This window comes from Thunnus albacares, chromosome 7, assembly GCF_914725855.1.
Source record: "Thunnus albacares chromosome 7, fThuAlb1.1, whole genome shotgun sequence".
Lineage (NCBI taxonomy): Eukaryota > Metazoa > Chordata > Actinopteri > Scombriformes > Scombridae > Thunnus > Thunnus albacares.
In genome coordinates this window covers 24888175-25411750 of record NC_058112.1, presented here as the reverse complement: position 1 = coordinate 25411750, position 523576 = coordinate 24888175, and the positions used below count along the sequence as shown (strand labels likewise).

Genomic DNA, 523576 nt, shown 5'->3' with positions numbered 1-523576 from the left:
GAAGATGTAAGTGAGGAACAAGCTGTTTTTGTAGTTTGGGAGAATCAAACCTCTAATTTTTATGATAACGTCCCCCGATAAAAAAAAATTGAAAGTCAAAATGGACTCAATTTTTTTATTTTTTCATAATTATCAGGGAAACTGTCAAAACATATGGAACCTTTATTTATTAGTGTTTTTCAGTTACCAAAAGGGGGCAGTAGAGGTCCATTTCCTTCTCCCTGTCCTGTGAGAGGAACCTGTGAAAACCTCCAGATAAATCTCTCTCTCTCTCTCTCTCTCTCACACACACACACACACACATACACACACACACACACACAGGGGATGTACTGATTGTCCACCAGTCTATTTACAGCATGTGAGGGAGTGAGTGAGTGAGTCCAGAAATCACTGCAATCACATTACTCCTCTTACTGCCACCGTGTATGTGTGTCACTACAACCTCGGAGGTCACGGAAGGAGTGGTCATAGCTAATAAGAGTAGGTTGGGGTACACTTGGGGGTGTGGAGGGGGCATTTCCCTACCCTTCCGCCTATTGTTATCACCTGAGTTACAACAAACAAACAAACAAACAATTCTGAATCCAACAATGCCTCCAAAATGTGGACTGTGTCCAAGGATATAGTCAAAGTGACTGGAAACGTTTATTGTGTGTGTGTGCATGTGCGTGTATCTTTGTGTTGTGTGTGTGTGTGTGTGTGTTCACCAGATGCAGATTCCTGATGAGGCTGCTGCTTAACAGTCCTATGCACTTTCCCGTTAATGAATCGAAGGTCAAATGCTTCCTCATATTGTGTCACACCTGCACTCATGGCACGCTCACACATAAAGCAGAAGTGTGTGTGTGTGTGTGTTTGTGAAAGAATGAGTGATTGTGGAAAGGCATGAAGACAGAGTAAAAAGAAAAAAAAACAAAAAACAACAGAGAGTGAGTAAAAGTTGAGAGTAAAAGTAGCCCTGAGGCAGCAATAAGAGAATGATAAATATGTTTCAAGTTTGCAGGGGGTGCAGTCAAGCGGTGATTGACACGACCTGAGGCCTGTAATGATAACGTGAAGAGATAAGACTGGAGAGATATTTTAGCTGACAAGCATTTGAAACATGTCACTTTACTAGAAAAACTGCTAAAAAAGTGATGTAAACAACAGGTACACACACACACACACAGATGTCCATACAATGTGACCTCTCTGGCCTTGAACTGGTTTCCACTAAAGATGATGATGTGACATTTTAAATTACAAGAATGATAGATCATCTGCAAAAACAAAAAAAGAGAAGAGATACAAAGCTGTTTCTTGGAAATGTCCAACTTCATATAATGTGCTGTTTTCACTCTCCCCACGTCCTTCTATTTTCACATCCTGTAGAAACAGAAAATGGTCTCCGGTTACTTATAATAGTACATGAGCTTAGTAACAAAGTTGGTGTCAAATTTAGCATCAGATAGGTTCATGTTGGCATCTAAATAGTATTTTTGAAAGCATATTTCAGTCTAAGTTTCATCTGGCCATCATTATCTTACATCACAAAACACAAACCTTCTTGATTTCTGTTTCTTTTGATCTCCGTATCCTGGAATAATCTGCAAAATGAAATGAAATTGACACTATTGAAATCTCGAGCCAAATTCAAAACAATTGTAAATTTTATGGTAAATGGCTCCTTTTTTTAATTGCCACTGTTCTTATCTTATTTTAGTCTTCTTGTATATTGTCATGTCTGTGGCCTGCAGCTTCTCTCTAGAAATACTAAGTCAATAATTTTTTCAACGAGTAATTATGGTCTCAATCTCTAAATTCGGGCCCTCTAATAAGTGACTGTCTGAGGTAGTGGTGCATGTTTCCACAGTGTGAAAGGGAAGGTCCTGGCTCCAAATGGAAAAGACGGTGCTGACCATAAGCCACAACTCTGGCCTTAAAACTGGCTTCAATGCAATACAATTGGTGACGGCACACCTTGCTACATCCATCTTTATATGCAGTCTATGGAGTTACCTGGTTAAATAAGGGTTAAATAAGGAAGTATTGAACCACTATATGATACAAATTCCTATTTTAAAGTGTCATCTGTGGTCTAATTGCTTAATTGATGTCAGAGTGTATGTTAGGTAAGCAGTAATGGATGACAAGTTGCCCAGATGTATGAAAATAAGTAGCATTCAACATTCTTCAGTGTCCATTGAGCAAGGTAGCAGTAGAGCTGTGGCTGACAGAGGCATGGGGCCATGCATGAATGTATGAATCAGGGCAGTGTTGAAAAAGAAAATGTATACATCCTTTGTTGCACTCAGTGTGTGAGTACAACCTCTCTCCCTCTCGTTAACATGATGTAGTGTCTCAAACCATCTTGTTTAAACCACAGCACGTCTGGAGAACAGTGGGATCCTTATGTCTTTACATCGGTACAGTGATTGGTTGTTTTCTAGACATGATGCCGTATATCTCAGTCATAATTTAGCTTTAATTACACATGAAGTATTGTCGAAATCCAACATTTACTACACCCAGCAGTGCTACAGTGAGTTACTGCCACCCACTTGAGAACAGTATAGAAGGGATTCAAATTTTGTTCTTGCTGTCATAAAGAAAAAAGTGGCAGTCAGTTTCTGTGATTTTGGTGGTTTAACACATATAACTGGATCACTGTAAGAGTTGGAGTTGTTTAATGTAGAGCTTTTATAAAGCTTATGCAGTAGACTATCAGATTTTTTTCTCTCATCCTCCAAGGGCTGATTAAGTATGAAAAATTACCTGCCACTAATAATTTTAATACAGTACAATATGTATCATATACATACTGTATGTCATCTGTCATCTTTCTATATTTTCTGTGTATAGTCTCACTCAGCTTTGCAGTATGTGTTTTGCTGCACTGTTGTTTTTTTCTGTTCAGTAGCCTCAGCTCTTTACCCACAGCATTGGGTGAACCACTGGGTGTTAAAGGAAAACTAAGGTTTATTACAATTTGGGTTTTATGAAGACAGTTACGCAGGTTATACACACACGACCATGTTAGTCAAATTTATTTGAATTAGAAACCGAAGATGAGCTGTAAAATTATTGGCATAACTGGCTTCCTTGTTCAACTCTTTTGTACTTGCAGTAGTTGTGCAAGTTTGTGGTTTTCCTGTGCAATGAGGGTTAATTACCCACATTTCAGGTGTGATCACTTCTGGCCTTACCTCCAAATAAAGTTGTTAATCTGGCAAAACTCATACTTGTTGCCCCATTGGATCTTTTTTTAGTAGAAATGCAACTTTCTAAAAACTCAGTAATTACTTTAGTGAGTTCATTGTACAAATATTCATAAGTGTTTCTTTCTTACTATTGTGGTTTAATGAATCTTTTCTTGGCAGCAGCAGCTCAAATTTTAACCTCCTTTCACCAGCCTCAGGTCTCACTTTCCTTTAACACTCATGAATGGTACGAACACACACGCACACACGCAAAAACACTCATTTATACTTAAATACGGACAACTTTAGGTACATTACACCCTCACTGCCATGCACACAGACGCACATACTGTACAACTTTGAAATATACAACCCATGTTTCCATGCCCCTGGGGGTTCCTGCCAAACTGTCACTGCGTGTGTGTCCTCAGTGCACCTGCGTTGGCATCGGACGACACGCCTGATCCATGGCTGCCGCGCTGCCTGGCAGGGCCCACAGAGACCCTGCTGACATCACGGCCTCCTGCCACATCCGCACAGGCACCGTGCCACTCTCTGCCTTTGCCCCCTTTTTGCCTAACGGCCCTCACTATGAGGGCTTTCATGTCCAGTGGGCCATGTCATGGGTTTAGCTATGAGTTCATTTCCCAGGCCGGGGTCCAGGGGATGTTTAATTTGGCCCCAGGTTCTAATCATTTCACTGAAGTGGAGGTGATGGCGACGTGTTTATACACTGCTCATTTCGAGGAAGTGTGTGGACTCCTGAATGTGTGCGTATTTGCCGAGGGAGCTAATACGCATGTGATTAGAGGAGTTTGCACACTTTTAAATACCTGTGGCGAAAGTTGTTATTAGTTCTGTGTGTTTTTGTGTGAAAGAGGAGAAGTAGTTGTGTTTCTTTAAGTTAGCACAGTAAGTACTGGGGTGTGTGTCTAATTAAAGACTTAAGAGTGATGTAATGTGCATGTGTAGCAAATGTGTGAGTTACGGGGGACAAAGGATGTGATTTGTGCCTTGCAAACACACACACAGAAACATAGTGACACACAAAATTTCCCTCCAGTTTCCTCCTCCTTCCCACCCTCTGTCCTATTTTGTTCAAATGGTTGAGAGGATTAGTCAGTGATAAGTGACATCAGGCTTGAAATGTGGACCTTCACCTCATGAGTCAACTTAACACACACACACATACACACACACACACACACACAGATGCAAAACCCCCACACCTCAACACTCACACCAAACAATAGCCGCACCCCTTGCAGTTGCCCCCCTCCTGCACACACTTATGATGTCATCCTCTTTGCCTCGGTGGCATTGCTGCACAAGCATGACTCAACATTTTTTGTATATGTGTGTGTGTTTGTGTGTGTGCGTGTGTGCCTTTATATCTGAGCTCTGTGTTTGTGTGTGAGCATGTGAGTGTGATTCAGAGGCTGTAGGACGGCTGGCTGAGGCAGAAACAGACTCTGACTCACCGTCTGTCTGCAAGAGGTGACTTTCCTGGGCCGTCTCAGTTTTCCCGCCAAAATCTTCTCCACTGTTTGTTCCTCCTCCACCCCCCACCTGTGTACTGCCCTCCCCTGACACCCCCCACCCCCACCCCCACCCCAACGCCCTCTCCTCCTTTTCTTGTCTCCTTGGGCTTCATTCTATCAGTTCTGACCTTTGACCTCCTGCCCCTGTTGACTCAAGAGGCCAGGAGAAGCCACTGAAAGCTCCTCGTGCCTCTGGCCAGAAATAAAGCTTGTAGAAACTCTGTGTGTGTGTGTTTATTGTAGGGATGATGCAACACAATACAGTTGAGGGAAAAGGACAAAAAAAAATCAGTTTATTTACAATATCTTTGCATTTTGTGGGGAAATGAATGTCAGGTTGGTTAGTGCTACGGCTAATTATTTGGGGGTATTATTTTTCCAAAAAAGATGGAAAAAAGTGGGACTGTATTGGGATATATTTTGAATATTAAAAAACAGGTAATGATTGAATGAAATTTACTCTTTATGAGACTTTGGTGCACAATCAGCAGTTTTTTTTAAATTCCTCTCAATTTTTCCCCCTTCATCCTCCTTCACTAGGCAAAGCAAATTTTGTATAGCACAGTTCATACACAAGGGCAATTCAAGGTGCTTTACATAATGCATAAAAACATCATAAAACATTAAAATGTAGATTTAAAAGAATACAAAAAGTTAAGAATAGAAACACAAACACAGAATAGGTAAAGATGTAAGGGCAAGATGGTTAATGAGGAGTATTTGGGTTCAATAGAAGTATTTTTTCGTGCTATGCCTGCTGCACCAGAATCTACTTTACAGTAAACTGTGTTTTCTCAAAGCAGGAAAACAACAATTTATTATGATTATTTTTGTAAAAACTAAAAATGACAAGCCTCAGTTTCAGTTCTTGAGGCAAACAGAGGTTATGTCTGGTTCTCTGACTGTGGTGGGAATTAGTGTAGGTCTGTCAGTACAATACAGATGAGAATAGACACTTGTAAGGTGAAGCAAACATCGAGTGAAGACAGGAACATGACAGATCAGAAGAGGAAGCAGGTAACTTGTCCATTTTTCTCAGGTAAAACTGAGCCTTTCCTCATTTTTTTCAAACTGTTAGACTGATCATTTAGCCTAGATGCACAAGTTACATAATCAATTGTTGCATAATCATTTGATCTCCTTGACTGCTGAATGGAGACACTCAATAGATACAGTATGAACTACAGGTGTGGAAAGAAAACAAACATGTAAGAAATAGGTGAGAAGTAAAGACAAATAGGGAAACTAATATATTGCATCAAAGACAAGCCACCACAATGTGTTCACATACACCACACTTGGTGTACTTTTCATTTCCATTTCTTTGACTTCATACAGTCTCATGTGCAACAACAACAGCTGAGTATTATGTTTCCGGGTTGGGGGTTTCATATCCAGCATGCAGTGTACGTTTCATTTATGCAACACAAACACAGTCAGACAAAAGCCGAGATTTGGTTGGAGGGGTTGTTCGCCTTAGCAGTTTCTGATCATCTTGAAGTCATTCGACTCTCAGACTTTTGTGCCAAAATGTCATGTCATGTCAGAGAACAAACAGAAGCTCATCTGATCAATGCTTTATTACATTACAACACACACAACATGGATATATGGATTTATGTTGTTGTACATTATAAAATATGTATGGCTGGAACTTAAAACTATAGCTACAGGTTTTGGCTTGTATTTCTAGTTGAATTTAGTTAAGCCACTATTCTTTTGACATATCTTAGCTGCTGTTAAATGGCTGCTTGCATTGCCAAAGTTGAGATTTCATACATCGGTCAAGCCGTGTTAAGTAACATTTGACCTCTTTCTTGTTGTTTTCTGATTTCTGTCTTCTCTTACGGAATCATTTTAGTCCTAGTTAGAGTTGTTGTTTTTTTCCTACCTCAATAATGTGTTTCATTTGATCTGCTCTTTCAAATGGTTAAAATCAAACCAAAATAGATTGACAAAAGAAAGGCAATGAAAGGAAAGATGGTGAGGGGAGGAGACAAGAAATAAACAGTCATAAACAAAGTAAACCACCTTATCAAATTATGTCATGGCCAACTGATGTGATGTTACTTTTTTTGTCATTTCAAGTGTCCTGAAGGTCATATTTGTTCTTCTGTAAAAGTTACAAGTTAACTAGAGCATCACCAATGTTACATAAGTGACCCATCATTTTCTTTTACGACAAGAAAAAGAACAGATACTTTGTTCATTTTAGGGTTTAATTAAGAATTAATGTCAAATGAAATCATAAGAATACAAAGACAGTGATGGACACACACACTCCAACATGCATTCCTCTCTTTCACACACACCCGCTGACTCGTACAATGTCAATGACTTTGACCACACATACACACAGAGAGCAGCGCCTCTTAGAGCAAACACACATAATTGTCGAAGCCTTCTGCTTGTCGACACTTACTCTTCGCTTGTTTGAAAGTCCACTGAATAATCTTGACCCCCTCGGTTCAGGAGAGACGCACGAGAGCCGGTCATATGATGTCATCAGGGTCAAAGGGTAAGATTGTGATGCCTACACAGCCAGACTGCCTGTAGTTTTTGAACAAACGCCAGCTTTATTCGTGCTGACCTACTGGTCCAGTTACAGGACTGTAGAGAAACAAAGTTGAAGCCAGAAACACATAATTTATCATTTTCTACTCTGAACTGTCAAGTGAAGTGTTGAGATGTTGCAGAGTTTTAACAAAAGCAACAAAAAATAAAAAAGTCAAAATGTTCAAAACCTATTGAGAAAACTCTGTGTTTCCAATAGTATGCCACCATTTCTTCTTCATTTCTTTTGGATAAAAACCTCACTGTACTTAGCATATTAAAACAAATGTTACCCCTTGTTTGTGTGTGCATGTATGTTGCACAGTGGGAGGCAGCAAACACAATTAAGCAATAAAGAACCAGGAAAGACTAGAGACAGAGAAACAAAGTAAAAAAAGAACAGAGACAAAGATAAACACTAAAAGCAATGTCACACAAATAGAGAAGAAAAAATTTAAACTTCCACTCTTAAGGCCTGTCACACCAGCGTTTAAAATTTTAAAACTCTGCATCAATATCCATTCATTTTAAAGAAATCAGAGCGATATCAGTGGATTCAGTTGTGAGGGTGAAGTGAATCTGCATTGTTTTTTGTATCAAGTTCATCTACGGTGAAATTTGACATGTGATACAAACAGCAAAATGTCTTGACAGCACTGACCTTTGAGGGAATGGAGAGCCAGAGAGTCCAAAATGGAAAAGCTAAAACTTATTAGCTGTGTCCCACCATCCAGTTTTATTAAATGCTCCTGTGTCAGAGTATATAAACTGCTGCAAAACAGAAAAATGGCTAATTGTAGCTATAGCACTAGAGGTAACAAATATGTCTTAAATAAACTTACTTTATAAACGTATTGTCCCATCGGTTACCAAGCTCACAAGCCTACTTCCTGTCAGTTAGCAGGCTTGCTGTCTGAGAGAGCCTCTCTCTTCCTTCAGCAACTCTTCATTGAATGAAATGATGTACAATCTTGAGAACAAAATACCAGAGAGAGTAAATGGCCTTGTGCAGACAAAAAAGAAAGACAATCATAGCTGTTACTGATAGTGCTAGCATGGTCCTGCTGGCTTGCTAGTGTGTTAGCAGTAAAACACCAACTATATGAATAGTTAGTACATCACCAAGACTTTGCTGGGCTGCTTTCTACTATGACTGGCTCTTAACATTGTTTTCTTTTACATTCTGACATTTTTTTTAATTTATTGTTGTGCTGTGATGTTACTGAAACCAAAGAGTGATGTTAAAAGACAGAAGAGAAAACAATCACTTTTAAGTAAGAATAAAATTGGATTAAAAAAACTGAGTAGAGGAAGAGAAAGCTGCAGGGAAATCTGACAGTTAGACAGATAAGAGGTAGAGATACAGGGTGTGTCCCGGCTCTCTCCTCACACAAAGTGCCTTTGTCCTCTGAGCCCTGCACACGTCAACAATGGGTTTGAGTGACAGACGGCTCCCAAAAAACCTCAGGGTCCGCAATGGCGCCTTTGTTTCCTCAGCTCACATTGTGGTGGACAAAGGGTGCGCTGCGACTGGCAGTGTGGGGGGAGGCTACTTTGACAGTGTAGTTTTACAAGTAACCACTTCACACTGGAAGAAGTTTGTCAACAGAAAGAGGGAAAAAATACAAAAAGTTACACTGATTAGGTTGTTAGATTACACACTGAGATTTGGGGAAACTGTATAGATTAACTGGAAAAATCTGAAGTTTTAGAAGGTCTACACCTAACGGGTTGTACATTTTGGTGAATGTACTTAAGATTGGCAGTATAAACAAATATAATACAAAAACAATTAAATATTTCAACTTCTACACATCAATTTATGCTGCATTATTACTTATTCTCTCAAATTTAGTGTTCATACTACTGCTAAAGTATTAAGCAGAGAGGCGGTCAAATGATGACACATCCAGGCCTACTTCTTGATTTTGTTGGTGGATATTTACATAGTCTTAAGGTTTTATTGACCAGCAAACTCCTGTCTGAATGAAGACTGGCCATAAGAAATGTCCAAGCAGACAGTTACTATTTATCATCGTGACTTGACAACATTTGATTCTCAAAGAGCAGCTTTTCAAAGCTCCATGCACACCCATGATTAACCCACATAGGTGATTTAACTTTTTGGCTGATTAAATCTTGCTCAAAAGCGTTCCAAATACAGCAGTGTCTCGGAGTTGTGAAATCGTTTCACATATAGTGGTTGTGATGGAGTTAAATGTCATTAACAGCTCAGGTAACATGAACGCAGATACATTGTTTGCTAAAACGATTAAATGTCGATCATTGTTGGTCAGACAGTTATAACTTGACGAACCTCAACATTTCCCAATATACTAAGTACAGCCAACAATGGTAAATGTGTTTAGTGATTCACCACAATCTAGATGGATATTACAATCTATAATAGCAAAAAACACAACTGATTTCAGCTATGAAGACGTGAATGTAGAGAGATTAAGCTAAGCTTAGTTCCTGGAACAGGTTGTTCCATAGTACAAAGCCAGCTGAATACCTGATCTTCTTGTTGTTTCACTCATCTTCTGAGTCACATTCCAATGCTTCTATGCTATGTGATTGTGATATTTCGTAGCAGCTAACCATGTGATTTCCTGTGATGTCACCATGATGACAGATGACTTGCTCAAAGTCACGGTTTAGAGATTTGGCATAATGCAAGTCAGGAACGCCCCTGAGTGTATTCATCCTCAGAAAGTGGGGTGTCCGGCCTGTGAGGGTACAAATTAGCAACCATCTGTTAAAGAGTGTGGATTTTTGTTCACATAGTGTAGGAGCAAATCACATCCCTAACAGCTTCACACACACACACCGTGAAACTACGTGCATGAGTGGAACCACCAAAAGGTGCATACATTTGTGTGTGGGGGACAACTTGGTTACTCCAGAGCTTGTCTTTTGATAGCAGTCACTAAACCATGACACAGCTGGCCTACGAAATCCATTCCCCCTCCTCCTCACTACCCTCACCCCCTCTCCTCTTCTGGCTCACTCAACTCCCTGATCCTGTGGACTCCGCCTGGGCAAAGTCCCCCCCGTCAGATGTGGCCCAGCCGAGTGTGGCGGAGTTTGCCTGGTTTAACGCAGCGGGGACCAGCGGAGGCTATTGTGCATGATCTTGCAGCGCAGCAGGTAGCCGGCAGAAGCCGCATGGCGGGAGCCTTTGAAGAGAAGCCTGCAGGGGCCAAGTTTGTGGGGATAGTTGGGGTCTACAGAGGAGAAAAGGAGGAGGCAGCGGGGGCTGAGGGGGAGACCCCAAAGCAGCAGTTTAATAAAGATATTTAATACCTCAGAGAGGCCCCGCTTTGACTCTTTGAAGGAACATGGGGATGAAGAAAGGGGGCCAGACAGCTGATTGTACACCCGGAATCCAGAGGAGAGGGGAGGAAGGGGGGGGTGAGGAAGTGAACAATGAGGGGAAAGAAGACAAGAGTACAAGAGTAGGTAACTGTGGTACAAGGCAACACTTTTTTTATTAAATACCCTCATATGTATTTTACATAAGACCAGAGCACCAACATAAATAAAGTCAATAAATAGTCCATTATATAACACTTTGTACATTCAACAGTCCATCATATAACTGAAAACAAGACTTAGTGAGAGAAGTGGCACTCCTTCAACCTGGGCACAAAAGGTGTGAATGCCAGATCAGATGCACTGATCCAAGTATGCTCATTGGTCAAACAATTGCAGTATGAGGACACAAATTTAGTGCTGGATTGTGGGAGACTGAATGCATATTTCTCTATTTGTTTCTCTTTGACTTTTCAACATCAACTTTTCTTTTTTTTTTCTTTTTTTTTTTTTGCAAATGCTCAAACAAAAGAAAATATGTCCCTACATAATGAAATAGATGTACACATGATCCAGTTTTGTAAGTTTTGCAGTTAAGTCTGGATCAGAACTGTATGAAATTCCAGTATAGAGTCTGAGTTCAAACATGGGATCAAGATATTATCTTATTTCGTTGCATGTTTATAGATCAACACAAATATGAAGCAACAAGCTTGGCTGAGTGTCTTCAATGTGAGCTAAGTTTGGTCTTAATTTGGAGTACAAGCCAAAAAACAGCCATCCTGTAGTCACAGATCTTGAGCTTATAGCCCAAATACTTAGTCTATCCAAACTGTCCGATTACCTTTACAGATACAGTCCATTTATTAAATTTGGAAAGTAATTCTGATAACGATTAAATAATACATAACCCACTGACTTGTCCAGCATTCCCAGGAGAGGTGTATACACACAAATACACAAAATTACGTTGCCAGGGCAGAGTTTGGGCCGTCCCGCCAGCTGAAAGAGGCTTGTTGTCTTGTGTAGTGGCCGTGGGCAGAATTTTCAATCCATGACCAAGCTTGATGTGCAGTCTCGGACAGGAGCAGGGCATTGTGCCCCCAGCGCGAGCCCTCCTCCATATTCATACAACCAGGGTGGAATCTAATAAACGTGGGCTTAGGGGAATCAATTGTCTCACATGGGAAAATCAGCTAATTGTCCGGCGTCACAGGCAAACAATGCCTCAGCTATGAGGGAGTGGAAATGGGCTATCGTAATTCTGTATGTGATGTGTTCACTGTTGAGAACTAAAGAACGCTGATGAGGGTGGATATATCCGTGTGAACATGCATGTGGGCTGAGCGGCGCTCGAAGGCGTACATTTCTACATCTTCAAATATTCCTGCTCTCACGTTTTTCTCAGTCACATTTTTGCTGTTCTTTTAAAATCACACAAATTTAACATTTTATTAATTCTACCAGAAAATAAACATGTGGCCAAAACTAATATATGAAAAGCTATCCCTTCTTTTAATGGGGAATACAACTTAAAACTTTGATTTGCTTCTAATGAACATGGTGAAAGATTTTCCTAATATTATTACCAAATGCTATACAATATATCTTTTTTAAAAAAAGCATCAACAACTGCAATAACAAAGAGGAAATGTACTGTATGTTGCTACTGTAGTCCCACAGGCGATCTCAGGCCTGTTACTGCCCTCCGAGCAGGAAGTAAGTCATCTAATCTGAACGACACATGAACTCATCCGTTTCCTTTATCTCAGGTTGTCCTGTGCAGAGTTGTGTTACTTATGTAAGCGTGGCCCTCAAGCACAGGTTTGACTGATTTTGGTCTGTGAGTCTTCCTTCGGAGGGAAATATTCGAGGCTGATTTTCACACAATTGCACAATACCTTATCAGGCGTGCCCTGATAACCTATACGTGTTCACATCCCTGCAGGATGTGACATAATAGATGCGGTATTGTCATTTATACTACAGTAAAATTAGTATTAACTCCTCCTTGACCACATACAATATTAACCCCCTCTGACAGGGCCTTTTTGCATCAGGAGTAATTTTACTTTTGATGCTTTAATTAAGAGATGTACTTACAATTTTTGATCAAGCTCTGGAGGATGAATTGTAAGTCCCTTTGGATAAAAAAGCCAAATTTTTGTACTATAAAATACAGTTAGCTGCTTTTACCTCTGCTCTTTTCCTTTTTTTAGTACTAATACCCTCAAAAGAAGGGCACATGACACTGGGTAACACACTGAAAGTCAACCATGCAAATTTTAGACATAAGAAACTCATTTACAGTTGAGGCATCAAATATCGAAATGACGAGTTGGTCTCAGGCAGGAAAAACATCCTTAAGACCACTCGAATCATTATGTAGAAGTCCCCTTAAAATTCATGATAAAAAACATGCCAATATCACCATTGTCACATACTCACTGAATATAATATGCTAAATTTTGAAATGTTTGCTTAATTTTTAAAATCATTCATAATGCCGCTCCTCCCCCCTTGAGGAACTTTGTTACACTCAGCTCAGAAAAAAAACAACACAAACCACTTGCACAACCACTCAAAGGGAGTGCAGAATTCCACAACGCAAGATCATCTTTCACTTCTATAGCCATAAAACAATGGAACAATCCTCCAACAGAAATAATAACAACAACAAATCTTCAGACTTTCTCCCCTCTAACAAAACATTGGATACTCACACAGCAAACATGCACACATTTGTAAATTAGTGTTGTTGGTGGGGAAGGAGGGGAGGGGGGAGTGATTGTGTTTGTATACTCTTGTTGACTACCATAGTATTTTGTGCTCTTTTAATGTGTAATTTTCTTACTATTTAATTATTATCCTTACCTACCCATGGACAACCTGTGGAAAAAGGAATTTGCTAAAACCTGGTTCATTACATCTTATATAAGGTTAATGTTCTTTGCACATTGTCCCTGTTCAAATAAAGAAATCCAAAAATAGAGATTATGTTGTACATTAAGTATAATTCAAATGTAATGATGTAATGATCCCCATAAACTTACTTTGTGTGTGTGTGTGTGTGTGTTCATCTGTGTTTTGGGCATCCGTGTTCTTATCTGTAATGTTGTTCTACAAAAACAGTAAAACAATCATGCACCTCAGAAATTAAAGGGCACTCAGTGAATGAATAACACATAACATCAACAATGCTTATACAAAAATAGACCAGCATTGACATTTATCACACAGTGCAGTAGTGAACATAATACAAAGCCATGTAGAGATAAGCATGGTGCGAAGTGACATAAAATCTGTTACACAACCAAGTTCCAGGCTTCTTCTTTTCACGTTTCAACTCTCTAAATTCAGCTGTCTGTATAGCATGCACAACCTATTTATCACCTTGAGGATCTAAATGGCCTAGTTAACTGAGGATCCCATTACTGGCGCTGCTGCAACTCTCACTTTCCTCCCCTGTTGAGCTGTGATTTGTTACCTGGTAATCTGTCTCCCCAAGGCGAACATCCTCCCTCCCCCCTATCATATCTCTTGTGGAATCGTCACAATATTTGCCGTGTTTACATTTTAAAGTTTGCCAGCGCTCTCTAGCAGAACAGAGGGAGTGGTGAATCTATCACATAATAGGGTTCAGGAAAGTTGGTCTGCATCTAGAGTTGATCTTTTGTAAAATAGCACTTAAAAAAAACATCTTCTTCTTCATTCTTATGCTTAGTTTAGTCCACACGAAAGATTAATTGTCTGTAACAGAGATTCACTGGAAAATCCAGCATGTGTAAGTATATTACCTCCGGCTTTCTTTGGTTAAATATATTGTGCAATGTTTTGTTTGAATTTTGTTCCCTAAAACACCTAAAATTTATTTCAGTTGTCTCAAAGTGCCTCAAACTGTGGTGAGATAATTACATTTGAATGTATTTTTTACACAAATCCATGAAAATATATAAAATGTGTCCAAACCAGCATTTGGAAATGTTTGTCAGTGTCGACCAGCTTACAGCCTATAAAAAATTTCACTGTCAAGGTCTCACAGACCTCTAATACAACAAACAGTCCTGACTGACACCCTTTCACTTGCAGAAAGCCCTGGTTACAAAGTGTGCATTTTCTGTCCAAGCTGCACACAGCAAACAGGTAGAACCCCGAAATGTCCTGATTATCACCAAAATACCTCTCTCTAACTCGTCAAGATTCATATCACAACCTGAATGGCCCTGTGTCTACTGTGATTTTGGCTGCTGAATTCTCTCATTGTGGGACTAATGGAGGAAGAGATAAGATTTTTTGGTGCTGTTTAACACCGCAGTCGCCCTGGCTCCAGCAGTTGCGGCTGGCCAATGGGCTGTCTGGCTGGAGGCAGGGAGGTGTAGGGTTACGAGACGTCGAGAACAATGGGCCGAGTGCCTGAGTCAGCACTATCTCCCTGCTTCACTCTCCCCGCTACTCGCTCTTTTTTCCCTCCAACAAATCTGGCCAACCAATGGCAGCTTTGTGCTGTGGAGGGAGAATACACACACACACACACACACACACACACACACACACACACACACACACACACACACACACTCATATGCAGAAAGAAGGAAGTCAGTGGGGGTTGGGAGAATTGTGAGACAAAAAACCATCGCAGGCACTACTGTCTGTGCAGATGTGAAACTTTTCACTGTACGCTTAAACTTCCACCGAATTCTGCTTTAATCACAAAGAGGAACTGTTTAATAGAAATCACTTTTGCTCTTTATTTTCCAGCTGTCTGAAATTGAAAGGAATTATCAGTTTTATACAGCTGTTGGAGAGATACCAGAATTTTCTGTTCTTTGCCAGATTTCCAACAGTTTTTTTTTTACTCCAGGATTTTGAGTTTATGCAGACAATTGTCGGTGGTTCACTCAAGCATAAAAAATGTTTCCTACAAAATATAATAGGTCTGCGCCCATTAATGTCTTTTCATTTCATGTCATTTATATATCAGTACAATTAATAATGTACACTTTTTATTTTTATCATCTGTTTGTGGTTTAATTATTCTTGTAATGATTGTGTTAAACAAAAGAAGATAGATCTTATTTTCTTTATGTATCAAGTGTAACGTTTTCAGTGGTAATCTGACCTATGTGGAGGAAACTTTCAGTTTAGTCCTCAAGATACCTTTCTACACCCAAGCAGCACTCCATGCATCTGTGTTTTGACTTAGTCCTCAAAAGATGTCATTGCCAAAATAATGTATTTGGTTGTATTGAAAAGAACAGAAGAACAATTGCTCTGAGGTATGAATGCAAAGCTAAAGTATGATATTTTGCTTCAGTGATGTGGCTTTTATCCTGTATCTCAGCTGAATTGGTTAATTCTTTTTTTTTTAAATCTTTCCTGGTTTTAATACTAATGTTTTTACTATGTCAAAGTGTAATGTTTTAATCCACTGCAGCAGACTGTTTGCATTTTCTTTGGCAACTTGCGCATCAGTGGTGGCCTCTGCCCAGAGACTACAGATGGAAATTAGCTTTTAGCTATATCTGGGATAATAAATGTATTGTGCATTGTCCCTGTTAAATAAATAGTTAAATAAATCATTCATTAAGAAGCAATGCCTGGGAGCATTGTGGATTCAACACCGAAAATTGTGGATAAAGGTAAGACTGTTTGGTGACTTTGTAAAATGCAGTAACATCACTCGCAGATTAAGATTAGACTATGTGTCAGTTCAAATTCATTCAAACTAGATTTTTTACATAAGTGACAGTTCTAATAAGAGCATTTATTTTGTCATCTGTAATGAACAAAGCAACTGGAAAAAAATCTGGTCGTGTCGTTAAGGTGGAAAAATTCACTGTACAAGGACACTAATTCCTCAGATAAGTGGTGATATTTCAAAGTTCAATAGATTCAACAGATATTTTGAAACCGAATCAGTGTCTCCATGTGGATATAAGGTTACATGTTTAAAGGCATCTTCCCAACTCTGTGCATACCATCTGCTATACTCAATGTAACCAAACACTTTTACATATCCGATGTCTCCTACAGGAAAGATGAGCCAACAAAGGTGAACAAAACAAGATTAAACTCTAAACAAAAGAAACATCATATATAGATTTTTATTTTTCTTACAACTTATGCCAGATTTATTCTTCATTTGTTTTGTGTTATGCTCATTTGCTGCAAATTTGCTCAGGCTTTAAATGCTAAAGTGTGTAGAATAAGTATTTTCAGTGAGTATTCTAAGCTGGTACTAGAAATGTCTCAAGACAAAGAGTAGCTGAAGAAGTAAGAATTGTAGGAAGAGCCTGAGAGGGCCGGATGTATTCAGAAAAAGTGACGTGGACATGTTGACAATCGATCTATAATTTTGTCATACTGTTTTTCTATATGTTAATTTTATCTGTCCTTCTTCTATGTGTGTCCATCCTGGAAAAGGGACACATAAAGGATTTTTTGGGGGGTTTTCCTTATCTGAATCAAGGGTCTAAGGATGGAGCATATCATATGTCCTTATAGGGGCAAACAATGTGATTTGTGATATTGGGTTGTATAAATAAAATTGATTTGACTTGACTTGACAAGGGTAGATGAACTGTAAGCACTGAAAAGAGTTTAAGTGCAGGGCAACACACACAACACCTTTTGTTTTTTTATGTAAGCCTGCACCCTGGCAACATCTCTGCCAACTCGTCAGGATACCCTATTGTCCTTTTTTCCAGCGTCAACGTGTTTCAACTCTTGAGAAAAGCGGCGTCTTTTCCACACCCAGCTTCTCACTCCTTGTTCTGTCAGTATGAGGCATTCATTATGTGCTACAAACGCCAATCGACACGATACAGCCAGTGCGTGTGTTGCACTTCAGCTTAACTGTAAACACTAAAATGAGTTGAACGTGTTTGAAAGGCACTGAAAGGATGTCCAGAGTGACGTTTGTGACGTTCCTTATGTGAAGGAACTCTCTCACTTTCACACAAACACACACACACACTGCCTTCCTACTGACACCAAAATCATGACGTTCCTCTTTCCTGTTCTGGAGCTCTGGCTCTGGCTGGTTTCCTTTAGTGTGACCCCCCCTACTCCTCCCTCCAACAGATGTTCCCTGCTGAGTGTGTAACAAATTTACAGCAACTCTTCCTTCCTATCTGGGAGCATGGGGTGTGTTGTGTTTGAGTGAAACTTTTAGGACTAATTATTAAACACCTCCTCCTTGTCAAAAGATAATACTAGTTTTACTGACGGTGACACTTTTCAGTTGCCTTCTTTACTAGCATTCACAATGAAAAAGTTGCCAAAATGAAACACTCTCTAATTCATTAATTCAGGGGAACATAACAGCCCAGTATTTACAGAGCACTTACACATAAGGGAAGTGTTAACTTTGGGACTTTCCTCCTCTACCCCTTTCCACAAACTTAAATTCAGGGCATTTACTCAATATGAAAGAGAAAGTGAGTGAAGATGTAAAAAAAAAAAATCATAGTTCATTTACGGTAAACTGTCTTTGCACTCAAGCAGCTTCAAATGACAAGAGGCTAATTGTTGGCAAATCAGAACTTCAATACCCAGAAATCATGCCAATTGGTGTTGTAAACTGTATATTTACTGATTCTTTCAGTCTATGATGTAAACTAAAGGGTTGAGTCTCTGATTTTGAAGTGTTGTCTGTACTTTAGAGGTGTTCAATACATGTACAAACAAATATTTAACACAAAATCCTCAAAGTGACTTGACTATACTGAATCACCATTGTCACTAACCAAATAATTAGCTTTTAGCAGCAGATCTCCCCTCACTGGTGACTGGAAGCACTCATGTCAGCTCAGTCCAAACATGTGATAATATAGCACCGTGAAACAATTATTTGACACTAACCCTAACCCAAAAATTATAGCTAAATGTGTCCAGTTAAATTAATTTACCTTTAGCAGGAAAGCTGAGGTGAGTTGTTGTTCCAAGACTGTGGCTCTTGTGTAGCATGATACTATCAGGCTCAGTGTGACCGTCTGCTCTGCCAATGATAGAATACCACGTTATCGCTTTATTCAAGATTTGATTTGCTGTATTGAAATAAGATCTCCAGCTACATAAACAGATGACGGAACTCTATTCAATCAAAATAACATAAAACTAGGCACAATCATGAAATCACAAATTTAAAATATAAATGTATCACTTTTGGTCACAGGACAAGTGATTTACACAGCAGATATGCACAGTATGTTGTAGCAGACAAAAAAAGGCAATTTAATTTTATTTCAGGTGGACTTTAAACTTAGGAACAGCACTTAATGATATACAAGTTGTATTGCATTTGAATGGTGATTCAACCGCTTAGCTAGTCAACTAACTACAGATTCTCTGATTTTGAATGAACAGGGTCATAATAATGATATACTGGACAATACAATACAAAATGCCAACAGCCACTTTAGTTCTCCAGTAGTTTTTTTTCCTGAATGCAGTAATCAGATGTAACAGACATTTGTCCCTCATGTTTCCCCCTGTTGTCCATCCATCTATCTGCCTGTTTCTTTTTATCTGTCTGCTTTATTATCTGTCTCTGTCTGTCTGTCTCAGGAACTCATTACTAGTTGATGGTTAGCTTGCTGTGGAGCCAGCTGGATTCCAGCACTGGTCTACACTTATTGCTTCTACCTCTAAATCAACTCTCTCACACACACCCATGCCTGCACACACACATGCAGACACATACACACACTCTGGTTGCCTGCATCCTTAAATGAGCGCCATAAAGCAGAGAGGGGGTCGGCTCCAGCCTTCCCTGAGGGCCGCTGTTGCCTCCTGATACAGATTGTTGCCTCACCCTGACTAAGAATGCCTTGTTCAAACGTTGGGCGTTTATGGCAGGTGATACCAAGGGGAAAGGTCAGAGGCCAGGTCAGAGGGAGAGATTGTCTTGGTCAGTAGGAAGTAAAGGGCTGGCGGACGGGTAAATACTGCGAGATGGATGTAGTTGTGGATTGTATGCACTCAAATAAACTTCCTTGTAACTGCAGTTGGGTTTGAGTCACAGTTTATGTTTAAATACTTTATTTTGGTCAGTTGAGTTCAATGTGGTTAGAATTTTGAATATGTAGATTTGGTAACAAACTACTTTTTTATTCATCTAATACATAATAAATGTATCTAATACATCTAATACATAAATTAGAGATTTTGTCATCCATCTTTCTCTCTCTTCTCTCTACAGTGAGTCTAAAACAAACTATGAATAATTACACAGGTTTTATAAACCAGCTGTAATAGCATATTTTTAAACTATTGCAGTTAAGCTTTAACCAAACAATTAATGCCTGTAGTTGTTTGAAAAAAAGAATTGTTGTATTGTATTATTTATTTATAATGTGTTTATTAAATAGAAGGGTGGTCCACAAGCAGAGAGAGGTTTTCTTTTAGGTAAATTCATTAATTGAAAAGTTTTTGTAGTGTATGTAATGAGTGTATAAAGAGTTGTCATGTCAGTCATGAGATGCATCACATGTCTAGTCTTTTGAACACTGGTGAGAGACAGAAAGTCTCTTCCACTGGTGAGAGACTTTCTGTCACCAGTGGGAGGGGGGGAGAGGGGGAGAAAGATGTAATATAGTGAATAATTGTGATGATAAAAGACAGAAAAAGTAAGGAAGAGGAAAATTGGAGCAAAAATTGACTACAGAAGTTGTAAAAGAATTAATAAAGTGCAAAAACTGAAAGTAAAACAATGAAAAATTCCCTTTTTCACCAGTTCACAAGAAATAAAGACAAAGACAGAGATGTGGTGGGTGTTCTTGTAGATCCTGACCTTGGAGTTACAGATGGTATGTGCCTTGGAATTCACCACTAGATGATAATATATACTCAAACATACTGTACATGTCAGGTAATATCTCATGGTCTGTGCACATGTCCCAGCAAAGGGAACAGTGGTACATTTGTTAGAGCTTGAACTTAATGAGTTAAGTTTGCAACGGTTGGGGGGGTCATTTTCTATGGAGGCTTACATGTAAATCACAGACAGATTTGCTGGCAAAGTGAATGTTCCCAGAAATTAATTCAACTTGGTGTGTTGCTTGTGTCAGTTATCCACTGAATGTTACAGTATATTATAGTTAACTCTGTACACTGAATATATTACTTATGCCTGAAGGGGATTTGGGTGAACAAATCCATTAAATTTATATAACATGTTACTTTAAAATGATTTTCCAGTGCTCCTTGTTACAGACTGCTTCCATTATTTCTCATAGCAACTACAGTGACAAACTCGGTGACATTTTCAACCACAAGAACTGAAGAAAAGAAGTTTTAAATTAAAATGTAATAAATCAAAGCCAAAGATAGTGATCTCCCTTGAATCTATTGCGTGTGACGTGTATGTGGTGTGTTTGCAAATGGTGTGTCATGTCACCTGTATGGTGTGGACTGATGTTGGGTCGATGTTGAGTGAGATGTCGACCGCAACACAAGGGTTTAGTTTAGTTTTTCACAGCTGCATCGCTCTTCAGACGTTTGCTTAGGGGTGTGTAAACAGTGGAGGTGGTGTGTATGTGTGTGTGATCAAGTGTGTGTTAAAGATCACCCAGCTCTTTCCTTTGCTTCCCTGCTGCCCAGCTGTGTGGATACAACATTGTATCCAAGAGGACCTTGCGTCAGCAATTGTGTGTTTTTTGTTGTTTTGATTCTGTAAACCAGCATAGCGTTTGAAATGAAATGTTGACTACAAAGTTTAAAGTGACTGAAAGGATATTTTGTGGATGTTCACATCCATGTTGATTGAGCAGTGTAAGACTCTACACTATCACACTTTTATACATTGTCCCTCAACTTTAAGAAAATGAATCAGGATAATAATTATAAACATACCAATTTGGCAACTATGCAATTTTTAAGGCCAAACAGTGTACCCTTCCTCGACTGAACAAGTAATTCCCCTTCATCTTCAATCCAACCATACATGCGTTTATCTTGCTGAAGATCACAGTGAGGGTAAAAAGTCCTCAAAACAAACAAGACATGAATCTGGCTGCTGTAGAAGCCTTGCAGAGACAATTATGTCTACCATGAAACACATTACACTAATTATTATTTTCATTATTGATCAATCCGTCTATCGATTAGTTGTTTAGTCCATAAAATGTCAGAAAATGGTGAAAGATGATGACTCTTTCCCAAAGCCCAAGATACTTACTTGCCTGACACCCCTCCTGGAGTATAGGCCATCGACAAGGGACCTCCAGAATTCTAGCTCATTAGCTTTCTTTTCTATCTGATACCAGGTGTATCTCAGTCTCTTGATGTCTGCCTGGAGATCCCGTCGCCAGGTGTTCTTTGACTGGCTTCTTTTCCTCTTCCCTCGAGGGTTCCATGTCAGAGCTTGTCTGGTGTGTCTGACACTGGTTTTCGTAGTTTGTGCCCTATCCATCTCCATCTTCTTCCAATTTCATCTGCTGCTGGTAATTGTTATGTCCTCGTCCACAGATGTTATTGCTGATCTTGTCTGGCCATTGGGTATTAATAATTCTTCTTAGGCAGTTGTTGATAAAGGTTTACATTTTATTGATTGTGGTCTTCATCATTCTCCATTTCTCGGCACCATAAAGCAGCACTGATTTTACATTCAAGTTGAAGATTCTTATTTTTGTTTGTTGCTGTATCAGTCTAGAGTGCCAGATGTTCTTGATTTGCTTGTGTACCTCCCTGTTTGTCATTGATATTCCCCAAACAGGTAAATGACTCTACTTCTTCATACCTGCTGCCTTCAAATGTGATTGGTTCAACACGGGTTGCACTCATCCTCATGATCTTCATCTTTTCCTAATGGATGTGTAGTCCTACTTGTAAGGAGGTAGCTGCAAGTGTTGTGGTCTTATCCAGCATCTGATGATGGCTGTGTGACAGTACTACCAAGTCGTCTGCAAAGTCTAGATCATCCAGCTTTGTCCACAAAGTCCACTGGACTCCATTCTTTCTTTGTTCAGTTGTTGTTCTCATTACCCAGTCCATGGCTAGTAGAAACTAGAATGGAGATAATAGGCATTGCTGTCTGACCCCAGTCTTGATCTTGAACTGGGTGGTAACCTGTCCTTCATGTATCACTCTACAAGTCATTCCAGCATAGCTATTTTTGATGAGGTTCATCAGCTCAATGGGCACTCCATGATGTCTCAAAGCTTCCAGAGGACCTCCCTGATGACACTGTTGAATGCTTTTTCATAGTGGACAAAGTTGACATACAGTGAGGAAGTCCACTCTAATGATTGCTCAATGATAATACGAGGAGGGGCAATCTGGTCAACACAAGATCGATTCTTCCTGAATCCCGCTTGTTGGTCTAACCCTCTTAGCTGTTGGTCAACTGCATCCTTAATTCTATCCAGGATGAGTCTATTGAACACTTGCCCTGGCACAGTGAGTAGGGTCCATTTATAGTTGGAACAGTTACCCACGTCTCCTTTCTTAGGTAGCTTGTTGATAAAGCAATCTTTCCAGTCTGACAGTATTTCTTCTTCTTCCCTGATCTTTCCAAAGAGTGGATACAGCAGCCCCACAGTGGTATCCAAATCTGCCTTTAATGCTTCTACTGGGATGTTATCTGGTGTTGCTGCCTTACCATTCTTTAGTTTTTGTACAGCCTTTCTGGTCTCCTCCCTATTGGGTATGTCACAGCTGATGGAGAGATTGGTTTCTGCTGGTTGGATATCTGGGGGGTTTGGTGGTGAAGGTCTGTTAAGCATTTCCTTAAAGTGTTGCACCCATCTATTGAGTTGACCTTCTTTGGTCACAATGGTGTTACCTTCTTTTATCTTTCACCAGTCTTTGCAGATTGCTATACTTGCCTGACATCCTTCTGGTGATGTTATACAACTGCTTCATGTTTCCACTGCCTGCTGCTTCCTCCACTTCTTCTGCTAGGCTGTCAATGTATTTCTGCTTGTCCGCCTTGATACTCTTCCTCACTTCTCTGTTGGCATCAGGATACTGTTCTTGTGCCTTTGCTTTTGATGCTCTTGTGCATCTGTTTCCCACTGCTGCCTTCTTCTCTTTCGTTACTTTGATCTTTTGTGGAGTTTCAGCAGATATCCATTCCTTTCGTTGAAATTTCCTGTAGCCAATAACTTCTTTACATGTTGATGTCAAGTGTACCTTTAATATTTTGCCAATGGCTGTCAACGCTCGTCTTGTCCTCAAACAAATCCTGGAGAACTTCAAATTTGTTGGAGAGTTTCAATCTGTACTCTTCTTGAATTTTTGTGTCCCTCAACAGACTTGAGTTGTATTTTTGTCTATTACCCATTGCCTCTGTTCTGTTCTTTAACTTAAGCTTCAGTCTAGCAGTTAGCAAGTGGTGGTCTGATGCTACATCTGCTGCCCTTTTTACTCTCATGTCCTGTAGTGATCTTCTGAACTTCTTGCTTATACAGATGTGATATTGTTCCTGGTTGAAAGAAGGGTGGTCGGTCCTGAGGCTTCCAGGGACTCCTGGCTTTCCCCACTTGACGTCATAAGTCTTTGAGCTGAATAACTTTTCTGTCCTAAGACTAAGTTCTCTTGTTGTTCCCTTGTCTGCATACTGTCGGAAGTGAAGTTTTTTATGGGGCAGGGGTTCTAATCATGAATGGAACACAAAAGAGAAATATATATTTGCGTTATGATATTATAAGCTAGACTTTGTCATGTTGATTTTGTTGCGACATTAAATCATCCATAAATGCAGTGGTTGTTTATTGTTACGATTATGGCCCATTTGGGGTATTTAGGCCACTTTGGTAATTAAATAAAATGGGTTATCTCATTATGTGATGAATGTTGTTTTATAATAATATCACACCACCCAAATATGCAAATACTTCCTTTTAATACTCATTTTCAGTGTCCGTTTATAATTAATTATACTGATGGCCATGCAATGCAGTTAGTGTTCTTAGATATACTAGACCAAAACATGATGATTAAAACTCATTTTTTGTGACTTTAGATATTCTTTTGTGAAGATTTAATACAATGACAGAGTACATTTTTTAGTATAAGAAATGCTGTAGCCAGGTGCACAGGTATTTTTTACCTGTTGGCGGTTTTAGGTATGTAGTGACCCCTTGTGTGTTAAAGCCCAAGATGATGTCCTCAGATGTTTTGTTTTGTTCTGACCAACAGTCCACAACCCAAAGATATTCAGTTTACTATCATAGTGGACTAAAGAAACCAGAAAATATTCACATTTGAAAAGCTGGACTCAGAGAATTTGGACTATTTTTCTAAAAAAAAAAAAAAAAAATCAAAAAGCTTAATTGATTATTAAAACAACTGGCTATTATTTTAATAGATGGTAACTAATTGATTAATCAACTAATCATTGCAGTTACTACTAGCAGATATTGTTCTGCAAGATCAGACATTTTTCTCTGAACATTTCACTCACATTCAGTATCAACATTTTTGCAACTTGCCAAATACATTGATTGATAAAATGTTCTCATTATGGTGAGAGAAAATGTAACTGAGCCACCATTACATTTCTAACAAAACATACTTGCTGTTGCAATTTAGTCATATATGAATGTACTTTCTAGGAGACAGGAGGTTGGGTGTACAAAGTGTAGGATTTTGACACTTGAGACTGGGGTTTATGTCACGTTTAGACTGCTAAAACACTTAGTTAAGATTTTGGTTAAATATTTAAAAAGTCAATTTAGCTTTTTTAAATATTTAACCAAGACCTCAATATTTCTTTAACCTTAAGAAAGTACTTTGAGTCACCTAAACCTAACCATGAAAACATTAACCTGCTTCAGTGCCAGGATTAAATAATGTAGAGAAAACATTTTTGTAAAATGTTACAAAACATTTTGCATCAACAGTGAACAGACATGTTCTATATTAACGTTTCTTTGTTATATTAATAAGAAAACATAATTAGTGTGGGATTATGTTTCTCACAAAAGGTATTTGCTTTTGCAAATTTGTTGTATATTAATATAATTTTTTAGGAGACAGGGTTGACAGGGATGATACAAGTGTCATTTGAAGCCCACAAGTCATAGATTTCAGCTAACCCTTTCTTACTCCACTGTATTTGCATGTAACGTTCATGTCTATGTGTGTGTCTGTGTGTGTGTTGTCTGCATGCCAGTCCCAGAGTGCTGAAGCATTACACTTTGGTACACACTGACCAAGTGCCCAGCAGCCAACGCCCTGGAGAACAGACTCTGCAGTGTGTGAGCCCACAGGAAATGTGTGCTAGAGGAAGTCGGACGGAGAGTTTGCACAGGTGTGTGAAGGTTGTGTGTGTGAGTGCGTTTGGGGTCTTGCAGTCGAGGTTGCCCTTTGAAACTGCCGTGTAGTGCTCCTTCTCCTTCCATCTTTGAACATATCCCGTGCAGAGGACCGGCGTGTTGAATATAAAGTTACAAAGAAGGGACTCTTTGTGTGTTTCAGCAGCTGCAGGAGTCTCATAGTGGTCTGGTTACTGCTAGAATGTCATGTTAAAGCACAAAATCAAGGTGAGGGTGAGGAAAGTGAGGGGGAAAATGCTCTCCTTTTCCTCACAGCCATTACTCAGGTGCGCTTGAAGTTCAAAATGTCAGATCAGACCTGGATGTTTCTTAAAATCTTAAAATCGTTCTTAAATCTTTGGTGATCTTCTCCCGTCACATAATTTTCAAACTTCTTATCCAGAGAATATATGAAGATGTCCTTTAGAAACCAAATATACTTTCCAAAAAAAACAAAATATAAATTGTAATTGTATAATAAATGTATAAATGTTCATACATGCAAAAGATATAGTGTGTATTTAGTCTCTGTTTGACCAGATGTGAATATATTGGAAATAAGTCTTTTCTGTAGCCACATAAATGTGGACAAATTTGATCTGGTTTTCTCCATTTTTGGCTCTGCATCCACACTAAGCTGGCGATTTTTTGACCTCTAAAACTAGGTCTAGATCTGGAGATATTTTATGCTTTTTCAGATTGAACTACATGTCTGGAGCTTTTATGCATTGGACTAAGAACTTCCAAACAGTCTGTAGGATCATCTGATTTTGCACAGGTTGTTGTTTCTACATCTCTATGATGCAACAACAGCTTTCATTAGCACACAGATAAAACAAAACAACAGCAAACAGTCTTATCTCTGTTGTCAGTAAACTGAGCAGGTATAATCTTTTGTTAAGAGGCTTCAAGGACTCCAGTCATACATTTTTAGAGAGCTTTCAAGATATTTTAGGCCAGTTGTGCAATCCTGCAGTATAAAAAGGTGAACATCATTTTTTGAGCAGTCACAGCCTTTCTTGTAACTCTTCATAATTATTATTGAGCTTTACTGAATCAAATCATTTCCTCACCACCCTGTACTAAATGTTCATAACATTTCATTTTACTTTAAAATAATTTCCTGAAACATTTTCTGGAAATAACAATGTAATTTGATACCAAAAACAGCTATTTAAATTTAGTTAGTTGTGCTGAGTTTTTACAGGAAACTCTTGCCAGATGACTTTCCTTGACAGAACTGCTCCAAATGAACCCAGGTAAATATTAATGTTAGTCATTTATCATTAGAAGCTAAATTCTTCATTCATGTTGAATTGTATGGTTGACTGACTAAAATATTCTGTTATCTAATTAGCAATTAATTGATATCAGTAAATTGAAAATGTACCAACTGAAGACTGTCTCTATTTTCTCTGTGATTTGTACTAAATTGCAGAGTTCTATCGAGGAAACTTCCAAGGAAATATTAGGCAGGTATTACCATATTAGGGACCTGTAAAATGTTGTTTAGATCATCTTAATCTCATTTTATCCTAATGAAATTTACTGTACTAAATTGCAGAGTTCTGTCGAGGAAGCGTCCAAGGAAATAATAGGCAGGTATTATTATATTAGGGACCTGTAAAATGTTGTTTAGATCATCTTAATCTCATTTTATCCTGATGAAATTTAATTTGGCAGCTTTTTTTCCTTCTATTTTGAGTGCTGTGTGTTCCAATGATGATATAAACATAGACTATATATAAAAATGGACATAGGGAGGTGTGCATCACCCCTGGTTTGCATTGAAGCTGGTTTGAAGCCCAGAGTTGATACTTATTGTCTGCGCCATCTTTTCCGTTTGGAGCCAGGAACTTCCAAATAAGGAGTGTAGGCTTTTGCCTTTCATCCTCTGAAAATGCATCCCGCTACCTCGGACCGAAGCAAATGCTAGCTTACTGGAAAAACCAACCAGTGCACATTTGGGCTAGTGTTAGCTAAATTGGGCTGATCAAGTAACATTAAACTTACCAAAATATAGTTTTCGACTGCAAGTCTGACTCAGTCCGAGTCCCAGAGACGGGGAGAGCAGCGGGTGAGCCCACACAACAGACATCAAGGCTACTATAAGTCTTCAAGTCTTATTGACAGAGCAATAATTTTCAAAATGACCACCAGTACACTTACAAGAGGGCCTGAATTTAGCGACTGAAACCATAATGACTCATTTAAAAAAACTGACTTAGTTAGAGACTGACTTTAGAGAGAAGTTGACACTATGAGAGTTAATTGGAGTCAGGGATTTTTTGGAGCATCCAGTGGCTGTTGGTGGCACTTTAAGGTACTTCTGCATTGGCTTTAGCCTCAAGCCATGTTAGTTGCAACTTGGATATAACACACTCCTCTCTTCCACTCCCACAAGAGATTGTTGTCTTAGCAGCATTAATGGGCACACTGGAGTGGATAGATAACACACAAAACAATGCTAGGCTGTAGGCCACACACACACACACACACAGCCAAACATGTGGGTGGTCTTTCAAGAGTGACAAGGGTTAATGACAGTCCTGTTTGGAAGGATTGACGCCTAAGCCGCAAACAAACACATCCATATACACACATAAACACAGAGGCACACACACACACACACACTCACCCACACACACCCACACATACACAAACTCAACAACTGTGACATGCAGTCATGTGGTTTATCAGTCAGCGTCTACAGACGTCTCTGATGAGATTCTGACTTGTTTTTTCGTTTGTTTGTTTTCATAACAAGGGTATGACTGGTTTATGGCCAATAGGGGTCATTTTGTATGTCAGTCATCTGATTTGACTTTTTTTTACACACACTTTTGGCGTGTGTAATCTTACTTCAGAACATTTCATGTAAATAAAAGGCCTGATTTTTTTTTTTTAAGCTATTCACAGATAACAATAAACGGAAACAGAAATTGATAATGATGTCAGACACATGTGGAGGGGGTGAACACTGCAGGGGGTCTGATTACATACTGCATATAAAATGAGGGTTAAGGGTTGTAAGACATAACCACATTATCAGATTATCTGTCTTAACCAGATTACTCCTGGAGCTCTACAATAGGATGTCTAAATTACAGAAACATGTTACTAATATTGTGGTTTTACGCATTTTCCTTTTACTTGCTCACTTAATATAGCTGAAATTTAGTTTTTCAGCTTTTTACTCATTTTTATAGACATCTTCTTGTCTTTATACAAATCTTACCATTACCTACTGAAGCTATTTGTAATGCAGTTACGGTATGTGTTACTGACAAGAAATGAAACTCATACACCTTGTAGCTCTTCACATAACTGAAGTCAAACTCCTCCTGCCTTCTGGATTAATGAGGCATACATTTGTTTGTGAGTTTCTGGTAAGTGATGTTTTCAAATGCCATTTATACAATGTGCAGTTTTAGCCAAATAATCTGATTGGTCACAGATGTGGTACCAGCTGTAAACCTCAGAACTGAACTGTGCTTCAGTGGTTGCTATGCCAACCCTCAATGTCACCATGGAGCTGGTGAGCAACCAGTGTTTTCTCCGTTCTGTTTCTCTTACATGTGCAGTAAAATTAACTGGAGAGGACTCTTTAGCCGCAATATATGGGTTGGTAGCTCATTTGTGTAAAAGCTCTAATGCCCTTGATGATAACCCGTACTGTGATTGTATTAATTCTATGACAAAATATTATTCTTCAAGATGCAATATTCAAAAATCCTTTTATTTTTGTTTATTTGAAAGTGTATAGAAGTGGCTAAAGGAGTAAAAGGGGGGGGTTGTAAGATGACAACAGATGAATGGGTGTGTGTGTGTGTATGTGTGTGTGTGTGAGCCTGTAAAAACAGCTGCTGGTTTTGTTTTGGGAACCAACATCATCACCATCCAAACACACACACATGCACCAACACCCCGACTGCAGCCAAGTAACCCAAAAGGAGAGAAAACGCGCTTGTCACGCACCTTCCCCACCCACTCCTTGGAAAAACAAAAGCCAGTCACTTTGGGTTTGTATTCACACTGAGGTACACACACACACACACACACACAAACACAGAAAAATACTCATGGCGCTCTTGTCTTGCCACTCAAACACTAAGACATATTCTTTGTTTTTCATGCGTACAAATGCACTCAAACTCAAGCACCCTTCCCCCCTCCCCACACATACACACACACACACAAGAACATCCACAAATAAACACTTACTCTTGTTCTTCCATTCACTGAGTCATTTTAAATAAGAACCAGAGACTCTGTAGGAAACTCATAATATTCACTCACTTGGATCCCATCATGCATGCTCAAATAAACATTTTTTTTTGTTGTTGAAATTAATTTGTTTGTCGTGAATTGCGAATGGCTCCCCTTAGTTTTCTTAGCAAAGTTACAATTATAATACGCATACCGAGTGTGCGCGTGTGTGTGTGTATGTGTGTGTGGGTGTGTGTGTGTGTGTGTGTGTGTGTGTGCCAAGGGCTGGTCCAGGGCTTGGTGCCAGCATGGATAAAGAGCAGATGGCGACCCTGACGGGGCAGAACACCTCCAGTTCCCACATTCTCCTGTTCTATTCAACCTTCACTCCCATACCTCTAATGGAAGCATGTGTGACAGGGATAGCTTAGATTTATACTTGAATGCACTGCCGTTTATAAGAAAACAAATGGAACAAAAACCTCTGTTCTCTTATGCATACTATTTCTTTTCATGGGGTAATCATACAAGTTATGGGAACAGGGCAATCACGCTTGTCCAATTACTGGAAAGAAGGGGGCGCTTCAAGACAAGAATGACCCCTTGACATCATTATATTATATATAAGTAGATTGTGTCAACATTTTTAATCTCACCTACTAAGATCCGGTTTGTCAGTTGTTCCTTCAGCTGGGGGAAACACCAGACCCACGCGAATCATTGAACAAATTGAAGATGTAGAATATGATTCTGAGGCCTGAAACCAGGGTTGCTGGTTCTTGGTTTTTGACCTATTGGACACTCATTCAGTTACTCTACAGACGCATCATTAAAGTGATAAAGTCTTAATGTAATTTGTATAAGGGCTTGAAAGAGTGTATTCAACACATGTGTAAAATCAGAAAATCAGGTTCATTGCCAAGTACTGTAGGTTATCACATACAAGGATTTTTTTTTAGTGTTAACAATGGTGCATAACAATCAAAATATACAAAGTAAGATTGTATTCGATTGAGAGAAATTTGAAGTGCCATTGAATCAAATTCTGAATCAAATTTCAACTTATGGCCACCCTGGACTTTTTAACTTTTAAGAGAACTGCATGGTCTGTAATTAAAAAAATACTGAGAAATATATACAGGCAGCAATTTCCCCAAAATGTATTTACTGCTTGTATAGCATTAAGGAATGACGTGTTTCGTATTATCTTGCTGATCCACAAACATTTCCATACATCCTGTTTCTTGAGAAAGAGGAAGGGAATCACTGAGACAAATGGACAAAGACATGAGAGATACCAGAGAGGAAATGAGGGATGTGTCGTAGGACAAAGACAAAAAGGATTTTGGCTGAAGAAGAAGTGGATCTTGACCAAACCTGCCTCTTTCCACTGGTGGATTCCCGTGCCAAAGGGCAACTTCTGCTTATAGTCCTTTCAGACAGACACAGTGACATTTAATCTTTAATCACCTTGCCTATGTATGTATGTGTATCAAAGAGCAAGAAGGACAAAGAGACAAAGAACTAGAGACAAAAAGAGATTAATAAAGAGCAAGACAGATGGCCATGTACTGTATTACCCATACAAACACTGATAAACAATAAAACCATAGGCTCTTGGCATCAGGAATACCTAAAGAATTTGATTTGATGCCCCTGCTTAGGTCGGCATTTGGTTCCGTCCTCCACCCTTTGCTCCCCATCTGGCCTCCATTGTCTGGTAGCCCTGAGCGACAGGTGGTATTGTTCCCACGGAGACAGTTGCCGTGGTGGCACACTCCTGAGGGTGTAGCCTGTCCACACACACGCACATCAGCCACTTTACTAACCTGTTTCCTGCATGTGTTCCTGCCAGACAGGCGGTGTCCCGCCAGGAAGTGCACCGTCTCATCATGTCACGTTGCGTCTCTTAAGGCCGGCAGGTGTCTCGCTCGTGGAATTTCCCATGTGAAACAAACATGACTGGATTTGAGTTCATCTTCACTGGTTTCCTCTAATTGTCAGAGTTTTTAAGAATCTTTTTCAGAGAAGCAACATGAAACAAAAACATGTTCTCCAAGTGATTTTCAGTGAGAGGGAGGACAGTAGATGTCAATTTGTTGGTAAGGGTTTTGGATGAAGATTTGATAAGAGATGATGTATAAAACACTTGCAGGAATCACAAGTGAAGGAAGGGTTTATTTCAAAATAATCAGAAGCACCATAAAAAATAAAGACATTAGCCTGTGTACTTCCATCTCAATCCATAGAAGCTGCCGATCATCCTCTCTGAAAAGCTCATAAAAAGGGAGAAAACATCCATCAAATTTTCCAAACAGCTTGTGCAGAAAAGGCAGTGTATCTACCTTTTCTGACTTCATTCTGACTGACTCCATTTAAAGAAGACTCTCTGGTGCTATTTGGGAATTGTTACTCACATCAAGTCACTTAAGCATTACCTGAATTTTATTGTGGGGATAAACTTCTGTTTTAAGTTACACATGAGCCCACAGAACCACAAGCACACTCACAAACAACTCAGACATGGTCTTTACCAGATTTCATTTTATTCAACTCTCATGATAAATAATGTAGAGACATCTTTACACCACTAAACGTGGTGTGTAGGACCCATAAAGTAAATTATCAAGTTATCGAGTGGAAGAACTCAGTGGTTAAATTGCTTATTGCTTTTAGTGAAGAGCCTCTCCTGCTTTGTAGTCAGTGTGTGATTCATAGTTTGATGTTGATAGGACTTGGAAAAACACATTCATTATTAAGGAAATGTGTGTGTATATATGAAAATAAGAGTTCTAGACAGACACCGAGAATGTGTGTGTGTGTGTTTGTGTGTGTGTGTGTGTGCTGGTGTTGTAGCCAGACTGACTTTAGGCTGTCAGTGCTCATTAGGATAATGACTGTGGGACCTGGCAGGTGCCCAAACTTTGAGAGAGGGATGGTTGGAGGAGGGAGGGGGAGTGCGATCGAGGAGAGTTATAATGGCCCAGGAGAGGAGGGCGGGGGGGTAGCTGCTTAATGGGATCACATTTCATCCACCCGCACCCCATCTCCCCCTCTCCGTTTTTTGTCTGTTATAAACAGACAAAGACATTGACAAACATTTATGCTCCAGCTAACACAGATCAGCATAAATTGTGAGGTAAAAAAAAGACAAACAGACCATAAAATTGGTGGTTGGTTTCCTCCTCCTCATATCATCAGAGCTGCAGCTACAGACACATGGTTTATGTTACAGTTCCTCTGTGAGGTAGTATATATGTTCAGGGTTTTTTTAAAAAAAAAAAAAAAAGATTGTGCAGCTGTACCTACAGTACAGTATGTCAGGCATGGAAACTGCATGGTTTCGACCCATGACTTTAAGTTCAAACTGCAGCTAAATGTTTACCAGATATGTCTTATTTACATCACATTTGTCACATTTGACATTCTATTCCACTGGGTACAATTTATATGAACTATAAAATGTATTGGTGTATAGTAATCATGGTCCAGTTGAACTAGTAATTGATCTTTTTATGGAAAAAAAAAACATATCAGACACAAATTATTAGTCAAAGCGGGGATTCTGTCTTCAAACATGTCTGTAGGGGATCTTTAAGAATGGCAAACAAACACCTGTGTTAAAGGTGTCCGGTTACTAGAAGTGAGTAGCACCTGTTAGCCAATCATAATAATAATAATATTAATAATTCTCAGTGGCCACAGTATCAACGCCCATCTGAAAACATATCCAGTAGAAATCAGCAGCAGGTCAGAACTGAGTGTACAGACTGTTCAGTGGGAACCTTGGAGTTGAGTGTTTAGACTAGACATTCCTCTATGCATTTACATGCCACTTGAAGTATTTGGCTAATGTTCAATGAACAAGCAGGTAGGTGTTCAGTGTCTTGTTCAAGAACATCTAAACAGAAGGGCTGAGAAAATGTTCTCCTTTGCCAATTCAGGGGTCAAACTTGTGACCTTTCAGCTGCATGATGAGCTCTGTTATGGATGACTTTGCTACTGGCATACATTGGAAGCTTTGAGTTGCTCACGCACTGCATACCAACTGGTACCAGTAATAATAAGCTGGGACACACACACTCTCACACACACACACACACACACACACATAAAACAGTCCTGCTCAAATACATTTAAACACAGACATACAACTCATGGGCTGAAGTCCAAACAAGACGGATAAATGTGAAACTCTAGTCATCTCCCAGGTCTCTTTGAAGCGGTTGTGTAGGCTCAGACGGCGGTGTGAGGTAGCATGTTTGTCACAAAATCCTTCACCCAGGCAGATCAAGGGCGTTCGTCACACACTCAAACATCGCACATGTCTGCTGACAGGAGGATTATCTGTTCAAAATGAAAGGTCAGAGAGAGGGAGCCGCTCTGATCAATGGGAAGATGGGATGGATCCTGAAAAGAGATTCACAAAGGTTGAAGAGTAACAGATTCCTTTTGAAAGGATTAGAGTGAAAAGGATTGGATGGATTTGACATACAGCCAAGTATTAAAATCCTTTTGTGTGTTCACATTAAATAAAACTGATGTAAAATCTGTAAAATATCTGAGTGAATAGCCTCCTATTTTTTTTTAAAATGTAAAGTTACCTCAAATTAAGCTTTTTTATGTCATAATGTCAATATCACATTGAAATCAGACTCATTCCAGCAAATATGGGTTCTGTTTACTTAACTTGCTTCCAAAAACTGCAGCATCTAATTAGCTTGAATGTACAAAATTAATAAAATAAAACCCAACCTACTCATAGCTCGAGGGAATAGTTAAGGTCTAAACCAGCCCTAACCTCTGAGGTTTGGTTGGGCTCCAGTTGGATTCAAGCTGCAAACATTAACTCACACAATCCATTTAGACTATGTTGTTTGCTTCACTGCCGAGTGACTAACCTGAACTACTGTCATTGCACAGGCGCTTACAGCCCTTTTCCACAACAGAAAGTTAACGAAACGTAACATAATGTGTATCCATTGCCACATGTCGCTGCTGTTTGTTTCCATGGTTCTGCGCACGTTTTAGAGACAAGTTCCTGGAGCAGAATTTCAGCACTGCTCGGGAGGTGATACTGAATACAGTGCTGCTAGTTGTGATTGGTCAAGCAAATGTGTCGTCACAACAGGGCAACTACAACAAACAGAACATCAGGTGTCTAGAAGAAATGGGGATACAACACACAGCCAAGTAGGGCGAGGAAACATTTCAAAGATAAATAAAGATTATTTGATATGCTGGATGTTGTTTTGCTCCATCTTTTGCATTGCTGACTGTCCCACAGCTGCCCACTTCACTCACTTTACCAAACAGTCTTTAAGCTTTATATCCAAAACATCCCTGTTTGTGACAGTTACACAACAACATGGGCGCCAGTTGCCATAAAATCTCTAGGAAGAAGAGGAAGAAGATGTCTTGGTTTTTAAAAGAAAACAAACAAACAGCAGAAACACGAGGAAGAAACTTATACAGAAGCCTCAAGAGGTTCTAAACAGTTTAGGATATAGTAGGCCCCAGGTTACATGTTAAAGTGGAAAAGAGCTATTAGTGTACAATATCATTCATTCTTCTTGTACTGAAAACCTTGAAGTCAAAGGAGAAATCCTCATATTTTAGTAAATATGTTGAAACATCTATTTTAGATTAACACCTCCTGTAAAAGAAAAACCTGATAAACCCTCTACAGGTTTACAGCAGCTGTAATACAGCACATATGGTCCTACGTGATCCCTTTAGTTACAGCACTTTTTTGCAAGAATATGAAATGTTTTGTTCAGTTTGTTTGATGGTTTGGCGTTTTGTTTGTTAGCAGAATATGTTAAAATCTTAAATACTTACTCAGCAAAATGTTGTAGGAGGTTGGGCCAAGTAATAAGTAACTAGTTGTCAGTGAGGATCCAGATCCAGATGTGAATCCAGAACATTTTAGAATAAATTCTTAAAATGATGGAGTTTTAATGATTGATGATAGATTGAGGACATTTTCTCCTTTTTCTCATAAAATCAAATCTGACTCATGTATGCCGTGATTGTGCATTTCTGTGTGTATTTTCATGCAGATCTGGGTCCAGATGGAGATGAAACTTTTCTAAACATTTTATACGTTTATACTGGTGAACAAACCGATGTCTGAGGGAGAATAAATCACATTACATGCTCTGAAAGTTCCTTCTTTTTCATTTACTGTGAAATTACTACATTCTGTTTGAGTTCCAGAGAATAATTTATTTCAATAAGACATGACACTGCCAGAAATCCTCTTATTTATGATTTTTTTTTTTTTGCTTTAACGTCTTTCAAATGTATTAAAAGTGCAGCGAGCAAATGTGGGAAGATGCAAAGTGAAACTATGCGAACCGCAGCTGTCGTTCTTGTGTGAGACCACAGGCCTCCTCTCCATACAGCACAATGTATATGAAAGGTTGTTCACCTATTCTTGAATGATTTGATGGGTGTGTGAGAGAATGCAGCTCGCCTGCTGTTCTCAATCGAGCTGGAGGAAAGTGATCTGTGCCTCGAAACAAAGAGGAGAGGGCAGAGGGGGTCAATCCATTAGCAGGTTAATGCAGTATGTGTCTGTGTGTGTGTGTGTGTGAGAGAGAGAGAGAGAGAGATGGGACATGTTGTTGTGTGCGCATCCGTGGCAGATTGTGAGGTTATGGGTGGGAGCCTTTTCTTCACTCTAGACCCAAGTAAAAACTTTTTTTTTCTAGCACACCTCACTCTGAGAGAATAGTGGAGAGGCTTCCCAAGAGAGCTGACCTCTCTCTGCCGGTGGGAACCTATTTGTCTCCTTCCCTCTTTCTCTGCCTGGCTCTGAAAGGAGGATGCTTTAACCTACGCTACGCTAACTAGAGAACGTCTTGAATTTCACCTTTTACCAGAGTCCCATGAGGATGCTCTCGGTTTTCTCAGGTTGAGGAAAACATGACAACCTTTTCTAAAACAAAATGAGCAGGGTAGAAAGGACTTTGACATGTATTTGAAAGAAAGTATACATGTATTCATAAAACACCGTTGGGATCAAATTCAACACTGTGCATGTAACTAATGCATATATATCCGCTAAGTTGCAAAATAAAGTTGTAGCGCTTCTTAAATGAGTTTGAAAAAAGTGATTTTTTTCCTACTTCTAAGAGAACATTGTTGAGTTGTTTGAATACCACTGATGATGTTACCGAATGCGAAGATAGGCTTATCTAAACTATGCTAACCAGTGTATTATACGCAAACCACAAGGTCAAACAAGTCAAAACATTAATTTTGTACCTGTTATCAGCAGGTTGCATCTTCAAATGTATTTTTGTGATCCCAAATCATTCCAGACAGACAATGTCTACTGTCTGCCTGAAATGATTAAATGTTTGCCCAGGTTGAAACAAGCATTTAAATCCAACATTTCCTGCCAAGCTAGCACAGCAGATGTTGGATTTAAATGGTGGTTTAACCCTGGAAGGAAGAAAGTAGACATCTGTGCCATCACAAAAAATACTTGTGAAGATACATCCCATGGCTGGATATCAGGGAAAAAATTACATTATTACTTTTCGCCTTAATGTGAGTGAGTCACAGAGTGAAGTCCAGAATGCTGAGATAAAAAACTGAGCTATGTTATTCATCTTCTGCTTCTGCACCACTGTGTACAATAGTAGATAGGTGCCTCTGGTGTATGGACTGATTTATGGTTCAGTTTCAGATTTCATCTGTTGCTGACAGTACCGCAGCACAAGCTGGATGTCATGTTGTACATTATCAGGCTATTCAGGCTACTGAAAGAAGGATTTTTTGTGCTAAAAAGAATGTGACTTTGGAAGATAGTCACATGATTTGCTGACACCTAGCATAGGATTTGCAGTTTGCACTGACTTATCCTTGTAGGATAAAACACAAGCCCACCAGTTCACCTATTAGTTTCTGTTGTCTCCACATGGTATCTCTATATCTGCCATATCACTGACATTTTGAGGCCACATTCATTCCAGTGTCATAGACGCAAAAGAATAAATTCAGGTTTAAGTCTCTTTTATGAGTTATTGCTGTTATAAATAGACAAAAATGAATCCACAGTATTCTGTTTACTACCAAGGGATAAACTTGCTGGTGTTTCCCTCTTCTATGATGTAATATAATGCATACAGGCTATACTAAGGGACAAATAAGTACAGCAAATTTCAACATTAAGCGTTATTCTGCCAACATTTTCTGTGCATACACATAATCTTACTTACACGGACACACACGAACACACACCTGCAGATCATCTTATTTAAAAAAAAAAAAAAAAAAAAAAAAAGCAAAACAAGAAGAAAAGAAGGGGAAACTCAAGAAGAGGACAATTGTCACCTTGTCCCGGGAGACGTCCTCCAGTCATACCCCTGCCACAGACAGGAAGTCACACATAATGTTTGCCAAACGGAAAGATACCAGGGGTTCCCTGAAGGAAACCTGAGACCACAGGACATTGGATCACTGAGGGGGCCCAGGCCTCCTTCTCTATATCTACAGGTACAATAGAACCTGCTGCACTAAGTACTATTCAGCATAGGTAAGGGATATAGGGCCACCATGTATGCTGAATAAAGTGGGCAGGTAAATATCCACTGCTCTTTATTCAGGTGGGATTATGTAATGGTTGCACAGGAAGAAAAGGAGGAGATCACAAAAACAACAGTGTCACTTTCACCTGCAGGTGACATCACTGGCCGGTGGAAGTTTTAACTGTTGACAGTCACTTCAATAAAACAGTGTCTCCATTTTTGGTCAGATGTTCTCAGAACCTAAAACTCTGTAGGTGCTCGAGCTCATAGTGTTACATATTTGATGAAGGAGAGCGGCATTTGTGGCCTCACAAAGCTTCATCTCATGAGCTTAGTTTATATCTTAATAACATCCACTACTGAGTATCAACCAGATACTGTATGTGTGGGACCAGTCAATGAAGTATAGGGAGTGTTCAGATATCGACATGACCTGCTGCCTCATGAAACCTATGTCAACCCTTTCATACCAGAGCTATGGAGTTTCAGAAGCATATTACACCTAGGTCAGGAGCAGGGTGGTGGAGCCAGGTCAGATAACACATATTGACCCATTTAAACTGCTGAAACAAGCACAAAACAAGAGGCTTGCTAAAAGAAATATGAGGATATTTGTGGGTGGATTTGCTCCTGAGAGGACTGATGTCAGGACCTTTTTTATTGTATTTATCAGTAAATCAGTTAGCTTAATCCTAAACTGTATCTGATTATCTATATTGTGGAAGGATGCTTGTCTAAAAGGCTTTCAGAACCATGTATGAGAAGAGTCCTGCTACCTACAATTAAATTAAATATAGCATCACTTCATTCTAGAGATTCTTGGACCACCTCACCAGAAAGGGCGTTTTGAAATTGGGTGACTCATTAGTCTGGTTTTGTTTGTACTTCCGGAAAACTTCTTAAGAATGGTCTAGTCCGGTTAACACCCTGTCTGCATCCTACATTTTTCAGCAGCCTGGCTGCTTAGTGTAGGCCGTACACAGTGTGGACAATCTGTGAGAATCACTTTTAAAGTGACAAAACTTATTTTCTCTCCATCTCGCTCTATGATAAATTTCATCTGAAGCAATGGTCCATTTTCTAAATGTAATTTACACCATAACACATCAAGTTAAGGTCACAGGATATGGCAAATCATGAGATGCAGAAGGGAATAAGCGTACATGATTTTAAAAAAAAAAACATCATGTATGTTGTGCTTTAGGCATAATTTATCACTCTCCCATGTCACCCCTCACCCAACACATTTATCAAGCCATCCTTGTTTAAACTAGGGATGGAATTTTTTTTTTTTTAACAAAACAGAAAGAGAGAAAGGACAGCCCACAGAGTGCAGAGAGCAGAGAGCAAAACTAAACATATGCTGAGACACAACTTTTGTCTGCCTTAATTTCATTTGTGTAACTCAGTAAGTTAAAAATAGCTGCAAAAATTCAACACCACTCATAGGAATCACTCGAGTCGTGCTGCTCAGTGATAGTAGAAGCCTTCTCACAGCAGGGTGGTGATGAGTCCGGCCTGCCAGATGTGGATTCTGACAATTTGAGGTCCCACTTGAACCTGATGGTCTTCCTTAGTTCAAAATATTCAAAAAACAACTTATTGGGTTGATATATGTGTGCCTATGTGAGTATTGTTAAAGGTTTCATAAAAAACTCTCTTTTGTCCATGTCATTAACAACATTGTATAGCATGATGTTTCTCATTCATTTTCCTTTCATTAGGCAACTACTGACTGTGGTTTTTACCGAGCTGTGTGCAACACAGTTTGGAAAACCCCATGCTGAGCAACATGTCAGTGCAATGTTAAGACAGAGAGTCAGTGTCAGTTGCCCAACATCTTTTGTTGATGTCCAGTCATACTTTAGCTATCGTCAGCATCGATTAGCATGTGAAAGTTCTCGCCTGGATGATGACAGCAAAGTTTCAATCCACTCGCCGTCTCCACCTGGGCTCTCTCCCCTCACTTTTGTGTCGAGCAAACGAGTCAATCAACTTCACCTTTGTCTTTGCAGTGAAAGTTGTCAAGTCTGTCACATCTACACATTCCTGCATAGATAAAGGCTCAGATACCTGTCTGACTGATGAGCAGAGGTCTAGGTAACTAACAAGGTCCTATGCCTTAAGTAAGTGCCTTACTTTAATGTAGTGTGAAAGCCATCAGGCGCTGCCGTTGTCATTAAGCGTCACTAAGAACCAGAAACTAACACTTAACCCTTAACTACTATTGAGATGAGCCTGAGGTTGACAAAAGCTTACTGAAAAATCAGACTATGACATGACTACTTAATCTGTTAACTGCTCTGGATGAGCATGTTTAATAATACAACCAATAAGCAAAATGGAAACAGTGTTGGGGAAATAAGAAAAAAAAATAGCAAACAAACAAACAAACAGACAAAAGAAACAAGCCAAATGATTTCACTGAAGAAATAAGTGAAAGTTTCATTATTGTCATGCATATAACAATGTCCAGCACACATAGGCCTACAAGACACGACAAGTTCACACAAGACAGGCCTGTTTGCTGTGTTTACATCTCTGAACAACAAAGAAAGTCCATAAAAAGATATTTTCTAATATTGTTTACAACAAAAATCATAAATCATTGTCAAAAACATATACTGTATAATGCTGGAGAAATCATAGTAAATACTAAATAAATAGTCAATCTTGCCTTTTTTTCCAGGCTTTTAAAATAAAACTGAAACTCATCTCAGTTAAACAGCCATTAAATGTTTTGATCATCTGTACACTAGAATATTTCAGTTTTCATTTTCTCGAGCCATTTCATGGAAAATTAACTCTCTTCATAATACAGTACAAGTACATGTACAGTACAAAAGAAAACGGGCCTCACTTTCCGCTTCACTCAAATCACATTGCTCACACAATCAAACTGAAGGTTGTTTGGCATAAAAGACATACATCTCTTCTGCTACACTGACAGTGAACTGAGAGCATCATCATATCTTCTTGACATCAGTTTTGAGTGTATATGATATGTTTGCTTGAGCATCACTATTATTTATTTTATTACCTATCAAAAAGTTATAGTGCTTGTCTAGTATGCATACTGAATTAATACATTAAGAACTGAAGAGAAAATGCTTCTTTCTGTCAGTAGCAACATCTCGCAGTGGGAAGTCCGTCACAGAATAGGATGACATTTCTCTACTGAATGTAGCTTAAATACAGACAACTGTATGTATATTATCATACGAGTAAGGGGTGTGACTCTTATGTCTCGCCACTGGAAAAACCCGTTGTTTCAGAATTACTACGCAATTACTGTTATTACTGGTATTTGTCCGTCCCTTCACACTGATTGCAGACATGTCCAGGCAAGTTCTCTGTGGTTTAAAAAAGTACTTTAAAAACACAGAGGACTGAAATAAACCAGCAGAAGAGATTTAGTTGTGTGTTAGTAGTTTTGATTTATTGTTTATTCCTTTCTTCTTCTTATTATTATTCTTTTCTTATTAGCATTATTAATTGAACATTGCATATACTGTTTACTCCTTAAAATTTAAACTGTAGCAGCTCTTCTCACCTAGAATATATTTTACATATTTAATTCCTTGTATGTGCAAACTTACTTGGAAATAAACCTGATTCTGATTCCGATTTACAGGGAATTTTAAAAAGTTAAAAATTCCTGTTTGATGTACACATTTATTAGAAATTCTCTGGAGTTTGTCAAAAGGAGTTCTCGTGCTTGTTGTAAATCTCTAGATGAAGCAAGTAGAGGTAACATGGATACAAGACAGCATCAAAAAAATAAATCCTGGAATGTACTAAACAGCACAAACTGATGATGTATGAGTGCCTGAATATCTGAGTATAATTCTCATGTCAGTCAGAAGTTAAGGCGTACATATATATATAGGGATTATGTGTGCTGATCTGGATAGTATTGCGTGTTTGCATGTTTGGTGTCAGTGAGATGCTGCCTCTCCAGGTCAAAGACACTTCACCTGTATGTCCTGTTTTCATACAGTGATGCCAGATTCCTTTTCTGTGACTCGTACTTTTTTAAACTTCATACAAGGATTTAGAAACTAAATTTTCAGAAGGGTTTTTTTTCTTGTGTTTCATTTACCATCTGGTGTTTTCTCTATTAGTCACCACAGATTTCTCGTAAAGCTACAAGTTAAACTTGTTGGAACAAACATCTTCAGCCGTTGATAGAGCAGCGGTGACTCGCTGAATGTCATGTCCCTGAATTCCCAGTCAGATATAAAAAGTCCCATCACAAAACCGGTTGCCTATATAAGTTTAATCTTCTTGTTAGTACGTTATGATTTCTGTGCTGTTACTTAAAGCTTTGTTGTTTTATAATCCTTAATGTCTTTCCCTCATTTCTGCACTCTTTATTCATCATTCATCACCTCTGTCCCTTATCTCTCAGTCTTTTTTCTCAGTCTAGCGAAGAAACTTCATCCGTGACTCAGAGGCCACTGATAGAAGTGAATCATATCTCTCCAGGATGAATGGAAAAACTAAAAATAAATCAGCCTTTTAACATTTCATGGTTAAATTATGTTTCTTACTCTCATTCAACAGACAACCCGTTGTCAGCAGACAATCTAGTAAACACAAAACTACAAAATAAGCAATGTGTCCATACTGTCTGATCATTAAGGCATGGTTAAATTTAGTCTATATATGAACCCTCTCAATCACATGCTGAATATTACACAATGAAGACGTAAAGTTGAAATGTTGTAATTGTGCTATAATCATCTTTTTGGGAGCATATATTCAGTGTGCAGGCGTTCTTCATTCTCGCATTTGTTTTGCCTTTTAGCCTACGTACCTGCTAACATGTTGGGATGTGCATAAACTACCATATGGCATAAGTTTAGGCATCTAAAACCTTTTTGGTTAATCTGTATCTTGAAAACATGAGATCTGCAATCTGATCCATGTAGCTGTAGGAACTTACAGGTTGCTGTAGGGTCAGTTATGAGGGAGCACATGGGGTTTTAGCCAAATGCTAATGGCTAATAACAATAGTTAACGTGTATTTTTGAGTTTTGTCTTCTCCCAAGGTGTTATTACACACAACCGCCCCTTAGGCCTGCACACTATATCAGCATTAAGTGATCAGTCATAATGCTACTGGTGACTATGAACTGTTTCAGTGGAACTGCAAAAACTTCCTGCTTTGGTACTGAATGCAAACAGAAGATGTTTTAAGCTGTTTGAATACATTTTCTCAATAGAGCAGCCTCAGTAAATGGTTGAAAAAGGTTTTAGAGGTCAGATATCTTCTTCTAAACAATGGCTGATTCATTTTTTTTTTCACATTGTGGTATTTTGAAACCTCTCAAGATACTAAAAAGATCCATGCCTTTTCCTAAAGAAAACAAACTGTTCAAGTTTTGATAAAGTCATTAATTTGCCTGCAATAAACCCATCCATAAATGTTTATATAACCAGGCTTCTGAGATTGTCAGTGACCTGGTGAAACCTCTGTGCTATTTTGACTCAATAACTGAACAGCTAAATAAATTAGGTGCCCAAACTGTACAACAAGTCAACATATTGGAATTCTTTCCCATACAACACAGACTTACTGAGAATTTGGACAACTTAAAATATAAATTGACTCAGAGCCACCAGTCGTAACTTCCTCCCTATCCACATCTGTGGATAGAGAGGGGGGGGGGGGGGGGGGGGTGTATCTGATTTATTAACAAAAGCCCATTACAGTAAAACATTATGACTTCGCTGATGTTATGAACCTCATGTTATGTGGCATCAGACTATTTGTTTTGTTGTCTGGGTTTAGATATCTATCTCTGTTCAGATAAACATTAAATAAAGATTTTTATCTTGATCTATCTCTTCTCCCTCATCACTGTTTCTTCCTGTCATTTTCTTCTTTTACTGTATACCCTTCCTCCCCTTCTTTTTCTTTCTTCAGTCACTCTGCTATGTGCATGTTGGATGAGATTCAATATCCTGCAGTCAACAGGAGACTGGGACCGTGTTTATTCTTGTAGAGCCTCAGGTGATACAGCTGCTCTTAATATTAACTGAGAGATGTTTTGAACTGTGTAATGCATCACATCAGAAATCTGATAATGCTGATGGATATTACTCATATGTGATTCTTTGGCTGCTTAGCTTTAAAGTCATACTGTAAAACCATTTTTCCACCCTTTATGACAATCTATTCAATGAAGCTGCTCATGACTCAAAACATTTTTTTCTCTGCAAACAGAAAGCAAGCACTGATTAGTGATTCAAGTTGATGAGTATAAGGAAGGCTAAGACTATATCTATTTTAGGGGGGAAGGAAAAAAACCAAAAGTAACCAAGACAGGCAACAGTTTTATTATGTGTTAACTATTCAATGCAGAGGCTAAACATGGTAGCTCTCATAAGGATCTCATGCAGTCAAACAGAATTGCTATTCAACTATTTAAAAAACATGCCAAAAAAACACTATTTTATTACTGTGTAGATGCCGAATGTACATTTATATGGACACACTGATTATGGATTTGCTAAAACACAAACTATGACAGTTGCTAATGAAACGAAAACCAGCTCAGAGCTGCAACTCGCAAGTCATCTGCAGGTGAAAATAGGAGAGAAAGATCAAGCTGCTGCACGATCAGTCGTCCTTATCAGAAGAGATGAATCATATTTTCTCCTACTGTCTGTTACAGTGGAAGATAAGTGTCTTGAGGACAAATAACATGATGGCAGAGATATTGCAACATATCCACATAGACTGCACACTGACATTTCGCCACAAACATGAGAGAGCACACACACACACACACACACACACACACATATCTGGAAATTACCCCATACAGCCCCCACCTCTAGTCGTAACTCTAATTGAAGCCTCATGCCAGCAATTGCTGCATTTGCTTTTATAGCCCAAATTCAGCAAATGATTTTAATGAGAGGGGGACAGAGGCTGAGCGATGATCGCAGTTAAAAACTACTGTTTTAGTGGCTACTTGATTCTAAACAAATGTTTGCCCCCAGCTTATCCCTTAAAAGGCAGAAATCTATCAAACAAGGTAAAACTTAACTCCTTAAAGTATGCATACACGTTTTGATTTTGTTCCAGTTTTTCATGCAAACATCTTATCTTTTCTAAGATATGCTAAGAGATGCTTTCCCCAATTTTTTTGGAGAAGCACAACATGTACAGTATATTCTTGTTTTTCTATTATGATATATTTTGAGATCTTTATTGCCATCATTTCACAGAAAAAAAGAATTCTACACAGCTTAAAATTCTCTTTGATACTTCATGGATAAAGTCTTTTAAGTTAGTCTGCCAAAACAACCTCAAAGAAGCAAAATTGCTGTTTTGGGGAGGCTGGAGGAACATGAAGCACATTCACCCTGGGGCAGTTCAGTCTGGGGAGGGCTCCACTCCGGCTCCAGTGGTCTAGCGTTAGTCGGGGAGTCTTCAGACAGATGTGGTGAGCTGCATGTGATCAGTGCCACTGTAATTTTAGTTTAGTCATCGTGTGGTGGTGAACAAGGCTGACTGATGCCAGTCTGGCAGGAGTAACATGGAGTGTTAGTCTCAACTTAGTCTCCACTCTCCTCTCTCTGTCTTCCTCTTTAAATGACAGTTCGGTGTTTGATTTCTGACATGTATTTAGTTTAATTATTTATTTCAAATGGAGATAGAAATACAGTTGGATTTGATGAATACAATGTAAGGACTTGTAGACATATGAATACAGTCTAACCTGTTTTTTTTCATTATTATTTGATGTGTATATATCATCTCTTTTCGATAAATCATCCAAGTCCTCTAAAGTGGTCTCATCTACTTCAATGATTTCCTAACTACCTAACTATACTCTTTGAACTGATGGATTTCCCCGTGTATGACTTTGAACACTGGTGCAAATTTGTGAGTCTGGAAGCGTCTCTTTCATGCTGGCTCTTTGATTCTAAGGGAATGAGTTATCAAAGATGAAGGTTTAGATAGTTGAAAATGTTTCTTTTACCTCACCTGCACTGTTAGTATCAAGCTTTCACATCACATTGTATGTTTGGCCTCCTCCAACATCCAACAATAACTTTTTTGAGGGTTTTTTTTTCGTATTAGATGGTTAATGTTTGCGCTCAAAATAGTCCAACATTGGGGCACATGGGAAATACACTTAATTCATTTTCTTTCCAAGAGTTACATAAGAAGTTGGATATCACTTTCACGCATTGAAGGGGACATATCATGCTTTTTGTGGTTTTCTGCCAGAAATTGGCTGAGACACAGCTTCTGCGAGCTAACCAATCAGAACAGAGTGGGCTCATCAGCAGGGGGGCCTTAAAGAGACAGGAGCTAATACAGCCTGTTTCAGACAGAGGCTGAACTGAGGGGGCAGTATAAGACAAATAAGGAGATTTTTAAACTGTAAATCATGCAAAGATATTTCAGTGGAGCCCCAGAATATATAGACCTGGAAATGTGCATGATACTTTAAATATGGAGATGGAGCCAGGAGGCAATTAGCTTAGCTTAGCATAAAGACTGGAAACAGGGGGAAACAGCAAGCCTAGCTCTGTCTAAAGTTCAAAATATGAGTACCAACACTTCTGTTTGTTTGTTTACTAATTGACATGTTGTATCTCATTTATGTAGTCTGTACACAAACAGAAATGTAAAAAAAACATGAATTTGTGGATTTAGGAGGAGTTACGTGCTTTAACTAGAAATAGAAATGACAAGAAATAGTTCCAGTATCAAAACACATATTTCCCAAAATGTAGAACTACTCCTTTAAATCTCCACCCTCATCCTCCCTCCTCCCACCGCCAGGAGTCTACCAGTTGATGAGTGTCAGAAGACAAAGTGTGGGTGCCTTTGACCCAGAGTGATAGTTACTTACGTAATGACTAGGCGCAGGGCAGTGAGTGGGAGGGCAGCTGCTGACCGTGAAGCAGCACTGTCAAGGTCAGCCTATAATTAGCAGCTTCTGGCAGGTCAAAGTGGAGCGAGACGGAAGTATGGCTGAGTCTAATCAGCTTTATATCTGAGAGTAGGTGGAAGCAGGAGGCCCGCTGAATATATGGACAGATACAATTACAAACTGTGGTTACATGCGTCATGCTAACACACACACACCCCTAGACACACAGATGAATAATAACCATCCTCCATTCTTCTGTGTGTAACAATGTATAGCCTTAGTGTATGAACATGCTGCATTCATGTCATTTCAGAGTTATCGTAATTACCAGTTATCGACTAGTAAATAGTTTTGATATCAACATTAAAGTTGTGATCATATAAGGTAATTAAACCCAAATTTAAAGTATATAGAGTTGTATTTTTAATGGACAGTATTTTTTACCACCATGCCACCAACTCTGCAGCCCTGCAAGCAACATGAGTTTTCTGATGACACTTCATAAACATGTGACTCTTTCCCATCTCTTTCATCCTATCCTATCGTATTTTGGGCATTAGTCAAGTTAGCAGTTCACTGAAATGGCTTTAAGTCCCAAGGGCCAGTCATATATGAACTTTCCTCTGTGTAAGAGGTGGAAAGATACAAAAATTGCTCGTTTAATTTCAGATTATCCTGTTATTTAATATAACAACCTTTGCACTTATCCCCTACACCACTCTTCAATCACTGCTTTTGTTTCCAGTTTCCATCTCCTCAAGTTTAGTCACAGAGCCTCACTGAATGATTAGAGGCTATTTCTTTCTCTATTTGATACATAATGAATGGCATTCAAGATAAATGATTGGGTCACTGGGTCTGTTTTTTATCAAACTGCAACACTAAATCACTGAGATTGGTCTGCCAGCTTTATGAAGAATCAGCCCACTGTTGCAGCATGCTTTGAGCCTGAAAAATTACTTTTCCTCTACAAAATGATTACATGATAGGAGATCTAAAAAAAATCGCGAAGTGACACTGAACTTGCACAGACTAAAATAAGGGTGTGGAGGTCGAGGTGCTGGATTTGAGCATTCATTTTCACTTTAATAAAAAAAACAACAACAAAAAAAACAGGTTCAAGTTCATGTCAATACATGGGTGAAATTTAAGCTTTCCCTTCTTAAATCTTAGTGTTAACCATAGTTGTTTTACTTGCCTACAGCTGGAGTGGCATATCCAATTGTCACATAATTTGTGGTAGGGCAACATTATTATCACATAATTTGCGTCTACAACATGTAATCTGCAGGTTACAGTCTGTGTTCATTTCATGAATTTTTTGGAGACGGTTTAGGAGTCATAACTTGTAAAAAAAAAACAAAAAAAAAACAACAACTTTATCTTCCCTTTCCAACCATATCTGTCCTTGGCTCTCACTCTCTCTCTGTATCTGTTACAAATAATCCTCTCTTACACTTTATCTGTCCACCCCCCTCAGCCCCCTCACCCCCCCTCCCTGTCCAATGTAGTGATAGATGTTATCTGGACTTCTGCAGCCAAAGTGGTGCAGAAGTAACAGTGAAGACAGAGAGTTTGGTTGGCTCAGAGCCATACACCTAGAACAGAGCTGTGAGTGGGATTACAACACTCCAGCTCTGTGTGTGTGTGTGTGTGTGTTTTGGATAGTGTAGATACAGTGTGTGTGTGTGTGTGGTCTGCTATTGCTATCTTTGTGAGGGCCAATTTTTGTTCGAAACCATTGTAGTGAGGACATTTTGGCCTGTCCTCATTATTTCAAAGTGCTGTTTAAGGGTTAAGACTTTGTTTTAGGTTAAGGTTAAATGTATTTTCAAGTTAGTGTTACAGTAAAGGTTAGGGTTAAGCACTTAGCTGTGATGGTAAACATTAGGCTCTATGGGATGCATTATGTCAAATAGAGTCCTCACAAGAAGAAGAAGTTTATTAATCCCCGTGAAGAAATTGATCCTCTGCATTTGACTGTCCTATCCTATACACACTAGGAGCAGCGGGCAGCTGCAGTGCAACACCTGGGTATCAACTCCAGTTATTTTGCCAGTGCCTTGGTCAGGGGCACTGACAAGAGTATTAACCCTAACATACATGTCTTTGATGGTGGGAGGAAAACACCCAGCAGAAAACCATGCAAACACAGGAAGAACATGCAAACTCCACACAAAAAGGACCTGGAACGGCCAGAGTTCGAACCCAGGACCTTCTTGCTGTACGGCTGAGCCATGTGCTGCTCAAGTATAGAATGACAAACGTGTGTGTGTGTGTGCGTGTGTGTAATGGGGGCTGATTGGAGGAACCGTCTTCTTAATGTTTGCTTGGAGCTATTGGAAGGCAGCCAGGTGTCTTAAAGTTTAGGATTACCGGAGAGCCCCATGACACTTAGTGGGAGGATATGTAGCTTGGTTTTTTTCTCTTCCTCTGGATCGACTCTCAAGATGAGTCAAACTGTAACGTAAGTGGTCCTAACATCACAGCGAAAGGAGCTGCAGAGTCACGCTCAGTAGGGATGTACAGAGAGTCCATTTTTATTTGTATCTGTATTTTTTTGAGGCACTAAAATGATTTGTATTTGTAATCGCATAAAAGTGGAAATAGGTATAGCAATCCTGTTTTTGTTTTTATTACACGTCTAATTTTAGGATATTGAAGTGTTATAAATAAATATTCTTCAATAAACTATTTTGCAAAGGAAGGTTCCTACTCCTGGTCTCAAACCCCAATCTGACCACTCAAAGCACCAACTCCACCAGAAATACAGACCTGTAGCTATTTATACATCCGTGATAGAGACAGACAGAGCGGAGCAGAGGAGAGAGACCGAGACGGTGTAGCCTCGCTACGCTACAAGTCCCAACTTGCACGCTGTTATTTCACTTTCTTTTTTCTTCACGAAAACAAATAATTTTAAAAATATATGTACGAAATAAATATTTGTAAAAACCCACTATTTGTGCTTTTCCGAACACCGTATTCGGCTTCACCCCTAACTCTCAGTAGATCACTCCTTCATGATGAACTGGATTGGAGCATCAGCCAAATGCACACATTGCACACACGGACATTTTATAAACAAATATTGCAGATAAATATATTTCACATATAACCATAAGACAAACAAGCATGCTCCCTCCATCTGCATATCTAAACATGTGTTGTGTCAAAGGCCGCATTCACTCTCCTGCACTGCATCACAACGTGTTCTGACAGGCCTGGATTTATTGAGTTGAAATGAGACAACACTAAGATTACAGCTGCGTGGAAGAATTTCACAGAAAGTGATTCCAAGAAAGACAAACATTTCTGTTTTCTGACTGAGCAGCTCCTGGAACCAGAATTCATAGAAAGGAAATTGCCTCAAATAGTAGTGAAACAGTTGCGGTAATTACTTTTGTGTCCACTGTGCAACAGGAGTCAATGCATACAGTATGTTGTATCATTAAAACACAGAGACAAATAACATGAAGGATACAAGAGTTTAAATTTACTTTATTATCATGTGCTTGGTTTGGTTTGGTTTGGTTTGGTTTGGTTTGGTTTGGTTTGGTTAATCCTGTTCATAAAAATGCTCCATGCAAGTCAAAAGCCCAAGCTTCACCCTGACCTAAATGCTTCTTTTGCAATGGTACCTCTACTTCCTCTTTGTGATGTCAGAAGATTCATGCCCACAGTTGGCAGTCCATTCCTTTGTTGCTAAGGTTGATCCATGGGTTGTTTGCGTTGTCCACTCACATTTTTCAGATCAGGTTTCGGCTCGAAAGTGAGCAGATGTATTTGAGAAGTTTCCATTTCGAGTAAAGAACAAGAAAAAACAAGTGAAATCCTACAACTATCGTTCGGGTTTATGTAGCCTCCTCGTTTATGTAGCCTGTTTACAGAAGTCGGCTGAGACACGGCTTCCAGGAGCTGGCCAGTCAGAACACAGTGGGCTCATTGGAAAGGGGGCCTTAAAGAGACAGGAGCTAAAACAGCTTTTTTTCAGACAGAGGCTGAACTGAGGGGCTGCATAAAGGGTAAGTATAAGATTAATACATTTTTCCTGTTTGGTGCGATGATGTCTTCACCAAATAAGCATTTGGGTCTGATTACTTTGTTTCCAACTTTTATCTAAGGCTTCATATGTAGTAAGTTTGGTCCCAGATAGTGTTATTCCGTGTTCTTCATGGCAGGACCTCCTCAGTCTGTATTACTCACTGAGCATTTATGTAACATTTTGGTTCACAATGACTCATCAGCTTTAACAAAATAAACGTCTTTGTGATTGTGCTCTTAAATTCATTTAAATTCATTTCATTTTGGCCAGTTAAAATAGGAGGAAATAATGGAGAATAACGACATCTGCTGTGTGGAATATTATAAAGACATAGCCACACAAAGCAAGTGTGCTTTGTGTGGTTACTTTTTTTTTCTTTTTTTTTTAACAAGGGATTAGTAATATAATAATGCTTGTTTAGTACTTCCTGGCTTGGTCAAATTTCATTCTCATATCCCCTAAACATGACTAATTGCATGGCTGGTCATGTGTGGCGCTAATCCCATTGTGACTGAGAACAAGCAGTTATTTTTGGAGAGGGTCACCATGTTCATTTTTCTTTTGTGACCTCTGACCTTTTCTGAGAGGAATGAATCCAGGTTGCCTTGGTGATAGGTCGAGTCAACAAGATTGGAGAGGAGAGGAGAGACTTTATGATGGTAAATAGTTAATTCATTTCAGAGATGGTTTTCCATTGAGCTGCTGCACCTTTTACCTCAAGCTTAATATCCTTTGAGAAGTAATATTTTTTGATAGGTGGGAGATCCCAGAGGACAGGAAGCAGTGGTTTAGTGCATAAGGAGCCTACAGGAGTCATTGGTTTACTGAAGGCTACTCATTAGCCCAATCCTAATCACTTGGCTGGGTTTTCTCTCAGCTGGGGGGCTGTATGTGTGTATATGAATCTGCAGACTATGGAACAGTGGCTGCCCCGTGGGTAGATGTCTGCCCACCCGTGGTCGTCTAAGTGCTGCTATTTAGGGGTCTCCTGTCTGCTTTGGGAGGTTATTACCATCGAAGTGGGGTCGCGCCGGAGCTGGGGGGGTTGCGTTGCCAGATAATTGAGGTCCTTGTTGGAGTGGTCACATTTTACAGAGTTGGTTTTAAATTGCAGCCCCTGACTATTTTTTTTTTTAAATCCGGTAGAAAGGAGACTGTGATTGTAATTATTTGATAGGCCACTCATTTCGCTGAGTTACAGTCCTCAATGGAGTTGTATATTTGTGATCCACAGCTGCTCTGGAACACAGTGTCTCATTTGTTTTCACTGACGTCTGGGGTCATGACATTATTAATGATGCTTGCAAGCCTTTAAGTGACATGGGTTGTATTATGGATTTGCTATGTTGAAAAGAAAAAGGTTCCACTGTGTATAGAAACAGCACTAATGAAAAAAAACACTCACTGCTTAATCGAGCCAACGTTTTGGTTAAGAGGGTCATCAGTCGGCAATAGAAAACAAGTACTGAGTCGTTCTTGTCCCTGTAACTGCCTCAAATAAATTAACGGAACCATTTACTTGATTAAAAGCTAAATGTTGTGTGATTGCTGGTTGTCAGTCCCATTGGTGGCTCTTTTGCTCACACCAGATTGCTCAGCCTATTAAAATAAAAAACAGAAGCTCCCAGGAGAGTATTTTGTGGCTAATGGTCGGGTATTTTAAGGTCCTAAAAGCTCCGTTGAGCTCAGGTAAAAAGGGCTGTTGAGATGGTTATTCTCGGCCACCAGGTGTTTATCAAGTGCAAATATGTGTTTGTGCGATTCTGTGTGCGCCCAATGTCTGCTTTCGGGTTTGTGTATTTACATTGTGTGCGTATGCTGCATACTTGCCTGTGTGTATTCAGGCAGCATCGTGGGCAGCTCATGCACTTATTTTATTGGGCTTCTCAAAATAGCTCTGGCCCCAGTGTGATTGTGTGTTTATGTGTGACGAACACTTCTAAAAGAGGGGGAAAAGCTAGCCTGGCAGCTCGAGCTGTCTCGGAGCCAAACCTCCAGCTCAAAGTGTGGTTAGCCTGCACAACTATACTTAGCGCAGCTTACCCTGTGTGCAGCTACGTGTGTGTGTGTGTGTATGTTGTGTGTTGTGTGGGGTCTGCCAGACAGAGACAAGGGGATGCCTGTGTCCACCCCTACCTTTTAATTCTCTTGGGGTGGGGGCTGTGGCTAACGGTTAAAGCTAACCACAGCTAAATTGAGCTGTTTGTAAATCCAGGCCTAGAACGTATTAGTGGAAGACATGTGTGTAAAACTGTCAGCTTAGTTCAGAACTGCATTGAAGTTGTTCAGTTGCTATTCATGTGTGTGCGTGAGTGAGTGATTGGGACTGGAATGCACTGTGTGTTTGTATTTGGGTCCATATTTACAACCAACAGGGGAAAAGCAGAGTGAATATGAGACAGCGAGATGGTGAAAGAAAGTTTAAAGGAAACAAACAGCAGCGTAGGATGAATAAGTGATAAAACATGTCTACAGCAGTGAAAGCTACTCATTCTGTCATCTTGTATTTTGCAAATGTTTATATATGTTTTGCTAGAGCACTGAAAGCATTTACTGTCCCCCTTTCATTGCATTTTGGAAAGACTGGCAGTTCTATAGCACCTCGTTCACACATGGGGATCCAAACACTGCAAACCTGTCAGGATGCCATTCATTGTGAATGAATTGAAAGACTCCAAAGGCGCCCAGCAGCAGCCTAATGAGACTGAACCAACATCGATTTTTGTTTTGTTTTGCCCTAAACCATCGGTAGCCTCATGCTCATGAGACGAGAGACCCTGGTACTTCAAATCCATTCGTGTGATTGAAGATTGGCCCTGTTCACACCTTGTATTAAAATGCCCCTTGGGTGATCCAATTTCAAGTGGACAGCTCTAAGTACAGGTGTGAATGCACCCAAGATGCATTGAGGACGCATTGAGATCCGATTGCTGAGACCACATTCGGAGGTGGTCTGGACTGCATATGGTCACATTCTTTTGGGAGAATGTGTTCTGGGCCACACTGAAGGACCACCTACTCAACTGACGTCCTCTGTGTAAGCAGAAGTGCATACTCATTCACGGCGTCATATTAAAGTGCAAAACAACAAGGCGGCTGGCAGTCGGAGCAGAGAGGATGAAGTTAGCAGAATGTAGCAGTGCAATGTTCGTATCATTTAGACAGTCAAGTCAGTGAATAAATGCTACAGATCCTCAAGACCTAAGCTAGGTTCCCATATTTTGCTTGCCACCTGCTGATTATAGTGAAGGTGGTTAGCCCTGAAGTTAGCGACAATGGGTTAGCCTAACCTGACCAGGCTCACTTAAGGTGGACTGACCTTTAAGGTGGACCAACTATTCTCATTTCAGTGACAATCTCAGCCGTTCAAAACAGAGAAATGTCCGGCTGCTGAGTTTTGCTCTCCTCTGCACTGCATTTGGTCTTTGCAAACGGAAATGATGTACGTGTTTACTCGCACATGGAGTGGAGAAGTGAGATCCAATCACAAGTGGTCACTTGAGATGCATGTGGAGACACATTCTAATGCCAGGTGTGAACTGAGATACTTACAGCTGTCCACTTGTGATCAGATCACCCAAGACGCATGTTAATGCCAAGTGTGAACAGGGCGGAAATGATGAACTACAGCGGGTTTGTGAGATTATCTCATCAGATGCTGTTAAACATTACAGGCAAACGGCCACTGCAACATACTTTGCACTGATTTGCTGGCATAAGCCTTTACTGACTCATAATATTATTTGTTTTCAGATAAGGCTCAATACTAGAGGAGCTGATTAACATGCAAACACAATATATAAATGTGTACATATTTAGTGAGTTTATTGCAATATAAGCATCAGTTAGATGAACAGCTATGGATTTTAATTATTAGCTTCTGAACCAAGATTCAATTGCACGTACCTGCTTTGAACATACAGGAATGATATTCATGGAAGCGTGTAATTGATCATCTCTGTAGTGATCTAAAACACATTTAATTAAGTTGCTTTGAACAATCTGAATCACCTGATGTTTGACTTGCATCATGTACTGCATGAATCATCTGCAAGACAAAGAGACACAAGAAGCTTGAGTGAAATGAGAAGAGATAGGATGCAGAAGGCGTGAGAAGAGAGAGAGGGAGAGAGAAAGCGGAAGGTGAGAATCAAGACTGATGAGAGATGAGGGGAGAACAGCAGAGTCATGCATACTTTGGTGTCTGTGTTTGATCTGTATCTTTGTGAGAACAAGATTGATTAGATGAGAACATGTTTTATTACTCACCTTCACAAAGTTAATTGTGGGTTATTTTTTTGGCTGGGGATTTAGCACTTTATGGTTACAGCTAGGGTTACAGTCAGGTCTAGTTTTAAGGCTTTGGCACTGGAATATAGGTTTAGGGTTAGGATTTGGGTTCATTTAAGGGTTTAGGGTTTAGGAAATAGGAATCGGCTCTAAAATAAGAGGAGCGAGAATGTATGTGAGTGTTTGTGTGAGTAACAGTGTATGAGGACAATGGCTGTTGCTCGCATGCCTTCACAACGGTACAAAATGTTCTGGGTCAGGAAAGCTGGCATTAGACCAAGTCTTTGGACTGGAGTAACCTCCATCTCACCACTCATAAACTCATTCATTCAGGCTTCCTTGCAGTAGATCACCTCCAAGCTGAACCCACATAGAGTTACACACACACATGCACTATAATGCAAATTCAACCCTCACGGATGCTACAGTATTGTTTTTTTTTTCTATGTTCTTTTTGATGACATACACCTAACTACCACACAGTTTAGTAATTTACTAAAACATCCACATGCATTTTTCTGTTTTTGCAGTAACCGTGACAACATGCACTCAGACTGGGCTCAGTTTCATAGTGACAACATAGGCCCTGTTTACACCTGGTATTAACGTACGTCTCGGGTGATCCGATCACAAGTGGACAGCTTTAAGCACGTCTGTTTACACCTGGCATTAACATGCGTCTCCACATGCATCCTGAGTAACCACTTGTGATCCAATCTCACTTCCCCACTCTATATGCAAATAAACATGGACATGATTTCCGTTTTCAAAGACCAAATCCGGTTAACAACGGTAGGAGAGAGAGAGAGAGAGAGAGAGAGAGAGAGAGAGAATGTGGCCCAGGACGCATTGCGTTTACATTGCTAAAAGAATGTGGCCACATGCGGCCCAGACCACCTCCGACTGTGGTCTGAGTGATCGGATCTCAATCCATCCTCAGTGTGTCTTGGGTGCGTTTACACCTGTATTTAGAGCTGTCCACTTGTGATGGGATCACCCGAGACGGATGTTGATACCAGGTGTAAACAGGGCCATAGTCACATTCCATGGAATGTGCCACCAGCAGTTCAGTTGGGCATTCTGTCGCTAGTAGCAACCATTATTGCACAATTCTGATGCAGTTTCTGCTTAATGTTCCTTCCTGCCATCTGTGACTAAGCAAATACTGAAAGACTTCTTTTCTAATCCCCAAATGCCCTTCATGGAGCATTGTCTGTAGATACTCTTTTTATTACAGCTGTTCTGTGATTACTGATTTGTGATTTAGTAGAATTTAGTTTTTCTCTGATCAGCTTACTGCTAACCAAGATAGCCACTTTACTAGCTGTCTGGAGCTAATGTGTTGCTAATGCAACATTCTGAGTAACTCTAAACACCAGTTCAGATCAATGATTTGCAACAAGAGAAAACGGTTTAATAGTGCAGAGAAAATTGCAGTGGTGTGAACTGGTTAGTTGCAGAGTGTCCGATGCTGTTGCCTGGGGTCTCAAAAGACCTACCTGGTCAAAACGCTAAGTGCAGTTTTAGAACATAAGGTTGTAACTATTTCTCTTCAGCCGATCAGGAAACAGCACAGGCCAGTATGAAAACATGGCGGACAGGGGAGACAGACGACCAGCTCTTCCAACTTTTTGAAGAACAGCATTCACTTTATGATTGTAGCTCAAAAACATAGTCCAATAAAATAAACAAAAACAAGGGCCTTGGCTTGATTGCAAGCATCCTGGCCTAAGCTAATGTTGTGAAGTTAAGTTAACTGATGTTAATGAACAAAACACTCATCAGCCAAACAGGGGTAACGTTTAATTTGTTTATAGATAGTAACAAAAACAAACAGAAGTCCAGCTAAACCAACTAATGCATTTATCAATGCAGAAGTAATGGGATATACCATCGGCATTGCTATGGAAATGGCCATCTGTGTCTGTGTGCATTGCTTTGATGTGAACAGCCCAGTTTTAGAATGTTTACGATCAGACGTCTTGGGATTCTTTTGCAAGTTGCATCCAGTTTCATTGTGAATCATTGATCTGAACTGAAGCGTTAAGACAGGGAGTGGTTGCCGTCGCGAATGCCACCTGGTAACGCCGATGTTCTGTATTTTGAATAGGCTGCAGCTTGGGTGGAGCACTGCCACTGTGGCTCCCATCTACCTCCGATCCTACCAGTACACCACAGGCTGCTGCTATCCACCTAGTACAATCTCTGCTAAATGGAGCCAGTTGTGACTTAAAATAGAGAAAATGGTGAGCAATACATAGTAAGTTTAGCCAACTAGTATCATAACTGTTTATTGTCTCAAACAGGATAATCAGGCGTTGACGTTGACGTTGCTCCAATACTGTCTGTTTTCTGCTGTTGAAAAGGTGAATCACTCAGGAAACTTCAGAGAGCTTAACAGTAAAATGAGCTCCTGTACTGTTTCCCAAAGGCCATTTCCTTCACTTTCCTCCTACTTTTCTCTCTACAAAGCGTTTTTAGAAGCATTTTTGATGTCCATCACTCTCGCCTCTCATGGAACAGATAAGTTTCCATTTTATCAAATGTATCAGTCAGCACTAACTCCAAGACACAGTGTATATTTACTAGAATAGTTACCGTGCTGTATTTCAATGGGAACTTAATGTTTATCTTTGCTGGTGTTTCTTCCTAGCGTGAAAAATGAAAGTAATTTGACAGTTATACTTTTTTGGATCTAGTTGCCATTTTACTGTACTATATTTTTACAGTAATTATGGTCTGACTGTTGTTTACGGTATCTTCTTCTAATTTATAATCACTATTATTGCATTTGTTGCCCAGTACTGTTTTCATAGTTTCATAATTGCTACCAGTAAAAACTGTCTTTACTGGACATGTGTTTTGCTCACTGCAAACTGTGCACCTTTGCTTCTTAATTATTTTGGTGTGCATTAGTCTCTAAATTCATTTTTATCTTTCCTATTAATCACTTGTAAAGCACTTTGAATTGTATTTGATTTGTTTGAAAGGTGCTATATAAATAAAGTTTGATTGATTGATTGTTTTTTGTTTTGTTTTTTTTTTGCTTTTTATAATTTATCACTTGGGTTTTTTCTCAAATGCTTATTTGCTGATCTCAGCAATACATACAGGATACTATGTCTCTGGTCTTTGACCTCTTAATTATTGGTGTCCTATGGTGCTGCTGATGTAGGAAATGAAGCTTATTGTATTGTCTCACTGATTGTCCTTTCCCAGTGCTCCAGCCTAAACAATGGAATCAATATCCTTCCGCTTCCAGTAATCCTGACTTTAAGTATGGCCAGTAATAATATTGTCATCTTTTTCTTTAACTGGATCCTTTTTATTGGGTTGTATGAAATTAAATCTGATATTTTTGAAGTTATATAGAATGTGTGTATTGACAGATTAGCCTTTTTTTAATGAATAAAGATAATCTAGGCACTGATTATTTTAAAATATGTATGTGTATGTATCTTCCTACCTTTAAAGCAGTCTGGGAGTTCAACAATAGAATAAATCTTTAAACACTTTATGTCAAAGCCCATCACAATACATAACAATCAAAAAGGACGACCCACAAAAGGTAGGTAGGTGTTAAAGGGTTAAAATCAAAATGACTGGCAAAGAGCATGTAAAAAAATGTATAAATTCTCAACTATGGGCAAAAAGAAAAAAAAATTTAAAATTTGTGGAGTTGATGTGTTTACTGACCTTTTTCAACACTCTTTCTGTGTTTTGGGACTTCTTGATCTACAAATTAAGTTTTGGCTACTTCACAAGACTTGAGTGTGCTACAAAAACCAAAATGATATTTTCTTTGAGCCTTTTTTGGCATCTCAGCAAGATTTGTGACCCTGTAACACCATCACTACGGGGGGTTGCCAGGCACCAGGAACAGGGGAGGGCTTGTGGCACAGCTAAGGGATGCTAAATAATCACCCAGTTGAAACTTGTGGGTGATCATCTTATAACTGTATGATTGGCAGCCTAAGTTGTGGAATTTATGAGTGTGCTTCTTGTTTAAGTCAGAAGAGAGAGGGTGCAGGGTTGGACTTCAGTGATGGATGTTGGTCTGGAGGGTCATTACCCCCTTTCTCCTTTACCTTTTAACTTGAATAGTAAAAATGGGTTTGGTACATTCTTTGGGCTGAAGACTTTTTGGTCACAGGAAGCCAGAGACCCTCTTGACTCCATGTGGTTCCTACTTATTGTCTCAACCAGCAGGAAAGCCTCGATTTTCACCACCGCCATGTTTTCACTTCAGCTGCTGTTTTCCTCTTGTACCCACTGGGCGAGTGGTGGTGTGTACATGTAGGCGGTTTGGTTATTGTCTGTGTATGTGTGCGTGTGTGTGTGTGTGTTATTCAGTAATGTGGATTTCATTTAATCCAAACACTTGAAATTCAATTCCCCAAAGCGCAGAGAAACCCACAGCTTTGATTATGGGCTTTGTGCTTTTTATATAAAAAAAATGAAACAGTGTAAAGGATTCTTGGAAGAGCAATTGTAAGCTGTAGGGAACAAAATCGATACAATTTTGATATTAAAGTGGTAATCAGCAAGATTTATTACAATTGGGGGCAACATACATCTCTTGCTGTAATGTGTGTACCCTGCACATTCCGGGAGATCACTTGCCAGCACTGAGACATTATTTTTCTTGGTTTTACTTTTAATTCAATCGCTTATGTTGAGAAACTATTTAATTGCAAATGGCTGTATAGTTACATTTGGCAGAAAAGGCTCTGCTCTTTGAGAGAGCTCTCCATGATTCTTAGCAGCAACAAAGACAGCTGTAATCGTACATGAACATGAGGTTTTAGCAAAGTCAACAATACCAGAAGCTTAGTATATAAAGAAGAGGGTGAAGTGATGAAGGGAGGTGCAGGAGCAAGGAGAGCTGGGATAACCAGTGTTGGTTACCAGCAGAGAACAAAGAAAGAAAGACAGACCAACAGAAAGAAAGAAAGAAAGAGTTGTGATTGCTGACACAATGCACCATTTAAGCTGGGTTTCTAAAGGAGGCACGCTTTATTAGTCTGTAATTTAGTTTAACAGCTCTTGTTGCTGTCAGAAATGCAGAAACACATCAATACAAACCTGAAGACTCACTGGACGCCAGGTTATTAAAACAAGAAAGCAGTTTCAAAGGGTTGAAACATTTTGTCTTACAGCGATTGGCGATGAAGTGAAAATTTGTTAATTTGTCTCAATCATAACTTAACATATTGATGGTCTTCTTGACAGCTTTTGATGTTGAGATTACAAATGCCAAAACAGCATATTTTCCTTCATAATCATGAGGTGATTTTCTCACAGAATTTCCTTACTGTGATCACAAAATAAACACATTTTAAAACTCATAAATCATGAAAGCAGTACATTGATCTTTCTTTCCAAAAGTTGACTTTTATTGGATTTCTCATTTGCCAAGGACATATGTGAGTCAGTCAGGTTTTGACATCATATCTCTGGCAGCCAATAAGACTTGCAAAACCAAGAATTTTTTTGTTTTTTGTTAACAGAGAGATAGTTAGAATCAAATGTAGTTCCATTTGTGACATTTCCATCATAATTTAGCCGGGAAACTGTCCAGTTTCTCGCACTGCTGTAGTCTCCCTACTGACAGCATCCACAGGCAGAGAGATCACTGATGCACCACACAGGTTTTGTTGCAGGTGGAAAAATGGTACATGTTTATCATTATGGCTCTCTGCCTGTACTCAGCAACCACTGCAGCCAGGTGGGATGCAAGCCTCCATGCACTCTCCAGTGCAGACGCAGCGCTGCCTCGGCCTGCTGTGCAGAACCAGGCTGCAGCGGAATTTTCATTATTTTCAAAGAGGCTGCTCCTTCTTGGGTGGTCCTCACCATGTGTCGGCCCCTAGCATGTGTAAATATGTGTGTGTATCCGAGTGTGTACATGTTAGTGAGTTTGTGTCTCGTTGCTTGCACTTTTCGCGAATAAATTTTGTCCATGTGGCTTTGCAAGTGTGCATTTTTTGCCCAAAACTGCACAAGTCACGGACTCCATTCCCGTGTAATTAGCCATGGCTGCATTTTACGAGGGTGATAATCTAAACTGGGCAGCAGCCAAGTGGTTAGGACACAGCTAAATACAGCTGTTGTCCACCGCTAAATGAGGAGACGTCTCTGTAACAGACCCAAATACCGTATCTAGAGATTAGCTGAATTAAGGAACAGAAGTGATGGAAAAAGTACATGAAATAACCTGATAATGCCTGCTTTTTTTGTCTGAATAAAATCAATTTTTTTCCTCTTACTGTCAGATTAAACTATTATCTGTTTGTACTAAACAATAGCACAGTGGATGGATGGAAATATTGTCCTTCAGAAATTAAAAACTTAAACCCTTGACTGTCTATCAACAGCACTGGGCCCTATTTCCACGTAGGCTCCAGAGGATAATTACTCCCTTCTAAAAGTGAGATGTTGTGTGACATTTTCAGGGTGTTGAGTGATTCATAAAACAAAACTGGTGGCATCAAATGTGATTCGAAATTCGAGAGCAATATACATATAAAAGATGCTACCCACTCATTTCTAGCATTTCTAGAGAAATGACATACAGAGATTACATCAGGACAGTTTTTAGTGCCTCATCCTCTTTATGCATAGTTTAAGAGTTCAGATGTAGTGAGGATGTATTCAGATCAACAATAAGCCTCCATAATTAAAAAAAAAAATGATATGGGTCTTCATTGGTGTGGTGTTGTTGGTGCAGGATCTGAGACAGCCTTGCTGCCAATTTGTCCCAGTGGCCAACCACAATACTGCAACAGAAAACTTCCCTGCTGCATGAAAAATATTTTCCCGCTGGACCACAGTTAAGAAAGATGTCTGTGAAACTGCAGAGGACAACTCAAACTGCAAACAAGGACAATTATTACTGTTTGCATTTCATCTTTAACCGTGAATGTTTTATGAACATTTTACCATGAACGCCAGGGAAAGAGACATTAATGCACATGTGCAGTGAGCCACACATTGAGGCAAACCAATAAGTAAGTTTTTGGCATATGCACAGGCTGAACAACTTTCTGTTACTGGTCAGACACTCACAAGGTAAAAAGTAAAAAAAGCACAGTGCTACCAGTTGCATGGCACAGTTTTGCCCTTAAGAATTGTTCAGAATGCTAAATCAATGTGACATTTTTCATAGCATGATCTCTAAATGCCTCTAAAGCATGTTGAAGTAGTTTGTTACATCAGTCTTGGGACCAGCTTCATATAAAGCATTAGCATCCTTCAGAATCAGTTTACTGGTAGCATTAGCAGCCAGCATTGGCCCTCCATCCTCACCTGTTGCAGTGCTCCCTCCACTATTGTTCATTATATAAAATTCCAGCTGTTTACGGTTGTTTTTTTGTTTTTGTTTCGAAGGATCCAAAAAAGTCACTAACGTTTTGTGTTTTCTTTCAAATCCAAATTCATTGCATTATTTAATCATTCTTTATCTATATTCATATACAACACACTTAAAATGAGGGGAAAAATGCATCTATTTGTCAAATATGTTCATTACATTTTCTCACATAGTTTAAAGAAAATATATATTTACAGCAAACAAAAAGTAGCGGCAGTGTATTATATTGATTTCAAACATGGTAAACAAACTCTGTGGAAAATCCTTCTGCTGAATGCATGTCCAATGTGCATGAGGCGCAGCTCAAATTCACAGCACCATCAAATACTTAAATATCTGTGGTTGTTTGAGACAGGGAAATTCGACTCTTCTCCTCCGAAATGATTTTTCCATTGTTTTGGCCAATTCCACAGAACTTGGAAACAAAGCCAAGCCCTGAGCCAAAAGAGCCAACTGTTCGTCTCAGTCAGGCGGTACATGTTTTTTTAGAGTGCACACCAGCTGTATGTGCCATCATGCCATTATCTCAGTACCAATGTATAGCACGCTAATCACACAGACAATTTTCTTGTCGCGGCTTGTCATGCTGCCAATTTACCAAAAATACTGCTCACTCAAGCTTGGTAATGGATAATGCATCTACACACACACAGAGCCAATGAGAACCATTCTTGATGTGAAGAGGGAAGTGGGGGAAAGCTGAGTAGTTGAAAAAATCTGAGTATCCACTACATTTTTTTTTTTTCTTAAATACAAATACGGCACAAATCTTGGTCCCAAAACCGCATTATAGTTTCCACAAAAGCTTGAAGTGAGAATTTCACCTACACACCAAGCACACAATGTCCATCTGGATGTGTTAGTTTCCTTTGCTGTTAAACTCTTGGCCACAGAACAGTGAATTCACTGCTTCCTTCTCTTCACTTCACCTCAAACTCTGTAGAATAATTTGTCAGGTTATGGTTTCAGGTTAGGCTTAAAGTTGAAAGTTGAAAATGTCAAATGTTGATTTGACAAAGCAGAACAGTAAACACTGGCACTGATCGTGTTGCAGTGTTCGCTGTGTTGCGACACCTGCATGTTCATCTCTGAATAGGAGAGTAAATTAATTTTAATAACAAATATACGCAGCAGGAGATGTTTTACCGTCTTCACTGGTAACAGTTCAGTTTGTCAGTATCCTCAGTTGGTGTGGAAAAAAGTACAGCAAGAGAACCAAGTACACCCAAGACCAAATCCCAGTTGTCTTAGTTTTGACAGTCAGATAAGCATCAGTTCCGTTCTGTGTAACATTCATTATTGAGGTTAGTAACAGAATGCTTGTCGGACAGTCAGATAGCTTTGAAAACCTCTTCCCCCCCACACCTTTCCGACGTCAGATTTAGGGGTCAATGAGAGACCATTCCTGCAATCCCATGATCCAACATCTGCACGCCTTGATTGGCCAATTGTGTAGAAGTGAGAAAGGAACCAGGGTTTGAACTTCTCTCTCTATTTCTCTTTTCATTCTTGGCAATTTCATCCCTTTTCATTTGAACAACCGAGTGCAACACTATGAATGCCTTCCAGGAAAGACTGTCCGAAAATATGCACTGTTAATTCTTATCGACTATAAACTGACTCCAAAGGGCAAGATCCCCCAAAGTCTATATGCTGTTTGTGGTGGTGTAAAGCCAACAAGCAGAAGATGGAGACACTAAGTCTTATCTCCCAGAACATCCTGGTGGTGGTGGTGGTGGTAGGTCTAAATAATGATGATTGCAATGATATTTAAAGAACAGCATCAAAGTTAGCTCAAGGAACACGGGCTTAGAGAGATAAAAGGCTCACTTACTGAACTTTTGCCAATGTTTTATTTTATAAAGACTGAGTGGTTTTCTTTTTATTTTTGTTTTGTTTTTATACTTTTTTATGCATTATAATATTGTAACATCACTTTGCTCAAAAGTGACTCTAGATGGATGTTTCTGACTCACACCTTCGCAAATATTAACTTTTTCTTAATGCACAAGACTTACCACAAAAGCATTGACCTAGAATGATCGTCCTTGCATATCAACTGCCTGCAGCCATACCGGAGGAATGTAATGCAATATGTTAAAGAAAGGGCTATACATGCAGCAAAACCACTGGTGGACTATGGAGAGACTAGAGTAAACAAGAAGGACGAGGAGAGGCAATAAGAAAGTAGAGCAAGGAAAGAGGAACAGACTACACGAGGCTGAAAGAGGCTGAAGCCCACTAAAACAGGCAGAGAGGGACAACACAGCAGACACTAATAAATCTGAGGTTTTATTGTATTTAGTAGAATTAAGAATCACATAGGTGTGTCCTCTTTGTAGGCTTTTGGAAACGTTTCTTCAATTCAAGTGATTCCAAGTACAAAAGTGTGCATGTGTGCGTGTGTCAGTCTGAGTCTGAGTTTGTGCGAACTTGCCTCTTTCTCTTCCCCACTGGCAGGAACAATAGCCTGCGGTGAAGTCCTGAGGTGCAGCCAAAGCCGGGAACAATGCGAGGGGCGTCGCGTGCCTCAGCAGGAGGTGGTTCATGCCCGGGCCCTCAGCGGGGGGGAACGTCAAGAGACACAACTGGAACCAGGTGAAATGCCTGGCATGCCAGAATCCCATCTGGCTTCCTGCAAAGGAAAAACGTCCCAAAGAAACCCAGAAGGGGAGAAAGTGAAGAATTATGTTCACTGTCCAGAGGGGTGGAATGTCGAGCTGTGAAGGATACAGACGAGCCAGCGGTGCTGATTGCATCCGAGCAACTGGCAGTAAATGACCAAAGAGTCAAGCTTTAGCTTCTCCACTGGGGGTGAGACGTGGGGGGTGAGAGGCTGAGACAAGTGCAAGTCCGGGCTAGTCTACCAGGCCTAACCTAACTTAATACTGTATGAAAATAGAGTATATGGTATAAAGTCTCACAGGTTAAGCTAATTTGCACCTATTTGCATATATTTGCTTTAATTTCCACCTAGTTCTTGTTTTTGGCCCATGAGAGGACACAGCAAAAACATTTAATAAAAACAAGTTATATATACTTTTCAGCTGCTTTTAAAACATTATTAAATTAATTACATATTTCTACCAACATAAAATGATACAAAGCTGGTCTCAAGATGATCTGTGGATGAACCTGCTATTGTCGGATATGATCTAACATCTAACATGTGTGAACATGTCTACCAGGATCAATTGATTTATTTAGTCTAAAGGGACTGAGAAATTCAGTTCATCTCAGAATAACCAGCATCAGTCCAAATTTCACCTTATTCTATGCAGGGTAAAAGAAATATCTTTACATGAATTTGCACGAGTTCACAAGTTTGCAAATTGGTAAAGATAAAAACAGATAAGGGAAAAAATGACACTGTGCTAGTTGCTTCTCATTCTCTTGCTGTAGCTATAACACCTGCTATCCACTAATATGTGCCTTCGCCCAACAAAAAAGCCCAAACACTGAAAATAAAAAGAACAGTGGTGTCATCTTGGTGGTCCAGGATTTACATCATTCTATTTAACTGTAACTTCCAACCCAGCTGGGCAGATCGTCCCTCTCTCTGTTCCAATAGTGACTGACAGAAATGCTACAGGGTACACAGGTTTGTGTTGTAGATTTTAGATAGAAATAGCTACTGAAATGTGAAATTAAGACATCACATTAGTGACAGTGACACTCAAGTACAAGTCTGGGCTTGTCTACTAGTCTTTCGCCTTTAATATTCTCAAGTACATATTTATATGCACCACCCAAAAACACAAATCACAAACATGCCTCAGAGGGATTTACAATCTCCACAACATTTGCTTAACACAAACAGACATGCAACAGTTGACATAAGTACAGAGTAGAGCAAGTAGCAATACTGATATTGCAACATAGAGAAACAGAATGACAGTGTAACTAAATAAATCAGTAATATACAGTATGTATTCTGTATTAACATATGTTTATTCACTTCAGTTTTCTCTCTTTTTATTGGACATCTCATTGCAACCTCCGACTCTGATGTTCTCTCTTTCATGATCTCTCTATATCTCTCACCCTCACGTTTCATTTCAGTGCCTTATCATCAAAGGAAGAGATATGCCCTCATTTTACTGCTCACTTGTTTCTCTGTAAACTCCCACATATATTGCTAAACAATCACCACTTGTTAACACACACACACACACACAAACTCAGAGCGCACAAACACAAAACCTCACCCAGCCCCTGGCCTACACTTTGCTGATTTGACATAAACGAGCCAGAGAGGCTGAATGAAAACAAGCCAGGACACATTGCTGCGCTCACTTTCCTTTTTGGCTCCGTTACATGTTCCAGATCTTTTAATCATTCAAACTGAGCGAGGATGGATTTAGGAAAACAAAATATCTATGATAATTTTGTGAACCATCTTTAACAGTACGGGTAGAGGAGTAAACCCTCCACACGTCAAAACAAATAAAGAGTTTTTTGGTCCCTCTCTATCTGACGATCTTTCTCTCCCTTTTTTCCTTTTCTTTTCCCCTCTCTCTCTCTCTCTCTCTCTCTCTGTATCGCCCTCCCTGTCCTTCCCTAAGGTGTGAATTCTATTAAAACCACATGTGCTGCATCGGCCTTGAGACGTGGCCAGCATTTTATTTTATATAATTTTTAATTCACAGTCCCTGCAGAGAAGGAAAGAGCAGGATGCCGAAAACACCTGGAATCGTTTTGAGAGTTATAAGATAGACAGGTTGTACTTTTAGTGCCAATGTGTGAGTGTGCGCTTGTTAAGAGCACTATACTTGCGTTTCATTCTGTACTGTCTTGCACATTTACTGAAAATTTATGTTTAAGTACTCTTTTTTTTTCTAAACCAGAATTTTCCTATGTCATCTATTATGTTGTTGAGACATGAGCAAGTTTGTCATCAGTTTGAAGTGGTATATCTGTCAATAGTATTCTCTTTCTTACTCAGCAACTCTGTGTCCTAAAGGTATCAGTACGCTTCAAGTATAAACACTCTTGTCTTTAGACTTGGTGGGACGAAACCTTGCACCCCCTGGTTCATTGCAAGTATACCCCGGCCTTTTACAGTTGCTCCACAGGCACTCAACTCACTGCACATTTGCTGAGGTTGTTCTGTGCAGGTGTGATCATGGAGAGCTCTCAAAATGAAATACAGTATTGCTGTTTTTTTTTAAAACACAGATGATCATTGACACCTGTATGAGACTCTATACTCGATGACCTGCAAGTAGCCCCTTAGACAGACTGCACAAATGTTACGCAGAGCTACATTTTCAGATATCACGCTCTAAAGGTGCTCTTCAGCTGTCGGTGTTACATTTGAATTTCAAAAGGAAGACGTTAAAGCTCATTGACTTGCACAGAAAAACATGAATTTATTCATTTGCATCACCAGTGTTTGAGTCAAATAAATCTGCATGTTATTGGCATCCTTCCTCTTGAATCTCTGCCAGTGATTTTATCAAACAGTCTCATTTGACAAAGCTCTGCACGTCGTAATAGGTGCTTTGGGACATGTTTAACCCCTGTGTCTCAGCGTCCGTGGTGTCCTGTCCTTTGTGTCAAGTCTCATTTACTGTTATTGATTGTTCTTAATTACTGCTATTGGTTTCATCTCATTTGGTGACCACTGCGCTACTAATGATACGCCCAGTCCCATCTGTTCAGAGCGTGAGGCAGATCTGGTTATCAGCCATGTGGCACCTATTCCCGGTAGAAAAGCCCACAGGACGCTCAGAAAAACCTGCTCCTCCAGTACGGAGCAGCTTGTGCCCACTAGCTCATTACTGTGTTTCCTGCAGGATACTATTTAGTGTGCATGTAGTGTGGGAGTGTGTGTGTGGATGGGCGTTCATGGGGGATGGGTAAATGCTAATCTTTTGATTTTACCCAGCAAAATGGGGTCCCTACACGTGTGTTTTCCTTTGTTTGTGAAGAAATACACATTTTAAAAGTGTGTTTCAAGTTTGCAATAATACAAAATTTTTACAATGAATGAAACTACGGCTTTGCCCAGCTTATTGGGAAAAACAATCCCCATTTTGCATTTTTTCTGCCCTTTTAAAAATAGCTTTCTACAGATGTTTTCTGGTTGGATTTTTTTATGTCTCCAAATCATTTGTCATTGGCTTTTTTTATTCAAAAGCGTCCGTGTGAAGTAATAAAAACACAATGACGAAACACAGAAAAGGTGGGGGTGGGGGGGCGCGCTCAAACAAGTTTCCACAAAAGACACAAAACAAGCAAACAAAAACAAACTGGTGACGATCGGGCAGCTGAATTGTTATTGAGGGTCAGCGCTCAGAACGAGGACACAGGACTGATAATGGGCGCTCTGTACTGAGCCTGATGGCTCAGAGTTTTACAACCAGAAGAGAAGGCCTTTTACTGTCTGGTAACTCAGCACCAACAGATGTGTTTACACAACCTTTATTACCTGTCATTAACAAGCTGTCAGCATGTGTGTGTGGAAACAATTGAAGGTTTACCTTAGAGACATACTGTATGTGCAGGGTCGTGACTGAGAGGTGGGGCGAATCTATGGATTTGCTCAGAAAAAGAGGGAAATTAATGAAGATGCTTCACCAATGAGATGAGTGAAAGTCTAAAGATTAATGAAGGTTCTGGGCAGTGATGCTTTATGGTTCAAATTCTTTAATCACATTCTTTAATCCCTGGAGCATTCAGGTACAGAAAACATTGTTCAACATTTTGGGAGATAACCTTGTTTGCTTTCTAAGCTAGCTCTAAGTTAGCTATATGAAAAGATTTGTATTGATACTATTTCTGAGCATTATTTATAGAACATCAGGACACGTTTGGTCCAGCATTAACTTTGCATAAAGACTGGAAGCAGTTTCAAGGCAGTTGGCGTTTGAAAAATAAAGCAAGTTATGTTACTAATTACAGCTTCTGTTGAGTATGAGTAATCTGATTACTTCTGAATGAACAATAGAGTAATTAATTACATTTTCCAAGTATCTTTTACTTACAGAGAGGAGAAAAGGCAAACTTTAAAAAAAAAAAAAAAAAACAAACAAAACAACTAACTATTCCTCTATAAACCAAATCAGGGTGTCACAAAAATCTAATCTTTATATTTCTTTCTCCTTTTACTTTAGGAAATGGAGTAGACTTGCAAGCACTTGAGTCGGTTTATCTGTCAAAGAGTAAACACTGGTTGTTAGTGAATATTTCCCCAAATAAACAACAACTGACTCCTAGTGTGACAATTCAGGAGAATTGCACACGAGCAATAACAACATGTATGAATATTTGACAGTTTTTTCCAAAAAGTCACATTTTTGTGCACATGATGTACACACCATACTAAACAAATGTTTTAGGAACCGAAAGTAAAGTGAGGGTGCTTTCCAAAATAACGCAATGACTTGTTTTAATTTATCAATTAACTTCATACAAAGTTTCATAAACAGAAGAAACCCAAATTTAAAACAGCACCAATTCTCCTTGATACACATGAACACAGTTTTTCAAGGTACTTGGCAGGTAGGTTGTTTCAAGCATTTTGAGAACCTACTACAGTTCCTCCGTAGCTTTAGGCTGTCTCAGTTGCTTCTGTCTCTGCAATAAACATATTTGTTGCATTAATTCTTGCAAAACACTGTTTTGTTCCTTTTTCTAGAAATTCAGCATAATGCAACAGGCTTTGTCTGTAAAAAAACAAGTTTTTGACATGAGTACGGTTTATTGTTTACCACATACTATAAAAAAAAAAAAGTGTGCACATTCAACACTAGTTAGGTACACGTGTGGGACAACAGTCGCATATAAAATAGAAGGAGACGCACCATGAAACTTTTAGGAGCAATTTCAGTGTGTTCTCCTTTTCCTTATTTTTTCACATACACAAAAAAAATGATTGTAATAACCCCTTTGTTCTTTAGTTATGTACAGAAGGAATCAGTCATCATCAGTTTGCTCATCCTCCTGCACAGTGAGGTCAGAGGTCAGGGCTGCAGAGTAGTGACTCAGTGTCCTGCTTGATGATGCATCAGCTTAAATGCTTGCAGACACAAGAGACTGATCATGGGTTTTTCTACTCTGTGTTACTTAAAAAAGAGCTAGGAGTAGAGAAAAAGTTAAAGAAATTGCAATAAAATGCGTCATTGTCAGACAATGATACGCAAGAATATGAAAATAGCTCAGATTAGGGAAGTGAGAGCATGACTTTGAGTTTATGAAAAAGGAACTTGACACTGTTACCTCTGTTCGGTCAGCTACGCAACAGTTTTCTGACGTTTTCAATGATTCAGCAGGATAAACTAATCAACATCATTCCATCTAATGTAAATATGTTTTTTAATCATTTTTCTTGTCTCTGCTCCTTCTATTCCTGTCTCTACATTTGGTCTAACAAAGTAGACAATCTTTATGAAAAAAAAAAGCAGAGGAAAATGACTGGAGAGGCCTTATAAAAGACTAAAAGTGTCTGTTTATTTTCTGCCTGTCCAGAGTTTGTTGCTGTTTCTGGTTGGCTGCAGCCTAAGTTTTGGAAAGGTCCACAGCTGCAGGCTGTAGTGTACCGTACAGACCACTGCAATTATAGTAGAGCACGTCAGCCAAGCAAACAGCTACAGTGAACACTCCGGGGAGTGTGTGTATATGTGTGTGTGCGTGTGTGTGTGTCTGTGTCTGTCTGTACTGTTACATTGTGTGTTTAGTTATGGACAGCTGCCAGTGGAAGGAGAGAGCAGTGAGGGGGGCTGGTTGGATATCAGTGTTTGCTCTGGCTCGGCGCCAAAAGACTCCTCTGTTTTTCTCAGCTGGCGATAATAAATGCAGAAGAGAGAGAGAGCCACAGAGAGGGGAAGAGTGAGACTGACCAAAAAAAGAGATAGAAAGGAAAGAGTGGAGGAAGAGGAAAGAAAGATGTAGTTAGATAGAGAGAGAAAGGAAGAATAGGCAGGCGGAGTGAGACAGTGAAGTAAAGAGAGAGAGAAAATCAGAGAAGAGTGAACATGATCAGACAGATAAACAGCACAGGATAGAAATGGGCTGACTGTCCTTGTGTCTGTGGGGGGATTGGAAGAGGAGGAGGATGAGGAGGGAGTAAAATGAGAAGAAGGAGGAGGAAAAGATAGTGGGATGGAACCGACAGGAAAGCAAAGAAAAGAATCAGGAAGAGGAAAAGAAAATGACAAAAGGAACAATATAGGGAATGAATGGGAAAAGAAGAAGGTTTATGTTGAAGCAAGAAGATGTTTATATGATCAAAGGTCAGTTAGTATACTGTACATACTGTCCGCGTGAGATTGACACCATTAAATGAAGAAGCTTGCAAGTCATATTGTAAAAAAAACTAGCAAATAAACAGAGAAACAGTCAGACTAGTGTGAAATAAGTCCAAAGCAGAGCTCTAAGGAAGTTTAAAGGGGACATAACATGCTTTTTGTGATTTTCATATTGTTATGATGTCAGATGTCTACATTAATCATGGTCAAAGGTCCAAAACTTGAGGTGAAGGTATGTTAAAATGCTCCCTGCAAATCAAAAGCCTGCTCCAGCCTGCTCTGAATGCTCTTAGTTTGCAAAGCTACTTCAACTTCCGCCTCGTGATGACATCAGATCATTCACACATGCCCATAAATGGCCATCTATTCCATGGCCTTTGTTGCTAAGGTTGTTGCTAAGGTTGTTCCACAGGTTGTTCACGTTGACTACTCGCATATTGCAGATCAGATTCAACTCAAAACATGTACAGATGTATTTGAGAGGTTTCCATCTCAAGTATAGAACAAGAAAAAGAAGTGAAATCCTATTACTACTATTTGTTAATGAAGCCTCCTGAGTTGCTGGAAGTCAGCAGGAAGCTGACCGATCAGAACAGAATGGGCTCATCAGGATGGGGGCTTAGAGAGACAGGAGCTAAAATGCTCTGTTAAACATAGAGGCTGAACTGAGGGGCTGCATAAAGGGCCAGTATAATATTTTTTTAACTGTAAATCATGCAAAGATATATCAGTAGAGCCCCAGAATATAAATATAGACCTAGAACTGTGCATGATACAGTTCAGCTGACCAGTCTTCTCCAATCAGTGTTTTCAACTTTGCCATTTTGACAGCAAAATCCAGTCAAATCTTATTTTGTTTGCAGTTTACTATCAGCTGAATACAGGTAGTCAGGACGTCTGACACATTACAGATAACATCGACCACAACTGCTGCTACTATACTGCTACCAGTTGCATTGATGTGATAACTGAGCCACTTATGCCGAGTTCACACTACATGATTTTACCCCTCTTCTACCCCTCTTCTACTCGGCAACAGTTTTTGGAGATTGCCGACAAAAGCCCCCAGATCGGAGGCAAATCGGCGTTGGCTCGGCGCTTGCAAATGGGCGCTTGATCGCTATGTGTGAACTGTTCAAGACACGATCCAAGAGCTTGCTTGCTTGCTTGTAATGTGTGACCCCCTGTTGCCAATCAGTCATGTAGCGTGCAAACAATAACGACTTCAAGACTCCCGATTACAAGACAGATAGTTGTGTAGTGTGAACGGTACAGCGATCTGACGACTTTGAAAATCGTGTAGTGTGTCCATGGCATTAATCGTAAACTGTTCCAGTTGTTCACTCAGTGACAGGTAGCAGAGTGCTGCGCTGATCTTTCATTCAGACAGACACAGCAACAGTGGGAATTATGACTCACATATTAATTTTATAATTTAATTCATTTTGGTACAAAGACTCAAAGGTCCTGTTCACACCTAGCATTAACACAGGTGATTGTGATCCAATCACAAATGGACAGCTGCAAATACGTCAGTTCACAAATGGCATTAGAATGCATCTCCACATGCGTCTTGAGTGACTACTTGTGATCAGATCTTACTTCCTTGCTCTATCTGCATATAAACACACAAATCATTTCCATTTGCAAAGAGCAAATTGTTGTTTTTAACCAGCAGGAGGCAGCAATGCGCCTCCTGTGCCTAGTCTGCCGGAAATTAAAAGAAGAAGAAGAAGTAGTTTATGAAGACCGCGGTACGCCAGCAAAGTCAAAACTCTTTGGCAATTGAAATTTGAAATCAGACAGCATGTTTCATGTGTACTCCGTCCACGAGAATCCGTTTTGCTTGTTGTTGTGGCTTCTTCTTGTTGTTTTGCACTTTATGTGTTGGCGTGCGAATGAGTACGTACTTCCTCTTACGGAAAGGATGTCAGTTGAGTAGGTAGTCCTTCAAAGTGGCCCAGGACACATTTGCGTACACACTGCTAGAAGAATGTGGCCATATGTGTGTGGCCCAGACGGTCTGTGAGATTGGATCTCAATGTTCAGATTATCCAAGACTCATGTTAATGCCAGGTGTGAACAAGGCCATAATCTCTGACTTTGTAGTCTGCTCACTTTTGTTAAAGTCCCTCTCCACTCAAAAATGTGTTTTTTTGTACTTCACTCAAATGTTTGAGCTTCTCTGTGCAGAATGACTCATGCAGGTTGACACTAAAAGGCCGTTTTCACATCACAAGTGTGATGTCGAAACTTGAAACCTCTCAGTGCACATACACTGACGATTGACTTTTCATTGAAGTCAGAGACATCTTATGTCCAGCAGTTAAACTCTCTGTACACCTGCATGAATATGATGATTCCATGGCTTTAGTGCTTTAGTGGCTGAGCTGACGTTATGCTTTATATCGCAGCCACTGTGCTTTCAGTCAACAGTGACGGAAGCTGAACTGCAGAAGGCTACAGACTTGGTCATTCACATTCATTTATATTCTTAGGGGCAAGAGCTAGACATCTGGAGTGTATACCTTGTGTTTGCTACAGTAAAAATGCTTAAAGTTTTGGTTTTTTTCAACAAGCAATTCACAATACACCACTGATTAAAGCACATCGAAGCACGAGTGAAGTGTAGTCCAGGAATCCTGACCCTCCAGACATTCAGTTGCACCCTGAGGTGTGTTTAAGATTTGTTTGTTTATGAACTGAACACATCTACGTGTCGAAGCGATGTCTACAGTCGATCTGTTCAAGACACTGCCCAGCTTTGTTGAACAGGTGTTTCTACTGGAGATGGAACGCATGTATTTTTGGTGGTCTCTGATGCTCTGCTAGTAAGAAACATGCGCTTTTACACACACACCCACTGCGTCAGAGTGTAGCATGTTAGCGTCATGTTCGCTCATCAAGCCCTACAGCGGTTACAGTCATAAAGAATTACGACGACAGAACCTACACATTACCTCCCCTCTCTCTCTCTCTCTCTCTCTCTTTCACACACACACACATTCAGCACCAGACCTATCATCCCCATTTGTGACTTTGATCGCAGCGGCTACAAATCCAGCTGGGGGGCTGGGGGGGGGGGGGTGTTTATAGTGTGTAGTTGTCACCTCTGTGTGACTTTAGAGTGAAGGAGGAGGGCGTGGCACCGAACAACATGACTTCCAACTTCATAAAGAGCAGCCAAGCGCAATTAGTACTGTTTTTACACTCCAGCCCTGCTACCCCAGCAGCCCTCTGGCCTTTTCATGTAGGTTTCTCTGCTCCAAAAGGCCAAAAAAAAAAAAGGAGGGATGGGAGGTGGTGAAGCTAATTGGGAGCCACATCTGACACAGGCTTCTGCACTGATGTCAGATCTCAGACCAGATGTGACGTTGTGGGCAGATGAAAGCATTTAATAGACTTTTCCACTCAGAGAAGCAAGGAGCAAGTGTGGGATGGAGGTTTAGTAATGATTCCACGGTGTGGCATTCGGTAGAAGAAGAGATTTGAGGATAATTGGGGAAAAAAACATAAAGGCTTGATAAGACCAGATTTTCTGTCATGAAACAGAATCACAATTGGAGGAGAGGCTGATAAAAGAGGCCGGCTCCTCAGGCTCAGCCGGCTTTTCAAAATGTTTGTTGTTGTTGGTTTTGAAGTTTTCTGAGGACGATAAAAGCACCCTCTGATCATACGGCCTCATTATTGAACTACTCAGAAGGCCACTCATTATGGCCATCTGATAAAAAGAGCAAAACAAAAAAGGCCGATATGTGTTTTCATAGCAAAAGATAAACACACAACATCTCAGTCCCAGTGGCTTTGTTTGCTTACTTTGCTTGCCTCCCGTCCTGTCTGTGCTGCAAAGTGTCTCTTGAGGCTGACAGTGTCTTATAATCTTAACACTCTCCTTCTTTGTTGGATGGGTGAAAGTCCTCTTGGCTGCAGTGTAAAGCAGGGCTTGGACCCAGGAGTCAAACCCTCCACTGTGAAAAGCACATTATCTATTCCAACAGCAGTATATGCATGTTGAGACTTTCATCTTCAGTGTTCAGTTTTCTTGTACACTATGAAGTCTTCATGACAGTTGTGTGTAGTACTCATTTTATTTAATCATGACATTTTTGTTGGTGGATCATGTCTCGAACCATCTTTTTTTCTTTTTTTTTAAAAGACCTTTTATTATTTGCTAGCACACTCTTTTGTTTCCAACATGTCTAATCTGTTTTATTACTGTTGTTGTTTTTATAGTTTTTGATTATATGTTATTGTTGGGTATTTTATCCCAATTTATTGTTTTATTTTATTTAATCCTGGTCCAATTGTGTAAGGCACTTTGTAACTTTGTTTCTAAAAAGCACTGTATAAATAAAATGTATTATTTTATTATTATTCTCAATCTTCCATCTACCCACTAAGGCAGATTGACTTGACTGCTTGTCTTCTTTTGGTTCTAGCAATGTTGTTGCAATCCCAGATCATAGTAGTAAAATTGGTGAGTAAAACCAATAGGAATAGATTCAAAATTCAAGAGCTTTATTGTCACATGCACCATAACACAATGGGTGGCAACATCAAAGGCAGCGAAAGTTGGCTTCTTCCAGCTCTAGTTCCAATTAATGCTCTAATTAAAATATTATTGTAAAAAAGGAGGAAGATAAGAGAGAGGAGTAAGTTGGGAGAGAGTCAATAATGATGAAAATATACATATAAATATACATTATATTGCACATTGGGTGAGCAAGTGCTGTATTGAACATAAGTAATGTAATAAATAATTCTGTTAAAAATATAAATACAAATATTGCCTATAAGAGAAGAGAGTGTGTGTGTGTGCATGTGTGTGTGAGGAGGGGGTATATGAGCGAGTGTGTAGGAGAGGAAGTGAGACAGAGCAAAGAGAGTATAATAATGGGCAAAACTTTGAAGATAAGACCTTGATCGTAAAAAAAAAAAAAAAGAAGTAGGCCTAACTTTTTTTTTTTTCCCCAACATTGGGTTGCAACAGATTTGGCAAAGAGGAACATGTCTCATGAACAAGTCTCAGAACAAGACAGATGACGGATGAATTAAGTGAAAGAAAAAGGAAAATTTTGAATAAGTGTGTGGAAAAACATAACAAATGCAAATCCTTTCAAACAGGGAGCAAGGGAGCGGTCACTAAAGGCTTTCATGCGTATAAAAAATTATGTGAATCATGAGTAATGGCCTCTTCAGTCACCAGATCTCAACACAACTGCACATATGAGGAATTTTGTGTTAGAAATAAAAACATTCAATGAAGACCTATCTTTTAGAATAATGGCAGAGACTTGGTGGATCTGTGCCAAAGTGCGTTGAAGCTCTTCTGGAGGCTAACTTTCTGTTAATTTTTCCTTTAATTCATCACCCATGAATATTTGTGCAAACAGACAAGAAGAAGAAGAAGAGGCAGAAGAAGAAGAAGAAGAAGGAGAGGGAAGATAATTGAATCACTATCAAGTCAAAATTGTCCATTGAGTTGTACATCAACACATCTGACAGTGTTGATAAAAGCTGTACATTATGAATGTCACAACATTGGTATTTAAAAAGAAATTACTGCTAACTTGATGATTTGGAAGAAACCAGAAGACTTTCATCCTTTCGTCTCGACCTTCTACTTCTCATAACAGTCACATGGGGGCATACTTGAACCGACAGACTGCTCTTTCTCACCCACCCTGGCCTGTTGTGACACACACACGTGCACACACAGACACACACACACACACACACACACACGCCCTCACTCACAGAGGGCTCCGACATTCACTCTCACACAGGGAGACACCCCCTCTCTTTTGAAAACACACAATCGCCATTCACTCTGCAAAATCCACACACACCACGTCCTGTCTGCTTGGGTACACTTTATCAACACACACACGCTCCCGCACACGCACGCTCAGACACACACACACACACACTTAACCAAGGGCCCCTCGCCTTATTGCCTCCCCATTTGGCTGGTGCCATTTGTTCCACACGTTTTGTCAGTGGCTGACGAAAAGCTGCTCAGAGCTGGTGGTGCTGTGAGGCCACATGATGGAAGTGGTTGTCCAGACTTGTTGAAGACTTATGTCATGACCTGAGATTTTACTAAGTATTTATCTATCAGAAGTAATGCTTTTCTAACACAGGGAATGTTTGTTGTTGAATCTACTGTAAAAACACAGTGGATTTAAATGAGCCTGTAGCTTGCTTAAAATTTGGCAGTCCCATGATTTTAAACCTGTCTACTGAAAGAATGGCTGATGTAGTCTGCAAATATGCAAGGCCATGTAGTGGTTATTATGTCATAGGAATATTTCCATCACAATAATGGAGTTTAGAATTAGAAAAGTCACATCCAACAAGTTGTTAAAATGTGGCTCTCACGGTCATGGTTACAATAACAACCGTGTGGTTAAGGTGAGGGAACAATTGTGGTCAGTTTTTTTTAAACAATATTGACTTGTGCTGGGAAACAGGAAATGAACAGTGATGTCTCATGTGAAAGTCTGATATTTTGTTGACCCCTTTATTCACCATGACTCGTCCCTACATGGACTTTGTCACTGTATATTAACGTCACCTGTTTTCCCCCTTTGCTCCAGTCACAATTACTATGGCTGCTAGAGGGCTTTGTCAGTAGACTGTAGAGATACAGTATGACTGATTTTTGTGTTTTTCTTGAGAGGACAGTCTTGTAACATCAGGGGTAAACATCAAATTGCATCAAGTTGTTTTATATAATTTCTCTGAACCAAAGAATGTGACTGGAAATATTTTTACTCTCATGATTTTTACCACAGTTTCTACATCTCTCTCTCTCTCAAGGCCTTTCTTTGGGCTTGTTAAAAGCTGGAAATGTAGGAAATTATCAACAATACTAGGAGTAAACAAGAAAAATCACAACTTTTTTTTTTTAAAAAAAGGAAAATTCTTGAAATAACTAAGAAAATCAAAGAGGGGATGTTTTAAGTGCATTTTTACATTTGATAGAGCTGGAATGAAAGTGCTCTAATTCACAAGCGGTATTAAGAATTATTCAAGCTGTTTCTCCTGTGTCAATTTGTCAATTACCAAATATAGTTTTGTGTCAGATGTGCCACATCACCACATGTGCAATACTTATCACTTCTTTTTGATGTAAACTCAATTTTTGCTGCTTGAAATTACTCACATAGACTAAAACTAGAAATCTTTACAGTAGTATTTGTATGTTATCAGTGCCTGTGGATATACTATTACTATTATCACTTGCACTCACTTTATTAATGATGTTAATCCTTAGACCTTCATCAGGAAATGTCCATCATCCATGAAGGTCTGAGAAAGAAAGTTCTTGGAAGGCAAGATCTCTTGGCCCAAGCTCCGGAAGGCAGAGCCACTCAGGATCGAGTTTTTGATCCAGTCAGTGTCTGACATTCTTCCTAGCCCAACCAACCTGTATTGCTGGGAGTCGGTTGAGACTTCAGCATGCCCCCTTTGTCAGAGAAGAGGATCACTTAAATACATCCTCAGCTGTTGCCTGAAGGCTAAGGAGAGGGAACGCTATCACTGGCATCACAACCAAGTCCTGAACGCAGTAGCCAATTCCATCTGCATGGGGATCAGCCAAACCAAACAACCACACCCAGCAGACAAGCCGTTGCATTTATCAAGGCAGGGGAGAAACCACAGGCTCAGGCATGGGTGTCAGACAGACTCCTTGTTACTGCACAGGATTGGAAGCTGAAAGTCAACCTTGGGAAGCAGCTCAAGTTCCCAAAAACCATTGCGGTGGCCACACTAAGGCCAGACATGGACCTGATGTCTGGAACATTAAGGCAAGTTGTCCTGCTGGAGCTGACTGTCCCCTGGGAAGAGATGGAAGGGGTCTATGAAAGGAAGAGGGCCTTGTTGACATGTGCCGGAAGCAGGGATGGCGAGTGTAGTGCATCCCTATTGAGGTGGACTGCAGAGGTTTTGCTGGCCAATCTTTCTACAGAGCCCTCCAGTTCCTTGGCATCACAGAACTGCACAGTAAAAAAGCCGTCAAAAACACCACCTATGCTGCAGATAAGGCATCCAGAAGGCTATGGATCAAGAGGGGAGATCCATGGATTACACAGGCCACTTGGACTCAAGCTAGGTCCTAATCAACCCTGGCTGGGTCACCTAGGTGAGGGTACACAATTGTTGAAAAATCCGAATCACCCAATGACACCAGGTTACATCACAGATGATGTGTCCAAGTGCATCCTAAGATGTATGTAATAACTAGCTCAGTCTGGCCTAGCCAGTGACATTCAGGAACATGCTAGATGACTACCACAGATAGTGTAGCAACAGCAGCAGAGACTACAGCCAGGGCAGGAAGAGATAGTATCCCTAACTGCAGCCAAGAAGCAATGGAGTACACCCATGGGTGCCCAAGAAGGTATGAGAACACCACATGGACTGATACACAGGCAATGACCCAAGCTAACGGAATATCGACCATGAGTGCACTTTGTGTATGCTGCAAGGTCTGCAAAAACCCACATGGCTTGAAGATCCATCAAGCAAAAATGGGACGCTTGAGGGAGTGCTGTACAAGGTCTACAAGAGGTGCCCCAGGCTTTTGCACTGTCTTCAAGGTGATCTGGAAAAGGGGGAAGGTAGCCCAGCAGTGGAGAGTTGCCGAGGGAGTATGGATCCCAAAAGGAGGAGAACTCAAGTAACATCCACACTCCTCAGAGTTGAAAGCAAGGTATTCTTCAGTTTTGTTGCCCAACGTCTGACAGAGCACCTCCTGAAGACCTCTTTTATAGACACCTCAGTGCAGAAGGGGGGCGTCTCAGGCATACCTGGTTGCCTTGAACACACAGGAGTTGTCACCCAGTTCATCAGGGAGGCATGTGAAGGTAGAGGAGACTTGGCAGTCCTGGGGCTTGACCTTGCCAAAGCCTATGAATCAATAGCCCACAAGCTAGTGGAAGTAGCAATTGTCCACCACCATGTTCCAGGAAAAATCAGGGACCTCATTCTGGATTATTACAACTGCTTCAGTCTGAGAGTCACCTCTGGACCCATAACATCGGCATGGCACTGCTTGGAGAAGGAGATAATCACAGGATGCACCATTTCAGTTATCTTGTTCACCACGGCCATGAACATGCTGGTTATGTCAGCAGAAGTGGAGTGTACAGGCCCCCTGACCAAGTCTGGAGTCCGACTGCCCCTCCATCAGAGTCTTCATGGATGACCTGATGGTGACAAATACTTTGGTGCCTGGATACAGATGAATCCTCCAAGGCCTTGAGGGACTCATCACATGGGCACAAATGTGCTTCAAGCCAGCAAAATCCAGGGCACTGGTTGAAACAGGGGAAGGTAACGCATAAGTTCTGCTTCTCCCTAGGAGGCATCCAGATCCTGTCTGTTACCGAGTAGCCAATCAGGAGCCTAGGCAAGGTCTTTGATAGCACCCTGAAAGACATTGCATCACTCCAGTCAACCTGCTGGGACTTGGAGTCCTGGCTGATGGCATTGGACAAATCAGGGCTGCCAGGGAAATTCAAGGCCTCGATTTACCAGCACGGCATCCGTCCGTGTCTCCTGTGGCCCCTGCTGGTGTAGGGGTGAAACCACAAGCTCAGGCAAGGGTGTCAGGCAGGCTCCTCATCACTGCATGGGATTGGCAGCTGAAAGTCAACCTGGGGAAGTAGCTCAAACATTACAGTGACCACACTAAGGCCAGACACGGTCCTGATGTCTGGAACATGAAGGCAAGTGGTCCTGCTGGAGCTGACTGCTCCTTGGGAAGACTGGGTGGAGGAGGCCTATGAGAGAAAGAGGACCAATTATGAAGACCTTGTTAGCGAGTGCCAGAAGCAGGGATGGTAGGCACAGTGCGTCCTATTGAGGTGGGCTGCAGAGGCTTTGCTGGCCAGTCTTCCTACAGGGCCCTGAAGCTCCTTGGCATCACAGGACTGCACAGTAAGAAAGCCATCAAAAACAATGATCAACCCTGCCTGAGTCACCTGGGCAAGGGATATGATTGTTGAAAGATCCAAAACACCCAATGACTCCAGGTTACATCACTAATGATGTGTCCAAGTGCATCATAAGATGTATGTAATAACTGAGGACTGAGACATCTTTAATAAAGACGCAGGATTTTTTGGTTTTTCTTTGTTCTGTAAAGAAAAATGAAATGCATAATTACACAGCGATAACACCAGTAACCAAATTATCAGACACGCTTTCAAACTCTTTATGCCAATATTGGTTTTTAGAAGTTCAGACAGGATGGGGGTCAGCTTCACTCAATCTTTGTAACTTTCTGAAACAGAGAATCCAGCAGTCATGCCCACTGTTCATCATCCCCATCACTGTTTAATCACACTGATAACCACTGTGCTGACAGCAACAGAGAGGCTAAGTGTTTTCAGGAATGAGACAAAAGGAGTGCAAAAAAATTCTGGATCAATATCTGTACAACAGCCGGTACTGATCTGTCCTGATAGATTGACCACATTTTAATTTTAAGTTTTTAATAACTACTTCCACCCTTTCCTTCACAGTGATCCCCACCTTTAAAGAGGGGGAAGACAATAACTGAAAGAGTATGAGGCCTTTTGATACAACGGGTGTTGCATTGTATGAACCTGTCCTGAGAAAGTATATTTTGGCTTTCACAAACACACTACTTACAGGTCAACACCTATACTATTGCATCTCATCCTCCTACAGACACCAAGAAGTTTGAACCTACCATCAGTACCTGGTCTTATTTGTGGTTTCCAGTGCTGCTTCAAGTCCGTGTCCCTATCTGTCTGTCTCTCTCTCCCCTATTCTCTCTTTCATTTATTTTCTTTCCCTTTTTGTTTATATTTCTCTCTCAATGCCTCATCTTTTTTATCAGCCTGTGAAAAGTTACATTCATTGTTGTATCTGTATGCACATGCATGCACGCACAAGACTAGAAACGCATCTGATTATGCTCACACGAACTGGACAGACCACACACCAGCATGCACACGGCACATGTGGTGAACACACACACCTGAGCCACACTTGACTCAGTGGGTGGTGGAAAACTCGCCTGATTCCATCAAACCTCTTTAAACTGCGAAGCAATGAGCACTAAGGTGGAGAAGGGTGTGCTATTTAATCGGGGGTTAAGGAGTGAGAGTAAAGAGTTGGCACTGTGATGAAGGTGAAACATGCTGGTACCTTCACCGCCCCGTTAAAAGTGTTTTCAAATGTCTCTTTTCCTCTTTATTTTGAGTTCTTACATCTCGATTTCTCACATGTCTTTCCAGCAGCAAACCTTAGCCTTGAAAGCGACTGTAAAATTTTAATCTCATGCTTTTGAAATAGCAAATCACAGAAGTATTTCCAGTATTTCTTTTGTAAGAGGTGTAACACATTCACATTCTCACACATTCTCATTTATTTCCAGCACGTTTGTACGGAAAAGTGGGCGTAAATACTGTATTTCTGGAAATCCCCAGTCAGCAAAGTATCCTGAGCAGTGTGAGGATTCCTGCACAGAAGGTTGTATAGACTGAACCTGGTGACCCTTGGCTTGTGCTGTCCCTGAGCAAAGTATGCAAAGTCTCTTTGTCCCTGGGTTATGCTTCAGCACTGGCTTGTGCCTATAGAGCGTGAAAGCGGGGATGTTTGTACATATTTGTATAAAAAGGAATGTATGTTATTCAGACGTTTTTCATACAAGACATGGTGCACTGGTGCATGATGTGCAGACACCAGTCAAGAATGACATTATTTCCCTGCTAAAATTAGAGATTCAGATTCAGACAGACAGGAAGATGAATTAGCTGTACCTTGGTTAGGACTTCAGCATTTGTTTATGACGTCTCCAGTTTAAATACATCTTATGTTTATAATTTAGAAACAAATGACTGTTCTGGACTCTTTTTGAGCAGAAAGTGATAATTCTACATCTACACCAGTGGTTGCAAAGCAAGGGGTCGGGACCCCCCATGGGGTCCCAAAATGAATCTGAGGGGTCACAAGAAGATTAAAGGGGCAAGATAAAAAATAATTTATTTTTGCTTCTTGTGAAATACTGGATATTTTGGACCTCTCAAGACCTCTAAAATTGTTAAATTGAAACAGTCTAAGAAAGAATAATCACTCTTTTTTTCACCAAAAATGTCAGAAACCACTCATCTACGCTATGTTTGTTATTAAAGTAGATGTTTTTAATAAAAAATAAGTGAACACAGTGTACAAGACATTGCCATGTGTCATTCATTTTACCATAATTTCATCAGTTAAAGAGCTAAAAAATAGTTCAACAGGAAGAAAAAGCCCTGTTCATTTTTACCAATGTCCCAAAATAATGTCAATATTCAGGTGAATTTATTGCACATACTGCTGATTCATCCCAGTAAACCATCACCTCAGTGCCCTTCTCCCATCCTTGGTGACTCTCTAGGAACGTCTCAGGGACCACAAGAAGGTTTTTGGGGGTCGAAGGTAAAAAAAAGGGGGATGAATTTGGTGGACGGACAGGAAAGGGGGGTGCCCATGGTGTCTGGGAGCAGATGGCGTGCCTCTCCCTCTCTGTTTTTGGTGACGTCCACTGGGAATTGGAGAGGCCTTTAAGCATTCCTTTAGAGGCCAGAGACAGATAAGTGAGTTATGCAGTTCACCACCATCTGGGCTCAGACAGCGCCTGGGCTGCAGCTGACAAGTGTGTGCGTGTATGTGTATACTATAGTAATAGTAGTGGGGAGGGGTAGGGGCGTGTTTCCATAGCGATAGGTCCTATTCCTGGAGAGAGGTCTGTGCATACACTCGCACACTACCCTCCTCCCCGGTGCTGTGTCGTCATTGTTAACTCAGATGCTGACTTTGAGAAGGTTTTTTTTTCTTTTTTTGTCCCTTTTTTTGTCCTCCAGTCCCCACCGTCATTGTCGACAAATTTCGGCCCATTCTTGTGCAGCTGACAGTGTCTTCATGGAACATAGCATCTGTTGTGAAACAGAGGGAGGGAGCGAGGGATGATGGCAGGGGACCATGTTAGGTTTGCCAATTTCCCTATTCCCATCGTTCAAGGCTTTGTGTGCATTGTAAGATACTGCGCTGCACTGCCAATTCTGATCTGCGCTTGACCTGCTGCATATCTGCCTGTTGTTATTTATGTTTAGGTCTTCTCTTTCAGTCTTTGTGCAAATGCATCTGTGTGTACAGTTCAGGAGAAGTTTTGAGCACTGCATTTTGTCTTCTAGCTGCCTTGTCACTTTATTTTATCAATGAACGTTATTGTTGCAGTGAGATAATAATACAGCTTCAATCACTGCTGCTTCCTCTAACACCACCACTGCTACTACTATAATTTCCACTACAGTTACTAATGGCGAGAAAACTGACAACCCACCATGATATTAATGACTTAAGCATGAAAAACTGCAGGCTTATAAAGCAAAACTTCCATGTGAAAAACTTTCACAAGTTAATTAAAAAATTTAAGATTAAAATTAAAAAGAATATTTTATTTAAATCTGACGCAGCCTGGACAGAAAAAATTCCACTCCCATAAAGTAGGGGGATTTACAAGAGACAGATAAAAGAATTATTATGACTTCTGTCACAACTATGTGTCAGCAAAAAATGCTGAAGCCTATATTTCCCACAATGCAACTCAATAAAGACATTTTAAAGTGGTGTTGGAGTAAATGTTGACATCTTTGAAATTCCATGCCCCAGTTTTTTTTGTTTTGTTTTGTTTTTTTAACTCAGTTAAAAAATCTATCATCTCTAATTTTTCCAAACTTTTGAAAACTCCTTCAGAGCCACAGAAAACAGTTTACAACAGTTTGCACAGGTTAGGTAGCATTCCTCATAACATATAAACTGACCTTTATTTAAAAATTGGTGTATTGCATTTCATTTTAATACAAGTTTTATTAACTGATAAAAGTTGTTGATGACAGCAATTAATTGGTATATGTTATTATAAAGTTAATTTATTCATAAATCATTTATAAAATACAAAAAAGCTTCATGAACATAATCAAGAATAGTCAAAAGTAATTAAACACCAATTTAATTCAACACTGCTGAAGGAGCTTCTTTACTAAAATCCCAGACACTATAGGACAGTTGCATGGTCATATTCTCTGAATAATACCCTGTGATGTGATTTCTTGGAAGATTTTGTCCATTTTTATCTTTGTCTGGCATTTGTTGGCATTCTGATGTGGTGATGGGGTACAGTGCCATCTCTATAAGCTGCTGCTCAGCCTCTTGATACATTGATTTCCATGTACACAATGTAGACTGAATACCCACTGTGTAAGTACAAAACCCCAAAACACACACTGAGACAGTTTCCCTTTCCCTTTACTCTCCCTCTCTCTGTCTTAAGTCCTCTTCAAAGCAGCCTACCGCCATCACCTGCTTCTCTTTCCCTCCTCAGCCAACTATTCATATATCCATCTATACACATTTATGTGTGTGTGTGTGTGTGTGCACACATGCATGTGTATGTGTGTCTAAGCAGGCCTTTCCTGCTGTGTAATTGCAGGCTGTGTATCAGCCCATTGGTGTTGCCCTGCGTGTAGACTAAAAGATGTTGCTAATCCGCCAACAGAATACAGCAGGTCAAGCAGCCAGCAGAGGCTGAATTCAACCCCAGGACCACAGCCACAAATTAGGATGGGCTGACAAGGCCCAGCGGCATTCTGGGTATTGTTGTGAGCTGCCAACAGGCCTCTAAAGCTTCTGCCCTTGTGTGAAGGCACAGCCAAGGAAAGGTGAAGATTAATAGTGGCTTGGTGACCTGGGAGTACGACAATAAATCTATATTGCCACTAAATGCTGAGTACGTCATAGGGCACGCACACACACACACCATCAGTAACATGTGAAGATTGTCCAGGACAGATCCAACTTACAAACAGAACAAGACAAAATTTGACATTTCAGCTTCTCCTCATCAACTTTTCTCAACTTGCAAGCAGCTGATTAAAAAAAGAAAGCGAAATAAAGCAACCATGACCTCCCAAGAAAAAAAAAGATTACAGATCCCATTTGAAAAGACAACCAGGCCTGAACATGATGCTAGCGAACGCAGGCAGCTGAATGCTAGCAGGATGAACCCAAACTCTGCCACTCTTCGGTGTTCTGCTGCCTGATGAATGATGGTCCTTTGTTGTGTGTCCCATAAAGGCTGCCGTGGCCATCCCTTTTCATAAGACCTGGCGAGCAAATGTGAGGCGTGAATAGCATTAGTCCGAGTCAGTACACCCATAGCAGTGTAGCCAGCCCTGAAAACACAGCCTGCTAGCCCTCCTCCCCAAGTTTTATGAGCCAAGATGATTGAAGGAGAAGAAAACTGCTCTGCCCAATAGAGAAGGACAGGGAGGAGAGGAGCAAGGAGGAGAGGCGTCAGAGATGGATGGATGGACAGATAAAACAGAGACAGCAGCCGCTTGACAGAGGACTCACATCCCGTGCAAGACGGGATGTGAAGGGGAACAGGTTTGGCTCAGGGGGACTGAAAAGGATCCTGACAAAAGGAGAGAGCAGAAGAATGGAGGCGGAGGACTCTGGCTGTCAGGACTGGCGCTGGGATGGAGTTAGATCTCATTTCTCAAGTGTCATCGCACTATCTGTGTCTCCTCCTCTCTCCTCTCTGTCCAATTACTGCCACAATGAGGCAGGCCTCTTCCTGCAGAGCTGCATATGGCTCTCCGGTTGTAAAGCCATAATTCCCGAGTGAAGCTATGCAGTTTTGATAGGTACAGTATGTGTGAGACTCAAAGGGCCACAGTAGGTTGTTGTTTGACTGAGTGTGAGCTGCTGCTGCTGCTTCTGCTGCTGCTGCTGGGACCGTTCATCTCAACATGAATTTCTCTGAACGCCGATATGCCACGAGTCACACGGACCACAAGCAGCAGTGTAGGATTAAATCATCTGCTGTTAAATTCACACACATTTACCACCTTCATTTATTGAAACTGACATACATTAGGGCATTTTTTAACAGAAATGTGAAGACTGATTTGCTAACAATAGGACAATGCTAATTACTTTTCAGTTGAAGAGACTCATTTTGGCTCTGATATTTTAAATTTTAAGAAAACTGCTGTTCAGCAATAGAGAAACTCTAATTAGGAGGTTCAAAAATAGTGTTTGTGGTTATTAGGACAAACAGCACCTTTATATTTTAGTTTGATTTATATTCCCCTGACATCTGTGTTGTGAAAGCATTCAATGATCACATAGTGTCACTGGCCGTGTGGTGTCTTCTGTGGGAATGCAGCGCTCGTAAAATCACGCACACACCATATGTTGATGGTACTCTATTGACGGTTCCACAGAGACCAGTGTTTCGTGTGACTGCGGTTTGGGGTCAGCTGCAGAATAAATCAAAGAGGCATCAGTATTTTTATTAAGGACACTTTGACAGCTGGGATGCTTGATAACATGATAGACCAGGTTCTTCAACTGATGTTGTTTGCTTGATGCTGAGCTGGATATTGACTTTGGCAAAAAGTGTGATGCTTTACATGACACCACATGTCTCACTTTCACTTATTTTAATTATTAGCTTCTTTGATTTAATCTTTCAGGTTGTGTTGAAACATGTTCATGTGCATACTGAGATATAAATGACTTTTAAAGAACCTGATAATAGGGATAGAGTGTGAATATATTGCTGTTTTAAATGATTAAACTTAGAGTACGTATAATGTGATATAAATAGAATAATATAGTACAATCCTGACATTATAAACCTTTTTCACATATATTTTCAACAGATATTTTGACTTAAAATAAAAAGCACATATGTAACTAGTAACCTTAATAATGGCTCCTGTCTATTTGGATGAAACAGGGTCCTGGTACTGATCACCACTGGGACACTTTAATAGAAATGAGTCATGGTTCATTTTATAAGTTGCACTTGTTCCTGGTATCCTCAGGCCTGAGCCTGTATGTAAGGCTTTGTGTGCATTACCACAAAAACAAAACAAAACTAAGATTTTTATAAGTGTACAGATATCCATTTTAATCTGAACCAGTTTAAACATTTGAATAGAGTTTGGACATTATCTGTTGTGGCAGAACGAATAAGGATGATGGAATTTAGAGCTGCTTTGGCGCCAAATCAATAGCATGACCTTTTCACCTTTTCAAGTTGTAAAACATGCTGATCTGTAGAGAATAGACATCCTTTAATTGATGCTCTTTACACTGAAAAAAATGTCCATCTTAAGTTGATTAGTCTTATGTCTAAAAATACAATACTGGTTTCTTTTTTGAAGTGTTAACCTGCCTTTATCAAGATTTCTTTTAGACATTCCTCACAATTAAACAATAAAAGCTAGTTACAAACACCTGTATAAAGAAAATATTTTGGGGATATTTGACCCACTAACTTGTTAAAATGTGATGTTTTTGCAGTATGCATGCATCAATTGTACCAAATTCTTTCAAACATTTCAAAAAGCTTCAAGTCAACAGGCTCCTTTCTTTCAAATGCAGAACTTACATGCGTGCCTGCTCATTTCAGCCTGATGGCTACTGTACTCTGCTGTAATGAGGCGTGCTGTCTCAACCAAAATCTCACTGCAAAAATATTCATTTTAACAAGTTCTGGTTTTGAGCTCTTCTTAAAACAAATTGGGAAAATTACAGAGGGCAGAAGTTTTATTTCATCTGCTCTCCAAAATGTGATAAACCCTCCACTAATGACATCATAATATAATACTCTGTTAAATTTCACATAGGCTATAATTCTGTATTTATATCAACAGTCAGAAAATGTTAAAAAGAAACATTTTTCAATGATAATCGGTTTCGTTATGGCAGAGAATTTATTTCCCCATTTCTCCCAAGAAAAACAAGCTTTTACAGCCCAACTAATAGACCAACTCTCTGATACAGTGGGCTGTGTTCTGCAGCGCAGACCACTATACATTCAGCCGCTCGCTCCATCACGTTGTGAAACATTGTAAAGGATCTGCCTTTCTTCTGGGCAGCGTTAAATCCGATCCCCTTGATGCGTGGGGAGAGCAAAGTGAATTAGAGATTGAGGTGGGAGGCTGATTAACCCCCCACCACCCCCACCACCTCCACCCCCCCCTCCTCCTCCTCCCTTCCAACCGAGACCAAAGTCGAGATGCAAAGAAAAGGAGGAGACAGAAAGAAGATATTTGAAAAGCTGCCACGAGTTCCCTGTCACACCGCCTCCTGCGTGGATTGAGCCGTGCTTTGTTACCCACAGGCATGAATACTGAGTGGATGTAAAGAGAGAAAAAAAAAGCCAAGGAAAGTGAAAAAAAAAGAAAAAAGAAAAGCACTGAGGCACGTCTGCATCTGGAAAAAAAACAACACAAAAACAAAACTTGACCTGCAATACTTCTGCTGTTTTGTGATGCTCTTAATGTACATTATTGTATTTACTGTCCCCATTGCTCCGTTTTTTTCCCCCTGTGATATAGGCTACCTTCAATTTGTGGATATATGGAGATAAAAGGTGTGATTGCCAATAACGAGCTCTGCAGTGGCCACGTTACGTTCAACGGCATTTATTATAGGCTACGTGATTGTAGCTATATTGTTTAACAATAATCCTATAATATCGTCATAGGGACTTGAATATGTATGTCAGACTCTCTCTCCAAGTTTTACTTCGTATTTATATAGTATTTTGGTTTATACCGGATGTCTAATGTTATATTTAAGGACTCAATAAGTCGTTGGAAATTAATCTATAATGAGATCTTAGAGGATTTATGGGATATTTTGTACCTTGTGTCACCATAATTTCGTAATAATAACATCATATTATATTTAACATTAGGTTTTAGTCGTTCCTATGTATAAGGTGATAAATAAAGACTTCTACCTTTGCTGTATGATTATACAGCTTTTGTAGAGAATAAGCTTGCTCGAAATACATCACACACACACACACACACACACACAGAGAGAGAGAGAGAGAGAGAGAGAGAGACACTCAAACAACAGATCCCTCCTCCGGATACAATCACCTTTATGCAAACACGTGGGTCTCTGTCTGAGCACTCCACTCCTGGAGTGGTGGGAGTGGAGTGGTGGTGGTGGTGGGTGGGGGAGGGGGGATGGGGGCACAGGTGTCCAACAATCCAACAGCCACCCACCCCACCCCCCCAAAACACCCTCTACACACACTCAAACACACACTTTCATGTCATTGACCGCACTGCAGATCCCAGGTCGCAACTAAAGCTTCGACTAAACAAAAAAAAATCAGGAAATTTTTAACAAATTTCATCAAGTGTATCAATGAATCTTGATTTTTGTTTGCATTCTTCGTAAAATAAATACAAGGCCTGTGCAAGAAAAGCGCCAAAGAGTGCTAAAAGAGGCGTTTTGGGGAGTTTTGGTGCGTCAAGTAGCTCAACAGGCCGCCAGAAGGTCAGAGCCCAGCTTGCATTTAAAAGTATATATCTAAAATAACATAACTCACTGTGTTTTTGCATTTGTGTTCATTTATACCTCAATATAACTGAAAATCATTGCGAGTTTTCCGCTTCGTTCCGCCTTGTTTGACGTCAACAACTCACCTTTATTTCAGAAAATCAATGACAATATATGCTGCATCTAAATTTCCTATTTGACCTAACGAAACCCAGATTTTCAGACTTAGTAATAATTATAAAAACAGACCTACAAAGACACACTGTGTTCACGTTTCCAATAATTCCTAGACAGTTTTGGTCTGCAGTTCCAAAACATACAGACCTGAATTCAGGCCCTCCATTCGTCACGCTATAGGTTTAAAAAAAGAAGTCTTTTTGGGGAGGGGGGTAAAGGGGGTCAGGGAGCTTTAACTCGGTGACAAAGCCTCATTTGCAGGTCAATGCGATGGCACACTCGCCTCTCCTCTCCATCCAGCTCGCCTTTGTTCCCTGTCGCCTGCGCCGATGCCAGATGGTCATGGAAAATGCTAATTCCCCCTGGCTGATTTTCCTCCTTTCTATATTTAATTGCAGTCTTTGCAGACTGTCCCTGTTAATTGTGTGTTTTGAGTGGAAAATGTGATTTAAGGTTGTTTTTTTTTTTTTTTTTTTCTCCTCTGAAATTATATTTTTAGTTGCTACATTTGCACGAAGTCTGCGCCACATGTGAAAGTGGCTGCATCTAAATTATTTGCCACCTTCTTCCAGACTCATGAAGGGAATACTTTTCAGTGGAATCAATGGAGCATTTTACTGAGGACTGACGAGATATTATTAGCAATCAATGTGACTAATTATTAGAGGCAGAAATAACAGACTTCTGCCTAAACGCACAGGTTAGAGGACGCATGCTCCCTTCGTTGTTTTCCAACTTTCATATATATGACAAACGTAATCTGTCAAAGCAGAGTTTAAAAAAGAAAGAAAAGACTCAGATTTTGATGTGAATTTATTCGTTCCTGTTGGGCAATTCAAGTGCAAGTACAGTTAAAATAAATCCAATTTGACCTACCTGTTTTATTATATTTACACACATTTTTAAGGAGGGAACACACATACTTTTATACATCTTTTATCCTATAAAGTAAATTTAAACGTGATCTATTATATTAAAGGGATTAGAACCTGTTCATATAAAGTCTTAAAAAGCTAAAAAAAATATGTCTTTTCTGACCTGATAATTGATGATCACACACACATATGCAGTGATGTAAGATTGATAGATCCTGGAGGGATAGACTTTAAAGAATCGATCAAGACTAATACCATTTTTACTGATGAATGAGACATATCAGACTGTGAATATGAGTTAGTTTAAAGGTCAGACTGGAGACTTGCAGGGCCCACGGGGCTGACTCTCTCCATCAGCAGCTGCCTGTTTAATTATATTCTATTGCAGCAGGCTTGTTAATGAGGCCTGTATGTTAGCTGTCATCTCTTTCCTGTATGCCCATCAAACTGGCCTGAATTAAGTTATAATCGCCCTGTACATCCTATACGGAGCCCGTCAATAAAGATGTACATATTAAACGTAAAATAAAAACAATGTGAAAGGTGTAAAAAGTGTCAAATATTAAGGCCTTGGTTTAGAAGTTTATATCATTTGTGAAAACAATCACTTATCATGCAAGCTGATTATAATAATTTACTCCCAGTTTCATGTTTCTGTTTAAAGAGGAGCTCACTGAGTTGTATCTCGGGCCTTAACCTATGACCTCTTCCACAATGGCTCAAATTCAACACCATTTTGGGAAAACGAATGCAATTTATTTGGACAAATTTTATATAGTTGCACAGCTGAGGAGATAAATAAAGGAAGATGACCCCTTTAACTCTGAGGGGGGACCTGAGCCCCTGAATGTGTCCAGTCTTCAACATAGAGGGGACTTCATTAAAGTAACACATGAACAGCTGTTGTCTTTAACATGTAAACTATTGAGATTTTAAAAGTACACTGAATGGCCTCGCAGCTCCCCGTGGGCATATGGGCGTTAATTAGCTGGATATAGCCATAGATTAATTATAATATTTTTTTCTCCCATTCGTATCAATAGAGCACCCAGACAAAGTGTCTTTTGTTCTCTGATGCAGGACATTCTGTGGCTGACTGAATGGGTCTTGGCTATGTCTACATGGATTTGCCATATGGCAACAAAAAGGAAAGAATGGAGCCGGAGAGCGCTTTGTGTTGGAAATCAGAACAAGCCCGTCAGAGCTTATGGCTGCATAGAGCTGACAAAGTCACTCTGGCCATCAAAAGTCTCCATTTTTATCAAAACATTAATGTCAGATAGTCAGAACCATTCAAAGAAAATGGAGAAACTTGTGGAAAATTATGAGATGTGGCTTTGTTACGTGCGCACTGACAGGCAGTGCAGGCCCAGCACGCATTCAGACACTGCATTTGGCTTCTTTCAATTAAGGGTAAACTTGCAAGTATGACCTGTTGAATGGTTTGTTTCAATAGACGAGGACAATTACAAAGACTAGTAGTTTTCTTTTTCCAGATCTGGCAGGTGGCCTCCACGCCCGGTGTATCCACGGCGGGGTAAACAGTGTGTATGAGTGGGTCTTTAGAGGGCTTGTTGAGTGCGGGTGGATGTGGGGGTGTCTTCTTTGCGGACAAAGCGGGGATCCAAAGGCAGCTGCTGCTTCTTTAGAGGGGCGAAAGGGCCTTTAAATCCCAGCCTATATCCCGCAGCTGCCATGCTGCAAGGGTGCACGTCTGAATGCGTTTTCCCCCCGCAAGGTATATGAGCCCACAGAGGCAGACAGATACAGGCGGAGCTCAATGAAAAGTACCTGCGTCCTCTGGGGGAGGAGGGTAATAAAATAACACTGCATGGATCTTTAGTGTTTATTGTGTGCAATCCGTGTGTGACATATAAAGCACTCTAAATGTGTCTATACCCAACAATGCATATATATATATATATATATATATATGCAGATGTTAAAGTCTCTTATCTCAACAAGTAACCTGGACAAAAACACCAACAAATCTGGTTAAAGTTGAAGTGAAAAATATTTTTATTCTCCTCTTTTGCAAGACATAATTAGGGCACTTGTATGAAAACACAAAAAAACACGGCTCAGAGACACAAAGAAACCTATTTTTTTCAAGTGTGGACTACTAAAAGGGGAAGCTACATGATTGCAAAACATCACAATAAAAAATAGTAAATAAAATAAAATAAAAATATGCCCTTTGGCTAAATCAACAAGGCATTTAACAAATATAAAGAAACATAAATAAATTATAAGTTAGAATAAAATATACATTTACAGGAAAAAAAACACAAACACAAATAGACATTTATAGGCTATTGTCTCTATAAAGCTGTACACTTTTGGCCAGTGTGGACCATTTTTAAAAAAAAAAAAGTAATTTAGGATTGCACAGATGTTAAAACATTTAACACTGTCGAGTGGCTGTATGCAAAAGCAACAATGAATGCTACATTTGTACTGGATAGAAGTCATCCGGCGAAATCCCCCCCCCTCAACCCCCCCAAACCGTTCAGTCCGTTCAGTCCTGAGAGTCTGGTCCGGTGTTCAGGCTGCGCTCCGCCGGGGCGCACCGCGCTGAAGCAGCCGGCGGTCGGTCGGGCTTCTTTCTCCCACACCGTCCCTAGTGTTTCCTCTCCTCTCCGGCGTTTAAGTGTCGGGGAGAAACATCGTCCCCCTTGATCCTTAAAAAAATGCGCAAGCAAGTAGTGCAAAAGAAAAAACACCTGAAAGGAAGAATAACACACAGTCAATTTTTCTGAGCAACAGTCAATCCGAAGAAAAGACGCGAGTCAGCTTTCTGAGGAAACAGGAGATGTAACCTCAGCAGCAGGCGTCACCCTTTACCCCAAGCCTTTTCCCGCCACATCGTGACGCACACACCCCTCCCCCAGCCTCTAGTGTTACTACAGCTACTACTATCACTACTACTTCGATTTCTCCACCACAAACTCTCCCCACCCCACCTCCCCGATAAGCCTGCCAGCGCTTTTTGGCTCATTAAGTGCTTTACAATTAACACAGACAAAAAAAAGAAAAGAAATGACTAGCTATAGGGCAACAAACAGCCTAAAAACAACCCATAATATTTAACATTTTAACAACATTTCAAGATGTAAGAAAGTATCATCATAATATGAGACCATATTAAAGCAGTTTAAACGGGGTTTTAACAATTAATAAATGATGATAAATCTTCATACCTTCAACGGATCCTCTTTCGTGGAGTTTGTTCCACCTTGATTGGAGACTTGGAGTGATGGCAAGCGTTCATATCATTAGATTTTCTATCAGCAGCTCTCTTTCGTTTAACGAAGAAGTCTGTAGGAAAAGAAGAAATACAGTTAAGACACATAAATCTCTTGGAGGTGAAATTACGCACGAAAGGGAACGAAAAAAACCAAGGGATCATTTGGATACGACGCGCACCTCTGAATCTAAGAGAGCACACAGCCAGAATATGAGATTTAACAAAACCTTTCTTTTTTTTCTTTTTCTTTACCTGTGATGTGTGTGTTGTTGTCAGTAGTGGCCGACCTCTTGCGTCTAACACACGGGACTTGTCTCTGAGTCTGATTCCCTGAGTTGAGCTTGTCTGTGCGGTTCTCCTGGTTGACCTCCACGGGGCAGGGAGTACTGCTGCTTTCGGGCACGACCAGGCGCTCCAGTACATCCATATGAGGGGTCTCCGGGGCAGCAGAGTCCGAGGAGGGCCTCTGCTTAACAGGCGTCGCGGGTACCCGGGTCCTGCCGTTCTGTGCGGAGTCCTGATAAAACGCCGGGGTCTTATCCACGGGGACCTCTTCCCACTTGTAATCCCCATCCAGCGGGGTGTTGGCCTCGAAATTAAAGTTCCATCTCTGCTGGTCCCGCTCGGAAATCTCCCGTAGCTTGGCTTTCATCTCCTGACTCAGCTCATCGTGATCCACCGGTCCGAAGAGGTTGCGACAGACGCTGGTGCGCCTGTGGAGAGGGAAGGTCCTCCTGGCCACCAGCCTCTCCAGCGCGATGCTCGATAACTGGACGTTAGACATGTCCAAAATCTCTCCAACAGAAGCCCCAAAAACACAAAGTAAAAGGTGCCCAATGTGTCTGATTGATCCCCGATGAGAGAATATCAGGTGATGGATGTTGTTGTTGTTGTGGTTGATGATGTGTGTGTGCGTCTCCTCGCTCCTCTGTGTCTATACACCACACAATTCTGTTTAAATGTACCTTCGTCTTGAGACGCGAGGTATATAACCTCCCATCAACCCGTCAGTCAGAGCAGGCACCTCGGACGACTTCCTCATTGGTTGCTTTAAGTCCAACCCTTTCCAAAAGACACTCACAACCCCCACCCTGATTTCCCGTCGGGTCGCGGTGCTGTGAGCCGAGCTGAGCGCAGCGTTTTGATTTTTCTCTCAGAGTGTGAACCCTTGGATAACACTGAGCGGACTTTCCCGGTGTCAGCGTGAATCTGTTGTAGCAACATGTTTAGGTCGTATTCGGGCACTACTGGGTACTATTATTACATAAGCTGCTGGTAGTGGTGCATCCATTATCGGACAGTGTGTCCCCCCCCCCCCCCCCCCCCCCCCCCCCCCCCCCCCCCCCCCCCCCCCACCTTCCTCAGCACAATAAAGCCACTGCCGTGATGTGTGTCCGATTATGCGTTTATAGGAGGCTCGATCGTACGGTGTAAAATGAAGGCACTAATGGTTGACAATATGCAGACAGAATCAAACGTACAAAGAGGGACTGAATCTCGTCCGTTCAATTTTTTTCTGTCCGATGATTGACCCCTCAACCTTACTCTACACATAGCATCCTGTGCCAACACACCCTCTTCGCTTTTATCTCTCACCACAATAACACTGCAGATGAGCTTCTAGGGTCATAGACTATCTTCACTCAGCAGTTTGTGGGGATTTTGCACCGACGAAACTGCTTTGGTTTTACGCACAGAAGCAAAGTAAACAGCAGCAAGAGAGGACAGGGTCACTCCACATATGAACAACTATTCCTCATAAATGAAAACGGTGTCTGTGTTGACATAAGACCATTTGACAATTTTTTATGCAGACCCTTCTGTTTATGAACTGTGCAAGATGCCTTTTCAGCTTCTTTTTCTGACTGACTATACTCTTTTATGTTTAAAAAAGATTGATGTAGTCCAGTTAAATAGTGAATTGCAACCCCTACTTTTCAGCACTGACAAAAAATGGCTGTAGTGAAAGACATATTCAGTTTATTTTAAATAGTATCAATATCCCATTTGATCACTAAAGGTGCTCAATTTGCGTATGGCAGAGTAGGATTATGCACAAAGGTAAAAATCACTGCAGCCATAATCAGGTGTGGCTTGGAGGATGATTATTGGTTATGATAGGTAAGTAATTCAGTATTGGTTTATGTATCATTATTACATGCAGTTCATTGTGGGGTAACATATAACTTTCCCTTGTCAGAGCACCATCAATTGACTGCAAAGTGCCCGCAGAGTCTCCAGTCTGCTGACCTCAGGTCCTCAAATTCAGGAGACAGACAACGCCTTCGCAGTGGATGATGGGTGCACAGCGGCCCCCAGTGGTTTCAAACTGGAACTGCTTAAGCATGGTCATGCTTAAAGTACAAATGCAGCGAGAGGACTTGCCAAGATACAACAAATGAAACACACAGCACAGCTGCTTTACTATAATTGTTGTAACATAAATATTAATATTATGACATATTACTGCATATTTAAACACAGGTTTACTGAATTTAACAGTACAAGTATTAAACTTCATGAAAGAGTTATCAGTCTGAGTACAATTAATAAAACAGGTATTTATTGTTAAAATACTTGTACAAATTCAATCCATTTATTCTCAGTAGCATAAAGAACATTGTCACAAAACTCATTTAAAACAGTAACATAGGTTTCTTTTAAGCTTTTCCATTAAAAAAAACCCCACTAAATGTACAAGAACAAAACCACAGGACTCTAAACCTACAAGGCCGTATTGACAGAAAGCACATAAATTTAAATGAGTCACCTAACCTCGGTTAGCATCTCTGGAATACACAGTTGTGAGGTCTGAACCTGTGACTCTTTGTTTACATGTGACACCGCGATGACACCCATGAGTGTCATCCAGTTCAACTAGGTCACAGTTACTCTACATGTGAGTTCTCAGAGTCACATGAATTACAGTGTGAGACCCCATAGGGAGGGATGACATTAAGTAGCCGCCTGTTTAAATGATTTAGACCACCTCTAAGGTCAGCTGTCTTCCCAGGTGATGTTCAGGCTGCTGAGAAATGCAAAGAAAGAGATATTGTATAGATGAATCTGCAGTATATACACAAAAAAACACTAATATCACAATAAATATTTCCTGATCTCACTGAACTGTGACAAATTCTATGTATCTGGATTATGTACTTGTTTATCTTTTGTTTATTACTAAAAATCTAATCTAATGAGAGAACTTTCATCCTTGTTGCTCATTTGGTGTGATTTACGTAAAGGTCTTTGATGATCACTGATCACTGCTGTTCATTATAACGGTTTAAAAAATGACAAGATCAAATTGTGAGTCACTTCTGCTAAGATGCAATAACGCCACACCCAGCTGATGATTTAGGCTCTGATCAATAACATGAATTCACCGTGATCAAAGCTACAGAAATCTCTATGTGTTGTGTGTTGGTACCCTCTAGTGGTAAAAGGTAGTTTTTTTTTTATCAGTTTAACTCAAAGCAGTACATGCTTTCTGGAAAGTGTTTTGAATGTATATATCTCATAAAATGAAGTGTCAGTAAATTATCAACTTAAGTACCCAATTCCCTCATATTAAAATTCCCTGTAAATAATCAAGAGCATAAACATAAATAGATTGTTGATTGGATTACAGAGCATGATGATGAAGCAGACATCAGTTCATCAGTGCTTTTGTCCTGATAATTGACATAAAAACTCTACCTCAAGAGAAAATATTCTTACCTGTCACATCCCATTGATCACTTTCAAACTGGTTACAGATTCACTTTGAGGTGTAGCTGGAAAGCCTCTGTTCCTGCAGGTGTTGTTTTTCTTTCAGATGTTATCAGCTGGAGTCTTAAGAGGCATGAAAATGCAAAGAGAAAGTCTGTATTAACTATTTTATCTCACAGCTTTCATCAGAGTACGTACAAGCAGTCAACACAAGCGAAGTCCTCGGACCTGTTTCTCTGATAAATGCATCTGTATGATTCTTTCATCTCAAAGGTACACACATACCTCCACTAACTTAACCTAAGAGATGCATAGACCCAGAGGGCTGAATGCATGTTAAAAAGAAAGACCCAGGCCCTAAAGACTCTGATGTCGATCGATGGAGCAGACAAAGACCAAGAACAGGTTTGAACGGTTTGTATTTGAAGGCGATGTTGTCCAAGAGCTTCTAAAGGTGTTCAAACTATTGTGAAAGACCCAATAAATCATTGTAAGACCTTGAACCAAGAAAAGTTTTTTTTAAAAAAGGTTAAGTTAAGTGGAGTTTGTGTGTCGCAATTTAACTTAGTGAACAATGTTATTCATGTCTGCTGCTGAAACACATATAAGACGTGTTTTGTGCTCTTCTTTTATTGCTGCTGTTGCTGTTGTTTTTGAAAAGCCATTTTTCCAGGGTGTTGCTATCCAACCCCCACCCCCCCCCCCCCCCTCCCACCCCCCCCCCCCCCACCCCCACCTTGACCACTCACCTGAGAAAATCTCAGCCTTTTAATGTTGCAGAACGGCTGCAGGCAACACCGCAGGGCCTTTGGGAAGGAGGATGAATAGTCATTTGATCCCCACAATTCAACGTGACACCTATAAAACTGTTTTCTCTGCATGGTGCCTGTAAAAGCTTGATACTTGGGAAGCTGGGCATGGTTTGGCACACCCGGTTTGGAGTGATTTCCTGGATGAGTTAGCTACTGTTTCCTACCTAATGACCTGCTCCGCCAAATTATGTACTGCATGTGTGTCTGTAAACTCATTAGATCTTTCAGAGGCATGCCTTCCAACAAGAAATGGGGTGTTGTTCCATCATGTCTTGCTATGGGATGAAACTTCAGCTCTGTAGAAAGCAGAAACAGGAAAAAATAACAGATTCATTTACATTTTAAGCACAGTTAAATATAGTATCCACACTATCTGGGGACATTTCTATTACTTTTGTCATAGATTTGCATGTCTTTGGATTTAAAGCGATATTGAACTTAAGCAGTTGACTGTAATGTGCTAATATCGCTTATTTCACTAAAAAACCTGCAGCTACATTTCTGTGAATCCTCTCTGGTTTTCATCCAATTCTGCTAAAGTCTGGAAGCATTGAGAATGACACTGTTTTATACCTTGAAGATGTGCTGACAAGTAGGAGTAGCAGAAAAGTGCATATCAGTGAAAAATCCAATGGGAAGTAATCACATTTATAATATTTAATATTGTTTTCATTTTGGTTGGGAAAATGTATATTAAAGAACCCTACAAATTTGAGTCTTTATTCATCGGCATCTCCATTTTAGAACAATTAAAAATCAAACATCCAATAGGATATTTCACCCAAAACATGTTCTGAAATACAGCAAATGGTGTCCGAGGATTTATAGATACCTTTTCACTGTGTTGCTTGGAGCTGTTAAATATAGAGCTCAGAATGTTCTCTATCTACGTAAGATCTAAATTAAATTAAATTATGAAATGGCAACCATGTGCTGCTTGCACCTAACTTGTGCAGTTTCTTATAAGATAAGACTTTATAGCTGTGTGGTTTATCTAACTGTCTCCTGCACTACTTTTGAACTCTGCCTCAGTATTTTAAGCTGTATTTTATAGTCTTTAAAGATTCTCCCCTTTCCATCCCAGTTGTTTTATGCCTTGTATTTTTTTTTTATTATTTCTTTTTAGTTATGGGATTTGAAGAGCTTCATGTTATGCTCTGGATCAGAGAGATTGTCACCATATCAAAAGCATATTCTTTGTTTAGAAACAATATTTATATGCTAAATGTCTTTCAAGGAGCAGCCTCTTCAGCACTCGGGGGTTTTTGTTTTTGAAAGCAAATTGTTTTATATGCCATTCAGTCAAACATTATAAACTGAGTTCTTCAGAGAAGTACTTGAAGCCTTGGGCTAATCCTGCCATTCATTTACTCTTATAATAACAAAACCCCTGTCCTCACAGTTTATGATCTACTGTGGCCATTATGGTTCTCAGCTCTCAGTGGGCCTCGTCCAGCCTGCGGAGAATGTTGTCTTTGGCTGTAGATACTACAATACCAATCATTTTACACACATACACACACACACACACACACACACACACACACACACACACACACACACACAGTCAAATTTCCATAACTTCAGAGAACATTACATTGACTTACATTCATTTCCTGGAGACTTACCCTAACCTCAACATTAACAACTACTTGCATAACCCTAACCTAACCTTAATATAACCCTAAACTAACCTTAACTTTAAACCATGTCTTCACCCTAAAATTAATGATTTACGTTAATAGGACTTGAAGGTAGGCAAGTCCCCACAACATGAGGAATACCTGGTACACACACACACACACACACACACACACACACACACACACACACACACACACACACACACACACACAGTGGTTAAAGTCACTACACTATTACAATAGCTACCATGAGCAATGGAGTAAAAAGCCATTTAACCCTATAAAAGTAGTGATATCACATTTAAATGTTGTATTCAAAACTGTACTTGAATGTGCAGCAATAAAAAGCATTAAATACAACTCATCTATTACTAAAAGTACTTTGAACAATATATTGATGCATTGACCTGTAATTAAATCCATGTAAATGTGGTGTAGTAATAAGTACAATATTTCCCTCCCAGATACACTCGAATAAATATAAAGTATTCCAAAGTGGAAATACTCAAGTAGAACTGTTTTTTCACTTCACCTCTGGCCTGCAGTCACCAACTCTGGTTACACAAGAGAAAGATAAACGGTGTTTTTTTGCCATGTTGTTGTCAGCTGAGGGATTTTCCCAGCAGAAAATTAAGTCTTGAGGAGAATTTTCTGAATGGATCTTTGACAAGCCAAAGATGGCGATGCAGTCTAAGCAAAGGGTATAATTGCCCAACAGTGTCGAAAAGCTTTTAAAAAGCTTCTGTAATAGTTGTTGTTGATCAGAGTGAGGCTAAGGTTTTCAGATTGCTTCATCTGTGGGCAAGTAAAGCTGTTGGGGACCGTTAGGGTGAGTTTACACCACACTGACTGATAGGAATGAGATATTCTGCTTCTTACACAAAATAACCACACTGTTTGAATTTCTAGGTTTTTTAAGATAATAAATGATGTAACTACAGTACTATATACAAGAACTTGTAAGTTCTAAAAATAACTTGTTACTAATGGCTCCATTAGTTTTGAACGATCATCTACTAAAAACATTACAGAAAAACATTTAGGTTTCCAGGTGATGATAGAAATCTGTGTGTCTGGTTGTTATCCTTCTCCAGCATGAAACTTGCCAATTTATATTCAGTGGAACTTCTGACGTGATGGATTGTTGTTTAAATATAAACCTAAATTAATGCCTCATGAATCACTGCTGACATGATGGCTTCTTACAAAGAAAGAACCCTCTTAGCATTTATCAATGGATTATCAACATTTATAAGAATTAAAAAAGAAGAAGAAAAAGAAAAAGAAAAAAAAACACAGCCAAAAGGATTTTGTCCAAACTGGCAAACCAAAAGCTGCATTTCATCTAGCCCAGTGGTTCTCAAAGTGGGACCCAGGACTCCCAGGGGTCCTTGAGGTGGTTCCCCGCAAAAAGGAGAATAATTTATTTTCACTATAATTCCATCCATAAATAACACAATGACAGAATGTATTACTATTTTGGTTATTTGTTTCATACACGTTCTGTAATAAAACATCTAAAAGCAAAAACCTTACCAGATGGGACTTCATGGTCTAATTTGTGTCAGTTTAGGGGTCCTTGATGTGAAAAAGTTCGAGAACCACTGATCTATATGATCGATGAATCAATTTAACTAATTAATAGAGCCATTAGTTGCAATTTATAGCCTTTATTATTATTATTATTATTATTATTATTATTATTATTATTATTATTATTATTATTATTATTATTATTATTACCTTGAATTCCCGATGCGTAGGATAAACGGAAGTGACGACATACAAATTAGTCAAAACATCTTGTTGGGCTTTTGGTAGCATGATGCATGTCTTCACAATTTTACAAACGGCGCACTGTGGTGACGTTTCTCATATGTCATCGACAGTTACTGCATGGTTTTAAAACTTAAACAACAACTCATCAGCTCTTACAATCAAAGCGCAGTCTGTCTGCTACGGATGATCTGGTTGACCCGCCAGATAGGTCAGGCTGACAGAAAGTATCACGAGTACGACTTCAGATTTAAAGTTTTAGGTTTAAAAATAAAATCACATCCCATTAAAGTAACATTATTTTGAAGAGTGAATGACCGGATGCTTTCCTCTTTAGTTCTGCTTAACAGAATCGACGCCATCCATGCCCATGTGAACACTGTAGACTATGGTTTGGAGCGGTCTGTGTGATTGTTTCCACAGTAGAGACAGTCTCCAGGCGGTGTGTGGCACAGTTTACCGCCAATTTGGTTTCCTTTCTACTTACAAAACGGATTTCAATCGTTTGTACTGATGTAGCCTCAGTAGCTCGTTAACTCACCCGGACTGGTAATCCCATAAATTCAGTTGGTAAGTAATGTTAGCTTAAATTTAACGGCAACACCGTTCCTAGTACCTAACATAAAGGTTATTTGTGACAAACAGATAAAGCACTGGCTTGAGTAATGATGGTTTTGCGTCAGTTTATTGTTAACGAGCTTGTTGATTTAGCCTTGTTAGCAAGGTCAAATAGTCAAAAGAAAGCCTGCTATAAATAGCTAACGCAGTTAGCCAAGCTGAGACACTGTGATTTGTTCACTATCTGATCAAGTTAATATCCCGAGAGTGGTGCTGTCAAAAAGTCGTCGCCATTGTTTGACGCCTGACAGTCTTGCCACGCTTGTTTTTGCAGAAATGCGTTGGCATAAGTAGGCGGTCAGAGAAATCTTAGCTACATGTCTGTCTCCTCTGCATGCATATACTACACTGTACTGTATTGTGCTGGGCGGTGTTAAACAGCCAGCAGCTAAAGCAATCGCAGGACGTGAATTTCTGGTTATTCTCTCCTCTCTAGTATCGTGTAATAAGTAACGTTCATGTCCTCCGACCACCCCAGGATGTTGACAGCCACTTGGGTGGGGCTGACGCGGATGACAGTACAGGGGAACACAGCCCGAGGTTAAACCAAACCGCATATTTTATCTCACCCTGGACGGTTGGTCGGTGAAGACATGACCAAGCAGGAGTCGAAGAAAAGCGGCGTGGCCGCGGTCAACGCAGCCGGCAAGTGTGCCAGCGCCGCATGCGCCGCCGAGCAGGTCAACAACGGCCCAGTGGAGCCGCGCTGTCCGGATCAGAGCGCACCGATCAAAGCCAAGGTGATGAAGCAGACATCCAGGGAGAGCCTGCACCGGCGAAACACCGAGTCCGAAGTCTACGACGACGGGACCAACACCTTTTTCTGGTGAGTGCTCTCTGGCAATGTCAACTATAATGTAAATGTCAAATCCTGGACACTGCAGCGTCTGAAGTGTGATGGTGTTGTTTTGTCAGTGCCAACAAGAAAATACCTACAGCGCAATAAGAGGCATGTGTTTGGTAACAGCAGGGTGTGTTATAGGTTTCAAGGTGAACTGAAAGACAGGCCCAAGTGACCTCCATTAATTATAACAAGTACTGTCACCTTGATCGACATCTTTAAATGTGCGTTACAGTATATAGTAAGTCGAGCTGAAAGGAGGTTTTGGTTTAATTATTCAAATGCAAAATGATAGCAAGGAATCACAGATGCTTACTCCACAAGGTGTCAGTTTTTAAGGTGCTCTGCTAATGTTTGCCTTGCTGCCATGGATGCTTACATTGCAGATTCAAGCTCAGAGCTTGTTGTTGACAAGCCAAAAGCTAATATGCCTACCTGCACCTTCAGCAGAAAGAGATCCACGACAGAGTTGAAGTCAGAGCGGATATTTTGCTCATGCAGTGAACTGGAGGAGTCAGTTGTGCATGCACCTACTGACACAAGTACACACGCACACAGATGCAGCGTGTTGAAATGTGCAGGATGCAGGTGCTGTCATGTGAGAGCATGAGGCTAGTCTGGAAAAGTGACATTCTCCTCTGCAGCCTTCCTTAATTTATTGCTGCTGCTGCCTCTCAACCTGTCGCTCCAGCAGTATTTATGCCTGACTGTGCCTTTGTGTGTGTGTGTGTGTTTCTCAGCTCTGCTTTGTGTGGAAAGCGAGGAGCGGTAAGGATCTGCTAAGATATCCAATATCTCTGGCAGAGAAACCTTAATGAGAATTTGTCATTACTGTGATTCAACCCGCCAAAATGACCCACTAAGTCACATCAGCACCTCTCTTAAACGGTTGCTTTTCATGAAAGGATAGCTCAGTTCGGACACAAACCGCCCATGGTAACACTCGCTTGTGATTTTGTGTGGAGGAATTTGTTCTCACAGTGGTTGGTTGGCACTCCCAGTTTAGTTATAATGGAGAACTGATAATGAATGTAGCTATTTACTTTGTGGTCAACTTGGAGACTCGTGGCCATTGTGAATCATATGGCGTGCTTTGTCTTTATGGGCAACTAATGCATCCATGAAACACATTGAGAACAAAAAAAAAGAATGAGAATAAGTAGCATCTCAGTGTTTCCTGTCTGACTTCACCAGAAATTCACATTAGTTGGTTGCTTTTTTTTTTTTTTCGCATTATAAAAACCATAATGGGGATTTTTTTTTTTTTTTCCTAAAGCTAGAAGCTTTGCGGTAATGAAACCACACACCGGCATTCAAATAGAGGAAATGGCAGTGAAATAGTCATATGTCTGATTATGGAGTCAGTATAGGAGCACCGTGTTGTGGGAGTATTACAGACATACTAAAGAACTCTCTGGTGACGTTCGCAGCTTCCCCTGGATGTTGTTGTAAGAAACTGTCGTGCAACCTGCCTCAGATTGGAATTGGGGAAGTGTTTTTTTTTTTTCCTGAGAAAACTGAAATAGCTTTGATAGACTTTAGACAGACCTATAGACCTTAGACAGATGTGACAGAATTTTATGCTGTGACACCAATTTTGCTATTTCCCCAAATAGCATTTCTGCGCACACATTTCAGTTCTAAGAAACTACTGAGATTGTTTTCAACGTTTAGACTACTGGCAATGTCTTAGAGAAGGTTTATTTTTAGATTTTATTGAAAGAGAAGAACCTAAGTTGGGGTGGTGATTGCACTCAAAAGAACATAGTGCTCCCAACAGGATTTAATTTTATAAAAGTGTCACAAGGCTCATGAACTTAACAAACTTGGATCATAGAAACCAGAGGCTGCTGTGGTCAAACACATGAAACGGCCACAATCGAGCATGTTGTATCGAGTGAAGTCATATTATTTGGCTCAGTTAAGTCACAAATTGTATTTGACAAGCCTGTCTCAACCCTGCTGTCCGCCTCAAGACTAAATCATATTGGACATTAGGCTATTTCTGTATATGGCTGTAATGGTCATAAGACTGTCAACCATCAGCTCATTTAATCTTGATTCTCAACCTGTGAGTTTAGCCTGTCTCTCAGTCGCACCGGGTTGGTATTTCCGTTGCATCTTTTCATTCCCAGTGGTGTGTGGTTGTCAGGTGAGAGAGACGCCAAGCCTTCCCCCCGTGTCTCCTGTGAAACAGGTTGGATAAGGAGGTGGAATGGGGGAGAAAATGCTAATGACACCCGGTGTGCCATCTCCATCTCCATCACTCAGACTCTGAGCCAAAAGGCTGGCAGGGGGTGGTCTTCAGTTTGAAGAGCAGCAATAGCAACCTCAATATGAAAACAAGTGTTTTAAACCATTGCTATACTTCCAATAATAAGCACTTTAAATGATAAGACTGGTGTTGTTTTATCAACATGTCCCCCTGGTTGCAGCCATGTATAGCTTCTGCCTCTGTGCTATAGATGTCTATTTTTGTCTGAAAAACACATAAAAGAGCTGCATTGTTGCATCGGACGACATTTTCCATACCGACAGGGAGCATGGCCGGTGTATTTAATTCATAAACAATGCCGTGAGTGTATTACCGATCTCTGGAGAGAAACTCTGTGTCACACGTTACTGAGAATGCTCGGGCACATGGTGTCGTGTTTACACTGCTTTTGCCAGTTTGATAAGCTGAGAGGAATAAACCACGCTCACTGTTTTTATTGTGAAAAGCTGCGTTAATCGATTTTTGGTCACAAGGGTGCAGAAAAACAAGCTGACTAACGCACATCTACACTGGAATCGCCAACAAATTTGACCTCATTATTTCAGTTTCCCCCCTCGTCTGACGGAAAATATCTTTATTCTTTATTAAACTTATTGTTTAAAAAATATTCCTTTTCCTCATTCCTCTAATTACCCTACTTTTAAATGATTTATTAAGCCTACATTCATTTAAATGATTAGAAGTCACCGCAAATTGATGTCATAGTAACAGGTAGATATATCAGTGTTGATGTATATGTCGCTCTAACACCAAATTGCAGCACAGAAAAGATATAATTGAGCAACATAGTTCACCAGAGAGTAATAAAAAGTTTACATACATCACTATTTGTAATGGCCGATGCCACTTGCCATCTGATCGATCTGACATTACAAACTGTATGTTCATGTGACTCATATCAGCATGTTGATAAATAAAACTTTGCCCTCTGAGTTGCGATAAATCCCACAGATAGCACGGATGAATATCTGGACCGCTATTGTTGAAACTGTTGTACAACAAAGGCCAAAGTTTGCCTTCTCCTTGCCGTCCGGTAGGATATATATGAGCCTGTAGCTAATGTCATAGCCTTAAACGTCAGGTTCAACATGTCCACTGAAGTATATGTTATTAGTCCTACACCATGATTTTTTTTTTACAGGCCTAAGGCAGAAAATGAATACACAACTAAAAGAAAATATCAAACTGACTTAGAAAATCTTACAGATTCCTCATTTCAGAAGGTTGTGAAGTTTCTTTCTTCACAAGCACAGGATGTTTATTCACCTTCTAAACTAACCACCAATGTGAACAGGGTTCAAATAACAGTGCAGTGATGTTGCTCAACTTTTCTCCCTCTGCAACATCAGATAGCATCAGCAGATTTTTCTCTCTCTCTAAAGGCTTTTATTGTATTTTTTTTCTCTTTGCAAATGGTATTAATATCACTCTCCTCCCTCTCTCTCTCTGTCTCTCTCTCTCTCTACAGGCGAGCCCATACTGTGACAGTGCTCTTCATTCTGACCTGTGCTCTGGTCTACGTCACACTGTTGGAAGAAACCCCACAGGACACGGCCTACAATACTAAGAGGTCAGTTGTTTGTGCTCATCACTTCCCCAACTGTCCCTACAACCAGAACCACACAGGACACAACAGCCAGCTCCAAAAACACTTCATGTAATCCACACGAGTCTTGTTATTGGACTGCAGAACTGTCATTTTGGCAGCAGTTTATTTTACCTATTTCATTAGTAATCCGAACTACTAGTAAACTCAGTGTTTATCCTGATTTTTTCTTCTCTTCAAGTATCATTCTGTCCATCCGGTGACACGTTTTACTAAAGAGGCACGAACGATTTGCCTCTTTTGTGTGTGAGATGTGGGGGAAAAGGCAGCAGTGCGTGTGTTTGTCTATTTGTTGTGGGTCATGTCACATTGTCACTCAATGAATAGGTCACATAATGAAAACCAGCAAATGAGCACACCGATGTTGATCTCACCTTTAACACCATTTGGCATTAAGCCACACAGTCGCCGCAACACGTTTGCAGTACAAAACCCTCATCATCATCAATCGAATCACTTTCTTCGTCAGCAGCATTCACCTTGAGCCCAGCTGGCCCTCTTTTTTTTTTTTTTTTTTTTTCAAGGCCACATGTAGCTGTTTGGAGCTGGGAAGAAAAAAAAAAACCCTGATGACCATGAAAGAAGAGCATGAATATCAGGTTACAATTTGATCAGATTAAGATTCGGTAAATGTGTTTGAAGCTTTACTCTTTGAACACAGAGAAAACACGCAACCTTGTACAATTAATTAACTGAAGCATGCAGACTTTGATGAAAGCAAGATGATAGAGGTGTAATCCAGCTCGCCTTTTTAGTGTCTTATGACCAAAGAAAGAGGCACAGCATGCTGAGTACTTTGGGGTTGTGCAGTAGCTCATATAGGTATGAAATGACCTATATCAGGATATGGGATTTCGGTCATAGCTGATTATTAACAAAAAAAAAAAAAGAGGAGAGAGAGAGGAGGAGGAGGCTGGTGCGAAGGGAAAGCCAATGAGAGGTTCCAACTGAGACGTAGCTGATTATGAAAGTGCAGGCAGGGAGATACCGACTGAGCCAGTGAAGAAGAAAAAGTACTACTTTGAACAACAGTGGCTAACGCAGTATGTGTGGTTGCTGGTCACTGGTGCTACCAGTGGAAAAGTTATTCCGAAGCCTAGATATCTTTTAAATATTAATATTCTGGCTGACTTTGGCTTGCTCGCTCGGGCTGAATTGACCTCACGGTGTAGGTCAGGAGTTGATTCACACTGGTCTGATGACAGCCACCTGAGCACTGAGCTCCTCTCTGTTCTGCCAAACTCTAAACTCGGCTGCGACGAGTGTTCGGAAGCTTACTTAACGCAGGAAAAGGCCTGCTTTGTGTAACGTCTCATGTGAACTGAAAGTGTAGAGAAAAAAAAAAGAGAATCTTAACTTAAGTCTTATGATATTATACGTTTGCAAGGGCCGTGTGTGTGTGTGTGTGTGTTTGTGCGTGTGTGTGCGTGTGTGTGTGTGTGTGTGTGCGTGTGTGTGTGACACAGAGAGTGATTGTAGGTTGTGTTTGTGTGCTTGTGAGGGATTGTGGGACAGTTCTTAACAGGATTTGCTGCAGTCAGCGCAGACTGGCTCGTGGGGGATAAAGACGCTAGAGCTTCTTCCTGGCAGCAGAGAGCACACACACACACACACACACACAACGTCTCAATCACTTACTCATTTCTACACTGTTTAATACACCAATTCCATTTGAAACATTGTTATTTGAGCCATTTACTCACTCTCACCAGCTCACTAACACATACACATCCGCCCTCACTTTGACATACATTTATGTTCCCAAACCCACACACTTTCACACAATCAATCAGTCAGTCATTTACAGTCACGCTCCCACACTCGTCGGCGAGCACGAGCTTTAATCGCGTCGTGTGTCCAGTGTCTAATCCTACCCTGTTAATTTGTAAGTTCAGAGCAGCGACCTCGTCTTGTTTTCAAGAGTTAAACACAACAGGGATCAGAAGCAACACAATCTCACACCAGCAGCTGCAAGACGGTCTCATCACTAAGCAAACACAGTGGGGAATTGTAGTAAGGTGGCTGCTGCCTCTCTGCTCTTTGTACTCGCATCATAGATCTTTGAGATTAGACAAGGGTTTTAAGTCCATTAGAGACTTATTATTTGAATCAATAGTGTAACGTAGACGTTTTTTCTGATTTGTGCTCTCGTAGGGGGATTGTGGCCAGTATCCTGGTGTTCCTCTGTTTTGGAGTGACACAAGCCAAAGATGGACCCTTCACAAGACCACATCCAGGTAAGATGAGCACAGTTATTGCGTAACCAAACATGAACAAATATCCCCCTTTCTTTCTTCTTCTCTTGTTTCCTGTGCGTCTCTATGATAGAGTTGCAAAGTGGGAGGAGCTATCTTGGACACTCCTGGTTCAGGAAGTAAAAATCCCATTTTTCCCATAAACAACATTATGTGACTCATAGTTTCAGCGGCTTATTTAAGCAGTTTGCGGCTGCTTAAATCAACAGTACGAAACAACAGTACAATACCTTTTTCTCTTCTACGTCATTTGATACCCATCGTGTGAATGGAATCATTCAGTCGCGTAAAATGCCACCGCTCCTCCCCATCCAAGTTATTTTTACACAAATACATTTTGAAAGTGTTGAAATTGTTGAAATATTAATTAAATAACTGTACAAAACTGTACAATATAGCATTATCGCTACAGACTGTATGGGATGTGGCTGCTGCTGTAGTTGGCCAGTCACATGTCACATTAAATCAAAGAATGCTTGCAGTGATTGGCTGCTAGCAAAACCATACAAATAGTCATTTTTTTCTACATCTGGGTTCAGCAAGGATCCGATACAGGTGTCATTTGACTTGGAGGAGCTTCGATGCTGCTTGGTACCGAGTTATTTCGGTCGATACCTTAAAGTTATCGAGTACTGCTGATTCTTTTTTTATTCTTTTCTTATTTCAACCAATAATATCATGACATCCACCCATCAATCAATCTTCAACTTTTAGTGGCACAGAGCTATGATTCATTATGACACGCCCACCCTCCCAACGTCATGTCCCGCCTGTCTATCCAGTTATCCTCCAGCGGCCTCTCTCATCTCATCGTTTGTTCAGTAACGGATAAAATGTCAAAGAAACTGAAGGGAAGGCAATGCAGGTTAAATATCACATGAAGACTCAGTCGAGCTTTTGCAGTGCCATTCTGAAGCATAACGGGATGCATCTATGAACATCCTCCTCATCACTGAAGCACTTGTTTACAAATATAAGCAATGAAACATAAGAGATAGTAATCGACAGGAACTTGCTGCTGTTCATATAGCGTGCTATCATCAGGAGAATCCCAGGTGTTGAGGCTGATGTTTTAACGGCACATTGTTTTTCCCTTTCCCTTCCTGTGCAGATGAGTGAGAGAAGCTGAGAGCAGTTATCACTATATCGATCAATAGCAACATTTGAGAATCTCATCTTGGTTTTTTAATATGATATATAGATCCTGTGAGTGCTGGGAATCAATGGCTCACTGAATGTAATTGTCCAAATAAAGGAGGCATATGAATAAATGAAGAATCCATAGTGTCTTGAAAGCAGGTGGGGTGTTTTTCCTGGCATGGCTTAGATCTAATCAAATCCCTTTTTAGAAAACAAGATAAACAACAACAAACAGAAGCCCAGACAGGACTGTAATTCTCAGTGAATAGCTTAATCAGTAAAATCACGCACTCACTCTAACATGACGTTCCCAACCCGCTCATTTCTCCCACTCGTATTTTAGCTGCTGTTTAAATTTAGAAAAGAGACATCAAACACATAAAAAAAATGTTCCTTATGATCTTAATCCTCCTCCACAGCAACCCCCTATCAATCCAAGAGATCCAAGAGATTGAGACAAATTTACATTAAGCAAGTTTGTTTTACCTGATATTGTATAATGGCTACTGAGAACTGTCTAGTAACCGAGCAACATAACTCCATAACACCTCTGATGCAGGTGTTTGTTTACAGCTCTAATTAAATGCTTCAATATTTAAATTCTAGGTAAAGACGGCAACCACAGGGTTTTAGCTAAAGAGCTTGGTGCTTTGTTATTTATGTAACCAATTAAAAAAAAGATAGATAGCTGCTCTGTAAATGCCATACAAATGTATTTATTTTAAACATCTTTGATATTTGCATGAGGAAAGAGAGGACTTTTTAAATGATGTGGTGGAGAAACTGGTAGCTGGTTTGTTTGAAGGACAGCTGCAGGGAATCATAGTGAGAAAAAGCGACCATATAATTTGTTGGTTATTATCCCATAAACGTACACATCAGAGTTTTCCTCAAACATTGAGTAGGAGTGCTGCTGAAGACTTTATAGGATCGTGTATTGTTCATAAACATATATTGACTGCTCGCTGTGTTGTTATAGATCTATAAAATAAATAACAACTGCACGGTGTCTGGATGCAGAAGAAGTGCTGTTACAGTTGGATTTATGTCCTAATAGTTGATATAAAGTCTGCATCATTATTGAAAGTGCTTCTTTATTTGCCTGAGAGTTTTATTGTCACTTGCTTTTGATAAGGGCCTCAGCCACAGTATGTTTTTATAGTTATAGTTTTATATAATTTTACAGGCTTAATGAAACTGTTTACATGGTGATATATTTGGTGAGTGCATTAGCTTAACTGTGGCACCCTTTTTTTTTTTTAAATCTCCCATTCAGTATGAAAGGATGTCTCTATTTAAACAGTGCAGTTCTTAGTAATTGGCTATTTATGTTTTTAACCAGGAAATTCATGCAGAGTACACTTACATCTCATCCCTCACGCAACTTGTTCCTCACTAAATCCTGAGAGAAAGGAAGGAAGGAACTACAATAACAGGGTGTGGAGGACAGCGTGCATGGAAACACACATAGAATATTTGCAGTCTTCGAAGGCGTGAAGTGGCCGGGCAAGAATTCGAGCCGCTGTTGCTGCATTTCTTGTGCCTTCTTGACCCCTCCTTTTGTGGTCTGAAAGACAAAGGGGGTGTTTTATGTGTGTGTGTGTGTGTGTGTGTGTGTGTGTGTGTGTGTGTATTTTGCGACTGCGTCATACTCCCTGACCTGTTGAGCCAGACAAGTAGGTTCCATTGTTGTTCACCTGGTTGCAGTCGAGTTGAAACTCCACAGGTTTGTATCCAAGGAAAAGACCCAGAGGGGTTTTCAGATGTATATCCTCACAGCAAACTGAGCTCACACACATGAATTCAAAAGGGATTACAGTAATAGTAACGGTTGAATTTAAAAACAATAGCTTCATTCTTGAGACATTCATTACAGTATCTTACAGTAGCTTTAGGCTGTGGCAGTAATCCTTCCACTTCATTTTTTTTATCTACTGATGAAGTTAAACTTTAATGGAAACCAGGTTCTTCTGACTGATTCTCTATTTTATTACCTCATTTAATTTGTTTTCATTTTACATCTCATAATCATGATTTGGCACTAAATCAAACACCCGCACCCCGAGTCCCTCATGTGTTCCTGTTCCTAAATGTCAAAACACACGCTACCCATTTATTTCCTGTAAATTAAGGGCTTCAGTGTGAAGACCGAATGTCAAAGTCAGGGCAGTTAACATAGAAGTTAACTTACCCACCGCTATGATTTTCAGTGTGTTGAAAGCCAAATGCTTGTAAAACAAAGGAAGGGTACAGAAACAGCTAGAGGTATCTATAGGTGCAGTTAGGATTGTTAGGAAGGTTTGTCTATGACAGAGAGAGAGACACATAATGGAGCATCACTCACATTGTCAGACTGCATAATATGTACATAATCTTTGATCTGGAACCTGTAAAAAAAAAAAAAAAACCTCTGTTCTCTGTTTATTTTTTTTAGGAGTGAAGAGTGTGCAGCGTAACTCTGACCGTTACTTTCTCTCTCTCTCTCTCTCTTTCCCTGCAGCTTACTGGCGGTTCTGGCTTTGTGTCACTGTCGTCTACGAGCTGTTCCTCATCTTCATCCTGTTCCAAGTGGGTGTGCTGATGATATTAATGCCTTGATGGGCTAAAAACCTGCATTCAAATATTTAAAGATGCACACATACAGCAACATACGCACATACAAAATACATAAGAGAAGGTAAAATCACGAGACACGTGCATATTCATATAGTGTACATCAGTTATATTTGATTACATCGCATGTTTGCATGTACATCTTTCTTTGTGAACCGTTTTGGTAACGCAGAAGTCATCAATATAGAAGCTCTCATTCTTCTAGACATTCAAACGGACCTTTATCACTGCAAAATTAGCCTCAAAATAGCTCTTAAAACAGAAGGAGTTGTGTGACAAAGTGGCCTCAGTATTGAATGAAACCAAATGGATATTTATACGATCGTACATTTATACAATTTGTAGGACTTGATGATAACAAACCATCACTATCAACAATTGATAATCATTTGGCTTTGTAAAAGATATATATAAATTCTTTCTTGTGTCTAAAAGTATGAATCTTTGGTTGTAGAATTTGTTGCAGATCTTTAGTTTCATTTGGAAGTTGGATGATCAGTGTGACAGTAATCTCTATAACATTCAACATTCATTTTAATTCACGTTTCCTACAGCGATTTGCAAACTGGTCCTGATTTAAATTGTGTATCCTGTAGTGTCCAGAAACCAAAGCAAAGCAGCTCCATCCTGAAACATCACGTGGTGGAGTCAACATGGGGATCTTCAAACTAGCCAAAATCAGGGATTTTGTTCAGAGTTTTCTTTCCAATCTATGGTACTTTTCTGATGTCATCCTCCTACATCTGAAACCCTGGAAGCCTCTCTACTCTCTCCCAGTTTAATTAAAATGTCTCACAGAATCAGACTCTCAGCAGAAATAGCTGCCTTTTACATAACACTTTACCGCCGGCAAACTGTATCTTGTTTGGACACTGTTTAAAAAAAGTTCAAATACTGAAGCCATCTGCCTTTTTAAATAATAAAATAAAAAATGTCACTTGGGAAAAGCTTCCAGAACAGTTTTGTTGTGTGTTGCTGGGAAAAAAAGAGGAAAACTCACTGTATTGAAAGTGAAGTATGTTATAGAGGAGCCCAGTTTAACAAATATATTATATATATATATATATATATATATATATATATATATATATATATATATATATATATATATATATATATATATATATATATATATATATATATATATATTAAACTGATTAAAGAGATTTTTCTATCTGTGACTTAAAGCATATGTTTTTTTAAATAACATTGTAAAAGCAATATGCAGTGTAAACAAAAATATAACGACAAAATCCCTTTTTGTAGGAGTCATCATAGTGGTGCCTTTTGTGGTTGAAATTGTGATTCTAGGTAATAATCAAGATTCTTCAACATTATTATTTGTGGATCTCAGTTATCTTAACCTTTTATTTATCACCTTTAGCCATTAATTATGACTTGTAACTATAACAACGGTGCACTTGAATACGTTTTTCTTTCATGAATTTGTCAGTGTTCTATAATGATGGTCTCATTGCAGCTCTGTGTCTCCATAAAGCTCTTTTTTCAGTTAGAATAAGTGCTAATGTTGCATTTTCTTTTTTTTTTAATTCAACCCCTGTTATCCAGACGGTGCATGATGGGCGGCAGTTCATGAAGTACATCGACCCCAAGCTCGGGGTGCCCCTCCCCGAGCGTGACTATGGAGGAAACTGCCTCATGTACGACCCAGGCAACACCACCGACCCCTTTCATAACATCTGGGTAAGACTGTTAATTTAATTTTATTTGTGTACCTTGTCTGTTCATTTTTTAAGGTTTTGCTTGCTCAGTTTCATTTTGACAACATATATGTCATTTAGTTTAAAACATATTATCTGAGAGGTGTGATATTTTGCTAGTAACTGGCTGTACAGTGACAAGTAACTTTCTCCTGCTGAACGTTTAAAGCTATTTATATTATGACAAGCTTTGCCCTCAATTATTACTAATAAGGAAATGACCCAGATCACAAATTGCGCGGCTGTCTGTACACAGTCCTCTGTGTTCATGTGAAATTTAAGAGAATCCTCTTTCTCCTCTTTCTGTTCCTTTTCTCACATCCATTCACACACACTCATTCAGCATTTGATATGATTTCTCCCTCCCTACCTCTTTCTATTTTCTGTCTCAGTTTTTTTTTCTCTTTCACACACACACACACACACACACACACACACACACACACACAGAGACATTTGGTGTGGCTGTGTGTTAACTGGCTCCAGAGGCCTGTGTCTGGTGCAGATTAAAGCCCGTCAGTAGAACCAGGCCTTCTTTCCTCCTGGGGAGGCGGTCTGCAGCTGCCGTCATGACCCAGAGCCCATCTCTACCACTGGCCTGCTTTCAGCATCACCACTTCCTCCACAAATACTATAAAAAAAAAAAATCATTTTGAACCCCTTTTCAACCTTGTAGGTAACAGTAAATGACATATAAAACTAGAAGAGTGCACTCTAGTGCAGATATCCGTCAGATCTGTACAGTCACAATGGTGGCGGAGATAACAGAAACAGGGATTTATTCATGTCGTATCGCACCTAACTTTAGTGGATCATAACATCATAACATGTTTTTTAGTATTTTTGTAAAGAGAACAAGGTGTTAAAAATAACATGTTGGTTTTACTTCACAGGACAAGATGGATGGCTTTGTTCCAGCTCACTTCCTGGGATGGTATATCAAGGTAGATATCAATGCTAATTGCCTAATTGAACGCAAATGAATACACCAGGGTGCACTAATTGACTGGCCTTAATCAGACATTAAATGGCAAAAAGACTGTTGAGAATGGGTCATCATTATTTCAGCTGCCCAATCAAAAGAAAAAAAATATAGTTTACATATCAGGGAAGCAGTTAAATGCACTGGATAAAAGGAAGAGCTTGTGTTGCTGTGATGAAAATAAGACTGCAAACACTAACTGATATGTTATTACAATGTCCTGATAAAACCTATGATTTATTTACTGGAAAATAAGGAGGCATCTGTGAACCACAGTGCTGTATTTAAATTTAACTGTTTATGCTTGGTTTGCACTTTTACATGCCAGGTAAATGAATGTTTGGGTGGGATGTGTACAGCACCAGTTTTACCGTGTTGCATTTGCCGCACTGAACAGTGTTAAATCTCTTCCTGTGATATCTCGCTGACCTCCTCCCACTCCACACCTCTTACTCATCCTCCCCCCCCCTGCTCTGTTTTCCTCCTCAGACGCTGATGATTCGGGATTGGTGGATGTGTATGATAATCAGTGTCATGTTTGAGTTCCTGGAATACAGCCTGGAGCACCAGTTACCTAACTTCTCAGAGTGCTGGTGGGACCACGTATGTATAAATATTACTGCTCTTATCCTTTGCTTGCTTTCAGATTACCTCGTGTTATCATGCCAGTATTTTTTTATGCTGGGGTGGTTTGCAGTGGGACGGTGTAATCATCAACAGGTGTTGCCCTTAAAACAAATAAGATTAAAAATGTTGGTTTTTAAAGCTCCTCAGTATGTAAAAGAATGAATATATAAACAGGAAATTGAGAAATCCTCATACTCCTTTATAATGTGAAGATAAAATAAAGTTTGTTAATCCAAGACCAGTAAAATAATCGATGATTCTGTTTTTAGACACATAACACAGGTTGAGATGTTACATTTTCGGCTATCTTGCCTTCATCTGATGAAGAGTTGTGTGACATTTTGACTGACTTGCATTGAAGCTCACACTGGTCCACACCTCACTGTGTGTACATCCTCAGTGTCTTCCACTGAATAACTAATATAAATAGATAGAATCTGGCATGTTTTCAGGTTCCTCAAAATAAGGAGTGAAGAGACATACACGAAATGTAGCATACCAGTAAAAATAAACCTAAAAAAAAAACACGGTTAACTCATCCCCCTTGTTCAGGTTTGTGAAGGTCACTGTAATCCTGAGCTGTTTCTCTGCAGTGCAGTAACTGGTAAAAGGGCAAAATGTGGAGCAGTGTTCCGCATTAGGAGATGAGGAAGCACTGAAATTCAGTAATATCCTGGCCCAGAATGCCCTCTGGTGCATAATTAAAGCTGTTTCATTTCTGCTGTTGAGATTTATGGTAACAATTAAATGCTCAATTATTTTATGGTAAGAAACTTCAGTGATACCAGTGTGGAAACTAGGTGGTCAAAAGTGACCGTAAACCTTGTAAACTGCATTAGAAAGCATTACAGCAATGTCATAGAATGTAAACAAACAAAAACTGGGGCATCATATAAAGATAAACTGTTGACTGTAAAAACACTTAAAGTAGGCTGTGTCAATTGATTGTAAGGGTAGTTACTTAACAGTTGTTAGACAAACTAGGTTATTGCTTATCTACAGTAAATATGGATTACAATAAATACAAAAATATAATCTATCATATCTATCAACATAATGGAGTTTATACACCATAAAATGTAAGTATCTACTATTAATTTAAAGGCCCTAGTGCACACCCATATTTTATTAAAGGTCATCACACCACTTCTCAGGTTAAAGTTGAGTGAAACTGTGATGGAAATTTGTTAAATACTAAGGCTGCAACTGATTATTTTCATTATTGATGAATCTTCCAATGATTTTTAAAAAATGTATCTTCTGATGGTTGGTCTATCACAGTTTCCTAGAAGTCAAGGTGACGTTATCAGCTTGTTTGTCTGACCAACAGTCCAAAACCCAGATATTCATTTTACTATAATGCCAGACAAGGGGAGGCAGTAAACTGTTCATGAAAAGATTGACCTGAAACCATCAAATATTTTGACCTACATGTTGAATTATTAATCATTGCAGATTAATTTTCTGTCGATTGACTCCATCAATCAACTAGCAGCTCTACTAAAAACAGCGTCAGGCAGATGTTAATGAAGCATACGAAGTGCTTAGAAAAGATCTAGTATAACAAATAAAACATTTGTGTATGCCCTATTACCCTTAGATAAAATGATGCTTTTTTTTTTTCCTCTGCAGTGGATCATGGATGTGTTGGTGTGTAACGGTCTGGGGATCTACTGTGGCATGAAGACGTTGGCCTGGTTGTCAATGAAGCCCTACCAGTGGCAGGGCCTGTGGAATATTCCCACATACAAGTACGACTTCACGCTGCAACGGCAACAACATGCAGCTTACATCTCCTGTTCTTTCCAAAATTAGATAAACTTATCGTTGGAGAAAGACCTCTACTTTTACAAAAGTATTGAATTCACAAAATATCAATGAATGATTTATATTTTTGGTTAAAGACCATGTGATGCATTTTTTTGTTGTTCTGTTTCAATAACTGGTATCCTCCACATATTGTTTGACAGATATACAGAAGGTAAAACTGTTCATGTTGGGATGGTATTGCCTTTAGCTGCAGAAGTACCAACATTGCTGTGTTTCTAACTGTGTCTCTGCCGTGTCTCTCTCAGGGGGAAGATAAAGCGTATAGCCTTTCAGTTCACACCGTACAGCTGGGTGAAGTTTGAGTGGAAGCCTGCTTCCAACCTTCGTCGCTGGCTTGCCGTGTTAGGCATCATCTTCATGGTAAGAAACAAACCTCTCTCTATTTAAGTTAACCTTTCAAGAGGACTTACATTTTTCAAGGGGACAACACAATAAAAAATATTTAAACAGTGTACACATACCTTAGTCATACATGTCCTCCACATAATGAAGATTACCTCATCTAAAGTCTATTTCTTAAACTTCTCACAGTAGCTTAGTTCTATTAGTATTTACAAGCAAGAAAACTTTATTTATATAGAACTTTTGAAAACAAAAGTTACAGATGGCTTAACAGAAAAAAAGTATAGCATGAGATAAAATAGTTCCTCTTCTTGTCACCATACTTATTCCCTTTTTTCTTCTGCATATTTGTGTCATAATGTTTGACCGCTGAAATTATTTAATGTTGATCACAAAGTCTTTAGTGTATATAGTGCTCAAAGAAGTAGTTGATGATAAGACTAGCTGTTTTCTCTCTCTATCTTATCATTGTAAAGTGAGCATTTATGACTTTTATGACTCTTTGTCAGACAGTATAAGCTATTTTAAGACGATGTGCGATGTGGACATTGGTCATTGTTTATGACATTTTATCGAGTAAATGATCAATTGATTCATTGAAAAAGTAATCGGGTGATGAATTCTCACTGTCAATATTCATTAGTTGCTATCTCTGTCTTTACTCATCATTTTCAGTTCCTCCTGGCGGAGCTGAACACCTTCTACCTGAAGTTTGTGCTGTGGATGCCCCCTGAACACTACCTGGTGCTGCTCCGCCTGGTGTTTTTTGTCAATGTCGGAGGCGTAGCCATGAGGGAGATCTACGATTTCATGGACGACCCGTGAGTAGCAGCGACATGGAGTTAGGCTGTTGGGTGGTGCCGGGGTTTTTTTTTTTAGGTTTATAGGCTGATCATGTGTACAAATAGAGTGAGTAACACTTACCATACAACACCTGGAACAGTGATCCATACCACAGTATGTTGTATTGAATAAAGATATTGCTGAAATTCATGTAGTTGTGCTGTAGCTATTACTCAAGTTTATTATACTTTATTATAAGTGTTTGCTGCTGACTTTTGTACATGTCAGAATGGAAAGCTGTGCTACATTTTCAGCCAGAAAAGTAGATGATAAGCGATACAATAGTGAAGGAATAAATGAACCTGTTGCACAACTGGTAGCAAACGTATTTAATTGGTCAAAAACATGCTCTAAAAGTACTGATAAACCCCATAAATTATTGGTAGCCAACCTGTAAAGAGCCATTTTTCTGACAGTTACCATGTATGGACATCCAGTCTGTACTGCTATATTTCCAGTGAGAGAGAAATCAGCAGAGACCTGTGCCATGATACCTATATGAACCAGTATGCATTACATGTAAGCTTCTTGTTGGCAAACTGATCAGCTTAGGAAGTGAGTGTATTTATCTGACTGATAATAAGTAAGCTTCTTATCACATCCGTCTACTGAAAGCAAGCATTTCTGCTTGTCTGACAAATATGCAAATGCTATTCAGCACTGTATTTAACATTTGACAACACCTTTTTTTGTGCAATGGAGATGACTTTCATCTGCATATTAATTCTGTTTACAGTCCACTTTTAGCAAATATGCTCCCCATATTTACACAGCAACCATAATCACATGAATACTGATACATACTAGCCATATACAAATCTCTGTATTATTTCCATCGGTATTGGTAATTTATTTCAAGTAATCTGTGAGGAAAGTTTCAAGCTTCCCTTCATCCAGTGAAACACACTGCATCATATTGAATTGGTTTCAGTTCGTTTGTGAGAAACTGATTTACTGAATATCTGTTTGCTTCAGGCAGCTTTTTCTTAACTGATGTGGATAACAGCGCTGCCGCTTTCATGTGGCCTACAAGGCTGTTACTTTTATGTATGCCATTATAAGAGTCATTGACCTTGAGTGCTGAGTTTACAGTGATATAATGTTTATTTTGTTTGGCCCACATCAAGAGCTTACCTATAAACATAAGAGATCCCCTCCCCAGTTATTTTTAACTGTTCCATAATAACACCTTTTTTGTCTTCTTGGCAGGAAATTCCATAAGAAGCTCGGCCAGCAGGCGTGGCTGGTGGCGGCGATCACGGTGACAGAGTTCCTCATAGTGGTCAAGTATGACCCCAACACCATCATGCTGCCCATTCCCTTCTTCATCATGCAGTGCTGGCTTTTAGGAATCCTCCTCATCTTCACCTGGACCCTGTGGCGGTTCTTCATCCGGTAAGAAGTGGAGGCGGGTTACTGGGCAGAGGGAAAGTCAGTGACAGAGATGATAAAACTGTGTACTCATCCAGGTAAAGATTTTATTTTGGTGCAAATAACCCTTTGGCAAAAATGGGTAAATTACAAAAATGGACTGCACTCAAAAATAATAAATCACATTTTCTGTTTTCATCTGATTTATCACAGGAGAGCATAAGAGCCGTGTGAAGATTAACTGTGTTTATTCTTTTAGTGGAGAAAACAAAGTAGAGCAGACAAAAGAAGAGGCGATTGAGCAAAAAAAAAAAAAAGATGTTTTTTGAATGAAACCTTGCACATACAGGAATCAGTCCACCAACACTAGCTTCTGTAGTTTAATGAATGGCCAATTGTTCTCGGTCACAGTTGCATTGTAAAAAGTACAGTTTGATCACAATAGTCCATTGAAGTTCATTGGTGTTGGCTTTACATGCACATGATCCCGTTCAACTTGGGTTTCAGCCACAGCTCCTGTACGGGCCACATAATTAGCACCAGCCAAAAAAAAACAATGGTAGTCTATTGAGTGGCTGGTAAAATTTGAACATTCACTAGCTATTTGACCAGTGGACAAAAAAAAGGTCACACAGTGGTCCCATATTTTGATTTTGTTCTTCCTCATGACATCATGCCGCGATATGATTTTAGATTACTTTTGCTTTCTCACCTTCTGTTGAGTAGTGTTCTCGTCAAGCGTAGCCCTGCCCCAGCATGTTAAGCTTCTCATCTGTTTTTTCCCCTCCCCATCCTCCCGCCTTTTCTCCTTCCCTAAACTTCCCTAAACTCCGTCCTGCACATGCTCAGCAGTAATGTCCATGTCCAGTGAGGTAGGTATGGGAGAGCGTTTGGGCCCCATCCGCTCCCTCCATCAGTAGTGTTGTATTTTGTTTTGTTTCCTTTTTAATACATCACTGTTTGGATCCATAATTACACAGAGGATCTTTGGGATCCTCTAGACTCTACATGGATCCATCTCTCGCATGGCACTTTTCTGTTTTTTGCTGTGGTGGATTTAATCATCTTCATTTTTAGTATTTTCCTTCACATCTGTATTATTTTTTTTATTCTGAAGTGCAGTTAGTTAAGCAAAGGAGAAGACAGCCAGCTTGTGCTGACACTGTATGAGTACATCCCAAGTCCCTTGTTTGATATTTACTCACTCCTCGATCATCGCTTGAACTGGAAGACGTTCTATTATATCTATATCCATACCTGAGGAGCCATGAGTGACGATTCACGAGAGCAACCTTCAGGGAAGTCTTTTATCGGGTGACACGCCCCCTTATTATCAGTTCTTGATTGGACTGATCTGATACATCCCAACATCACTGAGTGGAGACAGATTGCACATTAAACTCAAGAGAGTATCACTCTCAAGTTTTATATTTAATTAGTTTTTCTGATTCACCATCTAGTTAAAAATCTGTGTTAATTGTTGGACTAAACAACAAAAGAACAACTTTCTTCATTAGTAGAAAGATTTTTCTTTTCAAGATATTATTTCCGCCATTAACTTTTATTATGGATAAAATTAGGGTAAGGAAGAGTCTGTCTGTCAGCAAGAAACGCTTTAAACACATTTAGGCTGTATTTTACATCATTCATCGTCATTTCCATTCAGTCACACATGAGGCTGAAAATTCCTGAGTGTCAGGTTTGATATGAGTTACATAAATTCCATTTTCCCTGAAACATTTAGCCAAATAAATAATGTTCAGTGTTCAAAAGACACCCTAACCATATTCTGGGTTATTAAATAATGAATTCACAATCAGAAAATCAATAAATATAGATGCAAATAATTAATATATGAACGTATTCTGCCAGTAGAAATGGTTCATGTGCCTCTGAGCAGGACACAGTATAAATACAGAATGCAGGTTTTTATTCATGCGCAGGTGTTTGTCAAACAGGTAACAGGCTGCAGAGATAAAACAGCTGCTGGCAGTGATAACGGTGCAGCTTTATTAGTGTCACCACAGCATACATGTGTGCAGACACAAACTCCGTCTAAAGTTGCTTCAGCTGTTAAAGGACCAGTGTGTAGGATTTAGTGGCATCTAGTGGTGAAGTTGCAGATTGCAACCAACTGAATACCCCCCTCGCCCTCACCCTCCCCTTCCAAGTGTGTAAGAGAACCTATGGTGGTTGCGAAACTCACGAAAAAAGCTAAAGGCCCTCTCTAAAGCCAGTGTTTGGTTTGTCCGTTCTGGGCTACTGTAGAAACATGGCAGCGCAACATGGCGGGCTCGTTGGAAGGAGACCCACTCTCTATGTAGATAGAAAAAGGCTCATTCTAAGGTAACAAAAACACAACAACTCTTATTTTCAGGTAATTATACACTTATTAAAACATACTTATGGATATTAAATTCCATTTCTGCCAAGTCTGTTCCACTAGACGCCACTAAATTCTACACACTGCTCCTTTAAAGCCAACTGACAGCTGATCCAGCAGTCATCAAAAACGGACGTCGTTTCACGTGACGCTTCAGAGGAAAGGACATCTCATTTCTCTAATAACATATTTCCTTGTTTCCTCGGGAGGGACTAAGACAAAAGGAAAGGACGCAAGTGAGGGAAACGTTGATGCAGTTGAAGGGACATGGGATGTACCCTGTAAGTGATAAGTGATAGGAAACAGTAGGGCTCAGTAAATGAACCAAACAGGAACTGTTGGCACACCTTATGCACCAATCAGCATGTCGGCTCCTCCAACTGAACTGCCCGTTATCTGATGAGAGCCAATCAGATAAGCCCCACCACTTCTCATGGTGCACCTCCCTCCAGTCGTACAGTACAATGCACTGGCACAAATGCATGATATTTTGTAGTTCTCCAAACCTGGGAGAAATTGTATTTGCATATAGTTTTAGGCCTCTTTGGTAACAGATTGGCTGGTTTTGCCATAAAGGATCATCTGGGGAAGTGTTTTAATTTATTATCAGAATATTTTGCTGAAATTTTTTTGCATCCCATAATTTAATTGAGAGCCTACCTGATCTAAGTTGCTGCTGCTAACCCAACTCCACTCTAAGCAGATTAAAACAAACTGACAAAATGATATGCAAATACCATTTGGCCCAGTTGTACAGGTTCAGGTGTGTCATGTTCCTCTCCCTCATTCAAGAAACCGCATTAGCATCAGCAGGCCAAGGGGAGTATTAAGGGGATGTTTCAGACTGGCCTTTTTTATCTGAGACACAGAATGTTATATTACCAGCATTTGAATATTGACAAATCCTGAATATAATATTGACAGGTACCCACATTAGGCCTTTAAATTGATTTAAATTTGGTATCTTCAGCACAACAGGGGGTTGCCAACCTACTTAAGACTTGTGGCTTCCCTCCACAATGATGCATATTATAATGAAAATAGAAATAGTATAAAAGCTTTTATACATAGCTGTTAGAGAACGCCAAGTGGTTTATCATTTACTTAAAAGACAGTAATCAAAGCACCATTTCAACAAAAGAAAACAGCTCTCGTGTTAAGTCCTAGTTTATGGGTCACTGTACTTCAGCAAATGAACTAACTGAAACCCAATGAAAACAGCTTCCTTACCTAGAGGTACTTCTTTAAATTCATCTTAATTGGTGAAGTATATAAAGTCCAGTGCTCCTGTAACACTCTGGGTTTCTGCATACAGAGTGTCTTTGTAAATCATCACCATATTCTGTTCTGGATAGTAGAATTTCATAAGATAATGATTGTTTTGTTGGTAATAAACAACATCTCCCATGAGTCTTAGTTACAGAGATCCTGTCAAAGTGTCATGTGACCTGTGGGTTTTGAGTTGTAACAAAGTAATACATGTAAAATAAAAAAGTAAAAATGTTATTCAGTGCAAAAGCAGATTTAGCTTAGAAATGGAAAAAAAACCCTCAGAAACATGTTTGAAAGAAGTGCTCTGAGAAAACACAGCTAGTGGAACAGAAACTAGCTTGGAAAGCATTCCCGTGCCTGATGTTATATTAATAGTTTGTCCGCTCTTCCTCCATCCTCTCACAGTGACATCACACTACGCTACAAAGAGACCCGTCGACGCAAACAGGAAGTTCCCTCGGACTGGGACCGCCCTGTGGGCAACGGCAGCACAGCCACCCCATCCGGACGGAGCAAACTGAACGGCAGCTCGGAGACGCTGCGGCAGAGGAAGTCCTGAGGAGGAACACGGCGGCTGAAAGGGGAAAAGGACGAGGTTTAACGGGGAAAAGAATGAAGGAGAATCGTGATTCAAAGACACGTGTAGAGGCAAAAAGATTACAGATGGACACATCTACAATGTGTGCAGTTTAGACTGTTCTTGTGCCTACATGAACCAAGTAGTTATTATACAGAGGCGAGGGGTGGAAGGGGCCATTTTCATTGGTTGCATTGTCTAGTTATTGTCATACTACAGGGATTTACCTCATTTTATTTTTAAGAACATTTTGGGAATTATACACAGGAGAAGATACAGTTTGTGTTATTTATATTTTGCTTTGGATGTTGGGTGATGAGGGGAAAATGATGAATTTAAGAGTAATAGAGGGAGGGATGGTAGGTGACCAGGGAAGCAGATAAGACTCTTGACCAATAATCGACAGCAGTTTCCATTTTCTCAGCTGCACTACTTCTTAGAAAACAAGTGTCAGGAACATGCCCTCCACTGTAAATATGCTTTATTCTTTGTTGTGCAGTCACATCAGTCCAGATGAGAAAATGGAGAGTGCTTGAAGCAGTGGCAAGAGTTTCTGTAGGTGTGATGTGATTCCGTTTATTGTCCCCTGCTATGCAATCTTCAGAATCAACCTGGGACTTTGGTTGGGCTGCTTGGGTAGTAATAACACATTTCTGTTCAGGTAAAAGAACAGTCCTTAGGCTTCAAGTTAAGACAGTTTAGAGTGCTCTCTAGTTAGGTTTGGTCCCAGGTTCATGATACGTAGTTTACAAGTGGGAGACAATATCAGCTCTTCATTCACAGTTTAGGGTTTTCATTCCAGGAAGCACTGAGCCTCGAGGTCCTTGTCACTGCTGGGGATCCTCGCTCAGTCGGACACTAAGAGGAAAACTGGCCAAAGCCGGTCTCTCCTCTCTAGCTTTGTTCTTGAAAAGAACGACAAGTTTGTAAAGAAGAAAAAAAAATCAAGATGTACCATATTCTAGGTATTTAACTGCTGATAGTATACTACATATATGGGATATAGTTTTGGTGTCTTTTTGTAGATGTTTTGTTATCACTATCATCATTTCTTTAGGGTAAATTGATAATGAACACTAGATTGTACTCAAGTTCCTTTTTGTGAAATGAGGAACTGAGAAATCTGCAGCACTCTAATGAACACATCCACGACAATCACACTGATAGAAAGCTGCGCTCCCTTCTAAAGGAGACATGTTGGCTGACGTTTAACGAACGGCACAAATCTGGGTGTTCCAACAGGACTGTAACTACAGCTGGGCTCGTTCAGCTCATTCAGTCACATCGGAATGTGAATTTAATAATAACTAATCCCTTTTATGCCAAATGGTTGTTTTTTTTTAAACTTGAATTTTATTAAACTGTCATGTTCCCTTGTTGCCTGAATAAGCTGAACTAGTCCTATCTTGAGAGGTGCTATAGGTTCAGTTGTGGTTTGGTTTGGGAAGGGAACCGAACTTTCCAGCTCTGTGGGGGTTGCCATATTGCACATGCAATCAGCCAAAGCTTAGATCTCATTCTTGCTAAAGCCATAAATGCCGCCCAAACAGCTGTTAAACCTCATTTAGATTCTTTTTCATTTCAACTAAAGCAAGCAGAGTTCCAAAGCTAATGGGGTCAGCGTACTTAATATTACAAGAGGAAAAAAGGACACCAGGAAGTTAGATTTTTTTAAACCAAATTTAGGTAATGAACGTATGTCCAAAATTAGAGACTCCAACTCTTTGAATTCAGATATAAAATTGAATGTTTTACAGTTTAAATACATGAATGGTTTGTTGTTTTGATTTGTGAGATATAAAGTTGTTAAATGTTCTAAACTTCTCATAATGATACCAATTATTGGCTTTACATTGAAAAAAAAAATCCGCATTCATTCCTTGTTTTGATGACATTGTTCTTCATCGTCCAGATGAATAACCAAAAAAAAAAAAAAAAAAAAATCCCGCCAAAAAGCTTCAGTCTGTGTCCTGTTCAGGTCTTGTGGCTGTCAGAGATCAGTTGTACATTTCTGTGTGTTATTCATTGTGTCCCAGTGGCTACATAGTTGATGACGAAGTAGACATCTATGAATCTAGCTCCAAAATTGTCCAGTTGTAAACTAGGCTGATGTTTAATGATGCTATAGTAATTTTCTTGTGAATGTAATCCAGCAGAATCTGCTGTTCAAATCAGAGGGTCTCATCATTTATCATTTTTATTTTACCACAGACACTAAATCGACAGGTTTGTCATCTCTGCAAGGCTCATTCTCATGCTTATTCCGGCTGTTTGCATATTTCACCCTCTTTTTTGAATACAGAGATTTCTGTGCAAATTTAAAACTGTAGAAACGATGTGTAGCTGATATGTCCAAGTTTGTAATCGCTTATCCTGTGCTGTGATAATTCAGTTGCTTGAGAACTTAGTAGAAGTTCAGGAAGTTTGCTACATTCCCTCCACCCCCCTCTCCCCTCCCCTCCTCCCACCGCCTTTATTTAATGAAAGCTTTTAAAGCGTGGGCTGGGGATTCTCAGTGTAACAGTGTTCATGCCTTGGATTGGTCAAAGATTTTAACCAAGCCAGGTCATGAATTTGCACATCAGCTCTGAAAATCAGTGAGAAAACGGTGAGACTGAAATCACAAATGAGCTGTGGAAGGAAATTAAAATTGGGCCAAAAAAAAAAAAAAAAGAAAAAGAAAAGAGTAAAAAAACAGGACCTTTTTCCACGGTGTGTTATTAGGGTTCAGTGTAGTTTGACTTGCAGCCACATGGGGGCGGTAGATGTTCTGTTACTGTCTGCTCTGTGCAGTCATGTCTCCTTGACAGTGATCACTGGTAACTTGCTGTAAAAGCCATTTTCAACTTGGTTTGTGTAAATGTGAACATGTTAAAGATCATAAAAACTGAAATATGCTGCTGCACCACATAATTTTATAATGTTTTCAATAAAATCAACCGAAAACCTGAATTTCAACAGTCGCAGATGGATTATTAACATATCAGTTGGCAAAGTTTAACTTCTAAAATCTAACTGTTGGTATTTTCTTACAGTATTTTATCCAATGTGGTTCTGGTGGCCTCATATCACAATGATACTATATGTCTCGACTATTATAAATTACTCCCTGCAGGCGAAGGCTCACTGTTTACAGCGTTTCCACAAACAGAAGCTGTATCCATGCACAAAATTATTCCACTGATGAGGCCAACAGGTTGGACTGGACAAGTCAGAAACCACATTACATGCACTCCACTTTGTAGATAAGTGGCAGGTACTTTGGACTTTTGTCACTTACTATAAAAATATGTCGGAAAAAGGTTACTTATCAAACTTAGTTTTGACCAAATCAAGGTCATTTTGTCTGAATCCGTCTTTACACTAGAACATTTTCCTCATATTTTAACCAATGCCTCTCCTCCTATTGTGTAGCTGTGGGTCAAAGGTAGTAGAGCAGGTTGCTCAAGTGTCGTAGGTTCAATCCCCAGCTCCACCTGACTGTTCGTCATAGCGACCTTGAGCATAACATGCCAGCAATGCAATGAATGTGTACATTAGTGAATGAGAGATTGCTTTGGCATGATAATCTGTAATTTCCTCATAATTTACAAGAACGTTTCCTAAAAATAACTTAAGTACTTGTTACTTAAGCAAAATAATCAAATTTGGCACTTATTATAGTTAAAGCAGAGACAGTGTTCAACTATTACACTTTCAATTAAATGCTATGTTATCTTAAACTAGAGTCATTCATTCACAGCACAGCAGGTCAGCTGAGTAAGCAAAAATGTGTCTTCAAGTTTACAATTCAGTATGAAAACTTAAGTTTACAATAATAAATGTTAACTTTGGGTTAAAAAGAGCAGTTGTTTCAGGGAATTTCCTCTAGAAATCAACTGTTTTTAAACTTAATATAACTAAACTCTATCATTAACAGTCTATTTTCTCTATATTTCAAGAAATAAAGAAAGTTTTAGGAGATAGACCATAAAAAAGTTATTCTTCCGTTAAAAGCAGTACACAAGTGCAGATCATTTACTTTGTATAAATGGAAAATTAGATTAATTTGTTGGCCTTCTCCTAGCGTCTGACACATAAAAATAACCCATTTAATATAGTTTATGATTGAATGTATCCAACGAGGAGTTCGGATCCCATTAAATTCACACTTTGAGCCGTGAAATCCCACTTTTCCTTTATTGCATAGCTCAGACTCCATCTTTCACCTGATTATCTCACCATGAATCTTTTACTTACACGTAAAACTGATTATAATAAACTTGCATAGTACAATAATCTGTAAAAAACACCCCAGGAAGTAGATGGATCCCATCACATCAATGATGGATCAATGCATTTTCCATTCTGGTGTTTCTTATGAGATAAATACTGTAGTTCTCACACCTCAGCTTGTAGTGCATTCACCAGTAGAGTTACAACTCTTTCTGGAGTCCCTGAAGCTGCTGGAGTAGATTTAAGAATCAACTCAAAAGCATTAGACATTTCTGTTACAATAGACACAAAGCAGCGCTCTGAATATATTCAAGCTTTGACCAAATGCATTTCATAAAATACACTGTAGATTACAGATGGGCGTAGGAGGAAATCATTTCACAATTAAAATACGATTACATAACATTTTGATCTCCTTTGAAGATGTACCGCTGCCACTTTGGTTCAAGGTTACAAAGATCAGCCTTAGTTAGCGTCATGTTCTTTGGTGATTTTACGGTAAAAAGGCACAGTGCGAATGTTCTTAATATCAAGATGGAATCAGATCTAACAGTGGATACGATGTAAAAATGTGCAAAATAGTATCAATGTGCTCAGTATCATCACATAAACTGACATATTATCAAATCTAAAATCCAACATTAATAGAACAATTTGCAAGGAATATAAAAACCGGTACTAAAAAGACAGAATTTCAAAATGCACCAATCAGTAACTAAGATTTTCAGTAACTTAATGGATACTGGTTAGTAAGGAGTGTATGATTCAATAGCTGCCTATATTGAGGGTTCAAAAACCTCATTGCCTTTCAGAAAATATTCTGTGAGGAATATATTCTAGAAATAAAAAAAAATAGGCTTTGTTCAAGATCTGACCAGTTTGAAGCCTTGGCCAGTGTCCAGTATCGCTGGTGGAAACCAGTTGAGTTTGACTCTCCTGAGACATCGCAGGCAGGCGCTGCAGAGCCACAGCAGGTTCAGGCCGCCGCACCACAACGCCATCTGCACCACCGGGTAGGTCATCCGAGGGAAGTACATGCTCCAGTGGTTGGTGACGTCACTTCCTGTCGGCAGGTGAAGCGTGTAGTCGCTCCAGTGTTTAGAGATGCCGTAGGAGGCAGAGACCGCCCTGCCCCTCTCCGACCACTGGATGTGGCTGTTGGAGTTGCAGTTATACTCCACCCACTGAGAGGTGAAGTCTCCGAGCTGCGGGGGGTCCTGCTGCTCGACGTCCGTCACGCGGGCGAGAGTTGCACCCTGCACCGCCACGTGCACGCCCTCCACCTTCTTGACCTCCTTCACCCACGGCAACGAGTCGTCGCAGTCTAGCACCAGAATGAGGCGCGAGCAGAAGCTGCCGTTCTTCTCCCTCCACCACTCCAAGATCTGATCCAGACGAAGAGTGTCCCCTCCTGAAGACAAAGACAAGACACAAGTTCACACAGGTGGAACATACGGTATTTATAGTGTGCTGTTTTACATTCACATAGGAGGCATTTGGCAAACACTCAAAATGACGAAGAGTAGAATAAGCTCAACTTACAACAAAATGACAGTAAGAAATGAGGGTTAAAGTGTGACTGCAGAATAATCATGTAGTCTGCACACTGAATATTGTAAGCTCCCCATATTTTTTAAAGTTTTTTCAAGGATGCTACAATTAAAACTGCAATCTTGAACTTTTAAGGTTTCTGTCAGGACCTGAAGGTTGAAACATTGCATCATTAAAAACAACTTTCTCTCTTTTTCCTTTGAAAGCTCGAAATCATAATCACAGTTATTATAAAATTCACTGTAGCGCTAGCTTATAATTATTTTAGCATTCAAATGCTCAGTTATCAACACAAGGTGTGCTAAATTTGCCATCTTAATCCAAAACTATCGCTACTCCTCTCACCTGCCAGCGCCCACTCTCCAGATCGGTGGGTGTGACCGCTGTAGTAGATCACGTAGGTGTCGTGGCGAGGCCCGTCGGCGGTGCGGAGCTCCAAGAAGGATTTGAGCTTGGCCTGTAGAGCCTCCAGGGTCACTCCGCTGGTGGAATAATCGCAACCAAAACTGTCGATCAGGTGGTGGGCGAAGAAACGCTGGACGTGGTTCAACATGCCCGTAGAGCGCCTGTTCAGCTCCTGCACCTGATCTGGAGGCAGCAGCAGGGGCTGACCGTCAGAACTACAAGGGAAAACGCAAAGAAAACAGCAGAGATTGAGTGAACTGATCATGTCTGCGAAGGTTTGGCCATTTACTGAGTCAAAAGAGACTTCAAAATATACAGAAAATACAGCAGCCTCTTGCTTTTTTTCATAGTAACTCATATTATAAAAATTACTTATAGCAATTCACCAGAAATTGACTGGTATCCTACTTTGACACCAATTATCTAATGAACCTACAAAGTACAGGTGTATGTGTTTGCATGATGCATTCACCTGCAGTAGTTGGTGGGGATGACCAATGCGTAGCCCACACAGGTTCCTCCCAGGCTGTTCCCGAGTTCATGGAAAAGGCCGTGGAACAGAGACTCCAGAGGCAGCACCAACAGAAACATGCTCACAAAGATGCTGCTGGAGGCCTGAACGTTAGAACATGAAGGAAAAAATAAACTATTTAGCTGAGAATAAGAACACGCTCTTAAAAACATAAGTTCTTAACAGTGAAATATCAAATTCTGATTACATGTAGGAGTAGGCATAAGTGTATTTTTCAATTTATGGTTCTCAAATCAATCATTGAACAACTCAGTGTGTCTTTTAATAACATGAAATGGAAAATGTAAGGCACTTTTTCAGGCAGTCCTGTGGTCTAAACCATGAATTTGCCTTGCAATTCCAAATTTGCAGCATGATTGATCCATACAGCACTGCTATATATTTAGTTAATGTTATGTGATATCGCTCTGTAAAGGTTAAGTTACATGTTGTATGTCTTGCTGCCCCTACCTGCCAAGAAAGAGCAGCAACAGCAACAGTTGACACCAGTGTGAAGAGCACGAGGCGTTCAGAGATGAGGCAGAAGTGTCTCATGCCCTTAGAGGCCATGACCCTGTCCAGCCCGCTGACCCCTGACCCTTGGATCACGCACAGCTTCTGGCAGTCACTGAGCTTGGTGTGAAAGCCCCACACTGTGATGACAAACACCATGTGGCAGATGGCCCAGAAGAGTGCGCACACCGCAAATCCTGGGATCATCAGGTACCACTGGTCCAGGTCTGTCAGCTTCCGCGCTGCCAGAATGATGAAGATCACCTCCACCACCAGCAGAGGCAAGAGGGAGAGCCTACGCCATAGACCCTTCCACACCAGGAAAGGCTGCCAGCGCTCGGTCACAGAGAGACCGCTGAAGTACACATCCAGCAGAGGGTCGCAGATGAGCTGGCTGAAGAAGCAGGCGAGGGCGAAAGGGTTGGTGGTGATGTTAAGTGACTTGAAGAACAGCACAGCGGTGATGACAGCGAAGCAGACCAGGTTGGGCAACGCCAGGAGAGCCTTCATCCTGAGGGCAACCATGACCGTGGCCAGCGCCATCACCAGCACCATGACGCTCAGGGACTTCTGGATGAGCAGCGCCGTGCTGGCGGCGGCAAAGCCCGCCAGCTCCAGCCGCTCTGCCGACGTGAGGAAGGCCGGGCGGTACCTGGTACATCCCAACAGTCTCTCCAGCAGCGCCCAAAGCGTCCTCAGGGCCACACTGGCCAGCAGCAGGTAGTTGGCCGCCTGCTCCTTCACGTCACTCTCCAAGGCGGGGCTGCTGAGGAAACACAGCAGACCCAGGAGGAAGCCGAACCACAGGTGCAGGAGGCTGAGGCTGACCCTCTCCATACTGAAGAAGTAGTACAGTACACTCGCTATTCCGAGGACAATTAGAGCCAAAACTAAAATGATAAGGAGAGTGGACTCCGCGGTGCTCTCCCACCGGGCATAGAGCCCCAGGCACAGGGCGACCAACAGGTTTAGACTGGACAGGTAGCCCAACCACCGGACAGATGACCACATGCTCACCTCCCCGTTGACCTCCTCCAGCCGTGTCATCGCCGCATGAAGGCAGTGGCTGACGCAGTAGCGTAGAAAACGACACATTTTGACACCAATGACTAACTGTCCGAAGTCAAAACAGGCACTTGGATGAGTTATAAAGACGCTTTAATGCACTTATGATACTGAAATCCCGCGACATCCAAAGTTTAGCGAGCTTAGCAACCGTTAGCAACCAGCTTCATCTTTGCACGGGTAAACGTTAGCGCGCATTACCGTTTAACGTTACATCGTGGAGTTTCATATTTGTATGTTTCTCATCTGATGTCCGCTGCGGTTTGTAAAAGGTCTAAGATGGAGCGCCCTAAAATCAGCTGTCAGGAGATGGAAAGACATATCAGCAGAAAAGTTTGTCACGTCAAAAGTTTTGAGTCAGATGACAGGCGCCATGACGCTCTGAACGGCTGCAACTACGGCAAGGACGTAGGGTCAAAAGGGCTCTGCCACAATTAAAGGCCCAATACGTATTTTCCTTTTACTGTAAAAATTAAAAATCCCCTCCAGACACGTTTAATACATATAAAAATGCACTGATTTGAACAATAATTTTTGTCTGATATATAAGTTCAATTACCTAGTTAGAAATTCTTAAAATTACATCTTCTCCTTCTCCCTCACTAAAAAAATCCAGAATCCATGAATATGTAAATATTTTTCATTTAAAAAGTTTAACTGCTTGACACAAGATGTCTCCTACTTCACTGAAAAGTCAATTCTCTGGTATAAAGCTGAGCCTCCTTCGACAAGACCTGGGAAACGTGGATCATTTACATGAAACACAATGCCAACAAGTAACTGAACTGTTATTAAGTTATGGAATAACTGAGAATGAGAGTGTATACATGTCTGAGCTGCCCTGGACAGCTGTTTTTGTTGTATTTGTTTAGTGTTGTATTATTTAGTGTTATATTGTATGTGTGCTCATGCTTTTGTGTCCAGAGCTGAAAATGCAATAGAAATTGAAGTATTAAAAAAGTATCCTATATCTCAGTATATGTGCGCTGGAAACATCAAGTTTCCACATCACACTTGTGTAAGTGGCATATTCGAGCAGGATCGGCTTCCAAACTAGTTGTGATGTCATCTTCTTTTATCATCAAGCAGAAGTTATCTAGATACTCCATCGAAGTCAGGACCCCCAGCATCCTAGCTCCAGATTTGAGGGGGTTTTGGATACAACTCAGCAAAGGTATTTCTGCCCTCTGTTGCAGCACAATGGTTACCATTGCCACATTTGGCATCAGCATATTTTACATATCAGTATAAGTTAAATATATTACTGTGAATAATGTATTAATTAATAATAGGGCTACAACGAACTGTTATTTTCATTATCAATTAATCTGTCTATTATTTTCTTGATTAATTGATTAGTTGTTTGGTCCATAAAATGTCAGAAAATGTTGATGACTGTTTCCCAAAGCTGTCTTCAAATATCTTGTTTTGTCCACAACCCAAAGATATTCAGTTTACTGTCACAGAGGACTGAAGAAACCAGAAAATATTCACATTTAAGAAGCTGGAATCAGAAAATTTTGACATTTTCTTCTTAAAAAAACAAAAAACAATCCAACTAATGGTTGCAGCTCTGCTTACAGTATTAGTTTAAAGTGTTACTATGTATAATGCACATTACTAAATAAAATACAGATTTTATGTGTATAAAACCACCAGTGAATATGGTTCCAGTTCTGTGTTTTGATACTCGGTGGTGGGGTTACCCATTTGTTAACATTTTTCAGCCCAGAATTTATAACTGCTGGTTTTGAACTATGATGTTTGCAGCTACTTTATATTTACTAGGATGTTATTTACTATAATAAAGAAAATAGAAGTTAATAAAAGTAAACTAGGTTGTGAAGTGTGTCAGCCAGAGGCATCAGTGGTATAAATGTGGACGCATGTGAATAATTTAGTGTAGGCTGTTTTGAAGTGACAAAACAAAACCAAAAGCCAAACAAAAGCAAAAAGAGGATGCGGGCGAGAGAGAGAGAGAGAGATCCACAGTGGTCACCAGGCCCAGGTGCTCCAGCTTTCATTAGGCAGAAGGAGTTAGCCATCAACCAAACATTAATAAATAACCTGCTCAACCTCCTGAGCCTCAGCCACCTCTTCATAACCAAATATGTCACGTATTTTGAATGTTTATAAGTAAAGGCACATCACACACAAAAAAAAAAACCACACAGACACTTAACATTTACATTCATTTATAAAAGAGAAACACAACCATACTATAAGCACACATTGTTCTGCATTGTTGAAAATGTTGATAATGAAGATGAACTGTCTCATGCAAAATGGGCCAAAAGAAACATTGGAAGACAAATGCACCAAATATATCACAAAACACGCTTCTTTAAAGATCTGAATGTGTGATACCGTGATTTTTTTTTTTTTTTTTTCCCATTTTCCCGGTAAAAACAGAGGAGATATCAGCAGAGAGATGTGCATTAACTGGCAAATGATATGAGAATGGCAACAACACATTATTACGTCAACACAGGAAATGTTTCTTGTTAACCATTAATATGACAAAGAAGAACGGGACAGCTGTGTGTAGCATTTGGTCAAAGAAGCTTGACATCTTTTTGTGTGAAAGGATAATGAGTTCCTTTTTCACCTGGGTCATGAACTTCTGCTTGCAACATAATTGTGAACAAAGAAGGCACCTTAGACTTATTGGTATTATCTTATGGGCCCATCATACTGGTTGTCAAACTGTCATCTTAAGAAAATAATTACATCTGTGACACCCTTTGGGATCAATGATAAAGTGCCACCGACAAAAAACACATCAACATAAATTAATTCCTTCATTCACACTCACAAACCCAACCGCACCCACACATTTGGCCTGTTCAGGGACAGGCAGGAACACACACTAACATGTCATCTGGTAGTGTCTTTAGCTAAAATCTCACCCCTCCCCTCCCCTCCCCGCTGGATTCAGTATTTTTCGGATCAGATCTCACTTGCTATTGCTAAAATCTACAGTTTCTCACCTTTTCAGAGGTTCCATATGACAAAACAGTAAACTAGTGCAAATCTTCTGTTAAGGCGAATTTTCTCACTGTGAGGAGCTCAGATCTGGATCCTTTTTCGGAGGCAGAGTACTTACCATATTTTCACATCAAAGTTACAAAATTGTGTCAAAGGATACTGGTGCTGTTAAGTCCATCTGATATGGGATATTGACTTGCGCTGTTGTACTATTTCTTTGCTTGAGAAGAAAACGTGTATTGGAAATCTAACAGGAGATAATTCAGTATTAATATCTGTGAGGACAACGAAGAGGAAAAAAAAAAAAAAAAAAGTGTAATACCTACTTTGAGACACTCGTACCTTGTTACACAATGAGTAAACACAGTTACAGTTTCACATTAGTAAACCTAATAATACTCCTACCATATGGTTCTGAAAATGTTTAAAATGCTACAAATACCACTTTCTTGTAAAAGATACACAAATCATTCAGAGGATGCCAAGTTAAAATGGCATTGCCACACTTAACACTGGACAACACCAATGTTTTGACTGTTGAGAATATATATTTCAACTTTTTTCGTCTTGGAAAACTAAATGCACATCAAGAATTTTCAGAAAGTCTAGCTGCATGACTGTGACAGAAGCAAGCGTACCAAGTCCAGTCGTTCCATCTCGAGTCTCTCCAGTTTAATCAAACTCATGTCAGACTGCTCGGGTTGCTGTATTTGGCTTTTGTACTAAGCAGCCTGCCACACTAGCTTATTCAAATAGAGACTGAGTACAGATGTAGACAAGCTGACTTTTGTTATTGAGAGCTGATTGGAAGATGGGATGGAAATCGAGGAGCAGGGACTTTAGATATCTGAAGGGCATTCAACTTTCCAACTCTTAAAAAATCTAGCTATTTATCAAAATATATCCATCTTAGTGTGTGTGTGTATGTGTGTATGTGTGCGTGTATGCGTGTGTACTCTCAAAGGAGTGTGGATATGAGAAAATAATCTGTAAACTTCTCTCTTTCACACTGTGCAAACTGCATTGTTTTGGGGGGGGAGAGGGAGGAGAAGTGGGAGAAAAATGCAGCAGGTTAAATTTGGCAGCGCAGCAGTTGAAGGGGAGATGACAGTTACATAGAGAAAAGAGGGGAGAGGGGAGGAGGAGGAGGAGGGGCGGGGAGTAGCTGGTTTAGCCTAGCTCTGAAGCAGGATGGGGTCCTCTAGCTCATGGAAGCCAGGCACAGAGCTGCTCTGGCTCTCCCCAGAATCTGAATCATAGGGCGTGTCAGGTAGCTCCGTGAAGCCCCAAGCCAGCTGGTCATCCTCAAAATCGGAGCGCACCTGCACGGGCACGTCGGCACAGTCTTCCTCCTCATTGGAGTGGAAGTCCTGAGGGATGTAGAGCATCTCGGGGTAGTTGCGTGACACCAGGTCGCTGGTGGTTGCGAGAGACACCTTACGGAAGGCGATGAGATGCATGTGGGAATACTTGACGTATTTGTAGCGCTTGAAGCCCAGCGACTCCACCGCGACGCGCCAGCTGCGCATCATGAGGGCGTGGCGGTTTTGGTGGGAGGAATCGGGCGTGATGATGAGCAGCAGGCCGTGCAGCTCCAGCAGCTCGTGGGCCTTCTTGCAGCAGATCCAGCGCTGGTATGGTGAGGGGAAGTAGGAGAGGAGCAGGGAGAAGACCACCACGTGGAAAAGCTGGGCAGGCAGAGCGTCGATGGGGTTGTGGAGCTGGCGGAGGAAGGCCTCTACCGCGTCGCCTGCCAGCTGGAGAGGCTGCTGGAGCTGAAGGTTGAGGAAGTCACACTTGTACACACTCTAAAGGGAGAGAGAAAAGGCAGAAAATCAGCACATAAAAAAGGTTCACACCTGACGTGTCGCTCTTTTGCATGAACTGCCGTTGTCGCTGCCGATAAAAGTTTCTCCGCTTGCAGCTGCAGAGTGTGCTGCACTTTTCGTTCTGCTTTCTGCTGAAATTGTTCACCGAAGCTGTCTAACCACAACACCAATAGCCTGCATGAGTTATTTCTGGTGTTGCTTTTGCTTTGTAATGCCAAGCATTGACCCAGCAGACAGGAAAACCTCATACATTTAACATGTCAACAAAAAGCGAACGGAATGAATAATAATAACTCTTACCTCAACTGCAGGCACTATGTCAATACCAACTGTAAGGAATTCATCAAACTTCAAGAAAGGGTTGAAGCAGCTTCCCACGTCAAGAAGGCGCATTTTCCCCAGTTGAGAGATTGAGCTGCAACAAACAAACTGTATTAAAACTTCACACACACAAATTGCTTACTGTAAGACAAACATGTAACTTTTGCATCCAACACGGTCTCTTTGCCCTGCATGATGAGCCATATAATTAAATTTGAATAGCATCAGATAATCTATGCCAGTTCAATCTTTTCCATAGTTCATGTGTTACCACTGTAAAGTCTGTCTGCTACATGTTACAGAAGGTTTTGGTGAGGAGGGAGTTCCACGCATAATTTCCCAATAAAACTGCAGATGCTTTTTTATAAAGAGAAAGGAGACAAAAAGAAACACCTATTTCATAACTAACAATAATGATATTTTCTCCAGCCGGTGATTCAATATACAAAGTCCGTGCTAGTCATTGAGGCGTATGTATGCCATTACTTTCATGGTATATTATTACACACTTGACACACTTGATAAGCATGCCCCACTAAGCATTTTATAAGTGCAGTAGAAACTATAAATGAGTGAGTCAGAGACCTGCTACTGACCAGATGTTAGGTATAGATATTCATGTCCCTCAGAAGTGAAATTGAGGTCATACTTTAACGTTAGATTCTCGAGCAGCTAGACTCTAATAATAGCAAAAATGGTGCATGTTGTTCCTGATACCTAATGCTTTTGAATTGTGTCTCTGGGGGCCACTAGGAGAGCTGTATGTTTTCAGTTATAGCAAAGAGATAAGCAGTGTGAAAATTCGTCTGATGGTGATCATTTGCATTAGTCCAGATTTACTACTACATGTGACAAATATGTAGGAGTGGAAATAAACAAGAAAAAAAACAAAAGAGAAGGTGTTTTGGAAAAAAACTTTAAAACTGTGGAACATCTTGTCAAGCCGAATTGGTCATGGACAAAGAATCCAGAAAAAATGAATTTTCAGAGTTCAGGCTTTAGAGGTCAAAGCTTAGAAAACACACACTATCATCAGGGCAGTCTCTATAATTTCATTTTTATATAACGCCACAGACTTTAGACTGTACTTTCAAGTCTGCTTTCTCTTGCGGTTTCTAAATGTGTTCAAATTCCATATTACACAATTACTCTAAGCAGGTTTTATATATGTAGCGTGCATCTGCAAAAATGTCACTGTGCATACTAAAACAATAACGCTAACCCTTGATTCTGAGTGTGCTCTTGATCTGCACAACTGGGTCATTCTGAGTCAAATCAGACAGAATCCAGGAAAGCGGTTGCAGCACCACCATAATACATTATATATTATATGTATAAACACATCCAACCTTATAGGTGGAAACACATTTAGATACTCCCACTACTGAGAGGGCCATTTAGGACACCACTTATTCCTCCTTATACTCTATTCCAATGAACATACTGAAAACATGTTTGTCCTTTAATTCTTACAATTCCTATGACACAGGAATTCAATAGTCACGGAGATACTGAGGCAAAAAAAAAAATGTAATCCTGAAATGGACATTTTTCTGCCATAGGTAAAATATCTCTCAAATCTGTGTCTATTTTTTTGTATGAGGGAAAAACAGAAGGACATTGGCTCTTAATAACCATCCATCAAGCAATTTCCATGTACATTTTTATGTTCCTACAAGCTACCCCACATACTATTTTGGTCCTATGAAAATTACCAAATATGCTTCCACACCTTGTTTTATTCATAATATCTTCATGCCCATTGGTGGTAGAGACCACAAATATTGGCACAAAATTAATAACAGATTGTATTTGCAGAAAAAATAATGAGTGGTATCATATTGGTGCAAAAATGTGGGTTTGTAGTACGCTCAATATCACTCTCGTTTAGGAATTTTGCACTTTTTTCCAGATGCAGTACAGGTGTTAAATGGTTTTGGTAAACAGAACACATGTTTGTCTTCCATCCTACAAAGCTTGGTTAGGCTAGGAACAATACTTGTCAAGATATTAATCCCCAAACATGGCTCCCCAGATAAGGCGTTTTTGAGGTTATAAAAATGAAATAGTATCAAGGGCTGAAAAAATATAAAAACATAGGAAATATTTCACAGGCCTTGGTATTTGGGACCCATTCATGATATAGACAAGGTCTGAACAAAATCTGAGACGGTGCTGCAACAACCTTATCTGATTTGATACGAAGTGACCTAATTGTTAAACAATGCTTAACTTAAACTTGAGCTTAAAGTAAATTTATTTGAGAATGATCGTGCAGAGACAAGAACATACACAGTAAACTTTGCTTTCCTTTAAGTTTAATTTGCAGTGTGACAGCAGAGTCACAGTTTGAACGTCTGATGCTGCACATATGGTATCATTTTAGTATGAAACAGTACTGCATGTTGATTTCTAGTATACTGACAGCATACTATAAGTATACTATGATAATACTATTATATTAGTATAAAGTACATACTTTATTCAGTTAGTATGTAGTGTGGAATAGGGACACAAGAGTCTACTTTTATGGCAGATGAAGTTTACAACTTACCTGGGGATGGTGCTGTACGGTTGGGCACTTACAGACGCTGCAGTCAGACCCATGGCGAGCGTGGCACTTTTCTCATCCTTCTCTAACATTCTTTTTATCCCGCCATCTAAGAAATATTCTTGACAGACACTGTGGAAGTAGAATCAAAACACTACTCAAACCTTACTGTGACATGTCACAAAAGCACGTAGTACAGGTTCAGATGAGTCACATTTCGTTGTCATGTGGTCTATAATCGCAACTGAAAAGACGTTTGAAGTCAGCTGTACCTGCGACACCATTCGATGCGACCCTCTCCTTCGCAGTTTATGGCCCAGTGGTTGTCAGCGAGATTCTTCATGGCAAGGGCGTACTCGCTCAGTGTCTGCGCATCCTCACAATGCTCACGCCAGATCTTATCGAAGTCGCCCACTGCGAAAAACCATAAAATCAGGACAGAACCAACAAAAAAGAGAAAAATAAATCAATCAATCGATCACAGACCTCACAACATATAGGGATCATTTAAGACTTACAAGGTTAGGTTACTAATAGGTTCTGTCTTCTTATAGTCTGACCAGGCCTATACCCAGAAAGTAGCAAACTTTCACCACCTACTTGCCAACTTTGTTCATCCACTTCAGCACCAAAACATGATTGTAATCCTTTGGAAAAACATGCAGAAAAAAGCTCTAGCCACTGCTGGTTCTCTGTCGCTTCAACATTGCCTCCATGTTCGCTCGTCTTTGCCAGCACAGAAGTGGAACCACTTCTCTAAAAATCATCTTCAAATAGCCATTTCACAGTAACAATAATGTCCACAAAAATTCCCCTCAGTACATCTTCACAGCTGCTCAGAAGTTTACAGCCTGTAGCATAGGCAAACACGCCGATAAAGAAGAAATCCCATGACCACATGAAAAAAAGACTCTATATCAGATTTGCAGAAATGAAAGGACAACAAGAGGAGTGGTGGTAAACAGCAGTGCTCTGAAAGCATGACCGCTGTGATTCAATGCCAAGCCTACCAGATCATGCTTTACTTATTAACCAATCATGAGGTCTGCTCGCAGGACAACTTCTCTGTGCTGTTCTAGTCTCCAAAAACAACAAACTTGTCTCACTTTGTCTGAATATTTTCTGATTTAACTTTTATTCAAAACATGACTTGATTTAACAGTACATTTAAAAAACACTATATCATGGTTATGTGGTGTTTTTCAAGTTAATAAACTGGGAAAGAGCCTAAACAAACTGCACAACTTCACATCTTTATGCACTATTTACAAGACAAATGAAACACCAGAATGTGGCCATATTTGCTGCAGCATGAGACCGACTCCTGAAACTCCTTTTTGAGTAACTGTTTGAAGCTAGTTAAACTCTTCCTGCAGTTTACTTTGAGATTTGAGAGCAGTGAAATTGTAAAATGATTGTTTTTGATTTTCAGACAACCTCAATTATATTTAAGATCTTTATACATGCAAAGTTAAACAGCCTACAGACTGCTGTTATTCTGCTAAAATAAAAAGATGATCCAGATGAATGAATTTTTCTTTTCTCAAGATAAAGATTTTGCACCTGCTGTTTTGAATTTGCCTTTTTGTGTTCCCCTCCTACACAGTCTCAGTAGGACTGTGCATTTCTCAGAGAGAGAAAATGAGAGTGCAGCATCAACAACAGCACAAAGCTTCTGTGTGGGTAGGCATTGCAGAAAGTTTTTTTTTTTTTTTTTTTTTTTAAATCCAGGGCCTTGCTGGTAGGCACTGCAAACTACCAGCAGTCTTCAACTGAAGGCTTGCAGCTTGAATAAGCCCTTCTGTCAGTGCTGTAAAGTGAAATGCCACTTATCCTATGAGCCTCCAAGATGTCGAGCACAATGACTGACACTCTGATGTCATATGTCAGTGTCTGAGAAAAACAGCTGATGTGTTATAAAAAGGGGTTTTCCAAACTTCCCATTTTTACACTATGCTCTTGTCCACGTTGACTCATGATAAGAAATGAGACAGAGGTTTTTGTTTCCTGGGCAGATGGCTGCTCATGATTGCACACTGACTCCAACGTTGACATAGCCTCAGTTTGACCGCCGGGCATGCATAGGAATCCTTTCAGTAGCATAAAGCTTTAAAAAAAAAAAGATCCATTAACTAGTTTTTTTTTTAATCACTCAAACAAATGAGGGAATTAAGCTTCATTCAATTTTGCATTTTTGTATCTGCAAAATGTCCATTAGAGCCATTCTCATTTTATTTTCAAATTGTTGTGGGCTTGAGTAAAACAAGAAAAAAGTGATGTAGAGCAATAGCCCAGGGGAACTCAATCGTTTGTCAATGTCTGCAATGTGACAAATCACTATCTGAGAGATACAGTATCCTCTGCTGCTATTAGCTGACAACTCTTTGCCTTCTTGTGCCTCCCATAATTGCAAAAAAGAGGAAGAAAATACTCCTTAGAACCGTGTCTACTTATTTTCTCGGATGTGACTGATTGACATTCTATAAAATGTGCAAACACTTCACTCTCATGGTGCCAGACTTCTTGCCGTAAAAAGTGTGGGAAAGAAAACAGTAAGAAGCAGCAGTAGACAGAGTTGAGTGATATGACAATACATACAACATCATGAGATGGCAGACATACGTCTACCATCAGAGATCTGTAAATCAAATCTGTATCAGGGATTATATGAGTCACTTTATGAGTACTTGAAGTCCCCCACAGCTCAAAAATGTGTTTTGCTTATTGTTACCTCACTTGAATATTTGACCCTCACTGTGCAGAATGATGCTTGTGCAGAGTTTCCCCCACTCAAAAGCAATTTCAAATTAATCTGCTGAAGGTTTCAAGTTGCTTTTGTGCTCACCTTAAATCTGCACATACAGTACAAGCAGGGTTTTGTGACATCACAACTGGTTTGGAGGCCCAGTATGGTCCGACATGCAACTTAGACATGCATGATGGGAAAACTCTAGCTCTTACTGAGAATGCATCCTGCATCCAGTAGTTAGCATATATTATATATAGCATATTTAAAAGATTCTGAATATTTCAATGAGAAAGAAGGAGTATCAGTTGAAGCAGAGCTATTTTATATCCACTAAAACATGACTTATTATAGGCCTAATCCTTAACTTATTTGGGTAATATATTTTGTCCTTGACACCAATACACTAAAATAGAGCTACTTCGGTATACCAAATGTTTGTTGAATCCACAGTTATCTTTTTTTGGCAGGCAATACACTGTCATTCATTGTCAGATAGGTTCAAATTGGTAACACATTAGCGTCTAGGTTTGTCTATCTACTGGTTTTAGGAGAGAGCCAATCAGAGTTTACATTAGTGCCTTACAGCAATAACATTTGCAGTGTATGTGAGGTTAGGTTCACAATTTATCAAGTCTGTCTTAAACAAACAGTCAGATGCCCGTATGAACACTGAAAGAGGTTTTCCTCGCTGTAATCATTCCTCCTGTTCATACTGGCTAAAAGATTCCCTTAAAATCGTGCTTTTAATGTAAGGGGAGGCCAAAATCCACACATTCATTTTGTACAAAAAATACATTTTAAAGTTTATCTGAAGCTTATATGAGGCTTCAGCAGTCTGAGTTAGACATATCGAGTGGATATCTGCCACATTTACAGTCTTTTTAGCATCAAATTCCCTCTTTGTGTTTCCTCAGACAGTGTTTCCCTGTTGAGCTGCGGTGGAAGTATCGTAACAAAAAGAGGGACTCTGGCATTAAAAAGACTGTGATGTTGAGAGATATCTACTTGATTTGACTCATTTGGACAGCTGAAACTTCATATTAGCTTCAGATTAATTTTTAAATACATTTTTGCATAGAATTGTAGCTTTTGGCCCCCATCACTCACATTGCAAGTGCAGTATGAATGGGTCTTCTAATGGCCAGTTTGAACAGGAGGAATGATTACAGAGAGGAAAACCTCTTTCAATGTTCATTTTGGGCACCTGACAGACTTGAAAAATTGTGAACCTGTCCTTTAAGTAGATTTAAAGGCCTTGCTTTGCTGAGTGCAACCCTCTTCTGCTGCTGCCGACTGCAGTCCATAAAAGCTAACATAGCTACAAAACAAGACCGTTTGCTCGGCAAGAGTGACGTTAAACGAGTAGAATATGTTTACTGTGATAACCGTGAACAGAAAGTGTTACTATTAAGTATTTGTCAGCTAACGTTCAGTGTTAGCCTCTCGGCTACAGGGCCAGAGACAGACAGAGGGGCCCGCTGAGGCTGCTTACCCTCTCTATATTTCCTGCGCAGTTTTCTGTGGACGTTTTTGACGACCCCTGACAGCTTCTCCTGCTCTTTCTTGCCCGGTGCTTCATCTGGAATCGGCACGTAGAGCAGCTCCGGGATGTTTTCCGTCTCCCCTGTCTCGACATTGTCCCTGGGGTCCATAGCACAGCACCGCACCGCCGATGCTGCCTGCGCCGCCAGTTGTTTCCCCTTTTCTCAGCTGCAACCCGACCGGCGAACCGGTGGACCGGCCAACAACACGCAAGCTGATTGGTTGGACTTGACAAACATGCTTCCGAACTGACAGCCCAACGTCCAATCACAGGCCTGGAAGCATACCTGAGCCAGAGTGCGTGTCGTGGTGAGTTTAAATGCACCACGTAAATCCCACAACTCCTTTTCCTAAAGTTATCTCAACAACACATGACATGACAGAAAAAAAACTGTTTGCTTTCAATGATGTCAAAGACTATGAAATAATTTCTTCTTTTTTGGACAAAAAAGCTTTAAAACTGTCTGGAAATTTAATTGATACGACTTATTTGTGTGATTTTATTTCTTATGCTTATTTTTTCCCCTCCCAAATCAGTTATTTATTTTAATTAGATTGTTTATGTATTTATTTTATTCTAATTATACTTATTCATGGCACCCTTGCTACCCTGCATTTCACTATACATTGTTTTATATGTGTGTATGTGACGAAAAAGCATTCATAAAAGTATAAATAAAGTTAATTTGGGGGGAAAAAATTGCATGACATGGAACACCATGCTTATGTATGTATATGCCAATACATAATTTTTATTCATAAGCTAAAATGACCATTAATTTATTGAAATAACTAAGTTATTCTGTAAATGGTGCTTAATTTAACTGTTTGTAAAGGTCTTCATACTCATAATGTGACAAAATCACACTATAAACCACATAATTTATGTTGGTAGTAGTAAACACATGATTATAGATGTGTTCAGTACAACCTACAGTGATTTGGCACTGATACAGCAACACAACAAAGACCCTTGGCCAACTGCCTCGACAAGTGTGATAATCTGATTAGGCCCTGAAATGGGTTGTAGTCTGTGCAATAGATTTGGAGTAGAGTTAGTGTGACTGGACATGAACATGATGTTGAGTCCTGTTCAGGGGGATAGTGTGAGAAAAGGCACCAGGGAAAAAAAGGCCCCCAAAAAAATACACAATGAAAGAAATGCCCCTTGTAGTGTGATTTTTGGTGTAAATATTTCAGAGGCGTTACATAAATATTAGACACCTCAAAATTTGTAAGTCTCCTGAATGCATTCAACTGTCAAATAGGCTAAGAAATCAAGTCTAAACAACAGTAATACAACAGTAAACTGTAAATTACTTGAGGAATCAGTGGTGAATATATGTACAGAGAGGCCCAAATAACTGTTGCGTAAGTATGGTATACTGTAAGCCTTCAGTGGTAAAATTGGTGTTAGTATGCACATGAAGTCAACAGAAACATCTCACATTTACTATGAGAAATTCACATCCTATAAAGGGTTATGAGGATCATTTTATATTTAATGTATCATCTTTACAGGACTTCTAAAATGTTGATTTAGTCCACCTGTATGATTTTGTGCTTCCCATTTGACTTGCGCTAACTGTATATATGTTGTATATAGTGTCACCCAGTGGTTCCAGTCTTATTTGTTCGTTTAATTTGGAGGACTTGTTGCAAAAGACAGATCTCCACTTGTCCTTTTCATCTTTTCATCCATAGTTGATTAACAATGTGCCATATTTGTCAAAAAGAAAAACACCGACTTGGTTGATTCTAAAGGGGTTCACTTGTTGCAAGAGTGAAATTATTATTTGAAACAATTAAAATCTTGCCATCTCTACACTGCTTTTATCCTAAAGTAAACTTGAGCTCAGGACAATTGCATCTAAAGCCTCAAAATCCCAACCAAAGCTATAAATTCTTTTAAATCCCTTGAAGAACATAACTATTCCCATCTTCCAAAAATAACCCATAGCACATGATGGTGACTACACTGTTTACTTAGCTGCAGATAGACCTGCTTGAGGCACTATGATACTGTCGTGGATGGGATGTAATTACATCATAAAACCATACTAATTTTAGCAGGTATTATAAAACCTCATCATGTGAGGTTTCACATGTATGTAAAGGATACCAGTAGTAAACAAGAAAAGTTGTAACAAAGAAATGGGAAAGTCCTGTTAAATTATAATCTATTTAACTGTTTTCCATTGCAGTTTGTACAGTTTTATTGCTGTGTTTACAAAGATCAATTTGGATTTTCTCTCACTTAACTTTAAATGTAATTGTGCGGTATATATTGTGTGGGTCAGATCATAAGTCATTCATTTTGTATCTTAATATTTTAATACATTAATATGAAAATGTGTCATATTTTATTAAAGATAACATCTTTAGATTTTCTGACAGTTTAAAAAAAACATCTAGCACTGCTCATCCAATTTCAATGAGAGTAAAAAGTGGTGAATTTATACAATTTTCCTAAAGCTTTTTGTTTTTTTTAAATGATCAGACCTTAAATGTTGTGATTAATTTGTAATATATATATAACTTTGACAAATATGTTACAAGTATACTAAAATTCTCCTTAGTTAGCATAGTCACAGAGGCCTGGCCTGTCATCCACAGAGACCTGACATGGTGGAAATACTGTAGACTTCATATTTAGGTTGAGGATAAATTTGTAAATAGCTTTGGTTTTTGTTTTTCAGTCCCTTTGGTCATGTAAGTAGCCTTGATTGGTGACTAAATTTAACATTTAGATTTTACTTTTCAAGTGTTGAGTATCTTGGGTTCACTCAACATACCCTCTTCACATGTCTTTCATATAAAGGTGCCCTTTTCTCTAAGACAGTGGTTCTCAAACGTTTTCACATCAAGGACCCCTAAACTGACACAGTTTAGACCATGAACCCTCATCTGATAAGATTTTTGCTTCTGGATGTTTTACAGAAAGTGTATGAAACCCAACATAGTCATACTTTCTGTCATTGTGTGACACTTATGGATGGAGTAATAGTGAAAATAAATTATTCCCCTTTTTGCTGGGTACCCCCTAGAACCTCTCAAGGACCTCTGAGGGTCTCCAGACCCCATTCTAAGAATCGCTGCTCTAAGAAAACTGGCCCATTTTTTGATATTTGAAGCCAAGGCAGCGCTCCTGCTTCTAAGTAAAATACTTCAATGCTTTAAATGCTGATTCACGTACTTGGACTCTATTTATCACCGCACTCGAGTAATAAAAGGCCTAGAAAGAGGTCAGACAGGCATCTGTTAGTGTGGAAATGAAGACAGTTGGCTGGCTGCGGTCTGCAGTAGCTATTAAACATTGAGGTCATCATCAGTATATGCAGTCTAACAGGTGTAAAGTTCAGCCAACATGCTGCGATGATATGTGGCCAAAACAAGCTCCACCTGCACAGCTAATAAGAATTAATTGTTATTGCTTTTGTTGCAAGGCAAACACCTAATACTCCAGCCAGGCCAGCTAACAGGAACATGTCATGTTTAATAAGTAAAGAAACTGTTTATTAATATAATACTGACAGCAGAAGGGTGTTACACCTCTGGCAGTATTACAAATCAGATACTAATCACTAAAATGACATGATCTCATTTAAAATAACTAAAAGACAGAAAGGTGAGGCTGAATTGAAATGTAGGACTCAGCACACTATTAAGTTTTGAACAAAAACCCTTGTTCTTGAAGGCTAATATTGGACTTTGAACAATACAAAATGCATGGACATGTAATTAATTGCAGATATATACACCCTTCTGCATGTCTGACTTGTGAAAAATGCAACTGTGTTTCTTTTAGTAGCTAAAAATGTTCATGTCCATCTGGCAAACAAGAGTGGTAATCCTCGCAGTGGACTGCCCAGAAATCCCCTGGCGAGAATACTACTGCAGCTGTGTTCAGCTCAAAACAGAGCCAAAAGCCAAAGTTCAAATGGAGCAATAGCTAAAAGCTATAGCTACAAGTGACTTGATTTGACACTCTGTCCATTCAATCTGAGACCAAATTACTCAGCTACTTTGGACGGGCATTGCAAGCTGTCAGAGGAGTTGTCCACTTTGCCAGATTTACTGCTGTGGACTGACACTGAAAGACAGTATGTCAAAAATGCACGTGCACTTGGCTCAACGTCTTCTTTTTGGACCAGTTTCATCTTGGAAAGAAGCCTGCCATTCTTTCCCAGGGAAAGATAAGAAAAGAACGGAACAAGATCAGGAATAATCTGAAACTATTTCCGTCAATTCTCTCAATGTAGCTCTGAGTTCATTTGTAAATATTGAATTTCTGGATGCAGCATGCACTTTTAAAACCCAACACATGGCAACTAAACCATAAAAAAGTCAGCAGGTTAATACTTGTTTTAGTCCACTTGATGCCAAACATATTTTAAAACTGATAGCTGGTGATAACAAGATACGTGATTTGATCAGAATGCAGCCCGCGATAAAAACATTTCAACACACCAGGAACACAAATAAGAATCCAAACTGTCGGGTCAGATCTAGTTTCTGTGTTGCTGTTCCTGAGTTTCAGGGTATGACCCCAGATTTCTGACATAACACACCACTGATGGCATTGCATTCGTGTTTCTTTTTGAAACTCTGTTACTGACCTACGGCATCAGAGGGAGAAAAAAATAACTCTACTATTTAGTTTATTTTTCAATGTCAGCACAGTCCAGTTTACTACAGAAAAATATGATTTGTATTTTGAAACATCATTCCATAATGCCTCAAGCCAGTTTTTAGCCACGCTGACGGCATAGCTCGAGGGACTGCAATGTCGTTCTGTTGGTCGAGCTTCAACTTTGGTCCAGACTGAAAAATCTCAACAACTACTGGATGGTTTTTAATGACATTTTCTACAGACATTCATGGTTCCCAGATGATAAATCCTAATAACTTTGGTCATCCTCTAACTTTTCGTCTAGCACCACCGTGACGTTGACATCTGTGATTTTGAGTGAAATGTCTCAACAATCATGGATGGACATTTGGTACAAATATCCATGTCTCCCTTTAGGATGAATTGTAACAATGTCAACTAAAAACCTGTAAAACTAATGACATTTCCATCAGCCTCAGTTGTACTTTATGTTTAGTACTAATTACCAATTGTTATGCTAACATGCTAGTGAACATGGTTAACATGTTACCTGCTAAACATCAGCATGTTATCAGCATCATTGCGAGCATGTTAGCATTTAGCTAAGCACCGCTGCGCCTACAGCCTCACAGAGCAGTTAGCATAGCTGTAACCTCTTAGCCTCGTTTCCAATGAACATGCTGGATACTGAATTCCAGAAACTGCATGAACAATTAATTTCTTTTTTTTTTTTTTTATAAGAACTGGACCCACACCACACCTCCCGTTTGATCCTTTCCATAGTATTTGTGATCATGAATGCATTTTTTAAAAATATTTTTTTTGCTATGTTTAAATATGTATGTGGATTGACTGTGTTATGTATGCATTAGTGCTCTAAGCATTGAAATAAAAACTTGTTAACCTCACTGATGTGTCAACAGCACAATTTATTCATTCCTTATGAAAAGTAAATATAGCTTACACAAATACTATGATTTGGGGTGTCATTCATACACAGCACACTGACGATTTCCATTTACACCTCAAAAATGAATTAATGCTCTGCAGAAGTGATCAGTGTGAGAAATGGTCCGCAGCCTGTTGGCTGAGTCTACAGAAAGTTTTATGTACAGTAAAGCATAAAGAAAATTGGTTTTACTCTTAATAACAGAGAGTTAACATACTCCCATAGGGAATATACAGCATTTATTCTGATGTGTGTCATATAAACTTTGCAATTAATGCCCATTTTTATCTACTGCTCTTCTATTTAGACCATTAATAACTGTGCATGTCTTCTCCAAATAAATATCAAATGTCATGATAGTATGTAGCGAAAAAAGAAAGGGGTTAAAATCTACTAAACTAACAGACCTTGTGGTCTCATGTGAGTTCCTTCTACACTCATAGACCTCAGAGGTTTATTTTAAACATAACCACAACTGAAACTGATTTTTACAGCTTCACTTAACCTATCTTGTTGTTTTTAACTGGCTGCCTCTCACCCTGACAGAAGAGCCAAACCACAGTTATTAAATACAGCCCGAAACAGGCAAGAAAATCATAATGGTATGCCACAACTAAAAATACCACTAACAAGGTGGCATATAACAATGTTTTTGAGATATTGCTACAGGAAAAAGTATCTTTCCACCATGAAACATTTCTGTCGATGCCTTCCTGTACACTTGACGCTGACAGAGCTGCAGCAGTGGGTTGGATATCTGCCATCCCTGTGTCTTCATGACTGACCTGAGGGCAGCTGAGGTGTTCCTCATCCAGAGACTCACTGATGGATGGCATGGTTGTGGACAGCAGTTTGCTTCTGCTTACAGAGGGCCTTTTGCTCACACTCAAACCTGTATCTTTGCTGTGGTCTTTAGAGGCCTGTGCTCCTGTGTGAACAGCCCTCAGACAGTGCATGTACAACTCTACCTCGTCATCGGAGTCGGACTCTGCTGAAGCGCTGTCGTGGCTTGTTTGGTCACTTACAGGTTCATCTGTTAAAATGCACAAACCTCCCTCTGCAGCTGCGAAATCACTCTCATCTTTCCCAGCTTTTGATAGGTCATGTGTAACACCCTGGTTGCTTTGAAATTCCTCCTCTTTGCAAGGATGCATTTCAGTTGAGATGTGTGCATTTTGCCCTTCTCCTGTATTTTCTTTGTCAATTACATTCTTGTCTGCACCTTCCTGCACAATGTTCACCGGAGCAGATAAACCATCCTCGACCTTGTTTTGTGTACTGTCTAACCTCTCTTCAAAGCACTCGACTTCATCCTGTCTGTCTGCTATTGCTGTATACTCTGACTCTGCATCTACAATTTCCTCCTCTCCTGCCTCATCGACTAACATTTCCTCCTCATAATCAGGATTCTCCTCTTCTATGTTTTGCTCTTCTGGTTTTACCTGATCCCCCCACTTCACGTCTGTTTCATCTTCATCGTAGAAGTCTATTTCCATTTCTTCCTCCTCCTCTATCTCATCCTCTTCTTGGATGTCTGTCCCTTTAATATTTACCTCTTGCATCTCTGCAAAGTGTTTTTCTTTTTCGAACTCTGCCTCTTCTTCTTCCTTTCCCTCCCCTATTTCAGTATCTTCTGCTATTCCTTTCTCACCAGGTATATATTCCTTCTTTGTGGTTTGAACATAGTCTAATTCTTTCCCAAACACAGTCTCCACAATTTCTTCCTCTCCTATTGTGCTCCTGTTCTCTACCTCCAAAGCATCTTCAGCTTTGTCCTCTTTCTCCTCAGCAGCTGTGATCTCCAAAGTTTCTTCCTCTGTTTTCTTCTCTATTGTATCCTCATTTTTCTCAATCCCTGTGTCCTCCATTAGTTCTCCGGGCTCTTTCTCCACTGCTTCTGTGTCCTCTGCGCTTAAGTTTATCACCTTGCTTCCGTCTTCATCTGTTAAGATGTTCTTTTCCTCTTCCTCAACCATCATTTCCCAGTTTTGTATATCAGTAATCTCCGCTAAACTAAGATCCTCCGGTTTTGACACTGTAGTTTTCGTTTCTACCTTTTCAGAAATAACCTCTGCTTCATCTTTTAGCTCCACAAACATGTCACCATGTACGTGATTGTTACTCGTCACTGCCTTTGTCAATGACTCAGCTGCCTCACCACTGACCTCAATTTCAGCTGAGTGGTCTGTTTCATCCTCATGCAAATTGTTTGCCACTTCATTTCCATCTCCCATGTTACTAGTTTCTTCCTGAGTTTTGAAATGTGTCTCAGGTGTTGTGACATCCTTTTCCTCCACAATTTCAAAACAAGAAACACTTTCAGTTTCTTCTGTAGCTGAATCACTGATATGGTTAGCATCCAAATCATGTAAAGTTTCTAATAGTTTATCCTTTTCTGGAGATGTATTAGTGGTTGTTGATCTAATTATGGTTTCATCAATGTTTTCCTCTTTGTTTGACTCATCTACAGAGTCATGACTATTTGCTCCACTGCTGCTGGCCTGTTGGTCTGCGTCATCGCTAACATGCTCTGATACACTCTGAGGAGGCTGAAGTGAAAGAAAAGAGGTTTGTTGACTGTCCTCTTGTGTTTCACTCTGTGCGAGTTTTTCATCCAAATATGTTTTAATTTGTGTACATGTACTCTCTGGCAGTTGAGCCTGATCTGGTTCTTCTCTTGTTTGGTTTTGGAGGTCACAGGTCAGAATGTCTTCCTGTGCTTTTCCCTGGGGACATGAAGTGTCTCCGGGTATTTGTGCATCCAACAAATCCGTATTTAAAATGTTCCCGGTCTGGGGATGACTTGTTATATCTCCTAATGGTGATAATTGAACCTGAGGTGTATCTGTGCTTCGCTGGTCTGAATTTTTAATCTCAACCGGATCTTGCAGAGTGTCATGGTGCAGAGTGTCATGTGCTGTCATACTCAAATTTGCCTCTTCTTTCTCAAGGAGAGGAGTATTCAAATTGGCATCTAAATATTCTTGGTTTGATTCCTGAGTCTCTATCACATTTCTCTGCAATTTGTTGTGGTTACTTTCAGTATCTGCTGAAACAGTGGAGTTACTCTCCCTTCTTTCAGTGTGAGGATAACTTTGAGTTAAGTCTGCAACACTCGGTTTAGCCAATAGTGGATTTCCACAACCCCCTAAGCTTTGACTTTCATTTCCCACTCTGCCAAACATCTGATGATAAAGTGGAGCCACCACAGTTCCAAATGTGAAGCTGGTGGTCTGGCTAACAAGGCTTTCACTGCTCTCAGCTGAAACAACACTGTCAGCTGTTTCACTGGCAGTGTTGCTACCGCATGTGTAATTCACGCCTTGCTTCTGACTTCTCTCCTCAGCTCTAGAGATGGACTTGTGGATATTTTGGCCTTCTGCAGAAGCAGGCTCATCATTTGAATGTGATGGGTTGTCTGGGATATCTGTGGCAGTTGCACCTCCGGTTAATGTTGCTGAGTCAGACAAATTTATGCTCTCAGGTTTCTCTGGCTCGTTGTTAGATATGTAGTCTTGTGCTCGTGATGTATCATGTCGGACATCAAGAGAGGTTTTGCTGCATGTTGCCAGAGCTTCAGAGACAAACTGATAATCTTCTGTTTTGCTGTTCCCCTCAGGAAAAGACTGTGTATCTGAGTGCTTTTCCTCTGGGTTTTCTTCTTTGGCTGCCTGTTTTGCTTCTGGAGGTGATGCATCACTTTCACCACCATTTACTACCCCGTCTCTTTGAGCAAAGTAGTCCCTCACCCGAGCCATCCGCGCTGCCTTTCGGCGGCTTCTTCGGCTGCAGTTCTGTCTGCTCTCAGTCTGTCCATCAACAACATGGATAGATTAATTACAGTTAGCTCACACAATAGTTATGCTGTTATAAGGAGAGGGAGCAGGGTGACATTTAAAGGTGAATGTCACACAGTATTATACTCGGATTTAATACTGTCCTTGCATTTTAAATTAAATTAAAAAAGGAGAACGATTAAAATACTATTGAAATAGCATGCACAACAAAATATGAAACTTTGAAGAAGTGCAAGCGTGGACAGAGTGTTCTTTTGGTGCACAGCACATTATGTTACACTGGTGCTACTCAAGCTCCAGTCATGTGACACTCACTCAGAAAGGAGAGAGGGATCATCTTAAGTTTCCTATTCGTCTTGTACCTCATAAACACACTATAGTATGTTTAAGCTTCCTTTCAGAGCTAATAATGCATCAAACCATGAGTGATAGTATTGTCAATCACTTCATTTTACAGCACTTGATGATTTAAAACATCAGGACGATTAGGTAGTGTCAAGTAAATTGTTAATCGCAAGATATAATATTATGCTAACTTAACCTGCAAATATGTTAGTGTAACTAAATAAGCACACATGTACAGTATGTCATGCATTGAATTGGCTTGTTCAAACATGACTATTGTGAGACTGAGACTATTGTGTTTTGATTCATAGAGGAAATGGTAAGTATTGGTGTTATTTTCCACGCACCTCTAATTTCTGTGCTTCTTCCTCTGAAATTCCTGGCCGACCGTCAGAGATTTGATTTACTTCCACAGTATCCACTTTCTCTCCATGTTTTGAAATATCTGGAGAAAAGAGACATTTTACATTTGTTTTGTAGCTCAGTCATGTTTAATTTCAGGATTAGAAAAATTAATGTTTACCTGCTGATATGTTTTCCTGTGATGACGTTTCCTCAGCTGACACGATTTCCACAGCAGAGAAGTTCTGACTGTGAATTAATGAAAAATTGAAATACAATGGAATGTCTATGTCTTGTAAACTTTTACATGCATATTATCAATTAACAAACTGTTTAAGCTGATGATGGGGTTTGTCAGAGAAAGGCACAATATTGCTGTTTTAAAGTTTTTGGTTTCCCATTTAAAAACAGCCTGTATGAATTGTTACACAACTCTTGCATCTTTCCACAATTTTGTAAACCTCTTGTATTATTTGTTTAACAATGACACAGAAAATTTATATGAAATGGTTTATTTCAACTTAGAGATTATAGATGTTATGTGCACCAAAATAAACCAGATTGGCTACCTTATTTTTACGCTTCAGAATATGGTAAAATTTGACTTGTTTTGCTAAAACACTACTTGATGGCTTCAAACAAAAAAGTCCTGACAGTGGTTTCAACCTGGGGGTCAGACCCCCACCAAGGGGTCATAAGATAAAAAGGGGTCAAATTAATGGATAAGAAGATAAAATATTCTTCTGCTACACAAAATAATGCATATTTTTTTCTGACTTTTCTCTTATCTTTGTATGTTTCTTGTGGAAAACTGAAAACTGTTACCTCTTCAGACCTCAGAGAATTATTGAACTTATTTAGTGGAACTGAATTGACCTTTGCACAATTAGCCAAACATGTTCTACAGTATCCTCACCTGACAGTCTTAAGGCAACTTTTCTTCTGTGAACTTTCCTTTTGTGATGTCTCCTTCTGGTCTTTTGTTCTCTGGTGACAGAACAAAACATAGTTCTTGTTGTTATTGTTGGACCAGAATGTTCCAACAGGAGTCTCATACCTCAGACAAAAGTCAACTCTGGCTCCGTGCTGCCCGAATGGGGGCACTAGGGTTATCTTAAAGGAGAAACAGTCCATCAGACCGTCACTGGAACCGGGTATGTACTCTGCCAGGAGGTCAAAGTGACTCGTCCAACCGTCCAAACTGGTTCGGATGTATACCGCTTTATCGAAGGAGATGTTGAGGACACGGATCACTCCTTTCACTATAGTGGTCCCTGGAAGTAACTCGATGGTCTCCAACTCTACTTTCTGCTCCTGCACCTTGACGGACAGCTCCTCAGTAGACATCGGAACGGTGAAAGTGAAAGGAGATAGGAAGTATTCCTCTGCATCTTTACCTTCGCTGTCGGAAGAGTCATATCCTGGCAGCTTGGGAACATCCCATGTGTCAAACTCCTTCACATGAACCAAACTGAGGCCTTTAGCGTCCGCAAAGGACACTCTTCTTGAGCCACACACAGGTGGCTCCCATTCCTCATCAGAGACCGAGCTCCTTCTCCGTGGGAGAGGAGAGGATTTGGGCCTGATGCCGATCACCACATCGCAGTCGTCATCATCTATGTCCAGGGAGATGAGGCCTGGCACTCCTAAGAGGCTATAGGCACCAGAAGTTTTTGGTTGTCCCAGAAACTCCATGGGGCTCTCTGTGGAGAGTCAGCGGGAAGTGAACTGCAGCTCTTCTGCTTCTGGCAACTGACATTCAACATGCTCTGACTTAACAGATGGAGTCGAGTTACAGATGACATTGTTGCAAGGGCCAACACTATAAATAGGCCAGAAAGGACTCAAACTATGTACAGTAGTCTAAACTCAGGAGGAGAAAATATCATCCTCTTGCCTCTTTGAGGCACATCACATGATATAATCTGCAATTCTGGACTAATATTTCTAATTTTCCCTCTTTAAAACTATTACAACACGTAAAAGTTTTCTGGACATCTCTCTTGTGTAACTTTAATTACTCCTTGGAGAGTTGTAATGCTACTTGTACAGCAAGCATTAGATTTACCACAGCAGCTATTTTTTTTGCTTTTGGGTTACACAAGATCTAAAACAGAACAAATGGCTTCTGGACACTGTTCAGGCCTCCACAATAATTTCACTGACCAATAGCTGACTCTGTGATGGTGCAATAACTGTGAAAATAAGTATGAAAGAAACAACCATTCCACATAAGCTTATTCTTTTATCTGTTTGCAGCTTATGCCATATCAAGATTTATCTGTGGCTAACAGAATTATACAGTTTACAGCTATGCATTGTGTTTGGACTATTTCCTGTGTTTATCTTACAGCTGTGACAAAGTGGCGTATCAAGCTCAAACCATGACCAAAGTGGTTAATCCTTAATCTTGCTGAGCAAATAAAATACATTTTTCAGCAGTGAGTAAGAGTGCTGTGTCTTAACTGAGGAATGGTGAGCCCTCCCCTTATTTGGATGAGAACAGTATAAAAGCAAAGTCAAGCCTGTTAAGGGAGGATAATATCTGGGGGCATTTTCTCCAAAAGGAAAGAACCAAACTGTGAGAGCATGTAGGATCTGATACAAACCGGTTAATTTTCTGAACAATGAGCTCAGAAAATGGAAGAACAAGACAACATCTAAAGGACACTTCATACATAAAAGAAGAAAAAGCAGTATAATTAAATCAAAGAAAGAAAAGAGCAGCGGAGAAACTATTGCACAAGAAATTGACTAAAACAATGGCTGATGCGGTCAGTACTTGTGAGAGCATCTTCACCAAAACAGCCCATCCTCCATGTAACCTTTCCCCTCAGCCAAACTCCTCAGACGATCCCTCCTCAGAGGACTCACCGCACATCTCAAAACCCTCACTCTCCTACATTGCCCTGATTGCCAAAGTCATCTTGTCCTCTCCCTCCCAGAAACTCAACCTGGCGTCCATCTACAGAGCAATGGAGGAGCAGTTTCCCTACCTCAAGAACCGAGGGCCTGGCTGGAGGAACAGCGTCCGGCACAACTTGTCCGTGAACGACTGCTTTGTGAAGGTAAGCCGCTGTGAGGACGGCAGGGGGCACTACTGGGGTGTTCACCAAGCTCACCTGAGAGACTTCCAGCAAGGGAACTTCAGGCAGTACAGGAAGGCCAGAGGGAGGAGAGAGAAGGAGCAGTATGAAAGGTTTGCAGGCTGTCTGGCTTGGATGGAGACCAGCTGCTTCCTAGGAAGGTTGTGTGAGAATGGATCTGAGTCTTTGGGTTGGGTGGAACCACATCTCCCTCTGCAGGAAGCAAGGAGGTATCAGAGGAGTCCTTTGAACTTGGCCGAAACACATTATCACCCTTGGAGCGTAAGCATGGGTTGGGCAGATACATCCAACTGGATGAGACGTTACTATTTTCCTGAGAGGCTACCAGACTCATATGGCAGAGCTATAGCTGGGAGAGGGCACAGCAGTCAATCCTTGACCTCCAGGCCGCACTGTTGGGAGACGCATGACCTAATACTGAAAGGCATGAGAGAGTCTTATGACAGCAGGTTCATGACACCGCCACTACAACTGCTCAGCTTCCCAAGGTGCTGGTGTATGTCTCCAGTCATCCCAGAGTTATTAAAAGTCGGCTATTAATTGCACAGCTGAACTGCCTTGAACTGTTACAAAGAAAAGTGAAACACTGATGGAGACTACTGACATGTTTTGCATGTTTCTGAATATACAGAACAAATGTACATTTTTCCTTCAATAATAACTAAAGGGCAGGTAAATAATAATCCAGTAGGTGGCAGAAAGTTACCTTAGTAACAATATCTACAATTCAATCATGAAATGCTCTCATGGTTTGTCCTGCTTTGAGGCATTTTTTGTGTGATAACTTAAAATGATTTATTTGATCATCATGTTTGGACTTAATTATTGTTATTTGTTGTGAACATAGCTATGCCATGCTAATTCTTATTTTTTATGCCATAACAACAAACAGTTGAATGTGCACAAATATTAACGGATGTATTAAGAGATTGTGTTCCTTAACTTGATAGCCCTCTTATATAACTAGGAGTTGCAACTAATGATTATTTTCATTATCGATTAATATATTGAGTATTTTCTTGATTAATCGATTGGTTGACAAATCCTCAAATGTCTTCTTGTCCCAACCAACAGTCCACAACCCAAAGATATATAGTTTACTATAATAGAAGACTAAATAAACCAGAAAATATTCATATTTGAGAAGTTGGAATCAGAGAAAAACTCTAAACAGTGATGAAAGTTAGTGGCAATTAATTTTCTGTTGATTGACTAATGGATTAATCAACTAATCGTTGCAGCTCTAAACTAAACTATACCATAATTAAACTCCTGATTATATGGCAGTCTAATCTTGTTCCCCATCCTCTTTCTTCATCATGTACATACACATATGTAACACATTATGTTGCAATAAAGAATTGACATTACAAGAAGCCAGGACAAGAGTGGGATGCTGTAAAAAAGAAGAAAACGCAAAACCAAAGAGGCTTTATAACATTTCTTATGTCTTAAACAAACCTAGAGTCATTTTCAGGTATTTGTTTGTCTATGTGTTGGACTTGTACACTCTAGGGTATACTTCATTTATCAACAGCCCAAATTAAAACACTTTTATTTGTGTTTAATAGATGTACTGATATGCTATTCAAATAAAAGTGCAGACACCACTGTAAATAGCTCTTTGATAATAGTTTGACAGCTGTGTAGCTGCAGAGCTCTTTTTGTTGTTCAAAACTCTCAGAAACTGCATCTCTAAATAAAGTCACAGACAACCATACTTGTCTTTTCTCAAAGAGGAGCCTTTGTTTTAATCATAAAGGACATTAAATTATGCTTGTTTTGCAGCATTTTGTTTTTTTTAAACCTCCTTCTGTTTTCTTTAGTTTTAAACTGGATTATGTATATCTATGAATATCAACAAAAAAGTGCCAAAAAAAGCATTCTTACTGCAAAAAAAAAGGTAACTGGAAATGGAAAGAACAAAATCATCTTTTGTCTATTAATATATATATATATATATATATATTTACATTATTATAATGTGGATGTTATGTTTATTGATTCATATATTACAAATGCAGAAAAAACTATGCTCACTACAAATGTGGAGACACTCACCACGTATGCACTGTTACTTTTAAACCATTTTGAGCCTAAAATAGAAACGATCTGAAGCTCTAGCTAATTTGGTAACTATTTTTTCTTCTTTTTCACACCCCTGTAATCAACTGCTATTCTCACAATCTATTGACTGACACTGTAACTCCTCCCCCACAAGTAGACACATAACTCCATCAGTTCTCTCCCATCCTCACGCCAAACTGCATGACTTGGAGACATCAACACTGCCTGGCTGCTCTGAATTGACTATTCACCTGAACAGTAAGTAGGTTTAATGCTATCCTGATACAAAGAAAGACTTTAGGCATCAGAGAGCTTTTGAATATGACTGTGCCATCAGTTTTTAGGAAAGTTAATACTTGGGTTCTACATTTTAGGAGTAATTGGTTTGTATTTTTCACTCTTTCTGTGTATGTTTAGAGTCTCTTTCTCTCTCTCTCAATTTTATGCAGTGCCGCGAGAAGTTCAGATATAGATAAATAATTTATTTATAGATAAAAGTTGACTTTGAAAACTCCATGCAAGCTGTCGTGGATTTCTATATCCGTCACATAAGAAGTCACAGATAAATTTACTGACTCTATTCTGTGTCAAATATGAGTGATTTGAGTTGTAATCTTCTGAAATTATAAAAGTGAAACTGTACAGTAATTGTCATATACATGTCTGTTTGTTAATAACGTAACAAAAACAAAAACCTTTGTTGAGGATGCTGTTATTTAAGAGCATATATAACATAATGTTTTCATTTGTGCAAAGGTCTAGATGATGTTAATGTAAAGAAATTAGCATTTTTGGCTAATTTTGTTGATTTGTTCAATTTGTTCATTTAATATCCTAAAATACTTATTCTTTATTTTCTGTTTCTGTTCACATGCATTTCATTTCTTACATGGAAATCAAAGATTTACTAACTTTATCTAGTCTGTGGTTCAGTCAAATTGTTTCTGCAGTATTTATTTATATTCATAACCTTGCATTCTTTATATTTGTTGTGAAAATAAATGTCTTTTTATGGAAAGGAATGTCTTTGTCTTTCTCTTGGCATGACTCATTAGCCAATTTCTTCTGCTGTTTCAAAATTCATAATGAATTAGTTTTCTTTCCGGCCATGTTTTTAAAGCAAAGCTACAAGAAGGGGAAATTTAGCAGTGATGCTCAAGTGCATACTGTACTTTTCTACCGTACTTGTCTTACAGCTTATTTAGTGTTGACTGTTTTCTTTTAGCACCTGTGCTGGAATGCCTGAGTCTCCTCTCAGTCCCACGGCAGCCCGTCAAACCCCAGCCAGCAGCCTCATCAGTCACACAGACAACGTTGCAGGAGAGAGTGTAGCTAATGGGGACTCCTGCAGTGAAGTGAGCAGAGGAAACTGGCAGAGTCTCCACCATAAACAGGTATCTTCATCCTCTTCCTCCTCCTCGTCCTCCCCCTCATCCTCTTCTTCTTCCTTCGTCTCTTCCTTCTCCTCTTCATAAGCGGGAAATAGAACAGTCTTAGGCAAACAGATGTCAAGAGAAATACTGCATGTCAACTCCATATTGGACGTCCTCTGACAGGACACCAAACCCAGAGTCTGCAGCTCTGTTGACAGTGGCGGGGATTTCATATGAGGTCTGATCCGAGTTGGGAGTTGACACACAGAACTCTGTTTGCCCTTCATTATTAGTTTGTGAGTCAGGGCCAGGGAGGAATAATTGTCCACAGACCTAGGCCAAACAGATGCAAGTGAAAGGCAAATAAGCATGGCCCAACATAATTTTATGGTTGTCTGTAACGATTCCATCCCTGGGAAATTTTATCTAAGGGATCAATGAAACAACCCAGATAATGAACGTCTGGTCGCCACTCCTTCCTTCAGTCTGTTTGCTCATCTTGTCAATTTTGCTCTGCTCTTTTCTCTTAATTCGTTTTCAAATACAGTACTTGTTGTGGCCCTCAACTTGTGAGCCTGCAGAATTTTAACAACTGAAAACATTGGCACTGTCCATAGTAAAAGGTCTGCTAGCCCTACAACTCTGTGAGCTGAATTTTTGAAGATGTTATTTTTATGTAATTTTCAGCTGACTATAGTAAGTCACGATGTCATAACGACACCGTTGCATCGTTACCTAGCAGCTAGAGTGTGTTTACAGTCTTCAAAACATAATAATGGCTTGTGTGTGAACGTTTTTCAACCTGCAAATTTTTAGAAATATTACAAATGAAAACTATTTACATTTAGGATTGGTTTTCTTGCATAATAAAGGAGTGGGGCCTCCATCTGTAATGTATTTCCTTTGACTGCAGCATCCAACCCACACACCACCCAGTGATTTATAAAGCATGATAATGAAGCCAGCGGTAGTGTTGATGTTGATGCCGCTTTTATAATCTGACACAAAAGCAGATTGAGGAAAGACACAAAAAGTTTAAGACAAGGACTGCAACTAGCAAGTATTTTCATTAATTAATCTATTTATTTTTTTGTGGTTAATTAATTATTTTTATAGTCTAAAAATTGTCAATAAATTGTGATAACTGTCCATCACAATTTAGTCTTCAAGGTCCTTTTTTTGTTAACTAACAAAATCCAAAAGATAAACATCAAATATATTCAATTTGCAAAGATAAAGAAGCAAATCCTTACATTTGAGAAGCTAGAACCGGTGCATGTTTTGCTTTTTTTTCTTGATGAATAAATTCTTCAAGCCAATAAAATATCTGATACATTTTCATCAATCGACTAATCATTTTAGTACTATGTAACACTAATTCACACATGCATATAGCATGCAAATAGAGATCATTACACTGGTTGTACCAAAGCAGGAATTCTTCATTTTCTTAACATTATAGCTTATCAATGCAGTGGAAACAGCAGAGGTTTTATCACATAAGACTGATGACAAATGACAAACTCGAGGTCCCTGGTGTGTTCTTCTTTCATTACATCCTGCGAGCTGCTAAGATATTACTCCAACATAGACGTCAAGGCTTCACTGAAACTCATGAAGAACACAAGGTCACATCTTTGCACATCCCAGCGATTGACATTTAAGACTTAGCACAACTTTAAAAATTTTGTGTAGTAGCTTGATTTTCTCACAAACTCCAGGCGACAATTTATTTTTCAGACAAGCAAGAAATAAATTGCATGTTTCCCAATAATCAATTGCACAAGTATTACTTTTTAGTAGTGTTTGTAATACAGTGTGTTGAATTTGTTAAGAGGCTTTTGTTGTTTCTTAATTCAGCCATGACAATCGCTGCTGCCTCTGTTTGAATACAAAAGAAGGACCACTCTGTTATTTGTCTCTCAATCAGTAACAGTCCAGATCGGTTATTATTCTGTGAGTGTTTGCCTTTATTAATACCCATACACTTCTATTAGGAGTCACAACAAGCATGTAATTGTGCTGCTAATTAACTGGTCAGCCTATCTCCCATCTCATTTAGGGTCAATGACACAATCTAGCACGATGATGTCCACAAAAGGTTGATTCCCATTCAATGGTTATTACCGACTGGTGAACTCGGGAGGTGGGGGGTGGGGGGAGTAATAGTAGCTGTCTAGCTAGATACATACTTAGCATTTCTATACTAAATATATACGAACTGGAAATCAGTCTTGTGGTGTGGTAAAATCTTTACAGATCCCCTCCAGACATAATGTATATAGAATACTCTTCTTTGAATAATAACTTGTGTCTGATATGGTTTTTCCATCAAAAAAGTTCAATTATCCTGTAAAAATCCTAAAAATTACATCTCGTCCTTCTTTCTCATTATAAATTCCAGACTCTAAGAATATGTAAATATATGTAATTTCTAATGTTTTCCTGCTAGAAACAAGATGTCTCCTACTTCGCTGTAAAGTCCTTTCTCAGTGTTTGTGCATTGGAGGCTTCAAGTTTCCACATCACACTTGTATAAGAAGAATATTGGATCAGGATTGGCTTCCAAACTATTTGTGATGTCACAAATCATGCTCATGGGCATAATTGCAGAATGCCAAGAATAGACAGAAAACTGACGACAAGAAGGGATCTGCAAAATGCAGCTAGAGGCAGCAAGAGAGGAGATGAGAGGAGATACATAAGCCATTAAGTTGGGATGCCCAGTAGAACTTAAACCTCTGCCTAGGCATGTTAAAATGTTTTTAAAATGTATCCTGTCATAAAACTGATATGAAGTCTGGAAGATAATGATTTGATTAACCCTGTTAACAGACAAACAAGCAGAGAGGAGTGAAAACATAACTTTCTTGGTAGGGGTAAAAACATACATGACAAAGGCAAGAGGGATGTCAGTGCCTCACCACCCCAAGTAACTGGAAAGGCATGATAAATTAAATAGACCTGCCAAGTCTTTCAAGGATGCCAATTCTTTGACATGGAGGAAGACAGTATTGTCACTGAACTTAGGGTGTCCCACTTTTCCTATGCTCTCCCTACCAGCAATGTCCAAGCTATGCTTAAGTGCCCTAAAGAAAATGATGTGGGCAATTCTTCCCAAAGCTGACAAAACCTCAAAATAAATGCTACATTGCCAGAGACAACTGCCTCAGTTGAGCGATCATTCTCCAAATTGAAGCTGAGGAGCATCCCAGATGACCATAATGAGGCTGTTAACATTTACAAACTCATGGCCAAAAGAATTCTCCTTTTATTTCACCAATCTTGCTTCTCGCTTTCTCTACAAGACTGCTAAAAACAGCTAATTCTCAAAATGTTAATAGTTCCATGTGTTTACCACAGATGCAATGGGAGAAATAAACATTTAAAACCCATTCCCTGTATTTGATTAAAGGAATGTTTGTTAAATAAATAAATAAATTGTTACCTTATATTCTGAAACACCCTATAAAATATAAATCTTAAATTGGGCCCTTTTACCAAACATGCATCGTTGTTCTCTGCTGACAAGGGCCAACTGAATGTATCAGGTGCCCTTTTTATTTGTTCACCCCTGGCCTGAGTCCACTACTAGTTATTATTGTTTAACACCTGACACTTGCCTCCTCTCTCACTAGTTCGTCCTTTTGCCTCCACTCTGTAGACTGTAGTCCTGCATCATTTTATCCCTCCTCTTCTTCATTCTGAAGGTCTTCCTTGCAATGATGGCTCCTCAGCAGATGCAGCAGCTTCTGTCCCCCAACCAGCTGCAGGCTCTGATCCACCAGAAGCAACAAGCCCTTCTGCTCCAGCAGGTATTTATACAATGCTAACACGACTACAGGCACTAATAATAATAATACTTACCTTAAGTGTTTTGGTTGGCTAGTTAACCAGTTTAGGAGGTAAATAAACTAACCTACCAAAACTGAGATAAACAAGTTACTTTCAGTTAATTAGTTATCTTAACTGACCATCCAAGTTCAAACAATACTGAATTAGATTATAGCAATAATTTTAAACTAGTTTGTTACCAAGTCTATTAAGGCAAACTAATTAGCTAACTGAAAAAAAAAAAAAAATACAATACTACAATATTGTCTGACATTCATTTTAGCCGGCTAACCTTTAAGTTCACATTTGAGATAGGTATAGCCAATCTAGTAAAATAACTGCAAAAATATCTAACTAATCAAAACAAACTTGGATTTTGGTTCTTGCTAACATGAGCTAGTTAGCATAACAGCTAGCTAACACCAAACCTTCATTTTTTTTATAAAATGGCTTTTAATTATCATTAATTTTAGTATTTTCTGTTTTTATGTCTGTGAAGCAGTTTGTAAACTTGTTTTTGAAAAGTGCTAATGTTATATAAATAAAGGTTATTGTATTATTATTTCAGACTAACATTAGTGATACTAACGTTAGCTCATAGTTATCAAGACCATTTAATTTACTAGTCAAAAAAGTAAAACTAAACAAAAGCAAAACACTCATACATATTTTAGTTAACATTAACTTTAGCTATGTATCCTAACTGACCTTCCAAGTTCAATTTAATGATATAAGTGTAAGCTTATTAACTTAGCTTGTTAGCTAGTCTGCTGACCTTCCAATACAAATAACAAGAAGGTCAATGGAAAAAAAAAATCACTTCATTGTTTTATTTAATTGCTGCCTCTAATGTAGCATTTATGATTTTTTCTAATATACCTCTCAGCTTAGCTTACTTCTGACTACAGGATTATTCTAAAACTACCTCTGTAAATGAAATCTCTTGTCATTCTTTCAATTGTGTCCCATCTTAAATAATGGTGAAATTGTGCCGGATACCTCAAATTACCTCACTTTCAACAAAAGAAAAAAATATGCTTGTGTGCAGAACTTCTTTAAAGAAATGTGACACTGAATCTATAAAATATTTGAAATTATAATTCAAGTTTTTAATGTATTCTACCGTTTAACCAATTTTGCTGGAATTTGTTTGAGAGTCATTTTTTTTCTACATGTGTAAGTGTACATGACTAATCACCATCACCATTTCTCCAGCAACATCTTAAAGAGTTTTACAAGAAGCAACAACAACAGATCCACCTGCAGCTGCTTCAACAGCAGCCAGGCAAGAAAGGCAAAGAGGTAGGTGGTTATTGTTGTCTTCCTCTTATTTTCCTTTTGTAAATTAAGATCTTGGCCTAACATTTTATATATACATTAGGGCTGCAACTAATGATTATTTTCACTATCAATTAATCTGTTGATTATTTTCTTGATTAATTGATTAGTTGTTTGGTCCATAAAATGTCAGAAAATGATGAAAAATCTCAATCACTGTTTTCCAAATCCCAAAGTAATATCCTCAAATGTCCTGGTTTGTTTCAACCATCGGTCCACAACCCAAAGATATTCAGTTTACTGTCATAGAAGACTAAAGAAACCACAAAATAATTACATTTGAGAGGCTGTAACCAGAGAATTTGGAAATTTTCCTCTTAAAAAATGACCCCAAACGATTAATCGATCATCAAAATAGATGGCGATGAATTTAATAGTTGGCGACTGATTGATAAATGACTAATCGTAGCAGCTTTAATATCCATTTTGGGGAAGGCTGATGTTGAAGATCAGTAAAAAAAATGTGAAGACTGATAAGTCATCTCTAACTTTCATCAACATCTGCGGGCAACTGAAAAAATTCAACAGGAGGTTCGACATAATGAGGTGATAACATGTTTATATGCTTTTGTGGTTTGGAAACATGGCTTTCTAGCTGAGACGGATTTGGTGGTGAGTTTTTTTGTTTTGGATCGGAGACAGTCAGAAATCTCAGCACCTGGTGAAATAATTGTCGAAGGATTTTGTACTTTTTAAAAAGCTGGATAACTGACAAAATCTCAGTCGTGATTGGTTTGGTCATCTTTATAATGTGATATACTGTGGCTTGAAATGTTTTTGGTCTTAAAAGGCTGGGATCAAAGCCCACACAACTAAAAAAAACTCCAGATATTAAATTCACTGGCTATGCTCCACTCTATGCGGAGTCGAAAATATGTCACATAAATACAACCTCACTTTGCTGTGAGATGTTTTCTTTTCTTTCTTTGTCCTCCAGCTCCCCGCACAGCAGCTTGTTTTCCAGCAGCTCCTCCAAATCCAGCAGCAGCAGCAGCAGCAGCAGCAGCAGCAGCAGCTCCTCCGGGTGCAGAGACCGGTCCTGTCCTCCCCCGCCCTCTCTCCAGGTCACTCCTCCTGTCATGAATTACAAGAATTTCACTTTTCCTCCCTCTTTGGAGCAGCATCTGTGGAAAGCAATAGTGATGCCAGCTGTAATTTCGCAAAGTTCAGATTGAATCAGTCAGTAAAAGTTACAAGAAAATAGACAATTCTCACGCAACGTACCTAGTCACCGAGACCTCCACACAAGAAGATCTGTTTCTCGATGATTTAACTTTCAGCTATATAACTGCACCTCACTAAAAGGAGACAATGATGAAAATGAAACCTAAAAGCAGAAATATTTTAGCTGGGATAATTCAGGAGTTGCTCTCAAAATCTGAGGTGAAAATGAGTAAGTCTGTGAATGTGGGGCAGTAAAATATAATAATTCTGGAAAAAGATACCACTCTTAACTACATGCACATGTCTGCCTCTAATGTATCATTTATGAATAATTAATGATACATTCCCTAATCATATATCAGAAATTGACGTTATTCTGTATGTTGTTGTTTTTTTTTTCTTCTTCTTTTAGCTGGTTTAAGCCCCGCAGAGATGCAGCAGATATGGAGAGAGCTGACAAACGGAATAACAGAGGATAAAACCACACTGAAGACCAATCAGAACTCTTCTGCTAACAACATTAAGCCAACTAAAGTCACAGGGAGGCAGACCGCTGACCAGCAGTCTGCCTCTCCTCGCAGGGCAGAATGGTATAATTTTTGTTTTCATGCTGTAGATAAATCACGAGAGCTCAGATGATGCTGCCTTTTTGTAAAACATCAAAGACTTGTCATCATTTTCTTTCTCTCAAGGTGCAGGTGGGGAGGTGTTTGCTTTTGCAGCGACACATTGCTTTTAATTCCCCTTGGGACGATATATTTTGTTTTGTTTGTTTGCTTTGTATTCCACCACCTGAAGTAGCTCAGCAAAGAAAAAAAAAAGTTTACATGACTACATGTCCCAAATCAAAAGTAAATAGTTTTCCATTTGTTTTTCCGTGCTCCCCTCCACCTCTCTCTGTCATTTTTCTGCTACCTGAGAAGAAAAGAAAGCTCTCTTATATCTGTTTTATTGCTGTTTTGCTCTCGTTTTGTTGGTGTTGACTGGCTGATGTGGTTTTTAATCATGACAGTACTTCCCTTCTTCTTCTCTTCCTTCTCATCTAGTGCTGTTAAAGCTGATCGTGCCGCCACGCATGTTCTCTACAGTCACGGGGTGTGTAACTGGCCTGGATGTGAGTCAGTCTGTGAAAACTTCAGCCAGTTTATAAAGTAGGTTTTAACTTCATCCTCATACAGTTCACTTTTGATATTTCTCTGACTTTTTGCACCTTTCTGTTTATGATTCAGAAGTGTACTCCACTGAAAGTCTATCTATTCAGCACCACATACTCACCTGGAGGCTTGAAAGTGGCTCTGAAATGTTTCAAGGCCCTGATGGTGCCTCTCATGTATTATCATTACCTTGGAATCAGAACTAGTATCAGCTTGTATTTGAAAAAAAACCCAAAAGGTTATTTAACAACTCTTATCGCTGTTTTGAAGGAATTTCCAGAATCATAAAGGATTTTTTTCTCACCATATGAAAAGTATTGTCAAATTGAGACTTTCTAATTTCACCAAACTCATTTTAGACAACACAGGGAAAATATAAACACATTATGTGATAATGTCATGAAAGGTTATGTGTATACACAAATATAAATGATGGTAAAACGTTTAAATTGGTTTAGAAAATAGGGTCGTAATCTGGGAAACGGGTTACAAATCTTATTTATCGTGCAGCGAATGGAATATTATTTTATCCACATGGACAGACGAGTCTTTGATGATTCTGGAAAAACTTTCAAGACATTGGCAAGTGTTGTTAAACAACCAAAGATCACTGGGAATTTATCTTTCAGGAAAACTGATGCCTATCTGTCATTTGAATTTAAGGAAAAGAAATCAGAGGCAAAAACTGGGACTAAAACATCAGCTTGGATCATCAAAAACACCAATAAAAACTTCTCCGATCACTCCCTCAGCACAGTCCGCTTCTCTGCTCTTGATATGTTCAGAATGTTTCAAACGTTCGCCAAGAGGTCGTTGAATTAATTAGTGCGTGAGTGGTTCAAGTCAAGTTTGATGATCCTAGTAAAAATTAGCGGTGTGATCGGGTGCATGGTTGTGGCAAGGATAAAACAAACAAAACACCCACGGCACTCACAGATCTATCTTCTAATTTATTTCTTGTGGATACAATAAATAATAAGAAGATAGATGTGTGAGTAAATAATAAGAAGATAATAAGAAGATAGATCTGTGTCTGGGTCACCACTGGAATCCACTGATTACTGGCTGTCATCCTCTGTGAAGGAGAAAAAATACAAACTTTTCAGTGACGAGTATTTGATACTCAAAGGAGAGATTTTCTGTAGAGATTTCCTTTAAAGCTCCCGTGTGTGTGTGTGTGTGTGTGTGTGTGTGTGTGTGTGTGTGTGTGTGTGTGTTTCAGGCACATAGGCAGTGAGCACACTCTGGATGACAGAAGTACAGCCCAGTGCAGAGTCCAGATGCAGGTGGTTCAGCAACTCGACCTTCAGGTATGCATGTGTCCTGTAAAGATGACCAATCACAGTGAGGTTAGAACTGCTGTTTGGATCTGTGCTAGTAGCTATTTAAACCTGATGTTTGAGACGGTTTATTAAGTTACATTGTCAGATTTATATTGATTTAAAAAAATATCTCCACTGACATTTCTACAAAAGCAGTATTAGTCTGCAATACTCGAATCTTTTCCCCTCAGTTTTTCAATATTTTAGGATCTAAACAACTTTTTTTTTCTCATGGTAAATATTCATGTAATGTTCAATCACTACCGCTTCCTTCCTGATGTTTGACACAGCAGGAAATTGTACTACAAAATGTGTCTGGTTCACAGCCTTCCATTTCAATAAAAACGTGTTCAGTGATTTTGATGCGACCGTCCACTCTGAAGCGTCTCCTCTCCCTTCATCTCCTCTTTACAGCTCTGCAAAGAACGGGAGCGTCTGCGAGCGATGATGGCTCACCTGCATCTGCCATCTTTAGAAGCTCAGTCGCTCTCTGCACCCGCGAGTCTACAGTCACCGACATTAACCGTATCACAATCTGATACGGCTGCTGACCCACGCTGTCTACAGGTAGATAGTGTGCAGTAATAGCTGTGTGAACAACAGAGTCAGACTAAATGAACCGTAAAACTGTGCGGTGTTTTCGGAGCTGTAAGCAAAACTCCATGTAATATGTGATGGGGAGTGAAAATAACACTTGCCTGGCTGCAGCCTCATCTTCTCCATCCTGCAGTGTGTGCACTGATAAAGATGCCGCCCAGCTTGTAATTGGAGTTTAGCACTGTGACCTGGCAAACATTTACAGTTGGATGAGTTGCAAAAATATGATGGCATTTCCTTAAAAACAAAAAAGCATGGCTTAGAGGCACGCTAGCACGAGGTGCAGGTCAAAACATTTGAACCTTCTCTGAGAGATGATGCCAGATTGGATCACAAACGAATGCCTTGAAAAAGTTTTACCATTTTGCTGTAACTCTCAAATGACTTTTTCACTGTTCCTTTGTGGACATCTCTAAGGCGTAATCCTTAGTCCTGAGCACTTCCTTTCCTTTCGGCGCCCAGCTGTTGGCACCAGATGGCTGCTGTTGTGTTTTCAGACAGCAGACATGCTCTGATAATGTGGAAGCTAATCATTTGTTAATCTTGCAAATATTGCACCATAATCACAACACTCACCAAACAATTTCACCCTATAATTAACAATAATTGGCTTCCTTCTTCTCGCGGTATTAGTGGAATCACCTCTGAAGAGGCGGATCAAATCGCTCTGTTACACTCTGTTGAAATTCTCCCTCTCTGTTTTGTTTCTCTGTCAGTCTTTTCATTCCACTCGTTCCTTTGTTAACTTGTATCGTCTCCCTGTTGTCGTGCACTCAGCTCAGCTCAGTCTCCGTCACCGACAACCTGCCCTCGCTGAGCCCGTCAGACTCGGCGCAGGTCTCCCCTCAACCTCTGGCCTCTGTCGGCACTCCGTCCCAGGGGTGTGAAGAAGAGTCGCCCACTCATACATCATGTGCTGGGGCCATAAGGCATCGTCATCAACCTTTGATCTACTCTCTGTCTTCAGGTAAACCAAATACTGTGGTAACATTTACATTATGTTCACACAGAAGAAATACAGTTCATTGCACATTTTCTGTTTCAACTTGAGTTTTCACTCTTTCTTTTTTTCCCCCTTGATCCAGAAAATGAATATGAGCTCTACAAGAACACTGATATCAGACCACCTTTTACCTATGCGACACTGATAAGACAGGTACAATCTATGACTTGGATTAAAAGTATGTGTGTGTGCAATATTGCATGTGTAATTTGAGTGTATATTTATATTATTTTGTAGACTTAGTGCTTAAAGAATGAAGCTGACATTCATTGTTCTATATTTTTATAGATAGTTTAGTCTGTCTCTCGATACTTCAAGACTTCTCTACCATGTCTGTGGTTTCACCGGCAGACAGATATTCTTGAAAACAGGTTACATTTTTAAAAAGGCTAAATTATTTCCTAAAACAGTTGGGCACCGTAGTTTTTAGCAAATGTTACTCAAACAAGCGGAAATGGTGCATTTGTTGGGAACGATTGCTGCAGATCAACACACATTTGGTGCTCTACTGAGTATCTACAGCAGGTGTAAAGTGTAGATGGGACTGAATCAAAATGAATTAAAGTGGCCATGCTCATCTAATTAAAGAACATGTCACCCCTTACAACGGTGTAGCTCAATTATGCATTTTTTAAAAATATTTTTTGGACAACAATGGAGGTCTATGGCACAGAGGAATAAGATAGCAGAAGCTACTTGTTATTAAGATCAGTTCATTGTTGGTTTTAGTCTTTTCATGGGATTTGTTGACAATAAGAAAAATATAGGATAATTCTGGATAAACAGCACCAGCTTTATCCTATAATTTAGATAGAAGTGTCTGTTTTTTGTGACCTTTTACTCATTTCTCTATTTTGTATTTGCTGGTTCCCAGAGTACAGAGATAATGATGTTGGAGGCCTTTCTTGTCTAGGAAAGACGTCTCTATCTTAATTTCTATGTTCATGTTGTCCTGTGAGCTCATTCGTTTGAATCCTATACATGTCAGTCAGATGACTACTGGTTGATTCATAGGATTATAAATTAAATAAGTATTTAAGTATAAGTATAATAAGTATTTAAGTATAAGTAATAGTATTGCCTCTGATTGTGTGATGAATGTGCATCTTTCCCTTCATTCTTTGGATTACAATTAAGTAGGGCTTCAATTTGATCCTGTGATGCGCTACAGTTTGTTTCCTCTCTATTTACAGGCTATTATGGAAGCATCAGACATGCAACTCACACTCAACGAGATATACAACTGGTTCACACGGACGTTTGCCTATTTCAGACGCAACGCTGCCACTTGGAAGGTATCACACCCGCAGATAATTAACCCCGTGATCCCGGTGTGTGTCGTACCTGATTTGTGCAGCTTGTATTCAGTAATATCTCCATCACTCTGATTTTCTCTGGATCAGAACGCTGTGCGCCACAACCTGAGCCTGCACAAGTGCTTTGTGCGTGTGGAGAATGTGAAAGGCGCTGTGTGGACGGTGGATGAGGTGGAATACCAGAGGAGGAGATCCCAGAAGATCACAGGGTACAGTAGACGGAAAGACTTCTTGTTTATCACAGCGATGGTGTAAATTCAAATTAAATGAAAGTTTCTGACTTTCTCTCTCCAAAAGAGGAATCATACCACTGTTTCATTTCTTGGGCAAAAAGTACTGAAGCAAAAATGCTTTCCTATCTTTACTTCAGCCCTCATAACTACCTAGACTCTGGCCTATTTCTCTTCTACTGGTTTATGATGTGAATCATAAACAAAAATGTAATTATTATGAGAGATTAAGAAAAAAAAACAATACACAGACTGAACAAATAGGCTATTTTAGATTTTATCTGCCCCAAATCAAATGCAATACTTTTAATATTCTTAGACATTAATTGACAAAAATTAAGATTTTTTTAGGATCTTCAAGAAATGGTATGGGTATTTTTTTGGGTACAGTTCACAGGGGAGAAAAGACAGTAGCAGGCATTGATTTTCAGTTTTTAATAATGCAAGCAGACACATATATTGGCACCACAGTGTTTTCGTCAAGGCTAAAATGGACAAAATGTACAATATAGTCTTGTGTGAAGTCCCGTCAAGTAAAATTGGTTCCATATTGCATCTACAGTATTCGACATGTTTGCTTCTTCATCATAGGCATCAGTGATTGCATGGTAATACATGAGTGGAATCATTATGGAAACTGTTTCAAGGCTCTTGTACAAGGTTCTTTCCTGATAATTAATTCAAATGAATTATTTGTCATCAAAACTGACCTTCCCTCAAACTATCACTGTCTTCCATGCTGTGTTTTATGGAATATATACAAGTATTGATTTGCTTGGGATGAATTAGACATGTATTGTGTGCATTTTGAAATTCTGTTACCTTTGTTACTCTGCAGGAGTCCGTCACTGATGAAAAATGTTTCCTCCAGCCTCGCTTTTGGTGCCGTTCTGAACGCTAGCTTACAGGTGAGAGAACAGTGTTTCAACGCTGCTTTTAATAAACTTCAGCGGCTGTTTTGTGATTAGAGGAACTAGTCGAGGTCACGGTTTGATTTTTGATCAATCTTCTTTGTAGACGGCACTCGCAGAAGCGTCACTGCCAGGATTCAAGGAGTGTGCAAGCAGAAACTCAAGGAGTCAAGTACAGGAGAACAGAACACCAGATAGCAACAGCACAGACTCCTCTGCACGAGTCCAGCAGTGAGTTTTTTGTGGATGTGAACTCCAAAAATTTGTTCAATTGTTGCTGAATATAATGCACTGCAGTAAATGTTCAGAACGTCTCTGTGTATCATCTCTTGCAGGTCTCCTTTCCTTAAAGACAAAGCACTGAATCTGAATGACCAAGAATCTCTGATGCCGACTGTAAACCCGGCCGGTCTGCAGCTCGACATGACTGAAAACGACAAAGATCACTTGTTTGACCTCGAATGACTTCTTCACAGATTAAAAATAATCAGCTACGAGGCAGTCAAGCATGCCTTCGTTGAACATTCAGGGATGTAGATCACAGTTTACTTACAGTATCATTGTGACTTTATGTTTAATCTTTTGTATGTGTTGTCTGCAAAATATTTGATCAGATTCACATCAAAATTGAGCGACTGAGAATTTTTCAGAAATTCAAATTAATATTTCAAAGAGATGAAAAAAATGTTCTGTCAGTTATTTATGAGCTTTAAATGTAACTTTACAGTTTATTCACTTTTGAATCTATACATTTCATAATTTCTTTTACTCAGATATTAATAGCATAATCTCTTTTTTTTAAAGGATCCCTTTCCAAGGCATCATGACATGCATCAAAGTCAAAAGCCAGGTGATATATATGAATGTACACATTCAAAAGTACAAACAAATCCAGCCCCTTCATGTGTTTTAGTAATATATACCGGTTTTCCAAAGGCCAAAGTAATCCACAGAAATATATGTAATAATGTAGAAAATGAATGTTTTGTGTATTTGCTGTAATCGCCTAAAAGTAATAGAATAAAGTATAGAGGTGGTGAATCACACGTTACATCAAAGATGGAGATGTTGTGTGTGTGTCATTGAAATATTTGAACATTTGTGGCTCCTCTCTGTTTTCTCTGTACAAAGAAAGATTCAACCTGCTGAAGTGGGTTTTATTTCTAATTCTTATTATGTCAGTATGTCTTTACTGTATGTGTGTTTTCCTGTTTCACTGTGTGTAACTTGATCGTTCCAAACATTCCTCTTTTATAAAAGTTTGTGGCTTTAGAAGGAGGCTTCAGAATAGTTGCTGAGTACATACACCAGTCTGTATTTATAAAAAATGTGTTTATCTGTACAATGTAAGTTATTAATCTGTAATAAATATATGTTTAATGCTTAATTTATCATAATGAGACCTGCCATAAATGACATTGATAAATAACATTGTTGTCTTTAAATCCAATTCAGTATACAGGCTAAATTTAAATGTTATGCACCAGTATACTTATAGACACACTGCCACTAATCTGGTGTGGTTTTACCTGTTAGACTGGTTTAGTTTGTTTAGTATTTGAGATTTTTACAAAGAAAAAGAATAAATTCCTTGAGTAAATACACTTGTTGTGGTGTTATGTTTGGACCTGTGAAATCGAGCTGATATGATACACATAAATAAACTTGAATAAATTAAATGTATTATTTGGCTTTATTGAATGTTAATGCATAATACACTGCCGATGCTTAGTGAGATAAATACAGCCAATGTTGAACAATAAGCCCGACATATCACATTAAAACATTTTCCATATTTTTGACAGTGGTAGAATAATTGACGGTATTTGGTTGTTCAATATTATGTATTGAATGTTATACTCAACACAACATAAACCAGTGAATACATTCAGGTTTCCATTACAGTTCAGATCATTTCCGTTCAGTAGGATTAAAAATAAGAGTGAACTTTGTAAATAGATCTACAAAATCTATTCCCATTAGACATGAGTACAATACAGAGTCCTCGTAACACTGCTGCAAAATGCCATTTTGAATGTTTATTTAGTGTTTTATGTAGTTATTGACATAAAAGCAATGAAATTTATATGAGGACAGTGAAAAATACCTTAATACCTTGAAATACATGCTGTGCATTATTGATCCTCAACAACAGTCTATACTTGCTTTGTGAAACAGTCATTTTTAAAATCAATTATTGTTAATATTCATGGATATTTATCTCTTGATGATCATTGAGAGAAGATTTTTTTTTTTTTTTTTTTTAATCACATCACCATGTAAATTGCTAAAATTATACCAGCATCCATGGATAAACAGTCCCAACAGCATTGCATCCTCTCATCCACTGATGATCACTATAAAGTGAAGCTGAAACTGTAGACTTCACTATCAAATGCAGAACAAAGGCCTCAGATTTTTCAGCTCCCTGTTTTGACTAATGTCAGTAATTGTCTGGGCTGATAACGAGTTAGCTTTAAGCTTGCTGTTGCCTCTCAGGGCTTCCTTTGATTCGCTGTCAGCCCATTAGATGACATTTTCTTCTGATTGCCTCCTCACGAGGCGTGTTTACTGACTGAAAGTTAGCATGGTGCTAGACAACTTCAACAGCTTCACTTATGTGTTGCTTTGATGTGCCATATACTCACTGTGAGGCGGGCAAGTCAACATGTTTTGCAACGCAGCACTTTTGACAGCACTTATCAACAGCCCCTCCAAAAGGGCTGGTCTCATCTGGTTCATCTCCTCATCAAGATGTAATAATGATGCTGTCGCACGTGTCCAATCATGAAGTCACCTGGAAACGGAAAACAACACTTTCACAAACCAACATATATGTCACTTTGCCTGTAATTAATTATTTAAAAATGTTTCATTTTGTTTTGGGAGGTTGCAGCATCAAAACTCACAGAATTATTGATTGATTCCCATTCGGTTATTAATTATTTGTAAATAATCATTAAAACATAACATTTTATAAACACATGTTACACTTTAACATCCTGTAGGTTTAAAGGTTGTTAAAAATAACACAACTTCCCTCATTTAGGCCGTGAACATGGAGTTTCTAAACTCCATCCACTGAGGAAAACCATGAGATGTTAAAAAATAGTAAGTGGACGTTGAGTTAAGATTTTGTCAAACATAAGTTAACAATATTATTCATGTAACAATAATTCTGTTAGTTTATGTGCATGTATTATTTTTATTTGAAAATTTGGCACATAAATATGTTATGTGAGTATATATTAGTACATATAATGTTATAATTTATGTTTTTCTTTTTGGTTTGTTATGTTATATTTTTTATGTTTTGTTTGACATATAGCGTTGTTTTACCAAATGTTTGGCATTACACAGAAATAAAAACCAACTATTAATGCTTGAATTATTTAATTAGAGAGCACAAATGAATAATACATGTGAACAAATAGTCAATTTAGGAGCACAAATGAAAAATTCTGGAGCATTAAATCATTTTTTCCCTTCCCCATGACATCTACAAACATTATTTAGCATAACTTTAACACTTTTGCAAGACAAGGTGATGCACTGTTGAATCACTGGCATTTATTTGCATAGTGGAAGGACTTTGACAAGGTTTGTGTGTGTGTGTGTGTGCGTGTGCGCATGAGAGCGAGAGCGAGAACTTGCATGCATATTCAGCTAACACACTTGTGGGGCATGTGTCTCCATTGTGTTAGGTGACTAAAAGCAGAACAGAGAAGACAACCTAAAGTCACACACAACCAGGCCTCGACCAGCTGTGCTGTTCTGCGATCAGCTTGTTCAGAGCGGACACTTGGGATCTGCTGGGAAGGGGAGTGTATTAATTCACCGGACAACAACAAAACACACACACACACACACATACACCCACACACTTACAGTACAGTTCACAGCCTCCTGAGCGGTGACTCATGCCGGCATATTGGGGGGTTTCCTGACCTCTTGATACGGACAGAAGCAGGGGGATGAAGACGGTCTGTTGAACGAAATGTAACAGAGATCCTGAGCAGTCATGTCCATCAGACATGTTACTAGAAGAGAATTTATCTGTGGACGGCACAGAGGAACCAAACAACCCAGCTAAAGGCAAGTGCTTAAGATCTGATCTGAAACAAGCTGTAAGTTAGTCTATTTTACTTAATATAGTACTTACACAAAGCTGCTTGAGCCACTCCTTAGGATTCAACTGATAACAAATATTTTGTGCTGCTATTATCTGTAAAGCTGACGGTTTTCAAGCAAAAAATGTTGCAAGATTTTGGTGTTTCCCTGAGAGACTTTATAAATGGCAGGGTGGTAAAGACCCTGAACCACCTTACTTATTTGTTATGTTATGTATGTTATTTATGACTGCCTTTATGTGAAAAAAATATCTTAACAACCAAATTAGCAAATTAGATAAAAACTTATCTTTTGTTTTAGACTTTGTCTGTGCAGAAACTGTGGTCAGCAAGGAATCTTCCTCACAATATTTTGGCAAAAATATTAGAGCTGATTGTGAATTTCACATTTTTTCACCTTGTGCATCAACGTCCAGTTTACATGCATACTGTACGGCATGCATCTTTTCGGCTAACATGACTTTCTTTTGATGTTTTTCAAGGCAGTTCATCTTTAAAATCAGCACAGGAAATCCTTTCAGCATGTGATCCCATCAGTGGAGGAAATGCCGTCTCAACTGACCTCATAAGCAGTAAGTGGAAACCCTGAGACCTGTACAGCAAACAATACAGTGAACAAAGTCAAATGTTGTGACTCTTGGCAAGAGATTTAACGAAAAAATAAAGTAATTTCATTGAAGTGATGCAGAGCTGTTGAGAAGGAAAGTAAGCTGAAATGTGACAGCAAGATGAATCAGTTAATTAACAATTCTGTTAAGTAACATTAGAAAAATGTGAAGGGATCCTACTCATTTTATGTTGTACTTTCTTGGTGCAGATTCCCTACCAGATCACAATAATGAAAGACGTAAACAGAGAAAAAATGAATGTAATGCAAAATGTAAAACGTAAATGTAGTGAAAATGATAAGATCTAGGTTGAAAGACAAATATTTTGTGCTCCCAAAGTGTTCAAAACCCACAAATCTGTCCCTGAACACTCTCTAATTTTGAATTGCGGATATATTACAACTTCAATTTGCTTTGTGCTCACTCTGTAGTTTAATCATTAAATAATTTCTATTCTATTCCTCTTCTGTGATTACCAAGTAAGACAATCTTTACTGCATGTCTGTTTTGTCTAGCCCAGCCTCTGTCTGCTGCAGCTCCGCCTGCAGAGGTCTCACAGGGGGCAACAGGGTTTAAGAAGCCTCAGTGTGACATCCACAAGCCCACCTGCCCACGATGTGGCCACACAGTCTCAGACAACACGGTCCTCTCACTCTCCCCGAGCCTGGACCGACACCAGACCTCCAGCTTGTTGGTGCACAGCAGCAGCAGCAGCAGCAGCAGGAGAAGTAGGAGCAGGAGTAATGTGGCTGGCTCACACCAACCTGCTGCTACACCTGGTGGTAGGCACAATAACGTGGTTCCCTTCTACACACAATGTATGAGTTAATACATCTGTGCATGGTGTTTCGTTTACTTTTTATATGTTTGCCAGGGTTCATTACACTTAAAAAATTTCAGACCTCTGGACTGGCTGATTGATTGGTTGAACATTAGTTTAATGTCAATTGTTGTTGTAGCCTCTTTGTAATCCTGTGCAGTGCACCAGAGATAGGTTATCCTGGCGTAAATTTACCAAATTTACCACTTACCAGAGTATTTTCTTGTTTTTTTGGAATCAGCAGTGTTTATTAGTGAGTTTTAGAGATGCAGGAAAGCAGATTTGTGTCACTGCTGTTCCAAGGTCAAAAATGAACTTTGAAACTTCAACATTTCAACATCAACAAAAAGTCCTTAAAACTGCTCAATAATTTGGAAAATTGAACATCTACATTTCTACAACAACTCAGCAAACTCCGTCTACTGATAAAGATCATATGATATGATCAAAAGCCCCAGAACAGCTGCTAAATGGGCCCTGAGGTGAGAACCACTTAGTAGTCACCCTTCCTTCAACACTGTCTTTTCATAAACATCAAATGGCTTGTCCAATAAGTTTTCAAGTGTGGCGTCTTCTTTGTCTTCCTGTTGCGCCGATCTGGAATGAACTTCCCGCCCTTTGTGGTTCAATTACAAAGAACAGCAATGAACCCATTCAACATCTGAAAACAAAGCCATGTGAAAGTGACATTAGTGCTTTACTGGAACAGCATGTTTCAGTTTTCAGAAAAAAGGAATTGGTTTGGGAAATGTATGTTGGGTCAATTTTCCCACCCAGCTCACAGCCACTTCCATTAGCTTTTCAATGGGAAACATGTAACTGTACTGACACAGTAAAGAGGAGGTTGATATGTGTATTGTAGCTATTCTTGGATTAATTTAACATGCTTTTGACTATTATTTATTGAAAACCCAATTTCTATTTTGTTTTGTCCTGACCAGTCGACACGAGTGACATATTTGTCCCACCGTTTCATTTGACATGGAAGCTGTGGTAGCGGTTGCTAGGAGCAGTTAGCTTAACGTTTTTCACATAGATCTAAGAAATATGGCAATGTAAGAGTTATTTCTGTAAGTCCGTTTACAATAACTTGTACAGCTGTGTCAATGTCAATCATATTTTTTGGCCATGTTTCTGTTCTTATTTCTCATTAATGTAATCAGGTTGCTTTCAAGCTAAGAGGAAGACGCGCCCGTTTTTCATTCCGCCTAAGATCTGATTGGGCAATTGTTTCTCCAACTAGTGGAAACAGCTGTCAACACAAGATGTGGGTGGTGATATAGAGGTCTGGAAACATACCATAGTGCAGCCTGATGGGAAATGAGTTACGATAAGTGAGCATTCAACTGAAATGTGTACATTCAAATGCATTTTCTGTGACCGACAAAGACAAAGACAATCTATCTTTCTGTACAAATGGAGCTCTAAAAAGTTTCCCTTGAACGCTTTCAAACTGCTACACTTTCTTCCAGTTTTATCAAAGCATGTGATGGGCCACTCCTTGTTTATCATTGTGTTCATGTTGTAATCTCTATGAAGTTATGCATTAAATCAATACAGTAGCCACACATAATGCTCCTTTTTCATCTACACACAGACATTAGCATAAGTTATGTGTGGGGGGTGTATAATTCGGGTGGCTAAGCAGGAAAACGCTGAACCCCACTCCCCGGGGAATTCTGCCATCTCCTTTTCATTTACTTCCTTGAGTAAACAGGATAAAACAGCTCGCTTCATGAGCTCTCTCACTATCTGGTCCATGTGAGGATGAAAACAGTAGCTGAGTAATAATACAACGGTGAGGATCACGAGAGATGCACTGTAACACCACCAGAGGGGTTAATGTATGCAATTTCACATGCACCTAATTTGGGTAGGAGAGCAATTATCTTGTGACAGCTTCTTCCTAGTTGTTGTTCATCACTGGGAGCCTCTGTGGCCTTTTCTTTTCTCCCCCGAGGACTGAATGAAGCTCTGTGATTAAGTAAACACAATCACACTTGATCACTGCAGCAGAGTAGTTTCTCTTTTAAGTTCTAGTCGGCACAACACACAAACATGCGAGAGATTAATTTAGGGTTAATAGAATCGTTAATCCTGGTTTTGATTGTGTCTGACAGGCGTTTAGAACACACAAGAGCTTTTTTTCTGACCTCTGATATTATATTTGTTGCTAAATCATTTTTTCTGTCTCGTTTCCTCACTACGATGCACGCAGACTCGTGTTTTCACCTGCTGCTGGCGTGCCTCTGGTGTCAGTGCTCCGTGTTGCTCCTGGGCCTGTTGGAGGCCTGCTTCTCCTGCCTTTCCACCTTCTGCTCCTCCTGCTGCCACGCCTGCGCCCGCTGCTGCTCGGCCGTCCAGGAGACACCTGTAGAGGACCTCAACTGCCACGCCCACTGCCACTCGGTCCTGTTCGAGTCCTGCTGCGAGCCAACCGAGTTTCTCGAGTTTTGTCTGGAGTGCTGCGAGATTTGCCATCGCGGCTAGTAGGCAGCTGAACCAGCCTGCAAGTGAAGCAGCTGAGGACGACTGTCCAGGATGCATTGAGACTCAAACAACAGACGTTAAAACAAAAATGTGATCCGTTAGTGTCCAAACTTATTGATCTTGTTGTGTCCATCAGTTGTGGGTTGTTAACAACACAAACAGCTGAGACTCTTTGTGATCACCAGTGCATCTAGAGACTGTTCTCATACCACATGCTGCTAAAATAACACATGATAACTTACCAAAAACAGGGGGATTTGCATCACACTCTCCTTCAGGCCTTGTGTGCCTGATAAAGCACTTTTAAAGGAAAAGTCTTGACATTTTGGAGAGCTGGAATCAAGGTAGGCAGGCTTAAGTACATTCTGGGGCACTGGCCAGGTGTTTTCACTTAGTATTGACAATTACTGACTGTGATACTGACAATTATATGAGAAGATCAACACTGCGACTCTCATGTCTGTATGGATGTATCCTGGTGGGCCTTGCTTAATTCATTTTCTTTTTTTCTTGATACTACTACTTTAGTCATTTCTGTGTTGACTGTTTTTGTGAATTGACTTGTTGTGTAGTGGATTGTATTATATGAGCATGTGTGTCTGATATAGATATAGTGGACACAGTAGAAATAACAATTACAATAACATTATATAATTATAAAAATAGATTAATATCATTATATAACATTGTATTATGGTTTCATGTATCGTTACACAAACTGTCAGTTCATTTAAGACATCAAATCTGTTTACTACTTTACTGTACTTCTAAATCTTGTAGTGTGACTTAGGCTGTATGGGTGGTGTATCTCCAAGTGGGTTTTGGTGGGTCAAAAAGAAAGATAACTAAATAAAATGTTGTATCTCATTTGTTTAATCTGTACACAAACAGAAATAGTACACTTTAGAAATGATGGTGGCAGACCTAAGCTAGCTGTTTCCCGCTGCTTCTTTAGTCTTTATGCTAAGCTAAGCTAAGCTAATCGCCCCCTTGGCTTCTGTTTGATACTTAACGCACAGATATTAGAGTATTAATCTTAAATAAGTAAATATGTGTAGTTCCCAAAATAATGAACTATTCCTTTAACATCTGTTCAACTTCTGCACATTTCAACCATAAGGACAATAGGAAGGAATAAGTACATTATTTATCTCCTATGTGATTTTTGGGAAATATATTAAAAAACATCAAGCACCTTTTTAAATTTTAAATGAATTTGTCAAGGCCATTTGTTCTGTCTGTTAAGCCTCTTTGGATAGCCATGTTGAATAAGCCAGAGTGGGACTCATCAATACTGTAGTGGTGTTGATTTCATGGCTGCACAATCAAATGGTCATTTTTGCATCATAAACAAGCACAAACAACTCAGAAAGGCCTACACTGCAGCCTGTATGGAAGTCACAGTACATAAGATTCAGCCTTTATTCAACAAAAACGCCTTTTGTTTGTACATTAAGTTGCATTTAATGACTTTGACCCAGCAAGACCCTGAATGAGAGAGGTCTACTTCTTTCGTCAGTTCAGTACCAGGTCTCATGTTATGAGATTGCAGGTTTGACTTCTCCCTGCACAGCTCTTTACAGCTGAGGAACGGGGCGACACAAAACCTGTCAGCTCTTTCTTGAATCCCTTTTCATATTTGTCACATAAAGCACTTAGAACATAAAAGAATGCTTATTCTTTCCAGATCTCGAAGATCGAAGCCGGCTCCTTTATAGTCGTCGTGTGAGATGACAGCAGAGAGGCAGAGTAAACAGCCAAAAATAAAACAAAGCGCAGATAAAGACGACGCTGTCAATCTGTCCGGGCCGAGCCAAGAGGCTCATTTAAATCATGTTAGAGCGAGTAAATCGAATTTAAGTATCACTTTTGCCCACAACACATTTGGATTCTGCTGGTGACAGGAAACAGCGGTGACGTCTAATTTAGAGCATGGCGAGTATACACCAGCAAATAAACACTCAGGTTTGTTCCACTTGTCCCCCTCAATTTGTTATACCCTTTACCCACAGCTGATGTCTACCTCCACACATCGCAACCAGCTGATAGTGTCAGAGTGGATTCAAATTCCTACATACGTTGCAGACATAGCTTAGGAAATAGGTTGAAGCTGGATGTATATATGTATTTGCCTTTCAGTATTGATTTGAAATCACAGGTAGACTAAATATAATTAATATGAAAATGATCTAAGGTCATTTTCTGTCCATTGATCAATTGACCAAGCGACAGAAAATTGGCAACTATGTTAACCAATTAATTGTTCAACTCATTTTTCAAGCAAAATTGGCAAACATTCCTGAGTTCCAGCTACTCAATTTCCTGCTTTCTTAGATCTTATGTGATGGTAAAGTGAATATTTTGGATTTCCGACACAAAACAAGAAATTTGAAGACTCCGTGAGGGGAATTTGTCACTACTGTCTGACATTTTATAGACCAAACAATTAATTAAGATAATAATATGCCGATATTTCTATACAGAAAACAACTGTTAGTTTCATTTGTCAATCGTTTTTTATAGCAAAAATTAAAAGAATATAAATCATAAAAAAAGAAATGTTGAGGGAGTAGCCTATTGAAAAATAAAAATAAGTCAATGTGCAATAAAATTTACTTTTTCTATTTAATAAATGTACAATTAAACATTTCCTTTATTTTATTAATAATATCTTCATTTTAAAATGTTTCATCTGTTTAGTCATGTACACCTTTAGGTCAGCCTGAGCTACCTTTGAGGACACTGAGGTCATGTCCTTAATAATTTTTCTCACTGCTAGTGTAGAAAAAACTCTCACGACTAAGGGTCTCAATCTCAAACTACATTGGGTCCACTAGCGTTTTTACTATTAGCCTACTTACTATTTCAAGCTACTTGTGTTTCTCTCTCCTTTCCATGGTACCTGTTATATGTTTAGTAATGTTGAGATTGTATTCCTAGAAAATTTATCCTTTTATATATAATCCCCTTAAAACTTCTGGTCAACCTTTCTTTTAGGTTTAGAGACATTTTAATGTAAAGTATGTTTTGGTAAATCAGAGTGCTGCTGTTTAGAACTCAATATTGTGAAATGCATTTACAGAAAGTGAAATAAATAAACTGAATAAATAAAGATACTTTTTGGTTTCTGGTCAACATTTTCTCATGACCTCAGCATTTCTAAAATCTTGGCTGTGGTCCTATAACCTCCAGCAGTTTACTTACATTGATATGGCTTCAAAGATGTTAGATTTTTTTAATATCTGCCATTGCTACTTTGTGTCATTCTTTGATTTGAGCAACAGTCAAAGTTTGATAAATGCATTTGCACATTTCTATGATTGTAGTTAGATTTATAAATAAAACGGCCTGTTCAGTTGACAACCTCATCATGCGTCGGATGCTTGAGGTTTAAAACCAAAACATTGTTTTTCTTAACAGCTGCCGTGGTGTGTTGGACTGGCAGACTGAGATAACAAGACTGGCCATCACAGATGGAGGATGACCCAGCGTGGAGCGGTTTGTTTTAAACCTGCATTGCTTTTCAAAAACAACCCTTTCAACACTTTTTTTTTTTTTTTTTTTACTCAGAATCTGTCTATTTGTATTCCCGCCTGCCTCCAAAGCTCTGTGACAATGGTTGTAACCTCCTCAATCAAAACAAGGTTTATGTGTAGTGTATGAAGTGGCGTCTATTGAAAAAAGGGGAAATAATAACACCTAATAGTCAGTCTGTCAGATGTGCCCATCTGCTGTAAAGGAAACAAAAATAAATGTAACCAGATTTGAATATCTAACATTTGAGGCTGACGCAGAGAAGATGGATCAAAGGGAGGAGAGACACACTGGAGGGGGGCAATCATAAACACATTGTCTCATTTTAATAAGTGAGGGGAATGGTTTCTAAACCACTGCATACCATCAAATTTCATGTGTTTGGGAGTGTAAGGGGAGGGTGGGGTGTGGGTGGGGGGGGGTGAAGCGAAATACATCAAAACATAGCTAATGAGGGTTGGGTTAAAAATGGGTATGTGTATGAAATATTGATGGCAAGCTGCATTTTTATCTTGAGAATAAGATACTTGGAATCCACGGCAAGTTATGAGCACAATAACTGCAGCATGTATGAGGAGCACGACAGAGGTCAGTACTAAATATATACTGCTTTTCATCAAGAGATATATCCATCTATAGCTCATCTGGGTTTAATAAGCAAATACATAGCTGTAATTTCCTGCTTCATCAGCTGTTCATAACTGTTCAGGCAGCTACAGGGAATCTATTTGTTTTTAAAAACGGGTGTGAAAACTTTTTAATACAAGAAATGTAAAAAGAGAGAGATGAGCAGAAGGGTTGTGTTTTAGTAAATGTATTTTTTTGTATAATGAGTAATACCTACAATAACTGAATCTGCATTTTGTTTTACTTATGTTGGGTCAGTTCACCACTTTGGTTCAGAAAGAAACATTTAAACAACTATTGGATGAATTGTTATAAAATTTTGTGCAGAGATTTATGGTCCTGAAAGGATGAATCTTAATGACTTCAGTGATTTTTCCTGTAGTGTGATCATGGGTCGACTTTTTGTGTGCAAAATGTCTCATATTTGATGGATTGTCGTGAAATTGTGGAGTAGACATTCATGCCCCGTTTAGGATGAATTTTAACAACTTTGGTGATCCCCTGACTATTCATCGTCAGGTCAAAATTTCAATTTGTCCAGTACTTGATCGAATACCTGCAAAATTAATCACATTTCCATCAGACTCAGCTACACTGTAGAATTTGGCTTAAAGCACCACTGTGCCTGAGTTCCCAGAGAGCCACCAGCACAGCTGTAGACTTATGCTTGTTTTACGTCTATGTACCATAAACTGAATCTTTTTTTTGTTTGTTTTGGGTTTCTTTCCCCTTCTTGTGAATATTTGTAAGATGTGTTAGAATAAAATAAAATCTGTCACACTTAAAGACTCATTTAAAGCAACATTTCACACAACTGAACATAACAGAATCTGTCATCTGGTCATTTTATTTGGTCTTTCTCATGTCCACTCATCATCCAGACATCAATAGCTCACTCAGGTTCAGGGTTTTCTACAGTTTTATTTACACTTTACAGTCTTCTGTAATATACTGGCGTCGTCGAGGTTTTTATATGTATTTAATTACAGTATTTATTAATAATGGTGATATATCAAGTGTTTGACTTTTGGTGGCCTTAAAAGCAATGTGGTCACCCTGTTTCAAATAGCCGGAGAGTTTTCCAGCTCGTCTTATTCAAGTATATCATGTTCATAAAAAAAGAAAAGTATAAATAAAATAATCATAAACACAATACTCCAATGAGTCTAATGAAATAAGACCAAGACGGATATTGCACCATTTGATGGCACGTACCACATGTTGTTTCTTGTCAAAATTATTAACGATGCATACATCAAATACTTATAAATTCAAATTTAGCAACACCAATATTCACAAATAAAAATCCAAACCACGATGCTGTATATATATATATATACGTATATAGTGCTAATAGAAACATAACAGTTACATATTGAACAGAATAAACCAGAATGAACAAATACTTTCAAGGTTCTCTCTATTGTACCCATCAATAACGCTATATTATATATATATATGTATTTATATATATATATATATATATATGTATGACTCTTGCCCTTTGTTCCTGAGTGGTTAAGTGCAATGTGCATTATCTTTGCTTCCTTTTGTAAAAGAAAGGAGAGTAAATATGTATGGAGTTGGATTTCTGGTAGCATACGATTGGCTGGTGGTTTTGGCCTTAGTGTTGGTGCAGTCAGTATGTAAAGTTGCTGTGATGTGTGCTCACCAGAGATGTCCTGAACGAAATCAGCTAAAATAAATGTGATCACATTGTCAATCCTTTATTTACTTTAGTCCGTTTTGTTCACCTCAGCCTGCTAGTGTTGTGACGCTGCTCTCCATCACAACAGCCGGTCCCTACAGCGCAAGCATTTTGTTGTATATGCGAGTGAAAATTGTGAGATATGTGAATGATGTGAAAAATTATTTGGGTACACCAGCGCTGGTGTTGGCAAAGGCCAACAAATCTGGTATCCTTCCTCTCTCTTCATTAGAAAAGAGGAGTGTACAAAATATTCAGGTAGCAGCTTATCGTTTTTAGCCGGCACTTCACCGTTTTAAATGACAAATGTCACTGGTGCAACTCGTAGCAGCTGAGTAACTTGATAATGGGTCAAAATTAAACTTGAAGATCATTTGTGAGGGAAGAAACTCCACTCTGTAACACCACTGTGCATTCGAGAGTGGACTGTGTCTTTTTGTAGATTCCACAACACCAACAGAGTGATATATGTCACATCCGTTTCAAAGAGTCAGAATCTCTCTCTAGGTAAAAAGAAGATCAGATTGGACTTGGTATCAGCTGATACCTGAAATTAAGGGACTCAGATTGGGATTATGGGCAAAAAAAAAAAAAAAAACTTGATTAAGACATCCCTAGTGGTCAGATCATATTGTTCTTCTTCAGTACCTCCAAGTACTGCTGCTTTGCCCTGCTGACAGGGTCCAGCTCCACCCTCGAGGCGGAGCCCACCGGTGACATACGGGCCGAAGCCACGTCCAGCTCTGCTGTGGCTGAGGACCAGAGAGATACCACACCGTGGTTACACACCATCATATAGCAGCAGCTAAAGGTTACATGCTACATCTGCCATTTCATAAAAGAAACATGGAAGAAGCACTCACCATTGTTTAATTCTTTTGATATATTTCTATCCAACTCGCTCTGCATCTGGAGAGAAAACAAAACAAAAAGACGCAGTTAGATTTGAGTTCTGATGTTTTTGTGGTCAATATCAGCTAAACACAGGCTAAAAAATATGGTTTTAAAAAAATAAATGTATAAAGACAGAGATTTAGAAGAGAGGACTCCAAACTAAAACACAACACTATGATATGGTGACACATTTAATGAAAAACAGTGGAACACTGGGAAAAACACCGCAAGAAAAACAAGACTAGTGTGTGAAACACAGCAGGACATACCAAGCATGCAAGCTCTACTGCTTCTGCAGGCTATTTGATGTTGCCTTTTAAATCTTACTGCCAGTGGCAAAAGCCAAGCCAGCATGGTCAAGTGAAATCACATTTCTCCCCAAATGACAAAAACAGTCTTAATAATGTGTATTCAATCTAAATTTAAATTTGTTTCATGAATTGTTGAAGGAATTAAACAATATATTTGTTTTTAAGAAGTTGGATTTTAGCTCCGTTTAGCTTCACTTACTTTTCTTCTTCACATTTTCCTGGTAGGTGGAAGGTATATTACAGTATGAAGATTGTGGAGTAGATATACATATATATCTATATCACATATATGTGTACGTAAGTCATGTGTAGGTATGATATATGTACTATATCCAGTATTCTATGTCTTGTGGATTGTTTTGCCCTACTGTGTTTTCTTATGTTGGACAATGATTTACCGATTTTTGTTCTGACTGATTATTAATTAGATCTAGATGGGCTCTTTTTCTGTAAAATCCAAAGGCTTCTGATGAAGGGCTGACAGCTTAAATGACCATGATCCTCATGTCAAATACTTGCATGACTATCAGGCAAACTTAGATCAACTGGTGGTGGTGTTCAATACCAGAATTGTCTTTAAAATATATATATATATATAACATATTTTTACCAACTACAAACCTGCATCATTTCTTCTCTACCAGACAACCTCAAAGCACGGAGAAAGCCAACTCAAAGCAGAGAATCAAAGAGGAAGGTTTAGAATCTGTGTTTAGAAACACAGATTTCAACTGGTACAGTCAGATAGATAACTAGCCACACAGTACAAAACCCAGGGTTCCTGCACATCCATATTAATCTGGATTATTCCAGGTTAGGATGCCTTTTAGTAATGTTAAAAAAAATGTGTTTTGTTGGTTATGACAATTATTATGTCAATAATAACAACTGTGTGCCTGGCATGCATGAACTACTAAGTGGGCAGGTGATTCCTGAAAGAAACAGGAAGTACCTCTACAATGCAGTGAACCACTGTAATGGAAATTTAAAATGCAATTGTAAATTTCTCTATCTTTTCCAAATAGGCGATTTCAATGACAGGATGACAAATTTTCCTTTCATACTTGACCACTTAAAAATTAATTAATTTCTCTGATAGCAGTATCTGAAAAGCTCAGTGGCTCAGCAACTTTCTGCAACGTCTCTAGTCACTTTTTTCACTGCATGAACCCTGAACATCATGGTTGCGTGTGGATAGAGCCATAAACATGGGCCCACCAGCAGGGTGAAGTGAACAGCAACCAGTCAGACACCGAACTAAACACATCTACACACCTGGTTATGAGTCTGGCTGAAGAGAGGAGAAGTGAGAGACAGACTTTTGAGCTAGAAGCTAAAAAGAGTCAGAAATAGAAGACAGGTTAGGTGTAAAGTCCCGCTACCATAAAGACTAGAGACAGTGTGAAGAGGAAACAAAGTAAAGGAGGAAGAAAATAACAAACAGGGAGAAGAAGTAAATTTGGTTTTGAAGGTGTTCTTACAGAGGGAAGACAGGCGTTTAGAAAATTTAGTAGGCCATTAGATCACTTTCATAACTTATTATCTTTTAAAGGACCAGTGCGTCGGATTTAGTGGCATCTAGTGGTGAGGTTGCAGATTGCAACCAACTGAATGCCCCTCCCCTTCCAAGCATGTAGGAGAACCTATGGTGGCCGAGAAACATGTGAAAGGCCCTCTGTAGAACCAATGTTTGGTTTGTCCGTTCTGGGCTACTGTAGAAACATGGCGGCGTAACATAGCAGGCTCCATGGAGGAGGATCTGCTTCCTATATAGATATAAAGGGCTCATTCTAAGGTAACAAAAACACAACGATTCTTATTTATTCTTACACTAATTAAAACATACTTATGAATATTATATTCTATATCTGCCAAGTCCGTTCCTCTAGATGCCACTAAATTCTACACACTGCATCTTTAAATACTTTTTTCCACAATCTGAAATATTTGACATATAATACCTCAAAACCCCATAAGTTCATAACTACCTGCACACTAACCTGTGTATAAAAAGCAACATCTTTAAGGAGAATACCACCAGTTACACAATCACAAAGCTGGAGATGAAAATGGCCAAAAGTAATCAAACTTGTCTACATAAATAACATGACTGTAATTTCCATGACTGAACATCTGTGTCAATAACAGCTGAACAGACCTTGGCCAGGTAATCCTCCACCCTGCTGTTCTGTCCCTCAGTCACAGGGCTGAGGATGGAGAGTCCCAGGCCAAGGCTCCTGTTGAGGGGCCCCAGCGTGGCCCCATAGTTGCCTGGTGAAGCCAAGGAGCCCACATCCAGCGAGGGCCCTCCAAGGCTACCGTTTGCAAAGCTGCTGGTGATAAAAGACCTGCTTCGCTCGTTGAGCAACTTGGAATTGGCTTCTGCGAGCCGACTGTTGGCCCTGTGGACGGAAAACATATCAAATTACCACTGCCTGTCTGAGTATACCACACCATACCGCATCTGCTGTCAAGAGGACTTGCTCAAAGATAGTACATTTGAAATGATCTTAGCAGTTTTTCTAACTCTTAGACATGAGGCAAAAGCACCGGTTTCTGCAGAGTCTCATGTGAAACAACTGGTAATTTCATTCTGACCTATCTAGTTTGGCAGTCAGGGACTTGCGGAGGCGTAGCTCCTCTGAGTACAGCTGGCGGTATCGCTCTAGCTCTGTGCGTGTGGAGTCTCTTTGGCTGAGACTGTCCTGCTGAGTGGTTCGGGCCCGGCCGAGTTCCGCCTCCAGCTCCCGGATCTTCTGCTCCATCTGGGAGCGCAGGTTGGCCTCATTGGCCGCTTTTATCTGATCCAATGCTTCTTGGGATGCTGCCTGGGACTGGGAGACAACCAGACACAATCATATTAAAATCAGAGTTTGTTTTACTAGACATACAGCAGCTGCCACAACAACTACTTTACATACACAACATTTCTTTTATTCAGTAATTTGTTTTTTCCTAATTTCCTTAAAGTTTCTTTTATATTTTCTGTTTTTGTTGTGCACTGTTGTATAAAATGTGCAATATATTTACTAGCATTATGTTTTTGGGCCACATATGATCAAACAAAATTTACTCATTGGAATTTTTACCTGCAGAAAGAGGTTAACCTGCTCCAGTTTCTGTTGTATCTCCTGACGGGCCCTATCCTCTGCTTCACGCCGGTACTGCTCCACATGGCTCTGCTCCATTTGAGAGGCCTCCATTCGGCGTCTCAGGTCCAACACCTCCTCCTCCAACTGCCTCTTACTCCGCTCCAGTTGGTCATTACTGCGATTCAAGCTCTTCAGGGAAGCCAGCTGATCCTTAAGCTCCCCGTTCACCTTCTCTAGCTGGCTGCGTCGGGATGCTTCCTTGTCCAGCTGCACCTGCAGATCGTCCACCTGGTGAAATACCATAAGGAAGACAGTGGAAATGTTTGAGGCCAAGGTCTTTATAAGAGCTGAGGTCTCAAACTCTACAACATACAATATTATGATATATTAGCTTCCATCAAGACAGACAAACCTTTTCTTTCATTCGTCCGACAGCACCCTCTGCCTGGCTGTGTCGGCCCACGTCCATCCTTAGACTGCTCATCGGAGAGGCGAACTCAGCTCCACCTGTGTCCTGATCCCTCAGTTTCTTCTTTGCAGTCTTCAGTAGAGTTCGCAGCCTTAAATACATTAGTACACATATTATATAAGTACGTTACATATAGCCTACAACCAAGGTTAATCATGTGTGACTAGAAGAATGGCTTACAGATGTAACAAGTTCAGATTTAAGACACACAACCTCTAACTCAAGATAGATTTACAGGCGAGAATTTCCCTTTAATGTTAAAATTGATATTAATACTCAAGAAAATAAGGTACAGCAAACAACACAAACCAATACACAAAGCACATCCTTACACCAGATGAAAACACTGATGAGCCACAGCCACATAAGCCAGGAAAGACTGCGCTCTACTGGATCCTAGGTGTGTCTAGATAGTAGGAGGAGGTTCTGCCGTAGGTGAGGAGGGTGCGAGGAGGAAGTTAGGAGTCACCTGTACATTTCTTTTTGAAGATCTGCGTTTCTCTTCATCTCTTGATCCAGACGAGTATCTATAGCCTTCTTCTGCTCCACTAATTTCTTGGCTTTCTTCTTTTCTATCTCCATCTGGAACACAGACGACAGGCCGATGACTCTTAATACACATAGCATATTCTCTGGAGGGATGGCTAATAATTTTATCCTATATACCATTAGCCTGCGAATGAATCCATAATTATGATCACCTGTGTGCTCAGTTCTCCTTTTTCCTTTTCAAGCTCTGCTAGGCGCAGTCCTAACTTAGAGCGGCTCTTCAGCTCTTCCTCCCACAAGGCTTGAGAGTCTTGGGCTGTGTGAGACAGCATGCTTTGCTTCTGGACCTAAGAACAAAATTAGAAAGAGAGAGGCTAGAAATTAGATTAAAAAGCATTGGAAAGTCAATATTTATCAAAATGTGATCCTATCAAACCTGCACTGGCTGTTTTTAGTCAAGCTTTAAAATTCTGACAGGAAAAAAGGCAGCTTTTTCCTCATTTGTTTCCACTGATCTGTTTTTACCAGAACTGGATCTCTGTCCTAGAGAAATAATAATGATAATAATAATGATAGATTTATTATGTTTGCCATAGTTTGGTTTTGCCCTTCTTGTTCGCAATGTTGTACTCTGTATTACCTCATGAAACATCAATGATGAGATATTTTGTTCAAAGCTTTCCTCTTAGAAGGGAGTAGGAATAGTCTTCTGTTTTATGTTTGAATTTCTAATTAGATCTTAAATAAAAAGTTTATTTATTTTATAGACATGTATTACACAGACAAAGACTAGAAAAGAAAATGAGAGTAAGAAATGGAAATCTAAACTGAGGATTTTCTTATGGCTGAAACAAAATATGCCACTAACCTCTCTACTGAGCTGGTCTTCCAAAGTCATCTTACTGCTTTGGAGGTTTGAAACCAAGTCCTCCAAGTGACTTCTGACCTAAAGAAATAAGAAAAGGATTAAAAAGATGATGTAGAATGATGTTGGTGTTGTTGCTGTGATTTTTTTTTTTTTTTTAATCACTTCAGAAAGTCGAGAGGACACTTTAGACTAAAGGGAGTAACATGCATCATGCAGCTCGAGACAAAAAGGAGGAAAAGACCCCACATACCAAGATGAAGCTTGAGGGAGAACACATTGTGACGTCACCCAGAAAAACCCAAACCGACACATAGCTATTACAATCTTTGTATGTTTGGATTACTGGTTCAGGAGCTTTTGCAAGAATTCCACAAAGCCCAGTTGAATTTAATTTCCTAAATACACACTGTGTGACTATATGATTTCCGTCTGCTAATAGTATTTTTTGAAGATACAGAGGTCAACCCACACAGAGAAACTAAGCCTACATCCACAATACCAACCCCTCCTCCGGTTGCGCGGTCAGATAGCTGGAAAAAGATTGTACATCTTAAAATGTAACAGTGACTCTGTAATGAAAGTCAAAAAGTCCAATTCAATTGAAACACAATATTGTATTTCGCTTTTGTTGTCAGAGAAACTAGATATGGCACCACTGACAGCCTGTAAAATATGTGTGTAGGTGATTGGGTTAGGTTTGCAGCACTCACCATGGCAGCCTCCTGAGCCGCTTTCTGAAGTGCATCAATTTTGTTGGACTGTTGCTTTGCAGCAGCCTCCAGCCTGGCGTTCTCTATCTCCAGCCTAATGTGACATTAGCATTCATAAACTGCATATAAAAACATATCTAGAAAATACTTTTAAACACATAATAGAGAATTATTAGAGTACTAGAATAGAACATTTAATTTACATGCTTAATTTCTTTTTTTCTGCATATATACTAATACATATATATAATAAAATAAAATAAACTGGTGCACTATGGTGTGGGTGTGTGTGTCTGAGGATAGTGTGTGTTGATCCGTACCTTTGCACAGCGTCCTCTAGCTGTTTCATAGTGGTATCAGAGGTTGCTGAGGTGGACAGCGCCTCCTGGAGTTTCTGAGCAGCAATGATGAGTTCCTTTTCCCTTTCATCCAAAATGCTCTTCAGACTGTTAATACGTCTCTCAGCCTGCACATACTGGTCTTCACTTTCCTCCAGCTACATGAAAGAGACAGCATCCTCATCAGCAATGTTAACAGCAGACTCAGTTCAGTGAATATACAGGGTGAAAGTTATTATATTTATGCTTTTTCCTAAGACCAACTGCTCTGTCTTAAAAATAATGATAATGAGCCGTCTAATTTCAGTACAGTTTAAGGCATTTGCGTCATAATCTTTATCACAGCTGGTATCAGACACGTGGTGAAAACATGCAGACACAAGGTGGCACTGTCCCCAGCCATTACCTTTCCTTTGAGCCTGTCCATGTCTTTGAGGAGCCGTGCTTTCTCTTCCTCCAGGTCATTGCGATAACGTGTGTTGACCTCCAGAGAAGCTTCACTCATGGACAGCTTCTTTAGTGAGTCGGCTAGCTCCTGCTGAAGCTGCCTCAGACTAGTCTGTGCTCAGACACAATCCAGAGAAAGCAGGGTTTGGTTAGATATAAAAGGAGATCCTTACTTCAAGGACATGGCATATGGAAGAAAGGCTAAAAGTGGGCCCTGGAGGAAGAGATAAAGTAATCCTCTTACTCTGCAGAGTCTTAATCTTACCTCTCTTTCGTTCTTCTCTTCCTCTAACTTGTAGATCTGATCTCGGAGATCAGCTGCCTTACCGGCGAGCTCCTTGTTTCTCTCTTCAACCAGTTGTACCCTCTCCTCACAGTCAGAGCGCAGCTTGGCCAGAATGTCACTGAAGCGCTCTTGGGCGTCTGTGACGGCACGCTCCTTTGCAACACCTTTGTTTTGGGCCTCCTCTAGCTGCTGACGTAGTAACATGCCCTCACTCTGTGCTTGGGCTAACCGCTCCTGCGTGGTCTCTTGGCGTGCTCCGGCACGGCTCACCAGCTCCCTCTCAGCCTGCAGAGCCGTTTCCAGCTCTTTAACACGTGCGGCTGCCTGGTCCTTCTCCCGCTGCAGGACATCCAGCAGCAGGCTCTTCTCTGTCAGCTGCAGCGTGCCCCGATGAACTTCGTTCTCCATGCTGTTTGCGCGTGACTCTGCCTTGGCCAGCTTCTGGGACAGGCTGCTGACTGACTCACGCTGACTGGCTGCTTCACCTGTACAGATACATTAATTAAGTGACAACAATCAGTGCAGACCCACCACACATAACACCATGTCAAACAGCCACTCAGTATGAGCAAAGGAATGTATCTAAAATAAAGGCCTTGCTTGGCATGAGCGAGTGATTCCCAAAATTTCATTTATTACAATTTCATATAAAAAAGTGGACTGTATACGGTAAAACTACTAACTTGAGAATTTGTCTTTAAGACGCTGGTGTTCCTCCTTCTCCCGGAGCAAAGCTTTCTCCGTGTCTGTGTGAGCTGCCTGACAACGCTCAGCCTCCTGTACGGCCCCAACCAGGCGGGTACGAGCTGACTCGACCTCTGTCGCCAAAGTCTCACGAGCCTGCCGCTCATTCTCCAGGCGGGTTGTGGTTATAGCCAACTCTGACTTTAAGGTGGTCATCTGGTTATTGCAGGTGAAGACAGTCTGGGTCAGAGCATCACTGTTGAGTTTCAGATCTCGCCGAGCATCTTCTAGCTGTTCCTTGAGGGCCTCATTCTCCTCTACAAGGTGTCTCTCTTTGAGGCTGCCGTTGGCCTGCAAACGCTCAAGGTCTGTTCTCAGGATGCTCAGCTGCTCCTGTAAGGTAGAATTCTGCTGGAGCAGCTCCCTCTCCCTATCACTGGCCTCAGTGAGCTGAGACAAGGCCTGTGGACAATGGTTTGGATTTCAAATTACCAGGATTTAATATATACAAATACTATCAGCATCACCACACTGCATCACTCTTATTTCACAATTTCTAGACTTTTTAGAAGCTTAAAGCTACTACATCAGTTGGTGCAAACATTTACAATAACACATCTAAACCATAAACCAAGGATAATATTGTCTAAATGGATGGATACCACTTTTGTTGGAATTACCTCATTGCTTTTGCTAAGGTTTATTTTGTTCTCCTCCTCTATCTCCTGCTGCTTACGGAGATGGCTATTGAGCAGATTCTCCTGCAGGGTCCGTGCACTGCGCTCCTGAGCCAGCAGCCTCTGAGTCTCACTGTGGTCCTCCTCAAGCTGGGTGGTTGACATATTACGTATTAATGTAATAATCATACATACACCAAATAACTACCCGACAAGACAACTATTAATAAAACACTCATAAACCCCTCGTAGCATGCCCATAAATTATAAATGTCATAAAACAATTATTACTCACTGTACAAAATACATACTGTATGCAAAACGGACAAAAGCTAAGTTACATATGAAAACACACATATTATATCAACACAATCAAAACATTATAACAAAATCACAGTTCACAAGGGTGTACCTGTTTCATGTTGTTGACCAGTGTTCTCATCTCCAGCTCCAGGTTCCTGAGGGTGAGTTCCACCTTCTGTCTCTCCTGAACCTCAAACTGCTGCTGCTCCTCTGTCCTTCTCAGTTTATCTCTGGTGGTGTTGTACATCATGGTGGCATTTCGGCCATTTTCTTGCTCCTGTTTCAGCTGAAATCTATATCAATTGTCGGATGGAAATTTCAAGTGAGGAGAAAAAAACAAAATGTGAATTGTTTTTTAACATGTCTATAAAATAGGCAAAAAAAAAAGGACAGACAGGTATGACATACAAAATATGAGGAGACAAGAAATGACTACATGGTACTCTAGATTTCTAGGAAAGGAAGTAGTTCTTACTTGAGGTTTGCGACTTCAGTCTGCAACTCCAGCTGGTTGCGCTCCAAGGCAGACTTAACATCTTTGACTTCCTCTAGAGAGCTCTTCAACTCTGCCCTCTCTATATCCAACTGGCTCACCTTGTCCTTCAGTGACCCATGATGGCTTCTTGCCTTTTGGATGGTGCGCTCATATTCGTGGAAAATGTTCTGCAGCTTCACCATGCTTCTGGAGTCTGAGAGATATAATATGACAGAGTCTGAAATGGAATCTTCAGAGACTGAGTGAAAACCAGATCAAGAGATTCAGAGGTGCATTATGTATCTTGCAAAAATGCAAAAAAATGAGAAGTACAATCGATCGAGTAACCAACTCCTCAAAACTGCTACAAATGACTTATTATTAAATAATTCAGCATCAGAATCAGCTGAATCAGTACCCAAAGTGGCTGAGTCCAGCTTCTGAATGAGGAGCGACGCATGACGATAGCCTGAAGTGGGAGAGTCAATGTCATCTGTGGCTGTGTCCGATGACTGAGTGAGTTCATCAAAGTCTTCTGCCATCTCCATTTCTTCAGGGTTCTGAATATGAAAAGAAAACGTCATCTTAATTTAATTTCTCATTGTAGACGGAAAAATGCAAACTGCAATAAATTGTTACTGACGAAATCTGTGTTTTACCTCGTTTTTCTGCTGTTCTCTAGTTGGCAACCTGAGGCCAGCAAACACAGGGAAGAAAAACAGGCGTTATTGGGGAAACGGATGCTTGTGCATCTCAAACTCAGTATCTTTGAGATGTCGAGAAGAGTTGTTGGAAGTGTAATGGTATAATGCAGTATACTATCCCGTTTTTAAAATAAATCTGTGGTTAGTCATGCAACTATTTTGGGAAGAAGATAATCAAAATCAAGAATAAGCGCCTCCTGATTATTACCCACCACCGATAGTGTAAAGGTTTGTTCGGATTGAACGCAAAGTGAATTTTCACCTCAGTTTATATGTCATGTTCATGTTTATTCACCACAAAAAGCCAATGCACCGACCACACAGACATAATCTCATAACTCCAAAGAAGCAAAAGTTCCACTAGTTCTCCTTTTTCATTGTATCTCTTTAAGTTGAAACATTTTCACCTTGCATGGACACCTCAATTTGCACCACCTAGCGCATCTGAGTATGTTCATATTCACAGGCTTCTTTCCCTGACTTTGTATGTAATCATGCCGCCTCCACAAGTCACATTGCGTTCAGTCTGAACACACCCTCTGGGTTAGTGACAGAGAGGTGAAATTGATATAAAAAAAAAAAGTGGCATACTGCATATATACCTTCCTTCATCGTCCGACACTTCACTTAAAGTGCTATCGTCAAACACAGAGAGAGGATCCCCATTAACATGAGTGTTGGTCTGAGGGGCTCTGCTGCCCCGGGCCCCTCTGACCAGCTCCAGCTGTAAGGTCTCCACTACAGCTTGTCCTTCCTGTTTGCTGTTATTGTAGGTCTGCTGGAGTGGGAGTTGCAATTGCACCGGTGCCCTGCTGGTGCTATGGAGAGCAAACGACCTGATAGTCAATGAGTTGTTACATCTACACTTTGGAGCCCTGGGCGGTATTGCAGAAGACATACCTTATTAAATTGAATCAATAAAATACTATTTTTGACTGGGCTCTTCCTGCTGAATGTGTCATTCAAAAACAAATGTATCATCAATACAAACTTACACAAAAAGGGACAAAAAATCCTCCTGTTCTGGATAATGTCTGATTTCCAAATTTAGAAGAGGTTCATAAATATGGTGTTTTGAAATTGCAAGAGTAATATTCAGCATCTGCTAATAATGTTCATAATAATAATAATATAAACAGTGCATACCTCTTGGTGACTGCCGGCCGCTGCTCCTGTTGAGTGGCTCCAACTTGACTTGACAGCTCTTTTCGGCATCCTAGCCTGGTCTCAGGTTTCTCAGTACCCACTCCTTCCGATGCCGTTCCACCAGTATCCCAGGAAGCACCGGATTTTTGCACCTCCACAGCAGTCTTTGCTGTCTCTTTGCCGACCTGAAAAGACAAGGGTAAATATTTGGTAACTGGACTTGACAGATGGATCCAAAGTGAAATACGTTTGGGCCAGCCTTTTAATATGCGTTTTGGACCAAGTACTTGTACACTTTGTCATACATAATTTAGTGTCACCCCTCCCTTGGGAGACCTAACACCTAGTGTGGTTACTCTATTTGACGTGGTATTTTCAGTTAATTACAAAGATGCACGATTCCACGAATTGTAGTGCTCACTGTGGCATTTTCAGTAACTGAACTAGAAAAATTGCATCTTGGAAAGTCTGAATAAATTGCAAACAATCCAAAACAAGAGGAGGTCTTTATAGTAGAGAGCTTTTCAAACCTAAACCTAGAATCTAAAGAATTCAAAGGCTTTTCCTCATGAGCTACACACTACAGCATTGCTTTCCAGTTTATACTGTATGCTATTAATATGACCACATCAGTGCTGTTCGCCATTGAATCAATCTACCACATTGTGTCGTAAAAAGCTTTTTTACTCAAGCATTAAAAAGGCTGGCCAAAAATAGTGTACATAAATCTGTTCATCGCAGGGAGGTTAATCTTTTTAGGAAATGCCTGCATTTATAAAAAGGGCCAACTTCAGCACAACATGCATTTCAAAGTAAAAAAAGAAATCAGCAATTGCCAGATTGTTACAACTGCTCTTCTTTTAGGGGCAAAGAAGGCTATTAGTTACATCATCTTCACACATCACCTAGTGAGAGTTAATGCAGTGTATGCAACACAGCTTATTCCACATAAAGACACATGCAAAGCTCATGCACGATGAACACGTCACTACTAAAGAAGAAACAAGACTGAACTTTCTGTAGTTTTGGACAACAATCCAGAAAGCCAAACGACAAAAAAATGTAACTGCAAAACATTACCAAAGTCTTCTTGAGTGCAGTGAAAATGACATTCAACTACTATTTAATTCTACTTGTCTTTAAATGTACATAAAAAGACACAAAAATGGACGGAGGAACAAGCAAGATCGACTCTTCCACATGAAATCACACAAAGGAAAACGAGTATTAAGACATGGAAAATGAACATTTAACAAAAGAAAGAAATAAGATGAGGTCATGGTGTATGGCCCTTTGAAAGAGCTGATTAAAAGAAAAGAAATTAGGTACATGTATGAAATTAAGTACATGTATAAAACGAAGAGAAAGAGAGGCAAGGGACTACTGGAAAAAGGGGCGGCCATCCTCTACCTCTTTTTGGAGTTGGGCTTTTTCTTTCTCCGTATCCAGGAAGACAAACTTCAGCATCCCTACCTCAAACTTAAACCTTTCGAAGTCCTCTTCCAACTCTTCATCAGGAGCGCCTGGGACAGATGCAGGACGTTTGCGTAGCGAGCGAGGCTTAGACTTAGCAAACTCTTCAGGATCCTCTTCTGAGCTGACAAGGTTCTTCTCAGTTTCATATGGATTATCAGGGGCGTCCTTTAATATAAGCTCCAGCTGTTGTTTGCGGAATGGCCCAAGTTTGTCCTCATCTTTTATGAATGAGCTCCGGTCAACATCAGACACAGGTCTTGTGTGAGCATCGGTAAAAGCTGCGGTGGAAGGATTTAAGTTGCTGTCTCTCTTTGCTGTGGTGGGTTGAGGTGAGGGAGACCTGCTCTCCTCCAGAACATCATCAGAAGCTGGGGGGTCAGTTGACTCAGAGTCTTCCAGTCCAGATTCCCTCTGCTCGGGTATGGTAAGGAGGACCGCACTCCTTGCTCTGGCTGTGGGGCGTACAATGACTTCCCCTTCTTCTTCATCACTTGACTCTTCTTCTGCTGAGGTAGACTCAGCCGTGGCCTGCTCTTCTTCTGTGACATCTTCTGCAGTACATCTAGATTTAAACAGCTCTTTCAATTGGCCAGCAACATTCTTGAAGGTGGATTTTACTTCCCTTTTCTCCACTTCTACCCAGAGTTTCTCATAACGTTTCTCCCATGGAACGTCACCGCCCGCTTTGCCTTTTTCCTCAGGACTGTGTTGATCTTTGAACTCATTATCCTTTTCTTCACTGTCAGAGCCCATCTGACCAGATGGGTATGGGTTATTTACATCTAACTCACATGTATCTAATGCATCATCTTTCTCCTTTGATGGCATGGTTGGACAAGAAAAACACAAAACAGACAAGACAAAAATGCTAAAACCAAGATTTGACTTCAAATAGAACATCCAATATTCACATAAATATGGAGGCATTTCAATATTGCATCCTAATACACTTTTTTATTTATAATGTTAGCAAATTACATTTTAAATATAGGTATGTTAACAAAAATTTATTTGGGATAAGCTACAACTTGCTCATCATTTGTTACACTTTAAAACAAAACCTGTGATTTCTGGTGAAGTAAACATTTCTTCTTCTAAACAAAAGTGTGAAGTGAAAAGTCAGTAAAACAGATGTATATGCGGCTTATTGAGAGGAGTTAAAAGGAAAACACAGGCTCTGAGGATCCCCAGTGAATGAATGACATACACTCTTAATGATATATCCTCTTGCCATTTGAACTAATTTTTCCTATGACTGGGAAAGCATGGGTGATGCTGTCATGCCTGGGACAACAATCACACAGGGGGACTCAAAATATGTTAAGACTGTGGTAGGAATGTAAATTTCTGATTATTTCTCACCTTTTGTTGCTCCTCGTCAGATTCAACATTACTTTTACTGTCTCTTGCCACTGGTGAGACCTCAGGGGAACCTAAGAAGGACATAGGCAGCTTTATAAAAAGCACTGGGCATTAGCACATAAATAGGCCTGCTTAAAATGATCAATGAGCCTTACCTGATCTAACCGCTGCCTGAAGCTCAGCTATATTCTGCAGCTGATTGTCAGTTTTGGCTGTTTTGCGAGAAGATGTTAAATTGTCTGGCTCCCAGTCTGATTCTGAGTGAGAGCAAGAGAAAAAGAAAATTATGTGCTTAAATCCTTTGTTCGGATGACATGCACATTCATTAAAGTAAAGTAAGAAAGCACAGGAATTGTCTGAAAACACCTTACCTTCTTCGCTCTCTGGTTTCTGAAGCACCATCTTCCTTACACGAGGTGTGGGATGGGGCACATGTTGAGGTGAGCTGAGCTGTTTCTTGTCCAAGTTGAAGCTCCTCCGAGGTGTGAGGGGTGCTGCTGGAGAGATGTCTTCCTCCTCCTTCTCCTTAACAGGTGGATCGGGGCATTCTGGGGATTCCTCAATTCCAGGGGAGGGCAGTCTGCGGCCAGGCAGGGTTCTCTTACTGGTAGTACTGGCTGTGTCCCAGTCTGATGCATCTGTAGCATTAACACAATGAGAAGTTGTTGGTAGTGTGCACACCGTGATATCATCACTGCCAGAAGTAGGGGTTTGATACTTATTAGGAGTACCACTATGACTGCAGGCCTTAAAGGATAGGTTCATATTTATTCAGGTTTGTCTTAGAACAATAGTCAGGGGCCCATATGAACATTGGAAGGTTTTTTTTCCTGTAATCATTCCTCCTGTCCATACTGGCTGTGATGAAATCCCTTCCAAACGTACTTCCAGTGTAAGTGATAGCGTTGATAGCGTTCAAAGTTGTTCCAATGTTTCAATGTTTATATGGGCAGGGTTTTCCCTGCCTATCTAACTCAAAGGTCTTTGTATTACTGGCCACTGCCTTTGTTGAGAATTCCAGCATTTGATGTTGACAGAACAAAAAAGGCAGAACTCGACTGTGTGCAGTGCAGCACCTGGACAGTGCACTGTGCGCACATGTAGTCTTCAAAAAAGGCAGCAGTTGCAAGCATGTTTTGATTTAGGAACTAAATAATTACCTCTGCCATGATGAGACGAATCTGAAGTATATATGAATTTTCTACGCCGTCAATCAGTGGAGCGGTGCAGTGAACTCCAGCAGTAACAAACAAGACCGGCTGACCAACACACACTGCAACACTTAAAAAACTTAAACCAACCCTGAGGTGAAGAAAATAACTCAATGCTCAGTCTGTTTCACCTCAAAAACCTACTCAGCGTGTTCGACAGCTATGGCTTTCCCCGGAGCTAACGGTGCAGCAGAAAGGCTGCTCTCCACTGCTGGAGACATGATGTTCATAACACAGTGGAGCACTCTTCCTTCCCCTCAGTTTGTTATTCTCATACAGACAGGAGACTGTAAGATGCTTTCAAATTAATCAATTCATTTTTTATGTAAAAAGGCTGCAGTACACTGGAGCAAGAGACTGAAAATAGAGCACCCTTTTCTATTCATTCGTTTTGAATCGAGAATCGATTCTGAATCAAATCGGTACCCAGGTATCATGATAGTATCGAATCGGGGGATAAGCATATCATCCCAGGCCCACAAAATCAACACCATAATTTATCAACCTTTATTTTCATCTTTTTGTTTCATCTTGGTATAAAAATTAAATTCCTATGGATTTTTTCACAAGCGCACAACACTCTAAAGGTGCATGACTATGTGTGCAGACTGTGTATACTGCACCACGCACATTCTCCAGCCTTTGCCATCTTCCATCAAAAAAATCCAGGGAAAACCCCGATATGGGCACTATGTATGACTACTGCTGTAAGGCAGACTTGTAAAAATGTGAACCTATCCTTAGAGTACATACACCATTATATGACACACTTATTCATGACAAAGGAATCTGCTGTTACACTACTGCACTGTATCAAAATGAGGTCTCAAAGGAGAAACTACAGCTACCAACGTTAATCTTAATTTTCTTAAATATTTAATCAGCTCATTTATGTTTACTGACCTGGTTTTCGGGCTTCAAAAAGTGTGATGACAGAAACATACAATGGGTAGAAAAGTCAACGTTGCCACACGTTGTCAACATAGTGCTTTAACCAAAAGTTTTAAAACAAAAGACATTTGCCCCATAGTATTTGAAAGTTAAGTTTTAATGATGTGGATACTAGGTGACACTCTGTAAGTGCAAGACAATTTACTAGCAGTCAACCAGTAAAGGACGTAAGTGCGTTGGGTTTAAGCTCTGTACAATCAAAAGAAACCTAACATGAACAAACATTTAGCTTTTGAAAGTTAAAGAGAGGCCGACCAAATTAAAGCACAAAAACAAAGGCTTCTTGCACTACTTAAGAGAGTGAAAAATAGAGTAGTGTAGTAAAGTGTAGAATTAAATATTTCATCTTACCTTCAAGATCATCAACATCACCCAGACCTAGCTCTTCCATCAAGTCTGTAATAAAGAATCAAAATACCATATTAAAGACAAATAGTCCTGCTTCAAATAGATCCTAGACCAATAAGAATCATGGGACTCGAGTTTATTCCATTTACCTGTCTTTTGGTTATAACCTCCTTCAAGTTTGCTCAAAAGTGGTTCCCATTTTGCCTTCTCAGTCTGGTAGAGTGGAAAAACATTGCTATGACTCCAACAAATCACAATTTTATTTATTTTCTATGGCGTTTTGATGCTGAACCTACCTCTTTCTGTGTAGAATCATCTTTATGAGCATGTTCACCTCCATTATCACCATTATTGCTGGTTACAACTGCAAAAGCAACATTGTCTGTCATATTTGAGACAATAACTTCTTTAAAAGACAAAACAATGTGCTCATGATGTTGGATGAGTTAGCCAGATCATTGTAAAAAGCATTCCCATGCAGTTGAGCTCATGGTTAATCAGCATGAAGATACATGGTTAGAAATCAAACAAGCATTTAGATCTCCTGCTCTGGTTTTATTAGGACAGAGGTTCAGCATCAGCCAAGAATGCTGAGAAGTTAATGCTGATTAACTATCAATATTATTTGAGACCAAGCAAGCAAAGTAACATCTGTGACCCTTTGGATAGGCTCACATTTTTTCCAGTTGATCTCAAACCATTACTAACATGCCTATTGCTACATTGAAAGAGTTATTAGTTGCTGTAATCATTCATCTTGAGAGAGAGGAAGAGATTCCAAAGTGCAGCTGAAACTAATATATGAGGCTTTAGCTAAACTGTAGATACACTTTTGCACAGAATGAGGATTGAAAGTTTTGTCCCTCATCACTTACACTGAAATAACATTAGGAGGGGATCTCTTAACAGCCAGAATGGACAAAAGGAACAATTATAGCGACCAATAACTGTTAAAATGTACATAAGGGCATGTGAATATTCTAAGACAGACTTACAAAATGTGAACCTGAGTCCCAAATTTGGGAAAATGGGGTTCAAGGGGAGCAGGTGGGGTGCAGTTGTGTATGCTGCATGCATTCGCTTATGGTGGTCATGAAATGATAATCAGGCATCTGGTACAGTTAACATGCTGTTCCTCAGACCTATGAGTCAAGACATTCATACCCTCTCCCTGGCTGCCTCTCGGCCTGCCTACACTCCTCCAAGGCTCTAGCTCTGCCATCCTATAGCCTCCTTCCCCTCTCAAAAAAGAGGGAACATAAAACAAGTCTACGAAAGAAATGTATTGGAAAGGATGTTTTTATTGACCAAAGTCATATTTCGCTGCATATTCATTGCTATATTTAGACCAAAAATAGAAAGCTTGAACCATTACTCACAGATAATATGCAAGCATTAACACACTAAAGCGCAGTTTTCTTTGATTATGATTACATAAGGTCACACTGTTTCTGCAGCATGAAATGGTGCTTGGAATGATTTGATTGCTTTGGAAAAAAAAGGAATAAATAAAACAAACTTACTTTCTTTTATCTCCTCTTCAATAGGGGACATCTCTTCTTGATTCAGACTTTGCAAGTTTTGTTTCTCTTCGTGTGGCACACTGGGGTTTTCAGAGTGGGACTGAAAAAGAAAAATCAAGCTGTGAATATGTATATGGCAACCATATAATCCTAGGTATTCCAAAATTTGTTCTCACTGTACCTCTGAGTCCCAAGAATCTTGCTCTTCCTCTCCCTTCTCCAGACCCAACTCGGAAAGGAAATCTATGCATGAAATTTCAACAGATGTAGATTAATTACGGTCATATATTGAAAAGTGATGGCGGTTGCAGAGTTATACCGGGTGTCTTGAATAGGGGCAGCAGATGCAGCATGTTAACATAATACACATAACATATGGTAATACAATCACTTAATTATTGACCATCCATCATTGAAATTTATTACAGTAATAATGATATGGTGAAAGTTCCCCCATCTAAAGACAATGTCTTAATTCAGGGAGAATAACAGCCTGTGTTTTTAACTATTATTAAATCAAACAACATCAAGGAGCAGGAGCTGGTTAATATCTTGTTAACCAGGTTAAGTCAAGAACCTCATAACCTTGACCTCTCACATCAGCACAAAGCATCCTAGTAGCTGCCCAGACAGAGGCCAGTAGTCAGCTATTTTGAACTGTTTTGAGTGTTACTCTCAGCATCTGCTCATTGATTGTGTATCTCTTTGGACAGAAGCTTCTGGCAAATGAATAAATGTAAAAGTGTAAAGGTAAAAATTAAGGCCAGAAGCTGGCACTTGGGGAGCCCTCTACATTTAGAGGATGTTTCTGTAGATGCCCATAACTATAACACCAAACTTTTGAAACATTTACTGTAAACTTGAATAAAGATAAAGATGATGATGATACATACCAAATTAAAATGATACAAATATATAACAGCAGTAACCAATGAATGAGTTTTATGTGGATCGGTCACATTTCCAGCAAATTGCATCCATGCATCACTTGATGTTTTGTGTGACCCCCCAGAAACGATCAATTTCACAGTGGTAAGTGGCTGGAAGAAATGGGTGCTGCCATGTTTGTTGTCAGTAAATAGCTCAAGCTAGCAACCCTAACTATGGGAGGAGGAGGAAAAGACTGCCTATGACTACTAGAATGACCTATACATTGAGGTCTTATCATTGGACCAATATTTCTATGACGCACATGCAGCTGTCCAGAGCATGTTCAGAACATCTATTATGAATGATTTGCTCCTTACCTCTTTTCTTATCTTTAGAAATTTCCGTCTCAGGAACAGCTGACGCGGCATCAAGGGAATCTCCACTTTCTTCAGGCTGATCATCTTCCTCAGAGATATCGTCTTCCTCCTCATCATCCCTCTCCTCCTCCTCCTCCTCCTCCTCCTCTTCCTCTTCATCGTTATCATCATTCTCATCCTCGGTGGAATCTTCTTTCTGTGTAAAAAATGTTGTTTGTTCATAATTATGTGTTCTACTTTGTGTGTCCGCTTGGCATATTTAATCACGGGAAAAGCACCATGCAGAGTGGGAAAAGAATCTGGGGGAAAAAAGGAAGGCTGCAAGCAGTGGCTATCAAAAAAGATACTAGATGACACCAACTCTTTCGACATTTCAAATGAAAGTGGTGTTTAAAGAGGCCTTATTCTAAACAGCTACGCTACATTACAGAAACCGCTACACTACATCTACCACTACACAGCAGTTTTACCTCAGTGACAAGCTCTTCAGTGTTTTTGACCTCTGGACATCTCATGCCCAAGTTTTCTGCCTCATCAGGTGAGTCTACATCAACATCATCGATGTCAGTCTGAGGTAACGCTTCCTCAGAAAATGTGTTCCCATCTGTATCATGGTGTTGACCAGCTTCATCTCTAGTGGGTGGGCTTAAGAAAGTCTTTTCCCTTATTGGTTCTTCATTGAGGTCATCTGAGGACACCTGTGTCTGAGGAACAATTGCACTTTCATTTTCCAACGGAACATATGCAGTTAATCTAGCCTCATTTTCATTTTCAGATTTGTTGCCTATTTGTCTCGTGCAACCATCAAGATTATCAGAATCATCTCCTACAACAGACACTTTGACTGTGGCGCTGACAAAATCATACTGCAGATTTTGGTCCTTGCTGTCAGAATCCTCACTTGTCTCATCATCTTTGCTGGCATTGTCTTCCTGAACACCTGACAGCTCTTCTTCCTCTGGCCTGTTATCCTCTAGAGTATTATCTGTTTCATCAGGTTTTGAGAGATCTACTTCAGTTTCTTCTTCCAACATCTTGTCCATTGAAGTTTTGGGTCTCGACTTTGGTGACACCAAGTCTGCAACTTCATCATCCTTTGCCATCTGCTCTTCTGACTCATCACTTCCATCTTCATCATCCCAGCTACTTTCATCATCTTTCTGGTTCTCAGAGTCTAATTTTCCTTCCTTTTGTGATAACTGACCAATTGATTCAACCTCATCGTCATCTAATATTTGATTTCTGGTTGTATCTTCTTCCTCAGGTACTGTTGACACAGCGGGGGAGGGGTCATTTGACTCTTTCATAATACTGTCTTTATCTTCACCTTCCAAAGAGCCATCAGAACAATGCTCCTCTCCAGTCTGATGTGCAGTTACATTTGCTTCAGCAAGTTGTGACTGAGCCTCATGATTTTCAGAAGAAGAATCCCACTCTGATTCATCTACCGTTGTTTTAGCTAGTCTGTTTTTGGATTGAGGAGTGCTCGTTGAAGAAAATCCAAAAGAGGATTTAGGTTCATCTATCGTTTGGTGGGGAGAGATACGTTTTGGAGACGGTACCGCTGGTGATGAAGAATCCCATGAGGAATCTGGCTGGTCTTTTGGTTGAGGCAATGTGCTTTTCAAATCTGATGCTTGAACATCACTCTCCTGATCAAGAGTCTCGTTTATCTCGTCCTCTTCTTTGGGTGAGTCACATCTGTTACCCTCGCTTTCCTCTAATGAAGAGCCCCATGAGGATCTGCGTTTTTCTTTTTTGACAGCTTCTTCTTTTGATCCTTCGTCATCTTCAGCATCGGAGGGACTGCCTGTATTTTCCACTCTTCCATCCTGAGGTGCCATATTTCTTCGATTAGAGAGTACTGTTTTGCGACCTAATGCCCCTGTTTGTTTATCTTCATTATCATCACTGTCATTCCACACTGAACCAATGCTTTCTTGTTTATTGCTCCAGGAGTCATCATCATCCTTTTCCAATTCTCTCTCAAATTCGTCCTCTTCAACTTTGCTAGCTGAAGGGTTTTCTGTTGAACCGAGGTCTGAAATAACGTTTTGATCAGATGACAACATACATTCCTTCCCAAGGCTTTCATCTTCATCGGAAAATTTGGATTCTACCCTAATGGCTGACACGACACAATCCTCATCTACATCTAACGTCACTGGCATTGCAAAACTTGATGTTTCAGCTGGACCGATGCTGTCATTATTTTGAGTGTCAGTTTTAGCACCATTGCCAGGTACGACACCAGGACTAGTTTCATTGTTGTCAGAGGTGTCGGTACGTGGTATGTTCTGAGCATCAGCACTGTCAATAATCTTAAGGGCACCAGTAACAGAGGGTTTCTGTATGTCTTCAAACTGAGTGTCGGCCTTGACAGAAGCTGCACAGCTGTCATCCTCATCCTCACGTTCATTCTCTTCTTCTTCCTCTTCTTCACTTTCCTCATTATCGTCTTCTTCTTCATCATCATCATCATCCTCTTCATCTTCTTCGTCCTCATCCTCCTCATCTTCGTCATCATCATCATCTTCCTCATCATCTTCTTCTTCTTCTTCTTCTTCCTCCTCCTCTTCCTCCTCCTCCTCTTCATCAGACTCCTCAGCTTCTGGGCTTCCGTCTTGAGAGTCTGACCTTGATTTACTACTTGAAGGCTGCTCTGAGAATTTGTGTTTCTCAGCTGTTTTACACATTTGAAAGAAAAATAGAAGGAGAGAATGATGTCATAGAAATGTATGTGACAAAGCTTCAACACAAATATTTTACCTTTCTGTAGCTTGGAAGAGGGGTAGAAGTCATCGGGGATGCTTTGGAAAGGAAGGAAATGGGAGAGGGATCTACTGGGTGCTGTAGGGCTTTGCTGGATGGTAAAGCCTTTGGGAGGGACGGGATTCTCTGGATTCTATTTTCACTCTCGGGCTCAGATTCTGTACCGCTCAAGGATCTGTCAGGCAATGCAGAGGCTACAGGGGCAGGGATAAAAGATTACTACCAAAAATCACAAACTATGGAGGGACACTAAAAAGTAAAACTAGTTAGATTTCTAGTACCTTCTCCCTTTTTCGATGCAATCATTTTCCTTAGGTTTACCTTCTGTGGTTTCTGAAAGACAGCATAAGAAATAAGGGTCAGGATGAATTTTAGGTTTATGTGACAGAAGCATTACAAAATATTTGTTTCAAATATCCAAAAATTTCAAATAACAGATTTTTAGTTTAGTCTACAGACAAGTGTCCCTGTCTTGGTAAGATGTATACAGACACAAAACATGCACAACAACCCACCTTTTCAACTAAAACCGATTCATCGTCATCTTCAGATGAAGGCCATTCATCAGCAGCACTTTTTGAAACCCTGCAGATTGAAGAAGAAAAGTTTTAAACTGGAAAACCAATTGTAATTGTAATTTGCAGATCATGAAAAGAAAAAAATGTGCTCACCGACTTAGTGACTCAGACTGAGAATTGTCCTCAAAATCTGTAACAAGGCAAAATAACTTATTTTCAGCACTTGACCTCATCTGAATCAGTTTAAGACAGGTTCATGTTACGTTTTCATATTTACACTGAGAAATACTGTAGCTAAATACTGAAAGCATCTAAGGCTTAAAAGGCTGGAAAAGTGCGGCACACAAAGCAATACAATCCAAGCAACATAAACAAAATGCATTTCCTAAAAACAGGAGTAGGCTGAGTACCCTTTCATATTTAATATCTGTTAATGATCTTTACTGGCAAGATATTGACAGCATTTGACTGATTTTGCAAACAAATCTACATCTAAGCGGAGTAATACCTCCCCCTGCTTCATTTGCTCCATGCTCTAGTTCCAGTCAAGGGGTATTGCATGAGGAATAAATGAAATAATCAGGGTCAATAACGAATCGACACAACAATAGTATATATACTACTTTAAAGTGATAATATTCTCACTCCACTTTCATTCATTATCATGTGAAGAAAACTCTCCATACCATCTTTGTCAGTGGCTGGTCCTCCCAAAGAGAAGCCTGCTTCAACGTCTTGGGAGGGACTGCCCAGCAGCGTTTTTTTCTTCTTTTTGCTCAGACTTTGATGAGATAGGGAGGCCCCATCCTTCCTCTGGGTACCGTGCTCAATTATGAGGAGGGAACAACTAAAAGAGAGTCAAGACAGTGAAAATGTTATAATGTCTTTGGAGAGTTTGGCTTGAACTTGCTTCTTCAATTTCAGGTTTGCAGAGGCACCATGAGCATGTACAGGGAACAAAGAGGGACAAAGGGAGAAGCCCAGCTTACGGATGATGCCCATTCATCACGGCGTAGTCATCAGCTGACCATCCTTTGGTATCCTTTAGTGTAATATCTGCATCGAACCGCAAGAGCAGACGCAACATACCGATTTGTCCATTGCCAGCAGCTATCATTAATGGAGACCTGCAGGTAAAATGACCAAGTGTAAACAAGCCATCCAGTAACATTAAGATCATTACAAATGTACTGTATCACAAATGTGCTCTGTTTAGTACTGACCTTTGGTCTTGGTCCAAAAAATTCACATCGGCACCCTCCTTCAGGAGGAACTCAGCCATCTCAATATGGTCTTCACGGACTGCCACAGTCAAAGGTGTGAAACCATCCTAAAAATTAGATTACAGTTAATTTGTTGGCTGTTGTCAGAATTGTAATAGCTCATTCTATGCTGCTTATCAAATATCATCAAATATCAAATATAGGTGACAGAAGCGTTACAGTATATTTGTTTCAAATAACCTTCTTTATTTACAAGATTTTCAGTTTAGTCTACTGACAAAACATACACAATACATCTTTCTCCCAGTAGGTATTTTGACTTTTGACTCCTAATGGTCCACAGTTGGTTATCACAACAAAGACGTACAGTACTGTGCAAAGGTTTTAGGCACTTAAAGTCTGGATGCTTACAAAAATAATGCATAATCATACAAGGTGCAGTAAAGACAAAAAAAAAAATACATCAAAACAATATTTGTTCTGATGACACTTTTCCTTTAAAATAGCACATGTAAAATAGATACATGTCAGTTACTCAACCCCTTGTGTTGTTATGTTGGATCTATACACAATTCTAATACATATATTTGGAAAATGATACTAGGTTGTAACGAGGTCACAGTGTGTATTAACTGAAGACTGTCCCGACGTTGAGGCTGAGCAATACTGCTGTGGTAAACAGCCAGAGAGAGTTACCTTATTTTGGGCATTGATGGCAGCCTCATGCTCCAGGAGCAGGACAGCGGTGGAGATAGATGGGATGTTTGCTGCCAAATGTAGAGCTGTATTGCCGTTGATGTCCACCAGGCTCGGCTCAGCATGATTCTCCAGCAGTAAACTCACACAGCGCTCATGCTGGCCCTGCACCGCCTGATATAGTGGAGAATTGACATGAATGCAGGAGCAAGGCCTGAAACAAGGCTTTGACACAATGTATGAAGAAAGTAGCCAACTATGACTGTCACAATATGTTTTACATTAAAATTAAGAATCACTCTGTCTTGGAGTGTCACTATCCAGGATTACCTTCATTAAGGCGGATCTATTTTGATTGTCGCATAGGTTAAGCTTGGCTTTGCTCTCGACGAGGAATTGCACCACTTCGACATGTCCAGTGGCGCAAGCAATATGAAGTGCCGTTCTGTAACAGTGAAGGAGAGAGTTTCTTATATGCAAGCATTCTTGTTCTTATTAATAAAAACATTATAACAGAATATTATTATTATTACAAATAATTTCATTCATTGTGCAAAAAATAGTGATCTCCTTGACACATGTGATATAAGCTGGTATGCAATATCTGTTCCAAAACAAATGTGCAATTACAAAATGCCCATTTTACAATGTTAGGACTATGCTTTTCAAAAGGGAAAATGAATATTGATTAATATTTAAAAAATTCTGACTCACAAACTCCTGCAGATTTTGTATTAGTCTTGTTGTATATTGGCTAGAGGAGATCTGATAGCCTGCTATTTTTCCCTATTACATATCATTTTGTAAATTGCCAGGTAACTAGATCCTACCTTGTAACTTAAGGAGAAAAGATACTATGGAGTGTCATGTACATTTTACTTGGTGCTTAAAACAGCTGGTAGTTAACAGCTAAAATACCAGGCGTTGGTTTTTCATAATGCAGCACTGCTATGCAAAAAAAAATGCAATTATGCATAAGACAGGGAACAATATAGGGCTGCCATAATATCATCATATCTGTGCAATAATACAAAAAAATCTGCTTTGTTATTTCAGAAGTGCTAGAATTTCAAGAGATCTGCAAGGCTGCATTCATCTTTGAAGGGATAATAATACTGGAAAAAACAATTTGACAAACTGTTTAAAGCCTACCAATCGATTAATCAAATGAACCTTATGGCTATATCCTATAACTATTGGTGAACTCATATTTTGTTAATCAGGAAAAACTATAATATAAAAACTGATAACAGAGTGGATAAACCAGGAGCTTATGAATACATTGTTAATGGAGATAAATAAATTATAACATCTTGATAAACTATTCACATGGACTGCAATATCAAGTAGGATCATGGACAGCATCCAACAAAGACAACACTTTCTGGGATGTGAGAAGAGTTGCAACAGCCACACTTACCTATTTTCCTTGTCAAGCTGATTGATATCATTTTTCTTAGCAAGTTGTTTCAACTTTGCCAAATCACCGGCGAGGGCAGCCTTGTGAACCTTCCCGAGGTCCTTATCTTTCAATTCATAGCCAACAGAGAGCACACTCCCATTGTCAGGGGTACCAGATGGGTATTTCTTCTTCTTAGTGAAGCTGAAAATTTTCTTCATTGTACCCAGCAGCACAACATTTCTTTAGCACCGTCACTACCTTCCACTCATCTGGTGCTGGAGGATCACCACAGGCGGTTCTCCCATCCCTAAAAATAAGACGCACAAAACGGATTAGAAGCCTATAAAACCGCACGGAGAGCACTGCAGCATTTCTATGGTGATACTGACACCGAAATATAAAGTGAGCTAGCTTTTGTGCACACACGGCATATTAATCATTTACATATATTGGGAAGCAAGCACAACGTTTAAGCTAATATCCAATTACTTCAACGTAAACACAGCTGCTGTCATGCTAACGGAAGCGTTTCACTAAGCACTAAGCTGCGTGTACTCTAATTTTCATGGCCATACCTCACACCAGGACGTCCTCTATAACGATAGCATGGGATTGACAAAGCATGTCAACGTTTCATTAATACACGGAATATGCACGGAACCGATCATGTCGTTATGAGCTAGCCTTAGTGTTATATCTTGTGGCTTGTCACCATGGTAACTGACGGTACATCTGTTAGGGGTTATCCAATTTGCTAACGTTGACATTTTGATATAAGCAATGTTTTCTCCCGCAATTATGCGATGCACGCAACTACATCTAATGTTACCTTCTGAATAGAAAAAAATAAAGTTATGGTCCGTGTAAAAATATTCTTTTGAACGGGATCATTAGTTGCCTAGCAACGTTAGCGTTACCTAGCTTCACGAGCAGTTGGCTCCGTACTGCGCCTCCCACGTCGTCATTTCACAAATGATGCAAACCGCGACATTTAAAATGAATTTGTTGCGGAGCTGAGCAAGGCAGCAATTTTTGCTATAGCCTTAAAGCAGCAAAGCTAATTTCCAAGACTCGGTTCAGCTCAAATGTGCAGTTCGGCCAAAAAAGTGTGCAGGAGTCGTCAGCTAGTGTTAACGTCGTTAAGTTAGCTTACAGCTAACTTAAGTGAAACAAACTTAACCCTGCTAACTCAACGCTGAAAAAGCCGAGATGGGTATGACCAAGAGCGATAACTTTAAGACGAAGACAAAGGACGTGTATGATGGTATAATCCCTTCTATCACACAATAATGTTAGTAATTAAATGTTATCTACAGTATAATAACTCAAATACTTACCGCTGACCTGTTGATTATCGGAGTCAGACCACTACCAAAAGGCTAGAGCTAGATTGTAAACCTCAGAAATGCATGCTGGCTGTTGGGTTTCCAACAAACCAATCAGAAATGATTTTGAAGATGCGTCTGCTTTCACTGACCAATGGATGGCTTCAGTTTAGTAAAAGGTTGGTTTACAGGCCAAGGAGGCAACAAAAACCCAGGAATGTAATGGCAAAAGTTGACCACACGATGGTGACATTTGTTTTGAAATCATATGGTTGCCAGCCATATAAGTGCATTTTCGAAAGATTTACAGGTTTGCAATTTTCCAGCCTGTCTTAAAACAAAAGTCAGGTGCCCATATGAACACTGGAAAAGGTTTTTCCTCGCTGTAATCATTTTTCCTGTTCATGCTGGCTATTTAATGATCCCCTTCAAATATGCTTCCAATGTAAGTGATGGGGGCTAAAATCCACAGTGTGTCCACACAGTAATTTTGTGCAAAAATGCATTTAAAAGTTTACCTGAAGCTTATATGAGGCTTCAGCAGTCTGAGTTAGTCATCTTCATCAAGTGGATATCTGCCACACTGGGGCTGGTGGATTTTAGCCCCTATCACTGTAAGTGCATTATGAGGGGATCTTCTAATGGCCAGTATGATCAGGAGGAATGGTTACAGCAAGAAAAAAAAAAAAAAAAAAACCTATTTCAGTGTTAATGTGACTATTGTTTTATGACAGACTTGAAAAATTGTGAACCTGCCCTTTAAACCCAATAACGCAATTAGAATATGAATCAAAATTGTAACAAAATAAGTGAATCTTTTTGTTTGTTATCCTGTAGAACCAGCCAGCAAGTCTGTTTCCCAAACTAAAATTATATAAATTATATATAAACTAAATTGAGGCATCGAGTGGGGTATGAGGGGGTAATAATTATTTGAAAATAATGTCAAGTAGCTGAACTATGCTCTTTGTGAACCCAAAAAAGTCTGGTTTGTTGTGAAGAAATTATATGATACACTTTATACAATGAAATCAATGCCATAAAATCAAAAAAAAAAAGCCATAGGATTGAATCTAGACCACTTTATTACGGTATCAACAACAACTGATAAAATTCATGAAGGCCTGTGTTAGTTGAATTTGCATTATACAAATTGTGTTTCTTTGTCTACCACACAAAGCCTCCCTTGAGTTTAATGGATACTTCTGCTCAACCATTATGAGGAAAACAGTAGTTATAGTCATACTTTTGGCAGTATTGAGACATCTAACATATTTTTCTAGTGCCAAGAAACTTAGGCTTTACTACCAATAGCTAAATTTTGCCTTTACAGAAGCCAAGTCACAGTTACAGTGTCTTCCTACGGGGAAACCCAAAACTAAAATAGTGGTTTTTGAAAAATTACAATGACACCCATATTTTTACTTAGTGCACATGGCTTACACAAGCTTCAAATGTCTCTTTCGAGGTGAAGATTTGCTGAGACATATTTAGTTTACTTGACAAAAATAAAAGCTTCTCTTATGTTCAAAGTGATTTGCAGCAGTGGTTATTATTACTTAGTCACCATTCATTTAAACCTTGAGTAGATGCTTGGATGATATTCCATATTTGAGATGTAGGACAGCACTCCGCAGTCACATGTACTGACTGTTAATGTTTTACTCTTTAAAATGTGATTTGAGATGTTTTCTGGAAACATTAGGCCACAGGGGTATCACTCTTTCCAGAAAACCAAATCATTCATTTTAATGTCACCTGTTTAAATAGGCCACTGTCTTGCCAAAAAGTGTCTTGAATATGATAAATCATAACATAAATCTGAGCATTCGTTGTTTCCCAGCATTATGGATCATCACACATGGGATTCTGACTGTCCTAATATTTTGTTGTCATATTGCTAACAGGATGGCAGGTTTAGTTCCACATCTGACAGTGAAACATTACACAGGGATTAGATTCTACTTTGCATGCATTTAGTTTGGATATCAAATCACCAACTGGAATAGTAATTCAGTAGTTATCGACATGAGCAAAATTATAGCCCTGACTGGATGAATGCACAAAAAGATAGCAAGGCAACTACTGTATGTCTTGTCCACCTGCAAAAGTTATTTAAATAGCGGTTGAGGAAAGCTGCAGAGTTTACAGCATGTTAAGTAGAGGCCACCCCTGACTGGCTTTGTTCAGGTGTCTTATGATATTATGGCGTAATTTAAATGATAATAGAACAAAATGGCACAAATTGAGAACAGCGCAGAGCACTGTGATACAATCACTGAATTGGCACAAAGTTCTTTCACCTTCACTGGAGCACATCGGCTCAAAATTGCTTTGTGCTGCGGCAGAATATGATGTAACAACATAATTCAACATTATGAAATCATCATTGCTATTTTACCTTTGTGCTGGGTAGCAAAAGTCTCCAGGGAGGAAATAGATATTGTTTGTTACACTTCCAAGAGATTCAGAGATATAACGAGCATCAGATGATAGACAAATTGGAAAAATCTTTCACACAAAGAAAGAATTTCAGAAAGAAATCCTAAATAAATACTGTTGGTTTGACACAAAACAAATTCTGAAACCTTCAGAAAAAGCTAAAAAGTGAACCTTGAGTAAAGATTTTTTTTAAAACATTTACATTCAAATACACTGATATTACTATATTTTATAAATTCATTTAATAGAAATAAATGTGTTAATATTTAAAACATAAAAATAAAGGTGATCAAATTACAGTCTATTTTCCTGTAACACTGCATAAAAATATCATTAAATAGAAATACACATGTTTTACTTGCATGCTTTATACTGTAGGACCATATGTTGAGGAATGCTTGACTGATGTGCTGCTGGCCCACTGTGATCAAACACTCTGACATGAGAGACAATACCTGGAGTCAATAGTCATTAACAATCCACGCTCCTGTTGTTGTCAGTTGCTGGAATCTGGGATATTTTTTGAGCCAGGAATCAATGAGTCAGAGTAATATTTCATTTCAAATGCTACGTGCCTGTGATCTGTGAACCATCAACCAATCTCTCTGACAACACACTGCCAGGTATATCATGCACACAATCAAATCAAATGACAAGAATAGAAGCATGAATTTGGGTCTGCAGCAGCTTTTTCTTTGCTGATATTTGGACAGAAAAATTCTTATAGGTTGAAGTTGTCTCAAATATACCAAATAGATTTGTTGCAAATCATTTGGTCCTCTCTTCTGTTTAACAGATGTGTTGGCCCAGATTGACAACCTACAGGCAAATGATGGAATTCATTGAGACATTTTACGGTATTAGATTTGACATTATTTGTCATGACAAGTTATTTGTGAAATCGTAGACATTGGCTCCTCACTACAGTAAATCCCCCTAAAGTCCATCTGTAAATCATAGTGATTTGGAGAGAGAGCATCATCAAATATTGACTCATTCACTACAAACGAGAACTACGTACTAGAAAGCTTACATTCTTCAGTATATCACACTGCACACATTAGTTTCGTAAATCATCTATTCATGTAAGGGTTGTTGTGTTTGGCATCTTAAGTCAGTTTCTTAGCGATAATTATATCATTTTAAATATCACCATGTACTTACTATTTGATTAACAAGAGCTGACACTACAGCAAGTTTGCATGTCTTTGCACGTCTGGATTGTGGATGACAAGCAATTATCTCAATTTGACCCCTTCATACAACTGCAAATGAGGGGTTTTAATATAGTACTGAGCTGGGCTCTCTAAGCCCGCCAGCCTTTGTTACAAAAAAAGAGGACAGAATCTAGGGAGTAGTAATTTTGTTAATTTCACACTCTTGTTCGATGTGTGACTTGCCCAGCTTGGACCAATTACATGTTTCACAGCGTGGCAGGTGGATCTATGGTAATAATTAAGACCGTGCACTTATTATTCTATGTTCTTGCACTCCCTGTTATCATCCTTGATGGGACACACACTCACCAAGGTGTTTTCAACCTCTCCTATTTCTTACAACATTGTCACATTTCTGAGTCTCTTGTCTATCTTCCTAAAACAGAATCCTTTTTCTTTCTTTTTCCACTGCTGTTGCACTAACTAGGCTTTCACTCCTCCAGCTCCACACCTTAATCACTGGCTATGTTCTCAAATTGAATTCCCCTCAGATATCCCTTTGTTTCTAGTTGTGATTTGAAAGGTATAAAGCTGCAATCCAATCTGTCTGATCCCTAAAAAAAGTGCTTCAAGGTTTAAGGTTAATTTACATCCATAAAAACAAAGATTGCAGTGATCACATTATTATCTGACACTAAGATAAAGACAAAATAGAATATATCACACATAAAAACACCCACAACACTCAGATTCATCTCATCCATACAAACCTCTTGCAATACTTTCAAATACTCAGGGGGATGAAGGGGAGAGAGAACACCAGTTAGTGTGAGTGGCCAGTAGCTTGGCAGTAGCCTGCCACTGTGTTCAATATGTCAGTCCACAATAAAGGTTTGTATAGAGGATGTCTCTCATCCCCTATAATCCCAAAGAATACCTTCTACAGTCCATTATAGAGGACTGAGTCCACTATCTGTCTGTTGCCTGCCTCTCAGCTCTATTCCCTCTATTTTATTAACTAAACCCATCCTGTCCTTGTACATAACCGACACAGAGAACATCTTAATCATTTCAACAGTCAACATATTAGATCGCACTAGGTTCATCATGCAGAATAAACATGGTTTTATCTTATCTGTAATGTGATGTATGTGATCACTCATAGTCAGCTTATCATTAAAACCTGCACCGAGGTATGGTGAGTTGCCTGATCAACAAAACAAAAAATATTTAACTCGACGTAGTTCTTGAAGCAATAAACTTAAAAAGGTAAACATACTAATCCCCTCCTCCATCATGATAAATGGTTATCCTTGACTATATTCTTTTCAGGTGATATAATCAGCAGACTATGAGTCTACAGCTGTGAGGCTGTAGTTAGAAACAGCAGTGCTTTGAACTAAATGCATAAGTCAGCATGGCAACATGCTCACAATGATGTTAACATACTGATGATTAGCAGGTGGTGTTTGCCACAGTCACCTTAGTTTGGCATGTGAGCATGCTAACACTTGATAATTAGCACACATAAAACATATGGCTGAAATTTAGCTGGTATTTGGTCATGAACTAAAGTTTTGGACAAATTAATGAATTCATTTTAACCAGCTGGTGGTGCCAGATAAAAAGTCAAGAATCACCAAAGTTATTACAATTTATCCTGTGGGGGACATACATGTGTGTACCAAGTTTCATGGAAATCCAAGGCAAAACTACAAATGTCAGCCTTTTGGTGGCGCCAAAGGGAAAGTCAGGAGATCACCGAAGTTGGTAGGATTCATCCTCTGGGAACCATGAATGTCTGTGCAAAATTGCATGGCAATCCATCCAATAGTTGTTGCGATATTTCAGTCTGGACTAAGACTGAACCAATAGGCCCACAGACCACCACTGCAATCCATAAAGCCATGCTGCTTGCATGGGTAAATAAAAAAAGATGAATCCTCTTTCTAATAATTCTGTATGATTAAACCTCAGAATTTAGTTCAACAACAAATTTAATACAAATTATATAAATTCTATTCAGAGTTCACTTCACATTAAAAAAGGTTAACAGGACAGGAGTTGTATAAGCTAGTCTCAATTATATTCCTTCATATGTATGCTTGTTAAAGTGGCCAAATAAATAAAAACAACCACCCAGACAACTTGAGTGATTCCCTTTTAACTGAAAATGTTTACACAGAAACAGCTTGAACATTAAGTTACTACAGTTCCATCCTGGTAATGTCATGGGAACACATACATGTTTTCCTGTAAAAACACTACCACACCAATGGACCCGAGCAGCGCCTCACAAGACTCAGTCTTTTCTCACAAGGAGCTAATCAACACCTCATCACATTGACTGACAGTCAACAAATGGTCCCTCTACAAGATCTGTGAAAGGTGGTAGTGTTAATGGTGGATATGAGGCTTGAGGAGAGAGAAAAACAACATTCACATATGAATTCAGGATCAGTAACCTTTTCAGGGATTCACAGCTTTCATACCCTGGGAGAGTATACAGTAGGAGACTGATGGTGAACAGTGAGGCAGTACAGGAAATGGAGGCTTGCAGGTTGTTTTAGTCTGGCTTAGTGGCAGTTTATCTACGAATGCATCTAAAAAATAACATCTTAGTTTGCGTATGCACCAGTAATAAGCCATATTCAATATTCATTAACCTTTTATCATTTTGCTTGTAATATGTGCAGACGAATTTCTCTCTTTCACTATTTCTCATGTTTTCATAAGTCACTTGATCTTTATGTTTCTTGCAACTTAGCTGCTGGTAACTAAACTTGACATTTCCTTGATGACGTGTGAGTGTGTACACTCACTGAACAGGGGCACAATATTCCCATGAAGTTGTCTTTTGGTCTGAGGCAGTTGGGTTTTACGCAGGAAGTCAATGATGTCCCTTATCTGGGCCATCTGCTGTTTTTCATCTGAGAGCTGATGTCATTCATGTTTGAAAGGCATTTTGTGGTAACTTTGATTAAAACAACTCAAGTGGCTTTAGAGTTAAGACCAGTTCATTTTTAGCCCAGGATGGGGCAAGCTTTAAGGAAGTGCATCTAGAAATATCCCCTTCCACAAATTGTCTCTTTATTGCTCTCAACCCTGACCCCAAGAATGCATGGAAGGATATACTATGAATACTCACGTATATATTGTATATGGTGAAATTCAGGGCAAAGATTCATCTGCAGGACACATCAGACACTGTGGTCATGAAATGCTGCAGGATATAAAATCTATAGTCTTCCAGGAAAATGCTAAAGTGCTCTTTTTAGCACATGGTGCTAATTTAATCTCTGGCCAAGGGGAAATCTGTTGCATGAATGCAGTGGGCTCCCACGTGCACAGTCCATCACAGGTGTAAGGCTTACTAGATCAAAAGTGGGCTCACTGTGTATACCATAACTGAACGTATGAGAAAAGTTATGGCTTAAGTCATCACATCCATCTAATTTGTTAATACCCTGTTTTGAATGATTGTCAAACCAATCATCATGGCAAAATCAGGTTTGTGGGAAAAATATATGATTATTTCATGAAAGTCTGACATTTTAAACATTTTAACCTCCTTTTTAGCACTTACGCTCTAAGTGACACCTCTGCTGCTTTTACTGCTTTCACTTGAACTGACACTTGACACCTGACTGCAACTTATTTCAGCACCTCCACTTCCTTTTACAATTCAAATGGATTCAGTGCTTAAACTTTATGTTGACACTTCAACTGACCCTTGAAACACTCTCAACATTTTCACATCTTTCAGTGCTTCAACCTTAGCCACAACTTTTATTCCTTGAAGTGCTTCATTTTGAACTATTAGTCCAATACAGTTCCAAAGCACCCAATATAAAATATTCAATTTGCAGTTTTCCAGCTGAAGGAAACACCTATACAAACATACATTTTCTTCCACAGATGTAGTCCTTTAAAGTTGGCTGCCATCATTTGACATAATATTTTTTTAAGTTTCACAAAAATTGGAGGTTATGAAACTATATGTCTAATTAGGCATGAAATTTAATGGGCATGCTCGGGATCCCAACAGGAAAAAGTCAGTACATTTTGGTGACCCTATGACCTTTTCTCTTGCACTTACATTAGCCCAAACTTCAAATAAATGTACTTTACTTGACATGTTACTCATACTGACAAAATGTTATTTAAGAAAACTATAGACATTGGAGACCCAATAATCTTTCCTACAATGCCATCACCAAACTACCTTTCAACTTTTTTAAATGAAATGTTTGTTACTCCTGAGCCTGGAGTGATAAACACATTTGATGTGTGCATTCATGTACCTAATACAAACAAAAAAGTTTATTTCTATAACTCCCTGACCTTCCCTGTGTCGCAGCATCAAGATGAAGTTTTACCTACCCTTGTGTGATGATGGATAGGATGATTTTACCCAATGAAATGCTGACTGAGAAAGTAAAAGCTAACCAGGTAGATTAATAGCATTTGTTGCATCTCTCTTGTTACATTAGGAAGAAGTCAATGTTCAGAGCATGATTGCAAAATAAAAAAAGAACAATGTAGATGAGAATTCTTCCTTCCAGAAGGCCCCAAAATAAGAAAATTATCCAAAATCTATATAAATATTTCTTGGTAATGGCATTTTTCATTGGATAACATCACCAGGTTTGTCCTGCGAAAAAATAGAGGACAGGCTTAAAAATTCACACTGCCCAGTATAACATAAAAGCATTGGTGCATATACCAGCTGTGGGAAATTCTTCATTGCTTTATAACATGTATGGGATAATAAAAAACACCTAAATGCTTGTTCTCTTGCCCTTACACACTCCTTTACCATTCTGCTGTGAATAATTGTTAATAAATTCTTGTAGCATTTTTTGAAACTTATGTGTTCCTTTTATGGTAGACGGCTTAAAATAATAAATAGAACCTGGGTTCAATTTCATATATTCTGTCAAATATGCTTGGATTACTGAAGCAGGTGTCAGTGGAGTTATCTCTTTGTGCGGGGGTGTATTTCTCTCTTGCTTGAGTACTCGGAGCAAACGGCATTAAAACTGGTTAACTGCTCTCCCAAGATAAATCCCAACATTGCATGGCTCGTTTTCTGAACAAATCAATCATCACAGCAAACAAGCAAACTGTTATTAGCATTAACATTCCTGTAACAAAGACGAAATAGTGTGACACGTACTGTATGCAAATTTGGAATGAATCTAGTCCCAGATTCATTCCCAAGTTCACTCTGCATATGAATGTGAAAAGCGGCCAGAAGAACTCCCCAGGATATTACTTACAAACTGAAAGTGTGGAATATAATTGTGAAGGTTAACCTTAAGGAGATTACTAATGAATTAGGGAATGGATATGTTACTCTTGTCAATTTATATAATGCATTCAATATATAGTATATGAACAGAAAAGCTTTCTTCCAAACCAAAAATAGCAGGAAACAGAATTTAGACTTGGGTCTGTGATGTTTGAGGTGTAAAACCTGAGTAGAAGCTAATTTAAGCTTAAACACCCCAAACAGCTTAATTTTGTTGCAACAATAACCAGTATAAATCTGATAAAAACAAGTCTGATGATTCACCAGGAAATCTTATCTGTTTTTTAATTCACATATAAAGATCAGGTATTTGTGTCAAATCTGTTTTTCTCACTGTTGGTTACAAGGTAGGAATTAAAGTTCATGCTGCTCCATCTGCAAGGCATTAACCTGAGGGACAAACCATTACCATTCTGTATTTAGTTTAGAAGTGCATCTTTGCTATGTCATGGTCCATGACATTTAATTTGATAATGAATATTTGAACTTTGATAGTCAACACAAAGATGATTAACATGCTAACGAAGAAAGTTTTAAACCATGGATATTTATGTTAATGTCATATTCACAGCTGTGTTAATTTCTGGTTGACACCAGACATATAACATGCATCTCACATGATTGGGGTCATACCCCTGATACCAATGTGAGCAGGCAATCTTTGTTTTGATTTTTTGACAACATTTGATGAGATAAAACCTAGTGACAGATTAACTAATTAGGGAAAGTACGCTGAGCAAAACGATAAAGATGGAATTGAGTAACAGTGATGCAGTGAAAGGTTGGGGGAGTTGAATAAAGGTTTTGCTTGCTAAGCAGACATGGTGTCATGCAGAAATGACTGATGGTGTTTACAACATGTGTTCCTGAGCTATCTCACTGAGCTTCGGGAGGCTTTCCAAAAAAAATGATGAGCACCAGTAGCAGCTAGGTTGGGTGGTATGAGGTATCGCCTGCAGAATTAGGGGATACAGTCAAACACTTTGAACCTCTTCCAGGCAATTCCTTTCTGGAACATCCTGACCTAAACTCTGCTTTGTTTCTACTAGGAGTCTGCTTTCTTGCACACAAAATCTAAATCTATTACAACATTTTTTAAATCAATCATTCTATGAGTGTATGTGTTACTTAATTTGTATTAGTGCCAGGGATAAAAATTTACTTTGGGGTCAATCCCCATATACCACCATCTGTGCATTGCATACTGTACCATATCACCTCCAAGTTCCCATTATGTACAGTGAACACAGAGGTAGCAGCTTTATTACTATGGTTTAAAATAACTATGTACTATGCTGGAATAATGGGTGTCAGTTAGTTTGTGGTAATTTGGAATAGGCACCATCAACAAAATATAAACTGAACCTAGAAAGATCTTAAAAACAAGATTAAAAGTTTATTCTTGATTTTGGAAACAGAAGATGAGAAAACGATCTCACCACAAGGTCCATTTAATAGCTACTCTGGAGCTTTTGATCATATTGCATGATCTTCATCAGCAGATGGAGCCCAATGGTCATGAATTGTATTGAAATTGTAGATGTGCCATTTCCATTTTTTTATGAGCACTATGAGGACTTATCTTCCATGTTTGCTTAAAAGCTTATGGTTGATCTCCATGACCACTCAGCAAATTCCATCTGCTGCGGAAGATCATGTGATTTGATCAAGAGCCCTAGAGCAGCTTCAAAGGTATGGACGTTGTGGTGAGAATACAATTATAAAGTTTAAAAACGAGATTTTAATACACATGTCTACTATACAGGGCCACAGGACCCGCCTTAGTTGATATTGTACTTTCATAATGCAAATTTTCTAACATATTTGAGATTAATCAATGTACTGAAACCCAGTAACATACAGTGGACCTGTGACCTTTGGGGTCCATGGGGAATCTGGGGCAGTCGTCTGCTTTGGTAATCTGGCTTTTATTGTAAAAATGCAGCAATAATAATAATAAATAATAATAAAACATGAAACATTTGTATCAAACTATGTCACCTTGATACTTACAGGATTAATAAAATGAATGTTTTGTCACATCACCATCACCATACACACACAAACACACACTCAACCTAAGCATCAGTCCACAGCTACCACCTGTGTAGCATCCAAGGTAGACAGCCAAGTTGGATCACAGCTCCTCTGGCTCTGCACACGCCAGCTGTTTATGGGAATCAACAGAAGTGTGGATTGTCTGTGGCTATTTTAAAGCCTGTTGATTTTACACAGCAGGATAGCTGACCACTCTGCCTTGAACTTTGCATTTTAATCATCTTTGTACACTTATATATGCTGTGTTTGGCCAACAAGTCATTTTTAATAGAAAACAATTTGTTTTTTTTGTTGTTTTGCTTTTTAATTAAATGTTTCCCTCTACAGTAACTTGGGTTTACAGTTTTAACCGCATTAAAACCAGCAACATAATCTTTTTTTATGATGAGAAAACATTACGCTCACTTGCCTGACAGAAGCAGGGTGGCCAGTATGAGGGAGGTAGGATAACGCAGGAAATAGTAACATGAGCAAAGAAAGCTATAATGGTGCAGATGTCTGAAACCACATGAGCACGAGCCACAAAATCTAAGGTTTATTTTTCTTTAATATAAAGTAGGATTCCTTGTTGAGTCTAAAACAATATTATTCTCATGCCATGAAAAGACTCAATCTGATTTCATGGTCAGATGAGCTTTTTTCATTCCTCTCTTTAATATGTAAACATTGTCTGCAGGTAGCATAAATTTAAGTGCTATGCATCGACTAGGTAGTGTTATTTCAATTTATGAGGCATTCATGGGGTCAGTGAGTGAGGTCACAAACAGACCTTTATATTTTCACCACCAAGCGGGGACACCGGTCTTGCTGCCGTAGAAGGAGAGGAAATCACCCCTGTTTTTTTGGACTCCTCTGCCGATAAATGAGGGCCATTGGTTGGAACATCTGGAAAGGATTTGCATGTTTCTCATCGTCTGCTCGGCTGGGAACTTTGGCTTTCAGTCAGGAAAGCACAGCCATACCCCGAGTCACATTAGCTGAGAATCAAAGAGGTGGGAGGGAGGGTAACGGCATGCAATTACTCAATGGAACTGTTAATGGTCAATGACTCAACACAACAACCATGAGAAAACACGCTAAGGACAATGGAGCAACAGGGTCTCCCAGTAATCACAGAGACCACTGTTGACAGGACAAACTTGAGCTGCGTTTTAACCAACATCCCCTGTCATAATTGCTTTCCAGCAAAACATTGGCCAAATTTGGATGTGGACACAAGTCTCCCCATTACACTATGAGAAATAATAATACATTCTTGACACATTGCATTATTGTGGCCACAGAGAAGATCGGAAAGTTTGTATGTTCTGCTAATCACAATCATTATGGTTTGTGGAGTTGAACAGATGACTTCTGAGCAAACTCCACCCATTGAGGAAGGCCATGGGTTGCAGCTGAAAACTCCAGAATTTCTCAATAAGCGACCTTAAGCTAAGAGTTTTTTGTGTAATTGTTATTTTCAAAAATGAATCTTAAAGGTCAAGGTTTGCAATGCAACGTGATATTGAGTATCCATTTTCTTGGTTTACAGTTTACATACTGTATAGTATATAGCAGGTGCATCCATATTAAAAAAACGCCAGACAATGTGAGTAAATTACTTTCCCCTCATTTAAACAAGCTGTTTGTGATATTGCCCACTCAAGTCAAATGATCCATGTCAATTGTATGATAATGAGTATAGAATTAAAAAACAAAACAGCTTTATCTATTATCTGTAAATTCAGGAATTTGATTTTTACATATACTGTACATGATGATAAAAAAATCAGCACACATCCTACTATAAAAGGCTATTGAGATAATATAAAAAAAGGATAAGATAAGATAAATCTTAAATGTCCACTATACACAGCCTGTATAATATATACAGTATTTTGCCAGTTTATTAGGTGTACCTACCCACCTTAATGAAGATTAAAATGTTCATTTTTGAGATGTGTTGGTTAAAGATCCCCCACCAGACATGTTTTAAGACATATAAACAGACTCTGCTATGAATAATAATTTGTGTCTTATATGTTTTCTTTTCACCAAAAAAAAGTTTAAAAGGCGTTTCTTATATTATGTCCACCCAATTTATATAAATGAGGGTAAATATTAGAAACACTTGTTTTCACTGTTAAGACTTCACAAAATGAAATCCAAACCCAATGGCCACATTATACCCAAATGGGATTAGAATGGGAGACAAAATAAGAACACCTTTATAAAAAGAAATGAAGAATGAAGAAAAGAATGTAATTATGTATACTCCAAGCATTTTCAAAACAAACTCTCCCATGACTCACTCACTGATTCATAGAAACAAACATAGAAACATAGTAAATCCCTGGCAAAGATAATATCCTCATAACATAAACTCTGAAAAAAAAAAGATGGAGTACAACTGTTTCCATCTGTTGTGCACTGTGTTTAGGGAATCATTTCATAGTGGGAATCGTGGTTCAGTAAAGGAGCTGTTCATCCCTATATTTTCTCATTGGAAGCCAGTTTGCCAGTTTGCACGTGTCTGCCAAAAATGGAGTAAATTCTTAACATATGGACAACAACACTAGAATTTTACAGTGGTGGTAAAAGTATTCAGATCCTTTACTTAAGTAAATGTACCAATACAGCAATGTAAAAATACTGTAAAAGTCCTGTGGGAAGTATTCTAATTAAGTAAAAGTACATAAGTACCTAAGCACATAACTATTAGCAGCAGCAACATGTAATTTAAGAATTGCAGTAAAAGTAGTGGTTTGGTTCCTCTGACTGATATATTACTGGATATGACATTGTTAGATTATTAATACTGAAGCATTAGTGTGTAAACAGCATGTTACTGTTGTAGCTGCTGCAGGTGGAGCTAGTTTGAACTACTTTATATACAGTTAGCTAGTTTACGCCAGTGGTTCCCAACTTAGGGGTCGAGTCCTACCAGATAAATCTGTGGGGTTGTGAGATGATTAATGGGAGAGGAAAGAAGAAAAAACAAAGTTCTGATACATAAATCTTTACACATCTGTTTTCAGTTTTTGGACTTTTTCTCTAATCTTTGATTTTTGATGAAATATTGGATCATTTGAACATTTATTGAAATGAAACCATGTGAAAAGTTTAGAGGGAAAAATCACTTTTTGGTGAGCTGTTAACAACTCATAGACATCTGAAATGTGACCCCAACTACACACTGCTTTTTGTAAGACGTCAACAGTCAGAAAGATTGGAAATCACTGGTTTTATCTTTAACAATGTGTTGTATTTTAAAAGCTTGTTTTATTATCCATTGTGTCAAATCTTAATCTGAAAAATAACTAAAGCTGTCAAATAAATGTAGTGTAGAAAGTACAATATTTCCCTCTGTGGAAGTATAGAGTAGCATAAAATGGAAATACTCAAATAAAGTATAAAACTATTCTTAAGTACAGTGCTTGAGTAAATGTACTTTCCAGCACTGGAATTTTATGATGCATCTGCACATCAAAGTTAACCATGAAGATTTACAGCCAGGAGAGCTAAGATAAACACACTCTCGTTCTTGGATTCAATGTGTGCTTTTAGGATAAGAACTAGGAACACACACATTTAAAATGGTAAACATCCATATTGAAAAAATCTTGCCTTACATTTAATCAAAATACTGGTGATTATCTTCATTTAAATATTAACTGGGATTAATTCCAAATCAGCTCCATCTCGTATCCAAACGGGAGAGGGAGGTTAATTTATAAATTACAAGCTTACCATCTGTTAAATAACTGATACATAACTTAAGACATAAGACCTGAAGCTGTGTATAATAATGTTTTTACACTTCCAGTATACACATCTGCAAAAAAAAACCCAAAAACTAACACACTAATTTAGATGGTGTTACACTGTTCAAGCATGTGGTTAAAGCTAAACATCTCACTTAAAATCTCATTACAGATTTGATTCCTGCAGAGTTTGGCAGACCTCTAGCAAGACAAGAACAGCACTGGATGTTTGTAAAATATGATTATGAATGCAATGCAATGTGGTTGCAATTTGAAGATGGCTATAATGCATCAATAATAAAAAGAATCTGAAGCTTCCTACATCTTTCAAATACACAAATGCCCCCAGATGTTGGAGAAATCAGCAGCATGTGGTAATCAGGTGTTACAGAAACAATCTCAGTAATGTTTCATGGTAAGTATTCTGGGCTAGATAATACATTTGTTGTAACCCAATCACCACATACCTGCCAACATTGTTTTTAACTCTTTCTCCCGCTGTGCCCCCAATTGGTAATTACTCCTGTTAATGTCCCAGTTTCATAGTTTTTTCCTTTTTGTTATCACAACCTGTTTCTGACACTGTACAGCATGTGTGCACAACTGCTCTCTGCGTAGGCTTTCATCATGTCCTCTGTCCTCTGCTGCTGATTGTGATTCACTGCCTTCAGGTACCGCGGGTAGAGAGAGGAAGTACTGGTTTGTCTCAGCCAGTAGCTAAATTTACAAGAATTTGTTAAGATACGTGGCAAACTCATATAAACAATTAGGCTACATAAAAACTTACCAGCGGTGGATGGGACACTTCAAGCAAAGCAGTTTAAAATATCACTTTTCTACATGTTTATGTTTGTTGAGCAGGTGGTTTGATAAAGAATTTATTGGCTTTGTACTTGCAAAGGTTTTGTTGCACTTACATTAACGAGTGTATCGTCTCCTCGCGTAAAGTGTTAGCTTTGACTTCATCCCCCTGGAAAACCCTCCCGACTTTTGAAACATAAATGTTGGCAGGTATGTCAACATCAATATTGGCAATTCTGCGAAACTCAATTATGTTCATTACCAAAGTTTGATTTTTTTTTACATCCAATCCCAATGATTTTTTTACAGAAAAAATAAATGGTTAAGGTCTATATGGTTAAGTTTAGGCAATCAAAATTTTTTAAATAATTTTAATAAAAAGGCAAACATTAATTGCAGGTACATGACGAGTCACAAACAGTCTCCACGCACTACCCCAATTTCCACACCCTTACTTTTTGCCTCACTACATTTAGAGGACACAACTTCCTGTGTTTACACTGATCAATGGCAATGGACATAAATTATGAGGGGCAGATTTGTCCGATATGGACGTAATTCATACTGGGGTGGTATATACAGTATTTTCCAAAAGATCACAGTTACTCCAGCACAAAGCTAAAAACACTACTTCTATAAGGTGCTACTGCCTTCTCATACTTCCAAACTCTGCAGAAATTAGTAATGTACTGGTGAAATTGGAACATACTGTATATTAACAATATACCAAGTAAGCCTTAGTTCTTTTATTTATTTATTTATTTATTTATTTTTACACGGCTACATTGTAAATGAGGTCTCTACCTCAGTGTATTTCCGAGCTAAAATGGAATAAACGAAAAATAGGTTGCTAACAGCAGGGTAGTGGATTATGTTGCAGAGGTGGTTTGATCTTTTTTTGTCATGGTCATGACTCTGGGTTGCCATTGGCATCCATTGTAACACGCTGTTGAACTTCATGAACGAGAAAGCCACAAACTTTTCAGAAGCAACCTTCAAGCCTACAGGCACTGCGTATTTGATACTCAATAAATATGTCTTCAGAGAATTTCTTAGGGTTAAGGTAAAAGATAGTGGTCTTGGTTAAATATGGGAAAAACCTAACTTTGATTGACTTTGGATACAAACTTGGTTCTCCAAGGAGTTCCTGCACAGGAACTAAACGTTGCTAGTGAACACATATCACTGTTTCCAAATTAATTGCTTGACTATAATTCCTATGAGGGTTAGAGTAATTCCTATGAGACTTGGTAAATTTTTCTGTGCTTCGTGTGTAATGTTAGATGGGCCCTTTTCGGACTTGAAAATTGATTAAAGCAGTAAATGTCTCCCGAACTATGTTTGAAATATAGCATGTGCAATTATTGCTTGAGGTCATAAGAGAAATGATTGCTTGCGGTCTTCTTCACCCACTACATCTCTTCCCACAATTCAATTTCTCCATTTAAATTACCTTACCATCATGTACAGAGGCTGCTTTTGTGGTTAACAAAGTGCCAGGAGCATATCATCAGAATTTAATACTGGGTTCACAAACTTGGCAAACAGAGCATCTCTTCCTCTTTTTTTTTTTTTTTAAGTGAGAACATTACAGCTCTGTATATCAGGAAAGTGACTCATCCAAACAAATCAATACACCAGATAGACTCACTGAGAGGCCAAGCCCACACTTCTCACCAACAAAAGTGCTCCTCTACTCTCAGACAAAGAGTTATCAGCCAGGTCAACTCACACAAAGCTGTGACTATTATAAACAATATGGTATGAAACCTATTTTAATATTATGCATTTACAGAATTTACCTGAATAAGATTAAATTAATGTTCAGATTCTAATTAAGAATGACTTTCTGTATGGTCTATAACAAGGGAGTGCAATGCAGCCGGGGGTAAAAATGTTTCCAAAAATGCTTCCATTAATGAAGTTTGTTAGCATTTGAGTCCATAATGAAAACTCCCTTATCACAACCTGAATAATTGTCGGCATCCTTGCCAAGTTGCATTACAATCAGAGGTTTCCATGGAGGCAATTTAATTTTGCTTCCTGACCTGAAAAATCCATACAGTATAACCGCAATACTTCTATTTTCCTTATTCCTCTTTACTTGAAATGAAACTCCAAATGTTCATGACTTCCATGCCATTATAATCTTTTACAATCCCACAATATAATCGCAATAATAAACAGTGAGGATGCCTACGGTATGTAAGGCAGCTGTTCAGGAAAAGGCTACTCTAGTGGGAAATGTGTTTTGTGTCAATGGAGGGTGAAGATCCAAAGTGACAGGATGGAAGAAATGGTTTCAGTCATCTGGTTTCTCATGAAGCAGGCTGCCATAGGGTTAATTTAGTAATAGAAACATCTATTGTTTAAAAAAACAAAACAAATTTAATAGTGTTTTTTGTGGCAATAGAGTTAATACGTTTTCAATGAGTTTTACCGTATTAGACTGCAGATAAACCAAGCTTGACTCTTTTTGGATACGAGTCTCTAAATAATCTTATGAAGGACAGATTATTTTTTTAGTTTTTATTTGAAAGAGCGATGACTTCAGAATAGTTTGAAGGTGTTCTCAACTGTATTTTAATTGTCTAAAATGGCAAAAGTTTTGGCATCCTGCTTTGTGCTTAAAACAACATTCTCAGGCTTGCTGAGGTAATAGCATGTTTGACTTGGAGTATAGTTTTCACCCCAATTATATGCATGATTTACCTACAGGAGTAATGATATTGGCACAACGCCTGACACTAATTTCCTTGCAAAATGTACATTAATTTTTAAGATTTAATAGGCTTAAGTGAACAATGTTTGATCATAAATGACATAAGACTCCATACTATTTGCTCTCCTGTCTGGTTTCTGACACACGTCACTGAAAGAAATCAAAATAGATGGATATATGTTTTAGGGCTCGTTTCCTGAGGTATGTACACATTTGGATGCCCCGTTGGATTTGAGTTGAGGCCTCTTATACCACTAATACTAACAGCTTGGTTAATACTGTACCAACAGCTGGGAGACACAGCAAGAGACTGATGGACGTCAATATTTGGAGATTTTTCCAGAACCTTAAATATACACATGTGAAAACTGAATGAGAAGCTGTCAAAAGAGTTGAGCAACAGGGAGAATTTTTTACCCAAAGTGGGGGTTGATAGTGGGGGTAGTTCATGGTACCTTTGCTTGTTTCAGGTGTTGAAAATATGTTTTCACACATTGAATTTGAATGGGGATAATCACTGTTTCGAGCATGTGCATATCTCCACTACATGGCACAAAAATTATGCAGACACCTGAATATTACACCCATATGTGATTGCTGACATCTCATTCCAAAACCATGGGCATTACTCTGCTGCTATTACAGCCTCCATTTTTCTGGGAAGGCTTTTTAACAAGTTTTTAGAACCTGGCTGCAAGGATTTCCTCCCATCCAGCCACAAGAGCATCAGTAAGGTCAACCACTGATGCTGAGCAACAAGGCCTGGCCTGCTATCAGTCTTCCAGTTCATCCCAAAGGGTTGAGGTCAGGGCTCTGTGTAGGCCAGTCAAATTCTTCCACACATAACAGGGAAATCAATTTCTTTATGGACCTTGCTTTTTGCACCAGGGCACTGTCATTGTATTCTGTAGCGTTAAAGGAAAGTCCTGGTATATTTCAACCTGGGTCTTCTAACTTAAAGTTTGCACTCATTGTAGAAATTCTGAAAGTAAACACGTAAAATACCCCTCTGGATGAGTTGTTGTAGCTGACTGCATGGGATTCCTCCTCTTGCTGGCTAACCAAACCAGCTGCTTATTCATTTATAAAGCATTATTACATATCATTTCATATTTGATGATTCTATTTCAAGAGGGGAAAAACACATTTAACAAAAATGTTCTAAAATACTGAAATCTCCCTTTAAAATGTCCAGACAGATGTACTGCCGTGATTTCAGACCCTGAAATCTTTTGTCAACTGCTGTTACATTCAAACAGTATTTTTGCCTGTTTGTAATTATTGATAATCATATGGGAAAATTCCTGCCAAAAAAAAGATCTAGCACTGAAATATTTACTACTTTCACTGAAAACTAGGCAGCAGCGCAGAATGAATCCTGCCAGTGGTCACACACAGATATAAAATTCTGCAGAGGGAAGTGAATTACAAATGTTCCACATTTGTGTCAGCATCCATTTTGCTTACGAGCAGATTAAAGCATATGGTGGTCCAGGAAAGACAAGAAACAATTTATAGTGGCACATCAGTCTGGTATTCACTGAGGAGAAGCTCCCAACAGTACACCGCTATGAACAGATGACAGAGACAGATGAGAGTCAGGCTGCTTGATTTTTTTTTTCTTCTTCTTCTTTTTGGGAAAGAGTTGTTGGCACACTCATTGAACTGGAAAGAATACAATGAATTCTTCAATGGAACAAGTGTGTAATCCCCATCTAATTCAAGCCAAGACTGAAACTATTGAGGAAACAACAAACATGTGTCATCTATGCAATAATCTATGAAGTGCTGACAACAACAGATCAGAACTCACAGACATATCGCATTCACAGCATTGATTGGCCCAGTTTTCTGAAGGGCCTAGACAAACAAAATTTAAGCAAGTAGATGCAAAGTTCAGGCTTCAGTGACCGCAGACAAATCAAAACAATACTGTGGTCGATATTCCTTTCACCCCTAAGCACTTCAGCAGCAGGATGTCAATAGATCACATTTGCTTGGTGTTTTTTTAGAGACCCCACTGAGACTGACATTCCTCTCATCCCCTCAGCTGCTCTTCCAGCTGGTGCAATGTAAATGCCCCACATGTTAATGTAATCCATTTATGCCAACTATTTACAGAAAACAGTGAGATGACACCATGGAAATTACGTAATTTTACGATAGTGTGCTGTTGACGTGTTGCAACTGTGTGCTACAGATTGCCACTATGTATATTCTATGATTTAATCATGAGCTATTAACTGATATTTAGTGTTGACATTCATAATATATCTACAAAGGCCAATGGTAGCATTGACCTGTGGACATGAAAATCATATGATTTGACTGACTGACTGACTCTCTAAAGTTTGGACTTCAATTCAGCCTGCATATTTTTGTAATTGAGGAATAGGATATTTCAGTATTTCTGAACTATTGTAAGTACAGATATGACTGTATCTTGTCCAAAGTGATACCTACAACACAGGATGACTGCAGTGACTTGATATAATTACTCACTGACAGTATTTACACCATTGAATAAACATAGCCATTTGAGACGTTAATGTTAAGACAAATCAGCTTTTTAAAATGAGGATGCTAAACATTTGTACAAAACTTGAAAGTAATAGAAAAACAACGCATGGAGCTCATTCAGGTAATTAAACTTCAATTTCAGTCATTTCAAAAGTAAATACTTAAACAAGTAGTGCAGTCTGTCTGAACATTGTACACAAATAAAGACATAAAGCATTATAAAAACATGAACATGCTCCTCTAATGCAAGCTGTAACCAAATTGTCCAAGTTAAGTGTGTATTTATAAAGGGTTTGTAGTGAGTGAGCAAGTGAATGACTGAGAAAGAAACACATGTGGGTACTTTGTACAACAGTTTGAGAACTCAAAAACTCAAAAATTCAGTGAGCTACACGCGCTGAAGCAAAAAGTGTTACAACCATACCTGGTCATGTCTATGGTTTTTCCATGGATAAACTATAAGAGCTTGATACTGGATGGAAAATGGTGCCTATTCAGTCCAATAAGAACTGCTCGCTCGGTACATATGTCAAAACAGTTTCTAGCCTCTGGGTTTACTTCTGGGGGTATTCCAAGGAAACAAAGAAAGGAGGGTCATTACATCATAATACCAACGTTCTAATGCTCTGCTTGGTGCCAGACTTTGGTTCCAGTTCTATTGAAGCTTATGATGCATGGAGAAGCATACTATACTCACTGATTTTTCCAAATGTGTGCATTCATTTATTTGCTGTTGGTCTCCAAATAGTATCCAAAGATTATTATGAGCATATTCTACAGGGCTCATGGTGAGTCAAATTAAAATGTGCACCATAGCAAATAAAAAAAAAGTTGCAAGAGAAGTGTCCCTTGAGAATATTGAGTTTATGATAAATAAATATTGTTTACGAAATCTGTATTCTTCATTCCTTCTCTCTTCCTTTTATTTTGATCTGGAGGTTGCTTTACAATTATTGACAGAGCTACCAATAGCTAATGTTATGAAAATATCACGTATTCAAATGAAATGTTTACAAACCTCCTCTGATTATTAATTATGCATTGGTAGGCTAAAAACTAACCGTTAATACCTTTAATAAAACTGCTATAAAACAACAAAGGCATACATTCGTGGCTATCAGGAACTTTTAGAAAACTCATCAAGAAATAATGCATCATATGAATGAAGCAACCTCTGCCAGGAAAAAATCAACCCCTGGGCTGTAATCCCATTTGTCTGGTGCTCTGCCGTGGCTAATCTACCTAACGCCTGGTCACCATATCAAAAACTATCAAAAACTGTAGATTGTGTTACATAATTTTAGCTAAAGGGGTCAGAGTTAATTTAGTTAGGGTATTATCAGTCTAGCTAACTTAATAACATTAGTCTGTTACTAACCTCAATCACATATGCATAAGCTCCAGTTGTTATAAATCTAGCGTAACATTAATGTAACTTGCATGCAAATAAATTATTGAATTAACATACAAATAAAACAAAATGTACCTTGAAAACCCATGAGACATCAGCTAAATAACAACACACCAAAATATCAGTACCTCCATCACTCAGATTGATAACCTGTGAAACTGAGAGGGGAGATGAAGGAGTGGTCTGCTCATTCACCACTACACTAACTGTGCCAAGAGCTTTCAGGTATGTCACCAATTTGCATTCATGCGCTATACAGTGACGTAATGACCCTTTCGTCTTTTATAGTTTCCTTGGGGTATACAGCCCACTGAATATGTGCAGTGGTTTTCCTCCCGCTGGCCCTGCCCGCGGATTCCTGCTTGGCCCATAGACTTTACATTGTGGTGACCTCACAGATTTTTAAATCGCTTTTGTCAGCTCGGGGAAGGTTTTACAAATATAAAACTTCCATGGATCAAAGATTCATAATAGAAAGAGTCATAATTTACCTTGTTTGCAGTTTGAGATGTCCTGTCAACGGTTTTACAAACGTCTCTTTTACAACGGTGGTCTATGGGGAAAATGCTTTTTGGGCCGCAGGGGGATTTTTCGCTGCAATACCACAAGTGGCCACTGGGTAAAATTGGCTGCAAGGCTGTATCCAGCTCTTATAACACATCCATGGGTTTTTCCAACCCAGTTTGGATGAAACCACGCCCACTTCCGTATGATGAGAGCTTTGACGGCTGCGTTCCCTTGAAGACCACGCTCATGTAGGCAAAATATGACAGCTACAGTAGCTTGGAAAAAAGCTTTTTCAAAGATTACTAAGATTCTTTCTAAAGATTCTTGCTTCTCATACACAGTTTTTATAGCCTGCCAGATGTCCCCAGTACGAGCAGGTAGCTATTACGTTAACACTAATACCAGGGTACTGTTTTGTTGACCTTTTCTTGTGCAGCAGAATCAGAATCCTGAAAATACAAAACATGCAAAATGTTCTGAGAAAACAAAACAAAATAGTGATGGTGATCTGAGAATAATAACAAGTCAATGACCATAACATTAGCTTGGAATGACTTGAAAATAGATTTCATAACAACCGGGCATAATGCATTAAGACTTTGTGACAATACATCCATAAGCAGTTATCATGGATTTGATGGACTCAGACAAGTGTGCTATCAATATATTGATCGAAACATATTAAAATTTTAATGAAAGATTGAATATCTTTAGTGGGGGCACACCCTTTATGGAAACAGCAGATGTGGTAGAGATAGTCATCTATTTCTTTAAAAGGTAGTTTAAACCCCCCAGCTAGTCTCTGTCAAAAACAATTACTTTGACAGCATTGGAAAACTTCATGAGTGGTAAGACTGACGCATACTGAATTACTTCCTTCAGATGAGGGACTTCAGTTGTTTCAGACAAACATTTTCAGTCTCACATCTGTTTTGAAGACCAAATAAATTAAATTGCTCGCAACTTCAAACTAGGGCTGCAACTAACAATTATTTTCTTGATTAACCAATTAATTGTTTAGTCAACAAAATGTGAAAAAGTAGGAAAAAATGCCCATTTTAGCATCATTTGAAGAAGCCCAAGGTAACTTCTTCAAATGTCTTGCTTTGTCTGACAAACAGTCCCAAACCCCAAGATATTCAATTCACGACGATATAAAATAGAGAAAAGCAGCAAATCTGCATATTTGAGAAGCTGGAATCAACTTTTTCTTTTGCATTTTTTCCTTTAAAAATAGTGAGACAATTATCAATTATCAAAATAGAATCGCTGAATAATTTTCTTTCGATCAAATTAAAGATTAATCGACTAAACATTGTAGCTCTACTTCAAACCATGCCCATATTACATTTTTGACATTTTTATTTAGCAGTTATTTTGCAACCAAATCAAAAGTTCATATTCATGTATTTTATGCACATCTAGGACTAAAGAGAACTAAATCACCTGACTCACCAGAAAGCAGTTATTGTACTGGTAAATCAAATAAATAGTTACGTTTTGTATTTAAAATGTCACTTAAGCATTTCATTACGAAGTTCTTGTTAAATGGAATAATTAGTAGTTAGGACTGTAAAATAAATTATTATTATTATTTTTTTATTAAATCTTTTCCCACAGGATCAAATTGACTTCTGAGTAACACTACCCTTTATACAGCAATCCGAAGTATGTTTTAAATTATATTTTGTCTTCAGGAGTAGTATTTGTATTTAATTATTTAAGAATATGTATGACTCTGTGCTTTTTATACTGAGGTATTACCGGACTGAAATTATGTCTGAGCCCTGTTCAGACCAAAAACTCTATTTGTGTCTATTAGTGTGGGCATATTGCTTCAGGTATCAGTGAGATGATGAAATATGATACGAGGTACAGTTTGAGGGATAGATCCATGCGTTTTGAGACTAATCAGATGCCAAAACACTGCATAGGACTTTATAATACTGCAAGTCAGTATTTTACAACCCTGGCAAGTCTGGAAACATGACAGGAAACATTTTTATATATATGATTTTGCAATCCCAAACACTGGATGTGTCAACTATGGGAGTTTAATAACTATCATAATTATTTTATTTTTTAGAAATTACATTAGTAGAACTGTTTTGTGCTTGATGTGTGTGTGATGCACAATTACTTTTGTAATAATTATTACTTTTGATTGTCAATCTAGGAACAAAATAATATCAACATGTGTATCAGCGCGAGGAATCTCTGAGTTCTTCAAGACCTACAATGTAAGTTCTCAATAATCTCACAGAAATGTCAGTATCAATCAGTACAGTGTTGACATCTTGTATCGGAAACCAACTTGAATGCCTATTGCAGCACTTTTAAATTTCAAATAGGTTCAAGGATAGGTTTGGACTTTTTACAAGTCTATCTCAATACAATATTCAAATGTCAAATGTATGATGTATGAAGTTAGTAGTGGTCAAAAATTATTTCTCCTCTTCATAATCATAATAGCCATAAAGCAATCCCTTCCTAACATGATCCAACTGTATAAAATTAGGGACAAATCCACAATGTTGCCAAGCAGAGAGCGCCACTAACTTTTTAGTGCTTCTCCTCAACTTTAGAATATATGTTTTACACAGAACAAGGATTGTGAAATTTGTCCTCCAATCTGGGGGTACATATAGATAGCTTAACCGCCACGTTTCACATACCCAGTTGACACACACACATACGCTCTGGCAGCCACAATGCAGCTAGAATGCAATGCCAGATGCAGTGGATATTGTGGGTTACACAGCCAGTATGGACAGGAAGAATGATCACAGCCACCAGTAACTCTCCACATATATATTGGCATGTGAGTGGTGATCAAGACAGACATGAAAAAATACAAACCTATCCTTCAGGTGTGTGGGGAGCACAGATAAGCATACAGTGTATAACTTGACGTTTTGGCAAAGAGACATTATAATAGTTTAAAGGAATACTCCCATAAAAACCTATGTTTTGGTATCAAGACCTTGTAAGCTTGAAAGACAGCTTGGAAATGTTACAGTGGATGCCAGTGGTTATCCAGTTTCCATAGAAACTTTGAAAAGCACGATCCACTTCTGAATTGTCCATCCATATGCTCAATATGTTTCCTACACGCTTACAGTGGGCGAGGGATATTCAAAACATGGGCATTCCTTTTTATATTGTTCCATTGCCTCATCTACCTCAACTAACAATTTGCATTATATGTGATTGTTATTATTTTATCACATTATGATTGGGGGTTTTCATGTACTTTTGATTCCTTAAAGTTTTCTTTTATTTCTTGATTTATTTTCTTGTATTTGTATTTTGCTTTCAGCAATCGCACACAATAAGTAGTATAATTAGAAAATGCAATTTCGGAAGAAATTAAGTGTGATTGCGTTAAGCTGAAATTAATTGCATTGCATTGCTGGAAGCTGAATAGTATTAAAATTCTACCGAGACTACCGTTGCCTGCAGGTGGGATCTAACCTACGACCTTGTGTTTGTAAGGCAGCAATGCAATGAACTGAGCTTTCAGCAGTCACACAATAAAGAGCGAGAGGAACAAAGTGTGGTTGCTGCAGGTGCAGCAACTGCTGTCTGCTGTCTTTCAAATATAATGTTGAAATACAGAGTTAAAACAATGGAACAAATAAATCACTGTTCGAATGCTTTATGACTGCACAGTACCTCAGAACTAAAAGGGGAGAGGGAAAGAATTAGGAAGAAAGGATTTTTTTCCCTGTTACACATGAATAAATCAATTATTCATGTGTACAGAGCATTTTAATGTTGTAGCTCACCCTACTTAATATAATGGTCTTACATTTTGTATGTAAAATCTTTATCTGTGGTGTAACTAGTAATTTAAAAAGTACGATATTTAGCTCTAACGTACCTCAAAATTGTGCTTGCATACAGTAATTGAGTAAATGTACTTTGTTATTTCCAACCTTTCCATCACATAATTATTTTACCACTGCCGTGGATTCTATAATTTCTGAAATATGCAATGATTTGACGGATAAGGAGGCATTTTAAAATGTGGATAATTCCATTATTTATTAGATCATAACCAAATGTGATAAAGAGGTCAAAACTTGGCAGTCAAACAAAAATAATATATGATCATTCAAGTTCTTGCAAAACATTGCTAAATAATGTAGATTGGAGAATGATAACCAGAAACTTGGCAAGGATGTTTGTTTATTGCAGCTGTGAACGGGAAAGCCTCCCTTTTACTGGTATCAGTTCACCACTTACAGAGAGGAAAAAAAGAGGAAAAAATATGAACATCTGCACAGAAATATGATTTCGAAAGTAGCCAATATGATAGGCATGCTTTCTTCATAGTGACTCTGCTCAGTGTGAGTGAAGGCTGGTCCCTATATTAAGAACAGCAGTTTATGTAACTCACATCATATGTTATTACCTCCCGCTGAGCCAATTTATGATCAATGCCACCCCTTTATCAGCTTTTTTCCTTGGCCTCTCTGCATGACCTCTGCTTATCCTTGCATGTTTCATGTTTCAAACTAAGTTGTGTAATACCAAGACAGGGTCCAGCATTCACTCATCAAACTCACAATATCATAAATTTACATCGCCTGTGGGGCTCAGCCGTTCAGAGAAGAAGAAGAGACCGACAAGTTCAAATCCCACCATAACCATATTAAATGTCTCTATTGCTCTTTCCCTCCAGTGTGTTTGGCACAACCATGTTCAATTATCATATAAATGAGGGTAAGTTGACACTATGTGGTAGACACTGGAGGGTGAGAGGCATGAAATCCTCACTGATTAGAGGACCCTGAATAACAAACTGCTTTCTGTGCTGGCTTGCTGCAGCCCTTTTACACTCAAGATAACTGCTGTCTCCTGCAGACAGCTCTCTGGAATGATGCTTGACCTGACGTGCATGGCCAGGATTAAGATGGATTATGGGTGAAGAGGATGGCACGCCAGGTTGGTGTCCATTTCATCATCTGAGGCATGTTTCCACTTAGCTTGGCCTTTTATCTGACCGTAAAAGAACTGTAGTGAAGATCATCTGTCTATCCACACACAGAGCTCACAAAGAATTGTTTGCACATGCAACATCACCTGATGACATACCTGCATATTGTGATTGTAAAGCCATCTACAAAAACTTACACTTTTAAAAGCAAATTTGCAAGTCTAATGTAACATGAACTTCTACCAAACTGAAGCCAAATAATATCAAAAGGAAGGGAAGAAGTTTCATACATCATTGTCTATTAACTAAGATGCTGTGGTGAGTATTTTTTAAATTTCTTTATTCATCATCCTAAAAACCTTATAATTTTGTTGTCTGAATTTGTTCAAGTGAAATGAAAAATATAGTGATACTCAGACTCACTCACCACTTCAGGAAACAACTATTTTATGACCATTTTGTGCCATTTTAACAAAGGAATTTCTTCAATTTCTCTTCCTGCGCAGCAGTTATTGTAGGACAAACATATGCATGTGACAGAATCTGAAAGTATTCAGAAATAAAACTTAAAATAATATGTATATTTTTCTCTGCTGAATAACTTATATGTAATACATTGCCTTTGAAAGTAAACATCAACACTCTTGGTCCTTTATTATGCAGTTCCAAGGAGAGATAATTTAACTCTGGTTTTGAAGCACTGTTGTGTCAGAGCATTCATTAAACTTCCCCCCAATAAAATTTAAAAAGTACTCAAAAATAATGCTAGATATAAAGTTTCTTCTTAGAGAACAAACTTTGTTAATGTACCCGTATTTTGTTTTTGTTTTTCCTTTGACTCTATGATGATGAGATTGGTGAATGGTGAAACTGAAATCTGGCTAAGGATGAAAAATCTGGTTTTGATGAAGACTCTCATCTATCAGCGGTTTGGTAGCTGATATACTCCAACTTTGCTTGCTGAATGTTCCATGAGAGTGTAGGAAATCTGTCAAACACAGCTTGAATTATCACACTTTTATGTAGAAGGTTTGCCAAAATCAACTGGGGTAACTTTCGGATGATTTCTTTGTCAAACAGTGCATGAAATTAAAAATGCTTTTGACAGTGACTATCTGTCACACACCATTTCTGACCATGTAAATTGCAAGTATTGAAGCTGAAATAAATTTTCCTTTTAACTGTCCCATAAGAGTACACCATGATATGTTGTTGAAGGTTTGATGGGGTTGTTGATCAATAACAATGATGTAATTATTGTTTTCCCAGACTTATGTGTCTGCAGTCACTTTGCAGCTCATATTTTTGGTTTGGAAGAAGCATGCATGCATGTGTTCTGAAGCCAAAAAAGCAAAATGACAAAATATATTTTCATTATGCAGTATTTTGTATTGTGAAATATTAGATCTTCACTGGATATTTCTCATTTCCTGATGGCCCTCTGTTGTATATTGTACAAATGTGATTTTAGTATTTAAATCAAAAATGTGTTGTGCCAGACACCTGTTGATTTTGTGACAATACAGAGACTAATAAAAGTTATGAATTACTTAATGCCTTTTCAAATTATTTTATTTTGGGTGCATCACATGGTAGTACTTATGAAGAACTGTTTTGTGTGTGACTGGACCTCTAAAAAGTAAATTTAATGAAACAGTTAAGCAGTATTCAGCCAGAACACGAAGCAAATTTCACTCATGCGAGATGAGCACTGGATCATTTGTGTTTTTTCACCCCTAACAGCCAAAATAGTCATAAAGCCCCAGGATATGTGCAAATTTTTTGCTCAAATTGGAATATTTTTAACTCACACAGACGTGTATTCACGTCACTTTGCGTCATCTGTTGCCGATTTTGTGCCTACTCTGCATCTACTACTGCATCTTATTATATATATATATAGGGGTCATGACACAAAAGGGCAAGGCAAGGCAATCTTATTTATATATCATTACAGTTAAACTCAATGTGCTTTACATTAAAGTGCATAGGGCAACAAGTGACATGAGAATATATTTCATAGAATACATCCTCCCACCAGACACTAACAAACCACACAACCATCCCACGGACACACATGCACACACAGCCTTACATATATTACATTGACTTTGATTGATTTCCTGGAGACTTACCCCAACCCTTAACCCCCCTATCATAACCCTAACTTTACCTTGACCTTAAACCAAGTCATGCTGAATCAGTACTTCTGCGTGCAAATCGCGGCTCAGTATGCTGGTGTCTTACAACTTCCCTAAAACATGAAAATCATAAATGAAGACAAACTATACATCACAGGAAGGGAAGCGTTTAGCCACAACTTTTGAAACATGACACAAATGCTTTGTCCTCCAAAGTCCCCTTATATGGAGTGTAATGAAAACTGATTGGATCAATTACAGCACCAGCACTGACTCATAGGAAGATGAGGGACTGTCTGTGTCTCGTCTCATCTGGGTTGTTGCTCAAAGCTTTTATCACACAGAATACATTTTTAATAAAGACAGAAATGTAGCAAGGGGCAAATGAATGCATGCTCTGTCATAATGCCGCTTTAATGACAAAGAATGAGATACTATCAAAAACCTGACTGTGTGCATAACCCCTGTCATTAGCTGGCAGATGTATCCAGAAACGAAGACAAAATGAGAAAGACAAAAAAAAGATAAATACTTTACAAGCTTATTGGATTTCGAAAAAGGTTGACCATTCTCACGAGGCTTCAGAGCGACACACTTGTGTTGTTATGACTTGATGATTAACATTCTCTTTGGAAATGAGAAAAAAACCTGACAAAAACAGTTTCTCTAAAAAGGTCACATTCTGTTTTTCTTTCTTTTTTGTTGCTTAACTCGTTTGAGGCATTCAAGCAACATGATGATAGTCAAGGCAGAGCAGATGGAAGACTCCCTATACATTTTAAAGTAGGAATACATCTGAACCCTTGGCGTGTAAAACACACTATGGACTTTATTGAGTGAGGTATATAGCTGTAAATTTGTCCAGCTGCATGTATGTTCACTGAGACATATATGCATTTCAGTGACGCACGATATATCTCTGGCTTGACATCAAGGAAATCTTGGCATAAAACAAAAGGTCAGGTTCCTCTGAGATGAAACCTGACAGCTCAGGTTACGATGTTCCCAGAACCATGTCGTTATATACTGCACCTAAACTCTAAATTGATTTAAAGTTCATATATTTTTATGATTATCAGTGCTCCAAGTCATATACTACATATGAATCTAGGTTTTGAAGCCCATGAGCTGCTATTTTGCACAGTATGTGATAAATTGTTCTGCATATATTTATAAATATAAATCAGTGAGGTATTGAGTTGTTGAATATCTTGAGTATTTATATAACCTGAGGTATAAGAACAGTAGTAAATGAAACTACAAATTACCTGGAGTGTCTTTGACTTAATCCTTGGTCTTCATGTTGGTTGCCTTATCCTCCGTCCTTGTCTATTCCAGCCTACACAAGGCCATCCTTTGCATAAATGAATAATATATTAAATTAGAGCATTTTGCGGTGCACACTATAAAATGTCCATGTTCTGTAAGATTGTATTCATAGATTTTTGGCAATGTGTTTTGCATTGCAGTGTAGTTTATTGTACTGCAATGCAACAAGGTCCTTTTTTTTTGTAATTTGGATTTTTCTTTTTTTGTACTCACAAAAACAAACACACAAACAAATAAACAAACAAAAACAATACTAGTGAATGAACTGTAACTTTAAGTGGTTCCTTACTTTATATAACGGAAAGGCACACAGCAAGATTTTTCATGTGATTAGGCCAACAACAGATAAAAATAACCTATGACTTTTAATCGAGATTCTGCAGATTTGTGTTACTGATTAAAACCTGTGTGGGAACCATTACTTTTGTGCAACTCCGACCAGTAGATGTGGTGATATTTCCCAGGATAAGTGAAATCTTTGACCTGCTGGTGGTGGTACAGTACAGGAAAAGTCAAGGGCTCACGAGGCTTCATCCTCTGGAGACCAAGAATGGCTCTACAAAATTTCATGGCAATCCATGGCAGTAGTTATTGAGATATTAAAGTCTGGGCCAAAGTGGTGGACCAACTGACAGACCAGCACTGCAAACCAGAGAGCCACGTCGCTAGTATAGATAAAAATATATTGGCCTTATCCGAAAATTAGGCCAACGATTGAAAAAATCATCATCTTTTATTACCCTGACGATTTATCTTATTTAGCAGAACAAAATGTTGGTATGGACACATTACAAATCAAAACTTGGTCTCCTAAACAGCAGTGAAAATACCTCTTGCATTTTCATGGTATCCATTTATGAAAAGTTATTCCAAAATATGAGTGTGTGTGCAATTTTTGAAAGTGTGTCTGTATTTTTTTTAATGGTCTTTCAGTGTATTGGTCACAAACATTTTTCCAAGGAAGTGATTTAATGATGCCTTTTATATTTTTGACCACAAGAGAACCCAGAGGAAAGGATGTGTGTGTGTGGGACATTCATGATATTTTGTGAACAGATCAGAGTTAGTGGGATGACGTGCATGGCATTTGGTCATTTTTTCCACAACAATTCAACTCCCACAGTCAGATGGCAAATGCTATATTGACAGAAAAACAGGGATTTAGAGTAATTAGTATAGATATTTTTGAGATATATCGACATATTTGAATATCTGAAGACTTGACTAAACAAATCCTGATTATTTTCTCATTTAGTCCTTGGAGATATCAGCATTCCTGCATCAGGTGTCTAAGGTCCCCTGTGATCTGCACAGTATCCAAATTCAATACTCACACATCATGATGCCGTTCAACTCATAAAAATATTTGAAAGCACTGGCGTCGCAGCCTGTAATTCTGAGTTCCTCCTGGTTGAGGTTGCATACCTGGAATTTTAGAGGCCAGTGCGTCATGACAAGCAAAGTGTAAGCACAGGTACTCATAGATTTACACTTTAATACAAACACTTCTCTCAAGATGCCAATATATGTCAGAGGGTTTAAACACACAAGCAGATGGATGTGGTCAGTGACAGTATTTTCAAACTGGAAAGCCACACAGATGTGTTGTTATTCTTATAGTTGTATTTATTTAGAACAGGTTCTTATTTGTATTAATGGGCTTGTGCTTCTTGGGCTGATACCAGCAAACTCCCTGTAGCATGTACAGCACATAAAGTGGATGTCTGTTTTTATTAATTGGACTTGAGTTCAGTGGAGGAGGAAATTGCACCTTTTAGAAAAACTAATATAGAAGATTAAACAATACAAATACATTTCCTTGTGCCCTGTATGGTCCATCCCTCAGGATGCATAATTCTATATGATTGCACAACTAAAAAGAAAAAAAAACATATAAAAATATAGTTTTGCTGCTGGACATACATTGTCTCTGAATATTGAGAGATACTTTGATTAGATTACCTTTAATTAAACTTGAAGACATTTGAAGCTCGATGATTACGCCAACAGGGACTAGAAATGAAGCTTCCAGATTTATGCTGTACAGTCTGGAGTGATACAAGTCTGGAGGATATTATTCTATTATATAACAAAAAGGTTGGAAGGTGTCCACCAGATAATCAAATCTGGTAATTTAAGTCATGGATTGAATATATTGACTATATTGACTGTACACACCATATAAGTCTTTAAGATGATTGCAAAGGAGCACATTCAAATGTCAAGTGGCCACAGGTTAATATAGCTATAAATTTTGCCAGCTGCCTTTAAACTTAAATTATTAGACAGTTTACAGGACATGACGTTTCAAAATAACAAATAAGGTTATCATTTCATTAAATATCCTCCAGGTGGAACAACAACAAAAAGAGCAGCAGTCTGACTTTCAATCCTTCAGCTTAATAGATGCTTTTAAAATGCATTTGTTGGCTTTTGTGCAGTGTCAGTGATTGAGACCAGGCAGTAGTCAAGTCATGCCAAGTGTTCTTGTGTAGCTTATAATATATCTATTTTAATATATCGAAGGGCTTTATAGAAAAAAGACAAGAAAATTCCTAAAAAGAAAAACTTGGTAGAAAGAAATGGAGGAAAGCTCAGGTAAGGCAAGTCAGTAGTTTGATATTGTAGTGTCTGGTGACGGTGTGATTATACTTGTCCACAGTTTCTCATTATCATAGAGGCAGTTATACAGTGAGCACTGCTGCTGGATTGTGAAAACCAGAAACATTAGTGCATAAAGTTTTACCTAAACAAACAACAACATAGTGCAAAACAAAAGCACAGCAACCAATGGCACTGCTGTAAACCCAGCACTCCAATTAATGAGATAATTTCTCGTTGACATGTTTAAGCCATTTTCGATGTAAAACAATCAAAAATAATTTCAGTACTTGAACTTATTGACCCCCTGTGTAAATTTTATGTATCTCCACCATGAACTAGCAGAAACTGTGCTTTTATGTTACTCATCATCTAAGATTATTAGCTCATAGTTAAGGTAAGAAGCATTTTATATACTTTTGATTGAGGTTGGAATTATATGGATAATTCAGGCTGTTGGAATATTGGTTAAGGTTTAGTTCTTAAAAATTATAGTCATATCCTGAGACGTCATGCCCATTCAGTCCTCAAATTTTAAAGATTGGATGGCTTTAGAAATTGTTAAATTCTACTTTCAAGATAAACGTTCTTAATTAACCTAAATAGCACAATATATAAACTACAGTTGCTTTTCTGTATGTTTCTGCCTGGCACTGAAATTTGTCCCACAATAACAGGGGATGGACATAATTAGATTTTTACAAACAGTCAGAGGTTTCTAAAAACAGTAGCCATATGTTTGTGAGTGCTGGCTAGCTAACCAGCTAATGTTACCCCTGAGTTTAAAGTCTTTTCACTAACATTTTTTGTTTAATATTTCTACATATTACCAATACAATATTGAACAGCAAATAATTTAAGTGTCCTTCAATTATACTTCTAGATTATAGGGGGCCGTTTGATGATAAACATAGTAACCAAAGCAGATGAATCATGGTTACAACACTGGATCAACATTAAAATATGCATGGTGAAACTGTGCCCCATCAAAAATCTTGACTGGATGTCACCACTGGTCACACAACCATTACTTGACAACTTGTGTAACGGTAAAATAAGGGAAAAAATCAGCTGAAAATGAAAACTACAGTAGAAATCCTGAAACAAAAGTATCCACACCGCTCATCCATCACCATGACACCACTTCTCTATCTAGTAATCTCTCCTTTAATAGTTTTGTGATAGGACAAAGTAATTATGAATGTGCATGGATCACTTAGTGTGTTTGTACTATGGGACATAGCTTCCTTGCCTGGCCATTGTCCTTGTCTGTGGCACCTTCAGCTGACCTATTTTAAAACTGGGCAAATAATGCCCCTCCCTCCTCTGTGTATTCCCAAAGTCAACACTGATTGCCATAATGTATTTGCACAGGATACGCCAATGAACAAAAAGGGAACACTGAATAAACACAAAGGACAAGTGTTCATTATATCTATTCATAGTATCATGTCTAGCTACCACTATTACCTCACAGCCCCGACTGCTCCCTGGTTTACTTATCAATGTGTCTCTGAAGATTCTCAGTCATCCAGGTCATGCTATATACAGAGGAGCTGAGTCAAGGCAACAGGAATTCTTGTTTTTGCCTTTCATCCAAAAGGCCTCCTCAGTTCTGACTTTCATTTTAAGTACATCACATTTATGAGGATTCAATTATACAACTTAGATGATATTGGGAACCTAACAGTATAGTGTTATAGTATATATAGTGTTACTTGAATGGATTGAGCTCCCCACCTAAATAAAGACAACACAAATACAATAATATTAATAAAGACAACACTCAACCTTGACACTAAATACATTTCTCAAACCACATCAACACATCAGGGATTTTGTCACTGATCCACATCTGAAGAATATATACTCTTGCCATATATCAACATATTCTCACATTATACTTCAATTTAACATGTTTTGCACATCACTCAAATCTACTGTAAGCTACAGACCAGAGGGTTAGAGGTAGTGAGGTGACAGTCATAAATCTTGGCTTTGACATTCTTTAATTTATATTTTTACGTTTAACCTTGTTTGGGTCATTGAGGTCATTATAGGTCATCTACCAGGCTACCATGTGAGAGGTGTTATGCTGCGTTCACACTTATGGATACAAAGTCAGCAGCCTCTAGCCTCATGAATCAGTAGTTCTGTGTGTGTGTTGCATTGGGCACGTGATTTACATACTCTGCTCCGACTGGACAGTTGTTTTCTGATGTAGCCGCTGTGAACCAACAATGTCGGCATCTTTTAATGGTCCTAGTAGCTTGTTAAATACACATCATAGAGAAACTAGTGACTGAGACAATCAGCTTTTCCTCATTTTTGTTTAAAGGTATTGAATGGAGTAGTAAACAACTTGACCACATGAATCAAAACCAGTGCGTTTGGCTATTGCTGGTTGTCGCTTGCACTGCGTCAGAGGACATTCGCATGAAGTTGAGTGCTTTTTGAATCTCTCTAGCTCAGCAGGGGGCACTAGGCTGTGGTGCTAGGTCTCATTCACAATGAATAGCAGCTATCACTGCCACAGCTTTTGAGTATGCATGTTAGCGTCACATGAGTCAAGTTGTACATAGGTGTTTAACTGCCTTGGAAGGGGTGTGAGGACGGCATTTTAAATGGCTGATAACTGGTGTTGTAGACCACCTCCTCAACTGAGTGATGGTTGTTCCAGTTTGACATCCTTCACTTCTCTTTCAAACCACTCTGTGTGTTACTGGGCTTGAAAAACATTCCCCTGAGTTTCTCCGGCCATGTATGGAATAACAATGTTGTTGCACCTCTCCAGGCTTAAATGACCCCACAGAGGTTAAATACCTGTGACTCCCCACCAGTCAGTCAGAACTGAAGAAACCTTTTGAATGAGAGGCGTAACAAGAGCTTAGCCCTTCTGGACGAATCAGTATTCTACCAGCAAACCAACTGGATCATGCACCATAGGTTTACTGATTTTAGAGAATGAACATGAGCACACTACTGTCTGTGTTTGGCTGGTGGAGTTAGGGGGGTGATCACACTGGAAACGTTTTTGAGAGTTTCAGTTTATTTTCAGTGGGTTTGAAACTATTTGTGTTCTTGGTGAGTTGCTTTTTTTATGTAGTGTGCACCATGTGTGCTTTGGAAAAAAGCCCTAAGTTCAAACATCTTGTACTTTGAAGAGGATTTTTTCCTACAGTAGAGATCCATGTTGTTGCTAAGTCAGCAGATCCATTTGATATGCAGAGTTTTACCTTATGTTTTGTTTTATTCAATATATTGTACCTGCTAAAATTTGTTCTTACAACTTTTTGGTCACTTGGGGTTTGCGTGACACATCACAAACAACATTGACAAAGTTTCACCTTATAAAATTGATATAGTGGACATGTTAGCAACCAGTTGCCTATTTACTAATCAAGCAGATCCAGAGCAAAAGTAGCATTCATTGGAAGTTGTGTTTCTGACACCTAATGAACGTAAGTAATATTCACTCTCTTTTTAGTTTTGCTCTCTACCAATCTCTGGGAGAAATATCTGGCTCTATGGTTTCTAAATGATCCATCATGCTCGCCACCTAGTCGCTAACTTTGTCTGTGAACCGTTTTATGCTGGGCAGGTAGCATCCAAAATGTTTGAGGGGGGGTTTTTTGTTTGTTTTTTTTTTTGCTTTTTTCTGCCTGCTGCATGTGGAGACCATGAGAGCACTGAGACTGAATGAAAACAGTAAAGCTGTGGTCTGAAACACCAAACCAATGAGCTGAAAATGTCAGTATAGTGTCATACTGTTTTATACAGTCATATAGTTTTTTTGCTTATAGTGTCATACAGTTTTAAAATTATATGACACAACAGTATGAGAAAAACTGTATAAGTTACTGCTTGTTTATTTGCTTTAGTACAGATCAAGGAAATGGGTCTGCCACATTGTCAGCACAGAAAATGTCCCTGAAAGAATGTGAATCTGGACAAGTAATTTACACTTGGTCTTTTTATTTATTGATTGATCGGAGTAAGGCAATGAACCATCCACTGCCGGCCAGCCTTCAGTTCCTTTCCTTAACTCTTTACCTTTTCTGTCATACACAAACACACATACACACGCATGAATGCACACATGCACACGCACTGTAACAATTACCATAAAAATTAGAAAACTGTTTCATATGCGCAGTAGGTTTTGGCGTTAAATATGGCTTTCATAGTGAGAAAACCTACTGTGGCTCTGAATGGCATTAATGTTAATTGTATTTCCACAGGACTACTTGGACATGTACCATTAATATCGCAAACGATAAAACAGAAGTGTTCTTTTGTTCCTTCATGATTTGATCTAAGAGTCGCACCAGTGTAGAAATGTGAACTTTGTCCTTGCATAAACTTTGCAATGGAAATTAATGAAAGAAAAGACTTACACTCAATCAGGATATTTACATAAATAAGATTTCTTTGATATCTTTTACTGCTTTTATGTTGTTGTTGTTGTTTTCTCTTTTTCCTTAAGCCTTCCTGAAAAAATTGGGGCTGCTTAAAATGACAAACACATTTCTGACTGTGTGTGTGCACACAGTGATCCAGACATGCTGTAAAAAGATAAATATCCGGCCGTCTAGCAGAAAGCCTTTTCCTACTCTTGCAGGACTGCTGCTTCTTCACACACTGCTTCTTCAGAAGATCCTAATCTATGAGGTACCTTTTTCCTTTGCTTCTCTCAGATTTTCTAATTCATCATCTTTTTAAAAAAAAACTTGATGTCACCTTCATCTTTCTGTGTATTTAATTAGAATTATCCAGAGCAGGTGAAATCTGATTTATTCTCTAAATGCAGCACTCCTCCACTCACCTTTTCATTCTATTATCCTTAAATCAGTAAATAAACTCCATGATCTAGGCCAAGTGACTGATTATGCACTGAGACGAAAGCTAAATATTGGCTGTGATTATACACTTTGTTTAACAAAGGAATTGATATGATAATGCAATCTTAACCTCATTGTGTATGTACACACAAAGCTAATTTCTGTTGACGCAGTTGGGTAAAACCTCTTTGCAATCTGTTTGCTGCATATTGAAACAAAGTAGGCTACCATCATTTCAACTACTTTAACTACTAGAACCAGTAATGGAACATGCTGTGCAATTAATAAAGACATGTCATAATAAAGGCTTTTAACACAGTTTTGTTCCTGCTCCTACATGTGAGTTCTTGACACAAACATCTATAATTTTAAAAATGTCAACCCTTCTCTTTCTAAAGTACACCAGATGTATCATTTGAAAATACTGAAATTTTGACCTGATGATGGTGCTGAAGGAAAAGTTAAGGAATAGCCAAAGTTATTACAATTCATCTTGTGGAGGAACACGTGTACCAAATTTCATCATTTCACTCAAAACCACAAATACAAATCTCATGGTGGCACTAGAAGAAAGAATCAAAGGATCACCAAATTTATTAGGATTCACTGTGAATGAAATTTATAAAATTTTATGCCAATCCATTAAGTGGATGTTGAGATTTTCCATTGGATAAGTGAAAACTCCGACCTAACTTGTGGCACTATAACACTATAAATGCCTACAACAATCATGGCAAACCATCCAAACGTCTTTGACTGTTGAACAACTGGACTGACAAAATAATGTGTATATATATGTGTTTTTTTCTCTTCCTCTTTTTTCTTTATTTTGTAGTGACCTTTCCATCCCTCATTATTTTATTTGATGTAACTCTGTTTATCTTGTCTTGAGCTCTCAGGAGAAATATTTGTATAAGCTCTTAACTTTCTACCTTTCATGCACAAACGTTTGTTTACTTTAAATTAATGTATAGCTGAGTACATGTAGGTAAAACTGTTTTTGTATTTGTCTTGTCTTTCTCTGATCACATTTTTAAATATTTTATGAATATTGCCCTACCATTAGTGTGACTGTAAAGACAATTACAGGTAAACAGATCAGTGTTGCATCTGTAAAGAGATATATCTGTGCTCAGTCAGGCTTGCATGCACAAATGCATATAACAAAAATACACATAAACCATGCCTGTATAAACAGACCTACACACAAGCCATCTTAACTGTACCCTATCAATCATGACAAGGCAGGCGAAGTCACTAACATCTGCCAAGGCATGAGAAGACAATTAATCGAGTCTGGGTTGGCACATAAACAAAAGACAGCCATGACTGTTAATTTATGTTCAGCAGGTAGACGTGGTGACAACAGGAACTGGGTCAAACTACATTTTTCATCCTCCCAGCTCAGACACTGTAATATGTAATGCTTAAAACTAACCTGGAGACGCAGACACAAACACAGACGCACGCACACGTATAATGTTCCGTTGCCTTTTCCATCTTCACATTACTCATCCACCTGTCCTAAAACTGTCACAACTAGATAGTTTTAATGCCTTTGCCACATCCAAAGTAAAAAAAAAACTGTATGAATAATGGTTTATGCTCTGTGGGACATGGGATTTATATGCTTACGTAACTGGAAATTTTGCTTGAATGTACAATATGACATTGCTAGTGTTTCCTTATGTGGGTTCAGTTTACTAAAAATGTAAATGGAGACATATTTATTTAGAGCCTTCATGCTTAATGGGAGGAAATGTTTTAGTTTCAAATGTATGGTAATTGGTTGAGAGTAATGACTCCATTTTAAAGCTGTCATGTATTGCATTTGTGAAGATAGTATTTACAACTGTGTGCATAAGGAATATTAAAAAGGATGGTACCACTTTATAACAAGACACTCTGCATATAGGTTTAACTAATGGCTTTATGGTTAAGCAATTATGCTTTACAGACCAGTTAAAAGCTATGAAATCTACTGTTACGGCTGTCAAGTCCACAGTTAATAAATGTTATTAAGCCACTTATGAAAGGTTTTTGCAATAATCCATCCAGTCTTAATATTAATAAATTGCTAAATAGATTTTGATACACCATATACAGTTTACAATACATATTAACATATATGATACCACACCAATGATATAGCATTGTCTAGAAACATGTCACAGTAACATGATTACTTTTTTAAGGAAGGAATTAGAATTTTAAAATTCGTAATTATATTTTAGTTACTAATCCCAGTAATGTTCTGTTAATTCAACAATGTGGGGGTTGGCTTGTCGCTGTCGGGAGTTTGATGGATTGTTGATCAGTTCAGTCTCTCTACATGTTCAGTTGATAGACTGGTCCACTACACGTTTACTTGGTGCAGGGCTTAGTGGTTGTGGCATGTTGTGTTGTTGTTTACATGTTGTGTGTTCTTAGTTAGTGTTAGTCATTGGTAAACCTTTTATTCAGGAATTACTTGGGTGCTAGTCATAGCGAAGGGGTGGATGAACCCTGCAGCTTTACTGTGAGCATGGCTAAAGGACAGGCTGGCAATTTTCTATATTTTTCTTATTGTCAGTAAATCTTATGTACAGAGGCAAACCAACAGTGAACTGATCCTACTTAGAAGTATTGTGTGTTTATTCAAAGCCTGATATATCTAATTCCTCTGTGCAGTAGACCTCCGTTGTTATCCAAAAAAATATTCAAAACACATCAATGAAGTGTATGGACACATTAGAAACGGCTCCAAAGACTAATAACAGCAATCAAGTTTTCTGTCTTAATGGCATAGTTCCTTATAAGGCAGATGCCACTGCGCATGTGTGGCAACTTTTGACTGACTTTGTACTACATTGTACATATCTCAAAGAACTTCAGTGCAAAGTCAAGAGGTTGTGATATGTACAAGAAACACATGAACAAGAAACTCCAAACAAAAGGCTGGCTGATTTTTAAACTATAATGTCTCGTTTTCTTTGTCTAGCCTACATGTGTTAAATACACAGTTTGATATGTGGGTGAAGATTTAAAGTTGTTGAAAGGCAACTTACATGCCTTTAAAGGCACTTTAGATCAAGCTGTGCTGAGGAATGAAACTAAAGTATAGAGTAATGTAAGTAATTGCTTTATAACAAGTAATTACTAATTACTTGCTGTTGAGTAATTAGTAATTAGTCACATTTTATGATTAGTAATTGTAAAGGAGCAGTTGATTACATATTTCAACTAACTGCAACCCTTCTCCAGAAGGTTTGCTTTTACAGTTCATTGGAATGGGCTTCCTGACAGCTAAAAAGACAAAGTGTCATGCTGGAGGATGATAAACACCACAACAACTGATTTTTCATGACTTAAGATAAGATATAGTCTACTTTATTGCCCCTGAAGAGAAATTTGTCTTGGGTTCAAGTGTTAAAGTCATGAAAGATGGCTTTTTAGAAAGTGGTACCAAAAAGATGAAGTCATAATTTCAAGTCTCACAGTACACAATGTCACATACTTTCACCTAACATAAAAAATGAATCTAAGAACTATGTGCATGGTACAAAATGTTATTTTCTTCTTTGCAGTTGACTTTTGTTACATTACAGATTCTCTACTGCTTATTTCCCCCCCAAATATTGCATAATTGCGCATACTACATTAATAGCATGCATTTTTTGTCTTCAGGTATATGTCCTGCACTGCCTGTGTATGTTAGCTGTCAGTATGCTAGCTGTCAAAATGTATGTACAATATACAGCTAAGATAAATTCCTGCGGGTTTAGTGTAGATAAAGTGACTTTCAGTCTGTGGACCATTTATAAGTTTTATTTCTCTTCTGGGGCTGAGTTGAGGGAGAGGTGTTAAAGCGTTCAGCTTCCTGTCCGCTCAGTGTTCTTCCAGGCTTGGTGCATCAAGAGAGCAGCAGATGTTGATCTAGATTACAGCTACATTACATTGTTAGGGCTGCTTCCCTTTTCACCCTAAGGCACTTGTTCAGTTCTGTCACCACCAAAAGATTAGAGGTGGTCACCAGTCTGTGCAAAAACATTGAAGCTGAACAGGAAGAAAAAAAAGCATGTTTTTTCCACCCCTGAGGTCATAAACCTTTATATTTTATGTTTTTGTCTTGGTGTAATGGTTTGGAGAACCTCATTTCTGGGCAAAAGTTGGAGGAGAAATGGCACAGTTTGATTTCCGTTCCTCTAAATTGTTCTTTAATGTCAGCTGGGATAGGGAGGTGGTTTTGATGAATGAAATTCTCCCTGGTTTTCAATATCTCACCGATATTAAAAAGGCCCTAGGTCACTGACACAGACAGACTGTGCTTACTGATCTTTATTGGGTCACTTTTCTTGAAGTTGGTGGAACTCAGAGTCACTTCTGGGCTTGGAGAGTGTTAATCATGACACTGTTCTTATGTAATAGATATATATTTGAGATCTAGAACTGCAGCCTTTTTTTGGTCAATATACAGCCATTTATCAAGTCCAGTTTACCTCATCCACCACAGAAAGGGCTCATGAGCATTAAGTAAACATGTAACCAGAATTTATTAACTACTATAAAACAAGCTCAGACTTTTCTTATCTCAGTACTCTTAAAGGATCACTCCTACACCAAAGAAAATGTTAAAGTACATGATGCAAGCCTAATCAAGCCTCTCAAAATCTTTTTCAGATGTGTTATGTGCCAGTTTTCTGCATGTCACAGTTGGTGACAGCTATGCAAAAATATTTAATTATGAAAATGGAATAAAACAATTGACCTTTTTTTGAGTGGAATAGAAGACCTCTGATGTATAATTAGATCTGGTCTGGTGCTCTGAAGACCAAGAGAAGGACAGGAGGGCTGTGAGGATGATCGATAGTGTCTCTCAAATTAAAGTGTGACTGTTCCCACTCTGGCTTAGAGTACTGATCTACATATCTGGTGTAATATATTTTTTACTCTTAGCAGCTTTTTGTACTTATTTGACAGCTTAATTCACAGATAGCCATTTGTCTAAAGATGAAAACAGAGACAGTATTGGTATATGAGTGCTCACTATTTTTAGTTTCTATAGTGTTCCATTTGGGTTGATTATTTAGATTAGTCTCTGAAAGAAAGATGATGAAAAGCACATTTTGAGGGAGATGCAGAAAGCTATAGGTCAGGCAAACACAATCCTTTCTGAGGAGAAGTTGTTCATTGGCTGTCGGTCCAATTCAAACCTTTACTCGGTGTATGTTTCTCTGGATGGTTGAAAACATGAGTTCGCAGACAAATTTTCAGAGCAGGTCAGTGCTGATGATATGTTTTGAAGAGCTTCTTCTTGTCAGGTTACACCTTCTGTCTTGCCAAAAGGCACTCTCCTTTCCATTTCCTTCTGTCAGTATGTCTCCCAGAGAGAGAAAAGAAGAGAGTGTTGGACATAGCAGCAAAAGTATAGATCTGAAATGAGTCAGTGCTAGTGGTGATTCAAGGCCAAAAATTGTTTGGAATTTCTTTATAATAACCTCAACACTTTCAAAGCCATGTTTGGTGTATGTACGATTCCCAATCAATTACTTAATATCTGTTTGTTTACAAGACCAATCATATAACTTGCTATGAAGTTAATTTTAATTGCGTTGAATCAAAAGTATATAACATCACTAAACCTATTGGTGACAAAAAGGTAGGTGTTAATGAAGGAAAGGCTATTTGTTTTGTTTGTCAGTGGTCAATCTTGTTAACATTTCAGGCTGTATTAGGGACAAAATGGATCACGTGAAATGTTTTGAAGAAAAAAAGACTACTGTATACTTACTGTGGCACCCATTCACTAGAAAATCATGGACCTAGAAAATAAGGCATGTCAGAAAGATGAAAGGATAAAGAGTTCTTTTTCTTTTTACAAATATTTGCTGCTGTGCCCAGTGACATAAAAATAACTTTTATGCAACAGGTTTCTTTGCATAATTAGCATTTATCAATAAAAATAATAAGGGGCACTGTTGGTCATGAGTCAGCTGTTGTTCATCACAGTATGATGAAATGGAAATCCTTCATTTTGAAATGTGAATGTCCTATAGGCTCACTAGGACTTGTGTACACAGTTTCACTTGCCTGAAGGACAAACTGAGCTACAGTAAGACCAGTTTATCCACCAGGGTTTGGGCATAAAGGCAACAGAAAAAGCATTGAGAATTAACAGAACATTTGATATCTTTGTAAATATATGTATACAAGTAATTTTCATTTTCTGCTCTAGTTTCTATTCAATGCTCTGTATCTGAATGGACCATTTACATTATTTGTCTGCATGTATTTTGCATTTGTATTTTGTTTCAGTTACAGAATTCCATGTTATGATGTCTCTTGTCATGTTGCTAAACTCAAGGCTTCAAAATGGCAGTTTGCAAACCAATGCAAGACATCACAGTGACTATGGCCATATTTTTTACAGTCTATGGTGCTGAACTTGTTACTTCACGTTATTCATGTTAGATCAATCCTTGCCAGATTGAGAGTGAGCGACCGACTGCTGGACAGCTCTCACAAACAAAAACTACATCACAACTATTTAAAAAAAAATTACTGGTAAAAGAGAAAAATGAGTGGAATGCTAGAATAAATCAGCGTGGATGATGGTGAGGAGAGCACCCAGGGCAATCTCTTATCCTGGTCTAGAACAGATACTAGAATAAAATTCACCGTGGCACACAGAGTCCAAACAAACATTCTCTGGTCTACAATGCAATGGACAATAGCCAGTTAGAACTTTTTACGGTAACTATTTGGATATTTGTGAAAGACTGATTTTTATTGCCAGATGCAGTGCATTTTTAATTAAATTTAATGGTTGCATGATATTGAGTCCTCATTAAATCTTTTTTTTTTTTTTTTTTTTGCTGTAGCACTTGTATCGTAAACCTTACTAGTTATATAAATTTTCAATATAAGTCAGGTCCTGGGGCTCAAGATGGCCTCAGGTATAAGATTCTCTTATCTGCTGCTCTTTTCACAAAATTTTGTTGACCTTTCCCACTGATGCCACCTTATCAGAAACAAAGACCTGTTTGAGACGTGCGGACCAGCATGTACCACAAAAGAAGGATCAATATTTGCTGTCCTTTACGACATTTAGTAACGGGATTCAGGATATGAAGCAGACACATGGCACTGTTGCCTGAAGGGTTTGTAGCAACAAATCCTAACAGTAAAAAGACATTGCTGAGAATATCAACCACACCAAGATTGCACGTCAGCGGGGTGATGCCTGGGTCACACTGTACACATTCTCATGTGCCTGATGAAAGGTGGAAATGGACTCTTTCTGCTGCAGTTTAATTAAAACTGAATTAGAATGGATTTAAAGCATACATGTTGCAGGTAAAGAAACGCCTCACTGCCATGTAATCATGTTGTGTGCAAGCATGTTGAAAGTCTAATGCAGCGGGATAATTGCTCACAGAGGCAGCGGTTATAATGAGAATAATCTGTCTAATCCTCAACAATGACTTTCATGCTGATTTAGCCGTGCTCCTGTCACATCTAATAAAACTTTACTTCTTCCATATTAGGCTGCATTGACACCAAATCCTTGCCTGATATCAGACAGATTTGTCAACTCATTACACTCCATTTCCATCTTCAGTCTGACATCGTCTCCACTCTAACTGATTTCCGGGGGGGGGGGGGGGGGGGATCACAGCACTTCGACTGGTGGTGACATGGTGGGTGATGAACTGTACTCTGTTCTCAACATGTCATGGCGGGGTCACAAACTTTCTCAAATACACTAAAATATGTTTCTGAAAACATTTGAGCAAGAAATAGGCAATGCAGTAACAGAATCTTGATTCATATTTTATCAGCACTGCCTAGTTTTATTCCTCCTTGGTTCTGGCACACAGCTTGACAACGCTTGACAACAGCTTGACAATAGCATTAGTCCCATCCGTGGCACTGATTGGCTAATTGTTAGTCCACCCATGGTGCTCATCGGATCAATTGCTTTTTCAACCAAGAAACTATGGTTTCGTGTAATGATGCCAGACGAATCAGTCAGAGTGGGTGGATTCAAAGGTCTGGACCCAGGCAAACCAAAACCGGCAATGCATGAAAAAACAGCAGTCCTCCCATTCATTTGAATGAGGGCAGAGTGTTTACGCTGTGGGAGTGGGGATCACATAGGGCTTAGCAAAAAACCACAGCAGCCTTCCAGCACAAAGTTGAACTGGACTCAACTTTTGCTGAAACGCAACCTGATGTCACACTGTGGTGGCCAATCACATGGTAGATTACATTGTAACGTGAACGCTGTATTCAGTGGTTTGCCTTATGATCATTGTAACAAAAGATAAAACAGCCACCTTGAAAACTTTCCATAGCTGTAAAATCTGTCTGTCTGTGAGTTTTACTAACCACTGTGTGGTGTTTTAGCTTCTGATAAATCCTTAAATTCATTAATTTTAAGTCCAACTCAACTTCCTGGATTAAACAACACGTCCTCACCATTGTAGCCCCCTGCATCATAGTGCTGGATTTCCAGATTTGATGTGAATGCAGCCTTAAAGTGTTTATATGTGTTTATGTGCGTACAGCTGTGCTTGGGAAAAGACCGGCATGAAATTATTCCCTGATCCACAGCAGCAATTAGTGTATTCAAATCACAGAAACATAGCTATATGGATCTCATGTGCAATGAACCCTGGGCACTGAAAATTGTATAGTGTTCTATATTAGCTCTCAAAACATCTCATACCTGCTACTGTTACACTACGGCATGTTTTGAATGTCAATGAAGTTAATTCAAGCATTCCTCTGCCACAAGACTCACTATTAGATAAACATTAGATGGAAAACAACTTAGTGCACTAATGAAAATGACAAACACAAGCAAATGACTTGGTTTGTTATAATTTTGTTTCTTTTAAGTATAAAATACTCATGTTGTCAGTTTCTAGAGAGTAGTTTTGTGTAAGGCAGATGCTACTGTGCAGGAACACTGCTCTGTTGACAGAGCTTCGCTAGCTTGTTGGCTGGACCAGCCATGGACCAGCCCTATAACCATGATTGTCTGTGAAGGAGGGAGTGAGGAAGGGAGTGAATGATGAAGTTACACCATTGGTCGACTGGCCGGCCAAGTGTTGGAGTTTCCCCATTGGCCATTGCCCTTTCATAATGAATTGGCGCAAAATGATGGAAGTGGAGGACAGCAACATGACACAGAGTGACTGTGTTTCTTGCTCCAAGCTCTGACGCTCTCAGTTCCGGTGTTCAATGCAGTCAGCTAAATGTACCAGCATCTCTACCAACTCCTCCTCTATTCTCCATTGTGATCGACTCTTCGGCTGAAAGCGCTGTCAGCAGCCGGCAGGAAGACGCTCCATGGTGCATTTGGATTTTATAACTGAACTAATACCAGGACACAAACTTTTTATTTCTCTGATGTTTTCACATCACAAACAATGAACAACATCATTAAACATTAGTCTTGCAGGTGAAACATGTAGCTCATATAGGCTGTTGGCATTTGGCTGTACAAACAGACAGAACATTCAAAACAGGCATCACGGCGTAATTCACAAGTGGCAATTTTATTGTATTTTACTGTTTTGTAAGTTAGTGAACATGAAATATTGCTTCAGACTATCTAGACAATGTCCTGACACCGTTGTGATGATGGCTACCTATTGAAAACATGACGTTACTGAATAATTGTTAAAGCATTAGGTGACTAGGGATAAATGTGATATTTACTTAACAATGACCTCATTCTTTGTATAATTTACTTAATAGAAAATTATCTGCTGGAATGTGTTAGTGCTCATGAGATTATACACGCTAGATCTAGTAAACCATATTTATGCTGCTAGTTTAATGCGCCGACTGCACCATTCAGCTACATAGCAGAAATATTTTTAAGGTGGCCTTGTTTTTTGTCAAAGGTTCCCCAAAGATCCTGGACTAAACAAAGCTTGGGCCATAGCTGTCAGACAGAAGGATTTTGAGCCTAATGATACTACAATTCTCTGTAGCTGTCATTTCAAGTCTGATGATTTTGACAGAACTGGGCAAACTGTGCGTCTGAAGGAATGTGCGATGATAAATCATAAGATTATAGTGTCCTTTTCTGTAAACAGTGTTAATATATGGTGGAAACTGATTGGAATGATGAGCATACACATGATCTCTTCCTAACATAACTGGAATAACCACTAAATCTGATATTGAAAGTAAACGTCCCTTCTAGATTTTTCTAAAATTGATTTCTTACTTCATTTTAAGGCGCTCAATAAAACCAGGTCAACTAGAACATCAACACAAGCTGGTGAGGCAAGTGATGATCTTGTACCTGAGTCTGAATCTCCTGAACCATTGAACTCATCAACTTCTCTAACATACAAGTATGCAACATACTTGGAATTGTGTTGTATAGCACTTACCCAACAAGTGTTATATTTCATAGGATCATCATTATGCCCTTGACCCTGATCAAGATAGCTGAGGCTCAAGCAAGAGTTGAGAAGCTGCAGAGGGTTAGGGTTGCTACTACATGCTGAGAAATTCTTTCAAGACGTAGGATTCAAGAACTTTTTTCGACATTTCTTGTCTTTCACACGCCAGAACCCAGGTGAATAATCCAGACTACAGTGATGACACCAATGAGGACAGGAGTAGTCTCAATGAAGGACCAGAGGATCATCAGTGAGGACCCAAGTGACAACAGCTGCTCTTGACAGGACTCTGGAGATGCAGCATCCCAACAAAAGACACTAAGGTAACATTGACCAATATGATTTAAAACTGGTGTTAAATTTGTTTTTATTGACTGTAGTATCTATTATAATGAGCGTGTGGAAAAATGTATAGAAGACATATAGTTGTAGTTATATTATAGTTGTTCACTATAATATTATCTGTTGTACTGATATCTTTACTTTTGTGTACTTTCAGAAACAGAGGAAGATGACCAGTACATGGCACTATTCATAAACATCCTTCTGCCAGAAGCGCCTGCATACCTGTGTGCGCCACAGTGGTTCTCAGTGGTTTGCACTGTCACCTAATAGAAACCATGTGTGGACTGTGCAAGTATTCCACGTTGGTGTTTATTTACTTGAGATGCTACACGTTTCTAGAACAAACCAACATATGGAAGTCAGGGCCATAAAATATTTTGTATCAGCCTTAATTAAGAACACTTGTGCATAAAGGTCTTGAATGTTACCATACTTTGTGGTTTATTCTTTAAAAATGTTTCCACTATTCATTCAAACAAAATTCAAAGTAAACAAGTAATCTTACTTTTGAATGTTATTGCTGCACTTCTCTGTGTCTCTCTTGACTTTCTCTCTCAACTCATTCAGTCAGGGCAGATGGCCGCCCACCTAGAGCCTGGTTCTGCTCGAGGTTTCTTCCCATTAAAGGGGAGTTTTTCTTTGCCGCAGTCGCCAAGTACTTGCTCATGGGGAAATGTTGGGTCTCTGTAAATTAAAGAGTATGGTCTAGACCTGCTCTATGTGAAAAGTGCTCTGAGATAACTTCTATTTTTATTTGGTGCTATATAAATAAAATTGACTTGACTTGACAGTATGTAAAATCTTAGAGCAATGTACTTTGTCTGAGTTCTGTCTTTTGTTTCTTCCATCGTTGGCAATAAATTTATAAAACACTGGGACTTTTCTTTTTTTAACTTAAATCCTGTTGTTGTTGTTATATTGTTTATTTTGGTAAAACTGTTTGGTTCATGTTCAAGATGTAGTTCTTTGGCCCTGAAGGTTAAAGAAGTTTTAAAAAAACTTTCAGCATCTGCTTGAACATTCATTCTGTAAAAAATATAAGCTACTGCCTACATTACCACAAATATACAGAATAGTCAATAAACTAATTTTTCTAGTTGTTTGCAGTTTTGTCATTTTGTAGAGGTGTTACAAATGATACTGACAATGCCTTTATGCCTTATGTAATGGCCTTTGCTCTACCAATGTGTTATCTCTCTCTTCCTGTGTGTGGCCAATGAACTTATTAATAGGGGAAAGTTTATGTATGTGTGTGTACTCTGTCACACACACACATACACAGAGGACCAATTTGAGTTTGTTAGTGTATGTGTGTGTTTGTGTGTGTGAGAGAGAGAGTTCTATCTTTGTGAAGACCATATCCAAGCCTATGGAGATATGTGCCAAGCAGCGGGTACACTCAAAATTTCTCTTAAACGTTCTAGTTATATTATCTGCTGTGAACAATTAACAGGCCCCCGTGTAAGTAGGAGGCTCAGGATGTTGGTGTTGTCATTCTCATTATAGGTAGATGTGATTGAGCAACTTAGAAGAAAACTTAGACGAGGATGTGTATGAACATTACTGTAGGGGAGGTAAGTAAACTAGCTACCTACTGAAAAGAGATGGTAACCCTAAAATAAAAACCATCATTATCAGACTGGGGAAATTGTGTTTATAGACAAACTCGTTACAGTAGCTTTTGCAGCCAGAGCATCATGTGCTTGGTCTTATTCCATAGAACTGATTAGATTTGCCCCCATATACTGAATTCAATTCCAACAAGTAATCAGCATCATGTTCAAATTCTCATGTTTATAACAAACCAAATTTCATTAAAATCAGTGAGTTTCAGTCGATTTTGTAGTGAAATCTGTATCTCTCAATACCTATTGTATTTGTTTACTAGCAGATCTTGACTGCCCCAATATGGCGGACACAGAGACATATAGTGGCGACATACAGCAGTGGCCGATGAGGTATCTACATTTCTATATTTATGGTTATATCAGTTTAGTTTGTAGCGGCTGCTCTGCAAGTGTGCTTGGTTTGACTGTAACTGCAGTAACCAGGCAGAGATAAGCCTCCTGAATTTGCACCCAAAATGCTGTCAAAACTTTTATTTACAATTTCCACCACAGCCTCCATGATCTTCGACTGGGAAAGATTACAGATGAACATTTAATATCCAGGAATTCACATTAGAGACACTACCACTGACTATCCCTGTAACAAATTGGCCACAGTTTCACACATTGACCATAAATGATCCAGCCATATACTATGTTTTGATCTAGTCTTGTCATGCTGTATATCACAACCTCTTGACTTTGTACTACATTGCACATTGAAAAGAACTTCAGTATAAAGTCAAGAGGTTGTGATATGAAGCACAATAAGCTAGCAAAGCTCTGTAAGTAGAACAACATTCCCAAACATGCGCAGTAGCTTCTGCTTTACACAGAACTACTCTCCAGAGACTGAAAACTTGATTGCTGTTATTAGTCTTTGGAGACATTTCTAAACAAATGTGCCCAAACTCTTTGTGGCAAAGGAACATGTCATCCATTGCAGCGGTGTGGCTCACTGATGTGTTTTTAATAGTTTTTGGACAACAACAGAAGTCTACAGCACAAAGGAATACAATATATCAGGCTTTGGATACACAAACAATACTTATAAGTAGGATCTGCTGATTGTTGGTTTGGCTCTGCACATGAGATTTGTTGACAAAAATCACCAGCCTTGTCCTTTAAATTAAATAACCCATACACATGTAATAGTTTTAACTTATTAGATATGGGTAAACGTGATTTTTCTATAGTGCTAAATATATCATATTTAAATCACTTTGAGACAGAAGGACACAGGTCATATGTGAATGAATCATATGTGAAGTTATTAGTCAGAAATGTCAGGAAATTGATTTCACACCTCTGCCTCGAGCCGTCAGATCAAATAAGGAATGAACTCCAGCATTAATTAATTTGTCTCATTCATTATTTTCACCAAATAGAAATCTGCTGACAGCACTTCATGTGGCATGCGGAGAATAACATACTACAGTTAATCCACAGAGAGTTGTGTTCATCTAAAATAAAAGACAGACATCATGTGCACTGATTGCTTTTGGGACCAGTGTGTTGATCATTTTCCCTGGATCTAAGTCAATCGCAACAGCTTCAGATACTTGAACATATACAGCAATCAATGTATTGGCATGTCACAATTGTATTAAGACAGACTTGAAAAAACCCGAACTGTTCCTTTCATGTGTCCAAAAAAATGTTGGACCAAATCAGAAATGCACCAATGATGAACCAAAGGACAGTTTGACTTGGTCCAAATGGCCCAAAGAATGATAAGTCTCTATCCAAAACGTGGTTGACTCAAACAGACCTTTATACAGAAAAAGAACACCGACACTGGCAGCAGCATGATTCACCAACAATTAACGAGCAGCTGCGGTCAAAAAGAGCAGCAGTACATGTGATTTTTCTCTGCACCTCACAGCTCCCACTCTCCATCTCAAGACACTCTTCTCCTGATGATTATGACACATCACATGATTGGAGCTGATAACAAATTTTTGGATCCACTCAGGTATAAAACATAATGGTACATTTCTTTCACCTTTATGTAAGTTGCTGTTGTACTCTTTTAAAAAACTATACCTTAAAGACAAAGGTGTAAATATTTATAGGCCAAAAATACTCCTCAAGAACAGAGTCTGTGACAGTAAAGCAGTTAAATAAACTTTGAATATTTCATCTCAGTCATTGTATCTGCCTGTAGAAACACAGGTGCAGCTCCACACTTTACAGCGTGCTTATTTCTGCTTCCTCGTCATGTTGTTTAGGTCGGGAATGTCAAGACAAACATGATAAGTGGCCTCCTGAGGAAACACAGCCCGTCAGCTGAGACAAGAATAGGAGCCACTACATTTCAGCTTTGTTGCTGGGAGCTGCCTGTGTTGGCATGATAGGCAAAGGGGACGATTAGTGAGAGAGGCGATTGTTTTCGAACTGCATAAATTTGAATTTGGCATGCTCACACTGAACTGGTGAATTAAAATTATGAAATACGTGAGTAAATTATTCCAAATCTTTTATTTGCAAGGAATATTTTTGTTGAATCCATTACAATATTGCTTGTGTGTTAAGAGGCCACTGAGGGTAGTATACTGACTGTGACTGTGTGTGCGTCCACATGTAAAAGGTCTGAGTTTAGGTTGTGAGCTTTATGAGCTAAGCTTGAATGTATAGCATGCCTATCAGCATTACATAAATCTTCATTAATGTTCACTGTGACACATGGGTCAACAATCTGAGGTTAAACAAACACCATATATCAAACCTCCGATACTAAACAGAGGTTTGACCAGATATGAGCTGTCTGGGCAAACCAAACCCAACCCCCTTTAAAAAATAAATCTCTTATCAGTAGACACCCTTGTGACATCTCCTGCAAGACCTTAAAAGAAAAACACACATGAAAGAGAAAGAGAGGGTAGGCAGCTCAGAGTCCAGTCCAGACCTTTCTGTCAACACCGGGCAGCTTGTCCGTGCAGTGACAAATGTATTCCACGCTGGCAGAGACCTCATGAAGCAGCTCACTCTGTAACGCTCAGTTAGCGGTGACTTTAATCTGAAAGAATGGGCACTTTTCAGCATTTGCCAGCTATCGACATTGCACGCGCCAGAATGAAAACACACATTCTGGCGAGCTCAATTGGCACAAGAAGATAGATTTTGCATGTTAGATGTGCAAAGTATCTGGAGATATGACAGCATAAAAAAAAAGACTGAAAACTGAACTGGTGGACTTTTGATGGAGTTGAGAGAAAATGGTAGGACACTGTATCATTTTTATATGAGATTATAAATAGAGATGAAAAGATTTACAGGGTGGCTTCTTGTTGCTTCAATTCAAGAGCTTCTAATCAATTTAATTTACCATTATTCCACTTAAGGAAAAAGCAGCATATGTAACCCAATGATTTATCATTTCATTTTATCAAGTCTTTGGCAGATTCTTTAATGCACTGTTTAGACTTAATTTTATGGATGTTAAGATGAAGTGCCCCACCATTATAAATTCTAAAACCCCTTGTTATGTAAGGCAAAGAAGCTAAACTATTCAGTTTGTACCTGTCACACAGATTTATCAGCACCTAATGAAAATTTAAACGTTCAAAATGAGCCAAGTAAATCCAACAGAATCTCGGGTTTCATGTTAAATTGTTATTCCATGGGTTATGGATCTGTTTAATGTGCCCTTGGAGCAGGTCTTAAGAGGGCTTATTCACAGCACACGCAGCTTCACTTCTTCCACTCAAATATGGCAAAATCTGTCGATACCAAAGAAAAGCAGGAGGATAGCAGCTATGGATGGATAGATTAGAGCTTTGTTTGAATATTTTTCTTGTACTAATCATTTTAAAAAGAACTTGGTACATATAATAATCATAACTTCCTTAGAGATTTTCTTCTGCTGTCTTTTTGCTTCATGATTTCTCCCACACAATATCTCTCCCACAGAACAGTCTACCACTTGGCATGATATGCGTCTCATCAGCTTTTCATTACAAGTTTTTTAGGAAATCTACAGGCACACAATGTCACGGGGCCAGACGTCCACTGTGGCTCATAGACGAAACTCCGAGGAGTCGCAAGGATTAGAGTCCAACTCAGTGCGGTTAGACAAAGTGAAAGAGTAATTTTCAAACTCCCCTGGCACTCATTGAAAAACGTACTGATCCAGCAGTAAGCCAATCTGCTGCAGATCTGAATGGGCAGGCACTACAAAAGAACAACTTGATCAGTGATCCCACATATCCTTCTTTGTGATAGCAGAGTGCTGTGGCGTGAGACAAAGCAATAATGGTAAAGCCGCTGTGCTGAGGTAATGTGCCCACTCGAGACAGCTAAGAGTGCTTTTGTGTGGTTACTTGGAAAATCACCAATCTTCATCTTGACTCGGAGTGCTGAAATCTGTCTCGTACTTGGTTGCTCTTATACTGATCAACACAGCATCATCTAAGGAGAATTTTAAGAAAACACTTGGGTGGAATGGCCACTTCATGTTGGAAAAAAGATTACAAGAAAATTGATGTAGAAAAAGAAAATAAGTGTTGCTTCTTGTTTGTCTGGCTTTTCAGTGTCACTGCTGGCAGACGAGAAGGATGTGGAAGTGTACAAACAAAACAGACAAAAAACAGCAGCTTAAAATATTTTGTCATACATGCGCCTAAATGCATCATTTTTAGCTTTTTCCTCCTAAGGAAGGTGATGAAATTCCTTTACACTCCTGTACTGTATGTTGGGGCTCTTTCTTCCTCCGTGGGGACAATGTATGGTGTGAACACTTTGCAGTTTCCTGTGCAAACCGGATCTCAGGGTCATCCTCAACGGAAAGCAGGGTCACCGGGGGCACAGTAGCTGCTTTTTCATTCACAGTAAGCAGCCTGGGTCCAATCAACCTCCCACCATGTTTACACTTTGACCGGAGAAAGCATGTCTGTGTATGAATGCATTCAATAGCTGTTATTGGATCTGTAATTTATGAACCACATTAGTCTCAGCAGATAAAGAAGCACAAGAAAAGTGAATGAAAGCTGACCTTAATTGGTAAAGAACTTTGTAAGCTGAAGATCGAAATGCCTTTAGTCCTGGATACAATCCAATCACTGAAAGATATGGAAAGGCCGGTGACGGACAGTCCGGTGACATTTAAAACCCCAAATGCTAAATTTAACATGCGGCCAACTGAGCCAGTGAATTAAAACAACTCATCACCAAGCCATAACAGAATCGCCAAAGGCCCAGCGGGTGCTTTTTAACTTATGTGCTGCTGAAACGCGACTGTCTCACATGTTGAACAGATGTACGGAGGGCAAATGAGGCAAACATCCTCATGATGTATTTTTTCTTTCTGTTGCCTTAAAGGGAAAGACCAAGGACGGTAGGAAAATGTAAACACGTGTCTATGATATCACCATACATTTCTGAAGGGAACATTAGAAGCTGTTTACCACCAACTTTGTCATCTAGTTGAGCCAGAAAGTATAAAAAATAAAGGGAAATGCCTGGATGGAGTCGACGTGAGACAAGAAAAACTGGGATTTCTACCTGTCAACCAAGAAAACACACCCCATAAACTTCTGTGAACCTTAACTCCCTAATAAAAAAGAAGAGTAGTTCAATAGTCCTCTTTTTCACTTTCTTGCCTCAGTTGAGAAGATCGAAACCACTCTCGAGTAAAGAATTGGAATTGATCTTCTCATCTAATTCTCAGCAAGAAAGTGAATAAGCATATTTCCCAAAATGCCAAACTATTCCTTAAATTTCTTCTTACGGTAATAAAATAACCACAAAAGTACAGCATTATAGAGGGGAAATAATCTACATACTTCTTCAACACAGAAATTGGGGGTTTTCTTGTTCCCGATTTCCTGTTTTCCTGAGCCAAGTATTTACAGTAGCGTCATTAGAAGAACTGCATCATAAGGAGCCACATTGGCCTCAACATTTTGCTGTGCTTGCTGTTGCTCCAGAGACATATTTATAAGACATTTCCAGCTGGAAATACCTTTTTTAGAGAGCTTTGCATTAGACGTTTTGCCTTGTGCTGTATTAAGACTCGTGATTGTATGAAGACATCAATTTGTAGGAACTGAATCTTTGACCTTATCTCGTTCTCTTTCTAACCCAAAATGTTTTTTGAGGGTTTATAACCCCATGTACGAGTCCAACCTGTGATGACATCCATCACTGTATCCAAGGCTGGATTTGCTCCATATGAGCTAAACTTCATTTATATATAAACACTCATGAATGTAGCGTAAACACTCAGACATTCTGTTTAGAACGCAAAAACCAGTCTAATATTTACATCAACTAGCGTGGATGTCATGCAGTAGACAACATGGTGAGTCTATCTCGCACAGTAAGAGTGAGAAGGAGAGTTGTAATTGGGTAAAAGGCCATGCTGGAGTGCTGTGTGTGTGTGTGCCATTATCAGCAATGTAGCCGCAAACTTAGACAATTCTATTTCTGTTTGCCCTTCAGCTCTCTCAACAAGGCATCACAGAGCGGGATAAGTCACCAACAGCTTTTTGATTTTGTGTAACATGCAAATAAAATGATGCAGGAATTTACATGAATATGTGTGGAGGCTCTTTTATTTTTTGTTAAATCTCCTTTTGGATTTAGAGTCAATGTGGAATTCCAAGCGTCTTGTTTTGGGGTAGAGAAGATTATGATGCATGCAACATGTAAATGAGGTTCTCCCACTTGATGTACACAAATATGATTTCCTGTTTTATGGTGACAGGTAACATTTTGCTGCACTATTTTGGTGTGTTTTTCTTATTATTGTTTTCATACTTTGTGTGCTCATTAGCATCCAGAGATTTATTCCGAATCTGGGCCCTTAAAATGTGTCAAAGCTCCCACTGAGTAAAAAAATTACATCCAGGGGAGTCTAAAAGAAAATCACCATGGGGTAGGGCTGCAGCTAATGATTATTTTCTTTTTCATTTAACCAGCAAATTATTTATACAATTATTTGATTAATCATTTTGTCAATAAAATGTCCGAAAATGGTGAAAAATGTCTGTTATAACTTCCAAGGTGACATCTGTGTCATACATCTCTAATGTATGACACAGAAAAGCTTAAAATCCTCATATTTGCAGCCTGTGAATATTTGATATTTTTGCTTAAAAATGACTGAAAAGATTATTTGATTATCAAAATAGTTGCTGATTAATTTCCTGCTGATCGACTAATTTATTAATCGATTAATTGACTAATCGTTGCAGCTCTACTTTGGGGTTACTATTTTACTTTTGATTTGGCAACAATAGCATGTGCCCAGATTTTCATGGTTCCCCTCCGAGCTGCTGTAGGTTAGAGACTACTACTGGCTACTGTGTGCCTCGAGAGAGAAATGTGCTTCAATACTCCGTGTTCAGCCATCACTGAAAATTTAGAAGCTCAAATTAACTTACTGGAAACATCTGTTATTTCTCTGGAGCCTGGCCAAAAGCAAGATAAGATCGAAAAGGAACTGATATTCTTATTTAATTTCAATTTTCTAGTTTTTCATGAAATTTCACTTCCTCCAGTGGTTGAATTCAAAGTGGATCACTGGTGTCCACGGTGTATAACAATATTAAAGAAAAGCAGCGTGTGTGGGTGTGATTGTGTTTGTACTATAATTGTGTGGGATGCATGCATCCATCTGTATCCTAAGATAGTGATTGTGAGAATGTAAACAAAGCCAGGGATGTTTAGTGGTGCTCCATCCAAATTCTATTTTTGAGAATCGACACACACTCCTCACGGGCTGATTTTTTTTTTAATGTACTTTTTATTCATGAATGAATCCATTCCCTTTCTCACAAGATCGGCCAAAAATTGACGCTTCAGAGACAGCCGTTACCCCGCAAATATTTCACTGAGTCTTGGAAAGAAGCGAACACAAGAGTAACAGAATCTTTAAATAATCAAACAAAACAGTTTGTGATGCAGACATATTTTTTTACAGATCGACCCAACAGTCCAGTTCCCTCCAAGTCAAATTAACAGATGGGATCAGAGCGAGGCCTTGATTCTTCCCCAGAGAGTTAATGTTATTGGGTCACATGTGTGGATTCAAAGAAACAGCAGTGAGAACATTGCTATCTACTCTCCTGATAGATGATAAATCGTGTCAATGTCTGCGAGTTTCCCATAAACTCTGATTGCAAGACACACATGCACACACGGGAACCCACACATGCGCACACGGGAACACTGCAAACGAACCCACACACACCCCTTTCAAATTTCCATTCAGCTAATTTGTCTTCTTATAAATAACTTTGCTTCGTTTTATTGTTTATATTGGAAGTAACTTTCTCATCAGTACTGCGTGCATAACCTTATTAAATGTCTCCTACTGACCGCTTGATACAGGATTTTCTAACACAGATCATAACAAGGAGAGCGAAATTATATGATCAGGAATGGGACCAGGTGTTGCTGGGTTTTTTTTTTTCCTCTTATATTTATCTTTAAAGATCAAGGCTCTGCTTATTCCTCTTTTGGATGATGCAACAGTCTCTTTGTTCAAGAAAAACCTTTCACTTCACATATCCTTCAAACACCCTCAACTTTCTGCTGACCATGGTTCTAAGCTGGGAGCGGTTTCAAAGCATTTTGTGAGGAAATATAGTGGCAGTTTTATTCACTCAAAGAGCAACGTGATCATACCTCAAAACAGATGTTCCTAAAGATAAATGTGCAAATGACTGAACTGCACAGCTATATAGAAGAGAATATGGCTTTCTTTTTATTGTTTACTGTATTAGATGTCATGGGGTGGCAAAGTACAATATATCACACATTTAATCAAACACACTTGAAAATGCAGTCAACTTAGATTACGTCTTTCTTGTAACAGTAAATCAGATGAAGTACTTAAGTTAGCAATGTGGGTTATGCTGCCCTTGTTAATTACATCTGACATAAGATGAACCTTTCAGGGAGACGGCTATATAATATACTGTATATGTGATATGCTATACGAGTAAAGTGAACACGCTCTGCAGTTTTTCATCTCTATCTCTAAAATCCACGATAATATTGTCCAAGTATTATTTCCAAGTGTTATTATGACGACAGCAAGAGAGACAGCGGTTAAATCTCAGCTGCAGCCAGTGTGTTCATTCCTGTAAAGGTGCCACAGATAAATTTTTAAAAAAAAATTAATTTAAAGGATAAACCAACAGAAACTGTCTTAGTAAGGTAAGAACAGCTTTATTACTCTGTGGCACCGATTCTCCAAGTCTCTGGAACTCTACTTGAGGGATGAACACCCTTTTTCCAAAAGATATTCCCTCATTTGGTGTTTTGATGATGGTGGTGGAGATCTCTGTCCAACACATCGCTCCAAAATCTCCCACAGGAGTTCAGTTGAGTTGAGATCTGCAGACTGTGAAAGCCATAGCATATCCTACAAAATAGTTTTAACCTACAATTAGTTGCTTTTAACTGAGTACCTTACGACCTTTTACTGCACGGGTCGGTTTCTGCCTCACTGAATTTGCTAAGTGCCGTCCTGCTGACGAGATTATTGATTATTGCAGCTGTTCTGATAGCCATTGCATCTCTCGAACCTTCTTTTTGTTTTTTCCACAAGCACATGAGCTTCCGAGCTGTGTGGCCCTCTCTCGTCTCTCCCTCTCTCTCCTTATTTTATCCTCCTGTCCTCTCTTTAACTCTCAGGCATCTCTTGCTGGACCTGCACCCGTCCTGGAAGCATTCTGCTTCCCTGGCTGTCGGTGCCATTTCCTGAGGTTTTGGATCTGGTTCCCCATCTTGCAGAAGTTCAGCCTCACCTCATGTCTCTCTCTCTCTCTCTCTCTATCTGGATGATGTCTTTATCCTCTGTGAATAATGTCTTTTCTTGTCTCTTCTCCGGTGTATGTGAGTGGCGTGATGTGAGTCTCCCCCGTGTGCTTGTGTAGTCTGTCCTCCCGCCAAGTCCCCATGGTGATGGAGGTCATGTGGCTCAGGTCCTATTCTGTTCTGGTGGAACCTGGGAGCTGTTTGGCATACTCTTCATCACATTCTTTATATATTATAAATCCATTATAATTTTGTTATCGTGTTCAATGCTGTATTCTGTAATTTGTGTTCTATTCTGTACACACATTTATTGCACGTCTGTCCATCCTGGGAGAAGGATCCCTCCTCTGTTGCTCTTCCTGAGGTTTCTTCCATTTTTTTCCCATGAAAGGTTTTTTTTAGGGAGTTTTTCCATATTCGAATCGAGGGTCCAAGGACAGAGGATGTCGTATTACTGTACAGACTTTAAAGCCCCCTGAGGCAAATTTGTGATTTTTGATACTGGGCTATACAAATAAAATGGACTTGACTGTCCATACTGTATCATTCACATAATTTTCTTACTCAAAATATGAAAAATAAATATTCAGTGACCCCCTGTGTTTTTGTGTTTTGTTTTGTTTCTCCATTCATGAATTTAGTTATAGGAATTATTTTAATAAAACTTAAAAACACACCGTTTTTACACATAAAACCATAATTCACACCAGCTGAAATTTCTGTTTTCCTCCCTAAGGGAGACACCAAATATATCAATTCAACCAATATTTGTTGAGCCATTTCACTCGAACCATAAATGTCAACCCCATGGTGTTGGAAGTAAAGGAAATGTCAGGGGGTCACCAAAGTCATTGCCTGGGAACCATTTACAAAATGTCGTGCCATTCCACGTAGTAGATGTTGAGCTCATTTACTGGACAAGTGAAAAGTTTGGTGGATTCATCCTCCAGGGACCATGAATGTTTGTTTGTTTTTTTTTGTAATTCAGTCTGGACCAAAGTGGTGGATTGACTGACCAAAAGACTCACTGACTGACATTGCCAGCTTTACAGGGCACATAACATGCTTTTTGTGATTTTCTGTCATTTATATACTGTTATAATGTCAGATGTTTATGTTACACATTACAAATTCCAAAACTTGAGGTGAACATCTGTAAAAAATGCTCCCTGTAAATCAAAAGACGAGGATTGTTCACATTGCAACATAATAAGACACAAATAAATTCATTTCTAAGCAGAAGAAGCAGCTTTTACACACAATATGTGCACATAAGCTTATGTGATTATGTGTACAATGTAGGAAAAAAGTAGTATAGGCTGTAGTTACCCTTTCAGTATAGTACAATGTATTATTTAAAACACTAAATTATATTGTAGCTTTTGCTGTAATAATGAGTTCTGCTGCTTACCATCCATGTTACTGAGTCAAGCAAAGATAGTTTTACTGTTAAAGCCTCACAGCAAAGTCTTTCTTTATGGTTTTCTCTTGGATGAAGGACGGATAAAATAAAAAATACTGCATATTAATACTAGGAACTATAAAATGCAATAATAATATACATTAAGTTCTCCAATGAATAAAGCAATGAGATGTACAAGAAGCAAAATGCAATGACATGCGAAGAGATGTCTTTTAATGTGATATTAATGGCCCAATGATCTTGTATAAGACAGGATCAGACTCTCATGTCCGTGAGAAGAACAGCCGGTCATTAAACCGGCCAAGTGGATCTGAAGTCTGCGTTCAGCCGTGGAAATGTTCTCGAACATCTCAGTGACTCATGGCAGATGAGATGTAGGAGCTATTAGGTTCAGCTTGACTATTATTGTTTGAGCAAATCATATATGGTACTGTCAGATATTTTGAGAGCAAAAGAACAAAACAGCAATGTTTTCTTTTCCTGTGGATAAACATACACATACATATTCATATATACATTATACCCAAGTGTTGTGAAACATCTCTGTCTACAATCATGGGTATTGATATGCTGCTATAACAGCAGATTTTACACAAGATTTTGGAACCTGGCTGCATGGGTTTTCTCCCCCTATTCAGCCATAAAAACATTTAGTGAGGTCAGGCACTCATGTTGGGTGATAAGGCAGTTTTTCTACACCAAACTGGGACAACAATTTCTTTATGGAGATGGCTTTTTGCAAGGTGGCTTCGTCATGTTGAAACAGAAAAGGGCCTTCCCCAGACTGTGGTCACAAAGTGGGAAACACCAAAATCTGTAGTATTCATCCTCTAAAATATCATTGTGTGCTGTTAAGGTTTCTCTTAACAACAACTAAGGGGCCAAACTACAAATAAACATCCCTTGACCTAAAGTATGTGCAAAGGATGCCTTTTTTCATATAATGTCTTTTGGGCATACAGTTTCTTTCTGTTTAAATTCATTTATTTGCCTCATGTTGCTTTGGAGTGTTATAATGCCTTTTATATATATATATATATATATATATATATATTTATATATAGCTAATTTTTATTCCTCTTTGTGTGGCTTACCTGTTTAGCCTTTTCAATGCCTTCTTTATAGTGTCTTTGTGGTGTTGCATTATTTTATTTATGTTATTGTAGGTCTACAAATTTAGAGAAAGATGTAGTAGCATACATTAATTTTATGACAGAAATCGATGCTCCAATTTAACTGGTATGAAAGAGATTAAAAAACCACAGAAGTAAAATAAAACTGTTGCATATGTGCACTGTGTTCTTGGCTGAGGTGTTTTTGTTTCGATCATCTTGTAATTGTGTAAAAATGTGTAGATGGTAAGTGTATTTTTTGGACACTTGAGCCCTTCAAATTCAAATATACAGATATAAGCAGCTGCACTGAAGTTTTCATTATATCATCTTGCATGTCCAGGTTGCATAACTAATGTGTGCTTGGTACGGATTTTCACGACTATAAACCTAAATGTCTTGTTTACTGAAGCACTGATTTATAATCAGCCCTGAGGCCAAAGGAGAACATGCAAACCTACATAAAAACTTACATAACGAATGTATTACAGGTGGACTATGCAGAGGCCCTGTTCATTGTCATAACTTCATCCATAAAGTAACCAGATAATTAGATATTTTGTTTGACATGATCTTCATAGGACTGCAGTTGTCCAAGAGACAAACAGACTTTTGCTCTTATCAATACCGTAAAGAGACAACTCTCTGGATCAGAAGGTGCTGGCCACTGAGAGTTTCAAACTCTTTTATGTAGTCTTTGATATTAGTAGGATATTAGCCCTTTTCAAAAGCACAGTATAATGTATGTCACATAGGTTGCATGATGAAATGAAGTGGTATTATAATGCATGAGGTGTTCAGGATATAAGTCAGACAGAACAGAGGAAGCACGCAAGCTATGCAGTTTGTTAAGAACGAACATTCACATGCATGAGATTATGTATGCCGGTGACATAGAGAACATATGGAGTCCTTTGAAGTAATGATCAACTTCTAGAAACTTTTTGTTTTGTAATATTGGCATAAATGGTTCTTAATGACATATTCCATCAACTAGAAGATTAAGAGATGTCAATCTTTGTGCTTAAACAGTAAATCAAAAAAAAAGAGAGACAAGGAAGAGTTGATGAGGTAAAAAGAAAAGAAGATTCCATCCTGAATGCCAGACTATTATCAAGCTACATACTGCAATTAAAAGGTGTAGTGAAGTTGTTTTATCATTCACAAAGCTTTCTAATTACAAATTAAAGTTATGAAAGGATTACTTTCTGTTCCTTAAAAATAGAAAATCTTATGAGGATTCCTTTTTTATCCACTAGGATAAAAAAAGAACTCCCAGTGAGTCTGAGGGGCTCTTACAGAACCTTAAGCCCGTGAGGAAAAGGGAAACATCACGGAAATGATTCAGACTGACTGCTTTGGCTACTGGAGACACAACATGCATTCCCATGATTCCCGGACCCAGACAAACAGTCCGTAGATGAGGATGCCGAACAGTGTCTTCATGTTTTGTAGGCAGTGAGACAAACCGAGCCTGGAGCTGTAATAACAGCACAAAGTATCTACAGTAAACGCCTTCAAAAACAGGAGATGAGGGTAAACGTGGTTCAGTCCAGCATGAAGAGAGACATCCGTTCTGCTGTCCTTGAACCCCCAGGACATGATGAGACTGGACCAGAATAAGCATTGATGGAGGGGGGGCGGGGGGGACGGTAGAAATCGGGCTTGGGTCATGCAGACAAAGAGACACATAACAGAGCTCCCATGTGAGGAGGCTGGTTAGGTGGTCAACAGAAGCCCGCGGAAATTTCCCTCGCTGTGGTTCTGATGGGAAGATAGCAGAGAATGACACACAGGGATAATTGAGGAAACTTCATTATTCCACTAAGCCAGTTCAACTTGCCAGCAGGAAATTTTTAGGAAGGAGGCTCCACTTTGCAAAACTCAAAAGGGCCATCGGAAATGAAAGAGAACAGACCTGGGCGGTGAATGCAATGTGAACGCAATAAAGATAACTTCCCTCACTATCAGCACATGGATCAGATGAGCTGAATAGCTGCCGGATACCCACAGCCAGTTGGCAATCATGTGCTTTCGCAATGGAAAATGTAATAAGCAATTTACATTGTTATAGGTCACTTGGAAACTGAGGCGGTGGTGCTAAAGTTCCTGATGCAAAGAAGTGCAAGACGTGACACTTGTAACACTCCAAGTGTGGGACAGTGGATACTGAAGAGATGCTCAAACAAGGGAAAATATAAGAGAGACTGAAACAGAAAATACAGAAAAGGCTAAAAACAGTGCAAAAGTCTACTTGGCAAATGTCAGATTTAAAATGTTCATGAAGGGATTTTAAAAGGTCAGTTCATCCAAATTATATGAAAATACATTCCTCACTTACTTCTAGTGATATCTAACCATGCAGATACTTCTGGTTTTATATGTCCAGGTTTTAAGATATATGCCTCTGATGTCTTTACATTCATGCCACTACAATATGAGTGGATTAAAATATAGTTTATGGAGCAGACAGCATTGAAAAATTATGTTTTTAAAAATTCAACAGCGACAACTTTTTGAAGTTATTGTGGATAAGAGCTTTATAAAGAGTCTTTCTTAGGTTGACAGTACCGGTGAAATCTGTTGACAGTGAGATGAATGAGACATTGTTTTTGGTAAGATGTTGAATATTTTAAATGTAATATTTCAATGGTCTGAGCACCACAAGCAAAATTCTGCTTACATCCATTGTACTGAGCTGGTGGTTAAAAGCTCAAAGATATAGCAAAAACCACACAAACACACAAAAAACTGCACACAAGTAAGTGAGATTTTGTTGTTGGGTGAACTTGTATTTAACACTTTGTTAAGTCTTATAAGATGTTTTTTATGCTTAGTTTGATACAGACACAACGAATGCAAGTGAAAACCAACTAAAGGTAACATGCTTGCTGACACTCTGACTTCAGATAAACAATTTTAAACAGTCACTAGTTGCACAAGGCCATGCTCGGCAGAGGTGAACGCAAACAACATTCCAGTCTGTTGGTCAATGCATTCCTATTGCAGTAAATATGGCATCATTATTCATGTGCCACGTTAGGAAATGTGGTAAATTTTTCCATTTGAGGTTAAACTAACTTTACACAAAGGGATGCTTCAGCTAAAACTTGACTGCACAAGGAAATATGTTATTTCTGAATACTTCACTCTGCACTTTGAAGCACTCTAAAGTATGGCTACATATAGCACTTCAAATGTTTATAAAGTACTTAATTCAATTAATGTTACTCAACTTTCTTGGAATTTTGCAATTGTGTTTACTGTGCCTCTTCTTCTTAAATGCACGCACAACTGATTCCCAAACATGTGGCTCACGCTATGAGTAAGGAGAGCTGTGGTGAGGTGGAGACTGTTTGCACCATGGGGGAGGGCTTGACTGCACACTGCAAAAAAATACTTAAATTCATTATATAAGTCACGGCATGGCAGGGAACTTCAAAGTCATGTTTGACTTAAAGCAAGACAAAAAGAAGAAAAACATACCACAAATAAATACTTTTGTTGTCGTTTTTACACATTTTATTAAATAAGGCACTGATATCAGTGCAATATCAATAATTTTTGTTATGTTCAAACAAATTAATTTTCACTGTAAACTGATTAAAAATGTTACATAATTCCCTACAGAGCGCACATATCTTGTTTAAGGAATAATGTGTACCTTAGATCACGTGTCACCTCAACAAATAACTTTTTGAGGTCTTCTGGTCTTTTAAGGTTTTTAAGTCTTATTTTTTGCAGTGCATCCACTTTACGCACACGCCGCCTGAAATTTGATTCGAGTTTAAAAAGCCCCGACAGCAGCCACCAGCCGCAGAGCGACGGGTTCCCCTCTCTGAGCATCAGGTAGCTCCATATAGGGATCTGAGAGGCACTTCACAGCCCCTCTGGCACTGTATCTACTAGGGCGCACAGAGGGGCAGTGCCATGCACACTCCTGACTATGCGCTGCTCCTGAGCGGGGGCAACCAGTCTCTGGCTTTCAGTTCAACTTATGACCTAACGATGGGGACCATTGGGAACAACACCGTCCACCCGAACGGATCCGATCCGTTCGCGAGAAACGAGGAGGTGGCACAAATTGAGATAATGGTCCTGAGCATCACCTTCGTGGTTGCTGTGATTGGGAATGTGAGCGTCCTGCTGGCCATGTACAACACTAAGAAGAAGATGTCGAGGATGCACCTTTTCATCAAACACCTCAGCCTCGCAGACCTGGTGGTCGCCTTCTTCCAGGTGCTGCCGCAGCTCTGCTGGGAGATCACCTTCCGTTTCTATGGTCCAGACTTCCTCTGCAGGATAGTCAAGCACCTCCAGGTGATGGGGATGTTTGCGTCCACCTATATGATGGTGATGATGACCCTGGACCGTTACATCGCCATCTGCCACCCTCTGAAAACCCTCCAGCAGCCCACCCAGCGCTCCTACATCATGATTATCTCCACGTGGATGTGCAGCCTGGTTCTCAGCACTCCGCAGTACTTCATCTTCTCACTGAGCGAGATCAAGAACGGCTCGGATGTCTACGACTGCTGGGCGTACTTTATCGAGCCGTGGGGCGCCAAGGCGTACATCACCTGGATAACCGTGGGCATCTTCCTGGTACCGGTGGTCATTCTCATGATGTGCTACGGGTTCATCTGCCACAGCATATGGAAAAATATCAAATACAAGAAGAGGAAAACGATGGCTGGTGCTGCGAGTAAGAACGGGATGATTGGAAAGAATTCAGTCAGCAGCGTCACAACTATATCAAGAGCCAAACTGAGGACTGTTAAAATGACTTTTGTGATAGTTTTGGCGTATATTATATGTTGGGCGCCGTTTTTCATAGTACAGATGTGGTCTGTGTGGGATGAAAACTTCCAGTGGGCAGGTGAGTGCTGAGGAAAATCAAAGAGATGTTTATTAACCATCACTGAATTTAAAATTGTAACAGCTTTAGGGATTACTCGATACATCGCCAAAGAATAACAGCACAGAAAAGGCACTTGGTCACTTACCACAAAAAGAAAAACTTACCGTGCGTAAAGAAAACTCCAAGTGCGCACAGCCTTTACGCATGAATGTATTTGGCACACAAAACATAATATGCGTAAATAGCGTGCATATGAATCAAAAAGTAGAAAATGAAACTTGTTTACAAGCCACTCCACATACATTAAACAGCAGAATGCAGCATTGCGAGCCTTCAAAAATTTCTCTGCAGAAACGCTCTTGTTAAAAGTTTATCAGGAGCGTCCCATGATATCATCACTTTAGTCTCAGCATTTTCTTAAATAATAATAATTTTAAAAAAAAAACTAAAGAATTTCAGCCTCCTCAGCTATGAGCTTATAAAAACGTCAACACCTTTCATTGCATTGTAAGATTAATCTTCAATTCTGTGTAACATATTTATCTTGGTACACAATTACTGCTATTTGCCTCAGTTTTTTTATGCTGTTTGAACATTTCTGGGACTGATTCAACATGCCCAGCATTCAGACTGCTGCACTAATATCAAGAAAATTAGACTTGATTCGAAACAGTTATGAAGCAAGTTTGACATGCAACTGAAACAATAACTCTTGTAACCCAAACTTTTTGAACTATTGGGCAGATTTTCTCTTCTTTACAGAAAAATTAGGTTTTACATTTCACCACCAGATGAACTGACTTAGGCATTTCTGCAGCCAAGCCTGTACCAGATGTTTTGTGGATTAATCATCTTTTTCCTCTTCCCTCTCTCTGTTCTCTAGATTCTGAGAACACAGCAGTGACTCTGTCTGCGCTCCTTGCCAGTCTCAACAGCTGCTGTAACCCGTGGATATACATGATCTTCAGTGGTCACCTTCTCCAGGATTTTGTGCACTGCTTCTCCTGGTGCCACAAAATGAACACTGACTTCAAGAAAGAGGACTCAGACAGCAGTCTCCGCCGAACAACACTGCTGACTAAGATGACAAATCGGAGCCCTACTGGCAGTTCTGGCAACTGGAGAGAACTGGACAACTCTCCCAAGTCCTCCATTCAGGCGGAGTAAACACGCAGCTAGGCAACACTGTTTACTGGGGTGGGAAATGAAACATGCCCAGCAGCGAAGGTACACATATATCAACTGATCTTAACTTTGAACATGACTGACAGTGACTGAATTGTCCACCAGACTCCAAAACTATAAAGCAGATCAAGTTTTTTGCATGGGAAAGAAACAGAGATTGGGGTATAGACTGAGAATTTGCAACAAGGACAGAAAATATGAACATGTTCGCTGTGTTTTCTTGCTGTACTCTGTGTGCAAACATGTTCTTTTTCACATCTCCTCTGCAAAAATTTAAAAAAAAAACATTGGGAAAGGAAGTGAAATTTCTAAAAAGCCACATACACTCATAAAATATCATGTTTTCATATCTCCGCAATTGTAAAAGCACTAGATGCTGACACTTACCTTTTGACATAATTTTGTTAAATTCAGTTGTAATACTTGGAGAGCCTGAAGTTTTCTTGGAGTCCTAACATGATTTCTTTTAGAGAGCACTTTTCCAGGAATACTGACGCTTTTACTGGTGGTTATGTTTCCCTGCAGTGAACGGCAAACACCCTTTCCTCTTGGACTGTTTACAAAGATAAACCTTACATGGCAGCCTGGAGGTGTGCGGTGGTGAAAATGACTCTTCCAGACCGCACGTCTCTAAGTAACTGAGACAGTCACCTCATCCTTTGTGTATAGCTGTCTACTTTATTATTTTTTCTTGGAATCAGATTTTAGTGGGTTATGTAAAAAAGATTCAAACCATCCTTTCCTTTAACCTGTCACAAAAAAAGAGGAATGAAGGGTTTAGGCTGCATTTATACATTGGGCCCTTGCATGCATCCGCATTTTTTATCATTTTTTTTCATGTTGCAGCAGGCGGCCCTTTGTAAGGATCCTGGTTTTCATTTCTGTTCAGCAGAGGCATACAGGAACCCTTTGAAAATAGCAGAACTTTCACCGACACACACAGATGGGTGTGTAGGGGCTGGCGGGGGTTTTGATGAAGTACGATTGGCCACAGTTGGAGGAGTCTTCCTACCGAATCACAGACCTCTCCCATTGGCTTCCACGAAAATGTTGGGGAAACGCTCACAAATTCCACACACACTACATCAACACGCTTCCTGGTGGGGTTTTTTTTTTGTTTTTTTTTTTGCCTGACATCCTGCACCATGGGGGGGTGGGGTGGGGGTCTGTGTTTGGACTTCATTTGCACTCCAGACAAAAACAATTTCCTGCACATTAATGTGATTTGCAGCATTGTGATGTTACTCAGACCACCCTGTACATAGTATTGAGACATTTCTATCTGAATGTATAGTGTATTTGTACAGAAATGGCACTTAAATATCTGTAAATAGGAACAATATATGTAAATCTGGTCAACATGAATTCTATTTGTCTGTAATGGCTTGTGCACATTGAAAATAATCTAAAAGTCCTATACATATATGTTGAAATATACATATTGATGTACAGAATATTACACTGGCTTTGCCTCCTGTTTTGACAACCACAACACGGATGATTTCATTCATTAGCACAGTTGCAACACAACCATAGATTTGATTGATTTTCTTTTATTTTAATGCACACAAAGTGCCCAACCCTCATGGGTTTACACCAAAAGTACAGTAGGAATCCCTGGTGTTATTTTTGCTGAAAGTTGAGCAATTTCAAACTTATACTGTATCTCTAGCCAATCTAAGACTAATAAGCACTAAAAACATACCAAGCTCCAGGATTATGCAACGGTATGACCCTTCAGTTGAGAATAATGTGAAAAGGAAGACAGCTCATTTAATGAGACACTCCCTATCAACAAGCTGTCCAGCCCCACACAACATGTGAAAGTCTTGCTTCAACTGATGATATATTAACAGATACTGAAATAGCCTCCCAGAATGTAAATGTAGTTTTAAAAAGTAGCAAATAAAATTGTCAAAACATTGTTTTTTTTCTGGATAAAGTAACAACATCATTAAATTAAAGTGCCAGTCTACCCATAATCACCAGACAAATATTTTCTCACTTACTTCTGGTGGTACTTAGCCATGCAAACAATGTCTAACTTTCTGTTATCTGTCTCTAAGATTCCCTTAGCCAACCCAAAAAACAGCTGAGAGAGAGAGAGAGTGAAAAAGAGAGAGTGGAAACACGCAGTGCTACATGCTAAAATTGCAGCACACTAAATTTGCCGATAGTTTACTTACATTTCCAACTGCTCAAAACACCTACAGTAGCAGGTAATGTGCATGGCTTGTACCTCTCCAAAGTGGGGAAAAAGAAAAAACTTTCACCTGAGTTTGGTGGTGGACTTGATAGGCATGGAGACTTACTGGAGTCTTCCCTGATAACTGGCCCCCCCAATTAGCCCAGCGCATAAGTGACATGAGAGTGGTACTGATCTTCTCATCTAACTCTCGGAACAAAGAACTCTACTAAGCGCATTTTCCAAAATGTCAAACTATTCCTTTAACAGCATATTTTTCCAGAGACAATGTCTGGGTAACTCTGGATGACACACAACACACTGTCAGTAGTACAGAGCATTTCTTTGGTAGAGAGTCGTTCCAAGGAAAACTGTTTACAGCAAAGCAAATGAATTATCCGGAGTGTTCCATTACTTACACTAAATTGATGTGGAGCTAGAAATCCAAAGACAAAAAAAAAAAAAAACCTGGACAAATAAAACCAAACCTGCATGGCCGGATACCACTGGAGGATAAGTGAGGAAAATATGTTTTGTAATTTGGGTGAACTGAGCCTTTAACCGTCTATTGGATTCAATCAGGCATGTAATTTGATTATTTAATGATAATATTGTCTAATTGCGTTATTAAATCCTTCTATTTCTTGCTGAAAAAATGTGTTGCACCTCTTATGAAATCATAATGGTGTAATGTAATAATGCAGTGATATCATATCATCAGCAACTTTTATATCTTTATGGCATCATTAGCTCATTTGAAAACCATTTTCTAATATTGTAATGAATGATTAATTTACCTGCCATGTATCACATCATCGCACATCCTGCATGATGAAACAGTATCAACCATTTTTCAAGGTTTCCCTGACAGTAATTAAATCATCCTACGCCTCTTGATCCTGTGTGGTTCAGTTTATCTTTGACCATCTGACCTTATAACATAAATGGTCTGATAATCATATCACAGAGACATATGGGAGGGGAAGTCCTATAAGCAATTATGTGATTCCTTTAAATAAGGTAGAGTAAGTAAATACCTGCCATATAATGCAGAACAGAGGTGGTTGTTATCAGTAATAAAAAAGAAGAATAAAACAAGCATCAGCCAATCCTGGCTGGTATCAACTGGGATCATTCAGCTAAGATCTCTACTTAAGGAGTATGTCTGTAGGCTTGATGGGCATGTCTCAAATTCCCAGTGCAGCAGCCGCTCTGCATCTCATTAGACATGCCAATCATTAAGTAGCCTCTGAAAAGCTGCTCATGCTAACATGATCTTGGCTTAGGCCATCAGTCAGCGTCTAGACTGAACAAATACTTTACAAGGCAATGATTGAGTTTCTCCAGAGAGTTTGACAAACTATGACTCCAAAATAGACAGAGAGGCTCATAAAACAAGTAGCGTGGCCATAAAAGTGGCTCTTTGTACCAGCACAACACTGAATTTTCTGCTCATGAAAAGAGACACATTCATTCCATTCAATACATTTATGTGTCTGTGAAATAAAATATATATGAGCTCCGTGACAATTTATCAGTTTCATCACAGGTTTCATTGCGTTTTGATGGACTAAAACAAAAATCTATCAGAAAATCTATTTCTCTACACTTTCCCTTGTTCGTATAATATAATATGTACTGAGCTGGAAGACAGATAAATGTAGTAAGACAGATAAATGGATCTGACAGAGGTCTGTGAAGAGCATAGAATTCCTCAGCCACAAAAACCATCATATTCTTTGCGCCCTTTGTGTGTTTTGTATATCAATACCTCGAGCAAAAACAGAGGTGGCGGCAAGTGAGGAGTCGAACAAAGAAGCAGAATTGATCAGAGATCTGAGCTGCGCACACATATAAAGGTCATTGTTCCCTGAAATAGCTATGAAGAATGATTTCACACATACTGTCTCTAATGCCTCTCAGGCATTCAACATGACTTCAAGCAGCAGTTAGCTGTTTCTTGGCAAACATATCCAACTTCCAAGTGGTTGAAAAGAAACTGAAAGAATGCCAGCACTCACAGAAAAAAATACTTAGTCCATAGAATAGGATTTGAGGTTGCTTAATGGAGTTGTCTTCAAGGCATTCTTTAGACTAGAAAAACATTTTGGTTGTGTATCATGTGGGACTCGCGCCAAGAAGATCCATGCTTCCTTTCTAAGTAAACAACTTCCACCATGTTTTTCTTACAGGAAACAAGTCCTGTTTTCTGTTACAATTTAGACAATTGTGTCCACAGCTGGCTTCCCTCCACCTGACACTCTGGCCTTTCCTCCATTCAATACAGAAACTGTTATTGGCAGAACAGTGTAAATGAAACAGGCTAAAAAAGTCTGACAAGTGTTTACAAACTTGCTCATCTGGCAACAGTGATGATTTTTTAACAAATAGAGATGTGCATTTTTTTTGGCTGAATTAGACTACTGTTCGTCAGAGGTAATTTAACAAGCCAGATTTGTTGGTTCAGTGAATTAGACATCAACATGTCTTTAATACAGGAAGTTCTTTCAGCACTCTGATCAGAGGAATTAGGTGAGATGAGGCTCTCTCGATGTATCTGTCTCCATTACATGCAACTCCCCCTTCCTGCTCCATTGTTCTCCTTCCATCGTCCTTGAAAATAACACACATTTCTATTTACTATTGTGTTGTTTAATCACTCCCCTGAGGTCATTCGTTTCATGCAACCAACAAGCAACGTCTTAAAAATGCTGGTACACAAAATCTGGACACTGATCAAACATTATTATCCAAGAATTGTCACGTCCCGACAGCGGGTGACGCACCTAGTTTGTTGTGAACGGCTTGAAAATGACCAACAAAATCATGTTTTGGAACAAAGAAAAATAACTGTACATTCACAATGTTGCCACCCCCTCACCCCCCCGAGGGGGCAATTGATAACTGCTGCTGTAGAGCTAGTCCTAGTTTCATAACCCAGAGGATATTTGCTCAGCATAACCTCTTTTTTTTTCTTGGTGAATATACATTGTCATCAAAATGTTTTTGCTTCACACAATCTGAACTGTGTCGATTCCACTTGCAGCTGTCAGCATATTTGTTTGGTCAGGTCAGTATCTGTAAGTTATTGTTTCCTATAACCAAAAGGTCTGAGGTCCTGTACAGGGACACAATGAATGTGCAATTTCATGTTTCTCTTTGCTAATATTTCACAGGAACAACAGAATTATTCATGAATTAGTGAAGTACAAATAGATAGATACAATAAAATAACTGGCAAAACACTGCCAAACACCTTACTAATGCTAATGATGGATGATGAATATTATTCACAACAAATTACTCAAGTAGGAAGTAAAAATATGTTACACAGACCACAGCCAAAATAGTTTACAACAGAAAATTACAAATGATTGTTAAATGTCCACGTTAGCATCCAATAGTTGTTAACATGCATATTACTATGCTAACATTTGTGCAGTAGCAATGTTAGTCTTCCGCTCAAGTACAGCAACAGCTGACTCCGTTTAGATTGATTAGTTGAGCCTCGTTAGACCCTGATAAATTGAGTCTGCAGCCGTGTCCTCGAAATTACGTTTGTACGCTTCTAAATAGTTTTGGCGTTTCGTAGGAATTGCTGCTTGAATTATGTTCACTAGCAAAGATTTTTGGAGTCAATACATGTTTTTGTTCTCTGGAGGTCGTGGGTGTACAAAGCACAGGACTTTGACACCAGAGAGTGGGATTTGTGTCCTGCATGTTTTTAGGCATAGGTTATAAAAACACTTTGGGAAAGTATGTTGCTTGGTGAAGGTTAGGAAAAGATAGCATTTTAGGTTACATAGTGAAAAAGTTAACATGTCCTGTCTCACTGGCTAGGTTTCCAACCAAATGCTGCGAAAAATTTGAACAGAATTTCCAAAAAAATAATGAGCATTTTTATCCACTGCTGTTATGCGAATATTGGGAGTTGGCTTGTTGAGATAAACAGGTGGTGGCCTAATTTTCCACTTGGGGGCCATTAATCCATTGCAGAAGAAACAAGATGACGTAATAAAATGAGTGCCAGTCAATGTCACTAGAATTCCTCTTTATATACAGTCAATGAGATTCTTCCTCTTGTTTTTTCTTTTTTTCTTTTTTTTTTGTCCGATTTTATTTGCCTCATAGCAGTCCTGAAATTTAAAATCTTGGTTGAATCATGTGAATTTACACTTGTAACTTTGCTTTGAAAAGTGCTGTATAAGTAAAGTTTATTATCATTATTATTATTAAAATAGTTACATAAAAGTGAACACATCCAGTTTTATGCCAGTGTTGAATTTTTCAATGTTTGAGCAAGACTTTTATCAGTGGTATAAATATATTTTAAAACATTAAAAAAAAAAAAAAATAGGCTGTTACAGCCACTGAGTTAATGAACTGGGCCCAGGTGCCAACTCTGTTGGTGCTGATGGACTATTTTCTGAATATATGTTTTGGCATTTTATGCCTTTATTGGACAGTGACAGTTGAGAGATGACAGGAAACAAGGGGAGAGACAGAGACAGGGAATGACATGCAACAAAGTTCTGCTGCAGGAAATCAGACCTTGGACTTTGCAGCTATATGGCATGCATCTTAACCGGTAGGCTGCCAGGATACACCTGCACTGCAATCAACACTGTTTACATCGTGGTGTATGAATTAAAATCACATCAAGATCTGGGATGAGAAAAAGTTAAAGCACCCTCCTAGAAAAATATGGGTTACCCTCCCTTGAACAATAACAAAAATATATAACCCTTTTCTAACACCCATGCATCCTCCCTGCCTTTCCTGGCGTGCAAATGATGTTTGTACAGTCCTTAATAATCTATTAGAAAATGATCTAATTATTTGCATACAAGCTATAATTAATCATGAGATTACCAAAGACACTATCTGTTTTAAAAAAACAGCGAGAAATGTTTTCTCTCCATTTTTCATCCATTTAAATGTTTTCTGGCTTTGCATTACAGCCTCACACAAGCATTAAAATATATAGCCTTTTAGTCTCTTATCTCAAAGAGGCGGAAAGGTCATATCAAAACCTCATTAATCACACATGTGCTTTGATGTGCTTCGGGATCACAGCATGGCATCATATGAACGTTGCACAAGGATGATGGACTTGCTCTGTGAGCATACAAACCAGGTGGAAATCAAAGGCAGAGCCAGTGAGGTGAGACGAGAGGCTGCTGCACATGTTATCTACACCTTCATCCTGCCTGTTTATGTCACCATACCTGTGTACAGAGAACATACACAACACAAAACACAAAGTGAAACCAAACCTGCAGTAACATTTGTACCTTACGAACAAATAATCAACAATCTAATTAAGTTCTTATGATAAAGTTGTTTCCAGATATACCTTATATGTTTTATATAAACACTATAAATATGAATGTGTGTTTATGTCACACAAAAATGTCAAGCCTTATTATTTGATATACAAGTAAATGACACAAACACAAAAACACACCACAACCACCAAAATATGAGTAGCATGCAATGCCTTCACAGCTGAGTTGTTGCCTGGTAACCAGCAGCAGGTTAAATTGGCTCAGCGGACAATGATTAATGAAGTGTTACTGCAATAGTTTTCACTCTTCATGTCCACAGGCTATGGTAAAATTAACCTTCACTTATTATTAAAGCCTTATTTGTGAATAGTAATGTCACTAGTTGAGAGAGATGAGGTGTTGCTCTGAATGCCTTCCCGCCCGCTTAACGCTGCATGTTCCAGCATCTGACAGAGTAGAGCTGTCGCCTTCTTAGAAATGTGTTCTTTGTGATTTTATCATGACTTCTTATCTGGATTATATCAGGCAGTGAGCAGGGTGATGTGGCTGAATGTCAAGTCCAAAGCGTCAGATTTGTAATACATTCAAGTGAAATTTATTTATAAAGCACATTTAAAAATAACTCACATTGACCAAAGTGCTATACAGACTAGAGCAGGTAGCAAAAATCAGAAACATCGACATAAATAATAAGGCTCACAGCTCATAGAACAAATAGACAACACATGGGCGGAGGCACAAACCAAAAATCAGCCACAAAAATGAATAAAAGTAAGTTGTGTTATATACAAGGAGAACAGAACAGTCACTCTTTTTAAACTTAAAACAGCTGTAAAATGTGCACATGTGTTTATGAATGTCATCAGATATGACTTACAGGATCTTGGTCAACTGTTTGTTGGATTATTACAAATAGGGGTGATAAGATACTTACAAAAAAAGATAAGATATAAAAACTTTACTATGAGAGCAAAGTGGTTAGGATATACTGGGACACCTTAGAATTCCAAAACCAAAGGATGTCTTACAGTCAGTCAATGCAGTTTCCTTGTAAACAAACAGTTACTTAATCAACAATGTCAATTCATGGGGCACTTTTATATAGCTTTCAACCATATTACACAACCTTCATCAAGGGATATTCAGTTGTCATGAACATGGATCTGTTGACATGCAAGTTTAGTAGCTGTTACAATATGATTTTATCCAGACTTTTGGTCCATGTTAGCTTAAAAGTTAGGTCAGGTTTGACAAAAAAAAATCCAACTCAAGGTCCACTTACTATTTTTTTTCTGGAGATTTCAACCATATAATACTATGACTATGCTATGACTTCTCATGTTTAAACACAGTTAAATTTACATTCAGTGTTTCTCAGTAAAATACATGGTGTGTGTCCATAAGGCCTAACAAATGTTTTGAATGCACTTCTTTCTTTTTTTGCCAAAAACTTTTTTTTTTTTTTTTAATATTTTGAAACCTGCATTTTTTATGTCCACATTACCTCCAACAAGCACCACTAGGGGTCAAAACCTCCACGGGGTACCTTTAATTGAAACTGCTTTTTACCACATTAATATCACCCTTCCCATGAACGCAGTGGGAACATTGTAATTTTTTGCCCCTCATTGTATTTGCTGCTGTGTTTTAATATCTGTTGTAGAAAATCATCTTAAAGATATGTAAATTTTCCATTAACCTTTGTCTTGTTAAACCGTCTGCCTTTGCCACAGCTCTGTTTGTGGCAAAAGAACAGTAGGCCGCCTCTCGTTCTGTGACATACAGCAATATCATAATGAGACAATAACAAACGTGACACATTTGCACATCATGTAAAGTGCCATCCTGTGTTAATGTCGCCTACTTTGCAGTAATGCATCTAAATTAAAACAGCTAGGATTTAATTATGTTAACATGCTACATTCAGCCAATTTAGTATTTTTACATTTCAGAGCATACAGTATACAGTATAGACCACTTTAAATTATATAATTTTGCTATCTTTTGTTGAATTAGCCAAGGTTTTATTTTGAATGGTCTGTCGGTGCCTAGTTGTAAAAGCTTATTAAAATTCACGAGTTTTTGACTAAATGATTTTCTGTTCCCTTGCAAGGTAAAATAGAGGCATTAATGCTCCAGCTCTCCATTTTCAACAAAGGCTATGGAGTTTATTCCTGCTCAGTATGTATTGATTTATGCATCAATTAGTGTTTCCACTTTTCATTGTCTTGAGGAACAAAGACGCATCATATCTTGCTATTCTTCCAAACCGATGCTGGAGTTGTCCTTTGTAATTAAACATGGACTTCTATTATGATGATGTGTGCCAGTCCGGTTCATGAAAATACTTCCAAAATGGTCAAATTGAAACAACTGCTCTTACAAATAACAAGTAAATAAGATACACATTAGAAATTAATAAGCTTTCTTGCGTGATAAATAAATTGGATAATACAGGATAACATAACTTAGAAGTTTGGAGAGTGCTTATTTTTTTTCATACTTTTACAAGTACACTAAGAACTGTAAACCAAAGTGCATCTTGTGAGTACCAGATAAGAATGAACCATTGAATTATATCATCACAATGTCCCAAAAATGTTCTAACAGACTTTTTTACTCATCAACATGTGGCTGTAATATCCCTTATATTACATCATCTCCTGGAAGGTTTGATACTTAACTGTGGTTTACCTCCATGTTGTTATGAGCTTTTCCTGCAAGTAATTTTCATAAAAACATTCAACTGATCATTCAATGTCATGCATTTCTTTCACTTGGTGCTTTCTTACCGTGTCTTACTATTTTTGTTTGAGTGAATATATGAAAAATGACAATGGTAATTTAAAAAAAAACATTATTTTCTCTATTTTAGTTATTGCTTTTGATGAGGCAGGTAGTAAATTACATTTTATGTAAACTACAATCTCAGTTGCACTAAAACCCAAACAAGTCCCATCTTTTTGTAATATAGCAAGAGTTTCCTCACAAGAGTAGGAGCAAACATAGCACCCTTTTACACTATGCCCCCTACTTTAGCTTTCTTTATATGTTTATACATAATGATATCACATGGTATTTGACTACAGATGATAAATATTTGCTTTAGCTAACTGTAGCTCATCACAGGCATGTTTTTTATGTATGCTTAACTTCTCAAGTTATAAAAAACAATATATGACCAGAACTTGAGTGATTTATGAATTCTCTAAATGATTACAACACATGCACGTGCATACTCAACAACGGCCAGTTTGTATTCCTTTTCCACAGGCCGAACCTTGGAGGAGGAAGGTGTTGTTTACTGCAAAGTGAGGAAGGCAATAACAGAGACAAATGGTCACCCCAAGCTTAACCCACTGATGGGACAGATGGGAATGGAATCTGGGCCCATCAACACCCATAAATCAGGCACATTCACAGTTCCAACACCAGGCCAGTTCTGGTGTTGTTGTGGTGTGTGACAACACATAAAAACCAGCTGTATGGGCGTATGGGTGTGCATATGTGCATTGAATACATGAAAAAATGCAGACACATGTCTTGTACTGTGAGCATATTATACATAAATGTACTTTGACGTATACACACACGCACCAAGAGATGCCTCAGTTTTACAAAATAGAGGGTCAGAAAAGGGTTCCCTTGAAAGATTCTCAGTACGTTGATGACATCTGCTGGTCAGAGATGAAAACAACAAGCTGAGGTGTACAGGAAATAATCAAATAATCATTGTCACTGTCAATTAAGTTAACACACACTTTCAATGTAACATGTACAGTATATTGAACAAATTAATTGTTTATAGGATAAGCATCTTGAGATCCCAACAAGTCATTACATTTTACCAACAACTTAGGGGTCAAATAACAAAAAAACTAACACAGAATCACAGAAAAAACATGACAAAAGGTAAAAAAAAAAAAAAAGTGTTATTATTATGCTTTGATGGCGGAGAGCACATAAATTTAACACTTAAATTGAAAAAATAATTAAATGCACTTGCACAATAGTAAAAGATGTAGCAGTGGCATTGGAAGTTATAATTGCTGTACTCGTACTAGTGCAGTAATAAGCAGAAGTAGTGGCGATATGGTTAGTATTAGTTTTCTAGCTGTAGTTAAAGTTGTTATAATAGCATTAGCAGTAGTAAAGGCTTTGCCATCCTGTAGCTCTTTGTTTGAATCTATTTGGCTCTTCTGTTGACAGCAGCATTCTTTACTTAATTTTGAATCTAAGTTATATTTATATCATATATGCAAATTGCTGCCTTAATATAACAGCCAATATCTTAAGTTAGTGGAACAAAACTGCACACATAAAAGAGCACCAGTTATATATCAATCACTACCACAATATACCACAATCAGCTACTACAATAGTGGAAGTAGTTGGATACATACTCAGTAATAGCTTTCAATATCACTTGAACACTAAAATGTAAATGATACATATGTATATAGTCATTGTCATGTCTCGGTATTCCAGTTATTAAGCTTCAGTCAAAAGACAGATGCTGACATGAGGATGTGTTGACTTGTCTCTGTGTCTCACACACAGATGAACACACGCCAACCTTTGTGATCATCCATACTTACGCACGGGTTCATCACCTCAAGATTATCCTCTGCTACGAGTGCGTGTGGGCGGCCGTCTGTGCCCATCTGTGAGTCAGTCATCAGCTGAGCAGGCTGATTACACACACACACACACACACACACACACACACACACACACACACACACACTTCATCATAACCCTGTGATGAATAAGACTGAGAAAGAGCTGGAGGGAGGTGATGTGCGAGAGTGGACAAAAAAATAGAAACACCTTGCAATAGCACTGAGTAGAATTGCAGTAGATATTAGTCTATTATAATTGACTAACAGTGCAAAATTATGTAATATGGCAAAGCTCCCGATGACATACTTAGAGTTTCATAATGAATGATGCTCACCTACTGGAATATTTTTCCAACTCTACAAACTAAAGCCAAAAAAAAAGCACAAATCTGCATTATAAACTTGTCCGTAAGAATGACCAAATATCTCCCTTGATACCTTTAAAGATTTATTTTGAAGTGCAGATTTGGAACTCCACTTTAGTGGCCTTAGCAGTGACAGAACATTGCCAAGTTTACACCATTTATCTTACAGCACAACTGAAAAACTTATTTTTTGCTCTTATCTCTTCAGTGGCTGCCTGCAAGCTGTAGAGTTGAAGTTGTTGCTCGTTGTTCAAATCACTTCACAGGTTTCTTACAATGATTACCTCCTTACAGTTTACAAACAGACCATTGCATACAACTAACTCTACAGACCTATAGTGATGATGATGATGTCTTATACCCAAGACTGTGGAACAGCCTCCTCAAACATTTGATGGCAGTATTAGTTGGCAAGTTCACTCACCTTTGCAACAAAAATACACTACATGGCCAAAAGTATCTACACACTATGTGAACACCCAAGCATCACACCTATACAGTATGTAAGTGCATCTCATTACATTTCATTATAAAACCATATGCTTTAATATATAACTATGACAGCCTTCACTCTTCTGGGTAGATTTTCCAAAAGATTGTGGAACTTGGCTGCAGGGATTTGCTATCATTCAGCCACAAGAATAATTAATAAGGTATGAACTGATGTTGGATGATGAAGCCTGACTCGCAGACATCATTTAAATTCATTTCGAAGATGTTGGATGGGGTTAAGGTCAGGGCTCTGTGGAGGTCCGTCAAGTTCTTCCACAAACTGGGGAAACCATTTCTTTTTGGACCTGGCTTTTGTGCATGTGGGGATTTTCTTGATGAAACAGGAAAGGGCTTCATCAAACTTTTGGGACCTTGCATAAACCATGAAAAACAGCTCCAGACATTCAGTCTATCTAGTGAATACACCAACTAGATTAACTGCCTGAACATGATATTCTTGTCTCCGAAAGGATGAATCATAGACTGTGGTCATACCATGACTTTTCATAGTGACACCAACAGGTCAAAATATGTAAAAGAACTGTAATATGCCAAACATCAGCATTGTTCCATTAAATTATTGTTCATGTCCGCTGGATATTGTTTACATTTACAGAGTTTATCATCTCAACAGAATACATATAAAATATCCTGTGAAACATAGCTTCATCACTGAAGATTTATCTGGATTTCTATAGTGCGGAATAGACCATGGTCTCATTCCCCGCAGGTAGAGTGTATCATATCCCGCATCCCAGCTCACAGACTGGCTTATTGTGTGTAATTAGGTCAGTAGAGCTCTTTACTGGCAAACTCATGAATTATTGATTGGATATACTCTGCCAATTTGGCAACTCCACTTTCATTGGAGTTCATTCATTTTCAGTGGAGACATATAATGAGTGAGCTCACTGTTTTAGTGGCTTATAATGACTGAAGACAATGCAACCCAGTGTTGTTGAACATTGCTATGGTACTTGGAGTCATATGCTGTGTATTATCATAAAAACACACACATTGTCATATATGTTTTTGGATATTTTATTTGTGATAAATTCACATGACAGAGTTTCAGGTATTTCACATGTGAAATGTCATGTGAAAAAATTAATTCACATATAAAATAATTGAAAACATTTCTAAACTTTCAGAGCCAACAGTGTAAAAGAACACTGCACTAAGAGATAGGTGTCCCCAACTCTCAATGACATGGCAGCCCATTAGGCTTTGGTGGCCTGCATGAGCTATTCTTTTACACTGTTGGCTTTGACAGTTTGGAAATTCATGCAGTGTAGATGTAATTGAATTTAAATTAAAAATGTAATGCAGTCTGGATTATTTTCACTGGCAACATTTTGTTCCAAAGCAGGCAGTAGTTTGACATCATATCTTAGTGAGAAAAACAGAAAAAGATGCTTTGACATCAGTGACCACGATTCATATCTTGTCTCATGCTTCACGTCAATGTTTTCTTTTTCAATATTTTATCAAGATCACACTGGTTTCCAAATCCTTAAACAAGCAGAAGTTGTCTTAACATAACTACGTACCTGATAATGTTGACATGTGAACATTTTGCCTTTATATTCATAAAAAGGTGACCTTGATGGAAGAGAAGAGCTCTTGCAGCAGATGCCATAAAAATCACACATGAAATTCATTGTTTTCAGTGAAAACTTGCACAACAAATTCACCCACAGGAGCATGTGGTTATATGCATGTGCATGTGAAATATCTGAAAATCTCATGTGCATATACGATGTGAATTTTCTTACATGTAAAATGTGTTCAACATGTGATAAACATGTGAAATGTATTTTGTGTGAATTCACCTCTGATAGGTTTGCAAGGGTGATCCTGTGGCTCTGTCTTGTGGAGTGGCACTGTGTCAAAATCAAATTTTAAGACCTTTATTGTTTTAGTTTATACCATGCTCACATTTACTAAATAAAGTTTTGTTTAATCAGATTACCACAAACTTATTTACACACAGAAAACCTGGGGCCATGTAGTAGTATTTGAGCATAGGAGTGCTGATCTCTGGGTGTATAATGAAGCCATTGAGTCTACTGTGTAGTCTGTATGGGATGGGACCTTGGAGAGTTTACACAATTCACATACAGTGTACCTGTAGGGCAGGAGGTAGGTGGGTTGGGGTCAGTAGGTGCTTAACAGCAAATTTGGGCACCCAAATAGATTAATTAATCCATTCTTGACTTGAGACATGTAAGCAAATAAGTAATTCTCTCATGACTGGAGACTTATCAGGAGGAAGTGAGACTGCTCATGAAGCACATGACTTAACAGATAAAGTACAAATGATGATAAAGAGCAGAGATTATATAATGAAGTACATGTAAAGCCTTATAAACATGATCATAAGAGATATAAATAGTGTCTTAAATTAGTTATGCTTGCGTGATTATGATTCTAAACATGTGGGCCTCTCTTTGAAGGCAGATCAGACATCTGCCAACTCTCAATAGACTCAAGCAAGAGTTGACTGGAGCGTTGTTGATAGAAGCAGTCTCAAAATACTGGCAACATTTTTTCCAGCGAAAATTTGGACTAAACGGATTTGAATTTATTCCCAGCTGAGTCAAACAGTGCCAGTATGTGACAGTCTTTCTATCATTACAAGTTGGCTTGTAGATCATTCTCATACTGCCATGATTTCAAATTTCACCTTTCAGCAGTGCAGGTCCATGAATAGAGTGAAGCCTGTGAGTGTAATCTGTGGGTTGGCTGGTCTGCAGCAGTGGTATTGTATAACAGATCATTTTTGTGAGGTCCACAAAATGCAGCCCTAAGTGTGTTTGTAAGTTCATGATGTCTAGACACACATCCTGGTGGGTTGGCTTAACGCCTGGCCAATCAGATTTGAACCGACTCTCAGGCCAGAACAAACTGAAACAAGGACAAGAAACAAGAATACCATAGTAACAACAGAAAGCCACATGCGATATACCATGACACTACCCAGATGTGTCATATTTGCTGTAATATATTTGTTTTAATTGAATTATTGTGGTGAATGCAGCCCTTCAGTGTGTCTCTAACTGGCTCAGGAATGTGAGGGGGAGGGAGTCAATGCAAGAGTTTGCTTAAAACAAATGCTTATTAAAACTAAAGCTAACACAAAACAATATGGTGTTTAGAACAGAGTGAAAAAACAAATGAGGATGAAGCAGGGTGGATGTCAGCAGGAGGAAGAGCGAGAGAGTGACCACATGGGCTAGGTTTTATAGCTTGGCAGGCCCCGGTGAACCATATTACACTGAAAACCCTCCACCCTCAGCCAATATCAAGAAGGCAGCCTCTGTAGACAGTGGGAGGGGCGTCACACCCCCCCTCTTAAGATCAATGTTCAATCCTGACATCTGAAACAATACAAAGTTGTTACAAAGTAAGTCAAAACAATAAAATTTTCTATAGAATGAGAAATGGTTATATTTCCTCAATTTAACAGCCGTTGCCCATAATCTTAGAATGGCAATCACATACATCCATATCAATCATCTCACCAGATCTGAATCCCCACCCAGCAACCTCAGATCCTGACAAGCACTTTTAAGGGGAGTACACAAACCCCTCTCAAAATAGAGAACCTAGTTAATTGGCAGGTAAATAGCCATGACAAGACTTGTCCATAGCTGCATGGCTTTTCTTGCACCTTTGAGATGAATATCCAAATGGTATAAGACAGTGCCCACCTCGAATTGATTATTTGTCTTTGCAGAACACAGAAAAGGGGAACAGGAAGGGGAACAGAATAACAAGGAATATGGTCAGGATGGAATAAGGTTAAACCCCTGACCCGAAGTACACACCGGTGTGTCAGAACGAGCACCGAAGCTTATGACAAGTGTCCAACAAAGTGGCCAGCAGTTAGACAAAGCAGACAAACCTTCAATGCTTATGCCTTCGCAAAATTCCAGCAACCAAACACAAAACTGGAATTACCAAATAAGCGCTATACCAAAGTAGCATACCCAAAGGTTTCTCTAAAACAAAGGCTCACTAGCCAACCAAATCATATCTTAGTGAAAAAAACAGAAAAAGATGCTTGTTGGATGCTTGGGTGGCATATAACTTTGACATCAGTGACCAGGATTCATATCCTGTCTCATGCTTCAAGTCAATGTTTTCTTTTTCAATATTTTATCAAGACCACACTGGTTTCCAAATCCTTAAACAAGCAGAAGTTGTCTCAACATAGCTATGTACCTGATAATGTTCACATGTGAACATTTTGCCTTTATATTGATAAAAAGGTGATCTTGTTGGAAGAGAAGAGCTTTTGCAGCAGATGCCATAAAAAATCAAACATGAAATTCATTGTTTTTAGTGAAAACTTGCACAACAAATTCACCTACAGGAGCATGTGGTTATAGGACATTTGCATGTGAAATAAAATGTGCTCAACATGTGATAAACATGCAAAATGTATTTTGTGTGAATTCACCTCTGATTAGTTTTGCAAGGGTGATCCTGTGGCTCTGTCTTGTGGAGTGGCACTGTGTCAAAATCAAATTTTAAGACCTTTATTGTTTTAGTTTATACCATGCTCACATTTACTAAATAAAGTTTTGTTTAATCAGATTACCACAAACTTATTTACACACAGAAAACCTGGGGCCACGTAGTAGTGTTTGAGCACAGGAGTGCTGATCTCTGGGTGTATAATGAAGCCATTGAGTCTACTGTGTAGTCTGTATGAGATGGGACCTTGGAGAGTTTACACAATGCACATACAGTGTATCTGTAGGGCAGGAGGTGGGTGGTTTGGGGTCAGTAGGTGCTTAACAGCAAATGTGGGCACCCAAACAGATTAATTAATCCATTCTTGACTTGAGACTTGAGACGAATACACAAAGAGAATACCAAGCTGCAACCAAAGTTCATACAAAACAAAAATCAAAGCACGAGCTATAGCACTTATTGCCAAAGCTGCTTGATCAAGCTGCTAACTTGTGGACACAGAACAAAATTTAAACCAACAGCCTCCTCACTTCCAGATATTCCAGGTCCTAACCTACCAAACTAAAACTTTATCAGGCTCAAAGCAAGTTAACATGACATATCAATACAAGAAGTGCTGATTTATCAAACCATACTAGGAAGTTACAAGCCCGACAAGCACCCATATGTACTGGGAATATGTACAATGGTGAAAACAAAATAGCCACAGCAGAGCCCAAGATCAACAGCCCTATCTATCTAATCACAGCAATTGGCTATCTAGTCTCAACCCTTGTGTTTGTACAGATGATTGTGGGGGGTACTTATGCACTGATTCCCCTGGAACCAGAAGGCAACCAGAAAACTGGCGACCCTCGGAGAACCAGGGAAATGCTCCCAAGGCATCGTCTTTACCCACTTTCGCCAGCACACTAAAGGGAAAACAACAGGTTGGTCTCCTGTTGAGATCAACCTCCGCGGCCTGCAAAGGGGATGCATGGCTCATACCAACGGATATGTGGCAATCACCAATGACATGCACCAGTACTTATGTCTTCTTTAAGGAGTTTCCAAATGAACTGGGGACAAATGCTGCTCCCTTCCAACACCCACTAAAACTAACTCCACAAAAGTAATTAAACAAAAACCTTGCACAGTACTCCTAAAAAGTCACAATGCTAGATTCTCAAAAGCACATCTGCTCACCTGAAAAGCACTCAAAATTTTAGCATTCATGAGCCACAATGGTCACAAATCAAAATGGTCACACATTGTCCAATTCAACTGAATGGGCCTCCCTTTGTCACACTATGACTTGATCATGAGGTTTAGATCCTGGACGAGCCCCCATTTTTCACAAACTGGCTCAGGAATGTGACAAGGAGGGAATCCGTGCAATTAGTTGAGCTTATAGGACTTGGTTTTACAATCCTGTATTATAATCAGCGATCATTCCTTGAGTGGGGGTAGGGGTAAATGCTTCACTGGGGTCATCAGGTTGGCACCTTCCTTCCTTGGTGTTTCGTTGACAGGCCCAAGCAGCAGCAGAATTTAGGAGGATCAGTCGAGTCCGGGTTCTGTCAATGAATCAGTTCTGTTTATGCGGACTGTCAATCACAACCAGCAGCAATAGAACTTCAGGAGGATCAGTCGAGTCCAGGTTTCCTCTGTCAATGATTCAGTCCTATTTATGTGGCATGTAAATCATCAACAGAACTTTGGGGGATCAGTCAAGTTCAGGATTCTATTGTCGATAATTCAGTCCCATTTATGCGGACTGTAAATCATAACCAGCGGCAACAGAACTTCAGGAGGATCAGTCGAGTCCAGGTTTCTTCTGTCAACGATTCAGTCCTGTTTATGCGGACTGTAAATCACAACCAGCAGTGGGGGTAAGGGCAAGAGTTTGCTTAAAACAAATGTTTGTTAAAACTAAAGGTAAGACAAACAAAACAATAAAGTGTTTAGAACAAAGTGCAAAACCAAAAGAAGACGATGCAGGGTGGATGTCAGCACGTAGAAGGGAGAGAGAGTGACCACATGGGCTAGCTTTTATAGCTTGGCAGACCCAGGTGAACCATATTACACTGAGGACCCTCCACTGTCAGCCAATATCCAGACGGCAGCCTCCGAGACAGCGGGTCGAGCGTCACAGTGTGTTTAAAAAAAAGCTGATATGTGTGCTGAAGTCATTATAGAGCCCAGTTTTTTTTTACTGTAGTTTAAATCATGTGTGACTAAGTTTGAAACTACAGTGAACACAGTTTGAGGAAATGAGGCTGCCAGAGTCAGTATCATGTTTTAAATCTCTTTTTAAAACTTCCCCACATTGGAGAGCACATCCTAACCTTATTTGGTTTTATTTATTGTTATTTTATTCCTTTTAGTTTATTTTACTGTGATTTGTTTGACTTTATTTTATCCTGGTCCAGTTTATTTACCTATTTGCTATGATAATCTATTATGAAGCACTGAGTTACTTGTTCTTTTAAAACTGCTCTTCAAATAAGGATGATGATCATTAACATCATTATTACCAGTATAAGACTCATGTTACACTTCACATGCACTGCTTCTTCTCAATTACAGTCTTGGTCGTCCACTTCTCTCATTGACAAAGGAGGTTTTATCAGGTAGTACAGGAAACATGCCAAAGTCAGCTGATGGCACTCACACTGTCTTCCTGTGTATGGTCTGTATGATGTGTGTGTGTGTGTGTGTGTGTGTGTGTGTGTGTGAGAGAGAGAGAGAGAGAGAGAGATAGAGAGAGAGAGAACAAGAGTTTGTGTGGCTCCATGTGAGCTCTTTTCCTTTTATTTTATTCTCCCTTATGAGAACAAGATCCTTCAGTGTCCTCATAGGCATATGAAAATAATGTATGTTTTTTTTTGCAGTCTTGGAAAAATGCAGCGCTTAGGGATTGTGGCCTGTAACAGAATTAGGATTGTGCTTTGGATGAAAGGTATATGATTTCTGTAAATGTGGGGTTGATAGTCATGGATGGGTGACTAAATTGAATATTCTCACATATGGTAGCTAAATTGCAAGTGTGTGTTTATGTGTGTGTTCCTGTCAGTGATGGAGGAAGTATTCTGATTCTCTAGCAGTACATGTACCACCTTGTAAAAATGATCCCTTAATAATAACTGAGCAAAAGTCCTTAATTGAAAATGTTACTTAAGTGAAAATAGGAAGTATTATCAACAAAAAGGATCAAACATAAAAGTAAGACCACTACTGAAAAATGGTCCCTTTGAGTGTTATACTACTGTATTATATATAATTAAATAATTATTGATTATTATAGCATTCATCGTGTTTTGGATCAAATATCATGTCAAAGTATCTGTCAAATTGTGGGGTAAAAAAAGTACAATGAGTTATTTCCCTCTGAATTGTAGTGGAGTAGAAGTAAAGTGGCATGAGATGGAAATACTCAAGTAAAGTACAAGTACCTCAGATTTGTACTGTACACATATGTGATTGAGAGTCCGTTTTTAAGATCATGGGTCATCCCCTCTGCAGACAACACACACAGAGCTGCTCTGCACCTTGCCCAGCAGGTGATCGTCACTTCAGGATTACGCACCTTTGACCTCCGGCACTGTCAACAGTAAGCTGCTCACAGAGATGCCAGTGCGACCAAATCCACCAGCAGCAACCGGTTTGTCACATGACTGGTGTGCAGCGCTGCTTGCCTGCCTGCCTGCCTTGTCTGTGTGTGTGTGTGTGTGTGGCTTTTTATTTCCGCGTTCACCGAGGGAGCACTGAATGAGTCTTTACGGCCGCTGTGTGTCTGCCTTTGACGCCGCGAAACTGCGTCGCCGTGCGGGGGGAGACTCACGCAATCGCATCGCCTGGACCCACGCTGCCGCAGGACCATGCTCACGCGGGTAAAATCGGCGGTGGCCAATTTTATGGGAGGTATGATGGCTGGTGGCTCCAATGGTGACCATCCCGGCGGCTCGGAGCTGCCCCTGAGATTCCCGTACAGCAGACCGGAGTTCTTGGGGCTGTCGCCGGACGAGATAGAGTGCTCGGCGGACCACATTGCTAGACCGATCCTCATACTGAAGGAGACCAAGCGGCTGCCGTGGTCTACCGGCTACGCAGAGTGAGTAACCTGTATGCGTCCATCTTTTCTTGCACAGCATCCTTTGGAAGTGAGCGCGTCCTTCCTGGACCACATTGAGATCAGTCACTGAGGCGTAAACACTAAACACCAGCCTTTTAAAATCAGGCTTCTATTACAAATAGACTAAAGCGCAGAAACTGGCCTTTCTTCTGTTTACACATCCGAACGAGAACTGCCTATTCATCCATAATACCATGTAGAAACATCACAGCGGGGATGTCAAAACCATTAGGGCATAAAAAAATACATCCAACAACAAGATAAGGTCACTACAAACTGGCCTCTATCGCCATACAGTGGGGCCTTTCTTATTATGATGGCGTAATAGTTGGGGAAAATACCATAAAGTAGGTTATAATAAGGTCACTGTAAGCTAAGTATTGGTGCAGACTCACTGTAAGAAAGGAGATCATAGTGCTTTTTTTGCATGACGGGATCAGCCTACTCTCAGATTGGTAGTGGGTGACAGTTGTATTTGTCTGTTTGTATTGTTGAGGGTTAATGATTAACAGCTGCTCTCTTGGCTAGGTCACTCTTGGAAAAGAGATTTTAAACTCAATGAGACTTTTATCTTGTTAAATAAAGGATATACTATATATATGTATATATATATATGATTTCTAAATAGCAATAACATGTTTTATTGGTACCTGTAAGGCAAGGCAGGGTTACCACTTTACCTGGTTCAATGTGTTGTTTGCATATACTGTAGTCTATTCTTTGTCTTTAGCTTTTTGTCAAACACTAGATGTTTCAGTAAGCTGGTGAAACCTGCCCATGCCCTTAAGATCTATGACATGAAACAGACAACAGGAGACAACAGTCTTGTAGAAGAGCAGGTTCGCAGTATTTGCTCATTCAATATTTGCCTTGTCAGAGGACTTGTCATCCTACTTTTATTGAATAGCCTAGCTAAGATCATCAGCTGTATTATTGATATCATATCTTATGTTTATGCGGACAGAATCCATTTGGCTTCCTGCTTCCTCCTGTCGAGGCCATAATGATGTGGCTGTGTTGTATTTTCAATTGACGTACTATAAACAGCAGTTAGTGCAGCAGCCCGACTCATGAAAAGCAAAGTTGTTTCTCTACTTCTTTTAAATTGGGAATTTAGTATTCCAGTGCAGCTGCAAAAATATAGCAGAACATGAGGAAATGTCTACTTTGTGAAATATTTTGACGATTTCTAATGCCATAACAAACATTAGAGGAAAGTGAGGAATTACTTCATTTGTATGCATTTATAAGAGCAGAGTTCTGTGCTCCACCTCAGGCTACAAAACAAGACTTGATCTATACAAACAAACCAGTTTATTTTCCATTTCAGGTTACATTTATCTTTGACAGCGCACAACTCAAAAAATGTCATTTGTCTTGCTCTCATCGTGCCAAACGCCTGAGAGCACTGAGTCACCATCACTTCTACTCATGCAGTCTCAAATAAAGTTATCAGGGTGGTCTGGTCTGGCGGTTAGTGAGGCTGTCTTATAACTGTAGAGGTCACAGTTGAGCCCTTGAGGCAATCCTAACTACACAGTGTTTGACACGGCAGCTAAGTGTCCTGAATTCATGAATTCACAAAGAAAGGTTAGCCTGTCTGTGTTTCCTCTTAGTCTTATCTTCATGTCGTGGAGAGGATGTTATGATGGAGTGCCTATTTCCATAAGCTTAATTGTTTAATCGATGATGTTAGATATTCAGTAAGAACACTAAGTGCAGAAACTCCTCCCATCTCTTTGCATCTAATGTTTCAACTTAAGCCGTCCTGCTGCGAACCCAATTTAGATGTGCAAATGCTTGTCATCTCAATTTAGGCGGGGCTGCTCGTTGCACGCTTTTGCTTTGACACAACTGATTGATGCAGTCTGATCGTTCTTACATTACAAGAACTGAACAAGACAGAGTAACACTTGACCAGCCGATAAGGACAGAAACTAACAATTATGAGCTTTATCAATTAATATGTTGATTATTCTTCCTATTGGTTCGACCCATAAAATGTCCTGCATGATTTCCCAGAGCTCAAGGTGTTGCTTGTTTTATCTAACAGTCCAAAACGCAAAGATATTTCATTTACTATGTTACAAAATAGAGCAAATTGTCACATTTCAGGAGCTGGAACCAGAGAATATTTGACATTTTTGCTTGATTAACTACTAAAACATTGTGTCGATATATTTTCTATTGATTATTGACTAATTAAGTAGATCTATAGGGTCTCTGCTTCCTATAGAGCGAAGAATTCTTTTGAGAATGTAGGATGCTCATACACTTTTGTGTAGTGTTTCTTACTTAACTGAAGACGGGAGCTTTTATACAGTAATGTGCTTCCTCATGCTAATCTGCCGTGAAGAGTTTTTTAATCTCAAGATTTGCTTCTGTGTTTAGAAACCATCACCCACTCAGTTCTGTGTTTTCTAAATTGGGTTACATTATTTTAGTCCAAATGATACAATTTTTTTGCTACATGTTGCATTCATTATTATTTATCACAATTACTGTTATTTTCTAATTCAAATAACACATTTTATTGACTTTATTTCACTTACATGGGATATATGAATCTAAAGGATCAGTTGAACAGCCCTACTTCATGAATAGATGTGATGCTGCTGCCAGGACTGTATGTGTGTGTGTGTGTGTGTGTGCTTATATGTGCCAGCTTGGTGTAGCATCAGCCAGGACTGAGCTATACTGGGGATTTGTCAACAGCTGGCTCACCAGCAGGCTTTGTTGTTGTGAAATCTCACTGCCAGCAGAGAAAACCTGAGCCCCTGTGAGATGATGTGATCCATACAGATCCACTCGGGCGGGTTAACAGGGTCAGATAGCAATGGATCACTCTGCTAAAACTAAAGCCCAGTAAAGATACTTATAGTGCATCTGAAGACTTGGTGGTTTCATCTAACAAGCATTGTGGGAAGCTCTTATGTCTGGCGCTGTTATAAAGTTACTGCTTGTAGCATATTAGATGGAACGTACAGTATTTATGACTGGCTAACAGGAATATGTATAACAAATACTTTGAATTGCTTCTTTACATTGAAGAAAACATGGTTTGAAGGGAATTTCTGAGTTGGATCAGTGTGTGCATCTTGACATTTTTGCAAAAGATTGCAGTCATATTCAGTTTATTTTAGTAACAGTCTGTTGCATGTTTTAGCCACTCTAGCGTTGTGACTCTATGGCAATGTTAGTATGTTGGTCGACTGGTACACCACTTTGGTTCAGAGGATAAATCATCATTTTCTTTGGTGAACCCCTAACTTTCGAATTTTCCTCTAGCGCCACCACCAGGGCAAAGATATTTCACTTATCCAGTGAAATATCTCAACATGTACGAGATGGATTAGCACAAAATGCTTTTTTGACATCCATTCAGATTTTTCAGACAAAGTATTTTAATAACTTACTTGGTTTATGAAATACCTACAAAACTAATATTACCACCAGCCCTATGCTGTACTGTGTGTTTAATTAATGCTAGCATGCTAACAAGCTAAACTAAGATGGTGAACATTGTAAACATTATACCTGCTAAATATCAGTGTGTTTCAGTAGCATTGTTACTGTGAGCATTTTAGCTTGCTGATGTTAGCACCTCCGTGGCTAGCAAGAGCAGCCTCACAGAGCTGTTAGACTGGCTGTAGACTCTTTGTTTACATTTTCTGCATACATATTAAACAGCATTTCAAAACAGATACTTTGGTATGAGTCTTTACTTTGAAGAAAACACAGTTTGAGTTGGATAAGTGTGTACAACCTGACAATTTTTCCACTTTTTTACATCTCATTTCAACACCCTGACTATTTTATCCACAAAGTGAAAGGTTTCCATAGTGTGGGTATTCCAATATTTGAAGATCATCAGCAATGGAAAGAAAAATAAAAGTGTAGGATCATACAAGGATTCACACAGCCATTCTCTGTATTGTATTTTTCTCCTTCCTACCCCTGCTCGTATATAAGTAGGCCTCTCTGAGATTGCCGGGGTTACGCTGGGTTATTGCTCCCAGCGGGGAAACAGGAAGAGCAGTTCTGCTTTATGAGGAGGATTCTGATGCACTGCCTCTGTGTGGGTGCACTGTCAGGTCCAGTGAGCACGGTCCATTGAATGGATCACTGGGTATTGCTCACTCTAACTTGTGTCACCATTTCTTCTTCAGCACACGTACAGGACCCACTTTTGCAGAGCGACATTTTCTGCACCTTTTCTTTCCAATTGTTTTTTTTTATATACCAGCACTGAAAAATAATGATTCCCCCTCCTGTGCTCAGTTCACTGTTGAGGTGCGCCATGTTGCATGTTGCTTAGTGTTTTCAAAAGTAGAGGAGATGAGGGAAACTGCTCATCTCATCTACGAAGTCACCTTCAGTGGTGTTTACACAGATGCATCCCCCAGGAACTCTTTCAGTTTTGGAGATGTTGACCTTGCTTTGACCATGTCCTTTTACAAAACCAAATATGCCAATACAATCACAGTTAAACATACCTTATATTGATATTTGTGATACTGTTACTATGTAACATGTCCAGTTCCAGGTTGGTGTACACATACATCACACACACATCACCTGACCCTTTGCCCCCCTTCAGCTCCTAGCAGGCCTCACAGTTTAGAATGGGACATAGATGCTATAACATTATTCTAAACTCTGGTACAGCATCCGGGACCACAGCCGGCAACTATTCTGATAATTGACTTGTTGCTTTTCTTGGTCTTTCATTACTGTAAATGTAACATTTTGGGTTTTTGGGAAGTAACGCAAGGATACTGTAGGTAGTACGCTAGTTAAACCCACATGCTGATGTTTGCAGCTTAGGTTTCACTTACTTTACACCCACACACTCTCTTCTGCTTTTGGTTTTGGAAAAGCTAAAAAAAAAACCCACCATACTCCAAACTTACCATACGGAGTATTGCTCTTACAACAAACCCATGCACGCTGTTTCAACATCTGGAGAATTCCAAAACTTTACAGGCCTGCTGTGCCTCATTACTGATGTTTTCCATGGATATTTGGTGTAGACTGTTTGGATCCAACCTTGTTTGCTCCAAGTTACTTTCTGGTAGGAAAACAGTGATGGATGGGACAAGAGAAGGGACAGTGAATGAGGTTTTGGCTTTCAGTTTCAGCAGCATCACTTTGGATGGAAATGGGGTTGAGCCCATTGTGCTCTTGAGAATAAATCAAGACAAGCAATTAGCATAAAATACAGTGGACAGAACCATTCTGTCCAGGATAATTATGCCAAAGCCAATTCTTTGCTAAAGTAGCCCGAACGAGAGATTGATGAAGAATTGTTGGAGCTGCTCCATCAGTAGGAGAGATCCAATTTTGGTGATGGAGTAGCAAAAGCAGAACATCCAAAATGGGCTCCACCCTATTTTTGCCCCTCCTTTCCCCCACTCATTTCCTCTCCTCCCCTCCTCCGAGTTGCTCGTTGGCATCGGAGAGTCATGGTCCTGAAAGAGCAAAGAATAAATTCATTCACTCACTCACTGACCCCGTACCAATAACACAATCCTTCAGCAAACTCAGCAGCATTCCGATCAATACTTAATCAGTATGTGTGTCTGTAAACTAAACACAAGCGCCACCGCTACACACTGTATATTTTATCTGCACGTCATCAGACGGGCATGTGTGAGTTCATGTCAGTGCTTTGGCTCATAGAAGGCAGAAAGTTGGCGTTACTCAGTGTTAAAAAGAGAAAGTGACGGCTCCAGGGTGTTTAACAGTGTGAGTGTGAAACAGGGAGCTGCAGAATGAAATCAGAATGTTGGACAAACATTTCCAAGATAAAGAAGGGTAAAAACATAAGTTTCGATATCCAATACATCCTTGTATTGTTATTGGAGGTTCATCCATAACATTGTAGGGTCTCTCGTAAGTCTTTCCCTCTACATTTTCGATATTTTTCCATTATAAAGAGCTAAATAAATCAGTCGGTGTCATACTCAACTATGAAGAAGAAGCACATGAGCGGAGCTTCATACAAACAAAGCTTCCCAGTGCTCAATCACATGATGCAGCACATGTTCTTGTGTTGTTTCTGCTACATCAATAGGGCACATCGCAATGAGGCAGAAACGGCGTAATGCTATTTCAGTTCAATGACTGCTTTCCTTAATGTGTAGCTATAATAAGTTGCCACTGAGCAACGGATGTGATGCACTGCCATAATCACATCATAGGATCATCTTTATCATTATCTTAAATGATGATGTTGCAGCAGAAACCACAGTAGAAACAAAGAGAAAAAATGTTGTGCAAAGGAATATAGCAAAAATCTGCTTGGAAGTTATTAGAAGCATATATGTAAAAGCAGCAGGAATATAAAGATAGGTGGGTGAATGTACAACAAATACAACTAGAAAATGCATTTCCTGCATAAAATGCATGTGAATGCTGACAGCTGAAGTATATCGTAAAGTTTTGCTGAAAATGCAGAAATCTGCAGCATTTTTTTCCTTAGAAATCTTGTAGCGCCACCTACAGGTGAAATTATATCAAATGCTGCAGACTTGTTCAGCATCCCCATCTGTACAACTTTGCTGAATTTGGTTACCATGGAATATTACGTGTAAGAGATATGGCAGTTAATAAGTTACCTTGAAAATTTTTCCAGGTGCAAATGGGCGTGGCCTATATCAATTGAATCAGCATTATCCAAGGAACACACTGTGCAAATATTGTTTTGCTGCGCCTCATAGTTCATGACCTATTAGCCAAAACATAAAACACGTAATAACTGACCACCTGGTGGCGCTACAGATACTATGTTTTAAAATGTTGAGCATTTCCACATGAGAAACCTGTCCATGAAGTATGAGTTTTTTAGCACTTTCAGTTTTTGAGATATCAACTTTCAAACATTCCTCCATTATAAATTTTAATATTTTAAAAAATTATATAAAATCACTGGAATATGCTAGAAAGAAGAAAAGTCGTAGCATAAGTCTCCCTAAAGAGCTGAACGTTTTGATATTTGAATGGTTTCTGTAGCTGAAAGTATGCTGAAGTAGTCAGTGATTGAAAAAAGTACAGAAGAATAATAAATAAAGCTTTGAAGAACAGTGTGAACGCTGATAAGCTAAATAATATTCACTTTCAAGTGGGAACGGGGGCCATATCCTGCATATATAGGACTATTACTGCAGATGTAGTGTAAAAAGACAGATAGGACTATCAACAGCATTTGATTAAACACATAAAAAGTCCAAAGGTTCTTTCTCATTGGGGTTTTTTTGCACATTATGCAAAATAGTATCACTATATCTCTAGAAAGATGTGATGCTGTCTGATAACACCTTTGGAGTAAAACTTCAGGCCAAAGAAGACACACTCTAGTTTACAGCTCTGACAAGGTAATTAAGGTCATGCCGTTGTCTCAAATATGAAGAAGTGAAACGAGGTAACCGAATATGACAGCCCTGGTCTCGGACACAGTTGAGGCCTCAGGGTGTGGATGGGTTTTCCTCTCATATCAGAGATGAAAGGCGTGAAAGCTCCACTGTTGTTAATCTTGTGATCTTCCAGGGTCAAATGAGCCTCACTCCCTGCAGTGCTTTGGTCTCAGACACGCATGATAGTGCATGAAGTTTGTGGCCTCTATTCATCATATGAAGTTAGAGAGAGGATTTAAAGGACCATGCTGTTGGTTGTGCATGTCTTGACCCATAACTACATATATCACATACACTGTATACTTGACGTTACTGCTGACCAATTTCCAGAGCATAAAATGATTTCATAGGCTGATTTCAAAAGCGTATGACATGCATGTCAACCTTCTTAATGTAAGACACTAACAAATTCACAATATCTGTTTCATGAGGTCTGTGCATGCTTATTATTTGTCTTCAGGGTTTGACCTTCTGACAACAAAACTTGTGAATGCAGTGCAAATGTTAGGCAGCTGAATCTCAAATGTCAAACGCCGAAGCTTCTCCCTTGTGTTGTGATTACGCAATCAACAATTAATCTCGACTAAATGCTTCCTGAGATGAAGTTGATTTGAAAAGCGAACTAGAATGAACTGAAACCGCTGCCAGGAAGGTTTGACATCTATCTACCGTATCTAAAAACATTTAGTACGTAGTGGGAAACAGTCAGCGGTAATGTGCAGTAAAAGTGGATGTGTGTGTTTCCTCTTCCAAACCACTGAGAAGAGCATAAACAAAATGCAAATGCATGAAACCCTCAAGTGATATAACCAGCATGGTTCTAACTTTGGTAGAAAATGGTGCTTTCTTGTAGAATCCCATCACTTATTGCAGTGTTTCCAACCCTTTTTTGTCGCCTCCCCCCCCATCTCCCTCGTGATTGCATATTTTATCAACTTGTTACAATATTGAGGAGTTCTTATAAACAAAAGACAAACCTGACAGCAAGATAAGATAGGCTTCATCATATTTTGGATTTCACTGAATGTTTTTGCCTGATGAGCACCACCTGTTTTTCTTCCTTGTCACAAATATGTCCATCTTGTTCTTGACATGTAATGTTGCTCTTTAATTTTCTTTTATGATGTTTAGTTAATGGGATAAAACAAGCAAAACCACAGGTAAGGACCTTTTTTTATGTGTTTGACATCATAGTTTGTCACTTTTCCTTTTTTTCCCAAGTGCATTTACAGCAGTCTTGTCATTCACAGATGACATTTTGTCCACTTTGTGTCTCCACTTGTGCAGCATTATAGTCCATAAAATCAGTCCGATTTGTAAATTGAAGGAGTTACACACATGCGCAGCTGAACAAAATATGTGTCATGTGTTATATGTGTACATACTGTATGACATCAGCATTTTCTGAGCTTTTAGTGCAGCGGCGCTATCTTCAATGTCACAATGTGATGAGGTTTGAAAAGCTCTAACGTAGGGCTGCACAATTATTATTATCGATCTGTGAAAAATGCTCGGCATAATTTCCTAGAACACAAGGTGAAAAAAAAACTGCAAATGACAAATAACTTAAGTGATTGATTGACTATTAAAAATGCTGGCGATTCATTTTGTTTTGATTGGCTAATCAATTAATTAACTAACCTTTTCAGTGTTATTCTGATAGAGTGAGCATCTTGCCACCCTTCATACCTTTGTTGCTAATTTAAGTTATTCATGATTATATTTGAGTAGCTTTGTAGGCAAATGATATGTTTCCTTTAAACTTGTCATGCTATTATTAGTTTTAAGGATGGGGAAGTGTTAAACAGCCTTTTGTGTAAGACACCAATTAAAATCAATCTTAGTTGAAACAGGAATATCCGTTCCTCAGCTCGAGGACAGCAAACTTCCAGAGGAAACAAACAAACAAAAAAAAAATCAGTCGTACCGAGCGAGGGTCTGCCCGCTCAATTTCCTGTCAGTTGTGCAACCCACAGTGTTTTCTTAGCTGGAGACAGGATCCCTGCATGTTCATCCCCCTGACCAATTAGGATTATTTATATAGGATCCTCTATCGGAAAAGCAATCATGACTGCCTTTCACATCAACATATATCTAAATAAATATCTCATGTATTTGATATGATTCTGACTTGAAACGTCACAATTGAAAACAGTTTTGTTGACAGCAGAAACAGACAAGTAAAAAAAAAAAAGTGACAGAATTTCCACAAAAATGCATAGTTATATTTCGTATTTTGTCCCTATGTGGCTTTTGCTTATCTAATCTCTTGTGCTCTATTTTCTGTTTTATTTATAAACTACTATACGCACAGTTTTAATAGGGCCACTGTAGACCTAACATCTCCTTAGGTGTAGCTAAATCGAGAATGCCTGGAGTATTGTTGAGCAGCGTGTGCTCGTCCATGACTACAGCAGCTCGCAGCAGCAGTGCACCATCTGCCAGGTGTTGTATAATGCAGTATTTATGTGTTTTTCTGTCCTCTGCCCTACATGTGTGGGTCTTAAATTGAAATGTGTATTTAAAGAGTTTGTATCGTCTTGACTTTATCTCGCGTTGTCTTACTTTGTTAGACGCAAATTCTTACACAGAAATTGAGTTTTGGATACGTGCTCTATCCCCTGCATCTGCTGAATGTGTGTTATCAACAGCCGTGTGTCCTGTCATATTCTCATTTCAATTACATGCATCTGTTTACCATCTGTCATCGTCAACATACAGGAAATTGGTTATCTTAGTAGTAATAAATGCAAAGAGTCGCAATCACTTTTGAAAAATCTAAGTCGCAGCTGTTCTGAACTGTTTTTTGTGTGTGTGTGTGTGTGTGTGATAGAGGGGAGTAATTTAAATGACATGAGTGGAGATGACAGCTGATGTCTTGGGAATAGTTCATCCCTCAGGCTTTAGATATTTTAGATTTTTAGTTTTTCAGCCTAAAAAAAATAAAAGCAATGCTCATCGGAAGTTCTCAATACTGTCTGTTTTGACAATTGACAGTTCAATATACTGTATATTAGTATACTAGTATATCAAACTAGAGCACGGCTTAAACTCCCTTTTCGTGGCCTGTTGTCTCCTCTCTGTCTAGGGTTATCAATGCAGGGAAGAGCACATTAAATGAGGACCAGGCCTGCTGTGAAGTGCTGATGGTTAAGAGGAGACCTGCAGGAAGCTCCACGCCCAACCGGACCCCCACGACCCGTAGGAGGTCTTCCTTGCCCAATGGAGAGGGTCTGGGCATCAGGGAGAACCCGGTGAGTCAAACTGAAGGGTTTGGTTCCATCATTCATGAGATATCCTTTCAGCAAAACTACATGTGACAAGCATTCAGCTGTTTTATCAGGTCAATCCACAATGTCAGGCTGTAAGAAGAACAGCATAACCCCCCTGAGTTGAAATGCCATACACTGTATTCACCCCATTTCCTCAAATGAAGCTATGCAGACCCAATTTATGGCCACAGGAAATTACTGATTTTAAGTTGGGAGCAAAATATAAACTGTAACAAGATTTGTTACCCTTCTTTTTTTACATTTGCTTTTCCCTAAAAGTAATCACATGCTGACAAGATGGATTGAAAATGTGTATTGAAGTTAGAAAAAAACCTTCATTTGGTGAGGTGAAGTGGAAAGTTTTAAATAAAGATTAATTGCAAGTAAAAATATTGCTAAACAAGTCATGTAATTCTTTAATTATGTATATTGGAGCAAGTGAAAGAAAATAAATCTAAAATATAATGAATTTTAATCAGTTTAAAAATTAAAATTTTCTAATGCAAGCAGAGTGAGCCCTTTTGCTAGAAGCTTCTACATTTGAGTATTTATTCAGTGATGAAATCCAGGTAGTGGTAAGAGTGGATGTAGTCCTTGAATGTCCCCTGAGCCTTGCTGTTGGGACCCACTGTCCCCTCATCCTGTCCCATCAGCGGTTTGTGAGTACAGCGTCCTTTACAAACCACAGTGGCCTTCAACAGCTCTAGATGTGACTGCATTTATTTTGCTCATCCAAACACACAAGTAGGCTTTAAAGTCATTGCTGTTTGCTGTTGCGGGGCAGTGTAATACATTCACACAGTATGTTGAAGCTGCACTGAACACTGACACACTTAATTCACTTGCTAACAATGGTGCCTCTGTCCCTTTTATTGCTACTAGGCTGAAAAAAAATGGTTAAATGACTAAACATTGATGTCTGTCTCCTGTGTTTTACTCGTCTTTCTGATGTGCTCTGTTGGTTTCTGTACTACCTCATTGTTCTTTCATCTCTAACATTTCTTTTAAAGCACTTGGTAATTTCATTTTCCAAAAGCAATATGTATCTATATAAACTATTACTGCTGCTAAAATTTTCTCTCAGCCCACCAGTACTTTGCTCAGACCCACCCAGAGCCTACAGCAAACTCATGCAAGTACCTCATGACTCACTTCTGCAGTGATACTAGATCAGTAAGAGTAGTGCGGAGTGTTTCGAGTGCTTTTGCTCGCTTCATAGGCTCATGTTGTAGAACCAGCATGCACTATATTTAGAAAATCAGAGCTTTAGTGTGTGCAGAAATATGTGCTAGCGATGATCTACACTCAGTGACCAGAAAAATGTGGTTTAAACCCCGCCTCTGAAGAAGAAGCCAACCCTCTTTTTTTTTCACTTTAAATGTGTGTCAAGGCATAACAAGATGTACACAACAGCAACTTCACGTCCACACTTGTATTATATGTGACATAACTACTGAGGGTGGAGTTCAATTGGTATCTAACAGACTTCCAAATAGCATGTCCGTTGGTACCAGGAGGACGGGGTTGACCATCACTAACATCATAGAGTTTCTGTGCTTTTTGAAGGCGGCAATGTCAAAGGTGTACAATGAATGAACCAGATCACAAGACACATTGTGGAAGCATTACTTTGTAGATGAACACAGAAGACAGTGGCCATATTGAAATGTTGATGCCTGAGCATACATTAACATCATAGCAGATCTGGTTCATCCATCTCGCACCCCCACGGGGGAACGGTACTTTCAGATCAGAAAACATCAATGACCTGGCTGCTGCAAACCCCTGAAAGCATTCCTGCTTTAAATGCGGTGTCCGTAGAAAGGAGCATTCACCCGTTAATAGTGGACAGCTGTGAGAAACACTGACATCTGCACAAATAAGCTGTAACACCTGGATAGTACAGCTTCCTGTTTGAGTCTCTGCCATGACTTGTGGCGGCTGTAATCAGGGATAAAGCTGTTACAGTGTGGTACACGGGTTTCTCTTCTGGTGACTGAGTGTATCAGTGGTTCCCAACCTTTTTGGCTTGTGACGTTTACTTGTGACTCACTGCCACAGGTTGCATATGCCTATCAGTTGCGAGCAGTTCAACTATTGATATTCTACTCTCAGACAGTTTATAGGGAACTGAAGAGGTAATGTAAAGTAATAAAAATAAAAGATAATTGAGAAAAGTCACAGACAGAAATAAACATAATTTACAAAGCAGAAATTAAAATATGTTTTTTATTTATTTTTTACGATTTATCTTTAGACCCCTTGGTGGACCCTGACCTCCAGGTTGGGAACCACAGCAATACATCATAGGACTGCAAGCACAAAGAGAACTTTGTATCACACCACATTCACACTCTCATCATTTTTTAATTGAAGTTATAAACCTCAGAGATGGATGCAGCCGTTTCCCAGGCATCCTTTTATTGATGCTTATTAGATTTTTGAATATTTAACTGGCTGTAATCAACTTCTGTTTGATAAAGAAACAAAATTATATCATCAGGGAACCAAGTAGGACTGAGGACTGACCACAAAAACATGGACAGTCTTCTCAGCTGGCCAACCTATTGATCATCCACAGACTAGATCAGTTTGCTCCATAGGAACTAAATAGATTTTCAGTGACTAGTTGATTATGTTGATTCGTTGAATGTGTGAATGTAAGGTCTGACAAAGCTCCTCTGCTCACCTGCTACATACTGCAGATTTAATTTGTGATACAACTGATTAATGTGTCAGTGCTTGATGTGTGTTTGACTCTTACGTATCTGTATCTAGGACAGCTCTGAAGACCTCACCTTCCATTATTGGGCGCTGTTTGATGGCCACGCTGGTTCTGGGGCAGCTGTAGTGGCCTCTCGCCTCCTCCATCACCACATCGCCCTGCACCTCCAGGAGGTGTTGGAGATCCTCTGCACACCCAACATACTGGCCCCAACCTGCCTGGGTGAGGAGCCTATAAATCACCATCTCACCCCGACATCCCAACGTGCCCTCACCAGGGCCGCATCGCTCCGAGGGGCTGCGGGTGCTCCGGGCTCACCCAGCACCCCACCCACACGCTTCTTTACTGAGAAGAAGATTTCACAGGAGAGCCTGGTGATCGGAGCCATGGAGAACGCTTTCAAAGACATGGTAAGAAAAGTCCGAAATTGTTGATAGAATGTGCTGACCTTTTGGCAAATAAGGTCTCAGGTAAACGTTCCAATGTGCAATGAAAAGACAAGATTTTGTTGTCTAATGTGTGTTTTTACAATCATGCACACCGTTCATTATACAGAGTATAAAAAGCATCTTTATTCAGTGCTACCAGTCCTCTTCTCAGCTCAACTTATGAACTTAACAGAGTATGATATCTTATACATTATTTTGTGGACAGTTGGCCTCTTTGTTGAATACACTTAACCCCGATGTTCCTTGTGTTGCTACTTCAGTTACTAATTTTCCATAATTCCCAGAAAGACTTTTGACATCCACCAGTCAAATCACCCTGTTGGAGAAAGTGTACAGAGTAACTATCATCACCAAAAGAGTTTTTAAAAAAAGGCTAGTCATGTCCTTATGCCCCCCCCCCCCCAAAAAAAAAGCTTTTCCACCTGCATTATATGGAAGCAGGGTGTTGCTGCCAGAAATAAATATAATCTGTTAGCACTGCCAAATAACTGTCTAAGTGTTTCTTCTTTGCATTTTCATTTACACACACAACATAACAGATCTTGGTCAATATGGCATAATGATATAAACTCAGAATTCACAAACTGCTATTCAGTTACACAACAGCCTGCTACATACGGAGCGACCAGTATGTTACACAACATCCTTTTAACTCTAATTACTTACTAAGTCAATTGATATCGATTCACTGTAATTAGACAGTCAAGCAAAATGCACATAGGGCACCCAATTTCCTGCTGTTGGTTCACAAAGATAAATGTAAACAGCAGAAGCTGTCAACCGTTTTTCCTGTTGAATTTGACCTGTGGTGCAGTGTTTAACATACAGTATACTGTAGGTAGATGTAGCACAAACATCCTTGTTTTATTACATCTCAACCTTTAACTAAAATGACACTACACACAAAATCTTGCCTTTAAGTATAAAAACACATCAACGGCAACTCGGTCAGCTTGAATTGTTTCTGCTACAATTCATTCTTATAGAGGCAGATTTTCAAAGTGGAAAAAAAAAATCAGAATATCCATAGACACTCTCCAAACCGCCATGATCCACCTGCTGTCCACTTGTGTGCTCATTATAGTCCAAAGAGTCAATATTTTACCAAAAATGATAGTTTGACTGTTCAATGACTATTTATACAGCCATCTATCAAGCCATGCATTCATATTTAATACTCAAAAGTTATCTTTGAGGTAGTAACAGTACTACTGTAAGTTGAAATGAACTCGTCTGGGGTGATTCTCTCTTCTGGCAGCACAGACAGACGAGTAGGCGTCACCAGCTGGTAATATGGTGCAAAAGGTTAGGGTGCAATCGTACCACAAACATACACATGTGCATTCACACATCATGTGCCTTTTCCAATCTATAATGTATGACTGTTCCTCTCAAACTGGAAGCATATGGTTGTCAGTCAGGTCCTTCAGTTAACAAATAGCCTCAGAACCAGGAGAAGTGATGCAGCCTTCCTCTCTAGCTGCTGCAGGTCACACACACACACACACATATACTCACCATCTGGCTGTGCTCTAAGTGGATGCTGGAGCCTTAACCCATGCAGAGGCCAAGAGATCAAGACCTGAGCCAATCAAAACAGTGCGGGCCTGCCTGACAGGCTTTGTGGGGGAAGAGATCAGAAGTCACTGTCCTCAGTTTCAACATAAGGGTTTGAACAACAGTCTCTGTTATATTTGTCCTCTGCTGGGTTGCAAAATAGTAATGATGAAAGCTGTTTTATAGTGTTACACACACTATACATTAATTCAAAATTTGCCATGTTGACAGTATAATAAGCACCAGCTAATTTAAACTAGCGCATGACTTTGATCAAAAAGTCCATTAAGTATGCAAGAAAAGGAATTAATTCAGAAATTAAGGGAAAATGGTATGTTAATCTACAAAAAGTGAAAAAGCCTTCATTGGCATGACTACATGATTAAAAACAAGACTAAATGATTATAATACACACTATGACAGCCCCGGGGCCTCTGCCAGGACTTGCGTGTATTGTGTGATTTGCTGTGTTGTGTTATATTTCAGTGTTGCTGGTTCCTGGTTGGTTGGAGCTGGAGGTCATCAAGGAATTGGAGGCAGCTGGCCACTGTCTCCAGGTTGCATAAAACCCGCCCAATCCTGTTAGTCTGGCAGCTCCCTCTTCGCTGGCAAACAAGTGAATCCTATAAACATAGACCTCAATCAAAAATGTAGGAATTTTCACAACAATATCAGATACATCCCAATAAATTAACACAGTATTAGCGGTAGAAAGTAGCTATAGGTACATTTAGTCAAATACAGTACTAAAAAAAGTTTAAATTTCTAGATACTTGTATTTTACTTCAGTATTTCCATTTAATTTAATTTTATACTTTTACTCCACTACATTTTTGTGACACCTACAGTTACTATTTACTTTGTGTACTCTGTGTTGTATTGCTCCAGTAAACCTCACCCACCTGGCCTTGCAAACAGGTCAAAACAGACCCTGTGAATTATCTGTCAGTGACGCTCCATCCACGTCTGCACAAACATTTAGCTAAAAGCTAACATTTTGTGCTGTGGGTGATGTCACTCAGGGAGGTAAAATGAGAGTAGATCTTGATAGAGGGCAGTGCAGATCAATCTCATTAGAGAATACAGTTACTCAGTAAATCCTGGCGCTTCCCCTTCTGTACCACTAGATGGTAGTATGCAATTGACTATTTTCACCAAGCTGTATGGCCATAAAAAATGTAAATCATGTATTGGGGCAATTATGCCTTGGTGTGTGTAGGTGTAATTAATATATATATGTGGAGGTTAATAAATAAATAGACCTACTGTGAAATTTTGCTTAATAATACGGTGATTTTCATGCACATACTCAGGAGGATTATGTTTTAAATTACTTATGATAATAATACAAATATAGTCAGACAGTGTAGTAGTACAAAAATTGTCAAAATTGTGTAGCACTAATCAATTTTTTGAGTAAGATTCAGATCATAGGATGTCAAACTGATCATCCACCTCATTGTATCTACAGTACATGTTCTGACTTGGCAATTTCATTCTTTCTTGCTGTCTCTGACTTTCTCTCTTGTTGTAAACATATCTGCCTACAACTCCCAGCAATCAACAGACATCTACAGTGCGTCTCCCTCCGCTTCCCGTTTCTCCTCTCACACGCCTCCATTCCCTCCAGCTCTTTATTCGGCTCTGAATCTGCACTTCTTCTTACCCTCTGTGTCTCCTATTTTTCTTAAAGGTGAATTGCACTGAAATCCCCTTTTTTTCACGAATCGCACATCACTGATGTCAACGCATCTCTTTGACTCCAGTACCTCAAATGTTAAAGTTCACACAGCTACCAAATAGGACTGTATACCCCTAGTCTAATGTTGTTCTTCAAAGTGATACATATGAAATCATAGCCAGTGTATCCAGTTCATTGTTCTGGGTTCCACTAATTAGTTTTTCCAGATGATCACAGCATTTTTTTCACCTGTGAGCTCTAATCGCAGTGCCTACTTTCCTTCACAGCTATCATTAATTTTAATTTCAGTAATAATTTTTTCAAGTAGATGCAATCTGGTTCAAATGGTACACATTTCTGCCTGGAACAAAAAACTGTCACCTCTACTTTTCCTGAGTAACAACCCAAAGGTTAAATTTTGGCAGAATCTCACCCCCTAAAAGCCTCCCGTCTTATTTTTTTTTAATGAAGCTCATTCTTTAAGAAAATGGGAAGTGCCAGAGAATCTTGGGGAAGGTTTGATATCACTCTAAATCTCTGTCCGAGAGTTCACCAAGCCTCTGTATCTTATCAGTTCTCCTCAGACACAACTCACTGCGTTCTTATGGAAGCGGCCGGTTTGTGTAGAGTGGCTGCTGAGGCCCGATAAACACTCAGGGATGTATAAACATTAAAAGCAAGGTGTAGCTCAGAGACAGAGGCTTATCAGTCTGAGCTGTTTGTTGGCCCAGGACAGCAATAAGAGGGGATGAGATCACTGGTCTTATGAGCCTCTCCTCAGTGTGAGATATTTATCTGTAGCCCTGTACCTGGTACTGTGAATGTGTGTGGTCGCCTTGTGAGCATTTTAGGGCTCGATTTGTAACTTGGGTTAAAAAAAGATAGTTCGATAGTTTGAGAAATGTGCTTATTCACTTTCTTTCCTAGTGTGAAATGGGAAAATTGATACCGCTGTTGTGTCATTTTCAAACTTTATTTTTTAAACTTTATACACATTAAACAAGTAATGTGTTAAATCCTCATGGGTCTAATGTGCAGGATCTAACTGGTTCCTCAGATGCGGTTGAAATGCAAACAGGATTGCAAACAGGGACTTTTAGTTCCACATTTAGATTAGTTCCTCCGGTTCCAAAGTACCTGGAACTTTTGGCGGAAATGGGGCTTTAGTGAGCATTAGAGGTCATGATAGGTGGATTTTGTTAAAATTTGTATCCCAATACACATTTGGCGAGAATCCGGGCACAGCCAGGACAGGTCACCAGTCTATTACTGGGCAATAGTGAATAGTAGTTAACCACTAATACATATTGACAGTGGCAAGGTTCGTGATGGGGTCATTGATGCTCTACACTAGAGAGAGAGAGATTTCCATCTTTTCCGACATTCAATCTTTTTTTTTCTGCCATTACTGTTCTTTGAGTTTATTCTTTTCTTTTCCTATTTTAGGCCTAATAGCTTTAGGCTCTCCCATTGATTTTGCACACTCACTGACCAGATAACATTGCACACAAGAAGGAAGCTTATAGCCTGACGAATTAAGCTTCCAGGTAGTGAAGGGACTCATGTAATGAAAAGCAAGTTCAACTTCCTCTTCTTCTTTGGTGAACAAGCTGGCTTCAACATCACTGTGAAGACTATGTTTGCAGATACAATATATCTATTCTTCAATTGGTATAACTTAATAGTCCTCTTATATATATATAAAATCACCTATATTAAGATTGTCGTTTGGATGAGAGTGATTGAAAGATGTTTCTGAGTTTGAGTGTGTGTTTTTTTTTTAGGTTTGCTACAACTTAAACTTTTTGTGTGTGTACTTTTGTGCTGTCAGTTACTTAGCTCAGTTGTTAGATTCTTCCTGGCGGAAGTGGAAAGTAGAAAGGTGTGGATGTTTATGCAGACATTTTCATTATTAAAGACTTTGCCTGCAGCAAGAGGTATTGGATACAGCGAGGATAGATATGTATGGCTCGCTATGAAGTCATAATTCATCCAGGGTGAAGGACACATTTGTTCACCCCCCCCCTCAACCCCACCCAAACACACACACACACACACACACACACACACACACACACATATACACATATACACATCCATCTTCTACACTCCTTCATGCCCTCTCACTCCTGAGAAATGTGTTGCTTCTTCAAGCAGACAGCAGTAACAGTGGTGTGTGTGTGTATGTGTGCAAAGAAAGATAGAGTGCAGGCATACGGAGACTCACATGCATACAAACACACACACACACACACTAATTCTGTCTTGTACAAAATAGTCTGTACACAAACACATTCACGTATTAGGTCATTTGCACACATCTAGTCACACAAATGACTCCTATTAATGCACACGCATACAGAACCGTGAACACACACACACACACACGCATTTAGATTCACACACACACATCCTTTCAGACACAAACAAACACATATTCATGTGCACATACACTACAATCCACTACTGTCTCCTGTCAGACAAACACATGCAATTACTCTACACACATACACACATTTACACAGTCGTAATCAGGTGGAGGTTGTCAGCAGCGGAGCAGAAGGCAATATGCCTTTGTTGGAGTGAGCATCCCTCATGAGAAAACATGTTAAGGATGGAATCATTGTAAATGTATTTGCCAACATTTCTCATCCCACTCAGAGGCGCCTGAGGGTTCATCCATTTTCCCAGAATAACTTGCTGCTTCTGTTTTGCAATTAAAGGCCCCTTAGGAACCATTAACGGCAGACCAACAATAGCCAGAGAGAACATAAAAGGGTTAAACCAAGTGTGAGCAGCTTGGTTCAAATTTATGTTACTATTTTGATTAATTCAGTGACAGGTTAATTATTCATCTAATTAATGAACTGATAGCTAAAGTCATTTTTTTGGTTTAATTAGCACCAAATTAATCTGGGCTAATTAACTGGTGTAATAACCAGCAGTCCCTCCAAACTTTCTCTTCTATCCTTTTGGTTTCCATTCCGTTTTATTGCTCCTTGACTTATGGAGCTCTTGATGAATGAATTCATTATGGTGCTATAATTAATAATAGCATCATGGCGGATTTTAAGTATCAGGGCAATATTTTACTTCGTATCAGGTTCTGGCTTAAACGCTATGTGCCTCTGCATGATAGGAAAACGTTTTTGAAGGCTGTGATGATTAAAAACATGATAATGTGCAGAAGATGGGTTTGGATTATGTACTTTCATCAGGATTAATTTGCATGTGTGTGTGTGTGTGTGTATTTAGGATGTCCAGATAGAAAAGGAGAAGGCGGTCTACAACATCTCAGGTGGCTGCACTGCTCTGGTGGTCGTCTCTTTGCTTGGGAAACTCTTCGTTGCCAACGCTGGGGACAGCAGGTGAGAGACACGCAAACACACACACACACTTACACATAAACACGGAATGAAACACACGTCGTCTCTTCTCTGTCGCTCACCTCCTCGTGCCCTGCAGCCAGCGGGAGCAACAGTGTCCCAGCTAAAATAATCAGAGCTTGTTTTGTCTGCTCTTCTCCTTCAGAGCTATCATTATACGGGCCGGGGAAGTCATCCCCATGTCAACAGAGTTCACGCCAGAGTCAGAGAGACAGCGACTGCAGTTCCTGGTAAGAAAGAACGGTTCTCAGCTCCTTTTTAGCAAGCACAGCTGTCAGATATTAGCAGAGCTGACCTCCCCTCCTGTTGAGACACAGGCAATGCTTAGCTTTGTCTCTCTTACACCGCCTGCTCTCTTTGCCAGCGTAATAGACTATGGAATTGTTTTTCCTATCCCCTGGGCATGTCAATCTTTTTTTTTTTCTGTTTCTTTTTTCATATCAAAGGCCTACATGCAGCCCCACTTATTAGGGAACGAGTTTACACATCTGGAGTTCCCGAGGAGAGTACAGAGGAAGGAGGTGGGGAAGAGGATGCTATACCGTGACTTCACCATGTCAGGATGGTGGGTTCATTCATTCATTCATTTAGGAACTATTTAACTGATCAAACTGATGACTGTTTTTTGAGTGATGCACGCCCAGGTCAACCGCAGGTAACAGATTCTAGCCTACTGTAGCTAGTAAAAACCAAGGCTCTGGGTAAAACTCACCGGTAAATTGCAACGGCCACTGCTGAGGATAATGTTATCCAGTGTTTGGAAGGCTGTGCAATGATAAATTTGCTTCCTGACATCCAACAACTGTGCGGCGTTTCCTGCGCTACTGTCTCTCCTCTGCTCCGCTCTGTGTGTTTGTGTGGAGGGGCTAAGCTCCGCCCCCGATGAAACACAGAGAGCAGAGGAGAGGAGAGAAACCAGCACGACCATAAATGACAGCAAAACGCAGTAGAGATTTTCACACTGAGCTGAAATGAAACAAGTGCACATAAATTAGGTAAATAACATACTGTAAATAAACATACTTTCTTTCAGGAGGGGCGGGGGCTCGCACAACCTTACAGAAGTCCAAACAGCTCGTTTAAAGGCACAGTTTCTGAATACGGGCTGTGTGAGCATTTTGATACTTTCACAATATTTATGTAGCTTTATAATCAAAATAGAAATGTAAATCTCCCCTTCTACAATAAGTCCCCTTTAATTCAATACAATGCACACATGACACAACATGCTAATTGTGAGGATATCACTCTTTCATGTTTTTTCCATTTTTCTTCTTCAGTATGTGTGTCAGTAAGAGTCTCCTCTGCCTTCCTGCTAAATTATTGAACACAAAACACATTTGCTGAAAATACTGTTCAATTTTCAATTTTTTACATCCTTAGACTTCCTGTTTTTCTGGTCGCATTTTTTTATGAGCCCTCAGAGAGAATTTCATGTCAAAATGTGCTACCTAGCCTCATATTATTATGCTCGACTGAAGCATTACTTTGTGATATTATCTACATTTGAGTGATTTTGTTTATCCCCAATGAAATAAGCCAATAATAGCAATCTATCCCGCTCAGTGTGAACCAGTGTAAAGAAATGCTAATCAAAGCATCACTGTCTGAAGGAGGCCAGGACATAGCCCTGACATTTCTGTTTCTGTTTGTGAGAAGAAGGCAAGAATGAATCTGTGGTTACAGCAAGGACCTGGCTCTTTATCTTACTGTGAAAAAGAGACGAATAGAAGAGGCCAAAACTGAGAGAGGGAAAGATTGCATACAGCTTCAAATGTTGACCACTACTATTATATTTAACAAATTTTACCCAAAGAATAATAAGAGATAGAAACACTGCTAGAGTCATAGTAATTTGAATGCCAATTAGCAGCATTTCTCAGCCAACTAAGAGGTCTGCTGCTGCTTGTACCTTAATGCATCAGTAATAATTATCACCTACTTACCATGAAATTTGCAGACTTTTAAAATAAAATGTTACCATAATAATCTAATTATGACAATGATAATAAAACACTGACATGGACCTTCTGCCTGCATGAGTACTTTTACTTTTGTACTTTTACTAAAGTAAAATCACTTCTTCCACCCCTGAGTAAAAGTGTGATAAAAAATCAACATAATCAAAATATACTTAAAGTATCCACAGTAAAAGTACTAATATTACAAGCAGAATTTTATATTTTAATTGTAGATTATAATTACTGATGCATTAATATGAAAGCAGCATTTGTTATGATATAGCTAGTTGGGTTGGATGTAAATTTAAGTAGTTTATAGTATTCTGTAGTCTTTATTATTATTGAGTATTTTTAAAATATTTTTCACACTTTTATTATATTATTTTTTTTATTATATTATTTTTACTGTGTAAAATCTTAACATGCAGTAACTAGTAACTATAGCTGTCAGATGATGTCAGATTGATGTAATAGAGTAAAAGATCATTTCCCTATGAAGTTGTACTTAAATACAGTACTTCAGCAGAGATGCACCGATACCAATACAGATACTGATATCTGATATCAGTACTGACTCAAATCAGTATTGATCAGGTATTGGTGATAGTGGGCCCATGTGATATTGGATACGATTATTTTAATAAATAACAATTAAGTGAATTTATATCCATGTATTTATTTGTTACATTCTGTTTTACAAAGTTAGGAAAGCAATGTTCAAGTCAGGCCTGATTTTGCCTTACACATAAAGAATAATTCCAGTCTCTTCCACACAGTGAGACATACAGCTTATTAATTAAACACTGGTATCAGATCAGTACTCGATATCGGCTGATACCCAAAGCCCAGGTATCGGTATCGGGACTGAAAAAGTAGGATTGATGCATCCCTATACTGCAGTAAATGGTTTTGCAGTGATGATGAAGTTATTTCAAAATTTTTGTTTTTATTATTCAGTCCATCCTTGTACGTATGCTTGAGTTGCAAAGGAAGAAGGAAAGAATGAGAGACTAGACCGAGGATAAAGCAGGTGACTGAAGAGAGAAAACAGTATATTTTCTGACACCACCTTGGTGCAATTGTGTTTTGTGGCGCCGCTCGGTTCAGCAGATGTAGGTCAGTCAGCAACTGTGTTCCTTATTGGGCCCAGAACTCTCAGCCTGTCGTCTGCCTGCTTACTGTCTCAGCAGTGCAGACGGCCTGTGATGTTTTTTTAATCAGGTTCTACCCATAACCCAATTCTGCTTGTTTTACCCGGACCAAGTCTGGGTCTTAAATTAGTACTCTGTGAGCCGGCGTGGCTGATCGCTCTGATGTGCGTTGGTGTGACTTAACTGTGTCATCCTCTATAGGTGCAGTTCAAGCGCTCTATAGGTACAGAGGATAATTTTTTTATGTCTCTGCAGATTTCTGTCTATGCATGTACATGCTCGCTTGTCTTTATGTGCAGCCTGTGTGCCTACATGCTGTGTGTGTGTATGTGTGGGTGTATGGCGGCATCCAATTCCCTCAAAGGCATCCATGATCAAGGCTGCACTCTAATGAAGGCATACAGGCCTGCAGCCCACCTCTCTCAGTCTTCCTCCCTAGCTTTTTTTTAAAAAAAAATGTATTTATTTATTTTTTTACCTCCCTTTTACTTGGCCAGTTGGACCGTAGCGTGAGCTGGCTTTGGCGTCGCAAACTGTAATGGTGGTTGTTGTCCAGGAATGGCAGGCAGTTTTGTTTGCGAGATGTCCTGGAGTGAGGGATGTCGAGCGGTCAGCTGTGTTCGACACGATCCAAAAGCCCCGGCAGCACAGCCAGCCAGGGGGAGGGAAGGTGGGGAAGAGGGTGGGAGGCTGGAGAGGACAGAGAGAAGAAAAAAAAAAAAAAAAAAGAAAAGATGAGAAGGATAGGCTTCAAAGAAATACAGAAATTGAAATAGATTGAAGTAAGTTGCCAAGATAGAAATAGGGGCTGGGTAAAAAAAGCACGGTAAGACATATAGACTGATGAAAAGATGGCGTGTGTGTGTGTAGGCCACACAGGAGGCCGATGATAAATGATAATGAACGGTGCTCAAGCTGTCTCTCTTTAGTGCCTACGCCCACTGGGGTGTCTGTCCTCCCTGAGTTCCAATGGACAATGAAGGAGAGAGGAGGGAGAGTAACACACATCTTCATCACTGTCATACATTTTCTCTGCCTCTCCCTCTACTGCTCCTCCTCCTCCTCTTCTTCCTTTCTTTTTCCATTATACTCTGTACTAGTATAACAGATGCCTACAGCTTACATTTGCAGAGTCATTGGGTCACTGCCATTAACTCTGGCCTTGCTTTGCTCCTGAAAGCACCACTCAATCTTTGAAATGCCCATCAAGGTTGGCCAAAAAGTTTATTTGAACGCAACTGTCAATTGCACCAATTTGTCTGACTCATCTGGTGCTGACACAGGCCCGCCACAATGTCACCTCGGAGTCTGTCGACGAGCGTGTGCGTTTGTTTGGTGGTGCTTGTGTATCTGTTTATGTGTGTAGAGATGTATATAATAGTGTGCGTGCAGGTCAGGATGCTGAGCGCACGTTGCTAATGTTTCTCTGTCACCCCTATTTGCTCGGAGCACCTGCCCGACACTCCAGAGATGACATCACTCCTCTCCTCTCCTGCCCATCACTCGTCACTTCGTTCCCTTACCTCCCTGCATCCCTCCCGTCTTCTCCCCCTCCCCCATTCTCTCTCAGGCAGTCACACACTGCAATGTACCGGGCGACCGAACAGCCCTTGAATGTGAAAGCGCTCAGTGTTGTGGTCAAACAGTACAGCCCTTGAGCAACTCTCCATGCTGTTTTGGACTCTGTGTCCCAGAGCGGGGAGCAGGTATCATAACAGGATTAATATGTATCTCTCTCATTCTGTCACACACTCGTTATCTCAAGTCTGACAGGCTGGATTCGCTGTAAACACAAGTCTCGAGAGGGAGACTGTCCCCGACAGCAGGCTCTGGGGATTGAAATAATGACAGAAAGTGTACGTCTCGAGATTTTTTTTTTTTCTTTTTTGGAAACTAACTCCTCTTGAAGGTGAAATACTGAAGTTTGGAGTAATGTGGCAGCAGAAATGTGTTTCCCTTTTTGAAATAGAGAGGGTAAGACCTGCCCCAGTTTAATTAGTACCTCTTTTAATGCTCAGTTTGAGTCTTGCATCATCAAACCATCAAACTGCTGTCGTAGAGGTTTTTTCCACACCATGAACATCACAAACATTTGTGAGGAAACACTTCTACGGACCGTTATTTTGTGCTACAGCTCTCCACTCAGAAGACTGTCAGGCTGCAGACTGTATTTCTGTGTCTGTGGGCTGCGTTCACAGTGATAGTCTTCGCTCTGCACACTGTTAAAAAAGTGCTGAGTGCAGCAGTATTGCGCTCGCCTAAGGTGGAAACATATGGTCTCTCTGAGTGGAACCAGCAGTAATGTAAAAACCATCCTGGCCCCTGCTAATCTGCTTCACAGCAGCTGAAATACATTGGATAAGGTGTGTGGGGCTGGCCTGGGTCACATGGTATTTGAAAATAACACTTCAGGTTTGTTTTAAGCAGCTTTTTGGACTAGATAGCTCTTACTTTTCTGTGTTTTCTTTTACAATGAAAATCATTCTAAACTCACTTTAAAAACTATGATCGTTCTTATATGATATTTCTTCCTTCATGTCCTTCAGTCTAAAGGCTAAAATAAAGAATAACCTGTATTTATAAAAGTTATTTGATCCAGGTCAAGACTGTGACTTCATAGTGAGCCAGATTTTTATATTCATTGCACCTGGTGTGAGTTGTGAATGGAAAACTTTGTCCTGGCAGCTCTTCTGGAAATTGGCTAACATTTTTTATGTTTTCTGGTATAGTGACACAGCTGTTCCTCTGAACAAAAAAAATAAAAAAAGAGTATACTCGGCATGAACAAGAGTGCAAGGTTTCTCCATTGCAAGTCTCTGAGCAAAAAAAGGCTAAAAAGTATATCTTAACTTGTCGTGAATACATACTGTATTATACAGTCTTTTTCCTTGTACTGCAGTTCTGTCTGGTCCCAGTCTGAAGATGGTAAATTATTCATTAGTTGGGGAAGTTTAAACACTGCTCTGAGAACTGGGGAATGTGAACGTGGATACTCTTGCATCATTCAGCCGTTTTACATCCAGACCTTCAGATACGCACATGGATGCACACACACATGCACAACGCGGCAGGCAGACACAGAAAACCAACAGTAAACCAAGAACGCCTCATACATCCATAGACGACGTCTCTCTCTTTTTGTCACGAGGGAGACTTTTACAAAATCTGTTAGAAAGGGAAATAGAAATATGCTAAGGCTCTGTGTCGTTCTCTTTCTGATGTCTTTGAGGATTTTTTTTTTTTTTTTCCTCATTGGCTCTATTTCCTCACAGCATACTCTTTCTTTCTATGCCACTCGCTTCGGCAGCAGAGTCTGCGGGTGCGCGGAAGTGATGTATCTCCAGGGCACGTGCACACCACCTGCCATAAACCAAAAACCCATTAAGTGCCCTCTTCTCTCTTCGCAGGGCATATAAAACCATCGAGGACGATGACCTAAAGTTTCCCCTGATCTACGGCGAAGGGAAGAAGGTAAGAAGTGCTCGGCGGCTGCCTGCTGACAGAGTTACTCCCACAGCCTTGTGCCTGTAATCAAAGCTCGCCAGGGCACCATTAGTCAGCCCCCCCCCCACCCCCCCCCCCCACCCCTCCTCCTCCTCCCCCATCACTGTGTGGAGGAGCCAGCCAGTGGAAAGCATTCCTGGCCTCTTTTTCCACAAGGATTCACATCCTGCACCAACCTATGGCATAGAAAATATCTCTGCTCTAATGGACCTTGTGCTTTTATGCCCCTCAGCAGGTAAAACATAGCAGTAGCAGGGCTAGGGGCCATAGGTTATTTTCCCATTGAATTTACCCAAAAGTGTCCCAAAAGTGACATATGTTGATTAGACTATATCGTCGCTAAAACATTGACTTGCAGGAGAATCTTGTCAATGTTTTGACTCAAAACACAAAAGAAAAGGTCAAGAGCTCAGCACACAATTCATGACATTTTCTTTTCCCTCAGTGATGCCGTACGTGTAGTGGTGTGCAAATCTTGTCCTTGTTGTAGTGAAAAGGTCGGAGAGGAAACATGATAGATCCGAATATGTTCTCACTGTGTCTCACTGGCCCTCTCCAGTTTTCTATTTAATACAGACAGACAGTAGATTTATGTATGGCTGATGACTGGGGCAGATGTCGCCCCACAGTGCTCTGTGCCTGCAACCACATTCGGGTTTACCCCTGCACAGTTGGCCGTGCCCACGTCGCGTCCTCTCTCCCTTTGAAGTGAGGCGCGGAGATGGATGGCTAGATAGAGTGAGGGGGCTTTGTGCGCAAGAGAGGAACGCCAGAGCACTTCAAAGCCCAGCGCGCAGCCTGCTGTGCCCCAACGCTCAACAATTAATCCCAGGATGTTTCCCCTTCTCCGCCGGAGGAGCTTTGCCGCCACTTTGAAACGTTCTCCCTTCTCTCTACCTCTCTGTCTCCGTCTCTCTCTCGCTGGCATCTGTGCTGCATACTGATCCGGGCTCATTCCTACCAGGCCATCTCATTTGCTCGCTCGCCCTCCTGCTCCTCTTCCTGTTTTTATGTGCCATCCTTTCTCATATGCTGTACAGTAGATTCAATTAGCCCAGTTCCCCAGTCCTGTGCCAGCAGCCATTTTTAGAGGTGGCGTTGGCGATTTGTGCAGACACTAGGAATAAAAAGGAATTTCACACAGACACAAACGAGTTCTATGGCGTCTGGGGCCTGGGGACCGATCGTTAAGCACTCACACAAAAGTGGAAGATGCTGACGATGAGTTTGTGTTTATTTACCTAAATGCTGCTCATCCATCCATATCAAGATTCCCTCTGGGTATAGCTTGTATTCTTCAGTGAAATGTCGCTAGGAATACACCATGCAGGTTATTCTTTACACTTGTCAGTGATGGTATAACTGCAGTAGTAGTTAGGGAAGTTCAGTCATATAGTATTTTAATTAACTCTTAATCATCTTAAGTATATATGCTTTTGGTTCTTCACATTCACACTTATACCTTCAAGAAACCTTCCTGATACAAACACTTGTAGTTCATTAGAGCAATTTGGATCAAATTACCTTATTAAGGGCACCTACACAGTTGTCAAACCGCCATCATACTCAACATTTTAATTTTCCCATTTGGTTTGAACTAAAAAATATGTCCACAATTCTACTTCTATGAGCTTAGTTCCTTAGATTTAGCCATCAATTCTGTCAGCAATAATAACATTCTGCTTATCAAGTTAATGGCTTAGATGTGGGAGCAACATCACGAAAAAAAAGAGGTCAGCCGGGGGGAGGACAGGCGAGCTGTCAGAATATGCGACGGGTTTTAACCAAATCCCCAGTTTAGCCAAAGTTTCTCGGAAAAGAAAACAAAGGCAAACTGTTAAACTATTCAAATATACTATCAAACTGTCTGTTGTAAACATCCATCACAGTTTACAGACAAGCCTTCTGGTTCAACTTTGACATACTGGACTTGATGTAGTTGTGCACACAAATTTCCTGTGCAACGAGGGATTATTACTGACATTTCAGGTGCCCTCATTTTCAGTTTTACCTTCAAATAAGATGGTTTAGAAAATCTTGCTAAACTGTTGGCTTGTATACAACCTGCTTAATCATCTGACTGCTAGTGTTTTTTGTCCTGTCTGTTTTATTTGTAGCAATGTCAATATCTCAGTGTTCCCAGATCTACAATGATCGTAAATAACAGAAAACCGTGGCCAAAGCTACAAAATAAGACTCAACGTGTAACAAATGTCCCCCTATAAAACATTTCTCATGTCAGATTCATTTTGATAAGATGGCATTAAGACCTGAAGAAATAAAAATGACTCTATGAGAAAAGCTGAACCCAAAAATACAAGCAAGTTTGTTGTTGCTTTGTTTGAGTTAAATAGAGGTTTTGCCTTACATGCCTCTGATGGCTGCTCTTTTTCAGGCTCGCGTGTTGGCGACCATTGGGGTCACCAGAGGCCTTGGGGACCACAATCTCAAAGTGCATGACTCCAACATCTACATTAAGCCCTTCCTCTCCTGCTGCCCGGAGGTAGGCTTATTCTGAATTTTATCGTCCATTATGTGCTTCCTCACAGAGTGTACAGACAAAGTAAAATTGCTCATTCACATTATGCTTTACACAAAAGTAAGTGTTAATAGAAGAAAGAAAGCTTGATGATTTTCTTTTTATTCACCCACTCAGCTTAAACTGTGACTTCAGTTAGTGATTTCCTACATTTTCCACTGTTTGATATGAACAGTATTTATCCTCTAGACAAGTGATCCGAACATATTTAGGTACACAAATATAGAATGAACACAAAGCACAAAGAAATCTGTGCCTTGTTTTCACTGGATTTGTTCATGTATGAGTGTTGATTGTGTAAAGTTTAAAGGTTTCTTTATGTGAGTTAAGTACAGTGAAGTTGAAGTTCTGGAGGGCGACAAACTCACATTTTTATTTTTAGTACAAGCATAACTGCAAACGCAGTCGCTGCAAAAAATATATTAACATCATCTGCGTTTGATCATTATGAAATGAAACTCACATCATCAATAGCAATGTGTTACAATATTTTTGTAGGAAGTTTCCTTTTATTTTACCTCATAACCTCAGCCTCCTGATAAAAAAGGGAGCTCATCGGTAACGATGTAAAACGCCTTCGGCCATTAACAGTCAACGCTGTGAACTGCATGGTCAACGTGCACATTAACATTCCCCACTGACCATCGCTCTCAAATGACTCCTTTCCTTCCCAGTGTCTACTGCACACGATTGCAGTAGTCACAAAGTCTGTGAATTCTCTTGATCTTTAATTCATTGCCCTTTGAGTTCAGTCATAGTTCAGCATCTTTTTGATGTCGTATTTCTTTTCAGATATTTTTGCTTTGAGATACTTGCAGTCACTATTGTTTCAGACAGAGTATAAACACATTTGTGTATGTAAGACATGTCAACACTCTGCATTAGAGGTCCCATTGGATGTTAAATGCAGGCGAAGACAGACAATTACTATAAAAAGAAATCATATGTGTGGGAAAGGTGGGAGAGCACCCTGCAGGGTTCCTGAAAAATCCTTCCTGCAAAGATGTCAAGTTAGAATTAATGATTGCTCTCAGGTTATAAATAAAGTCTCAGAAGAAAAGCTGACCTGAACACTTGGACTCATTATTGGATCATGCTCATCATGAGATCACATAGTGTGTGGGTGTAGGGTTAGATACCAAACGCTGTGGTCATCACCCCTCTTCCAGACATATTTTATTGCTGTTGAAATCTCTAGTTTGAAATTGATTGTAGCAACTGCCACACACCTTTACACCTCTCATTTAAGCTTTACTTAAATCAGGTTTACCACAACATGGAGGCTCATGATCCGTGCGCAGGTCATTCTGATTCCTTTTACAACAGCTTTTCACAGATGTTGCGGTCATGCTGTCGTTGTTGTTTCTGGAGTAGCCTCTGCAGTAAGTTGGTGTGCCTGCTGTGAACAGGCGACTCCCCCCGTGGTAGCAGAGGAATTACTTGAAGCAACCATTCTAAGCAGCAGTTCTTTTATTCAAGGCCATTATTGGGCAAGGGCATTATTTTGCGTGCTATTTCAGAGTATTCTTTTGTTCAACCATAGTAATTTGAGAGATTTCGCCTCACAAGAGTTGCCACAGTAACGCATCTCTTTGCCTAAGGATTGCTTTGAAAGATTGAGGCCATCGATATCTTTCAGAAAAATATACAGAAGGAGGATGCGCTAAAAAAAAAAACAGGAATTGAATGGTTTACTTACTCAAGTTACAAAAACAAAACAAGACAAAATTTTCTCACCTCTAGGGGTGTGTAGCCATGCAGATAGTGTTGGTTTTATTTGCAGAGGTTCTGAGACATTTGCATCTGAGATTTGTGTCTGCAACCCAATGAAATAGAGGAAGTGAATTCAGTTTGGGCTACTCACAGTATTGAACATTTGAATTTTAAAAATGAGCAACATCTCTTTCTTCCCCTTAATAATACACAGACATCACTGTGAACACTTCTCATTGGAGTGACTTTCTACCAGAGATCCCCTTAAAAACTGTTGACTGTGCGTTTTGTGGATTATGAGGAGTAACAGGACACTGATTGACTGATGCTGCTGCTGCTGAATGTTTAGCCAGACTGGCAGCAGAGCTCTAGGAATGGTAATGTCTGTCCACCATCAGACCAGGCCCAAGTGGAACTATCTTTACTATTTACTACTTTAACTATTAAAGGTGAGGTTACCCCTCCCCCTCCTCTTACAAGCATATAGGAGAATCTACAGTGGCAGAGCAGAATAGACTTAGAAGAGATGGAATATAAAATTCATAAGTATGTTTTTAATTAGTGTAAAATCACCTGAAAATAAGAGTCGTTGTGTTTTCGTTACCTTAGAATGAGCCCTTTATATCTACAGAGGGAGCGGGTCCCCTTCCATGGAGCCTGCCATGTTGTACTGCCATGACTCTACAGTAGCCCAGAATGGACAAACCAAACACTGGCTCTAGAGAGGGCCTTTTGTGTTTTTTGTGAGTTTAATGGCCACTGTAGGTTCTCCTACATGCTTGGAAGGGGAGGGGGAGGGATATTCAGTGTGTTGCAATCTGCAACCTCACCGCTAGATGTCACTAAATCCTACACACTGGTCCTTTAAATATAACTTCTTAATTCATTGAGCACTGTAAGTGAAACTCTATTCACCTCCATTGTATTGGAGTGGAGGCAGAAATCTTAGAGTTGGATATCTCAAAACCTTTTTAACCTAAATCTAAAACCATTTGCATGTCAAGATACAACTAGGGGTGAGTGAGAAAATATCTTTTGTGTGAAGTGACCCTTTAAGGTTAAAGATTCGATAAAGATAACCTTTCAAGTGAAGTTTTCACTGGAGATTCATCTATCTACCCACCCACTTAGCTCTCTTGACAGGGCACAAGTGATTAAGTGATTCCTAGAAACCACATGCCTCCCCAACTTTCCTTTTTTTTCCCCCGTCATCTTCAGGTCAAAGTTTATCCTTTGGCACAGAGCGAGCACGGAGCCGATGACGTTCTTGTGCTGGGAACTGACGGTCTGTGGGACGTCCTTTCCAACCAGGAAGTAGCAGAGGCTGTCACCTGTTTCCTGGCAAACTGTGACCCGGACGATCAGCACAGGCACGTTCGCTCACCACACAGCTGCAGCCGCCAGTCAGGGCTGAACTTCCTCTCACCCCTGTCTTATTTGGAGAGGATGAGCGCTGTTATCTTGTTGTAATTATGCAAATTTCCAAACATTTAGATTAGTCATTTCTCTGATGTCAAGGAAAAGCTTGCGAGACTATTAACAGGGCATACTGACTCTTCTTCTCCTGAGAGCTTGAAAGTTCACTGTAACATTTTCTGATCAGTTCACTGGCTGCAGGCAGCTGTACTTTTTCAATTCTGTGCATGATTCTTACCAGATTTGACCATTTACCTTATTGTGTATCATCCTTCTATGACTACACTATAATCATTTCATTACTTTTTGTAATGTCAGGTACACAATGGCAGCTCAAGACCTCGTAATGAGAGCACGCGGGGTGCTGAAGGATCGAGGCTGGAGGATATCCAATGACAGATTAGGCTCTGGAGATGACATCTCTGTCTACATCATTCCCCTCATGTACGGCAACAAGCAGAACTAGCCAAGCTACGAAACCACAACCACCATGGAAACATAACCCTGCCTTGACCACCCAACTTCACCTCCGCAGTTTCCCACATCCCTTGTGCTCTTTTAAAGTGCTTTAGTGTGGACTTCCTCCTTCGCTGCGGATTCCAAAATGTTTCTGGTCTGAGACAGCGATTCCATCGGAGGATGATCATGTTCCTTCTTTTTGTCCAGCCCTTTTTTTTTATAGAAAAAGAAACTGCTGGAGAAGCTGTATCATAAAAAGAGCTGTTGAAGAGTTAAACTACTGATTTTCCCTCAATCTTAAAAATTCTGTATTTCACTGAGGAAGCCATCTACGTAGACCTTTTTTGTGGAGCAATGCCTAAGGTTGAGATCATGGACTCACATTGGCGAGATGGTGTTGTGCGTCTCAGGATTGCTGTTACTAACTAATGCACAATATTTATAAATGTGAAAATGTAAATACTACCTGAAGACTGATGTCCTGTATACACACATATATATATATGTATATGTATATATATACATATATATATATGAATGATACACTCTCTGGTCCACGTAGGCTTTTAATGTAGCCAGGTTCAGTCATCTGCAGTTAGTCATTTGTCAGCTGTTTCTCCTAATGCCGCAGCTGCTATATTTGTTTATTTCTTTCCCTTTTATTGCAGTACTGTACTCACTACAAAGGAAAACTGCTTCCTTTGACGATGAAGAAACACATTTATGAAGGAAACACTAACAGGTGGAGTCTCCATTAAGATTGTGGTGTCAGCTAAATATGACCAGGCTTACGACATCTCATCATGCTATGGAAGCTAGCTCAGCTTTTACATGAATTCGAATTTAAAAAAAAAAATTAAGAAGGAAAAACAAAGAAGTATTTCTGTTGCACTCATTCAAATCCAGCCATCTACCTCATAATTTACTTCCTTTTATGCTATTTAAGACATGCCGTCTTAAATACCTGTGCCATTATTCTCATCCACCATTCAGTTTATGTTCTCATCCTTTTCTCCTGTACCTAAATGTTTTCAAAAATGCACTGAAGCCAAAAAAAAAGCCATCCAGGGAGCTGTGTGGAGCAGTGTTTTTACAAAATAATATTTATACATATATTTTCATGCTCCAAAACCCCATTGTCATGCGCTCATGTTTACCTTTCCTAAATATTTTTTATGATTAACACTAATTGGTGGCTATATTGTCCCTATATAATATAAATCCCTCCTTGTGAATAGCAGGTGCCTCTAACACTGAGAATCCCTCTGATTTAAAACAAATGTGACTTCTAAAGGAAGTAAATGAGTGACAAAGCCTACCACTGCAGACAGTTACATTAGATGAGTCTTACCATGTGTCTCTACAATCATTTTTTTTTTCATGATCCAGTGGTTTTCTACCATTTAGATTATTTAGCTGAGTTCTAGTTTTCAGCCTCTGCTAATCGTGCACAAATATTGTATCTTAACCATAGTGTGAGTCTCTGGAAGCTGTTGAAACATGGAACAGAAGTAACTTAATTTAAATGTAAAAATGTAAATAGCCTTAAACGTTTTCAGTGGACGTTTCCTTTCTGTTACTGTAAGTTATGTACATCTTACTGAAACAAAAGATGTAATTTGTACTGTTTTTGAAACCTAGGATCAATGTAAAAAAAAAAAAAAAAGTTGTTTTTTTTCTTCTCTATTAAAGAAAATTGACTGTTTCTGACCTTTTGATCTTTGAGTGCCGTGTCATTGATAACACTTTTGCACACCAACTTTACAGTAGACGGGAAGATGATATATGAGACATTAGAGGACACATAAGGATGTAAAAAAAAAAAAAAGGTTCATATTGAATTTCATGAACCAACAATCAATGTGAAAGCAAGTAAAGACTATTAGATTATACTAGATGGTGATTAAAGACTACATATGTAGATATTACACAGTCAAGTCCAAACTACCTTAAAAAAAATAAAGCATTCTTAAATAGAAATTATGTAGGAACACAATGTGAACAAATTCCCTTACACTCAAGTAACTGTATAGAATAAAACCATCACCAGTCTGACAAACTGTGTCAAGTGAGTCCCAAAGCAATATGTGGATGAAGGGTATCAGTTCACAGAATAGCCTGACAGATGATTTCATGGTGTTAACTTGACAAAAAAAAAAAAGCATGAGATGTATGTCCCTGTTTCAACTTGTCTTTCAATTTAATATGTCACTTAAATAAGTAAAAGCTGGTTCGGAACAATAAGCAATAACTTCCTCACTTTTAGAATTATGTGAATTACTTGAGTCCTACGCAAGTCACAGGGAATGTGCTAAAATAAATACTTGAAATATACAGTATACTACACACTATATTTGTGAAATCAAAGATTCAGATCACAGGATTAAGGTTTCACAGTTCATAGCATAGGAGAAAAGATGAATTTCATTGTCTCATGTTAGTAAAAGGAAATCTGAGGGCTTTTTGGCACTAGACAACCTTTACACCTCCATACTCTCAAAAGCAGGTTTCTTTTCCAAGCCAGTGTCAGTGGGATTATTTTTGGATGCTTTTTATACACAACACAAATAACTAAAAAATACTTCCAGGATTTTTCGCATTATTGCATTCGTTTAATGGTGGAAAAGCCTCAAATAGAAGTAAGATCACATTATGTTACAAAAAAAAAAAAGAGAAACTCATGCCTTGTTGGAGAAAGTCAGGTTTCACTGCAGGTTTTTACAGACTGCCACACCTGAAACTAGCTAATTAAAATCACGTTGTTACAATCAACAGCTGGTGACACAGGCATACCGAACAAAATCTGCCACTTTAAGCGCCTTTTATAGTTTATCAACAAAAACACTACATTATCTGTAATTGTGGCAATAACAGGTTAAAATAGGCTTTTTTTTTCACAGCGGAAATCTGAGTAGGAAAGGCACAGGTGTCACTTTTGACATTAACGATGGCTTTGTTCTATTCAAAAGCCCCAATAAGCCATGACAACGTGACAGTGCGCAAGCATGCACAATACCAGGACCATGAAACCAGAGCAGCTAAATGGAATCCAGTCATCATTGATTTCACTTTTCCTACTGTGACATGTCAAAATGTCTTTCGTGAAAAAAGGTGGAGATGATGGATCCTTTTGTATTTTCATTCCTCTAACTCTTATCTTGACAATTTCACATACTTTCATATATATATATATAAAAAGCTTGGATCGTGACAACTGAGGCATCAATTAACACTTTTTTTTGTGTGCTGTGAGTGGGGAGATTGACTTTCAAGTAGTCAACACACATCTAACATAAATCGGGGAGCTAATCAGTTAAGACTGTTTGCACCTGAGACCAATTAATACACGGCAGCACAAAATATGTGCAAGCAATTTTCACTCAATTTTAGTAGAGCACAAAGTCCTGTGGCCTTTTCCATTCATATTACATGTTTTTTTGAGGTTGTCTAATCAGTTAGGACTGTTTGCACCTGAGACCAATTAAGACACTGCAGCACAATACACCTTTAATACGTGCAAGCAATTTTCAGTCAGTTTTATAAAAGCACACTGAGTCCTGTGGTCTTTTACATTCATATTATATGCTTTTTGAGATTGGCTTTAATGCTAAATATACATAAAACAGGCTTCTTTTTTTTTTTTTTAGCCTATCTGTCATCTTATCAATTACCTCTTCCTTTTACCACTAATTTTATATTTTTTCAGTAAAATATAGACTTTTAATGTCAAAAAATAAAGTTCAGTTTGTAGGTTAAGTATAAGAAGACACATCACATGAAGAAGAGTAAGTAAATACTCTTAGGGATAACAGTGCACACAGGAAGGGAATGTTTACGGACCACACATCTACAACAGTTTAATTGTATATAAGCAGTTTTATAACTAGCTTTTTTTGCCGATTCATGGTATCCAAACCCACAGGTGGAGATTAGAGTGTGAGCACGACACACAGACACACACACACACACACCTAAGTATATTTGCTTTTACACACATTCAGAGGATCATAAAATGCTGTCGTGGGAGCCTCACACTCCTGGGTCCTCGGCAGGGGCTGGAGGGGCCATCTGGTCCCCACCGGCCAGCGCTGCATCCTCCTCCAGTCAGGCCAGCACTGATCTGGCACTCCACTCCTACTCTCCACACGTGTGTGTGTGTGTGTGTATGTGTGTGTGTGTGTGTGGTCCAGATTGGATGACGGCAGTGATGACAGTCATTCCTGTGGGTGGCTTGTTTTTCCAAGGTCACAGCACTCCCACCCCACCTGTGGATAGATCTGAGGAGATGCTGAGTGGGCCTGCGGCGAGATACTCATCTGTTGTACAGGAAAGGTGACGCGGTAGCTTGCTGCAGTGCTACATGGGAGAGCCGGGGCCACAGCCTTCAAGTCTCCTTTCAGAGGAGGATTAAGTGAAATGTTACTACTTTTTTTTTTTTTTAAAAAAACAGACTTTCTCCTGCTTTCCAAACAGGGTTGCAACTAATGATTATTGTCATAGATTATTCTGCCATTATTTTTTTTCAATTAATCATTAGCAACATAAAAAAAAAATGAATTACAATTTCTTAAAGCCTAATGTGACTTCAACTTTTATAAAATTATCAAAATTTTGTTTTTTTTGTCTGACCAAAAGTCCAAAAATGAGATATATTCAGTTTACATTATAACGTCATGCAGAAAATCCTCACATTTTAGTGGTTAGAACCAACTTAATGTTGCTTTAAAATTAGTAATCAAATATCACAATAATTGCTGATTAATTTCAGCCCTACTCATATATATTCATTTTTTTATTATTTTCAAATTGACTCTACAATTATTTAGGTATAAATGTCATGAAAAATGCCCATCACAATATATCAGAGCCTACGGTGTTATCTTCCCATTTCTTGTGTCTTGTCAAATAAACAGTCCAGCATATTCAATTTATAACGATATAAAACTGAGAGAAGCTGCTTATCCTGACGTTTGAGCAGCTGGAACCAGCAAACGTTTGGTCTTTTCTTTATTAATCGAATACAAAAATTGTTGGCTGTGGATTTTCTGATAATTAACTAATCAATTAAATCGACTTATGGCTTCAGAACTAATTCCGAATACGTTTCATCGCAGTGGCAGCATCTGTCCGGTGAATTCGTAGTACACACACACACAGAGGTTGACTGGCACGTCAGGACAAAGGTGCGGCTGCTTCGGCGGTGCAGCTGTGATACCCATCTGAGTGGGCGGATTTTTCCACAGGGGGCTTAATTTACTGCTTTAGGGCTTCGGCAGCCTGAAGCATGATTTATCTGCGGCCCGGCTCAAATGAGAGCTTCGACACAAGATGGATGGGGAGGACATGAGCTGCCTCTGCGCTGCTCACTGGACCACAGGCTGGCTCTCACTACAGTCAGGATATGATATGGTGTTTGTTTTTTTGCCCTGGAGGCTGAATTACTTGTACTTGTTTCTTACACGAGACAGACACTAATTTGAAGATATTTAATGCAGACCAGTCGGACAGCTACTCAACAGGCTTGACAGTAAATACGAGCCTCCTCTGTGGTTTGTTTACTAGTCAGCCTCTTCTTTTAAAAGGAAAAGAACTCCCTCGTTTCAACCTACGTGTATCTCTACAATGAGTAGCTGGAGTATAACTGATTGTGTAATATCAGCACAGATGCTAGTGGGCAGAACTGTGGCCCAGGATGAACAGAACTCTGCCTAACACACTATCAAGTGTGAACTCATAAATATTTCATGCGAGTCTTCTTGGAAGGTCAAACGCAGGATCCAATCTTCAGTCAGCCTATTGAATTGAATTGAATTAAATTGAATTGAGTGAGTGAGCAGCGTGCTCTCATCTGAGCTGTGGGGGTCTGAACTTGAGACTGCAGCCCCTGCATGGTTTCATCGACCCAGCCTGCCTGCCCCTGCAGCCAATCAAAGCTCATTATCCATTCCGGTCCCCACCCCCATCACGAGACCCCTGACTGGCCATACTAATGTGATACAGAGCAGCAGCCAGATGCTGTTGGGCAGCAGAGGGAGGATTTCAAAGGTTAACTCACAACGCATGACCCACATCAGCGCTCCGCTCCCAGACCTCAGCGAGGACACCACGGCTCAAACGCCTGTGGGGGGTTTAGGTCATGTGGTTTGTCTGTCTGTGCACTGCACACCATACAGATCAAATACCGAGGCACGCACCATCCAGATTTAGCATAATAATCAGATTATTAGGTGAACAGTGCCAGCAACGCTGCACAGATTTATGTCTGCCCTGCATATAAGAGGTGTTTAGGTGCAGGAGCAGCATACCCTATCTGTTCCAGTGTCTGATGGTATGCAGTATTATCAACAAAGGACGTCAGGGAGAGCCATAAAGCCAGCTTGAGTGTACCAGAGCAGATGTACTGTAGGATACCTCTGTGGGCAGCAGGAGCCACGTCACTGACCTACATGCTTTCTACACAGCCCACTCCGCCTGAGGTGGTGGAAAACTATGCAAATCCATACGAGATATCGACTTCCTCGTGCATTTTAAAATGTGCATACCAAATTATACAAACTGGCATATCAGATTTCCAAGCTAACACATGCAAGCTTTCTCCTGCATCCTGCAAAAAAAAGAAGGCATTACGGTACTAATTAAAATCAAATGCATGTTAATGAGTCAAAATTTCACATTAGGTAGGTCTGTGTGTAAAATTAACAAAACTGCATACGACAAAGTGCTCTTTTTTCCCACAGTCATTGAACTATTTTATTGGATAAAACACGATACAGCTCTGAAACGGCTTCAGCTGAAAAAAAAAATTGCAACAACGCAACCACAAGCTATTTACAACGATAATGCAGTAAAAATTCAAGGCCAAGAGAGTAACATGGTAGCTAGATGTAACACTAGCGGTGTGCATTACCTGGAAAAACCGTTTAACAGCGTAGTGAGCAGGGCTTTTTCCTCGGTTGAAGTGGAAGGCACCAGCACTAGCAAGGCAGTAGCTTGCGCAGTCATCTCCATAGCGGGCAGTGTCACAACCCAACCAACAGCACAAACTACTACCTCAGCCAGTACGTGGTCAAAATGCGAGAGAAAGAAAGAAAGAGGGAGAGAGAGAGAGGGGGGAGAAAAAAACAACGACAATAGAGAGAAATTATCGCAAAGCTAGAGAAATGCATCGTCTCGAGCGGAGCGACATTCCCATGCAGCCGGAGATGGTCCGTCCTCTCCCGCTTCGCTCCTCTTCTGTACAGACTTGAATTAAGAGGGAAACCCCGCCCAAGCAGACCTGCTCCCTCCGCTGTCCTCCTCCTCCTCCTCCTCCTCCTCCTCCTTCCTCCTTTCTTCAGCGCAAACCACACAATCCCACCACGGTCCTTTCCCCTCATATGACCTAGGCTGGAGGGGGTGGGGGTGGGTGAGGGACGGGAGGGCTCTACAATCTAAGGTTCGGGGACCTCCAGAGGACTTTGAAAGGAAGCAGACGGGTCCCCATTACACGCAGGGATGGTTTAGTTTAAAGAGGGTTAAGAGGTCTATTCTGTTGTAAGGGCCCACCTACTGCACAGTATTAACCTCAGGGGTCTACCCTAAACTTTATTCAAATGGAAAAGCCATAGCTAAGTCTCAATATTATCTTTACATTTTTTTCTACCAGCCTCAAAATGAATACCCCATTAAAATAAAATATTAAAACTACAGCTCATCCATAATTTGGGGATGATCATCAATGATTTCAGAAAATAATAACAAATGAGGAAAATCATTACTAATATGGCTTGGTATATTTGAGAACATGCACATGTTACTTTACTGCAATGCAGCTTTTAAGATGGGAATCATTACAATTATGATGCAGGTGCGATAATGTATTCAATTCAAATTTAATATTGTTTTCATTGGTAGCCTCACTATGTCAAATGTAAAATTCAAGGTCTCGTGCATCATTTTAAACACATTTTCCTCTCATTCAGTTTGACACAAACGGCTGTAATTTGACTTGTAATGTCACAAACTCTCTAATTTACAATTAGCTAGCTGCAGATCCTCCACAAGGGGGAGCTGTTTAGTCATTATCAAACCAGTCTAAATGCTGCAGTTGCAGTTTTTCGATCTGCAGATGTAGACCAACGTAGACCATGGATGTATTATAAGATACAGCGTCTTGCAGCCAATTTTTCCCAGTGGCTACTTGCGGTATTGCAGCAAAAAATTCCCCTGTAGCCCTGGAGGTGCTAGTAGAAGAAACACTACTGCGCATATTCATCCAGAAGCTAGAAACTTTTATGGCATATGCGCCAGGCGAGCAATTCTTTTGGACTGAATAGGCACCATTTTCTGTCCAGTATCCAGCTCTTATAATACATCCATGATGTAGACCATAGACTGTAAAAATATGTTTATGTCACCACCTACAGGCTAAGTAGGTACTTGCTGCTACAATTTAGACTTGTGCCATCTGCAGGCAATGTGTGTTACAGCAACATTTTCTTTTTTTCATTTTTGCTTTAGAGCTGTGGTTTTGTTTGTGTGTTTTTGAGTTTTTACATTTTAAAACATCACTTTGTACTCAAATCATGGGGCCACCAGAGGGCCTGTCTAATCTGAGGGTGCTTAATAAATTAATTAAAATAAAATTAAAAGCCTGGAGATAACAGCTTTTCAGCAATTATTTGTTATTGAATAACAACAAATTCAAACCAGGACCACCTTCATGAACTATAATAAGATTAAGCCAATGGTGAAGGTGATCTTAATGAGGTTGAGCCCATATGAAAATGACATAGTAATACAAGTGAAGCATTTTAAATAAAAGATGTTCATTTGAGTCTTGGTTCATTGGGGAGATCGCATTTTGAAAAACATGGATTAATCTCTCTAAACAGATTTTTAAAAATGCACATACTAATGGTTCAGTAAAGCATTATAATTGAGCCACACACAGCACTGAGCTGATAGAACTGTCCCATTTATTTTATACAGACAAGTACATCCCTTCTCAGATGGCTGGTTAAAGATGACATGGAATGTTACAGTAAGATTTGTTTTCTTGCATAAAATCCTCACTGTTGAAAATGTTGCAAAAGTCTAAGTGTTCTTTTTAAGATCAATAAAGCCCCAGTTTTTGCATTTTTTTTCTTAATTACATCATCAACACTATCACCACACACTGTACATCGACTCGGCCTCATCAGGAGAATAAAACAAACTAAATCCAGAGGCAACACTGCAACTTTTTTTTTTTTTTTTTTTTTTTTAAATCTCTGTAGTTAACACAAGAGAGCAGCCAGTCTGTATGAGAATGGAGGGGGCAGAGGCGTTATCAGCTCACATGATAAGCATACAATGATGCGTATGAAGGTCAGGGTCATCAGCGTGGGTCGAGCAGGCCTCGAATCTCTGCTCACCGTGGGTTGCTTCATGTCACTGTAGATGGGGGCTCACGTGGAGTTCATGTCCGTGCACTTGTGAAGCACGTGGGTCAAGAAGAGACATTCAAGATTTCTTCATTATAAAAAAAACATAGAGCTGAGAGCGAGCCTGGTCAGGACTCTCCGTTCTGGACTCTGGAGATGGGTGGCTGCATAAAGTCTTTAAAGGGCCCCAGGGCCTCCTTCAGGGCTGAGCTCACCTCAGATGAGGAACATGTAATGCACTCTACCAGCGTGGGGTACAAGGCAATCACCTGAGCCCATGTGTTGCCATCCACTGCAGGCAGTAAACAAAGGAATCGCAGAACAAGAGGGAAAAATACAAAGAAGGGTGGGGATGGGAGGGAAAGGAAGGAAGAGAATATGAATTGTGATAGAAGGCAATCAAAGAAATCATTTCCTTGATAAAATTCCCACAGGCAAATGGAAATGAGTTTTGCTCTGAATAAATGGCGATGTAATGCAAACATCTTGAAGGGCACTTCAAAAACGTAATTTCAGAATGTCTCATTTCAATCTATTGCTGTTAAAAAATAATTTCTTGTAATTGACCTTGCTGGAAACGTAAACAGTTCTCCCCAGATTGGAGATAAAACTCATTTGAAAAATGGTCCCAACTGTACTCTGACACATTTATCTGAAATGAATAGATGATAGATGTGGTGGCGTCACTGTAATGTTCTTTTTTTCCCCCCATTGTCTCACCGCTTTCCAAAATGTATGTAATCTTTTACACAGTTTGATACTCACCATTTTCTGGCTGTGTCTTTTTAAGCGAGTCCATCAAAGTACTGATAGCTTTCAAGACAAAGATAATCTCCGTCACTTGTTGCCTGAAAAGAAAAAGACAAAAGACCTTCATGAGCTACAAAGACATACATAGAACCTGTAAATGCTACTAACAGAGGATGGGTGGTGAAAAACAAAATGACAGCTCATCTATTGAGAGCTGTTGCATGCAGCCTTAAAAGAAAAATGTGGAGATGTGTCCCTGAAAGAATCAGTCACAATAAAACAACAAGCCAACAAAGAAAGAAATCAATAGTTTGTGACTGAAGGTCTTGTAAAGTTGCCATGAACATGCCTACATAGAACTCAAGCTTCATCTTCTCATCTCTGTAAAGGCAACAGTAAGCAAATTAAAATGTGTGCTAATAATACAAGGAATGTAGCTTTAATGAGCGGGAAAAAACAGAAAAATGTACAGTATGTAAACATATCCTCTCATTAAGTATAACACAGAGTATTTAAATGTTACCAATTTCATTAGGAAACCATTGATTACTTTTCATATTGTAGAGATTTTGCTTTTTAAATTTGTTGTTTATTACATGCTCTAACAATTTAATCCATGATTTTCACACACTTTACATTCATATACATTGTATATAACATATCCTGGCATTGGATGCTGTGCTGTTGTCTAAATTTACTTTTCATTTGCTATTCATGAGTATATTGTATTTTTCTGAACTCACTCGGCCATCCCTTTGCCATTTCTGCACTAATGGCATAACTTCCCCATGGGCATGATTAAGCTTTCATCATGTCTTAGATAAAAAAAATGTATTGCAGGATTAAGCGTTACAACCAACCCTAAAATATGGTGCCAGTGTGTCAAACTGGATAAGCACAGTGGTTTTATGTTGTTTGCAAATGAGAAAAAGAAAAATGATGGGTGCATGGATAGGGCTGGGGTGCTCTTGCGTTGCTAAATGTCTTGGTGGTTAAATCCTAACGCTAACAATTCCAGTGTTTGAATCTGAAACCCTGATGGGGATATCTGTCCTAAAAATATGAAGAAACAGGTGTTTTTTTTGCTGGTGCATCATAGTGTATTTTATTCAGACATGTACAGCAGGGTGTACCTGGGCAAAGGGCAACGTCCACTCAACCTCTCGTCTTCTACATAGCGCCGGAGAACATCCTGGGACCTCTTGAGGAGTACAGAGAGCGCCATACGTGAGATGTAGCCCTCCTGCGGGGTTGAAACCTTGTTGCTGAAAGAAAACTGCAGCAGCGTCTCAAAGCACACCTTGGAAAACTCCTCCCTCATCCGAACATCGATCTCTGCCTCTGTCAAGAGAAGGCAGTCTCATTTTTAGATTTTAGATGGTTAGCTGACGCTGCTATCTGAAGTGATTCACAATGAGTCAACAAACAGGGCTTTCATGTCTTCCTCAAGACATGAACATTTTGACAGGAGCCACAGGGAAGGCTTTTGCAATGTACCAAGGTCTTAATGGTTGCAGTAGGATTCCAACACTTGGCCACCCTGCAGTTCCATTAGTGTCAGAAATACAAGTAAACAACACAGCTGAAGTCAAACAATTTTAGCTGCCAAAATCACATCTTACCTGTGAATGAGGGAGACTGTGAGTGAATGGAACCTTTATTGAGCATAGTCATGATCTGGCCAACAAAGTCTTTGGGGATGAAATTGGCAAACGGTAAAATCTCTGTACTGATCAGCTGGACCACCTAAAATAAAAAGAACACAATGCTGATGTGGGCAAACTCACAGAATCTCGTTGACAGGCTGGATGGCAGAAACAAGTATTTACCTCTACATCAACGGCTTCATTCTTCTGAAATTCCTGGATGGAAAGGTTATCTGGAGGTGTGCTATAAAAAGAAAAACCACCAAAACGATGAGTTTGCTAATCAGAACATTTCAAAACACTCATATATGGAAGTGCAGACTTTGTAAACCTGTACCTTTTGGTGAAAAGAAAGTCTTCAAAGGCATTGGCCAGCTCTGGCCACATAGTGTCGAACTTTCCAGAGGAGGCATGCTGACGCGCCACAGGCAGTCCGATAGACAGAACCTTGAGCAGAGAAGAAACGGCGAGCTTCCAGGTGCTTTCTGATGGACAGGCATACTTCAAACCCAAGGGCATTCTCAAGGTCTTAAGGATGGGGGAGGGAGACGGGGAGGAAGAGACAGCAATTGCAATAGATCATGAGACTGAAATACAGAGCAAGACTTCAAGGTAAAATCACTAAAACTAACTGGAGTACTCTGAAAACCTTTTGCCTCTGTGTCTTTCATACTAAAATGTGGAGAGGCTATTTTTTGCAGGGTTACAAGTCACTACCTTAATTCCTAGAGTTAACATCAAAGCAGTATTTTAAGATTTATTGTACCAAACTGAAATGCTATTCAGGTTTCATTCTACAACACCAGAAAGACTTGTAGACCATCTTTTTTGACAAAGTCCTTTTTTCAAGGCTTTTTCAAGTCAACAGCTGGGTTCCCCAAGGTTAGGATTTTACAAGTATCTCCTTCTTGTTCTGGAGACAAAAAAGGGTGGGGGTGAGATTTGGATCTGTCCATAGGGAACCTTCTTAATAGTTCCTTGGCAAATTCACTCTCTTCAATTTGGGGTTTTCTATGAACAGACTATGGGAAAACGAGCAGTCAAATGCAGGTGTCATACACTGGAAAAATCTGAAAAATCTTCTGGTTTGCATTTTGAAAAGGTTTGTAAAATGCTGCTGACATTGGGCATCAACTGAACTAAACATTTGCTGCATGCAAGATAATTTGAGATTAATACAGTCAAGGTTACAGATACAAGTAAAGTGAATGTTGCCCAGAGGCTGGTGGACATCGATAAGACTTCTCATACAGCAGCCAGAATTAATTGGTAATTTCAAAATATACTAGCGGTGAGAATTAACCAAATCAGTTACTTTTGTGGGGCGTAAAACCAAAACAATGAGTTTAAAGGCTGTAAAGCTCTATAGAGCTGAGAGGGAACTGCAGAATTAGGTAATAATTCTCTGTAGGCTTGTAATTACAAGCAATACTTTTCAGATACATTAAGTTGTTTGGTTCACTGTTAATATAAAACATTGTTTATAGCAGTTTTAAGAGAAAATCAACACTGTAATGCTTAGCCTACAAGTTTCAGCACATGGATAGCAGTGCAGCAACAATTTCCTGCCGTGTTTGATTCTGTGCTTATTTACTCTTAAAATTACAAAACCTTCTCATAAGATCCCAATAAATTTTTTATGATTGCACAGAGTTCAACAGTACTTGTTGCTCAATGAGTGGCCAGTTGAAAGTCATGTTGAGAAAGTAAACTGAAGAACTTGCTGTCCTATTGATATATAATATTTAGGCTTTAATGCTGCATCTCACCTGACAAAATGCACATTTGAAACAAAAGCCTCGTTTCAATTGCAGGAACTTTCCCCAGGTACAGAACCTTGAAGAACTCAGTTACTCGACCTGCATTTCCACCTGAGGAACCAGGGTCTGAATTAAGTTCCAGGGAAATTCTTTTACCCTCAAAACAGGGGTAGCACTTTCCAGAAGTCTAGGAACTTTGAGGTTTGGGTTTGCAGGGATGACTGTTGCTTCTACTTGTGTGCTGCTTCACTCATAAAAGAAGGACATACTCTCGAATCGCTTTAGGACCAGTTTAGGACAAGGGAAGGTTTGTTAACATCAAAAGTAAAGTAAAGCATTGTTGTTGGCTTCTCAAATCATTTAAAAAAAAAGAGCAAGAGAAAAAAATGAGATAGTGCGAGAAAGCTGAGAGCACCAGTGAGTGAGAGAGAGAGAGAGACAGAGCAGTGGTGGTTGAGCAAGCTAGGGAATGAAGAGAGGGAGTGGCGGTAGAGAGAACAAAGCCCGTGAATAAGAGAAATAAAATGTTATTTTCTGATTGTTTCACGGCGGTTACGTTCTAAAGCAGAAACAAATAACCATCAAACACTCAACAGATGTTATACTGTGGAGACAGACGCTCTTAGTTTCAGTTTAATTTTTCCTCCTCTGCATTTCTCCTTTTCATTCAATCATTACATCCAACACAAGCAGCAGTAAATACAAAGAACAAGACAAATCTTTGCTGCTGTTTCCTCATATGATTTGTTAATACTGTGTCTCTAAATGCTGCCGTCGTTTTTAAATTCCTCATGGGTCTAATTTGCATGATCTACCTGGTTCCTCAGATGTGGTGGAAACGCAAACAGGACTGCACAACAGGGACTTTAAAGTTCCAAGTTTAGTCCCTGATATTAGTTCAACTAGGTCCAAAGTATCTGGAACTTTTGGTGGAAACGGGGCTGAAGTGCTATGACACCGGTAATGTTTCAGATTCACAGCCACTGCTCTGAAGATCAAATGTATTTTTTGATTTTCACAACTTTAGAAGTTTTTGTGACCATGTGAAATTTCAACTCTCCACCCCTGGTGAAAATACCTTGATGATGTTCTGCAGAACCTTCTCATTGATGACAGCTTTGTGGCATGCTGTTTTATGGTAAAGGTCCACAACCACTTCCAAGGAGCGCTCAGCAAAGGGCACATAGTTTAAGGCAACCCATTCTGCCTGCAGGGGTAAAAAGATACAACAAGAGAAAAAAAAAAAACAGGCGTGTCAGTAAAACAATTTCAAAAACTTCTGGCAGAGCCACATTGAAAGCAATTTTAAAGGCACACTTTGTATGAGCGCACAAGTAGGACACAAATTTAATCAAAACTGACAATTAGTTTGCTTTAAGTTTTTGTTAGGCTTGTACGAAAGCTGAAATGTCATAGCCGAACAAATGACTTGAAGCTACAAAGTGTGTCTTTAAGAATTAAAAACTGAACCACACGTGTGCGTATGAACATCACCAAAAAACACAAACTTAACTGAAGATGAAACTGCACAGGGGCTGTGCACACAGAGGCATAACCACCAGTTAGTGGCAGGCAGAGAAGGGGGGGGGGGGGAGCATGGAGTGAGTGAGAGACGCAGAGAGCCTACCATGCAGTGTGATATCTTATCCACCACACAGGGTAGGTTGTCACCATTCAGCACAGCTTAGTACAACTATAGAGGGGGGCTGAAGGAGATGATTGAACTCACCGGTGCAAACAGCTGGATCTAAAATGGTTATCCAGTGAGTAGTAGTCCCAAGAAACAGAATGAGAGAAGATCGCAATTAAACTGGTGTTGAAGTTGTATCAAATTTGCAGTGGCTTGATGGTTAAATGAGATTTAATAATAAAGACTGATTTAGGGGGGAAGAACACTCACTCCTTGCACCTTGGACATTTGAGACAATCTGACAACTTTGGATAAGAGCTGACAAGACAATGAAGACCACCCATAACATCTGTTTGGCCGGGTGGGAATTTTGCTTGAACCTCTTACTTAAACAATTCAAACAGATTCAGATCAACAAAAGTGTCCAGTCCAGTGTAAAGGCTGAGTCTGGGCCCCAACTTGCAGTGAGGATTTGAGTGTGCATTGCTAACATTTATTAGCATGATTGTACCAGCCTGCTGCTGTTAGATCAAGAAAGCTGTCAGCATTCCCCAGAGGCATAGCACATGCTGGATTCTATTACTTCATGAAAAGCTATTTGCAAGTTTCCAGAGCAACAAGGTGCAAGACATACACTGATATCAGAACATTGTGGAAAATGCTCTTTTGTTCTTGAGAAGAAATGAGAGTTGTTTGTGGTTTTACTGATGGAGTAATCTTGCTCAAGATCACTGAGTTCCATGGAAATACGTTTTGTTTTTTTGTTTTTGTTTTTCAGATGGATTTGAACTGTGTTTGAACTGAGAAGTAGTGAAACATTTCTCTGGCCTGCTGCCAGCAAGAAGAAGAAGAAACATGAGGGAGGGGATATGAGGAAAATATGGCTCGGGGGGCTTCTAATGGGGGTCCAGAAGAATCTGTCAATCTCATGAAGGGCTGAAATGGGCTGAAATGGCATGAAATGGCTGTAAGATGAATAACAGTATACAGCATACAACGCTTTAATGAAACCATTTGTAAAAGGAAAAAAAACAAACAAAACAAAGCAGTTACAAAGGGCTAATTCCATTTCCCGTACCTGGTTGTATTTGGCATTGGCCACGTGTTTGGTTTCCATCCTGCCGTACTGAGGAGGCTTGCAGGAGAACTCCACGAAGAGTAGCAGCTGTTCAAAGATGGCCGGGTACATGACCTGCAGGTTCTCCGGGCCCACACAGATGGCCTGCAGCAGGGAGGGAAGGGAGGAACAAACACTGCTGACATCCACCACGGGAATGCATATTGCATAATTTAGCAGACTGACACATTGTTTCCTGGGCTGAGTTGACACAAAATGGGAAGAAAAACTTTTGGTAAATAGGGAGAGGAAGGCATTTCTCAAGACTGTGTTTATAGATTTATGGCAGAATGGAGTTACTGTAGGAAGTCAAAGATTCAATCAAAGGCAAAAAGGAAGTGTAATGTTCCCATTACAAATATATCAAGCCTGTGAGATGTTATGGAACCACACCTCAATGTTAGTTGTGATGATGGAACTGTACCGGAATCAAACTAAACCAGTTTAGCTGTGTGGTCATTGAGTTGGATTGAAAATACAGGGGGCAGGGCTTAAATGATCATTTGCTTTTCAATTAGTCAGCCTTAAGAAAATCCATTGTCAACAATTTTGATAATTGATAAAAAGTGTATTATCAAGAAAAAATGTCAAACCTTTTCTAATTCTGACTTTTCAAATATGAGGATTTGCTGCCTGTTTCTGTTTTATATTATTTTAAAAGGAAAAGGTTTAAAAGGTTTTGGGATGTTTGATCAAACAAAACAAGAAATATGACGATGCCATCTTGTGTCTCAGGAAGCTGTGGGCACTTTTCAAAATTTTCTGACGTTTTATAATACACCATTGAATGATCAATCAGTTGCAGCCCTGGAAAAAAGTCATTTATAGTACTGGTGTATATACAGGATAAACAACACAGTAGAGCATTAGGGCTCCCACATAATACCGCAATTCTTATTGGATAAGTTTCTGTCATTCATCTACTTGGTTCTTGTCTTAGTTCTATTTTGTGTGACATATAATCTATTAAATCTAATATTTAAATGCCTCTCTGGTAACCACGTTTTTGTTTTCTGACAATATATTTCCTTTGCCCACCTTCTGCAAAACGTCCAGAGCAGTGAGCACAGCTTCCTGCAGGCTGGTGAGCACCGCCTCAGTGTAGGAGGGAAGGATGAAGGGCGAGGCGTCACTGCTGATAGGCACAGACACGGCCCCATGGAGGATGACTCCCAGCTTCTTCAGATCCTCCATACTGAAGTTGGCCTTGATGTGCTGGTAGAGTGCTGGGAAAATCTGGATCAATGCTGTGAGGAAGGGCTGGCTGGGGATGAAGGAGAGCTTCTCCGTCACGCCACTAGGCGGTCTCGTGCTGTCAGTTCCCGTTCGATACCACGTGTTCCACGCAGACCACCACAATGCTGAGTCCTCTAAGGCTGATTCCTCCCCTGGCGGAGGAGCCTGCAGCTCGGCGCCGTTGTATCGCGTTAGCCGCTCGACTAGTGAATCTGAACGCACGAGAGGTCTGCCAGGACCAGATGCTGAGAGGGGGTCAATGAGCACCGGGGGAACGCCCATAGCAGCGAGTGCATCACCTGCTTTGTCTGAGTCTTTAACAGGTGTGACAATCTGTAGGATCTCTTGAAAGCTCTTGAGGGCGGCCAGGGAGACCTCGTTATTCTTGCTGAGAGCGGCCGACTGAATGTGGTTCAGCAGCACCTCCCAGGCTTCGAAGAAATCACCTGCAGACACGTAGAGAAATGATGGCAAAGTGTGAAAGTGCCAATTAGCAGTATGTGTGAACTGTAAATAAGGTGTGACAATTGGCGCTTTGATACGTTAGTTTTCAAAGCGACATGAGCTGACAGAAGTTCAAAGAGGCCACATAGTCAGAAGTACAACCAGAAGTCACAAAAACTGTTTCCTGTTGTCCCATTTTGTCAATATGACTTCATCCTTGGAGGCCCATATAGTAATAATGCATTACCAGCTATAGTTATTGGTTGTATCTAGGTTGTATGTAAGAAGGGCAGCCTTTCTCTAACTGATTTGTGTAGTGTGTGTGTGTGTGGTGGGCTGGGAATGTGTGTAATTGAGTAACCTCTTGTAAATTGGCACTGGATAAAATACCGTTCAGAGGGATGAGAGCATTTAATGAGAAGCTCATGTTTTATCATTCATATCTCTCTGGAATATTAATCCTGTCCGCATGGGGTTTTACATGACTTAATGGGTGGTAATATTCCAGTAAAAACAGTAGGGCCATTTCTGGACTATTGCTCTTCTGTGCACAGATTTATGAATACATTTCAATATGTAATTTTCATCGTTTACTATGAAAATCAGTGTGCCTCAGATGTCTCTCGGAATGATAAATACCCCGCAGTTAGTCAAAACTTCTAACTGAAGTTTGACTGGCTGTGAAAATCTATATTTCTGCGACACATTTAACATAATTTTCTCTGATGTATGTATCATACACAGAGGCTCAGGATCACAGTAGATTACACATGTGGCTCACCTAACTGTTGGAGGAGATACCGCCTTGTGTTGAAAATGCGCGCCACCCCGGCCAGAGTCAGCACCCATGTCTCTGCCCATTGTTTCTCAGCTGTGTCACGCGAGTGGTGGATGAGGATGTTCCCGCCGCCGGACTCAATCTTCTCCTTGTCCGCTGTGGTGGATGACGTCCTCACGCAATCCAGCAGGTGGAACAGTACCTAGCGGTGACACCAAAACAGAACATTTAGCCTATTTTACACGGAAAATTTGTAAAAAATAATAAATATCTTGAATTTAAGTATGTGCAAGAAATTTCTCCTGTATCTTAACAGTTTTCTATATAATCGATGATTGTAACGATAACAGCCGCACACTCATTCAGTACAATCAAACTGAATCAAATTATTCTTGGACGCTACCTTCCAGACCACAATATGCCATGTTGGCTGTTGCAGCAGGGTCCCATGGGCAGCGATGGTGGAAAACAATGTCTGCCCGGCGCTTTTACGCACAGCAGGCCGTGGATCTACACACAGCTCGCCCAACTTGGCGTACAGGCACAACCACAGGCAATCGAAGGGAGGGGCGGGGTGGAAGGGCCTATTCAGGGTCTCTCCCTTCTCCTGAGCCTGCTTCAGTAGAGCCTCCTCCTCCCTCTCCAACTCCTGTGTGATGGCGTCGCCCCTTTGGAAGAAGTAATCCGAAATGTTCCACTGTGGGTAATAAGGAAAAAAGTGGGGTAGGGAGAGTGGGAGGCAGAAAGTGGGAGAGGAAGGTTGGTAAAATGCTTCTGGCGGTTTTGCGATCCTATTACCATAAAGTAATCTCGCAGGAGCTGCCACACTCCAAGAGAAATAATCCTGCAGACCACAAATCAATATCAGGTTTTGCGTGTCCTGAATACTGTACAGAGCATCTATGAAATGTCAGCGGGGCTGTTAAGTGCTGTCAAATTAGATACAAACATAATGCAATACGTGGAATTATTGGATATTATAATTGTTTCATCATATTAAACATAGTATGTTTAAAAGTACTGGAAAAAGAGAAAAGTGTCCAACCTGTCAAACATGTCATTTTTAATTTAAGATACTGCTGATTAAAACTATTACTTATGTTCTCTGTTAGCATAGCCTTACTTCACCTTTATAGTTACATCTATTTACACCTAGACCAGCTAAATTAAAATATTCTACTGGTGGCCCCTGGAAGTCAAAGTACACTGGTGGATTAAATGTTATTCTGAGCGTCTTTGCTGTACATTTTATGCAAGTGTGGAGCTTTAGTTTTAGATTTAGGAAACCTGTCTGTGTGTCTAAGCGCAACCTTTTGAGATACATCAGAAGGCGTCTGTAACTCACCAGTAGGCCGATAGAGGTGAGACTGATGTTGAGCTCCTGGTTCTGCAGGCCGAAGCTGCCGGCTACATCCACTACAATCTGGAGGCACGTGCAAGGCATGGTGGGCAGGAAGTCTGTCACCACCAACTGCAGGCACTGGAAGGCTGTTCGGATCAATGACTCACTAAAGGGGAACAAGACAAAAGTTTAGTTTCTTGGAGTACTTGTAGTGTAACCATAGTTACGACAAAATTTAACATTAGACAAGAACTGAAGGCTGCCTGCTCATTTGTACTCTTACCCTTGATCATTGCGGATGGCTCCTATGACACCCAAGACGAGGGGCCAGCCGGGGCCCAGGCTGTCCCCCTGGCTCTGTAGGATCTGCAAGACACTCTCCAGCTGTTTCTGTCGGATGTCTGAGTGCAGCACGTTGGACAACTCCTTCAGGGGGTTTAGCAACAGGAGCTGTAGCCGCTTAGAGATACAAACAGGGAAACGGTGACGAACTGGCAGACTGCAGAGCTTAATCTTAGGAACATTTCAGTGTGGGACAGTTGAGCCATTTTTATTCCTCTCATGATCCAGTTTGATCGTGAGGGGAAGACATAGATTGACAGGTGCAAACAGGATTTGACTTTAAGTAACTAAGTGTTGCTAATACAGATGATTTATGCCCCTTGGAGTTGATTCTAAAGGTTACTTGCAAAACTCCAGTTCTCTGAGTAGCATGAGTGACAAATTAAGGTAAAAACCTGAATAAATGAGTGGAAACACATAATGAATATATGAGTGTGTAACAGACTAAATGCCCTCTAATGTATGGTAGCCATTACATTAGTCTTTATTTTCTGGGATATTTCATTTAACTATGCATTATATGCACAATTTCATTAGGTGCATCGTAGAAAATAAACATTTAATTTCTAAAAATGTTCATAACATTTAAAACATTTAGTTTAATCCTCAATTTCACTGCTATTTTAAAGCACTTTGAGTGTGTTATAAGCATTGACCCTAAATTAAATTTCTGCAGTGCATTTTTTCCTGTTGATTTGGATGTTACATGGACCATTCCACTATTTGAACACACTAACATGCAGTAGCAAAGTCTTGCCCACACATTTAACAGAAAAGTAACGCACACTAAGGGTTGTAGTGAGGGTGCTGATCACTGAAAGTAGACATGAGAGTAGGAAAACAGTGTTGCACACTCTGGCTCCATCTGCAACATTTTTTTTTTCCTACTCTAAAATCTTGCCCACACAACAAGAAGGCCTTGAAGTCACTGTATTGTGCATTTCTACAGGACAGCCATCATGTTTATGGCTCTATGCGGTTCTATTAACCTCCACACAGTTCTTCTGCCCTCTTTTAGATAAGCTCTGTGCATTTTCCCCCTTTATCTGTCTGAACAAGGTGAAGGTCACAGGCTCCGTGTGAGTGACGAGAAAGTGTCTGTGACATTTCTGTTTCTCACATTTTTTATCCTTTAGCAGACACTCTTATCTATCATGACTGACACTGCAACGGTGGAGGAGATTTCTATCAGCTTTACAAACAACCGATATTAATGAGTGAAACCTCGAGAAGCCAAGCCTATCGAATAATCCTGTGTCCCTAAAATGTTCATATAATAGTTCAGGAGCAAAGCAGTGGCATGCTCCAGATCATTTAATACATACAGTTTCCTAAAGCAGACTTTTGTCTTTCAATTCAATAAACTTTATTTATCTGCTACCTGATTTTGGGCCAGGGGAGGGTCATGTTTGTAAGCCAAGCCGGCTTTGATGAGCGCCGTCAACGCCTCGGCCCCCCACTCTCTCATCCTGGAGTTCGGGTGCTGGCAAACCTGTAGTACACATCACATATACACACACACAAATGCAGACACATGCATGCACACACATATGCGTAGAGAGACATCAGACAATAGGAACTTTCTTTCTTCCTGTGTCATTTCATTGCGACGTTGGATCAGATGCAGAGGCTGCTTAGAACAGTGTTTTCCCAGCAGTGCTCACAGTGGGTGTATGTGAAACAAGTGGGTGAAATAAACCACAGACAGTGTGTAATAGAGACTGGGATCCCCCTATGATAACAGGATATGCTGTGACAGTATAATCACGAAAGCTAGTATAGATACACATGGAGACGCCGGGCTCAGCGGAGTGAAAGATCTTCGGCTTGTCGGATCCCGGTAAAAAAAAATCAAGTATTTTTAGCTCATCTGTGATCCGAATCAATCATTTCTGGTCTGTAGTGAAGGTTTATTGAGCAGAATTTTATCTGCACAGCATAAAAGACATACTGCTAGCTGTGCTGCCTCTGAATCCAGATGTTCCATGTGTATCTATAGAATAATTTGGCTTCCAAAGCTCTGCATGATGATTTACATCTCACATTTTAATCTTAATCTTTATCATAATATAACTTATTTGTAAATAATTATAATATAAAAGCACTGAATATGAATTTGAAGTAGCCTGAAATGTAGGATAGGCAGCATAAAGTATACTTCGCAGACGAAGCTTTAGATTCTGCTTCTGTATCAAATCAGAAGTTTCACGTTGCACATTACGCAGAAGAATGTAAGATCAAACATTGGTAGCGGTGAAAACGCACGGTGGACACATTTTGACACAGCGACCTCTCAACTCCAACATGTTGATGCCAGACTGAGAGGGAGAGAGAGAACAGACTGGGGGGGTGGGGGGTGGGGGGGGGGGGGACAGAGATTGGGGAAAGCCAACGATTATTGGAGGAGGGAATCTGAGCTTACCTTCTGCAAAACAGACAGGAGTGCAAAAGAGAGGGGAGATAGAGAAAGAAAATGTGAAGAAAACCTCCAAACACACACACGTTTATACACATATAAAAAGAGAATCCTCTTACAGATATGAGGGAATTACTGCCAACAACAACAGAGACCATAGTGTATTAACCCCATATCTGTTAGTAACTGGTATATGTACAGTCATCTCCTTATTCCAAAAAAGCAGCCTATCAAACATTTGAAAAAAGGTTGTTTTAAAATATTTTGTGCTCATATTGTATCATCAGAAAAATATCATTTCAACTGAATATGATCTTTCTTTCATAAAATTGCTTTGCCGCAGACAAAAAAAAAACTCACATCCCGAATAATACATACTCAAATATGGGAGCAATTCTACCGACTATGATGGTAAAAGCAACATTCAAAAATGTTGAAAAAGCTCATAAACACTACAGCTATGAAAAGTATCACCATAGTACAGGAATAAAAAAGAAGAAAAAGAAAACTCTTTCATACCCTACAACTGTATTGAACATTTTTTAAATCTGGCAACACTGTTATACTGACTTTTCTCCTATATGACTAACCTGCTAGACTGGAGCCCAGTCTCTGTGTTGCTGCTTGTACAGTAGCTATTTCCAGTTTTACTTTAAAGGCTTCTGTGCTTCATTTTTAGAGCCTTGGTACAGGGTACCAGGGTCTGGCGAGGGGGCAGTTATTATGACTTTACTTTGAACTTTCATTACTTTGAGTTCGATTCCAAATTTTCAATGTGTCTCCAATGATATCATCATCATTGGAAAAAGTGACAATTACCGTTATAAAAAGAGCTGACGGTGCCAAATTTAAATGAATATGTATGTCTAGCACCTATTTAACAGTTCAAATTCCTAGTACACTTATTACACTAGGTGAAATGAAGTCTGATCAAAGTGTAACAACTGAAATAAATTGTCCTTTTAAACTGAGTGCAAGGATATTACTGTACGACCTTGGTTGAGAAAATTTTTTTACCACATTTACCACTGTATCTTTTATCTTTCATAAAGTTTGAATTAAGTGTGATGACAATAACGGTGTTCAAGAGCAGAGCTCTTTATCTGCATGTTTTGGGCTGTAGCTCTAAGTAAATGTTACCTCTAATAAGTGGCCGGTCAGGGGTCTCCACAGGATCTCTATACGATCCATGTTGACGAGGCCGGTCTCCAGCAGCTTGGCCACCGCAAACAGAGACGGCTCCTGAAACCAAGTCAAGAAAATAGAAACTTTAGATGCATAGTGGATACCTTGTACCCTGACCTTGTTGATCAAATGTGTTTGTATAGGCTCGGTGTAAGTCCAAGTGTACAAACATTAGCTAATGCTGCATAAGATGCTAGTCATGTACAGCGATGTAGTTGAAGGAACCAGTAGATTCCATTTATGAAAGTGTATTCTTGATGTTGGCTTTAAAACTGCTGTACAAACAATGTCGTCTAGGAGAGATGATAAGCAAAAGAACATCCAATTTCTTCAATTACTCGCATTTGATCCAAAGCCAAATTATGAAATTCAAAAAAAACGTAAACATGAATCAAGTCTTACCCGGTAATGACAATACAGAAAGCCTACCTTGTTGTTTCCATAAGCCATTTCCATGGCTTCCAGGGAGAGAGAACACAGAGCGTTGATCAGGTGATGAAGGGAAACATCATCCAGGTACCTAGATCACACAATAATACACACAAATGAGAGCTGCATACTGTGCATAGGTAGTTTCAAACACTAAGAGTGTAGACTTTTAAAGGGAAATTAATCTAAGAACTTTATAAGAGCTACATTTCTTAAAAGGAAATCTACTGGGGAATCCGAGAGCATAGTGATCAGTAACTGGAGTTTGTATACTGAGTGTTCACAGATGAAAGAATGGTCCTTACTGGGAGCTCTCGAATAGTCTGGACAGGATGTTGGAGATGACGGGTAAGTCTGTCATCACAGCTGTGGTCAGCACCTGTTTGGGTTTAAGACAAAACCACATCCAGTTAGCTCATCTGAGGCGAGATACATACAGTAAAACGCGTGCTCGACAAATAGTTTCTCAAAAACTCACCGTGCTGGGTCCCTCCACAGCTCGACCAGGCTTCAGGGCACCGCCCACCCCCGGCTTCAGCCCCAGGATCCACACTAAGTGCTGGGAGAGAAAAGAGAGAAGCTGAAGGGTGGTTCAAAAGGAGACTACATCATCTAACAAGCTTATGAAATGTACCCTGACATACTGGTAGATAATGCAAATTATTCACCCAAAGTATAAAAGTATAAATGTCATCTTGCCTTATTAGAAGAGGTACATGTACATACTGCACATCAACATTTGTGTGAGTAAGAATACAGACTGCCCGTTATGTCCTGCCTTATCAGATAAATGAGCGTGTATACATTTTTGTGTACATGTGTACTACCATGTGGTAGTTATACCTGCAGCGTAGCGAGCACCAGCTGCCAGGAAGTGCCCAGCACGGCCCCGTGGCAGTGGGCTAGGTTCAACAGAGTTCGCATACACTGGATGTTCTTGGCAGTCAGCTGACGGAGAGAAAGACAGATATACTTTAGTACATTTTTACTGCACATCATCAGGCATTTCAGAGCAAATCACAAATGCAGAAAAAAGCTCAAATTTTCATCTTACTGATATTGTAAGTCATTAGTATTAAATACAGTCCATTACATTCCTCTATCACCTGTAAAATTATGCATTAAAAATGTGGTGGAATACATAGTGTAAGAGCTAAGAGCAAATCTTCAAGAGAAAAAAATTCCAGGTTAGGGTCAAGGTCACTGCCCATGTAGTTATAAATGATATTTCCCCCAAAGGAAATTAAATGCACAAGCTTGTTTGACCCGTCACTATTTATTTATTTATTCACTATTTATAACAGTAACCTGAACGGTCCCTTGAGTGAGAATGTGCCTATTATTATGTGAGTGTTATTATAAAGTGAGGTCGTGCAGATTATGGATATTAATTACATGGGCGACAGTCAACAAATTGGTTTGCATTTTATGTTACCTGTGTGTCTATGTGTTGTAACTGCTCAGAGGAACTTCAGCAATGTCAGGAAAGACAGACTTTGTTTTTTCTTTAGGGTTCAAAGTAATGTTAGGTTCTTTTTGAAGCTGCGGTCTCCTTTTTGAAAATTACTGTTGTCAATTTGTCTTGATTGCAGCAAGCTTGTAAGATTTTATTTTTGGAAAAATGCTAAATTAATCAAATTATTAAATGTCAAGCGTAACCACAGCCTCTTCATAATTGCGTGTGTGTGTGTCCTTACCACCACAGTGCCCTGGGGCTGGGCAGTGAGTGGCTGCCCCACAGCCACCACCTGCTGATGAGATTCACTCGAGGGACTGATAATCTGCACGCTCTGGCCCTGGATCGAGTAGGCTGTAGAGAGAACACACACATGTGCAAACACACACCCACATATATGCAGGATTTAGTCTTTTGATGACAGTCAGTAATACACACAAATAGGTTTTATAACAAGCTTACGACATGCAAGAAAAGCTTTCTTAATTAACTCCGAGGCAAACATCCATCGCGAGTTGAGACCCAATTTGCTGGCTTTATCTCTACAAGCCAATATGCAAATAGTGAATGTCTGAGAGGTTGGTTTGAGAGCAGCTGTGTGTGTGTGTATGTCTACGTTCCCCAGACACAGTCTCCTTGGTGTTCCTAATTAGAAGCCACAGTGAAAAGTTATGGATTAATGCAATAAGAGTATGACGTTAGGGACAGGCAGAGTGCCAACAGTTTACATGTTAAGCTCACTTTAGCAACGTGCGCGTCTAACCATAAGGGAGATGAGAAGCGCTCATTAATTTAACATAAATACACATGACCAGAGGCGTTCCTTTGGGTTGTGGAGGAGGAGACGTTCGGCTGTGTGCGGTACAGTTATATCAGCACACCTGAGGGTCTGCATGCACTGTGTTTTCTATGCCATCTTAAGTTCAATTAGTTGCCTTTAATTAAGTACTTCATGTCCTTGTGCTGCACAGCAGGTCGGTTTCTGTCTCATTGAATGTACTAAGCGCTGTCCTGCCGACGAGATTATTGATTGTTGCAACTGTTCTGATGACCGTTGCGTCTCTCTAACCTTTCTTTTTGTTTGTTACACAAGTGCATGAGTGTCCGAGCTGTGGGCCCCTCTCTCTCTCCCTATTTTCTCCTCCTGTCCTCTCTTGTCTCTCAGGCATCTCCTTCTGGACCGGCATCCGTCCTGGAAGCGTTCTGCTTCCCTGGCTGCTGGTGCCATTTCCAAAAGGTTGTGGATCTGGTTCTCCATCCTGCAGGAGTTCTGCCTCACCTCATGTCTCTCTCTCTCTCCCTCTCTCTCTCTCTCTCTCTCTCTCTGAATGATGCCTTTATCCTTCTCTCTCTCTCCTCTGTGAATAATGTCTTTTTCTTGTCTCTTCTCCCGTGTATGTGAACGCTGTGATGTGAGTCTCCCCTGTGTGCTTGTGTAGTCTGTCCTTCTGCCAGGTCTCCATGGTGATGGAGGTCACGTGGCTCAGGTCCTATTCTGTTCTGGTGGAACCTGGAAGCTGTTCGGCGTCCTCTTTATGACATTCTTCATATTATAAATCCATTATAATTTTGTTATCCTGTTCAATACTGTATTCTGTAATTTGCATTCTGTTCTGTACACACAACATCTGTTGCATGTCTGTCCTTGGAGAGAGATCCCTCCATTGTTGCCTTTTCTTGAAGTTTCTTCCGTTTTTTTTCCAAGTTTAAGGGGTTTTTTTTTCTGGAGTTTTTCCTTATTTGAACCAAGGGCCTAAGGACGAGGGATGTCGCATTGCTGTACAGACAGTAAAAGCCCCCTGAGGCAAATATGTGATTGTGATATTGGGTTATACAAATAAAAATGACTTGACTTAAGTGTCGCCATCAGCTGCAGAGCCTTACCTTTGCTGGAGAGGTTGGCAGCATTGCAGCTGAGAACAGTCAGGGCATAGTGGGGCGGCAGAGAGGCCTTGCAGATGGCTGTGATGAAGGCGTCACGTGGCGTCACCAGACTTAGACGACCACACAATGAGGCCATGGTCAACTCTGCCTTCAGGATGTTCTCTGTGGCTGTCTCATCAGTGCTGAAATCACACAGGAAAGTAAAAAAGTGTGATGGTCTATTATCCAGTACATCTAACAGTATCCTTTTGCAGTTTTTGGGCTGTTTGTTGGAAAAAAAAACAAGCTACTTGAAGACGTCACATTGGACTTTTGGAAATTGTAACAGACGTTTTTTTACTATTTTCTGACATTTTACAGACGTAAGAAATCCTTAGTTGCAGTCCTAGTCATGTCAGCATATACTGTGTTACTGATTACTTTGAGACATCTGCACCAATGCTGTCAGATTCCTCTAGTTTTCATTTAGAGAAAGATTGTCATCATCTTATAGACCATGTCATCAAACACACTAAGAGGAAATTAACTTAAAACATTTTAAATGTTTTCAACAGTGAAACGCAGACAGAGAAGGCATCTTTTGACATCAATTGCCTGCTTGGATTCCGAATCATGTGTGCATCTAACATGACTGCTGATTATAGGACAGATTTTCTCGAAATATCAGACAGGCTATTTACCTGGCGTCAAGCAGCAGAGACAGGGCGGCCAGCAGACCACACCAGCAGGCGCTCACCATTTCCTCCCACACCAGATGGGCTCCTGAGACAGAGACGAAAAGCGTTAATGAGTTTATTCAAGATTTCTTCCACCTCATTTTAGACAGAATCGCTTGGGCGGAGAAACAAAACGTGCCTCTGTTTTGGATACGTTATTTGAAAAGGTAAACACAACAGACACGATAGCAGCTACCAGGAGTCATAAACCAAACACAGTGTGTACAGTTCCCTCTTAAAGATTTACACATTTTAAATATGCCTCTGAACATTTGACTCTACTATCAGAACCTGCTTATCTTCCACCTTCCTTACACTCCCCCCCCCCCCTCCCCATTCATTCTCACCAGGTTGTGGCTGCCACTCCTGGTCAGGGTGAGCCTCCCTGAACTCAGCAGCTGCCTCTTCCTCCGTGGAAAGTTCTCTCTCAATCATGGTGGTAATGCCTCTGACCAGGTCCAACAGGGCGCTGAAGGCCACCGACATGGCGTAGCCCTCCGGGATGGACGGGGGCTCTACTTTGTCCAGCATTTCTAAGCTGGAGGATCAAATACAGGGACAGAGCAAAATATGTTGAATTGAATATGTGGATGTTCATCGAGTGTTTCTGTATATATTGCAGGTGTTTTGTCACTGTCACTCTCATCTTGACACCAATAACTGCATTACATCGGTTATCCGGACTACATCACCGATACCATATCATTTATTTCAATTCTGGCAAGGTGTAAAAATCTTTCTTTTACCTTTCTCTGTTGTCTAACTCTTCCTGCCTTGATTTAATGAGTGAAGTCATAACAAGACCACAGCTTTTACCAGGATTCTATTGATTTTATAGAAAAAAAGCAGCTGTTGTTATGATCTACACTTCATGTTTGCCCAACTCTCCTTCATACTGGGGTAAGTCTGCCCCATGCATCCTCCAGAACTACCAGCAAGAATCCTAATTACAGCAAATAGATTCCATTACTGTCAGAGAGGGCAATTTAGACAACACCTCTCTTTGTTACAGGAAGGCCTCTGGCTAATGTAATTCCCTGTATTTTAAACCTTGGTTTCCTGTGGAATACCAAAGACTAATGACAACAGCATTTTCGCTCCTCAAGGAGGGTTAAGCCTTTGATCTAGGCTTTATTACCATCCCCTGTGGTTTAAAGCAAAATTGTTTATCACTACTTGCAGGATACAGCTAACTGAATAGTGATTCTACAAGCTTATATCTATGCAGTATAGAGTTCCCACAACTTCACTTGTTCACCTGTTCTTTCTGTGAACATATGTGTTACAGAGATGAAATATTTGTATACACATGAAAGAAACCAGTACTTACTACGTAGCCTTGGCGCTGCCTTGGACACTAACAGTCATAAGAGGGATCCAGGTGCCACGGTATTCAAACGCAGCCTGCATGGTCAGGTTGCCGCTGACCCCTCCTGTCCCTGGGCCGCCCTGTGCTACACCCTGGGCTACTGAGCCTGAACCGCCTAGACAGGAAGTCAAGAGAGAAGTGAGGTGGGGGCAGAGTGGATTGAATGAGTCAGAAAGAGGAAGTGCAATAATCACAAAGTTTAAAAAATATGTAAAGAAAACACATGTTTGCAACCAACTACTGGTATCTGTACATCAAGTGTGTGATTTCAAGTCTTTTCAAATCTTTCCCAATTTAATCAGAATATCTGTTTATATTTTATTAAACAAAACAATTCAGTGGCTCTCCCATGGCTTCAGGAATCCTGAATGTTTGGGACTTTGTAATGTCTTACAGTCATCACTGTACTACATTCTCTTACAGCTCAAATATGAAGATATGATAAAGTCTTGAGATCAGTGAACTGACCAGCTGGTGCGCTGATGGCAGCAGTGTTGCCCGCGTTGGGGACGATGAATAGGGACTGGATGAAGGAGCCCAGGGCGTTGACAATGTCTCTGAATACCTTAGTGGAGTGCTGCTTCATGTCATATGACTGGCAGAACGAACTGAAAAAGGAAAAGAACACATCGTTTTTTTTATATGAGGTCAGAAACTAAGTCCTGACAGGGTATATTTAAAAAAAACTCTGCTTGGTTCAGACTAAACTATAGTTTGTCATCCTCAGCAGTACTTAAAATTAACATTAGACGCTAACAGACGACACTTTACAGGTTAAACACTTGTACGTGTTTGTTAGTACTCTAATATCATCCTCTTCTGGGATCATGAATATCTGTACCAAATTTCATGTTCGTTTTTCCAATAACTGCTGCGATATTTAACTAACTGGACCAAAGTTGTGGGCTGAGAGATTGGAACAGATTGAGCGAATGACTGATCAACCTTGAGCTGTGCTGCCTGCAGGGCTGAAAATCATTAACACCATTCAGACCATTTTACAGTGTTAACAGCAGACAAAGTGCAAGTGTTAATTAAGTGTTAAGTGTTTGTTTATGTTGACTGTTGTTTTATTAGTATGTTTTGTTGGGGTTTTTTTTGTACAACCTCTGTTGTTGTATCTGTATTGTAGAGGTACTGTACATACATCACTAATTACAGATACATTTTTTTTTAATTCAAAGCTGCTGTAGAACATGAGTTAATACTTGAGATAAAAAAACAAACAAGAAATAAGAAAAACTGTGTGATTAGAATTATAAGATTAAAATGTTGAGGCTCGTTAACTAAAATTGTGTGTTGGTTTATAGATCTTAAATGACAAGGACTGTGGTGGTTAGGTACTGTATTAAGACAGAACCTATCCTTACCGTAGTAAATGTGGCTGCACACATAGCCTATGGACTGATTCCACAGCCACTGCTCTCAGCCATTGTGGCTTCTCCCCATCCAGAAACTTCACCAGCAGAGACAAGAAGATCTCACACTCGGTCACCTGCGAAACAAACACACACACATATATCGGACAGGGGACAGAAGTTTGGCTTGCTAAACAGAGTCCCTTCAAGTTCTAATTAAGCTTTTCTGTAGCTAAACAAGCTTTTTGACAGAGAGAGTGTAAAAAAAGACAAATTTCCATCTCAAAGATTGAGAGAATATCACTAAATAAAAACAGCTGCAATGCGAGATTACTCATATGCGACTAAGCTCATTAAAGTGCTTCGAGCAGAACTAAGACAAAACTACTACTACACTAATCCAATGCTAATCAGACCAGATCAATCAAGTGCATCAGCTTTGTGCTTGAGAAAATCCCTAACTTGTAAAGCATCCATCAGGCAACAGTTTTGGCCAGCCGACCATCGCTGCAGATTGGCCCCCTACCAGTAAGCTGTAGAAATGCTTGATGAGGACTGAGACCACGCGCAGCAGCCTCATGCAGATGGGAAAGTAAGGTTTCTCCACAGGTGCCGGTGAGGCGGCGCTGCTGCTGCCCTGCCGGAACTTAATGTTGGGGGAGAAAAGCTTGATGACGAGGGGACACACCCGTTCCTTCAGCAGGAAACTGAACTCCTGGTGCTGGATAGGAAACGAGAGAGCGAGTGGGACAGTGGAGATCAGACAAACTATAGTAATACAAAGATACATTACTGTTAAAGAATATAGTTGAGAGTAGAGTTGTATCATCTCTGATGTTAAGATAATATAAAAGGTATAGCAGGTGGACAAAAATAACAGAAACACCTGACAAAACACAAAGTAAGCCAATAGTTAAGCGTTAGGTATGCCTTTCTGAGGTCACATTTTGTGTCTTTCTGCTCCTCATTGTTCTCTCCAGTTGTATGTACCTGTAGGAACACCCCAGGAAAATCATTAAGGACAGACTCCAGCAGCTCCAGGCCAAACGTCCGTGTCATCTCTGTCATGCCCACCAGCCAGTAGGGGGCATCAGCGTTCACTAGCTGGCACAGATCCTGCAGGGGGAGGGGGGGGGGCGACATAAAACAGCATTCACAACAACCGAGTGTAATGTTCCACAAACATAACAGTTGCAGAAACAGAGCCATCACTGACCTCTGCTGGGAGGACAAGTATCATCAGGGAAAAGTGCAACGTGGCTGAAGAATAAAAAGGGGACTCTAACTCACTTCTTCTGGCAAAGTTTACTTAATTGCTAGGATTAAAACAATTACTACCTTATTTTCAACATCAAAAGTCAGTGTTGTGAGATCAGTAATATGATTAATTCACAGCTGTAGGGACTATTCTGATTTCTTGTCTCTGGTCTGACAGGCTGAACCTCTTCAGTGTGAAGTCTTACCCTATCCACCGATGATGACATGAGCTCATGAGGAATGTCTAAAAAGCTACTTGGTCTAAAGGGTTTTACCCAGAGCAGATGGGAAGAGGGCATAAAGCTGTGAGGAGGGCTGCTGACCCCTGGTGGACGTACCTGGAACAGCATGTAGGCATCTTTTGCACTGGGCCTCAGAGTACTAACAGATCGTCGATTGGTATTTCCCTGGACAGGAGGAGGCTGCTCCACAATGCCTGGGGGTCAAATACAAAAAAAAAAACACTTTTACATTTTAGTTAGTCTTAATCATAAGGATAAGTTTAGAGTAGGGATGTGAATTATATATCAATATTCATAATAGAATGATTGATAATTTACTGGTGTTCATTTCCTAACTGCACTCTATTCAAGCTCTTGTCTCCGGCAATTAAGTTGATGAGGAAAATGTTAGAACTGATAGCAATGATAACTGAAACAAAGAAAATATAACCCAGGTTGTGAACATGTGTTATTTTTCTTACAGAGAAAGGGAAAACAACTATTGGCAGTCTAACTGGCAACTATGTGTTGTTTACTCTGTTACTGAAGACAAAGTTGGTATGTAGTTCTACTATTATGTAGAATAGTATAGTAGTAGTATAATCAAAAGCTTTTGACCACTAGCAGAATTTTTTTATGAGTGGATCTCTGTTTTGCACATGTGCACACAGGTGACGCAATACATGGTTCTGTCTAGATGGTAGCCCTAGATTAGCGAATCATTATAACCCAACCATGATCTTTCTTTAACTCTAACCAAGAGCCTAAATCTAACCAGCCCTTAACCACAGCATTGTCACGTCATAAAACTAAATTATTTTGCACAATCAAGACAAACAACACTCACAATGAAAGAACAACGCAGACAAATCTCGTGAGAGTTTCCCCAAATCTAGGGTTACTATCTAGCCACAACCACAATACACGTTCCAGCAAATGGTTTCACAGTGTTTCACTGATCTACAGGTGGCGGTAATTTGCCCGGAAATACAGCAATCCGCCGACAAAGGCAGGGAGGAGGAAGACTGCAAGTTAGTAAACATGGATACAAACACTGCAGGTTTCAAAATTTTATGAATGGAAATGCATTCAACACATTTGTTAGAACTCAAGGATGCACACAGTGTGTTTTGGGGAATAATACTAAATGTAAATATAATTTTATTTACAAGAAAATTCAACAGGACACCTTTAAGTAATTGAAAATAAAGTCACATTTCCATGTACGCTGTTGGACTCTAAACTGTAAGAAATTAACTTTTTCTGAATTTTTGTGCCAAACTACAGTCATATTTTTTCTTCTTTCATAAACTTCAATTTTAGATGTTGAGTTTTTTTCCCTTTTTGGTGAGAAACAATGTCTTCATAAGTTCTTTTGTTTTGTTATCTCACCAGCACAATCCTTTTTTTTACTCTTTTAATGCTTTATGGTTTTTTGTGTGTTGTTGGTTGTGCAAATAAAATACACTTTCTCATGGCTCCTCTAGTTTTGAGCTTAACTTCCCATGAATCTTATACATAACCTGTACACTATTCTATAGTCTACAGTCTCTGTGTTGACACCTTATTACCCCTAAATGATGCTGATGCTGTTACATTTGCTGTAAATCTTCCACAAATGCAGAGTTCACATTTCTACATTTCTGTTTCTATTCCATATGTCTCGCAAAACTTCCACCGCTATATTGACATCCCATTCCCCTCAAATAGCGATAACACCATCTGACCTTTGAAACGCTCATCCTCAGCCACCATCCTCTCAAAAACCACAGTGACAACCTGTCTGACGGTGGCGGCCGCTGTGTTGTTGGTGATGTTGTCCTTGGTGAAGTGAAGACGGAAACACAGCACAATGGCCTGGACAGGGACAACATATAAAAGTATTATGCTGCATCTCCAAATATGCGTTAACTCAGCCTAAATGAATGAATTACTACTGCTTCATCTTCATGAGGGGTAAAATAAAATCATATTCTGTCTTCTCAGCCATTAAAAGTTACAAGGATTGATCTGCTAACTACATAAATGGGAGACTTGAGTTTTAATTTTCAAATTATCATTGTCATTTAACAAAAATTGTATGTTCTTAGTGGGTCTGATAGTCCATATAATTTGGCACTGTGTTATAATGCTGCACACACAGAAGCAAGGTTACCACAAATCTGAATTGCTGGGTATAATAAAGCTTTATAGCCACAGTTTAATAATAAACAGAAGATGACTCACTGAGAAAGAGAAGTGAGATACTTGCAAGGCGTTCAGTCCACGTATACAGTATGTATTTATGTATGTATAGATAAAAAGGAGTAAGAAATACAGTTAATAAATAAGCAGTTTGTGCGAAGGAGTGTGTTGGCTTTATACCTTGGAAAGTACTTCGTCGTGTACAACTGTGTTGGTGGTTAGCAGGACCAGGACCGTCTGTAAAAGCTTCAGCTCCTCCAAACCGTTCTCCATCAGCTGCCACAACATGTTGATGATGTTCCCCGCCGCAGCCTGTACACACAAAGACCTTCAATTGTTTACATCGATATTTATCAAATCGTTTCATCCACCAGTGCGCACATGTCACGTACACATGCATTTGCAGTTTGAGTCAGGTGGCGGTATCAAGAGTTGCTAGCTTGTGACAAAAAGCAAACATAACGCAAGTGAGAGCACAGCCTGAGGTCACACGGCCTTAAATCACAAACATGAACAAAAAACACACACTTGGGACCAGCTGCTCCTTCTCGCTTAGGGGTCACAACATCACAGAGTTCAATAAAACCAAATCTAGCTGCCAGTTAATATTATGTCACTTGATGCAGATCATAAGTGACAGTGTATGTCCTTTCTTGGGTCAAGATGTCCAAAATACACCGACTAGTCACGGAACCCCTCTAAGCTGCTCTACAGCGTACTAACAGGCTGGAGTCTTTACTTCAGAAAATAAAAAAAAAAACAAGGAACACATTAATTTCTAATTCATAATGAGTTTTTGCAACTTATGATTCTAATCCACATTAGGGCTGCAAATAATTATTATTCTAATTAATGATGAATTTGTTAATTATTTTTCAGAATGATAAATGAATCATTTAGCCTATCAAGTCTTACAAAAAATGCTAATTCCAATTTCAGAGAGTCTCAGGTCTTCAAATTGCTTGTCAGACCAATTGTTAAAACCCCCCAAATAGTAAATTGACTTATTATTCTTAAACAAACAAGCAAACAAAAAAAAAATCCGAAAATCCTCACATGTGAATGTTTTTGTTTGATTAATAATGTGAGCAACATCTCGCCACCACCACCACCCACATCCCCACACTCTGTCCACATGACAAAGTATCCGACATGGTTCTCTCCAGCGACACCATGGGAATCAATATTGAGGTAGGTCAGGTATTGTCTAGCTGTTAAACCCTGCAGTTCAAGGTTGCTGATGAAGTGGAGTGCTGCTGAAAAAATAAAAGAAAAGCTACAATGCTAAATGGATCAGAGTATGTGTGGGTTGTAGAATATTTGAAGTTTGTGTCCTAGATATTCTAGATGTTTCTGCGGGTGCAACAGTGTGATAACAATCACTCAAAGTACAAGGATAAAGAGGGTAGTAAAAAGAAAAAGAAAAAGAAAACGCAACCTTAAAGGCCAAAAGAAACTCCTGAAACAAGACTGACAAGACTAGCTGGGGAAATCTGCATCACACACACTCATTTTGAGGCATGTTTGAACAAGGTAATGGTAATAGGATTGCGGCTATACTTGGCATCTTAAAAGGTACAACAGCATGAGCTAATGTGGATTAGTGCTGAAACTGTTACTTGATGAAACGATTAGTCGACTAACAAAAAATAAATCAACAATTTAGCTAATCGATTAAATCATTTAAAGTCATTTATCATGCAAAAATGTCAAAATGTCACTGGTTCCAGCTTCTCAAATGTGATCATTTGCAGCTTTTTCCTTTTCAATAAATGTTATTGTTAAGTGAATATTGCAAGGTTTTGGACTGTTGGTCAGACAAAATAAGCTATCTGAAGAAGTCACATTGGGCTCTGGGAAATTGGGACCAGCCATTTTTATTTATTTTTTACATTTTATAGTTTATTAATCACAAAACACACCTGACCAATTAATTAAAAAAAAAAAACTCAGCAGCTCTTACTGAAAAGAGAAAAAAGGGAAACAATGAGTTGATAAAAATGACACCAAGTGGCCTGATGTGTCTTTTGAGGATTTACTCTGGGAGTGTAAAGCACGACAAAAGCCATATGTTAGCCTAATTAAATAAACTCTTGACATCAAAATGTGGAAGGCACGGTATAGCTCCACACATTTTTAATAACAGTCTTTAACGGTGTATTAACAAGGCAGTTGTGTGGCAGCTCCAGGGTGCCAACTTTGAAACAGCTCTAATCTCAGGTCTGACTCCAACTGGATTATTAAAAGGGCTCAAAACCCATTGCATGAGCTTATATTAAACCACATTTGCATCTAAGAAATTACTAGTCACCCGTTTTCAAAGATGGATGTCTATTCCACCTTCTTCAGGGCTCTTTAACTGCTATATAGCAGAAATCCTAAAGATAATTGCTCTAGGCCAATGGTTACCAACCTCAAACACAAACTCTATAGATCGCCATCTGAAGATCTGAAAGGCGTCACGCAAGAATTAAAGGATGGACAACCCCAGGACATAAGGAGTAGAGGAGGAAGGGAAGATTAGTGTCTGTCAGATATAGCCACCGGTGATGGGAATTAATTTAGATTAACAATTCTCATATTGACATTGCCTGATTGGGTATTGATGAGTTGCGTTGATTCCTGCATTGATCTGAATGAATTACCCTTATAATCTATCAAGAAAGAGATGCCTAAGATGGTGGGTGAATTAAAATTTGCAAGCATGTGAACGCTGAATGAAGGAACATTAAGGTCAATATCAACATGCATTTGTTCCCCAACAAAATGACTGGGGAATTGGCAACCAAGAATGAACAGTAGCCATATATTGTGACGACCCATAACATCTAAATAAAACTAACAGCTCAGGGGATTGCACTGGATTGTAGATTTCTTAATGAAAACATGGGAAGACCATTCTCCTTAAGGACATATGTATCGATTTTACACTCTTGGCAATGGTAATCACCTTGTGTCATTCAGTGAAGCACAATGACACAAGGTGATGAATCCAGATTAGAGCAATGGCCTCTTATTGGGAAATGTAGATGAAAGGAGGAAATTAATCCTGAGGGATTTTGTGGACAACGTGGTGCATAGTGTTTCTACTGTTTTATGCTTGGTGTTTATGTCGCTTTATACATTTATGCTGTGATTCAGAATTAACACAAAGAAGTCTTTGGTGTTTCATATTTCCAATTTGACTACTCCATTTTATTAATTAGTATTTTTTCACTGTAGTCTTAATTCATTAGGCTTAGAATATGTTAATTGGGCAGGTGGAGTAGTCCATTTTATTTGCCGTTTTAGAGAAATTTATGCTTGGTTCCAATTTTATATAATATAATCAAGTCTTTATACTCTGACCCCTCTGTCTATGAGTCAATACAAATGGCCTGCTGTCTGAGAGGTTTTTAGTACACAGAGGCTGCAGGCAGGTATGCCCCTTATTCCCATTGCTGTTCACACTAGACATTGAACTTTCAGCTGAGTCTATTAGGAATAAATGTGACATTTCTGGAATCAAACTAGGGGAGGAAAATTGCATTTCTTTATATGCGGATGATGTTCTTTTGTAATTACAAAACCTGAAAATTTCAGTTCAAACAGTCTTAAATACAATCACCAAATTCAGGGATTTCTCTGGTTATAAAATTAATTTAGATAAATCTTTAGCACTTCCCTTAAACATTCTTTCAGATTTACCACTGCAATCTCCTTTTCAAAGAATTCAAATATCTAGGTATTTTCATAACCCCAGATTTGAACAATTTATTTCAGGCAAACTATTCTCCACAACAACAAAAAAAAGAAAGAGTATCTAGCAAGATGGATGACCCTGCCTTCTTCCTTCTTTGGAAGAATTTATGTCATAAAGATGAATATACTTCCATGTCTAAACTATTTGTTCCAGGGTCTTCCATGCTATTTAACACATTTGTTTTTCAAATCATTAAATACGAATATGTCACGTTATATCTGGGTTAATAAAAATCAACGAGTAAAATTTTCCAAGCTCATGAAGCCAAGGGAGTTAAAAGGGGCATCACTGCTTGATTTACATGTTATTATACATGTTATTACTGGTCAGCTCAAATCAAAAATATAATTAGCTGGTTCCTAAACAGACATGATTCCCTATTGATTAGTTTGGAGTCTTTTACAGCAGCCCAGGACCACTGACATCCCTTCTAATCATCTACAATACCGAGCATCTAAAGTCCTCAATTAATAATCCAATTATATTCAATACACTCTTGGTTTGGAGGGACGTCAGGAAACATCTGAACACCCCCAAACCATTTCTTTCTGGTCCCCTATTGCTCTTAATTCAGATTTTTATAATATTTAGATCAAAAATATCCAATTAACTGGATGTCAAAAGGCGTATTTGCATCTCTTCACTTTGTTTAGACAACATTCTGTAAAATCCTTTAAACAAATCGATTTTGGCATCCCAAACTGATATTTTTAAGTTTCTTCAATTGCATATTTGATAGATTCTCAATATATATATATGTATATAATTATATTCTTGATAAAATTATAAAATTAAAATATAAAATTATGCCTACAGCATAGAGAAATTGAAAAATTACTAATCTCTGCTAAAACCCCCAAAGGCAAAATTTCAGATATATATGCCATATTAACAACATGCAAGCCAGTGTTCATATGGCTCTTTAAAGTCTGTGTCATTACTCTGGTAGAATAGTCTGACATGTGTGGCAGGGTTTTCCCCAAATGCTCTTATATCAGTGTGCATGAGCAAAATTTCAATTTCACTCCAGTACGCCTCCAGAAAATGTTCTCCGGGTATAAATGTTCAGTACCTCAAACCTTTGTAACAAATGTAAGTCTCACAGAGGAACTTTAATTCATCTGTTTTGGTCCTGTGGTCTTATCCAAAATTACTGGAGAGACGTAAATTCTGTTATTCAAGGTGTTATTGGAAAACAGCTTTTAATCACTCCAACACTGTATTATCAATTCTACCCCTGAAACTATTCATAATGCAGACTTAATATGTTTGTTAATTATTTTTTCATTTGTGGCAAAGAAATTTTAGTCATTATTTTATTTATTTTTCTTTCTTTCAATTGTTGTGCTTGTGCAGTGCCTGTGGTGGGTTGGGTATCTCAACTCTGAACATGAGCCTGAATATACTGTATGTATTTGCTACCATGTAAGTTAGCTAGCTAGGCTAGCTCAGGGTCCTCACCTCAGATACCACCTCATGGGACATGAGTCTCTGAATGGCAGCGAGACACAGCTGGGTGATCTTGGGCTCTTTGGTGCCACATCCCATCAGAAAAGGCTGCACAACCTCTGAGCTGTTCTCCTTCAGAGCTGCAGTGAAAGGACACATAAGGAAAATGTCACTGTATTTTTTCGATAACTGTACAGATGCTTAAAATGTAAATACCTTTTGGAAATCAAAGCACATTTCACTTTAACTGCTACATGTTCTACTTTCTTCACCAGCTAGTTGTTAACTTTGTGTGTGTGTGCCATTTGGGGCTGGGCAGGTTACATATAGTGGGTTTTTACACACTACATACACATATCTATATCAAATACTGGTACTGCAGAGGGAAGGGCAGAGAACAAATACACTACAACAAATTTGTAAAAAGGTCAAAACTGCAGAATAAAATAACAGACAGAAAGCATCATGAAAACAGCTTTCTAGTGTCAAACTCTGCACATACATCATTCTGCACAGTGAAGTCCCATCCAACTGAAGGAACAATAAGCAAAAACACATTTTTGGTCCTGCAACCTTATCCAAAAATAGTGGAAAGACATAAATTCTGTTACTCAAGATGTTATTGGAAAACAGTTTAGGAAAACATATTTTGAGTGGAGGAGTTCTGACTTTTAGTCTGATGTCAAGTTACCTTGCTAAAATAATAATTTACTATCAACATTTGAGAAATATTTGTACTTTGTTTTATCATGTCATTTTAAATAGTCCTTCACAACAAAGTGTAAAAAAAGGAAAGAAAAACATATTTGTGCTATCTGATCAGAACACAGTGAGCCAGTGCTTTGCGTCCAACAATAATTTTCATCTTCATTATGCAGGATTTAGCTCTTGAATGATTTACACCTGCACAACAGGTTTCACCGTCTAATCTTCTGATCTTTATGAAACAGAAAATCCATCCAGGAAACAAAGATCATTTTAACTCTGCAACAAAGATTACAGTTTACAGTAACAGAGGGGGCAGTTGGAGTTGGACAGTGGAACTCGGAAAATGTCTACTATGTGTCAACTCTGCAAATGTCACCAAAAAACAGCCAGACTCTTTATCGGGACAGCATAGAAACAATTTCCTATTGTTGAGAGATCAGCCTAGTGCTTTATAGTGAATGCGAATATAGAAGTCAATACTATTGTTTGCTCATACGTTGTATTTATAGGGGAGACATTGTGAAAACAGTGTAAATATAGCTGGGTTACAGTTTAAAACAGAAACTTTGCACCTGTAATACCAACTAAACTAAAAATGGACCAAAAAAGATAACTTGAATAAATATAATATTACATGGGAGAGTTAAAGTTACTACAAGGAACTTTTAACTGGTTATGAAACAGTCTCATGATGCCTCTGATGCCTCTATATGACCTACATAAACAAACGAGACCGTCAACAAGAGGATTGGCTATTTCTACATAGTTATTCTAAATGCCTGTCACCGGGTGGGATTCCCTGCGAAATCAGACAAAACGATTAACGTCACGCAGAGGGAAAAGCCTTTGTTTACATTACATGTGGCATTATAGTATGAGGAAGTACAAAGACACTAAGAACAGGGGGAGGACATTTCTCTTTGTTTGATATTGTTAATAGTAAAGTTAGACTTGTCAGTTTCCCAACTTATTTTTAAAAAGACGAAAGAAACAGTGAGAGAGAGTGTGAGTGAGCTGAGAGCACGAGCAAGAGAGAGAGAGAAGCGGTGGTCCAGCGAGCTAAAGAGTGAATGAAGAGAGGGAGCAGCATAGCGAGAACAAAGGAGTGTATCTGAAAAATAAATTGTTATTTTCTGATTGTATCACAGCGGTTATGTTCTAAAGCACAAATTAACACCCCCACACCTCCACACAACCCTGCTGGAAGGTGTTGCATTGCCAGATTTGGTGGTGAATGCAGCTTTACATGTAACCAAGGTGTACAAGTTTACTTTTCTTCACCATTGTCATATTAAAATCATTAATCTTACATAGCCACAAATGGATACATTACCTCACTACTCACTATACATTCTGCAAACAGCGGTGTTTAAAAAAGGAAAATAGTATTAAAAATAAGTATAATAAGCATCTTTCTTTCACTCGTTTCCGAAGCAAATGCATGTGCTAGCCGAGATTTTTACGACAAGAGACGGTGGTGCTCATGGGAAATGCAGTCTTCATTCCGAGAAAACACTACCACTTTTGTCCACAGGGGCAGCTAAAATCATCACAAAATGAAAGTTCCTTGTAGTAACTTCAATCATTTTTTCACCTCACCCTTCCCTGATAAATCATAGTCTCTCAGTTGCAGTTAACCCATCTCACTTTCTCACTCACCTGCCAGTATGTCCGTATTCCTGGCTGCGATGGTCTTAATCTTCACAATGCCAGACTCTGCAGCCTAGAAGAAAGAAAAGAGATGAGACATTTAGGTTGACATTAGTTGTGCGGCTTTTTAGTTGTAAGCCACTTTGTTGTAAGCCACTTTGCTACCAGTGGTAGACACAGCTTCTTGTAATGATGGCCACAGGGGAGAGATAGAAAATGCCTGGCTGCAGAGAGGCGGAGGGAGGGCTGATAAATCTGCTAAGAACGGGCTTCAACTTGAGAGGGATGTGCTAGTAGGAAGTGATTTCCCCAGTGAGGTGTATGGCAGGGGTGAGATGCAAAGAAATGTAAAGGGGGAAGGAGGAATGTCGGGAGAAAAAGGCGGGAGGAGGAGATGACATGGATATGTCGCTAAATGCGAGTCAGTCCGTGTGAGAGCAACAGAGATACCGAGCATTTCCAGTCAAAACAGGTTGTTCCTATCTCTCTGTCGTGACCACAAACCAATGTAAGCCTGTCAAAACTTCCTCTTTTCTGTCTAGCCTCTGCTGCTTCTTTTCACCAGGACTGTAGCCTATCACTTCTGTATGTCTTCCCTTTCTCTGCTAATTCTCCTCATGCTCTCCCACATGTTCCTTCCATTAGCATAGATAAACACTATCTTTCATACTAAAATCTAAGTTGTATTTAAAAGATATTTTTACCACTGATGATATGACTGCTTCGGGAAAAGGTGGCACATAATCAATTGATTATTTTCTTCTGGAAAAACCTTGCTAATTGCAGCCTTTAATCACAACATCTGGCATATCACTAACATCAATAGTAGCAGCGAGATCCTCAGCTGAGCAAACAGCCAATGGGCCTACGTTACCTTGATGCATTTTTCATACATCCACTGCATGGTCTGACTACATCCCGGGCATGCATGTGTTACAAATGACTGGAGCCTCACTGATCTTTTCAAAAAACAACATCATCCTATGATGTCTGCAGCCACAGAAATACAGTGAAAGCCCAACTTTTGAAAAATAAGGTTTTTTATATAAGTGACCTCTAAGTGAACATTTCCCATCCAACTGGATGAAAAACTTTATTCGATTCATGAAAAAACGAGCAAAGCAGTATACCACTCTACCACCACTCTGTGTTAACAGATTAAAGCATAATGTAATTGTGAGCAAGGCAGACTACTTTGGATTTGGAAACCACTGAGTCCATTAGAGCTGCAACAATTAGTCGATTAATGAATTAGTCGGTCGACAGAAAATTCTACATTTGTCTAGAATGTAGAAATGTAGAAAATCTACAATTATTCTGATTATCAAGTAATCGTTTAGTCATCTTTAAGTAAAAATGCCAAACGTTTGCTGGTTGCAGCTTCTCAAATGTGTGTCATACATGATAGCAAACTGAATATCTTAACCGGATTTTGGATTGTTGATCAGACAAAACAAGACATGTGAGGACATCACATTGGACTCTAAGAAATTGACATTTTATAGACATAACGATTAATTGAGAAAATAATCTGCAGATTAACCGATAATGAAATTGTTAGTTGCAGTCCTTTACATCAGAGTGGCTGTAAAGAGCAATCTTTGGCCTCAATGTGACTGTATCACTTTAACATGTCATTTGAACAGTTGAGCCACTGTTGAGGACCTGCTGGACCATTGGTTACCAAGCAACCCCTGGTTGGTGGGTTTGCCTGTTAGTATGAACTGGCCTATTACCAAATAGCGCCTTAAAGTTAATCTTCAAAAAATGCTAGTCTCCCTCTACTCCTTTGTTCCTCAAACAGAGCCAGAGGTCTTAACAGGGCAATAAGGAGAACACAGAGAGCTTTTTTAGCCCCCTATAACTACAACCCGACAGTGGCTACTATTGATATCACCAGAGGCTGATACAATAATATACTGTAGCTATGTTGGACGACTGAAAATACAAAGAGCCAGAACTGCTTGGGTCTGGGATAGTGGTGATGTTTTTAAAGAATTTAACAACTGAAACAATATTTCAAGCTTTCTAATGAAAGCCTATGCAATGTTTTATCTGATAGAGTTATTTAGTTAAAACTGGACATAACTCATGAGTTGTAATTTATTAACTGCTAGTTTTCAGATAACTTCTCACCTGTGATGCTCCATCAACACCTAAAGAGCACAATGTAACCGCAACAGCATACTGTATTACAGCTGTCCGTCTAGTCAACTGAAATAATGAGTCACCCTGAAATTCTGCAGCCTGTGGCCCACGGGCAGTGAGAAAGGGGAGCATGTTTTCTCCAATATCCAAGCTATAAATAGTATTTGAAGTCCACTTCAAATAGTTCTGACAAGAGCCTTCTTTGTGCTTATCAAAAGGCCCAGCTTGGTCAGAGTGTTCATGCGTATTGAAGGAGTAGTGTAAGTATTTATTCATCACGATTATTGGCCCTCGAGATGCTAATCAGTGGCAATAGTGGCTGTTGTGATTTAACGCGATAAGATCCTCTTTGATTGGCTGAATCTGATGAGGGTGAGACACAAAGGGACATCTTGAAAAGTACTCTTGAATCGGTCTACTGCACAAGTCATCAAAAAGATGTTTTTTCACGCTATTGCAGAATCTGTGAGTCAATCAAATAAGGGGCCTACCAGTAAACTGATAAATGCCTCTAATCAGAGGTATTTATTGGTTTACAATTCCTTTGTGCTCCCTTGAGAGGAACCATGTGTTCCATCTTGAAACCAGTTATGATTAATACTTCCATCTGACAAATGTTAATGTACAAAAACCTTCAATCTTCACAATGAAACTCTTCTCAGATTGGCCTAGTTACTGGTAGAGTCCTCGGTTGACTGAAAACAGTGAATTCATCATTTCCATGTCTGTCAACACATTTTTCCATCTACTTCCTCATAGAAAGTGCTGTTTCATCTTTCCGTTGTTAAGTGTGGAACTGGCTTCAATCTGAAAACTGCCAGCATTATGACGTCACCACCGTGTGGAAGGAAATACCGTTGGCCTGATGATGTCAGTATCCTGTGTAACAGAGAGTAGATATCCTAACCATTTTCCTACACTAACTATCCTCTCATTGGTTGTCTTACATATGATTTCCTTTATCAGTCTTTATGAAAAGTTAAATCAGGTTCCTGGAGTATTGTCCTTATTATAAAGTATGGTCTGTCCAATCTGATCACGTACTAATCCCAATGCCTGCCTTTTTTCCTTATCCAGGTAACATATCCAGATACAGGTTCAATGCCAGGTATAAATAGGGTAATGAAGTATAGTAAGGGACGTATAGGCTAATATTCATTTAGGTATTTTCCACATGGATACTTTTGAATTTGCCAGAGTGTGGAGGAATGGGTACATTATATACACAACGCTGGACTAAGTTGATTTTAAAATATCCATAACGAGTAGGAGGGGACATTAAATAGGGCTCTGTTGTACAAACAATGTCAGAACCAGGCTGTAAGTGCTCAATACTTTCAATTCTTCTCCAGTGCCTTTTTTGTGGAAGATCCTCAAAGCGGAACTGACCCATGTCTGAGTGCCAGCTCATTCATTTGCAAAGCAAAATTAGAGCAGCTCATCACACATTGACTTCCTTAGAAACTCGCTGTGAGAGTCTCTAATTCAGCAGTTTTTTTTTTAACTGATTTAGCATATTTAGAAAACAGCACAACAGTGTCAGTCCACCGAATCCTCACTCCATGTTGCTCATTGTTATTTTGACTCTGTGTAGCCTACACAATCTGTCTAGCAAATGAGTTGTGCCAAGTGAGCCATACAGAGGTTGCCCATAACGCTTTCTTTAAATTCTTATCCCCAGACAAGGCGTCACACGAGTTGCACTAAGCGAGCCATACGGAGGTTGCCCATAATGCTTTCATTAAATTCTTATCCCATGTCAACGTGTCACACTTCACAGAGAGCTACATACAGTTAACGGCACCTGACTCATCATCAGAGAGAGCAGAGGGCTGCCTGATGTGTTTTTTTTTCACCTAGGCAAAAAGCAATCAGAGCACAACAAACAGGAAAGCTCCGGTGGTTTCATTGACTGCTACTCAATGAAAGAGAGGTTCTGAGTGTGAAGCTATGATACAGAAAAATCAATGGGACTCTTCTTGGCTCTTCTTAACCCAGACAAACAACTGGCTGTGGTGCAATGTCACTGTGGGAGATGGATTGGGAAATGGAGGAGGAAATGGAATGAAGACTGGCTTGGAATGCTTTAGTATTAAGTTTCCATAAATCTACTAACAAACATGTATACACAGCTATATAAAACTGGTCAGTACTGGGAATGTGTGTATGACAAACATAAAGGCAACCATCCATTAGAAATTAAGGAGTTCAGTTAAATCACATTCTACAACTGTATGAAATGTGGAACACATTTGTGTGTTGCAACAGGCGTAGAAATCATTTCAATTCAAACAACAGCACCGGTACGGAGCTTGTTTGTTGCACAATAACATCCCAGCAGAAAGAACCATGACAGCTCAAATTGGAAAAGGTTTCTTCAATCAAAACACTATCAACCAGAGCGTGAATATCAGAGTGGCTCCCTGCACTCCTGTGATCCCTGAGGGAAAGATGCTGGTAAGGACCAGGAAACCCGGGTGATGATAAATCAATATTTGAAGGAGATGCTTCACCAGGCCCCCTAGGCAAAGGCCAGCAAGCAGTCTACTACAAGAAACTGGCTGTATGCCTTTCATGGTGCTACGTTGTGACTGCCACACAGCTCATTTTGAAGCATCAAGCACTCGAGTCGAGAGATCAAATGAATCTGCAATGGCAGGAACACAAAGGAAGTGGAGGGACTTGCTGAGGTATTTCTCTGTCTCACTTTAAGGCTGCTTTTATCCAAAGTGAGACCTGAGGGAAAACAAACTAAACCTGATATGCAGGTGAGCTGGCTGATAAATATTTCCACAACCACAAAAAAGCCCCACATACAGCACATTTCATCTAATGACCTGTGTGACCAGTGTTACATATGCAAGCAAACAGTGAGCTCGCTATACCTGGGAATTACAGGGAATTAAGGTAAGGAGGCTCTGACTGAGATGGTGTCAGTTGAATTACATAACTTTGGCAAACACCAGCTGCACTCTGTCTAAATGCATTTCATTTATAGGTAAACATTAGAACAGCGTCTATATGTCCACACCGTCAGGAAATGCAGAGCGGTCGGACCAGAACAGATTACCAATGGAGGTTGTGTTTGTCCATATCATACGCCGCCAACCTCAGAACCATATGTTTATCTTTTAGCCCTTAAAATTGATGCTCAAAATAAAAATTCAGTACATTCCAGATATAAATGAACTCTGACCCCGGCCCTGCGGACTCCTGCAAGCAGAGCATGTAATAAAGAGGGCTGTGTTGTTTGGGGCAAAGTGGAGTCATAAAAGCTGGGTTGTCCTCTACGTGTGAATCTAACAATACACATTCACTGGTAAAAGGCCATGACATCACAGCTCCTTGTACTATTCTTTTCTCAAAATAAGCCATGATGTCACCGACACTGCAACACAAGTACACCAGTCAGGAGCTGCACACAGTAACTTAGTCCAGGAAATACTAAAAAGAAAAAGAAAACACTTGTTATGAATTCACTCTCGGCTGTCAATACGGGCGAGCTTGTTGTGAAACCAATGTGCAATATGAGATCCTAAGAGACACCAATGTAGGCCAAACGGGCCTTTAATGACAAATGTCAAAAACAAAACATTTCCCTGAATACAGCTTACATGAACATCTACCACATAAATGAAATGCAAGACTGCCCTGGGATTAAAAGCTAAAAATGGACCCAAGTCAAAAAGTCACTAGTGGTATCTATCTAGACATACATATTTTAGTTTAGGTTTTAGGTTGTGGAGGTTCTGATTTCTACTGCCGAACCCAATACAACAGGAGGTGAACGGCATTTCATCTGTGTTGATCAAAGCGTTGAAAATATGCAAAACTCAACAGCAACATGTCTTCCTACAGACGATGTTTTGTTTATTCAGGACAACGATTAGCATATTAATAATCAATAGACAGAGAAAATGAATGAGCAACTACTTTTATGACCAATTAGTAATTGAAGTCTCTAGCAACATGTGTTAGTTCCAGCCTGTCAAATGTGCGAAATTCCTACTTCTTAAGATGATAGTATACTTAATATCTTTTGGGTTTGGACTGTTGGTCAGACACAACAAGCAACTTGAAAAAAAAAAACACATTGGGTGTTGGGAAATGGTGATGGTGATAATAATTAATAATGAAAATAACTGTTGGTTGCAGCACGACTCGGGATGATCCACAGAGCTTCTTGTGAACAACTGAAAAATTTTGGGTTTTTTTTTGATTTGGATGAACTACAGTACTGAGCAAAGACGTGGCTTTATCTTACAGAAGTGCTCACTTTGCAATCAGGGGAATAAAACTGTGGGAAACTACGGCGTCCGATCCATAGTCAACCAAGTACAGACATTCAACTATGTAATGTTTATTTAATGTAAAGGTTGGATCCCCTATCTTGCAAAAAGCATATTTTCTCACTTAACCTACCTCTAATAGTTAGTAGCCAATGAAAACATTGTTTTATTTGCCCAAATTCTGATATCTGCATGACTAGAAGTTAACTAAGGCTAAAACATTATCTTGCTTTGTTTTATATTTTAAGTGAACCCAACCTTTACATTACCAAACCTCCATTTAATCAATTCAACACTACACTGCTAAGTGATGTGCACAGTGAATATATCTGGTTAAAAAAATGTATGCCAATACATACATGTGTAAACCTGTTATGCATAACATCTGCTGAGCTCATGTTGGGTTTACTCTGCCACTACGTGAATGCTTAAAATAAGCCATTTAACCAAATGACGTGGCACGGGCCACTATAAACACCTGTATATTCATTTATTTCAACGCCTAGTAGACAGGAAGGCCCAGCAGCTGACACAACTTTTAATATAACCGAACAGTATGAGAACAACTCAGTGTCCACATCCCACAGCAGAGCACAGGCCCGGTGGGTTGGTGGGGGGGAAACAGGCTCATACACATATGTAAAAAAAAATCTACATTATTACGACTATAAAATCAGAATCACATATGAGACAAGCTGCTGAACACCGAGGTGACTGCTCAGTGAAGCTAACTAGCCGGCTGACCTCTTTGACTGGGGGGAATTTCTTCTTGCACTCCATGGACAGAGACCGCAGGTCCGTCTGCATGTTCTCCAGCAATTTCTTCACCGCTTCGGGACTGCTGGTCGACATCTTTGACGGCGTCTTCGACAGATATCTCAAGAAACTTCAAACGATAAGGAATGCGGGAGCGCAGTCGCCCCCCAACCACCCATCCACAGCGGGAATATATCCCGTCGCTACTTTATTTGCCTCCCTTGCAAAAGAAAATAAAAACGCCGCGGTCCATTGACACAGTATCCCACTTCTCTGCCGTGAGCAGCGATGACACCGTCATATGTTCCCCTTCTTCAAAACCCGGTGACATTAGCTTCGTGAAGTAGCATCGTTCCTCTGAATCTTCTGTTTCTTAAAGCTGCTCACTAATCGAAGATATTTGCCAATTTGAGCTGTATGCCATCAGCGGCCGTCAGCTCCGCTTTCCTTCCCACAATGCTTCGGTGGACAGTGACACGTCACTCGGACTTCCGTAAACACTGACCGATTCAGAGTCATGACTGCAGCGACCCCTGCTGGAGAAGCGTGATACAGACAGATGACGACAGGCCCAGAGCAGCAGAGTATTCCTGCGCAGTTCAAGATATGTCCATCCCCCTGAGAGATGCTTCCAGGTTCCCTTTATGGACAATTGAATGGGCATAAAATATGGTTAACTAAAGAAAGAGCTGTTTCTTTTTGAATTCTCCGCCCATGAATACATCTGTTTGATCAAATGTTCTTGTCGTTTCTGTTTTTTATTTTTCATCTGTGCTTTTATTGTATTCGCACGGGTGATGAATATTTTATAAGAGGAAAAACTGAGCAAATGATCCAACCATGTGGCAAGAAAAAGGTTTTAATTTTGTGTGCCACTGGTGTCAATAATGGGAAAAATTCACGTACATGAAGAGAAAAAAACACACTCCAAAAATGAAATTGGGCACTAAAATATTAAAAAAATAAGAGAGTGCTGAAAACTTTTTATTTTTTGTTGTTGTGTTGTTTATTAAAATAAATGACATATTGTTTATATATACTGGCTATACTTTTCAGAATAATTGGTTTAAATCAAGTAATTTATGATGTCAGAAAATATCTGATCACAATGTTTAGTTGTTCTAGTTGACTGTTTTTCTTTTTTAAATCCCAGTATTACCTCAAAACGTAATAATAAAAAACATGTTCATAAGCTTTACATTTTGGTTGCAGTATTTTATATTGAAAATTGGCTTTACCTGTTGTTGCACCAAGTCATTGATGCTCGATAGCTCAGAGCTTCACTCCACCCAGAAACAGCCTTTACATTTTTGTAATATTACCTCACTAAAAGGTCAAATTGTTCATTCATACTGTACATTTCACTTCTTATCCACATTCATGAATTTTGTTGCACATGCTCATTCAATCACAACACTCAAAACAACCTGTTAAATTAAAGGTGTGAGGGCACCAGGAAGTAAATCCACAGAAGTACAGCCTACGGATTTTGACAGAAAAAAAAGGGAAAAAGTGTTATGCATTCCACAGACATGAGGAAATGTCATGAAACTGAAATTGAAGTGACAGACACACCTTTTTAATTTTGTGTATAATTGGTATGAGGGACTTAACCTATTATTTCAAGAATAATATTCTCACAATCATGGAGACTTCTGTGAAATTGCATCACAAATCTATGACAGTAGGTGGAACCCTCAGTATATTAAAACGTTTTCATACATGGACCTACAGTATATATTTATACATATAATGTCGAAAAACGCATGCAGGCAAGAGGGGAACATCCAAACTCCACACAGAAAGGCCCCAGTTGGCTGGCAGGTTCGAAACCAGAACCTTCTTGCTGTGTGACATCAGTGCTAACCACTGCGTACTACTTATTTGCACTCTACTTACAAAATATCAGAAATTAAAGGCGCACATCTCTATTAACCTTTTAATATACAGGGAATATGTATTTTTCATTGAAAGTGTGATGTATGATGCACAATTAGATTTGAAGTTTGTCAGTGTATCCCCTAGAATATTAGATATTTGCTATATATTTAAATTCTTATGCATTATCAGCTATAAAGTTGTTCATCAATGACATTACAACTACTCAAAACACAATGTTCTGTACTATTAAACATATTGTATTCTACTGTACTGTACATGCTATAAACTTAGTGGTATGATGCTTTTAATGCAAAATTATGTAATACAGAACACTACATCATCTTACACACACAAAAACATTATCTTTGAATATTGTACATTTTTTAAATTTTAGCAAAAAATGACATGATAGCAATAGATATAAAATACACACTATTCTTTGAGGATATGACACTATTCTAGAAGTGTATTACTACAATTCATAATTTTTAGGCACAATCCTAAATATGTATTTTCACTTTGTCTTGATCATTGATGTAATGAATAATGAATTGTGTAACCCACAGAATATATAAACATATTTCAACAGAAATGAAGGTTTCAAATGAAGGTATTTTTATTCAGTCATAAAAAATAATTTTAGCATATAAAAGTTATATGTGTAAAAGTGTTCCCAATCAGTAATCAGTGATCATTTATTAAGTCCAACATCTAAAGAAACACAGGCCTATGTTCATTATAATACAGCAGAAGCAAAGATGACGAGAGAGATGATCGTTTTGGAATGAAACCCTTCAGCCATTATAGCGTGCCCTGCGCGTACTATCTAAGTGGCACAACTGTCTCCTTTAGGCACTTTATGTTTTAACTTCATAAGATTCAATAAGATAAGGCAAAACTGGCACTAAATTAAAATCATGTCAACGATCAGAACACTGAAAAAAAGCATGTAAAATATTCATGCAACTCTGCAAAGATCAGTAAAGCAAAGGAAATTTAAAAAAACACACACATTGAATTAATGAACATAATAGCATACATCTGAATAAACAACATAAAAGCTTAATCGAGTTGAGTTGTGGTGAGTTCAGCTAATTGTAAATTTAAAATCCAATTATTTACATCATGCTCAAACATTTAATTTGTTATTAATATGCTTATAAAGATTTTTTTTTATTAATATTTTTCACATCCTGAGCTGATAATTCTCTACTATACAGTAAAAACAGAGCTGTCAACACAATTGAATTGATAGATTGAATACATAAAGTACTCTGTATACTGTACATTACAGAAGTGCATTACACTTAAACACACATTGGTTTTATTCAAGCAAGCTTTTATCATCTGTGCACTCCTCTTGCGCTCCATTCACAGCAGACAGCTGTTAGAATCAGTAAAATAATGTCAGGTCAGACTAACTGAACATTAGAGATGTCCATAACAGAAAAAAAATGCTTCCTTAGAAAGCAGACACGATCAAATGTAAATTCTTAGCCACTGTGTAACAACAATGGTCACATTTTCCATATGTACATGTGACTCTGCCACTGGCAAAAGAGATGGTAACCAACTGTCCTAAAAAGGATGTAAATCTTGAAGTAAGAATGGTGTTTGCCATCATTCTGTATGTTGAAGGCACTGTACAAAGGAAAAAAAAGCTCCAGCAACAGATCAGTAGTTACAGGTCAGGTGTCTCTTACAGTCTGTGCCTGTTTCGCCACCTTGTCTGGTGAGGTATTGCAAACGGAGTTGGGATGGGGCCAGACAGTGTCAAAGCTGAGGAGTGACCTTTGACTCCTACACGGCTCTGATTCCAACCCTCTGGTCTCTAGCAATGAGACTCCTTTTCATCAACGGGGAAGTAGCCGTCCTTAGTTGGAGGTGCTTTCTGCTGAAGGCTGTCGCCGTCTGCGGCGAAGATGGCCAGCAGCTTCTCCTGCTCTTGTTTTGTCTTCGGTAACTCAGTGGAAGGAGTGGTCAGGAGAACAAGACGCTGTAATTGAAAAATGGATAAGATAATGTAGCACATTTAATATTTCATTGATATTATGTTGAACTGACACTAGTAGAAATAACCTAATTAAGACATTAATCAGTAACATTATCTAAGAGATTATTTAAGATCAGAAACAATCTCTGATTATTCTGTCTTCATTTTTATTTATATTTTGGCATTTTGTCTTTATTTGATAGTGACGGAGACACAGACAGGAAATGTTGAGAGTGAGTAAGGGGTATGACATGCAACAAATGGAGACATTATGGTTGTACGAGAAACGCCTTTACCACTACACCACTTGGACCCCACTTTGACTATTTTAAAAAGAATTAAAGATACCCATAATATTAAGGATTCATTAAAAATGTGAACTTTAGTGACCTTTAAGGTCTTACTTTAAATGATAAACGCATTAATATTCTGTATTTTTTTTTTACGGTTGCCATTAAAAGATCAAACCAACAATACATTGATTCTACTAAGAAGTATGGACTTAGTAGCCAAAGTTTAATATAACTCATTCCTCTTTGCCATAGAGCTTTATTGTTGTCAAAATAACACATCAATGAGCCACATCGTTGCACTTTATTATGATGAACACTAATACATACATCAACCTGCTGCTGCTCTAAATACTCATTAAGACTCCAAATCCAAGGCCCAGCTGTTTTAGGAAATCACTTAGCCCTTTTAAAAAAGTAGACATTTGTGACACTTTCTTTTAAAGATTTACGCCATCAATACAAACAAATGGGCTTGGGGCTAAGAACTGCAGTCAGGTTCGGACATCCAAAAATACTGAGAGACAGACTAAAACCATTGTTGGTTTTGGCATTTTCATGAGATTTGTTGAGAATAAGAGAAATCTAGAATGATGCCAGCCTTATCTTAACACGTTGCTTTCCCCAAGTATGTCAGCTTTTAGGTGCAACATACTGTACCTCTCTCAGCGTTCCAGGCGTGTAGTACAGTTTCACTGCCACCCAGAGAGGAATACACAGCATGGAGGACAGGGCCAGGACCCAGCCTATCCCATTGCCCCACCACGGGTACACATATTCATTGTTGTACTTCAGAGGTGAGTACTTGATCAAGGCGAAGGCAAAGGTTCCCTGAAAAAAACAGACAGAAAGGGAGACTTAATAGTTTTATTTTGTTGATTAGTGACTGTACTAAAACATGATTTTGTAATACTGTTTAAGTAAATAGTTGGTTCTAATCCAACAGTAACCTTAACCATTGCATTACTTTAAGATATAGAAATAAAGGTCTTCATTTGACCATTTGTGTTCATTGACAAATTGAAATGTATTTGCAATGTTGGCCACCAGAGGTTGCTCTTCTTTCAAGTAAGTGGTGTAAAAAAATATGTATATTGAAAATGTGAAACCCACAAAACATGTTGCAGGGGTGAAAAAGAGCCAGCAGTATTTGATGACAGGGCTGGGGCGATAGCCAATCATATCCTCTATGTTGTCATAGAAACGGTCGGCACCTGTAATCAGGGAGAGAAGAAGAAAACACAGGGGAGAATTTCATCAATATCTAATAATCATCTGTGTCCTGATTCAAGATTTGTACAGCAGAGATGTATTACTTTCTGTTGACTTTTAGCTCATCCAGTTAATTTTCTAATTTTTGATTTCATTCACTTGACCCTTGAATAACCTAAAATTTAAAGGGAAACTTCATCGTTGTGAATATGATCATTTCTTAAAACTAGGTTACCTATGTAGTAGAAATGTGCAGTTATTTCTGAAATTGGTGCCCTATGACTAGAGAAAACTGAGGAAAAAGGCTGTAGATTCCCTGTATTGCTCCGGCAGGCAGGTGGGTTTCCCAGCAGAGTGGCTGGTTAGCTGAGACAAAGTTAATGAGCAGCATTATATCTCTTTACTGAGGCTTGTTTTCATTTAAAAAACATTTTTCCTTATCGAGACTGGATATATTGCACCGGTTTGCAACGATCATAAAACATACAGTGCGCTGGAGTTAGTTATGCGGATCATTGTAAACTTAACAAGAGCTGCACACAAGCCAGAATGCTGTCAGAGCTGCCTGTGGACAGTTAAATAACCTCTGAGTCGTGAACGAAGGGGTGAAAAACTGCAAACAAACACTGTTTCTTTTATTGTTTTGGATGATGAGGAACTGGAACCTAAGTGCTCAAGCTGAATGGAGCTGCAAAAGTTACAGGTAACACGCAGTTGCTGATGTGCTGTTCTATACTCAGAGTTGGCCAAGTCTGATATAGTATTCTGTCAGAAAACAAAGTCAGGTTTACCAAAGCACCACAAAGTCTGTCGCAACACTGAGTTTTCAGTTCCGTCTCCATTCTCTCTGATGATCTGCATCAGGCACTGGTTGATGCTGTAAAGCTACCCCAGCTGCGGCTCCTCTCTTTCTGCTGCTCCTGTACTGTAGCTCCGGGGGTCGCTTTCTCCTCCACACTCTTTTGTGACTGATTCTACTGCACAATATTTGGCCTCGTGTTGTGAAACTAGTTTTCTTCCAAATATGCTGATATTTTAAAGTATTTAGTAGCATGATATTTTAGTGTCTGCTTTTGATGGATGGAGTGTTTGGGAAACCCACCTTTGATAGTCCTTGAAAGCACCACTACAAAAAATGAGGAAACGTAGTTTGTAGTCTAAGGCAGATCTCCAAAGTCCACCGGATGACATGTTTTGTGTCACCCAGTGGACTTTTGGAGGTGGATGAAGAGGGGTTTTTTTTATTACAGGGAAGACAGAGGAAAGTTTAATGCCATTCATATATATAATTCTACCAACATTAAAACCATAGGAATCAACTTGAAAATCAGAAAAGTCTTCCTTTAAATAACAACCCCCCCCCCCCTTCCCCAACTCAGCATTATGCCTTCCAATCTGTGAGTCAAACAAATGGGAGCCCTAAATTTTTATGAATTGGTGAGAAGCAGTGAATGGGATGAATAGTGCCATGTGAGAATAAAGCCTTTGTCTTGTAAATACCCCCTTCACGCATTCCCGAACAGCCTCGCTAACACACTCACCATAAATCCAAGCGATGCAAACAGTCTCAAAAATAGCCACGAAGAGAAGGCACATCCCACTGGCCGCATAGTAGTCAAAAAGCTGGAAGACGTACATCCCTCCCTGTGAGGAACGACATGGGTTTACAAACCTTACAAGCAAAAGGGAACCCGTACGTTGTCAAATAATGGGAAAAAACTGAGAAACAACATTATCTGCAGGTCATTGATTAATTTTGTGTTTGAAGGGAATACTACAAAGTGTTACACAGTAAACATTCTGTTGGAAAGAATATATTCACTGCAAACCCTAAAATAAACTGTAACAGTTGTGCAGTTTCACCTTAATATTAGGTTGGTATGAGATCAGCCAGGCTATAATCTAAAAGGCAGGAAAGTCTTCACTTAAGCGTTAAACACAAAGGACTTTCAACAGGTCACCATGGCAACCAAGCCACTATTTATTATCCTCATTATACTCTTTTATTACAGGGGATTATGTTAATGTTAGGCATTGTTACTATGATTGTTCAATATTGCCATGAAAATTGAATAGAAATTTTTAAATATGCTCTAAAATAAAGTTGTTTTCACATAGAAGCTATACATAAGCGTACAGTTACCCATCCTTGGTCAAGATTTCATGCTAATTCTGTAATCTTATTCAGTAAAAACATTACAAAGTGACATCACTACATGACTAACCTCTGTCAGCATGATGAGCCCAAAGAGGAAGGAGACCACAGCCACTCCCAAGATGAAGAACTCCCTGCGGTTTTTACGGCGAAAGATGGAGGGATACATATCCACCATGGCTGTCACCAAGCTCTCCACACACACAAACTAATCAAGAGACAAACCAGACGTATGAGACATTTGTATATGTGTGTGTATGTTTGTTTGTGAATGTTAGATGGTTCTGTTGCTGATCTACCAAAAAAGTACCAAAAACGCAAAATTTGAGCAGATATAGAATCATGTCTATATAACTACTGGAATCCTTGTGTTTTTGTGTGTGTGGTGCATATGTTGGTCTCACTTGACTGTCCAGTCCCAAAAAGACAATCATAATGAAGAAACAGCAGGCCCACAGAGGGGAGAAAGGCATCATGGACACAGCACGGGGGTAGGCTATGAAGGCCAAACCTGGACCTGGGTTAAACAGAGTTCACATGCCTTTTCTCATTCAAGTTACCATTCTTGGTCATTCCTCATATGAATGCTTATTATTATAGTTCAGGCAAGTGTTTTGAAAGTTAACTAAAGAGGCCATTTAGAAGCTGTAGAAAAATGTTCAGTTCATCCAATGAAGTAGTTATTGATTCCCATCATTTTGCCAATTACCAAAAATGACAACTCCAATTGTTTTAAGACAGAGAAGAATAGAAATGTATGACACTGAATTTTATCCACTCATATTGTCAATTTAGAAATAATGTGGTTCAATGTTGTCATTTTAAATATGGAAATGTAATTTCCTAGTTGCGTACTCAGATTTTTTAATGCCATAAACTCAGTGGTGGTCTACATTGTTTCAGGAGACATAATGATACAAAATGCTGCAGTTTGTGACTCTGGTATCACACAATAAATTCTATATTGCTGAGACGCCAGGCTTTCCAGATAGAGTTTGGCACATAAAACAATCCACAACAACAATAGAAATAGATGATCTAAGGATATTGTGCCCAATATTACATCAACAGAGTGTACTATTCTATTTCTATACACAGTAAATAGCTACTAACCAGATTCAGCCACTTCTGAGATAGGTATGTTCTGCTCGTAGGACATGAAGCCCAGGATAGAGAAAATGGCAAAGCCTGCGATAAAACTAGTACCACTGTTCAGGAAACAGAGGGACAGGCAATCCCTAGAAATAACACAGAGAGGGAGACAGAACTATTATGAGCTACTGAATGAACACAATTTTAAAGATTTATGTCCCTTCATGTTAAAAAAAAATGTAGAGGGGTTATAGTGTACACTTGTTTGAAATTCCAACTGCATTATCATTTCAATCCTTACCTGTAGCAGTTGTTGTTATATTTGTTGTAACTTCCCAGAGCAGTGAGACAGCCGAGACAGATGGCATAGGAGAAGAAAATCTGAGTTCCAGCATCCATCCACACCTTGGGACAAAAAAGAAACAGGATAGTTAAAGGGAGAAAATACATGTAAAGGGACATAATAATCCAAACATAGACATAACTTAAAATACAGTCCAGAAACAAAAATGTATTTGTTTCTGGACTGTCCTCAGGCCCAGTCATGTTGACTTTGAGGTGTCCAAAGTGAAAAACTACTTCCATCTGCTGAGAAACACTGTAAGATGAGGTTGAAAGCTCATGAAAAAACTACTAAGTGGACCTTGTGTTACTTGTGTGATCATTCAGTCAAAAAAGTAAATATATTTATCCATTCTGAAAGTATATTTAATACATTAACTGTGTTGAAAGTACAAGTTGTATGTGCAATTATTTTTGAGAGAAATGGTATATTTATTGATACAGACTTGATTCAAACCAACAGCTTCTCTGTCACCAAACCTGCCTCCTACATAAGCTATCAGGGATTTTTGAGCTACATTGTTTGCTGATTTTGACATTATTTTAGTCTGCATGCTTACAATTGAATATCACTACTACTAAATTATGTATCACAAACACTCCCAGAAAATCGTTCACTCTGCTGGGGTGAGAAAATTTCTAAATAGAGGACTTGAGTATCACTGTGTGGAAATAGACATTAACCCCATACACATTACAAAGGACCCTCTCTTCTGTTTATTAAAAAACAATCATTCATTACTGAATGTTTAATGACAAAGAGAATCTCACCACATCCCAAAACTGAACACCAAATTCCTACAATATCAGATGCTGAGGACTTCTCTCCATCACAGCAGCACCAGACTTTTGGAAAAGTTTGTTGTAAGCTTTTCAACTCAGTGATGTCTGTTGTGAGTTTGATTTTCACACAGCTTCCCAAGGTACCTTCATATTGAAAAAGCTTCCTCCACTCACACCACCTCATCTTTTTTGACACAAGACCAACACCCAATGCCACCTTTCAAATTCTGAAACTCATTACCCCAAAACTCATCCTCTCAACCTCACCATCCTGACATCATCCGTGCAGCAAAGCCTGTTATCCATCCCAATCTCTCCAAGGCGTAAAGTGCAGCACTTTTCCACCCTCTTTTCAAAACACCCACTCGCACTTCAAAATTCAAATGAGGTTTTTCTTTATTCTTGCAATTCTTGTGAAGTGCTCCCAGAGCACTGGGGCATGTTTTAGATAGCTGGCAGGCAGCACTGAAGATCTGATTGACTGGGGGTCCAACCAACAACATAAGCTCTGGACACAACATCACACAAAGGCAGGTGTTCCCAAGGCACCAACTCCACCAGCCTAGCTTGTCTTGGCTAGCAACACACAGGGCTTGTATTCATCCCCAGAGCCCTAAGAGGGATTGAAGAGGGGCCCTCTTTTTGATTTTCATGCTGGTTGCAATCTACCAGCAAGGAAAGAAATAACTGTGAAATCCCTGTTACCACCACCACTACCACTACCGCCTCCTCCATCCCCGATCCGCTGTTTTTCTTCAAGAGCTCGCTGTACATGAAAAATTGGTGGCACCATTGCTTGTTTTTTCAAATAACTTAATGTTCAATGCAAAAGTAGTGGGACGTTATACAGACACAAAAAGGTATAGAAGTGGATGCATGGATGCTCACAGTGTTTGACACCAGAGATAGGATTTGTGCCCTTCTATAGATCAGTAACACTCATATTGGAGGGCACTGAGAAGGACCTACTTTGTCAACAGTATAGCTTTTCTGAGTGACCATATTCGGAAAACAAGCATAACAAAATTTTCAGGTATATAGATACTAGCACATCAAATGTTGTGAAATATGTTGTATTTGTTCTAGAAGAGATGGCATTTCAATGACTTATTTTCTACAATGCCTGTAGAATTCCTATCAGTGTGGATGTGTGTAATTATTCTTCTGCTTCTGTCTCTTTATGTAACCCCAGACTGACTCGATGATGTTGAGATCAGGGCTCTGTGGAGGCCATACCTTCTGTTGCAGGACTCCTTGTTCTTCTTGTCGCTGAAAATTGTTTTTTAGGATTCTGGCTGTATGTTTGAGGTCATTGTCCTACCGCAGAATAAATTTGGGACTGATCAGACGCCTCCCTGATGCATTATAGATAAGAAACTAAACATCTAAAGTGCCTAAAACAGCATAGTACTGTATGTCTGAGAGTAGAGTAGAGAAATCTTTATTATCCCTGTTGGGGCAATTCATTTTGCAGCAAACAGTTACATAAATAACATCAAGATTGAGCCCTAAAACACATACATACAAACACATACAGTTAAAGGAATATAAAAAACATTAAGATTAAGTCCTAAAACACATGCAGCTAAACGGACAAACAGTTTCAGTACTAAGTGCCTTTCAGACATAACAGTAACAAAACAAAAACACTGGACTAGTCCACATACATACGGTTACAAGTTCAAACTTCAGATAGCCTCTGAGACCAAAGAGCGACCATATCTATTCCGGCTGCATCTAGGCATCCTATACCTACACCCAGAGGGAAGGAGGGAAAACTCAGAATAAAGAGGGTGTAGAGGGTCCTGAGGAATGTCCTGAGCTTTCCTAATGACCCTCTTCTGATAAACAAGATAGAGGTCATTCAGATCACAGCCAGTGATTTAAGGATCATCCTCACAGTTTTCCTTAACATATTCTTTATTATTGTGGGTTCCCAAACAAGCAAATAAGAGCAAAGGTAAGGTCTGACTCTCATACAAGATGAGTAAAACATTTTCAAAAGTGATTTGGCTATATTAAAACTGCTAAGCTTCCTTAAAAGGAATGCACGCTGGTGACCTTTGATTAAGATTACCTTTACATCACTGTTCTCAAAAGCCTTCATAGTCAGAGAAGTAAGGGACACAGAACGATAATCATTTAATGATTTGGGATTCCTGACCTTGGCAACTGGCACTACAATAGAGTCTTTCCATATTTTTGGAACCTCTCTTTGAAGAAATGAACACTGGAATATAAATGAAATAATGCCACATAATTGCCTGGCACAGTTTTGGAGTAGCCTGACCCCAATGCCATCTGGGCTGTGACTTCTCCTCTCCTTAGTGTGCATGAGTGATTTCAGCACTTACTCCTCATTGATGACAATACTGCTTTCAGGGACTCTAGTATCATCCCTAAAAGCTAGATGTTCATTTTTAAAATCATGCTTATCAAAATGTAAGTAAAATTATTCAGTTCATCGGCCAGCACTCCATCAGGTTTGTCAGATAAACCAGCTTTCTTCTCTTTCCTCTCAATCCCCACCATTGACTCGATCCCCTCCCATGCAAAACAAGAGTTACCCTTGCCAAGTTCCTTCTCTACTTTGTCTTTATATTTCAGCTTAAGTCAAGTCAAGTCAAGTCAATTTCATTTATACAGTGCCAAATCACAACAGGAGTTATCTCAGGGCACTTTTCACATAGAGCAGGTCCAGACCGTACTCTTTAAAATTTAGTTTTGCTTATTTCCTTTTTCACATTTTTAGCTGCCTCTGCTCTTTGGGTGGCATCTCCCTGATAAAAGGAGATCTTTTTTGATTCAAAACAGATTTGACAGATATAGTTTTCCATGGCTTGTTGTTAAAGAACACTGTACACAATTTATGAGGGATAACATTTTCTTCGCAGAGGGTCAAACTCAGTCTAGGTTGCTGCAGGCATCCTTAAAAATGTCAGAATTGGTGCAATTGAAATAACCGTGCAGGGTCATAGCGGAAGAAGTTGGAGCGAGGAAAACAACATTATGATCAGAGGTACCAAGAGATGCTTTAGAAATAGACTTGTAGGCTCCTTCAATAGAGCCGTAGCATAAGTCAAGGACTCTGTCATGCCAGGTAGGGTAAGTGATGGATGAAAGTTACATAAAGTTAAGTCGCCCATTATCAGACTAGGTGCACCTGGAGAAATAGACTGCCGGCACTGTACCACCTCTGCTATAATCTCTGCTGCTGCATCTGCATTAGCTTTGGTATGTATGTAAACATCAGATGCAAACAGCTGTGGGAACTTGCGAGGTAAATAAAAAGGTTTGAGTGAAACAGAAAGCAGTTCAATGTCCTGATTGCAGAAAGTCTCTCTTACCACAGCGATCTTACACCATCACTTGTTTATTTATAAGCATACCTCTCCACCCAGTGTTTTACCAGCTAGTCTGCTGTGTGTCACAGTCCAGGCACACCAGAATCCCAAACCACTCAATCTCAAGGTCCACATCCAATCCGAATTTCATTGGGAAAATCATCAGGTTGGTATGGTGGCTTAAGTCTTGCATCTTGACATTGCAGGAGAAACTCTCGACTATATGCAATGTGCTGATTGTTTGCAATGCATTTCTTGTTTGCCACACCCGTGCCCAACTCAGTCATATGGCCTATCTGATTTTGCAAAGCCATCAGAAAGACCAAGATGAATAGTAATCCACTGTTGGTGTTAACCATATTCATGATTAAGCGTTGTTGTCCATTAAACAGTTTGTATTAAGACAAAACTGGACAAACAAAATGAAGACAGGAGACAGAGACAGATTACTGCAGCTGGTCGCCACCAAGCAGGTAGCTCCCGGTCTGAAAAGTGAAGTCAATGCGGAATTGCCCTAAACCTGCATTGTTTCCAATGGCCAGCAGTTTGTGACTCCACTGGCTACAAAAAAAGTCCAATTGTATAGAAGTCTATGAGAAAAAGACTCTACTTCTCACTTGATTTATTACCACAGTAAACACTTTCCTAATGAGTTTATGGTCTCGATCGTTAGTTAGGCTACAAGTCTTCTTTAAAAATAGCATGATGTTCATTTTGTACATTATGGTCCCATTTAGAGTAAAATAGATGATAGAGCAGGGTATGCTCTATCATCTACCTTGTGATTAACAAGTTGCTACCATGGCAACAACGCTGATTATGTAATGTAACCATGGCTTAACCCCAGATTCACAGAGTATAGCTCTGCCGCTGTTTTCAGGTCATGAAAGTTAATTGTAACATTTTGGTCACCTAAAAAAGTTGTTCATGGTTTGGTTGTTATAAAAGACCCTCTAAGAAGTCGGCTATTGAGTTTTTCTGGTAAGTACATTTTGTCTTACTGGTTTTAAGCCTGTTTTTCACTAGCAAAAGTTAGCATTAGCATAAGCACAGTTAACCATAGACTGTAAATGCACCATGCTAACCAATCTAGCAGCCAGTGCTACGGTCAGTTCCACCCTCTCATCCAAATATGGTCACTTCTGGCTCCAAAAATCCGAGATGGTGACAGTCAAATCCAAGATGGCGACGGACAAATTGCCAAACTCGAGGCTTCAAAACGGCAGTCCACAAAACAATGGGTGATGTCAGTGACTATGTCCATATTCTTTTTACAGTCTATGGTCGCCACAGGTGCAGCACCCCCTGGATTAAGTGTGTTTCTAACCTACCTGTGGATCAGACAGCCGTCCCAGGTCGGGGTAAAGATAGAAGTGGATTCCCCTGGAGGCTCCTGGCAGGGTGACCCCTCTGATCAGCAGGACCAGCAGCATAGCATAAGGAAACGTGGCTGTGAAGTAAACCACCTGCAGGGAAAGAGCAGCATTTTCTCATCAGCCATTTGTATCTACTACACTTGTGACAATTCCTCCCTTTCTAGACACTATGTTGTATGTATGTTTAGGCATAGATTCGACTGTTTTATTATGTTAAATCTGTGACAGAATTTTAAAAAAGTTCTGCTCAAAGAAATTGGATCTTGTGTTTTGTTTGTTTGCTTTTTGTTTTTATTGTTAGTATTTTGTGTTCTGAAGTTTTTAGTTGATGAAGACTGAGGTTCAGATGTCAATCTCTGTTCATTCAGCTAATGTGGGTAACACTGCTAACTGCCAGGTTTTTGTATTATTATCATCTTCTGCTGATTAAGATACTGTAAAAAACTCATGCATCACTTCACGCATGTGTGAGGAAAACTAAAACAAAGCAACTTTATAAAGACTTTTTAGAAATACTACAGATAATTATCAATACTATGAAAATGTGTCTGTCTTGAAAGGAGGGAGGGGTTCACCTTGCCAGTGGACTTGACACCCTTCCAGATGCAGAAGTAGCAGATGACCCAGGCAACGGCTAAACAGATAACTAGGTCCCAGTTCAAAGAGCCAATGTGACCAATACCTGAAGAAATTCTTAGCACTCTGCGTCTGGGGCACACACACAAATAGGACCAACATTAGAAATGTCTTATTGTCCAGTCTTGAAATTCATCATATACAACATCAGTATATTTACTGTAAAACTTTGCAACTAGTAGAAAAGCTGTATTTAGTCTACGAGATATAACTTGTTGACACCTAGTAGGCCATTTGAGGACATAGCCAAACAAAAAGGCACTTACTCCCAGAACTCAATGACAGGAGAGGTGGTGTTCTCATGGTGATTGATGGAGCTATTCCCCCTCTGAAATGCCATACAAGAATCTTGAATGAAGGAAAGACAAAAAGACATTCAATCCTGTGAAGAAATCCAAGCTTTATCCCAGGTTTCCAAGTTACACACAGGCAAGTGAAACAATGCCACCGCTGAGACGGAGGAGAAAAGTGGTGGAGGAGCACTCACTTCCTTCAAGATAAAATGAAACTACCAAATTAATGAAATGATGAAGGGGGGCACTATAAAAGTTAAAATAAACAAAAAAGATAGCTGGATCAAAAGAAAAATCTAATCTAAAACAGTACCTCAGTCCATGAGTTAACACTAGCAGCATGCTCTACCATCAGTTCCCTATTGCAGACTTCTATTGGTCCTCTTCTAACCAACTTTGTGCTCCACCTCCAAGAGCACAAAGCCTGGCTACACCAGATTAATTACATGGTTACATATACACTACACATGTCTAGCAGAGGCACATCTTTTGCTGATCGATATATTGTCCTGTATCTTACCTGTGTTCCAGGTGTTGTTGCAGGAAGCCCAGGGCAGGTCCCAGGTAAAGGAGTTGGACAGATAGAAGATGGCCCAGGCTAACACAATGATGTAGTAGATGTTCAGCAGAGCAACAATCACCTGGGTAGCGTAACCAACTCCTGCGAGTAAAAACATCAATTTGATAGCACTGAGCAATAATATACTGCTATTTTGTGGGGAAAAGAAATTAAATTCAAAGCCATTTACAGAGAAAACTGCAACCATGTAGCTTGTTTTTGAACAAACAGGGTTGGGGTGGGAGCTGTGACTGACAAGAAACACTCATCAACACACAACATTTGGCTTTAATCACCAGAGCGTGTCCACTGTGGTCAGCAGTGTTGCCAGATGGGACTGACAAAAACTAGCCCAATCAAAGGCTAGAGTAGTTAGTGAAACTCAAAACCACAGTTACAATAATGAAAATGTTAGAACAAAATCAAAATCCATCAGATAATGTATTAAATGTTACAGATGTTACAGGGTTTTTTTATCACAGAGAATAATAATTGGAATGGGACAAAAAGTTTCAACTGTAATAAACTGTAATACACATTTGGGCAGTCAAACCCAACAAAACAGTTCAAAAAGTAGCCCAAATGATCACAATTCTTAAATGGCCAATCAAAACGTGTTGCAGGATTAACCATCCAATCTGACACAGGTGGTCAGCTAAATGTTTTCTACATAATCTCTTTCACTGCCCCTTCCAGTCAAATGGAGCTTGTGAACACATGTGACCACAAGTAAAATATGTGACATGGATCGGATGTTTTGGATTTACTAACAGAGTTGTAAATATTTTAATGTAGTTCTAAGAACTAACTTGTCTTGCGGGTAATTTCTGCTCCCATTGTGACTCAGAAGCACCTCCATCTAGCTTGAATGTCATTAAATGGATAGTGCATGTATTGTTGCATTTGATTGCACTGAGAACACCACACATTCAATGTAGTTAGAAATATACTCATAGCCTCACATGTGAGCAATTACTGTTTTTTATTTCAAGTGACTTGCTGAAAGTGATAATGAATCGCTGACAAGAGCTCCATGACTGTCCCATTCACTGCAGACAAAGAGGCATAATTTCACCTTGGAAAAAACAGCATTTGATTAAACCAGTCTTCAGCTCCCTTTACAGTTGAGTGAATTACATGCTGGGTAAATTATAATATGAACAATCTTTAGGTTAAACTCATGCTCCAACACAAGATTGCACGCCTGACTCGACTCTTCACCAGATGTCATCCTCTGTGGGTTATGATTATGGCTGATTACAGAATTATTTGAAGACAACTGAACTGGAAAATCTTTGGATGGATGGGATGGGATGTTAGCCAGTGTTGGTGATTTGCCAGCCATTGTAACTACATCCATCATCCTCCCACATCTGCATGGCATGCAAACTGGATAGTATTGACACATATGCATGCACACAGATACACACGAAACAACACACATACTGTATGTACAAAATACAGATACTGTACACTGTCATACAGAAAAGAAAACATGGACATAAAGACCATGTACACACACACACACAAGTGTCTAAAATTCAGCTTTCATCCCACATTTTTGTACAGACAGTATGTGGTAGTAGTGCACAAGCAACTCATTGTTTCAGAATAAGGCACACATACTAGGATCACTAGATCCATTACACATTTACATTCAAAATATCATGAAGATGTTTGATGATGTGAAAGCTCCCCCACACAGAAAACCTTTACAAAGCACAGGAAACATTTTAACCCTGTCATATGAAATGACATTTAAGGACTGTGAAAGGCATTAAAATTGCCTGGCCAAAGAGTTTGATCCTTGCGAACAAAAAACATTAATATTGGTCCAGTCTTGGTACTGTTGGATATTTTAATACAACCATCCATTACACACCCTTTCCTGTGAAAACTTGTAGATTACCTTCAAACAAAGGGCAGATCTTCCTCCAGCAGGTAATGCCTCCCTCATTGGTGTACTGTCCCAGAGCCGTCTCCAGGAAAAAGACGGGGATCCCACAAGCAAACAGGAAGATGAGATATGGGATGAAGAAGGCACCTAGTATGAGCACACACACATTAAAGAAGCAATTCCAAAATTTGCCTTGAAATATGCTCTTAAGATTGGTGCAAATATAGAATCATTCAAACACTTTTACATGGTGGAAATGTTTCTATAAAGTTTCTAGGTGCTAAACATGTTTGCTAGAAGTCATACAAAATTGTATTCTTTGCTCTGTATTTTTTTTTTTTTTTTGCCCTTTCACAGAATAAAATCTTAGTGAGGTCTTGTGTGTAATACATTAGCTACAGTAACTGGCTGCATGAAAAAAAGCCACAATCTGAACAGCTCTTTGGTTATTTTGCGTCAGCCGTGACCTGCATTGGACAATGGATCTCCCTGGAATAGATCACAAATTAACTTTGTATTAAGCTCATTTAAAATCATTTCCTCTCAGGAGGTTATTTCAGCTTGTGCTTGTGTGGTAGAACCACTTAAGACTCGAGAAACTTTCAAGGTTTGGTAGTGCAGCCAGCACTGGTTTTTAAGGGAAGGAAAAGTGGTGGAAAATCCCTCTAAACCTACAAAAAATAAATCCCTGCAAATCAAAACACATTTTCAACCAGGAGCCTGCTTCTGGCTGGAATCAGCCACCACACCCTGATGCTGTACATGCTTGACTAACTGAAGAAACCCAAACTTTAGAGTCAAACAGGTGATAAGATAAAAAGACAAAAAACAAAACAGAGATAAATAATACCACACTCACCTCCCCCATTCTTATAACAAAGATAGGGGAAACGCCAGACATTCCCCAGGCCGATAATTTCTCCAGCCACTGATAGAACAAACTCTAGCTTGTTGCCCCACTGACCCCTGTCTGTCATCTTCTCCTCTGTACTGGGCACAATGTCCAGGGGCCGGCTGTAAGGTTCCACCTTGGACTGGTTCTCCATGTCGCCCGTGTGTCCTTAAGGAAAAAAACAGTAGTTATAGCAAAGAAAAATATACAGCAAAAGCCCAGATGCTGTCTGCAGCACAGCAATGATTCATTAGTTCTAAGAGGGCAGTATGCAGCTGGAAGATCATCATTTTGTATATCCTGAGAATCTTGGAAAAATGTCTTACCTCTAATTCATTTGACAATAGATTAAATAGATGTTCTACAGCTCAGTTTGAATAAATTTGTAAATTTCAAAAGTTTCAACTCTCCATCTGAAAAGCAGAAAGAATCCAGCACATGCATGCTTTACGCAAATTCAGTGTAAAGCACATTAAAGTCAGTTGTAATTAAATGTGCTATATACAAATATTGACTTGCCTTGCCTAGTAAAGGTGGCCCATTTGAAGATTAAATGTACTTAAACCCTGGAGGGAGAGGAAGGAATTTCAGGACCTTGGCAAGTTTTAAAGGAGAATTCCCATGTGCCAAATATACCTGTTCATATTTACATGAGCTATAATATACTGTATGTCACTACTTCTCCTGTCTTGGATGAGGTCAGTAATGGCTTGATGTTACGTGACCATGTTAGAAGCTGGTCAAGCCCTCAGCCAGACCCTGTTTCAGGGCCAGTGCTGCTGAAAGAATTTCTCTCTGTAGAGGAAACAGACAACTCACTGACTGTGCTCACTCCTGTCAGGTTTCATTAGCAGGCCTCTCTCAGCCTTTCTGTTACCCTGTTTCCTCTCTCTGAAGCGTATTGCGGTCACTGCCGCAGTCCAAAGAATTGGTCATCAGTCCGCAGGAGATATGCTCAATTAATTTGGTTACAACAATATATGTAGACACTGAAACTCTCTCACTTCCTCTGCCTTTCACACAAACAAACATGTTACATGTTGCCTGACCTGGTCTCACATGGCCTATTAAGATATTCTCTTTAGCTCTGAAAACAACACAGGACATGGAAATCTCATTTAGCCAGAGGCCTTGTGTGAAGCCACCTTTAGGAATGTGCTCCTACTGGCAAAGGGCAGAGGTGGAGCACAAGTGTGACTCTGTGTGATCTGCGTGCATGGGGTTGGAGGTTGGATCCCCTCCATGAGCCAAAATCTTCTGCACTGGAGCCAAATTGCGGCCTGAGGTAAAAATAGAGCCCCTTGTTTTCAGAAGGTACTTGGTGGGAATGAAGGCTTGGTGCAACAAAAGCAGAGGAGCCCCTTCTGCTCTGTGCTGGCAAATGAGAATCCTCACTGGCCATGCAGCCAGATCACAGTTTACTTCACTTTTTCACAGTTTCTTTGTGGACACTGGGAAGCTTAACACGCAAGCCAAATACCTCACTTCAAATATAGCTCTTTTAATAGGTGAGACTAAATCCTATCATTATTTATAGCAGAGTCAGACTGAAATAGAAGAAATACATGCTTACAGAACAACAGTGGAGAGGCACACTGTGAGAAAATATGCCAAGACTGAGAATGACCTCATCAAGGCACATAAAGCTTTATCCCAGGAAACAGTGCCAACATCACAGCTCTCTGAAAAGCGTTGGACTGACTGAGCAATTGACTGACTGAATGATTGGCTGACTTACTGGACATGGCGTTCTCCGTTTTGTACTGCATATCTGTCATTTTGATGAGCTGCTAATCCTAACACACCTATGATCCTTAAGCATCAACGTGACATCAAAATCAAGATGGTGAGCTATACACTATGGGACATTTGAGGCATTGTTTTAAAGGGTAACTTAAAGTGGTGCTTCAGCATTTTAGCATTGCACTTCCATAAGGTTTGAGGCCTCACAAGAGACAAAAAACAGAATTGTCCAAATTGAAGCGGCAGAAGCAGGAATATCACTGACTTTTAGTCTCTTGTATGGGTCAAGCGTCAAAAACACTGGATCCTACATTTCCCATAATGCAAGTTAATATCATCTATCATTAGACCCCCCGCTATCTTGTAAATATCAACATCTTTCAAATCCCACACCTCCAGTGTGTGAACCGGAGTGTCCCTTTAACACCACACTGGAAGAAGTTTAAAAAGTGTGTTGCACCTGTAACCACGCCCAACAGTGATGTCATAGTGTACTGACTGGAGTACACTTCTACATCACTGCAGAAAGGTGAGAAGTTAAATGACTGGAGGTCAGAAAAAACAATATTTTCAGCAGCTTTTAAGTTGTTTAAAGTTAATTTTAAATTCCATATTTGATATACATGTTGTTCAAGACTATTAGCTGTGACTGCAAGCTCCAAAAAAGCTAATAACCTTGAGATGGGATTATTTTGTGTGGGTATTGTATTTAGATCCCAAGATCAGGAGTGGACTTAGATGTTTAATCAAGCAATTGGATACTTTATTCATTACTTGTTTTTCTTTTTTGTATTAGTGTCTTGACTCTATATATTACTGTACACCAGCTAGTGTGAATGACCCTTTCTTACATAAGTATGGTATAGACTCTGATATCTGGGTAAAAGTGAAAATTCACCACAGAGCAAACTGAAAGATCACTCAGGAATCAATATGGTGCTTCGTCTTATCAATTTAGGAGCAACAGCCAGAGGATATGAAATTACAGTCTCTCAGTGCTGTGGGTCTTTGTTGCAACTCATGGACAAAGACAATAATCTGGGCTCCTCTTCCAAACACATGCAGTTCAGACTTACATATTCATAAAGCCCTGTACCCTGGAGGTCCCACTGTTTGATAATAGCAGGCTAATACATAACTGGATAAGTTACACGAGGTTGGGACGTCAGTGTCACCACCCGTACAGTAAAGATTTACAGAACAGCTCAGAATGTTGAATACTTTGTCAACCATGATTTAGTATATTAGTTTGATTTATGATCCTTTTAAGAAATTCAATTTTTTTTTTATCAAAATTTGTAAGACGGTGTATCATGTTTACAAAAGTTACAAAACGGTATCCATATTTCACATGAAAATGCTTAACAGAGGACATTTTTTCTGATAAATAACCTTTTCTAGATCTGAGAAAAGTGATGCAAAATGATTGTATTTATTGGCCAAGGATGAATTACATTCTGTACAAGCAGCTCTTGTCTTAAAAAAGCAGCAGGTTTAGTCCCATTTGATCTACTCTCTGATGATTATCAGCAAGAAATGGAGAGTGCTGAATAAAAATTTGCTGTAAAAGCTATTTTTTTCTCATTTGCGTTGCAGAAATGAAATGTGCTAGAGATCATTTTAAACAATGGCGTTCACTGAGCTCTGCTTCCAATAAATAAGTAAATAAATAATAATAAATAATCAAACAAAAGTCTACAAGACAACTATAAATTTGTTCATTTTACATCAAAAACAGCAACAACTTCAACTGCTTCCATATGCATTTGAAAAAAATCTGCTCATATGATCTGGAGGTCTGACATCAGAAATCAGCTGAACAATTAAAGGTACTCACCTTTCATAATGTTGTATAATGACAGTTGCCAGAAGAGAGTGGGGCACCAAATAAAGGCCTGCTGTCGCTTCAGGTTTCACTATATAACATGCATGGAGGGGCGGAGATCTGAGAAATTGAAAACTTTGGTGCAGCCCGCGGAGAGTTTTCCCTCTGCTTTGCCCCTCTCTGAAGACTCCCCCACCAACCCTCCCGTTCACCCAAATCCATTCAGACACCCCCACACACAAACACACACTCACTCCCCATAGCACACTAGAGGTCTGTGCTGTCTCAGCGTGGTGGGCTGATTGCGTAACCTTTTGACACACACATTCTCCCAGGGCCTTTCTCTTCAGAGAGCAACCAGAAAGTATGGGGGAGAGGCTGGTCAGATTTGTATTTAGGTGGATGTGCAGATTGTGTATCACAGGCATGCACATGTTGTATGCACATGGGCAATAATAGTCTTACACATTACTGATGTTGGGTTGAAAAAGATACGAAAGATACAGAAATGCATCATCTAAAAGCCCTGTATACTTTAAACAATTTGTGTAAAAGATTCACAAAGAGAGCCTGCAATATTTCAGTGGTGAAATTTCTAATCTGTCTCTTCTGACTGACTTCTAATTAAAACATCACTCCAGCTTCATGAAGCCCCTGCTCCAAACACATCCTAGATTCAGCCCCCAGAAAAGAGTCTTTATTCCCTCAACCAAATTCCTTCCTCACAGACCCAGTTGCCCATTCAGAACATTTTCCCACCACAGGGGTCCAGAGTGGCCCGTTTCAAGGCATTTGTTAGGAGGTCACAATCCAGAGGGTCTTTATGGAGGTTGGGGGAGTGATGTGCTTCTGCTTTTCCTGTCTGAAATCTTTCAGGGTGATGTCTTTTTTCAGTAAACTCCCCACCCCCCACCTCAGACCAAATTATAATTCAAGACACGGTCACATCAGCTTTCTATAAAAAATGAAGCTGTCTGCCTGACTTCATTACTGTAGCAATTTTATGTATGAACAACCAACCAACCAAACCAAGTTCCTTTATTTGGTAAGACAGGTCAAGGGACATAATTCAAGTTTCTCATACCAGAGGGATTGTTAGCTAGTGGTTATTGGTAAGAGTGGAACAGATTATACAGTGACAGTGGTTGGACAACTGAGTGGGCCATGTCATTCATATGAGGATGCCTATCAAACCATCATCAGCCACTGTAGTTTAGCCTGAGCAGATGTGATGTAGATATAAGGCCAGGTCTTTGTTTGGGGGAGGATAGGATAGAAGGATGCTTTAAAGGTGTATTAGGCCAGAGAAAGAAGTTTTCTGATATAACTGTTTGTAAGGCTAGCGGAGCTAAACAAATAAGGATTGTAAAGGATTGGCTTATCATTTTAATGTGCAGAATTGTGCAAGGATGATCATTTGTTCTGTTAATGTGTGCATGTCCTTGAGGGAAGGAATGTGTTTTAGGAGGCCCACGCCTCTCTTTCCATTCTGGTTTAGGTCCAGATAAGGTAACATCCTGGGTCTTGGATTAAACAGGACAGGTTAAGAGGTCAAAGGCCACATATAGCTTAGGGCTTTTGCCTTCCTGTGTCCTTGGGAGATGTGGCTCTTATCTAGTATACATGGGCATGTAAGTGTACACCTCGTGGCTGCTATACTTCCATAAGTTTGTATGATTTGACCAATCACAGATCATTTCTCTGTTCCCTCTCTCACTATAATAGAATAGGTCTTTGTTTGGGGAGACAAACTGATGCAAATCTATCTGTGCTCTGTCTCCTTATTGTACAATAATATTTTTTAATGTTCAACCCAGCAGTTTTGTGTATTATTTCATATGTGTGTTTAGTGTTTTCAGACAATTTCCACAACAGGATGACGGCTAGACTACTGAGTGGGCCGTTGCATTATGATGATACTGTTTATCAAGCCAGTAGAGGCATCCACACATTTATTTATATCTTGTTTTACATTCCACCTCTAGATGTTGTCTTTATTATAAGAGGCGTGATGGAACATGGGATGTACTTAAATATGCAAAGTTTGGAGAGAATTTTCAGAACTATACAAAATCACAGAAATTTACATCTACGCACAAGACTGAGTGACACCTCAGCAAATATTGGCTCAGTTCTGTTAAAAAAGCTAGAAATCCTATCTAACTATTATTATTCATTGGTCCTGTCATTCATGAAAATATTCCTTTCTTCTCAATTGCATGTGAGTAGCTCATCCAGAGTCATTGTGGTGCTTGCAAAAGTCTGTGGGGTACAGACAAAAGAGGACAAAAACAACAGAGGGGGCTCATTAATGAACTGTATTTCTTTATTCTCTCTGCAGCTTCCTGCTGTTCTGTAACTGTGTAACAACCACAGGTCACTGCTCCGATTGCAGTCTGTTTTCTCTGAAGGGTCCATCCTGTCTCTTCAAATCAAAATCAAATGTGCTGCTTAAATTAGATGTGTGAAAGCATCTGGTTTAAGATTTCCTAGCATGAGAGGTTAAATTTTAGTCCACAACGGTTCAGATGTTGTGAAGGTTCACTCACAGGGCTTGTTAATGATTAATGTCAGACCTCTGTAATGGAAAACACTGGACACATTAAATGACTTTGGCTAACTTGAAGCCAGTGCTTTAAACTGGCATTAAAACGTGACTGCATAATTGGAAAATACAACACAATGCTATACATTTGGAGGCATAAACACATTACTGGAATGAATTGTTGACAGTATACAATATAATACACATCCAGTCTTTCTCCCATTATTAGGTTTCTGAGAAATAAAATGATAATGTTGAACTTTGGCATATTCAAATATTTACTCAAACCTTTTATCAACAGGGCCATCATCAAGTAAGTTGTAGAAGTTTCTTATATAACTGCTCATTGGAGAAATAAAAGATGGATGCTTTTAGCAGATCTTAACAGGCATTAAGCCACTAATAATAAGGTGCCAACATTTGTAAATGTTTCATTCTGTGGTGGAAAAGTTCTGCCCATGATAGACAGCCAGGGGGAAAACTGGTCAAGAGTAATAAAGTAGGTTATAGGTGTGTACACAAAGATTACATGGTGTGTCAACACTGATGACAGATTTGATCAGATCAAACTCCTTTACCCTCTCTGACCAAACAGGATAGGCTGTTCATATCATGGTCTGATGGACAGTTTTCAGTTTAAAGCTGAATACTATGAGATTTGGCTCGTATTCCAGTTTCAGTTATACACAACAGGGAATATAATTAGATATACACAAGAAGTTATAATTGTATTTTACTGTCATTTTTCTCATGAAATACAATCTGATATGGTCCATTATCCAAAAATGTTCCTCACACACTAAAACAAGACTGACAAAAACATCAAAAGCTTGAAATCACTGTCCAGTGTTACAATGTATCATGCTGCTACTGCTACTGCACTACTGTCTACTGTCTGCTGCAGTCCACAAAGGTAAATCAACAATAATGAAGCCATAATTTCAGACAGCCTATGTGTGTGTGCTTGTGTGTGTGTGTATATATACATATACTGAATATACCTCCTAGTATGCATTACTGTGATGTGAAAATTCTGGACAGTTTACATGCTGGATGCCATTGTGTGTCTTTTTACATGTATGTCAGTCACATTTGCCCGTTTCCTTATTTGATTTAATAAAAATACTTTTATTTTGAATCATGTCTTTTTCCCCTCCGTGAACAAGTCTGTGTGCCTTGTTGAAGTGTGAACTCGAGGTTATTGGTATTTGGTAGGCTAATACCGATTTCCCAGCTGTACATATTTCCTGGGGTGCAATTGTCCAGGTGGCCTAGTTAGTCCTCTATTCACCCATCAAATATAGTTCTCTCCCCCTCTCGCTGCCACACATTGATATTTTGTGGTCTAGAAGATCGCAGGATAAAGTAATGTCTGAATCTTTTATTCATAATCTTAACAAAACCAAAGATTTATGAACATGTAACATGATGATTGTCAGAAAACAAAAGTTTTTTGTTTTTTTTCACATAAATACTGCAGTCTTCCTGTGTTATGGTGATCACTTTGGACAGTATACTGTAATTTCTGTGTTCACAATATTTACAAAATACTGAAACCTCATATTCCTCAATTCAAAGAATAAGCGGGCTGAAATTGAACTTCAAAATTAAAGTATGTCAAACTAAATACAATTGGCAATGGGCAGTCCTGCCAGTCCTTATGCATGTGTGACTCATAACCTTTAACGCCACCATCACCCACCATCTCCGTTTTTCTCTCTCCCATCTAGGGGCGGCAGTTTCCTCCGTCAGTAGAGCCTGAGAGCAGAGTGGCACCAGCACGCTCCACTGGGCCCTGTGAAAGGATGCCGGGTTAGTGTGAAAAGCTCTGCGCTGCTTATCAAAGTAATTATTGTTATTCACTTGCAATTGATCTCTCTTTATTTAAATGAAGATTTGGCGTAAGGTCAGTAAGGAAGATCTCTATAATCACACTCTGCCTTTAAATATCACAGGTGAACGTTGCTATTTCCTTCTTTTCTATTTCTCCGTCACTTCCACTTTCCCACGCTGTCAAAATCCCTTCATTCACACTTCTGACGTCACCACACCTGACAAATGCTGTTTCTTGCCGTGTTCCTCCTGAGCACTGCTCTTAAAATATTATTGCAATTCTGCACTTAGTGTGAGAGGCAGCCCGAGGGACCGTGTGTGGGTACAGGAACAACAACAATAACAAGAAGTCAATGTTGCCACTGGCCTGTGTTCCATGAAAATCACTTAAAGAGGTGAACCAATTTCTCCTGAAAGAAGATAGTAAGTAGTCTATGTAGTAGTAGTCAAGTGGATTAAGATGATGCCTCCTAAATGCGCCTTTTAGATCCCAAGGTTGTGAGTTCTTTGTTAAGGGCAGCACTCAGTAGAGTTGAAGGTGACACAAACACTGACATACAGGTGCCGACTCAGTCTGACTGAGCACGATTCCTCTCCTTCTCTCTGTTTTTAACTGTTAGTCACCTTAAACCTTCAGGTTTCAATCACAAACACAAACAGACAATACATACAAAAACAATACATCATACTGGCATGCACAAACACACACAAACCCTCCTCCTGCTTGCCTGGTTGCCATGGGATTGTGGATGTTCAGATTTCCTTTTTCTTTCCTTATGCGTCATGTACCATCATGTATCATGCAGCATCATGCACCGTCATTCAACGCGACTCAAGCGCCCTTTAATATACCAGTGTCAGAGCTGCAACCCTTATGTTTTTATGCAATTAAAAGTCTAAATATGAAAATCTGATCTTGCAGTTTGTTGTGTCACATGTTAGCTCAGTGCATTGCATTGCTGTCTTAGAAACATGTAGTTGTAGATTTGATCCCACCAGCAGGCAAAATTAGTCTTTGGAAAATTTTAATACTATTCAGCTTCCAGCAATGCAGCCCAATCAATTTCACCTTTCAGCAATCACAAGCAATTTCTTCCAAAATTCCATTTTCTAGTTATATTTGACTTGGTCTTTGGGTTTAATTGACTGTCTTGTTAACAAATTGTTTTAGTTTCTCTAACAACATCGCATTTCAAAACTAATGCTAACTAATGCATAATCTATAGTAATAACTAGCTTTTCTCAAACACTCCTTTCCAGTTACATCTATCAAAGATGCTTAACATTCATTCACATGTACATTTATTTAAATTAGCTAAAACTAGAGCTATTCTTTATACTGGGTATTTTTGAGATTGTTGAGAAACCTTTAAGAGGCCATTTTTATATGTTTTTATTTTGGACTTGCATAACTCACTTCTATATCTGGGTTGTTTGCTCTAACACAGCTGACTTTTTAACCTCGCCTGGAACAGGTCAACTTTTATTGTTTAAAAAATGTGCCGTGAAGGCCAGGAGTGACACACTCACGGTAAAAAAACAAAGGTTGTCATTCTTTCCTTTAAACACTATCAATATCACAAGCAGTGCTGCCTGAGAAGGAATCAGCCACTGCTTAATATAGAGAAATATAGAGATCACATGGCCATCATGATGTATCTGAAAAAAACAGATAATGTAAAGACAAACCTGGATGACTATTTAAGTAAACCACAGAAGCCATAGTCAACATGTAGTTCTCAAAATATGATGTCTTTTGCCACATTCAATCCAAAGGTCTTATTTTCAAACCAGACTTTATTTATGGCAGCAATTCAATGCAATAATTCATTTAAATCTTCTTTTAAAATTACATGTGCATCACATGAGACTCATATGAAACTCACATCCAACAAATAAACTGCTTTGTCAGCACACAATAGAACTGGATGTTTTCCTTGAAAGTCAGTATGTGTACTCTTCATTCGCTGTGAACTAGAGCCCTCTAGTGTTTAGTATGAAAATGAACCAGAAAATACATCATTGAATAGTTTATTAGTTAAGTAAGGTTGTTGATGACGCCAACAAGTCTGAATCCATGTTTTGTTCTTATTAGCTGTATGACAGGAAGTTATGCACATCACAAATAATGAAAAGGTTTAATATTCATCATGAAATGGGTACTCTGGATGGTCACTCCACCTGTGTCAAAACAAAAAAAAAAGTGTTATTGTTTGAGCATAATGATGAGGAAGATACATATACATATTTGTCTTTTAGAAAACTTTTCTTGAATCACACAACAGATAAACAGCGCAAAGCAATACACCACAATACAAATTACACAGTGCAGTATTTAGTTACACTTACATTGGTAGCTCCACAAAACGAATATTTTTGTTCAGTGCTTCAATAGCTTTCATTTCTTCGTCGGTGAGTGAAAAATCAAATATCTGTAACAAAAACAAAGGTTCTATGAAAATCATTTAAATTAATTTATGAATACTATATAAAATAGAATATTTGGTGGCATAATGTCTTATTGACAAGTGCATTTACTGTGTATATTAATCCCCACATGCCCTGGTATAATAAAAGGGGGGAAAAAAGTATTTAAGTAAACCTGGAAGTTGTGTTTGATTCTCTCGGGGTTGAAGCTCTTTGGGATCACTACAACTCCTCTTTGGACATTGAAGCGCAGAGCCACCTGGGCACTGCTCTTATTGTACTTTTTCCCAATGGATACAATCAGCTCATCATCCAGCAGTGGAGGACACGTTAAATTCACCCTAAGCCAAAGACAGAGAAGCAAATTTAAGTGTCAAGGCTGATAAAGCGGTATCACTTTAAGAAATACTTGACACTGGCCAATCACATTACATTACCAATAAAATAGAGGTGATTTTACTTTGCAGATTTTGCTCATTCGCTTATCCGTATTTCTCCCTGTTTCCCCTGCCTTTGAATAAATATTGCAGAGAATTTTGGTGTCATGTGATTGTCTAAAAATGCTTTTTCAAAGGTTTTTCCATGAATGCAATTCCAGGGGGAAAAAAAAAATTACAAAGTATCATCTGTCAGCAACTTATTTTTAAAAATATCAGACCGGCCTTGAAAAAAATTAATGTCTCCTTAAATCTTCATACCAGGATGCATCTCTGGAGGAGCCAATTGGGCAGTAGCCAACAATCACAATGTCATTCTGACGACAGTACTCCAGAAGCTTGGGTTGTGTGAAGTACGGGTGGCATTCAACCTAAGCAAGAAGAAAATACACAAGAATGTTGTCTTGGGAGAAAAAACATAAGAAATACATTGATTAAATACAAATTTGGCCTCAAGTAGTCATTAAATGTACATCTTTTACTCTTACTATCCATAAAGAAAGGTTACATTTTTTAAGAAGGACCCACACTTGTTAATACAATTTAAACTAAAGGGAGATGCATTTTGATATAGTTTTTTACTGTTCCATTTAAAGGACCAGTGTGTAGAATTTCATGGCATCTAGCGGTGAGGTCCAAGCAAGTACGAGACCTATGATGGCTGCGAAATTTGTGAAAAATGCAAAAGGCCCTCTCTAGCCAGTGTTTGGTTTGTCTGATCTGGGCTACTGCAGAAACATGGCGGTGCAACATGGCGGCTTCCGTGGAAGAGGACCCACTCCCTCTGCAGATATAAAGAACTCATTCAAAGGTAAGAAAAACACAATGATTCTTATTTTCATGGGATTATACACTAATTAAAACATACTTATGAATATTATATAACATTTCTGCCAAGTCTGTTCTGCTAGATAACACTAAATTCTACATACTGCATCTTTAAGTTTGTTCAGTATTGAGCACACATTAGCAGTAGGATAAACAGCTATTCTAACTTTTAGGAATGCGGGAATGTTCACCAACAATAACTAACTAAATAATAGATATCTATATGTAATTTGATCATAATAAGAAAGATCATTTCACCAAATAATGGTAAATCCTTCAATCAAGTAAGGGTATTTAGGGTTTTTTTGTATTTCTTTTACATTTACTTGAATGAAAAGCAGAACTTTGCCACAAAAATGTACTATACTACATATGCTACTGTATCTCTGATGTCAGTGAGGGCAGACTGTCCTCCCAAGAAAAGGTAGAAGCTAAAGAGACAAGGAGGGGTCACCTGGTTGGATACAGGCTTGTGCTTGAGGCCAGGTTTGTTCAGCAGCAGTTCCAGCTGTCTGCGGTTGAAGTTGGAGACTCCCAGAGACTTAACCAGCCCTGCATCTACGCAAGCCTCTAAAGCCTGTTGAGAGGACAAGATATATGGTAAATCCCCTCAAAAATGTACAGTGATTGTCTTTACAGACTCACTGAGATAGTGCAGAAAAACATAAAGCAGTGTGCACTGAAGAAAAAAAGATAGATCTATGAATACAGGTTTACTATTTATGGCATTGTCTTTGACAGTCTTTGATGCTGCAGCAAAGAATGTTCCAGCAGCAATATTGAAGTATAAGAAGAAGAATATCACATGAATGCCATGTGATATTCGTCCATCTCAAAGTGGTTGATTCACTGTTTAATGTTTTTATATTCTTTGATGACATTAATAACATATAGTATATTCAAAGCACCACTGAATGCAACAGAAGGGAGAGCCAATTTTAAGTAGCAACCCTGGATCAAATGAAATTACACTGATTTTACATTCACATTATAGCTGTTTTTGATGTGCTGATGTGATGTTTAGCTCATACTCGTAATATTGGAAGGAAGAGAAACCAACAACGAGAAGATGAGCAGGATTGTCTGAAAAAGCATCATGCAAAGTTGTCAAAAAGCAGTACTGTTGAAAACTCACCTCCCATGTTGCACGGAGGTCTGTGTGATGGTAGATGTGTTTTCCATTCTGATCTTTAGGATAGAAATCTTTTCCAGGCTAAAATTTAAGCATAATTTAAACAATACTTGTGCTTTCTTAGTGACAGTGGGTATGATCTGGTCATGGTGATGCTGTAATATTACATAAGTGGCATATTCAAATATCTAACAACTACCAAAAAGCATATGCTTATTATTCATTGTGTATTAAACTAGCCAAACTGGTCTAGTTGCCCAGTGATAACCCTGGCTGACTAATCTTATCCCAAAACTTAAACCAAGCATGAGCCACATGCCACACATTAGCTACTGTAACAGCTACCATACATAAATACCATACAAGTTAATGGTGGTGTTTCATGCAATATCACACAAAAATATGAAAATATATGATTATTTTGTCCAAAACTGTATGTTGAATGTGGCCATACAGATGTTTTGTTTCATGTTAGCATTTCTGATTCTATCTTTCTTTTACATTGTTTGATCTTCATTTTGAAACCAAAGTTTCTTCTTGTTTGGACAATTACTTTTGGATAAGGGAAATTATAACAGCATTATCTAAACTAAACATTACCACTATCACCGTATGTAGGGACAATGTCCAAACAATAAACAGATGGCTGATAAATTAACTACCACCTAAGTGTGTATGTGTGTACTAGAAACCTTGAAAGCCATGGGAAGCTCAATGATATAAAGATCCACATAATCTAGTTTCAAGGCTTTCAGTGTCCTCTCCAAGGCCGGTCTCACCAACTCTGGTGGGTGGAAGGTATTCCAGAGCTGAAGAAGATAACAGAGATCTACTTAGAAAACAGTTGCAGTTAACTCATTGTGGAGAACAGCACATGCTTCAGTGTTTAAATGTCAAAATCAGAGGAACTTATTACCTTTCCGCAGTAAAAGATGTCCTCTCTTCTAACGGTTCCATCAGCAATCTTTTCCCTAATGGCTTGGCCGACTTCGTGCTCATTGAAATACACCAATGCCCCATCAAAGTGTCTGTAACCCACATCTATGGCCAGCTTGACACATTCAAGTGCTGTGCCTTTTGGTGTCTATCAGAAATCCACAAAAAAATTGACATATTTTATTATTACTTTGTATATTCAAATATTTGACCTGGTTTTGATTTAGTCATGCTGTAGCTTGTGCAAATATCCATTCTTGTTCTGATGATATATTCATTTTTACAATGACATTACAAACACTTGTAAATGTAACAATCACTACAAGCAATAAAAACAGACCCTCCTGGTTAAGCAGTCTTTAACAAACCTTGTTCTTGTGCAAATGTAAAATCTTTCTCACCGTTCGAGGGTCCCCATAAGTGCCCAATCCCAGCAGTGGAATACGGTTTCCATCCCTGAGAGGAATACTGTGGTTTTCTGCAGTCAGATTCATGTTTGTGCCAATGCGGATGAACAGAACTGCTCTCTAGCCTGACTAATAGGTAATTTATTGCATGACCCTGAACACTGGACCTTGATGCTGTAACTTCCATGTACTTAAATGTGTACTTCTTAAAGACGGCATTTGATTTGCAGACTTGAGTTACACTCAAACAGGTGGACCTGGCAATGATGATGAACTTACAGAACTTTTGGGCTGCGCATTGTGGCATATTGTGCTGTTTGGAAGGTTTTAAATTATGTTTTGTTTAAAATGTTTGCAATAAAAGGTGAAGTCAAAGGGTTAATTCCATCAGTCAGCTGCCAAATCTCCCCGCCTCCTACCCTTCATAATCTTATGTCAATATTAATCAGATTGTCAACATGCATTGTTGTATACCTGATAAAAGAGAATGTTGTTGTTATTATATGTAGTCAAATATTAATTGATTATGATGGGTTTTTTTTACATTTTCATCCTATTTGTAGTGTTTGTTTGCTTTTTAAATAACTGTACATGTATAGATCTTGTCTTATGTATATTTGTGTGCACTAATGTACCCCAGAAAGACTAGCAACCATGTCAGTGGAAGCTAATGAGGATCCTCTTAACAATAAACAATACATACTTGAAAGCCATACCAAAAAAAATTGAATAAATGTTTTTTAATAACAAAAAATAAATCAAAGATTTCCTCAAACTGACTGTTGATCACCATGCATTTATGTGATAGTGTAGCATTAATGCATTTGATATAAAAAATCCTACCCAGTTTTTTCTGGTACTTTGATATTTAAAATTTGTAATAAATGGAATTTAATTGAGTCCACTCACCTTCAGGCATATATTTATATGATATAAATGATAGTTATGGTTCTTAAAGGATGGAAAGGGTTTTAATTTTTTATTTTCTGAGCATAATTATACTGTAAATCTTTTGGTGTTGTCAGGTTTCTATTATCACTACAACTTTCAGTGATAAAGCCCAAATTTATTGGAGGGCAAACCAATGTAAACAATGATGTAACATAAATACTCGGCCAATAAATTACAGCAGTTGTGTTAATTAATGACCACGACTGCTTAGGAATGCTCTAATTCACAGTGAACTCAAACATCAGCCATTGACCTGTAGAGTTTGCCCTCCATCACTCAGCTCAATGTTCCTCCTATCAGAGCGCGCACTCTTTAGACCCCACCCCTCGTGTGCAGCAACGAGCTCGTGCGGTGCAATTTGAGCAACATCTGCGGCACGCAAGCGTACGACACCCTTTTTTGCCACAGGTTAGATGCTCCAATTGATATATTGGCGTTTTATGAAAAGATAACGTGAGTAGAATTATTAATGCGGTGTTTAAAAAAGACTGAACCGACTGAGAGTGAGGAGGGAAAGCAGGTGTGAGAAGATGCTCTCTACGGGAAGGGCAGGAGGAAAATGACACTTGAGCCTGATTTGCTTGCCTGTGTGTGTGTACATGTTCTGCACGCACATCTAGCCATAGGTGGACAGGATTTGGATAAAAGTGCAACAAATGGAAGGACAGACAGACAAACAGGAGTTGTTGGATGCTGCTGTCATCATCGTTGAGAACGAAGCTGAAAGCATGCCAGTGCAAGAGGAGAAGTCCGGTGCAACCGGACAGAATTACCTGGACACTTGCCCCGTTTGTCATCTAAACTTTCATAGTCGAGAACCCAAACTTCTACCGTGTCTGCACTCTTTTTGCAAGAAATGTTTGCCTTCACCCTCGAGGAATTTGGCCACCGCAGAGCCTCCAAACCCCCAGGTTGACAGCGCGACCAAACCACGTGAGTCACTTGTTTACAAACAATAACCCTGGATCGATACAAGGTATCACCTTCTTCCCTTTATGCAAGAGAGGGAAGATTCCTTGTGGCCCTGCAAAGCTGTTGTGTGCACAAATGTGTGAACTGCTTGCAATCAAGTTACTGATTTACACTAAATGTGTGTGTGTGTGTGTGTGTGTTCCTGTTGTATTCCAGTCAACGTGATCCGCTGTCCGGTGTGCAGGCAGGAGTGTATGGAGGTAGATGTGATGGAAAATGTCTTTGTGAAGGACTCAGTGGAGGCTCCCAGCAGCACAGTGGAGAGGACAGTCCAGGTTAGTAACAAAATGCATCACTTTTTAAGTTAAATGTCATGATATTTTGAAATGGTATGAGAGAGTAACTGATATTATAAAGGCGTTCAATTTAAACAGCAGAGATAAAAACCTGTGTCCTCTCTTGGCATCACGTACACCCAAGGTGCTTCACAACAGGAGTAGCAATTGAGTTGAGTGGGTATGACCACTTTTCCCACTCTGACATCATACTTTGCAGATAAGATTGGATGTAATTTGCAGAGGATGCATCAGCCTCTAATGCCTCGTGTTACCTGTCCATAGCTCTGCATGACCTGTGAGGACAACACAGAAGCCGCCGGATTTTGTGTTGACTGTGTTGAGTACCTGTGTGCCACCTGTGTGGAAGCCCACCAAAGAGTCAAATTTACCAAAGACCACACCATCAGACAGAAGACAGAAGTATCACAAGGTATTCTGACCAGTGTCCTTACCTCTGTTATTTCCTTCAGTGAAATACTTGTGGTGTTTCCATGACGAAGGAAAGAGCTATTATGGGATCAGCACAACACGTTTTGCTCTGGGTTCAATGTAAAATATTTTTAAAAATCCAATACATGATATTTAATTGATGCATCAAAATTTAACATAAAGTATATCAAAAATAAAATCTCTACTGCTAGTGTTAAAAAATAAACTTTTAAGCTCAGTCACTGTAAGCATTATTTTAAACATTAGCTTGAGACATACGGTCTAAAGTGACAGTTCTCAGGCAATGGATATAACAAATAATGTCATGTACCTCAAATGAAGATTCAAATGATGAGCACTCTGTTGTTTTCCAGAGGTGCATGATGTGTCGACTCAGAGGCCAATGTTCTGTGATGTCCACAAACAAGAGCCACTGAAGCTGTTCTGTGAGACCTGTGACCTGCTAACCTGTCGTGACTGCCAACTGGTCAAGCACAAGGACCACAAGTACCGTTACAATTTATAATACAATATCATTTAATGGCTGGATTGCGTGCATAGAAATTTCAATTTTGTTTGATATTTACATTAACTTAACAAAACCATACAGCAATGTGATGTGCCTTAACTCAACCATCAGGCATGTGATTTTTTATAAATAAGCACTACATGAATATACATTTTGATATTCAAAATATTATCATGGCTATCATAACTTGATGTCAAACCAGTTGAGGAGGAGAGGGGCAAAAACTTAACAAAAGTACATTACTAATATTACTATACATAACCTTGGTATGTTTTTATCTTGTGTCCATTGACTTAAAGGATATGGCTGGCGATTTTCTATATTTTTCTTATTGTCAGTAAATCTTATGTACAGAGCCAAACCAACAATGAATTGATCCTACTTACAAGTATTGTGTGTGCATCCAAAGCCCCATATATTGCATTCCTCTGTACCGTAGACCACTGTTGTCCAAACCTTTGACTTTGTGCCGAAATTGTTTGAGAAATTTACAATGTAGTCCAAAGTCAAGAGGTTGTGATATGTAGCACAGCAAAGCTCTGTAAACAGAACCACATTCCCAGGCATGCACAGTGTTGTCTGCCTTACACAGAACTACTCTCCAGAGACTGAAAATGTGATCTCTGTTATTAGTCATGGTGACGAAATAACATGTTACCCAGGGCAATGATGTTTCTCACTGATGTGTTTTTAATAGTTTTTGGACAATAACAGAGGTCCACAGTACAGAGGAATAAGACGTACCAGACTTTGGATACACACACTACTTGTAAATAGGATCAGATCATTGCTGGTTTGGCTCTGCACATGAATAAGACAAATATAGAGAATCATCAGCCTCATCCTTTAATGATCTTTTTGGATTAGTTACCAGTTTCTGGAAGATGCTTATAAAAACCACAAACAGCACATGGAGAGCATGACCCAACAGCTGCAGGAGAAAAAGAAAGTCATTGAAGAAGTGTCAAACTCGATAAACCATGGGTATGTATCTCCACATACACACATATGGCAAGTACTGAAACTGTGAAACCATAAAGTAAATTTATAGGTGCTTAAAGTTTATGGCGGTCTTTGAAAAAGTTCGTCATGATGTTATTTAATTCTTGCAGACTACTTCAAGCTGATCAGACCCGTACATCTGTTCACAATGAAATAAAGAACTCCATCTGCAGTTTAATCCTTGAGATTAACAAGAAGGGCAAGATGCTGGTCAATCAACTTGAGGTATGACAACAAGTAATGTTATTTTCCATATTAGTTACACGCTGTACCTGTAGCTTACCATAGTGTTTCCAGAGGAAAAACAGTACTTGCTTGCAAGCTCAGTTGACTGCCTTATCCTGCGGCCTAGAGCGCATCCCCTTAAGCCATTTGAACACTGCAAATGTTCATTTATTCATGTTTTCCAGGCTGTAACAAAGGATCATGAGTGTGTCTTGCAAAAGCAACAGGAGGACATCGGCTATCTATCCAGACACCTGGATCATGTCATCGGCTTCACCAAGTGGGCCACAGCCAGGAATGGAGGCACAGCCCTCTTGTACTGTAAACGTTTGGTAAGGCCTGTCTGATGATTTATCCACTCTACAGTATCTCATCACAGTCTTATTTTCCTGATGTGAAACTCCTGTTAGGAGCCAGATCTATCTTGGACTGGATGAAGTGGGAACATATGTCTTTTGTAACACACAAGTGCCCTCATCTGAAAATTATTAATAACACCCCTTCTGTTGCAGATTCTGTTTCAGATTGGAAACCTCCTGCGGGCAAAATGCAGTACCTCGTTTATACCACAGAGCACTGTACGGTTCCAGTGTCGATCCTCTTACTGGGCCTCAAATGTTGATCTGGGTAAGACATAAACAAATGTCTCTGTAATAGCAGCTAATGTAGAACCCTGAGAATGGATTTGTTTTGTACTTGGCACATCAGTGGTAACTGTTGTTTTCTGTCACTTTTGATACCTTTAAACCTCACTTAAATTTAACTGTAGTGTATTACCGACTAATTTTAAGAATAATGTTGAAAAGGTCAAATGCTTCACAATCTCCTGTCACAAGATTGTGCCCACACCAATCATTTTGATCATGAAATGTTCCAACTGAGGTGACTCCTGATGGACTGATGGACTAAAAAAGTCACATGATGGTAGTGGGCTATGTTTGTACTGTAAAACCTGCAAAAACCACAAGAAGTTACTGTTAGCTCCTTCACTCTCATGTTTTTTGTCTTGCCGATTGTATCTGTCCCTCAAAAGCGACTGCTGCTCTTTTAAAACTCACTGATTAAACAGTCATATTCTCTGAACAACAGCAAAACAGAATAGTGAATTGTACACGTTATTTACCTTGACACCGCATCAGAAGAGGTGTTCCACCACACACCAGTCCCTTTTGTATCTCACCGTTCTCCCAAACCCTCTTATTATTGTTGCTTGTCTATAGGGGTTGGGTCATTCTAGCTATGGTTAGTGCATGACTGATTGTGTGATGAAATAAATTTAAAGTATTTCGATCACTCGCTGCCACTTTATTCATGCAAATCTCACCGCTTCATAGAGCTTTGCTGGTTCTCCTTCATCATTTTGAATCGGAGGTCAAGCTCAAAAGAATTCAGTGGGCCCAGAGCTTGACAGTGTCCCAAACTGCTGCCAGATTGTTGCAGTTGCAACTCATTCGTGCTTGCGATTTGGGCTGAAAAAGATTAGTTAGTCAACAGAAAATTAATCGCCGGAAATATTGAGAATTCTTTAATGGATTTAGTCAATCATATTATGCTATTATCAAATAAAAATCCCAAACATTTTGTGCTTCCAGCCTTCCTAATATGTGGATTTTTGAATGTCAAAACAAGCAATTTGAAGACATCAACTTTGGCTCTGGGAACTTGTGATTCCCAGCGTTTTATCCACATTTTATATTCTAAATAACAACAATCTAAAACATTTTAACAGGTTAATTGATACTTTAATCAATAATTCAATTGATAAAATTATCATTAGTTGCAGTCCTACTCAATACCCCCCAAAAGTTTCCCAAACCTTTCACTGTATTACTGCCTAAACCCTCTCTTCACCACAGTGCTCTGGAGAGGTTTTGCCTGTATTGTGCATTTTTTCCATCCCTACTTGTTATGCTCATCCTGTCTCTGTGTGTATGTCCCCTCAGGCTCTTTAGTGGTGGAGAGTGTACCAGGACATCAGCTGGGAGGTTTTCAGGGTATCCCGCATCAGCTCTCCCACCACGGGCAGGGCCCCTCAGGCTCACCCCACAGCTTTGCCTTAGGAGCCCCCCATAATACTCTGGCTCAACTCCAGATGCAGGTGGACAAACTGAACCCACAGACCCACTGGCAGCCCCAGCCACCTCCTCCACCTTGGACATGGTACCAGAGTGTCCGACTCCAGCGAACCATCCCGGGGCCCCTTCAAGGAGGCTCTCCCTCCCACTGTATGCCTCCTCAACAAGGCCGCAGGTTTATGGTGCCTCCCCCTAACCATGTCAGTCCAACCAGCAGCCTACCGAGCCCTGGGTTTACGCCCCAGGTTAGTGTGCATTTCTGTGTATGAGTGATGAGTGTGCACATGTTCATGTGTCCGTTTGACTGACAAGCCCTCTTAACAAGTAGCGACAGCTGATGGCATTGTCCTAAATAGAGCTGACAGCCTTCACATCCTGGGCAATTTATGTCTTTCCTTGTCAAGATGGATTTGAGTCTTGGACAAGCTTATGACTCAAAATCATAAAACAGCTAAATCTGCAGTACAACAGCAGCCAGCATGTGACACGGGACGGACCTAAGACTCCACGAGAGGTGGTTGATAATATCTCATCATCCAAGTTGTTTAGTCTAGTTCACAGGGTGTTTTGGTTCGAGCTCTGAAGTATAAGCTCATTCACAACACAATAGTGGTGTGTGAAGTGCGCACATAAGTTGCATCATACTGATGTGAACAAGCTGTTATAGTTGTATAATGAACTCTGGGGTATTCTCCACAGTTAAGAAATACACAAGTGTTCTTGCATCATGCATGTTTTACTACACGTCATGTGTAGTAAACAGTACTGCTGAGTAGGTTTTTAGATTGTGTTAGCTTTTGTTCTCCTTCATTTCACCACGATATGATGAACTTAAAGGAAAAGGAAGGAATCATGTAACTTTTGTATAAAGAAAAGCTGAATTGGTAAGGTAAGTTTCAAATCTCTCTGTTGATTCGCAGCCTTTTTACCATTAACATCAGTGAATTCTTTGAAGGTTTTGTAAGTTTTGTTGATGTTGATGAAAATGGTTAGAATCACAGCAAGTAAATGCAATGTGAAGTGTGATATCGTTCGTATAATGTAATGGGGTAAAACGGAAACAGAAATATTCTCTAGAAGCACTATTTTTCTTCATACACTGCAAGTAGAGAAAGGTTAACTGCACCTGCAAGATTATATGGACTAAAAATAAGTCAGGCAGATCTGTTTGAAACATCTGAGTCTTTTGTTTATGGTTTAGTCTGTGTTCTGGTTGTTGCCAAGGGGCGTCAACCCACACAGCCACACAGGAGTAATGAAAGTGCACCTTTCATCTCCACCTCCACCATCACATGCTTGACAGGAATGTAGAATTAATGCAGTATTTCCCTTCATCTTTCTGTTTATCCTTCATGCATTTGAAGCCTCTGAGGGGGATGGCAAGCAGCTCCAGCTACCAACCCAAACCTATGGATGTATTTTCCCCTTCACCTTTGTACACTTATATAACACCGCTCCCCATTAATGGTGGCGGCGTCAGTTCGTCTCAACCACGACAGATGGCAAGTGACTCCATTCATTAATGTACAGTATATCAATAACTTTGAACCAGTTAAATGTTGTAACTGCATCTCTGTCTGAAATGTATTGTTATACATTATATTTTTCTGTGTAGTAAATGGCATGCAATGCTGTGTTTAGATTGAGACCACATATCTGAACAGGAGGAGTGATTCAGGTGCTCCAATATATACACTTAAACCAAACTATCCTCAGAGCCTACAGCCTCCTTTACCACATAGAAATGGTATGTCATTGTCATCAATGTCATTTGTACTTTTGACTCTATGTAGTGTTGTATTCTTGATAAAGTAATACACACACTGATTTCAATTCCTCCCAAGTGCAAGGACAGCAGTATTCACCAGGGTACGCTGCTGTATCCCAGGAGGAGAAACCAGGGTAAGCAGACAGCTGTGCAAGCACACACACACACACACACACACACTCACACATGCACACACACACACACAAACACACACACAAAAGCTCAGATTTTCTCTCTGTCTCCGAATTTTGTGTTGTCCCGAACACTGTTACCTTAATATGACCTCAGTCCCTTGTGCCATTGATGTCTCCAGTGACATTCACTTTATTCCAATTGGTTGTTGCTTTGCTCCCAAGGACTATCGCCTGGAAACCTCTAGAAACACAACAAACTAATGGAGTAGTGGGCTCAGCTGTCAAGAAAAGACGAAGGTCGTCACCAGGGCCCATCATTGTCATCAAAGATGAGCCCGATGATGACAGCAGCTATGTAAGAAGACAATACACTTCTATTACAGTCCACTGTGTGTTCCATATATAGATAAGACCTTTGGTAGATGCTTTTATCTGACTCACATGGAGTATGCAGCTACAAATTCAGCCACAGACTTAATTTTATCAGTCATTATTTATCGCAGCTTGTTTGTTTTGTTGTGAATTTAAGGTACAAGCCAACCAAAGAGCCAACCTTCCTGACAGCACAGGCGACCAACACCAAATCAGTGTCCAAGTTGAAGGGTACAAGGTCCCAACTCCACCTCAAAGTATAGACAACAACCTCCAAAGCCCTTCACAGCCTCCCAGTAGCCCACAGGACCAAAGTAAATCTAATGCTCCAAATCACATCCGTTCACTGGGAGGAGAACAGCAGGTAGACCAGCATCAAGCTTGGCTGGAAGACCCTAATGAAGTCTTGTGTGCTGTGTGTCACACTGGTGGAGAGCTGCTGTGCTGTAATAAGTGTTCCAGAGTTTTTCACCTTACGTGCCACATTCCAGCTCTCCTCAACTCTCCCAGGCAAGCTTTGTCAGATGAAATTTATTTTTCATTGGTCTGAGATGGAAACTTCATTACTCATGTTTTTTTTTTCATGATTGTGCTAGAATCAAGAAATTGTGATCACCTGAGAAAGAAGATAACCCTTAAACTTAAGAATAAGTTTGTTTTGTATTGTCTTTTTTTTTTTTTTAGCGGGAAATGGCTTTGCTCTCTCTGCCGTGACCTGTTAGTGCCTGAGATGGAGTATGACTGTGAAAGCAAACCTGAAGCCAAAACAGTAAAAAAGGAGCCAGATTCTGAAGGAGGATTCCCCCCTGTGGACAAACGAGTCAGTACTTTTTTTTTTAATGATAGCAATAATTCGGTTACAATAAAGAAATTGTTAGATTGTCACGTTGAGAGAACCTTACATCAGTTAAAGTTAGGCATTTTAAGTCAGTTAAGTCATACAGTTTCAGTTCTGCTGTTCTAATTAGCTTGAAAAACGCGTCTGTGATTTAGTTCAATTCAAGAACAGTTCAGCACCATAATGTTATTCATCCCAATCAGGGAATCTAAAAATATGCATAGTAGAGCACAGACTCACAAATCATCATGATGAAATAAGTATTATTGGTACTTAAGCGATTCTCCACTGAAAATCTATATTTTGAATATCATATTATATATCAATATCATACCGTTGAGACATTCAGCGTTGATTCTGTCTTCAGTTCAGCAGGAGTTCACTCTGTTCCCTGTTCAGCTCAGTGCAAAACCAGGCCCACGCAAGCAATATTTATAAGGCAGCTCTGCAGCCACCTATTTGCCACAGTTATGACACAACATTTTCTTTTTCTTTTATGGTATTACTTTATATCACAACTGAGCTGACATCAGTGCTTTCAGTCGCCAGTGAGGAGTGCTGCACTGCTAAAAGTTACTGATTCAGTCAGTGACAATTATGATTCAGTATAGTCAGTTCAGTTTAAAGATTCAATGTTCAGTTATTTGTTCATAAGTTAACACCTCTAATGAGCTGGAGGTGAGGATTAGCATACGGACAGACAACAAATAGGTGGTTTTAGAGTTTTCTATGGCTAACGTGATACTTTTTTTCCCACTGTGAAAACTGGTTACTGTTGTAATCCATTGAAACTCACTGACCACAGCTAGCATGCTGCATGAAGGAACTTTTTGAGACATCTTTCAGGAATGGGGGTTTAATACGCATAAATATACTCTGTATACTCTGTAGGTGTAGTGTTAATACTTTATACTTTAATAAATTATCTCTAATCACTCTGAGCCTAGCAACCATATTGCTTTTACTATTATCCAGCAAATATATCGTAAGTAAGTAAGTAAGAAAATACCAGATCTACTGACAAATGTTCTTTTTGTATTCCAATGGTATGTTTATCAAAGTATCTTAAAAGCAATATATCACTAGACGTCGTGCTTTGTAGTGATTTAAGAACTACTAAGAATCAGTGTTAGGGCTAATAAAGATGCTTAAATAAGTTATGAGATGCAAACCTCGACAACATGGAGTTGTAAATAATATTTGACCACAGTGGATGGATGTAAGTTTATAACTAAGCAGACGCCATCAACCATTGATTCAAAACTATGACCACAAAGTGTAGTTGGATTGTTGGTTACTTTAACAGCTGATATGTATTAAGTCAGATGTCTTTTTCTAATACTGCAGAAGTGTGAGAGGCTGTTGCTGCACTTGTTTTGCAGTGACCTGAGTTCAGACTTTCAAGATCCTGCATCCCCCTCGGTGAGTGTGGAAACATGGCTGCTGACAGAAGAAAAGTTTACAGGATTAATGTCACATGGAATTACTGTAACTGTAATTTTAATGATGTGAAAACTGCAGTATTTACCAGTTAAGACTTTGATTAGGTAATGTAAATACACAAAGATTTATCTCGCTGTCACAGAAACAGCTTGTAGAAGTTGTTATTACAAGGAACAAACAATGGATAACAGATTATATACTGTATATCATAGTATATACAACACTATATTTGTGTGGAGCACTTGATGAGATTTTTGGCTTGAAATGCTTATCACACAACACATAAAGGAAAAAAAAAATCAATAACCTTTAGTGCACAATGCTGACATGTAATACTTTATGAATATGAGCTATTAATCGTAATTTTACTTTACCATCTGCCCATGAAGTTTTATTGTTTGATCATCTCCCCCTCTCTAAATACTGTAGGTATGTGCTAATACCAGTCAGACTATAAAGGGGCCAATGAATCTTTCCACTGTGAAAAAACGGCTGGACGCTAAGCAGATCATGTGTTACCAAATCACTGCAGAGTTTATATCAGACATCAGGCTCATCTTTGGGAACTGTGCAGTCCTCAGTGAGGTACTATTTGCAAAAAAAAAAACCTGTTTGTCTTTCAATACCAAAAGCATTTAGTCTTGACAGCTGATAATGAATTGCTTTGATCTTTCTTGCGTTTACCTGTATTACAGGCTGATGCTAATATCACCATGGCAGGCAAGAAGCTCAAGGAGTTGTTTGAAGAGCACCTGAAGATCATTTACCCAGACCAGACTTTCCCAGAAATCAAACTGGAGATGGTACCTGCTGCCCCTCCTGACTGTAATCTCTCATGTCTTGATAATATATGCTAGCCTGCAAAGCACCAGCGCACATGTTCAGACTCCCAGGATACAACGAGCTTTCCCAAAGGAGAGGAGGGAGTAGTACAAAAGCATACCTTCCCTTAATCATTTTGGTATTTGACAACACTGCCAGCATCAGATAATATGCAGTGTGTAATACTTCATTGCAAAGATCTATTATACAAATTCAGATCACCAAATCCTTTCAGATGTTTAATGATTAGATTGTTTTACAAGCAAAGAGCTATGATGCAGGGCAACGAATTAGATTTCGTACTCACTGGACTGATCTGCATGGCAGCTGTTGGATCTGCTCTCAATCTGTAGAAAAACCTTCTATCTCCTGCTAAAGCTCAAAGAATCAGACTGGGATTCTTAGCAGGAAATACTTACATACAGTGCATTTCGGTACTTACAGGGTAGAGGCAACTGGCTGTTTTTGTCACTGGTCTCTCTTTTTGGTTAAAGAAATGTATCCATTCTTTCTTGCCATATCACAAGTCGTATTACAAGAGGACGAGGAAGAGACAGACATTAATTCATCGACATTGAGCTAATAGTTGTTGTAGCCAGGTCTGGTGTGTTCTCCCTTTTAAGCTCAGACTCTCTTTACAGCTGTGATCAAAGGAAGAGTGATATCATCATCTTTGATGTTTGTGGTCTGTCTTATGTGGAATGAGATGTGTGTTACAGAGTCCCTCGAGACCAGTAAAATGAAAACATCAAATTAATCAAAGCAGTTTGATAAAACCCGCAGACGGTCTGAGATGTATTATTACACAACAATTCTTGGTCTGATTTGTCAGGATTTTTTTGACATACCGCAGAACAATGGATTTAGTGTTGTAAAGGTAAATGTTATCTATTATATTTATTCATTTATGTATGTATGTATGTATGTATTTATTTATTTATGTTTAATTTTAAAAAAAAAGATTTTATGTTATAATATGTGAGATTTTTTTTTTCTGGGATAAGCTTTTGTAACATGCTTTCATACACACACTCATCATTTTCCAATAATCTCCAAGAAGCAAAACATTTAGCCATAAACATACTTGCATGCAAGTTAACTTGCAGGTGTTTACAGGGTCCAATAAAATATGATTAATTCTGGATAAGGAGTCTTTATTGTTGAGCCAATGAGAATTATACAGCATGTTATACTCATTCAGCATCCTATAACTAAATGTTAATGGAGTTGCTTAATGTCCTACTTTAAATCGGCAATTTCAACTTTACAGTTAAGCAAAGCCTCTTTCCTCTTTTAATAGTTGTGTTGAGTGACAGTGAACAAGTCCTTTGGTGTTGAGTGACAGTGAACAAGTCCTTTGGACCCCAGAGGGCAGCCCTCAGACTGCCTGACTGTGTCAGTGGCCCACTGCAGATTGACACAGACGTGGCAAGACAAGCTTTGTTGAGCTTCAAAGGAACTGTACCGCACCCCCACCAACAAGATTAACACTGTTTGAATGCGACCTCGGCCACTCCAATTTCCTCCACCCATGAGCTAGGAGGTCAGCACACTCTGCTGTTTGTTGTTAAAGCCCAAACGTAGATTGGAGGTGGAGAAGAGGAATGAGAGCTTGTAGTTTCAGGAAGGCTAGCAGGCATGAGAAGTTGCCCTCAGATGTTTCCTGTGCTCTTACCAGCTGGGTTGGAGCCTGGCATTAGTTCTGGCTCTGATTTAAGTCTTACATGGCTCTTAAGGGACTATATCTTTAAAGTCTTTCCACATTACACTGGGCACAGATAAGATTAAAGACAGGTCAGCAGTAAAGGGGTGCTCTTTGTTGTTGTGATAGCTTTTACTTTACGGCCACAATCTTGGCTGATAACTGCAGGAACTGTATCTATTACACAGCCATACCAGGTGTTTTGGGATGTTTTACTCCTGACAATTTTTTTCAGGTTATGTTATAGTGGGTTTTTTTGTTTTTGTTTTGTGTGTGTGTGTGTGTTATTCTACCTTCCATGAACTGGTTTTCATTTTGTTTTGTCATGGTATTAACATCAACTTGCCAAAAACCTGCTCAAGTTAGGTAATCCATTACAATACACAGCATGTCTTCTTTTGCTGTTGTCAGGGCTACAGTATTATCACGTGGCAACGTATGTGCAGATTGATTTGAAAAATCTGTTTTGCTCTATCACTTGATAGTAAAGTAACAGACAAAAAATCAAAATAGACATGCTGTTCACTATGATGGAGTACCTACTCAAGCAAGTTCTCTGCAAGCTGATTTTTCCCATACTGGGATGTTTTTCTTTTCTTAGAAACACACATCCGGGATTTTGATGTTGAAAATAACACTTAAATTGAGATAAATAAGATTAAATTCAAACTTAAATCCACATTTTCTCTACCTAAGCCAGTCCTGCAATAGTGAAATGAATGGAGACTGAGGAGAGGCTACAAAAAGCCTTCATACATTTATATCATGCTTTTGGCAGTATATTTGACTTTTGGTTGATGGGCTGACACATAAAACACTGGTGTGATCCTTTGAAATGCATTCTTACAGGAAGATTGTCAACAGACTACAATCACATACTGTATCAATAAAACTAGACTGTGCATTGAAGAGCGCAGAGATTGAGACACGACTTGTCACACACAACACTTTAACAGTGCAGTTACTCATTTATAACTGCCATATACTTGCGGGCTTCCCTGTATGCCTGCGGTGTCCCGATATCAAACCCTTGGTGATGTTTCTAGACTGGCTAGACTGGTGGTGGAGACACATGGCTCTGATTAGAAGATCATTTAACCTCTCCCTGTCACCATGCCCAGAGCCAGTAGACTGATTGAATTTGCAGAGGGCCTTAGTTGGTACAAAATGTTTATAATGCAGTCTAGCAATTATTTCTCCCCTTCCTGCCAATTCTGGTAGACTTGGCGTGTGCGTGTTTGTGAGTGTGTGTGTGTGTGTGTGTGTGGGGCTTGTTTATACACAGCTCCTCACAGTTCATGATCACTTTGGCTGACGGTGAGCCCACAGTTGTGGCACAGTCGCAAAGGCTTTAATTCATTACATTTGAGGGCAACTACCTCATTTTCTTTGGGTCCAGCTGCAAACTTTAGTAACTAAAGAGAAAATGAGATCAGTAGTAGCCACACAGGAACCTGTAATCCCATTGTGCAGATATCAGTGAGGATTAAAATAGATGTACAGTATAAGAGAGGACCGCAGAGTCAGGTTCCAATATAATCCACCATCTTCCTTAAGGTGCAACAAACTCAAATGTACCAGTGAAATACTGTAGTTATTTCCACACGGTGGTGGTGAAAATATTTATTTTTTGATTCACCCTATTTCCTCTGAGATATCCAAAAGGTTTTCAAGGCTTACAGCCTGGACATAGCCACCACAGATTTTTAAAATACCCCCAAAACTAGCTCCAGATGTTGAGTAATCAGTACAATCATTAGTCACAGACAGAAAAAAGGTCTACTATGCCATTGATGGGAAGACAATTTCCATGTGTGCCTGCATATTTTACAGTACAGTAGCTGTAGACACTTGCGATTCCTCCTGCAGGCAATAAAAAATATGGCAGCTCACATTTCCCATGGTAGCTTTTCAGGTCTTATAACCTACTTTCCATCACGCATATGTATGTATCAAAGCATTGAAGAAAGGTTGGCCTGTTATATAAAGATCCCTGTTAGAATACACACGCCAACCTACAGTATAAACTCAACACTTGAGTATAACCAATCTTTCCGATACGTCCCAACTGATACGTCATAGCCAAATTACATATACTCATTGTAATATAATGTAAATGAGATAGAGATTGATGGATTTAATGGGGGGAAAAAAAGTTTTGATTAGTAATAAGTTAGTGTCCGTGGCCCCAGCCCGCCCCCTCAGTGCCATAATTAGACGCTCATTCCTCCAGTGACGCTGCAACTGCGACTCACTCAACTCCATCACATCCACTTCTTTTCCGCGGACTCAGTCTTTCTTTTTTAAGGGAGCTCTGCTGTGTATCCATACATCCAGCGGAATAACCATTATCGGCAAGCTCAAACCTGTCGGACTCCTCTTTTTTAGTTTTCTGCTGAGTCTCTCTGTTCATTCAATGGGTCCGCGGGTTGTGTTACTCTGCTCTCTGTTCGGAGTTCTCCTTGGACAAGGTAAGTTACCTTCCTGTAAGAAACTGTATAGACCACTTCTGCGTAACCATTTTTACTTAAAATAGACAAGGACAAGCCAAAGTGTGTCTTTGATATACAGTATATATGATGATCTAGTAGGATATGAGATTGCATCATAATGGAAGTTGCCATGGCTTACAGTAAACCAGATGATAGACAAAGAGTCAGACCTGCATGGGATGAATTTGTCATAGGACGAGTTGGGGCATGTGATGTCGGTTCGGTTAAGCTGGGGGCTTCAAAGTGCTGCAATTTTGCATTGAAATGAAGAATAATGGAATGTCTTGACCCATATTTCATCAAAATGAGGGCATTTCAAAGATGACAACTTAATTGTTTTGGTTTTGGTTCATTTTGTTTTCCCTACCAGTCTATAGTGAAGATAATGTTAATATCTAGGAGCTCTAACCTCTATGTGCACCCATTGTGTAGGATAAGATCCAGACTATGTGCTTCACTTGAAAATGTCATATTAAAAAGTAAACATTGTGTGTATTTTACTCCCTCTCATTCATTACATTTTAGATTCAGCTTGTCTGAAGTGATAAAGGGAGATGCCAAAGAGTGTAAAACTACAGTTGAACATAATAAGTAGTGAAGTGGGAGTTCTCACTTCCTTGCTGTAGTGTCTGCCCTGCAAGTCAAAGGCCAAGTGCCTTGGTATGCCGTGATGCCTGTGTCAGAATGACCTGGGCTCACACTGTCTCACCAGGACAGGGTTGTAGAGACAGACGGGTGTGATTTATTCTTGAGCGCCCACAGCAGGGTCACCAAAGCGTAGGATGAGCCATATCCAAGTGCTCATGGTCCCCTCTTCACACATGGGGCCATTTTCACAGTCAGCAGGGCCACTTTTCTCTCAGCTGGGGTCATGTCATGGGTCATTTTGGAGTAAAACTCAGTCAACTATCAGCTGGACTACCATGACCAAAACCCCCACATGTGCTTACTTATGCATGTCATGTAAAGACCTGTTTGAAGAAGGGAAATGACAATGATGTGTCAAGATGAGGCAATGATGTTCAACGTACTCATAGACAGATAGATAGATAGATAGATAGATAGATAGATAGATAGATAGAGTGAAAAACATCTACCTCTGATGTAACAGCATTTTCATATCAGTAAGAGTGACAGAAAACCCCAATAAAAGCCTCGAGTGCAGCCTGTGAAAGAGATATGCACTGCTGCTGCTGTTGCGATGTCTGGCTAAGACCAGCTACTCTGTCTGGGCGGAGCTCCACCAGTGGGCTCATTAAGCCTTGTTTACATGAGGCGTCTAGACGCAGGCAATCCATGTGCTGCTCTGCCAAGACAGAATGGCCCTCGCAACCAGCACCGCCATCCAAGATGGAAATCAGCTCTCTCCAGACAGACAATGCATCACAGAGACAGAGAACCGGAGCAGACTGCATGTAGACTGGAGCATGTCTGTGTCTGGTTTGCTTCTTTTTGATAAAACAGCACCACAAAGTTTTAAGGCACTTCTGGTCCTTCGATTTAGGTTTTGCAGAGCAGCAGACAGTGGTGGCATTGGAATGACTCTGTGATGCTTTAGTCGGTTAGAGTAAGTTATCAGCACGGTCCTACTGTGAGGAGTAATATCAAGAGCAGATCAGTGGGAGCAGTTACAGTATGTGACCAACGATTATTTAAAATATAATTACTTTGTCCCTTGAGGGAAATATCTTGTGATTAGTTATTTTGTGGAATCTGGAAAGGTGCTCCTTGGATGCCTTTTCACTTTCAATATGCATCATCGGGGGTGTTTTGGCTAGCGCATGTCAATAATAGTAATAGTCATGAACTGAAAAAAGGGAGAACTGCTTCATGGATGATATTTGACTGTCAGCCAATAACATCTTTATCAGACAGATACATTAATGGCATGCAGTGCACATTTATATGCATGTCACCAGCTTTTTGTAAGCAAAGTATTTTGTTTAAGTTCCATGAAAGCATCTTAGTGTTACTTTGAAAACAGATAGAGGTCTCTAACATTCATAGAGAGAGAGAGAGAGAGAGAGAGAGAGAGAGACTTTGGGAGGATCTACTTGGTAGGCCCATGTGAAAGCTTTTTAAAATGCCATCTCATTTCATCCAGCTGCTACAAGGTTTATTGGCCAGATGATTCTGGGATGTGCCAGACTTCCAGAAGTCAGTTGTCAGCTAATGTGGCTGCCTACTAATAAATCCTCTATCCATATTCACTCCTTTCCACCAGGTTAATAATCCCTTGTGTAGCAGCAATGGTCACATTGTTTTAATTATATGCTTTGTTTCCTTGTATCCTACACTGGAGAAATGACTCACTCTCTTAGAAAAATGACATATGTTCATTTCAATAAACTCTTTGTCATAGCTTGCCCATACTTTGTTCTGGGCTGCAGAACTAGGTTTATAGAAACCCACAAACTATTTTCAGAGATTGAGAGTTTTATTGCAATGTTTACATTGTGTTCTTACAAAGTTTATCAATGCAGAAACTCGTTCGAGATGATGACTATTCCTGCTTTTGCCTCATCTTGACTATTTTGATTTAATAGTCATAATAAAATTCCTCCTGCCCCCTTGGGAGAAAGCAGCAAATCTATAAAACTGAGGACTGCTATTCCAGACACTTGTCCTCCCCACCTAATCTAACTTATTATCTGAAGTTGCTGACTCTTGCCAGGCTTCTCACAGCAGACGCTGTGTCTCGAACAGATGGATTTGTTCAGTGCATTTCACAATCACTATTCCCAATAATTCAGAGAATTCAGTGACTAACCAGCAACAACTTGTATTCTGTTACAAAGGAGCAACAAAATTTAGTTCACGGTGAGTTTGTTTTCTCTTTTTCCTCTCAGGGGACTTTATTGTTAATAACAATTTCATCATGGTTTCAGCCGAAGGCAAAAAAAGGCCATGAAGTCGATCTGCCAAAGCTATTTCACGTTTGGCAGATCACACAAACCACAGGCGAATGAATGTACTTGATGTGATTGCGACGGCTGATTGTTTACAGAGTCGGGGCATTCCACGCTCTCTAATCCACATGAATAAACAGCCAGATCACCACAGAGTTGGTTGTGCTCCAGTCAAAAAGCCTCTCTTGTGTCTGCAACAACATAACCATCATTCATTGTCTTTGGCAAAAAAATGCCTAGAAGCCATTAAAATTGCCAGACACATTTTGGATTTTGTTTTTCCATCTTTTAGAGAACACTAAGCAGCCTTCGAGGACAATTGCAACATCCTTTTTTGTTTGGGTTAGATATCCAAAGTTGAAACCAATGTCTCAATAAGCATGTTTTATCTTTGTCAAGAGAAATATTTGATATATTTTGCTTTGTCATGAACTGTCTAAAGCGCACTGAGTCTCAAGCATGGATGTGTGTTAACCATCTTATGTGCATGTAAACAGGTGTGGCAACGCTCCTTCTTCTACACAGCCTCTGTTGTGATTATACGGGGGGCAGACAATGCCAGATATTAAAATCTTCTGACAGTGCACAATGAATGTTAATTTCCCCTGATCACACACATGCAAAAACATACCTTGCGCTGTTTCTGATGTCTGTAGGAGCAGAGCAGATCTCGATCGATGACTGCTGTAAGGATGGCCGGAAGCGCGCCGGTAATAATGAAGACTGTACATCCCTGCCTCTCATCTCTGAGTCAACCACATGCAGGTAATTCAGGTCCATGTGCCGCTTTGCTCTCTCTGATTGCAAATCTGGACACCATAGGGACTGCTTAGATGACGCGCCTGGTGCTTATTCACGTTTACGAGTCATTAACTTCTGCACCCTTTGTTACAATCTTACTTTTTCTATCTTCACCACAGAAGCTACTGCAGTATTGGCCTCAAGGGGATTTGGCTTGCTCCATGTATGGGGGAAATGACTGTAGGCCCTTAATATGAGATTGCTTTACCTTACTCCTATAAATCTCCGGCCACATTATTCACTTCACGTGAGAGCAGGAAACACTAATAGTGATGGGATAATAACAGGTCTGCTAGTAACCCTAGAAGGTGTGCTGCCATAGGTTCAGTGCCCATAACCCAGGGAGATCTGCTGCTGTGAATGCTGATGGCAAACACATTTACCATAGCCACCCTAAGTGATCCCAAATTTGTCTAAATTATAGTGTGAGGGGAAGAGAGGAAAAGGGCAGAGGTTTGTGGGGGAGCAGGGATTTGGGGGGTGGAAAAGGGTGAGGGGGGTCAGAAGAGGGGCTATTTCGAAACCCAGGAAATACCTTAGAGGTGAAACGCGACATAGAGGGAGGATGGAGAGAGGCAATAACAGGAAATCTGAACGATTACTTCAGACACCAAAGGGAAAAAAAAAAGAGAGAGGAGAGGAGAGAAGAGAAAAGAAAAACAGAAGCGCGACTGTGCCCTTAAAAGGTTCTGCTGAGGAGGTGTGTGCATTGACGTGAATTTGAGATCTACGCTAGTTTATGTGGAAAGAGATTTCTGGTAAGAGTTGATAAAGAGGCTTGTTGGAAATGAGAGAAGAGAGGTGAGGGGGTGGCGTTTTATGCTCTCTGTCTTGTAAAATCGCAGTGAGACAGAGATCCAGACCAGAAGGAAACCACTGTTAACTGATTGGACTGCACTAACAGACAGCAAATGTTAGACAATACCATGAAATCTGACGAAACCAAAACATAATGTAACTGATAGTTTGATAATAATGCTCTCATGTGAGGGGCTGTGCCTCTTCCCAGATATTGCTTTTGGCATTTAAACAGCTTTCATAGTAATATGCAGTATATTTTTTTCACGATCCTCCTTCATAGGGAGCACAGTGGTCAAAGTTAGCTGCAAAACTTCCTGTACCAGCTCACTTTATTTTTAATGCCGTATGTAACATGTCATCACTCATTTCTATGGAAAAACTGTGACGATTGTGCTCAAGGTAACTTCTGGAAACTGTTAGTCACTCAATTAGTGGCCAGCTATTCTCCGCTCTTACAGGACACAACATGCTTATCTTCAGGGAGTGGTTTGTTTTAGTTACATTATTACAAGAGTAATGCCTTCAAAAAGCTACAATCCCACCACGAGTAAGGACATGTGGAGGTGGACAAATGTTCATCTTGGAACTGAAGTGCCAGTTTAGCTCTGGTCTAAAACAACAGAACAAAGACTGCATGGAGTGCTGCTCAACCCAGTTAAGTGATGTCTGTGTTGCAGAACAGAATAAACTTCCAGTTTCCACCAATGAATTCACATAGGAATTACTCAACCTACTCATCCACGCATTTTTAGTGTGATAACTCTGAGAGCCCCATCAGGCTTGCCTCAGGCGGATTTTAATAGGCTACACTTGATGGCAGAGTTGTATTGCACCGAGGACATTATTGATAGAGTTTGGAATAAATGCATCACCTGTGTTTTGTGGTTTCTCCTGCTGACAGGATAGTGCAGGAGCAGTGCTGTGTAACAGTGCTTGAGGATAACGTGTGCACCTCTGGTATCAACATGGCCAAAGACCAAGGAGCCTGCGATTCTTTATTTGCCAACGACTGCGAGTCCAAGACTACAAAGGTCTGTTTTTATCTGTGTGTGTACATATGTGTATTGGTGTATGTGTGCCTAGCCAACTCCAAATTCTGCAAATAGAAACGAGAAGACAGAATGAAATCATTGTGTGCACCAAAAATTTCCCTCTCCTCAATCAATGTACAGTACATTATTCTGCTGGACAGCCAGTTTGGAGGAGAATGATTGATGAGAGCAATGGTGTGTGTCTTGTGTTGTGTGTGTGTGTGCACGTGCGCCGTGAGCAGGATGAGGCATGTCACTCCAGGGAGGAGTGGAGCTTGTTGCTGTCAGATAGATTATAATTCAGTTCTGACTCAAAATCTTCTGTAGGCTCACATCCAAGCACTTTTCAGCCCATCTATGTTTTTATTCCCTCTAAACCCAACCCTCTGTGCGTCTCTTCATTTTCACAACACCCTGCACATCAACACATCAGGAAGATAGATGCTTGGCAAAATGTGGAGAGGGGGTATACAAGTTGCATTTTCATGACAGGATCAGATAATTGCTAGTGGGACAGCTTGTCTTTACTAGCTTGACTGCAAAGTGCAGACGGCAGCCCTTAGATAAATGTGCCCTGGTAAGGTGAATAAGATAAAATCTTTCTATGGATGAATAGGAGATGGTTTTCCTGGCTTGATCTGGGTAAAATAATAGTCAAGTCAAGATTTGTACATCGTTCCACTACATTTACAGTATGGGAGGGCTTTTTCACATTATTAAACAAAGGATGAAAATCATTCCCCAGAACCTTAAACCCCTCAATAACATAGAGGAAGAAATCCCACAAAAATGTGATTAAAAAACCATTTGGATGGAGAGTAATGCTGACAGTGGTAAGCTGTTATTCGAAACCAAAAAGAGAAACATAAATAAAATGCACATTATACATTCATAGTTTTATCTATAACATTTAGATGTAACTTTTATTGGAATAGTTGGACATTTTTGGAAATAACCTCCCTTTCTTACTGAGTTAGATGAAAAGATCAATACCACTTTCATATTTGTCTGTTAAACATGAAGCTACAGCCAGAATGTGGTTAGCTTAGCTTAGCATAAGGACTGGAAACACAGGGAAACAGTTAGCTGCAGACTCCAGACAGGCTCTAGACTCCAGGTAGTCATTGCCCTCGGCCAACAAATAGTCCACTACATAACCCCCCTGAAAAAAACCACAGCAAGGTTTGGATTAAACAAACAAGATATAATGTGTTAATTATTGAGCTTTAGAGGTGCTCATATAGATTGGAACTTGGACTTTTAGACAGAGACAAGCTAGCTGTTTCCCTGTTTCCAGTCTTTATGCTAAGCTAAGCTAAGCAGATGTTGTTGCAGCAAGAAAGTGAATCAGTGTTTTTCCCACAATGTCAAAATATTCATTTAACAATGAGACTTGGATCAGTGCGTGTTAAAATGCAAGTTTTATTAAATAGTGTTTCCCATATCATTGTTTTACAACTCTATTACTTTTCTGAAATTGACAACTCATATCCAATATCATCTCACCTGCCCTGATTTAGTAAACCTTGCTGATCTGATGCTTAAATCCATCACTAATCATTGTTTTCAGGATAGGTCAGGGTTGAATGTGCCGGCACAGTTTGTGTTCGCACGGTTTTGAACATGCAGTGCCTGATATTATATCATACTTTACTGCTTTACTTCTACTTTACTGTTCTCACTGTCCTGAAAAGTTTTTCTTTACTGTAGTTTCCTGAAAGCCTGAACGTTTTTTATAATATTCTCAAGGCCACACAGGCACACACCTACACACAAACAGACAGACACATACAGCATAGTAGTTAAGGAATAATGGTATGCAACTATTAGAGTTACAGTATTTGCAAGAATTGTGTCATGTGTTCAGTCGTGCGATCACCATCACTACATACATGGTATATCACACAATGTCATTTTTCAGGTATATATCCCTCTTCCCCAAACTGCAACACAAACACACCCATCCCCCCCCACGCACTGCACCATTCATTCCCTTCGCAGACTGACATTACCAGGCTGCCATAATGATTGATTGAGTGTGCTTCAGCTAGAGGGGATGATGTCATCTTATCATTGTCTGTCTGTCCATCTTCCTTACTGGCTTACTACTTTCTTAGTCATGTCTGTCTGTCTGTCTGTCTGAAGTCTGTCAGTTGGCGCCCCTTCTCAATCAACCTCCTTTTCTGTCTGTCTGGTTGATTGAGTGCTTGGCTGTCTGTCTGTCTGCATCACCTCCCCCTCATTGTTCAGTTTAAAATGCTGTTTGATCTACAGTACAGTATTCTACCAACCTACATTATCCCACAATCTCTTCGCCCTTGTCTACATTTTTGTTGATACTCCTCTTGGTATATTAAGTCCTGATAAATTGTTATTTTCCTCTCCCTTTCAATAAAATTTTAAGATTTACTTTGTGTATGCTTCTATGCCACTCAGTCTGTATTATGAAATGTGCACTAATGGTTATTGTATTGTATTCTGTGTTCTGTAGATGTGCTGTGAATGTTGTCTTCTGGGGAAGGCGACTCAAGAGCAGGGACTTCCCTGTGACCACAACCTGTCAGTAGGTTACCAGTGTGGCCTTGTGTCCCGGGCATGCTGCGTGGATGGAGCCCCAGATAACCAGACCACACCCGTAGAGCAAAGTGAATGTGGGTGAAAAAAAGCATGCAGGGGGCTAAATATTTACATTTTTTTTAATAAATATCAATTCTTCAAGTTTGTTTGAAACGTATCAGGTAATTATTATTCAACTTCTCAAAATATTAAAGGTTGAGGAGTAGAAGGAATATAATTAAATGAAGAAATTAAAATGCCACTGGTGTTGTCAAACATAAACCCACACTGCCCTCTGGTGGAAACATATGGTTATTACAGTTAGCTTTCACTGGAAGTCAACAGTGAGTACACTTGAAGGAGAACTTGAGCCTCAGATCAATAGTCAATCATTGTTTGTTTGACAGAAAACAGACAAATTGCAGGCAGTTATCTTGTAAAAAGCTGTAATGTTAGTTACAGCTTCAGAACTGCTAACGTTAGTTCAATTTTCAATATTTTATAAAGCTATAAAAAAAATATTAGGGCTTTGTTAATTAACCCCTGAAAACAAAACCCTTTGTCACTATGTTTGACATAGTTTTATAGTTTAAGCAGCAGTTATGAAACCTAATTAAGCATATCTACTCTACTACATTTCAAAGGAAAATGTACTTTTTGCTCCACTGCATTTATCTGATTAATTATTTTTCAAATCAAGATTCATTCAGATGTACGGTCATCTTAAAACATATGATGTTTTTAAAGATTACTACCATCAATATATACTGTAGATAAAATTGGTCCCTCTCAATCAACTACAACATTAAATTGATGTTTAGATGTTAATGTAGCATTAGTAATAATATAACATACTGTATCATACTCTAGCACTGACAAGAGGCATTTTCCTGCAGTATTCATATGTCTACTTCTGATACTTTATGTGCTGATTTACTTATGTACTTTTACTTACTAAGTAAGGGATCTAAATACTTCTTCCATCACTGGTAAGCAATTGATTGATATATAAAGAAATAGTCAATAGATGAGTTGATATTGAAAATAGTCATTGTTTGTAGCTGAAAATAGGTGCAACATTTTGGAAAGGGCTGCTCCTCAAGATGTGAAGCATATAAATAAGCATGCCTTTTTTTCTCTCTCACAGTACCAAACAAGGATGCTACCACAGAAAATGGAGATAATTCAGTATTTACCGATCAATGCAATGGTATAGTATGATCATCTACAAGCTTATTTCAAGCACTTTACACCTAACTCATTTAACATGGTAAGCACAGTGATCGATTGTCAACATGTTTGTGTGTTGTTGTTTTTTTTTTAGGGAAATGTGCTCATCTCTGTGTGGGTAATGGCACATGTGGCTGCTCCAAGGGCTACAAATTGAAACCAGATGGAAAGAGCTGTGAGGGTAAGTGACCTTTGCACTTGTCCACACCTTATAATTTGAAAGGTTAATAGTTTTATTTTAAGACTCAGCATCTTGATTTGAAGCTGTGATGGAATATAATGGGTCCTCTCCTCTCCTTTCCCTTCCTCTCCTCCCCTCCCCTCCCCTCTACTATCCTCTCCTCTCCCAGATATCAACGAATGTTTGCTGGGATCCAGCAACTGTCGGGGAGGAGAGCGTTGTATCAACACAGAGGGCTCATTCCGTTGCCAGAGAGAGGTCAGCTGTGGGACTGGCTATGAACTCACCGACAACAACAATTGCAAAGGTCAGTCACATTGGCCTCAGGTTGCCTGTGGGTTGTTGTATCTGAGTCATGTTTTTGTACATGTTGACAGGAGTGTGTTCAAAGGCAATACTGCTGTGATGTTTTACCTCTAGATATTGATGAGTGTGAGACTGGCATCCATAACTGTGGCCCAGAGTTTCAGTGCCAAAACACCCAAGGGTCATTCCGTTGTCTTCCCAAGGTCAAGTGTGGGTCCGGCTTTATCCAGGATGCCCTGGGAAACTGCATTGGTGAGCAAATCCTTACAATACAAAGAGCTCTTTTGTGACATTTCCTGAATAGTGAAGTATTTTCTTTGACTAGAACAAAAGGAACATATTTTAGGTGTATACTTAGATGATTCTAGGTTCAGATAATGGTCCAGTCCTTTTGTCTGTTGGTCTGCCCACAGCAATTACATTTGGTATGGTGGTCATGACAGAATTTTGACCTCCTTCTCTTTTGTCTTGCACCAACTTCAGGTCAAACTTTCCCCTGATGCACAGGAAATCTAATAGGATAACTGCAACTCTGATTGCCAGCTTTGTATACAGTATAAGATATTGAAAACTAATGGCCAGATTTCAACATTCCCCAGAGGATTTGTCCTCTGAGTATTCATTTTCTGGGAAAATATTAGGATTTAGTAGGATTTAGGATAACTCTGAATGTTTTGGTGACAGTGAAATTTCTTAAAGCACCACCATTGGGTCCAAATTTTCACTAATACACAAGGAATATTGCAATCTAATTGGAAAATTTCCTTGAATCATATTTACTGAGCGCAAAAAGATGGACCCTTTCCATTTCAGATGCTTCATGACCTTTCTTGTGCCACCATCAGGCCAAAATATCATTGTTTACAACCTCTTTCCCCACCTTCAGAAAAACCTTTACATTTTCACTTTAAGACTCCAAGAAGAGAAACATTTGATTTGTTGTACATTATTTCTAACTCCTTCATATTGTGGGGTGTAATGAACATTTATACAGGCTGCTAAAAGGGCATGAGTACTTGAATCTTGTTATCTTGAGTAATTGATTCTCATTATTAGGTAGCTCCTAACAACAGCCAAAGCATGATGTCACAAGCTTGTGTTGGTAGATATGGTTTAACTAAACAAGAAGATACACTGATCCTCATTTTCAAAAATGGGTTAGAATAAAAAGTTACACCTGCAATTCTTGCCTTATGATCTGTTTCGCATATTCCTTATTGGACATATACATCTAATGTTGCCATATGAGATTTAATTTAAATCATAATACAATTACAAATAGGGTTAAATCATAATGCAATACAAAGAGGTCTTAAACCTCTTAATTATTTATCAATATCATCTGTGTCTGTGTCTCAGATATCAATGAATGTGTTAGCCAGACGAGTCCATGCCAACAAGGGCAGGTCTGTATCAACACAGTTGGCTCCTACATCTGTCAGAGGAACTCAGTTAACTGTGGTCGAGGATATCACCTCAACGAAGAGGGCACACGCTGCGTTGGTACGTCTGACTCACCATTCCTACTGTACATACACAGTATCTTACTAACCTACCGGCAGTGTATATCATGGTGTTTTCTGCTGCTTGTATCCCCAGATATTGATGAGTGCAAGGGCCCTGAGAAGGTCTGTGCAGGTCATGGTTGTATCAACCTGGTGGGCTCCTACCGCTGTGAGTGTGGGTCTGGCTACATCTTCAACAGCCTCAGTCGGCTTTGTGAGGGTAAGCAGAGAGATCTCACTTAATGCTCTTACGTAAGTCCAAATCCAGGCAGATTGTCTGCATTCAAATAAGACATTCTCTACTATTTGATAATTTCATTGGGCCATATTTTGACTTTGTGTTTTAGATATTAATGAATGCAGGCACTACCCTGGCCGCCTGTGTGCTCACAAGTGTGAGAACATCCTGGGATCCTACAAGTGTAGCTGCACCACTGGCTTCAAGCTAGCCGCTGATGGCAGGAATTGTGATGGTAAGTCATATATTCAAATGAGGAGAATTGCAACTCTTTATATACTGCATATGCTGTGTATACTGTAGTCTGTACTATACATATATTCTCAGTAATTGGAATAATACAAACCCCTGTTCAATCCAGAGTTGGACCACATTTGTCACTAGTTGACACATCTTTTCTGCAATCTGCTGTGGCATCAGGCTTTTTTAGTTTGGTTTGGATCGTTGACAACATTCTTATATATTTATGAAATGAAATATATCAGACCACCTGAGGCAAATTTGTGATTTGTGAAATGCAAATAAAACTGACTTGGCTTGACTTGCCTTTCACAGATCTGAAACAATACCGTCCTGGATGTATCTTCATCATTGTTTTCATAATCCACCAACTTTTATCAGTATGGAAACAGCCATTCATCAATCCAACTGTTCACAGTTGTAGTGTGCAGTTAAAAGCAACATTAATCACACAATCAGACATAATTTCATCCCACACTTGTATTGTGATGTTATTTATCCTTCTATTGTTTACTTTTTATGGCCTGAGGTGGTGGACACTTTTGAGATTGCCAGATGTTAAAAACCCATCCTCCTATGACCCACAGTCATTCTTAATGAATTAGGCCTACTCTCAATAACCTGTTTACAAGTAAAACAAGTGTATAACTGTGCATGCAACTGTTTATTTAGCAGTAAATGCAAATTAAAGCACCTCTGCTTGCAAATGGACAGTATGGACACAGCTCCTTGGCAGGGGCAGGCTCTTTATTGCCCTGGTCTGATAAAGTTCATAATGGTCTTTTATCATGCTTTCTCTGTGTAGATTTGAATGAGTGTGAGAGCAACCCATGCAGTCAAGAGTGTGCCAACGTGTATGGCTCCTACCAGTGTTATTGTCGCCGTGGTTACCAGCTCAGTGACATTGATGGAATGACTTGTGAAGGTAAAATGAAACTATTCTGTCAGGTACATAAAGGAATACATAAATATCTTGACAAATCTGTCAACTTGCTTCTGTGCATTCCTAAGATTAACAGAGTTTACCATGTGTTTTCTCTAAGTTCAGAGTGCTACAGTACTTCTCAGATAACATTTGTTAAAAGATATTTTGCTTTAATTATTGTTGGTTTGAAGTGGCATTTTCTCTCTCCTTTACCCTTCCAGATATAGATGAATGTGCCCTGCCTACTGGAGGTCATATTTGCTCTTATCGCTGTCACAACACCCCTGGCAGCTTCCACTGTTCCTGTCCTGTCAATGGTTACACCTTGTCACCCAATGGGCGCAGCTGTCAGGGTAAGATGTCCTTAATGTTACACATAATGTCTCCAGGTTTATGTCAGTTTTGCAGGTTACTTTTGTGAATGTTTTGAAATCCCATTTTTTTCCAATTTTTTGTCTTTTCGCTCTCAGATGTTGATGAATGCGTGACGGGCACACACACATGCTCAGAGAATCAGAGCTGCTTTAATGTGCAGGGAGGATTCAGATGCCTTTCCTTTGACTGTCCAAACAACTACCGCCGTGTTGGAGAGACGTGAGTATCTGGATTCTTTCCCTGTTGCACACACTCACACGCTAAACAGGATACACATTCACAAGCAAACATTAACACAGTCATACACTTTTAAATGTGTCATCAGTGCTTGCATCAATATGAGAATTAATGGATCGATGTAATTAATAAGATGATGTTAAAAAAACCTCACACACACACAGAGCATTAACCTCAGTCAAGTCTGGATGATGATCCTACCAAGAGCTCTGATTACAACAGGCTTTTGAAACCAACACTTATTTGTATGTGTGGATCAAGGCTCTGCATGTCCAGTATGCTCAATGCTAGAATGACTTCAGAAAAGATTCGGCTGTAGCATGTTCTGTTGTTGTAGAATGATAACATGCGTATGGATACTTTTTGTTATTAGCTCAAATATAATAGAGGCTGTGTATGGCCACCTTGTTATGGAGGCAGTGACAGAACTTCTTGCATGATTCCACAGACGGCACCATGACTCGCCTGTCAAGTGCTAGGCTGCTGAGTTCGATGTTCCCTCCACTGCATGCCATGCACGGCAAATTAAATTTACACCTGGTCTCTCTCTCTCTCTCTGTGTGTCTCTCTGTGCTTGTTTTGTTCTGTCTTGTCCCATCCTGCCCTGCCCCTGCCCCCCCACCCATCTCTCTTCACAGTCGATGTGAACGCTTGCTTTGCAATGAGTCTGTCGAGTGCCTGGCCATGCCCGTGAGAATAACCTACTACTACCTCACCTTCCCCACCAACATCCCTGTCTTCACCAACATCTTCCGCATGGGCCCCTCCCACAACGTGCCCGGCGATGACATCCAGATCGCTATCACCTCTGGCAACGAGGGCGGTTACTTCAAGACGGATCGGGTGCCCACCGGCGGCGTGATGTCAGTGGCAAAGCTCCTCGACAAGCCACAGGACTTTGAGCTGTCTATGGAGCTAAGGCTGCGTCGCTACAACACAGTCACCACGTACCTTGCGAAAGTGCTGGTGTTTGCTACCCAGGAGGAGCCCAGAGTACCTTACAATCCCCTATTAGAATAAACACAAATCTTATGTAGGGTTACTTAAGTTACTACACTAAAAAAATGATGTGTAATCTTAAATACATTGTCTAGTGGAGGAAACAGATTCATATAAATGGGATGGACAAAATATCAGAAACACCTCCCAGTGTAGCCCAACAGTAGTACAAACTACAGCCTCCAAAATGGCCATAAAATAAAAACAGATTAAATAAAAATTGAAAATTATAACCTTCGTTAAGATAAAATTTATTGCAGGGCTGCTGTATTCACCTTGGTGTACCTAATGAACTGGTAAGTGAGTGTAAATATAAATTAGGATTTCCAATTAGTGATCGTTAAAGACCAATATCCACCTTCATAACCAATAATCATTAACATTTCTTATTTATGCCTAAAAAGGTGGGTTAACTGTATTTAGATACAGTAGGTGCGATCTCAAACAGATATGACACCAATTTATTTGGAAAAATGATAACTAGATTTTGATATTGTCATTAAGTGGTTCATATCCTTAAATATATTTTTAATTAATGAAATGACCACAAACCAAGATTTACACTGTGAATATGGGGCTTTCAGGGCCACTGATAGTCCGAAACAACGGGGCAGCTTCTCCCTTTGCCTGGGAGATAAGCTAGCCTTGTTCAGTACTGTTTTAAAAACACAATTACTGTACAACTCTGTCCCACCATAGACACATATGTTAAAGATAATACATAATTTTTAAGAGTTAATGTGAGCAAAACAATACAGTAAACAGAATCAGAAGAAAGAAGCACATTTTTTAGTTTTGTAGCAAATTACATAATCTTAACTATAGATATAATGATCATTAGCAGTATAATTTAGGTCCAATTGAATGTATCTTCTTGGAGATAAGGCAATGTGGTAACCGCTAGGTGGCGTTCTAGGTCAGGGTAAATCGTAAAATGGTAATGACTTAAGTCTGCCTACAACCGAGTGTAATTTGATGATGGTTGCATGATAAAGTCTGACGTTTTGCAGTATTTTATGGTTTATGTGTTGGATGAACAGTTTTCTATTAAAATTGAAATAGAAATAACACATGTTCAAGTCAAATCCAGTTCTTGATAATGGTGCATTGTGGGGTTTAATCAAATACAGCAAAGTGAGCAGTTGGGATGTGAGGCCAAATCACAGATGGAGGCATGACGACTTCCTCACATAGTTTCATATTACTGTTATTCCAACAGCTTCAAGGATGAAGAAATCCAACTATACATGAAAATCTCTAAAACTTGAAACACAAGGTCTTTTAAAACACATATTAACACTATATAACAACTGAATTCATTAATAATGTTATTATTTACTAATGTTTTCTTTAAAAGCAGGGCAAAACCAAGCCCGTATTTTAAATCAGTTAAGAAAAACACAAATTTTGGATTTTCCATCCATAACTCAAGCCCTTCACTTATATACTGTATGCGGATATACCTCACATTTCAGTATTTATAATTCCAGTAATTCCATACCTCCAAATTCCAGTCAAAATGAGCCAAATTGGGTCTTTTAATGCATTGTTACTCCCATTTCCCAAATGTCAGTTACCTTGCACCGCAAATACATCTTTCTTTGGCAGTTATTTTCATGCACATGTCCCTAACTCCTATTACATTTTAGACTTAATGTGAAATGCACAGATTTCCACTGCATACTGCGGGTGTAAACCCCAAAGCAGACAGATAATCCAAATGAAGGCTGAGTAAGTGACACGCGATGGGATGCAGTGGCAAAGGAGAGGGAAATGTGCACCAGCAGGATAGAGTATAAATAGTTTGACATGCTGTGAGGCTGCTGCCTGGGGCTGTGGCTTATAATAACTGTAAATTCAGATGTCCTAGGTTCCTCCTGTCCTGAGCTGTCAGGCCAGTAAAGATGCACTTGGTCCCTAGTGGGGATATCCTTAAAATAAGAACATAGTGGCGCGCAGGAGGTTTTTTCCTCCCTTCTGACATTGAGTTATGGGGCTCTGGGCTCTGGCCGGTGGTCTGAACAATTTGTGGTACAGCAACATCACCGCGCACAGAATGAATGATGCCCTGCAGTGTTTGTGTTGGGGCGTTATCAATGTGCCGACTATAAATAATAATTACCAAAAAAATAAAAGGCCCTATGCTTGACCAGAGGACTTTCATCCAAAAAGTCTGTTTTTCTTTCTGGTCTGAAAGTATTGGGGTTTTTCTCCTGGGCTGGGCCACGTGAGGCATGGAGAGATGAAGAAGACGTGCATATATGCATGCACGCGCGCACAAACACACACACACACACATACACACACAAGCATGTTTGCATGCATAAATGCACAAATGAACATATAAACACATGTGTAGGCAGTGCAGATGTACACATGTATTAACACACACACACACACACACACACACACATATGTTGTAATTAGCTCCACTTGCTGCCCCTGCTTTGAAGTATCCGTCTGTGTGTAAAGGGGCAGTTCATCCTGGGTCATTATCTTCTCGTAAATTTACTCTCTACCCCAACAGAGCTTTCACCTCGTCCTCTAGAGCCCAGCTCGGGTCCTTCTGCAGCTCAGGCCGTGGTATTATAAACTAGGAGAACATTTTGTGGGTTTGGCCTGGGCCAAAGCAAAACTTGGACCCACCCGCTAATTGCTAATTACAAGCCCCTACCCAGTGGTGGCTTGACTTTTTGTCAGGGGCTTCTCTCCTCGCTCTCCATGAAAGGAGCCCTGCAACCCAAGCTGGGCCTGGGCTTTGAGCTACAGCCTATAGGTCCCCTGAGGAACGCCAGAGATCCACAGCCCATGACTCACTATGTGGCTATATGGCTGCCATGCACATTAACTGGACTTATACATGGCAACTTGGCTGTTTTCATAACCCAATATAACCGTGTACTGACTTGTCTCCTTTGTGAAGACCAACTTTGAATTTAACATCTTGGATGTCAAAGTTAAGGCTTTTATTTTGTTTCAATAGCTCTCTCCTGATCACGAGTTCCTCGTTGTTTCAAAGTCAAACTCTTGATTTATGAGCTTGTTAATGCCTTAAAAACCTCTCACAAAATCTTATGTAGCAGACAGGTAGTGAATAGCGATAGTTCAGGTGGCGTTAGCTTTAGGAGCCAGCAGAGGCCCTCCATTCCCTCCGACCTGTCACTGATTAGGCTGTGGAATAAACAAAGCCCTAAATAATAGGATGAGAGCTGCCCTGGGGAGAGGCTGGGGAGTTGTCTAGTCATGTTGCTCACAATTTAGGAGTCTCTTAGAACACTCCCTTGCCCCATAAATCCTCCTCCTTAAGAGATTATCTGATGTGAAGCCGGGGATGCTCAGCAAATCCAAATATTTTCCTGAGCAGGTTGTGGATCATTCTCTGTGAGTGTAGTAATTAATTTCCCACACAGCTTGAAATAGTGCATCAATGGCAGCACGAGTCTCCACAAGCTACAAACTTTGGCTTCGGCATGAGCTTTGGCCATTGTGAATTTATTGTTCTTCCAAACCATGTGGAATTTGATTGTTTTTGATGTTGACTGCTATATCTAGTATCCCTGCTGTCTTGTTCTGATATTGTTTGTGTAGCAGCCACTGGAGTTGTCCCACTGAGTTCTTGATTACGCAGTGGGATGTTCCTAAGGATGCCCTGTTATTGTGAGCTTTAGAAACCAAAGGCGGGTTTACTCTGAAGTCTTTATATAGACTTTACCTAAAGGTCAGAGGCCATGTGTGTGTTTGTGTGTTTTTTTTTTCTTTGTGGGTGTGTATGTTTGTTCTCTCCTCTAGAGTGGCAAGGCTGGAACGCTCGGACACCATTCGCTGTATTAAGTCCTGTCAGCCTAATGATGTCGCCTGTGTTCTGGACCCCATGCACTCTCTGTCCCACACCTTTATCTCATTGCCAACCTTCAGAGAGTTCACAAAGCCAGAGGGTAGGTACAGCTCCAGCCTTTCTTTAAATAGTGAAACAGGGAAACTTTTTGAGCAATCCAGATGGGCAAAAATACAATTATGTCCCATCAAAAGAAAGTTCCTTGGTGAATGATCGAATCTTGGAAAAAATTGTTCGACATTTTGGGAATTATGCTTATTCACTTTTTTGCCAAGAATTAGAATAAAAGATTGATAGCACACTCATTTTTATAGCGTAAATATAGCTTGGCATAGGGACTGGATACACGGTGAAACAGCCAGTCTGGTTCTGTCCAAAGGTAGTTCATTATTTCTTCTTTGTTGAACCCATGCAGAAAATGATTAAAAGTGACAATTTACATGTGTTTTTAATTAGTGAGCTTTAAAGGTGCACGTTGGCGTATGTACTTTGTCACCTTTGCACAGAGCCAGGCTAACTGTTTTCCCCTGTGTCCAGTCTTAAGGCTAAACTAAGCTAAAAGCTGCTGGCTATAATGTCATATTTACCATTCAGCCATGAGTAGTATCAATCTTCTCAGCTAACTCTTGGCAAGAAAGTTAATAAATGTATTTCCTAATATGTCAAACTGTTCTTTTACATTTCATTTTTGACTTTACAATGCTTAGAGAATTACTGATCATCTAAGCTCCCCTACAATTTCCTCTGTGTATCCTCTATATTTTCACTTACCCACAAAGGCCCATATTTGAGGCTTCATTTTGTGACAGAATATTCTGTTGAAATCTTTGGAAACAGTGAATTTGAAGACAGCACGATGTCTTCAAATTCACTGTTTCCAAAGAACTTGTGGTTTTTTAGTGTCAATTAGGTCTTCATTGTTTTTTTTGTCTTTCGTTCTACTTTATCACTTTTAATCTCTCAGCTCCCATCAAATGCAGTTCCCTGCAGTTGTCAGAATCCATATGACTACCTCTGACCCCCAAATTTGCTATTTCATGATGTTCTCAATGCTGTCCGGGGCTTGGCTGGCCCACACCAGAGACTAAGTGCCATACTGGTTGGATATGAGTAACCACGGTAATCACTCACAGACAGTGACAGCTGACAAGCATCTATTGGCCGACATGCAGTGCAAGTTTCAGACACACTCATGCTCAACGTCACGAGGAGTAAAGCTCTTGTCATGTCTCATAAGTTCCAAATTGAGGTGTAAAGGACTCGAGGCCCTTTAGCTGAACATCAGTATTGGAAAGTCTCAACCTTCCTGTGACCCCCTCAGTGTACGATAAACATAGACCTTTCTGTCTCCCATTTTATTGTCTCTCTCGGAAAAAAAAAAAAGAAAAGCAAGAGTTGGCACATGTTTGGCGGCATAAACTCAGTGTGATTATGAGGGTTTAGGTTTTCAAAAGTTTTTTGTGTCTAATTGTTATCTTCCAACAGAGATTGTTTTCCTGAGAACTACGGTGCCGGCTTACGGGTCCTATCGCTTAGGCAGTTACGACGTCAAGTTTGACATCCTGGAGGGCAACGTGGAGAACGCCTTTGACATCATCAAGCGGGTAGAGAATGGAATGTATGTGGGTGAGTACAGGGATTTTGCTTTGCTTTGTGATTTGTGAAGTCTGGGTAGTCTGGATGACCCAACCAACTGCAAACATTCGACAATAGCAGCTTTAACATGCAGCCTGTACCAGCTTCTGACAGCCTCTGTGACTGGAAATTACATTTTCTCTTTGACAAAAGAGGTGGTTTTCTGACCTAATTTCTCATTTTGAAGTATATAAATGTATTTTTTTTACAAACCAATGTCACATGTGCACATTGAGAAGGGACAAACGCACAGAAATCTCCCATAAGGAATGTCTGGACCCCCTGATATAAGTACATCTGACACAGCCTGTTATGGTTCTTGCAGTGTGGTGGCATCATGTAGCTGTCATCATCTTCATGGGGGCTCTTGGTGTCTGAGTCTTTGGAGAGTTGTCCTCTGAGTGGCTCTTTGAGACAGATGAAGGCCTGTTTCTGTCTCACCAAATATTTGGCATCAATTTTCACAGACTTGTGGTTAAACAAAGTACCATTTAATTCACTTATCCACGGCTATGCTTATCCAAAGCAGATCATTACTTTCCACAATGTCAGTATGTGCAGGAATAGAGTGTGTGCATCTACACTTGTGTATTCACATGCACACATACATGAGTGATTGCAGTTGACAAGCAGTTCATCATAACTACCTGTTCAGCTGCCTGCCAGCATACAAGAAGGGCCCTGCACTAGTTCAAGTAGGAGCAGCAGATACCATCTCCAGTGATGTGTAACAACAACACATGTTTGGGTAGAAGCCATTCCCATCCTTTAGTTTGGTAGTGACCCAAGGCTGCTGCACGCCTGTGGGAGAGCTGAACTGAGCCATGGCCCTGGGAGGATGAGGGTGTTGTGAGCCCGAGAATGACACATTGTTGGGCCTGTCTAGGTATTTTTGTTTTGGTAGTGTGCTGAGATGCAGGCAGGGTAGTGGAAGGACAGTGTCGTTGTCTTCTTCTTCTCTCCCTGACAGATGGAGGAATGGGCTGTCAGTATGCACATCTGTCTTTACAGAATGAAAGGGAAAGAGAGGGTGGAGGAAGGAGTGTGTGACTGTCACTGGTTCAGGCTGGACTGTGGGTGCATGCAAGTGTTCCTCTCTTGTATACTTGTGCAGAAACAGATGTGTGCTTATCAAACACACCCAAATCCTCTCAACGACATGGTGGAAAAATGTTTATTACCAGCAATAATTCACATAATTCACTGTAAAAACAGTTATAATTATATTGTACTGTCTTATAATGGTATGTTTTTGTTGGAATGTGCAATGGTGTAATTTTGCATGAGTGATAAGCCTTGTTTTGTAATGTGTTGTCTACTGTGTGCGTCTTTGTGCGTGCGTGTAAACAGGATTTAGAAGAAATTCCCTGTTTATAGTCGTGCTCATTTGCAGGGGCAAGTACGTATGTGTGTGTGTGTGCACGCGTGTGCGTTTGTGTGTGTGAGGGAGAGAGAATAAAATTGCAGAGGGAGAGAGAGATAAAGTGAGAGACTGTTATTCAATGAAAGAGGAAAGAGAGAGAGAGAGAGAAAATATGTGCAGAAGTAATCCTGGGCGCTTTGCTTCATGTGGTTAAATGTATTGTTCCATTTCCCCACGCTAGGCCTCAGTGTCTCGCCGAGCATTAGAGCACTTAAACTGACGACCACATGAAAGGCCTGTTTGTGAGGAGCCACTTCTCTCCCAAACCCATTGGATGCTTATTGGATGCAGCTCTTGCATGTTAACACCAGTTGCCCATCACATATCCAAATTGAGGCCCTGTGCACTGGAGCCTTTGGTCACTGACTGCTCGCTGTGAAGTGTGGCGTCCATGGTGCGATGAAGGCCCTCTTGGTTTTATTTAGTGGGTTGTGCTGCTGGTGCTTTGGCCCACAGATGCTGCTGTTGCGTAACCATTGTATGAGGCTCGCTGACGTGTCACTTAAGGAAGCTTAGTTTCCAGTATCTCCAGTGTCTCCAACAGTGGTATTACAGTTTGGTGGGATGTGAAGAGTAGCAGACATTGAGGCTCCACTAATGAACAAGTGCGTGAACTCAAACTAACTTTGGCCATTATTTTTGGCCACTTTTAGTGTTTTTAAAAGGGACAAAAGAGGCAATTAGGAATCCTCAGAATCCATTGCTAACTTGAAAAAAGTGATTCTTAAAAAGTTGCATTGGCTGACGGTCTTTTCCGTTCTGCTCACTTACTTAAAACCAGTCAGCTGCACACACAGGCATGCAGTGTATGCATAGACATATGCACATATACACACATGCACACATTCGCATATTGGCTGACAGCACAGCAAATAGTGTAAGAGCCACACCACTCTTTCCTAGTTCCTGGTCATCCATCACTGGCTTTCCCAGCACCGTCACATCTGGATGACAACCCTGACAGCCTTACGCATCTGTGCAAACACAACCGTCCCTCAGCACTTGGAAAACATGATCAGAACCAATGAAACACTTACAGATTCCCATGACGACCACAGTAGCTCTGCGGCGACCACACAAAATCTCTTCAGGTAGACACATAGCAGATCCACCAAAGTGATTCAGTATATATCATCCTTACAACTAAGACAACAGTTGTAACACATCATACACATATTTGGAAATACAAACAGTGTAGGAATGCATTACTCATGCTAACGCTGTCATCCACTTTTGATTAGGGACATGTTGTTTGAACAGGGTTGATAATGGGATGATTGATTTTGGCAGACAGCAAGTGGATGGATGAGTCCACCCTTTGAAAACACTGGCTATGTGGTCTGTGCTGATACCATGGGGGATTTCCTGCAACATGTGGCATTCTGCTGGCGGTCTCTCACCTCAGATAAAATTCTTGTGTTTCTCTTGTTTGATTAGCCCCCAGTGTCCTACATCATTGTGGGGATCAACATCGTCTTCACCTTTCCAAGTGAACGTACTGTAGCCTAGTTTTGGTTTTTTTACATTTTACATTATATCAAGGGAGGCTTGCTGAGCATGCATGCATTCTTTCAGCTTGGCTTTGGCTGTCAATTAGTAGTTGTTGAGGTCTATTTAAGTTGGGAAAAGATGTGACAACCAACCAATCGTTGTTTATCGTGCAAACTATGAAGTTAACAGCAATATGCACACCACTCACAATACGTCTTGAAAATATTCATACGATTATGCGACTTATAATTTTACTTGACCCAGCCAGCTAGCTGACCAATATCAACGTGTGCAGATCTAATGCACAATACAACAAGTATCCAACTGTGGAATCAAACAGTCAGAGCATGTTTAGTCATCCCATGAATGTGTCCAAATGACTCCTCTTCATGAGTAATTATTTGTCATGGAAGGAGTTCACTGTACCATTAGTCACTGCTGTCTATTTTGAAAATTCACACAGCAACAGATAATACAGTATCTGTCCTCCATGAATCATGCACATCCGCTGGAGAAGCTGTAAGTCTTCAGACGCAACAGCTAAATTCCAGTCATTTTTGAGATGCAGGTGGAAATATGCCTCTGTGGTTTATACCCTGTGTAGAGAATAAATATGAATGAAAGACAGTTAGATGAATGAAACAGGAAGTGGACTGTTTGTCTCTATGCAGGTAGTCATGGCTGTCAGTGCAGCCATCCACAGTGGCTGGTGGAATGTGAGCCTTCTGTGTGAGACATGACTACTTCAGAGCCAGTGGAACTTGTGGCTCTGGCTTGTGGCTGTGCTGGTGAGGAGTTGAGGACAGCAGTGGAGATAAGCAGACAACAAACTTCTCAAGTTTGAGAGGCTGTCGTTTGGATGAATCATGACATGGCAGCAGCAGACCCACCAGAGCGCGCCAGGCCCATAAGGAATCCTTGTCTGCCCCACAAGAGATTAGTAATGCTAATCAAAACAGGGTCTTCTCCACCCAACAACCCCGCAGTCAAACACACAACGCCTCCCTCGGGTGGTCCTCTACCATCAACATACTGATGAAGAGATAGTGATGCAGATATGTCAGAGCTTGCATAGACATAACATGTGCACAGTCAAAAAGACACAAGTATGTACACATACAGTACATATTACTTGCAATAAAACACTCTTAATTACTCATCAGATACACTTATCTCCTTTGGTTTGGTGATCTATTTATTATAGTCATCATCTTTCCCTTCTGGCACTGTGATTTTAAGAAAATGTAGCTTTGTTTAGTTAATCACTCAGCTCACAAAATTAACTGTACTTTCTTCCATTTATGATGTACTTAGTATGTACTGTAGAAGAAGATCATAATATAAAATCCAGATTTATAATTGGAAACAAAGCAGGTTTTCATCTCATATCTTTTCCATTTAATCTACATTGTCAAGTCTATTTTTTGTTCCTTAGTTATGGGTCTTAGCTTTGAAAGGTCACTTGTAATATAGTACAAAGGCTGTGGTAAAGATAATGGTGCATGTTATGTCATCTCAGCTGCTCTGGCCCACAACTGCTAAAACAGAAAATCCAAGAAAAGAACCAACCAGTTCCCCACAGCTACTTTTCAATGATGTCACTACCCAGTGAGTGACACTGTCCAACAATGACCCATGGGCCATTTGAGAGATCTGTAACTATGACTCATTGTTAATTGACCTTAAAATATCAAGCCACATGTGCTGGCTTTTCAGAACAGGGGTGCACACGGATCCTGCCCCAGCTTTGGAGTGGTCAGAATCATGTTTGGACAGCCTGACCTGACTGGCCATCCATGTACCAGTGACAAGACCGTAAACACAAGATCCGGTCCCAGAGGGGCCCGTACACTCAGTACTTTATACAGTGGGTTATGTAGTTATGCCAAGCAATTTTAAGGGATTATATTTCAGCCATGCTGATGGGTTATCAAAAATTAAATTGGTTGCTTTACTAATGGGGTAACAAGGGAGCTAGTTAGCAATTTCTTTGGCATGAATTCTAGCTTTAATGCACTTTTTGGAGAAAGAGTTTCGGGCAGTACTTAATCTGATAATGACTGAGTAAAAGAATTATTGAATAAGAAACCACTGTTTGTTTTGTTGATGTTTATGCCAACAGTACTCAGCTGTGCATCAGTGGCATGGTTAGATAGAAAACATATCACAGTCATAGCCATAATGAGGCTAAAGAATGCCCTCCAGTACCCTCTTTGTATACTGGAACTTTGTACACCACCTGGATACTCTCCAATGGTTTCACTGCAGTGAGCATGCATAGCGCCACAACCAGTGTGTCATTATACAATACTGTGGTGAAGCCAATGCATACTTTTCATTTGTCTCTGGTGTTAAACCCGTTCATTTTGGATTTTGTCATACACTTCCTCGCTGAGTTGTAGAAACCAGAAAACCCCGAAATTGTACTGTTTACATGTAACCCTTCAATATTGCAGCCCTCGTGGCCATGAAGGATGACAAATGCCTCCTGGCATTTGCTTCACTTTGTTTTGTGGCAGTGTCTGTGCTACTAGCATGCATTTATTTAAGGCTATTTTCTACTTAAGGGGCTACTTTATGGTGTGGCGGAATGTTTTGGAGAGCAGACAGATTGTACAGCTGTTTGTTTGATGGTGGCTGTTGAAGCCAGCAGGGTCACCTTTGCACCCTGTGGCAGATACCTCAATGAGATGGAAAGACACCGCAAACCTTCCCAGCACTACAACTGTGACTCCTGCTCGGATACTTCAGGCCTCAGATAACATGACCTTATAGCCCAGTCACAGGGCAACTTCAGCTGTAGAGTTCTCCAAACCTCCCTGTGTTTATTTATATGAATCTCAGGTGGCATGGTAGCCAATCAAAGTCAACCTGTTATGTGGCTGTTGGCTTTTCTTCCTTACAGCCCGGATGAAATGTTAAAGATGAGAATGCGGTTGTGGTTCCACCTCAGGTTCACTGCGAGTATGTTGAGGCCCAGCTGTTAGCTGATGTTTTCCCCTCATTGAGGATACCACTGTGCTTTTGATGGGAAGCTTACGGAAACACAGAGTCATTATGTTAGGATTTCACAGAGGCTTCCAAGAGGTCACAAACACTGACTCCAGAAACAGCCTCGTTTGTGCAGAATTGAACACAGGAGATCACGTTATAGCATAATTACGTGTTTCTCACCCTCAAGGCTGTGTAGAATATAAGTTAAACAAATGAGGTGTTTCTTACTACACCACAAATCACTACAGTAACAGTGATACATCTTACAGGTTATGTTAAGGAAACTAAAATGAAAACTGTGTCAAATTAAAAAAAAATATTTGGACATTTGGGGATTTGGTGGAGGTATTTGGCACTTTAACAGAATTGCTGTTCCTAAATGCACAGCTTCTCCACATGTGCTAATTAGACCACAAACAAATTTACAAAACAGGCCTCAGACACATTCCACATATTGAAGTATTTAGATGCCCTTAATACATATTCAGTTGAAACATGAATGTGTATGTGTTTTTGTTATTTATTTACGTGGTAAGAGTGTTAAATATTTTTTCAGAGGAACAGTCTTCATGATTTTCAGTGCAAAACTTACCCTCAGTTGACCCTGATTATAGAGTGTTTAGTCTTCATTAAGTTAGGCCACACTTACTGTACACTGTAATTATTAAAAAAGGTTTAATATAGAGTGAATCAATCTATCTTTGCTATGGTCCATATTGTACTTATAATGATATCTTACCCATCTTTATTGTCTGCTTGCTCAACGCAGGATGGAATCTTTTGAACTGATTTTGTTTGATTGAAACACACAGACAAGCCATGAACCTTCTGAACTTCTGAGTTTTCATTGGTCAACTCAGAGTTGCGTGCCATCTCGATTGACTTATGTCTGAAAATAATTTTCAGACTCAAAATTTAATCTGTTTTTCCATGTCAGTTATTTTTTTTTAATGTTGCGGCTGTTGTTAGGTTTAGGCAAAGGTTAGCTTTTTCTGATGGCGCTGACGCTTTGGAAACAATAAAATCTCAGTGCTGCTCCACTCTGTCTAGTGTCACTACGCAACAGAGTCTCAAAACACCAAAACATGGGGGCAACCCTGGTAGAAATGGGGCCCATTCCACACTCCTCCGAGTGCTTATCACCGGAATCTTCTGGAATCTGTTGTGTGCCCACAGAGCCGACTCAGAAAAGGACGAGAAAGCAAAAGAAAGTGACAGAAAGAGAGAGAGACAGCAGTTCAAGCTCCTATAACTTGCCCCTCCTAGAGTTAAAGATGGATTCCTGGAGGAATGCCTCCATGGCTATATCGCGTGACTGCGACTGCTCCCCTCCATCAAACACATGGGACTCATTTACCCTTGTGGGCCACAGTGATGGTGCCACAAACACCAGGCCCCCTCAGGAAGGGAAGAGAGGGGAGGAAGAGAGGGAAGAGAATTAGTGGGTGGGGGGATCTGCCATCATACAATGCCAGTGTCCCAAAGGACGCAGCGAATGGCACATAATGGATGATCATTTGCCCATTGGTGAACAATGACCAAATGGGTTTTACTGCTTTATTACAAGTACCACAGCAAGGAGCCTCATAAATCAGACCAATAGAGGCAGTGATCTGTCATCATTTTGATCCATGTTGGATGAGTTGAGTTGGATTGAGTCATCATACTAAAAGCTTGAACTCTGTACTGACACAGTTATGAATAAGAGAAACACAAGAGGGGAAAATGAGACAAAGAAACGGGATGGTTGAAGGTGTGATGGGAGGACAGTGTGGTGATTGTGCTGCCTGACTGCACTGAGCCGACTGCTGTTCAAACAGGCCAGAGCTGAAATGTCACCCACGCTCTGCAGAGAAAAGGCCCGCTGACAGCCTGTATAAACACTGGCATTTTTTCCCCCTGTAATCGCATGTTCACTTAAAAAGAGCACCCAATGAATTCCATGGGCATTCAATAATGCTGTCTTGCAGTATGTTTATTCTCCCATCTGTTTTACCATGACAGAGGGTGTCTCTTGTCCATGAAAAGAGTATGGAAGGTGGTAGAGAAAAATTAAATGCTGATTGTCATGGACAGTAATGACATGTCCCTACATGAGCTGTTTTTTTAGCTCATCAACACCACACCTCATTTGAATACTCATCAAATGTACAAAATTGGGGAAACATCAGAAACACTCCTTTTCGTTTCAGTGGCTGGAGGGGCGTGTTGGTGTCTGTGTTTGATTGACAACAGCTGGTAGGTTGAACTCCGGAAGGAGAATGAGAGTTCAAGTAAACAAACTTGCACTGTAGCTTACAAGCCATGGGCAGAAAGTGTGTTGTTAGCAGCAATATTGAAGAGTAAAATCCACACCATTATCTAAATGGACTGAAGTGATATTCGCAAGTACAGTTAAGCTGTTTAATGAGCTGCAACTGAGCTGCTGATTACTTTGAATCACACGTTCAACAAGATATAGTGCAGGACAAAATGTGCATTGATGTTTCTAAGTTGACTTAAGCAGGAAAGTTAATGTGGGTTGTTTTTCAAAGTTTTTGGCTCCTGTGTTGTGCAAATATGGTTTAAAATGATTGGCTGTATGAAAACTAGTTTGACATTCAGACAAATGAATGCGAAAATCCTTTTGGATTTGGATTTTTTCTTCTCAAAGGAAAACACAGGACATGTGATTTACCTAGCAAAAATGTAGCAGGAGAAATCATGCAATTTCATTTCAGTCCAACTGAAATGAAATTACAGGGTCAGTATTTTTTGCAATTACTCTCTACTGAAGAAATAGTTGCTAAGAAAATTGCTGACAATGATGTCTTTGGATTATATTCAACATAACATCTTGTCCACACCATCCATGTAGTGATGAGGCCCATAAGCATCTCAGCAGCTTCAGTCCTTGGTCAGTGTCTACACCAGACGTGTTAAGCCACAGTACTGCTGTGTAATCAGGAGCTTTTTGGCAACCCCATACACAATCAGTGAAGTCGGAAGAAAACAGACTTTAAACGTAAAAATACACTTTGGGTCACAGCTACGAGTGAAGAGTTCAAACCTTTACACAACCGGAATAGACAGCTGTATTGAATATAATGTATAAAATTGAAGCGTAAGACGTGCATGAGAAAGATGATTGAAACGTGACAGATTTAGACAGCCTGTGAGTGGGACATTGTTTTTGAAAGGACCCTTTGTTGTTGAATGACAAATGTAATTTTTCAATGTGCTGAACACCACAGACAAAATTCTGCTGTTATAGCTTAAAACCTCAGCACATAAAACCAAAACTATCTGCATGGCTAGATACCACCATGGGTCAGTGAAAAAAAAAGTTTTAGGGTGACCCATTAAACCAAATAGCTATACAAAAATCAAAACAATCAAAAAAATGAACATGCACAAAGACAGTCTGCAAGGCAAAAGCTACAAGGCTGCTGCTCATTTAATTAAACGACTCTTATGTGTCTGAAGAACTCATGAAATTGACAAATTTAAAACTACTACAAAACTACTACTGAAGATTTTCATTATAATATTTCACTGGTTCAATCATTGTTGCATGTTGCTGATATTTTGTTACTTGCTTGTACATTTCCCCCATAAGGACAACATGCAATAACTAAATGAACAACCAAAACATAGTTTTGTTGTTTGAAATATTATCTCATAAAATCAAACCAGGTAGTAGATAATTAGTATGTATTGCACCACAGACAGCCTATTATACAGTACTGTTGTCTTGTCTTTGTCTCTTCTAGGTGTTGTCCGCCAGGTGAAGCCTGTGATTGGTCCATTGACTACAGTCCTGAAACTGTCCATGCGCAACCTGACAACCCAGGGTGACTCCGGCCAGAACATAATCAACGTTCATGTTTTTGTCTCCGAGTTCTGGTTCTGAGAGGTGGACACCAAATTTTACCACATGTATTAATTCATCCATTGTCAACACTGTACACATTGGTTATGTTATATCAATGCATAGATCAGTGTCTGGGTTTTAATGTAATGTTCAGTTACTTTTGACAGTTTCTGGGATGAAAAGCTACAAGCTGCTTCTAATGAGAGCACTACGCTTTGTTTTGGTGACAAGCTCAGCTTGATATGCACTCCTGTGTTGCAGCTGGCAAAATGGAGCTAAATATGAAGAAACTTCTCTCTTCAGAATCTCTTCAGAAATGAGACATCCAGAACTTTTTTAAACTGAAAGTGCATGTATTTAGAAAGGCCGTTAAAGGATATGGTTGAATGCAACAATATTCTTCACATGACATTATAAGCCTTGTTTTTGTAACATTCACTTTTCCTTTGGATGAGGTATTTTTTCTATGGAATAAACACTATTTTAGTTACAGTATTTGTTTTTTGTCTTTGGGAAAAACCAAAATGTTTTACTTACGCTCACTAACGTCAAGTAGCTGTAATTAGCTACCACTATTTATTCACCACAGATAAAATAATAATAACTAACTAAATTATAACTAAATTTATAGAACACTTTTCAAGCAATAAGCACAAAGTACTTTCCAAAGGAGAGGAAATTCAAAACATAACAACATTAGGGATAAGTGCAAGAGGTAAAATAATGAAACACAAACATACATACACATACATATGCACATATATGCATATATTTACATAAATAAAAGATAAAAACTCTCAATGAAAGAAAAAAATCAAACAGCTCATGACCAGCTCACCTGGAATAGTTAGAAGACCCAGACTGGCAGACCTGAGGGGACTGTTTGGACGGTACGGTTTAAGGAGCTCAGTTATATACTCCAGCGCCAGATCATTCAGAGCCTTGTATGTGATTAAAAGCACTCTAAAATGGATTTTAAAAGAGACTGGAAGCCAGTGCAGTGAAGCCAAGATTGGTGTGAGAATTGCTTTGTTTTTGTCAATAGTCTAGCTGCTGAATTTTTAACAATCTGGAGCTGCTCCATAACTCGATTGGTCAGTTAAGTAAACAAGACATTACAGTAATCAAGGCAGGAGGATATAAGAGCATGTATAATTTTCTCTGTTACTGAAGGACAGAACTGATCTAATTTTGGAAATATTCCTCAGTTGATAAAAACACGGGTGAACGACTTTCTTTACATGTTTCTCAAAGCTCAAGTTACTATCCAGGATAACACCCAGATTTTTTGTAGCTGACTTTATGTTAGGAGTGAGGGGGCCAAGGAGTGACTGTATTTGTTTTGAGATGTGTTCAGGGCCAATGATGAGAAAATGTCCTGCCCACCACAAGTTCTCCTCACAAAACAATTCAAAATCTCACTGTGCCTTGTTATTTATCCTTGCTTATTGAGGGTTGTTGTGTAATGGAAGCTTTAAATAATGGATGTGATTTTATATGAACATTTTATTGACTGCACTGCTGTTTAACAGAGAAGAAAACTGACCTCTCTGTCCAAATTTTCACATTTAATTAAAGCTACCAAAAAAGAAAAAGCAATCTGGGCAGGTTACTTCCTCATGACTTAAAAATAATTATGTTTAACATTTAGGCCTATTAGATGAAGCAATGCATTTCCTGTTAACACTGTCTAGAGTAGTAAATTCTAGGCATGTCATGTCTCAGCAGGCTCAAAATATTAAAGCTGTAGTTTATTAAATATTTATTGGAATGTATAATTTATGTTCAACCTTATAGGTGTCAGCGCTGAACTGACCACGATCATCTACGATTGTATTTTTCTATGCTTGGTCCTTAGTCCTTCTGTGACATAACAATCCTTAACATTCAAAAAAAATCTTTTATGAGGTGGGCATGGCACTGTGCTTTACAAAATGACTCCAAATTCAAATGGTCGCCATATTATCCAACCTAAAACCAGATCTTTAAAATGTAAACGTGTGAAATGAGTTTTCATCTCATTAAGAATTTAGTATAACTTTACTTGGTGTACCCTGGCAATGAGTTAACGTTTGAAAACATTATGACTTATGCAATACTCTGAATAAAGTCAGAACACGATGACAGGAAACTTGATTATGATAATTCAAACATGTCAATACTTGCCAACAAACAGAGACATGCAAATAGTACTATCTTAGCCAGTTTACTTTTGTTCACAGTGGTCTGTGGAACGTCAGTTTCCATAGTGACATTTAGAACATTGTTTGTTTTTGCACCCAATGATATCTGTTTAGGAGCAGTAAAGACGTATATTAACAGCCTGTCCTCAGAATGCCCTCTGTAGGGATGTACATACGTTTCTATTCAAGATACTCTGTGCGTGCATGTAAACATGTTCATTGTGGGTTTCATGCATGGTCTTTTTGTCATTCTGGGGGATGGAGGAGGTTCGATTTCCCGAAAATCGTCTTTGGTGGAGAGTGACTTAAAGGGGGGGAACAAGGTGGCAGCAGTAGTTAAAGACCATGGGCATGGGTACGAGCAACCACATTCCTAATTACGTTTTTCAGTGAACCAGAACTCCTCTTTACATCAAACATGGGGGGGGAGGAGAGGGACATCAGACAGAGAGTAAGCTGAACACATGTCAGTAACGGCCTAACTATGAGACTGTAATCATCACTGTGGCTGGGCCCAGCTAAAGTCCGCGGACGCTTCAAAGACAATAGAGGGGGAGGCGCATACATCAGGATCTCAAGTCGTCTGCTGTGATGGATTTTAAGGCTCTACTGAAGAGGGATATCCTCTTCAGAGGAAATAGAGGCCAGCAGGTCAGCCTTGTGGTCGACATGAAAAGAGAGAAGAAATGCAGTGTGTGTGTGTGTGTGTGTGTGTGTGTATGTTAGCTCCAGAACCCTAAAACCACTCTTTCAGCCAATATATGATATGGTACATGTTTTCCAATGCTTGACAAGTGGCTGACATAATTTAATAACTTTATGGTAACTATATATAACCTAACGTATATAATACTTATAATCCAAAGCGACCTGGTTTGGAAAATAGGTGGGGAACCTTTTCTCTTAATAGTACTTGGTACATAATTATAATTAGAACAAAGTGTCTCTTTTGATCAGTTTTTGAGTAAGGAAAAACAAGTAGCATTTCTAAAAAAGGGCTTCAAAGACACGGCAGCATGACCACTTCTCTATGTAAAAGTTAAAAGAGAAAAATCAGTATACATTGTTCATACTCTTTAACACATACTGAGCCTATTTCTGCAATGTGTCAAAAGAAAGATGATGTGCATTATAATCTGCGGTGGAAAAACACTTCACATTGTTACTTAGTATAGTTTGCAACATGCCTGCATATTTGACTTGACGATATTGCATACCAAAAGCCACAGAAAACACGTTGTAAGGACGTAAACAGCTGAATATGAGCATCGAAAAAGCCATATAGTCAGACTGTGTGGGAGGACATTACCCAGGAAAGGCCTGGCTGGCTCTGAATCTGGACAGTAAGAAAGGCTGGGGCAGCAGTCCCTTTCAGCATTACCAAACCACATACATGTGTGGGGACAAATGAGCAAATATCTTCTGCCAGACTCTCCGTTCGAAGCCAAGAGGGAGCTGCTTGCACTGGAAGCCTATGATATGACTAAGCCAAGTGGGCTTGATGAGTCGACGTAATGGCAGGGGAGCAGACCGGTGTGTGTCTGCACTGTTTGTTTGTGTACTCTACTGTGGCACAATGGTGGTCAGGCCTCTCAATACAAGTGGTCATGGTGGTGTCTGGCCCAGAGTAGACAGGGTATGGGGCTGATGGGAGAGTAGCCCAGGGGTTGGTGAGGCGGGCTGATCCCAGACAGAGACCAGAGGACCTCAGGAGGCACGTGCTCGGCTGACTCCTGCACTCACCCACTCCCTCTTTTTCCTGGCGTCCTACCCCGACTTCCACCGCAACACATGTTATAGGATATAAGTGAGTTCTTTTAATAAATTTGGGGGTATTTATTTTTTTCCTCTATTTTACAAACCACTGTTCCTCATTACCATAAACACAAAAATCTTTCTTTTAGATGGGTACTACCAACTTGCTGTGGTTTTGCTCTCTTCTCCATGAGATTTCCATGTTTGCAGTACATTTAATGTTCGCAAAGATAATGGGTTAATTTATATTTTTTAAATGTGAAAAGGTGAGATGTTTTGTATATATTCCCATGTCTTGCAAACCTGGCTCATCTGAATAAACAAAAGACAAATTACCAATGAGTATCTCCACTTATAAGCAAAAAATAATTCACCTGTGTCAAAAACGTGTTCTCTTACTGTGCATTTAAAGGAGTTTGCAAAGTGGTGTTTCATAGAAGTCCAATAGATGGCAGACATATACAACACAACGCTGCACAGCCAGAGAGATTTAACAATGTATTTCCCTTAACAACTGTCACCACCTTACATTACAATGGCAGAAGCAGCCAACCAAATATCAATGGGGTTTTTTTTTTGTTTTTTTTTTTTACTTTTCAGTAAAAATCCTTCATGAATCTTCTATCCAGCAGGACACAATTTAATAAAATCTGAACTTACTGAAATTTATGCCCATCATTTTAAAATACACTGGGACCTAAATAGTACAACATTAAACTCCTGTAAGATTCTGACTTAAGCCTAACAAAGTGTAGAATTGCACAAAAAACAATATGGGAGGCTGATGTGAAGGTTATGGAAAGGTCTACTGGGACCTTCGCCCAAAATAGGATCATAAATGATCGGCTCCAAAACACCATAGGTCATGACAAAATCTATACAGTCTTTGTGATATGGGACTCCTATTATTGCCTCCGTTTAAATCAATTAAATCTTTTGAGGTTTAGGTTGATAGACAGTCCACCGATTACATAGGGGCTCCACAAAGCACACAAGTGTGCCCTTCCATAACTTACAGATTTTAAACGTAACCATTTACAACCACTACTGAACTCAACCTGTTGCCAGAGTACACAGTGGATCAATCACATTTGGGAATATAGAACTAGGTTGTACTCATGAAAATTCAGCGTGCAGTCTCTCTGTTGTTACAAGCAGCTCAAAACACACTGTGACGTCCATAGTGCTTAAGTGGATGCATATCATAGGGAAGGAAGGGAAACAAATCTAACCACATGTAACCATGGTGTGATGGTCACCTAAAATAGTCTGTGACCTTAGACTGTAAAGTCATCCTTTCTTACGGCATGAAATGGGTAATTTTAATGTGGCATTTATTTGTTACATATTTGGTCAACTTTTATTGCCTGTTGTGGCATTTAAAACAAATGTGTTCTTCATAAGGATAAAAAGCACATTGTTTATTGAGGAAACTATACTTATTCCATGACACACTAGCTGTGAGATTTAAATATCCAATAATGGGAAATAAAACTTCAAGAAATAGCACAAAGTTTGTTGAAAAATAAAAGTTCTAAAGCTTGTCTTAGACCAATTTTCTTTTTCTTTGTAACCCTAAAATTTTCAGAAAGTAAAATCCATTTATTGCCATGATAAGACTCATGTTATTTTCCAGTTTTCCCCATAAAATACAACATTTTAAGGGGATTATGGTCCATATCAAACCTACGTCATAAAGTAGCTGTCTGCACTTTGAAAAGCTGGTCCAGCGGTCAGGCTTGGCCCTTGAGGACTTAGCTATACACTCTGACGATGACCATGATCTCACAGCCTGTCTGTGAAAGGCTTTACTGACATAACTGGCCTTCAGACCTCAAATGTTTGAGCTTTCATTGTAAGTGACTGAGCTGGGAGTTTGCTGTGTCTGCCGAAGTGTTGTTTTGTCTGTGGCTGAGTACACACACCCCTCAGTGGACACCTTGTGCCGTATCAGATGTCTTTGGGTCTTGGAGCAGTGACCGGACAGGGACCCGATTAGGAGAAAAGAGATTTGCTCTGTAAACACAGGGAGTTGTCACTGGGTTTCGGCATTTTGTTAGAAGGGAAACCATTGCGTATTGTATGTTTTCATATGTAGTGTCAAGTATGTAATCATCTAGAACTTACTTTGCACTTGCCCTTTGAGTTTGACATTTACTGTCATCACTTTCAGTGGTCAAAATCACACCCAGTAATTCATCACTAAATCACTCAACAGAATGTGTAATGAGCCAAGCTTTAACTGCTGAGTTCCTATTAGCAGAGAGATGCATTGGCTGACACCTTACATACAACACCTAAGGATAATTTCTGGCCTTGAAAAGATAAAAATGAGTCGGATAACATCCAACACTTGAAAAAGGACAGTCTAAAAAATTAAGAGAAGAATGAATGAATTGTTATGAGAAAATGTTACATCTATAATTGTTTTTGTCTGAGCAGCATGGGAAAATAAAATGTCTATTTGAGAGAAATACTATTTATGGGTTTGTACTGTAATGGCAAAAAAAGCTTGATCATCCAGTACACATCTGTATGTCATTGTTCCCAAACCACTGTCTCTGCATACACTCAAATTTTGAGAGCAGAGATTCAGAGAATTAATTATCCAATTGTTCAGATGCAGAGCCGTTTCTTGCTATATGCGAACTATGCACATGCGTAGGGTCCCTGCGACTGCCAAGGGGCCCCCTTGTGCCAACCTATTTTTTTTTTTGTCTCCAAAATTGACACTTTTGGTAACCAAGCGTTCTCATGTTTTGATCTAAAACACATACATTATTTAAGCTCACAATGACTAAAACAAAATGTATGTATTTATCAAAAAGCAGAGTTTATTGCGAGAGCTCTTTGCCTTACAAGCAAACCAACTTCAAACTCATCATCAAATTTTGACGTACTGACGTTGATGACGGTCAAGTACTTCAAGTGTAACACTCTGACAGATATTTTATGCACTGTCATGATTTCCAAAAGGACTAATCCTTCAGGAAACCAACAATGAACCAACAATGAAAGCTAAAAAAAAGCCAAGGAAAAACTATGTTTGCAGAGCAGAGATAAGACATATTAATTTCACTGAGGACCTTTTTTAGAACCTTTTTTATGGAGCGTGCACAGTTACCTGAACCACCGTTAGCTAAGTAGTTTTACCATGTATCATATGAGCATATCTAGCTAGCTAGCTAACTCTAACACGCATTTTTATTTTCAGAGCTGGCTATGGTAGCAAACGTGATCTGTGGTACCATGGTGTTATTGAACTTCATCTACCACATCTGTGTACTAGCTTTATGGTCAAAATTACAATTATCAGGTATTGGCTCAGCGAACGCCTCTGTGTACCGTGAGGGGAGAATGGTAGACAAAGGTCCATGCAAAAATCTGGCTAATTGGTTCTGCATTACCTGTCAGCAAGAAAGAAAAAAAAAAATCCCCAAAAAACACACATGACTTGAGACTTTTTTTTTTTTTTTTACTAACTGGTAGGTGTTCTGGTAAATTCAGCATGTATGTAATTCTCCAAACATTTTGCATTTTAAGTCCTCAAGCAGTGGCGATTTTGGCATTAATATTTTGGCAGGGCAACACACACACAGAAAGTAGCTGCTCAGTTAACGCTGGCTGACGTTCAGGATAAGCAGGACTCTAATTACACGTTTACAACAAACAAAATCAACTCTACCATGACCAGACGTCCTGGTTTGTCCGGCATTGTCCTGGTTTCAGGCTGGGTGTCCCGAGTCCCTACAAATATCTGTAAAACACTAAAATGTCCGGGTTTTCAACACTCACTACCAAATTCTCCCGGTTATTATACTTGTTTTCAGTGCTTACATAGACATTTATCAAAAACAAAAACAATGCACCGGGCATCTGAATTCAACACTGATTTGTCTTTATGTGTGTCAATCAATCAATGAGTCGTTGTCAAGGCTGTTGTTATGACGCTTTCTGTTCTTTCTGACAGAACCTGTCAGTATGCTAACGGTTAGCTTTCATGCCGAAGAGAGAGTCAGTCTTTTTTAAAGAGCTCCAGGAGGCTTACTCCTTCCTTCGTAAAACACCCGGCAATGAAAATGCTGCGTTCTGCACACACTGCAGGAGTACATTTTTGGTTGCGCATGGTGGAAATGCCAATCTAAAATATCATATTAAGATGGCCAAACATAAGTGGTGGTTTCCCTGAAAACTGAGAGATCCAGAAAAGAAACTCTTATAGACTGAAAAACGTAAAGTACCCAGCAATCTTCTCTTTCTTTAAAGGTTCTTTCTCGGCTTTTGTTATTAACGAGGTGCAATTGTGATTTAATGTTTTGACGCCTCGAATTGCCACTCAAAGTGTAGTCACATGGAAACCAACTATAGGACCACCAGTGTATCCAAATAGCCGACTCAAGACTGAAACCAACATCAGCATACTTAAATTCTGAAGCTATTTAAAGGGGAAATTTAATGGATTAAACTGCAGCAATTATGGCAGGCTTTCGTGCTTAATGTTTGTGACTAGTCATTATTCTTCCAGTTTCTAGTCACTAATGTTATTTTACTAGTTACTGGTTCTTTTAAATAAGTAGTTGTTTTTTTTGTTTTTTTAAACGTTTTGGATTTCAACAATAATTACAATATGAATAATGATTATAAAATATGTTCATTCACTTAGAAACTTTGTCTCTGCGGGAGCACTTCTGAAATACTTTGGGGGGCCGGCCTGTGAGTCGACACGAGGCCCATCTTCCTTTGCAGACCAACAAACATCAGAAGCAGGTAACTCCTCTGCTCACCTGCAAACACAAGGCACATCATCTTCCTCTGCAGATCTACTTCATCACCTTACTAATGCTGAACTGATCGATCTAGCTGACTGGCCATCTGTTTTGACAGATGCAGTCAGGACAGATTTAGTATTGAAGGTGCAGTGTGTAGAATTTAGTGGCATATACTGGAACAGACTTGGCAGAAATTGAACACAATATTCCTAAGTGTATTTTAATTAGTTTATTATCACCTGAAAATAAGAATTGTTGTGTTTTTGCTACCTTAGAATGAGCCCTTTATATCTACATAGGGAACGGATCCTCTTCCACAGAGCCCGCCATGTTACACTGCCATGTTTTTACAGTAGCCCAGAATGGACAAACCAAACACTGGCTCTAGAGAGAGCTTTTTGCATTTTCGCAAGTTTCGTTGGGAGGGGGAGGGGTATTCAGTTGATTGCATTCTGCAAACTTACCGCTAGATGCCACTAAATCCTACACACTGGTTCTTTCAGAGGACCCTTTCAGATCGGTTCAGATTTCACATTCCCCAAAAGAAAAGATGGTAGAAGCTTCCATCACCACTATATGTACAGAACATTAGGGAATGGGGAAAAATTAAAGCAAAGTTGGCTTATCTGTTCAAGAAAGGATTTTAGAGTAATGACAAATGAACTTTCTAACTGGATGAATATAGGAATACATTTGAAAAGCCATGAAAGCAGTCTGGAGCACATGCACAACATGGCAACATGGAAGGAATTGCAACTGCTCCTAAAGACGGGGAAGACCATAGATCAGGCAGAAACGTCACTCTTGGAAGCTGAGAGGAAGTACTGGTGAGATGTCCTGACTTGCTTGGTCTCCATCGTCCAGATTCAGTGTGTGTAGCACACACACTGAATCTGGTGGTGCCTGATGCAGCAAGAGGATCCACAGATGCCATCAGCTACTTTGACAATGTACAGAAACTGTGCACGCTCTTCTCTGCAGCACCACAGAGATGGGCAAACTTGAAGGATCATGTGACAGTTACACTGAAGTCCTGGAGTGAAACACAGTGGGAGAGTCTTGTAAATAGTATTGAAGCTGTGTGGTACCAGGCCCCCAACATAAGAGATGCACTGCTGGAGGTCACAGATGCTCTGACCAAGACTGAAGCACAAGCTTTGGCAGAGGAGGTTGGGTTGTACCACCTCCAGATTTGCAAAGTGGTATGGTACGATTTCCTTCACCAAGTGAACCATGTAAGCAAGCTCCTGCAGTCTGCAATAATTCAGCTTGATGTGGCAGTTGACCTCCTCATGAAGGCAAAGACCTCACTCACAAGCTACAGAGACACTGGCTTTGCTGCAGCTCAGGCCTCTGCTAAAGACATCTTTGAGGACATGAATGTGGAGCCTATGCTGAAGGAGAAATGGCTTAGAAGCACAAAGAGACATTTTGCCTATGAAGCCCCAGACGAACCTTTCAGTGATGCAATGAAGAAGCTGGAAACCACATTCTTTACTGTAGTGGTGGACCACCACTGAATCATTGAATGAACAGGTAAATGTGGAGTGCTGCTCAACAAAAAATGAATAATGTGGCATTGCAACAAGCTCTGCAGTACACTAACCTTTGGAGATGAAATGGATATTAATGGAAGGAAACTGACTCTTGAAATCAAAACCTTGCCAAACCTCACTTCAGATAGCATGGCAACAATAGAGCTTCTATGTTTCATTCAGAAAAAGCATCTGAAGGAACTATACCCCAGTCTGTGGATTGCCCTGAGAATTGCTTGTACTCTCCCAGTGACAGTGACATCAGCAGAGAGGAGCTTTTACAAGCTGAAGCTCATCAACACTTACTTGAGGTCATCAATGGCCAGCAGCTGTCCTATGATGACATCATTGATGACTTTGCCTCCAAAAAATCTAGGAAGCGAAATTTTGATGGAGGATGGTGATGATGATGACAATGATGATAATTGAAAGCCTTCTGTTTTAATCGTCATAGTGATAATTGTGTGTAATTTGTTATTTGTTCATGGTTCATTTGTACCTTAATCTTTATGCTAGTTTCATTAGGCCCCATAAATAATCATTTAGTTGTCTGATTTGTGAAATGGTTTTGCACTTTTATCTTGGATCTTGCTAATGTTGCTTTGTAATGCTTAATTTTATATTTATTCTTGTACATACATTTATAATTTATTCAAAACATTGTGTTTTAAAAAACAGTCATTTTATTAGTTCATTATTTATAATGTATAAAAGTAGCATCTGGTCTCATTTATATGTATATGATGCAGATTTGGTGTGTATTTATGAGTGCCTGAAATGGGGGAGGGGGCAAACAAGATTTTGCATTGGGCCCCCAAAAAGCTAGAAACAGCCCTGTTTTGAGGCATCATCAAGGGGAAAAGGACATAGGGCGTCAAAAGGCACATTTTTAATTTGGTGACAGTTACAACACGCTTGCCTGCTTTCCTATTAACATCATTGCATCTCTGCCTGTTCAATGCTCCATTTTACTCTGTGCATGACTATGTCTTGATTTAATCTTCCAGAAACCGCAATGAGACAAAGGTCATCTGTGATATTAATGAGAGGAAGGCCTTTGAATCTGCCACAATGGCATGCAGCTTTGCTGTGTGACTAAATGTGGCTTAGCTACCATTGCCAATAATAATTAATATGTCACATTTTGTTTTTCAATAGGGTGTTTTCTGCCTTTGTAACTTCAGAGGGTTGGGGAAATCCATCAACATGTTCCTTGCATTGGTACTAGCTAGGTCACACAAAGTAAGTTTGGTTAATGGTTACCCATTACGGTATGGACGCTTGTAGAGGAACTCTGTGACGGTCATCCCCCTTCATCACAACAACACTGGCTTTGTACACTATCCATCTGTTGACTTAGTGGTCACCATTGTGAACACACACACCTACTTCAAAACAGCAAAATGCATACTTAATGGACATATGGCCTACATTGTCAGTAGACCGCTGTGATGATGTCTTTTTCTGTTTCCTCTCATGTCCGGATGAATTAAATAGATCAAGACTTCTTGATTCCAGCCTATTAGTGTAAAGTTCAGAGAAACCAGACTGGTTGTTAGACACCATATCCTGTGTGTATGATGATGTTATATCAACTGTATATAACACAGCCTCGACTTGTTGTGTGGTAAGGATAAAGCAGATGCTATAGATAAGGTTAGGGTTAAAATAGAGTTAAGCCGGGGGAGACTCTGGAAGCCATTGAGTCATTGATCTCAGGGTTCTCCAATCCATACTGAGCCGGGGGTTATTCTCTATCCCCTCACCCTCCTTCCTTTTTTATCCTTTGTTGTGGTCACTGGGACAATCGGTTACAGCCCAACGGAATGGAAACCACTCAGTCAGTCCCCTGCTACAGCAAACTATTAAACAGAGGATCCAGTTACTATGACCATTCTGGGAGAGAAAGCATCTTTAGGGGAGATTTAGTCTCTCAGAATGCTTCACTATACTGTAATCCCAGCTAACACAAAACATTTTCATACTTGTTGTCCAAATCACTTACATTTCATCCACTGGAATTCCTCAAATCACGGTCACTACCAAAAAATGATCACTTTTACATGTAGATCACATCCAGAGACTTTTCAGTGTTTATATCAGCCTAGATGTTTTTTTGTTGGGTAACTTGAAAATTAAATTTTGTTTAATTACTGATTACATATTACTCATTGTAAAAGTAATTACATTACTTATTACTCAGCAGCAAAAGTAAGGTGTTATCTTACTCATTACGTTACTTTCGTTACTCAGCTGTCAGCTCCATCAAAGTTGCCTTTTAATAGCTCAAAATACTCCACACACACACTGCATCTTTTGCATTTAACACATGTAGAAATAGAATAAATAGAAAATGAGATATTTGTGATTTAACAAGCAGGCAGGAAACAGTTTGGAAGGATTTACTGACCGTGGCTAACGTTAGCAAGTCAGCTAAGCTAAAACACAACTTTGGAATTACCACAAGTCGCATTTCTACGCCTCCGGAGCAGTCTGCCAGCTTAACACAGACACAACACTGATATCAACCTCCATTAAGACAGCGAGTACGCTGATCCCCAAGTGTAAAAGTAACAGAGCATTATTGGGATTAGTAACTGTAATATATATGCTGAATTTCAAATTGTAATCCCTTACACTACTCATTATCAAAAAAAGTAATAATATTATTTTGACGTGTTACAAAGTAATTCATTACTGGTTTTAATTGGTTTTAACCAGCTGTTCCCCCAATACCTCTTTGCTTTTAGGATTTCAGGTCAGAGTGGAAGTGGCTTCATTCCCAAAGCTATTAAAGAAACTGCAGAAGACAAACACAACAAAGATGATGAAGTGGATATAATACATTCCCCCTGGAAACCCAAATACAACTTGTTCCTGTGAACTGGTGTGTCTGTGTGTCTTGCTGAGGCTACAATGGTGATTTCTGTTTGAGTCTTGTGGGTTCCAACCCCAGACCCTGTCTCCCAGTTGGAGCGACAGAAATGGAGGGTCGTGGTCACCGCGGATGCTTTATTTTCCACAGTCCCTGCTCACTGATGTCCTGCCCGCGATGGGACCATCTGCCTTCTCAATTAAAAGGCATGTTTGTGCTCCACATTTGTTTGTGCTCACAGATGATTTTTGTAATAAAACTCAGACTTTCTGGTATTTCTCGGATTCCTGGGTGATGACATTGCGCTTTGCTTTTTGGGGCTTGTGGCTGTTTCCCGTGGAAAATGTAGCTTGCAGAGACTACTGTAGCTGTTTTCTGGTGTGTCTGTGGGATGAAATGAAGAATAGAATGAGTCTTGCCGATGTTCTCCCTGCCACAATTAAGAGCAGACCCGCTGTATGCTGGGGAACGCACAAGATGAAGAGGCAGCCTTTGTCATCTCCTCTGAGACATGACTACGGGGATAAAGTATTTCAGCCCAGAAAATGTCATCATAATAGCCTACTTTATTGTTCTGTCTTATCATCACAGTTGCTGATTTAATATTCACAAAAGTGTACTAAATGTAAGGAATTTGTTTCTGTGTTATATTAGAATTGGATTCTATCATTGGTTAAGACTCAAATGTTTTCCAAATTGTAGAGATTGTTTGTTATTGTATTATTGTAAAAAGTGTCCTTCATAGAGCTACAGTAACAATTATTTGACAGGAACACTGACACATGTACAAACCAATGAAAATATTTACAGTATATTCTAGGTGGGTAGATGTCTTTTTGTATATTCTTCAAAATATGATTTCCCAAATTTGAGGAAATGTTATTACGTTTTTACGTACATTGTGGATTTGGCATTGGCTTAATTTTGGACAACACTGGACTGTAGTGGGAGCTCCATGGACCACACACAGCCCTTCACCCAGAGCACGTTCTGGCCAGTGCCCATTCGCCAAGGCAACAAGTGTGGGAAGAGGGTGGTACCAACAGTGAGCACCGGTCACTCTTTGGATTAGGACGGCCTAACACATGGACCTGCCAGGAAGCCATCCTTTTGCTGAGAGGAAAGGCTGTGAATAAGTTTTAAACTTATGACAATAAATTTGATATTTTTTGAGGATATTGGGTTAGGTACAATAGAGAGCATGTTTCAAGAGAGGAATCAGCTGTAATATATCATCTTGTGATTTCATCAGGCTGTCAAGGTTTCCACTTTTGATTTACCAAAAGTAAGTAGATTTAAGAGAGGTCTTTATTTGAAAAAGAGCTCATTGCAAATCAGTCAATGGTTTCTGCAATTTATGGATGCTGGTCTGTTTTTTGAAATGAACTGCGTGTGTGGTATACGGTAATTGTAGAAGAGAGCGAGAAGGTCGGGTCTGAATGCATTCTGGATTCCGAGAAGCCATAGCATTTGGTTGGCCATTGCTGAGCAGCCATGGCGGCCTCTACAGCTTAATCTCAAGGATGTGCAGTTGGGCTGCAGGGTGTTGAAGCAATAGTAGTTCACGCAAGGGTCTGTCACCCACCAACACCACTCAGTGAGCAACAGCATGGATAGATTTCTCGTTAGGGCATGCTTGCAGTGGTAAGGGGTCTTACTCTATAATGATTTTAACATATGACTCCAGAGTTGTGGCTTTTTACTGTTTTTTCTCAAGACAGTCATGGGTGCAAGACCTCTCTCTGCACTTTGATGCTTCAAGTCTCCTTTCCACCATTATGAATGAAGCATGGCACCATTTGGCTCAAAGGATTAAAACCATAATTTGATTTCTCTCCATTGTTGTCCAGTTTCCAAATTGTATACCAGACCCTTAAAAACAAGACAATCTTTACTGTCTTTGGGGATACCCTTAGCTGTCATCTATCAGCAGTTACTGACTGAAATCTATAAACACTCTGAATACTTGGCAATTGACAACTCCACAAAAGTGAAAACCCGAATACTTTAAGACTGGGTTATGGTGCTGACACTGTCTTCTCAAAAGCCTGGTGAAATCATCCCTGGATGGTCCAATTTATTGGTCTTTAGGCAAGGCACAGAATCATATCTTTTAAAAGTTAATTTCTCTTATGTACATTTCAGGAGTTCTGCCATTAATGCAATTGTGCCTTAACAGACAGATGAGGAAGGATGATAACAGTAGGTTTCCATTGTTATTGATTTTGATTAAAAATTCTTATTGTTAATTATGTGTTAAAATATTGTGTTGTGTTATTTTTGTACATTATATGTGTAAAATTTACACAATTATTATCCCATTATTAGGAAAATTTACAAGATGACAACCTATTTTTCTCTCTGACATGAAATGGTGTCATCCTTAAATTAGCTTTATCCAATACCTTCAAGCCAAGAAACATATATCTCTGCTAGCTCTGAAATTGCCATCTAGGCATCAACTTTCATCCTTGCATGTAGTAAGTCCTTTACTTGGAGGATCTACAGTTACATAAACACAAGTGTCTTATGGGGTTTTATAATTGTGTTATTCATACTGCATGATACAATCAAGCATAAGCCAGGTTGGGTGCAGTGCCATGAATGGTAGAAAGAATATGTGAGCAGTAAACATGAGAAGGTCTGCTCCATTGACAGGAATTCCACTTTCTGCTGCTGCTGTGAAACATGGCATACCTAATTGTACAGTGGTCACCCACTAGGTCTAAATAGGGTTCAAGACCACACAGTACGATGCAGGCCCACTGTAGGAAACTCTCTGAGACACAAGACGAAACTGTGAGCTTTCTTCACTGATTGTTTTACTTTAGGGTGATCCATCTGCTTAAGGTCTGAAAATACACCATTCTCCATTTATTTCAGTTTCATTGCTATGCCTGTTTTAATGAGTACCAACAAGGGGATGACATGTCACGTACAGTGGGGTATGGACCCATGTGACAAAGGTGTCTGCTTTTGCTAAATCCATTAAGCAATGTCTTTTACCAACACCTACAATGAATCTCTCATTCATTCTATGATGGAATATGTTTGTCTGACAATAACACCCATTTATATTTGGATATTTGGAACAGCAAACTCTTCACCTCACAGTGATTAACCAGAGCAACAAGTGTCAGAAGTGATAGAGACTTTGAGAAACAACAGCTTTATGTCTTGGACAAGTGAGGAGGTGAGAAGATTTATGAGGTGATAAGTACTGTGCTTAGTCTCGAGGCAAAAGCCTCTATTTCCCCCCAAAATCTTTCAACAAAAAATAGAAAACAAGTGGAGTCTTCAGTAGTATGTGGATTTTACTCCATCACTGGCCAACCCAAGTTTAGATCACCCCCCTCCTGCTAATGACACATTCAAATTAGCTGTGGTTAGGGTTTTCTTCAAATACACTGCGAGATTCACACAAATTCTTCTCCCCACCTCACCTCTCTCTGGTCTGGCCTAAGAAAACCACATGCCGGGGTCACTGCGCTCTCCTCAAGCCAAACCAGACCCATAATTTTGCTTTTGTTTCAGATGTAGCCTCAAAGCCTGAAATATAAAGACCCAGGCCAGCCTGGGAAGGTCAGTATGCAGAGGGAAAGAGCAAGATAGAGAAATGAGATAGAGAATGGGAAAGACTGAAAGAAAGCAAGAATGAAAGAAAGCTAGAATGAGAGGGGGGGCAGAGAGAGAAAGAGGAACATAAGCACTGGTGAGAGCGGAGTGGTTTCCAATCTGTTGAGGAAGTCTTTATTATACAGTATGTGTGTGGACAGGAAGAGCTGTGTAACGAGGAGCAGATCTTGCCAAACCACTGGCCATTACTGACCATTGCTGACCATTACACCCAATGAGCTTTAACTATTTTGGATCCATGCTATCTCCAGGTTAACAGAGTACATTCATACTTATCTCTTTATGTGACATAGAAGCAACTTACCTCTTCTCTTTTACAACTTCTTTATTTGCCAGCTACTGACTTTAAGGAAAAATAAAACTTCTTTTCATGTATGACCTTATAAAGTTAGATGACTCAATAGTTGTTTTTTTTGGTTGTTTTTTTTACCATACTTACCATACTTTTTATGACTATTGAAAGTTACTTTTCTGTCTCATTCTATCTCAATTAATGTTGAATCCTGATTTGTTTTTGTCTCTTAGTTAAATTAAACCATTTTTGAGAAATTGTACTAGAAAATATGAAATCCCCACAACCTTACAAAAAATAACTTGGCATAGAAAAAAGATTGATGCACTTTTGCAAAGGCCGTTCATAAATTGGCTGTCCTTTCAGGTGATTTTTAACAGTCTAATGGAATATATGTTTATTCTGTATAATATTCTTAATGTCAAAAGCCTTTCCAACAATGGCACTATGTTCACAGTCCCTCTTCACCAAATTTATACACAGCTGACATTTAGGTGGGCCAAACCAGTCATGATGAAACAAGTTTTCTGCCAATCACCACCTTGTGTTAAAATCAAAAAGGTCAAAATGCTAACACCATAAAGCTTCCATTGTAACAAATGGAGAGGAGTGGAGGTGGTGTGGCGTGGGGGTGATGGACTGAAACCCCAAAACCTCAACCTCCTTTTAAGAAAAACAAACCAGTTTTATTTGAGAGCCAGCTAGTGCATTATACTCCCCTGACCTTAGGAATCTTTCCCTTTCAGTCCAGCTCTGGACACACTGTTCCACCATCAGGGGACTGGGCAGAACTATGACACATGTGATGGCCAAACTGCAGTGTGGCCCTGGCCACAGATCCAGCAACATTTAGCCCCCGGGGCCTTGTTTCGTGGGAAGCCGATGCTCTGACCACAGATGGACAATAACATGGTTTTTGCTTGGCGCACATCGGTATTTTGTATATTATGTGACATATTGGCTTAGCATTAGCTATTGTAAAACTATCCATAATCTTTCAACCTCATGGGGAGATGTTGAGTAATGGCAGGCAATATAAGGATTCTGTAAGTATAAAGAGTGACATTTACACAAGTATTTCAGAGTAATACAATGGAAGACTATTGTAATAAAACACATGGAACTTGAATCTAAACCACTGCTAAATCTGACTGTTGCACATACACCACATAATATGGTAACGTCATTGTAATACTGCCATCACCTGTCAGTAAGGGACTAGGTTTAAGTAAACAATTTTTCAACAATTAATGTGAAATCTTTGGTATGCTCTGACAGGAATCAAACCTCAAATCCCAGCATGTTTTTGGGTATCCTTTTCTATCAGTCTATGTAACAAGTACATCATGTCACACTAAGTAATTCCGCAGAATCTAACTGGTAAGAAATACCAGTTTTTATGGTTACCAAATATTCTTTCTCTTTGTGTTCTTGAGTGACAATTGTGTATAAGCAGCAGCATTTTTTATTTTAGCAACAGTTTTGTGGGGCCATTCATTATTCTGCTCCAAGAAAGCCATGCATACCTCTCCATCAGACGATGTACTGATTTTATCTCCTGCTTGACAGAAATGCCACAGACTAAAACACTTTGCCTTGTCCAGCTTTGTGTTGTCGGATCGAGTTCCTTGGAAACCTGCTTTGTAGAAAGATGACATCTGGAAGCCTTGATTTTTACTGCTTTCATTGTAATTGTTTATGGTTTGAGACCACTGGCTAGTCTGATCTTGTCATGTTTTATTAAGACCTGTATTAAAGAGACTACAGTGAAGAGTCCATGACAGACCTGCAAGATACACTACCACCATGGGGAGTTTTGTATTTAAAACTGAAATGGACTGCAAAGGAATTTCCAGTGCTCTTACTATAAGCAATGCACTCATGGCCTCCAATATTGAGCATGAAACACAGACATGCTGGCATCTGGCTGGTCAGGCCATGTGTTATATCCAAGGTCAGAGAAATTGCCAAATTTCAGAGGTATTACTGTAACATACTATACACACATTCACTACATTGCAAAGTAAACAACATTAAATGCAGCCAAAAGGGCAACAGTTTAACATTGAGTGCATTGCTACCTCTATTGTGAACTGTTTATTTCTAGGAACAAGGTTTGCTGTACATAATTGCAGCTGACAGAGTGCCCTGTGACAAGAAACCACACAAAGGCATTATATGCTCATAGACTGGAAAGAAATGTACATTTGTCAGCATTATGATTTATTTTGCCAGCATATGGTAAACAAGGCGAGACAGGCGATTCTTTCCTCTCTGAAACCAAGCATATCAGACTGGATTCCATTCCTCTCCCATTTCATTTCATATTTCATACAGCCCATTTGAACAATTGTGTTATTATGGCAGTGTAAATAGACCTTTGCACTGGGCAAGACTTCAGGAATGCTGATGATGTGTAAGCTGACACTAGGCTGGCCGCAGGAAGCTAAAGCATCGTTTATTGAAGATTGGTGGCCCCTGTGATAGGTGGGTGGTGTTTATTGCCAGCCAATCATCTACATAGGCTGTCACAAAATGATTGGTAAAACTGTATCAGTGTCAGCATGAATTGAACATAATGACTAGTTTGGAATTGCAAGTATGCACTGTATGTTCAGATAGCTGCCCTCTAAAATCCAGTATTTCTTTCCATTGAGGCATTCTCCAATAATTTGTATTTACAATGTAATGTAACCTGCACCTCTTATTTAATAGAAACACTTCTACCTCATCTTTATTGTGTAATAACAGCAAGGATTTTATAGAGACAGTCCAGGCTCAGATTACAAGACTTTTAAAATCCTTCTGGTTTGGAAATCGTGATGCGCAACAAATGAGAAAGAGAAATTTCACCCTCACTTTCTCTTTCTACTCTCACGTTGCTTTGGCAAAGTTGTTTGGTGTAGCCAAAAACTTGACCCCGTAAATGCAGACAAACCACAGGTCAAGGTGTCAACAGTCATTTACTCTTCTCTGCTATGCCTTGAGAAGCTCAGCCGCTTTGACATAGGTATGTTGCTGCTTGCAAAATAGAAGTATGCCCTGTGTTTTTTCTTCTGTGCTGCATCATAGCGATGTGGCTAACAAATCACAGCCCCTACTGAAACAGTATCAGGGGAGATTGGGTGATGTATAAATGCCTTGACTTAAAATCTGTGGTGTGTTTTAGCAGCACATTTCTGCGTGTACGATAACTTCATCTTCCATCACCATTTTAAAAGTCCTCCATTTCCCCCTGCCAGTTGTCTTCCACTGGCAAATGCAGGTCCCCACTGGTCCACTCCCAGTAAATTGTTAGTGTTAATGTCCAGATTCTTGCAAACATCAGGCTTGAAATTATACAACCGCAGTCAAATTATTGTGTGTTGCAGAAGGTTGGTAGGGTTCAGATATTGTCAGTAAACTGTTCACATTACCAAATACTCTTGCTACCAACCAAGGCTACGGTCCATAATTTTTAACTTCATGCAATTCGCATACATAGCTGACTCAAGCCGCAATGGTAGAGGCCAAGTGTGTACAGTTTACCTGGATCATATGCAAGCTTGGATTAACCCCCTCCACTGCTTCCTCCAGTGCCCTGGCCTTGGCTGCCCTCTTCAAGCCCCCATTAACCTCCACCTCGGAGGAGTCCAGCCAAAGAATACAATATGTACTTGTAACCTGGTAATGTGAGTAATTCCTCTTGTTTTTTTCCCCATGTGATTATTATGGTATGATTTTTAGTCTCAGGAGGGAATGAGTTATTGCACTGTAGATGCAGGTCTGAAATTTCTGTGAAGCTACTAATATGATTTCATACCTAAATGCAGATCTTCCACTTTTCCATTCTTTCCACTGTATCCATTTTACTGTAAACCAAGTAAAAATCAGGGGTTTATAAGAGTAGAGGCTTTAATGCAGAGCTCTTATGGTGTACCTGAAGGACAACCACAGTGTAAATCTTCTCCCCTGAGGAAGGAGATTCAGGATGTGGCTTTGAAGGAAAGCAGAGCTGTGTGTGTGTGTGTGTTAGAGAGAGAGAGAAAGACAGAGAGAGAGCGCACACCCAACACACATGTATGCGTATGTGTTGGTGTGTGTCTGTGTGCATGTGTGTGTGGTCCTGTTAGCAGGGTGGAAAATTATTTTTAAGTTTCAGTTAAATATTTGCTTTTTCTTCAAGTTGCCAATGACGCTTTTAGAACTAAAGTAGGGCTTAACACTGGTGAGACGTCTGTGAAAACTTAGACAGCAATGTTAATGTGTGATCATGTGAATAAGAAAAAGCAACAACAACAAAATAAAAACAACAAATTGCAAGCAATTAAAGTCATGTTTATTTTCATCACAGGAATGATAGAACATTTCCCCATCTAGAATTTACATTGAGAAAATACACAGACACAGCTGCAGACATCACAAATGAGTAACTTGGCATCCATAACACGATGGCAAAACCCAAACAAAAATCCAGGTTTGTTTAGTCAACCTGACCAATACTTTGCATTGTGGGAAACTGTTTAGCTAGATTTCATTGCAATACGAAGGTTGACGTACTCTTCCATCCTTGTAAAGAAGGTGCTCTCAGAGATAGCCTTATAGGAAAACTTTCATGGTGTTCCCACAGTGCACTGTTGCGTTTGTTTATTTGTTTTACCTGGGATAGATTACAAACCGACAAACCACACATAACTTATTTCCATCAACTATACAGATTTTTAAGCCTCAGCACTGTATTGAATGACTTGGTAAACAACAGTGAACAACAGCAACATGAAACCTATGATCAGAGTTGTGTCACAAGGCAGCCCCCCAAATACAGCCAGAACACGAACCCTGTACCTGAAACAAAACAGAACTATCAATAAAATTACTGCTGCTCATCTATAAAGACATCTGCATGCAAAAAGATGTAGAAATGTAGTGAAAGAGCCAAATTTGTGGGATATGGTGGATAGTGATATCAAACTCGGTTAAAAGTACAGCCAGTCACCACCTTCGAACTTGAGAAAAACTGAATTGAAACCGAATTTAAACCTGAATGAACTAAATTAGAAAACAATACTCACTCACAGCATACCATCTCTGTTTTCTAGAAGTTCTCTTGTTCACACATGTAACTTTGACTGTCGCAATTCCAGTCAAAAAAATTAAAAATGACAGTCAAAAGAAACCTGGTATGATATCTTGTGACTCTTCGATCATAACTATAATTTGCTCAATTATTTATTGTACCTGTGTAATTTCAAAGGTTGGGAGAAACTTCTAAAAGCATCCTAAAAAATCAACTTGTCAGTTTGAAATGTAGGGCTATTGTTTTTAGTCTGAATTCACAAATATTTTAAGAGCTAACACAACCTACTAACTGTGTATAAAGTAGGGGAAGTCAAGGGGATCCTAAGTCAAAAGAAAGCCGAAATTAAAATGAAACATCCCTGTTCTCTTCCTTTATCAACAGTATGTTGCCATTCATTCCGTATGTCGAGATAAGGATGGTAATTTTTTTTTAAAAACAATCTAATCAAACAATCTTTGTTTATTCAATTATTCAGTTTTTCGCTGCCTTTACCGAACACCACTTCCCATCCTCCCTAAACTTTCGTGCATTCAATGTCACAGCTCAACAAAAGAGGTGAGTCCATGGGCAATTCGAGGGCTATGTTTGTAATAACAGCAGGACAGAGGATTGAATGGTGTAAACAGTTTTAGATAACAGAGAGCAGAGCTAAATTGTTGAAAAAAAATAAAGAGAGTGTTGGTGAGTTTTATGGATATGGATGATACCAAGTTACCATGATGTAAGTCCACACTGCCAATTTTTCATGGGTGCAGTAGTTTTTTTGTATTTTGTTTTTTTTTGTATTATAACATAATTTTTTTTTTTTTTTAATTTTGTTGAAATCAGTTTTCAATTTCTACAGTTGTTGAGCTTTAAAGTCCCTTAAAACAACTCCAAATGACGAGGAATACCGAGATGCTCAGGAAAAAGCTTTTTTTTTTCTTCTTTCATCACAGTCCTAAAAGTGTCTGGTGCTGGCACAGTTGGGTCAAAAATTTCCCAAAAATGTAATGACATTGAGCAATACTGAGTTTTTTACCATGTATTGTCTCAAATTAATATAGTTGATGGCACCCATATCACCACTAACAAGCAATCCAGTAACACGTAAAATCTCTGTCATATGGCCACTGGGAAAATGCAGCTATGCTGAGCTAAAGAACTGGGAACATCTTACTCACTAGTGGTTAGATTTATGGGCTACTTTGAACAATGTGTAATACTGTGTAACAACTCAAACAAAAAGTTTCCTCTAGATTTTGGCCGGCTCTAAAAAAGTAAAGCTTTCTTCACAGCCATCACTGGACTGCCTAGTGTAGGCCTATGGTTTACAGATGTGTTGCATGTCTGAATGGCAGAGGTTCATAAAAACATTTTGATGTTGTTATCCAGTTTGCTCAGAATTCCCAAAATTGTCCATGCACTCCAGAATGACTGATAGAAGCATTTTCTAATATATCGCCTCTCTTGACAGTAATTGCTAAATTGTTACAAATCACTGTTTAAAAAAATGATGTGGTTAAGGTCTGGTAAGGTTTAGCAGTGACGGGAAGGTTACTTTTGAAATGTAATAGGTTGCAAATTACTAGTGACCTTGTTAAAAATGTAATAAGTCATGTAACTATTTTAATTACTTCATCAAAGTAATGTAACTTATCACCTTTGATTATTTTTTGATCGCATTTCTAACAAATGTTTCAAACTGTGTAATAAAGCTGAAAAGTCCCAAAAACATACATATAAACCAGGCAGTGTAAACCTCACAACAGTACTCAAAACTGATTACTGTCAAACTTTTATTAAAAGTTCTTCAATATAACTTAAGATCAGAATGTTCTGATTTTAAATAACAAAATCAATTAAAATATTTGTCATGAATGGAGATTAAACATAAATATGTAGCCTACTGGATGGGCACCAAGCAAAATAAATAAAGACCATGGTGGGGCGGGAGGTACTTAATTTTATGTGACTGATTGCAGTTACATTAACTTACCTGTAGATGTTTGCTCAGGTAACATTGAGCATTTTAATGTTGACACCATTTTCACTGCTGGTAAACAAACTTTACTCTGTACAGTAATGTTAGAGCCCTTTTCTGATTTCAGAAGGAAAATATTGTTGAATTTCCAGCACTGAAAGGTGTTCTTGTCTGACAACATGGCCACCCGCCTTGAAATGGTCAGTTGGTCACAATCATGACAGACTCAGGTTGGCTATCGCAATGATTTGATTGTCAGACGAGAGGCGGTGCAAATTAAACAAGAGAACTAATCAAAAACAGCGCTCAAAATTTGAGCACATATTGCCAAATGAATGGAGCCTGTCTAGACATAGAGACAGCTCCTTGTAAGCCATCCTACCCTTGATGGTGTTGCACTCAAATTTGCCAATGGCTTTGCTGACCCGTGTTGTCCAGAAATATGCCAAAAGAAGGTATTCCTGCAAGGCGAAAAGATGGAAAGCAACAGAATGAATATTATAGTCTGCATATAAGCCTTTTACCAAAAAAAGAACATATTCAGATGTAACCTCTTTGTAATCACCAACATTTTGATTAGTAACTGTGATTTAATTACATATTTTTCTCAGTAACTGTAATGGTTTGCAATTACATTTATTTTGTAATATAATTATGCAACACTGTTATGTGTAACTAGTTACTCCCCAACACTGAGGTTGGGGTACAAAAACCACTTGGTTAGGGTTAGGGAAAGATCATGGTTTGGGTTAAAATGATCACTTGAAACATGGTGTGGGTTAAAGTTAACTTCTATAAATTTAGGCAACCTTCATCGTCATGGCAAGACACAACGACAATCATAGTTACAGTTTTAAAAAGACTGTCCCGAGTTGCGGTTGGAAACGTGTCACTTGTGGTTGGAAATGGGAAGCGAACAACAGTCTCCTGCAGCTAAGTCCACTTTTTGCCATCTCTTCACCACCTCCTAAGAAGGAAATTTGTCACCTTCTGACGACATCTGAACTGCGTCACTTCTCCGGATCATAATTACTACAGCTACTAGATGACGTCTGTTTTTGGCAACTGAATTTCTGACCTACACTGTCATTTTTCTTGGGAGAACAGGCTGCTATCTTGACTACTAAAAGTAAGTCAGCTAATGTTTGACTCATTTTAGCTTTAACGTGTTAACAGTTAAGTCTTGAATCTATGAGATGTGGTACATAGAAGCAATTAAAGGATATGGCTGGCAATTTTCTATAGTGTTCTTACTGTCAACAAAGCTCATGTGCAGAGCCAAACCAACAATGAATTGATTCTACATACAATTATTGTGTGTGTATCTAAAGCCTGATATATCTTAATGTGTAGACCTCCATTGTTGTCCAAAAACTATTAAAAACATGTCAGTGAGCCACACCATTGCGCTGGGTGCCATGTTCCTTGCTTCCAAAAGATTACAGTCACGTTAGTTTGTTTAGAAACAGTTCCAAAGACTAATAATAGTGATCATGCTTTCAGCCTCTGGAGAGTAGTTCCATGTACAGCAGATGCCACTGTGGATGCGAGGGAACATGGTTCCGTTTACGGAGCTTCTCTAACTTCTTGTACTACATATCACAACTTCTTGACTTGTACTGAAGTTCTTTACGATGCTTAATTATTCGCAAAACCCACACACATAAAAACCAGGCAAGTGCACATGATACGAGCACACAGAACAATGTCCGTGAGCAAAAAAACATCCTTGCGAGGGGGCATTTCTGCTCTGCAAGCGCACAGAACAGTATCTATGAGCGGAAAAGCATCCTCCTGAGAGAGCATTTCTGCTCTGCATGTAGAAATGCAGTCCCACAAGCAAAGGGCTGTGACGAGCTCAACCCTCCCTACGTGTTCACAATTGCTCAACACCCGCTTGCTCGTTAAGTTGACTTTTGAGACTTTGGAGGCAAGGACAGAATAGACAGTCTGCTCCTTTGATTGGTCACTTTGAATACTGACCATGACCTTCGTTTGGCTGTTTGGTTTGATCACAGACACAGCTGAAGACAGGCAGTTGCCTAAGAGAACGAAGGGAAACATAAATATATGATACTTAGCGGCTGATTCTCCGTTTTTTTACCACTTTATGAAAAAGTGTTAGATATCGTAGTCAAAAGTCGTAACGCTGTTTAAACCCACTTTCAGATTTGTGAAACCTTTATTTTGCCTATGAAAAAAGAAAAAAGGGCGATTCATTGCTGTTTCTCCATCCAGACCACATTAGACCAGGTCCAGATCAAAAACCACTATACTTAGACTTGTCAAATCTGGACTAGATTACCAAGGACACTCCAGAGAGTCATTAAAACACAGATTCAGATTTGTAAAACCTTTTTATTATATTTGTGAAAACACAAAAAGGGTGATTCATAAATCTGAAACTGTGTTTTAATGACTCTCTGGAGTGTCCTTAGTAATCTAGTCCAGATTTGACAAGTCTAAATATAGTGGTTTTTGATCTGGACCTGGTCTAATGTGGTCTGGATGGAGAAATAGCAGTGAAATCGTCCTTTTTCTGCTTTCATAAGCAAAATAAAGGTTTCACAAATCTGAAAGTGGGTTTAAACAGCGTGAAGGCTTTTGTTACGATGCCTAACACTTTTTCATAAGTATAAGTGGTAAAAAACTGATAATCAGCTGCTAACTATCATTATTTATGTTTCCCCTTGTTCTCTCAGAAAACCGCCTGTCTTCAACCGTGTTAGTGATCAAACCAAACAGCCAATCAAAGGTTATGGTCAGTATTCAAAGTGGCCAATCAAAGGAATGGACTGTCTATTCCATCCCCGCCTCAAAAGTCTCAAAAGGCAACTTGACAAGCGATATGAGCAGTTGCGAGTGCATAGGGAGAGTCGAGCTTGTGCATGTCATAGCCCCATGCTATGACAAGCACAAGCGTTTTTGCATGCGGAGCAGAATTGCTCTATCACGAGAATGCTTTTCCGCTCACGGATACTGTTCTGTGCACTTGCAGAGGAGAAATGCTCCCTCGCAAGGATGGTTTTCTGCTCACGGATACTGTTCTGTGAGCTTGTATCATGTGCATATGAATGGTTTTTATATGCTTGGGTTTTGAGACTAAGTAAACACCATAGTTCTTTGAGAATCTAACAACGTAGTACAAAGAGGATGTTATACATAGCACAGCAAGCTAGTGACGCTCTAAACGTAACCTCACAGAGGAATCTAGAAACACACAATACTTGTATGTAGCATCAATTCATTATTTAGTTGGCTCTGCACATGAGATTTGTTGACAATAAGAAAAACAGGAAATTACCAGCCTTATCCTTTAAGCTTTGGGATGGTAAAAACTTTTGACTTTGACAGAAATGTATTATTTATTAGCTAGCTAGCATTTATATCGAGATGTAAAAAATACTAACTAATAACAATAATAACCGGACTCAGCATCATCATTGACTGCTTTTTGTGTTAAAAATCATGATCATTTGAATAGGAAAAGTCACTAGGCATAGTAAAGTAGGGCCAAAACTTAGTCTTGAGAGGTGCTCTCTGAATCTTTGTGAATGTGCTCTAAACAAAAACTCTTTGCTAGGAAAACAATGACATTTATAACAATTCTATAGAAATACTTATCGAACATGGTCTGTGAGCTGTAACCTTTTGCACATTATGTAGGAACTAAAACAAACATGTGGTTTTTGAAAGTAGCCAAAGAGGTTGAAATGTTTGTTTTTTACAATAAACAACATGGCTTAAGAATTGTTGGTCAACACAGTTTGTTTCCACAGTAGTTTCCATGTCAAGCTGAACAACTGTCTTGGCGCAGTCACATTGTGAGGAATTCACCCACCACGCAATGTGCTGTTAAGCCAGTGGGTTCATACATTTTATAAAGAGTGACTCCTCACTGGTTGGCTGGATCTTTTTATGAAATTGACTGTGTTGACAAAAAGAAGTGTTAGTTTCCACATGATGCATAAACATAATTTTGGACTGCAATAGATGTCCATGTGAATGGTAGCAAAAGAAGAATCAAATCCTAAATACGTGTACTTTGTGTAAGGTATCCTACTTTTAAGATATTATTTGGTCACGTTTCACAGCAAGATTCGCATTATCAGGAGTGGTCACAAATGAACTAATGAAAGTAAGGTACTTGTAATTAGTGGCAAGAAATTCCTGCCTAGTCAGTCAAGGACTACATGGTGGATAGTTGTGGTTTGAAAACAGATTACAACTTTATTAATTAATCAGTATCTAATGATTCCAAGATATGTATAAATCTGAACACTGGCCACTTTTTCAATGCATCGTTCTTGATAAACTTGAAATTATTCGCTAAATGTTATTAATTAATCAGTACTATATTATTGTATGTATGTTGCTTAACATGTCTGTGCCCTCTAAAGAAAGGTAGTACATTACACTGAACTGTTACTCACAATGCATCATTACGTCTCGATCACTTTACCATTACTCACCGTTTTAGTGTACCCACCAGTCGTCATCCTTTCCAACTGGCAAATACTTGAGTTAAACTGAGGTTTGTACCAGTTCATTAATGACATAATACAGAGACTTTGGGATTCTCCAAACAGTATTTAATCATTATTTTTAGAGCAAATTGACAGTAATACACATATCTTGGTATTATTAGATATTTTGATATTATTAGCTAATCAACCCACAAAGACTGCTGTGGTGAGCTACAGCTCCATTACACACTGTGTTTGTTTACTTTCTCCTCGTTTTCACCCACTTTATTTTACAGCAAGATAAAAGTCTCGGTTGTGGTTGTGTGCCATTTATAGATGTTAAGAATTAATCATTGAGTACTGGCTCAGCAACATACAATTGTATGCAGCAGTCTTTTCTTAAGAATTTTTATCATTACTAACTATATGCTTTTCACGATGATGAACTACTCTGGATTGTTTGTGTGTGTGTGTAAAGTTTTACCTATTATTTTAATATAATTTGGTGTGAGTAATTTTTTTGGAGAATAATTCAAAGTTCCCTCATGGAAAATAATTCCATCAGTTTTATCATGCACTTCATCACAGGTGTCAAGGGCCTCTTGTATTTTCAAGATAGTAATCAGTGAAATCAGACGAGAGCAACAGCCACCAGCCTGCAGGTCATGTATACGTGATGTTTAAGGAAACAACTGAGATCTCTGTGGCAAAAATGTTTTCCACCTACCCCTCAGTGGCTGGAGCGCCCTTTGCTCAGCTCTCCCTGAAATCCCCACCTGCGAGAAGAGCTACCAACATCTACTCTGCCCACCTACTGCCAAAGACTCCCAGGCTCCTCATTCCAGCGTGTCTCTCAGCACTGACTCTCTTATCCTCCTGTATACTCTGCCAGAAAAGCACCTGAGGGCCTGCACTCCTCCTCAGGTATTTCTGCTGAAAGCTATAATAAATCATTTGCCTTTTGTGTCTTGGCTTTCTGCCTATTTTGCTAATGTGTTTTCTCTCCTCTATCCTGGTTTCAGAGTTGAAAGAAGCCTACTTTAAATAGGTGAAGGAGTGTGCTAAGACAGATTCAGAGCTTGCAAGTGATTCTTACTTCTTGTCATCACTCCAATGCCCCATTTCCACAGGCTGAATAGCACAGGAAGCATAGTGCTGGAGACACATTGTGACAAGCAACAGGTAAAAGAGAGGAAGAGGAGGGGAAAAGGCTTTTGTCAAAATGTAGTAATTGAATATTTGACTTATACTGTAGTCCTTCACTGATTTTTGTTGCTGTCCACAAGTGTTTTGACCATAGCTCTATATCAAATGCCAGTTACTTCAGTTGTGGTAAGGTGACTCTGCAGGGAAGAAGGGATAGTGTTTATTCAAGGGGGAGAATTTCACATTTTGACCAAATTGACTCTGTATAGAGAACAGCTCAGCAGGCCATGTAAATATCAAAAAGGTTTAATGAAACCATGAGGGATGACAGTTTCCAAAGTACATATTATCTATGGATTGGTCACAGTGGGAAACCGGCCCGCCATCCGTCGGCATTGCTTTGGTGGCCAGAAAGTCATGAGCGATCATTGGAATTTTTTGGTCAGAGCTTCGTGCTTGAGCCCAAGCCTTCCTGACAGCCCCTTCCTCACTGTGTCATCCCCCATGCACACATTGACACAGACACATGCACTCATGTACGCACACTTGCACACACAGTTACACGTGAACAAACAAACACACATGCACACTCTGCCATCCAGCTCAGTGGCTTGGAGCTCTTGCAACGTTCCTAAATCTGCTGCCTGCATTCTGGGTCGGTGGGAGCGGACTTCCTGAAAACAATGGAATGGACTAATCTGCGGATTTGCCAGTGGATTTGATAAAGGCCGATGTTCTAAGCCAAAGTTTCTCTGACCTCTTGTTAAAAACTTCTCATCTCTCCCTGCCCATCCCTCCCACCCTTGTTCTTTTTATGAATAGAGTGAGAGTGGATTACCAGAGGTGCTGTGTCTCTAATTAAACTCTTCTCTCGGTTGCATCCCCCCTTACTTCTGTCCCTCCATCTTCTGTCCCACATGCACCCAGACAATCCCCGCATTCTCTCTTTCTTTTCTGCATTTTGGAACAACGGCTATTTGTAATGAAAAGGCTCATGCTGATGACTCCCAACAGGAGTAAAGCACAGTGGTGTCAGGGTTACAAGTCAAAGGTCAATCCTCAGAGGTCAGGCGGAGGCTAATAAGGTGTTTTGTCACTTAAAGAAATGTCTAATCTCCCTGAGACTCAAAAGGATGCATCTTTCCTTTGGCAAACTTCACAAGTAGCCGCCAACCCCCTCCTCATTCTCCATCTAACCTCCTCTTTCAAGTCCACTCCTCTTTGTAGTCCACCCTTTGTAGTCCTTTTCAACAAGGCAAAACTTTCCAAAGCCATAGTTTGTCTAGGATTAATTTACGGCAACATTTCCTAAATCCCTTCTTTCTATCTGCTCATCATCTCTCATGGAAGGCTATCCAGTGCCAGCCTGTTTGAATAGCTAACTAGTTGTTTCCCGTGAAACAATTAAAATTCCAGCCTTTGGCCTGCACTATGGGAGCTGTCTTGAAACATAGGAGCTTGGTCGGGCACAGATGCAACTTTGCTGACAGGAGCCCACTTGATGAGGGTATTATTTTAATGGAAAAGAGTTGCCTATTCATTACGCGCATGTGGCCATCACTGAGACACAAAGCACAGATAATGACAGGAACCAAGAGCTGGCAGAGTGCCAATTCTGCTAAAAACTTTGCCCACTCGCCAATCTACGGTGCTCCTGACTCAACCAGACAGCTGCAGACAATAAAGTGGAAAACTGGCCTCCTTTATGGTCTTTACTGAGCTCACAAACATCACATTTACATATCTACTGTCACTCATTAGTCTTGTCATTTATTTGACTATATAATACAATATCTTTTCACTCCAAAACCAGGAGTAGATTTTTTTTTTTTTTTTCAACTGTGATAGCCTGCTCGTGGTTTTCACAGCCTTTCCCAGAAATAGATGCTGCTGTGCTGACAGACTGTAGCTGAAACTGCAGAATGCATTTGGTGTTCTTACGCCCATGTTTCCTGTTTACTGTATTATTTTCTTATGTGGTGCTTACTTCCTTATGGGTGGGCAGTAGTATCTTTGGATACATTTTTTTGTGCATGTGTGTGAGTGTGTCTGCATGTTTGTGTTTGCTTCAAAGCATCTCTCTAGAAAATTATTCTCACTACTCAGTAGATACCATTTCTACTAACTGAAATGGAATTTTAACGCTCCCCTAAAATTGCTAACATTTGTGTGAAATGGTGTGAATGTGTGTTTGTCAAATATGCTTGGTTACTCCTAAGAGGAAAACCACAACATTAGGTCAAGGCCATGCGGTGTGTTGTGCCACTGATGGTGAAGAATGTGACATATTGAGGACAAACAGGCTTTTCCACAAACAAAACTATGGGGAAAGCCCACATTCGTGTTTTCCAGTTGTTTGTGAAACAACCACACTGTTATTGTTTTCCTGTCAATATGAATTACAGTAGTGTTGGCCTTCTCTATAATTGCCCATTTCTCTATGAAAGGAATCCCCGGACATCTTTAGACTTTGCGAAGGGAGTAATTCATCGAATGAGTTATGAATGTCTATAATTATAATAATCATTTTGGTTTTCAAAGAAGAATATGTTTTTGCAGTTTTAGCCATTTCTTTGTAATGCAATTTTATATGCAACATTACAACATTATAATACAATGGTATTGTAGGGCAGTGCATATAGTTGTAAATAGCATTTTGACATGAGATACAAAAGGGTTTTGATTGAATGTACCACAGATGTCCTGCAATTTGTCAGTATTTTCAGTAATGAAGCAAGAGCAATTCTGCTGGGTTTCATATTTATTTTACAGAAGTTGTTTGGTGTTCGACGTTGTAGACACATAAAAGGCAACTGCATTGTAACCAGCTTGAGATCTGTTTGGAAAAAAATGTAAGAGATTCTATGCTAACTGTACATTTGTCACAGTAAAGCAGAATGTAAAGCTTTTGCATGTGTGCCAGTTGTAGTACTTAGACAATGCTAAACTTATTCTTATTCAGAGAGATGATACAGTTTTTATGTAGCTAAGTGGTTAATGATATATCCATTGTTAAAATAGCTTCCTTTTGTTGAAATGTCCACAGCTACAGCACTGATGAATAGTAAACACTATTTCTTTACATAAAACTTGCTGTGACAGACTTGGATTTGGTACACTGGATGCTTAATACCTCTATCAAGGAAAAAGAAAACTAGCTGTCAATGCACATTTAGCATTTTTACTGGGAAAGTCGAGAGATACTCTGAAGACCCATACAGAGTGCAGAGCCAGGAGAGGTTCACTGCTATTCATATGGGATGCAAGTGAATTGGACCTCAATCCATGGAATAGTGGGTGGTGCAGGATAGACCAACAACAGGAAACAATGGTGGAGGTGAGAGTTGAAAAAGTAAAAAAAAAAAATTGGAAAATGAGGGAAAATTTCACCATGAATGATTTCCACCATTTTTTGTCACCAGCTGTGGAAGAGAAGATCATTGTTGGTGCATCTGGGATTCTTCTTTTGTATGACTCGTGTCTCAAAGATAACATACAGCCAAAAATTAAATGCTGCTTGGCACAAAGTGACAGCCCCAGTGATAAGAGAGAAGTGGTGAAGACAGTGTGATTTGTTCTCTGTTTGTTGGTCTTTGGAATAATAGGAGTCTCTCCCCAGGGACAGATATATAGCAAACCCAGGCTCAGGGCCTCCCTTGTGCCTTGTTCTCACCCTTTCCCTGATTGAAAGAATATTATTGGTATTAAAAAGGTTACTGATTTTCATGGATACAATCATTTCATGTTTCCTCTTCTTCCCTAACATGAACCTCTCACGGGGACAACCATCTCTTCCTGTCTCTACCACTTTTCTTGAATAGAGAATTCTTTTCTCATGAGTGTCATGGCCAAATGTGTTTGTTGGTACAATCATCTAACAAGCGAGTTGCTGCAGCGGGGAAAGTTCATGTATGTTAGTAACAACAGTGTTACAGTGGATATCTGGTGGAATTTTGCAAAGAATGTTTTAGTTTCCCTTATGTGTTTTTACTTAAAATGTCTACTGTAATAACTCTTTTTCACTGTTTGATTCTGGCTTGAACACAGAAGTTTCATCTTCCTTAGCAACAAATGTGTTCAGGTGCGCAGCGGTGGGCATTAGTTTGTAGTGTGCAGATGGGCCCATTGACGATGATAGAAGAAGCATTTTGAGGGTATTTGTAAGTTATTTAAAAGTATATAAATATACATGCATGTTTAAAAGACACATCATTTTATGTAATTTCTTACATCTAAACATCATAGTATAACTGTAGCCATTGGGGGAACTCTTAGTTGGAGGCCACAGGCAGTTTCCCATCTTGTCAAATGATCCAAAAAGTATGTCCCTGTCTCTTGCTGGTCAACATACTATAGTTCAAATTCCAGGCTCCTGAGTCAGTGAAAGTGGCTATCGCTAGGCATAACTCTACACATTTTCAGGCTCAAATCAGCATTAAACAACTTACCGCAACAGTACATGTTTTACCCAGTAACAAAATGTTAATGATGAACTGTAGAACCACAGATTCTTACACAATGCGATGTGGTTTCCTTTCTGAACGCTCTGTCTCATTTGGCAAAGAAACCTCTAATAAGGTCTGTTTTTCTCTGAATTTGCATGACTATTTTAATACGATTTAAGATTCTTGTGATGAAAAATTATGTTAATGTCAACCAGTTGTAAAATGCTTAGCAGTCACAGCCAGTGAATCTTTTTTAAATCCTCTGTTACATGTTTGAAGTGTAACGTAAAGAGTTCCTCACTTCTTACAGGCAGCGGCTAGATGGTTGTTCCTCATTGATGTTTCTCTGTGTGGTCAGTTATTTCAACGGTGGGTTACAGCTGCTCTGCTTTTGCCGTGGCTCCCAGGCTTCTTGCGCGTCCTGTGGTTTGGTATCACCCAAAGGTGTCTGATGCATTTGGCCGTCGTGCTCGGGTGGCCTGCCCTGCGGTCGCCCTCTGTTTGGGTTTCTGCTTCATGCTCAGATTAGCAGCTATCTCCACTGGGCTCTGGCTTTTCCTGGAAGCTGGCTCATTCATTGAGTATTTGCTTATGTTTCAGTGCGAACTGGCACACTCTTCCGTGTTCCAGATAGCCTCCGCTCTGAATGGTTCAGCTCTGTGCCAGAAGCCATTGTATACTTCTCTAAATCTCCAACTATTGACTTACAGATTCGACTATGGACGGTACAGCCACTTAAACCTGTATCTCATCTCTTCGAACATAAACAAATTTCTAAATCACATAATCAAGTATAATAACATACAATACTTGATACAGAGATTATTTTGTTTATAAACATGTATATTATACATTTTTGGTCAATATATGTTTGTGTGGCTTGTTTTAACTCTGGATAACTCGCTGTGTGTTTGAGCAGTTTACCTACCGCTGCTTGTGTGTGCACTACTATTTGTGTCTATATGGTGTTTGTTGTGTGTGTGTGTGTGTGTGTGTGTGTGTGTGTGTGTGAGACTTCTACAATTTACAAGTTTTTATTATCAATATATCTTATTGCATATGATTGCATATACAACAATCTCCAGTAATAATAAGGAATGCCATACTCAGAGCTCAGAGCTTAGCATCAGATGAAGCAATATCAGTTGCGCCGGCAGACTCGAGTTAGTGATACCTCTCTGGAGGTTTCACCACACAACTCAAACATGATCAATCCCAATAAAGCTGTCATATAGAGCATAAAGATTTCTTCTTTACACCCTGCTCATCTCTCAAAAGCATTTTGTCAAAAATCAGTGACATCTCTCCGTATGATGTATACAGCTTTACAACATGCCCTGCTTGTAAGGTTATTCCGTCTCTAATGAGTGTATCTACTTGCCAAAACTGCAAAAATTAGCGGAGATGATTACACTGCCTTTTTGCAAACTCTATCTGCTAATCTCTTGTTCTCTCGGTTTCATTTACCCTCTGCCTCTCTGTCTGCTTGGTGGGAATACATCATTGTCTCAGCAGCTAGTGTGTTTCAGTCTCTCTTTGAGTGATAAGTAGAACCCATGAGACGTGCCAAGTGCTGTTTCCCAGAAGTTTACCAAAGGACATTGCAGCACCTCTCTTGCTCTTGTTGCTTTCATTGTGCTTATTTGCATTCATGATTAGTCTTGCTCTACTTGAAGTGTGGCCTCATCCCCGCGGCATGAGTCCAGGGCTTTTGTTGGGGCTCTTATAATAAATGCAAAGCCTGGCTTTCTTGATTGGCTCTATCATTGTCTCGTTAGCTGCTCTGTGGTTTCCTTCATTTGGACCAGTATACAGAGATGCAGAGGCTGCTATTCCTCCTCTCCAGGATAAGATAGATAGACGGATGGACATATAGCAGTAGATAGGTAAGGAGATACAGTTGCATAGATTCTAGTTACAAAACATGAGCTTCCACTGAGCCAAGACTAAAGCTAGGTATTGTTGGAAACTTTCCAAACACCAGTTCTAATAAATCAAATTCGATACTGGCTCTCCAATGTTATTTTTCATGACATCTTTTATGTTATTGAATAGACAGAGATTTAGATATGTAGATGAATGAGAAAGGCACAGATTGAGGGAGAAAGAGATAGAAAAGAGGATGTGAGTGAGGCAGTTGCCTGGCAGAGGTAGAGGCGGGTTAACGCAGCGGCGGTCCAAGCCCTGTCATTCTCACGAGAGCGCTGCTGGTTTAGATTTGGAAGCAGGGGCACAGTGCCAGGGGCTCTTTTCACCGGGGATGAGCCACTAATCTGAGTTTGTGTCCCACTGATGGGGCTTCCTGACCAGTTGAGGATGTTGTCATCATTGGTTAATGTTGAACTTGCTCACGGGGGGTCACATGAGCCGCTGCCAAGCAGTCGCTGCAGGCAGGGTGGGAGAGGAAGGGAGATGGAGAGAACGGTAATGTGCTGGTGATGTGATGGACAGAGGTGTGTGGCCTGGGCACTGCCATTTTCCATTCTAAATGGAAAAGGCCCCATTTATGTTGCACACAAGCTATTTTAATTTGATCTTTCTTTCTATATTTTAATTATTTTTTCTTCATTGTTGTTTATCAGTGACATTTTGGCAGTTGGCACCATTATTTTGTCTTAAAATTGACTGTAACAGAGAGTGAAAATAATACCATACATAAGTATTTCTCTTAGAAATTAGATTTTACAAGTACTTTTATTTGAGCGCTTCTGTAGCTCTTTACAGTTAGAAGTCCTTGCAGTCAGAACGGCCATTATACAGGTTCCTGATTGACTGACCAGTGAATACTGGTTCCTCTATAGAGTTGTGAAGTGGAAGGAGCCATTTCTATGGTTCCAATAGACAATATTAAGTGACTCACAGTTGGAGCACTTCTATAACTGCTTGGCATGAAACTCTTCCAAATTTATCATCAGTACGGTCCATTAACAACTGCATTAGAAAATATCTTGTTCAAGCCTTTGCACAATAAAGTTTGCCATGATGTGCAGCTAACATTAAAAGTGCAATATGCAAAAGATTTTTTATTTTCTACTGGTTTATACATTCCTCTCTCAATGTTAATTACCAGCATACGCTCCCAGATATACTGTAGAATGCACTGTCATGGTGGCAAGCTGTTTGTCTCTGCTTATGGACGGCATCCTACTCAAAAACCACTAATGGGCATTTGCAGCACTAATCTAAGGTGACGTTTCTACAACAACCTGCACTAGAAATGATAAATAAGTAAGTGTGTGGAAGCTTCCCTCTTCCATTACAGCTCTCAGTGCCAGAATGAGAACATTTTGTGTAAATCTCCTCCACTGGGCAGACTTGATATTAGGAAAGACATGTGTTTATTTAAAGAATCATGGAGAACCAGGTGGCTGGGGTTTGCCACATCAGGTCAATTCAGATAGTCTGTTAAGTTGTCATTGAAAAGTGTAATAAACTTACTTTCAAGCACTTTCCTGTGCCTGTCTAAACAGCCTTGGATTCATTTATTGTCTTATATGGCAAATCCTACAAATCTGGCACCTCAGTGGGCAAAAACAAACAGTAGAACAGTATTTTCAACACTGTTTGACCCAAGTCTGCTCCAGAGGAAGAGCGGCTACAGTAGAAGGGCTATATTTACTCTCCTGGTTCCAGCTGAGAGCTTTTTGAAAGGAACCAGCTCCTGCACCACAGGAAAGGTGTCATGGTTTAGCAAGGTGTGGGCACAGCACATTCCTGGCATCACATGCCAACCCGCGGGTGGAAGCCACCCTGCTACCGGCCCTCATGCGGCTGGTGAATGGAGGCTGTTGGATGGTGAATGAGGAGCTTCAGGGATGGGTTCATGTTGAGGTAAACAGAAAGTGTGACTCACTGCTAGTCCAGACAAATGCCACCCGAGACCACAGACAGATAAGTCTGCCACACTGTCTGTCAGCCACAGATGATGTAACAGGGATCAGACCCCCTCCACACCCACCCTCCCCAGCTCTCCTCTCCTCCACTCTGCTGTGTTTGTCATCTGCCTCTTTGCTGACAGCTTGGTATAGGCCAGGTTAGACCAGTCCAGTCACCACAGAGCTCTCTATTCCCTCTTCTCTGTGCCTCTTAGTCACCTCCCAGACTAAACCAGCTGATTCCTGCTTGCCACTATGATGCTAAAATAGTTGCATTATGTGATTGCCATCTGCCCAGCCAGACATGAGCTGTGTTCAATAAATTGTGTTCTTCTTTTCAGCATCCCAGACACCATGCTTTAAGATGCAGATGTGAACTCAGCCTGATGTTTCTCATACACCATTTTCCCTCCAGCTAAGTGAGGTGCACAGTAGCCCAGAGGTGTGTATTTGGTTCAGCAGTGCTCACATTACCTACATGCTTAGCATTCATCTGTCAGGTATAGGGAGGAATGTGTTCACAGCAGTCTTGGCTCATTGCATCTCAGATATCACACCACCACCATGTCTACCAGAATAAACATTCAACAGAAAGGGAAAACATGCTGCTGTAATTCCCATGGGAGAAAATGAAGGAGGGAAAACCTCCCTCTGCGGTTGTGGTGGTCGTGCTGACCTCATGGAGGACCTCTTGGGATGATAATTGAAGGAAGAGGTCAGTTTGGTCACTTTATGGCACCTCATCAATGTGGGTGTATATTGAAATAAATGAATGCATGAATGGTTGTTCATTGCCTGCTTACCACCGGTTATATAGTGTAAATCGTCCATTTTAATTTTCCATGAGGGGTTTAGCTGCATATTTTTGATACAGTCAGACATGACCTGCGAACTGATCCATCATCAGTTGATGAGACTGAGCTACAATTACATGGGCCAAAGTTTTCTTTCTGAATATAATAAATTTGACCAACTAGTCTGTCAAAAGTGACATGATTGCTAAATAAAACAATCAGATAAGCTCTCTTGTTGATATGATTCATATTAAGCAAACAAAAGGAGAATGTGACTGATATGTGCAATACAGCCAATCTTTCATTGCACTATAGGCAAACTTTCGAAAAGTTTTGAAAAACATGAACCTGCGTCAAGCTGCGGCACTTTTATTGGTTTATTGCAATGCTTTTGTACTGATGCAACAGTTTTACCACGACTATAAAATTTCATACTACAGCGTAGTACGGGCGAGTACATTATAGTCTCTTACGACATTTTCCTCCTCTAAAAACGCTCATTAAAATCCTTACACCGAATCAGCTCCTTTATTTCAGAAACATATAATGTTAGTGTTTATCAAATATGCATTTTTATATACAAGATACAATTCTGTAAGGGAAATCTTCCAGATACCTTCATTTCGTATTTTCAAAGTCATTCACAGATTAATTCTAACTGAACCAGTCATCTAATCTTCATCCAAGTTCAGCAAAGTCCTATAAAATATGTTTTAAAAGACTTTAAACTCTGTTTAATAATTTAGGTTTTTCCTATGTCATGACCAATATGTTTGACATTGAAAATTAGGTATCAAATTTCCATATTGACTTTGAAAATTGAGATCTTACCAAACTCCATCCACTGATGAAGATCATGTGATAAGGTTCAAAGCTCTGGAATAAGCTAGTATGTGGACCTTGAGTTAGGATTGTTTTATCAAATTGTGAATATTGTTTTATATTTTTCAGCTAGAGGTAATGAATATGTTTTTCTTCTTCTTACACATTATTTTGTGCACTTAGTTTGACCTTAGTTTAAACTTATGTAAATAAATAAAAGTGAAGCCTGTTTGCTTCCTCACCAGTGTGTATCCATGTTGTTACTGTATTTTATTTCTGCTCAAGCACACACACCAGCCCAGATGCATACATATGTCTGCACATCTCCTCTATACGGGATTATGCCAACACTTCAGCAATGCAGTGAAAGTGTATGATAGGGGGTCTGGAAGCGGTCGCAGCTGGTTGTGTGGGTTACCATCACAAGCTGGGCCGGTAGGATGCAGCTCTCAACACCAGTCAGCAGAGCTGCTGAGAGGGGTCCTGGAATTTACACGCATAATTATTACTCTCTTCTCCATGGCTTTAAGAGGCTCACTGTATGTGTGTGTGTGTGTAAGACATATGATGGCATGTGTATTTGTCTTTGTGTGGTTTTGTGAACAATGTCACGTTCAATTGTATCAGCCTCACTCACCTCTTCACTAATTCGTATTTTGGTTTCAAGCCTCCACATGTTTGTTTTGACAATTCAGCGTGGGAAACACAAACATACAGTGAACTGCTACCTCTTTATTTGTGTTTTCATACCTACACGAATCCTCTTGTATTATGAAGTATCACTAACAGGCACTGTCTTGTGTTGCTAGAATACATCATTAATATACTGCCTTGAGAGTGGCCTTTGAGGTAATCTTGAAGTTGCTTGCTCTAACACTAGGTGTCAGTGTCGTGTCTGGCTCTCTTGGTGCCGGCAGCAGACTTTCCATCTTCACTTTATTACTGACTTTGAAATGCTCTTACTGAACAACTCATTAAACGAAGGAGACAGAACAACAGTTATAGATGCTCAGATTCAAATTTCACTTTTGCAGATCTTGTTAGGAAAGAAACAGGGAGCTGACAGTGTACTGTTATGACTATTCGTTCCACCATATTGAAAGTCCCTCATACAACAAAGAAGATGCAATAAAAAAAAAGTGTTTGAAGTTTGGTGTTTGCTGATTAATTCATCAGTTAAGCCTGTATTCTTCTTTGTCTCAAGTTTTATGAAACACCCTATAAAAAGCCAAACACATCTTTAAAATAAAATTCCTCTATTAAAATTCATTTATAGATTAATACAACTGGTTTGCATTCCTTTCAGAGTCCATAAAATACAACCACATATCACGACCTATTTGGTAATGTACTGTTAAAAGAAGTTAATCATTAAGTGGGGAAGTGCATGACCTGGTGAATGTGCTATTTTTAAAATACTCCATAACACACGGTTTCATTGAATAGACAAAAGCCTGCACCTCGACCTCTCCTAGGTCATCTCAATAAAGACCTTTGTGTGCTGATAAGGACTGAGGAGAGCACACTCTATGATGTCTTCATTACAGGAAACAAAGCAGAGGAAGATGGGTCTGCACAACATTAGCGGCCCAATCATGAACAACAGCATCTTGCACCAACAAGGGGGGCTATGTCTGACCTTCCACATCTGACCAGAATAGACCGCTAATATACTCCCTTTCTTGCCAGATCTCTTCTTCTTTCACCCAGTTTCACCACAGCTGTCTCTTTCTTATCTTCTCTGTTCCCCTACTTTTTTGTTATCTTTAGTTTAATCACTGAGGAGTTGTTTTAGGCTCAGCAACTTGCTGGTAGCTCAGTTCATGATGATTATGCAGATTAGTTCACCCTGACAGGGTGGTATTGTTACTGGAACAAGGAAGAGTGTTCCCGGTTTTACAGATCAAACCAGCCTCAAGGCTTTATAGCTACCTCAGAGCAATTAAATGTAGCATTTTCAATTGAAGGTGTGTTCATGGTGCAGGTGGTGTGTTGAATGTACTGTATGTGCATATTTTATGTCTCCATTTTATGACTCCATAGACTTAAAGCAGAGTAGGGATTTCTAATACAATTTCACCTACTTCCAAGGTGTATGGAGAAGGAAAGAAGTTTGAAGGGGTCAGCAACATTTGTAGTATAAAGAACAACTTTATTATGAGACCATAATACCATAATAAAGTTGCTGTTTATACTATAGGTGTTGCTGGAGTCTTGACCCTTTCTTACTCCATAGACTTAGCAGTCATATTCCTCAAGAAGCACAATAAAAATGTGCATTTGCATTTACGCATTCAGCCAAGCAGGAGCTGCCCCTGTTAAAAGGCAGTGTTCACCCCCATTCATCCTCATCTACTTTTCTTCAGCAATGCACATCACAACATGGCTTAATCCAGAGATTGCACCCAATTCTTCCCCCCACTAGTTCAGTTTAGTAGTCCTTTCCCTTGAGCATGCCACTGTTGGGCAGTAGTATGGCGTCTGTCTCAACTGACAAGCCCCGTCTTCCTGATGAGAAGGTTATGTCTTCTTTCTCCACTGCGGAGAAACAATGCGTTTTTAAAAATAAGGCTGTGTTCCACACTGTCCTACAGATGCATTTGCAATTAACTGGAGGAAATGCTGTGTGCTTGGGTGCATTGGGGGGACACATCACAGTGAGTGCCGTTTATTCTCCCTAAATTAGCGAAGTGGGCTAACACAGAACTGCATTCATAAGCATGAAGCGTACTCAATGCTTTACTTTCCCCTCGATACTTTTCATCTCAAGAAATCAATGGATACATATCATAACTCCACAGGCAGAGACCTTTAATTAAAGGGGCACAACATCGATTGTACACATGAAGATCAGTTTACTCATTATGAGGAGTACTACTCAGTCTGTGAAAACCCTCATATCATGTCTTCTCTGGATAGATAAGTCTTGTCAAATCTAAAAAAAAAAAAAACAGTGATGATGTCATGAGGGGGTCATCTTGGATTAGCCATGAGACATAGCAGAAAGCCTGCTTTATGAGTTGGTGGTGTGGAGTTTGAAAGATACAGTATGGACATTTAACCAGCAGAGACTGTCTAACCAAAGATGCTATTTAGTTGAATTATGGTAAGTGTAGGATCCAGCTCTTTTGGTGCTTGACCATCCTAGGGACTAAAAGTCACAATATCTCGGCCTCTGCTACATTGACCGTTCTATTTTTTTAAATCTGTCTTTTCCACAATCCCCAACTTGTTTAAGTACAATACTATACTATAATACCAAAGTACCCCCTTAATGATTGTATGCTTCTCAACTAGTCACTTAAATCTTGGATAAGAAGTGGATGGACTGCGGTACTTAATACATAAGGCTGAACAGGCTCATCTAAGCATGTAAATCTACTGTTTATGATCTACAAGGATGAGTTGTAAGTAGTGGGGTCTGCCAGTGAATACATGTATGGTTATAATATGTAACAATTCATTTAAATTGGGGATTGTATGTAACATGTATTGTCTTGACTGCCTATTCATATTTTGCAGATTAGACAATGACCAAACCTATAAACTACTCCATTAAATCAAATATTTTTGCTTCTAAGCATCTGTATATACATGTATGTGTATGAGAGACAAGGAGAGGTGGTGGCTAGTGCATCTCTCACCGTGAGGTTGTGTAGTTCAGCCGACGTTCCACTGTGATGCAGCAAGGTGTATGATATCTGCCAAGGAGTAAGGTAAATGCTCGGTAGCCATGGCCACCAGGAAATGAACCCACATAAACAGTGTTTGTTTTTGAAACACATGTACACTTAAGGTAATGGCTAATCTCTTATCTGAAGAATCACAAATATGTGTTCCAAGTTTAAAAAGACCGTGCGGATCCATGTGGAGTGGAGTGCCTATATGGAGTAGCATGCTTTGCGCGTCATAGAGGAAATTGCAAGATTATGCCCTAGTCTTGGCCAGTAGTAATTACTGAAGAAGTGGCCTATAATCTGTGGTTGTTCTGTGATGTGTGTGAGCATTACTGTGATTGTGTGGAGGCTGGGATGGCATTGTTGCACATATTTTTGTACTCTTCTATAAAGGTTGTTTGTGGCCAATCAAAAGCGTATCATACGCACTTCACCTTTGAGATAAAAATAGTTTAGATGCAAAATATGATGTAAAAAAATTAAAGCTATTCTTATAATGTGGCTGATTGCAAAAAAAAGCGTTGATAAAGTATAAAACGATATATTTAGATCCTTATGATAATGTTTTTTGGTTTTTTTTGTTTTCAAAGATGGAAACTGATCATTGCATAAGTAACATACATTTCGGCTATCATCTATCATCTACTGGAAGGGAAATTGGGCATCAGCTTTGGAATCACATAGACTAGTAATTACAAACTAATACCAAATAAGCCCGGGAGCCCAGGAACAATAAAAGCCCCTATTTTAAAGTCTCACCTTTGATCTCACAAGATCACTGGCATACGTTTAAATACTCATCAGTTTTTCTTGGCTCTTTCTTTCTCTTGCTTTCGTCACCTTTTCTCTTGGCACCCATTTTAACATCAGGATTAAAGCTTCTCAGAAATTATTAATTAATATAAAGTTATATTTACCAGCCAATCGTAATTTTTGTGTCATTAAGGCCTTATAAAACCCTTCATTTAGAGGAGAGCACCTGCTCTACCTGCCATCAGCTCCTCATGTGCTGCGTGCAGCTGCTGCCTTGGCTGGCCCATCGCTGGTTCAGTTCCAGGCCCTGAAGCCCTTTACCATCAACACTCACTCAGAGGTACCACATTAAGGTTGGTGACAAATGACCCCTGAGGTCATGGCACATCATAACACCACATCATAACACCTCACAGCAGCTCATGACAGCTCATGGCAGCTCAGAACATCTCGTTCCAGCCAAGGCTTTGATGCATGCCAGTCTTATTAACCACAAATGGAGGTTGAGTGTTGGATGCGTCTGCTGGTGGCGCAATTAGGGATTTCCCAGGCAGAGAGGGAAGGTCATTAGGTCAAAACGGAGCTGAAATTAAAGGGAAAGGATGAATAGATATATTTGTTGGGCCTGACACCTGTCTAATTTTGAGTTGCAACCCCAAGCACATACAGTACCAGTCAAAAGTTTGGACACACTTTCTCATACAAGGGCATGGGAAGGTGTGTCCAAACTTTTGACTTGTACTGTATGTCATATCAGAAGATGCTGCACACCCTACTTCAGTTAAGAGAAACTCGTAATGTGCACAGACAAAGAATTTATTAGGAACACCTGTGCAATCTAATGCAATCCAAGGCAACAGCTCTGCCATAAATTCTACTTTTACAAAGCCTATAAATTTTCAGTTTTTGTTGACATTGTCAGAAAGGTAATAATTCTATTTTATGTTTATTATTGAGGTCGTAGTGGGTGGTGGTGGTGGTGTACTGGAGTGCATAATATTGAAAATGCTCCTAATATTTTGTCCGTTTATATGAACTATAAACGTCTCCCTTTTAGTTTCTTTTCTCAAAGGAGAACACAGGACATGTGATTTACAGAGCATATATTTATGCAGTAGCAGCAAAAAAACATGAAATTTGAAGTCTTCCTTTTAATCTCATTCACTGTTTCATTCCAGTAGTACAAAGAGGAAACAATAGAAGAAGTTTAGCCAGCCAAATACTGTACATTCTGTATTTGCAATTTTGCAATTGATATTAACACGTAATCTGTTGAAATTCAAGCAACCCACAAAGCTTTGCTCTACTTTGTGGAATTGACATTGTTCAGTTATACAATGGGTCAGGCGGACAGCACATTTTAAGCACACTTCCTGCTGAAATGCTGTCTCTTGTGCTTATACAACAAATTTAACATTTGAGCAGATGATTTCAGACCGAAAATTTAATTTACCAAAACATTCAAACAACATTACAAGGGAATAAATTGAACTATCGCATTTTTTTATTCAAAATAGTTCAGATTTTGAATAAAAGGAGACAACCCTAGAGCTCATTTCCTTTGAACTGATCTGTGGACACTGTGGACAAGATAAGTGATAGGTGTAATGACCCACCTGATAAGACTGGCCTGTTTAGTTTTTTGCATGCATATATGGTGTGTCTAAATTGTATGTTTTCATGTTGATTTTTATCTTTTAGGATAGTACTATATTAAAAAAAACTTCACTTACTTACTGTTCACATAGTATAAACTCAGTGATTACCTTTTCCTGCTGCTGTACTCCTTTTACCCATATCACCTGCTTGCCAGCCCCACATGCTTCATGGGCCTTGTTTGATTGATTATTGTTCTACATGAAAACAGAATGGCTGAAGTGTTGCTATGGAGTGGAGAGGAGAGTAAAAGAAGGATATAAGAGTAGAAAGGGGAGCGTTTTGTTTGAGAAACGCTCGAACTTTCAAAAGACTGTCTCTTTCTGTCTTTAGACTGTCCTGTGTTTCCCTTCCCTGCGTGCTGATTTATGGGCTTGACCGTTGCTGGGATACGGACGCGCACAGTGGTTCTTCATCACTCTGACTGGCCAGCAGTGCCAGAACCTGGTCTGGACACAGAGCCAAACACTAATGTGAGTACAAAATGACCTGAAGTAACTGTAACCTAACCTGCCTGTCTTAAGAAAACACAAGCAATAGCCAGTGTGCATGCATCATGTCAAAGTCAGCACAGATTAGATCAATAACTCGATCAAATAACAATCACCAGCCAATAGACTATTGTTAAGTGACCTGAGTTTACATCTGCCTGATATGGATACAGACTCCAGCCGTAGACTACTGCTCTCTTGCTACGCTACCTATCCGCTAACACGCAGGCTAATTACCGCATAATGACTTAATGAGAGCTGCGGGTTTGACTCAGCAGGAAACAACTGTTCTGTTTTACATCCAGTAGCAGGCTCCTGCAGCATGACTCACCCCTGCTTGGCCCAGTCCTTGGCTCCATGCACTGGGAGACAGTGCACAGGCCTGCCTGCCTGTCTGACTGCCTGACTGACTGATTGACACAGAGAGGGATGAAGGGGGCATGTGGTTTAAGAGAAAAGGTGGAATTAGGGGTGAGATAAAGTACAGTTGTTGTTATTGAGACTTGAAGGGAAACAAGGGCTTTAGACAGGGGTCAGATGTAACTATAAGGTTACTTTCAAATGCATTTGAATTTTGTTTTTTGATTTCTCATCCGTTCATTGACTTTAATACACCAAAAATGCAAATCCTATTGTTTAATAATGAGTAAATGTACATTTACAAAGACTTATTTTGTCTATGAAAGGAATAATGGATAATGCTCTTCCTCTCAATATTTAAAAGAATGTGATTTCATTAAAGTACATCAATACAGATAAAACTGTTTTTATGTTGCGGCTATATTATCTATACCTGAATTTCCTGATATTCTCAATACAAATGCACATAGAATTAAAAAACAAACAAACAAACAAAAAACTATTACCCATAACATACTAAGAAAACATCCTATCAGTCGATCCACCTCCTGGCGGAGAAAACATTGGGTCAGGCAATGTTTAACCTCTAAGATTCTATAATCCTTCCTTAATGCTGGCTCACTCTTCCACTTAAATGGTTTGCATGTCTGAAGCTAAGCTGACAAGATGGAGGTATTGACATGAATCCGGCAATAAAGGGCTGCCGGCTCCAGTTCGTAATTCCCTCTGAGGCCAGTTGGCTTATGCAAATAGTAGACCACCCGTTACCATTGAAGAAGGATTAGAAACCCACTGTAATGAGCCTGCAGTCAGTCAGTGAATGACACGTTTGGTTGGATGAAGCAGAATCATTTTCATTGCCAAATTCAATAAATGGTGCAGTAAAGAGTTTACCAGTATGTTCATAAACATGGTGCAAGAGCAACAGAATCTCACATACAAACAAGCTCTATCACCAGTTGATTTATAGCACCACGTTCATATGATTTATACAGACAGCAGCAGTCACTGCACCTGCGCTGTTTGTTTTTTTTTCCACGCCTGAGTTGGTACATTGCCTACATAGAGCCATGATGGATGTTTGCATAAGGCTTAAAGAGCCGACATACCACAAAAGGTAAGGTTTATCTGCCCTAAAGAATAGGACATCATATTAGATCAGATGAGCTTATTAAGAAATTTAAATGAGATCAAGATCAATGAGTAGTGCCAGTGCAAGTACTGTACCACTGTATGTTCGGTGGTCGATGATACATTTCTGATCTGACAGCAACAATATGAGTGTTGTACTGCAAATTTATATGAATTGATAAAATGTAGGTACAGTGCTCAAAAGATATTATGTCATGGTTTGTGACTAAAACTCCCCAAATTATACTTTATTGTATCTTTTTATCATAGAAAACCAAAATAGTGATAATATGCATCTACCATCCAATGAAACATTATGGTAATACACTACTTTCACTGACTGAGAGTGTAATTCACCTGGCTGTAAGCTAACCTGCAGCACCAACTCATTCTCCTGTGTGCTATGAGAAGAAGCTACACTGTAACAACATGGATCCATCAACAGCTGGTGTAAATGACTGATGGGAGCTCCAATGTGAGTCTCAGGCAGGAGTGTTGTTGGAATGGGTGGCACTCAGGCGCATCCACTCTCACTGGATGAGGAGGAGGCACACCTGCAGTCGCGCCATATTTCTCTCTCATCACATCCACTGAGAGTCATTCACAAGGACAAACACAATCTTCTTACACACTCAGATGCTGGATGTCATCTGTGCTCATGTAGCCACAGGTTTTGTAAAAAAAAAAAAAATTGGTTCTCTTTTGGCATTCTGCTCTTGTGAGGTCCTCAATGGAAAAGAGCCAAATTTGAGCAAAGCAGAAGGAAGAAATGTTTTTATGCTTTCGTGATCTGAAGAAAGCTGGCCTATGAGATTCTTTGTAATCTGACCACAAGTCACTTTTTTTGTTACCTTGTGATAACTTTAATCCAGTTTTAGTATTCTTATCTTTACCTGTGAGGTTCAAGATTGATTGTTGTTCCCATTGTGCTGCTGGCACCAAATTGTATAATATGGAGCTCTGTGTTGGCTGTTACACAAAAAAAAAAGAAATTAGACTATAATCATCACAGCGATTAGACTTACTCAGTCTGTATAACCTTTTAAATCACTTAAAACTGACTTTTATGGGAAGATATTTAATCATTACATCAGCCTCCCTTCTACTGTATGACATCTCATTTTAGATTTTTTACAAGTGCCTTTATTTTTGTTATGTTTTTGAAACATTTCTTCATTTTGTTGCTATTGTGTTTTTGAGAGTGTTCTGTAGTAGTTTTGTATTACTATAACACAGAACCCCCTGTAGTTTTGAACAGTTATGTGTGTGTTTATGCCTTTATTATATTGATTAAAAAAAAACACACCAGAGCATCTTTATTAAACATTTACCTGATAGAGCTTGTTTATAAATTGCAAAAATGAATAGTATCCTATGCAGGTTCTCTGGGAAAACAGCTCTGTTTAAGATCTCAGACATTAAAGCATAGGACCACACAGTCCTCTTTGACCTGTGTCTACCTGCACTGATTAATAACTCAGTGCTGTGACCAGAACATTAGGACATTGTGACAAATAGGCAGATCTAAAAGGTTTTGGACAGTTAAGTGTACACTTAGTGGCATGGTTAATGAGATATGCACTGTAGGTTTGGAGGTGTGTGTATGTGTGTTTGTGCATATGTGTGTGTGCGTGTGCATGTGTGTGTGCGTATGTGAGAGAGAGAGAGAGAGAGAGAGAGAGAGAAAGAGTGAGAGAGAGTTAATTTTGGCTCCATGGATATGAGATGATCAATTAGAGGACATTAGGCTGTAAAGTGAGCCGATGCCAACAGGGTATTTCAGTCCATTGTGTTGAACTCTGAGTTTGAGCAGGGCCAGACAGATGCAAGAGGTGTCCTTATGAATTTGCTCTTTAATGTTTCAATTGGCAGACTCTTTGAGGATGTTTTTATAGCGGGTTCATTCACAGAGCAGTGGGTTGTGCCTCCCTCCAAACAGGGGAGAAAAAAGACTTGCACGCCATTTTATTTGTGTTTGCCTTTGCCTTGGCTTCTTGTGAGGCGCATTTTATGATGTTGGGTGAATTCATGTATTTGTCATGCTTGCGGTTGAGCCTGTGAGCTCAACATGCACTCTGTATTTTGTTTTGAACATATGATTAGCAAATAAGCAAATGTTATGCCCTTGGCACACAAAAAGCAATATTTTGCTTTCTGAGAAGGCAGATTTATTTCAGGAAAAAAAATATGGTGAAGTTGAATTTCAAGAAATAAAAAGACAATAGACAACCTAACCACCTGCTCTTAGTTTTACTGGAATATCAAAACATGGTTAGCTAATCAGGGACAGATGGTCTTAATGTGCAAGCTGTATTTTGTTAAAAACTAGAAGTTAAAATGGACTTATGCGCTTCTTGAGAGACCAGTGAAGCCTTTCAACTGTAACTACCAAACATGTTGTGAATTAGTGCCCAAATGCCAAATTGAACCACAAGCCAAGCCTGTGCTGACCTTTGAACCTGACTATACCCACCAGCTTGATGTTGGCACTCCCTTTTTTGCTGCACTGTGCTATGTGTCTATGCATGTTTGTGTGTGTGTGCACGTTCCCTGGTGGGTGTTCATTCATCTTACTGTGGTTTCTGTGAGGATATTGGAGGCTGTCATGCAGACATGCATGGGAAAGGTTTGTCGTGGCCTCTTGTGCATTTGTTCATGGCAACACGGGGTAAGGCTTTTTTTTTGGGGTTTGCTAAATCGAAAGCCAGAGTTCATGGACCTGCAGCCAGCATTTAATTGGTAAGCACAATCATGTTTTCAAAAACACATTTTATGGCAGTCACTGGGGCTGCAAGGAAAAAGAGATGGAAAGATATGTATTTATTCGCACATTAGCTGTCACGGCATATTTTGTGCTTGCTATAAATGTGCCAGTGGTTGTAAAGGAACTCATAAATGATATTAACTGTGTATAAACAATTTTGATTAGTTACTCATGCTTTAAATTAGCTTTTTTGTACCCTTTGATTGTTGCTCTAAATCAAGATGGTTTTGAAACCTCCAACTCAGTTACATACACACACTCACACATGTTAATATCTGTATGGAAATGTTGTCCATGCTCAAAAACACATACAGTTTTATTCCAATCCTGCCAGGTGTTTGAAGCTCCTTCATCTCTCTTGTAATGTTTTTCTAGCTGTTGTGACTCTTAAAGATGTGAGGGTGGTCATGGAATGGCGTAAATTCATGAGCGGGGAAATACACACACAAACACACACACACGTACACACACACACACACACACATGCATTGACATAGTCACATGCTGAATGGGCTGGATGATACTTGCACTCACATAACATGCACACACACTCTTTACTCTAACAGCCCTGAGGGATTAGTAATGGTTTCTTGGCAATAAGCCTGGTTTCTAGCACCACTCATCGTTTGGATCCCATATCTTGGGGATTTTCATTTCACCTCACAGTGTTTTTCTTGCACTAAACTCATATGTTTTCATCTTGACAGCACATGTTAAAAGAAGAGTGATCATTGTAATCATGATAAAACACAAGAAGAGTTCAAGAGGGGACCAGATGTTTGTCTAGTTGTGGTTATAAATTGTATGTACTGTATTTCTGATGCGTGCGTCCATGCTGCTTTCACAACAAATCCACTAATGGTTTTATAGCCGCCAGTCACCATGGCAGCGCTGGAAGCCAAAAGAAGTGCACCCCGGGAAGACAATATGAGTGTGTAGAGTGTCTTCAGGATTAGGACCACAGGGCTATTTTTCATTTCACCTTTGGGCCACCGAACAAGAGAGTAATGGGGAGCATTGCCTCTCCCAGCATCTAATCTCCCTTCAGCACTTGAGGCCAAGCAGCAGAGTGGGAGGATAGTGTGTGTGTGTGTGTGTGTGTGTGTGTGTGTGTGTGTGTGTAGGTGTGTGTGTGTGTGTGTGTTTGTATGAGAGTGAGTAAGGACCAGATGATGCATGCTAACAAGTGCAGCCACGGAATATTAATCACAGAGTCCTTAGTCTTACCAGGGCCTTGGCTGAGGAAAGTATCAGCATTCATGACATGTCCACACTTGAACAGCAACACAAAAACTGCTGCTTTAACTCATTTCATTGGTGGGTTGGTTGTTTTTGAGCTGAATAATATCCCAAAAAAATGGACACTGGAAAATGTAGGAAAAGTCCAGCATTTGTCAACCAGGAAATTTTTCTTTAGTCAATTATGACTAATGGTCCAACAATTGAGGGAACGGTGATATCGCAGTAACAACTGCATAGCGAAGCAGATTTACCTCCTGGTCAACTTTCTTACTTGCCTTATTCATGAGGTTGCAGCTCTTCCTCAGTTTAGCCTGTGTGAATGCCAGAGACGTTGCAGCAAACTCTAGGAGGTAGTTCATGTCTGCAACTTTTTAGAACGGCAAAATTAAAAGGTACACACAGTGCTGTTTCATTGACTGCCACTATAAAGGGAGACTCCAATTATGGCTAGTTGCTCTACAAATACAGGGATTTCCAAGGGACTATTTTCTGCGTTCACTTGTGGTCAGGCTCAGAGTTAAGTGTTTGAGATGCATTTTGTTTTTTAATTTGTCAGAAACTCAAACATGAGTATGAAATGGCAGTTAGAGAGTCTTTAGCTCATGTAATGTAATGTAACGTGACATATTTCCAAGTGAAATGGAATATGTCAGTGGAGAGTAGTTGTGAGAGGGATTTAAATCAGATCCTTCAGATTTGATGGGATCACACAAAAGTGGACATGGTTTAGCAAATATGGAGCAATACAGAGCTTTAGAGAGATATGGAGCTGCAGAGGACTGTTGGCATC

At 39.5% G+C, this 523576-nt stretch overlaps 15 protein-coding genes, 4 long non-coding RNA genes and 1 pseudogene across 46 annotated transcripts; 11 read left to right on the top strand and 9 right to left on the bottom strand.

Moving 5' to 3' along the window:
* The first annotated feature begins 56753 nt into the window (after positions 1–56753).
* LOC122986153 lies at positions 56754–73106 on the top strand. The gene is made up of 3 exons (XR_006404251.1): positions 56754–56877; positions 60885–60889; positions 73096–73106. It is a non-coding gene; the product is annotated as an uncharacterized LOC122986153 (long non-coding RNA).
* A 6651-nt stretch (positions 73107–79757) lies between these two features.
* LOC122985665 lies at positions 79758–82244 on the top strand (annotated as a pseudogene).
* A 13038-nt stretch (positions 82245–95282) lies between these two features.
* On the bottom strand, positions 95283–97183 carry cdkn1cb (cyclin-dependent kinase inhibitor 1Cb). The gene is made up of 3 exons (XM_044356649.1): positions 96414–97183; positions 96115–96232; positions 95283–95637 (listed from the first exon to the last, which is right to left on the bottom strand). Exons 1-2 carry the CDS (start codon positions 96943–96945, stop codon positions 96117–96119), a joined length of 648 nt encoding a protein of 215 aa, XP_044212584.1. The 5' UTR covers positions 96946–97183; the 3' UTR covers positions 95283–95637; positions 96115–96116.
* Positions 97184–98123: 940 nt separating this feature from the next.
* Positions 98124–106292, bottom strand: LOC122985549. 6 transcript variants are annotated; one of them, XR_006404150.1, is made up of 5 exons: positions 105291–105363; positions 102085–102172; positions 100622–100980; positions 99882–99988; positions 98124–99189 (listed from the first exon to the last, which is right to left on the bottom strand). It is a non-coding gene; the product is annotated as an uncharacterized LOC122985549 (long non-coding RNA). The 6 variants fall into 6 exon arrangements; XR_006404149.1 differs by lacking the exon at positions 105291–105363 and adding an exon at positions 104071–104277; XR_006404148.1 differs by lacking the exons at positions 102085–102172; positions 105291–105363 and adding an exon at positions 104071–104267 and having other exon boundaries at positions 98125–99189.
* On the top strand, positions 105315–130288 carry ptdss2 (phosphatidylserine synthase 2). Its single transcript, XM_044356293.1, has 12 exons — positions 105315–105547; positions 109306–109407; positions 111598–111680; positions 115339–115406; positions 117021–117155; positions 118066–118116; positions 118644–118757; positions 120414–120532; positions 120857–120971; positions 121629–121774; positions 123006–123191; positions 127228–130288. The coding sequence occupies exons 1-12, from the start codon at positions 105315–105317 to the stop codon at positions 127379–127381; spliced, it is 1506 nt and encodes a 501-aa protein (XP_044212228.1). The 3' UTR covers positions 127382–130288.
* A 1267-nt stretch (positions 130289–131555) lies between these two features.
* Positions 131556–136224, bottom strand: tmem168b (transmembrane protein 168b). The gene is made up of 4 exons (XM_044357530.1): positions 134553–136224; positions 134043–134185; positions 133511–133785; positions 131556–133025 (listed from the first exon to the last, which is right to left on the bottom strand). Exons 1-4 carry the CDS (start codon positions 135687–135689, stop codon positions 132478–132480), a joined length of 2103 nt encoding a protein of 700 aa, XP_044213465.1. The 5' UTR covers positions 135690–136224; the 3' UTR covers positions 131556–132477.
* Positions 136225–137837: 1613 nt separating this feature from the next.
* Positions 137838–148192, bottom strand: bmt2 (base methyltransferase of 25S rRNA 2 homolog). Of its 2 annotated transcripts, none has more exons than XM_044356182.1 (5): positions 147590–148192; positions 143621–143762; positions 143352–143480; positions 140777–140891; positions 137838–140455 (listed from the first exon to the last, which is right to left on the bottom strand). In XM_044356182.1, the coding sequence occupies exons 1-5, from the start codon at positions 147747–147749 to the stop codon at positions 139823–139825; spliced, it is 1179 nt and encodes a 392-aa protein (XP_044212117.1). In that variant the 5' UTR covers positions 147750–148192; the 3' UTR covers positions 137838–139822. The 2 variants fall into 2 exon arrangements, with proteins under 2 accessions (XP_044212117.1, XP_044212118.1); XM_044356183.1 differs by lacking the exon at positions 147590–148192 and adding an exon at positions 143949–145417.
* Positions 148193–153160: 4968 nt separating this feature from the next.
* ppp1r3ab (protein phosphatase 1, regulatory subunit 3Ab) lies at positions 153161–160674 on the bottom strand. Its single transcript, XM_044356181.1, has 4 exons — positions 158601–160674; positions 157866–157933; positions 157690–157787; positions 153161–157009 (listed from the first exon to the last, which is right to left on the bottom strand). Exons 1-4 carry the CDS (start codon positions 159377–159379, stop codon positions 153701–153703), a joined length of 4254 nt encoding a protein of 1417 aa, XP_044212116.1. The 5' UTR covers positions 159380–160674; the 3' UTR covers positions 153161–153700.
* A 2050-nt stretch (positions 160675–162724) lies between these two features.
* On the top strand, positions 162725–178740 carry LOC122986532 (forkhead box protein P2-like). Of its 2 annotated transcripts, none has more exons than XM_044357859.1 (15): positions 162725–164252; positions 167942–168046; positions 169281–169367; positions 170341–170467; positions 170980–171157; positions 171614–171718; positions 172944–173031; positions 173458–173610; positions 174418–174607; positions 174726–174796; positions 175837–175938; positions 176047–176168; positions 177028–177097; positions 177207–177331; positions 177409–178740. In XM_044357859.1, the coding sequence occupies exons 1-15, from the start codon at positions 164097–164099 to the stop codon at positions 177563–177565; spliced, it is 1836 nt and encodes a 611-aa protein (XP_044213794.1). In that variant the 5' UTR covers positions 162725–164096; the 3' UTR covers positions 177566–178740. The 2 variants fall into 2 exon arrangements, with proteins under 2 accessions (XP_044213794.1, XP_044213795.1); XM_044357860.1 differs by having other exon boundaries at positions 162728–164252; positions 177436–178740.
* Positions 178741–181134: 2394 nt separating this feature from the next.
* Positions 181135–185970, top strand: LOC122985664 (myoD family inhibitor domain-containing protein-like). Its single transcript, XM_044356506.1, has 4 exons — positions 181135–181195; positions 181713–181802; positions 182354–182620; positions 184877–185970. Exons 1-4 carry the CDS (start codon positions 181135–181137, stop codon positions 185146–185148), a joined length of 690 nt encoding a protein of 229 aa, XP_044212441.1. The 3' UTR covers positions 185149–185970.
* A 4170-nt stretch (positions 185971–190140) lies between these two features.
* On the bottom strand, positions 190141–219497 carry si:ch211-272n13.3 (ankyrin repeat domain-containing protein 26). 10 transcript variants are annotated; one of them, XR_006404159.1, is made up of 47 exons: positions 218977–219497; positions 217658–217946; positions 216568–216682; positions 216238–216411; positions 215542–215648; positions 215308–215445; positions 215005–215165; positions 214827–214853; positions 214472–214508; positions 214316–214385; positions 214082–214133; positions 213798–213994; positions 211499–211732; positions 211029–211224; positions 209963–210024; positions 209782–209881; positions 209423–209527; positions 208555–208622; positions 208408–208471; positions 208262–208306; positions 206120–206386; positions 205904–206005; positions 205749–205819; positions 204384–205202; positions 202911–203095; positions 202367–202582; positions 201720–201750; positions 201479–201620; positions 201061–201274; positions 200695–200878; positions 200286–200432; positions 199605–200067; positions 198901–199406; positions 198595–198747; positions 198171–198346; positions 197851–197944; positions 197644–197670; positions 197141–197218; positions 196485–196619; positions 196253–196365; positions 195727–195874; positions 195312–195602; positions 194821–195056; positions 194381–194624; positions 193498–193555; positions 191881–191926; positions 191729–191769 (listed from the first exon to the last, which is right to left on the bottom strand). XR_006404159.1 is itself a non-coding variant. In XM_044356365.1 (46 exons), exons 2-46 carry the CDS (start codon positions 217855–217857, stop codon positions 191639–191641), a joined length of 7371 nt encoding a protein of 2456 aa, XP_044212300.1. In that variant the 5' UTR covers positions 217858–217946; positions 218977–219497; the 3' UTR covers positions 190141–191638. The 10 variants fall into 10 exon arrangements, 9 of the variants coding, with proteins under 9 accessions (XP_044212300.1, XP_044212302.1, XP_044212301.1 ...); XM_044356365.1 differs by lacking the exon at positions 193498–193555 and having other exon boundaries at positions 190141–191769; XM_044356367.1 differs by lacking the exons at positions 193498–193555; positions 218977–219497 and adding an exon at positions 218557–218913 and having other exon boundaries at positions 190141–191769.
* A 44021-nt stretch (positions 219498–263518) lies between these two features.
* On the top strand, positions 263519–268987 carry LOC122986342. The gene is made up of 3 exons (XR_006404289.1): positions 263519–263584; positions 268069–268222; positions 268399–268987. It is a non-coding gene; the product is annotated as an uncharacterized LOC122986342 (long non-coding RNA).
* Positions 268988–285935: 16948 nt separating this feature from the next.
* avpr1aa (arginine vasopressin receptor 1Aa) lies at positions 285936–290124 on the top strand. 2 transcript variants are annotated; one of them, XR_006404299.1, is made up of 3 exons: positions 285936–287033; positions 287899–288242; positions 288726–290124. XR_006404299.1 is itself a non-coding variant. In XM_044357660.1 (2 exons), exons 1-2 carry the CDS (start codon positions 286085–286087, stop codon positions 288180–288182), a joined length of 1233 nt encoding a protein of 410 aa, XP_044213595.1. In that variant the 5' UTR covers positions 285938–286084; the 3' UTR covers positions 288183–290124. The 2 variants fall into 2 exon arrangements, 1 of the variants encoding a protein (XP_044213595.1); XM_044357660.1 differs by having other exon boundaries at positions 285938–287033; positions 287899–290124.
* Positions 290125–309214: 19090 nt separating this feature from the next.
* On the top strand, positions 309215–344694 carry ppm1h (protein phosphatase, Mg2+/Mn2+ dependent, 1H). The gene is made up of 10 exons (XM_044357308.1): positions 309215–309727; positions 320252–320417; positions 323214–323570; positions 330103–330215; positions 330379–330463; positions 330680–330798; positions 336753–336816; positions 339245–339352; positions 342320–342471; positions 342836–344694. Exons 1-10 carry the CDS (start codon positions 309495–309497, stop codon positions 342981–342983), a joined length of 1545 nt encoding a protein of 514 aa, XP_044213243.1. The 5' UTR covers positions 309215–309494; the 3' UTR covers positions 342984–344694.
* Positions 344695–351911: 7217 nt separating this feature from the next.
* Positions 351912–393174, bottom strand: mon2 (MON2 homolog, regulator of endosome-to-Golgi trafficking). Of its 5 annotated transcripts, XM_044356023.1 has the most exons (36): positions 392631–393132; positions 385459–385522; positions 383104–383231; positions 378081–378212; positions 377444–377573; positions 375834–375931; positions 375229–375354; positions 374765–374959; positions 374251–374375; positions 373349–373488; positions 372842–372995; positions 371859–372049; positions 371476–371557; positions 370796–370977; positions 369153–369265; positions 368299–368403; positions 367934–368014; positions 367761–367834; positions 367456–367546; positions 366982–367083; positions 365848–365850; positions 364807–364917; positions 363367–363542; positions 363087–363249; positions 362145–362438; positions 361745–361943; positions 360322–360965; positions 359245–359388; positions 358266–358283; positions 357615–357743; positions 355114–355304; positions 354960–355020; positions 354753–354876; positions 354264–354471; positions 353146–353228; positions 351912–352672 (listed from the first exon to the last, which is right to left on the bottom strand). In XM_044356023.1, exons 1-36 carry the CDS (start codon positions 392736–392738, stop codon positions 352509–352511), a joined length of 5133 nt encoding a protein of 1710 aa, XP_044211958.1. In that variant the 5' UTR covers positions 392739–393132; the 3' UTR covers positions 351912–352508. The 5 variants fall into 5 exon arrangements, with proteins under 5 accessions (XP_044211958.1, XP_044211960.1, XP_044211959.1 ...); XM_044356025.1 differs by lacking the exon at positions 358266–358283; XM_044356024.1 differs by lacking the exon at positions 365848–365850.
* Positions 393175–395118: 1944 nt separating this feature from the next.
* On the bottom strand, positions 395119–415144 carry slc6a13 (solute carrier family 6 member 13). The gene is made up of 15 exons (XM_044356028.1): positions 414968–415144; positions 411355–411555; positions 410508–410642; positions 408560–408700; positions 408013–408094; positions 407686–407818; positions 407066–407200; positions 401567–401670; positions 401287–401411; positions 400578–400690; positions 400244–400381; positions 399560–399662; positions 397920–398020; positions 397467–397637; positions 395119–396519 (listed from the first exon to the last, which is right to left on the bottom strand). The coding sequence occupies exons 1-15, from the start codon at positions 414972–414974 to the stop codon at positions 396355–396357; spliced, it is 1854 nt and encodes a 617-aa protein (XP_044211963.1). The 5' UTR covers positions 414975–415144; the 3' UTR covers positions 395119–396354.
* Positions 415145–421112: 5968 nt separating this feature from the next.
* On the bottom strand, positions 421113–425838 carry LOC122986194 (aldo-keto reductase family 1 member D1-like). The gene is made up of 9 exons (XM_044357326.1): positions 425495–425838; positions 425074–425241; positions 424850–424966; positions 424161–424238; positions 423480–423602; positions 422459–422568; positions 421936–422101; positions 421683–421765; positions 421113–421514 (listed from the first exon to the last, which is right to left on the bottom strand). Exons 1-9 carry the CDS (start codon positions 425585–425587, stop codon positions 421472–421474), a joined length of 981 nt encoding a protein of 326 aa, XP_044213261.1. The 5' UTR covers positions 425588–425838; the 3' UTR covers positions 421113–421471.
* Positions 425839–426782: 944 nt separating this feature from the next.
* Positions 426783–438300, top strand: LOC122986193 (transcription intermediary factor 1-alpha-like). 2 transcript variants are annotated; one of them, XM_044357324.1, is made up of 18 exons: positions 426783–427384; positions 427580–427698; positions 427984–428131; positions 428505–428637; positions 429527–429643; positions 429772–429886; positions 430072–430218; positions 430399–430513; positions 431830–432206; positions 433326–433463; positions 433603–433708; positions 433806–433863; positions 434086–434218; positions 434393–434745; positions 434920–435055; positions 436421–436495; positions 436946–437101; positions 437212–438300. In XM_044357324.1, the coding sequence occupies exons 1-18, from the start codon at positions 427108–427110 to the stop codon at positions 437371–437373; spliced, it is 2865 nt and encodes a 954-aa protein (XP_044213259.1). In that variant the 5' UTR covers positions 426783–427107; the 3' UTR covers positions 437374–438300. The 2 variants fall into 2 exon arrangements, with proteins under 2 accessions (XP_044213259.1, XP_044213260.1); XM_044357325.1 differs by lacking the exon at positions 437212–438300 and having other exon boundaries at positions 436456–436495; positions 436946–436988.
* Positions 438301–441239: 2939 nt separating this feature from the next.
* fbln1 (fibulin 1) lies at positions 441240–471589 on the top strand. 2 transcript variants are annotated; one of them, XM_044356424.1, is made up of 17 exons: positions 441246–441511; positions 445098–445206; positions 446945–447074; positions 449566–449725; positions 450778–450840; positions 450955–451041; positions 451211–451348; positions 451462–451599; positions 452707–452850; positions 452947–453072; positions 453200–453325; positions 454136–454255; positions 454477–454608; positions 454726–454849; positions 459656–459801; positions 461187–461327; positions 470997–471589. In XM_044356424.1, the coding sequence occupies exons 1-17, from the start codon at positions 441457–441459 to the stop codon at positions 471134–471136; spliced, it is 2079 nt and encodes a 692-aa protein (XP_044212359.1). In that variant the 5' UTR covers positions 441246–441456; the 3' UTR covers positions 471137–471589. The 2 variants fall into 2 exon arrangements, with proteins under 2 accessions (XP_044212360.1, XP_044212359.1); XM_044356425.1 differs by lacking the exons at positions 459656–459801; positions 461187–461327; positions 470997–471589 and adding an exon at positions 455506–458672 and having other exon boundaries at positions 441240–441511.
* A 20875-nt stretch (positions 471590–492464) lies between these two features.
* LOC122986555 lies at positions 492465–518028 on the top strand. Of its 5 annotated transcripts, none has more exons than XR_006404322.1 (5): positions 492465–496293; positions 500365–500554; positions 500653–500812; positions 517132–517271; positions 517598–518028. It is a non-coding gene; the product is annotated as an uncharacterized LOC122986555 (long non-coding RNA). The 5 variants fall into 5 exon arrangements; XR_006404324.1 differs by having other exon boundaries at positions 517595–518028; XR_006404325.1 differs by lacking the exons at positions 517132–517271; positions 517598–518028 and adding exons at positions 509438–509538; positions 509645–511711.
* Positions 518029–523576: the final 5548 nt, after the last annotated feature.

Bases quoted from the DNA above. Each gene is read 5' to 3' on its own strand.
- cdkn1cb (XM_044356649.1), bottom strand. From the start codon at position 96,945: ATGTCTAACGTCCAGTTATCGAGCATCGCGCTGGAGAGGCTGGTGGCC. The intron at 96,233-96,413 runs GTAAAGAAAAAG...CTTTTCCTACAG, and splicing joins CAACAACACACACATCACAG to ACTTCTTCGTTAAACGAAAG.
- ptdss2 (XM_044356293.1), top strand. From the start codon at position 105,315: ATGACCAAGCAGGAGTCGAAGAAAAGCGGCGTGGCCGCGGTCAACGCA. The intron at 117,156-118,065 runs GTAAGACTGTTA...TTTACTTCACAG, and splicing joins ACCCCTTTCATAACATCTGG to GACAAGATGGATGGCTTTGT. The intron at 118,758-120,413 runs GTATGTATAAAT...TTTCCTCTGCAG, and splicing joins CAGAGTGCTGGTGGGACCAC to TGGATCATGGATGTGTTGGT.
- tmem168b (XM_044357530.1), bottom strand. From the start codon at position 135,689: ATGTGTCGTTTTCTACGCTACTGCGTCAGCCACTGCCTTCATGCGGCG. The intron at 134,186-134,552 runs GTAGGGGCAGCA...TCTAACGTTCAG, and splicing joins TTGCTGCTCTTTCTTGGCAG to GCCTCCAGCAGCATCTTTGT. The intron at 133,786-134,042 runs GTGAATGCATCA...TTTCCCTTGTAG, and splicing joins ATCCCCACCAACTACTGCAG to TTCTGACGGTCAGCCCCTGC.
- bmt2 (XM_044356182.1), bottom strand. From the start codon at position 147,749: ATGGACCCCAGGGACAATGTCGAGACAGGGGAGACGGAAAACATCCCG. The intron at 143,481-143,620 runs GTACAGCTGACT...CTACTTCCACAG, and splicing joins CGCATCGAATGGTGTCGCAG to TGTCTGTCAAGAATATTTCT. The intron at 140,892-143,351 runs GTAAGTTGTAAA...TGTTTGTTGCAG, and splicing joins CCGTACAGCACCATCCCCAG to CTCAATCTCTCAACTGGGGA.
- ppp1r3ab (XM_044356181.1), bottom strand. From the start codon at position 159,379: ATGGAGTTTCTGGGACAACCAAAAACTTCTGGTGCCTATAGCCTCTTA. The intron at 157,934-158,600 runs GTGAGGATACTG...ATTAATTCACAG, and splicing joins AGTTGCCTTAAGACTGTCAG to TCAGAACTTCTCTGCTGTGG. The intron at 157,010-157,689 runs GTGCGTGGAAAA...GTTGATGGACAG, and splicing joins AAGAAGCACAGAAATTAGAG to ACTGAGAGCAGACAGAACTG.
- LOC122986532 (XM_044357859.1), top strand. From the start codon at position 164,097: ATGCCTGAGTCTCCTCTCAGTCCCACGGCAGCCCGTCAAACCCCAGCC. The intron at 169,368-170,340 runs GTAGGTGGTTAT...TTTGTCCTCCAG, and splicing joins CAGGCAAGAAAGGCAAAGAG to CTCCCCGCACAGCAGCTTGT. The intron at 173,032-173,457 runs GTATGCATGTGT...TCCTCTTTACAG, and splicing joins TTCAGCAACTCGACCTTCAG to CTCTGCAAAGAACGGGAGCG.
- LOC122985664 (XM_044356506.1), top strand. From the start codon at position 181,135: ATGTTACTAGAAGAGAATTTATCTGTGGACGGCACAGAGGAACCAAAC. The intron at 181,803-182,353 runs GTAAGTGGAAAC...TGTTTTGTCTAG, and splicing joins CTCAACTGACCTCATAAGCA to CCCAGCCTCTGTCTGCTGCA. The intron at 182,621-184,876 runs GTAGGCACAATA...CGATGCACGCAG, and splicing joins ACCTGCTGCTACACCTGGTG to ACTCGTGTTTTCACCTGCTG.
- si:ch211-272n13.3 (XM_044356365.1), bottom strand. From the start codon at position 217,857: ATGAAGAAAATTTTCAGCTTCACTAAGAAGAAGAAATACCCATCTGGT. The intron at 215,649-216,237 runs GTAACTCTCTCT...TCTAATTTTTAG, and splicing joins CCATCAATGCCCAAAATAAG to GATGGTTTCACACCTTTGAC. The intron at 203,096-204,383 runs GTAGGGATGCTG...TTGTCTTTTCAG, and splicing joins TCGAAAGGTTTAAGTTTGAG to GTCGGCAAAGAGACAGCAAA.
- avpr1aa (XM_044357660.1), top strand. From the start codon at position 286,085: ATGCACACTCCTGACTATGCGCTGCTCCTGAGCGGGGGCAACCAGTCT. The intron at 287,034-287,898 runs GTGAGTGCTGAG...TCTGTTCTCTAG, and splicing joins TGAAAACTTCCAGTGGGCAG to ATTCTGAGAACACAGCAGTG.
- ppm1h (XM_044357308.1), top strand. From the start codon at position 309,495: ATGCTCACGCGGGTAAAATCGGCGGTGGCCAATTTTATGGGAGGTATG. The intron at 309,728-320,251 runs GTGAGTAACCTG...CTCTCTGTCTAG, and splicing joins TGGTCTACCGGCTACGCAGA to GGTTATCAATGCAGGGAAGA. The intron at 339,353-342,319 runs GTAGGCTTATTC...CGTCATCTTCAG, and splicing joins TCCTCTCCTGCTGCCCGGAG to GTCAAAGTTTATCCTTTGGC.
- mon2 (XM_044356023.1), bottom strand. From the start codon at position 392,738: ATGTCGACCAGCAGTCCCGAAGCGGTGAAGAAATTGCTGGAGAACATG. The intron at 374,376-374,764 runs GTAGGGGGCCAA...TTTGTTTCGCAG, and splicing joins AGCATTTCTACAGCTTACTG to GTGACCGAGTGTGAGATCTT. The intron at 355,305-357,614 runs GTATTTTCACCA...CCCATCCTTAAG, and splicing joins TTCTGCAGAACATCATCAAG to ACCTTGAGAATGCCCTTGGG.
- slc6a13 (XM_044356028.1), bottom strand. The intron at 407,819-408,012 runs GTAAGTGCCTTT...TGTGTGCCCCAG, and splicing joins CCTGTCATTGAGTTCTGGGA to ACGCAGAGTGCTAAGAATTT. The intron at 400,382-400,577 runs GTGAGACCAACA...TCTCTTGATTAG, and splicing joins TTTTGGGACTGGACAGTCAA to TTTGTGTGTGTGGAGAGCTT.
- LOC122986194 (XM_044357326.1), bottom strand. From the start codon at position 425,587: ATGAATCTGACTGCAGAAAACCACAGTATTCCTCTCAGGGATGGAAAC. The intron at 424,239-424,849 runs GTTTCTAGTACA...CTTAAATTTTAG, and splicing joins AGCTTCCCATGGCTTTCAAG to CCTGGAAAAGATTTCTATCC. The intron at 423,603-424,160 runs GTGAGTTTTCAA...TCCTCTCAACAG, and splicing joins ACCTCCGTGCAACATGGGAG to GCTTTAGAGGCTTGCGTAGA.
- LOC122986193 (XM_044357324.1), top strand. From the start codon at position 427,108: ATGGAAGGACAGACAGACAAACAGGAGTTGTTGGATGCTGCTGTCATC. The intron at 428,132-428,504 runs GTATTCTGACCA...GTTGTTTTCCAG, and splicing joins GAAGACAGAAGTATCACAAG to AGGTGCATGATGTGTCGACT. The intron at 433,464-433,602 runs GCAAGTGACTCC...TGCTGTGTTTAG, and splicing joins CGTCTCAACCACGACAGATG to ATTGAGACCACATATCTGAA.
- fbln1 (XM_044356424.1), top strand. From the start codon at position 441,457: ATGGGTCCGCGGGTTGTGTTACTCTGCTCTCTGTTCGGAGTTCTCCTT. The intron at 441,512-445,097 runs GTAAGTTACCTT...TGATGTCTGTAG, and splicing joins CGGAGTTCTCCTTGGACAAG to GAGCAGAGCAGATCTCGATC. The intron at 447,075-449,565 runs GTCTGTTTTTAT...TGTGTTCTGTAG, and splicing joins GCGAGTCCAAGACTACAAAG to ATGTGCTGTGAATGTTGTCT.